Genomic DNA, 576,716 nt, shown 5'->3' with positions numbered 1-576,716 from the left:
CCTAGCCACTTTTCAGGCAGGTGTCCTTTGTCCTTGTTCCTGCCAGCACAAGACCCTCTGGGTTTTCTTCTGGAATAGACATTGCGTTCTACTCACCAGTGATCTAAACATCCTGGATGTACTAGGGTACCTGCAGCATGAGGAGTTCTCTGGGGACCTTGAGACCCTCTGCCGAGTTTGAGCCCAGGATGGCTGTAAAGATTATTAAAATGAATATATATCAGTGCCTTGCATATCATATTTTGTTATAGAAAATATTTCTCTCCAAGATTCTTTATCAGGTATTGTAGTTATTTTTTGGTTCCTTTAACTTATTATTTGCTATAGCGGATAATTTATACCCACTTCTCCTGGAAAGAAATTCTGCAATGTTTTAATAATATTTTATATAAACATAATAATCAACTAGTAATTTCATTTTGTCATGTCAACCATATCTAAAATCACCCAGAGAGTTTCAATAAAAATCACATCTTATAGAAGTCTCCTCAGCCTTTAATGGATTATTACTATGCTTTTTAGGTTTTTAACTCAGAATTAATTCATATCAAATTTCATGAACTTCACATTTACTTAAGTGTTTTATGTAGAGGACTTTTAATCTAACAACATGGTCACTCTGGCAAAGGATCATATCCAAAGCCCTAAATCTGTGTGATTTACCTGGATAGAACTTGATTAGGGAAGGGGAAAAGTATACTTCAGGTGACAATGTCAAATGGGTGGGCTTTCCTAAGTATGTCACTCAAAGAATACCACTTCTGACCATCTCTGTGTTAGCCTTCATACTTCCTACCAACATGCATGGATGTCTTACATTCAATTCAACCTGACTGCACTTGGCCTTTTCTCTTATTCATGACTGTCCAATCATGTTACAATCCAACATAATCCTGTAACTCTCACATTCTTTTTGCTCACAAAATTAGCAGCACATAATGGCCCAGGTTCTCATACTAGGTTGGGAAGTAACTAAGTATCAGGACACCGAGAACCAGAAAAGAAATTCCATGAGCAGCTATTTGAATAGGATAGCCATAGGAACTAGATTTACTACCAAAATGGGGAATCAAGATTGACTCAAGTATCTTTTTCTGCTATAGGGGAAAGTTTACAAAGATAGTCACACTGAATTTCTTTATTACTGTGAATATCTCAATTATTCTTATTACCAAATGGCATTTTTTGTACACTTTAGGTAAAATGTACACATTTTAATGAAACCTAAACACTTGTGTTTGTCCATGTATAGACTAGAATGTCAGGTCCAATGAAGATAATTATCTAGAACCAAACATTTTGGACTTGAAGCCAAACATGTTACCTGCTGGTAGAGTCATATAAAATGAGGCTTGAGAGGCAGTCCATGTAAACTTATATAGACAGATCAGTTAATGAGCCTGATTCTTCTCTAAAAAATTGAGTGAGTCACCATTGCAAGCTTTCAGCTAGCCCAGGAGAAAAAGTGATATGCATATTAATAGTGCTTTCTGTAGCTGCAGTATGTTAAGTGGATTGGAAGTGGATCACAGTAAATGATAGATAACAAAGCAGATTTTATAACAACCAAGATAGCTTGTACTAGTCTGGTGGCAAAGGATATTTAAGGACTTGATAAAATTAATAAATATGTAAAGGATAAGCTAACTGAACATAGAAATACATTGTGAGTAGTAGGTGACATATACAAGAAGGAAAAAATGATATTTTAAATTTTGACTTAAACATTTAGCTAAAACAGATTTACAGTAGTTACTTTAAATGTATCTAGTTTAATATGATATATTTGCAGACATTTAATATTTTGAATTCAGAAAATATACCAGTGCTGGAAAGTTTAAAAATTATTTGCATTTGAGTAATGATTGGACCTTTTGAAATTGGAACATCTGGCCAGATACTACTAAAGTGAGACAAAAGAAAATTAAGGAACTGGAGACAAATTCATATGAGGTGAAGATGCTTAGTGTTAGTTGAAATCCCCTAGATTAAGTTTAATTGGAACACACACATACACAAACAGAAACAGGAAGTTAAAGAGAAATCTCATCAAATCATCATGTATAGTGGTACTTAAGAGTAAATGTAATTGCTACCCTCTTCACACAGAGTTAGCTTCTTCACAATGACCAACCAGCTATGAAAAGCAGTAGATTTCAGTATGTTCATGCACCACTTATATCATGGTTGAATAAAGTACCTTCACTTTAAAATGTCTAAGAATTTGCAATTTGATTCTGCAAGTAACAGTTCTCCAAATTCCACGACTGGCTGTTAGTATAGAATACTTAGTGGCGTTTTCTATTATTTTTGTTTGTTTTTTATGTTTTATTATTTGTTTCATTGTTGATGTTTTGATTTGGTTTTGCTTGGATATTGTTTATTTAGTTAGTTGTATCTTGTACACAAGGTGGTTCTTTCTAATTGTATTCTATCAAAATATAAGTAATTAAGAAATGAATAGGATGACTCACTTAGGAATTGCTAAATGTATTCATGCATTATCTATTTCTATAACAAATTGCTTGAAATATGTATATGCAATGAAATGGTGTTTAAGGATCTGGAGAAGTAACTTAGTGATTAAAAACCATTAGCTGCTCGTAATGAGGTCCCAGCACCCAAATGGCAGTTCACAACCATCTGTAACTTCAGTTTTAAGAAATCTGGTGTCTTTTTCTGGCTATACACTAGGCAGACAAACAAACATGAAGCAAAGCCCTCACAAATAAATTGAAAAATATATAGCATTTTGAAAAGGAAACCTTATTCATTCATTTTACAGTTTTGTAAGTCAAATGTCTAAGATCAGTTGTCGTGTTTGTTCAGTGCATGGGAAGATGCCTAGGCTGTATCTCAAGAAGCACACAGACTCATCATGGGATTATCTGACATGGTGACACGAAGACAGAGAAGATATTTATTATTTTTATATTATTGGTATATTGCTTGCTCATATGTCTGTGCCCTAAGGGTATACAGTGCTCTTGGAGACCAGAAGAGGCTACTAGATCCTCTGATTCTGTAATTACAGATGGCTGTGAGCCACCATGTGTGAGTGGGAATTAAAACTGAGTTCTCTAGAAGAACAGCCAGTGATTTTTAACTACTTCCTAGCCTCTCTACCCACTATCAAGAGAAATATCTAGGACCCTGTAAGAATTGCATTAATTCCTTCCAAAAGCAGCACTTCCAATGACCTAATTAAAATTCACCTTTAGCATTATAAAGTTGCTGCAGTTTTTTCATCAGTTCATGGGCCTCCACTTCCTACACAGATACCTACAGTGGACAAGTCATATTCAAACTACAGAACCAAATTTTCATTTCATATACTTTAAAGGTCCCACACATATTAAAATATATTTTCAATTAAATATTTCCCACAGTTCTTTATCAGATAGAAAACATGAAATAATCTCTATTATATTGTTATAAAGGACAAGACCAAAAAAATGCTGTAAATGTTTTTTAGTTAGTGACTGCTCTTCTTTATTGTATTTATTCCCATGTCATAAGCGATTTAACTTAGGTTTCTGTGAGTACTAGACTCTATCACCAAGCCCTATGCCTACCCAATGTTTATTTGTATTGGATTCTCTAAGACCTATATTAACTATACTAATTTGAGACTAGAAGGAAGGAACACAGTACCCCCAATGTAGGAGCTATGCAAAGTACCCAAGGAGATGAAGGGGAACAACAATATGAACTAATCAGTACCCCCAGAGCTCGTGTCCCTAGCAGAAGATGGCCTAGTCAGTCATCATTAATAAGAGATGCCCTTTGGTCTTGCAAACTTTTTATGCCCCAGTACAGGGGACCACCAGGGCCAAGAAGTGGGAGTGGGTGGATAGGGGGAGGCTACAGAGAACTTTTGGGATAGCATTTGAAATGTAAATAAAGACAATATCTAATAATAATAAAAATAAGCCAAAAACAATAACAAACAAATGAACAAAAAAAAAAAGGAGAAATATTCTGAACTATGTTTTTCCTTTTAGAATTTTGTTTGTTTTCTTTTTCTAGCCTTCTTTCAAAGTATCAGATCTGTTTAAAATGCATTTGCTGACCCCATTTTGGCCACACTTATTTTTTAACCTGTCTTTTTATTTAATCTGACATTATTCATGGATCTGGTCAGGAGCAATACAATTGTGCATTTATTCATTTTACCTTCTGTGCCACTGGAGTAGGAAGAGGGAGATGTGACTAATAAGTCTACCTACATCTTTATTTATTCAATTATCTACTACATCTCTCTATAGGAGACTCCTCCAACTTTCTACAGGCCTTGTGGAATTCAGTTGGTATTTTGTTAGGATAATAAAAGTACTGACTTTTTTTTCTTTTTTTTTTTTCTTTTTTCTTATTTAGTAAATCCTAACACAATTGTTCTCAACCTTCCCAATGCTGCAAGAGTTCAATAATGTTCTTAGGGTTATCATGATGCCTCCAACCATTAAATTATTTTCTTGCTATTTCATAAATGTAAGTTTGACACTGTTAGGAATTGTAATGTAAATATCTGATATGTGGGAGGATATCTTGAACTACTGATCTAAAGATAACCTAAAGAGCAGGAGATTTTTATGGTGGACTTATTAGAAAATGCATCATGTTTTCCCCCTATTCCAACTCATTATTGTGTAAGCATCATACTTTTTGTAAAGTTAACTAACTAAAAGGTAGAAGTAAAATTTCAGCAGAAAAATACTCTTAAATTATTCTAGTGGAAGTAGAGGTAAATCAGTAAATCACTCAGACAAACACAGCACTTAAGTCTTAACACAATTTTCTAGAACATTGTATAAAATCTATGACTAATTAGTGGATTCTAGACCCACTGAAGTCACAAAAAAAAGAAGAAAAAAGGAAAAAAAAGAAAAGAAAGACAGAAAAAAAGATAATTCATCTACTCCACTATTTAAGCTCTAACCAGATTGGCAAATATGTTTACATTGGCAAAAGATCATGAAGTTCAAATACGAAATGCTACCTTTACAAATTTGACATATGTCTGCAGCATGAGCAACTTAACATGAAGCAATTAACCAGGTTTTATTTCTATTGTTTTTTATAATTGATATTTCTCACTTTCTTATAAAATGGAGAAGAAAGCATCATGTGTGAAGGTAACACACTAACAGCTCTCATAGTAATTGCCATGAACATGGTAGGTACTTATGTATTTATCAAGCCAGAATTCATCAGCACAAGATTTATCATTGAAGCAGAAGCAAAGAAACACATCAACAAAGCATGGTAGAATCAAATGTAAAAGCCAGAAACAAATGGTAAACTTTGAAAAGAAATTAGAATATCTAAAGCAAGATAGCAAAGTAATAAGTAATCAGAGATGTTAAGTAGAGAAACAACAGGGACATCTTTCCATAAGAAAGTGGTGAGACTTTGTTTAGCTCTGAGCCCCATTTTTTAATGGGGTTATTTGATTTTCTGGAGTCCACTTTCTCCCACAATACCTCTCCTGGGTATATATACAGAAGATGATTTTTATTAATATTTTTATTAGGTATTTTCCTCATTTACGTTTCCAATGCTATCCCAAAAGTCCCCCATACCCCCGCCACTCCCCTACCCACCCACTCCCATTTTTTGGCCCTGGCATTCCCCTGTACTGGGGCATATAAAGTTTGCAAGTCCAGTGGGCCTCTCTTTCCAGTGATGGCCGACTAGGCCATCTTTTGATACATATGCAGCTAGAGGCAAGAGCTCCGGGGTACTTGTTAGTTCATAATGTTGTTCCACCTATAGGGTTGCAGACCCCTTTAGTTCCTTGGGTACTTTCTCTAGCTCCTCCATTGGGGGCCCTGTGATCCATCCAATAGCTGACTGTGAGCATCCACTTCTGTGTTCGCTAGGTCCCAGCACAGTCTCACAAGATACAGCTATATCTGGGTACTTTCAGCAAAATCTTGCTAGTATATGCAATGGTGTCAGCGTTTGAAAGCTGATTATGGGATGGATCCCTGGATATGGCAATCACTAAATGGTCCATCCTTTCGTCACAGCTCCAAACTTTGTCTCTGTAACTCCTTCCATGAGTGTTTTGTTCCCAATTCTAAGAAGGGGCAAAGTGTCCACACTTTGGTCTTCATTCTTCTTGAGTTTCATGCTTTTAGCAAATTGTATCTTATATCTTGTGTATCCTAAGTTTCTGGGCTAATATCCATTTATCAGTGAGTACATATCGTGTGAGTTCCAGTAAGAAGGAAACATGCTCCACTATGTTCATAGCAGCCTTATTTATAATAGCCAGAAGCTGGAAAGAACCCAGATGCCCCTCAACAGAGGAATGGATACAAAAAATGTGGTACATTTACACAATGGAGTACTACTCAGCTATTAAAAAGAATGAATTTATGAAATTCCTAGGCAAATAGTTGGACCTGGAGGGCATCATCCTGAGTGAGGTAACCCAATCACAAAAGAACTCACACAATATGTACTCACTGATAAGTGGATATTAGTCCAGAAACTTAGAATACCCAAGATATAAGATACAATTTGTAAAACACAGGAAACTCAAGAAGAAAGAAGACCAAAGTGCGGACACTTTGCCCCTTCTTAGAATTGGGAACAAAACACCCATTGAAGGAGTTACAGAGACAAAGTTTGGAGCTGAGATGAAAGGATGGACCATCTAGAAACTAGGGATCCATCCCATAATCAGCTTCCAAACGCTGACACTATTGCATACACTAGCAAGATTTTGCTGAAAGGACCCAGACATAGCTGCCTCTTGTGAGACTATGCCAGGGCCTAGGGAACACAGAAGTGGATGCTCACAGTCAGCTACTGGAAGGATCAAAGGGCCCCCAATGGAGGAGCTAGAGAAAGTAACCAAGGAACTAAAGGGATCTGCAACCCTATAGGTGGAACAACAATATGAACTAACCAGTACCCCCAAGAGCTCGTGTCTCTAGCTGCATATGTATCAGAAGATGGCCTAGTCAGCCACCAGTGGAAAGAGAGGCCTATTGGTCGTGCAAACTTTATATGCCTCAGTACAGGGGAATGCCAGAGCCAAGAAGTGGGAGTGGGTAGGTGGAGGAGTGGGTGGGAGAGCGTGTGGGGGACTTTTGGGATAGCATTGGAAATGTAAATGAAATAAATACCTAATTAATAAAAATGTCTTGTAAAGCCACACCAAAGAAAGAAAGAAAGAAAGAAAGAAAGAAAGAAAGAAAGAAAGAAAGAAAGAAAGAAAGAAAGAAAGAAAGAAAGTGGTGAGACTTATTAGCCTTTCATACTGCTATAACTCAGAACTGGTGTAGTTAAGACTTTTGCAACCTTAATATGAATAAATTGCCTCAAAGAGTTCATTAGTTTCTGTCTTTCTTTATTTGTTTTTCTTTGTATTTGTTTGTTTGGTTGGTTGGTTGGTTTGGTATTTTTGGTTTTTTGTGACAGGGTTTCTCTGTATAGCTCTGGCTGTCCTGGAACTCACTCTGTAGACCAGGCTGGCCTCGAACTCAGAAATCTGCCTGTCTCTGCCTCCCAAGTGCTGGGATTAAAGGTGTGTGCCACCACTGCCTGGCTCCTGTCTTCCTTTTCATACAGATGTCTGTCTCTGTGTCTTTTGGTGTGTGTGTGTGTGTGTGTGTGTGTGTGTGTGTGTGTGTGTGTGTGTGTGTGTGTGTTTGTGTGTATGTGTGTGTGTGTCTGTTTGTGTGTATGTGTGTGTGTTTGTGTTGGTGGAGTCAATGGGTAGTACTGCTAAACATTTATCACTTTCTATATATCACCACTAGAAAAAATATATAAGCAGGAAATCTTTTTCTACCAATTTCACAGCACTGTCCCATAATCAACATCATAGGATTGCTACATTTAATTTATTTTATAATATATCCTTGGTGGCTGAAGTGATGCCGTTAATTTGGATCCTGTTCAAGCCTTAACATTATAAGTAACAGAGTCCAATATGTTTCATATAATTTCAATGTCTGTTTTCTTAGATATGAAAATTGAACATGTTTTCTATAGATTAACTCTTCTCAACAGCAACAGTATCAACTGCCAAGTATCCTTCCTCAATTGGAAATACATCCAAGATTCTAGGAGCTTATGAAGATTAAACATGACATATGGAAAGAGTGCACTGAAAACAAAAGTAGTGTCACCTCAGAAAAATCATATCTTTAAAAGAGGCCCCATAAAATCCAGAGACACATTTCTATCACAAACAACAACTTACACAATTAACAATATTTATTAGTAGTAATATGTTTTATAAAAGTTTTTTTCTATGAACATAGTGGAGCATGTGTCCTTATTACCAGTTGGAACATCTTCTGGATATATGCCCAGGAGAGGTATTGCTTGATCTTCCGGTACTACTATGTCCAAATACCTGAGGAACTGCCAGACAGACTTCCAGAGTGGTTGTATAACCTTGAAATCCCATCAGCAATGGAGGAGTGTTCCTCTTTCTCCACATCCTTGCCAGCATCTGCTGTCACCTGAATTTTTGATCTTAGCCATTCTGACTGGTGTGAGGTGGAATCTCAATATTGTTTTGATTTGCATTTCCCTGATGATTAAGGATGTTGAACAATTTTTAGGTGCTTCTTGGCCATTCAATATTTCTCAGAAGATATTCCAAATGGTAAAAAGGACACATGCTCCAATATGTTCATAGCAGCCTTATTTTTAATAGCCAGGAGCTGGAAAGAACCCAGATGCCCCTCAACAGAGGATTGGATAGAGAAAATGTGCTACATTTACACAATAGTTTACTACTCAGCTATTAAAAAGAATGAATTTATGAAATTCTTGGGCAAATGAATGTATCTGGTGGATATCATCCTTAGTGAGGTAACCCAATCACAAAGAAGTCACTTGATATGCACTCACTGATAAGTAGATATTAGCACAGAAACTTAGAATACCCAAGATACAGTTTGCAAATCACAAGAAAATCAAGAAGGAAGATCAACATATAGATACTTCATTCCTCCTTAGAATAGGGAACAAAATACCCATGGAAGGGGTTACGAAGACAAAGTTTGGAGCTAAGACGAAAGGATGGACCATCCAGAGACTACCCTACCCGGCAATCCACCTCATAAGCAGCCACTAAACCCAGACAATATTTCATATGCCAGTAAGATTTTGCTGAAAGGACCCTGATATAGCTGTCTCCTGTGAGGCTATACTTTCAGGATAGCATTTGAAATGTAAATAAAGAAAATATCTAATAAAAAATAAGTTATTTTTCCAAATTATTAACACCAGTTTTAACTTGGGTAAACAACAGTTTCTAGAATTAAATGTTTTGTCCCACCTTAGATACTAGAAGAAGACAATATGCATTTAAAATTTAATTTATTCTAATGTAAAGGGCTGTCTTTATAAGAATTTCATGAGAGTTGACCTCTTTGAACTATGGCCTGTGCTGAATCAGAATCCAAAACTAAGGAGTTAAAATCAAAACCAACCCAATCATATGTTGTCCAAGATTTAGACCTTGGGATATATAACAGGAAACCTGAGTGGGTCATTCACTCATTGACCATAGACAGTCCATACATCCTAATGACTGCTCCCAGAACAAATACAGAAATTCAACCATTCTTCATAAATAGCTTCGGTGATCATGTTTTTCTTAATAATGGTTTGGTTTGAGTAGGTTCCTCAAAGGTTTGCATGGGAAGAGCTTGTTCCTATATGTCATAATGTAAGAGATAGGTTCAATTCACGCATAGCAAGTAGTCACAACGGTGCCTTAACTAGGAATGAGTGTAGTTTTGTGGCACCTCGTTAATTATCAAGAAAGGGTTGCAATGGAAAAAACAAGACTGACTCTTCTCTACTCTCTGGCTTCCTCCCTCAACCATATGATACATTCTGTTTGGATCACCACCCCATCACTGAGATGCCATCTGTTACACTGTCACATAGCCAACAGGACTTCAGCATACAATGAACGAGTGATAAGAGTGTTTCATGGGATATTTACTTCCAAAAGCAAATTAAGGTAAACTTATATTAATAAATCATTTCATCATAAATAAGTGTTCCAAACCTAAGGATAAAAGGTATAGATGACAATGAAGATTTTCAACTTAAATGGCCAGTAAATATCTTCAACACAATTATAAAAGAAAATTCCCTAACCTAAAGAAAGAGATGACCATGAACATAGAAGAAGCCTATAGAACTCCAAATAGACTGGACCAGAAAAGAAATTCCTCCCAACACATAGTAATCAGAACAACAAATGCACTAAATAATGATAGAATATTAAAAGCAGTAATGGAAAAAGGTCAATTAACATATAAAGGCAGACCTATTAGAATTGCACCAGACTTCTCACCACCTCACGGTACCTTCTCCAAAACTGGCCATATAATTGGTCACGAAACAGGACTCAAAAGATACGAAAATATTGAAATTATCGCATGCATCCTATCAAATCACCACGGAATAAGGCTGATCTTCAATAACAACATAAATATTAGAAAGCCAAAGCTAACATTCACATGGAAGTTGAACACTCTACTCAATGATAACTTGACAAGGAAAAAATAGAGAAAGAAATGAAAGACTTTTTAGAATTTAATTAAACTGAAGCGACAAAATACCCAAACTTATGGGACACAATGAAAGCAGTCCTAGGAGGAAACCTCATAGCTCTAGGTGCTGCCCAAAAGAAACTAAAGAGAGCATACACAAGCAGCTTGACAGCACACAAAGGGAAGCAAATTCACTCTAGAAGAGTAGACAGCAGGAAATAATCAAACTCAGGGCTGATATCACCAAGTGTAAACAAAAAGAACTATTCAAAGAATCAACCAAACCAGAAGTTGGTTCTTTGAGAAAATCAACAAGATAGATAGACCCTTAGCCAGACTAATTAGAGGGCACAGGGAGAGTATCCTAATTAACAAAATCAGAAATGAAAAGGGAAAAATAACAACAGAACCTGAGGAAATCCAAAACATCATCAGATCCTACTACAAAAGGCTATACTCAACAAAACTGGAAAACCTGGATGAAATGGACAATTGTCTAGACAGATACCAGAAACCAAAGTTAAATCAGCACCAGATTAATCATCTAACCAGTCCCATATCCCTTAAAGTAATAGAAGCAGTCATTAATGGTCTCCAAAAAAAAAAAAAAAAAAAAAAAAAAAAAAAAAAAAAAAAAAAAAAGAAACGAGTACCAGATGGGTTCAGTGCAGAGTTCTATCAGACCTTCAAAGAAGACCTAATTCCAATTCTCCTCAAACTATTCCACAAAATAGAAACAGAAGGTACTCTACCCAATTGATTCTATGAAGTCACAATTACTCTGATACCTAAACCACATAAAGACCCAACAAAGAAAAAGAACTTCAGACCAATTTCCCTTATGACTATCGATGCAAAAATACTCAATAAAATTATCACAAACCGAATTGAAGAACACATTAAAATAATCATCCATCAGGATCAAGTAGGTTTTATCCCAGGGATGCAAGGATTGTTTAATATATGGAAATCCATAAATGTAATCCACTATATAAACAAACTCAAAGACAAAAACCACATGATCATCTTGTGAGTTTCTGAAAAAGCATTTGACAAAATTCAACACCCATTCATGATAAAAGATCAGGTATTCATGGCCCATACCTAAACATAATAAAAGCAATATATAGCACACCAGTAGCCAACATCAAACTAAACATAGAGAAACTTGAAGCAATCCCACTAAAATCAGGGACTAGACAAGGATGCCCACTTTCTCCCTACCTATTCAATATAGAACTATGCAACAGTATATTGAATTCAATGACCTTCTCTAGGCACAGTGAAGAGCTACGAATATAAGATCCAGTGGACAAAATACAAAAACAGTTTTCCTCTAAAGAGTTCAAGTGGGCCAGTATCTCACAGAATTCTTTCTTTCTGTTGTACTAAAGAGGCTTTGCTGGTAACTAGTACAAAGCCAATGTACTTGTTTCTAATGCCTAAGATTAATGCCTAAATTTTATGGTAGGTACTTTTTCTAGTTTTAAGATATTTTTACAAATTCTGTTTAGCTCAAGAATCTAAGATATATTTGTGTTAGAATATACAAATCAGTTGACTATTCCTTTGTATGGGCAAACAGTACAGCTATGTAGCATGTTTATAAACATGTGTGAAAGTTTAGATGTCAAATTTTAAAAGAAAGCATAGTAATAGATTAACTTTTCTTTTTTAGTGCTTATTGTATTTTGTTAAGAAAATTCCCACCTTCAGGTTTGCACCTGTGCCTGGAGCAGACCCCTTGGTTCTGGATCTCCACTCTTCCCACACCCAGAGGGAGCTTGACTCCCAGGAACTCTGGCATACCCATATCAAAGGATCACAGAATTACAGGATCACTGAGAAAGCTGGACTCTGAAGAGTTCTCACACACCCAGGAACACAGGAGGGACAGAGACAGCAAGGGCAGGTAGCACTAGAGGTAATCAGATAGACAGAGGCAAGCTCAAGAACATAAGCAACAAAAATCAATGCTATGTGGCAACATCAGAACCCATTTCTCCCACCACAGCAAGCCCTGGATAGACCAACTCAAAAGAAAAGCAAGATTGCGATTTAAATCCTATCTCATGAAGATAAAGAAATGGGAGGCTCCCAACACACATACATTGGAGGACTTCTGGCTCTGTGTTTATTCAGAGATAATAAACATTGCCCTCAAGAGACTAGAGGTCAGGTGGGGTAGGGGATGGGTATATCCAAGTGGAGACAGGAGGTGGGGAGGAGGTATGGAATGTGGAACAAATGGAGGGTAAATAGGAGAGGGATATAAAATATGGAGTGTAGAAAAAGTAAAAGAATTAAAAAAAGAAAAAAACAAAAGCAAAAAACCCAAAATACAAAAACAAACAAACAAAAAAGAAATACAGAAGAAAACATGAATCTAATGAAAAATTACTGGAAAATAAAACTAAATGAGGAAAGGAGTTGAACAAAACCATCCGTGAACTTAGCATGGATATATGAACATTAGAGAAATCACAAAGAGTATTTTGTTCCCTATTCTAAGGAGGAATGAAGTATCAACGCGTTGGTCTTCCTTCTTCTTGATTTTCTTGTGTTTTGCAAATTGTATCTTGGGTATCCTAAGTCTCTGTGCTAATATCCACTTATCAGTGAGTGCATATCAAGTGACTACTTTTGTGATTGGGTTACCTCACTCAGGATGATATCCTCCAGATACATCCATTTGCCCAAGAATTTTATAAATTTATTGTTTTTAATAGTTGTGTGGTACTCCACTGTGTAAATGTACCACATTTTCTGTATCCATTCTTCTGTTGAGGGACATCTGGGTTCTTTCCAGCCTCGGGCTATTATAAATAAGGCTGCTATGAACATAGTGGAGCATGTGTCCTTATTACCAGTTGGAACATCTTCTGGGTATATGCCCAGGAGAGGTATTGCTGGATCTTCTGGTAGTACTATGTCCAATTTTCTGAGGAACCTCCAGACTGAGTTGAGACGAAAGGATGGACCATCCAGAGACTGCCCCATCTGGTGATCCATCCCATAATCAGCCACCAAACGCAGACACTATGGCATATGCCAGCAAGAATTTGCTGAAAGGACCCTGATATAGTTGTCTCGTGTGAGGCTATGCCAGTGCCTGGAAAATACAGAAGTCGATGCTCACAGTCATCTATTGGATGGAACACAGGGCCCCCAATGGAGAAGCTAGAGAAAGTACCCAAGCAGCTAAAGGGGTCTGCAACCCTATAGGTGGAACAACAATATGAACTAACCAGTACCCCCAGAGCTCATGTCTCTAGCTTCATATGTAATAGAAGATGGCCTAGTTGGCTGTCATTGGGAAGAGAGGCCCCTTGGTCTTGCAAACTGTTTATGCCCCAGTACTGGGGAATGCCAGGGCCAAGAAGTAGGAGTGGGTGGGTAGGGGAGCAGGGTGGGGGAACGGTAAAGGGGACTTTGTGATAGCATTTGAAATGTAAATGAGGAAAATATCTAACAAAAAATTGAAAAAAAAAAGAAATCACAAAGAGACACAACCTTGGAGATTAAAAACCTAGGAAAGAGATTAGGAGCCACATATACAAGAATGACTAATAAAATACAAGAGATAGAAGAAAGAATCTCAAGCATAGAAGATACCATAGAAGACAATGACACAACAGTCAAAGAAAATACAAAAAGCAAAAATCTAATAACCCAAAATATTCAAGAAATCTAAGTTGAAAAGATCAAACCTAAGAATAATAGGTATAGAAAAGAGTGAAGATTCCAAACTCATAAGACCAGTAAACATCTTCAACAAAATTAAAGAAGAAAACTTCCCTAATCTCAAGAAAGAGATGCCCATATCATGCAAGAAGTCTACAGGACACCAAACAGATTGCACCAGAAAAGAAATTTCTCCTGTCACATAGTAATCAAAACACAAAATGCACAGAACAAACAAAGAATATTAAAAGTTGTAAAGAAAAAAGTCAAGTAATATATAAAGGCAGACCAACCAAATTACACAAGACTTACCAACAGATACTTAAAAAGCCAGAATATCTTGGGAAGATGTCATACAGATGCAAGTTTATGCTACTATAAATAGTAAAATTCTCAATTACCATGTATGGAGAAATTAAACATGAAAACATCCAAATTGAAATAATATCTTTCTACTAATCCAGCACTAAAAAGCATAATAAAAGGAAAACCCCAAAATAAGGAGGGAAACTACACACAAGAAAAAGCAAGAGGTTAATCTATTCACAACAGATCCAAAAGAAGAGAACCACACAAGCATAATTCCACCTCTAAAAATAAAAATAACAGGGAGCAACAATCATTGGTCCTTAATATCTCTCAACACCAATGGACTCAATTGCCCAATAAAAAGACACTGGCTAATAGACTGGATACATAAACATGAAAAATAAAACATTTTGCTGCATACAGGAAACATACCTCAGTGACAATGACAGGCAATATCTTAAAGTAAAAGTCTGCAAATTTTTTCCCAAGGAAATGGTCCAAAGAAAAAAGCAATAGCAATTCTAGTATCCAATAAAATAGACTTTCAACCAAAGTTATCAAAAAAGATGGGGAAGCCACTACATACTCATCAAAGGAAAAATCCACCAAGATAAATTCTCAACTGTGAATATCTATGCTCCAAATGAAAGGGTACCCACACTTGTAAAAGAAACTTTACTAAAGCTCAAAGCACACATGGAAACTCACACAATAATACTGGAAGACTTCAACACCCCACTTTCACTAATAAACAGGTCATGGAAACAGAAACTAAATAGAGACACAGGGAAACTAACAGAAGTTATAGACCAAATGGAATTAACTAATATCTCTAAAACATTTTATCCTATAACAAAACAATATACCTTTTTCTCAGCACCTCATAGTACCTTCTCCAAAACTGACCATGTATTCAGACACAAAGCAAACTTCAACCAATAAAAGAAGTCTGAAATAATCCCAGGGACTATCAAAACACCAAGGACTAAGCCTGGTCATTAACAACAACATAAACAACAGAAAACTCATATACAAATGGAAGCTGAACAGCTCTCAATGCAATGATAACTTGGTCAGAGAAGAAATAAAGAAAGAAATTAAAGACATTTTAAAATTTAATGAAAGTGAAGGCACAACATACCCATTTATGGGACACAATGAATGCAGTCTAAGAGGAAAACTCATAGCTCTGAATGCCTCCATTAAAAAAAAATGGAGAGAGCATCAGCAGCTTAACATCTCATCTTAAAGCCCTAGAACAAAAAGAAGCAAAAAGTAGAAAAGTAGAGAGCAGGAAATAATCAAACACAGGAATGAAATCAACCAGGTAGAATCAATGGGCACTATACAAAGAATCAAGAAAATGAGGAGCTGGTACTTTGAGAAAACCAACAAGATAGAAAAACCCTTAGCCAGACTAACCAGTAGGCACATAGACAGTTTCCAAATTAATAAAATCAAAAATGAAAAGAGAGACATAAAAACTAAAGAAATTCAAAAAAAATCATCAGATCCTACTACAAAAGGCTATACTCAACAAAACTGGAAAATCTACATGAAATAAATGATTTTCTAGACAGATACCAGGTACCAATGTTAAATGTGTAAACCATCTAAACATTTCCATAATCCCAAAAGAAATAGAAACAGTCATTAAAAGTCTTCTAACCAAAATCAGATTGCTTTACTGCAGAGCTTTATCAGACCTTTAAAGAAAACCTGATACCAATACATCTCAAACTATTTCACAAGATATTAACAGGAGGAAAGCTACCCAGTGGCTAAATCACTTAAAGAACCAACAAAAAAAGAGACCAACATATCAATTTCCCTAATTAATACTGATGCAAAAATAGTCAATAAAATTCTCCTAAACAGAATCCAAGAACACATCAAAATAGTCATTCACCATGATCAAATTGGCTTCATCTTAGGGATGCAGGTATGGTTCAATATACAAAAATCCATCAACCCAATCCACTATATAAACAAAGTCAAAGAAAAAAGTCACATGATCATCTCCCTAGATGCTGAAAAATCCTTTTTGACAATGTACAACAACCCATTCATTTTAAAAGTATTGGAGACATGTGGAATTCAAGGTCTGTACCTAAACATAATAAGAGCAATATATAGTAAACCAATAGCCAACATTAATTGAATTGGAGAGAAACTTGAAGTACTCCTATTAAAATCAGGACAAGACAAGGCTGCCCACTCTCACTCTATCTATTCCATATAGTACTTGAAGTTCTAGCAACAGCAATTAGACAACAAATAGAGATTAAAGGGATACAAATAGGACAGGAAAAAGTCAAGGGTATCACTATTTGGAAACATGTTAGTATACATAAGTGACACCAAAAATTCTACCCAATAACTCCTACAGCTCATAAACAACTTCAACAAAGTGGGTGGAGATAAAACTAACTCCCAGCATCATCTCTGATGGAAGTTCTCTACTGTATGTGTGTTGGGGGCCCCATGTCAGCTGGTGTAGCATCTTCAATAAATGGTGCTGGTCACACTGGCGGTCAGTATGTAGAAGAATGAAAATAAACCTATATTTCCCACCTTATACAAAGCTCAAGTCCAAGTGGATCAAGGACCTCAACATAAAACCAGATACACTGAATCCAATAGATGAGAAAGTGGGAAAGAGCCTTAAATTCACTGGCACAGGGGGAAATTTCCTAAAGAGAACTCCATTGGTTCATGCTCTAAGATCAAGAATTGATAAATGGGACCTCATGAAACCGGAAAGCTTCTGTAACGCAAAGGATATAGTTGATAAGACAAATTGGCAATCTACAGATTGTGAAAAAATTTTCATTAACCCCACATCCAATAGAGGGCTAATACCCAAAATATATAAAGAACACAAGAAGTTAATCACCAAAATAAAAACAAACAACCCAATCAAAAGATGGGGTATAGAGTTAAACAGAGAATTCACAACTGAGGAACCTCAAATGGCTGAGAAGCACCTAAAGAAATGTTCTAAGTCTTTAGCGATCAGAGAAATGCAAATCAAAACAACCCTGAGATTCTACCTTACACCAGTCAGAATGGTTAAGATCAAAACCTCAGGTACTACCACATATTGGAGAGGATGTGGAGAAAGAGGAAATCTCTTCCATGCTGGTGGGATTGCAAACTGGTACAACCACTCTGGAAATCAGTCTGGAATTTCCTCAGAAAATTGGAAATAGATCTACCCGAAGACCCAGCTATACCACTCTTGGGACTATACCCAAAAGATACCCCACCATGCCACAGGGGCACATGTTCCACTATGGTCATAGCAGCATTATTTGTGGTAGCCAGAAGCTGGAAACAATACAAATGATCCATCACAGAGGAATAGATACAAAAAAATGTTGTTCATTTACATAACACTACTCAGCTATTAAGAACGAGGACATCCTGAGATTTGCAAGCAAATATATGGAGCTGGAAAATATCTTTCCGAGTTATGTAGCTCAAACTCAAAAGGACATGCACAGTATGCACTCACTAACAAGTGGATATTAGCAACAACAACAACAACAAAATCCTGTACAGAATACTCAAGATACAATCCACAGAACTTAAAAATGTCACCAAGCTTAAGTGCCGAAGTGAGAATGCCTCAGTCCCACTTGGGAGAAAGAAGAAAGCAATCACAGGTGGGGAGGGAGGGAGAAAACTTAGAGGGAAAGTGGATAGGATGGAGGTGGGTGGGAGGGAGAGGGGAACCTGATCTGGTATTGGGTGAGGGGAAAAATACTGAAACCCTGAGGGCCAACAGAAAGAATGGAAAGAGGCAACCTCAGGAAATAGGAGTTTGGGGTACTGTTGTGTCCGGCCAGCAGACCACAACCTGGGTTCTAGACTGGAAAGGCATTTTGGAAACCTGGAAGAGAAGAAGGGCTAGGTGGCGAGAGAAAGAAATATAGCCAAGACAGTTATTCTGATCAAAGCTCAAATTTTACTGTTGTGACACTCAGTTATGAAGGAAGGGGGAGGGGACCCGATTCCTGCCGAATAATCTCTGGTCCAGTAGAAAGGTGCACGTGTGTGGCTCCGCAGGTTCCAGCAGTGGGCGTGGCAGAACGAATGAGCAGGAAGCTCCACCCCTGAGCAAGCAGGTTTCAGGCTGGGGGAGGGGAGACTACATTTCCTCCCTTTTATTAACAAAACTTAAAAAAAAGAAAAAGCTGGCCTGAGGGGGGGAAAATTATCTATGCTCAATAGTTCTGCCTGGAATCTAGGGCTAAAGAAAAAACTTGCTTTCATGGGATTCCTTAACTTTTCTTATGGTAAACTGTATAAGGCTAAGACTGTCCTTTCTTATCTTAGTAAACAACTAACTGAAAAGCCTGGAGCTGCAGGCTCTGACTGTATAATGCTAATTAGTACTGAGTAGGTAACTTTCTAGTGGAATTTTAAGTAGGGCGTTGGAACTCTGGCTAAGTTTGACTGAACAAATTTGAAATACACTATATTAAGGATAACACTAAGTTGATATTCCTCCGCATTTTGATGATAGGTGGGAAACAGGGAGAAGGGGTTCGACCAGCTCTGTAGTACAAGGCCAATTGGCTTTTTTATTTGGGTGGGAGGCGGTGAAGGGCTTGCCCTTTCAATAGTACGGTCTCCAATCTCTCTCCCCCCTATTAATTAAGTTAAATAAGGCAACGCTTAACTGAGGTGATCAAATGAGTTTTTCATCCGTAGATGAGTGGGCCTTTAACCTTGGCTTGGGTGGACATTGACCCGATTCTTCCCGTGGGTACTGTTAAGACCCACACCTGTGGATCTCGGTATCTTTTGGGGAGGGGAGGCAGAGCCGAAAAATATTTTTGGTTTTTAGCCAAAATTTGATACCAACCTCTTTCAAACCGGGTTTATCTCACAGGAAACTCAGAAATGGTCAAGCTGGACCTTCCCCTGCAGTAGCTCTCTGCACCAAGCGATACCCATACTGAATTTGTATGATCTCAAACCAGTATGCACAGTTCTGAGTGCTGTGCAGCTCCTAAAGGAGAATTTTCAACCTCAGATTTATCAAGACCTAGGCAAGAATTATGTCATTAGTAACACCACGACTTGTGGCTAAAATAGGAGCTGAAAGTCGTTCCTCCTCATCCCTGTTTTTTCCACAGCCTAAGGAGCTAAGGACACCTTGCAGTAATAGCAAGGGTGAAAAGCCAGAGGTCAGCTAAGGGACTAAGCCTGTCTATCAAAATAAAAACCAATCTTTATTAATATAGAAATATCTACTTTTCTAGCCCTCTAGGAAAACCTAAATTTTAAATCAGACTGAAGGCCACGTGCTGGAAATGTCCTTGGAATGGAGATAACAGCTGCCACCTGTGTGCTCTAGGGGGGGCAGGAATTCACATCCGCTGGTCCAGAGAATGTTGATTTACCTGCTTGAAAGACAAAATCTCAACAGTGAGAAAGTAGGAAAGCAGAACTTCTTTTGGGGAAGTCCAGGTACTTTATTCAAATGCAAATTGTAAAGCTGAGGCTAGTCTCCGGCCTCCGGGGCGCTGGCTCAGAGAGTAGCTTTTTCGGATCCTGAGTCCTCAAGCTGACTTTTAAGCAAAAGAGGAATTTTAGTCCTCAAGGTGATACTTTAGAAGATTTAGAATCTGTGTTCATCTGACGAATTAATTTATCTGGCAGCCACCTCGCTCTATCTTCATCTCGTGAAAAAACACAAACTGAGCCCCTACCCCAAATTAGAACTGGATCTGGACCCTTCCATTTGTTAGTCAGGGGATCCTTCTATTTTACCAATGCATTAAGTGACCAATTGCTCTTTAATAGCTTTTTCTACTAGCTGTAAGGCCAGCAATCCTTCTGAGGTTAGGGATCTAGGGGAAGTGGGGGATGTGCTCTGAATTAACTTTGCTAGGTAATTTAGAATATAGGAATCTCTAACACTGGACTGAATATTAGACCAGTCTAAGATTGAGTTAGAATGACTGGTCACACTGAAGAAAGGAGAAAAATCATTATGACTCTATTAAATGACTAATTTTACTAAGTCTGAATATACAGTCTCTGATGTACTATTGCCATAAAGTTAAAAGGCTAGAAGCTAGTCTAAACTGGAAAAATGACAAGTAAGGATGGATCTAAAACATGAATTTAATTTAGTTTTTTAGTCAATTCAAACAGGACATGAGTCAACTTACCTACCAGCTCGTCACACGAATTTACTAATATGCTTCTGCAGCGTTCTGTGGAGAAAACCTGTTTTTCCCTTTTCTAATAAGGTAGCTGTTTTAGGATCAATATATAAGCCAATAAGTAGATCCCTTTAAGATACTATAAAGCATTTATTAAACTCTTTGACATTAAAATATTAAATTTTGAAAATAAAGGTAAGACTTAAATAGTGTGCATGGGAATGCACTAAATAGTATGTACGGGGATACAATTTCTTTCTTTTTTGTCTTTTAAGAAGTTAAAGTTTTAAAACTTTACAATACCTAAACTTTTGAATTAATAACTAGTTGACAAAATATTTTAATTACTTGGCTGTAAAGGGGCAGTGACTAATTGCACTTTTAATCAATTTTCTTAGGGAGCGGTTGTAACTAGAAGGCTTGCAAAGTTATTAAGAGTCACATGTGAATAATTTATTTATTAACTAGAAATATGCATAAGCAATTGTAAATTTGAGAATTAATAGTATCTGAGGGATGAACAATTTAAGCAATTGCGAGCTCAGAGATATGGCATTGACTATTAATATACAAATTAAGGTTTGATTGTTCAGCATTTTAAAACACCATCTACAGCACACAACTAGATCATCTGTGCTGGAACAGGGGAAACTGTGTGTCTTAAGATTTTGCCCCACAGAAGCTAGTTGGGCCCACGTGGGCCAACGATCGGCTGGGAGGATGAGAAAAATGACTTTACAATAATGTATTCTTTTTGGCCAAAGAATTGTTTTGGGCACAACCAATTTTTAATTACCAATTAATAACAATTATAAAAGCTTTCTTTATTTTTTGTAGAAACTTTTGTAGTAAACTAAAACCCTAAGTAATAAAAGGATATTGCCTCTGAATCTTTTGGGTGAGAGCAAGGATTTAAGGTAAACTTTAAGAAGCATTAGTTAATAAAATACTTTTTACTTAGGAAACAATATACACTGAAAGATTAAAACACTTGGCTTCTTGTATAGAAGCAGAAACAATAAAAATTTTTCTTACATAATGTAAAGTTACATTAGCCATACCTAGAGGCAAAATTTTCTAGTGATTACAGTTCACTAGAAGCAAAACTCTTTGAATTTAAGCATTATTTTAAACATCTGAATAGATCTGCAACACTGTTAAAAAGAAATTCTCTTGAACACAGGGAAAAAACTTTCTCAGGCACTGTTTGCAAAACAAAAGAAAGGCCACAAGCCATGCTGGGGCTGCTCAGAGCCATGTATTGACTCAAACGTAAAATACTTTTTAAATTGAGCAGCTTGGCCCTCCTGTAATAAGGACCGATTCTAGAGAAACAATATAACTGTCTATGCCTCTAATTTTTGATACTCTTTCTTAAGATGACTTACAGTTAAAACGTTCTTCACAACTTTAGTGTTGTGAAAAAATTGCCCGTACTGCAGTTTCCTGCCAGGCAGCTACTATAACCAAACTGTTTGTCTAATCTCTTCACAAAGACAAACATAACTAGATAACTTTGTCACAGTTTGTATGAAGTGAGCTGTATGAGCGCTCTCATAAGATGATTACTCTTGTAATTATCTTAATTACAGTATACAGGTGAATTAAAGATCTTAAATTTGAAATCAAACTGCAAGCTGCAGTCAATGGAACAATGGCAGTTTTAACCATAATTTTTAAGTTTCTTGTGCAAGGTTAGGATAATACCTACAACCTTGGGAAAGCAAAACCCAAGTTTAAAACAATTTATTATCTTTAAAATCAATATTAGAAGCATTACTATCATATTACGAAGTTTGGATGTCAATTAATACCTATTAAAGCAAGCTTTAATGCTTTAATAAAAAGACATTGCTTTAAATCTTATCTTAAATTTTACTATTTAGGATACGAACCACATTAATTATTACCTAAACTAGAAATATCTTTAGAGACCCAGCCTCTTGGCCTGCTTTATGCCACGTGTCGGAAGGACTCTAAACTCGAGTTATCAAATTTAACACTAATCATCTGTAGCAATGTAACAATTATTAATCTTAACCAACAACTTATGAGCTGAATGTGAAGACATGCAGAGCACATTTTCAATAAAAAAGAACCAAATGAAGAAGTTACATTTAGACCAATCAGAGAATAATAATTTTTGTAGCTACAATCATAGAATAAAAACCACTTTACCATTGTCAAACACATTAATCATAAACCATTTATTAGCTTTTTTACTCCGAAACTTAGAGGCTGTGCACTTGCCCTTATTTCCTAAAACGAACACTTTTTCCAGCAGGGGCCCTCCCGCCATGTGTCTGATTCCTGGCTGAAACACGTGGCAGCTCTCGGCTTTGCAGATAAAGTTTTTTATACCATCTTTATTATCCAACACAAAACATAGAACATTCATTCATACAGACTGGACACGAACATACATGAATTGAACATGAGAACAGATTGGTGCACCGGACATTAGACAAGACACAAAAGGTAACAGAGTACTCCTGCTATAAGGCCCAGAGAGAAATTTCTCTCTGCTTTTTGGGACATTTTCCTCCCTTATGATGCATTTTTTATTAACTGGGGCAATCCGCCTGTTCCTTTTAATAAACCCTTTCTTTTCTCACACCTCATGTAGCTTCGGAGAGCTACAGCCTACCGCCTGTTACCCAGCTCCTCACTGCTGAACCTAAGTGAACCAGCACTCGGGTTTAACGCTGTCTCAGCTTAGCCCATACCTTCTCCGGTATGAATTTCCTTTATCCTTTATTTTATGGAGCTCCGAACCAGCAGCGTCTCTTCCAAAAATCCTTTGCCATTTCTCAGTCCCGAGTTGGTTCACCAAATGTTGTGTCCAGCCAGCAGATCACAACCTGGGTTCTAGACTGGAAAGGCATTTTGGAAACCTGGAAGAGAAGAAGGGCTAGGTGGTGAGAGAAAGAAATGTAGCCAAGACAGTTATTCTGATCAAAGCTCAAATTTTACTGTTGTGACACTCAGTTATGAAGGAAGGGGGAGGGGACCCGATTCCTGCCAAATAATCTCTGGTCCAGTAGAAAGGTGCACGTGTGTGGCTCCGCAGGTTCCAGCAGTGGGCATGGCAGAACGAATGAGCAGGAAGCTCCACCCCTGAGCAAGCAGGTTTCAGGCTGGGGGAGGGGAGACTACAGGGTACCATCCAGAATTAACAAGAGACCTGGGAGGTCAGAGATTCCAGGGACTCAAAGGAATGAACCTTAGATGAAATGCTCAACAGTAGGGAGAGGGAACTTATAGAGCCCACCTCCAGCAAGAAGATAGGACATGAAGTGAGGGATGGGTTTCCCATCCCATAGTCACATCTATGACCCATAATTGTTCTTGTCTGAAAGAATTACAGGGATGGAAATGGAGAGGAGCCTTAGGAAAAGAAGGTCCAGTGACAGGCCCAAAGGGGGATCCAGCTCAAAGGGAGGTCCCAAGGCCTAACACTATTACTGAGACTATAGGGCGCTCACAAAAAGGGATCTATCATGACTGTCCAGTGAAAGACCCAAAAAGCAGCTGAAAGAGTCAGATTCGGGTATTTGTACCCAACCAATGGACACAAGCAACTGACCCCTTTTGTTTAACTTGGGGAGGCTGAAAGAAGCTGAGAAGAAGGGCAACCCTGCAGGAGGACCAGCAGTCTCAATTAATCTGGACCCCCAGAATCTCTCAAATACTGGACCACCAAACAGACAGCATACACCAGTTGATAGCAGGCCCCCAGCATACATACAGTAGAGGACTTCCAGGTCTTTGTTCATCCAGAGATGATGCCCCTAATCTTCAGGAGATAGGAGGTCCCAGGGAGTTTAGCGGTCATGTGGGTTATGGGTAGGAGCATCCATGTGGAAATGTGGTGGAGTGCAGAGGAGGTGTGGGATGTGGAGCAGTCAGAGGGTAGATGGGGTGGCAGGGAATAGAATATTGAATGTAAAAATATAAATTAAAAATAAAATTTAAAAAGAAGAATAAGTATTTAAATTTCTAGAAAATCTCCTAATTTTCAGAGCTGTTATAAATATAAAGAATTATAGTATTATAGATATTGTTTTGTCCCAGTCAGGACTACTGAATCCAATGGAAGAATGCTCCCATTGAGCTATGCACAGTGGACAATGATTAAAAGCTCCATTTTCTTTGTTAAACACTTGTGATTCTATTTATTTAAAAAGGACAGCAGATGCTGGCAAAGATTTGGAGAAAGAAGAAGACTCCTGCATTGCTGGTGGGATTGCAAGCTTGTACAACTACTCTGGAAATCAGTCTGGTGGTTCCTCAGAAAACTGGACATAGTATTACAAGAAGATCCAGCAATACCTCTCCTGGGCATATACCCAGAAGGTGTTCCAACTGGTAATAAGGACACATGCTCCACTATGTTCATAGCAGCCTTATTTAAAATAGCCAGATATCCCTCAACAGAGGAATGGATACAGAAAATGTGGTACACTCAACTATTAAATGGAGTACCACTCAACTATTAAAAACAATGAATTCATGAATTCTTGGGCAAATGGATGTATCTAGAGGACATCATCCTTAGTGAGGTAAACCAATCACAAAAGAAGTCATTTGATATACACTCACTGATAAGTGGATATTAGCACAGAAACTTAGAATAGCCAAGATACAATTTGCAAAACACAAGAAAATCAAGAAGGAAGACTAGGGAACAAAATACCCATGGAATGAGTTACAAAGAAAATGTTTGGAGCTAAGAGGAAAGGGTGGACCATCCAGAGACTAACCCACTTGGGGATACATCCCATAATCAGCCACCAAACACAGGCACTATTGCACATGCCAGCAAGATTTTGCTGAAGGACCCTGATATAGCTATCTCTTGTGAGAGATATGCCAGTGTCTGGCAAATACAGAAGTGGATGCTTACAGTCATCTATTGGATGGAACACAGGACCCCCAATGGAGGAGGTAGAGAAAGTATCCAAGCAACTGAAGGAGTCTGCAACCCTATAGGTGGAACAACAATATAAACTAATCAGTACCCCCAGAGCTCGTGTCTCTAGCTGCATATGTAGCAGAAGATGGCCTAGTCAGCCATCATTGGGAAGAGAGGCCCTTTGGTCTTGCAAACTTTATATGCCCCAGTACCGTGGAATGCCAGGGCCACGAAGTGGGAGTGGGTAGGTAGGGGAGCAGAGTGGGGGAAGTGTATAGGGGACTTTAGGGATAGAATTTGAAATGTAAATGAAAAAAAATATCTAATAAAAAATTGGGGGAAAAAAGGATGACCTGAGTCTACTATACACACTTTACTATCTAGATACATAAATTTTCTGTGCCACACAGATGCTGTCTGTGGCTGTGAGATGTTTACCTTTGTGAACAGTTGGTCCTCTAACCATTGCTCTGTTCTCTCAGCAATCAGTTCCCTCAAAAATTTGCATTTTAAATCCAACAATTTTATTACTGTTCTTTAATTTAATTTTATTTGTAATTCATTTTTTACACTCCATATTCTATCCCCTGCCCCTCTCCTTCCACCATCATTTCTAAAAGATGTCACACTCTCATGTGTTTACACTGAATCTTTATAGAAGCATTGTTCCAGTCAGTAATTCCTACCAGCACATATGATAGATGTTTGTTTGGCAAGAGAGTAGAATATTGTCATAATTGGAACAGTCTCTTTGCTATGTGCATACCCTGCCTCCCTAGTATCTTTCAGCTTGGTGATATGAATACAGTAACATAAACTTTAGAACACCAATCAACAGAGAGGCTTCCTCCACCAAGAGATGGGAACAGATGCAGAGGACCACAGACAGACATGCAGAGAGAGTCTAATTTGGAGATCTCCATCAGGTTCTTCCTGTTGGAGCCTGGGGTACTCCATGGAAGACAGGGAGAAAAGACTATAGAAGTCAGAAGGGTTGAGGACACCAGGAGAACATGATCCATTTTGTCAACTAAGCAGGCCTCACATGGCTTCAGAGAGACTAACGTGTCAAATATAGGACCTGCATATGTTTGCAACAGGTCCTCTGCATAAATGTTATGGCTACCAGCTTGTTTTGCTGAGACTCCTAACTGCCTGCTGTTGAGACCCTTTTAATTGGTTGCCTTGTCTAGCCTTGGCATAAGAGTTTTCATCTTGTCTTATTGTACCTTGTTTTGCCCTATTTAGCTGTCATCTCTCTGGGCCTGTTCTTCTCTGAGCAGAAACCAAAGTGACAGTGGATCTGGGGAAGAGTAGGGTGAGAAAGGGGAGGTGGGAAGAGTGAAGGGAAAGGAAAGTGTGCTGGAGATATATTGTATTAAAGAAGACTCTATTTTCAATTAAATAAAAAATGTTATGCATTTCTTGAGTTAATATTTTAAGAGGATATTATGAATCTAAGAATAAAAAAATTCAAGAAGTTGATATTTTGACTTGTGTACAGCCACTTAAATGAAAACATAAGAAAAGACTTTATATAGAGTTAGGAATTTTGTATATATTATTTGTTAAGGTAAGTTATTACTGCAGTAGGCCAGGCTTCTAACAGTGAACTGATATATTTATAAAAATGAAGGAGGAGTTCTTGGAATACTGATTAACAAATTTGTCAGTCTTCATGATCTACTAAGTGTTTAGTCACAGTCTTAACTTGTGAAGGTCAAAATTTGCAGTGGCAAATTCATATTTTTGAATCCATAATTATGGTGGTTAGAATAGATATGGCCCTGTGTTCCTGATATTCATGTATTAGAATGCTTGGCTCATAGGGAGTGACACTATTAGGAGTTATGGCCTTGTTGTAGTAATTTTGGCCTTGTTGGCTTAAGTATGTCAATGTGGAGGTTGGCTTCGAGCTCTCATATATAAGCTCAGTATATACCCAGTGTGGAAGGCAGTCTCCTTCTGGCTGCCTTTGGATCAAGATGTAGAACTCCCAGCCCCTCCAGCTCCATGTCTATCTACACACTGCCATGCTTCCTGCCATGATGATTGTAGAATTTTTAAAGGCAGCCTGGTTTCTGGTTGAGCTAGGCTTAAAACCCTGTTGACCCTGCAAAAAATGGTAGGCATTTGCCGTGCTCCTAGACACCAGGTTCCTGACAAGAGGCCACAGCTCTCCACTTGATACTTTTGTGGCCATCACTCATATATGAGCAATGCCTTAAGCCACAGGTAGAAGATGTGACCACAGATCATGGCACATCAAGTCAGATATCCATTTTAATAAAGGCCCGAAGGGAAGGGTTTAGCTAATTAAGCTCTCCTCAGACACTACTCCCTGCAAAAGGTATTTAACCTCAGGCCTGCCCTTAGAAAGTGGGGTATTGTTTTACTCTTTACAACTTGCCACCATGACAATAAATGCTTTTAAACCATGAACTGCCTCTTCTCATCAGGATCCTCCATGGAGAACAATGGAGCAGGCCTTTGGCTAAAAAGCCAGCCACCTAGTCTCCCACAGAAAGCCTCTCAGCACTCCCAGCCACCATCTCTATCAACCCAAGTCACCCACCAGACAAGCTAAGGACACTCATTCCTGAGAGACCCAGCCTGAGCTCTCCTCCCCTATTTCCCTGGGGCAGGCCTCCCTCTGTCATGGACCAGGCTCAATTGGCTCCCCTCAATATGTGGGAATCAGAGTCTTAGACAGATGGGCATAGAGTCAGAGAGAATGGGGTGACAAACAGATGAGAGAGTGTGTTGGATCTGAATTTAATGTCACAAAATGAACACCAGATTTATATAATACAGAAAACAAAGGGGTAGGATGTCACAGCAGGCAATGTACATTGAAGTCATCTGACACAAAAAAAAAAAAAAAAAAAAAAAAAAAAAAGGAATGACTTCAAAGGACTTACAGGAACCAGGAAATATTTACAGTAAAGATAAAACAGCCCTGCCTAGAGTCAGCTAATGACAGGTAAGGATTTCACACCCTAGTCACAATTTATGCTACTCCTTTGAGCCTTGTGAAAACTAGCACCAGGTAGTTCTGCTCTAGCAGACCTTATCATGAATAATGCAATACTACAACCCCCTTATTTCCTAGGCCTTGGTAAATTCTGAATGTAACTTGGCTGTTCTTTTAAGTATCTGTAGGGAATCTCCATTTGTCAGAAGAATTCACCAACTTGCTTCTAATATGCAGTATCGTTTGCCATACCTGGCTGTAATGAAGATTCTAAGTATACTTTGCTAAGCTTGCCCTGAGATTTCTAACTCTTATCCAGTAAAATACTGTAAGAAAGCATGCAAGACCCTCCACAATATTGTAGGGACAAATCTGAAGCATTCTAGCTATGGGAATGGCAAGGTTCCAGGAGGCTAAGTTTCCTTGAAACTCTGCCTCAGGACTGCTTCCAGGATTCTAAACCTGTAATTCGAGTCACTACTGGAGTGGATGTAGCACCCCTCCATTCTCAGCTCTTCTGCAGAATGCAGCAGCATCTGTGGTGCCCAATAGTCTGAGAACCTGATGTTCCTAGCTTCTGTGCAGGTCTGGGAACCACTGATCCAACTCCAGCAGTCCCCCGGGTAACACAGACTGTGCTTTCTGACCCCTGGTATGGGGTCTGCATCTTCTAGGTGATAATAGACTAAACCTCTGAAACTGTAAACCAACCCCATTTAAATGTTTGCAGTGGGAACTAATGGGGATAGGAGAAGAAGGAGGAGTGAGGATAGCACACATTCGGCCAGAGTTCCTCCTATGCTCTGGGCAGGCAGATGCGGGAGGGCTACCAGATGCTTTCCACTCGGCCCCGGGTGGGCATCTAAACCACTTGACAGGGAGGTGGACAAGGGGCAGCCCCCAACCAAGAGACACCTGTAGCCCCAGGGTTGTGGGAGAGAGGGCTGAGGGAGAGACTTTCCCACACAGGTGAGAGTAAGCGAAGTGGACCTTGATCAACAGTCTATAGTTTTAGAGTTTTATTGTAGAAAGGAAAGGGGAAAGGAGAGAAGGTGGAGAGAGAGAGGGGGGGGGGAACAGAGAGGAGAGAGGAGATTAATGGGAGTAAGAGAAGTAAGAGAGCAAAGTGCTGCCAAGCAGCTCCTCTTATGGCCTTTACCGTTGCTAGGTAACTGGGGAGGAGTCTAGCCTGAAGGACAGAAGCTTGGGACCTTGTCTACATGACTAAGAGCCATTCTTCTCCTGTGGGGACTGTTGGGGTGGTAACTTTGACAGGGGCCAGAGTTCCAGAAGACATGAGAGAACTCCTTCCATCCTATGTAGGTGAATTATCACCACTAGATCCTGGGATTCAACATCTAGCCTCAACTGGAAACCAGGCTGTCTGTGCATAGCCCAATGCCCCACAGTTTGCCTTTAGAGAGGCCCATTGGACACGCAAACTGTATATGCGCCAGTACAGGGGAACGCCAGGGCCAAAAAAATGGGAATGGGTGGGTAGGGAAGTGGGGGGGGGGAGGGTATGGGGGACTTTTGGGATAGCATTGGAAATGTAATTGAGGAAAATATGTAATAAAAAATATTTTAAAAAGAAGAATTGCCTTGGTCATGGTATCTCTTCACAGCAATGGGAACCCTAACTAATGCAATAATTGATGTTATAATTATTTAAAATATGTCCCCAATGGAGCAGACTATGGAATAAACTGGTTTCAAATTAAAAAAAAAATCAGTGTGTCATTAATTGTAAAAATAGTTGAGCAAAAGATAATACAGCCTTCTGCTTTCCTAATAAAAACAATAGAAATACCTTAGCTGTGGTAACTAAACTTTGGCATTAGCTCTAATAGAATTTAAGAATTTATGAGTTATAGAAAATTATGTAAAGAATACAGTATTTTCATAAGCTGTACTTAAAACTTGTATTTCTTGAAATTGTGAAGCACTATGAGAAAGTGATAACTGTTATAAGAAAGAGTGAACATAAACATTTCAAATCAATAGCATGGCACAAACCATGGAAGACTTCCATGTAGCAATTTGTGAGAAGCATACAGCATACCTACTTTTTCAAGTTGTCCACACAGGTGCAGACTTGACATTGGGTCTGGAGATAGTCCTTTCAGATTCAAACATCAGAAATATTTTGGAGCTTATATTATGTACTTTATCTTCCCCAAACCCTGTATGGAAAGAAAAACTAGTAAAACAATAATACAAATTAAATCTTGTCTGAACCCTTAAAAGAGAATCTCACTATCTTTAACCTTCCATTTGTAAGATGATATGGTGTATTGTATTTGATTTGTTTAGTTGGGACACATAAAGACTTAGAGCTGACTGGCACTTTTCCTAATGCATAGCAGTGAAGAGTTAAACTCCTTCTTCTTTTCTGGAAGAGAATGCAGGTCAAGCATTACACACATGCCTGTAAGAGGTAAAAATTTTTCTAAGTTGGGTTATTTTGAGGCATGTCCTTTTCTAAGTAGGAATTTTTTCTTTATGATTTTTGAAATATATCTTTTGGGTGTTTGGAGCTGAGATTCTCCTCCTCCTTTTTCTGTAATATTATTCTTAGATTTGATCTATCATAGTGTCTCAGATTGCCTGGATGTATTGTTTTAGAAATTTTCAGGATGAGATGGTTTTAGTGTAGAATTCTATCACACCTTCAAAGAATACCTAATACCAATACTCTTCAAACTATTCCACAAAATAGAAACAGAAGGATTACGACCTATTTTGTTTGATGAAGCCACAGTGATCCTGATAACTAAACCACATAAAGACCCAACAAAGAAAGGGAACTTCAGATCAATTTCTCTTATGAATATTGATGAAAAATACTCAATAAATTCTTGTAACCTGAATCTAAGAACACATCAAAGTGATCATTCCCCATGATGAAGTAGGCTTCATCTCAAGGATCCAAGGATGGTTCAATATATGGAAATCCATCAACATAATCCACTATATAAGCACACTCAAAGAGGAAAAAAACAAACAAACAAACAAACCACATGATCTTCTCCTTAGATACTGAAAAGGCATTTGACAAAATTCAAAACCCCTTCATGTTAAAAGTCATGGAAAAATCAGAAATTCAAAACCCATACCTAAACGTAATAAAATCGATATACAGCAAACTAATAGTCAACACCAAACTAAATGGAGAGAAACTTGAAGCAATTCCACTAAAATTGGGGACTAGACAAGGCTGCCCACTTTCTCCCTACCTTTTTAATATAGTCATGTCCTAGCTGGAGCAACTAGACAACAAAAGGAGGACAAAGGGATACAAATTCGAAAGGAAGAACTCAAGATCTTACTTTTTTCAGATGATATGATAGTATACTCAAATAACCAAACATTCCACTAGAGAACTCCTACAGCTGAAAAACAAATTCAGCAAAGTGGCTAGATATAAAATTAACTCAATTAAATCAATAGCCTTCCTCTGCTCAAAGGATAAAAGACTTGAGAACAAATACCCTTCACAATAGTCACAAATAAAATAATATATCTTGGTGTGACTCTAACCAAACAAGTGAATAATCTGTATGTCAAGAAACTCAAGTCTCTGAAGAAAGAAATCGAAGAAAGTGGAAAGATCTCCCATGCTAGTTGATTGGCAAGACAAGTATAGTAAAAATAGCCATCTTACCAAAAGCAATCTACAATTTCAATGCAATCTCCATCAAAATTCCAACTCAATTCTTCATCGAGTTAGAAAGAGCAATTTGAAAATTCATCTGGAATAACAAAAAACCCAGGATATCGAAAACTATTCTCAACAATAAAAGAACCTCTGGGTGAATCACCATCCCTGATCGCAAGCAATACTGATAAAAACTACCCCGGAGCTCTTGACTCTAGCTGCATATGTATCAAAAGATGGCCTAGTCGGCCATCACTGGAAAGAGAGGCCCATTGGACACGCAAACTTTATATGCTCCAGTACAGGGGAACGCCAGGGCCAAAAAGGGGGAGTGGGTGGGTAGGGGAGTGGGGGTGGGTGGGTATGGGGGACTTTTGGTATAGCATTGGAAATGTAAATGAGCTAAATACCTAATAAAAATGGAAAAAAAAATAAAGTAAAAAAACTGCATGGAATTGGTACAGAGAGAGGCAGGTAGATCAATGGAACAGAATTGAAGACCCAGAAATGAACCCACACACATATGGTCACTTGATCTTTGACAAAGGAGCTAAAACCATCCAGTGGGAAAAAAGACCCCCTTTTCTACAAATGGTGGTAGTTCAACTGGAGGTAAGCATGTAGACGAATCCAAATTGATCCATTCATATGTCCTTTTACAAAGTTCAAGTGCCAGTGGATCAAGATCTTCATGTAAAACCAGATATACTGAATCTAATAGAATAGAAAGAGCTCAAACACATCTACACAGGGGGAATTGCAAGTTGATACAACCGCTCTGGAAATCAATATGGTGGCTCCTCAGAATACTAGACATAGTACTACATGAGAACCCAACTATACCATTCCTGGGCATACACCCAAAAGATGCTCCAACATATAACAAGGATACATGGTCTGTTATGTTTATAGCAGCCTTATTCATAATAGCCAGAAGCTGAAAACAACCCAGATGTCTCTCAACAGATAATGGATACAAAATAATGTGGTACATTTACAATGGATTACTACACAGCTATTAAAAACAGTGACTTTAGTAAATTCACAGGACTGAAGCATCCACATGGAAACACAAAAAGAACACACATTGTGTTTATTCACTGATAAGTGGATATTAGGAAAAAAGCTTGGAATACCCACAATACAACTCACAGACCATATGAATCTCAAGAAGTAGGAAGACTAAAGTATGGATGCTTCAGTCCTACTTAGAACAGGGAACAATATAATCTAGGAAGGTAGAGGGAGGGAGGGACCTGGGAGTGATAGAGATGGGGAGGGGAAAATGCAGATAGGATTAGGTTTGTGAAGAGAAGTGGGAGAAGTTGGGGTATGGGGAACTTGTGACAGCTTTAGAAAGTCTGAGATACCAGGAAAGAAAGAGACTCCCAGAACACAATGGGGATGACATTAGCTGAAACACCTAACAAAGGGAAGAGAGAACCTCTAGAGACCATGTCCAGATGATAGGCATGATCCTCATTGAGGGAAGGAGCCACCCACCTATCTCAAACATATTAACACAGAATTTTTCTTGTTGGAAAGAAGTGCAGGAACAAAGTGTGGAGTTGAGACTGAAGAATAGGCCATCCAGAGACTGCACCACCTAGAGATCCAGCCCATCTGCAAACATCAAACCCAGATACTGTTGCTTATAACAAGAAGCACTTGCTGACTGGAGCCTGGTATGGCTGTCTTCTGAGTGATTCTTCCAGAGCCTGACCAATATAGATGTGAATGCTCACAGACAACCATCAGACTGAGCCCAGGGAACCCGAAGAAGGAGTTGGGGGAAAAGACTGAAAAAGTTTCAGGGGTTTGCAACCCTGTAGGAAGAACAACAGTATCAACCAACCAGACCCCCAAAAGTTCCCAGGAACTAAACCACCATCCTTTTTCCTTTCTTGGCATTCTTTGAGGAATTTATTTATTTCCTTCATTTTTTTTTTGTTTGTCTTATTCTCAAATTCCTTAAGGGATTTTTAAATTTTCCTGTATAAAAACCCCGAGTCATCTTCATAATGTTGGTTTTCTTGTGCTTCAGCTGCATAGAAAAGTTAAGGTCTTGCTGTCTTATGGTAACTAAAATGGTGAGAAAATATATAAATTTTTAAAAATTACAACTTAAAAGAGTAACATAAAAACAGACACTCAAAAAAATTCAAAGAATTTGAAAAAGTCTGTATAACAGGAAATTAGAAAATCTAAAAGTAATGGACAAATTTCTTAATAGATATCACTTATCAATGTTAAATCAAGATAAGATAAACAATTTAAGTTGACCTAAAACACCTAAGGATATAGAAGCAGTAATTAAAAGTTTCCCAGCCAAAAAAGGTCCACCTGGCTTTCAAAAGAGAGCTAATATTAATATTCATTAAATTATTCTACAAAATATAAACAGGGGAACGTTGCTCTATTTATTTTATGAGGCCAGAGTCATCCTATTACCCAAACCATACAAAGACTCAAAAAAGAAAAAAAAAAGTGCAGATCAAATTCTGTCATGATTATTAATGGAAAAATACTCAACTAAATAGTCACAAACCAAATCCAAGGTCACAACGAAAAAAATCATCCATCATCATGCCAGAGATTCAGGGATGGTTTATCATATACAAATTTGTCAATGAAATTCACCATATTAACTTACTGATAGGGAAAATAAAAACATGATGTTCTCATCAGATGCTAAGAAATCTTTTGACAAAAAAGAAAAAAAGAAAAAAAAAAGTCTTTTCATGATAAAAGTCTTGGAGAGATCAGGTATACAGAGGGCATACCTAAACATAGTAAACATGATATGCAATACACAATACCCATGATCAAATTTAATGGAGAAACCTCAAAGCAATTCCAGTGATATCAGGAAAAAGACAAGGCTGACCACTCAATATCAATTCAGTATAGTTCTTCAAGTTTTACCTAGAGGAATAACAAAAAAAGGTCAAGCTGCTTTCTAGTGTGTACCTCGGTCAGGGCAGATCAAGAAGCCCAGCTGATGCAGGACACCTCCCTGCCTCATGAGGTATATCTCCTTTCTGGTCTGCTTCTTCATGGAGCAGATCATCTAGTCTGCCCATCTCATCACCCCATAGTCTGAACGTCTCCCAGGAGATCTGCTTCAACCAAGGACACAGGAGGCAGGCTCCAGACAGAGACACCCAGTCCAGTTAACACTGAAGATAACAAGAGGCAAGTACAAGTACATAAGCAACAGAAGCCAAGTATTCTGGCACCATCAAAACACATCTCTCTCTCCACAGCAAGCCCTGCATACCCCAAGACACCTGAAAGGTATGATGCAAACCTAATATTCTACCTCATGAAAATGAGAGACTTTTAAAGAGGATTAAAATAACACAGTTAACAAAATACGGGAAAACATAGGCAAACAGGTAGAAGCCTTTAAAGAGGAAACAAATGAAATACAGGAAAACACAATCTAACAGGTGAAGGAATTGAACAAAGCAGTCCAGACTTTTCAACAAAGGCTCTAAGAGCCAGCAGACCCTGGACAGATATCATGGAGACCTTAAGAGAACACAAATGCCAGCCCAGGCTACTGTATGCAGCAAAACTCTTAATCCCCATAGATGGAGACACGAAATATACCATGATCAAATCAAATTTGAAAAATATATATCTATGAATCCACTCCTACAGAGGATTCTGGAAGGCAAACTCCAACACAAGGAGGGTATCTATACCAAAAAAAACAAAAGAAGTTAATCACCTTACAACAAAACCGAAACAAGAGAATCACGCATGGGCACATGCACACACACACACACACACACACACACACACACTATCATATCCAAGAACAAAAATAACAGGAACTCACAATCATCTGTCTTTAATATCTCAACATCAAAGGACTCATTCCCCAATAAAAAGACAGGTTAACAGACTGTATATGTAAATAGGATCCAGCATTTTGCTGCATACAAGAAATGCACCTCAGTTACAGAGACAAACACTACCTGACAGTAAAAGAGCAGAAAACAGTTTTCCAAGCAAAAAAAGAAGCTGGAATAGCTATACGTATATCCAATAAAATAGACTTTCAACCAAAGTTAAAAAACAAAACAAAACAAAACAAAACAAAACAAAACAAAATAAAACAAGGAAGGATACTTCATACTCATCAATGGAAAATTCCACAATGATGAACTCTCAATTCTGAATATCCTTGCCCCAAATTAAAGGGCACTCACATTAATAAAAGAAACTTTACTAAAGCTCAAAATACATACTGAACCTCACACAATAATACTGGGAGTTTTCAACACCCAACTCTTACCAATGGACAAGTCACTGACACAGAAAATTGACAGAGACACAGTGAAACTAATAGAAGTTATGAAAAAATAAATGGACTTAATAGATAGCTACAGAACATTTCACCCTAAAACAAGAGAATAACCTTATTCTCAGAAACTCACTGGAAATTTTTCACAAATTTGGTCACAAGTCTCCACAGATATAAGAAGATTGAAGGTATTTCACACAACCCATCAGATAACCTCAGACTAAGACTAGACTTCAGTAGCAACAACAACAACAACAACAACAAAAACAACAAAAACCCACAAAAAGTCTACATACCCATGGAAACTCAGCAACTCTCTTCTCAATGACAACTCAGCCAGGGAAGAAATACAGAAATAAACTAAAGACTTTCTAGAATTCAATGAAAATGAAGATGAAATGAAATGAAATGAAATGAAATGAAATGAAATGAAATGAAATGAAAACAGCATACCCAATCTTATGGGACACAATGAAAGCCGTGGTAATAGGGAAAGTAATGACACTAAGTGCCCTCACAAAGAAATTGCAAAGATTATACACTAGCAACTTCAGACCACCTACAAGGTCTAGAAGGAAAGAACCAAACACACTCAAGAGGAGTAGACCACAGGACTTAGTCAAATTCAGGACTGAAATCAACCAATTAGAAGCAAATAGAATGATAAAAGGAATCAACAGAACAGAAAGGCTGATTCTTTGAGAAAATCAACAAGATAGAAAAACCCTTAGCCAAAATAACTCAAAGAAATACAGTGTCTAAATGAGCAAAATCATACATGAAAAGATATATATATATATAAAGAACTGAGGAAATGTTTTTAAAATCACCAGATTTTAACAAAATTGGAAAATTTAGATCAAATGGATGAGTTTGTAGACAGATACCATATACCAAAGTTAAGGCAAGAGCAGGTAAACTGTTTAAAATGTCCCATAAACCCTAAGGAAGTAGAAACAATCATAACTCCCCACCCCCCGTGGGGAAAAAAACAAAAACAAACAAACAAACAAACAAAAAAAAAACCACTAGGGTCAGATGGATTCAGAGCTTCTAAGGAGAGCTAATTCCAATACTTCTCAAACTACTCTATAACATAAGAACAAAAGGAATACTAACTCATTCTATGAAGCTACACTTACTCTGATACCTAAATTACACTGAGACCCAAGAAAGAAAGAGAACTAATTTCTCTTACGAATAACAATTCAAAAATAATATAATCCTCACAAACCAAATCCAAGAACACATCAAAAACATTATTTACTACAATTAAGTAGGCTTAATCCCAGGAATGCAGTGATGGTTCAATATAGGAAAATCCATCAAGACAATCCATTACATAAAGAAACTCAAAGATAAAAAATCACATTATCATCTCACTAGATACAGAAAATACCTTTGACAAAATACAACACCCCTCCATGATAAAAGACTTAGAGAGATCAGGAATTCAATGTCCCATACCTAAATATAACAAAAGCTATATACAGAAAGTCAATAGACAACATCAAGCTAAGTGCAAACTTTATGAATCCCACTAAAATCAGGGACAAGACAAGGCTGCCCATTCTCTCCCTATCTATTCAATACATTACTGGAAGTTCTAGTTAGAGCAATAAGACAACAAAAGAAAATCAAGGGAATACAAACTAGAAAGGAAGAAGTCAATGTATCACTATTTGTAGATTATATGATAGTATACAAAAGTGATCCCAAAAGTTCTACCGAGAGCTCCTACCACTGATAAACAACTTCAGCAAAGTGGCTGGATATGAAATTAACTATAACAAATCAGTAGCCTTCCTCTATTCAAAGGATAAGTGGGCTAGGAAAGAAAATAGGGAAACATCCCACTTCACCATAATCAAAAGCAATAGAAAATGTCATGTGAAACTCTCACCAAACAAGTGAAAGATCTGAAGAAAAAAATTGAAGAAGACATCAGAAGATGGAAAGATCTCTTATCCTCATGCTAGTATAAACATAGTAAAAACAGTCATCTTAGCAAAAGACATCTACAAATTTAATGCAATCCTCATCAAAATTCCAACTCAATTCAAAGAGATAGAAAGAGCAATTCTCAACTTCATATAGAATAACAAAAAAACTCAGGATAGCAAAAACGATCCCCATCAGCAAAGAATTTCTGTGGAAATTACCATCCCTGACCTCAAGCTGTACTACTGAGCAACAGAAAAAAAAAAAAGTGCAAGGTATTGGTGCAAAGAAAGAAAGGTCAATTGGTGGAATAGAATTGAAGACCCAGAAATAAACCCTCACATTTATGGACACTCTATCTTTGACAAACAAGCCAAAAAAAACAAAAAAACAAAAAAAAACATACAATGGAAAGAAGAACACATCTACAATAAATGGTGCTTGTAGAACTGGTGGTCTGTATGTAGAAAAATGAAAATTGATCTATATTTATTACCTTACACAAACTTCATGTCCAAGTTGGTCAAGGACCTCAACATAAAACTAGACACACTGAATCTACCAGATGAGAATATGGGGAAAAGCCTTGAGCTCATTTGCACAGGGGGAAATTTCCTTAACAGGACTCCAGTGGCTCAGGCTCTAAGATCAAGAGTTGGTAAATGGTACCTCATGAAACTGAAAAGCTTCTGTAAGGCAAAAGATAATATCAAATCAACACATTGACTTTCTATAAATTGGAAAAAAATTTCACTTACCCCACATCTGATTGAAGGTTATTATTATAAATATAGAAATAACTCAAGAAGTTAGCCTCCATAAAATCAAATAACCCAATTATATATGGGTGCAGAGCTAAAAAGAGAATTCACAACAGAAGAATATCAAACAATTGAGAAGCACTTAAAGAAACGTTTGAAGTATCGAGTCATCAAGGAAATACAAATCAAAATGACCCAGAGATTCCTGCTTACGCCAGTCAGAAGGTCTAAGATCAAAAACTTAAATGACAGTACATGCTGGTGAGGATCTGGAGAAAGAGGAACACTGCTCGATTGTTGGTGGGATTGCAAACTGGTATAACCTGTCTTGAAATGCAATCTGACTATTCCTCAAAAAATTGGAAATAGTTTTACTTGAAGACTCAACTATACCACTTTTGGGCATATACCCAAAAGATGGCTCACCATACCACAAGGACACCTACTCCACTATGTTCATAGCACTTATTTGTAGTAGACAGAAGCTAGAAACCACCCAGATTCACTTAACAAAAGAATGGGTACAGAAAAATGAGATTCATTTATACATTGAAACACTATTCAGCTATTAAGAATGAGGACATTATGAATTTTGTAGACAAATGGATGGGACATGAAAATATGTAGGTGAGCAAGTTAACCTAATACCAAAAGGACAGGCATGGGATGTACTCATGTATACATGGATATTAGCCAAAAACTACAAAATACCTAGAATACAACCCAGAGACACTCAGAAGTTTAAGAACCAGAAAGGCCCAAATGATGATACTTTAATCCCATTTAGAATGGGGAAGAAAATAAACAAGTAACAAAGAGGGAGAGACCTAGGTAGGAGAGAAGATGTGTGGGGGAAAAGAGGAACAGGATCATGTATGGGGGGACAGCAGAGTAGCCTATTGGGCCAGGAGAGTAAATAGAGAACACACTCTAGAAAGTACCAGAGACCAGGGAAGTGAGAGATTCTCAGATCCTAATGTGGTACTCATATTAAGCCACTTTGCTAAAGGTGTTTGTCAACTGTGGAAGTTTTGTGGTTTTGGTGTTGGTTTATATGCTATCATATCATCTGGAAATAACAATGTTTGCCTTCTTCCTTTCTGATTTGCATCTCTTTGATTTTTCTTGGCATTTATTATTATTATTATTAAAAACGGGGAGGGGGAACTCAATGTGTCCACCTCCAGTAGATGGACAGGGCCTCAAGTGAAGGGACTAGGTTACCAAACCATGGGGAAAATTTCTGACTCAGAATTTTTCCTGTCTAAAAATCTTCAGTAACAAAGATAGGAAAGAGACTGAAGGAAAGGCTGTCCAATGACTGGCCCAATTTGGGATCCATCTCATGCACCAAGGCTTGACACTATTACTGATGCTATGATCTGCTTACACATGGGAGCCTGGCATGGCTATCCTCTGAGTCCCTACAAGCAACTGGCTGTGACAGGTGCAGATACTTACAGGGAACTGTTGGATTGAACTGATGAGAGTCCAAACTTGTAAATCACATTGAAAATCAATATGGAGGTTTCTCAGAAAACTGGAAATAGATCTACATCAAGAGGCAGATATATTTGTTCTACCCCATACCAAAAGGATGCTCCATCATCCCAATTTACTCAAACTATGTTACAGGAGTTTTCTTCATAATACTCAGAAACTGGAAATGACCTAGATGTCCCTCAACTAGAGAATGGAAAAAAAAATGTGATGCATTTATACAATGGAGTATAACTCAGCTGTTAAATATAATGACATCATGAAATTTATAGGCAAATGGATGGAACTGGAAGACAATCATCCTGGTTGAGATAACCTAGACACATAATAAGTTTATAAGTAGATCTTAGGTGTAAAGTAAATCATTCTAAAATACAGATCCAAAGTATCTAAGTAACAAGGTTTCAAGGGACGGTATGAATCTCCCTGGTAAGGGAAAAGTAGAATAGATAGAAATAATAGGAAATAGAAAAAAATGGAACAAAGTGGAGGTGTGTTGGGGGACAGAAATTGGAGGTTGGTTGGAAGGTTGAAGGAAGGATAGAGGGAGAGAGTTCTTGGAGAGACACTTGGAATTAGGTGACATGTAGAGGATGAACTATAAGCTTACAGCAATAGAAAGTTCCAGAAACTTATGAGGGTGACTCTAACTAATACTTCTAACAAGTGGGGAAAAGGAGGCTGACATGGCCATTGCTTGGAACCATGAAAGACTTTAAGTGGAAGGACTGGGATACTAATCAAGCCATCTAACCTTTGACTTACAATTTGTCCTGTATACAAGATGTGCTGGAGTAAAGGTGGTGCAGAAATTGTGGGAGTGGACAACCAATAGCTGGTATAGCCTGAGACTCATGCCATGAGAAGTCCAGCTCTGACCCTGCCTTGAGGGCCATTGCCCAGGGAATGGATAGCCCAGAGACCTAGAATAGAACCAAACACATCTGGAAGTTGGAGGGGGAGTCAATAAAATGTTTCTTAATGATATTCTGCTGTTCTTGTAGATTGGTGTACAGGCCACCTGTCAGTGATTTCATCCGGCAACAAATAGAATCAGATATAGAGACGCATTACCCAAAACAATAGCCTGAGCTTGGAAATACTGAGGAAGAGGGAAGGAAAGGTTTTAGTATCCATAGAAGTCAAGGATACCACAATACCCACATAATTAACTAACCTGGGCTCATAGGGACTCACAGACTGAACTGACACCCAAGGAGCATAAAATGTACCTGGGCCTTCTACATATGTTCATGTAGTTTGGTGTTCTTGTAGAACTCTTTACAGTAGGAGCTGGGACTGTCTCTGTGTCTTTTGCTGGCTTTTCAGAACCCGTTGATCCTACTGGTTGCCTTGTCCAGACTCAATATAAAGGGGTGGGGGGGGGTCATGGCTAATCTTACTGTAACTTGATATGCCATGTTTGATTAGTACCTTTGGAAGGTCATTCCTTTCTTTAGATAAATGAGGATGAATGGGTGTCGGACATAGAAGAAGGGAGATATGGAAGAAGGACTGTGATAACAGAAGGAAGGGGTAACTCTGCTCAGGATATAAAAAATAAAATAATAATAAAATTTGTAAAGGAAAGAAGAAACGAGATTTGAAAAACATAACTGAAGAGCTTTTACCCTATATTTGTCTTAGACAAAAATCTAAGTATTGCCATTATTTAGAGAAAAAGAGAATTTCTACATAAGAAAGACTAGATAATGGAAAGACTTAGCATCAGCCAATACCCTCCACCCAAGGGAGAATCAATGGGAAGGAACTCAAGGGACAAACATAAACATTAATCAAATATGATTGCTTTTTTTCTTCAGGTGAATGATTTCCTTCTATAATACTATAGTGAGAACTGCCTGATTTAAAGCAGAATATTATGGAAGATTATAGTTTATAGCTTTTTAGTTTGTACAAATATATTTTATACTGTTTGGCTTCAATATGGGAAATGTTAAGTGTTTCTAACAGCGAGCACACAGCAGCTATTGCTCAGAATACAAGACCTTATAAGATTGGGCCCCTAAACAGTCCATCATGAATGGCATGAGGCCCAACCCTTCCTGACTAATGAAAAAATAATGGTTGCTGGGGGAAGGGGATAACACATTCTTCTGTGTTACAGCCACTGACAAATTGCTCTCTTTCCAGTAAGTACCCTCTACACTCACATTTGAGCAAGAAACTCTCAATTAAATTCAGTGAGCCACACCAAATTGATGACAAGAAAACAGGACAGGGAATTATTGGGAAGAAGGGTTTCAGCAAGAGAAGGAGTGGGATTAGGGGGTGAAATAGGAGGGTATTAAAGTGATATATATATATGTATATATATATATTATACAAATATATTACAATGACAAACAGAAGGTTGTGAATAAAATTTGCAGTTTTGAAAAACCTGTGTCCCAACCCCTGAAGTGATTTGTAACATAATTCTGTTCAATGGATTATGCTTAAGGTGCATTCTATTCCTGCTTAGCTACAATCTGAGCTATTCAGATAGAGTGAATGGTACTTATACCAAGATTAATGTCTGTTGGTTTTCTTAACATTTTATTCTAGGTTGATTTAGGATCATATTGCGTCCCGCTCGACCGGCAAGAAAGACGCAACAAACCAGAATCTTCCGCAGCAAGAGCTTTATTGCTTGCTTCTCAGGAAGACCCTGAACCGGGAAAATGGCGCTGCTTTTATAACCTGCAGCATGACGTTTCAGCACCTGATATGGCGTGACAGCTCCTGATTCGTTGCTTGCCCATCACCCCACTATTACACCCCGAGAATGGGAGTGACTAGGAGTGAATTCACTCTCGCACCTGCGTACAAGGCTTGTTTACTAGTTAGGCATAGCGGAGGCCCGCACCATCTTATAATGGCGATTGCTCGCGGCACACACAGCTCTCCTCAGAGATTACTGGCTGCACGCACGTGATTGCTCGCAGCACAAACCGGCTCTCCACAGGATCATTTACATCTAAGCTACCACTCTCTGCCTCTACTACCATGAGACTCCAAGAAAAAGCAGCTTTCATATCCAATCCTAAGTTTGGATACTTACAGTTTTGAAGTTTGTTTCTCCAGTAGTCAAGCCCACAACCACAAAAAAATTTCTAGTCATTTCACAGCAAACTTTAATAAATTGTATACCTAAAATGCTTCCTATATACTGGTGATGAGCATAGTTTCTTGCCATGACTTTTCCATGAGAATGGACTCCATCCTTTCAAAATAATGAAAAATAAATTCTTTTTTAGTTGTCTTTTGTCAAGAATTTGATTACAGCAGTGATAAAAGTAAGCCAAACTGTTTAGTTGCGGTTTATTTTTCTAATATTAAACATATATCATCGTGCTTTGAATTTTCTCTTTTTAAACATTTTACTTATTGTGTGTAAAAGAGACCAGAGTATGAGAGTAAAAAATATGTTTGTGTTTGGGTTGTGTGTGTGTGTGTGTGTGTGTGTGTGTGTGTGTGTATGTGAAAGAGAGAGAGAGGGAGAGAGAGAGAGAAAAGAGAGAGACAGAGAGATGCAGAGAGGGAGAGTGAGGGGGAGGTGAGGGGGGAAAAGGGGAGAGAGAGGGAGGGGTGAGGGGAGGGGGAGAGGGAGAGAGAGAGAGAGAGAGAGAGAGAGAGAGAGAATGCCATTGCTCACTTGTAGAAGTCAGAAGACAACGTGTGAGAATCAGCTCTTTTCTGGTATTGTGTAGGTTACATGAATTGAACTCAGGTCATCAGGTTTGGTAACACATTCCCATACATGATAAAACCTTAAATTGGTACTTTGTTTTGAAGTACCTTTTCAAGAATGGTTCCTGGCTTAACTGACAGAGGGTTAATATCCAAAATATATAAAGAACTCAAGACACCAAGAACACAAATAACTCACAAAACCTAAAATAACCTAAAAAAAAAACAGGGTATAGAGCTAAACAGAAAATTTACAACAGTGGAATATCTAATGACTGAGAAGCACTTAAATGTTCAAAGTTCTTAATCATTAGGGAAATACAAATCAAAATGACACTGAGATTCTGTCTTATACCCAGAAGAATGGCTAAAATAAAAAACTCAAGTGATAATGCATGCTGACAAGAATGCAGAACAGAGGAACACTCCTCCATTATTGATGGAAGTGCAAAGTTGCATAACCACTTTGGAGATCAATATTATGGTTTCTCGGAAAACTGGGAATAGTTCTACCTCAAGGTATATTTGGTATATGCCCAGCTATACTACTCCTGGGCATATACCAAGAGATGCCCCACTTTACTACAGAGACAATTGCTGAACTCTGTTCAGCGCTTTATTCACAGTAGATGGGTCTTTCTTTAAACAGTATCCTGAGGATAATGAGCCCTAACACAACAACTTCTTGTAACATTAAATTTAGACTAAGTGACAAATGAAAAAAATAAAAACAGTAAAAAATAAAAGTAACTTACAACATGGCTAACCTTTTCCACAAGAGAAGTGACATTTAGGCTTGTTTTGATCGAATAGTTTTACATTTTTCTAATACCAACACTGTGTTAAAGTGCATGCTGTGTTCTGTGACTAACCTTAGTTGACAGGTCTTTTTATTTCTTTATAAGTTACAATGATTTCTGGCTCTCATGGTGATTGATGAATGAAAGAGTTACAAACAGGAAAGATTAGTTAATTACTAATGCTCTAAATTGGACTTCATATTTGAATGGTGGTTCTATTTTTGCAGTGATTAAATGTGAAACATGCATTAACCTTATTCTTGAAACATTACAGAGATGCTACATTCTCTTTTGTAACCTTCCCCCCCCTCCTCCCTCCACTCCTCCCTCCCCCTCTCCCCCAGCCTGAAATCAGGCAGATCAGGCTTGACTGCTATCCCCAGGCGATCATCAGGGGTGGAGCCTGCCACGCTATCTTTCTGCCACTCCTACTGCTGCTCCTGCCGCCTGGCTATTCCAGAGTATTCAAGTGGTCAACTGCAGCTAGACTCCGAAGATGATTTGGCGGGAATGGGCCCCTCCCTCTTCTTTATAACCCTGTGTTCCGAATATTAAAATTGAGCTTTGATCAGGATCTTGTCTTAGCTCAATCTTTCTCGCACCACCTAGAGTCCCTCTTTTCTTCCAGATTCCAAGATGCCTCCTAGGCTCGAACCCGGACATGTGAGCCGCTGGCCGGTCTCAACAATATTTAATAAAACGTTATGAAAAGAATTTTGAATCAAGACTTATTGAACCAATTCAGAGAAGTAGCAACAGTAGTATAGAGAAACTTGTTCTGTACTGTCAATTACTTTGAAATAGGATCATCTGTTAGTTGCTTCAGAAAGGCAATTTATGAAACTGAAATATTAAAACTTCCCAATTTGAAGGTTTTGGCATGCTATTTGACAACAAGTTACACATAAATATAATATCTTATGGGCTTTTCAAAAAGGGTATGTGGTTGTTTGAAAGAAAAATATCACACATAGTCTCAGGAATTTGTATTCTTAGTCCCCAGTTGTTGGGACTGTTTCTGAGAGATAGGAGGTTTCTTCATTCTGCATGATATGACATTCTTGGCAGGATCTGAGAAGAAAAGCTTTGAGCCACTTCAACCTGTGCTCAATATAGGAGCACTCGTCTTCCTGTTTATACCTCTTGTCACCATGCCTCTGCTCTGCCATCATGGATTCTTCTGGAACCATAAGCCAAGATAGTTTTTCTCTTTCTGAATTTTCTCATGGTCATGATGTTTTATCACAATAAAAAAAATCAACTAATATACTGTACTACCCTTTATTCTGAGTAGAGACTGAAGGAAAGGCCATCCAGAGACTGCCCCAAATGGGGATCTATCCCATATACAGTCACCAAACCCAGACACTATTGTGGTTGCCAAGAAGTGCTTACTGACAGAAGCCTGATATAGTTGTCTCTTGAGAAGCTCTGTGAGAGCCTGACAAATACAAAGGTGGATGCTCAGAGCTAACCATTGGACTGAGCAATGGGGTCCCCAATGGAGGATTTAGAGAAAGAACCGAAGGAGCTGAAGGGGTTTGTAACACCATAGGAGGGATAACAATATCAACCAACAAGTCCCAAAGAACTCCTAGGGACTAAACCACCAACCAAAGAGTACACATGGAGGGACCCATGGCTCCAGCTGGATATGAAGCAGATGTTGGCCTTGATGACATCAGTGGGAGGAGAGGCCCTTTTCCTTGTGAAAGCTCAATACCCCAGTGTAGGGGAATGCCAGGACAGGGAAGGGGGATTGCGCAGGTGGGTGGAAGAACACCATCATAGAAGCAGGGGTAGGGGGGTGGGATAGGGGTTTCCAGGGGCAAATCTGGAAATGGGATGATATTTAAAATGTAAATGAAGAAAGTATCCATTCAAAAAAATTTTTTTAAATCTGAAAATATCTATAAGCAGCACTATAAGAGAATCTGTTTTCATAAGCAGATAAGATATGGCACACTTCACAAATATCATTTTAAAGAAATAATGCAATATAGGTAGAAAGGTAAATATAAAAACCTTTTAAATTTCTGCTTTCACCCTCTACTAGTAGTAGTTGTGGCTAATCTGAAATAGGTATTGTAACAAATTACATTTTCCCAAAGTGGTCCTGAAAATATCAGAGACTGTAAACACTTCTCAATTAGTCCTTCTAAAACCTACAAAGTTTGGTTTTTATTTCTGTTTCTGCTATCATTGGAGTAACTTGAAAACTGAATGAAGAATTGTCAGAATGATACTGTCTTACTTCTGGCTAAACCCATCAACAGTTTTGTAGTAACTGGTTTTGATTTCTAAGTGAGCTATTTTGTTCAAAGGTTAACGTCACAGAGATTACTGTTTCAGAAGCTACAGTCTCTTGTGATGGCCCTTAAACGTGGGTTGTGAAGAAAGAGTATGGAAAGCATGGAGGAAGAAAAGGAACTAGCCCACAGACCATAGACAACAGCAGCAAATTTAGGATAGTTGGATATACCACTGTATGTGAATAGAATGAGGCCTTTAAAATCTCTTATTTTACCTATGTTTCTGTGTACTTACAGCAAGAAAAGTTGTGGGCTATCTAATTTGTCATGTCTTGTGTGGTTATCATTTTTATTCTTGCCATTTGTAAAGTTGCATTTAAAAGACAAAGTGAGCAATCAAAGAGAGCACATATATGTACACTAGAATTTTAGTATAATTTTTTTTGCATCACACTTATTCTCACAAATTAGATAACTTTTTTATTAGATATATTCTTCATTTACATTTCAAATGCTATCCCCTTTCCTCTCCAAAAGTCCCCTATAACCTCTCTCTGCCCTGCTCCCCAACCCACCCACTCCCTCTTCCTGGCCCTGGTGTTCCCCTGTACTGGAACATATAAACTTCACAAAACCAAGGGACTCTCCTCCCATTGATGGCCTACTAGGTCATCCTCTGCTACATATGAAACTAGGACAAAAGCTCTGGGGGGGGGGGTAGTTCATATTGTATTACACAACTTATCATACTACCTTGTATATTTGGGAGCCAGCCATATTATCCTGTCTTCATTAGATAGGGTAGTTTGGGTAAATTCCTTGTTTAGATTCTCCTATCATCTTGTCTTCTACAGACTATGGATTAATTACACTTCAGCATTTGACTAGAGTTTAATAGCACACTGAAAGGGACAAATATTTAAACCTAAGTCAATTAATCTTTTTCTCACAATGAAACATCAAGTTTTTCAGAGTAGATTAGGTTTCTCTGGCTTAGTGCTCTTCAGATCGTACTTTGCAAAGCATACTACTGAGGGCTGTGTTTGGAGTAATATTATCTCTAGTCTTTCTTGAAACATCTATTTCACCACTTGCACTTCAATTGCAGGGCTAATTGAATTAGTATCCTATTGATTATTTTATAGAAATCAACTTCTTAACTTAATGTGTAGTGTGAACATCTTCCTTGTTTTTGATTCTTTTTTCATGTGTTTGTTAACAAATGGACATAAAGGAAGTCAGAGAAATCTTTGGACAGAATCTTAAATGATAATAACCATTAAAATTATTTATCAGACACACAAAACTGCAGTGTTTTTTTTTTAAATTGGATATTTTATTTATTTACAAGTCAAATGTTATCTCCTATCCTGGTTTCCCCTCTGCAAACCCCCTATCTCATCCCCCCATATGAGGGTGCTCTCTAACCCATCTACCCACTCCCGCCTCATCACCCTAGCATTCTGCTACACTGGGGCATCAAACCTTCAACAGGATCACTGATCTCTCCCTCAAATTAATGCCAGATAAGGCCCCTTCAGATCCCTGTGCTCAGTCCAATGGTTGGCTACAAGCATCCTCATCTGTATTGCTCAGGATCTGGGCAGAGCCTGTCAGGAGAGAGCTGTATCAGGCTCCTGTCAGCAAGCACTTCTTGGCATCATCAATAGTGTCTGGGTTTGCTGTCTGCATGTGGGATGGGTACCCAGATGGTGCAGTCTGTGGATGGCCTTTCCTTCAGTCTCTGGTACACTCATCGTCACTGTATTTCCTTGAGACAGGAACAATTCTGGGTTAAAATTTTGGAGATGGGTGGATTGCCCCATCCCTTAATGGGGGTGGGGTGGGGCATGCCTAATCTCTGGGTATGGTCTCAACAGGTTCTCTCTCCCCTTTGTGGGTTTCAGCTAATGTCATCACTGTGTAGTTCTTGGAGGCTCTTGTATTCCTGACGTCTGGGACTTTCTGGTTTCTATTCCCAGTTCCCCTTCCTCCATTGCTACACACCTCTGTTCAATTTCCTGGCCCTCTGTACATTTCCTTCATATCCTTCCATAACTGATTCTTCCCCACTTTTTCCCCTCCTCCTCTTCTCTTCCTCCAAAGTCCCTTTCACCCTCTACTTCCCTTGATTATTTTGTTCCCTCTTTTAAGTAGGACTGAAGCATCCACTCTTTGTTCTTCCTTCCTCTTGAGCTTCATGTGGTCTGTGAGTTGTAATGTGAATATTCCATCATCTTTGCTTAATATCCATTTATCAGTGAGTACATACAATGTGTGTTTTTGGTGACTGAGTGAGCTCATATTTTTGAGATCCATCCATTTGCCTGTGAATTTCATGAAGTTATTGTTTTTAATAGCTGAGTAGTATTCCATTGTATAAATGTAACACAATTTCTGCATCCAAAATTAGGGACATCTGGGTGTTTCCAGCTTCTGGTTACTATGAACATGGTGGAGAATGTGTCTTTAAAAGATATTTACCAATCCTATATCTTATACAAGGCTAATATCCAATATATACAAAGAACCAAAGAAATTAGACTCCAGAGAATCAAATAACCCTATTAAAACTGGGTAACAGAGCTCAAAGAATTCTCAACTGAGGAATGGTGAACAGCCTAGAAACACCTAAAGAAATGTTCAACATCCTTAGTCATCAAGGAAGTGCAAATCAAAAACCACCCTGGAGATTTCACCTCACACCAGTCAGAATGGCCAAGATCAAAAACTCAGGTGACAGCAGATGCTGAAGAGGTTGTGGAGAAAAAGGAACACTCCTCCATTGCTGGTGGGACTGCAAACTGGTACAACCACTCTGGAAATCAGTCAAGCAGTTCCTCAGAAAATTGGACATAGTACTACCTGAGGACCCAGCTATACTGCTACTGGGCATACACCCAGAAGATGATGCAATATGTAACAAGTACACATGCAGTAGGTTTTTAAAAGTAGGTTGTATGTGATTAAAATAATTTTTTTGAAATTCTCAAAGTAATATAAAACGAGAAAAAAGGTAACAAGTAACATAAAAATACAATATTTAAAGATTTTTAGATTTGACAGAAATGAAATTGATTCTGTAAAGTTAAATAATATATTCATATTTCTAATTTTGATATAAGATGTTTTGCCTATTAATGTCATATACTTTAAGATATATGAATAAATGAAAGAAAGCTTCAATTATATAATTTTAATGAAAAATATCTTGATAAATGGATGAATTCTTTAGTTGGATTATATAAAGTTAAGTGTTTGTGCAGACATCCTTCTGTTACTGGATTTTATTAATTCTAATGTTCTAACTGTTGTTCTACTCTAATGACTTCATGGAGCTTTATAGAAAGTCTTAAACTTTATTCAATATGCTATCATTTATATAAATCTTTCTCATTCTACTTAAATGTTTTCTTTGTATTTAAGTATGAAATGGGAATATAAACAGATTATTTCCTTTCTTCCATTTTCTTCTAAGAGGATAGCCTTGAACTCCGGAATTACCTGGCATTTCTGGTGTCAGGACTGGAGTTGTGTGTTACCACACTAGTCATGTTTTAAATTTTCTAATATGGTGCTTATAAATATTCATTAATTCATAGCTTCTTGTATTCTTTGGCTTAATACAGTATGGAAAGATTCAAATGATTGTATCTTAAAATATTACTTTAATTTCATGTGTGTTATCTTTTGTGTGAGACAGTTCTTAGGTTTACAATTTACTTTGTTCTCATTTATGATTTCAAGATTACCGTCATTTACTTATTTATGTGTTTTTTTATTGGGAGAGAAATCTGGACTTGCTCCTTCTGGAGTCCCAGTGTTTCTTTAATCCAAGACAATTTTTAAGATGAATTTCCTTATGTTGATAGGTTCTTTCTTCACAGCATATCATCTTTCATGTATTCATGGCTTATGTGACTTAATGTAATTTTACGTAGAAGATTGATATGTCATTCTAAAAAGATAAAAATTATTTTTTTACTCCCTTGGTCCTTCATGGATACAGAATCTTTGAGTCTCCAACTTAATAGAGGTGTGTTACATTCACACCTACATTTGATTAAAACTAATATTACACATATTTTGCTTGTATTATTATGCAAGAAACAAGATCTATGTCCTGTCTTCACGTCTCATGCTACCTTGACATCAGTCAGTTTACATGTACAGGATCTATGTCCTGTCTTCATGCCTCGTGTTACCTTGACATCAGTAGGTTTACATCTATAAACACTGTGGCATTATTCTGGTCTTTGAGATTGGTATTATTTTTTATCAGTAAAATCTGTACTGTTACTTCTTTTGTTTTTTTTTCTATTATTAATCATTCCATTTGTTTACATCTTAAATGATATCCCACTTCCCTGTTACCCCCTCCACCAATCCCCCATCCCACATCTGCCCACTCATTCACTTATTCCTGTATGAGAGTGCTCCCCCACCCTCTCACACTCTCCAGACCAACCTCTCTAACATACCCATACTCTGAGGCATTAAACCTCCCTGGGACCAAGGGCCTCCCTTAGGTCAAGGCCATCCTCTGCTACTTATGTATCTGGAGCTATAGATTCCTCTATGTACACTCCTCGGTTGGTGGCCTAGTCTCTGGGAGAACTAGGTGGTGAGGCCAGCCTATGTTCCAATGGGGTCGCAATACCTCTCCGCTCCTCCAGTCCTTCTGCCAGCTACCCCATGAGATTCCATGACTTTAGTCTGAAGGTTCACTCCAAGCATCCATATCTGAATTGGTCAGTTGCTGACCTGACTGCCCCAGGAAACGCCACACTTGGTTCCTGTCTGCAAGCACCTCGTGACCACAGCAACAGTGCTGGGTCTAGTGTCTGCAGACATGATGTATCCCCAGGTGGGGCTGTTCCCCAGGTGGCCCTTCCTTCAGTCTTTGTTCCATTTTTTTGTCTCTGTTCTTCCTTTGGACAGGAACATTTCTAGGTTTAAAAACTTTGAGATGGGTGGGTGGCCCCATCTCTTGACCGGGGGCTGTGCATATCTACTGGTGGTGGTCTCAACAGATTCTATCTCCCACTTCTCTGTGCATTACGACTAAAGACATCTCCATTGGGTCCTGAGACCCTCATGTTTCTCTGGTGTCTAGGATCCTGCAGTGGCTATACCTAGTTCTTCATCAACCCTGCTACCTATTTTCATTCTATTCCCTGATCCTCTGTACCTCTCTCAGGCTACTCCAGATTCTGGTATTGCCACCCTTATATCATCCTCCTCTTTTCTCCCTCCCTTGTAACTCTTTATTTCCATCTCCCACAATCACCTGATTCCCCTTCAGTGCAGGACTGAAGCATCCACCCCCTTGTCTTTCTTCCTTCTATGCTCCATATTATCTGTAGGTTGTACCATTTGCATTGTGAGCTTTTGGGTTAGTATCCACTTATCAGTGAGTACATACCATGTGTGTTCTTTTGTATCTGGGTTACCTCACTCAGAATGATATATTCTAGTTCCATCCATTTGCCTGTGAACTTCATGAAGTCATTGCTTTAGTCTCTGTGTAGTACTTATTGTGTATATGTACCACACTTTCTGTATGCATTCATCTGTTGAGGGACATCTGGGTTGTTTCCAGCTTCTGGCTATTATAAATAAGGCTGCTGTGAACGTAGTGGAGCATGTGTCCTTGTTTGTGATGGAGCATCTTTTGGGTATATACCCAGGAGAGGTATAACTGGATCTTCAGGTAGTACTATGTCCAGTTTTCTCAGGAACCACCAGACTGATTTTCAGAGTCGTTTTACTTACTTGCAGTCCCACCAGCAATGGAGGAGTAGTCCTCTTTCTCCACATCTTCAAATCTGCTGTCACTTGAGTTTTTTATTTTAGCCATTCTTACTGGTTTGAGGTGGAATCTCAGGGTAGTTTTGATTTGCATTTCCCTGATGACTAAGGATGTTGAACATTTCTTTAAGTGCTTCTCAGCCAATAGAGATTCCTCAGGTGAGAATTCTCATTTTAGCACTGTATTCCACTTTTATTCCCTTGGTTTTTTGAGACAGGGTTTCTCTGTGTATCCCTGGCTGTCCTGGAGCTCACTTTGTAAACCAGGCTAGCCTTGAACTCAGAAATCAGCCTGCCTCTGCCTCCCAAGTGCTAGAATTAAAGGCATGTGCCACCACTGCCTGGCTTGTATTCCACTTTTTAATCGAGTTATTTGGTTCTCTGGAGTCTGCCTTCTTGAGTTCTTTCTACATTTTGAATATTAGCCCTCCATCAAATGTATGGTTGGTAAATACCTTTTCCCAATATGTTGGTTGCAGTTTTGTCCTATTGATAGTGTCTCTTGCTTTACAGAAGCTTTTCATTTTATGAGGTTCCATTTGTTGATTGTTGCTCTTAAAGCATTCAAGAAGTTTTCCCCTGTACCCAAGTATTTGAGGCTTTTCCCCACTTTCTCATCTATTAGATTGATTAGATTAGATACATTGGTATCTGGTTTTATGTGCAGGTCCTTTATCCACTTGGACTTGAGCTTTGTGCAAGGAGATAAGAATGGACCAATTTGCATTCGTCTATAAGCAGAATGCCAGTTGAACCAGCACAATTTGTTGAAAATAGTGTCTTCTCTCCACTGAATAGTTTTAGCATCTTTGTCAAAGATCAAGTGACCATAGGTATGTAGGTATATTTCTGGGTCTTCAATTCTATTCCATTGATCTCCCTGCCTGTCTCTGTACCAACACCATATAGTTTTTTATCACTTTTCTCTGTAATACAATACAGAAGTCAGGGATGGTGATTCCCCTAGAAGTTCTTTTATTGTTGAGAGGAGTTTTTGCTATCCTGAGTTTTTGTTATTTCAGATGAATTTGCAAATTGTTCTTTCTAACTCTATGAAGAATACATTTTGAATTTTGATGGGGATTGCATCAAATCTGTAGGTTGCGCTTGGCAAAAAGGCTACTTTTACTATATTAATCCTGACAATCCATAATCATGGGATATCTTTCCATTTTCTGAGGTCTTCTTTGATGTCTTTGCTCAGAGACTTGAAGTTTTTGTAATACAGATTTTTTACTTGCTTGGTTAGAGTCATACCAATATATTTTATATTATTTGTGACTATTGTGACAGGTGTTATTTCCCTAATTTCTTTCTCATGCCTTTTATCCTTTGAATAGAGGAAGGCTATTGATTTATTTGAGTTAAGTTTACATCTAGTCACCTTGCTGAATTTATTACTTGTAGGAACTCTCTGGTAGAATTTTTGCCGTCACTTATGTATACTATCATAACATATGCAAATAGTGATAACTTGACTTCCTCTTTTGCAATTTGTATCCCTTTGATCTCTTTTTGTTATTTAATTGCTCTGGCTAGAACTTCAAGTAAAGTACTATATTGAATAGGTACAGAGAGTGGGCAGCCTTGTCTAGTCTCTGATTTTTTTTAAAATTTATTTTATTAGATATTTTCTTTATTTACATTTCAAATGCTATCACGAAAGTTCCCTATACCCTTCCCCCACCATGCTCCCCTACCCACCCACTCCTACTTCTTGGCCCTGGTATTCCCCTATACTGGGGCATATAAAGTTTGCAAAACCAAGGGGCCTTTCTTCCCAATGATGGCCGACTAGGCCATCTTCTTCTACATATGCAGCTAGAGACAAGAGCTCTGGGGGTACTGGTTAGTTCATATTGTTGTTCCACCTATAGGGTTGCAGACACCTTCAGCTCCTTGGGTACTTTCTCTAGCTCCTCCATTGGGGGCCCTGTGTTCCATCCAATAGATGACTGTGAGCATCCACTTCTGTATTTGTCAGTCACTGGCATAGCCTCCCAAGAGACAGCTATATAAGGGTCCCTAGTCTCTGTTTTAATGGTATTGCTTTGAGTTTCTCCCCATTTAGTATGATGTTGACTGTTGGTTTGCTGTATATTGCTTTTTTTCTATTTAGGTATTCACCTTGAATTCCTGATCTCTTCAAACTTTTAACATGAATGGTATTGCATTTTCTAAAAGGCATTTTCAACATCTAATGAGATATTGTGGTTTTTTTCTTTGTGTTTGTTTATATATTGGATTATATTGATGGATTTGTGTATATTGAACCATCTCAACACCCCTGAGATGAAGCACACTTGATCATGGTTGATGATTGTTTTGACGTGTTCTGGATTATGTTTGCAAGAATATTTTATTGAATATTTTTGATTTATATTCATAAGGGAAACTGGTCTGTAGTTCTATATCTTTGTGGGGTCTTTGTGTGGTTTAGGTATAAGTGTAATTATCACTTTGTAGAAAGAATTGGGTAGTGTTCCTTCTGTTTCTATTTTGTGGAATAGTTTGAAGAGTATTGGTATTAGATTTTTTTTTTTTTTTGAAGGTCTGACAGAATTCTGCACTACAACTACCTGGTCCTGGGCTTTTCTTAGTTGGGAGATTTTAATGACTGCATCTATTTCCTTAGTGGGTTATAGGGCTGTTTAGATGATTTCTCTGATTCTGATTTAACTTTGGTACCTGGCATCTGCTAGAAAATCATTGATTTCATCCAGGTTTTCTAGTTGTGTTGAGTATAGATTTTTGTAGTACTTTCTGATTATTATTATTATTTTAGTTTCCTCGTTTTCTGTTGCTATGTCTCCCTTTTCATTCCTGATTTTGTTAATTTGGGTACAGTCTCTATGCCTTCTAGTTAGTCTGGCTAAGGTTTTGTATATCATGTTGATTTTCTCAAAGAACCAAATCCTAGTTTTGTTGATTCTTTGAATAGTTCCTTTTATTTTCTACCTGGTTGATTTTTGCCCTGAGTTTGATTATTTCCTGGTGTCTACTTCTCTTAGCTGCATTTACTTCTTTTTGTTCTAGAGTTTTCAGGTGTGCTGCCAAGCTCCTAGTGTATGCTTTCTCCAGTTTCTCTTTGGAGGCACTCAAGGTATGAGTTTTCCTACTAGCACTGCTCTCATTTTGTGCCATAAGTTTGGGTATGTTGAGGTTTCATTTTCATTAAATCCTAAAAAGTCATTAATTTCTTTCTTTATTTCTTCCCTGGCCAATTTATCATTGTGTTGTTCATATTCCACGAGTATGTGGGCTTCCTGTTGTTTTTCATGCTTCTAGTCTGTGGTGGTCTGATAGAATACATGGGATTAATTCAATGTTCTTGTATCTGTTGAAGTTTATTTTGTGTCCAAGTACGTGGTCAGTTTTTGAGAAGGTACCATGAAGTACTGAGAAGAAGGTATATTCTTTTGTTTTAGGATGAAATAATCTGTAGATATTGGCTAAATCCATTTCATTCATAATATCATTTAGTTTCATTGTGTCTCTGTTTAATTTCTGTTTCTATGATCTGTCTATTGGTGAGAATAGGGTGCTGAAATCTCCTATTATTATTGTATGAGGTTCAATATTTGCTTTGAGCTTTAGTAGAGTTTTGTTTTGTTTTATTTTGTTTTTAAAATATGGGCACCCTTGCTTTTGGGGCATAGATATTCAGAATTGAGAGTTCATCCTGGTGAATTATTTCTTTGATAAATATGTACTAACTTTCCTCATCTTTTTGGATGACTTTTGGTTGAAAGTCTAATTGTGGGATATTAGTATAGCTACTCAAGCTTGTATCTTGGGACCAGTTGCTTGCAAAATTTTTGCCGTCCTTATAATTTGAGAGAATGTCTGTCTTTTGTGCTAAGGTTTGTTTCCTTTTTGCAGCAAAATACTGCATCCTGTTTACATATCTTGTTTTTTTATTGGGAAATTTTGTCCAGTAATGTTGAGAGATATTAGGGACCAATGATCATTGCTTCCTGTTATTTTTGGTGTGAGAGTTGGAATTATGTTTGTGTATTTCTCTTCTTTCTTTTTCTTTCTTTTTTTTTGGAAAAGATTAATTTCATGTTTTTCTCGAGTATAGTTTCCCTCCTTGTGTTGGACTTTTCCTTCTATTATCCTCTGTAGGGCTGGATTGGTAGAAAGATTTTGTTTAAATTTGGTTTCAGATCATAGTACAAAAGCTGGAAAATGTGGATGAAATGGACAATTTTCTAGACAAATTCCAGCTACCATAATTAAATCAGGATCAGATTAGTCATATAAGCAGTCCCATAACCCATAAAGAAATAGAAGCAGTCATTAAAAAATCTCTCAACCATTTAAACCCCAGGACCAGATGGGTTTAGTACAGAATTCTATCAGACCTTCAAAGAAGACCTAACACCAATACTCTTCAAAGTATTCCACAAAATAGAAACAGAAGAGTCACTACCGAATTCATTCTATGAAGCTACAGTCATGCTGCATATTCTCCCTTGGAGATGGAATGGTTTCTGCTCAATTTCCTTTCATAGAAGACTTCATAAGAGATGTTGTTTGGAACATTAAACAAAATAGGTTTAGTGCATATTACTTTTAGCTTCAGAAGACATCATGTATATTTAAGAGGCATTTAACTATCATAAATTATTTTGATGACTCCTGTACTCAGTGATAAGTGGATATTAGCCCAGAAACTTAGGATACCCAAGATATAAGATACAATTTGAGAAACACATGAAACTCAAGAAGAACAAAGACCAAAGTGTGGAAACTTTGCCCATTCTTAGAATTGGGAACAAAACACCCATGGAAGGAGTTACAGAGACAAAGTTTGAAGCTGAGATGAAAGGATGGACCATCTAGAAACTGCCATATCTAGGGATCCATCCCATAATCAGCTTCCAAACACTGACACCATTGCATACACTAGCAAGATTTCGCTGAAAGGACCCAGATAGAGCTGTCTCTTGTGAGACTATGCCGGGGCCTAGCAAACACAAGTGGATGCTCACAGTTAGCTATTGGATGGATCACAGGGCCCCCAATGGAGGAGCCAGAGAAAGTACCCAAGGAGCTGGGGGGATCTGCAACCCTATAGGTGGAACAACAATATGAACTAACCAGTATACCCCAGAGCTCGTGTCTCTACCTGCATATGTATCAGAAGATGGCCTAGTCAGCCATCAGTGGAATGAGAGGCCCATTGATCAGGCAAACATTATCTGCCTCAGTACAGGGGAATGCTAGGGCCAAGAAGTGGGAGTAGGTGGGTGGGGGAGTAGGTGAGGGAGCATGTGGGGGACTTTTGAGATAGCACTGGAAATGTAAATGAAATAAATACCTAATTAAAAATGTTAATACTGAGTTGTATATTTTAAAACAAATTTTATCAGTTTAATAAAAAAAAGGAAGGAAGGAAAGAAAGAAAGAAAGAAAGAAAGAAAGAAAGAAAGAAAGAAAGAAAGAAAGAGAGAAAGGGAGAGAGAAAGAAAGAAAAAGAGAGAGAGAGAGAGAGAGAGAGAGAGAGAGAGAGAGAGAGAGAGAGAGAGGAGAGGGAGGAAGGAAGGAAGGAAGGAAGGAAGGAAGGAAGGAAGGAAGGAGGACTGAGTGAAGGAAAGGAGGTAGGAAAAGAGGGAGAGAAGAGAGGAGGGAGGGAGTTGTTGAGATAATGAAGGACAGAAGGAAAGGGAGGGTCAAACGTCCTTCCTATTTTCTGAGTGATTCTCTGCATAAATTTCCTTTTCTCTGATACGTAAATTCATACAGAAAATTATGAATTCTATAGAAAATTAGGGATCACATCTGGCAAGCTATTTTTGATTTACTGAGCTAGAAATAGCTTTAAAAATCCTTGCATTTGCAGAGTTGCATAATCAATCATTTGTAACTTTCCTCTGCATATCAGCATCAGCTCCACATTACCAAGCTTTAACCCTCTCTCACTTCCCAGCTTTTATAGGGGTTACAATGCAATTCAATTCAATTCTGAATTCAGTAAGGATGACAGGATGTAGGGACTCTCAGAAATGTTTCTTTAGTTGCTACTATGGTTGTGTGAGCTTCCCAAAATATCAGTATAAAAATCTATATAGGGATGATTCTGTGTCCCAATCACTGAGATTACAAGATCCGACTCTGTATCCTGCCTGTGTGCCTTATCTACGTTTACTTTACAAACAGTGTTTATCCTTGACAACTGGACATCAAAAGGCTAAAAACTCTTGTTTAGGCAGGCTGGCCCAAACCAGTTGTATGTAAACTATATTCCGGAGTAAGAAGACAATCTCTTCATTACAGTCCTCACTATATGCTAGATAATAGTGCCAATGCAATAACAGTTAACAGTTGCTTTAAAATCACCAATAAGGATCATTAAAAGAATTTTCCAAGTACCTATTGTCAGAGAAGATTTCAATATCTCTTCCATTCTTCAGCTTGTTATCAACACTTCTTTTATATTTTATAAATTTAATTTAAATTGTTTTACTTATTCACTTTACACTACAGTAACTACCCTGATCTGTCACCTCCTCCCAGAATCTCCCCACCCCTCCCCTTCCCCTTTTTCTATGACCAGGTGGGTTCCAACCTGGCATTTTGAGTCTCTACAAGGGTGGGAGCTTCCTCTCTCACTGAGGCAAGAGAGGACAGCCTAGCTAGTAGAACATATCCCAGCTATAGGCAAAAGCTTTTGGGATAGCCTCTGCTCCACTTGTTCAAACCCGCATGAAGGCCAAGCTGCACATATGAGTTTGGAGGCCTAGATACAGCCTATGCATGTTCTTTGGTTGGTGGTTCAGATTCTGAAAGCCCCAAGGGTCCAGATTAGTTGACTCTGTTGGTGTTCCTGCGCTATTTCTATTCCCTACGGGGTCCACAATCCTTCCTCCTATTCTTCCTTAAGCACCATCCACTGTTTGGCTGTGGGTGTCAGCATCTGTCTGAGTCAGCTGCTGGATGGAGCCTCTCAGATAACAGCATGCTTCTGTCTGCAAGCATAACATAGGCTCATTAGTAGTGTTAGGAATTGGTGCTTGCCCATGGGATGGGACTCAATTTGGACTAGTTATTGGTTGGTCATTCTCTAAGTGTCTGCTCCATCACTCATACCTGTATTTCTTGTAGCCAAGATAAATTCTGGGTTGAAACATTTGTGGGTAGTTGATGTCTCTTCTGCTCCACTGGAGTTTCTGGCTAGCTATAGGAGGTGACCTCTTCAGATTCCATATGCCCAATGTTGTGAGTCATAGCTAATGTCACCCCCATTGTTTCCTGGGTACCTCCCTTATCCCATGTCTCTGTCTTGTCATGGAGATGTCCTCACCTCCCATCTGTTGCAAATTTCCATTCATTTTTACGGCCATCTAGCCATCTGTCTTGCTCTTACCCACACTTGATTATCTTGTATCTCTGACTTCCCCAATGGTTTGAGAAGCACGTTTGTGAACCTAGTCTTCCCATCATATCTAGATCTCTTTGTATCTGTCTGTGTATTTGTCCAGTGATATGAAAAAAATATATACCTAAACAACAACAACAATAACAACAACAAAACTTCTTTCAGTTAGAGAATAGAAAGGATTAACATCTGTTCCTTCTGTTGCCATGAATCACATACATGACCTGTACATTTCAGTCCCTTCAAAAGTCAACAATAGTTTTGTTTTTGAGAATGGTTCTCAGCTCCTGGGAAACATCTTGGGCACTCTGCATTTTTATTCTCTGTTATATTTGACCTTAATACCTTGGATTAATCGGTTCAGTATCAAAAACAACTTAGGCTTTTACCTCACTTAGGGATGAGCCAATACACATGCTCATTTTAGGTAGCTTTAGCTTCTACATTTCTTATGTTGCCATGGAGGCGACAGTAATGATGTGAGGTGGCAACTGGGTGAAACTTACAACAAAGTAGTTTAGAAACACAAACTCAGAATAGTTTAAGTCTGAGCATTAGGACAATGTCCACTAGAAATTAAAGAGTGCAAATTTTAAGGAGTCTAACCAACTTTGTGAGAAGTATGACTGCTACGTGTCATCAAGACAGAATAAATGATTTACTAGTCACCTTAATGTCCAACACACTGTGAAGGTGAATAGCATGAGTATGTCTCTGAGAGCTTGAAGTAAAACCACCACCATAACCATAATGTATATGTTTAAAAATAATTCATTCATCTTCCAAGAGGCATTTAAATCCATTGTAATACATATTTTCAGAGAAGAATTTTTAATGAATGTTAATTATTGATGCCATAATCCATGAAGAGAATACACTCTTGGATTGCTATAAATGAAGCCCATCCTAAAATAATAAACTTAAAATTTTATGAGATTATTTTGCAGTTGTACTCGTTACCCAATTGTGCCACTCATGTCTCATGTATGGGGATGAAAATGCCATTCCACCATGTCACAAGGTTTGGAAGTACTAAATTTAAAAATATGGGGTACTTTCTACTATATTAAGGTCTTATTTGGATCATTAAAGTAGGTCCAATTTATTGAGAACTTAACTATCTGACAGTCAGGATTGCCATACATACATTTATTTAAGATTGAAACAGCCCTTCAAGGTAGATAATATATTCCCAATTTACATGCATGATGGATAAAAAACCATGTCTAACATTGTATAACTTGCCATGAAATGTGTCTATAGTTTCTATCCATGTCTAGCCCAAAACTGACACACTTAACAAGGTTACTTTAAAGAAATAATTATTTTGAAAGCGTGATACATTTGCTTCCTTCAAATTCATGAATTATTTTTTCATTCAACCTGCATGTAAGTTATGTAATAAACTCCTAGGTATCTTACATTTACAAGAAATTAATATTAGAATACAATGCTGTGGTCAGGTTACTTTATAATAATCTTGACATTTAGGCAGCAGTTATAAGTGGAAGAATTCTGTACTCTGCATGCACATTTGTGGTGATGTCAAAGTCCTTCCAGCTGTTGGCACAGGCATTATTAAAATCTAGGAAAACAACTATTTTCAAGTGAACCTCTGTGTGATGTCAAAACAAAATATGTGAAGAAGTTTCTCCATTTGAATAAAAGTCAATGAATGGGAAAACAGTCTACAACAAAGAAAAATGGAATACTCCCTATTTTCTGTTAGCAAAATTGCTCATGAGATATTGTGGACAGCATATCATGAGAGGGATTTCCAGTAGCAGGCTGGGATGGAGACATCTCAGAAGCCCATGACAGCTTCTTGTAAAACAGGATAGTGTCCAGGAACCTGAGAAGAAGTAGACACATCCTGCCAGAAGACCCACCATCTGAAATAAAGGATTGTCTGAAGTAGGCCAGGATAGAGGCATTTCAGTAGCCCAATGGCAGTTCTTTGTTAAAAAAAAAACAGTTGTTACCATTTCTCCTAAACTTAGCCCTACACAACAGCTATATAGATTTCACGTGTGTATGGCTGCTTTTCAGTTGGCCTTGGTGTACATAACTATTCTATTATATTTGAGTTTACCATTTCCTTCTCCTTCTGCTCTGGGGAATTATGTGAAACTAGGAGTTTCTTGATATAATGATCCTTTTTTTAAAATTTTTTTTCTTTTTCCAATTTTTTATTAGGTATTTTCTTTATTTACATTCCAAATGCTATCCTGAAATTCCTCTATACCCTCCCCCTCCCATTTCCCTACCCACCCACTCCCACTTCTTGGCCCTGGTGTTCCCCTGTACTGAGGCATATAAAGTTTGCAAGACCAAGGGGCCTCTCTTCCCATTGGTGGCCAACTAGGCCATCTTCTGCAACATATGGAGCTAGAGACATGAGCTCTGGGGTTACTGGTCAGTTCATATTGTTCCACCTATAGGGTTGCAGACACCTTCAGTTCCTTGGGGGCTTTCTCTAGCTCCTCCACTGGGGGCCCTGTGTTCCATCTAATAGCTGAATGTGAGCATCCACTTCTGTGTTTGCCAGGAACTGGCATAGCTTCACAAGAGACAGCTATAGCAGGGTCATTTAAGCAAAATCTTGCTAACTTATACAATAGAGTCTGCATTTGGTGGCTGATTATGGGATGGATCCCCAGGTGGGGCAGTTCCTGGATGGTCCATCCTTTCATCTCAGCTCCAAACTTTGGCTCTGTAACTCCTTCCATGGGTATTTTGTTCCTAATTCTATTGAGGGGCAAAATGTCCACACTTTGGTCCTCATTCTTCTTGAGTTTCAAGTGTTTTTCAAATTGTATCTTGGGTATTCTAAGTTTCTGGGCTAATATTCACTTCTCAGTGAGTACATATCATGTGAGTTCTTTTGTGATTGGATTACCTCACTCAGGATGATACCCTCCAGATCCATTCATTTGCCTAGGAACTTCATAAGTTCATTGTTTTTAATAGATGAGTAGTAGTCCATTGTGTAAATGTACCACATTTTCTGTATCCATTCCTCTGTTAAGGGACATCTGGGTTCTTTCCAGCTTCTGGCTATTATTAAAAAGGCTTCTATGGAGGAACAAGTGTTCTTATTACCAGTTGCAACATCTTCTGGATATATGTCCAGAAGAGGTATTGCTAGATCCTCCGGTATTGCTATGTCAAATATTCTGAGGAACTGCCAGACAGATTGACAGAGTGGATGTACAAGTTAGCAATCCCACCAGCAATGGAGGAGTGTCCCTCTTTCTCCACATCCTCACCAGCATCTGCTGTCACCTCAATTTTTTATCTTATTCATTCTGAATGGTATGATGTGGAATCTCAGGGTTGTTTTGATTTGAATTTCCTGATGATTAAGGATGTTGAACAATTTTTCAGGTGATTTTTAGCCATTCAATATTCCTCAGTTGAGAATTCATTGTTTAGCTCTGTGCCTCATTTCTTAATGGGGTTATTTGATTTTTTAGAGTCTACTTTCTTGAGTTCTTTATGTATATTGGATATTATATAAAAGTGACCATAAAAATTCCAGCACAGAACTCCTAAACCTGATAAACAGCTTGAGTGAAGTAGCTGGATAGTATATTAACTCAAACAAATCAATGGCCTTTCTCTACACAAATGATAAACAGGCTGAGAAAGAAATTAGGGAAACAACACCCTTCACACTAGTCACAAATAATATAAAATACCTTGGTGTGACTCTCACTAAGGAAGTGAAAGATCTGTATTATAAGAACTTCAAGTCTCTGAAGAAAGAAATCAAAGAAGATCTCAGAAGATGGAAAGATCTCCCATACTCATAGATTGGCAGGATCAATACAGTAAAAATGGCTATCTTTACAAAAGCAATCTACAGATTCAATGCAATCCCCACCAAAATTCCAACTCAATTCTTCAACGAATTAGAAAGGGCATAAGACACTGTCAATAAGACAAAAAGGCCAGCAACAGATTGGGATAGGAACTTTACCAATCCTAAATCAGATGTAATAATTCTTAAACAATTAAAAATTGAGGCATGGGTGCACAACACAGCACAGCACAGCACAGTCTTAACGTCCCAGGTGCTTGCTGTGTGCTCTCATCTTAGAAACAATACAAAAACTGCACAATTGTAGTTCCAGATCAATGCTTAACTTGCAAAGAAAATTTGAAGAAATTATTAGAAAATGAAATAGAGCCAACATTTGGACCGCAAGAAAGGATCAAACTATTGAAGGTATGAGATAAGTTTAGCACAACTTTTAAGAGTGTTGCTGGACAATACCTCTCCTGGGCATATATCCAGAAGATGCCCCAACTGGTAAGAAGGACACATGCTCCACTATGTTCATAGCAGCCTTATTTATAATAGCCAGAAGCTGGAAAGAACCCAGATGCCCCTCAACAGAGGAATGGATACAGAAAATGTGGTACATCTACACAATGGAGTACTACTCAGCTATTAAAAAGAACGAATTTATGAAATTCCTAGGCAAATGGATGGACCTGGAGGGCATCATCCTGAGTGAGGTAACACATTCACAAAGGAACTCACACAATATGTACTCACTGATAAGTGGATATTAGCCCCAAACCTAGGATACCCAAGATATAAGATACAATTTGCTAAACACATGAAACTCAAGAAGAATGAAGACTGAAGTGTGGACATTATGCCCCTCCTTAGAATTGGGAACAAAACACCCATGGAAGGAGTTACAGAGACAAAGTTTGGAGCTGAGATGAAAGGATGGACCACGTAGAGACTGCCATATCCAGGGATCCACCCCATAATCAGCATCCAAACGCTGACACCATTGCATATACTAGCAAGATTTTATCGAAAGGACCCAGATATAGCTGTCTCTTGTGAGACTATGCCGGGGCCTAGCAAACACAGAAGTGGATTCTCACAGTCAGCTAATGGATGGATCACAGGGCTCCCAATGGAGGAGCTAGAGAAAGTACCCAAGGAGCTAAAGGGATCTGCAACCCTATAGGTGGAACAACATTATGAACTAACCAGCACCCCGGAGCTCTTGACTCTAGCTGCATATATATCAAAAGATGGCCTAGTCGGCCATCACTGGAAAGAGAGGCCCATTGGACACTCAAACTTTATATGCCCCAGTACAGGGGAACGCCAGGGCCAAATAGGGGGAGTGGGTGGGTACGGGAGTGGGGGTGGGTGGGTATGGGGGACTTTTGGTATAGCATTGGAAATGTAAATGAGCTAAATACCTAATAAAAATGGGGGAAAAAAGAGTGTTGCTGGATAAGCAAGTAGAGAATACATAAAATTATACTAGTAAAACTAAGTCAAAACATTGGAACTCTTAGGAGAGTCATTGTGTGCAATGTTTAGAAGAAGAATGCTAGTGGAACTACTGAGTTAGTGGTTAACTTGATTCTATCTGGCCACTACCTGGCATCTTTGCCCATGCCATTTATCATTCAACCTTCACAGCAAAATATAAGCAGATGACTTTGGAGCTCTGAGCTGTGAAGTATAATTAGTCAAAGTTAAAGTTTAAATAATAATAAGTTTGCAATTATTATTTTTGAACACAGACATAGGAAATTGTGAAGCTTGAAACTTTGGAGAACAATTGTAATACTTAATTCTTTGTGGGAGGTGATTATTCTTTTGAATTTGGTTTGGCAGTAATTATACATCTTTTTTCTACCTGATTTTGGAGTATCAATTAAAGTCTGGGACAAGTAAAGGCAAGAGAGCATGTGAAGAGCATGAGGAGGAGCAAAGGAGGAGCAAGTGGAAAGCAAGTATGATGAGAGTGAAGTGCACATGAGGTGTGCATGAGATGAGTATGGAGTGAGAAGAGAGAATGTGAAGAGTGAGTGAAGAGAATGTGTGATATATATGGAAAGTGTGTGTGAGTGAAAGAGGAATGCAGGAGTGGGGAAGTTAGAGAAAAGAAAAGTACACAGGAGAAAATCACAGTGCTCAGCCTCAATCTGCAATCAAGTAAGAGAGAAAGAGAGGAGAGGAGAGAAGAGGAGAGGAGAGGAGAGGAGAGGAGAGGAGAGGAGAGGAGAGGAGAGGAGAGGAGAGGAGAGGAGAGAAGAGGAGAGGAGAGGAGAGAGACAGATGAAACTATAAGCCTTGAAAAATTGCCTGTCAGTTTGTACTCAAAAAGTGTCAGTTTATTGTGTACCTTTCAGATATCCCTGCTTCCAGTTGAGAACTACGATCCTATGTCCAGGCTGGACCCTGGAAATGAGAAGCTAGATCTTAGAGATTTATCTTAAGAGTGGAATGGCCTTTCTGCTGGGAAGACTGCTAGCTTTTCTGCTCCCCTAAAGATACCATATCCTGAGCCATCCTATTGGATCTGCTGCACTCTGAGCAGTTGTTAAGAAGCTCCCTCCAAAATCCAAGAGCTTCCCCTGGGAGCCTTGTGGACTCTAGACCCATTATCACCCACCATGACATCTGCACACCCCAACTCCGAATACCACTCCCCTTCTGCCTAGTCCTTTCTGCTGGGACAGGCTGATAGCTTGTTTGCTCCTGGAGACACCATATCATGAGCTATGCCAGAGGATCCCCTGAACTCAAAGCAGCTCAGCAATTGACACTACCGCCTTAGGGATCCCAAAAGATCTGCTGCACCAAGTGCAACTAGCAACACATCTTGAAGTCATCCCAGGAGTTCCTCTGTACACAGGGCAACTGAGCAACAAACACCACAGTCTAAACCTTCCTGGAGATCTGTGGCATGCAGGGCAATTGACCCAAGAGATTGAAAGCCTCTCAGGAGTTGTGCTGCACACAGGGACACAGAAAACATTGTCTGTAGACCCCTAGAGATGGACAGCTCCTCTGAAGACCCAATAGTTTGAAGGCCTCCCAGGAGATCTAATGTAACCAGGGCAACAGATCAGCAGCTTCTCTGTCCCTCTGAAGAGCCCCCAGTTGGAAGACCCCACAGGTGGTCTGCTATGGTCAGGGCCACAGGCCTACCAGGAGACCTGAAACAACCCAAAGACAAAGGAGGAAGACTGCAGACAGAGTCACCCAGACCAGCAAACACCAGGGATAACCAGATGGTGAGAAGCAAGCCCAAGATTATAAGCAACTGAAGTCAATATATTTGAGCATCATCAGAACCCAGTTCTCCCACTATAGCAAGACCTGAATGCACCAACATACCTGAAAATCAGGAATCTGACCTAAAATCCTATCTCATGAAGATAATAGAGTCCTTTAAGGGGTATATAAATAACACACAGAAAGAAATACAGGAAAACACAGGTATACAGGTAGAAGCCCTTAAAGAGAAAACAAATAAACCCCTTAAATATAGGAAAACAATCAAACAAGTGGAGGAACTGAATACAAGACCTAAAAGTGAAAGTAGAAACAATAAAGAAAACACAGGAGGTAAACCTGGAAATGGAAAGCCCAGGAAAGAGGACAGGACTTACAGATGTAAATATCACCAACAGAGTACAAGAGAAGAAAGAATCTCAAGTGTAGAAGATGCCATAGAAGAGATTGACACAACTGTCAAAAAAATCAAAATGTAAAAAACACCTAACACAAATCATCCAGGATATTTGGGACACAATTAAAAGACCAAATCTAAAAATAATCAGAATAGAGGAGAACGAAGATTCCCCAGCTCAAAGGATCTGAAAATGTCTTCAACAAAATAATAGAAGAAAACTTCCCCAAAATAAAGAAAGGCCATAAAGGTACAAGAAGCCTATAGAATTCCAAATGAATGAGACCAGAAAAGAAAATCCTCTTGTCACATTGTGGGGAGCCGCCCTCACATTCGCCGTTGCAAGATGGCACTGACATCCTGTGTTCTAAGTGGTAAACAAATAATCTGCGCATGTGCCAAGGGTAGTTCTCCACCCCATGTGCTCTGCCTTCCCCGTGACGACAACTCGGCCGATGGGCTGCAGCCAATCAGGGAGTGACACGTCCTAGGCGGAGGATAATTCTCCTGAAAAAGGGACGGGGTTTCGCCATTCTCTCTCTTGCTCTCTTGCTCCTGAAGATGTAAGCAATAAAGCTCTTGCGCTCTTGCTTGCTTTCTTGCTCTCTGGCTCCTAAAGATGTAAGCAATAGAGCGCTTGCTCTCTTGCTCTCTTGCTCTTGCTCTCTGGCTCCTGAAGATGTAAGCAATAAAACTTTGCCGCAGAAGATTCCGGTTTGTTGCGTTCTTCCTGGCCGGTCGCGAGAACGCGTGTAAGATCACATAAAAATCAAAACACAAAATGCACAGAACAAAGAAAAAATATTAAGAGCTGCAAGGGAAAAGAGACAAGTAACATACCAAGGTAGACCTATCAAAATTACACCAGACTTCTAAACAGAGATGAAAGCCAGAAGAGCCTAATCAGATATCATGCAGACTTTAATAAAACACAAATGCCAGCTTAGCCTACTATACCCAGCAAAACTCTCAGTCAACATAGATGCAGAAACCAAAATATTCCAGGACAAAACTAAATTCAAACAATATCTATCTACAGAGGGGAAGGGGGGAGGGGGAAGGGGGAGGGGGAAGGGGGGAGGGGGAGGGGGAAGGGGGGAGGGGGAAGGGGGGAGAGGGAAGGGGAAGGGGGAAGGGAAGGGAAGGGAAGGGAAGGGAAGGGGAGGGGAGGGGAGGGGAGGGGAGGGGAGGGGAGGGGAGAGGAGAGGAGAGGAGAGGAGAGGAGAGGAGAGGAGAGGAGAGGAGAGGAGAGGAGAGGAGAGGAGAGGAGAGGAGAGGAGAGGAGAGGAGAGGAGAGGAGAAGAGAAGAGAAGAGGAGAGGAAGAGAAGAGAAGAGAAGAGAAGAGAAGAGAAGAGAAGAGAAGAGACTAAGCATCTTACAACAAAGTCAAAAGGAGAGAACCACAAGCACATAAAGCCACCTATAAAAACAAACATATCAGGAACCAACAGTCAGCTGTTTTTAATATCACTCAATATTAATGGACTCAATTCACCTATAAAAAGACAAAAGCTAATAGACCAGATATGTAAACAAGATCCAGAATTTTGCTGCATACAAGAAACACACCTCAAAAAAGCCTATAAGCAGTAAAACTGGAAAATCTAGATTAAATAAATTGTTTCCTAGACATAAACCACATATCAAAGTTAAATCAAGAATAGGTAAACTATCTAAACAGTCCCATATCACATAAGGAAATAAAAGAAGTCATTAAAACCCTCCCAACCAAAAAGAGATCATGGCCAGATAGATTTATTGCAGGCCTTCAAAGACCTGATACCAATATTCCTCAAACCTATTCCATAAAATAGAAACGGAAGGAACATTACCTAATTTATTTTATGAAGCCACAATTACTCTGATACCTAAACCACACAAGGACCCCCCCCAAAAAAAATTCAAACCAATCTCACTTATGAATATCGATGCAAAAATGCTTAATAAAATTCTTGCAAACTGAATCCAAGAACACATCAGAATCATCATTCACCAAGATCAAGTAGGATTCATTCCAGGGTTGCAAGATTGGATCAATATATGAAAATCCATTAATGTAATCCACTATATAAACAAATTCAAATTAAAAAATCACGTGATTATCTCCTTAGATACAAAAAAATCATTTGACAAAATACAGTACCTCTTCATGTTAAAAGTATTAGAGAGATCAGGAATTCAAAGCATATTCCTAAGCATAATAAAAGTAACTTCCATCAAACCAACAGCCAATATCAAATATAATGGAGACATACTTGAAGCAATCCCACTAAAATCAGGGACAAAACAAAGATGTCCATTCTCCCCATATCTATTCAGTATAGTACTGAAAGTGCTACTAGAATAGTAAGACAACAAAAAGAGATCAAAGGGATACAACTTGGCAAAGAAGAAATAAAAATAATATTATTTGCAAATGATATGCTACTATACATAAGTGAACCCTAAACTTCTACCAGAGAACATCTCCAGCTGATAACTTCAGCAAAGTGGCCTCATATAAAATTAACTCAAAAAATTCAGTAGCCTTCCTTTACACAAATGATAAACAGGCTGAAAAAAATTAGGGAAAAAACTCCCTTCAAAATATCCACAAATAATATAAAATATCTTGGGGGTAATTTTAAACAAACAGGTGAAAGATTTGTATGGCAATAACTTTAAGTCTCTCAGGAAAGAAATCAGAAGATCTCAGAAAATTGAGAGATCACCCATGCTCATGAACTGGCAGAATTAATATAGTAAAAATGGCCATCTTACCAAAGGCAATCTACAAATTCAGTGCAATCCCCATCAAAATCCCAACACAATTAGTCAAAGACATATGAAAAGGGCAATTCTCAAATTCATCCGGAAAGGTAAAAAACTAGAATAGTGAAAACAATTCTTAACAATAAAAGAACAGCTGGGGGAATCACCATCCCCTGTCCTCAAGCTTTACTACAGAACAATAGTGATAAAAACTGCATAATATTGGTACAGAGACAGATATGTTGATCAGTGGAATAGAACTAAGATCCAGAAATAAAGCCACACACTTATGCACACTTGATCTTTGACACCAAACATATACAATGTAAAAAGAAGAAGAAGAAGAAGAAGAAGAAGAAGAAGAAGAAGAAGAAGAAGAAGAAGAAGAGAAAGCATCTTCAATAATTGGTGCTGGTCTAACTGTCTGCTTATATGTAGGAAAATGAAAGTAAACCCATATTTGTCACCTTGCACAAAACTCAATTCCAAATGAATCAAGATCTCAACATAAAACCAAATACACTGAATCTAATAGAAGAGAAAGTGGGAAAGAGCCTTGAACTCATTGGCACAAGGGGAAATTTCCTAAACAGAACTCCAATGGCTCATGCTCTAAGATCAAGAATTGGTAAATGGGACCTCATGAAACTGAAAAGCTTCTGTAGGGCAAAGGATAAAGTCAATAAGACAAATCAGTGACCTACAGATTGGGGGAAAAAATCTTTACTAACCCCACTTCTGATAGAAGGCTAATATCCAAAATATATAAAAGAACTCAAGAACCTAACCAGCAAAAAAGCAAACAACCCAATCAAAACATGGGTTGTAGAAATAAACAGAGAATTCACAACAGAGGCATCTCAAATGGCTGAGAAGCACCTAAAGAAATGTTCAAAGTTCAAGTGAGGAAGGAGGTTGATATCCCACAGTTAAAACTTTGACCCATAATTGTTCCTGTCTGAAATAAGTGCAGGGATGGAAATGGGGAGGTGCCTGAGGAAAAGAAGGTCCGACAACAAGCCCAAAGTGGGATCCAGCTCAAGAGGAGGTCCCGGGGCCTGACATTAATAAGGCTATGGAGGACTCACAAAAAGGAACCTATCATTACTGCCCTCTGAAAGACCTAACAAGCAGTTGAAAAAGTCAGATGAAGATATTTGCATCCAATCAATGGGCAGAAGCTGTTGAACTCTGTGGTTGAATTAAGGAAAGGCTGGAAGAAGATGAGGAAGATGTTGACCATGTAGGAATGCCAGCAGTCTCAATTAACCTGGACCCCCAAGATCTCTCCAACACTGGACCACCAACCAGGCAGCGTACACCAGCTTATACAAGGCCCCCGACACATATACAGAAGGGGACTGCTTGGTCTGGGTTCAGCCAGAGAAGATGCACCTAATCCTCAAGGGACTGGAGGCCAGAGGGAGTTTAGAGGGTCTGGTTTCATGGGGGTTGGGGGTAGGCACATCCGTGTGGAGACAGGGGTGTGGGGAGGAGGTATGGGATGTGGAACAGTCAGAGGGTGGACAGAGGGGGTTCAGAATAAAATCTGGTGTGTAAATAAATAAAATATTTTTAAAAAGAAAAAAAAGAGAATGAAATGGACACTAGACATTGTATATTGGTTGATGAAAGTTACTAATATGAAACTTATCTTTTTCCCTAACTTTTTTATTTCAGAGTCACTTTTATACGTGAATGCATTGTTTGAAGATTTAGATGATAGAATTTTCTCTCATGGTTCATGGCTTTCACTGCTTTCAGACCATGTATCTCTTGTTTCTTCAACTTCTATTTTTTCTCAAAGCAAACCTAGCATTGCTTGCCCCTGTATGTCAAAATTATTTATTCTATAACCTGACTTGAAATAAAAAGAAAATTAATATAGAAAAATACTTTGAATATATTTTAAACTTAATTTTTAAAAAAAATTTTAAAATTAAGTACCAAATTTTCTCCATTTGTGTTTTTATTTTCCTCCCACACAAAAACTATGGAGGTAGTTTATGATAGCTGATAGACTTTGTACTTATAATTATTCTTTATGTTTTTAACATTTATTCATTAGCATTTATTAGAAGTTTACTAGTTGGTGATTAAGTTTATACTGATCATTTAATATTTTATCTATTATAGATTTTCTTCTTTCTACACCAATCCTTGCTTAGTCTAGACCTTATTGAGCAACACCTCCATTTCCTGCAGATTGTCTTCTCACTGTAGCACCAGCATCTCTTCTAATTAATGTTTTCTGCTTTCCATTCTCAGCCACATGTTGACCTGGGGGACTTTACTGTTTCCACTGGCTTATATCCTATCCAGTTTTCAGCTCCTGACATTTGATTTGTTCCCCCCTCTCTAAGCTATGGAAAGATTCACAAAGACCTTCATCCATGGAAAATTCTTCCATATTTATAACTTTAAATTTTCCTGGCACAAGACTTTCAGGAAAACAGTTTCTTTATCAATATTTTCCATGTACTTTCTTCCAAAATCTTTATGCTTAACTGTTTCTCTCTACTCATTACCTTATCATCTCTGTCTGGGTAAGATTTTGCTCTCCCTCCCACTCTTTAATTGTGCTTCCCACTGTGCCTCTAATTCATAAGTTTTTTTCATCACATTCCTCTTATACAATTTTATCTGTTCTTATGTTTTAGTTATCTAACATTCTTTTAAAAATCTAGTCCTAGTATCCACAAAACTTACAGGCCAGCAATCTTGTGGTACATAAATTGTAATCTGATACAAAAAATTTTATGTTTTGACTAATATTTGCTAGTTGTTAAATTATTGTAATCATTGTTAAATCATTAATTTATATTGCCCTATAAGGAAGTTTATCATTACTACTTTGTAAAGAGAGAAACTCAATATTAAAGAATATTGAGAAAAACTTCCAAATGCTAGTATTTGTGAATGTAAAGATAATATTGATGATTGAGTTTTTATGATTCTAATGTATACTCAGAAATCTTTCCTTAACAGTTTTACATCCTAATCCTTGTGGTTTCATTATTGATTTTCAATGGGAGCACAAAGAATTCTGGTTTTAAAAGGCATTTGAATATTGCCCACTTGTCACTGATCAAATAGTTCATTCAAATGTCCAAAGTCTGTGTTCCCTGAGAAATGGTAGTAAGCTACTCAGGGTTTACCAAATCCTGGGTCCTGTGATAATTTATGCCTCAAACCATTTTTCTGTGCTTGCTGCTAAAACTGAGCTTTCTTAACCACTGCTGAATTAAAAGAAATTCAATTCAGCTTAATTCTTGAGTGTCCTATTTTGGAAGTATTAAATTTTGAAAGCTGTAATACAGGGTATTGTGTTCATAATATTAGAATATTATTTCAATTCAAAATAGATTTTTGCAGACAATAGAAGAAAGTAGTAAAAATCTACTGGCTGATAATTTTGTCAATCTTATTCAATTTGTATGTAAAGAATCAATGCTGATAGTATCTATCAGTCAGGCATTTTATATTTAGAGTCTTCTAGGTCAGTGAATATTACACTATGTTGCAGCTGCCTATAGTATTTCCTCAGGAAAAATATTATGACCTAGAAAGTGGAAATATCTGTAAACTGACTTAATCACAATTGGCCTGATACATGATCATTCATATATGCAATGCAATTTACTAAACCAGACATACTCCATGGATTTCTGGACTGATGATTGTGCAAAAATGCTGGGAGGTTGGTGCACATGGAGGCCCTTTGATGCTCCACACCATTTCCAACACATATTTTCTTTTACTTCTCTTCCTGGCTGCTTTTGAGTTGCACCTGAAATCAGCTCCCCCCCCCCCCAACATTGGTCGTATATTTTTAGGACAACAAAACACATTTGCTTTACAAGAATTTCCTATATTATTTATTATTATCATTATTATTATTATTATTATTATTATTATTATTATTTAATCTTCCTTTATTGTACAGTGACTACCATATTCCCAGTCTGCCCGACCACTCCTCATCACATACCTCCTCCCTCCATCTCCAAGAGGTTATCACCACCCCACCAGACCTTCCCAGTCCGTGGGGCCTCAAGTCTTTCTAGAGTTAGGTGCATCTTCTGTCACTGAGGACAGACCAGGGAGTCCTCTGCTGTATATGTGTCAGGGGCCTCATATTAGCTGGTGCATATTACCTGGTTGGTGGCTTAGCGTCACAGAGATCTTGGTGAGTTGAGACTGCTGGTCTTCTTATAGGGGTGCCCTCCTCCTCAGCTTCTTCCAGCATTTCCCTAATTCAATTCTGTCTATTGGTTGGGTGTCTGAATTTACACCTGACTTTTTCAGCTGCTTATTGGGTCTCTTGGAGGGTAGCTATGCCAGTCTGTAAGCACACCATAGCATTTGGTAAAAGTGTCAGATCCTGGATCCTGAGCTAGATCCCAATCTGGGTCTGCCACTGGATCTCTTCTCAAGCTTTTTAAATTATTGTCCTTGCAATTCCCCTAGACAGGAACAATTCTGGGTCAAAGTTCCTGACACTGGGGGTGGCAACCCTATCTCTCCAATTGATGCCCTGTCTTTCCACTGGAGACAAACCCTTTTTCCTCTCCATGTACCCTCCCACACCCAGGCTCATCACTCTTCCTCCCTCTACTACTGGGATTGCTTTCTTATCCCTCACAAGGGGTCATTGAGGCATCCTCCCTTGGGCACTTTTTGGCTTGTTAACCTTCATGAGTTCTGTGGATAATACCCTGGGTATTCAATACTTTTTTGGTTAATATCCACTTAGTGAGTATATACTATGAATGTCTTTTTGGGCCTGAGTTACCTCACTCAGGGTGATATTTTCTAGTTCCATATATTTGCCTGCAAAACTCATGATGTCCTTGTTCTAAAACCAAACAAAGCAATTTTAAAAAAGAAAGAAGAAGAAACACTATCCAATTCATTCTATGAAGCCACAATTACACCTATACCTAAACAACACAAAGACCCAACAAAGTAAGAGAACATCAGGCCAATTTCCTTTATAAATATCAATGCAAAAATACTCAGTAAAATCTCCCAAACTGAATCCAAGAACACATCAAAATGAACATCCATCCTGATCAAGTAGGCTTCATTCCAGCGATGAAGAGATGGTTCAATATGTGGAAATCCATCTATGTAATTCACTATATAAACAAACTCAAAGGAAAAAAACAAAACCACATGATCATCTCACTTGGTGCTGAGAAAGCACTTGACAAAACTCAATACTCCTTCAAGGTAAAAGTCTTGAAATGATCAGGAATTCAAGGCCAATAGCTAAACATAGTAAAAGGAATAGAGAACAAACCAGTAGCCAACAGAAAACTAAATGGAGAAAAACTTAAAGCAATCCCACTAAAACCAGAGACTACACAAGGCTGCCCATTCTCTTTCTACCTATTCAATATAGTATTTTAAGTCCTAGTCAGAGCAATTAGACAACAAAAAGAGGTCAAAGGGATACAAATTTGAAAGGAAGAAGTTAAAATATCACTATTTGTAATGATATGATAGTATACTGATGCCAGTGAGAGCTTGCTGACAGGAGCCTGATATAGCTGTCTCCTGGGAGGCTCTGCCAGAGCGTGACAAGTACAGAGATGGATGTTCACAGCCAGCGATTGTACTGATCACTAGAACCAAAATGGAAGAGCTAAAGAAAGGAATGAATGAACTGAAGGGGTTTGCAACCCCATAGGAAGAACAACAATATCACCCAACCAGATCCCACTCCCAGAGCTCCCAGGGACTAAATCACCAGAACAGAGTACACATGGAGGGACCCATGGCTCCAGCTGCATATGTAGCAGAGGATGGCATTGTCTGCTATCAGTAGCAGGAGAGGCCTCTGATCCTGTGAAGGCTAGATCTCCCAGTGTAAGGGAATGCCAGGGTGGTAAGGTGGGAGTGAGTGGATGTGAGGAGAAGAACCCTCACTGAAGCAGGGAGAGGGAAAATGAGACAGGGAATTTCCAGAGGGGAAACTGGGAAAATGAATAACATTTGAAATGTAATTACATAATATATCAAATAAAAATAGAACCTTCACAGGACCAAGGGCCTCTCCTACCATTGATGACAAACTAGGCCCTCTTCTCCTACATATGCAGCTAGAGCCATGAGTCCCACCATGTGTATTCTTTGATTGGTGCTTTAGTTCCAGGGAGCTCTCAGGGTACATATTGTTGTTCTTCCTATGTACTCAGGGTACATATGTACTCAGGGTATATATTGTTGTTCTTACTATGGGGCTGCAAACTCCTTCAGCTCCTTGGATATTTTCTCTAGCTCCTTCATTGTGGACCATATGCTCTAGCCAATGGATGGCTGTGAGCATCCACTTCTGTATTTGCTAGGCACTGGCATAGCCTCACAAGAGACAGCTATATCAGGCTCCTGTCAGTAAGCTCTCATTGGCATCCACAATAATGTCTTGGTTTGGTGGTTGTTTATGGGATGGATCCTCTGGTGGGGCAGTCTCTGGATGGTCATTCCTTCAGTCTCTGCTCCAAACTTTGCCTCTGTAACTCCTTCCATGGGGATTTTGGTCCCCCTTCTAAGAAGGACTGAAGTATCCACACTTTGGTCTTCCTTCTTCTTGAGTTTCATGTGTTTTGCAAACTGTATCTTGGGTATTCTGAACTTCTGGACTAATATTTATGCGCCAGTATAGGGAAATGATGGGACCAGGAAGTGGATGTGGGTGGGTTGGGGAATGGGGGGAAGGGTATAGGGGATTTTCAGAGTAGAAACTAGAAAAGGGGATAACATTTGAAATGTAAATAAAGAAAATATCTAATACAAATATATTACAAAAATAAATAAATAAATAATAAAAACTTAAAAAGTGTGGTATAAAACTAAACAGAGTATTGACATCAGAGGAATATCAAATAGCTGAGAAGCACTTAAAGAAATATTCAAAGTCATTAGTGACCAGGAAAATACAAATCAAAACAACCCTGAAGTTCTACCTTACACCAATGAGAATGGTTAGAAATAAAATATCAGATGATAGCACATGTTGGAAAGGATGTGGACAAGGAGAAAAAGGAACACAACTCCATTGCTGATAGGATTGAAAAGTGTTACAACCACTCTGAAAATCAATCTGGAGTTTCCTTAGAAAATTGAAAATAAATCTACTTAAAGACCCAGCTATACCACTCTTGAAGATGTACCCAAAATATTCCCCACCAGGCCACAGAAGTTCAAGCTCCACTAAGTTCATAGCAGCCTTATATTTATTAGTGAGAAGCTGGAAACCACACAGATGTCTCACAACAGAATAATGGATACGGAAAAGGGGGTCCATTCACACAAAGTAATTTCTTAAAGATGGCAGGAAACCATCTATGTGCTTAACTTTGTGACCATATACACAGATGCAGAAACAGCCATTTTATTTGTACAACCATATTTAGACACTACAAATAAATCTCCTAAAACACTGTTCAGAGCATAACATCACTAGTGCAAAAGAAAACATAAAACTTGTGGACTTACATGGTGTTTGTTGTAAACAGCTTCTTCTCATCACTCACTCAAGAAACACTGCCTTACTCCCTCCTGTTATGAATTCTTCCATTCCAACCTATGATGCAGAAATGGTTACATTTTATCTTTTTTTTTCCTTGTAACTGGTACTCGACTTAAAACTTTGTTTTCTTTTTATAAAACTGAATGCCTGAGTCTGAGGACATGGTTCAGTGTGTCACATGCTTGTTGCTGAAGGGTGAAGACAAGAGTTTGGATCCAGTCTTCAATCCTAACTCTTTAAAAGCAGAAACAAGGGGTACCCAGAGCAAGATAGCTGATTAGACTATCCAAATAAGTAAGGTCAGGTTTCACTTTAGAGACACTGGCTCAATATATGAGTTAGAGAACAGCACAGTAAGATACTGAATATCAACTTTGTCTCCCATATGACAACTTGGAATTGTGATTGGTCTTTGGTGACAGGTGTCAAAACAACCACATTTTAGCAAAAAGTAGACAGAATTTTAAAGAATGGGAACTGTATCAACATACTGACAGAATCAAACTTGTTATAAGAAAATTTTAGTGTCTCATGGAAGAGAATTGACCTTCAAAACATTGGATCTTGGCATATTTTATCTCTAAATTTTCTCAGTAAGATAATGAATCCTTGGATTATTTAGTCAGTTTCTTTTGGCTTGAATCCTATTGTAGGACAATTACCTGCATTGCAAATTCAGAAGAAAGGATAGTTGAATAGCAAATGCCAAAAAGATTACAATTAGATTCACTGTAACAGAAACCAAATGGGAAGAAATGATAGAATCACATATCTATCCCCATATCAATATAGATATTTAAAACTGGAAATACATACTACACTCTCACTAGGGCTAGTATTTCTGTTTCTGTTACATTGGTTTCAAGTTAAAAGTTAAGAAGTTTGGATTCCCCAACCACCTCTTCTTCCGCTTTCATCAGACCTGCAGAGCCTGAACTATACAGGTAAACTTCCCTTCTCCTATCTTCCATGCTTATTCTTGAGTAAGCCAAACTGTCCTGAGCAGCCTGCTTTCCCAGGGGACCACCATTCTTACCCCACCTCTCCCCTCAACACCATCAGAACCACTGAGCCTGAACCATACAGTTAAGGTTCACTTCCCCCAACAATCTTCCCTGCTTCCTGAGTCCTGTGACCCTCCAAGCTGCCCTGGGCAGCCTTCTAGCCCAGGCAGACATTCATTCTCCCACCACCTCTCTGCCCATCTTCTTTGGATCTATTGCTCCTGAACCATATATACCTGCAAATCCTGAATCATAGAGACCTGCAGATCTGGGACTATGAAACCCAGGTATACCTATCAGGGATCAGCTACACATGGACCACTAAGATTAACCCCATCATAATTCTTAATACTATAGAAATATACAGGGACCAAAGCCATCCAGGTGGCTAAAGATCCTCAAAAAAAAAAAAAAAAAATTAACAAAAGCCAGGGTAATATGACACCTTCAGAGCACACAGGAAACTTCAGCATGCCACTCTCACCAACTGACAGGTCATTGAGACAAAAACTAGAGAAATAACTAGTCTAATATACATTATGAATCAAATGGCCCTAATAGGTATCTATAGAATATTTCCCACAAACACATAAGAATTTCCTTCTATTCAGCATCTCATAGATTCTTCTCCAAAACCGACCATAAATAGTTGGTCAAAAAGCAAGCCTAAATAGATACAAGAAAATTGAATGTCTGGTATGTTATCATACCACCATAGATTAAAGCTGGTATTCAGCAAAAGCAGAAACACCAGAAAGTATATACACTTATGGAAATTGAACAACTCTCTACTCAATGATCTCTGGGTCAGGGAAGGAATAAAGAAATTAAAGACTTTCTAGAATGAAAAGAGAATGAAGGCACAATGTATCCAAACTTATTTGGCACAGTGAAAGCTGTGGGAAGATGAAAGTTTATAGCCCTGAGTGCCTCCATCTGATTAGAAAGTTCTCATACCAGCAATTTAAAAGTACACCTGAAGGCCCTAGGAAAAAAATGGAAGCAAGTGCACCAAAGAGATTAGTGTGGGAAGCTATTCCGAACTCCCTGGCCAACCCGGACAGAAATCTGAGCCAGGCAGTAAACGAGCACATATTTGGTGGATGGCTTACCCTTAATCCCTGATTGGCTGAGCAAGCCTGCCTGGTGAGGTGATGTGACCTGTGGTGATTGGTTGAGGTGTGGTTGTGGCTTAAGTGCATAAAAACGCTTGTACCCGAGGCTCAGGGGATTTCAAGAGAGAAGCTGCCTGAGTAAACTGCTTTAAGAAGAACCTGTGGTTGCGTTTTTCCTTGCTGGTCGAGTTGGACACAACAAATGGTGCCGAAACCCGGGACCCAACTCTCCCACCAAAATGGTTCAGAACTTTCTGCAGTCAGGGTCTGTTGACAGGATGAGTACGGTAAGTAACTCACCATCCCGGGGTTGGGATTAGGCTCTCAATAAAGAGACAAGTAGGCTCTCAGTAAAGAGACAATAAGGTTCTCAGTAAAGAGACAATAAGCCTCTCAGTAAAGAGACAATAAGGCTCTCGGTAAAGAGACAATAAGGCTCTCGGTAAGAGAAAATAAGGCTCTCGGTAAGAGACAATAAGGCTCTCCGGCTCTGGAGACAAGAAAGTGAAAGTAAGAGGGTAGTGAAAGTAAGAGGGTAGTGAAAGTAAGAGGGTAGTGAAAGTAAGAGGGTAATAAGGACAGTCTATAGATTACTTTCTTTTTCTAGCCATTTGGGTAATTTTTCTTACTGTCTTTTGGTTTAAAAACTGGCCAAAAGGATGGCCGATTCAGGAGTCAGAACAAATATTACAAGGCCTGGGCTATGCAAGGAGCCCAGACATAAGTGCCAGAATGCTCCCTTGGAAAAATAAGGAAGGGCATGACGGGATGTTTCAACCATATGTGCTTGAGCTGCCTATTACGTTATGGGGTAGGGATTTGTTGAAGAATCTACAATTAACACTTACTAATGAGATCAGGGGCACAAGTCCCTTCCAGTCCACTCCAACACCGGGGTGCCTTGCCCGCTGTGTCTCTGGACACCCACAAGGACCCACACATGATCCCCCACAGGATCTTAAGACCTCTGGTGAGTGGAACACAGCATCTGCTCCAATCCAATCACGCGGGACCTGAGACTGCATTAACTAGGGAAGCAGATAACCCGGCCTGATCGGGGCACAAGTCCCTTCCAGTCCACTCCAGCACCAGGGTGCCTTGCCCGCGGAGTCTCCGGACGTCTGCAAGGACCCACACAGCATCCCCCATGGGATCTTAAGGCCTCCGGTGAGTGGAACACAGCGTCTGCTCCAATCCAATTGTGCGGGACCTGAGACTGCATTATCTAGGGAAGCAGATAACCAGGCCTGATCAGGGGCACAAGTCCCTTCTGGTCTACTCCAGCACCGGGGTTCCTTGCCTGTGGAGCCTCCGGACACCCGCAAGGACCCACACAGGATCCCCCACGGGATCCTAAGACCTATGGTGAGGGAATACAACTTCTGCCACGAAGCAGGTTCGAACACCAGATATCTGGGCACCTTCCCGGCAAGAGGAGAGCTTGCCTGCAAAGAGTACTCTGACCACTGAAACTAAAGAAAGAGCTAGTCTCCCAGGTCTGCTGATAGAGGCTAACATAATCACCTTAGGAACAAGCTCTAACCAGAGACAAATATAACAACTAGCTTCAGAGATTACCAGATGGCGAAAGGCAAAAGTAAGAATCTTACTAACAGAAATCAAGACCACTCACCATCATCAGAACGCAGCACTCCCACCCCACCTTGTGCTGGGCACCCCAACACACCCGAAAAGCTAGACCCGGATTTAAAAGCATATCTCATGATGATGGTAGAGGACATCAAGAAGGACTTTAAGAACTCACTTAAAAAAGTACAGGAGAACACAGCTAAACAGCTAGAAGACGTTAAAGAAGAAACACAAAAATTCCTTAAAGAATTGCAGGAAAACACGACCAAACAGGTGATGGAATTTAATAAAACCATCCAAGACATAAAAAGGGAAGTAGTCACAATAAAGAAAACCCAAAGTGAGGTAACGTGGAGATAGAAACCCTAGGAAAGAAATCTGGAACCATAGATGCTAGCATCAGAACCAGAATACAAGAGATGGAAGAGAGAATCTCAGGTGCAGAAGATTCTATAGAGAACATCGGCACAACAATCAAAGAAAATACAAATGCAAAAAGATCCTAACTCAAAGCATCCAGGAAATCCAGGACACAATGAGAAAACCAAACCTACAGATAATAGGAGTTGATGAGAATGAAGATTTTCAACTTAAAGGGCCAGCAAATATCTTCAACAAAATTATAGAAGAAAACTTGCCAAACCTAAAGAATGACATGCACATGAACATACAAGAAGCCTACAGAACTCCAAATAGACTGGACGAGAAAAAAAAAAGTCCTCCTGACACATAATAATCAGAACAACAAATGCACTAAATAAAGAGAGAATATTAAAAGCAGTAAGGGAGAAAGGTCAAGTAACATATAAAGGCAGGACTATCAGAATTACACCAGACTTTTCACCAGAGTCTATGAAAGCCAGAAGAGCCTGGACAGATGTTATACAGACACTAAGAGAACACAAATGCCAGCCCAGGCTACTATACCCGGCCAAACTCTCAATTACCATAGATGGAGAAATCAAAGTATTCCATGACAAAACCAAATTCACACATTATCTTTCCACGAATCCAGCCCTTCAAAAAATATTAACAGAAAAAAAACAATGCAAAGACGGAAACTACGCCCTAGAAAAGGCAAGAAAGTAATCCTTCAACAAACCTAAAAGAAGACAGCCACAAGAACAGAATGCCAACTCTAAAAACAATAATAATAGGAAGCAACAATTACTCTTCCTTAATATCTCTTAATATCAATGGACTCAATTCCCCAATAAAAAGACATAGACTAACAGACTGGCTACACAAACAGGACCCAACATTCTGCTGCTTACAGGAAACCCATCTCAGGGAAAAAGACAGACACTTCCTCAGAGTGAAAGGCTGGAAAACAGTTTTCCAAGCAAATGGTCTGAAGAAACAAGCTGAAGTAGCCATTCTTTTTATTTCTTTTTTTTTCCAATTTTTATTAGGTATTTAGCTCATTTACATTTCCAATGCTATACCAAAAGTCCCCCATTCCCACCACCCCCACTCCCCTACCCACCCACTTCCCCTTTTTGGCCCTGGCATTCCCCTGTACTGGGGCATATAAAGTTTGCTAGTCTAATGGGCCTCTCTTTGCAGTGATGGCCGACTAGGCCATCTTTTGATACATATGCAGCTAGAGACAAGAGCCCCGGGGTACTGTTTAGTTCATATTGTTGTTCCACCTATAGGGTTGTAGTTCCCTTTAGTTCCTTGGGTGCTTTCTCTAGTTCCTCCATTGGGGGCCCTGTGGTCCATTCAATAGCTGACTGTGAGAATCCACTTCTGTGATTGCTAGGCCCTGGCGTTGTAGAAGTAGCCATTCTAATATCGAATAAGTCGGCTTCCAACCCAAAGTTATCAAAAAAAGACAAGAAGGGACACTTCATACTCATCAAAGGTAAAATCCTCCAAGAGGAACTCTCAATTCTGAATAACTATGCTCCTAATGCAAGGGCAGCCACATTCATTAAAGACACTTTAGTAAAGCTCACAGCACACATTGCACCTCACACAATAATAGTGGGAGACTTCAACACACCACTTTCATCAATGGACAGATCGTGAAAACAGAAACTAAACAGGAACACAGTGAAACTAACAGAAGTTATGAAACAAATGGACTTAACAGATATCTACAGAACATTTTATCCTAAACAAAAGGATATACCTTCTTCTCAGCAACTCATGGTACCTTCTCCAAAATTGACCATCTAATTGGTCACAAAACAGGCCTCAACAGATACAAAAATATTGAAATTGTCCCATGCATCCTATAAAATCAGCATGGACTAAGGCTGATCTTCAATAACAAAATAAATAATAGAAAGTCAACATTCACGTGGAAACTGAACAACACTCTTCTCAATGATACCTTGGTCAAGGAAGGAATAAAGAAAGAAATTAAAGATTTTTTAGAGTTTAATTAAATGAAGCCACAACATACCCAAACTTAAGGGACACAATGAATTCAGTCCTAAGAATAAAACTCACAGCCCTGAGTGTCTCAAAATGAAACATGAGAGAGAATACACTAGCAGCCTAAAAGCACACGTAGAAGCTCTAGAACTAAAGGAAGCAAATTCAACCAAGAGAAGTAGACAGCAGGAAATAAAAAAAAAAAAAACCAAACTCATAAATGAAAAAGGAGACATAACAGAAACTGAGGAAATCCAAAACACCATCAAATCCTACTAAAAAGGCTATACTCAACAAAGCTGGAAAACCTGGATGAAATGGACAATTTCCTAGATGGATACTGAAGAATAAAATTTTTTACTGAACTCTTCTTCACCCCAGAACCTGACCCCTCCCATCTAGAGATTGTTCCCGGAACACTCCTGAACTCTTCACCCCAGAATGCATTCCTGAACTCCTCACCCTAGAGTTCGAACCCTCCCAACTAAAAACTGTTCCAAGAACATTTTTGAGATAAGGGCCTCCTGGAACAACCTCAAAATGAACCGGGTACATTGCCAAATGATAGGACATGACCCCTTAGTTACGTAGATTCCCTTGGCAGAACCCCTTGTCCCTTGGCAGAACCCCCTAGTGATGTAAACTTGTACTTTCCCTGCCCAGCTCTCCCCCCTTGAGTTTTACTATATAAGCTTGTGAAAAATTTGGCTGGTCGTCGAGTCTCCTCTACACCACTAGGTGCATGAGTTTCGACCCCAGAGCTCTGGTCTATGTTCCATGTGCTTTCTTGCTGTTGTTCTATTAAATCTTGCCTTCTACATTTTGAGTACGGTCTCAGTGTCTTCTTGGGTCCGCGGCTGTCCCGGGGCTTGAGTGCTTGAGTGAGGGTCTCCCTTCGGGGGTCTTTCATTTTGGTGCATTGGCTGGGAATCAGCGCGACCACCCAGAGGTCCTAGACCCACTTAGAGGTAAGATTCTTTGTTCTGTTTTGGTCTGATGTTTGTGTTCTGTTTCTAAGTTTGGTGCGATCGCAGTTTCGGTTTTTCGGACGCTCAGTGAGACCGCGCTCCGAGAGGGAACGCGGGGTGGATAAGGATAGACGTGTCCAGGTGTCCACCGTTCGTTCACCCTGGGAGACGTCCCAGGAGGAACAGGGGAGGACCAGGGACGCCTGGTGGACCCCTTTGAAGGCCAAGAGACCATTTGGGGTTGCGAGATCGTGGGTTTGAGTCCCACCTCGTGCCCAGTTGTGAGATCGTGGGTTCGAGTCCCACCTCGCATTTTGTTGCGAGATCGTGGTTTTGAGTCCCACCTCACGCCTTGTTGCGAGACCGTGGGTTCGAGTCCCACCTCGCGTTTGGTCACGGGATCGTGGGTTCGAGTCCCACCTCGTGCAGAGGGTCTCAATCGGCCGGCCTTAGAAAGGCCATCTGATTCTTTGAGTTGCTTGTGGTCGACGCAGAGTCGCCGCCGTTTCTGGTTTCTTTTTTGTCTTAGTCTCGTGTCCGCTCTTGTTGTGTCTACTGTTTTTCTAGAAATGGGACAATCTGTGTCCACTCCCCTTTCTCTGACTCTGGAGCATTGGAAGGAGGTGCGGGTCAGAGCCCACAACCAGTCGGTGGAGGTCAGAAAGGGTCCGTGGCAGACCTTTTGCGCCTCCGAGTGGCCAACGTTTGGAGTGGGCTGGCCACTGAGGGTGCTTTTGACTTGTCACTAATCGCCGCCATCAGGCGAATTGTTTTTCAGGAGGAAGGGGGTCACCCTGATCAGATCCCCTACATTGTGACCTGGCAGAATCTCGTCCAATTCCCACCTCCGTGGGTCAAGCCTTGGACCCCAAACTCTTCGAAACTGACAGTCGCGGTTGCCCAGTCTGATGCAGCCGGAAAGTCCGGCCCATCAGCACCCCCCAAGATCTATCCAGAGATTGACGACCTCCTCTGGATGGACTCCCAACCTCCCCCTTACCCCCTGCCCCAACAGCCACCTGCAGCTGCCCCACCACAGGGACCAATAGCGAGAGGGGCTCAGGGACCGGCGGGGGGGACTCGGAGTCGCCGAGGCCGAAGCCCCGGGGAGGAAGGGGGGCCAGACTCAACAGTTGCCTTGCCACTCAGAGCACATGTGGGAGGGCCAGCACCAGGACCTTATGATCTCATTCCTTTACAGTACTGGCCTTTTTCCTCTTCTGATTTATATAATTGGAAAATTAACCACCCTCCCTTCTCAGAGAACCCCTCTGGACTTACTGGGCTCCTTGAGTCACTTATGTTCTCCCATCAACCCACTTGGGATGATTGTCAGCAGCTTTTGCAGGTTCTTTTCACCACAGAAAAAAGAGAAAGAATCCTGATGGAGGCGAGAAAAAATGTTCTGGGAGAGGATGGCACACCCACTGCCCTCCCTAACCTCGTGGATGAAGCTTTCCCCTTGAACCGCCCCAACTGGGACTACAACACCGCGGAAGGTAGGGAACGCCTCCTTGTCTATCGCCGGACTCTAGTGGCAGGTCTCAGAGGAGCCGCTAGACGGCCCACCAATTTGGCTAAGGTAAGAGAGGTCTTGCAGGGGCAGACTGAACCACCCTCAGTCTTCCTTGAGCGTCTAATGGAGGCATATAGGAGATACACCCCTTTTGACCCCTTGTCAGAGGGGCAGAGAGCCGCTGTAGCCATGGCCTTCATTGGTCAGTCCGCTCCCGACATTAAGAAAAAGCTGCAAAGGCTGGAGGGGCTCCAAGATCATACGCTCCAAGATTTAGTAAAAGAAGCAGAGAAAGTCTATCATAAGAGGGAAACAGAAGAAGAGAGGCAGGAGAGAGAGAAGAAAGAAATGGAGGAGAGGGAAAATAGACGGGATCGCCGTCAGGAGAGAAATCTGAGTAAAATTTTGGCCGCAGTTGTGAATGATAGACAGTCAGGAAAAGGTAAAATAGGGCTCCTGGGCAACAGGGCAGTGAAACCGCCAGGTGGCAGAAAGATACCACTGGAAAAAGACCAATGCGCCTATTGCAAAGAGAAAGGACACTGGGCTAGAGATTGCCCTAAAAAACGGGAGCGATCCAAGGTCCTGACCCTAGAAGATGATTAGGGAAGTCGGGGCTCAGACCCCCTCCCTGAGCCTAGGGTAACTTTGTCTGTGGAGGGGACTCCCGTCAACTTCCTGATAGACACCGGAGCAGAGCATTCAGTACTCACTAACCCCCTAGGCAAGCTAGGCTCCAAAAAGACCATGGTAATTGGAGCCACTGGTAGTAAATTTTACCCCTGGACGACCAAACGAGCTCTTCAGATAGACAAGAATATAGTGACCCACTCCTTTCTGGTGATACCTGAGTGCCCTGCTCCCCTCTTGGGGCGCGATCTGCTAACCAAACTAAAGGCTCAAGTCCAATTTACTTCAGAAGGCCCACAAGTAAGCTGGGGAAAGGCCCCTGTTGCCTGCCTTGTCCTCAACACAGAGGAAGAGTACCGGTTGCATGAAGAACAACCCAAAAATGCAGTCTCTTCAGGTTGGCTAACTGCGTTCCCCAATGTCTGGGCAGAACAAGCAGGAATGGGGTTGGCTAAACAAGTGCCTCCGGTTGTGGTAGAACTTAAAGCTGATGCCACCCCCATTTCGGTAAAACAATACCCCATGAGCAAGGAAGCTAGAGAAGGCATCCGGCCTCATATCCAGAGGTTGCTAGGCCAAGGAGTTTTAGTGGCCTGTCAGTCCCCCTGGAATACACCACTTCTGCCGGTTCGAAAACCAGGGACCAATGACTATCGCCCGGTACAAGACCTCCGGGAGGTTAACAAAAGGGTCCTGGACATTCACCCCACAGTCCCAAACCCGTACAATTTATTAAGCTCTCTCCCACCTGAGAGAACATGGTATACAGTCCTGGACTTAAAAGATGCCTTCTTTTGCCTGTGTTTGCACCCTAAGAGTCAGCTCCTGCTTGCTTTTGAATGGAGGGATCCAGAGGGCGGACAGACTGGTCAACTAACTTGGACTAGACTACCACAGGGGTTCAAAAATTCCCCCACCCTGTTTGACGAGGCCCTCCATCGGGATCTCGCGCCTTTTCGCGCTCGAAACCCTCAGCTTACCCTACTACAGTATGTGGATGATCTCTTGGTCGCGGCGGCCTCGAAGGAGCTGTGTCACCAGGGAACTGAGAGGCTCCTCGCAGAACTGAGTGACTTGGGGTATCGAGTTTCGGCTAAAAAGGCACAAATCTGTCAAACTGAGGTAACCTACCTGGGGTATACCCTCCGAGGGGGCAAAAGATGGCTCACAGAGGCCCGGAAGAAGACTGTTATGATGATCCCATCGCCAACTACCCCACGGCAGGTACGTGAGTTTCTGGGGACTGCTGGCTTTTGTAGACTCTGGATTCCAGGCTTTGCAACCCTAGCAGCACCTCTATATCCTTTGACTAAGGAAGGGGTTCCTTTCGAGTGGAAAGAAGAACACCAAAGAGCTTTTGAGGCTATCAAGTCGTCTCTAATGACTGCCCCCGCACTAGCATTACCAGACTTGACTAAGCCTTTCGTCCTATATGTGGACGAGAGAGCGGGTGTAGCCAGGGGAGTGTTGACACAAGCACTGGGACCCTGGAAGAGACCTGTAGCCTATTTGTCAAAAAAATTAGATCCTGTTGCTAGTGGATGGCCCACATGTCTGAAAGCTATTGCAGCAGTGGCCCTGCTGATCAAAGATGCTGACAAATTGACAATGGGACAACAGGTGACTGTTGTGGCCCCTCATGCCTTAGAAAGTATCGTGCGGCAGCCACCTGACAGATGGATGACAAATGCCCGAATGACACACTATCAGAGCCTGCTGCTAAATGAGCGTGTAACCTTTGTGCCCCCTGCCATCCTCAACCCAGCTACCCTTCTCCCTCTAACAAATGATTCCATCCCAGTACATCAATGTATGGACATCCTCGCTGAAGAAACTGGGACCAGAAGTGACCTGACTGACCAACCCTGGCCTGGAGCTCCCTGTTGGTACACGGACGGCAGCAGTTTCCTGATAGAGGGGAAGCGAAAGGCTGGAGCTGCGGTGGTAGACGGGAAAAAGGTAATTTGGGCAAGCGCTTTGCCTGAAGGAACGTCGGCACAAAAGGCTGAACTTATAGCGCTTATACAAGCCCTCCGAGAGGCTAAAGGTAAGATCGTTAACATCTACACTGACAGCCGCTATGCTTTTGCTACCGCACACATCCATGGGGCCATCTACAGGCAGCGAGGGCTATTGACCTCGGCTGGTAAAGACATTAAAAACAAAAAAGAAATTCTGGCCCTGCTGGAAGCCATACATGCACCTAAGAAGGTAGCCATCATCCACTGCCCCGGCCACCAAAAAGGAGAAGACTTGGTGGCCAAGGGCAACCGAATGGCAGACTTAGTGGCAAAACAAGTTGCTCAAGGGGCCATGATCTTAACTGAAAAAGGTGATCCGCCCAAAAGCCCTGAGGATGGGAGGTATAACATAAAAGAGCTATGGTGGACCAGTGATCCCCTCCCATACTTTTTTGAAGGAAAAATAGAATTAACTCCCGAAGAAGGAATAAAATTTGTGAAAGGACTACACCAATTCACCCACCTGGGAGTTGAAAAAATGATGAGACTAATTAAAAATTCCCGATACCAAGTCCCCAACCTGAAGTCAGTGGCTCAAAAGATTATAGACTCCTGCAAACCATGTGCATTCACTAATGCAACTAAAGCCTACAGAGAACCTGGAAAGAGACAACGGGGAGACCATCCTGGAGTGTATTGGGAGGTAGACTTTACTGAAGTTAAACCTGGAATGTATGGTAACAAGTATCTGTTAGTATTTGTAGACACCTTTTCAGGATGGGTCGAGGCATTTCCCACTAAAACAGAGACTGCCCAGATTGTGGCCAAAAAGATCCTTGAAGAAATCCTGCCAAGATTTGGAATCCCTAAGGTAATCGGGTCCGACAATGGACCAGCCTTTGTTGCCCAGGTAAGTCAGGGCTTGGCCACTCAGTTGGGCATCGATTGGAAATTACACTGTGCTTACCGCCCTCAAAGCTCAGGACAGGTAGAGAGGATGAATAGGACCTTAAAAGAGACCTTGACTAAATTAGCCATTGAGACCGGCGGAAAAGACTGGGTGGCTCTCCTTCCTCTTGCGCTCTTCCGAGCCCGAAACACCCCTGGTCGTTTCGGGCTCACTCCTTTTGAAGTTCTGTATGGAGGACCTCCCCCCTTAATGGAAGCTGGTGGAACATTAGTTTCCGACTCTGACCCTGTCTTACCCTCCTCTTTGCTTATTCATTTAAAGGCCCTAGAAGTGATTAGGACCCAGATTTGGGACCAACTGAAAGCAGCCTATACCCCAGGGACCACCGCAGTACCCCACGGGTTCCGAGTTGGAGACAAAGTCTTGGTCAGACATCGAACCGGCAGCCTTGAGCCACGGTGGAAGGGACCCTATTTGGTGTTACTAACAACCCCTACTGCGGTAAAAGTTGACGGAATCGCCTCCTGGATCCACGCCTCCCACGTCAAGAGGGCCGCCAGTCAAGATGAAGAAAACCACGACGACAATTGGACAATGGCAGCCACTGACAATCCTCTTAAGCTTCGTCTGCGTGGCAGGTGCCACTCTAGACCTAGGGAACCTTAACCCTCATGCTCCAATTCAACAGTCCTGGGAGGTGCTTAATGAAAAGGGAAACATTGTATGGGCAACCACTGCAGTCCATCCCCTCTGGACTTGGTGGCCTGATCTCACGCCTGACATCTGTAAGTTAACGGCAGGATCCCCCAATTGGGACCTCTCAGATCATACTGATCTTAGCAACCCACCCCCTGAGGAGCGGTGTGTCCCAAATGGGATAGGGAGCACATATGGGTGTTCGGGGCAGTTCTATCGAGCTAATCTTAGAGCTGCACATTTTTATGTTTGCCCTGGTCAGGGTCAGAGCAAAAGGCTTCAACAAGAATGCGGGGGGGGCATCAGATTACTTTTGTGGTAAATGGACATGTGAAACGACAGGGGATGCTTACTGGAAGCCCTCCTCTAAATGGGACCTAATCACGGTAAAACGAGGTAGTGGCTATGATAAGTCAAACGAAGGAGAAAGAAACCCCTATAAATATCAAGAGAGTGGGTGCGCTTTTAAAAACAGAGCACCCTCAGGACCATGCAAAGATAAATACTGCAACCCACTACGTATAAGGTTCACCGAGAACGGAAAACAACACCGTCTAAGTTGGCTTAAAAGAAATAGGTGGGGTTGGCGAGTATACATTCCACTAAGAGATCCTGGGTTCATTTTCACGATCAGACTGACAGTGAGAGACCCGGCAGTGACACTCGTAGGGCCCAACAAGGTCCTTATAGAACAGGGCCCCCCAGTCGTACTGGCTCCCCCAAAGGTCCCGACTGTACCAGCTCCACCAACTCCACAGCCCAACACAGTGGTACCCTCCCTAGGAACTAATACTCTCCTCATAAAGCCTACCTTGGCTTCCCCACCGCCCCTAGGAACAGAGGACCGTCTGGTCAGTCTAGTCCAAGGAGCTTTTTTAGTTCTAAATAGAACTAACCCTAATATGACTCAATCATGCTGGTTATGCTATGCCTCTAGCCCCCCTTATTATGAAGGAATAGCTCAGATCAGGACTTATAATATCACTTCAGATCATTCTCAATGTCTTTGGGGAGAAAACAGAAAGTTGACTCTAGCAGCAGTTTCAGGAAGAGGGCTTTGCTTGGGCCAGGTACCTCAGGATAAAGGGCACCTCTGTAATCAGACCCAGAACATCCAGTCTAGCAAAAGTGGTCAGTATCTGGTGCCTCCCCTAGACACAGTGTGGGCTTGCAATACCGGTCTCACTCCTTGTGTGTCTATGTCTGTTTTTAATAGTTCCAAAGATTTCTGCATTTTGGTTCAGCTTATTCCCAGACTCTTGTATCATGATGATAGCTCTTTTTTAGATAAATTTGAACATCGGGTCCGCTGGAAAAGAGAACCCGTTACCTTAACTTTGGCAGTTCTATTAGGATTGGGAGTAGCAGCTGGAGTAGGTACAGGAACCGCTGCCTTAATTAAGACCCCCCAATACTATGAAGAACTACGTGCAGCCATGGATATTGATCTTAGAACTATAGAACAGTCTATAACCAAATTTGAAGAATCTTTAACTTCCCTGTCCGAAGTGGTGCTGCAAAATAGAAGGGGATTAGACTTATTATTCCTTAAAGAAGGAGGACTCTGTGCTGCCTTAAAAGAAGAATGTTGTTTTTATGTTGACCATTCAGGAGTAATCAAAGATTCTATGGCTAAACTTAGAGAACGCCTAGATATACGTAAAAGAGAAAGAGAAAGCCAACAAGGATGGTTTGAAAGCTGGTTTAATAAGTCCCCTTGGCTCACCACTCTCCTCTCCACTATAGCAGGACCTTTAATTACACTTATGCTTTTGCTTACTTTTGGCCCATGCATCCTTAATAAGTTAGTAGCTTTTATTAGAGAAAGGATAAACGCAGTCCAAGTTATGGTACTAAGGCAACAATATCGGGTCCTTCAGGAGGTTGAAAACTCGCTCTAAGATTATAGCTATCTCCTAAAAGAAGTGGGGAATGAAGAATAAAAATTTTTACTGAACTCTTCTTCACCCCAGAACCCAACCCCTCCCATCTAGAGATTGTTCCCGGAACACTCCTGAACTCTTCACCCCAGAATGCATTCCTGAACTCCTCACCCTAGAGTTCGAACCCTCCCAACTAAAAACTGTTCCAAGAACATTTTTGAGATAAGGGCCTCCTGGAACAACCTCAAAATGAACCGGGTACATTGCCAAATGATAGGACATGACCCCTTAGTTACGTAGATTCCCTTGGCAGAACCCCTTGTCCCTTGGCAGAACCCCCTAGTGATGTAAACTTGTACTTTCCCTGCCCAGCTCTCCCCCCTTGAGTTTTACTATATAAGCCTGTGAAAAATTTGGCTGGTCGTCGATTCTCCTCTACACCACTAGGTGCATGAGTTTTGACCCCAGAGCTCTGGTCTATGTTCCATGTGCTTTCTTGCTGTTGTTCTATTAAATCTTGCCTTCTACATTTTGAGTACGGTCTCAGTGTCTTCTTGGGTCCGCGGCTGTCCCGGGGCTTGAGTGCTTGAGTGAGGGTCTCCCTTCGGGGGTCTTTCAATACCAGGTACCAAAATTAACTCAGGATCTGATGATCTAAACAGTCTGATTTTCCCTAAAAATAAAAAAATAGAAGAAGTCATTAATAGTCTCCCAACACAAAAAGGGCCAGGACCAGCTGGGTTTTGTGCAGAGGTCTATCAGACCTTCAAAGAAGACTTAATCCAACTCTCCTCAAACTATTCCACAAAATAGAAACAGAAGGTACTCTACCCAATTAATTCTATGAAGTCACAATTTTCTGATACCTAAACAATACAAAGATCCAACAAAGAAAGAGAACTTCACACCAATCTTCCTTATGAATATCGATGCATAAATATTCAATAAAGTCCTCGCAAAACAAATCCAAAAATACATCAAAACTATCATCCATCATGTCCAACTAGGCTTCATCCCAGGGATGCAGTGATGGTTTAATATACTGAAATCCATCAACGTAATCCACTATATAAACAAACTCAAAGACATAAATAACATGATCCTCTCATTAGATGCTGAGAAAGTGTTTGACAAAATTCAACACCCATTCATGATAAAAGTCTTGGAAAGATCAGGAATTCAAGGCCCATACCTAAACATAATAAAAGCAATATATAGCAAACCAGTAGCCAAAATCCAACTAAATGAGAAGAAACATGAAGCAATCCGACTAAAATCAGGGCCTAGACAAGGCTGCTTACTTTCTTCCTACCTATTCAATATAGTAGTTGAAATCCTAGCCAGAAGAATTAGACAACAAAAGGAGATCGAGCAAAGGAAGAAGTAAAATTATCACTATTTTCAGATGATATGAGAGTATATATAAGCAATCCTAAAAATTTCACCAGAGAACTTCTAAACCTAATAAACATCTATGTGCAGTAGCTGGATATAAAATTAACTCAAACAAATCAGTGGCCTTTCTCTACACAAAGGATAAACAGGCTGAGAAAGAAATTAGGGAAACAACCACCTTCACATAGTCACAAATAATATAAAACACCTGGGTGTGACTCTAACTAAGGAAGTAAAAGATCTGTATAATAAGAACTTCAAGCCAGGTGGTGGTGGAGCACACCTTTAATCCCAGCACTTGAGAGGCAGGGGCAGGCAGATTTCTGAGTTAGAGGCCAGTCTGGTCTTCAAAGTGAGTTCCAGGACAGCCAGGGCTATACAGAGAAACCCCGTCTCGGGAAAAAAAAAAGAACTTCAAGTCTGAAGAAAGATATTGAAGATCTCAGAAGATGGAAAGGTCTCCCATGATTATGGATTGGCAGGATTAATATAGTAAAAATGGCCATCTTGCTGAAAGCAATATACAGATTCAATGCAATCCCCATCAAAATTCCAACTCGTTCCTTCACAGAGTTAAAAAGGGCAATTTGCAAATTCATCTGGAATAACAAAAAACGCTATAATAGCAAAAACTGTTCTCAAGGATAAAAGAACCTCTGGTAGAATCAACATGCCTGACCTCAAGCTGTACTACAGAGCAATTGTGATAAAAACTGCATGGTACTGGTACAGTGACAGACAAGTAGATCAATGAAATACAATTGAAGCCCCAGAAATGAACCCACACACCTATGGTCACTTGATCTTTGACAAGGGAGCTAAAACCATTCAGTGGAAAAAAGACAGCATTAGCAACAAATGGTGCTGGCACAACAGGTGGTTATCATGTAGAAGAATGCGAATTGATCCATTCTTATCTCCTTGTACAAAGCTCAAGTCTAAGTGGATCAAAGAATTGCACATAAAACCGGAGACAATGAAATTTATAGAGGAGAAAGTAGGGAAAAAAATCCTAAACAGAACAGAAATGGCTCGTGCTGTAAGATCCAGAATCAACAAATGGGACCTCATAAAACTGCAAAGCTTCTGTAAGGGAAAAGATACTGTCAATAAGACAAAAAGCCACCAACAAATTGGGAAAGGATTTTTACCAATCCTATATCTGATAAGGGACTAATATCCAATATACATACAAAGAGCACAAGAAGCTGGACTCCAGAAATTAAATAACCCCATTAAAAATGGGGTACAGAGCTAAACAAAGAATTTTCATCTGAGTAATACAGAAGGGATGAGAAGCACCTGAAAAAATGTTCAACCATCCTTACTCATCAGGGAAATGCAAATCAAAACAACCCTGAGATTCCACCTCACACCAGTCACAATGGCTAAGATCAAAAATTCAAGTGACAAAAGATGCTGGCAAAGATGTGGAGAAAGAATAACACTCCTCCATTGCTGGTGGGATTGCAAGCTGGTACAAACACTCTTGAACCAGTTTGGTGGTACCTCAGATAATTGGACATAGTACTACCAAAAGATCCAGAAATACCTCACCTGGGCATATACCCAGAAAATGTTCCAATTGGTAACAAGGACACATGCTCCACTATGTTCATAGCAGCCTTATTTATAATAGGAAGAACCTGGAAAGAACCCAGATGTCCCTCAACAGAGAAATGGATACAGAAAATGTGCTACATTTACACAATGGAGTACTACTCAGCTTTTAAAAACAATGAATTTATGAAATTCTTAGGCAAATGTATTTATCTGGAGGATATCATCCTGAGTGAAGTAACCCAATCACAAAATAACACATATGATATGCACTCACTGATAAGTGGATATTAGTCCAGAAATTTAGAATACCCAAGATACAATTTGCAAAACACATGAAACTCAAGAAGGAAGACCAAAGTTGCTACTTTGTTCCTTCTTAGAATGAGGAAGAAAATACCCATGGAGGGTGTTACAGACACAAAGTTTGGTGCTGAGAAAGAAGGAAGGACCATCCAGAGACTGTCCCACTTGGGGATCCATCACATAAATAGCCACCAAAACCAGATACTATTGCATATGCCAGCAAGATTTTGCTGACAGTACCTTGACATAGCTGTCTCTTGCGAGGCTATGTCAGTGCTTGGTAAATACAGAAGTCGATGCTCACAGTCATATATTGTGTGGAACATATACACCCCCCACCACCACAATGGTGGAGCTAGAGAAAGTACCCAAGGAGCTGAAGAGGTCTGCAACCCTATAGGAGGAACAACTATATGAAATAACCAGTATCCCCAGAGTTCATGTTGCTAGCTGCATATGTAGCAGAAGACGGCCTAGTTTGCCATCATTAGGAGGAGAGGCCCTTAATCCTGTGAAGATTATATGCCCTAGTACAGGGGAATGCCAGGGCCAGGAAGCGGGAGTGGGTGGGTCAGGAAGCAGGGTGGGGGGAGGGTATAGAAACTTTCAGGATAGCATTTGAAATGTAAATGAAGAAAATATCTATTTTTTTTTTTAAAAAAAGCTCCCTTATTGCAAGAGATTTTCAGTTGGAAATAACTTCTTGGTTAGGGAGCTCCTGTCAACTTCTCTTCTCAGTGCTGGGACCCTGTCTTACTTGAACCTGTACAGGCCCTCTGCGTGTTGCCAGTCTCTGTAAATTCGTGTGTGCCTCTGTATGCCTTTTTCTGGTTGTCAACTTGACTGTATCTGGAATTAACTACATTCCAGAGTTGGGAGGCACACTTAGGATCCAGATTTTGAAGCTGGAAAGCACAAGTTTTCAACCTGGATCTTGTCATGGATCCTTGACGCATAGTGTTTATTAAAATCCTATGCACAGGCAAAGTAGTACATCCGTTTAATCCCTGGAGACTGAGGCAAGGAGATCTCTGAGTTCATGGTCAGCTTGGGACAAAGCAAGTCCCAGAGCCTGGTGTGATAGTACACACCATTAGTCTGGGCCACACCTTTTGCTGGAGGCCTACATGAGGACATTGGAAGGAGGAAGATTCACTCTTCTTCTCCTGCTTGCCCTTACTTGCCAGCACATTTCTTAGAACCTACTTCTACAGAAAGTCAACTAAAACAACTACCCTCCTGGGATAGAGCAACTACTACATTCTGGAACTTCCTATCCACAGCTGCCCTTTGTTCGGTCAGTTTGACTAGAGATTTTAAGTCATCACAATAAATTCCCTCAATATAGAGAGACAGTCCATAACTTCTGTGACTCTAGAGAACCCTGATTAATATAGCATCATTCCCTCTGTAGTTTGAAGACACTGGTTTTGGGTGTTTGGTTTTGTTTTGTTTTGTTTTGTTTTGTTTTGTTTTGTTTTGTTTTGCTTTGCTTTGCTTTGCTTTGCTTTGCTTTGCTTTGCTTTGCTTTGTTTGGTTTTGTTTGGTTTTGTTTGGTTTTGCTTTGTTTGGTTGGCTTTGGTTTGTTTTGCTTTACCTTCTCTGGCTCTTAAAATCTTTCTACCTCCTCCTCCCTGAGCCCTGAGAGACAGGATTTGATGAGAAAAATCCCCACTTAGGATTGTGTGTTCCAAGCCTTTACACTCTACATTTTGTTCAGGTGTGGGTCCAGATGAGCCTGAGTTCCCAACTCCTGCAGGAAGACACTTCTCTGATAATGGCAGAGTGGGGCATAGATCTAAGAGAATGTCTATGGAAGCCAAATTATTATGGTTTTTATTTTCCTGTTTAATTGGATATTTTACTTAGCTACATTTCAAATGTTATCCCATTTCCCTGTTTTCCCTCTGCAAACCCAGTACCCCATTCTCCTTACCCTGCTTCTGTGAGGGTGATCTCCCACACACCTACTCACCGCCCTAGCGTTCCTCTACACTTGGGCATCAAACCTTCACAGGACCAAGGGTCTGCCCTCACATTGATGCCAGATAAGGCCCCATCAGCTCCTTCAGTCCTTCCCCTAACTCCTCTGTTGGGGTCTCTGTGCTCAGTCCATTGGTTGGTTTCGAGCATCCTCATCTGTATTGGTCAGGATCTAGCAAAGCCTCTCAAGAGACAGCTATCACAGGCTCCTGTCAGCAAGCACTTCTTGGCATTCACAATAGTGTCTGTGTTTGGTGTCTGCATGTGGGATAGATACCCAGGTTGGGCACTCTCTGGATGGCCTTTCCTTCATCTCTGCTACACTCTTTGTCCCTGTATTTTCTTTAGACAGGAGCAATACTAGGTTAAAATATTGGAGATGAGTGGATGGCCCCATCCTTCAACTGGGGAACCATGCCTAACTTCTGGATATGGTCTCAACAGGTTCTCCCTCTCCTTTGTGGGGGTATTTCAGCTAATATCATCCTGTTGGGTCCTCGGGGGCTCTTATTTTCCTGGCATCTGGGACTTCCTCTATCCCCAATTCCTTATACCCCATTATTACATAACTCAATTTCTTGACCCTCTGTACATCTCCTCCATCTCCTCCTTCACCTAATTCTACCGCTCTTACCCCCCATCTCTCTTTCTCCCAAGCCCCTCCCACACTCTAATGCCCTTGTTCCTTCTTCTGTAGGACTAAAGCATCTACTCTTTGGTCTTCCCTTCTTCTTGAGCTTCATGTGATTGTTGAGTTGTATCGTGGATATTCCATTCTCTTTGCCTAATATCCACTTACCAGTGAGTACATACCATGTGTGTTCTATTGTGTCTGAGTTACTTCACTAAGGGTAATTTTCTAGATTCATCCATTTGCGAATTTTATGAAGTCATTGGTTTTAATAGTTCCATTGTGTAAATGTACCATGTTTTCTGTATCCATTCCTCTGTTGAGGAACATTCTGTTTTTGTTTTTGTTTTTTTTCCCTGCTACTTACTATTAGAAATATGGCTGCTTTGAACATAGCAGGCCTTGTGCCTTTATTACATTTTGGAACATCTTCTGGGTATATACAGAGGAGTGTTGTAGCTGGGTCCTCAGATAGTACTATGTTCTATTTTCTGAGGAACTGCCAGACTGATTTCTAGAGTGGTTGTACCAGTTTGCAATCCCACCAACAATGGAGGAGTGTTCATCTTTCTCCAGCATCTGCTGTCAACTGAGTTTTTTCTCTTTTCCATTCTGAGTGGTATGAGGTGGAATCTCAGGGTCATTTTGGTTTGTATTTCCCTGAAGACTAAGGATGTTGAACATTTCTTTAGGTATTTTTTTGGCCATTTGAGTTTCCCCAGTTGAGAATTCTCTGTTTAGCTCTGTTCCCCAAATTTTGATAGGGTTACTTGATTCTTTGGTAGTTGATTTTCCCACCTAATAGAGTTTTGAGACTTAGAGGTGGAGAAATGGAACAATATTTACAAGCATTTGCCACTTTTACAAAACATCCAGATTGTGTTCCCAGAACTCATGACTAATGGTTCACAACTGCCAGTAAATCCAGTTCCATGGGAACTAGCATCATATTCTGAGATCTTCAGGCACTGAATGCAGGTTATGTATATAGAGACATGCAGACTCACACATGTATACATAAGTAAATAATTTTTAAAAAACAAAGAATCTGGATTCTTTTCAGGAGTCATTGACAATGAGATGGAGATTAGAGGCAGTTCAGACAAGATATTATCTACACATACATACATACACACACAAACATATATACATACACACATACACACACACACACACACACATATATATATGTATATATATATATATATATATAAAATGTATGCATGTTTGTATGTATATGTATGTATACATTCACATATGTCTACAGATATTTATACACATACATATATGTAGGTTATACACATATGTCTATATAGAGAAAGAGTATTAATTTCCATATTTATGTCAAAGAGGATCCATAAGTTTTACCAGCATGTAGTGTACAAACAATGCTCTGAATTTCAGTCATTGCATTATTTTGTGAATAGAATCCAGAATAATACAAAGGTATGTTTTAACCTTCTATCCACAAAGTGACTCGTTTTCTTGCATTAAGTAAAGTTTAATTGCACTTAGGATGAGTAGAGAACAGGCTTGCTGAGAAGAAGTGAACCAGCAAGAGGGAAAGTAGATGAGAAAGGGAAAAGCAAAGAATACAAAACATGTTGCATAGGTATACAAAGATATCATGATAAATCCATTGTCATATATAGATAATATACACTAATAAAATAAATCCTTGAAATCCTCTTTAGGGGACATTACTTAATAAAGAAATAATAGGAAGTTGCATTCCATTAAGGCATACTTCTTGGTGTTCAAATAAGAAGATGGAAACAATGCATTGAAAGATTGTAGTAGCAGCACAATACCTTTCTCTCTCACTCTTTAATTTTACAAATCCCAATAAACATTACTAAAACCATGGAAGAGCATGCATTGCTACATTTTTTCTTCAGTTGGATAAAAGTAGAGGTGCTTTTAATATCTCTACATTTGCAATATTTACCAGATTCTGACACAACAGTGGATAAGAATAAGAAAATGTCTGAATGTTTGTAAGCCTGCCAAGTTTATCTAGCTGAATGACATTCAGCAGGTGGCACAAACACCAATGTCAGATCAGTGTTTACTGGAAAAACCATGACAGCAGACAGGAGATAGGTGCAAATCTTCTGTTGTCCATTTGACTTTGTGATAATGAATTCCAATCTAGAAAAGCAGGTGTCAACTACTGAAAGATGATCATTTGTCTTTGAAAAATGTGAATTACAAATTTAATTTTTGGATGAAGCCCCAGCACCTCTTTGACAATAATTAGAGATGTTATTGTGGTGTTTTTATGAGGCAAAGTAACAAGAACATTGATGAGTGTTGCGGCCAGCCCGCAGCTCACAACAAATGGTTCAACTGAGATGGCAACGCGGGCTGAAAGAGAAGAACTAGACGGGCGGAAGAAAGAACGGAGCCAAGTCAAAAGTCACTCTGATCAAAGCTCAATTTTTACTGTTGCAACACTCAGTTATGAAGGAAGGGGGAGGGAACCCGATTTCCGCCAAATAATCTCGGATCCAGTAGCAGGGTGAGCACGTGATGGCTTCGGAACAGCATGGCGGCAGGTTCCAGCAGTGGGCGTGGCAGAACGAATGAGCAGGAAGCTCCATCCCAGAACAAGCAGGTTTTAGGCTGGGGGAGGAGAGACTACAGATGAGAGTGTTGAGTTGAGATTGAGAGTGTTTCACTCTCCTGATGGTATAGTTCAAATTTGGATTTTGAAGCCTATGAATGAATGAATGAATGAATGAATGTGTGTGTGTGTGTGTGTGTGTGTGTGTGTGTGTGTGTGTGTGTGTGTTGAACAGCAGCATCAAGTCCTGAACCTATCACTTCATCCTTCCATTAGGACTACTCCCTTAAGCACTAGTTACCTGGTTTTAGTAGGAGATTCCAGCCCAGTATAATCTTACTAAGGTAGAGACTGAATCAGACATGTTAATTTTGCCTATGAAAATCATAGAAGGAAAGTGATATAGAGTAAATATCTAATCAATAGTAAATTATAATTACTTCTTTAATTTACATTATTTTATTTTAATTTCCTCTATTATTGGACAAGCTCCTCTACCTGAAATTAGATGATTAGAAACCTTGTATTTGAATCCCTGTTTTTATTGCTTTAAAATTATCAATTCAGTTCTTGCACTATCTATAAAGTTACTTCAACTTTGATTTTAGTGTTTTTGACAGTATCTCCCTATGTACAACCCATTCAGGACACCTTGAACTCTATCTTATGCTTAAGGCTTCTAGTATTATAAATATGTACAAAGTTTTCCAATTGTTGGAAACTGGTTCTTAGTTGAAAGGTCTTGTGTTTTTTCTGTGACAAATGAGTACTAGTGGAGAGAATGGAAGATTTCGTACCAATACTGATATCTAATGTTACTAATTCCAACAAGTGAGAAGCTGAGATAAGGAAAATTTCTGAAATTCTCAAAGAAAACAAACAAAGGTTTCCAAAATTCCATTGCCAAAACTTGATTTGATAGATTCAAAATTTAAAGAATTTAAAGATTTATAAATATTACCTTAGAACAAGTCCTGAATCTAGTTTATCTGAATCTGTAACTTTATTTTCAATGAAATATTTAGAAAAATTTCTAATAAAATATACCTACTTACTTTTATTGCTGACAATCTATCATATTAAAATTCTCAAAGGTAAGATTTAGACAATCTTATAAAATTCTCTTAAATAAATAATGCAAGATAAAGCATATACCTGGGAATTGTCAAATTTTTAAAGAAAACATTCACAACACTAAATCAGTGATCATTTCATATATAGCATAAAAACTAAATCACCTCAGGCTAAAAAAACCTAGTTCAATTGTTTTATTAGATATTTTCTTTATTTACATTTTAAATGTTATCCCCTTTCCTAGTTTCCCCTCAGAAAAATCCCATATCCCAGCCCCCAGCCCCCTGCTCCCCAAAACTCCCACCCCCATTCCTGGTCTTAGCATTCCCCTATACTGGGGCATAGATCCTTCACAGGACCTAGGGCCTCTCTTCCCAGAGTATGGAGGCCAGAGCTTGGAACACTCTAGGCCATCCTCTCCTACATATACAGCTAGAGCCACAAGTTCCACCATGTGTTTTCTTTGATTGGTGGTTTAGTTCCAAGGAGCTCTGGGGGTAGTGGTTAGTTCATATTGATGTTCCTCCTTTTAGGCTTCAAACTACTTCAGATCCTTGGGTACTTTATCTCCTTCATTGGGGACCGTGTGCTACATCCAATGGATGATTGTGAGCATCCACTTCTGTATTTGCCAGGCACTGGGAGAGCATCCCAGGAGACAGCTATATGAGGCTGTCAGCAAGCTCTTGTTGGCATCTGCCATAGTATCTGAGTTTGGTGGTTGTTTATGGGATGGATTCCCCAAGTGGGGCAGTCTCTGGATGGTCGTTCCTTAAGTCTCTGCCTCAATCTTTGTCTCTGTAACTACTTACATGGGTATTTTGTTCCCCTTTCTAAGAAGGATTCTGAGCTTCTGGGCAAATATCCACTTATCAGTGAGTTCATATCATGTGTGTTCTTTTGTGATTGGGTTACCTCACTCAAGATGATAACTTCTACATCCATACATTTGTCTAAGAATTTCATAAATTCATTGTTTTTAACAGCTGAGCAGTACTTCATTGTGTAAATTACCACATTTTCTGTATCCATTCCTCTGTTGAGGAACATCTGGGTTCTTTTCAGCTTCTGGATATTATAAATAAGGCTGCTATGAACATAGTGGAGTATATGTCCATATTACATGTTGGTGCATCTTCTGGGTATATGCCCAGGAGTAGTATTGCTGGATCTTCCTGTAGAACTATGTCCAATTTTCTGAGGAGCCACCAAACTGATTTCCAGAGTGATTGAACCAGCTAGCAGTCCCACCAGTAATGGAGGAGTGTTCAAGAGTCTTTCCTTTTCTTGGATCCATCTTCCAGTAAAAGTAAAGCATTATTATAAGGGGGATGAAATAATTATAAATGATATGCTTAAAATTGCTATTCAGACTAAAAGATAATAGGAGAGGACAATTCAGTGTTAGAAACAAATTTGAGAACATATTTTACAATGGATATATACTCATGAGTCACTTATATGACTTGAAAAGATGGTTGACGTAACTAGTCATATAGGAACATTTATTAAAACAAGAGAAATCCTGATGTTTCTGATCACCAGCCTAGTTCTGAAAAAACAAGCTCCAGAGAGATCCAGTCTCAGAGAATTAGTATGGTCAAGAGCAAGACAGGATCCTTTATTCACATGGATAGCCACATATGTACACATACCAATATAAATTCACAAACAGAATAAAAATTAATTAATAACTTAGTTTTTACCAAAAAACCAGAAATGGCTAAAAGAAGAACTGGTAGTAAGAGAGTATACTGGCTGGTTTCATAACTTGACACAAGCTAGAGTCATTAGAGCGGAAGGAGCCTCCATTGAGAAATTGCTTCAATAAGATCCAGCTGTAAGGAATGTTCTTAATTAACGATCAGTAGAGGAGGACTCATCTATACTGGGTGGTTCCATTTCTGGACTGGTTTTCCTGGGTTCTATAAAAGAGGAGGTTTATAGCAAGCAATGGACAGCAAGCCAGTAAGCAGCACCCTCCATGGCCTCTGCATCAGCTTCTGTCTCAAGGCTCTTCCCTATTTGAGTTCCAGTCCTGATTTCCTTTGGTGATGAACATCAATGTGGAGTTTTAATCTGAATAAACCCTTTCCTCTCTTAGTTTTTGGTCGTAGTATTTCATTGCAGCAGTAAAAACCTTAACTAAGACAGAGGAATAGATAATTTGAAAATGAAATTTTGAAACACTTTGTCTTTTCATAGTTTGACTTTTCAGGAGTTTGTATCATCGCAAAGTAGATTAAATGTGAGTAAAATATGATAGAAGTTACTTTAGAAGATACACTTAAATGTTCTTCAACATTGATGATAATGACTAAAAGTCTAGATTATAAAAAATTATCAAAAATCAATTTAAGAATTATGTAAATTTCTGAATACTGCTAGAAGAACAAATATCTAGGCAAGTACATTGAGAGTATGGATATGAAGTGTTTTAATGTTCAGTTTATAGTGTCTTTTAAAATAGATAATATTTATAACAAAATGTCACTTCTAGCAGGCTTCTAGTGAAACATCTGGAATCATTGACACAAATATTAAAGATGAAATGTAGCAAATTATTTTAAATATTAATATACTACATCCTAGATACTATTATTATTTCCATGTGTGTGTATGTGTATGTGCTGTGTGTATCTGTTTGTATGTGTACATTTATAATACTATCCACAATCATGATAAGATAAATGTATACGTAGTTATTTTATAAAGAGACCCATCCTTATTTCATCACTATAACCTATAGATTATCATACAGTATCGTGAGCAATTAAACTGAATCAGATGCCCAACATTTATTATTTGCTAATTATTATAACTATTCTAATACAACTAAACATTTTCTCAAACATAAAAGTAGGACACATATACTGTTAATATCTTTGTTATGATTATGATTGGAGAAAAATTTGAATGTTTAAATACATGGTGAACTACCCATGTGCATAGTACATGTGCAGGCTGATGCAAGGATTTGCTCTCCAGAAAATAATAACTCCACAGTGAAGATGTAAAGCAAGGAGAAAAATAATTACAGCTTGAAAGGAAATCTCATATTTTTACATCTAATTTTGGCAGTAATGATGAGTAGGAGACAGACTTTCAGGACTGTGGTTGTTATTTTTTCCAGTCCATTGAAACACATGTTGGTTTTATACTTGATAAGAATTTTTGATATTGGTTCTTATTTGAATAAGCAAATTACAGAAAGCCTAAGAGTGGGATGGCAACAGCTAAAGAGATAAGCTACTTACTTAAGATTCCTGTCAGATTTCCTCTTTTTCTAATATATGAGCTTTATGTAGTAGGATTATAAAATCTTGTTAATTTGATTGTGTATAACCATAAATGAATATCATATTTAAGAGTGTAATCTTCTTTCTTCTAGGTCATATAAAACAGTGCATTTTAATGTGATATACAGCAAACATCATTTATATTTAAATCTAACATATGATATTCCAAGTAGCTATGAAATGTCAAATGTGTAACATATGTTTCTTTCCATTTATATGTATTAGTCTTTTTGAAATACAGTATATGTGTTTCTAACATGCTGCTCAGTAAATTTTTCAAATATTAAGTACAAATGAGAAAAATATATTGCTCTTTAAGTGTATTCTGCATACTATTAAGAACATTTTTTGGTATTTTATTTCTTTTTGAGAAATAAAAACAAGTCTACAAAAATATTTTGTAGTTGAAATTAAATTTTGTGCAATAGTTAGCATATATAATAAAATACATTTATTTGTTGATATAACATTTAAACATAAAAGTAATGTATTTGATTAACTAATTGAAAAACAAAAAAGAAGCAATTTTCTCAAGCAGAAGAGTTCTGAAAACTTGATATAGATAATCTGTTTACAAGAAGTCAGATTTTAGCTCCCTACTTCAGCAGTGAAGGCTGTACTCATAATTCCATTTTCAAAAGCTGCCGCTGGAAAAGCAGAGCTGGAGGGGAAGTAACTGTACAATGAAAAAGTTCAAAGAAAATACACCTGATGTTAAAGGTCTGATGTTAAAGGTCAGAAAGATAGCAAATATTCTTGTCTGTAGCATATATCCTAGCTTTTATGTGACCAAAATAATAATACTATCTTCATAGGGCATTCCTCTTTGAATGCATAGCATCTGCTTAACCATAAAGATTTTTGTAAAAATAAATTCAAATTTGAACATTTCTTTTAAAAGACCTGCCTTAAACTCCCAAGCATAGTCCATGTTATTAGAAAAAGGAAGAGTGGAGAAACTCATAGAAAATTGCAAGGACAGAGTTGTATAACTCAGTGTGGCACCTCACTTAGACTTAGACATAGAAGAAGAGTAGAGCTGAGAGTATCTGAATAAATTACTGACAAATTAAAAGTAAATTGGAAGTATTGGTTCATTAATCACAAGAAATGTACTGTAATACTTTAAAATATTAATAGCAGGAGAAATTGACTGTGGGATACAGTGGGAATCAATATTCTGTCATTGCAAATTTTCTGTGTTCTTAAACAGTGAAGGTTTATTGTTCTCTGGAGAATATAGTTAGAATTTTGATGGGATACTGAATATGTAGATTGTTTGTAGCAACATAACTATGAGGTATGTCTTTCTACTTTCTAATATCTTCGTTAACTTCTGTATACAGTGCTTCCGATTTTTATCCTAGAGATCTGTTATCTCTTGTGTCATTAATCTCTAGGTATTTTGTAAGATAAAATGAATGTGACTTGATTATTTCTTTCTGAACAACTTTATTGCTGCTGTATTGAAAGGGTGCTGATTTCTGTATTTTCTATGAACTAATTTCTTGGAAGCGCTTTGCAGGTCTAAGAAGTTTCTGGTAAAGTTTTGAGCTGTTTAACATCTAGAATTGTACCATCTACCAATAGGGAACTTGATTCTTACAACTAGGAAAAAACTCTTTAGCTTAATGTAGAAGCATAAATGCTTTGAAATCCAGAAGAGTCCTAAGTAGAAAGAGTAAGGTAATCACATTGTTTTCTGAAAATATACTCAGAGGCACAGTGGGTTCCATCACAGACATACCTTTGTACATAAATGAACCTCATCACCCAGAAATAATGCACAGCTACAGCCTTCTCAGTTTTAGCAAAGGTGCCAAAAAACATACACTGGGGGGAAAGTAGTCTTTTAAAAAAACAGTTCTGGGGAAACTGAATAATGCAGGCAGATGTATACAGAGAGAGAGAAGAGGGGGGGAATCAATTCAAACTGGATCAAACACATTAATGTAAAGCCCAAAACAGTAAAACAGCTAAAAGGAAATTTAGGGTAAATGCCTTTAAAGTAATTCTAAAATTTTTAAAACAATTACAGACTTATTGTAGAGGACTCTACTCCTGTTTAATAGTCACCAAAAGTCACAAACAGGATTCAGAAAATTACAAATCTTAGATATAACAAAGGGGGTCATGCACAGAGTAAAGAGGCATCTTAGGAAAAACCCATCGATTCCTATATATGAATCAGGAGATCTATACTACATAAAACACTAAAAAACTAAATGCCTTAAATACTAAATGGCATCCAATCAATAAATGAATTGTATAGACAATTATTAAAGCAAGAATTCAAATGGCCAACACATCTTTGTTGAAGTGTTCTAGATACTTACCAATCAGGGAAGAAATGAAAACTAAAATCAATTAGAGAGTCAATCTTGTCAAAGTTAAAATGATTATCATCAAGAAATCAATGAAAAACTATGATGGCTATAATATGAGGAAATGAAATCACATATTTACTGATGATGGGATTGTAAACTAATATAACTATTCTATATGAAAATTCCTTATAAAACTAAAAATCAGTCTTCAATACAGCTCACTATTGAATGTAATGGTGTATACTTGTAAAAATCAAATCCAACATACTACAGAAAGATCTGTACTATTCACCATAGCCAAAATTTACAACCAACTGGGCACCTCTCAACATACAACAGTGTGGCACATATTCACAACTAAGTTTCAATTATCTGTAAAGTAAAATGAAATGGTGGCATTTTTAGGAAAATCAGAGTATTCTAGATAATTTCGTTAAAGAGAGATTAAGGATGAAAATATGCTAATTATTAGGAAGGCTTTCACTAATATGTGATATGAAGATTTAAATTGTGTGAATTGTGGGGAGAAAGTTGAGTGTATATACATGTTCCATACACCAGCACACACAAACATGAATACACATTATGAAAGCGGTTCAAGAAAAGATTTTTAAAAAGTGGGTAGGTAAAACAGAGCCTAATGAAATAGCTGTGACTTGAAAGCAGAAGGAAGACTGTTGACAGAAACAAAAAGCATCAACCACCAAGATGTGTATTAGAATCATGGAAAAGTGACTTGTGAAGTGGAAGAAATAAGAGAAGAGTATACCAACACACTCAAACATAAGTATATATAAAATGCCAAAACAATATATATTATATTTACTGCTAACATAAAGAAATATTTGAAGAAAAATAAAGATTGATAAAATATGACCCCAAATTAACACACACACACACACACACACACACACACACACAAACCACATTGATCTTGGGCATGATCTCAGTGGAGGGTACCAAGGTTCCCAGAGGAATCTCCACACTGCAGGCACCCAAGCACACCCAGGATCTTGAGATAACTGGTGAATGGAATGCAACATCTGTTCCAAAAAACCCAGAGGATCTTGTGCTAGCAGCAACAGGGTTAAAGGACAAAGGCAGGCCCTAGCACACCCAGAATCTTGGGATAACTGACACCAGTCTATGCAGGAGACCACATGGGCAGTAGAAGCAACAGAGATTCTTGAACAGGGTTCCTTCAGGCCTTCATCCTCATTCAAGAGACAGAGGTGAGAACCAGACCACTGGACACCTTCCGTGCCAGAGGAAAGTCAGCCTCCAAGGAGGGCTCAGACCCCAGAAATCAGGAGGTGAACCTGAGCTCCAGACTTCTGTGTACCTTCCTTTCAAGAGGAGAGCTTGCCTACAGAGAGTGCTCTGACCAATGGGACTCAGGAAAGAGTTGGTCTCCCAAGAGTGCTGAAAGAGGCTAAAGAATTACAGAAGGAACAAGCTCTAGCCAGAAACAGCTATAACATCTAACACCAGAGATTACCACATGGTGAAAGGCAAATGAAAGAATCTTACTAACAGAAACCAAGACCACTCAGCATCATCAGAACCCAGTATGACACCACAGCAAGTCCTGGATACCCCAACACACCGGAAAAAGCAAGATTTGGATCTAAAATCATATCTCATGATGCTGGTAGAGGATTTTAGGAAGGGCATTAATAACTCACTTAAAGAAATACACTGCTAAACAGGTAGAAGACCTTAAAAAGGAAACAAAAATCCCTTATAGAAGCTGGGCGTGGTGACGCATGCCTTTAATCCCACCACTCAGGAGGCAGAGGCAGGCAGATTTCTGAGATCACGGCCAGCCTGGTCTACAAAGTGAGTTTCTGGACAGCCAGGGCTATAAAGAGAAACCCTGTCTCAAAAAAACAAAACAAAACAAAACAAAAAACAAACAAACAAAAAATTCCCTTATAGAATTACAGGAAAACACAACTAAACAGGTGATGAAATTGAACAAAGCCATCCAAGATCTAATAATGGAAGTAGAAACAATGAAGAAAATCAAAGGGAGACAACTGTGGAGATAGAAACCCTAAGAAAGAAATAAGGAACCATAAATGCAATCATCAGCAACAGAATACAAGAACTGGAAGTGAGAATCTCACGTGCAGAAGATTCCATACAGAACATCAACATAACAGTAAAAGAAAATGGAAATACAAAAAGATCCTAAACCAAAACATCCAGGTAATCCAGAATACAATGAGAAGAACAAACCTATGGATAATAGGTATAGATGAGAATGAAGATTTTCAACTTAAAGGGCCAGTAAATATCTTCAACAAAATTATAGAAGAAAATTTCCCATACCTAAAGAAAGAGATGCACATAAACATACAAGAAGCTTACATAACTTACATAACAATAGACTGGACCAGAAAAGAAATTCTTCCTGACACATAATAATCAGAACAATAAATGCACTACATAAAGATAGAATATTAAAAGCAATAAGGGGAAAACGTCAAGTAACACAGAAAGGCAGACCTATTAGAATTACACCAGACTTCTCACTAGAGGCTATGAAAGCAAGATCCTGGATAGATATTATACAGAACCTAAGAGAACACAAATGCCAGCCCAGGATACTATACTCAACAAAACTCTCAATTACCATAGATGCAGAAACCAAAGTTTTCTATGACAAAACAAAATTCACAAAATATCTTTCTACGAATCCAGCCCTTCAAAGGATAATAAAGGGAAAATGTTAACAAAAGGACAGAAATTATGCCCTAGAAAAAGCAAAAAGTAATCCTTCAACAAACTGGGGGTCCATCCCATAATCAGCCACCAAACATAGACACTATTGGATATGCCAGCAAGATTTTGCTAAAAGGACCCTGATATAGCTGTCTCCTGTGAGGCTTTGCCACTTCCTGGCAAATACAGAAGTGGATGCTCACAGTCATCAATAGTATGGAACACAGGACCCCCAATGGAGGAGCTAGAGAAAGTACCCAAGGAGCTGAAGGGGTCTGCAACCCTATAGGTGGAACAACAGTATAGACTAATCAGTACCCCCAGAGCTCGTGTCTCTAGCTGCATAAGTAGCAGAAGATGGCCTAGTCGGCCGTCATTGGGAAGAGAGGCCCCTTGGACTAGCAAACTTTATATGCTCCAGTAGAGGGGAACTTCAGGGCCAAGAAGTGGGAGTGAGCAGGTAGGGGAGCAGGGCGGGGGGAGGGTATATGGGACTTTTGGGATAGCATTTGAAATGTAAATGAAGAAAATACCTAATTAAAAAAAAACAGAATCCCAACTCTAATAAAAAATAACACAAAGCAACGATTACTTTTCCTTAATATCTCTTAACATCAATGGACTCAATTCCCAAATAAAACGACATAGACTAACAGAATGGCTACATAAACAGGACCCAACTCTTTGATGCTTATAGAAAACCCACCTCAGAGAAAAAGACAGACACTATCTCAGGGTAAAAGACTGGAAAACAATTTTCCAAGATAATGGTTCCAAGAAACAAGCTGGACTAGCCGTTCTAATATCGAATAAAATCAACTTCCAACCTAAACTTATCAAAAAAGAGAAGGAGGAACACTTTGTACTCATCAAAGGTAAAATCTTCTAAGATGAACTCTCAATTCTGAATATCTATGCTCCAAATACAAGGGCACCCACATTCATTAAAGAAACAATAGTAAATCTCAAAGCACACATTGCACCTCACACAATAGTAGTGGGATACTCCAACAACCCATTCTCCACAATGGACAGATCCTGGAAACAGAAACTAAACAGAGACACATTGAAACTAACAGAAGTTATTAAACAAATGGATTTAACAGATATCTACAGAACATTTTATCCTAAAACAAAATGATAAACCTTCTTCTCAGAACCACATGGCACCTTCTCCAAAATTGACCATATTTCTGGTCACAAAACAAGCTAAACAGATACAAAAATATTGAAATTATCCCATGCATCCTATCAGATCACCAGGGTCTAATGCTGATCTTCAATAACAACATAAATACTAGAAAGCCAACATTCACACTCTTTGTCAATGATACCTTAGTCAAGGAAAATAATGAAAGAAATTAAAGATTTTTAGACTTCAATGAAAATGAAGCGTAACACACCCAAACTTATGGGACACAATAAAAGCAGTCCTGAGAGGAAAACCCATAGCTCTGAGTTCCTCCAAAAAGAAACTAGAGAGAACATACACTAGCAGTCTGACAGCACACCTAAAAGCTCTAGAACAAAAGGAAGCAAATTCACCCAAGAGGAGCAAAAGACAGAAAATAATCAAACTCAGCTCTGAAATCAACCAAGTTTAAAAAAAAAAAAAAAAAAAAAAAAGAACTATACAAAGAACCAATCAACCAGGAGCTGGTTCTTTGAGAAAATCAACAAGATAGATAAATCATTAGCTAGACTCACTAGAGGGCAGTAGGGACAATATCTTAATTAACAAAATCAGAAATGAAAGGGAGACATAACAACAGAACCTGAGGAAATCCAAATCATCATCAGATCCTACTAGAAAATCTATACTCAACAAAACTTGAAAACCTGTATGAAATGGAGAAATTTCTAGACAGATATCAGGTACCAAAGTTAAATCAGTATCAGATTAATGACCAAATTAATCCCATATCCCCTAAAGAAATAGAAGCAGTCATTAATAGTCTTGCAACCAAAAAACAAACAAACAACAAAACAAAACAAAACAAAACAAAACAAAACAAAACAAAAAACAGGAGCAGATGGGTTTAGTTCTATCAGACCTTCAAAGAAGACCTAATTCCAATTCTCCTCAAACTATTCCACAAAACAGAAACAGAAGGTACTCTACCCAATTCATTCTATGAAGCCACAATTTCTCTGATACCTAAACCACATAATGACCCAACAAAGATAAAGAACTTCTGACCAATTTCCCTTATAAACGTTGATGCATATAAGCTCAATAAAATTCTCACTTACCGAATCCAAGAACACATCAAAACAGTCATCCATCATGATCAAGTAAGCTTCTTTCCATGGAAGCAGGTATGGTTTAATATAATATCTATTATATGCAAAGAGCTCAAGAAGCTGGACTCCAGAAATTCAAATAACTCCATTTAAAAAATGGGATTCAGAGCTAAACAAAGAACTCTCAACTGAGGAATACTGAATGGCTGAGAAGTACCTGAAAAAGTATTCAACCTCCTTAATCATCAGGGAAATGCAAATCAAAACAACCTTGAGATTCCACCTCACACCAGTCAGAATGGCTAAGATCAAAAATTCAGGTGATAGCAGATGCTGGCGATGATGTGGAGAAAGAGGAACACTCCTCCATTGCTGGTGGGATTGTAACCTTGTACAGCCACTCTGGAAGTCAGTCTGGTGGTTCCTCAGAAAATTGGTCATAGTACTACTGGACAATTCAACTCCTGGGACTATACCCAGAAGATGTTCCAACTGATAAAAATGAAGCATACTCCACTATGTTCATAGCAGCCTTATTTATGATAACAAGAAGTTGGAAAGAACCCAGATGTTCCTCAACAGAGGAATGAATACAGAAAATATGGTACATTTACACAATGGAGTACTACTCAATTATTAAAAACAATGAATTTATGAAATTCTTGGGCAAATGAATGTATCTGAAGGATATCATCCTTAGTGAGGTAACCTGATCACAAAAGAAGTCACTAGAAGAAGAAGAAAAACACAAGGCATAGACAACAGGAAATTTAAAAAAAAAAAAAAAAGCAAAAAACCTTGGTGCTGAAATCAATCAATTTGGGGGTGGGGGGGAAGAGAGAATAATACAATATCATTGAAACCAAGAGCTAGTTCTTTGAGAAACTCAACAAGATAGACAAATCCATAAGCCAAACTAACTAAATGGCAAAGAAACAACATCCAAAATTCAAAAATCTGAAATGAAAAGGGAAATATAACAAGGATCACTGAGGAAACTCAAAGAATCATTAGGTCTTACTTTAAAACCCTGTACTCCACAAATTTAGAAAATCTAAATGAAATGTATGATTTTTTTTAGGCAGATGCCAATTACCAAAGCCAAATCAAGATTAGGTAAACTATCTGAATAGTCCCATAAGCTCTAAGGAATTTGAAGCAGTCACCAAGAGACTTCCAACCAAAAAAGGCCCTAGGCCACATGGTTTTACTGCAGAATTCTACCAGACTTTCAAAGAAGAGCTAATGCCAATACTCCTAAAACTATTCCACAAAATAGAGCAATGCCAAACTCATTCTATGAGGCCAGAGTCACTCTAATGCTAGACCCAGCCAAGAAATTTCAGACTAATTTCTTTTATAAACATTGATGAAAAAATACTCAGTAAAATACAAACAGAATCCAAGTACATCATAGACATTATCCTTCCAGATCAAGTTAAGTAGGTTTCAACCCAAGAATGCAGGAGTGTTTCAGTATGTGAAAATCTATCAATGTAATCCTTCACATAAACAAACTGAAAAAAATAAAAACACATAATTTCACTAGATGTAATAAAAGCCTTTAACAAAATCCAATACCTCTTTATGATAAAAGTCACAGAGATATCAGGGATACAACTTACACACCTAAATACAATAAGGCAATGTGCAGCAAGCCAATAGCCAAAATTAAATTAAATGCAAATAATCTTACAGCATTTCCACTAAAACCAGGGAAAACACAAGGCTGTCCACTCTCCCTCCGTATCTTCAATATAGTATGTGAAGTTTGAGTTACAGCAAAAGACAACTAAAGGGGGTCAAGCTAACACATACCGGAAAGGAAGAAGTCAAAGTACTGCTATTCACAGATTATATGATAGTATTCATAAGTGACCCAAAAAATTCTACCAGAGAACTCTTATACCTCATAAATACCTGCAGCAAAGTGACTAGATACAAAATTACCAAAAAAAAAAAAAAAAAAAAAAAAAAAAATCAGCAGTGCACCTCTACACAAACAATAAACAGGTTGAGAGAGAAGAGAATACCCTTCATAATAGCCACAAATTATATAAAATACCTTGGTATAACGCCAACCAAACACATGAAAAACCTGTATGACAAGAACTTCAAACCTATGAAGAAAGAAATTGAGGAATACATCAGAATATTGAAAGATCTCCTTTGCTCACAGATCAGTAAAACTAACATAAAGAAAATGGCCATCTTACCAAAAGCAATCTACAGATTCAATGCATTTACCATCAAAATTCCAAAACAATTCTTCACAGATTTCCAAAGAACAACGCTCAACTTCATATAGAAAAACAAAACCCCAGGAAAGCTAAAACATGTCTGAAAAATAAAAGAACTTCTGCAGGTATTGAGATTCCTGACTTCAACCTGTATTACAGAGTAATACTAATAAAAACTTCATGGTCTTGGTATAGAAACAAATGGATGGATCAATGGAATCAAATAGAAGACCCTGAAATAGACCCACACACTTATATACACTTGATTTTTGACAAAGAATCCAAAACCATATAATGGAAAAAAGAAAGTTTCTTCAGCATATGATTCTAGTCTAACTGGATATCTGCATTTACAAGAATGAAAATAGATCATTAATTATCACCCTGCACAAAACTCAAGTTCAAATGGATCAAAGAGCCTAATGTAAAACAAGATACGCTAAATCTAATAAAACAGAAAGTAGAGAATAGCCTTGAAACTGTTGGTACAGGAGAAAACTTCCTGAACAGAACAACAATTGCTCAGGCACTAGGATCAAAATTTAATTAAGGGGACCTTGTGAAACTGAAATGCTTCTGTAAGTGAAAAGACACTGTCATTAGGACAAACAACTGACTATAGATTTTTTTTTAAAAAGAAATCTACATTTGACAGAGGGCTAATATGCAAAATATATAAAGAATTCAAGAAGTTATATACCAACAATCCAAATAATCCAATTAAAATGGGTACAGAGCTAACCAGAGAATTCTCAACAGAGGAATCAAGAATGGCCAAAAATTGCCTAAAGAAATGTCCAAAGTCCTTAGTTATGAGGGAAATGCAAATCAAAATGACTCTAATATTTCACCTTACACCCATCAGAATGGCTAATATCAAAAGCTCAAATGAACACAATGCTGGTGAGGTTGTAGAGCAAGTGGAATGGCTGATGGGAGTGCAAACTTGTATAACCACTCTAGAAATCAATTTGGTTGTTTCGTGGAAGATTAGTAATAGTTCTACCAAATGACCCAGCTATACTACTCCTGGTCATATACACCCAAATACGCCCATATCCCACAAGGACACTTGCTGTACAATATTTATAGTAGCTTTATTTGTAACAGACAAAAATTGGAAACAAATTATATGCCCGTCAACTGAAAAATGGATTTAAAAAAATGTGGTTCATTTACACAACGGGATACTACTCAGCCATTAAAAACAAGAAAATCATGAATTTCACAGGCAAATTAATGGAACTAGAAAATATCATTCTGAGTGAAGTAACCCAGACACAAAAGAGCATTGAATGTACTCACTTATGAATGGATGTTAACCATAAATTCAGGATAACCATGCTATAATCAACATACCCAAAGCAGCCAAAAACACATGGAGAGCTCAAGGGAGGATGGGAAGGGTAGTAAAGCTGGGGTGGGAGATCATATGTAGGAAGAACGGAGAACAGAAAATATAGATGATAGGCATTGGTGTGGGGACAATTTCTAGGATGTGCCAGAGATTTGGGACTGAGGGAGACCCCAGAGGATCTTTGGGGTGACTCTAAGACTCCTAGTAGTGGGGGATATGGATCCTGAAGTGTCTACTCTTTGTAGCCAGGAAGGACTCACAGTGGAAATATAAGGATGGCAACCCACCCACATAACCTTCAACCCAAAATGTGTTCTATCCACAAGATGTGCAAGGACAAAAGTAGAACAGAGGCTGAAGGAATGGCCAACCAATGACTGCCCCAAATTGAGACTCATCCCATAAGGAAGAACCAATCCCTGACACCAATAATAAATGTATGCCAGGTACTGTTATATTTGGTAGTGAAATCCACCAGCATCTGCCACCTAAATATTTCTAACATAGAATAGTAGATGAATTTAGGACAATAGATTTCGAACCCATTGATTGTGTTATCTGTTGATTCTAAACTAAGAATGTCTGGTATTTTCCATTTTGTGGTGACTCAACTGAGCTGCAGGGAATGTGATGACTTGGAAGAAAAGCAGCTCAAAACAAATGTTTTATTTTTTTCACTCATTTGCTCCTCATTCCTTCCACCACTGTGAAATTTCTTCAATATCTAAGAATAGACACTGAAACCATTTCTACAAGACAGATTCCTGCTATTCTCAATTTTGGACAGTGAAACTCATTAAGGAAGAGGACAGTAGTTCAAACAGAGACATTTTGATGGAAAGCTAAAATTAAGAAATGTTAAGTGCTCAACTATAGATGTGATTCTCTCTCTCTCTCTCTCTCTCTCTCTCTCTCTCTCTCTCAAAATTAGGGAACATACATGAAATGACATCAAAAGATATAGAAGAGTGCTGTTAAATACGCTCCTCTGGACATGATATGACTATTACATACATGAACTTATAGGAACTCTGTCTATACAAAGTCAATGAAAGAATAATCCAATTATAAATTTCAACATCAAGCCAAGCACTGGTGGTACACACCTTTAATCCCAGCACTTGGGAGGCAGAGGCAGATGGATTTCTGAGTTCAAGGCCAGCCTAGTCTACAGAGTGAGTTCCAGGACAGCCAGAGCTACACAGAGAAACACTGTCTCAAAAAAACAACAACCAAAAAAAAAAAAATCAACCAAAAACAAAACAAAAAATCCAACATCAACTGAAGATGTGATACTGAACTACCACAGAGAACTATATTCATTTGGGGCTGCTGGAAATAGAAAATCACTATTCTTTAAAAATCTGGTCACTAAGATTCTTTAGGCACTGGTGGACTTGGCCCCATGTCTTGGTCCCTAGGGGCTGCACTAATTAGACTCGATGGGTTAAAATAATAAATGAATGAATAAATGATAATAATATAATATCCTTATAAGAGAAAGTTAAATGTTCAAAGACATGATGCAAGTTCCTTGAGCTGAAAAGGAAGAGTGAGTAGCAGATATGATCAAGATACATTGGGTGAATATACCAAATTGTCAAAGAAGAAATTAAAAAATAAACACTTAAAATTATCAAGTAACAAAATATTTGAAAGACATCAAGTAAAAGTGAATATAGTTTTGACTGATAAGGAATTTTAAGATTGTACAAATATTTTCATTCTTAAAATTGCTAATTTACAAATTTTATTCTAAGTTCCAAGCAGATCTTAAATAGAACCACAGTGCAAGGAGCTACCAAAGTCAAGATATTTCTGAAATTACTACTTCAATGGAACTTACCATATGCATATTATGTACATCACCATTAATTATAAAATTAAGAATGACAACTTTAACCCAGCCCTCATGATTAATGATAAATTTAAAGAGTGAGCAAAGGAAAGATGCAGATCTTTTGAAAAATTGGTTTATGACAATGCTGCTGCTCTAACACTTGACTTGAGAATTATGAATGAATTAAAAAGTGATGCCTGTGTAATTCATTTTCCATTATGGAACAAAAAAGTATAGAGGATTCCAACTTCATACCAGACACATTAAGAATCAATACTAGGAAAAATAATTACTCAAATACAAAGTTAACATTTACATTTAGAAGTATAAGATAAAAATATTTGTGGAGAAGAAAAGTAACATTATACAGAAAGGACAAATAACTAGACTTTGTCAATACCAAGACATTATATATTCTTTAATAGAAGCTAAATAACACAGTGAAAAATAGATACTAATTGGTGTAATACTTTTAAAAATCCAGATTTGTATAAATAATTTAAACATTCTGAAAATAAAATTAGCATGTCAAAAATGTACAGAATACATGTGACATTCATAATAGCAGAACTATAAATGATAAAAATTTGTAAAAAAAAATGTCCTTTAGTTTTTCAGTGAGAAAAAAGTGAAAATACAACCATAAAACATGTCCCACAATTATATATTGACTAAAATGTCAGGAGTTGGATTGAGATATCCCACAGCTTTGATAAACTTCTCTGGTCATATTAGGCATTCTAATAAATGATGTATATTGGAAATTTTTCATGGTTCACATTTGGATTACTAATTGTGGATAGTTTTAAAGGGTCTTACACATGATCTAGTTTTAATATGCCCTGAATCAACAATCTCTATATGTTATTTAAAATACTGAAAGATCTTTTATAGTACCATCATAATATTTGATAAAATAGTAGCATCTACTTGAAAAATGTGAATAACACATCACAAAATTTCTGTTTCTCAATTCTCAACTGATATATTTTCTTTCACATTTACTTTTCCTTAATATCTCTTAATATCAATGGACTCAATTCCCCAATAAAAAGACATAGCTTAACAGAGTAGCTACATAAACAGAATATTTTCTCTTTTGCCTACCTACATTTGTCACAGTTGTAAGACTGTAGGCATCATAAGAAAAATACTAGCATGCCAAAGAAGTAATAAAATTCTGTTTCTATAAATGATAGATATTATCTGTTTAAAACTGATGGAAGCAGTTCTACCATGTTAAGGGTGCTTTTCCATGTATATTTTCACAATTTAATCCATTAATCTGTTATCTTCCATCCAGTCTTGACAAATAGTACAAAAAAGTGATGAAGTGATGAACTTACACAGAGTTCATAACAAAGCAATGCCCATTTGTCAAGAATATAGTAGATGAATTTGTGAAAAAATATGAAGTAATTAGAAATTAAATGGTATCTTATACCAAAACTACTACTACTACTACTACTAACAATAATAATAATAATAATAATAATAATAATAATCTGTTTTGCTGGCAGGAACCTAGCAAAACTGTCCTAACAGGTATAGATGAAAATGAAGATTTTTCAACTAAAAGGGCCAGTAAATATCTTCAACAAAAGTATAGAAGAAAACTTCCTAAACCTAAAGAAAGAGATGCCCATGAACATACAAGAAACCTACAGAACTCCAAATAGACTGGAACAGAAATGAAATCCCTCCCGACACAAAATAATCAGAACAACAAATGCACTAAATAAAGGTAGAATATTAAAAGCAATAAGGGAAAAAAATCAAGAAACATAGAAAGGCAGACCTATTAGAATTACACCAGACTTCTTACCAGAGGCTATGAAAGCCAGAAGATCCTGGATAGATGTTATACATACACTAAGAGAACACAAATGCCAGCCCAGGCTACTATACCCCACAAAAATATAAATTACCATACCTGGAGAAACCAAAATATTCCATGATAAAGCCAAATCCACAAATATCTTTCCACGATTTCGTACCTTCAGAAGATAATAATGAGAAAACACCAACACAAGAACTGAAACTACACCCTAGAAAAAGCAAGAAAGTAGTCCCTAAACAAACCAAAAAGAAGACAGCCACAAAAACAGAAAGCCAACTCTAAAAACAATAATAATAGGAAGCAACAATTACTTTTCCTTAATATCTCTTAATATCAATGGACTCAATTCCCAAATAAAAAGACATAAATTAAATGAATGACTACATAAACAGGACCCAACTTTTTGATGCTTACAGGAAACCCACCTCAGGGAAAAAGGCAGACACTACCTCAGAGTAAAAGGCTGGAAAACAATTTACCAAGCAAATGATCTGAGGAAACAAGCTTGAGTAGCCATTCTAATATCGAATGAAATCGACTTCCAACCCAAAGTTATCAAAAGAGACAAGGAAGGGCACTTCATACTCATCAAAGGTAAAATCTTCTAAGATGAACTCTTAATTCTGAATATCTATGCTCCAAATGCAAGGGCAGCCATATTCATTAAAGAAACTATAGTGAAACTCAAAGCACACACTGCATCTCACACAATAATAGTGGGAGACTTCAACACCCCACTCTCATCAATGGACAGATACTGGAAACAGAAACTAAACAGAGACACATTGAAACTAACAGAAGTTATTAAAGAAATGGATTTAACAGATATCTACAGAACATTTTATCCTAAAACAAAATGATATACCTTCTTCTCAGCACCTCATGGCATCTTCTCCAAAATTGACCATATAATTGGTCACAAAAAAGCCTTAACAGATACAAAGATGTTGAAATCATCCCATGCATCCTATCAGATCACCAGGGACTACGGTTGTTCTTCAATAACAACATAAATAACAGAAAGCCAACATTCACATGGAAGCTAAAGAACACTCTGCTCAATGATACCTTGGGCAAGGAAGAAATGAAGAAAGAAATTACAGACTTTTTAGAGTTTAATGAAAAGGAAGCCACAACATAAACACATTTATGGGAAACAATGACAGCATTCCTAAGAGGAAAACCCATAGCTCTGAGTTCCTCAAAAAAGAAACTAGAGAGAGCATACACTAGCAGCTTGACAGCACACATAAAAGCTCTCGAACAAATGGTAGCAAATTCACCCAAGAGGAGGTAGAAGGCAGGAAATAATCAAACTCAGGGCTGAAATAAACCAAGTGGAAACAAAATAACTATTCAAAGAATCAACCAAACCAGGAGCTGGTTCTTGAGAAAATCAACAAGATAGATAAACCCTTAGCCAGACTCACTACAGAGCACAGGGACAGTATCCTAATTAACAAAATCAGAAATGAAAAGGGAGACATAACAACAGAACCTGAGGAAATCCAAAACACCATCAGATCCTAATACAAAATGCTCAGGTGACAGCAGATGCTGGCAAGGATGTGGAGAAAGAGGAACACTCCTCCACTGTTGGTGGGATTGCATGCTTGTACAACCACTCAGGAAATTAGTCTGGCGGTTCCTCAGAAAATGGAACATAGTACTACTGGAGGATCCAGCAACACCTCTCCTGGGCATATATCCAGAAGATGTCCCAACCAGTAAGAAGGACACATGCTCCACTATGTTCCTGGCAGCCTTATTTATAATAGCCAGAAGCTGGAAAGAACCTAGATGCCCCTCAACAGAGGAATGGATACAGAAAATGTGATACATTTACACAATGGAGTACTACTCAGCTATTAAAAAGAATGAATTTATGAAATTCCTAGGCAAATGGATGGACCCAGAGGGCATCATCCTGAGTGAGGTAACCCAATCACAAAAGAACTCACACAATATGTACTCACTGATAAGTGGATATTAGCCCAGAAACTTAGGATACCCAGGATATAAGATACAATTTGCTAAACGCATGAAACTCAAGAAGAACAAAGACCAAAGTGTGGACACTTTGCCTCTTCTTAGAATTGAGAACAAAACACCCATGGAAAGAGTTACAGAGACAAAATTTGGAGCTGTGATGAAAGGATGGACCATCTAGTGATTGTCATATCCAGAGATCCATCCCATGATCAGCTTCCAAATGCTGACATCATTGCATACACTAGCAAGATTTTGCTGAAAGGACCCAGATATAGCTGTATCTTGTGAGACTATGCTGGGGCCTAGCAAACACAGACATGGATGCTCACAGTCAGCTATTGAATGGATCACAGGGGCCCCCAATGGAGGAGCTAGAGAAAGCACCCAAGGAACTAAAGGGAACTGCAACCCTATAGGTGGAACAACAATATGAACTAACCATTACTCCGGAACTCTTGTCTCTAACTGCATATGTATCAAAAGATGGCCTAGTCGGCCAGCACTGGAAAGATAGGCCCATTGGACTTGCAAATTTTATATGCCCCAGTACAGGGGAACGCCAGGGCCAAAAAGGGGAGTGTGTGGGTAGGGGAGTGGGGGGTTGGGTATGGGGGACTTTTGGGATAGCATTGGAAATGTAAATGAGGAAAATACCTAATTAAAAACAAAAAACAAAACTGGAAAACCTGTATGAAATGGAGAATTTTCTAGAGATATCAGGCACAAAAATTAAATCAGGATCAGATTAATGACTTAAACAGTCCCATATCCCCTAAAGAAATAGAAGCAGTCATTAATAGTCTCCCAACCAAAAAAACCCCGGACTAGATGGATTTAATGCTGAGTTCGATCACACCTTCAAAGAAGACCTAATTCCAACTCTCCTCAAACTATTCCACAAAATAGAAACAGAAGGTACTCTACCTAATTCATTCTATAAAGCCACAATTACTCTGATACCTAAACCACACAAAGTCCCAACAAAGAAAGTGAACCAATTTCCCTTGTGAATATCAATGCAAAAATAGTCAATAAAATTCTTGATACCCGAATCCAAGGACACATCAAAACAATCATCCATCATGATCAAGTAAGCTTCACCAGGGACACAGGGATCTTTAATATACAGAAATCCATCAGCGTAATCCACTATGTAAACAAACTCAGAGACAAAAACCACAAGATAATCTCATTAGATGCTGAGTCCTTGTACTAAACCACCAACCAAAGAAAACACATAATAGGAATCATGGCTCTAGCTGCATATCTAGCAGAAGATGGTCTAGTTGGTTATCAGTGGGAGGAGAAGCCCTTCATCTTGTGAATTATTATCTTTTATAAGACCCCTAAGGTGTATAGGTCCTCTTCAGGAGATATTCATTGCTCTGTCTTTGGTTGTCTAGAGAGAAAGAAGAGGTGCCAGCTGACTGAATGGCAACATAGAATATGAAACATTAATATTCTAATTATGCCTTTTCTTTGTACATATGAAAGAACAATGTTAATCTGCTTTTATGTATTATTTCTAGTCATTTTTTTTCTGTAAAAAAAATTGTGAATAGTAGTCAATTTTATTATATCACTTTCTTAATGTTTGATAAAATTAATTAATGCTTTCACCATCTTTTGACAAAAGCCAACATACATTCATGATAAAAGTCTTGGATAGATCAGGAATTCAAGGCCCATACCTAAACATAATAAAAGCAATATACAGCAAACCAGTAGCCAACATCAAACTAAAAGGAGAGAAACTTGAATCAATCCCACTAAAAGCAGGGAATAGACAAAGCTGCACACTTTCTCCCTACCTATTCAACATGGTATTTGTAGTCCTAGCCAGAGTGATTAGACAACAAAAGGAGATACAGGGGATACAAATTGGAAAGGAAGAAGTCAAAATATCACTATTTGCGGATGATATGATAGTATATATAAATGATCCTAAAAATTCCACCAGAGAACTCCTAAACCTAATAAACAGCTTTAGTGTAGTAACTAGATATAAAATTAACTCAAAAAAAATCAGTGGCCTTTCTCTACACAAGGATAAACAGGCTGAGAAAGAAATTAGGGAAACAACACCCTTCACAATAGTCACAAATAATATAAAATACATTGGTGTGACTCTAACTAAGGAAGTGAAAGATTTGTATGATTATAACTTCATGTCTCTGAAGAAAGAAATTAAAGAAAATCTCAGAAGACGGAAAGATCTCCCATGCTCATGGATTGTGGGATTATAGTAAAAATGGCTATGTTGCCGAAAGCAATCTACAAATTCAATGCAATCCCCATCAAAATTTCAACTCAATTCTTCACTGAGTTAGAAAGGACAATTTGCAAATTCATCTGTAATAACAGAAAACCTAGGATAGCAAAACCTATTCCCAACAATAAAAGAACCTCTGGTGCAATCACCATGCCTGACCTCCAGCTGTACTACAGAGCAACTGAGAGAAAAAACAAACAACAACAAAAAACAAAAACAAAAAAAACTGCATGGTACTGGTACAGCAACAGACAGGTAGATCAATGGAATAGAATTGAAAACCCAGTACCAAACCCACACACTTATGGTCACTTAATCTTTAGCAAGGGAACAAAAACCATCCAGTGGAAAAAAAGAGCATTTTCAACAAATGGTGCTGGCACAACTGGATCGTGTAGAAGAATGCGAATTGATCCATTCTTTTTTTTTTTTTTTTTTTAAGATTTATTTATTTATTATATGTAAGTACACTGTAGCTGTCTTCAGACACTCCAGAAGAGGGCAGATCTTGTTACAGATGGTTGTGAGCCACCATGTGGTTGCTGGGATTTGAACTCCGGACCTTCAGAAGAGCAGTCGGGTGCTCTTACCCACTGAGCCATCTCACCAGCCCCCGAATTGATCCATTCTTATCTCCTTGTGCAAAGCTCAAGTCTTAGTGGATCATAGAACTCCAAATAAATCCAGAGACTCTGAAATTTATAGAGGAGAAAGTGGGGAAAAGTTTCAAAGATATGGGCACAGGAGGAAAATTCCTGAAAAGAACAGCAATGGCTTGTGCTTTAAGATCAAGAATCAACAAATGGAACCTCATAAAATTGCATAGCCTCTGTAAGGCAAAAGACACTGTCAAGAAGACAAAAGTGCCACCAAAAGATTGGGAAAGGATCTTTATGAATCCTAAATCTGATAGGGGACAACTATCATATATGTGTGTGTGTGTGTGTGTGTGTGTGTGTAGACACACACACACACACACACACACATACATATATCAAGAAGATGGACTCCAGGAAATAAAATAGCCCTATTAAAAAATGGGATATAGAGCTAAACAAAGAATTCTCAACTGAGGAATACCGAATGATTGAGAAGCACCTGAAAAAATGTTCAACATCCTTAATCATGAGGGAAATGCAAATCAAAACAACCCTGAGATTCCACCCCACACCGGTCAGGATGGCTAAGATCAAAAATTCAGGTGACAGCAGATGGTGGCAAGGATGTGGATAAAGAGGGACATTCCTACATTGTTGGTGGGATTGCAAGCTGGCACAACCACTCTGAAAATCAGCCTGGTAGTTCCTTTGAACATAGTACTACAGGAAGATCCAGCAATTCCTCTCCTGGGCATATACCCAGAATATGTACCAACTTATAATGAGGACACATGCTCCTCTATGTTCATAGCAGCCTTATTTATAATATCAAGAAGCTGGAAAGAAACCATATATCCCTCAACATAAGAATGGATACAGAAAATGTGGTACATTTACACTATGGAGTATTCCTCAGTTATTAAAAACGATGAATTCATGAAATTCTTAGGCAAATGCATGGATCTGGAGGATATCATCCTGAGTAACCCAATCACAATAAAACACACATGATATGCACTCACTGATAAGAGGATATTAGCTCAGAAGCTTAGCATATCCAAGATAAATTTGCAAAACACATGAAACTCAAGAAGAAGGAAGATCAAAGTGTGGCTATTTCATTCCTCCTTAGAATGGGGAACAAAATACCCATGGAAGGAGTTTCAGAGACAAAGTTTGAAGCTGAGATAGAAGGAAAGAAGGAAAGATTATCCAGAGACTGTCCGACCTGGGGATCCATCCCATATACAACCACCAAACCCAGACTCTATTTCATATCCAGAAAGATTTAGTGACAGGACCCTGATATAGCTCTCTCTTGTGAGTCTATGCCAATGCCTGGGAAATATAGAAGTGGATGCTCATAGTCATCTATTGGATGGAACACAAGGCCCTTAGTTATAAAGAGCTAGAGAATGTACCCAAGAAGCTTAAGGGGTCTACAACCCTATTGGAGGAACAATGATATGAACTAAGCAGTACCCCTCAGACATATGTCTCTAGGTGAATATGTAGTAGAGGATGGCCTAGTAGGCCATCAATGAGAGGAGAGGCCCTTGGTATTGCCAAATTCATATGCCCCATTAGTGGGGAATGTCAGGCCAGGAAGCAGGAGTGGGTCGGTTGGGGAGGGGGGGTTAATAGAGACTTGGGGATAGCATTTGAAATGTAAATGAAGAAAATATTTAATTAAAAAAACAGAATATCAGAACAGGGCATCATATACCCTGTAATTAGACTTACAGGTAATTATTTATTACCAAGTTGGTATGAAACTAAACCCAGTCCCCACAAAATAAGTGGTCTCAACTGTAGAGTCATCTTTATAGCCCCTGAATTTTGATTTCTACTCCAAATTCTAAAAATAAAATTCATAAAATTCTCTCTCTCTCTCTCTCTCTCTATATATATATATATATATATATATATATATATATATATATATGCATTTTAATCACATATGCTACTTCATAAGAAAGCATAGTTCTCTATACTGCCTTATTAACCAGAAAGTTGCCAGATTTGCATAAATCAAGATATGCAACAATGCCCATTGGATCATGCACATGACCTTCACTCTACTGTCCTCCAATTCCAGTAACCCAGTCTTACCCCAGCTTTGTAGCAAGCCACTTGCTGCAGCCTACCTTTCCTCTGTGCTCCCATTTCCAGGGCACTGTGTAAACCCTCGAGCACTCTCAGCTTTCCTCCTTCCTGTGCACCCTCTCACCTCCAGCCTCAAATCTAGTCCATCTTTATTACTTAGTGTCAGCTCCCAATACCTAGAAACAAGCTCTCCTCTGGACTCTCTAGTGCTCATACATGGTAGCATCTGAGAATCATTATCTACCAGGAAATGCATTGCCTCAACATTCTCCTAAGAAAGAGAAAAGGCAACACAAACTAAAAAAATAGAACAGTCACCTAAAACACAGAAGACCAAATATCAGAACCTAGAATTATAATTTATTCAACTGCAGATGCCTCGTGTAGAACACACTAAATAACCACCAGGACAATATGTCTGCAGGAGTATCCAACAACCATACTACAGCTGCCCCTGAAGGCCTTGTTTTGTGCTTCAAGTATATTGCATTTTTCAGGAGCTGCTGAATAAATAAAGTAAAAACAACTAAGAGACAACATAAAATAAAATAAAATAAAATAAAATAAAATAAAATAAAATAAAATAAAATACGAAACTCAGGCAGGAATATCAAGAGCAAGCATCACCAATAAAATTCAAGAAACTGAAAAGAGAATCCCAAGAAGAAATGGGTATCTCAATTGCCACAATCACTCCAGTAGTGCCAGTGTGACAGGCCCAAAAGCTTGGATGCAGTCCTGAGGAGAAAAGTTCATGGAAACGTAATCTCCTAGAACTGAAAGAACCTAGTGGGGAAACCCCCACTCTTATCCCAAGTCGGCATGCACCCAAAGAATCACGAAAGACCGTCTTGATGCAAATACATGAGGTAGTTTAATGAAGGTGCTCCGGACCAACAAGTATCTCACAGAGGAGACAGCGGTTGTCGGCCACGTGGCTAGAAAGCTAGGGGTTTTTATAGAAAAGGGGCTGGGGCTGGGGGAGGAATTGGCGTGCTTTCACATGATTGGTTCATTTAAACATCAGCAGACTGTACGTGAAGATCAAGGTAACAGCAGAGCATCTGCTTAACATTTAACCTACATCAGAAGGGCGGGAGATAGGGAGGTGCTGGGCCAGTCCAGACATGTCCCTTTATCTTTATGGCCAAGCAGCCTCAGGAATGTCTTATCAGGCCTGCCCAGGCATGTCCTGGCTTGTTCTGCTATGTTCTCAGTCCCAGGCTTCAAAGCTCACAAACAACTCTTTGGGCTATTTGACATAAATTACATGAATCACAGGTCTCAAGTTTTATTTTCTTTCAGAACCATGGCATCCTGTAAAACGAACGCTCCATATCTGTCCTTGCTTTAGTCAGTGAATGGATCTGTGTGCTTTCCTTCAATATTGTTTTATTATAATTGCCTCTAAGGATTGATTTTCATATATAGCTAAATTAGATTAGCCTCTACCCGTGTTCTAATATCCTAGGTAATTGTTGAGCCAACCTTGGGCTTTAATCTTTGTAAGAATGTTACCCATTCAGATGAAAAGCCTCAAGTGTTGAGAGAGAGACAGTGAAAGAAAACAGGCATTACAATTTACTGGTATAGAGCTAGAAATCTCAGGGCTAGTCTACAAAGTATACTTAGAACAACAGCTGAGTCACTCCCATACACAGGAATTTACAATGGCCTAGGAAGAAGGAAAGTTGTGGTCTAAGAAGGAACTAGAGTAAATACTTAGAACAATAGCTGAGTCACTCCCATACACAGGAATTTACAATGGCCTAAGGGGGAGGTGGATTATACAATAGACTAGATTTGGAACTATGCCAAGGGCATGAAACCCTAGCCTGTAGCTTCTAAGTATAAACTGACCTTAGGTGGGGCTGCTTTTGATCCCAGTTGTTAACATTGGTTTTTATCCCAGTTGGTTCCTGTTAGCTTTTATGTATGCATTCCTTTGTTTTGTTGTAAAAATCATTTTGCATCGGTTAACTTCATTGTACCTTGGATGACCTTAACATAAGTCTGATGCTCGCTTTGAGAAATTACATTCAGAACAACACTCCTTTGTGTTCGTGTCTGTTTTTCACTTTTCGCTGACTCCCTGGCCACCTGTACCAGGACGCTGATTATCCTGAAGGTTAAGGAGCAGACTGAGGCCAGTCCACAGCAATCAATCACAAAAAAAGTTTTAATCTAAAAAATATTCAGGCATGAAACATCCAGGAAATCTGGGACATTGTGAAAAGAATAAAACTACAAGTAATAGGGATATAAGAAATGGAAGAAACCCAAGTTTAAAGGTACAGAGAATATTCTTAGCAAATATCATAAGATAATTTTTTCCTAACATACTGAAGGAGGTTGAAAAGGTATATAGAACACCAAACAGAAAAAACAGAAAAGAAATTCCCCATGCTACTTAATAATTAAAACACTAAATGTATAGAACAAAGAAAGAATATTAACAACAGGAAGGGAAAATAACCAAATAACACATAAAGACAGACCTAAGTAGAGTGACACCAGCCTTCTTAAAAGAGACTATGAAGAGCCTGTACAGATGTTCACAAAATCTAAGTGATCACAGATGTCAGTCCAGACTACTGTATCCAGCAAAACTTTCTATCACAATGTATGGAGAAAGACGTACATTCCAAGTGACCAAATTCGACCAATATTTATCTAAATCTAGCTCTATAAAAGGTAGTAGAAGTAAAACCTTACATAGAGAAGTTAATCATACCCAAAAAAACAAAAGGACTATATAATCTCAAACAAGCATATAACAAAGAGGTAAAAAACCCACATCACCACAACACAATGATGGGAATAAATATACATTGCTCATAGATAACACTTCATCTTAATGGTTTGAATTCCTGAACAAAACCACAGAACTAAGGGATTGTATTGAGAACAGAATCCAAGAAACACACATTACAATCAAGAATAGATATCACCTAATTATAAAAGGAAACAGAAATACATTCTAGAGAAATGGACCCAAGAAGCAAGCCAATACAGCCATTTTAGTATCTGACAAAATAGACTTTACCAAAAATTGTCAGAAGTGATAGGAAAGAACATTACATGTTCATCAAAAGAAAAATCCACCAAGAGGATCTTATAATTTTAAACATTTACAGACCAAACACCAGAGCACCCAAGTTTGTAAAAGAAACTCTACTAGATCTAAAATCAGACATTGACCCACACACAATGATGGTGGGTGACTTCAGTATCCCACTCTCACTAAAAATAGATCATCTAGTCAAAAACTAGTCAGAGAAATGCCAGAACTATATGACATCAAAAACCAAATGGAACTAACAATCATTTACAGAACATTTCACCCAAAGATATATATATATATATAAATTACTCTCAGAAGCACTTTTTTTTTCAAAATTGACCACATACTAGGAAACAAAACAACTAGTCACACATACAAAAATAGCACCCAGCATTCTACCTAACCACTGTGGGTTAAAGGTCAACAAGGGAAACAACAGAAAAATGCCAAATTCAAAAAATTGATCAACTCACTATTGAATAAAAATGTCAAGAAAGAAATTAAAATTTCTTAAGAATTAAGTGAAAATGAATACACAACATACCCAAAGATATGGGGCACAATGAACGTGGTTCATAGCTAGCAGGTAAGCAAAAAGCACTAAATACCTGTCTTAGTCAGGGTTTCTATTCCTGCACAAACATCATGACCAAGAATCAAGTTGGGGAGGAAAGGGTTTATTCGGCTTACACTTCCATACTGCTGTTCATCACCAAGGAAGTCAGGACTGGAACTCAAGCAGGTCAGGAAGCAGGAGCTGATGCAGTGGCCATGGAGGGATGTTCTTTACTAGCCTGCCTCTCCTGGCTTACTCAGCCTGCTCTCTTATAGAACCCAAGACTACCAGCCCAGAGATGGCACCACCCACAAGGGGCCTTTCCCCCTTGATCACTAATTAAGAAAATGCCTCACAGTTGGATCTCATGGAGGCATTTCCTCAACTGAAGCTCCTTTCTCTGTGATAACTACAGCTGTGTCAAGTTGACACAAAACTAGCCAGTACAGTACCACATCAAATATTGGAGAGATCCCATATTTGTAATGGCATACCTGAAAGTGCTAGAAGTAAGAAACTTCTTACTACCCAGAAGGAGTAATAAATAATAAAACTTGGGGTTAAAATCAACAATATTTGAAATAAACAAAATATATATACAAAGGAAACTATCATTCCACACAGGGCAGCAGCCTAACAAGTGGGAAAAGATTTTAAACAGTAGCCCACACTATAGAAGTGAATACCTAAAATACATAAGGAGCTCAAAAAAACTGGACACTGAGAAAACAAACAACTTACTTAAAAGTGGGGTAAATGTCTAAACAGTGAATTCTCAAAAGAAAAGCTCATGTAGGTGAGTTAAAAAACTTAAAGAAATGTTCAACATCCTTAACCACCTGGGAAATGCAAAGCACAAATGCTTTGAAACTTCTTACATGGATAGCCAAGATAAATAAAACCAATGCTATCCCATGCAGGTGTGGATGTAGAGTAAAGAAAATATTCATCCATGCCTGGTGGAGTACAACCTTGTACAGCCACTATGGAAATCAATGTGGTTGTTCCTTAGGAAGCAGGCAGGCAATAGTTCTACCCGCAAGATGAAGCTATACCACTCTTGGGCTTATACCCTAATAAAGCTTTGTCTTACTACAGATACACTTGTTCAATCATGTTCATTTCTCCTATATGAATATAATAGCCAGAAATTGTAAACATCCTAAATTCCATTAACAGAAGTATAAACAAAGAACATGTGGTAAATTTACCCAATGGAATATTAATAAGCAGTTAAAAAATTGAAATAATGAAAATCACACAGAAGTGTTGGAGATATCAAAATTTTTCTGCATGAGGTAATTCATAGTCAGAAAAATAAAGATTACAAACATCCACTCATATGAGGATGTAAGTGTTTGATTAGCAGGCTACAATCTATGTTGTGGGAAGCCACATATGCCATTACAAGGTGGCGCTGGCTACCGCTGGCCACCACACATAAGGTTGGGTAAACAACCAATGTGTACATATGCAGTAAAGTTTTTTGCCAAGTCACTGCCTGGCCTGGGCATGTTAATGAGGTTCTGTGAGGTATTGAGAGTATAACCAATCAGATGTGAGACATGTAAATGAGGTATGATAATGAGGTTCTGTGAGGTACTGAGAGTATAACCAATCAGATGTGAGACATGTAAATGAGGTATGATAATGAGGTTCTGTGAGGTACTGAGAGTACAACCAATCGGATGTGAGACATGCAAATGAGGTAGTAAATGCATCACCAATCCGGGTGTGAGACACGCCTCTCCTAGGCCTATATAAGCAGCACCAGTTCTGGGCTCAGGGTCTTTTCGCCTCTACAATCAAGCTCTCCCAATAAATGTGTTCAGAAGGATTCTGTTGTGGCGTCTGCTTTGCTGGCGAGTCGGGCGCTCACACTATGTAACCATAGAGGTTATATATACAATAAGGAAATAGGTGAGAGGGTTGAGCCACCTTAGGAAAGGGAAATAGAATGCATAGCTATAAACAGATGGAGGTGCAGGAATGTGAGAATCAAACAAGGAGGGGGGGGGAAGAAAGGATGAGAGTGGGAATACAGGTGGCACACATGTAAAATTAAGGGCCTTTGGTGAGTTTGTGTGTAAAACCAATAAAGTAGAGGCTTCCAAAAATATATGTGTGTATAGGGCTGATCTGAATGAAATTCCCAAATGACAGGGAGTAAAGAGTCACAACTAGACATTTCCTGTCACAAAATGAAGTTTCTAGTACTGGGATTGGGGTTTTTGGTCAAAGAATCCCATGGAAACCCTCAACCAACCCAGGCTGTTTTCAAGACTATAGGTTGCTGTTTACAAGTAGATAGTAAGGAACTATAGCAGAAGGTGAAACCTACAGAGCAAATTGAACATGAAGAAGTTTAGTTGGTTCCTACCTTGAGCCTTCCCTCCTACTATCTAGTGTTTGTGGTGCTGGAAGTTACTCTGTATGCTACCACAGGAAAAAGATAAACACCAACCCAGCTACAAAGCTTTTGTTCTCCAATGATGACTTACTTGCCTGCAAGATATGCTGGTGAAAAGGTGTCACAAAACTTTGGGAATAACCAATGAATATTTTTTGACTTAATGCCCTCTGTACTAGGTGGAAAAACATTAACCAATAATCAACCCTGCCTGTATGGCTAAGAACTGGAGACAGATAAGACAGGTATCCAAGTGAAAAGCAAACACTACTGTACTGATAAAGAAGTGTCACAATAAATCCCAGCCCCTGGCTATCTCATCTTTGGTAGTTGAGTTCCTGGATGAAATACATGCCCAGCCTTTATATTTTTAATAAGCCTTAAACATAACAATAGCTAAGCAGGTTCCTACCCTTTGTGGTGTTAGAATCTATTTTCCTATTGATAACCCCGAGTTATTACGAAGTATTTACTATGCTCCATATGCCCTGTTCTTGGTTCCAATTGGGCAGTTCTCAGAGCCCCTCCCTTGACTCTTAACTCATCACTGTTTCTCCATTCTCCTTTCTTATCCATTTTTCCTTTATCCCATGGTGGCTGCATCCTCCTCTTTCCCTTCTAATCCTCTCTGACCCAGGCCTCCAAAACCTCAACCTATCTATGCCTCTTCTTCCCAGATATTTGCTGTTGGGCATCTTTATTTACCAATCACAATTGACTGGAGGCAGGGTTATTTAGCTAGCTTCTATGTGCAAATTCTCTCATCTCTGGGGCAACCAGTTTCAGGGGCCTAAATTAGCATTAGAATATAAGCAGCCTCAGGCCAACCCACTACAGAAATAGTGTCACAAACCTTTGAGAATATCCAATGATTAACTTTTGGATTTAAGGCCCTTTGCACTAGGTGAAACCCATAACTAACTCTGCTTGAGTGGCCAAGAACTGGTGACCAGATAAGACAGAGACCTAAGGGAAAAGCAAATACTACTGTTTTCAAAAAGAATGTCACAACATACACTACTAATGACATTCTGGTATATTTATAGATCAGTACCTTCCTTGGATATCATCAGATAATCTTCCTCTCACAGGAAATGAGAACAAGTACAACTAATCACAGATTGACAATATGCAGAGAGTAAGAGACCTTGGAATACTCAGCCTTAAATGAGATGTCTCCCTCATATCCCTCCCCTCAGGGTCCAGGGAACTCTGCAGAAGAGGAGGCAAAAAGATTGAAAGAGCCAGCAGGGATGAGAACACCAAGGAAACAGGGTTTTCCGTACACAAGAAGACATAGGCACATATGGATTCTCAAAGACTGTGCCAGATAGGGTCCCAGCACTTAGAGAAGTAAAAATGTTCACTAACCCAGAAACTGCTTCCAACTAATAGCCACTTGCAAATGGAAATCAGCTCTCTTCAATGAAGACTTGCAGCAGTTACAAAGTACTCTTAAGGGTAGGCCTTGTGCCTAGCTGTAAATGGGTCCTCTGTGTATATATTATGGCTTCCAGCTTTGTCTTTTGTGGAATCCTGTGTGTATGAACATGTGTGTCTCTGCATCTACATATATATCTTGTGCTTTCTCTTTGGCTCATTCTTTTTCTGGGTTTGTTTGTTCTTGTTTTGTCTTTTTTTTTTTTATTTTATAACAATAAAATTCTTCTGATGCCTCTTTGTTTTCCAATGAGAGACAGAAAGAACATGAAATCCAATGGGAGGAAAGATGGGAGTAATCTCAGAAGAGTTGGGGAAGACAAACCATGATCAGAATATATTTGACAAAAACTATCTATTTTTCATAAAATAAAGAAAAAACATGGAACACATTCTAGAGCTCTAAAAATGCAGCTGAATAAAGAGCACGGGACATGTGTGCAGGCCAGATTCTCTGAGTGAGCTCTAGATGCTCTCCAATCCCTAGGTCCCTTTCTATAGGATTCCTCTCATGCTCACAGAGGGAAGCAATGAAAACACAAAGGAAAAAACTATAAAATTCAAAATACTGACCTCAAATTATTTTAACCTTAGTGCTCTCAATAATTGTAAACAAGCAAATAATTATATTTTCATCGAAAAATCATATATAAAAGTGAGATACACAACTTCATGAAAAATTGTATGGTGTGGGCAAATCCTTTTCATTTCATTGAAATGTCAGTGAATCACCATTCCAGGCTGCTAAACTGTGTTGCCATGTGAGTCCATCTTGTTTGGGTATTGATCAAGTTTTATCTGTTTTAGAGAATTTAGCATAAATATCTACATTAGATATTTATAGTGTGTGTGTGTGTGTGTGTGTGTGTGAGAGAGAGAGAGAGAGAGAGAATCAGTAGAGTAGTGAAGATTTAGTTAGCAATAGTAGCTGCTAACTTCAAATTGCCATAGAAGAAATTAACAGATATCACTTCAAGAAATTAGATCTTTAGGCTGGGATAAAACAAGGAGGATTTGAATGAGAAGCCTTACTGACAACTGTCATTTTCTTCACTGATGCCCAAATTTCTACATTCTGTGGTTTAGATTTGACTATTTCCTAATTATTCTCTGCTTTGTGGGGGTCTCCAGAGAATTCTTGAATAATTAAAAAGCATTTATCTCCTCAGTGGCTGAGTTCTGGTCTCTGTGGGACTGTAACAGCTTAATGAATAGATCATCGTGTTCATGTAAAGGTGTCAGATTTTAAGATGGAATGGCATACATTGACACCATGGATACTGTCATTTGGTAAATTACTTTAAATCATTTTATATTGCAGTGGTTTTAGCCTAGTGTCACTTGTGATAGCAGGGGCACAAATCTAACACAGAACTGAACTGGTGTCATGCTAATAAATCCTCCCTGGTATGCACATAAACTATCAGTTAACTCTTTTAAACTACATAATAAAAACAGAGTATTTAAGGAGGGTATATTGCTCATAGGATTATCATTTGATCTGTTATTTACTTATGTATGAATATTCACAAAAATAATTTTTGTACTTCCATTATGTTTCTTATTTTTTTTTCTGTATTTTTGTTTGAAGTATGTCAGTGTTTGTGTATTTTTTGCCTATAATTGTTATTTCCTTTACCTTAAGGTCTTAAAAATAATATCAGTATTTTTTAATCCTATTCATAAAATACTGACCTCTGTCCTTGTGAGGACAGGTGGGAAACGGAGCTCCTGGACTCTTTATCCAATCCTCGGTGGGATCCACTAGATTGGCCTCTAGCTTTTGTCATGAAGATGTGAGGGAGCTATAGTATTTTTCTGCTCTGTGAATACAATGAATAAAATATTCATTGCTTTGCATGGTACTAAAGAGAACAGCAAAAATGCCCCGGTGTGTGGCTGCCTGCTTTTGTAACCAACTGCACCATATACATTGCACGGTGGATCAGGGGGCTGTGGGATTTGATGCCCCATAAGTCTTGACATTCAGCCCAACTTACTGAATACAGAGAACCAGAGACCTGAATGTCCAGCTGGGCTTCTTCATAAGACCTAATCAGATAGGCATCGTTAGGTTTTAGTTTGCAATATGCAGACCACATTGTTCATTTCCAGCTGACAGCCTTCACGCCAGCTTCACAGGCTGTGAATGACCCCCCTAGAATGTGTGTGACGCTTGTAAATCAAGGATCATCTTATGTTTATGCATAATACAACAGACTTTGCTTGTGGCTTAGTAGTTAAAATGATTCCCGTTTTTCCAGAAAACATGAAGTGAGTTTCCAGAATACACATTAACAGCTCATGGGCTACCATAGCTCAGAATCCAGGAGATATGTCAACCTCTTGTGACCTATTCCAACACCTGAACATGTGTAAAATATACTCACGTGCATATATATGAATATATCTTTAAGAAAACAGAGAAAAACGATTAAATCCAAACTGCATGTCTACTGCTATGACATTTTAAAGATGTCAGCAAAGGAAGATGAATTATTTAATAACTCTGGAAATATGTGAATGATTATCAGATAAATGAGTGACACTTTTATTACCAATGTCTATGAACAAAGTTTTTCATTAAAGAGAATCAACTGTGTGCTATATATATATTATAGAAATTAAGTAAATTTTACAAACAGGACTTTAATTCTAGACTGATCCAAATGCATTGAATAGAAAGAAGGCTATGAAAACTTTATACCTACGGCAAGGTACTTAAAACAGTAGGCAAGCTTTTGTAAGTACAGTATTCTAAATATGCTAATATGTCATTAAAATATAAAGTGATATGCAAAATAATTTTATTTTATATGCATTCAGTAGTAGGCACATAGATGCAATTGTTTCATTATTTTAAATTGTATAAGACAATTTAAAAAGATGTGTTTTTATTTCTGTATATATGTGTATCTCTGAGAGAAGTCAGTGAACATGATTACAGTACTCATGGAAGCCAGAAGCCATATTCTCCTGGAGTGGAAGTTACATGACATTTTGAGTCAACTGACTTGGATGCTAAAAACTAAACTTTTTTACTGAGAAGAATACCTTCTTTAAATTGCTACCACATCTTTCCAGCTCCCTGTAGGTGGCATGTTATCCTTAGACACATTTTGGAAAACACAACTCTTGTTACAGAAAGGAAAAAAAAAATCATTCTGAAAATTAGTTCTTGTCACTTGTCCATCGTTATATGGCCTTGACACTGAAAAACACATGTCTCATACGAAGCAGAGCCACACACTTCAGAAATGAAAGCAAATAATATTCAAAAGATCATATTTTCTTCTAGAATTGAGACAAGGAATACTTATGTCAATGTAAGAATAACTGAATAGCAATTTTAACATATAAACATTGGATAAATGATCAAGGTTATTGGATAAACACAATACCGAAAACTTTTGTTGAGTGCTTTGGCTTTAATGGGCATTAAAACCAACACTGAAGCAAATTAAAATTATTATATATATTTATATATGTTATTGGGCTATATTAGTAAAGTAGCACAGTTCTCTGTCTTATGTCGCATGTCAAATTATGTTGTAATTTTTAAATCATGTTTTTAATTTTTATAATTCCATCATTTCACCATTACCTTTCTTCCCTCTAAGTTCATCCATAACCCTTCTTTCCTTTTTTAAACTTTGTTTTATTGAATACCATGATTCCAACTATTATTGCCAATTTACTTTCTTCCTTATAAGTTGGCCTCTATTCTTTAACCAATGAAAATCCTGCAGGCTTTTAAAATCAAGTTCAAATTTTAACTTGGCCATTCCTATCCTATTCTGCACTAGACATTAGGATGAGACACTGTTATTGAGGTAGGAGTAGACTCATGGTAAATATCCCAAACTCCCTGCATTGAAAGATATAGAATTGAGCTTTTGCCATTAATTTTTGTGCTTAGCTACATTAATTCACACACACACATTTGCAATTCTTTTAGTATTAGAAGATAATTCCCTAGTAAAACTTTTTATTTCCTCATAATGTGATGATTCAGAGAAAATAATCTAAAATGCATAGTGAATGAATAAGCCAGTAAGAGAAAGATTGCTAGCTTCTCTTCCATGACTTCCTTCACTTACAATGGCTCTGGAGAGTAATGAGAACAGTGAAACCAGAGAAATAATCTTTTTCGGAGTAATGAAGATTCTGTGTTCCAGGAAAGTGGATAATTTATCCACATTAAAGTGACACATGATGTCAATTGGTTTCACAAAAAGACCATGTAAGGTAGACAGGTGTCAAAATATTAGTCAAGTAACTGCTAAAGTCCAAGATCAGTGTACTGACTTCAAGCAAGATTGGCTTCCAAATACAAAGGTGTAACTCTGCCCTCTGTGAGGTGGTAAGGTATAGTTCTTATTGCTTGAGAGTACTTCCAGAAAAAATGATGAAAATCGAGAAGTATTAGCTCAGTAGGAGGAAACATATTTAAACATATGAAAACAACACTCCTGACAAGAAAAGGCTTTGCTAACAAATGCACAAATAATTTATTAAATTACTGATATTCATCTCGAAATGCAATCCCCACTTTCAGAGTTAAATACAATAATATCATACATTTACAGAGCTCTGAAAGTCAATGTTTTCCTAGAAGACAGATAAGTAACCATAATAGATCAGAAGTTGGAAAAAATTGCCTACTAATTTTCTTCCTTGGAAAACCTTAAATTTGTTTAATATCATGAGTAAATACATTTTGATAAATTATCTGAATGATGGAGAGTAAATGAGTGATATTGAGTATTGAAATACTGGAGTTCACTTGGAGATGCAAGTAAGAAATCACTTTCAGCACTTTTAGCTTAAACCACATGCATGTAATAAAGAATTATAAGCATATTATATTCATATGATGTAATAGATATATAGATGCAATAGATATATAGATCATTTGCCACATACATAAACAAATACTGTGAGCAAATCAATGACAGCATGTGAGTGTGTGTTTGTATATGTATGTGTGTATATATGTATACATAATATAATTTTCTAATAAGATTAAACAGGATTTCTAGGAAAACAAATAAATAATTATATTACCAGGGCAGATAACATATATGATAACCCTCTGGTATCTTGTAGTGACATTAATATGATTGTTTTTATTTTTAACTTATAAAATGAAATAGAGACATAACATCAATTCCTAGTGTCTAAAACTAGTGATCATTCCATTGTATATAGAGACACTTTTCTATCTTTGGATATTTGTGTGGGTATACCACTATACTGATAGATGTACCATATCATAATATAATATTTTCTTATTTTATATTCTTGTTTCTATGACAAAAGATTCAACAAAAACAATTTAAGGGAGAAATGATTTATTTGAATTACAGTTCAAGGTACAGTCATTGGGCATACAAGTCAAAGCAACAGATTCTTGAAGCATCTGGTCACGGTGCATCTACAAATCCAGAAACAGAGGGAGATAAAGGCTTACATGTTGCTGCTCACTCTCATTTCTCCATTTGTACATCTAACATCTTGCCCAAGGAAGAGTCCTGCCAAGAATTAAGATGCGTTGTTCCACATCGATTAATATAACCAAGATAAATTCCCACAAGCATACCCAATCTCCCAGGTGACTAGATCTTGTCAAACTAACAATTAACACTGACTGTCACCAATACTCTCAACAATCAATGGGCTTATAGATTGTTCTGTGTTTTGTTGAGACCAAAAGTGCCTCAGATATTTCTAATTTGTGTAGTATATCTTTAGATATAAAAGCTTTAAAGGCAGTGTTTAGGGTTAAAGAGTTATGTTTTACTCAAACACTAGATTCTCACCTAGAGTATCAAAATTTCTAATTTATTTTCTATGCCCCCAGCCTCATTATGTAACTTTACCACATGTACATAAAGTTTTTTAGTCTAAAGAAAAAGTATCGTCTTTATTAGCTCGTTTGTGCCTTCTCCATACATCCCCATCTAGTAGATGCAGACAAAAGGGCTGAGAAAGTTTACATCCACTTGGTTTGTTGCTTTCTGGCTTCACTTTCAGCACTTCTCATTAAGTAAGTTGAATTTTCAGTGTTCAAAAAGGCTTATGTTCATTCATGTTCAACATGTGACTAATCCCTACTTGACTGTCTTTGCAAATCAATAGAAAACCAAATTCTCTTGCTCTGTGAAGTCTAAACCATCTTCAAGTCTTAAATTGCTCACTTTTCACTTTGGGGCTCTCTCAAAGCCTTGGCCACATTTTTTTCAGGCATACTTTAATGACAACCATTGCCTACTTTATGTCAAAACTGTAGGGAAAATTTAAAGATATTGTTAGAACAAAAAATCCAGTAACAAAACAATGCTAAAATTGTCAGGAACCTGGAAGTCTCATATCTGAAGTCCAGCAAGTATTACTACTGCACAACCCTGAAGCCCTTGTGGCAGGCCACACTACTTTTTCTAAATAACATGGATTCTTCATTTATTTTCAACTTCCAGATACCTTGTTGTATCATAAACTTATTGGTCCCATAGGTTTTAACAAAGACATTACAGTTTCTTACAGCAAACACCTGATAATCAATATAATTCCTAGAAAGGACTCATAACCATTGCAGGTCCTCTAATAACAGTGGAGAAGGTGTTGGTGCTGTTCCCCATTGTGCCACAATACTCAGATGCCCTAGTTAAAACTAGTATGTATGTATATGTATATGTATGTGCATGTGTATGTGTATATGTATATACACATATACACACACACATATATATATATATTTATATATGTACATCATATGTATATATACATATGATATACTTATATAAGAAGAAGAGTTTAGAGTAGTCAAATAAAGTGGGTGGGCTAATTAGTTAGAAAATGAAAATAAAAAGCATTATTATGTGTGAAGAATGCAGATACAGTCTACATTCTTACCATTCTATGTAACAGCTCTATAAGACAAATAACGCAAGCCTGTCCTACATCCACTCGGTGGATACATAATTCGGTGCTGCTGCTAGAACTCGTGAAAAGTGGATAATCACCTTTGCCCATCAGCAAGGATCAAAACTTACTCAAGTAGAAGTTAAACTGTTTAGTATGTTTGAAATTTTAATTTAATTTAAATGCAATATAAATTTTGTGTAGCTTATTTTATTATCTTTTATAACAGAAGCGCAATGCTATTATTTGCAGCCTTAGTTTTCACAAAACAGAAAAGATAAAAAAGAAAACATTTCAAATCCCTGTTTTTGTGCAAAAGTAATGCCTCATAAACCAAAATGACAATGCATGATTTGTGTAATCCAATTACTTAGAATTTGTACAATAACAATCTGTGCTGAGATGTAACAGGGATGTTGATGTAACATTCTTTGAAGAGATGGGATTTTAAAAGCAAACTAAGGATTGAGGAAGCAGAAGAACATTCTGGATTTTTAGCGAAGGGTTTAAAATACATTCTCCAAACTACAAAATAGGTCACTCGTCACATGTAATAAAAAGACATGAATGATATTTCTAGTTGCTTGAGGAATCTCCACTGTGTTTACTGCAATGATCACACTGGATCTTATCCCACCAACAAGCTTTCTTTTTTGATTACATGCATGTGAATTCAAAATCATCAAAGCAAATTTAAAATGTTTTCAAAACAAAACAAAAATGAGAAATACTGATGTGATGAATATATAAATTAGTTATTTGGTACCCCAGCTAATATTAATAAATCATAATATCACTAGGAACCCAACAAATATATATGCCTGGATATAATCCATTTTTTTTTTTTATTAAATGAAACAAGAAGGGGGAAGGCAACCTGAAGAGATAAAGGTAACACGTATTTCAAGAAGGATTTTACCAGGTAAATTCTTGCTGCAATTTGATATACGTCATCAGCTTCCCCTTTACACATTTTATCAGACACACTCAGGCACTTGCTTTATTCTTTTAAAAATGTGATAAGAGGTGCTATTCCATTTTCACTAACTTCTTTTTGTTTGTTTATGAGAGTGTAATTGAATTACTACAATTCTCCCTTTCATTGCCTCCCTCCAAATCCTCCCATACTCTAAACCCCTCCCTACTCATCTTAAAATCTATGGCCTCTTTTTCAATTGTTCATGTGATAATATATATCACATGAATATATATATATATATTCATATATATATATATTCATTCTAAATATAAACTTGCTAAGTCCATGAAATATTACTTGTATGTGAGTGAACTGTTTGCCCAAGGACTACCAATTGGTTTGTTATTCTGTGGAAGACAATCTCCCCCACTCCCAGTTCTCCTCAGTTGTCTATAGTTTTTGAGTAGGGTTGAGTTCTCCTAGGCTTCCCTCCTGGACTTTAAACTATATCATTGAAGACCTAGGTTACTGTCATTTCTCCTTAGGACATATTATTTTGTATTGGGATATTAGAAAGCTATCTTCCATATTGTCTACAGGTACTGCAATCACCTCCTTTGGAGGTGTCCCAGCCTCTTCCCATAAAACGACAGCGAGTGAAATGACAGCTTTAAAGGTGACTCTGTGAACAAAGTGACAATATTCCTAAAATCCTAGCTTAATTCCTTTCTACTTTCTTATACAAACTCAAACTAACTTGCTGACTTCATCTGCAAAAGCCATGCCTTCTTGGAGGTGACTGTAAGTAGAATGAGTTTTCCAAACCCCAAGCAAAGGAGATGTGTATGGAGAACACATACACAACAACACACACAATACACTCACCACGACACACACACACACACACACACACACACACACACACAAAATGCAGGAAAGCATCCTTTTGGGTAAATCACTGAATAGAAATGAACTGCAGCCTTTAAGTAGTTTTCTTAATTTATACTTCTCAATGTTAATTCCTAATTCTGCCTAGTGCCCTTTAAAGAACATACTAGAGGTCTCTGAGTGTGTCTTGCTAACCACCACCACCCCTCTGGTCTCCTCTTCCTCCCTTGCCCACCCCCTCACACACACCTCCCTTTTCTATCCTGTAAACTTCTCTGACTTTCACTACCCTTACCTCCTACCTCCTCCAATTCTTCCCTTCTAGACCCCAGCCTCATCACCTCGGGGCTGCCTTGTCCCCCTCCTCGCTCCTCTCCTTCTCTGAGTACCTTTACCGCATCCATCCGCATCAAGGGCTTTGCAGATTCCCCTGGTTGTTTGCTGGTGAGAAATCTTTGCTGCAGTTGCAGCAAGGAAGTCTCCCCTCGCGTGCGCGCGCTCGCTCGCTCGCGCGGGCGCGCAACCCAATAGCAGAAGCGGACTAGGCTGGGCAAGGCTGAGAGGAAAGGGCTGGGAGCCGGGAGGCAGCTTGTCCTCCCGCGAGCCTGCAAGGATGCTGCAGGGGACTGAGACCATGGGGAGGTGCTAACTTCCTCTCCAACCCCCCAGCCCGGGATCCGGGCTGGCATACCCGGCCCCCCGGGGTAGTTTCCTGCCAAGCTCAACCAAGAATCCAAAGGCGACTTGGAGGGCATAAAAAGAAAAACACTGGTTCTGAAGAGGGGCCCCCACCTCCAGAGCCGGTTCCTCGGCAAACGCGCGGAAGGTAGGAGGAAGGGGATCAGATACTGGAGACTGTACGCCAAAACCCCAGCCTGAAGACTCGCTCCAGAGCCTCCCTGAAGACCTGGGCGATCTGGTGAGTACAGGCTGGGGGAAAGGGAATGGGAGGCGAGGAGCAAGGGGCAAGGGGTGAGGGGCCGTGGTGGGAGTGCGCGCTCCGGTACCGAGGCACTGGAGGCGCTCAGGGATGCTGTAGCCCGGGCGGGGGTCGGCTGTGAGCTGCAGAGCGCGTGTGGCGCCCGCAACCGTGTGGATGTGAGCAAGGGAGCGCAAGGGAGCCACAGACAGAGCGCATGTCTCATCTCTGTGAGCAGAGCAGCAGCTAGACTGGCCACCACCATCTTCTGCATGAACATTATCAGCAGGACAGAAAACCTCCCCCAGGGCTATGGAGACTGCGGGAAACATCTGGCAGCTGGGGATGGATTGTTGAGGGAAAGCTGTCATAACCTAAAAGCACCCAAACCTTTTCTTCTCTCTCTCTCTCTCTCTCTCTCTCTCTCTCTCTCTCTCTCTCTCTCTCTCTCTCTCTCTCTCTCTCTCTCTTTGAATTTTAGCGCCATCATCTTCAATGCCTCTCTGAAAATCATTTAGCAAGAGTGAGAGAAAGAGAGGAGAGCGCGCACCAGGGAGAGGAGCAAAGAAGATGAGGATTATTTGCAGGCAGATTGTCTTGTTGTTTTCTGGATTTTGGGGACTCGCCATGGGAGCCTTTCCGAGCAGCGTTCAAATAGGTAAGAAGAACTGGGGAAGAGGTGCATGTAGCTGATGTGAGGTAAATGAGTTGCAGATAAGGAATTCTATGGAGGAGCTTTCCCTTTTCAAACAGACCTTCTGGGTGCAAGTTCAGGCTAGCACACCCAACCCTGATTCAAGTTCCTTCTTGCTCTACAGTAGGTTAAAGTAGGAATGAAAGAAGTTGAGGAAGGAGAAAACAATAAACAAACAAACAATCAAACCTTCATGGACTTTGATTGCATTTTATACTCGTTTTCTTTTAATCTCGTTTTCGTAGAACAAGAGGAAATGCCGAGTTTTATTTTGTGTTCGTTTTTGTTTGTTTGTTTGTTTTTTTTAACCCACTTTTTGCTATTCTGCAAGCTGCAGCATTCTCGCTGTTACAGAAGGAGATGGGGGGAAAGGCATTTTTTGCCCTCACTTCTTTCCTTGTTGCCTTGCCAGTTGGCAGATTCAAATGTTAGACCCTTTTCGAGGAACCTTCGTTGGTTTTATTTTGCTTTTGACTTAAGCTTCTGTTCTGTATCTCCCCACCCTCGTTTCTCGCGACCCTCCCTTCCTCCACCATGATTGCCATTCTCCTCTCCTGTCTGTTGATGGGACTCGGCTATTGAATTTCTTCCAGCCCAGCCCAGCCCAACCTCAAACACTGCATCATTTGTGTGTGTGTGTGTGTGTGTGTGTGTGTGTGTGTGTGTGTGTGTGTGTGTGTGTGTACTGTGCACAAAACCGAACTAATTGGACCGGGTACACAAAATCGGGGGCCAAGCTAAGTTCTCTTCCCTTCTAAACCTTCTAAACCTGCTCTCGTGTGCGCCTTCATGTACCTTCGTTCAGGTCCTGTATTGTAATGGAAATCTCTTCTCTATCCATCTGCATATTCCCTGCTAGAGAAAGATGTCCTGAACTGGACTGGCTGATACAATGATGTGATGGGAGAATCCTAAAGAGGGCAAGGGAAAGAAAGCAAGATACACAAAATTGTCTCAGAGGTCATTGTGATCACGACAGATTGAAGCAAGAAAAAGCTGAAATGCCTTAAAGACTAAAACATTAAGCATGCATTGCAGGGACAAAAGGCAGCCCCTATGATATGGCAAAGAGCTCCTTAATTGTGTGTGCTTGCGGTTGGAGATATGTTTGACAGTCATGGAACTAGGTGTAACATTTAAAACAGGAATCATTGAGTGAGTATTTCCTGCTGTCTTTCATAGGTGGTCTCTTTATCCGAAACACAGACCAGGAATACACTGCTTTTCGGCTAGCTATCTTTCTTCATAACACCAGCCCCAATGCATCTGAAGCCCCTTTCAATTTGGTACCTCATGTGGACAACATTGAGACTGCCAACAGTTTTGCTGTGACAAATGCATGTAAGTATAATATAAGTTGCGGCTAAATTAGAACTAAAATGAGCTAGTGGGATTTCTTTGTTAAGAATTTTCTGGAAAAAATCCAGATTCTAACAGTGATGTTAGAATAAAAAAATCATAGTTTAAAAGGTTTAGTCTCCTTCCTTTCTTTGCTTCCTTCCACCCTTCCTTGCCTCCTCCCTTTCTCCTGTATCCTTTTTTCCCTTTCTGCCTTTTAATTTTCCTGCATGGATCACATAAACTGAATTCTCTTGTAATGTTTAGTATTGTTCCTGTCTTCCGAATACTAGTGAAAACTGTACTCAGTTTAGTGTTTTATTTCATCCTTTTGGGTTCTTCTTGATTTTTACTGAAGTAAGTGCCTGCCTTCCTTTTAAAGAAGACACATGCTCTTCCCAGTAGTAAAAGCCATGAGAGGATGCAAGAGAACAAGTGATGTGGAAAATGCATTTAAGTCAGTCAGTAGATACTACATAAGATCCAGTGATGTCATTGGAGGCTGCTCTGCCCTTATGTTGGAGGTTGTAAATGTCTCTTGCTGTTTTAATGGATATCTTTTCATGGAACTCCATGAATCCCTACCCTATTGCCCATCATTTTAGTCTCTGATCTACTTGGATTCTAAAACCAATCCAGCTGAATCTCCCACATAATGAAACTAAATGGGTGACCCCATAGAATGCCACCTGGAATATGTACCCTGTCAAGATGCTATGGAACTTGATGTGGCTAAAAAAGCTAACTAATCGCATTAATATAAACCACTAAGATGTAAGCCATCACTGACTCTGCTCTGCTTTGGGTTCTTGAAGTGGGGGATGTTTCAGATGCTTCCTCACTTTGCTGTGCATATCTACTTGGTTTAAACATGTCTCTGGATTGTCTAAAAACATATAGAAGTGGTTCTACATAAAATAGTATGTGCTTTGTTTCTCTTGCACCAAGTTTGAAAATCTTTTAATTAAAAATTGTCAGGTCAAAAAAATAAACTGAAAAAAGAAAGAAGTACAACAGAAAATAGATTTAAGTGAAAAAAGTTATCTATTTTATGAACTGCAGTGTTTGTGCACATATTTACTTGACATTAGATCATTTACTGGATAAGAGAATGAGTCTTTATTTGGCAGCTCTGTTTAATACTACATTTTAGAACTCAATTTTCTGAAGCTGTGGAAGCTTTGGACAATTTTGTAAAATGTTCTAGCTTTGTTTTGTTTTGTTTTGTTTTGTTTTATTGTTAAAACTCTTATACTTACTATAAGTTCCACTTGGTAATTACTGCCTGTTTGTTTTACTTGGTGATAAAACTAATATTAAAGAAAAGGGGAGGTTATTTTAAATAAAAACGCGTGCAAATTATAGCTAGGTTTGTGGATAGTTATCTATAAATTTTATGAGTTACTTTCAGCATATGCTAAGTACTAAATGAGATATCAACATTTCACACAATTCTACTTGAAGAATTCTCTTTAAGGGGTGTTATTTATTTATTTATTTATTCATTTATTCAATGTATTCTTATTTTATATTTACCTCATGACTCTCCTAAGATTTTCTCAAAACCTTACCAGCTTGGAAACTAATTTATTGTCCAGATATATTTGGGATAGATTGTCCGCCATTAATTACATTTGCATAGTATCATTTAATTTTGAATGAGTTTCCAAAATGCTGTAGTACACTGTGATTTGTTTTCACAAATTAATATCTCACGAGCCAGAATGGCTGCATAATGACATTCAGCTTTGAAAACTCTAAAGTGCTAACTCTCTCCAGACTGTCAGTTATCCTCACAGCATTATTTTAACTAGAAGTATTTTAGTTATGTAACAAAATATGCATGAATGAAATGATAGTGCCAAAGCAATGGTAAACTGAGAATGTGGCAGCTGGCTACATGATAATAAAACTTTAAAAGTATAAGCTATAGAGGATGTTGCTCCCACAAGTAAAGACTGAGGGGACTAAAACAAGTAACTTTAAATATATCCAAGTTTCACACAGTGTTGGCAATTTAATGTTTTTCACATTCATATACAATTGATTCTCTGTAGATGTTTAAAAGCAAATAGTAAATAAGCAAAAATGATTTCTAGTGAAAAAAAGAATATTTTTTTCTTGATAAATGACTATAGCAAATGCCCTTTAGATAAATCCTAACTGCATTTGGTTGCAGGCAGTAGAGAATGTGAATCAGGTGGTTGGTGTTTATTGAATAGAGTGTTCCAAAGCACATACACATATGATTCCATAGTAATTAAGGTAAACCCTAAGCTGCAACTATATATCAACCTAATCTGTCAAATTTTGCCTTTTATTACCAAATGGTAAAAATAGACCTTGAAGTTTAGTAATTTAGAAAATTAACATGAGTTGTGTTTTTTTTTTTTCCTTTGTAATGGCAGAGACTGATTTTTAAACTTGTTATTTGGAATGAATACAAATAATATTTCTTACACTCTATTATTTTAATTGTGATATACTGATACTGAATCTTTATCAGCTTGGGTTTCTTCTTTGTATGACTAAGGAACATTAGTCAGGGTACATTTAATTTCTTTTATGGTAACTATTCTCACACAAAAACAGACTTAAGAATAAAATGCATTGGTTGCATGTTAAAAAGATATAATCTAATGCTGGTTATCAGGACCAAAATTAAGTTTGTCTTTTAAAAAGGCTGTTTAGCTCTCAACTACTAAATGTATAGAGTACACCAGCTTGTAAAACTGGACATGATTAACTCAAATGGAGTAATTTGGTGGGTATAAGTATCATATTGCTGGAGGAAGCAGTAATTTTATTGTTAGCCATAATTTATCTTCAGCAGTATTTAAATTAAATTTTTGCTTTCCATTCTTAAGTATTTATATTGATAGAGAGTAAAAGTATTTATATTGATAGATAGTCAAATTCCACTGAATATTATAAAGGAAATTAGATTTACAGATAATAAAATTATAACCAATTTCAATAACAGAAGTGTAATAAGTAGCACTTTGACTCAAACATTTAGTGTCATTGGATATGTACACTATTCCACTATTGTGATCCATAAGAGCATGCAAGATGATGAAAGCAGATATTCCAGACTTATGCAATCAATATTCTCTGTGTTTCTTAATTACAATCTTTTAATAAATGTATTTTGTATAAGTATCAATATAGCTCTATCTGTAAAAAAATTGATAATGTTGATAATGTTCTTACAAAACATTTGATACAACTCACAACAGCCTAACTTTGCAGATATATTTTCACTACTTAAAAAATATTAGTTTGGAGAATAGATTTGTTAAATTTTACCAAAACTAGTAAACAAACTACTAAACTTTGTCTATCACCAAGATTTTTAAAATACAGAAATATTTGAGACGTTGTATTATGAATTTAAATTATCTATAGAAACAACATCCCGTGATCAATCAGCCTCGGTGGCATTATCTACCTACATTCTGTGCGTGGACTGATGCTTTAAGTTAAGAATAGACATTGGGAATCATATGATAAACCTGATACATAGCCAAGACACCAAAGAAAGTTAAAGAGTTCTAGACTGATTCTATCTTTGACAGTCTGTGGAGAGGACTACCTGATTGTTGGTACTTTTGTTTACCTAGTTTCTAATGGTGTCTTATTTTTTCCTATTTCTCTGCCTAGACAGTCTGCTCAATTGTTTACCAGATGCTGATAGAGAAGTTACAAACATTGAATAACTGTATATTACACTATAATAACTATGAAGAAAATAGTTTGGTTTTGAAATAGGATAACACTCTTGTAGCACATATTAACCTATAATTCATGATCCTACTGTCTCAGCCCTCCTAAGTGCTGACATTAGAAGTGTATGCCACCATGCCTGATACCATTCATATCTTTTTTCCTTTTTCTTTCATTTTCTCTCCTTTTTTTTTTTTTTTTTTTTTTTGGCAGGGTTTCTCTGTGTGGTCCTGCCTGTCCTGCAACTCGTTCTGTTGATCAGGCTGGCCTCGAACTCACAGAAACCAATCTGCTTATGTCTATTCTTTTATCAAAGGTAAATCAAACTTTTTTGTTGGACAATTTACTTGCAAAATTGAAATATTCAAGGGCAATAGTAGACATAACAGGCTACATAAAATATAGTTTATTTAAATTTACAGAGAATATGAAATTACATATAACATGCTTCATATAAGTTCCCTCTTGTACATTAGAAAAAACACATTGAGGTTAAGGGTACCCTCCTATCAAATCTGCAGTCAGATTCAACAATGCTTAAATATTGTTGCATGTTCTTCACTTTTGGAATATCAGGTCTTATAAAAGATAAGAGACTGCGTTAGGCTGCAAATATAATCCTAAGCAGGCTGTAGATAATTTTTTATCCTTCAAAAGAAAGATATAAAATATACAATATAATTAAGTGTGTTTGTATTTGGTTTTAGAAAAATTAGTTACCAAGCTGTGATTTGTTAGGCTGTTATGGTTTGAATTGACAAAAACAGCCTACATTGACTAGAAGTAATTTTTTTCTTGTGATTTTCTATATCCCCTATCTTCCATTCTAAGACTAATGACAGAATTATGAGTCTCATGGCTTTAGTTCTCTGCTTTGCAAATGAAATGACATTTTATAATTTATAAAAGTTATAATTAATGTGTTTCAGGGTGGTTACATGAATATTTGTGAAACTTTCACAAACTGTAGAAAATTCTTTACTTATCCCCAAATTGGTTTTTTCTCAAGGTCTGTTTATTTGGGGAAGATGAAAAGAATGTTCACTTCCTTCCAATGAGAAATAATTTGTCCATCAACCATCTATCATTTGCCTATCTATCAATAAGTCATTTCTCGATATGTTATATACAGAGGAATTCCACTATCTTTCTGGATTTTAAAGGCAGATTCTAAATGAAGTGCTGTTGCTTTATGTTCTGAGATCATGCTCTAGCTTTGGACTGCTTTCACGTAGCATGATTTAATTTGCCCCAAATCAGTGCTACATTAAGCAGTCGGAGGAACCAGACCTTACTTACACTTTAGCTTTATGTCTTCTGGCTCAAAGTAGCTTCTTTGCTTGTCAGAGACTTTGTAGGTGTTTTTACCATGTCTTCTATGTATCACTCCAAAAATTTGCCACGTTATGACAAATAAAACGTCTGGATTGAGATTGCTCAAATTGGACAGAAGAAAAAATTTCCATTCATCCTTTCCCTAATTGTAATATTTTGAAGAAAATAGAGCAAGGCAGTTCTGGGCAATTTGTTCATTAATCAAATGGCAGTGAATGCTGAAGTAAAGGATAAAATCATATTAGATTAAAAAAATCCATCTATTCATTTATGAGATTAAATAATGGATACGTTCTTTTATTTATTAAACATATTCAGGAAGAGAAATTCTACCTAAGGTACTCTACAGGAAACTCAGAATACAAAACATTTTAATAGTAGCTGCTATCTTTCATGAGCTCATACTGTAGGTGAAAGAGACAGATCAGGTTTAGTATAAATTATGACAAAGCAAGATAAAGTGCTATAAAAGAAAAGCTTCTTCCTACAACACAAAAAAAACACAGGAATTTACCATTCCTGTGCAATAAATTTAGCACCTTTAGTGATATTGTCTAATTAGGGTTTCATTTCAGCCTCTTGCTGAGTCATCTGGAAAAAAAAGGAATAAGGCTATGAGTAGATAAAGAGAGTATATGAGAAGAGAACAGGTACAGGAAGCCAGGTCTTTCAGAGCTAGTTTGGACTAGGAGTCAGAAAAGCATAAGAGCAGATAGAACAAAGCTTTTTGGAGGTGTAGAAAATCTATACCTGTTGCAAGGAGACCCCATGGAAAGGAAAGAGAACTCATAAATTGTTTGACCTGCATGAGGACATGATCGGATTTGCATTTACAAGAGCAATAGGGTGGCAGAAGAACATTTTGGAAGGGTAAGTAATGGAACACAGAAGTCCCATTAGTTAAATGTCAGAGTAATGCAATTTAAAGTGATGGATGCTTAGGTTAAAGTAGAAGATGCTCAGGAGAGAAAAAAACTCACATGTCCCCAAATACAGAATGTTTGTCAGGACTTACTGATTGTCTAGGTCTGCGTGGGAGGGTGGCAGAAAAGTGTGGCGAGAGTAAAGATTGTTAGCTCACATCTATGTCCTTAGGAAAAATGTTTTTACTAATGATACTGACTAATGAAGAGAATAGGTACATGGGCAGGGTTTTGGGTGAAGAAGGTAAGCTTCATGTATACTGATTGATTTGAAAGAATCTGCACAGTAGAACATTAAACACAAATGGAGGTCTTTGTCTCAGTTCCAGTGGAGAGCAGATCCAGTGTAGGCTAGAGCCATGAAGGGAACACAGCAGGAAAGAACTGTGGAGCTTCAACCCCCAAATGATTCAATACTGACACAGGGAGGAGAGAAAAATGTCCAAGTAAAGGAGGCTGAAGGAAAGTGGGTTACAGAGTTTGGAAGAAAAAATGTGGGAAAACTTCAAGTAAGGAGGACTAGCTCTGTCAAAAGCTGTAGAATCTTGAACTATAAAGCAATTGTAATGCTACTAGTAGTTTGTTTAATCTATTCTCTTTAGTGTGTCTGTTTGTACTTTGGAACAAGAAAAAATTTATAAAGGTTTCCTTTAATAAGCACACAAATGTTCCACTAATATATAATTTCCTGGGTCTGTTGGTCAAGACCATTCTTATCTTTTAATTAGAGGTAGGAAGGGGGAATTATCAGGCTTTTGAAGAAGAGAATTTGAATTTGCAAGATAAGAAAGGGTGAGTGACTTAACACTCAGCTCCGTCATCTACACACAGGAGAGGCAGAGCTGCTGAGTAGGAATGTCTATTAACAGCAGTAATGAGTGGAAGAAAAATTCACTTGCCTTTCAAATTCAATTAAATTTTCACCTATAATGAACATTTTTCAGAGTCATTCTTAATATGTCAATGTACTTGTATTTTCTCTTTAGGCTTTAGAAAGGTTATATACGTTTTATGTATTTTTGATACTTCATAGAGATGCTTTTTGATCTCACAGACAGCAGTTTAATTTGCATACACAAATCTCAGGTTCTACTTATCACCCTTACAATGTCCTAAGAGAGGAAACTTCCTTTCTTTTTTTTTTTTAATTAGATATTTACTTTATTTACATTTCAAATGTTGTCCCCTTTCCTGGTTTCCCCTTTGAAAGCTTCCTATTTCCTCCCCCCTCCCCCTGCTCACCAACCCACCCACACCTGCTTCCTGGCCCTGGCATTCCCCTACACTGGGGTGTAGAGACTTCACAGGACCAAGGGCCTCTCCTCCCATTGATGACCGAGTAGGTTATCCTCTGTTACATACACACAAATGTTCCACTAATATGAGTCCTACCATGTGTAGTCTTTGGTTGGCAATTTAGTCCCTGGGAGCTCTGGGAGTACTGGTTCGTTCATATTGTTATTCCTCCTATAGGACTGCTAACCCTTCAGCTAAGAGGAAACTTTCTATGAATGATTTTACATTGTTTTGAAGGAGGGAAAAGAGTTTGCCTACTTTATAAAATTGTGTGGTTAGTGCATCATGCACACATTTGCAAAGAGATAGTCTTCAATGTTTGAGCATCTTCTCTTAATGAAGCCAACCTGCAATCTTTCTTACAAACTGTCTCTGTTTTTACCTAACAGGAAGCATAGACTGTTTTTCCTCAAAGGGGATGCCTTTGGTCTTACTATCTGACTCTCCTACTGTAGTCTTAAGGACTTTAAGTGCTTTCCTTAGGATAAAGCACTGCATAGTTTGTATCTGCTCCTTCCTTATTTTTTTTTTAACAGGAGCTATCTTTTTCTTTGTAATCACCACTTCTGGAACACTGTGTTTTTGAAAGTCATTACTGACTTACAGAGGATTAAATCTAATTGTCTCTTGGTCTTTAGTGTCTCTGAATAATTTACAGGAGTCAATGCTGAGGACTCCCTGTTCTCTCAAACTTATTTGGCCCCTGATGGTAATAATCATGATATTAAAGAGTTATTACTGGAGGCTTCAGCTTTGTGTTACGATCATTTTTATACAACTATAAAAGGTAAACATAGCTTTTCATTATTTTATAGCAAAAGAACATTTAAAAACTTAAGAAAATTTGCCCAAGGCCATGAAGCATCATTGCTAGATCTTTAGGTCACTTTTCTAAACCACTGTACTATCTATCTGACAGCCATTCTTGCTACAGTACCTTTCTCAATCCCAAACCAAGAAGGTGACCTTCATCTTATATGACTGCAAATTTTTTAGACCTTAATGTAAATATTAAGAATTTATTTTTAATGATTTTCTGTTGTGTCAGCAAGAATACCCAGCATTTCACTTCACACACTGATTCTTCCGTGAGACTTGAAATACAATGTGAAGACTTTAGAAGTCTGACTGTTGACAACTGAAACTCCTATTACTTCATATTCACAATTTCATGTCACAAATGCCACTATGTATAAAACATAACCAAATGACTCAGCTGTTTGGCACTTCAGGACAAATGTTCTTTAATTGATGTCTACTAGTTCTATAAGTGAATTATTTCATTTAAGAATATGAAGAGCCATGATAAATTTCTCTAGTAAATTACTTAAAATTGTTCTTATCTGTCAGGAAAGTTCTCTATGGTTGACATGTTTTCTAATTCTAAATAAACAAGGAGTGATAGATAGTTAAGGAATGTTGACCTAAGTGTAAAGTAGTGAGTTTTTCAAGTGCCGTCACATAATCTCACTGGAGTAAACTACTGTACCCTCAGCAACACACTCAACGATATATTAGAAATTATTTAGAAAGAGAATTTGAGATGTTTACATCCTTTGGATAATATATCCTATTTTTCAAATGTAGAAAATGTGTACCCTAAGCTAATCAGTGTGACTCACTCTTATTATGCAGGTGCTTGTTCCAAAATGGAGCTTTGTCATCAGTAACTTTAAATATATCATGCTCTGCATTGTATTCATTTTACATATTTTTATTTAAAGCTAACACATGTTTATGAATTTTCAAATGTTTCCATTTCCACATTTTAATATCCCCACCAGTCACCATTTACTGTTATGACTGTGACCCATGGTGAATATTGCTATAGCATAGCAGCAACTCCTAGTGGTGAAATCACTATGTGAAGTACATGGATTTGCACTTTTAATTGATATGGTCAGATTTTCTCCTTTAACAAATGCTGTATAAATTTAGAACCTCCAGTATGTGAGAAGAGTTGTTTTCTCTGACTCGCTAACACTGGCCATTATTAGTCTCTTGAATGTTCACTCATCTTGAGAGGTGAAAATGACATCCAATTGCTACTTTAATTTGCATATTTTTTAATAGTGAGAAGGAAAATTGCCTATGCTTAAAAGCTTTGTTTACCTCTTTTTTTTTTTTTTGTGAACTGTCTGGTCTTTTCCTTTGACAGTCCATGACTTTTTTCTTTAGAAAAATGCTTTTACATTCTAGTAATTAGGAGCAGTTAAGTTACATATCAGGCATTTCGATTTCATTCAGCCTTAGTCTCCTGACAAAGGTCTTTCTTTGAAAGTTTGTATTTCTCAAATATATGAGTCATTTGCTTCTTGACTTCTGGACTTTGTGTTATGAGTCTAAGAAGCAATCCTATTCTTAAAACCTCAAAATGTATTCGCTGATTTCTAGGATATTCCTGCTTTTAAACTTTATATTTCTAAGAGATCTATTTGACCTGAGATCTATTTCCTGTAAAAGTGAAAAATCACTCTATTCCTGCTTTGTTATTTGGATAAGCTATTTTCTAGGTTAAAAGTTTTAAAGTGACGCATCGGTGTAGAATGCGTTTCATTTCTTAAGCAAGGAGAAGCTGGGTTCACAGTCTATGATTTATCTCTTGTGAAAATCCTCTATGTGTTCTTGTCACTAGTTTTTCCTTTTCCAACAGGTGTGAGTGGTAGTACAACTGCATCGGACATGTTTATCATGTAGTGAATATAATATCTCCCTTGATTTCATCTTCTCTTTATGACTCTCAATTGCCATCTGACCAAATCCTCTTGCTTCTACACTCAAAATATATCACAAATATTTCCACTTTCTTCATGCCACCAACCATGTCGAATTCAGTGATGTTCCATTTCAAATTTCATCATTACGCACCTGTTTGTGCACTGTTCCCTTCATCTACAATATTCAGGTGTCTGTGTGTGGATGTGTCTGTTTATGTATCTATGTGAACTAATAAGTTTATGGTCTGTATGTTGTATCTTCCAAGCATGTTTGTAGAAGTCAAACCTTAGGTATGACTAATTACCTTAGGTATGGGTCTTTACATTGGCAAGATCTTTGCTGTTCACAGCAATGCCTCCCAGGCTAGTTGAATTGCCAATTTCTGGGGACTCTCCTACATCTTCTTCCATCTCCACATGTACACACTTAGATAACAGACATGTGCCACTACCTCAGTGTGATTCAAATTCAGGTCCTCATGCTTTACCCATGGAACTATCTCCCCATCCCTCTCCATCTACTTTATAGGCCAGAATCAAGAGTGTCCACCTGAATTTACAATTCAAAGACCACCTGTAGCTTTTCCTTGTCTTTTTGTTTTCTTCAGCTCACTGACCTACTCTCCTCTTCAGTTTTCTGTGGCCTTTGTACTTTAAGCTCCCTGTCTAGAACCCCCTTATCCAGTTGTTTGCTTAAAGAGCTTTTTATAAACCTTCAAGATTCAGAGTAAGTGTGACTACTTCAGAAATACCACCTAGCATCTGCCCTAAAACACAATTCTACTTACTCTCTACCAGAACATCAACCTAATAACTAATGAACTTGTCACAATCTTTAAGTATTCTTTTAAAAATTTTTACATTTTCCAATCTGTGTTTCCCAGATTAAAAATAAACCAGACTAAAAACTTCCAAAGCAAAGGGTTTTGTTAACGAATACAAACACACCTCATATAGTTCCTGGCTTAGTGGGGGATCAACAAGAATCTGCTGCAAGGATGGGAGATCTCTTCACTAATCTTGGGGAAACACTGAAGCTCGCCAAGAATTTTCATTTGTCATTTTGGAGAAGTCAAGGAAAAGGTATTAAACAACCAAGAAGCTAATACAAAATAGTAATCTTGTTTTCTCCTTTTTACATGCTCATTTCTCAATGTTTCTACTCAACTTTTAAAGTGAGATGAGGAAAGGAGTGTGTAGAGAGAGGAAGACATTGAGGCTTTAATGCATATTGATATGCAAAGTCTAGGTCAGATAAACCTTTTACAAATTTAAATCTGATAGACCTGAATTTCAAATGTATTTATGACATTTGGTCTCTGCTAACAGAAGAAGTTGAAATGATGATTCAAACCACTTTGAAAGCAGAGCCCACTGGAAAGTTCTGGTGAACTAGTGAGCACACTCTGAGGGACGCCATTTGTAGAGAAACTGCCTGCTTCCTCAGCGCATCTGAAAGCTCACGGAACTGGAGGACTTCTGAGATAAGGGCATGATCTTAAAATGTACAATGCTGCTCATGAAAGATCTTCCCACCTCCACGGCAACTTCTGACATAAACTTCCTGTCAGTTTACTCATTTTATAGTATTTTATTCCTCTCTTGTTTGAAATGAGCTTATGCTTGTTTAAGAACTTATTATATCTATGTAGACATCCATTATACCTAGCCATATTTAGAAGGCATTCCATCTCTTCTTCCCTCTAAAGATTTAGAAGCAAGAAAATGCATTACTTTTCCCTTGGAAATTTTGCATGTTTCATTCCTAATGGGAAACTTTCAAGACAAAATATTTCTTTTGTTGCTGTGACAGCCAATAATCTAGTTGGATATTTGCTGTTCCATGGCATTATTAGCCACTAAAAATTTTCTTTGTTTTCCTACCCTTAATCTGAGAAGATAAAAACTACATGTTCTCTCTAGGATGTAGATCCTAACTTTCATTTTCTGTACATATGCAGTTGTGATGGTGTAAACAGCTATGAAATTATAAATGGCCATAAGAAGAGAATAAGAGGTATTGGAAAAGTGAATGCGGAAGGCAAAATGTCATGTGCTCCATGGAAGGAAAGGAGGTTGTCTGGGATGAGATAAGATGATTAGTAGGAGGCAAAAGCATCTCAATATATCTGGTTTGAAAATTCCATAATGAGACTAAACTCTTTGTCTTCCTTAAAGGACAGAGGAATGATGGGCCATTAGATAATAAATGCATAGAGATGGCATTATGGACAGATGTTAGGGAAATACATGACAGGCAGAAACATAAACACATAGATGATTGGTCGGCTATATAGTAAGAATAATACATACCAGATAGATAACTGATATATAGATGATAGATACATAGATAATAGATGATTAATGTATTTTAATCAATATGAATATAGCTTATTGGCAGATAATGTATTAATATATATGATACATATGTGTATATATATATTAAACAATCCAGTTTGTATAAAATCGATACATTTTTGAAAATCAACTTATCACAATTGATCTAAAATTTTAGACATGAAAGCTTTACTTGGCAATACTTATTTAAAGAATGAGTTATCAGATTAGTTAAGACCCAAACTGACTGTTGAAGAAAGACTGCTTTATGTGAACTCTATCTGATTGTGACAACAGTTCTGACTAAAAGAATTTTCTTTCTATGCATAGATTCTTTTTCTTTATGTTTTTCTTTAATAGAATATCTTTTCTTTCTGTGTTTAACACTAAAAGGCTAGTGTCACAGTCAAGAAAGAATGAAGTATTTTCGACAGATGCACAGAGGTTGTTGTAGTAGTCAGGGTTCTCTAGAGTCACAGAACTTATGGGTAGTCTCTATATAGTAAATTAATTTCTTGATGAGTTACAGTCTGTAATCCAACTTCCAACAATGGTCAGCAGCAGCTGTGAATGGAAGTCCAAGGATCTGTCAGTTGCTCAGTCCCAAACGGCAAGCAGGTGAAAGAGCGTCGTCCTTCTTCCAATGTCCTTATGTAGTCTCCAGCAGAAAGTGTAGCCCAGATTAAAGATGTGTGCCACCACACCTTTAATTTCAGATGACCTTGAACTCAGAGATCTCCCTGTCTTAATCTTTTGGAGTTCATAGCCACTATGCCTCAAGATCTCCATACCAAGATCCAGGTCAGAAACTTCTATCTCCCAGCCTCCAAATTAAGACCACTAGTGAGCCTTCCAATACTGGATTGTAGTTCATTCCAGATTATAGTCAAGCTGACAACCAGGAATAGTTACTATAGCTGTCATCAAAGTTTTCTAATGATATATCAGTTGACAGATGTGTTAGATGTCTTTTAAAGCTTCAGTTATTTCGGGGAATATAGATCTCCCATTCTCATCCTGGCTGACATTCAGTTAAAAACAGGTCCCTTGGATTATCCTGGAGGTACAGTATTCCAGGCTCTGTGAAGATAGTTTGCAGTGCTTGTTTACAAATGACATTTAAAAATATGTAGTTGGTTTCATCCAAATCTGTTCTCTAATCCCTTCTCTTCTTTCTCTTTCAAGGACATACGTTTTGGGGAAGAAAATTTAGAAATAATGTTGCAATACATTTGAGCCTTGAAAATATATGATAGTCATATGATGGGAGACAAAAACATGTATTCAAGGCAAACAACACAATGGTAAAACATAAAGTGTAGAAGTATTTGGGTGACTCTAAGGAACAGGAGCTTGCATGGAAAATAAGGAGGTGGAGTGAGACCAGCAGATTGAATGGACAGGAGAGAAGGATAGTGAGGATAATGCTGCAGAGGTGAGATGTAGTCGGTGGAGGTCTGTAGGCTGACCTGCAGGCTGGAATAGGCTGTGATTCTTTATCCTGGAACAGGAAACAAGAGTCATTTTAAGCAGTTTATAACATAATTACATATGTGTTTTAGAAGGAGTCCCCAAAGTACTGCTCATCATTCATGTATATAGCAAGGTCTGCTCTGTTCTCATACAGAGTACTGTGCTCAGCAGCAGCTTCATAGACAAGAAATGTAATTTTGCTACTTGCCTGATTCTGGGAAGCCGTCACTATATGTATTACACTCACAAGTTTTCAGTAAGAGCTTTAACACCCAGCAACCAACTCAAGCCTTGCATCTTCGCAACTAGCAACTACAAGCCTGGTCTCTTTAGACCACACAGACTGAAAGAGATTTGGCTATGTTGAGAAGAAAGAAAATCAAAGCCAAGAAAAGTGTTCAGATAACCAAATCTTCTCACATATTATTACAGATGCTGCATGACGCAGCAAATTCTACAAGTACTCAAATTTCATATGATCACCTCTTTTGAATTTTTTGATGGAAATCAAATCATTACCTCAGCTGGTACAAAAAAATGTATGGTACAATTTTGACTTAGTATACAATCATATATTACAGTGAAATAAGAACAGGTTTCTAAAGAAATGAATTAAATAATAATAATAAAATGTATTATTTTTTTAATGTGTATGTGCAATACCACACGCATATAGGTATACAGCTCACCAAAGAGTACAATTATTTCAATTACATGGGAATAGTCATGCACATAATCTGTAAGGTGAAGGTAATAAGTTAGCAGAGTAGAGTGATGTACTGCTTTTAAGCTTAGAACTCAGGAGGCAAAGGCAGGTGGATCTCTGTGAGTTCAAGGCCAATCTGGTCTATGTAATCAGTTTCAGAATATCCAGCGCTATGTAGAAAAACTCTCTTTGGAAAAAAAAACCAAATGAATAAACAAATAACGTTCATGTATGTATTTTTTAATCAAAATATTTTTCTTTTCTTTTACAATTTTTATGTCCCAATTTCCTCTCTTGGCTCCCTCCCAAATATAACTCTTTCTATTTTTATATCTTCCATTTTGTTTGTCAATGGCCTAATAGTTACTTATAGAAACATGGGTAACTTTCCCATGATTATTACTGCTGAAGAAAATGTCCCTCTAACCCAGTAATCATCATGTCTACAAGTCCTTAGCGACAAACACGACGAACATAATATCAATATATTTTTTTACAAAATGGAAAAATATGTATGTAGATCTATATGAGTGGATATATACAATTGAAAATTACATTTAGATTATAGATCTATATATTATATGCATATATTATATACATATATAATATGAACATATATACATAGACACACACATATATATGCATGCTATATCAGAACATTATATACAGTACTTGTATTATATACAAAACCTGGGAGAATTGATTCTTCTTGCTTTTCTGAACTTGGTAATACTCATATGCTACAAAAACACAGTGACTATGAACAAACACATCAATTTACAGAAGTGTTAAACTCACAGGCAAGAGAACAGGTGTGAAAATATTCATCAATGGAGAACTTTATCTAAATTGCATTTTATTTCCTAAGTAGTAATTTAGTAACTTTTGCTATTTTGTCTTTTATTTCAGGTGTCATTTTCTCCTTTGTGTAGGGATATTTGGTGCTCTCATTTTGATACATTAGTATTTTGTCTATTGGTTTAGTTTTAATTTTTGTTATTTTGTATGAATGTGTGTGTGTGTTTGGTGTATGACTCTATGCATGTATGTTTGTGCTGTGTATGTGTGTGTGTACTTAAGCACAATCAGAAGACAGCTTGCAGAAATTGGGTCTCTCCTTTTGCCATGTAGGATCTGAGGCTTTCAGTCCTGGCAGCCAGTGTCCTTATCCGCTGAGTCATCTCATAAGCCCCACAAGCAAAGTTTTAAAAGGTCAAATGAAGTGGATGCTCACAGTCAGCTATTGGATGGACCACAGGGCCCCCAATGGAGGAGCTAGAGAAAGTACCCAAGGAGCTAAAGGGATCTGCAATCCTATAGGTGGAACAACAATATGAACTAACCAGTACCCCCCAGAGCTCCTGTCTCTAGCTGCATAAGAATCAGAAAATGGCCTGGTTGGCCACCAATGGAAAGAGAGGCCCATTAGTCGTGCAAACTTTATATGCCTCAGTACAGGGGGACGACAGGGCCAAGAAGTGGGAGTGGGTGGGTGGGGGACTGGGTGGGGGAGCGTGTGGGGGACTTTTGGGATAGCTTTGGAAATGTAAATGAAATAAATACCCAATTAAAAAAAAAAAAGATCAAATGATATTTCCTATCAGGATGGGCTAGCCTCCAGAGAGCTTCATTTATTGACCCATGAAGACAAATGTGTACCTTCATTGTTTTGTTTTGTTTTGCTATTTTTTACAGAAAAATTCCTGAGATTGATTGATTGATTGATTGATTGATTTTTGAGATTTGGACCAGGATGCACATTAACCAGTGCTTTCTAAAATACCAACATTGCAAATGTACCAAGTGAGATGTTTTTTGAGTCTCTACTGGTGGTGGTGGTGGTGGAATTCATCACCCTTAAGCATACTTTTGCTTTTTTCATGGTTTAAACTTATGTTTGTGCTTTACTTTGATAAGTATTGCTTATAAATGTTTCAGTTTCTTAAATATCTAGCATATGTTGGTGAGTGGAAAAGTAGGCTGTTTTGGGTTGCAATTTTATTAGAACCATGATATATACAAAAGATGGAAAAATCTAAAATGCTATAAGAATTCTGTTTTTTAACAATATTTTATATTTTATTTCATACATTTCTGAATCTGTCACTTGTTTAGAAAGAGTGTTTGCACTTGATTTAGTTGATAATATCTAAATAAAAGAAAGTATTTTTTTTAACATTCACACTAAATATTGAGTTCATCTTTTTGTACCCACAAGGGAAAAGATACATTAGACTCTAATTCATCTAATTATTAGAGATATTTCAAGATATGTTTGCCAGTATCAGACTGTAGTGAAAGAATGCCTCGCTCACTTAGCAGTTACCATAGGAATGTTTTTGCTTAGACACATCATCCATTTCAAAATGTGAATAGCAGGATTTGTGTGTGGTATTGTGGACCTTGAAGATGCTTGGTAAGTTCTACACCCCAGCCAAAACCCTCATTAATGAAATGAAGTTATTGTTGTTGATATTTGCTGACTTTAGTTCTTGTTGTTAAAATGTCATTGATTATACTATTTTCTTTGCCTATTGAGTATTGTAACTTTCTAACGATCCAAGATAGACTGATATATTGTTTGCACGTTTTAGTACAGCCATTGAAAGAGATGATACGGTATGGACACCTAGTTGCTTATGATAGGGAGTTGTTTGTGACTACCCAGCTAGTTGTCCCTCCACTGTGCTCTGGCCCCATGCTACTTTGAGATTATATTTTTGTAAAATGTTTCCATTGGGTTTTCTAACCCTTTTGGAATAAGGGCTCCCTGATGAAAGGATAATATGGAATGGAGATTGAATTCCTCATGGTTGAAAAATAGTACTACATTAGTTAATACATAGTTGATAAGTAAAACAAAATTAGTATTTTGTCAGATGCTGTGACCATTGTAGCTGAGGTCATCACAGGATGTGAAAAGCAAGGGTATGATAGATAGAGACACAGAATCTGAATTCACTTCGAGAATGAACAATTTTTATTTTTCTACTTGCTGTTTATATATTGCTTGGCTAGCTACTAGAGGTAGCATTGTAGGCAGAGCTTTGTCAAAGAGTATCATTGACCCCTTAACTGAGTTCTTCCTTCAGTCTATTCCTATCCTTGTAGCTGTGTTTGGGCCCAGAGGACATCTCTCCTAGGTTCTGTATCATGCCTGCAGTTTTCCTCTGTCAGAACCACATCTGAATCAGAGTTTGTGCTTGAGAAAGCAACTAGTGAGCTCTAGAGCTCAACCCTTAGCTATTAGTGTTCTGACTCAAGGTTAGCTGTCCTTTTAAGGTATTAGTCATGACAGATTATCTGTTAGTACTGTTCTATTAAAAAGTAAAAAATCAAACCTTCGTGAATTGCTACATCTGACTAGTGGAATAATGAAGGATACTAAGGAGCAAGAACCAAAAAAACCTACAATGAAAGTTTCTGAGTTAGAAAGGTCAGTCATTCAGGTTGTCATCTAAACTTGGTTTGGATTTTCATGTCTCATGATGGTTATTTGACCTAAGTACTGACATGGACAAGATTCCCGGAAATGGAGAAGATATTGCAGGTCTCCCTTTAAAATTATGGTCCAAGCTTATGAAAACCTTATTCTTTCTCTCTGTGTCTACCATAACAATCACTAATATTTCTTTTTTATTGAATATTTTCTTTATTTAGATTTCAAATGCTATCCCGAAAGTCCCCTATACCCTCCCCACTTCCTACTCCCCAGCCCACCCACTCCTTCTTCCTGGCCCTCCCATTCCCCTGTACTGGGGCATATAATCTTCTAAAGGCCAAGGGCCTCCCTTCCCATTGATGGCTGACTAGGCCATCTTCTGCTACATATGCAACTAGAGACACAAGCTCTGTGTGTGTGTGTGGGGGGGAGGGTAACAAGTTAGTTCATATTGTTGTCCCTCCTATAGAGGTGCAGACCCCTTCAGCTCCTTGGGGACTTTCTCTGCCTCCTTCATTGGTGGCCTTCCAATAGATGACTGTGAGCATCTGGTTCTGTATTTGCTGGGCACTGGCATAGCATCATAAGAGTCAGCTATATCAGGGCCCTGTCAGCAAAATCTTACTGGCATATACAATACTGTCTGGGTTTGGTGGTTGTTTTGGGGATGGATCCCCAGGCAGGGCAGTCTCTGGATGGTCTTCCATCAGGCTCTGCTCCAAACTTTGTCTCTGAAGCTCCCTCCATGGGTATTTTGTTCCTCATTTCAAGAAGGAACGCAGTATCCACACTTTGGTCTTCCTTCCTCTTGAATTTCATGTGTTTTGCAAATTGTATCTTGGATATTCTAAGCTTCTGGGCTAATATCCACTTATCATCAGTGTTCTTTTGTGATTGGGTTACCTCACTCAGGATGGTATCCTCCAGATACATCTATTTGCCTAAGAATTTCATAAATTCATTGTTTTTAATAGCTGAGTGGTACTCCATTGTGTAAATGTACCACATTTTCTGTATCCATTCGTCTGTTGAGGGACATCTGGCTTCTTTCCAGCTTCTGGCTATTATAAATAAGGCTGCTATGAACATAGTGGAGCATGTGTCCTTAAAACAAGTTGGAAGATCTTCTGGGTATATGCCCAGGATTGGTATTGCTGGATCTTCCTGTATTACTATGTCCAATTTTCTGAGGAAACACCAGACTGATTTCCAGAGTGGTTTTACCAGCTTATCATCCCACCTACTTTCATTTTAGATCTTAGATGATTTTGCTCAAATCCATCACCTGTTAGTTGTGTTTTCCTCTAATTCTATAAGGGATTTTTGTGTTTCCTCTTTAAGGACTTCTATCTGTTTAACAGTGTTTTCCTGTATTTCTTTGAGTGATTTTTGTGCTTCCTCTTTAAGGAATTCTTCCTGTTTATCAGTGTTCTCCTGTATTTCTTTAAGTGAGTTATTAATGCCCTTCTTAAAATCATCTACCACCACCGTGAGATATGATTTTAAATCCAAATCTTGCTTTTCGGGTGTGTTGGGGTATCCAACACTTTCTTTGGTGGTAGTACCGGCTTCTGATGATGCCGAGCGGTCTTGGTCCATGTTAGTAAGACTTTTATGTTTTCCTATCATCATCTGGTTATCTCTGGTTTAGATGTTCTAGCTGTCTCTGGCTGGAGCTTGTTCCTCCTGTGATTCTGTTAGCCTCTGTCAGCACTCCTGGGAGTCCAACTCTCACCTGAGTCCTGGGGTCAGAGCCCTCTCTGGAGCTGACTCTCCACTGGCAGGGCAGGTGCCCTGAGGTCTGGGTCTCAGCTCTGTCTCCTGGCTGAGGATGAAGGCCTGAAGGAACTCTGTCCAAGAAACTCTGTTGCTTCTTTGGCCCACCTGCTCTCACCTGAGTCCCGAGGTCAGAGCCCTCTCTGGAGGCTGACTCTCCTCAGTGATCCTAAGATCCTGGGGGTTCTAGGGTGTCTGTGCTGTGTAGAGTCCTCTGGGGATGGGGGGAACCATCCTCTGAGATCGTGCCCAAGGATGCCTGGGGCTGGTGCTGACCGGAATGAACCCCTCACTAAGACTTTCTAAAATCCCCTTACTTCTGTGTTTTCTTGTGACGATTTCACCATGTATAGACTATTAATTAATCCACTGCAGGCTTTTTGCTCCTGAGTGGTATATAACCCAGTGAAGACCATCAGCAAGATCACTTGAATGCAACAAACACTGGGACTGCATTGAGAAGAAACAACTTGCTCCTTGAAGTTAGCTACACACATGTACACAATGCGCGCGCGCGCAGACACACACACACACACACACACACACACACACACACACACACACTGAACATACACATCATCTCATAAAATAATTTTTGTATAAGTCATACAAACAGTATAACTACCTCTGAGAAAGCAAACATAATAGACTTTAAAAGAACTTAGCATCCATAAACATATGGTTAATGAAGTCACCGATTTATTTAGGTGTTAGAATTTTCACAGAGAGTAATGCAACTCCTGATTGGACTCGACTCCTGTGAGTTTTAAACCCATAGTTTTTTTATACTGCATGTAGCATGGAATCCTCCCCCAGGAAATGGTCCCACCCACAGTTAAAATGATTTTCCCTACAGAAACACAGAAAAAAGACAATCTTTTTTGCTGTTGTTTATTTTTGATATTGTATTTTATTAACATTTCTCCCTTTCCTTTTCTCCCACCAAACTCTCCCATATACCCTTCTCTGCTTTTCGTCAATTCATGGCTTTTTCCCCATCAACTATTATTACATTAATATGTTTATTTTGATACTCATAAATATTAACAATTACAATCTGTTGAGCATGTACAAAGAATGTAGCATCAGCAAAAGGAATGGCTGTGGTGAGATAAACTCACTAGGAAAATACCAAGGCAAATAAGTGAAAAATAAAGACTTCTCCCTAGACCTTCTTTTCATCTTTGCTGGCATAGAATTTGCCACATTAATCTAATCAAGAAATTCCCTCACTGATATTCCTAGAACCTTGTGTAACAGCTGATTCTCGTTCAAGTTAGGTAGACACCCAAGATTAACCATCACATTCTGTGTGTAGAATGTAGACACACAGAATTCCTTACCCAGCTAGCAGATTTGAACACAAACATCCTGACTCCAAATTCTGTCTTAAGCTACTCCTCATCTGAAGGAATGCCAGTTTGTACATCTGAGATTCTGACAGTCTGTAGATACGTTATTTATCTTGATATATGTTGTAACATGTGAGAAATTAACTTCTAGAGTCACTGAATGAATTTTGAGCACAGAGCTCTCTAAGATCTTTGCTATGCTTAGGTACCTTGTGGGAAAGTCTCAGCAGTGTTGATCAGAAAACTAAAAGTAGCTGTACACATGTATATTGGCTCAGTATTATAAACTAAGGAGTCAAGAACTTAGATAACATGGAAGGTTTTTATTAAGTATAGTGACTTAAAATTATAATCTTTTTATGTTTATCATTTTAAAATATTTGCAGTAATGTACATATTTAATCAAATATTGTAGCATCCTCTTTGAAACATTCTGAAATAATGTTACTACAGATTTGAAATTATCCTTAGTTTCTTTTTTTGGAACAGAAAGTAAAACAAGGAAGTTAAAATCATTTCTGTGGAATATTGACTATTTCTAAGGAAAGTAAAACACCAGTTTTTGAATTGCAAGAATGCTCAGGTGCCCGCCCGGCTGGGGAGGCGGCCTAAGCCACAGCAGCAGTGGTCGCCATCTTGGTCCGGGACCCGCCGAACTTAGGAAATTAGTCTGAACAGGTGAGAGGGTGCGCCAGAGAACCTGACAGCCTCTGGAACAGGCAGAAGCACAGAGGGGCTGAGGCAGCACCCTGTGTGGGCCGGGGACAGCCGGCCACCTTCCGGACCAGAGGACAGGTGCCCACCCGGCTGGGGAGGCGGCCTAAGCCACAGCAGCAGCGGTCGCCATCTTGGTCCGGGACCCGCCGAACTTAGGGAATTAGTCTGAACAGGTGAGAGGGTGCGCCAGAGAACCTGACAGCTTCTGGAACAGGCGGAAGCACAGAGGCGCTGAGGCAGCACCCTGTGTGGGCCGGGGACAGCCAGCCACCGTCCGGACCGGAGGACAGGTGCCCGTCCGGCTGGGGAGGCGGCCTAAGCCACAGCAGCAGCGGTCGCCATCTTGGTCCGAGACCCGCCGAACTTAGGGAATTAGTCTGAACAGGTGAGAGGGTGCGCCAGAGAACCTGACAGCTTCTGGAACAGGCAGAAGCACAGAGGCGCTGAGGCAGCACCCTGTGTGGGCCGGGGACAGCCGACCACCTTCCAGACCGGAGGACAGGTGCCCGCCCGGCAGGGGAGGCGGCCTAAGCCACAGCAGCAGCGGTCGCCATCTTGGTCCGGGACTCCAAGGAACTTAGGAAATTAGTCTGCTTAGGTGAGAGTCTGTACCACCTGGGAACTGCCAAAGCAACACAGTGTCTGAGAAAGGTCCTGTTTTGGGCCTTCTTCTTCGGCCAGGAGGAGGTCCAAATACAAGATATCTGCGCACCTTCCCTGTAAGAGAGCTTGCCAGCAGAGAGTGCTCTGAGCACTGAAACTCAGAGGAGAGAATCTGTCTCCCAGGTCTGCTGATAGACGGTAACAGAATCACCAGAAGAACAATCTCTAAACAGAGTCAACTATAACTACTAACTCCAGAGATTACCAGATGGCGAAAGGTAAACGGAGGAATCTTACTAACAGGAACCAAGACCACTCACCATCACCAGAACCCAGCACACCCACTTCGCCCAGTCCAGGGAACCCCAACACACCTGAGAACCTAGACCTAGATTTAAAAGCATATCTCATGATGATGGTAGAGGACATCAAGAAGGACTTTAATAAATCACTTAAAGAAATACAGGAGAACACTGCTAAAGAGTTACAAGTCCTTAAAGAAAAACAGGAAAACACAATCAAACAGGTAGAAGTCCTTACAGAAAAAGAGGAAAAAACATACAAACAGGTGATGGAAATGAACAAAACCATACTAGACCTAAAAAGGGAAGTAGACACAATAAAGAAAACTCAAAGCGAGGCAACACTAGAGATAGAAACCCTAGGAAAGAAATCTGGAACCATAGATTTGAGCATCAGCAACAGAATACAAGAGATGGAAGAGAGAATCTCAGGTGCAGAAGATTCCATAGAGAACATCGGCACAACAATCAAAGAAAATGGAAAATGCAAAAAGATCCTAACTCAAAATATCCAGGAAATCCAGGACACAATAAGAAGACCAAACGTACGGATAATAGGAGTGGATGAGAATGAAGATTTTCAACTCAAAGGTCCAGCAAACATCTTCAACAAAATTATTGAAGAAAACTTCCCAAATCTAAAGAATGAGATGCATATGAACATACAAGAAGCCTACAGAACTCCAAATAGACTGGACCAGAAAAGAAATTCCTCCCGACACATAATAATCAGAACATCAAATGCACTAAATAAAGATAGAATACTAAAAGCAGTAAGGGAAAAAGGTCAAGTAACATATAAAGGCAAGCCTATCAGAATTACACCAGATTTTTCACCAGAGACTATGAAAGCCAGAAGAGCCTGGACAGATGTTATACAGACACTAAGAGAACACAAACTGCAGCCCAGGCTACTATACCCAGCCAAACTCTCAATTATCATAGAGGGAGAAACCAAAGTATTCCACGACAAAACCAAATTCACGCATTATCTCTCCACGAATCCAGCCCTTCAAAGGATAATAACAGAAAAAAACCAATACAAGAACGGGAACAACGCCCTAGAAAAAACAAGAAGGTAATCCCTCAACAAACCTAAAAGAAGACAGCCACAAGAACAGAATGCCACCTTTAACAACTAAAATAACAGGAAGCAACAATTACTTTTCCTTAATATCTCTTAACATCAATGGTCTCAACTCGCCAATAAAAAGACATAGACTAACAAACTGGCTACACAAACAAGACCCAACATTTTGCTGCTTACAGGAAACTCATCTCAGAGAAAAAGATAGACACTACCTCAGAATGAAAGGCTGGAAAACAATTTTCCAAGCAAATGGTATGAAGAAACAAGCAGGAGTAGCCATCCTAATATCTGATAAGATTGACTTCCAACCCAAAGTCATCAAAAAAGACAAGGAGGGACACTTCATTCTCATCAAAGGTAAAATCCTCCAAGAGGAACTCTCAATTCTGAATATCTATGCTCCAAATACAAGAGCAGCCACATTCACTAAAGAAACTTTAGTAAAGCTCAAAGCACACATTGCGCCTCACACAATAATAGTGGGAGACTTCAACACACCACTTTCACCAATGGACAGATCATGGAAACAGAAACTAAACAGGGACACACTGAAACTAACAGAAGTGATGAAACAAATGGATCTGACAGATATCTACAGAACATTTTACCCTAAAACAAAAGGATATACCTTCTTCTCAGCACCTCATGGTACCTTCTCCAAAATTGACCACATAATAGGTCACAAATCAGGCCTCAACAGATTCAAAAATATTGAAATTGTCCCATGTATCCTATCAGATCACCATGCACTAAGGCTGATCTTCAATAACAAAATAAATAACAGAAAGCCAACATTCACATGGAAACTGAACAACACTCTTCTCAATGATACCTTGGTCAAGGAAGGAATAAAGAAAGAAATTAAAGACTTTTTAGAGTTTAATGAAAATGAAGCCACAACGTACCCAAACCTTTGGGACACAATGAAAGCATTTCTAAGAGGGAAACTCATAGCTATGAGTGCCTTCAAGAAAAAACGGGAGAGAGCACATACTAGCAGCTTGACAACACATCTAAAAGCTCTAGAAAAAAAGGAAGCAAATTCACCCAAGAGGAGTAGACGGCAGGAAATAATCAAACTCAGGGGTGAAATCAACCAAGTGGAAACAAGAAGAACTATTCAAAGAATTAACCAAACGAGGAGTTGGTTCTTTGAGAAAATCAACAAGATAGATAAACCCTTAGCTAGACTCACTAAAGGGCACAGGGACAAAATCCTAATTAACAAAATCAGAAATGAAAAGGGAGACATAACAACAGATCCTGAAGAAATCCAAAACACCATCAGATCCTTCTACAAAAGGCTATACTCAACAAAACTGGAAAACCTGGACGAAATGGACAAATTTCTGGACAGATACCAGGTACCAAAGTTGAATCAGGATCAAGTTGACCTTCTAAACAGTCCCATATCCCCTAAAGAAATAGAAGCAGTTATTAATAGTCTCCCAGCCAAAAAAAGCCCAGGACCAGACGGGTTTAGTGCAGAGTTCTATCAGACCTTCAAAGAAGATCTAACTCCAGTTCTGCACAAACTTTTTCACAAGATAGAAGTAGAAGGTATTCTACCCAACTCATTTTATGAAGCCACTATTACTCTGATACCTAAACCACAGAAAGATCCAACAAAGATAGAGAACTTCAGACCAATTTCTCTTATGAACATCGATGCAAAAATCCTTAATAAAATTCTCGCTAACCGAATCCAAGAACACATTAAAGCAATCATCCATCCTGACCAAGTAGGTTTTATTCCAGGGATGCAGGGATGGTTTAATATACGAAAATCCATCAATGTAATCCATTATATAAACAAACTCAAAGACAAAAACCACATGATCATCTCGTTAGATGCAGAAAAAGCATTTGACAAGATCCAACACCCATTCATGATAAAAGTTCTGGAAAGATCAGGAATTCAAGGCCAATACCTAAACATGATAAAAGCAATCTACAGCAAACCAGTAGCCAACATCAAAGTAAATGGAGAGAAGCTGGAAGCAATCCCACTAAAATCAGGGACTAGACAAGGCTGCCCACTTTCTCCCTACCTTTTCAACATAGTACTTGAAGTATTAGCCAGAGCAATTCGACAACAAAAGGAGATCAAGGGGATACAAATTGGAAAAGAGGAAGTCAAAATATCACTTTTTGCAGATGATATGATAGTATATATAAGTGACCCTAAAAATTCTACCAGAGAACTCCTAAACCTGATAAACAGCTTCGGTGAAGTAGCTGGATATAAAATTAACTCAAACAAGTCAATGGCCTTTCTCTACACAAAGAATAAACAGGCTGAGAAAGAAATTAGGGAAACAACACCCTTCTCAATAGCCACAAATAATATAAAATATCTCGGCGTGACTCTAACGAAGGAAGTGAAAGATCTGTATGATAAAAACTTCAAGTCCCTGAAGAAAGAAATTAAAGAAGATCTCAGAAGATGGAAAGATCTCCCATGCTCATGGATTGGCAGGACCAACATTGTAAAAATGGCTATCTTGCCAAAAGCAATCTACAGATTCAATGCAATCCCCATTAAAATTCCAACTCAATTCTTCAACGAATTAGAAGGAGCAATTTGCAAATTCATCTGGAATAACAAAAAACCGAGGATAGCAAAAACTCTTCTCAAGGATAAAAGAACCTCTGGTGGAATCACCATGCCTGACCTAAAGCTTTACTACAGAGCAATTGTGATAAAAACTGCATGGTACTGGTATAGAGACAGACAAGTGGACCAATGGAATAGAATTGAAGACCCAGAAATGAACCCACACACCTATGGTCACTTGATCTTCGACAAGGGAGCCAAAACCATCCAGTGGAAGAAAGACAGCATTTTCAACAATTGGTGCTGGCACAACTGGTTGTTATCATGTAGAAGAATGCGAATCGATCCATACTTATCTCCTTGTACTAAGGTCAAATCTAAGTGGATCAAGGAACTTCACATAAAACCAGAGACACTGAAACTTATAGAGGAGAAAGTGGGGAAAAGCCTTGAAGATATGGGCACAGGGGAAAAATTCCTGAACAGAACAGCAATGGCTTGTGCTGTAAGATCGAGAATTGACAAATGGGACCTAATGAAACTCCAAAGTTTCTGCAAGGCAAAAGACACTGTCTATAAGACAAAAAGACCACCAACAGACTGGGAAAGGATCTTTACCTATCCTAAATCAGATAGGGGACTAATATCCAACATATATAAAGAACTCAAGAAGGTGGACCTCAGAAAATCAAATAACCCCCTTAAAAAATGGGGCTCAGAACTGAACAAAGAATTCTCACCTGAGGAATACCGAATGGCAGAGAAGCACCTGAAAAAATGTTCAACATCCTTAATCATCAGGGAAATGCAAATCAAAACAACCCTGAGATTCCACCTCACACCAGTCAGAATGGCTAAGATCAAAAATTCAGGTGACAGCAGATGCTGGCGAGGATGTGGAGAAAGAGGAACACTCCTCCATTGTTGGTGGGATTGCAGGCTTGTACAACCACTCTGGAAATCAGTCTGGCGGTTCCTCAGAAAATTGGACATAGTACTACCGGAGGATCCAGCAATACCTCTCCTGGGCATATATCCAGAAGAAGCCCCAACTGGTAAGAAGGACACATGCTCCACTATGTTCATAGCAGCCTTATTTATAATAGCCAGAAACTGGAAAGAACCCAGATGCCCCTCAACAGAGGAATGGATACAGAAAATGTGGTACATCTACACAATGGAGTACTACTCAGCTATTAAAAAGAATGAATTTATGAAATTCCTAGCCAAATGGATGGACCTGGAGAGCATCATCCTGAGTGAGGTAACACAATCACAAAGGAACTCACACAATATGTACTCACTGATAAGTGGATACTAGCCCAAAACCTAGGATACCCACGATATAAGATACAATTTCCTAAACACATGAAACTCAAGAAAAATGAAGACTGAAGTGTGGACACTATGCCCCTCCTTAGAAGTGGGAACAAAACACCCATGGAAGGAGTTACAGAAACAAAGTTTGGAGCTGAGATGAAAGGATGGACCATGTAGAGACTGCCATATCCAGGGATCCACCCCATAATCAGCATCCAAACGCTGACACCATTGCATATACTAGCAAGATTTTATCGAAAGGACCCAGATGTAGCTGTCTCTTGTGAGACTATGCCGGGGCCTAGCAAACACAGAAGTGGATGCTCAAGGTCAGCTAATAGATGGATCACAGGGCTCCCAATGGAGGAGCTAGAGAAAGTACCCAAGGAGCTAAAGGGATCTTCAACCCTATAGGTGGAACAACATTATGAACTAACCAGTACCCCTGAGCTCTTGACTCTAGCTGCATATGTATCAAAAGATGGCCTAGTCGGCCATCACTGGAAAGAGAGGCCCATTGGACACGCAGACTTTGTGTGCCCTGGTACAGGGGAACGCCAGGGCCAAAGGGGGGGAGTGGGTGGGTAGGGGAGTGGGGGTGGGTGGGTAAGGGGGACTTTTGGTATAGCATTGGAAATGTAAATGAGCTAAATACCTAATAAAAAATGGAAAAAAAAAAAAAAAGAAACCATCTCCTGTGTCGTGTGCCTTTATGTCTTTGTATTAAATTTGCACTGTAATTACATCCATACTGTTAAATGTATTGACAATAAAAATATAAAAATTCATTATTAAAAAAAAAAAAAAAAAGAATGCTAAAAATTGTTTAAATGTGCAATCTGTGATTGAAGGGAAAAAAACTAGCTTTTTTTTTTTTTTTTTTTTTTTTTTTTTAAGACGGAAGATAACACAGTAAAGTTCTTGGAACAGAAAAATGGCATCTTGCCATGAGTCTGAGGTACAAGAATTTGCATTATATATTTCATTGGTTTTACTTGAGGAAAATGGGTATAATAAAATCGAATTAAGAATTAAGGAAATTCCTCTTTTTGATAAGAGAAATACTGCATGAATGGAAGATCTGTGGGATTCACTAGAGTGAGTCTAGATTTGGATTCTTGCTATTTCACATTAGAGTCCTGAGCAGTGACTGATCTTTTCCAACTGCAGAGCCCTGGAACAGGTTTAGATAGATCCTACAACCCCAAGCATCACAGACAAATTGTCCCCTCCAGAAACCCTCATCATCACTTACCTGGGAATTTAGTACTGAATTGCAGACATTAGCCTTATGAGATAAACAACAAAAGCTATGCTTTAATACTTTTTCTTAATGTTCAAATATGAAAGTAAATCCTGAACTTATTCATTTCAATCATTTTTGATAAACTCAAAGTCTGACAAAATAATATAGAGTATTCCTAATATAGAATAAAAACAACATCATAAATACAGTATTTTTTTTTTTTGTCATGTAGAATGCTGCCTGAATTTCCAGAGATTTGAAATTCTTTCTGAGCACAGAGGACCTTAGACCCACATGTTTGCTAGCAAGCACATGTAGCAAGAATTCTGATATATGCGGTTAGCTGTCAGGTACATTTACTGTCATGGATGTACAAGAGAGTTTTGCAAAAGAAAGTGAGATACTTCTAATGACAACTTAATAAAAGATAAAATTTTATATGTTTCTTAAGTGTGGTTTGACTGATTAGGCCCTCAAATGGAAGATCTAATAGTGTAAATCTTTCATTTAATTAAAGGCAGATATTTCTCATAATATGTGTACTACAAGACAATGTTAAGGAGATCTACAAATCTGGGTATAGTATATCTTTTTATAACCTCTGAGTCCTTTCTAAATTATTCATTAAGGACAACTTTTTATTTTACATTACATATGACTTTTAAAGGTCAATAATATTTTATTTTCCATGTCATTTACTTTCCTTAGCCCACTGGTAAACATACCAAGAGAAACTATCCTATGTTGTCAATACTTGTCTATCCCCATAAATAGAATTACATGATATACATGAGCTGTAGCATGATTTGAACAGTCATTTTTTTTCCTAGTCTCCAGGCTTCCTATGTCCACCTTCTGAAGCTTAGCTTCAGTTTCATTTAGTGCAGCCGTATGGAGACACTTCCTCTGGGTTTGACAAGGTCATTGTACACATATGTTTCAGAAAGCGTGTGTTTAGTTAATCCTTGAGCTGTTTGTAAGGAACACCCTGAGACTGGAGACATGGAAAGCAGGATTCCTTACTATAAATGTCCAGTTTATTATTATTATTATTATCATTATTATTATTATTATTATTATTATTGTGATGATGATGATATTTTATTTATTTGTATTTCCCAGTTTTCCCTCTGCAAATCCCTTTTTCCATCCCCCCTCCTCCTGCTTTTATGAGGATTCTCCCCACCCACTCACTCTCACCTTCCCACTCCCACATCCCCACTCTGGCATTTCTCTACACTGGGGCATCCAGCCTTCTCAGGACCAAGGGCCTATCCACCTATTGATGCCAGATAAGGCCATACTCTGCTACATATGTAGCTGGAACCATGGGTCCCTCCATGTGTACTCTTTGGTTGGTAGTTTAGTTCCTGGGAGCTTTGGCAGGGCGTGGGAGGTCTGGTTAATTGATATTGTTCTTTCTATTGGGTTGCAAACCCCTTCAGTTCCTTCAGTCCTTTCCCTAACTCCTCTCTTGGGGTCCCCATGCACAGACCAATGGTTGGCTGCAAGCATCCACATCTGTATTTGTCATGTTCTGGCAAAGCCTCTTAGAATACAGCAGGCTCCTGTCAGCAAGTGCTTCTTGGCATTAACAATAGTGTCTGGGTTTGGTGTCTGTATATGGGATGGATCCCCAGGTAGGGCAGTCTCTGGATGGCCTTTCCTTCAGTCTCTGTTCCACACTTTGTCCCCATATTTGCCTTAGACAGGGGCAATTCTGGGTTAAAAATTTGGAGATAAGTAGGTGGCCCCTTTAACTGCATTTGACTACAATGGAATTAACCATATCTGTTGTGACCATTCTGCCTTCCAAATTTCCTTCAGTGAACTATGTTTTAATAGTGTCCCATAGTTATCAGTTTCTTGACATTCTAGTTATTTTAACAGAAAAAAAATCACCAATATATGAATTCAAACTGATGTTAATTTTTAAAATCTTAATCTTAACTGCAGATAATAAAGAATTTAGATCATTTAAGAAGAAATCTACAAAAGTGATGCTTGGCTCAGATTTCTTATGTTCCTTGTTGTTCTGAGTAAAATCAAACATTTGAAAATATGTTCTGTAAATCTAAATAACTTTTAATAGAGTCAGATACAAATGTAGGCTTTGCTGCTCTGAAAGGTATAGATGTGAATGCATAATTAGTTGTGATGTATTTCATTTTATTAACAAAGGCACCCCACTAAACCTATCACCTGTAAAGAATCATTTTCTTCATAGAAGCTTTATTAAATGTAATATTGTACTTATGCTAAAAGGAATGTTTTTTTAGTTGTACTGATTTTTCTCTAAGAAATATGTCTATAATGTATCATGAATCATATCAAGACATCTACATTCCTCAGTACAATTTTTTATACTACTTACCAGCTGAGTTGACTGTGTATCATAACATTAGCTAACATGAAAAAAAAAACTCACATAAGTGCTGTGCTGTTTTGATATTTGAAGTCTAGTAAGAGACATAAGTAAAGAGAAAACAAGTACATGCACACTAGAGTATGGAAAATGCCATAGTGCGCTTTGCAGTTCTATATCTTCCAAGAACAGAGAAGTCTCAAAGTGAGGTGAACACAGCACTCAGAATAATCAACACTGAGGTTTAGTAACTCATGATTTAAGAACACTATGGCACGTGGACATATTTTTTTATGGCAAAAGAAAACACTACTTTATCATGAAGTGTCATAAAGAGCAATTTAACTATGATTGGCTGTAAAAGAATCTTGAATGCCCAGGAAGCCCTAATTATATGGCAACACTGGAGAGTCTAAATTCTGTTGGGAAAAATCAACTACATATTTTATATTTTAAAAATATTATGAATCCAGGAACAGACAGGTGGGGATGAGAAAATGTTGATAGGAGTGGAAAGAAACAAAAGAAGATAGAGGAAATGATAATCAGAATGCATTATATGCACGTATGATATTGATAAAGAGCAAAATCATTCAAGCAAAAAAGAATAAACATTAAAAGTAATAGAGAAAAGAAAAATGACAATATATTTTTATGGTGAACAATGTCTTCTAAAGATATGTACCTATAGATAGATAGAGAGAGAGAGAGAGAGAGAGAGAGAGAGAGAGAGAGAGAGAGAGAGAATTTGGGGGTATATTCATTATATATGGTAATGTTTTATGAATGGACATTTTCACACAAGTATGTTGTACATTTAGCACACTCTCTTACTCTTCTTATACTTTCTGCAATGGCTAGTATTATTATGTCAAATTGATCTAGGATTGCCTGGGAGATGGAGCTGTCAGAGAAAATGTAAGAGAACTCATATCATGTGTAGGTGGGTCTATTCCGTGGCAACAGATTCTGGGTTGTGTAAGATGGAGTACATAATCTAAGTAGCAGCATGTGTTCAGTGCTCTGTTTGCTAATATGGATGCACTGTGATCAGCTGCACCAAACTCCTGCTGCCTCAGTTCTCCTGTGTTGTGGACCATGCCTTGAACAATAAATACCCAAATTAACTTTTCTTTTTTAAGTTATTTCATCAGATCAACACCAAAATAAATTAACAGCACTATCCCTCCTTTACTCACCCCACAACTAGTCTCCTAAACAGCTTGGCTTCTACTTTTTACACACACACAGACACAGACACACACAATTTTATGAACACAAAATAGGTGATCCAGAATTGAGAGGAAACGTTGTATTAGTAAGGGTCTCTAGAGTCACAGAATTTATGAATAAAGGAATTTATTGATGACTTACAGTCTGCAGCCCAATTCCCAACAATGGTTCAGTCATAGCTGTGAACGGAAGTCCAAGTATCTAGCAGTTACTCAATCTCACACAGCAAGCAGGCGAAGGAGCAAGAGCAAGACTCCCTTTTTCCAATGTCCTTATATCGTCTCCAGCAGAAGGTGTAGCCCAGATTAAAGGTGTGTTCCACCACACCTTTAATCCCAGATGACCTTGAACTCTGAGATTTAATCTTCTGGAATCCATAGCCACTATGCCTCAAGATCTCCATACCAAGATCCAGATCAGAAACTTCTATCTCCAGGCCTCCAGATAAGGGCTACTGGTGGGCCTTCCAATTCTAGATTGTAGTTCCTTCCCAATGTCGTCAAGTTGACACCAGGAATAGCCACTGCAAACGTATTGCTTTTTCTGAGACTGGTTTTTCTCCAAATACATCCATGTGCCTATGAAAGACATGGCTTCCTTCAGTCTTATGGCTTATATTCTGTTGTATTTCCGTTATTCATCCTCTATTGAGAGACATAATAGCTAGTTCTATAAATTAGTTATGGAAACTAACAATTCAAATATCTTTATGATATGCCAACTTAGGTTCATTTGGGTAAAAACCCAGGAATGCCGTAGCTGAGTCACATGGTAGATCTCTTTGTAGTATATTTGAGGAACTTCCATTTTTATTTCCATGGTGGCTGGGCTAATTTACATTTCCACGAACAGTAGATAAAAGTTCACATTTGTTCACCTGGACACCATGTGTTTCTTGTATAATTAATGACTACCATTCTGACCAGGATGAGATAGATCCACAATGTAATTTTAATCTACATTTAATGATAACTAGTAAGGTTGAAGATTTTTTTTCTCAAAACTTATCGACCACTTGAAGTTCAGTTTTCAACAATATTGGTTTATGTAGTTAGCCCATTTATTGATAGAGTAGCATGATTTAGTGATAATTTGGATTTTTTTAAAGACTTTGTATGTTTTAAGTATTGATGCAGTATAGTTGAAAAGTGCCTGTCTCCTGCTATCTTCTGCCATCTAAGCAGTCTCCCCACTTGATCATTTCCTCTCCTCTCCAGAAACTTCTGAACATGAGAAAACCACTTTGTTTGTTGTTGGAGTTATTTATTAAGTAACTAATGTCTTATTTAGCACATCCTTGCCTCTGCTTATATCTGGAAATGTTTTATCTACTTTATCCTAAACTGTTTTCAGGATTTCAGGACTTACAGTGATGTTTACAATGCATTTGGAGTTGATTTTTGTGTAGGATGCTAGAGAGAACAATCAAGTGACACTCATATAGATACAGATAACTAGTTTTTCTAACATTATTTGTTGAAGATGTTATCTTTTCTACAATATATAGTTTTAGTATCTTTATAAAAATTTAGCTGTCTTTGTTATATGCACACAGGCTAGTGTCATTGTGTCACCTGGTAGACAATATTGGTTACCTCTACTTCTTATCCCAACTAAAGTAAACATCCTGAGAAGTGAATGACTAGGTTTGTTTGTATGAAAGAAAGCTTTATCAAAGAACAATGGAAACATTATAATGGAACAGTAAAGGAGACCAAGAAAATTGACTAATGGGCAGTTGGGAAAACAGATAAATCATACTGTTATTAATGGTGAGAGGCAGAATAGAAGCTTGGGAATCATGTGTTACAATAGAGGCTTCCAGACTTGGGACATTTACTAAAGAAACAGTGCACACTACCCTGAATCCAATAAAGAAATGTTGCTCTCAATAATAATAATAAAAATTTCCTGAAGTAGAACATATTATTCACTTTTGAACAAACATGATGATCAGCATAAAATAGTAATGCTTCAAATACAAACTTTGCCATTGAGTTTCTACTCGAATGTGTCTTGTACATCATTCTGCTTATTATTTTCTCCTGCTTTATAATAATATCTTTGGAATTCAACCTGTATTTTTATTAAAGATCAGCTTTTGTTAAATTGTCTTTTTCACAGATTCTTTGAAGATCTGTTTTGGTTTTTTTGTTTGTTTGTTTTTCCATATACTTCCTGTGCCTCTCTAGTCATCACAGTTGTTCATTTTACTGTGCATTGGAGGACTTGATCTCTTTATACATCTACTTTTTATATGCACAAAAATTTATGTCTAGCTTTTACTCATGTGTGTGCATGAGAGTCTCTGTGTGTATTAATACATGCCTAGGGGCATCTCTAGAGGCCACAGAGGAATACAATCCACAAATCTAGAGTTATTGTCCTTTGTAAGATGTCTAATGTCAGTACTGAGAACAGAACTTAGTCTTCTGGCACAGCAACCAGCAAGCATAGCCACGGTGCCATCTCTTCAACTTGTCTATTCTTGAGTTGTCAGAGCTCATTGTCTCTTCATCTTGCTTTTTCCAAATATGATTTGATTTGCCAAGTCTCACGCAAGTCATTTTTACAATTTTTAGCTTTGAAATCCATGCATTCATATAGTAGAAACACAATAAACATTTAGTTTGATGCCAATGTTTCAGTAGAACCTCTTCATTTTATCTTTAAAATAAGAAATAACCAAGGATATGAAATAAAGACACAGAAAATGCATCTTATCCTCTTCTAAGTTTCAAGAATATTTATTTAATAGGAATAGTTTATTTAACTAATGACTCTTAGTTAAATAATGACTCTTAGTTTAACTCTTTGCAACTCTGGGTGAACATTGTAGGACTCATTGTACCTACTGGTTTCAATTTAGGAAAATGCAAACAAACAGAGTTTTCGCAAAATGACAGTGCTCAATAAATGCAAATGTATTGAAAGTATACTAAACTAGTTGGAATTAGTTAAATGAATAAATTGTATTTATATTGTTATTTGAATAAAATATTAGGGACAATGAGTTTACTAATAATAAACATCTCAGTGTCAAAATTCAGGTTTCATCAGATTTAAAAACCAATCATTGTTTGTGCTTTGTAATTTTTGAAAATAAAGAAAATAATATTGAAAATAAAGTCTAAAAGAATTTCATCATAGAAAATTTAGATTCATTTTAAACAATTCAATGAAACAATCTACCCGTTTATGTTGAAGTATAGTTCACATGATGCCTTCTGATGATATTTGTACTTTCAGTTGATATTATTCATATTTTAGATACAACTGTGATCATATTAGAGAGTTAAATTGAGCATAACTTTAGATTAGGGGTTTTATGGAACTCCTGACCATGAGAACCAGTGGGTCTCTGATTGTTGTGCCTGTTCTTAGTACTCTTTTCCTTGGGTTGATGTGACCAACAGTGATATGTTAGTTTTTGCTTCATCTTTTTATATTTTATTTTTCATATTTGGTTTTATTTCTTAGAAGCCTGTTCTTTTCTAACGAAAGACAGAAAGGGAGTGAATCTGAATGGAAAAAAAGATAGAAAGAACCTGAAGAAATAGAGAGAAGAGAAGTATAATCAATATGTATTATATAATAAAAGAATATATTTTCAATAAAAGAAAAAAGTTATAAACAGCTTAATAAATTTCTCTTGAGCATGAGTGACAGTCATGTGCCAAGGCAGGACTTCAAGCTCAGTCTAAGATATGGAGGAATTTCTTGTCTCTAAAGACCCACAGGATAGTTGGTTTTGCACAGTGTTAGGGCCATGCCTTGTCCACACAGAGTCCTATATTCTATTTCCAACATATTAAGATAAATATAAAAGCGAATAAATATATAAGGCTCACATAGACATAGCTATGGGGATGTACAGCCTTCCAATGTCTCCATAGTAAGCTCTCTAAGGACACAGCAGAGTCCTAGCGTTCACAGTCAGTGTGCTCTTTTCACTGTAATATGGACTTATTCTGATTGAGAGACTACTATAAATTTTCCTTTAACACATTTTTTTTAAAAAGTTAAGAGATGAACACTATTCTTATTTATAAAACTGGGTAAGTGCCTTTTTAAGATCCCAGACACATTTAAAAGCAAAAAGAACAACAAAAACATCACTGTTAACTTTCCTTATGTTGTCTAGATTTCTTTGAAACATTTCTATCTGCTGTTTTATCAGTTTAATTATAATAATAAAATTATTTTAATAATAGCAGACACCTGAAAATAGTTGTGAAAATATTAATAAAATAATATTATTTGATAAGAGGGGTGTAGCTAAATATAAATGATTATTCAACATATGTGAAATCTTAACTTCAACTCAAGACAGCTGCACCACCATGTGTAAAAGCTGTGAAAAATGAAGTACACTGCATAGCCTGGACACACCTTGGAAAGATTATGGGTGTCTTTTCTAGGTGACTCTGGTCTAAACCTGTTTCTGACAGCTTAGCTGGTAACTCCTCTTGTCTTAGAATCTTCTTTCACACTAATCTTAGTTGAGATACATCTTCACAATTCAGCTTTCCTTCATATGAGTAGGACTCTCAGGTTTTAATTGCTTACTCTAGCCAGAAATGTCCTTGTTGAACAAGGAAGAGGTCCTAGGTTCTGTCGCCTGAGACCATTTGCAAAATTTTAATGTAGTGGGTACTTGTAATCTCAGTGCACAGGAGTAGAGACAATCAAATCCCTGGTCCTTATTGACCAACCAATCCAACCAAACTGACCAGCTATGCTCGAGAATTTCTGTCTAAAACAAATTTTAAAGATGGACAATATGAACCAGAGAAATGACAACTATGCTTATTTCTTATATCCACCCATATATGCATGTGCACACATGTATAACCTCAATTAGAAAGTTTTTAATTTTTATACTTCAGTTATATTCTGTGGTCAATAATTATGTTTACTCTCACGGGCCATTGCTTTGCAGCTTTCAGTGAGTAAATATAATGTTTGTGATTCTTTTTACTTATCCACTATCTGCCCTAATTACAGCAGAGAGAGTAAAAATGAAGTATTTTATTTATCCACTAAATCTAAAACTTTATTAGCATCTAATGAGAAACTAAATAAAATAATACTACCCTTCTTTGCATAATAAAATTCAGAAATTAGATGCTATATTAACTTTTAATTTGAGAAACTAACCCTCCCAACAGTATAGCTTAAAGCACTGAACTGTACCACTTTTTTCTCCTAGCTATCATGGTCTTTTATATTAGTCATTTTTCTTGCTATGATCAACACATGACAAAAAAAAAAAAAACTTAAAGAGGAAAGGGTTCATTTGCTATCCCAGTTTGGGAAGTCTGTTCACCACGCTAACAATGTTGAGCGGCTGGTGCTTGAGGCATGTGGTCATGTAATACTGTGTAGTCAGAACAAAAAACGCAGTTTATCATTCAATCCTACTCACTTACATTTAGTTTGGATACCAGTACATGAGATGGTCCTGATAGACACTCAGAAGTCTATCTCCAAGGTAATTGTAAAGTCTATTAGCTTGGCACTAAAGTTTATTGTTTCCACCATTGGTGTCTCTTTTTGCTGTTGCTTCACAGCTCTTTCTGTAGAGCACTAACTAGAAGACATTGTTAAATTTTCTGTTTACTAGACTTCTTAAGCTAAACAGAGACCAGAATAGACAAAATAGATTGTTGTTTTGTATTTGGTTGGTTGGTTGGTTTTACTTTGTGCTTTTGTCTGGGAATTTAACCTAGGACTTCATGCATCTCAGGCAAAATACTCTGCCACGGATCTAAACACCATCTAAACACCATTTATAGTAAATAAATCCAAACAGAGCTGGCAAGTAAGGCATTCATAATTTGGGGCAGAGTTAAGTCTTCAAAGAATTGTGTGATGTAACACAAGCCATACACACTTATGGGAAATGTGATATCATTTTATGTTCTACCATCTGGACACACAAATTCAGGGTCTGATGGTAAATTTTAAGTTCCTACCTATATCAAATCTAGTACCTCCTCATTCTCCACTCTTCCATAGGCAAGAGAATATTTGGGCCACAAAATAACACCAGGCTAGAAAGAAGTGTTTTTTCTGATCTGTTTCTTACAGTGTTCAAGTCAAACCAGCATCCTTCACTAAGAATTCCATCACATAGTACCACTGATTTATTTAGTGTCTTCAATAAAAGATTCTTTCTACAATTCCATAAGCTAAAATTCAGCTCAATTTTCTACAGTTACTTATAATGAACCTCTGTCATTTATATATAAATGACATGCATATCTACTGGGTTATCTGTATCTTGATCTTTTTTATAGGGACACTTGTCTTGTTACATTGTGCCTGCATTTAATGACCTAATTTTAAATTAATCACCTCACCACTATTCAAACTATGTTCTGACTACAGAATAATTTGAGGTAACTTTGTCCTCCACATTGTATGTACAGGCATATGTATAAGCAAAAATACATATACACATAAATTAATAAAATAGTGTTTTAACAATTAAAAGATAAAGGATATTTTCTCTGATTAAAATACAATTGGTCATATTCCCTCCGGAAAGTACAGTGGTTCTCAATCTTCCTAAAACTGAGGCTCTTTAATACAGTTCCTTATGTTGTGGTATTCTCATCACCTATATTTTTTTTTCATTGCTACTTCATAACTGTAATTTTGTTAGTGTTATGTATGAATCATAATGTAAACATCTGACATGCTACTTGTCTGTTAGGGCTTTACTTCTGTGAACAGACACCATGACCAAGGCAACACTTATAAGGAAAACATTTAACTGGGGATTGCTTATAGGCTTAGAAGTTCAGTCCATTATCACCAAGGAAGGGTTATGGCAACATTCAGGCAAGCATTGTGTAGGAGGAGCTGAAAGTTCTATATCTTCATCTGAAGGCCACTAGGAGAAGGCTGGCTTCCAGGCACCTAGGACTATGGTCTTAAAGCCCACTCCCACAATGACACACTTCTACTCCAACAAGGCCATACCTCCTAATAGTGCCACTCCCTGGGCCAAGCATATTCAAACCACTCCAGCCTCTGTGAAGGATTGTTTGGTCCACAAAGTGGTTACAGTTAAGAAGGTAAAGAGTGATTGCTTTCATCCTCTAAATTTTCATAAGTTCCTAAGTAGCATATATCTATACACACAAATATATACATGCAACCTACTAAGTTGTGTGTGTGTGTGTGTGTGTGTGTGTGTGTGTGTGTGCGTGTGTATCTGAAGCATACAAAATAGGAGGTGTGAATATGGCTTTGCCAACATTGTTAGTGTTTGCTATTCCACTGACACTCCCTCTTCTGTCTCACCCTCTATAATTTATATTTTGATGCTTGACATTCTCAATGGTGTGGAATAGAATCACAACATAGTTTTAATTTCTATTTCTTTGATAAATACAAGTATTGAACTATGTTTGAACTACTAATTAGCCATATGTATTTCTTCTTTCAAAATGTATCTTAAGAAATATTCTGTATCCATTTTTGTTGGATCTATGCAGGATATTTGCAATCACATCCATTTGTGGATAGGCTCTTATTAAAGCAGCAACAGCCTCAGTAACATCAGTGAACCCAGGCACACATCCTGGAGCAATATCTCACTGCAGCTACAAAAACTCTATGCCATTTAAGACAACTTCCAAACACAGAAGTCAAGGGGAATTTCTAAAAAACAAACTTCTAGAAAGGGTGAGAGAAAGTAACTTTAGGAGTCTTGATACATTTCTAAGCAAATGAAAAAAAGAAACAAATGAGAAAATTAATTTGAAGAACAATCACATGCAGATAGTCTTGGAATCTCAGGGATATAAGTTTTCAAATTGAACAGCTATTGGGTCCAGTATCAGGAGAAAGGTTAGAAAACACGTAGCACTAAAGGGTAAAGACCAGTTGCTAAAAGCTCAAGAAGGGAATAGAGGTTATGTACAAAGAATAAGATTCAAAATGGCACCAGATTGCTTATCAGTTGTAAATGCCAGATAGCAGACTAATAAACGTTTTATGAACATGAAGAATCATCTTTTCCTAGACATCTATGTGCCTAATATATTACAATCAGAAAAACCATCCATCTGTGAAGTATAAAAATGAAACAAGGGTAATATCAGACACAAGTCATAGAAAAAGTGTGCTACAATTATGCTTCTTAGAAAAGTGACTGGTTAAAAAGGAACATATGAAAAAGTATTGAGGTCTGGAAGGAGAGAGAGCATGGAGTTCTTAGGATAATGTCTGCTCAGAAGATCAAGATTCAGATACTTGATTGAACCTGATGATCATTGGGAAAGACAACTATAGACTTCAGGAGAAACAGGACTTGACAAACCACTTCAGGTTTATCTCACAGGATGGAATGGGGGCAGGCTATCAGGAAAGAATGTAAGTGAACAATAAAACAAAACATTGGAAACTGTAGGGTTTTAAAGGGGAGTTTTCATTCATTGCAACCTTAGAGAAAAGAGTCACATCATAATAATACAAAACATTGGTTTATTATCAAAGTCAAACATCAAACTGAGTGTTTGTCAGAGTTACAATGACTGTACATAATGTGTTTCCATAGGTAATGTGTGAGTAAAAATTCAGCAGTTAATACTGCCCTTCCAGAGGATCCAAGTTTCATTCCGGAACTCACCTTTCCTCTGCCTATAAGTTAAAGAGCCTGTAAATCTGGCTCCAGGAATACGATATCTTCTCTCTTCTCTAAGAAAGCATATGTTTATGTGCACCTATTTATACAAACACACTGTCTCACACACAATGAAAAATAAAATAAAATAAATCTTTTTGTAAAAGAAGTTTGTATATTAAAGCAAGATAGACAGAATAAGAAACACCATAAGTTTGAAAAGTTCATGTTAGTTTTAAAATGGAATGAAAAAAAATTTAGAGTAATAAAATAAAACAAGAATATTATTAAATACCTTGCCAATACTCATCTTTAAAATAAAACATGCTGCTGCCAGATTTGGAGAGGTATGTGAGAAGAAAAACACTGAGTTGTACTTATCCCTATACTAGGAGAAACTACCTCTTTGCAGTGAAATAAAATCATATTATATGGAGTTGCTAAACTAGCTAAATTTAGTGTAAAACACATCGGAGTTTAAGTTGTTGCCCTCTGTAGATTGCTCTTTATTGAGACCTAACTAAAGTTAGTTATGATTAAGATAGTACAAAGGGAAAACTAATTACTTTTAAGTTCATGCAAAACTATGAACACTGATGAGTATTAGATGAAATCATTTAATTTTAGATATAAAAGTACTATGAAGCATAAGAAATTGTCCTTATATTGTGAAGTTTCTGCTTAATTTTCATGTAAATTACTGTGTAACCTGAAGAAATAATATATATCTGGATAATCTGGATACTGCTTTTAAATACTCCAGATGATACAAAAAGGGAAAGTAAAAACCACTGTGTAAAAAGAAAAACAAAAAACAAACAACAACAACAACAACAACAAAACACGGCCGATTCTTAATATCTATCAAATTTGAGTACTGGAATATTGGCCTTTCAATTTCTATATTTTTATTTTCAAGTGAGGAATGGGGCAGAAGTAAAAAATAAATGAAATAACAGACTGATTGTAATTAGAAGATTTTTTTTTCCAAAAATTAACTAAATTAGAGGACAGGTTTTAATAAAACCTAATGTATTTTAAATTTAAAAATTACATTTATTGCATATGTATGTGTATGGTATATACTTGTTAGGATGGGTGTTTTCATCTATACATATCCATTCGTAGATATCTGTGGATGTGAGCGCGGGTGCTTGCAAAGCCATAAAATTGCCATTGGATGTTTTCCTCCATCACTTTAAAAGTTGCATACTGATGCCAAACTTTACAAGAAACCTAGAGCTCACCAGTTTTAGTTGGTGTAGCCAGGATCCCGGAATCCTCTTTATCTCTCTCCCCAGTGCTGTGATTACTTTCAACAGCCAAGCCTGCCAAGCATTTATGTACATGGGGATTACACTAGTTGTTGGGGCCGGGTTCGAGTCTGGGAGGCATCTTGGAGCTGAAAGAAAAGAGGGAATCTAGGCGGGTAGAGAGAGAGATGGAACCAAGACAGTATGACAGGCCTTCCACGTAGGCCAACGGTCAGCCAGGAGGTGAAGAAAGATGACTTTGCAATAATGTTTTCTCTTGCCAAAGAATTGCTGTGGGCACATTTAATAACCCTAACTAAAATAAGCAGCTAACATTTGATTACCATTAATCATAATAGATAACAATTGATCACAGAATTTTTTTCTACCTTCTGTAAAGCCTTTTGTTTCTCACCAGTTAATTTGAATCTCACTTAATAGCACCTAACAAAGGCTTAAGTTCCTCTGTTGTGAGTTTAAAGTGAGGTCTTAGCCAATTAACATCTCCTGGAAGCTTTTGAAAATAAAATTTTGAAGCAAATCAATTTTTCATTCTTAGATTTTCTGTACCACAATTTTCTAGTATAACTAAACCCCTAAATATTATAAAGATATTGCCTCTGAATATTTTCTGGAGCAACAGCTACTCCCCACAAGTTAAAGCTCATTGTGTGAGAGTAAAGATTTGAAGTAAAATTCCCTTGAGAGGCATTAGCTAATAAAATACTTTCAACTTAGGAAACAATGTACACTGAAAGATTCAAAATCTTAGCTTCTTGTATAGAAGCAGAGACAATAAAAATTTTTCTTACATAATGTAAAGTTGTATTAGCCATACCTAGAGGCAAAATTTTCCAGTGATTACCAGTTCATTAGAAGCAAAACTCGTTACAATGATCAGAATTCAAAGGAAAAAAACAAACTTTTAAACCTAATAAAAATAATAAATCTATAAAAATAATAACTTTACATGAAGTAGGCAAGCCAGAATGTAATGCCTTTGTAAGTTCTACAGTCTGATTGACCCTTTATAAACTATGAATTTGAACTTTATTTAGAACAACCTTTGGATAGATCTGCAACAGTGTTCTTTCAGCTAAAAGAAAAGTCCCCTGGAGGCAGGAGAGGCAAGTTTCAAGAACTTCCTTAGGCACCGTTTGCAAAACAAAAGAAAGTCACACAAGCCTGAGGCTGCTCTGAGCTTTGTTAGGTGGTATGGCCACAGAGAGCCGTATTAGTGCTCTCATAAGATGATTGCTCTTGTAATAATCTTAATTAACAATATATGGGTGAGTAGAAAATCTTAAATTTGTGATCAAACTGCAAGCTGCAGTCAATGGAACACTGGCAGTTTTAACCATAATTTTCAAGTTTCTTTTGCAATGTTAGGATAATATCCACAACCTTGGGAAAGCAAAACCCCCTTTCAAAACAATTTATCATCTTTAAAATCAATATTTGAAGTATTACTATTATGTTACGAAGTTTGGCTGCCAATTTATACCTAGGAATGCATGACAGTGCAAATTTTAATGCTTCATTAAAGAAACATCGTTTTAAATCTTATCTTCAAGTCTACCTTTTAGGATAAGAATCACATTAAATATTATCTCAACTAGAAGTATCTTTAGAGGCCTAGCTTTTTGGCCTGCTTTATGCTATGTGTTGGAAAGACTCCAAACCTAAGCCACCAATTTAAAGCTGTCTTGCTACTAATGTTACACTTTGGTGCCTGTAGCCATTCTGTCCCCAGGCTGGCTGCTTATTCAGGAATCTCTCAGGAAGACAGGTTCAGCCTCTCAGCAGGTAGCAGAAGAGCAGGGCAGTTGTCATCTCAAAAAGGAGCCAGCCAAGTCAGAAAGCTGCACCACAGGTGGCCCCACCTCAGTGGCTACAAGGTTTGTACCAGCCTGCTTCAGGCTGGTGGAGGTTACATTACACACCCCTTAAATATGTCTTACATATAAGAAAACTAAGGAAGACCAAATAAAATCTCCAGATACATTCATTTCTAAGAAGCAGACCTGGAAATCAGAACTAGGTCTGCTTCCCTTTAAAATGGATGTTTTTCCATGTCTATAACTAGCCTTTATGAGAAATAAATGGAAAAAAAAGTGTTTTCTAGAAGACACAAAGTCGCAGATGTTAACACAGTTAGACATGCAGTCATCATTTGGAGATGTGAAACATTAGGAAGTTAGCAAGGTAACAGATAAGAATGAAGAGGTCTAGGGTGACTCAGTAATAGTGCTTGCCTTGGATTTGATGACATAAGTTTGATTCCCCAAGAAGAGGAAAGACTTCTGAAAATTTTCTCCTGACATCCATAGGGATCTGTGGGACAGGCAGGAGCACACACACCACACACACACACACAAGTTTAACTTTTAAAAAAAAGAGTTATATGTTCTTGTCTAGGTAACTGCAGACCAGGTTAGCCAAATCATATTAAACAAATTAAAACATCTTAATGAATAAAAATATCTTAAATTATAAATAAATAATCAAGAGCAAATAAAGGAGTTTTAATTTTTCAACTCATTCTGAAGTAGAACTTTGAAATGAAAGATATGATATAACAAATCTAATATAAGGTTTAAAGAATAAGAATGTCCTTCGGTTACAGAAAGATGCACTGATACAGAAAGAGTTGCAGCAATGGGCTAAGCATTCTTAGAAAAGATAGTGATAAATCAGAGCATAAGAATTCCCAAGCTGAGACTATTTTGCTCACAGAAAATGGCAGAAGGGGCTCCTCTGTTTTGATATCAGCATTAGTGCAACAGCACTTGCTCATAATCTCTCATGGTAAATTGCCTCCTTGATTAGAGCCACAGGGCATAATGGGGAAGTGTATAAGATAACAATGTTAGTAAGTGGTGTATGCAAACACTTTACTAAAGATATTCACACTGTGGATAAAACCAAATATCTCTCCTTTACAAGGAAAATTTACCATTGGATTTTATGCTGAACTCCCACTCCTGCAGATGTCAGATGAACAGAGTAACTAATAAAAAATATCACATCAATTCTTTATGTAAAGTTCATCTATTTTGCTCAAGTGTTTTTGTCTGTTTGATTTCGGTTTGTGATTCAATCTCATATAGCCCAGAGTACCTTTGGATTCTTTATGTAGCTGAGTATGGTCTTGAAGTCTTGACCATTCTCCCTTATCCTCCAAATGCTAGTATTTATATGTATGAGTTACCAAACCTACATTAAAGTTGTGAGTGCATGTGTGAGCAGGTGAGCATAAAAATCTATGTATGTGCATATATTTGTACCCACCTTTGTTCTGTGGATGGAAAACACCAGACAGTTATAACACTTTAAACCCAGCCAGATAACACAACTGCTATGTGCAGAATCTATTGCCCTAAACTCATCAGCTATCTTATATCAGAATACTGCCATTGACAGAAGCTGCCCCCAATTCTAGTAGCCCCCAGACATTACATGGTGTTCATCCTCCTCTCTCCAAAGCCTGGCCAAAAAGACATCTCTCTATCTGGTCCCCTGCTCTTCCTTCTGGGACCTAGAAATCCCACTTTTTCCCCTTCGCCCAACAATTAGCTCACACCGTCTTTATTGACACAATCAAGAACCAAGTAGGGAAATAATACTTCAACATACATGGTTCTAATATTTGTGAGGATCTGACTTTTTTTCTATCATGTGCAACCTCTAAACATTCAATTGAATAATATTCATTTTGTTTAATGATACCCCAAGGATCAAAACATTTGATTGTGGTGAAAAATGGATATTTATAAAAGCATTTTTAATTAATTTATTCACATCCAAATAGGCATTATTTGAAATATAATTTGCCAATATTGGGGATATAATTCCAAAAGAATCTTGCTAATTACAAACTACTTGTCTGAAATTTGATTTTAACTTTTGCACTTATCAAAAAAGGGGGGGGGTATATTCATACTCTTATGAGTGAAAGTTTTGGGAATATTTTATATCATCTATTTTTTTAGGTTAGTATTCAGATAGAGGCTTGATTTAATAAATGCAAAATTATACATTGTCACTGTCTTCAAACACAGCAGAAGAAGGCATCAGATCACAGTACAGATGGTTGTGAGCCACCATGTGGTTGAAGGGAATTGAACTCAGGACCTCTGGAAGAGCAATCAGGGCTCTTAACCTCTTGTCACAACAGGCCTCAACAGATACAAGAAGATTGAAATAATCCCATTCATCCAATCAGATCACCACAGACAAAGGCTTGTCTTCTATAACAACAAAAACAATAGAAAGCCCACATACACATGGAAGCTGAACAGCACTCTACTCAAAGATAACTTGGTCAAGGAACAAAAAAGGAGAGGAATTGGAGACTCTTTAGAATTCAATGAAAATGAAGGCAGAATATAACCAAACTTATGGGACACAATGAAAGCAATGATAAAGGAAAACTCATAGCTCTGAGTGCCTTCAAGAAGGAACTGAGAGAGCATACACCAGCAGCTTGACAACACATCTGAAAGCTCTAGAACAAAAAGAAGCAAATACACCCAAGAGGAGTAGACAGCAGAAAAAAATCAAATGCACGACTGAAATCAACCAAGTAAAACCAAAACGAACTATAAAAAGAATCAACAAAAGCAGGAACTGATTCTTTGAGAAAATCAACAACATAGATAAACTTGTAGCCAGACTAACGAAAAGGCACAGAGACAGTATCCAAATTAACAAAATCAGAAATGAAAAGGGAGACAACAGAAAATGAGGAATTTCAAAAAATCATTAGATCTGATTACAAATGCATATACTCAAAAAAAAAAAAAAAACTTTGAAAAATCCGGATGAAATGAGCAATTTTGTAGTCAGATACCAACTACCAAAGGTAAATTATGGTCAGATAAACCATTTAAACAATCCTATAACCCCTAAAGAAATAAAAGCAAGCATTAAAATTCTCCAAACCAAAAAAAGCTTAGGTCCAGATGGGTTTAGTGCAGAATTCTATCAGACTTTCAAAGAAGCCCTAATACCAATACTCTTGAAACTACTCCAAAAAGTAGAAACAGAAGGAAGACTACCCAATTCTTTCTAGAAAGTCACAATTATGCTTATACCTAAACCATACAAAGACCTACAAAAAAGAGAACTTCAGACCAATTTCCCTTATGAATATCAAAGCAAAATTACTGAATAAAATTCTCACAAACCACATCCGAGAATACATCAAAATAATCATCCATCATGATTAAGTAGGCTTCATTTCAGGGATGCAGGGACAGTTCAATACACATAAATCCACCAATATAATCCACTACATAAACAAATTCAAAGGGAAAAACAAACAAACAAACAAACAAAACCCACAGGACTATCTCATTAGATGCTGAGAAAGCATTAGATAAAATGCAATACCCTTCATGGTAAAAGTCTTGGAAAGGTCAGGAATTCAAGGCCCATATCTAAACATAGTAAAAGCAATATACAGCAAACCAGGAGTCAGCATAAAACTAAATGGAGAGAAACTTAAAGCAATCCCACTAAAATTAGGGAGTAGACAAGGCCCACTCTCTCCCTACCTCCTCAATATAGTACTCAAAACCTAGCCAGAGCAATTAGACAGCAAAAGGAGGTCAAACGGATACACACTGAAATGAAAGAAGTCAAAATATCACTATTTGGAGGTGATATGACAGTATACTTAAGTGATCCCAAAAATTCCACCAGAGAACTCCTACACCTGATGAACAACATCAGCAAAATGGCTGGATATAAAGTTAACTCAAAGAAATCACTAGCCTTCCTCTATCAAAGGAGAAAGAGGCCGAGAAAGAAATTAAGAAAATGACACTCAGGACAATAGTCACAAATATTATAAAATATCTTGGTGTGACTATAACTAAGCAAGTGAAATACCTGTATGACAAGAACCTCAAGTTTCTGAAGAAAGAAATTGAAGAAGATCTCAGAAGATGGAAAGATCTCCCATGCTCAATGATTGGCAGCATTAATATAGTAAAAATGTCCTACTTGCCAAAAGCAATCTACAGATTCAATGCAATCTCCATTAAAATTCCAACACAATTCTTCACAGAGTTAAAAAGAACAATTTGCAAATTCATTTTGAAAAACAAAATAATCAGGATAGTGAAAACTATGCTTAATAATGAAAGGACTTCTGGTGGAGTCATCATCTCTGACCTCAAGCTATAATACCAAGCAATCACGATAAAAACCTGCACGGTATTGGCACAGAGACAGGCAGGAAGATCGATGTAATAGAACTGAAGACCCAGAAATGAACCCACACACATATGGTCACTAGATCTTTGACAAAGGAACTAAAACCATCCAGTAGAAAAGAGACAGCACTTTCAATAAATGGTACTGGTTCAATTGGCAGTCAGCTTGTAGAAGAATACAAATCAATCCACTCATAACTCCTTGTACAAAGCTCAAGTCCAAGTGGATCAAGGGCCTACACATAAAACCAGACACAGTGAAATGAATAGAGGAGAAAGTGGGGAAGAGCCTTGAACAAATGTGCACAGGGGAAAATATCCTGAACAGAAAACCAATGGCTTGTGCTCCAAGATCAACATCAATAAGTGGGACCTCATAGAATTGCAAAGGTTCTGTAAAGCAAAGGACATGGAACCAACAACAAGTTCTTGCTGACAGGAGCCTGATATAACTGTCTCCTGTGAGGCTCTGCCAGTGCCTGACAAATACAAAAGTGGATGCTGACAGCCATCCACTGGATGGAGCACAGGGTCCCCAATGTAGGAGCTAGAGAAAGTACCCAAGGAGCTGAAGGGGTTTGCAACCCCATAGGAGGAACAACAATATGAACTATCCAGTACCCCCAGAGCTCCCTGGGACTAGACCACCAACCAAAGAAAGCACATGATGTGACTCATGGCTCTAGTTGTTGGAGATATGTAGCAGAGGATGACCTAGTGCGTCATCAATGGTAGGAGAGGCCCTTGGTCCTGTGAATGTTCTATGCTCAGGTGTAGGGGACTGCTAGGGCCAGGAAGCAGGAGTGTGTTGGTTGTTGAGCAGGAAGAAGGGGGAGGGGATAGGGGTTTTCAGAGGGAAAACTAGGAAAGTGGATAACATTTGAAATGTAAATAAATATCAAAAAAAACCCAAACAAACAAACAAACAAAAAAACAAAAACAAAAACCCAAAACAATGAAAGTCTTAGGCAAATGGATAGAACTAGAAAATATCATCCTGAATGAGGTAACTCAATCACAAAAGAACACACTCACTCATAAATGGATATTAGCCCAAATGCTCTGAATACCCAAGATACAATTCACAGACCACATGATGCTCAAGAAGAAGAAAAACCAAAATTTGGATGCTTAGGTCCTTCTTATATGGAAGAACAAAATACTCACAGGAGGGAATACAAAGATGAAGAGTAGAGCAGAGACTGAAGTAAAGGCCATCCAGTGGCTGTCTCACCTGGGGATCCATCCTATATACAGTCACCAAACCCAGACACTTCTGTGGATACAAAGAAGTGCTTGCTGAAAGGAGCCTGATATAGCTGTTTCCTGAGAGGCTCTGTCAGTACCTGACAAATACAGAGGTAGATGCTTGTAGTCAACCATTGTATTGAGCATGGTGTACCCAGTTGAGGAGTTAGAGAAAGGAATGAAGGAGCTGAAGGGGTTTGCAACCCCATAGGAAAAACAGCAGTATCAACCAACCATACCCCCCAGATCTCCTAGGGGCTAAACCACCAACCAGAGAGTATACACGGGATGACCCATGTAGCAGAGTATGGCCTTGTTGGCATTTATGAGAGGAGAGGCCCTTGATCCTATGAAGGCTTGATGCTCCAGTGTAGGGGAATGCCAGAGCGGGTAGTTGGGAGTGGGTGGGTGGGTGGGGAAACACCCTAATAGAAGCAGGGGTAGGGGGGTTGGATAGGGGGTTTCCGGAGCGGGGAATAGGAAAGTGGATAACATTTGAAATGTAAATGGAGAAAATAAAATATTCAATAAAATAATAAATAAAATGCGAACCCCTCAAAAACTGTATCATCAACTATAGTATTTCCTGGTAGTTATGCTAATTAAAAAACCAATTACTTCAGTATTATGACAGAATTACAACATTGTTGAGCTACTTCTGTATTTTCTCCAATCCTTCTGAAGCATGGGTATTATGATAGGCCATCCATTATAGTAAATCTTGAGCATTAAATGTATGCTCAATCCAATAGGCCAAGTTTCCAGGATTAGGCAATAACCTTTGTTATCTCATTTGAAAGTATTTAAAAGGAATGCCTCTAGCCTCACCTGACTCCTGAACTTCTACAAGAAATATGTTTCGTCACTTGAAAAAACACCATCTGAATGTGTAAACTATCTTAGTGTATGTAAACATCAGGGTATTTGGCTAATAATCGTGAAAAGACATGAAAAGGAATAAAAGATCGATGCTAATGAGACCATAGTATGAGGCCCATAGTCTTTAACTAACATGGCTGTAATTGTTTACCTACTAGCATTAGACTAAGCCTGCTTAAGCTGGGTGATTCTATTTTCATGTCATGTAAAGAATCCGAGCCTTTAATTATGCATAGCAAGTAAAGAACTAAATGGTGCCCAATCCGCCTCGCTCTGATTCTAGACATTTAAGACATTTAAGATTTTAAGGTTATATTGACCATAGAGAGTGGGGCTTGCTCCAAGTTAGGGACAGGATTTCAAACAGAAAGAGATAGAAACCAAAATTCCAGGAGCTGGAAGAAGACTACTGGAAGTAGAAACCTTACTACACTTAAAAAAATTGGCACATAATAATACACACACAATAATTATAATTTTACTTTTAACAGAGAAAAAATGAAATCTATTAAGATTATCACTGCAATTGAAAAACTCTTTTTATTGTGTCATTTGTGTCAAATAATCCCACTCTGCATTAACATAACATTGAGAGATATAGCATCTGATTTTGGAATGCTTCCTTTAATAAATTTCATGTGGATAAAACATTTTAATGGAGATAAATAACAAGATTTATCTCTATCTATCAGGAAGCAGTTCTGCTTACTTGCATGGGTAAATATGTTGTACTTGAAGTTCTACTCTGTCTTCAGATGGACAGAAAATAGGTGTTCAGTCTAGTGAATTTCAATAATTTATCAAAATCAAGTGCCTTTCCATCATCTGAATTTATATCATTGTAATGATTTTCTATATGGATAGAAAGTGACAGCTATTCATAAATCAGACTGAGTATGTTGAGATAACTTTGGACACAAGCTTAGTTGTTTTTAAATGCATTAATGACAATATATTCATGACCAAAATTTTTTATCTTAGAAAAAGGAAACCTTTTAATTTAATATAAAAACAGTTTATTAATTTATATGGATACTGACTATTGCTCTAAACTACATGTTTGTCACTCTAAACTATATGTCTGTATTGGTAGGTTCTGTCTTCATCTTAAACTATACTTCCACAAGATTTGTTTCCTGTAATAACTAGAAAACATAAAAAACTATATTTTGCAACATCCATAACTATCTGAAAATTGCGCACTAGAAGTATTTAATATTTTTTATCGTACCCAAACATAATGGGTAAGATCAAACCAACAAGTGACCAATGCTGGCATGAATGTGGATGTGGAAGAAGGGACCAGTTATTCACTTCTCTGAGGAGTGAAAATTGGTACAGCCACTATGGCTGACAGTGTGGGGGTTCCTCACAAAGCTGGGCATAGATCTACAATATGACAAATTCCAAAAGGACTCCATATCCTTCTCTAGAGGTATCTGTTCAATCTTACTCACTGATCCAGATGTTCAACAACTGAGGAATGAATAATAACAATATGCCTTATTAGGACAATGGAAATTTAGCCTATTGTTAAAAAAATGAAATAATAAAATTCAGTGGTAAACTTCACAGGAAACAATCATTTTGAATGAGGTATGACTCAACTCCCAAAAGACAAAAGCTGAAGGTTTATTCTCCATTGTGGAGTATAGCATTGACCCTTAAGGTGTGTGTGTGTGTGTGTGTGTGTGTGTGTGTGTGTGTGTGTGTGTGTGTGTGTGCGTGCGGGCGTGTTTCAGTTGCAAAACCCATAGAAGTCAGAAAATTATGAAAAAACAATGGGGAGAGGCTGTGGGCAGAGAAGAGTTAGAAATCACTGGTATAAAGAAAGCAATGGAATAGGAAGTCTCAAATGATAGGGGAAGAGAGGGAGAGGAAGAGGAGGAAATATGGCAATAACACTCAATTCTTAAAGTATTAAAATGGTTTGATTGCATCAAGATATCTTTTCTAATTTCTTAAAATGGCATTTACTTATTATGTGTGTGACATAGCACTCATGTAGAGGTCAGAGGACGACATGTGGAAATTCTCCCATAATGTGGATCCAAGCGATGAAACTCTGGTCTTCAGGCTCGGTGTCAAGAACTTGGACTCACTGAACAACCTCAAGGCCCAAATTCGTGATTTTGGGAATAGTCCAATATTCTAGAATACAAGATATTCTGGAAGATTTAATCGCTTTTCATTAACACATACAAAAATAAGTTAATTGAATAAGATAATATGAGGTAAAGTGTTTATCCACCTGAATTGCAGTGTTTGTCACAAAGCAGTAGTCACAAAATAGTTAATGTTTATTTTGTTGGTATTATTGAATCTGTGAAATTTGCATTACTAAATAGAATTTACTAATATCTGATGCTAATGCTGGTTTATTTTGCTTTCAATTAGTTACTTATAAAAAAGGATATCTATATAAATATTGTATTTACCTGAATTATTCTGGCTATCTTTCTGTTTTTAACTGTTTTATCTAGTCATCTTTGTGCCTCATCCAAAAATTAATTTAATTCCTTTCTTTGTTTTCTTCTTTGTGAATGTCTTATTTCACTCTCTCTTTAAAATCAGGATTGATTAAGTCATGTTTTAAGTTTCTCCCTGAGTTAATTAAAGGCTACCTGCTGAGTATTAGAGTCTGGGTATGTTCATATTCTTTATTTATCTTCATTTATTAATTATTTGTATATAAACAAAATGCCTGCAATAATATCTACAACAATGTTTTTCTAATTATACTGTCAAATCCTTTGGGCAGTTTAAAATATAGTCACATGTATTCAGAACTGCTCAAGACACACATACCACATAAAGATGACCCAATTTATACAAGAAATCATATTAAGAAAATCACAAACAGCCCTCTACTTATGCTGTAGTTTGCACTAAACAGTGAAGTGAATTTCATATCAAACAACTGTATGTAAAGAAATAGCTATCTATAGACAAATGATAGATCAATAGATAGATTGATAGTGATAGAAATACATCAACAGCCCTCTACTTATGCTGTAGTTTGCACTAAACAGTGAAGTGAATTTCATATCAAACAACTGTATGTAAAGAAATAGCTATCTATAGACAAATGATAGATCAATAGATAGATTGATAGTGATAGAAATACATCGATATACATAGATGATAGACAAATGATAGATATACATACATACATGACAGATAGATGATAGAAATACAGATACATTCATACAGATGTATATACATAGATATACATTGATAATAGAGAAACAACATATATATGTACATGCTAGATTATGTAGAGATAAAGAAAGATATAGACAGAAATAGACACAGACATATAGATATGCTCCTTTGGTTTTAATGGTTATATTAAAGGGTATGATATAAATTACTAGGATGAGAAAAACAGAGTAGAGTGATAATTTTAAATGGCTTTGGATACTTAGAAATCAAATTGATATTAAATGGATATGAAGAGTAATGTGTTTGGTATCAAAACACTGAGCCATCTCACCAACTGTTTTAATCAGATATATGTATGGTTTGAATACTTTTCCTCTTATTCTGTACATTCAATTTGTTCCTTTAACAAGGAGAAACTCCTTTTCATATGTTACAATGCCATTATTCATTCTTTTTTTGTTGTTTTTTTAGTCAGCCAATACAGTTAAATAGATGCTTAAAATATAACTTCTAAATTGACAGCAGTAGTATTGATACCTTTCCTGGGTTACATGCATCTGAATCCTGCCGTGAGGTTGTCATGACCACAGACACTACATATTCAGGAAATCATTATGCTTGACTACAAATCCAGGAAATCATTATGGTATTATATTTTTATTATTATTCTGCATTAGAGGGCCATTTTACATTCACGAGAGAAAATAATATACTTTGAGCTTATTTATCCCCAACACTCTCCTACTTTCCTGTATTGTCAATTTCATAGTGGCTATCACAGGAACACATTAAAGTAGTCACTAAAATACCCAGGTTGTTCTTGTCATTATAGCCTCACATTGTCTCTTTCTTGTCTTTTTATTTCACAGCTCCGGTTCTACTTTACAACACTCTCTTTTCCCTGGACAAGCATAACTTTTCTCATGTAGTGATCTCACGTTTTCTCTCTGGACATCTACCTGCCCATTATACAGTTAAATTAGTTTATAAGTTATATGTGTAAATACATACACAGATAAGTGCAGATATGGAATCATGATCATATGACATATTTATACTTAAATTTTAAGATTAAAACTTTTCCGTAGCCTTTAAAAAATTAAATATTTTCCATGATAGTTTCCAGAATCCTTTTTTCACCACCACTGAGGACATAGTCAGAGCACTGTGCCTTCACGGGTGTGGTTGGTTTTTCCTCACTAGGTGTCCTTTAAACAATAGGTTTAAGATATGCTTTATTACACAACTCAGTTTTCAGTGTTTTACAAGTGTTGTATGATGTTATAATTTATATTTTCACCCATGTTTTGTTTTTCCATCACAGAAAGTAATCTCAGCATGTCAGGATTTGTGCTTATATGTTCTACTTCCAATTTTATTATACTGATCCCAGGAAACCTGAATTGATTTTCAGTATCTCACACACTGTCTATCTCTCTATGAAACAGCATAGCTCAGCAACATACAGACACTGAGATCACATATTGATGCACATATTCTCCTTCATATTCTGATAACACAGCTGACAGCCTGCTTAGACTGAGAAAATCCTAACTTCATCTGTTTATAAGCACTGTAGGCAAAAGTGTTTCCTACCACATGGTTCTTTGTAGCTACCAATTGTCATTTTTTCAGGAATTACATGAGAAGATAATGAAATTTTGCAAAGTAATTTCTTCAGGCTGCTTATTTTAAAAATGAGTAAAGCAGACAGCTACTATAAGTTGACATCTGTGCAGCTGTATTGCATGAGAATAATGTTCAGCAATGCCATGTAAACTCAGAACACAGGATTATATGTGTAAACTGTAGACTCTTAAACTTCTTGTCTGCTCTTCTCTCTGCCCTGAGTAAGACTAGTAAATGCAAGATCTAATAAAAAAATAGTACACCTCTGGAATAAATAGATAATTTAAATTATTTTTACTGAATAATGTTGCTTATTTATTTATTTTTGAAAGTTTTATATACACACACAGAGAGATACAGTGTACTCTGTTACTCTCAGTATTACACTCCTATAGCCAATTCCACCCTCCTGTGTACCTTAATTAACACCACCTTACTTTGATGTCTTTTATTTTCTTCCTGACTCACTGATGTTCAGTACTCTTGCTTGTATGATTATGAGCAGTGGGCTTACTTGCACACTCTTAATAGATTAAGTGCCTCTGTATCCAGTAGAGCATGTTCACAAAATCCTTTTGTTTTCTTTTAAAGTTGAATGAGCTAATGCTAATTCTTGAGAATAATGTATTATAGCTCCTGAGGTGGAGAGTGATAGAGGAAGGTCCATAGTGTTGTTCTCTCACCTCCACATGTACATGTACAGGATGACGTACTCATACTTACATGTGAACCTACACATACTACTCAAAAATGTATAAAGAGAAAGAAAGGCTATTCCCACCCTTAAGCCATATGCTCATTCCAGTGTCTTTAAATGGTGCATATTGTGTTTGGGAAGCATGTCAGGTAATCCTGGTGACTGAGTCTGTTTGCTTCTATGCTTGAAGAAATGATGCTGCGCCAACTATACAGTTATCACTAACACTAAAACATCTTTATCATGCATCCTCGTGTCTGAACCCCCGAGTCTTGACACTGTTTTTATCCAACATTAACATTTAGTGTGAGGCAGTACAAAACAAAGTTTAACAGAAGGCAAACAATGTGATTGTGGATAATGAAAATGCATTTTTAAAATTAATTACTACAATTTATTTGTCATTTCACAAATGGATATAGTTTAAATGAATTGAATATTTGTTATTTTTATTCAAAAGAGTCATTGAACCGTGCATGGTAGCACTTGTTAGGCAGAGGCAGACAGTTCTTGGTTATTTCGAGGCCAGACTGGTGTATAAAATGAGAAGAGCTTCTCATTTCTATTACACAGAGGCTTTTTCAAAAAGTGGAAAGAAAATGTCATGGATTAACACTGTACACATAAAACTGGGCTGGGAGCTGCAAGAAGTTCAAAGAACATCTTTAACTCTTAGAAGACACACTTAGACATTGCCTTTATGCTTCAAGTTAGGAATAAAACAATTTCTGTGAATTAATGAGAAAATGGGGTTAACAGTGTAGATAACTTACAAAGAAAAGTGTCACCTTGAGACTACCATATTTCATTTACTTACTATGACTATGATTCTAGCTGAAGATGGTCTCCAACATTTTTTATGTGTGATGATGAAGCTTGTTCATTCAGACAACTCTGGCAATTCTGTCATAAATACATCCACTTCTAACATGAATTGAAAACATTTTGCACAAACAACGATTAGCTCATCATAAGTCTGTATTGCCAATAATAATATCATGCTTAAAACTAAATTACTTATGATTTTGTTGCATATATATATATATATATATGTATATATATATATATATATATATCTGTCATCTAGCCCCAAGCTTATTGTCATTTCCACAATCCAACTTCTCCTGGGATTGCTATAAATGACTAATAAATTCATCTAAATGTGACTATAATTGGAAATTAAATCATTTCCAATGCTTATTTCTTATGCTGATATAAAACTACAAATATCTTATTTAGTCTATAGCAACATCCATTTAATAGTTTAATTTTAGTATGTTCACATGCACTATTATAACCAAATTGAATTGTCTTATGTGACATCAGATTGGATAGCTAATTTCTCTAATTCAACAATTTAATTTACTTTAATGTTGTTATAACCATCTCTATGATCTTTTTTTTAAAAAAAGCGCATTATATTTAATGAAATGAGGATCTGTGCTCTTTAATGTTGTTGCAACAGAAAATGCTACCTAAATCATCCTTACATCTTTAATCTTAATGTACTAGACACACATCAACCACCCGTGTTCTGGAGAATGTTATCCACTTTCTGTGAGCCGTTCACTGCCTCTTCTCTGCATCTATAGCCGTGCTTTTTTATGTCAAGAGTTCTATGTCAAGTGTTTCAGGAAGAGAGACATTAAGAAATGTCTGTTCCCACCTGGGGGTCCATCCCACATGCAGGAACCCAACCCAGACACTATTGCTGATGCCAAGAAGTACTTGCTGACAGGAGCCTGATACAGCTGTCTCCTGAGAGGCTCTGCCAGATCCTGACAAATACAGATGCAGATGATCCCAGCCAACCATAGAACTGAAGACAAGGACCCCAATGGAGGAGTTAGGGGAAGCACTGAAGGAGCTGAAAGGACCTTATCTGGCATCACTGGGAGGGGAAGCCCTTGGTCCTGTGAAGGCTTGATGCCCCAGTGTAGAGGAGGAATGGTAGGGCAGTGAGGCAGGTAGGGGGAGCACACTTATAGAAGCAGGGTAATGGAGGGATGGGATAGGAGGTTTGTAGAGGGAAAACCAGGAAAGGAATTAACATTGGAAATGTAAATATAAAAAATCCAATTAAAAAAAAAGTCTGTCCACTTTGTCTGAGGCACTGATGACAAACCAAAGAAAGAATTCCACCCAGATCTTCCTTTGTAAAGCAGGGAGTTTGCTGGGTTTCCTTACAGAAGCATAGGTAATGGAATATGTCCTACACTACTGTAAAATTTACCCAATATAGGTGACAACACAAGAAAGCTACAGAATTCAATGCTCCTATATAACCTTCAGACAGTTTAGCAGCTTCTGCTCTACCCAACAACTGTTATGGTTTTTATGATCTTGTTGAGGGTGTTATCACTTTTTATAACATTCAGTATCTTTGTTAATTTTCCAAGTCTTCTGAGCCCCATCTTTCCTCTAGAAAGACAGATCTCAATATGGAGGAAACAACTATATAACAGCCAGACACTCTTTTTTTTTCCATATCATGTATGGATGCTTCTACATAAATGCCCCACCTTATAACTTTTTATGAAGTCAATATACCTTACCTATCTCACTGTATAGTATGACCTACTCTGCCATTGTGCTAGTTTGAAAGTACAATACAAAGGATTAAATGAAAGAATAGCATTGAGACCCTTGGGCAAAACAATGAAAAAGTAAATATGGTTACCTAAATGAGATCTGAACAATAACACTAGTAGAAATTCTTGCACAAAAAGGGAAAATTTCACCCACAGGCAAAGAACTACAGGCAACTAATAACTACTGAGAGAGTGAAAGAGAGACCTGTCTCTCCAAGGTCTGAGACTCCTAAGTTATTATCCAAAACAAAGTTGTCAGTCATGAAATCATACATACAGACAACACTAAATGAATTCAGGAGGTTGAATTTGTATATGAATTATTAGGTATATGTAATAACAACAATGGTGATGATAGTGATGATAATGGTGATGATAATGATAAATGAAACCACCAATTTGATGAGTGGGGAAAGCATAGGACAGGTTAGGAAAAGGGAAGGACTAGGCTTCTCAGTCCAGGAAAACAAGGAGAGGAATGATGTAAATATAGTTTATTGAAAATAATAATCATAAGCCTAATGATACTGAAACAAAGTGTCTATACTATGCTATACTCTGAAGTAACGGCATGTGTGAATATGTAAAGGAGAATATTCCATTCTGGCTGGTTCTGTGGCTTACTCACTGTAGTTAGCAATGTGTAAGGCCAAACTGAACAACTATTTAAGTTCATGTCATGAAGAAAAACTCTTCCTTCTTTTACAAAAGAGACTAGTATTCTTTATTCTTCGTTTCTAGAGGACTCCTGGTAGGTTTATATCCACTCACTAGGAATCATATCAATTAGAACAAGGTGATGTTTTATAAATTACCACATTCTCATATTCATCTTGCAAAAAAACTCTACTATGATTATTTCAAGTTTATATTCTTCTTTTTTTTTGTTTTTGTTTCTGTTTGTTTGTTTTTGTTTTTTTGTTTTTTTTGAGACAGGGTTTCTCTGTGTAGCCCTGGCTGCCCTGGAACTCACTTTGTAGCCCAGGCTGGTCTCGAACTCAGAAATCCATCTGCCTCTGCCTCCCAAGTGCTGGGATTAAAGGCGTGTTCTTAAAATTATTAAAAATTTTAACATTTAAATAAAAGGAAACTACGTAAAACATCACAATGTAATTGAAATACTTGTCATAATTTATAATTTTAATACAAATATATCCTATAAAATATGTTTAACATAACTTTGTAATATCAAATTTTAACTTGGAGATTTATGTATAGAATTATTTAGCTTTTAATATGCTTTCAGGCCCTTTTAATGTACTGAGAACCTTTGTAAATATAACAAATTTGAAGTTGTGTTTTATATTTGAAGTGTATTTTTCAATTCCCTGCAAGGTTTACAAAGCTTAGAGTGACAATATATGTGGAATTAAATAGTTAATACTGCAGATGTTATTTTTCTACCAAGTAGTTAGATATTTTGAAATTATTTAAATTATGATTTAAAAATACATGCATATATAGATATAGATATATAATATTTGATTCTTTTCATACCCAATGGATGACTGTTTCAAGAGAGTTTTAAATCAATCGTGTATTTTGCAAAAATGGATGGTATGTGTATGAATAATTCTGGTGTAAAAGAGATAGAGAGATTAATTTTTAAATTTAATTTAGTTAGTCTCATTTATTTTCTCATAAAAAGAAAAACAAAAAACAAAAACAAAACGGCGATTAGAAGATATATAATCCCATCTGCCTAGGATGCCTTCCATGGCCTAGTTGGCCATCACTGGGAAGAGAGGTCCCTCGTCTTGCAAACTTTATATGCCCCAGTACAGGGGAACGCCAGGACCAGGAAGCAGGAGTGGGTGGGTAGGGGAGCAGGGCGGGGGGAGGGTATAGGGGACTTTTGGGATAGAATTTGAAATGTAAATGAAGAAAATACCTAATTAAAAAATTGTTAAGAAAAAAAAGTGTGATTCTTTTGTTGGATTTTGTTATTTTCTGAGACAAAATCTTTAACAACCTAGTCTGGCTTCCAGTTTCCTGAGTAGCTGAGAATGACTTTGAATTTTTTTTTTAATGAGAATTTTTTTAAAATCTAAAAAAAAAAAAAAAAATAGTGAAAGGGTGCAAGGAGCTGGAGAGGTTTGCAGCCCCATAGGAGGAACAACAATATGAACTAACCAATATCCCCAGAGCTCCCTGGGACTAAACCATCAACCAAAGAAAAGCCAAGGTGGGACTCATGGCTCTAGCTGCATATGTAGCAGAGGATGGCCTAGTTTGTCATCAATGGGAGGAGAGACCCTTGGTCCTGTGAAGATTCTATGCCATAGTATAGGGGAATGCCAGGGCCATGAAGCAGGAGTGTGTGGGTTGGTGAGGGGTATGGGGTAGGGGGTCTTCAGAGGGGAAACCAGAAAAGGGAATAACATTTGAAATATAAATAAGGAAAATATCTAGTTAAAAAAAAAGTCAAAGGGTGCACTTAAGGAGACCACAGTAGCTCTGTGAAGAAATGCTGGGTGTATCAAAATTCAGTCACTGAGTAAAACCATGGGACTTCTCTTTTCCAAGAAATTAGAAAATATATATAGATTAAAAATAATTATTACTTATTTTCAGTTAAGATATATGTATTGCTGCCATGCCTATATGACTCTCAAAACAATTTACTACTTGAAATTGAAGCTTCAAAGAAAACCTACCTCTCAGGTTAACAAGAAAATGAAGGCCTCTTCAAGTATCATCATGTGACAATCTCAAGCAAATTTGCATTCCTCTAAAAATGAACCCAATGCTGATTAAAGGAAGAAGCTGTGCCATAATAATGAAGACCACAGAAGCACTAGGCTTAGAGATGGCTCACTTACACATGGAAGCCAACTGTGTCATCTCAGTCCTCAGCGATCTGTAGGATTGAAAGTGCACTGCCTGTGCAAAAAAGGGAATTTCTGCATGAAGAACATTTATAAAGCACTACAAAGGACCTTTAGTGTATATACTTTTAAAGTAGCTGAAAGGCATAGAATTCACATTCATAAAATTTCCACCGTATCTGAAGCTCAGGAACTCAATTAATGGCACATGGTTTGGATAGTATTCTACTTTCAAGCAATTAGTTTTGAATTAATGGGAACTTGTAGTAAATTCCTGGGGAAAAAAGTTGCTTCCCCTATTAACATTTATTTATATGGGAAAAAAACCCAACTTCTATATGATTTTTGTGACACCTTTAAGTCCTTCACTAAAATCTTCTACACATTTTGAATTCCATAAAATTTTAATTACTTAAATCATCTGCTTATTGACAAAGCAAAGGAACATATCTAGGAATCAAAGGACAATTTACTGTGTTGCTTGGCACTTAAAGACCTCCCCCTTTAGTTGATTTTTTAATAGAAAACTCAGAAGCAGCTATCATGACTGACTTAAAAATTTTCCCTCAGTTGGCATACCTCTCCCCAACTGGAACTTACTTTAATATATTTAACACCTTAAGGGTAAGGTCTGCAGTGTTCATCAAACATAAGTCTTTATCCAGTAAGTTTATTAGTAAATAAAATAGAGATTGTTCTTTTTGTAATATAATATGTAACAAGGAAATTATATGCTAGAAGCATTAAAGAGGAATGGATACATGCCTACATATAGCTATAATCACTTCATATGCAAATTTGATGGGACCAGAGAGATTGGTTCACTGTTAAGACTACTTGCTGCCCTTTCAAAAGTTAGGATTCCACGTGGAAGTTCACAAGCACTGAGAACTCTAGTTACAAGGATACCCTGCCCTTTCCTGGCCTGCTCAGGTACTGCCTAACATGGTGCATATGCACACAGGTGCACACAGGTGCACATGCACACAGGTGCACACAGGTGCACATGCACACAGGTGCACACAGGTGCACATGCACACAGGTGCACACAGGAAAATACTCATTCTCATAAAATAAAAATAAGCAACATTTTTTAATTTTTCCAGCATTAGGACTTCAAAGGTGCTCTAGAAAAAAAATTCCTACAGAAGTACTGTTTGTACTAAAGAGAAGAGATTTACCAAATGCCTTTCCATCATTAATGACTAAATGAATATCTATATATAAGTTGTAGGAAAAAAGAAATCAGAGTAACTAAAAGTATGTGTTGGTGGTAGAATGTGAATGTGTTTGTATGTATACAAATACATTTGAAGATATTAGGCAGTGTATATATAACAGTAATTGGGGCAGAGTGAGCTCATGATAGTGTAATATTTCAATTACAATGTGGTAGCAAAAGTAAAACTTAAGTTTCACTTATATAGGAGGAACATCGGGTGATTAACTTTTGATACCACTGCAAAGTGAATAGTTCAGATCATCAAATTCAATATATAAAAATATGTATTTATATAAAGGCCTGTGTGTGTAATATTTAGCAATATGTTACTAAGTTATACTTTAATGCAAATTCCATTGCAATCCATAACCAAGATTTTGCTTCAATGCTTTTGACTCAGAGGCCAACAACATTTCCATCGAAAGAGAAAATTTTATCAGACTGAGATGTAGATGGAGAGGAATTTGCCATGCAAACATTGCTAAGAAGTTAGGTCTAATTCAGGAAGGAGAGCAGCTGCTAAGTCTACTCTCATTCTCAAAGGATATCTCTTCAGTGCAAACTGTTGCTTACTTTTTGAGATCCACAATCCTGTTCCTTTTAATTTGCTAAATAGTACTATCAAAAAATTCAGTTATCACATGTAACCTTCAAAATAGTCTTAATTTGAAATTAACACATCCTATCTAATGATGTGTCTCTCATGAAGAAAAACCCTTGTAGATTCCTGACCATAAAAGACATGGACAAGAGGTATACTAATATGGCATGAATGTAGAAATAGAGCAATCTAGGAGAGTCTCTAGCACAAAATCAAGGTACATTAGAAAGACAGAAATACTCAAAAGCTTGAGTATTTGCAAGAGGATGTGGATCAGCATGAACTTAAATGAAGAGATCAACTTTTGCTTTGCAGATTAACCATATTTGCTTGATATTAACAGATTTACATATATTAATAGATCATACATTCCATGTATTTTAATTTTATGTTATATTTAATATTGTTAAAATAAATTTGATACGATTTCCTCTCTTCCAATTTGTCCTCATCCCCCAACTCTTTCCTCTCAATTTCATAGTCTCTCTCTATTTCTCTCTCTTTAAGGTCTGTTTTATTAAGGAGAACATATTATTTTTATTTTTCCTTTTTTAAAATTAGATATGTTCTTCATTTACATTTCAAATCCTATCCCCAAAACCCCCTATACACTCCCCCCGCCCTGTTCTCCAACCCACCCACTCATGCTTCCTGGCCTTGGCATTCCCCTGTACTGGGCATATGATCTTCGCAATACCAAGAGCCTCTCCTCTCATTGATGGCCGACTAGGTCATCCTCTTCTACATATGCAACTAGAGACACAGCTATGAGTGATACTGGCTACTTCATATTGTTGATCCTCCTATAGGGTTACAGACCCCTTTAACTCCTTGGGCACATTCATAGCTCCTTCATTAGGGGCCCTGTGTTCCTTCCAATAGATGGCTTTGAGCATCCACTTCTGTATTTGCCAGGCATTGGCAAAGACTCACAAGAGAGACCTATGTCAGGGTCCTATCAGCAAAATTTTTCAGGCATATGCAATAGAGTCTGGGTTTGGTGGTTGTGGGATGGATCCCCGGGTGGGGCAGTCTCTGGATGGTCTTTCCTTCTGTCTCAGCTCTAAATTTGTCTCTGTATCTCCTTCTATAGGTATTTTGTTTCCCATTCTAAGAAGGAGTGAAGTATACACACTTTGGTCTTCATTCTTCTTGAGTTCATGCGTTTTGCAAATTGTATCTTGGATATTCTAAGTCTCTGGGCTAATATCTGCTTATCAGTGAGTGCATATCATGTGTGTTCTTTTGTGATTGGGTTACCACACTCAGGATGATATCCTCCAGATGTATCCGTTTGCCTAAGAATTTCATGAATTCATAGTTTTTAATTGCTGAGTAGTACTCCCTTGTGTAAATATATCACATTTTCTGTACCTATTCCTCTGTTGAGGGACACCTGGGTTCTTTCTCGCTATTTATAGTAGCTTCTGGCTATTATAAATAAGACTGCTATTAACATAGTGAAGCATGTGTCCTTATTACAAGTTGGAACATCTTCTGGGTATATGCCCAGGAGAAATATTGCTGGATCTTCTGTTAATGCTACGTCTAATTTTCTGAGGAACCGACAGACTGATTTCGAGAGTGGTTGTACCAGCTTGCAATCCCACCAACAAAGGAGGAGTGTCCCTCTTTACCCACATCCTCACCAGCATCTGCTGTCACCTGAATTTTTGAACTTAGCCATTCTGATTGGTTTGAGGTGAAATTTCAGGGTTGTTTTGATTTGCATTACTCTAATGATTAAGGATATTGAACATTTTTTTAAAGGTGCTTCTTAGCCATTCAGTATTCCTCAGTTGAAAATTCTTTGTTTATCTGTGCACCACATTTTTTAATAGGGTTACTTAGTTTTCTGGAGTCCAACTTCTAGAGTTCTTTATATATATTGGATATTAGCCCCCTATCAGATTTAGGATTGATAAAGAGATCTTTTCCCAATCTGTTGGTTGCCTTTTAGTCTTGTTGACAGTGTCCTTTTCCTTACAGAAGCTTTGCAATTTTATGAGGTCACATTTATTGATTCTTGATCTTACAGGACAAGCCATTGGTATTAAGGAATCTTTCCACTGAGCCCATATCTTCGAGGCTTTTCCCTACTTTCTCCTCTATAAGTTTCAGTGTCTCTACTTTTATGTGGAGGTCTTTGATCCACTTACACTTGAGCTTTGTACAAGGAGATAAGAAAGGATCAATTTGCATTCTTCTACATGATAACAGCCAGTTGAGCCAGCACCATTTGTTGAAGATGCTGTCTTCTTTCCACTGGATTGTTTTAGCACCTTTGTCAAAGATCAAGTGACCATCAGTAGATGGGTTCATTTCTGGAAATTCAATTCTGTTCCATGGATCTACCTGTCTGTCATTGTACCAGTACCATGCAGTTTTGTTGTTGTTGTTGTTGTTGTTTTGTTTTGTTTTGTTTTCACAGTTGCTCTGTAGTACTGCTTTAGGTTAGGGATTGTGATTCCACCAGAGGTTCTTTTATTGTTGGGAAGAGTTTTTGCTATCCTAAGATTTTTGTTATTCCAGTTGAATTTGCAAATTGCCCCTTCTAACTCTGTGAAGGTATGAGTTGAAATTTTCATGGGGATTGCATTGAATTTGTATATTGCTTTCAGCAAGATAACCATTTTGACTATATTAATTCTGCCAATCCATGAGCATAGGAGATTCTTAGATTTATTTCTTCACATACTTGAAGTTTTTATCATACAGATCTTTCACTTCCTTAGTTAGAGTCACACCAAGGTATTTTATATTATTTGTGACTATTGTGAAGGGTGTTGCTTCCCTAATTTCTTTCTCAGCCTGTTTATTGTTTGTGTAGAGAAAGGCCATTGACTTGTTTAATTTTATATCCTGCTACTGCACTGAAATTGTTTATCAGGTTTAGGAGTTCTCTGGTGGAATTTTTAGGGACACTTATATATACAATCATATCATCTGCAAATAGTGATATTTTGACTTTTTTCCAATTTGTATCCCTTTGCTCTCCTTTTGTCATCTAATTTCTCTGGCTAGATCTTCAGGTACTATATTGAGTAGGTAGGGAGAGAGTAGGCAGGCTTGTTTAGTACCTGGTTTTAGTGGGATTTCTTCAAGTTTCTCACCATTTAGTTTGGTGTTGGCTACTGGTATGCTATATATTGCTTTTATTATGTATTAGGTATGGGCTTTGAATTCCTGATCTTTCCAAGACTTTTACCATGAAGGGGTGTTGGACTTTGTCGAATGCTTTCTCAGCATCTAATGAGATGATTATGTGGTTTTTGTCTTTGAGTTTTCTTATATAGTGGATTATGTTAGTGGATTTCTGTACACTGAACCATCCTTGCATCCCTAGAATGAAGCATACTTGATCATGATGGATTATCATTTTGATGTGTTCTTGGATTCAGTTTGCAAGAATTTTACTGAGTATTTTTGCATCGATATTCATAATGAAAGTTGGTCTGAAGTTCTCTTTTTTGGTTGGGTCTTTGTGTAGTTTAGCTATCAGGGTAATTGTGGCATTACAGAATGAATTGGGTAGAGTACCTTCTGTTTTTATTTTGTGAAGTAGTTTGAGGAGAATTAGAATTAGGTCTTCTTTGAAGATCTGATAGAACTCTGCACTAAACCCATCTGGTCCTGGGCTTTTTTTTTTTTTTTTTTTTTTTTTTTTATTGTGGGAGATTATTAATGACTGCTTTTATTTCTTTAGAGCATAAGGGACTGTTTAGATAATTAATCTGATCCTGATTTAACTTTGGTACCTGGTATCTGTCTAGAAAATTGTCCATTTCATCCAGGTTTTCCAGTTTTGTTGAGTATAGACTTTTGTAGTAAGATCTGATGATGTCTTGAATTTCCTCAAGTTCTGTTGGGATGTCTCCCTTTTCATTTCTGATTTTGTTAATTAAGATACTGTCCCTGTGCCCTCTAGTTAGTCTGGCTAAGGGTTTATCTAGCTTGTTGATTTTTTTCAAAAAATCAGCTCCTGGTTTTGTTGGTTCTTTGTATAATTCTTTTTACTTCCACTTGATTGATTTCAGCCCTGAGTTTGATTATTTCCTGCCATGTACTCTGCTTGGATGAATTTGCTTCCTTTTGTTTCTTTTGCTTTTAGGTGCGCTGTCAAGCTGCTACCGTATGCCTCTCTAGTCTTTTGTTTGTTTGTGTTTTGTTTTTGTTTTGGTTTGGTTTTTGTTTGTTTGTTTGTTTGTTTTTGGTAGCACTCAGTGCTATGAGTTTCCCTCTTATGACTGCCTTCATTGTGTCCTATAAGTTTGGGTATGTTATGTGGCATCATTATCATTAAACTGTAAAAAGTATTTAATTTCTTTCTTTATTTCTTCCTTAACCAAGTTATCATTGAGTAGACTGTTGTTCAGCTTCCACGTGTATTTGGGTTTTCTATTATTTATGTTGGTATTGAAGATCAGCTTTAGTCCATGGTGATCTGACAGGGTGCATGGGATTATTTTAATATTTTTCTATCTGCTGAGGCCTGTTTGGTGCCCGATTATATGGCCAATATTGGAGACTGCACTATGACATGCTAAGAAGAAGGTACAGTCTTTTGTTTTAGGATAAATTTTCTATAGATATCTGTTACATCCATTTATTTCATAACTTCTGTTAGTTTCAATGGGTTTCCATTTAATTTCTGTTTCCAGGATCTGTCCATTAATGAGAGTGGGGTGTTGAAGTCTCCCACTATTATTGTGTGAAGTGTAATGTGTGCTTTGAGTTTCAGCAACATTTCTTTAATAAATGTGGATTCCCTTGCATTTGAAGCATAGATGTTCAGAATCAAGAGTCATCTTGGTAAATTTTACCTTTGATGAGTAAGAAGTGTCCCTCCTTATCTTTTTTGATACTTTAGTTTGAAAGTCAATTTTATTTGATATTAGAATGATTACTCTAGCTTGTTTCTTGGGACCATTTGCTTGGAAAATTGTTTTCCAGCCTTTTATTCTAAGGTTGTGTCTGCCTTTGTCCCTGAGGTTGGTTTCCTGTAAGCAGCAAAAATTTGGGTCCTGTTTGTGTAGCCAGTTTGTTAGTCTATGTCTTTTTATTGGGGAATTGAGTCCATTGATATTAAGAGACATTAAGGAAAAGTCATTGTTGCTTCCTGTTATTTTTGTTGTTAGAGTTGAGATTCTGTTCATGTGGCTATCTTCTTTAGATTTGTAGAAAGATTAATTTCTTGCTCCCCCTCCCCCCATTGTGTTGAAGTTTTCCCTTAATTTTCCTCTGAAGGGCTGGATTTGTGGAAAGATATTGTGTAAATTTGGTTGTGTCATGGAAACATCCATTCTCCATCTATAGTAAATCAGAGTTTTGCTGGTTATATTAGCCTTTACTGGTACTTGTATACTTGTAGGGTCTGTATGACACCTTCCCAGGATCTTCTGGCTTTCATAGTCTCTGGTGAGAAGTCAGTTGTAATTCTGATAGGTCTGCCTTTATATTTTACTTGACATTTTTCCCTTACTGCTTTTAATATTCTTTCTTTGTTTTGCGCATTGGGTGTTTTGATTATTATGTGATGCGAGGAATTTCTTTTCTGGTCCAAACTATTTGGAGTTCTGTAGACTTCCTGTATGTTAATGGGCATTTCTTTCTTTAGGTTGGGGAAGTTTTTTCTATAATTTTTTTGAAGATTGGCCCTTTAAGTTGGAAATTTTCCTTCTTGTCTATGCCTATTATCCTTATGTCTGGTCTTCTCATTAGGTCATGGATTTCTGAATGTTTTAAGTTAGGATGTTTTTGCATTTTTCATCTTCTTTGACAGTTGTGTCCATGTTTTCTATGGTATCTTCTGCACCTGTCATTCTCTCTTCTATCTCTTGTATTCTTTTAGTTATGCTTGCATCCTTGGCACCTGACTTCTTTTTTTGGTTTCCTGTTTTCAGAATGGTCTCCCTTTATGCTTTCTTTACTGTTTCTGCTTCCTTTTTCAGATTCTGGATGGTTTTGTTCAATTCTTTCACCTGATTGGATGTTTTCTCCTGTATTTCTTTAAGGGAGTTATTTATTTTCTTCTTAAAATCCTCCATCATCATCATAAGAAGTGACTTTATATCCATATCTTGCTTTTCTGGTGTGATGGTGTATGCAGGACTTGCTAAGATGGGAGAGTTTAGTTCTGATGATGCCAAGTAACCTTGGTTTCTGTTGATTCTGTTCTTATGCTTGCCTCCTGCCATCTAATTATCTCAAGTACTTGCTGCCCTCAATACATCTGGTTGAAGCCTGTCCTTCCTGTAATTCTGGTTGACTCAGCACTCTTCAGAGTCCAGCTTTCTTTGTGATCCTGTGATTTTGGGATCCTATGAACCTGAGATTCTGGGTGTGTCAGAGTCCTTGGCAGTCAAGCCTCTGAGACCCTCAGATCCTTATGTGACCAAGTTCCTGGTATCCTGGAATCCTAAGATCCTGGAAGTGGTGTCTCCTCTGGGGACCATTGCGCTGTCTGCTGTGTTTGATAACAAGGTATACCAGCACAGACCAGAAGGGAACCCGAGCTGCTGGTCAGGCAGCGCTTCTGCGTCCCTGCCCAACACGATTGTTTTGGTTTTGGTTTTGGTTTTGGTTTTGGTTTTGGTTTTGGTTTTGGTTTTGGTGTTTTTTCAAGACAGGGTTTCTCTGTGTAGCCCTGGCTGTCCTGGAACTCACTTTGTATACCAGGCTGGCCTCGAACTCAGAAATCCGCCTGCCTCTACCTCCCGACTGTTGGAATTAAAGGTGTGGGCTACCACACTTAGCTTCTTTTTTTGTTTGTTTTCACGATTGTTTTGGAACAGATGTTGCATTCCACTCACCAATGATCCTAAGATCCTAAGTGTGCTAGAGTGCCTGCAGTGTGGAGAGTCCTCTGGGAACCATGGGACCGTCTACAGACTTCGAGTCCAAAGTGGCTCAGAGTTGGCACCAACTGGAAGGGACCCAAGCCCCTGGTCCACAGGAATCTTTCCTAAAATGAGTCACTCATAGCCTTGCTTAATGAGGGTTTACCTGTGAACCTGTGTCACAGATTATATAATAATCCGAAGCAGGCCACCTCAGTTTTATAGTTATTAGCTTGTCCCATTATGGCTCATGACATTTGTAGATGTTTTCTGGCCCTTAGAACTGGGAATCTTCCCCCTCTTCTTAGTTTTGATCTTTTCATTGTATATGGAATTTCCTGGATATTTTGGGTTAGGAGCTTGATACACTTTTTATTTTCTTTGACCAATGTGTCAATTTTTTTCTATGGTATCTTCTGTGCCTGAGATTCTCTCTTCTGTCTCTTATATTCTGTTGGTGATGCTTGTATCTGTAATTCCTGTTCTCTTTCTGAGGTTTTCATCTTCAGGCTTACCTCCATTTGTGATTTCTCCTTCTCCTTCTCCTTCTCCTTCTCCTTCTCCTTCTCCTTCTCCTTCTCCTTCTCCTTCTCCTTCTCCTCCTCCTCCTCCTCCTCCTCCTCCTCCTCCTCCTCCTCCTTCTTCTTCTTCTTCTTCTTTTTCTTTCTGATTATAGGTCTTAGACCATTATTTTTTAGTTCCTTCACCTGTTTGACTCTATTTACCTGCTTTGTTTTGTTTTGTTTTTAAGGGATTTAATTGTTTTCCCCTTTAAGGTCTTCTACCTCTTTTTCTGTATTTTCCTGTATTTCTTTAAGGGAATTATTTATATTCCCCTTAAAGGCCTCTATCATCTTCATGAGATGGGGTTTTGAGTCAGAATCTTGTGTGCTAATGCTTAGGAGAAGCCAGTTCTGATGGTCCCCAATTACATTGGCTTCTGTTGCTTATGTTCTTGTGCTTGCCTTTCACCTTCTGGTTATCACTGGTGTTAACTGGCCTGGGTGTCTCAGATTTGAGCAGGCCTCCTCAGAGCCTTGGTAGAGTTTTATGAGCGTGTTAGAGATGAGGCCTCCCGGAGTCAGGCAGGGCTGTCTCTGTTTAGAGTAGGCCTTCTGTGTCCCTGGTTAAAGCAGTCTTTCTGGGAAGCAAGCAGAGGTATGTAGTTGGGGAGCAGGCACATGCATCTGCCATGGGTGCAGGTAGAGTTGCACAGTAGAAGAACTATAAGGCCCTCGCAGGGCAGGGCAGATCCTATGTCAATTGGGCTCTGTGGGTGGTCCCAGGTGTTGTGAGTATTGGGGCAGAGATCTCACCTGTGCCCCTGGTTAGGGCAGACCTCCTGGGAGACAGGCATGGCTGTAGGTTTGGGAGCAGGCAAGCAGATCTGCCATAGGTGCAGGTAGAGGGGCAAACCAAAAGGGACCCTGCCCATTTACGTGCTTTTGAACAGTATTTTGACTCCAAACTTGGACTCTCGTTTTCATTATAAAAGCTCATGATTGTAAATCCACGTGAATCTTGGACATATTAAATCTGGAGTGTCTTTCTTTATCTTGCTCCATCATTCTTCTAAAATTTTAGCCGTCATGATTCCATTCTGAAGCAGAATACCAACAGAATTGGATAGATATTGCTGTCAATTTCAGGAGTGAATCTCATGCAAAATCATATCCGTCCCTTCTAGGAGCAAAGTTTTCCAAAAACTGCACATTTAAGTTACTATTTTGTTTTTCAGTTTTCTGAGACAGGGTCTCAAGTATACTAGGTTAACTTTGAACTGATTATGTAGTGAGGGCTAAGTTTGAAATGGTGATCTTCAGTTCCCTACTGCTGGGATGATAAGCATTCACCACCCAACTAACACCAATGGCTGTTACAGTTCTGACTTTACTGTTTTCCATAGGGCCAGTATGCCTCATGATCAAGTCCTTTAATTCAGTCAACCTAGGACTTTGTTATTCCAAATCTAGTTTCCTTTGCAAACTGTTTTTGTGTTTTTATTTTATTTATTTTTTATTGGTTGATTGGTTTTGTTTGTTTGATTTTTCAGACTAATCTATAGTATGACCTGTAGATACCAGGACACAAGACTTTTCTTGTTCAAAGACTTAGTCTATCTATACTGAAAAGCCATCAAGTCATCATTTTTCAATAATTGTGCCATCAGTTTTCAATTAGTGAATATCCTTTTGCAGCTTTCCATATTTAGAATATTCTTCTCCTGGTCCTTGCAGTACACAAAAATTGTTATACTGCATTTTTCCATAGTGACTATACCGTTAACTCTCTTTAATGTTAAGGTGACAGGGAAATGCAATATTTCCACACATCTTGGATCCATACCATTTCTGTACAACTGAAAAAGCCGACATCCTCAGATTCCATGATGGCCTCAGTCTTCCTGCCTTTAGCAAGCTCAAACTTGAATTCCCCTTTTTGTTATTTCTCTTACTCAGTTATCTAGGTCATATTCTCTGGTTTAAAAAGTTACTTATTTTTGTTATTTATTTTAAGAAGCTAATTGCATTTGGTCAAACTTAATATCCATAGGATCTGAGTTTTTTGTATGAGAATATTTGTGATGTAGGACTTAATGTTTTTTCACTTATTTCTCTTATTTTGAGACTATAATGACACATCATTTCACCCTATGCTTTTCTCTCTCCTAATCTTCCAAAATGCCTCTTCTTACACTTTTTCAAATTCATGACCTCATTTTTACATTAATTTCTATTGCATGAATACCCCTAAATATAACCTACTTGGTTTTAGATAACCAATTTGTATGCTCTTCCCTAAGGAAGAATATTTCTCCAACTCTTAGCATTCTTTAGTTGATGGTAGTTTTTGTTTTTTGTTTTTTTTGTTGTTGTTGTTTTGATTTGCTTTGTTGTGTATGTGTAGGTTTGAGTCCTCTGGGCTTGTCTACTTTAGCATGTCTACTGTTGCTCTTGTTCAGCTCATGTTTGGTGTTGCTAGTGAGACTCTTTGAGGGTATCTTCTAATATTACTAGATTACTTACTGTTTTAAGTGGCAACCATTCATGTCCCAAAATAAAATAACTGAGTCTGATGGAGAATTTCTGGGAAGCTAGCATGTGAGCAAAAGGGAATAACCGGGACTGACTGCATAGAAGCCACAGTTCTGAGTTATGTATTTGAATCAATTGAGATAGGAAGATAAAGCTTAATTCACAAACTTTCTAAGGTTTATTTGATTAAAATATTCAAAAATGCAAAGTATACAAAATAAATAAGACTTTTTTTCAGAACCTTCGTTATAGTCGCACATTGGTAAATTGGAATTTATTTCCCTGTCAAGGCTAGATGGAGACTAATCTTTATGACCTTTTCAAGATATTAAAAGAAAATCATATATTGGGTAACGTTCAGTTCTAATAATGGCACAGTTATTAAAGAACCACAATCCATTCAAGAATAAATATTTAAATTACACGAGTTAACTTACAAATCAGTTTTATCAGTTCTTTTGCTATGTGAATGTGTACTTTTTTTTTTGTCTTTGGTGTTCATTACTTCCTCTTTAAATGAGAAGGTTGGCTTGTCTCTTTTCTCCTTTAGAGATTGTAGACACTGGCATTTTATGACAATGTGTATGGGGAGGACACTTAGCATTTCTTCCTAGAAAAATTATGTATTGTCTTAATTTTCTTCAATATCAAAAACTTTTCAGAAGAAGGCTTGACGTAAAAATAGTTGGCTATGTGTCCTGTATGAGAAAAGATTTCCAGTGTGGGCATCTATTTTGTCTATATAAAAAAGAAAAGACATATTATTAATTTTTAAGTAAACACAGAAAAGAAAACAAAACTGGAGCCTGGAGAAATGACTCAGCAGGTAAGAGTAATGGCCTTACAATCATGAGTCCCTGAGTGCCAAACCCTAACACCTACATAAAAAGCCAGGTGTGATCACAGGCCTCTAACTTAAATGCTGTAGAAGACAATAACAGGAGGGGACAATGACAGGAGCCTTGCTGGGCTTGCTAGCTGCTATCTAGCTCAATGTTTAGTAAGAGAACTTGTTCAAAAGAATTAGGTAGATAATGACAGAGCAGACTAGACTATATCTTTCTGTTTTGAATGCACATTAGTGGAAGGAAGTGCCTATGCATCATGCACACACACACACACACACACACACACACACACACTGAGAGAGAGAGAATGTATAAAATTATAATAATTATCTGCTCACATGATAAGAAAACATGGTAATATTTAGTATTTATGCTTAATACATAACATTAGCAGTATTAATTTAAGATTTTAAATTCTTTTTATTTTAAATATTTTTAAATGATGTGCATTTATTTACTACAGCATGTATAAATTGAATTACTTTTAAAAGTTAGAATTGAAGATTACAGATTTATTAAAATTATACTTGAAAAGGCATATTCAGGTACTTAAACTGTTCCAGACACAAGATTGTTGTCCAGTGTATTTCTAATATGTTTCCTAACACATTTCATAAAGACTTCTGTGGTCTACACTGAGTATCAAGTTTTCTAATTTAATTAAAATGAAATAATATTTATATATTCCAATTTTTCAGCACACAAGCCCCATTTCAAGACTTAAAAGTCAGATGCAGTGAGTGGCTATCATGTTATATGAAATTTTTGATGATATTGCACCTCTGTTTCTATTAACAATAGTAAGAAGTATTATCCCTGGACTGTTCTGTCACAGAATATAAATAAATGTGGCATCTGGAGACTAAGGTCGACAAAGAAACTTGTCTTACCTTAGCTAGTTAAACAGACCTGAAACAGATCTTACCTTAATTTGCAGTTCTTCTTCGACTACCATAAATATATAGTATCTATGCACAGTAGACTTGCATGCATAAAACTCTGCTTCTCAGGCATTTGAGTATTTCGCTTACTATATTACTTTTACGGGTCCAATTAAAGAGTTTTATTTCTACCAAATTTCTAACCTATTTGCAACCAGTTCTCTTATGTGTTGCAGTAGTCTACAGATACTGTCACAAAGCCAAGCTTGACTCTGGTCATCTTGACTGAATCTGCTCTCTTCTGCCAAACTTGGATCGAAGGATATTTGAGGCTGAAGTAGGGGTAGTGGCATCTTCTTGCTACTTACAGTATATATCATTTGAAAAAAAAAAGTGTTGCTGTTTTTGTTTTTGTTTTGTTTTTGTCTGAACAGTATACTCAACTGTTTCTTTTGTAACTTGTAAGGAACAGATACTACTGCTTAGAGGATACTATTGCTGTCATGATGCCTTTAATCTTCATAACCATGGGAATTTTGTTCTTTTGTTTCTCTTGCTTTTCTGCTCTACTGACTTCTTGGCTGGATGACATTCTTTAAAGTCCTGAAGCTAAATTCCACAGACTTCAGTAGTCAAACTTATTTCATTCTCGTAGTAATAACTGAACTCTTAAATATCACATAAATATAAAAATTAATATTAAAATATTAAATATCAACCTTGCATCCAATTTGTATCCCTTGTTTGAAAGCCCCTGATAAATCCAAGTGGTATTTTGCTTAGGGACGTGATGATATCCTGCCATGTCCTAGAAGAAATATTCTGGCATTTTACCTAACCTGAAGAATTCTTTTTTCCTCAAGGACTCAAATTGCCTGCCATGCCTGAAGTTTTAAGTTGCTCCTCAATCCTCGTTGATTAGCCATTTTCTATCCACTTTCCCCATCTCCAAACAGTTTATATTTCTCATACTTGGAGTTTAGAACTAACTCCTCTCTGAATCCTCTCCTAACCTTCAGGACACTTTGATCACATGTCCTTAGCTTGCGGTTTGCTGTCAGAATAAGTCTTCTCATCTAGTTCGGTCTTGCTTTTATCTACCACTGCACTTTCACCTTGAAGGCAAGGTAGGATTTTCTTGTATAGCATGTCTGACATTCACAAGGAATCTGTGTGCATCAATGTAAAACATGTCTCTTTAGGACACTTAATGTTTAATAATTGTAAGCATGTGTACAATGTGAGCACACATAAATTATTAATGTCATACAGTTTGCTACATATAATTTCTTACCAAAATTTAGTTGACCAAAACATTTGCACGCAAAACCAGATTTTCAAAGTTTATTATATTAAAATGTACATATCAAAGAAATTTAAAAATAGAATATTTGTACTAACATTTTATATTCTGAAATAGTCATTCTTCATATTTAATAGCATTCTAGATACTTTATTAATTTGTAGGGGGGGGGAGAAGAATCCTTAAAGCCCTGTGAAGATGATAGGGAGATGATGTGAAGATAGACTTAAGTATAGTTTTTTTACTCTGTGTTCGGATGCAGTATACATTTTTTTAAGTTGCCATGTATACCTATAAAGGTGTAGATATTAACTCTTTGTCTTCATAAAAATATTTATACACATATAGGTTCACCACTATTACCTACAGATTTCAGACTTTGAAATACAAGGAAAAGTACAAGGGTAATCAGTGAAGAAATTCTACAGGTAAACTAGTCTAGAAAGACCATTGTCTGGATTAGAGGTGGGAGAGAAGCTCAAGGACAAGGCTGTGAAATATGTCTTAGAAGTGCATATGTCAGAAGGGAGTTTGCCCAAAGATGCAAACATTGTCTGCAACAAAGACTTCTGCCACAAGATGACTTGAAACACCTCGCCTTGCTTGTTCATTCATCTGTACAGCAATTAATACAGGCTTCTTTGATTTTCCCCTGTGGCAAGAACAGGAATAGAGATGGAAGGAATAGGGAAAGATTTGGTGCAGTCAGGGAAAGAGCAAATGTTATTTTAAACTGAGAACTTTCTCTTCTTCTCACACATCCAACATGTTGTTTTGAAAATAAGAAAAATGATTCATTTGTGTAAAGTCTCTGCTTACTATGCCACTGATTTTACACCTAACACCTATTTTTCATTTGTCATTAGTATTGATATTGTGAGCAAACAAATGAAGTTCTTAATGACATCTAGAGGCATAAAATATAATTTAATTATGTTAATGTTAAATGACTAATGACAAAGTATTAATGTGGCATATAATTACTGCAGTAAGTCTGAAAATTTGTAGTTTCAGCATCACAAGAGTTGTCAAAGAAAGGGAATATTTCTGCAACAAATTAATGAGAGACTGCGATATATCTTGATTCCTTTGAGGCTATTTGTATGCGTAAAGAACTCTCAGCTTAAGAGAGTAGTTGTGTGGCTACGACTAAACCAAGGTGAAGTTAGAGTTCATTTTTAATTTTCTCACCTATTCAATGACATCCACATTTCGAACTGTTTCCTTAATAACATGGGCCTGACTCACAATAAGACAGAAGGGGAAACGTCGATTGAATTAACCTGGAAGTAACTGTGTGGCCTCAAGTATACTGCAACAGAACCAAGAAAAACTTCCTCTGTGTGATCTATCAGAAAAGCAAAGACGACAGAAGTATCATATTTGCCTTGAAAATGAGGACAGCACTATGCACACAGTATATTGTTGCCTCATATTTGATGATGATGGTAGACACTAATTATGGTCCATGTGCAGGTGCCAGTGAAAACCCTATTTTTTAACAAAGCTTCCTTGCCACACATTCTATAAGGATTCTTTAGTTTGCAGCTGCTATTGCTATACATAGACAAACTGATGTTTGGGAGACAGGCACTTAGCTGTGAAATCAGCTGCAAATCTTTGCACAAAAGAACTACTAATTTTCTGAACTGGCTGTCATTCTGGTCACCTGAGCTCTTACCCTCAACTTTCAAATATATCATGCGATTTAGGAGTACAACTAGGTGTTTTTCAGTTCTTAGCTCCATGGTACTATTTATTACTGCTGCAACAACAATGTTTTGTTTTCTTTCGTGTATACCATTTGTATGCTGAGCACTTTTATTATCTTCTCAGTAATACATAGGGGAAGTACTTGTTGGAGGGTTACATTAGCCACACAGGAAATAAAGTGCAGGAAAAAAAAAGAAAGAAAGAAAGAAAGAAAAGAAGAAAACAGATGCTTTCCCTAGACTGTTTTTGTCTACACCAAAGCTCTTTGATTTCAAAGACAGCTATTTGGATTATGCAGGAAACCAGCTGTGCTCTCAAGGGCACATTTTTCGCATGTGGTCTTAACTAAAACTAAGCGTATGCACAAAAAGTAGATGACTGTCCATTTGCTGTGTCCTTGGAAATGGATGACATGTGGGTGACAATTTTTGCTTCTGTTCTTAATTCTTAGATATTTTGTTCCTCCTTTTTTCCCACAATCACTTATGTGAGAGGAAATATTGTAACTTTTTCTTCATATAGATGCCTTCTTTTAATCTTACTTACTTTCCTACTAAGGTGCAAGTTGTTTAATGGCAATTTTTCTTTTATCTGTTTACCTTGTTATCCCTTGCTGAGGAGCTAACAAGGCCCTGTACTTGTAGGTAACCGCCTGAAGTGATTTCATGGCGCACACATGGCCCTCTCCATCAGTCTTTACTTGGATCAAACGTCTCTTTATCAAAGAGGCTTTCCTGAATGACTACACTTACAGACTGCACTCTCTATCTTACCTCACATATCCCCGTTTTTACTTGCTGGAATCCTCTTCATTTTCTAATTGCTAATACTGCATTGGATAGTGACAATATTTATCACTAGCTTCCATATTTGCTGATCATCTGTCTTCAGGATGTTAGGAATGTTATCTATTTCATTCATTCACTATGCTATTTCCAGTGCCTAGAACATTGCAGAGAAACTAGCAAGATATGCAATAAATATTCATAAAATATATTATGAAAAAATATAGGATCATATTCTTTCTAACAATACACAGAGATGTGATCTTCCATTGCATGCTATTGCCAAATCATGGCAAGTCTGTCTCTTACCAGGAGATGTTGCCATCACTGGGCCTGTGTCAAAGCTCAAGCAACAGAGACATTTTTGGTAAGTGTTTACTTTATATAATGCATTTGTTCCGTAATTGCAGGAAGAGGACAATAGGTCAGCTATTTTCTGGTATGACAGTTGAATCCAAGAGAAGTGAACATCTTCACTAAGTCTAGCATATCGTCTTCTTTTACTTCAATTGCTTTGGCAATTGAAAGCTGATGCCAGGCACATCTTGGTAACCCAGTGTAGTTCATTCCTATTACTGTTTACAGTCCCATGTGGTCCAATTACTTTCCTCCATATTAAAGCCTCACTGCCAACAGAAGTACTCAAATCTCTTGTGACTATTCGTTGGACAGATGCTGGCAAAATTTCAATGAATCTGTCTAGTCCTGAATAGAATCTCTTGTCTTATTTTTCCTTTATTTGTCTGCACTTGTCTGTATATTAGTAATGGCTGACATTTACCCAAATGTTCAAGCCAGAAGCTGGGCTATTGCCCTGAATGTTTCTCTTGTCTCCAGTTTTAAAATAATAAGTCTTCATCATGCAAAGGCAACTTTTCTTTTCCACCCCACCAAAACAATCTTACTCTGAGAACCGTCAACTTCTGTGAAAACTAATATGCTTACTCTTCACTGCTTTTCCTGCCTCACGCTTTGTTCTTTCCAAAATGATTTACTTCCAATCTCATAAAGACCTACACATATATTTGTGTACTATTTAATTTTGGATTGAAGCCAAATTTGTCTGAGGTATACATAAAGGCTGATTTCTTATCTTTTATCCATTTGAATCCTGAGTTACCTGGAACGTTATGCTATTCTTGGCTCTAAACATAGTTTCTGTTTTTCCCAGGATTCAGTAAAATTTGTCTCCCAGTTTGGTATAGCTTTGATTTATTCTGTTCATATCCAGTGTTTTACTTATCCCATGGGACTGCATTACATACCATTTATCTCTTCTGTTAATCATACTATGATTACTATGATCACAAGGTTTATCAAATAAACTACAGTGGTTTATTTAACTTGCCGTATACCTACAGTCTATCTTCTGTTCTTATCAATGGGCTTAGCACTGTAATGTTCAAATTTCTTTGTTGACTAAGTCTTTGACTACAATTTTAAATGCATTTACATGTTGGGGGTTGGTTCGTGATATGTTGTTCACCATAATGAGTCTCTGTAGATCATATGAGATCAACATATGCTCAAAATGATCACAGAGTTTTATAATATGTAACTAAATGGCTTCAAAGTGTTTCACTACTTCATATCAGGGCAATATACATCACACATTGGTCAGGAATTCAGTTCTTTTATAGAATACTGTTGTACAGGTGTTTGCATGCATTTGTGTTCATGCATGTTCACATGAATGTTAAAGCTTTATTTCAGGTATTTGTTGTTAGTTTCAGTGTAAAGCAACCATAATTTTAACCTTCTCAAATAGACTTAAATGATGTAAGGAAATCAGCAATGAAGGCTGCACCTTTACTTAGCCTGTTCCACCTGAAAAGTAATGCTTTTGTAACACATGACTGACGCACAAAATGAGATTCTTAAGAATAATACATATTTTGTCAGGCATGATGGTGCAAGCCTTTAATCCCAACACTTATGAGGCAGAGGTAGGTGGATTTCTCTGGGTTCGAGGCCAGCCTGGTCTTCATAGTAAGTTCCAGAATAGTCAGGACTACATTGAAAAACCCTGTCTCAAAAAATTAAATAACAGTAATGACAATGACTACAATGATGATAATGATAATGATACACATTTAGAACTTATAGTACAATATTTAATATCTTTCACTTACATAGTGTTCAAGTTTAATTTCTGTTTCTGTCATGAAACACCTTGACAGGAAGCAACTTTAAGGGAGGAAGGATTGATTTGGCTGCATTTCCAACTAGCAGCTAATTATTGTGCTGAAATCAAAGCAGGAACTTAAGCAGCAAATTACAACCACAGTCAAAAGCAGAGAGTAATGAATGCACATCAGCTGACTATGCCTCACCCCCTTTCTACACAATAAAGGATACAATATAAAACCCAGTTTGTGAAATGATGCCAACACATTTGATTGGGTCTTCCCACCTCTATTAACTGAACTAAGAAAATTCCTTACTGGCATGCCAACAGCAGGCTAATCCAATGCAAATAATTCCTCACTGAGACTCTCTTCCAAGGTAAGGCCAAACTGATAATTAAACATAACTATCACAGGTAGGTTGGATTAACATTTTCCATAAGTGTTAAATATTTTAACACAAAACAAATATATTTATGTAGTCCCCTGCATAATTGTATTAATATTTTGTCTAATTTATCATACATCTTCAATGAAAAGTTGTATTCAGGTGTAATTAATTGAATGTAAAATAAAACAAATGAAAATAGATAAAGGTCAGAGGGTCCCAAGGTCCCCAGAGGACTATCCACACCACAGGCTGCATACCACACACAGGACCTTGGGATAACCTGTGAGTGGAACACAACATCAGTTCCAAAGAATCCCTGAGGGTCTTGTGCCAGCAGGAACAGGGACAAATGAACCCCACCCGACCAGAGGCTGGGAATCTTTCAGTTCAGGACCAACCGCACATCATCTTCAGCACAAACTCAGCAGAGGGTCCCAAGGTCCCCAAAGGGCTCTCCACTCAACAGGCCCACTAGCACATCCAGGACCTTGGGATCACTGGAGAGCATGTGGGTGGCAGAAGCAACAGAGCTTCTTGGATAGGGTCCCTTCTGGCCTTCATCCTCATCCAGAAGACAGAGCTAAGACACAGATGCCTGGGCACCTTCCTTGCCAGAGGAGAGTCAGCCTCCAGGGAGGAGTCTGACCCCAGGACTCAGGATGTGGATCGGAGCTCCAGACTTCTGGACACCTTCCCTGCAAGAGAAGAGCTTGCCTGCAAAGAGAGCTCTGACACTGGGACTCAGGTGAGAGTTAGACTCCCAGGAGTGCTGACAGAGGCTAACAGAATCACAGAAGGAACAAGCTCCAGCCAGAGACAGCTAGAACATCACACCAGAGATTACCAGATGGTGAAAGGCAAACAAAAGAATCATATTAACAGAAACCAAAACCACTGGGCAACACAAGAACACAGTACGCCCACCACAGCACATCCTGGATACCCCAACACACCCGAAAAGCAAGACTCAGTTTTAAAATCATATCTCATAATGGTGTCAGAGAATTTTGAAGTAAATTCAAAACATCCAGGAAATCCAGGACACAAGGAGAAGACCAAAAATACAGATAATAGGAATAGATGAGAATGAAGATTTTCAACTTAAAGGACCAGTAAATATCTTCAACAAAATTATAGAAGAAACTTCCCTAACCTACAGAAAGAGATGCCCATGAACATACAAGAAGCCTGTAGGACTCGAAATAGATGGACCAGAAAAGAAATTCCTCCCAACACATAATAATCAGAACAACAAATGCACTAAATAAAGACAGAATATTAAAAGCAGTAAGGGAAAAAGGTCAAGTAACATGTAAAGGCAGGCCTATCAGAATTACACCAGACTTCACACCAGAGATTATGAAAGCCAGAAGCTCCTAGACAAATGTTATACTGACCCTAAGAGAAAACAAATGCCAGCCTAGGCTACTATACCCAGAAAAACTCTCAATTACCATAGATGGAGAAACCAAGGTATTCTATGAGAAAACCAAATTCACACAGTATCATTCAACGAATTCAGCCCTTCAAATGATAATAAAGGGAAAAGTCCAAAACAAGGACAGAAATTATGCCCTAGAAAAAGCAAGAAAGTAATCCTTCAACAAACCTAAAAGAAGTCAGCTGCAAGAACAAAACCCCACCTCCAACAACAAAACTAACAGGAAACAATCATTACTTTTTCTTAATATCTCTTAATATCAATGAACTCAATTCACCAATAAAAAGACATAGACAAACAGACTGGCTACATAAACAGGACCCAACTTCTTGATGCTTACAGAAAACCCTACTCAGGGATAAAGACATATACTACCTCAGTTTAAAAGGCTGGAAACAATTTTCCAATCAAATGGTCTGAGGAAACAAACTGGATTAACCATTTTAATATGGAATGAAATCAAATTCACCCCAAAGTTATCAAAAAAGACAAGGAGAGGCACTTCATACTTATCAAAGATAAAATCCTCCAAGATGAACTCTCAATTCTGAATATCTATGCTCCAAATGTAAGGGCAGCCATATTCATCATTACACTTTAGTAAAGCTCAAAGCACACATTGCACCTCACACAATAATAGTGGAAGACTTCAAGACCAGACTCTCATCATTGGACAGTTCCTGGAAACAGAAACTAAAAAGAGACACATTAAAACTAACAGAAGTTATTAAAGAAATGGATTTAACAGATATGTACAGAACATTTTATCCTAACACAAAAAGGATATACATTTTTCTCAGCACCTCGTGGTACCTTCTCCAAAATTGACCATATAATTGGTCACAAAACAGGCCTCAATAAATACAAAAATATTGAAATTGTCCCATGAATCTATCAGATCATCATGGACTAAGGCTGATCTTCAGTAACAACATAAATAATAGAAAGCCAAAATTCACATGGAAGCTGAAGAACACTCTACTCAATGATACCTTGGGCAAGGAAGAAATAAAGAAAGAAATTAAAGACTTTTTAGAGTTTAATGAAAATGAAGCCACAACACACCCAATCTTATGGAACACAATGAAGGCAGACCTAAAAGGAAAACTCATAGCTATGAGTGCTTCCAAAAAGAAACTAGACAAAGCATACACTAGATGCTTGACAGCACACCTAAAAGCTCTAGAACAAAAAGAGGAGTAGAAGGCAGGAAATAAACTCAGGGCTGAAATCAATCAAGTGGAAACAAACAAACAAACAAAAATATTCAAAGAAATAACCAAACCAGGAGCTGGTTCTTTGAGAAAATCAACAAGATAGATAAACCCTTGGTTGGACTACCTAGAGGGCACAGGGCCAGTATTCTAATTAAAAAATCAGAAATGGAAAGGAGACATAACAAGAGAACCTCAGTAAATTCAAAACATCATCAGATCCTACTACAAAAGGCTATACTCAACAAAACTGGAAAACCTGGATGAAATGGACAATTTTCTAGACAGATACAGGAACAAAGTTAAATCAGGATCAGATTAATGACCTAAACAGTCCTATATCCCCTAATGAAATAGAAGCAGTCATTGATAGTCTCCCAAACAAAACAAAACAAAACAAAACAACAACAAAACAAACAAACAAACAAACAAACAAACAAAAAACAGAACCAGATAGATTTAGTGCAGAGTTCTCTCAGACCTTCAAAGAAGACCTAATTCCCATTCTCCTCAAACAATTCCACAAAATAGAAACAGAAAGTACTCTACCCAATTTATTCTATAAAGATACAAATACAATAACACCTAAACCACATAAAAACCAAACAAAAAATGAGAACTGCAGACCAATTTCCCTTATGAACATCAATGCAATAATACTCAATAGAATCTTCGCAAACTGAATCCAAAAACACATCAAAACAATCATCCATCATGATCAAGTAGGCTTCATTCCAGGGATGCAGGGATGGTTCAATATAGAGAAATTCATCAACATAATCTACTATATAAACAAACTCAAAGACAAAAACCACATGATCATCTCATTAGATACTGAGAAAGCATTTGACAAAATCCAACACCCATTCATGATAAAAGTCTTGGAAAGATCAGGAATTTAAGGCTCATACCTAAACATAATAAAAGCAATCTACAGCAAACAAGTAGCCAACATCAAAGTAAATGGAGAGAAGCTGGAAGCAATCCCACTAAAACCAGGGACTAGATAAGGCTGCCCACCTTTCCCCTACCTATTCAATACAGTACTTGAAGTGCTAACCAGAGAAATTAGACAACAAAGGAGGTCAAAGGGATATGAATTGGAAAGGAAGAAGTCAAAAATCACTATTTGCTGATGATAGGATCGTATATATAAGTGACCCTAAAAATTCCACCAGAGAACTCCTAAATCTGATAAACAGCTTCAGTGCAGTAGCTGGATATAAAATTAACTCAAAAAAAAAATCAAAGGCCTTTCTCTACATAAAGGATAAACAGGCTGAGAAAGAAATTAGGGAAACGCCAGGTGGTGGTGGTGCACACCTTTAATTCTAGCACTTGGGTGGCAGAAGCAAGTGGATTTCTGAGTTTGAGGCCAGCCTGGTCTACAATGTGAGTTCCAGGACAGCCTGGGCTATTCAGAGAAACCCTGTCTCATAAAAAAAAAAGAAAAAAGAAAAAAAAGAAAAGAAAAAGAAAGAATGAAATTAGGGAAACAACACCCTTCACAACAGTCACAAATAATATAAAATACCTTGGTATGACTCTAAGGAATTGAAAGACCGGTATGATAAGAACTTCAAGTCCCTGAAGAAAGAAATCAAAGAAGATAGTAAAAATGGCCTTCTTACTGAAAGCAATGTACAGATTCAATGCAATCCCCATCAAAATTCCAACTCAATTCTTCACAGAGTTAGAAACCTAAGATAGCAAAAAATATTCTCAATAATAAATCACCATGCCTGACCTTAAGCTGTACTACAGAGCAATTGTGGTAAAAACTGCATGGTCCTGGTATAGCACCAGACAGGTATATCAATGGAATAGAATTGAAGACCCAGAAATGAACCCACACAACTATGGACACTTGATCTTTGACGAAGGAGCTAAAACCATTCAGTAGAAAAAAGACAACATTTTCAACAAATGGTCCTGGTTTAACTGGCAGTTATCATGTAGAAGAATGTGAATTTTTCCTTTCTTATCTCCTTGTACTAAGCTCAAATCTAAGTGGATCAAGGAACTCCACATAAAACCACAGACACTGAAACTTATAGGGGAGAAAGTAGGGAAAAGTCTCAAAGATATGGGCACAGGGAAAATATTCCTGAATAGAACAGCAATGGCTTGTGTTGTAAGATTGAGAATTGACAAATGGGACCTCATAAAACCGCAAAGCTTCTATAAGGCAAAAGACACTGTCAATAAGACAAAACACCCATGGAAGGAGTTACAGAGACAAAATTTGGAGCTGTGACAAAAGGATGGAGCATCTAATGATTGCAGTATCTAGGGATCCATTCCATAATCAGCTTCCAAACACTGACACCATTGCATACACTAGCAAGATTTTGCTGAAAGGACCCAAATATAGCTGTCTCTTGTGAGACTATGCCCGGGGCCTAGCAAACACAGAAGTGGATGCCCACAGTCAGCTATTGGATGGATCACAGGGCCCCCAATGGAGGAGCTAGAGAACATACCCAAGGAGCTAAAGGGAACTGCAACCCTATAGGTGGAACAACAATATGAACTAACCAGTACCCCAGAGCTCTTGTCTCTAGCTGCATATGTATCAAAAGATGACCTAGTCGGCCATCACTGGAAAGAGAGGCCCATTGGACTTGCAAGCTTTATATGCCCCAGTACAGGGGAAAGCCAGAGCCAAAAAAGGGGAGTGGGTGGGGAGGGGAGTGGGGGTGGGTGGGTGTGGGGGACTTTTGGGATAGCATTGGAAATGTAAATGAGGAAGATACCTAATAAAAATTTAAAAAAAAAAAAGGCCACCAACAGATTGGGAATGGATTTTTACCAATCCTAAATTTGATAGGAGACTAATATCCAATATGTACAAAGAACTCAAGAAGCTGAACTCCAGAAAATCAAATAATTCCATTAAAAAATGGGGCACAGTGTTAAAAAAAGAATTCTCAACTGAGGAATACCAAATGGCTGAGAAGCACCTGAAAAAATGTTCAACATCCTTAATCATCAGGGAAATACAAATCAAAACAACCCTGAGATTTTTACCTAACACCAGTCAGAATGGCTAAGATCAAAAATTCAGGTGACAGCAGATGCTGGTGAGGATGTGGAGAAAGAGGAACACACCTACATTGCTGGTTGTATTGCAACCTTCTACAACCAATCCAGAAATCAGTCTGGCAGTATCTCAGAAAATTGTTCACAGAATTACAGGAGGATCCAGCAATACCACTCTTGGGCATATATCCAGAAGATATTCTACCTGTCAATAAGAACACATGATCCACTATGTTCATAGCAGCCTTATTTATAATAGCCAGAAGCTGGAAAGAACCCAGATGTCCCTCAACAGAGGAATGGATACAGAAAATGTGATACATTTACACAATGTAGTACTACTCAGCTATTAAAAACAATGAATTTATGAAATTCTTAGGTAAATGGATGGATCTGGAGGATATCATCCTGAGTGAGGTAACCCAATCTCAAAAGAACTCACATGATATGCGCGCACTGATAAGTGGACATTAGCCCAGAAACTTAGACTACCCGAGATACAATTTGCAAAATTCATGAAACTCAGGAAGAAGGAAGACTAAAGTGTGGATACTTTGTCCCTCCTTAAAAAGGGGAACAAAATACCCATGTAAGGAGTTACAGAGTCAAAGTTTGGAGCTGAGACGGAAGGATGGACCATTCAGAGACTGCCCCATTCAGGGATCCATACCATAATCAACCACCAAACGCAAACACTATTGCACATGCCAGCAAGATTTTGCTGACATGACCCTTATATAACTGTCACTTGTGAGGCTATGCCAGTGCCTGGCAAATACAGAAGTGGATGCTCACAGTCATCTATTGGATGTAGCACAGGGCCCCCAATGGAAGAGCTAGAGAAAGTATCCAAGGAGCTGAAGGTGTCTGTAACTGTATAGGAGTAACAATAATATGAACTAACCAGTACCCCCTGAGCTTGTGTCTCTAGCTGCATATGTAGCAGAAGATGGCCTATTAGGTCATCAATGGGAGGAGAAGCCCTTGGTCCTGGGAAGATTATGTGCCCCAATACAGTGGAATACCAGGACCAGGAAGTGGGAGTGGGTGGGTTGGAGAGCAGGGCGGGGGGGGGGTTATATAAGGGACTTTCCGGATAGCAGTTGAATTGTAAATGAAGAAAATATCTAATAAAAAAAAAACTTGTTTAAATAAAAATAAAAAAAAAAGAAAGAAAATAGTGGATGCTCACAGTCACCTATAGAATGGAACACAGTGCCCCCAATGGAGGCACTAAAGAAATTACCCAAGGAGCTGCAACCCTGTAGGTGGAACAACAAAATGAACTAACCAGTACCACCAGAGCTCGTGTCTCTAGCTGAATATGTAGCAAAAGATGTCCTAGTTGGCCATCATTGGGAAAAGAGGCCCCTAGGTCTTGTAAACTTTATATGCCCCAGTACAGGGGAACGCCAGGGCCAAGAAGTGGGAATGAGTGGGTAGGGGAACAGGGTGGGGGGAGGGTATATGGGACTTTTGAGATAGCATTTGAAAAGTAAATGACGAAAATATCTAATAAAAAAATTATATATGTATATATATATGTATGTATATATATATATGACAGGAGTAATTCAGGAAAAAACAAGTATAAACATAAGTATAACTGACTAAATATTAAACATAGATAAATTGGAATACTAAATAAATATTTTAGAAATAATCAACTCAATAGGAAAATCAAGCAACAAGTACATATAATAATTGAAATTAACTTGGAAATTAATAGAAGATATTCCTATAATAATAATGTAAATTCTGTACAAATATTCATAAAATTTATAATTTTTATTTACTTTATTTATATAGTCATAAATATGTTTGTTTATATATTTAAAATGTCATGGTATTAGCACTAATAGCATGTGATACTCATATAGCATTCTTGGTGATGACCATTTTTCTACGTTTGTTTCTATTGTATTTGTTATGTTATTGTCATTATTAATGATACGGAAGAAAGTAGAGAGATTCTTTTCCCAACATCATCCAGCTGAAACCATAACAGGGTCTAAGGTAAACCTCCAGGGGACTTTTTTATATACCTAGTCATAGTAAAAATAGGAAAGTAAGGACAGTCAAACGATTGATGTTAACTTATAATGTCAAACAGAAATGTAAGTAAATGTCTGTCTGAATATTGACTGTTTCCATTGTTTTGAAAAATAGTAGGTTGAGTTAAAAAATAACACACCCTCTAATCAATAAAACAATTCATTTTGACCTACTGTGGAAAGTGAATTCACAAACTTACAAATATATTTTTAGTCCGTCATAATGTGTATGGACTAGAAGCTTAGTACAAATAGGTAAAATTGGAAATTAAGTTGAGAATTGTGCACAAAATGGAAATTGTCAATTTAATGGCCTGCACACTGCTGTAAAAATTATGGGTTTTAAAGTATAAACCAACTCCTAAGGTTGTGTACTGATTTCAAGAAGGACATATTACTGATTTCAAATAAACCCTTATTAAAGTTATTTTAAAAACCCAGAAACCAATAAATAAGTAGTCCAAGGAAATTAGAAGTGAACAACCATTTCATAATAGAATTGAAAATATGCATAATTTCAGTTTCCTTTAAAGAGGTTTTTAATTGTTTTAAAAACAGGTTAGCTTTTGAAATACATTTAGTAGAAAGTTAAGAGTGGGTTTATGGCTAAAGAGACGAATCAGTGGATCAAGGTTCTTGCTGCCCATCCCAAAGATCTGAGATTGATGCCAGGCTCCGTTCAGTGGAAGTAGAGAAGCAATTTTAGCAAATTTTCTACAGTAGCATAGTCACATGTGCATCCACAGGCACTCAGACACAGATAAACAGACATAAACATAAACACACAGATGCACACACACACATGCACACTTATACACAGATACACATATGAAGGGAAAGAGAGAGCCAATCAATCAATGCAGTTCTATAAAAATGTTCTATGATTGATTTTCCATAAGAAATGTATTATTAAGCCTGTCACTGCACTAAATGATAACATTTAGCAGGTCAAATGAAAATCAGGCTAATTCGTGAAGATTTTTTTCTTTTTGAGGATTAAGCTAGTTTGCCTAACATTTGGCTATGATATGTTCAAAGGGAATTTGCTGTATTTTTTTTTAAATGAAATATATACCGGTTTATAATCAATTCTGAAAATGTATACCTAAACATCAACAGATCTTTCAGATACAATGATTGGTTTATTGTTACTCAAATCTGCTTTGCATCAAATTCATTATTACCCTAGCAGTAGCTATTATAAATCTTAATCCAGAACAAAGATTGTCATATACTTCTAATGACAATGGAATCTTACCAAGCCTTATACAGATAATTACCTAATACATCCTACATACTTACATGATTACCTGGAAATGCCTTCTCTTGGAATTTATTCTAAGATTTTCTTCAACATTTCCTACACATAACATCATTCATTGGAACATTATATCCAAGTAGCAAGTAAAAAATGCTATGTGTGTTCTGGGCACTCTTTCTTTATTGCAGAAATGTTTTAATCACTCACTATGGCTTTCCCCATGACGATCCACATCTCACTCTGGCTTATGGTGATTTGGTATCTGGGAAGATAATCAAGTCTATAAAGACTTTGTTGTACGAGTGTGTGAATCAGTATCTAGCCCCCAGCACTCAATAAAAGGCAGGTGCATGTTACAATCACTATAATCCTAGCCCTGAGGAAGTGGACACAGGGAATGCCTGCCTAGCTAGGGTTGCTGAAATGGTGAGCTCTCAGCTAAACAAATCACTGCCTCAATAAATAGAGAGCAATTAAAGACACTCAACATCAGCCTAGAACCTACACACATGCTTTCATACATGTGAACTTGCACACATGTTCAAATTGCTTCACATCAGCAAAAATATATGTAAGATAGAATGAAATGTATTGTACCTGTAGTGCAGTATCAAGAGAGTATAACGAAAAATGTAAAGACAACTATTAATGTTCACGCTGTGCATTTTTACTTTACTGTGCATCAGTTACTAACAGTTGATATTTTAGCTTGTTTTAAATAGAAAGTCACTGAGTAAATTAATTGTAAATAAATCATTATATATCAGATTTTAAAACTATATTTAGCCTCAGGTTATTCCTCATTATAAATATTTTTTTAATTCATAGTTGTTTATATGTATTTTTTCCTTTTCCTTCTGAGAAACAAGAACCCTGAGATCATTTTTTGCTCTCTTCAGTAGTCATCTACCTTATATTATAAGTCAGATCAGAAAGTTATCATTTCAAAGGGTCATCCTTAAACACACACACACACAATGTGTGTGTTTTTATTACAATTATATATAAATAAATAAGAAAGTCATGATTTGAACAAGAGTGAGGAGAGCAGGGGAGGAGATAGAGGGGTAAAGGGAGATTTGAGAATGTTGTACATACAGGATTCAGGTTTGAAATTGTCAAAATTTTTAATTAAAAAGAGGGAAAATTATCAAGAACAACCCTATACAGAAGCTACTTAGTTGGAGTAGGTTGTAGAGTTCAATGTCTATGCTGGTGCTCTTGGGCTTTTTTTTTTTTTTTTTTTTTTTTTTTTTTTTTTAATGGTTTTGGAGCTTTATTGTAGAAAGACATGGGAAAAGAGAGAAGGTAGAGAGAGGGAGAGAGGCCGGCCATGGACACGTGGTGGGGGGAAGGAGAGAGAGAAGGAGGACTAGAGAGGAGAGTAAGAAATGGTGAGAGCTTAAAGAGAGCCTCTTGGGTTTTAAGAATATATTACACTGTCTAGGAGATATCAGAAGCCCTGCATTGTACCAAATTTTGTGATGGATGCTGTGTTTTTCCTACATAGTAAATTTAATTTATAATTTAGTCACAAATGAGAAATTAATAATAATATATAATATCAAATCTAGCTTTTGGGATAATATAAAAACATGGTAAGTAAAACATGTCTGGCCTGAGACCTCTCATTACTTCAACTCGGTTCCGACTTGGAAAGACTTGATCACCAATCTGCAAATGAGGTCCACACTGTCATAAACAGTAAAGTAAAAGTTCACATTTGAAATCTAATTATTTGAGTAGAGTAAAGGCCATGATTTTATAATACTATGAGACTATCTATAAAATTTCTCATATGTTACAGTGTCTTTCTTCACATAGGCAAGAACTCTAGTTGTGCATGAAAATGTTTCTGAATTTTTTTTGAAGAACCCCCAGTCTGAAAGGACAAAGTTCTGTTGTATGGAATACACAGATTAAATACAAATTTTGAGACAGCTAAAGAAAAGAAAAACACAATGAAAAAAATTCCTATACATGTGGGTAAAGACAATTTATTTATAGTCTTTTAATACTGTGAATACTTCAAATAACAACCAGATTTTCAACTTCTTCGATTTTAGTGATTCAAAGTATAACCTATCAATTAAAACAAAATAGAACATTTAGCTTCTTAAATTGAAATTTATCACAGACTCCCAAAGCCTGAAATACTCATATTCTTCCAACATGTAATACCCTATGTCTAATGTGAAGGTCAATTTCTAAGGGCCTGGAAAAGTACATCATGGCTGCAAAATCCCTGTGCAATGCTGACTGCACATGAGCACACTCCAGGGAGATCCCGGGGAGGGCTGCTTTATGATTGTCATCACGACTATTTTCTCCAACAATCCTGTAAATTTGTGGAGCTATCTGTATGTATCAGAGTCTAAAGGTTGCACTAGAAACTTTACACGAAGGTGTGTTGTAAGCCATTCTTAGAGACAATATTACCTTTTAGTGTCTTGATGCCTTACTTTGAGAGGAGAAAAATTAGACTTCCTCACTGTTAATGACTCAGTAGCACATGCTCTTATCTATAAGGAAACTTTGCCTTCCTCTTCTCTCTTCAACCTTTATTGATGGATATAAAAAAAATTTTTTTTCAGAAAAATGTCTCTGCCACTGATAATTTATTCACTAGTTTGAGGAATAATCACATAAGTGTTTTTCTTATTGTCTTAAAAGTTAACTTAGCATAAACTTTGGCCTTCAATCTAATAAATGAGCTTCTATAGACTTGGGGGTCTATAAGAGTTTCTGTAGCACATTTGGTTCTCTTGGAGTAAGTGATTATTGTACAGTAAAAACTAAACCAACTCATGTGCAATGCATTACTTCAAACATAAGCCTGGTATCAATATAACAAATGTGCCTTTTACAGTATGCTAAGTCTCAAATAACTTTGAAAAGAGTGTAGTGAGAATTTGGGTTTCTTTTCAAAAGATAGAAATGTTATAGGAATATCTTTTTTGTTCTAGTCCCAGGTATGGGAAATGGGGCTGCTTCAGATTGTCCACAGAGAGAGAATTGTGGTTTACTTCATGCTGTGACGGGGCCCTGATTTTGCCAACTGATGACAGGTTTTGCAAGTGTCTAGAATTCTGGGCACTCCCTTTTCTTTTTTAAATTCTAAAGAGTTTGTTTGTTTGTCTGTTTGTTTATACTTATTCACTTTACATCCTGCTCACTGCCCCCCTCCCATACTTCTCCATGCCCCTTCCCTTTCTCCTCTGAGCAGATGGACAGGTATCTCTCCACCCTGGCACTTCAATTTTCTGCAAGGCTAGGCACTTCCTCTCCCATTGACGTCATACAGTGCAAGCCAGCTAGAAGAAAATATCCTACATACAGACAACAACTTTTCGGATAGCTCCCACATTTGTTGGCTACTCACATGAAGGTCAAGCTGTACATCTGCCACATATGAGCAGAGAAGCCTAGGTTCAGCCCATATATGTTCTTTGGTTAGTAGGTCAGTCTCTGTCAGCCCCAAGAGTCCTAGTTTTTTGATTCTGTTGATCTTCCTGTGGAGTTCCTATCCCCTTTGGGGTCCACAATCCTCACCCCTATTCTTTCATAAGAGTCCCCAAGCTCTAGCCACTGTTTGGCTGAGGATGTCTGCACCTGTATGAGTCAGCTGATGAGCCCTCTCAGAGGACAGCCATGCTGGACTCTTGTCTACAAGCATAACAGAATATCAGTAATAGTGTCAGGGATTGGTGTTTCTCCATGGTAGCCTGTTATTGGTTTGCTGTTCCTTCAGTCTTTGTTTGATTTCCAACCCCCGAATTTCTTGTAAATTTTGGATCAAAAGTTTGCTGAGTGGGTTGGTGTCCTTATTGCTTCACTGACATGCCTGCCTGGCCACAAGTGACAATCTCACCAGGCTCCGTAAGAATGTTGTGGACTTTTAATGGTGGTATATAAATGCCAGAGCCCTAAGAGGGTTGTACATCTGCCCCACCCCCAACCACACCCATCACTGCCACTGCTACCACAACTGCTGCCCCAGCTGTTCCTGCTGTTCCTGCTGTTCCTGCTGTTGCTGGTTAGAGATATGCTGAAGACGATCAGTATTGCCCCAAGGAACTCAAAGTCCCTAATTATCAAGAAGTAGTCTAAGGAGATCAATACCCCCTTTCCCCTCTACACTTCTTTCTCTCCTACCCACTGTTGGGGGTGAGGGTGGAAGGAATACGGAGAAAGTGATAGGAAAAGGAACTCATAAAGTAGCCAAAAGTCTGGTAATAAAAGGACATAATGTTCTGTGTCACAACAAAAATATATAAAATATGTGTCATAGTATCTGAAAGAAAATGAAGTGAACATTGCTAAGTGCTCAACAGTGTAGCCCTGTTCAAGGACATCACAGATGATTGATACCTGATTGATGTGTGCAAACAGCACCACAATGTTCTTTCTCTTCCATGTCAATGGTGATGTTTTCATAAAGCACATGTCACCCAATGTGTCAGTCAGAGGAATAAGTGGCAGATGGGTGTTTCAGAGAGATGGGGATGATTTCAAACATCTGACCAACAACAAAATCATTTCTGTCCATGACAACAATACAGAACAGAGTGTGGAAACTCCCACAAACCCACTGTAGGTGAAGTCCAACAAGTACTTGATGTGCTTGGATTCATAGATTTGCCTGTAAATGTGATAGATTTTATTTTGACTTAGTCAATGTTATTAGAAGTATCTGTCCAGAGGCATGGGCTGACTGTTTTCATGGTGCAGATGGAAGAAGAAACACATGCACATGTGCCCTTCCATTCTCTTACTCATTTGGCAGCTCACTTTGAGTAACTGAAATATATGAGAAGCATGCCTGCTGGAGCACCTCAAACAGAATTCCCATCAATTTCAATCAGCTGCCAACTTAGAAGTTTGGAACCATTCATGGAATATAAGTAAGGCATGAATGAGCTTTGAAAATCCATCCATGGCTGTCTGAAAGACATGTTAACATTGTCACAGACCTTCTTCCTTAAAAACTCCCACTTCTTTGCTAAACATGAGAGGAATCTGAGTAACTATAGCTTGACTGTGTGGTGTTGATTTCTAGAATAGACACAATGAGCTTCTTTATGCACTGATACTGTTAATGTACTCAATATTTCAGCAAGTGCTACAAATTTCTAGATATCCCCCAAGTACATAAGCATGACTGAATGATTGTCCTTATATTTCCTATCACTAAGTATGTCTGTTGGAGAGAACCCTGACAGAAATTATGTATACTTAGAGGAACTACACAGGTACAATACCTTTCACAAGCCACTGTGCCTTGTTATTCAGACTCCTGGAGTTTGGGAAATATGACTTTCAAACTAGAAATCCTTTAAAAATGATTTGATTTATTTTTAATTATGTGTATTGAGGGGGGGTCTATGTTTACATGTGCATAAGTGGCCATAAAAATAGACATCAGGTCTTGTAGAACTAGACTAACAGGGTGTGGTGAGCCACTAAACATAGCTGTTGGAAAGTAAATTCCATTCCTCTTAGAGAAAAGGACTCTTCTGCTCATCCATTTCCCTTCCCTCTTCCAGTAGTTCTTCTTTACATGTGTTTGCTTTTAAATACGGTGAATGTTGGAAGGAGATCATAGGGGGAAAGAGAGGTGACAAAGTGTGTGTAGAGAATAGTGAATTACATACCTCAAAACATGTCATAGGAAGCTGGAAATAATACCAGATTTTATTTTTGCATAAGCGTGCATACTTGGTGTGTTTTGCACACTAGTGATATCTTCTTCAGCAATAGACCTTTTCTTTTTGAAGTTTCTGAATAATGAGACATAGTTTCAAGACACACAGGCAATGTTCAGTCTGTACTTCACAAGCATCTAAGATGAGCTTTTAGTACTTTGTGACATCCAAGGTCACTTAGATAAAGAGCTCTATATGCCTGGATAATTTTCCAAACAATTCCTACTAAAATTACAATGTGGACAATTTCATCTTCTATATTGTGCTTTTCTCAACAACTAACATCCTTCAAAATTGACTTTGCTCATATTGATGTAAAAACCTGCCAATTAGTCTTTCACTCAAGCCCTTTCATCTAAGATTTCTTTAAAAATAAGACACTATACTTAAATTTTAGTGTATTGCAAGGTCCATTCCTTTACCTGCCACATCAGTTTAAAAAAAAATGTGGTCTGTAAAATGCATGGTAAAATGACATCAAATCTAAACTTCAAACTAGTACATTTTATAGCCAAGAGTATATGGAGGAATAACATTTTTAAATCGTGAGGATGTTCTTAACAGTGCAATATTCTCTCTTTCCCCCAAACACTTTAGATGCAATGAGGCTGAATCATGTGTCTACCAGATCACTGGATCTTAGAAACAAATGGATGTAAGGAGTCAAACGCTGCTTTTTTGTTTCTTTGTTTCATTGGTTGGTTGGTTTGGTTTGGTTTGGTTTGGTTGCTTGTTTTGTTTCTGTTTTTATTGCCTAGATTTTTTAAAAATGTATTTTCAGTTAAAACACAGTACATCACTTACCACCTTCCCTTTCTTCCTTTCAAGCCTTCCCATAACCCTCATTTCTCTATCTCAAATTGATGGCTTCTTTTTATTTGGTTATTTTTGTATACAAATAAATATAAATACAGCCAAGAACTTCTTAGTTTTTCAAACCAAGTGTTTCTCCTCATTTCAAGAGCAGTGTTTTCTATACCATTAAGGACCAAGCAGAACATGAAGTGGGATAACCCTTGGTTGTTCTACCTACCCACTCATTTTTCATGTGTTTCTTCTTGGACACTTACTTCTCATATTTTTCTCTCATTGCCAGGCATCTTCCATGTTTACAAGTATGGGGATGGTTGTGTAGATAGTCTTCAACTTCTCATATGATAGAGGAACTTCAGGACTGTACAACAGTCACAGTTTCAGGATGTAGAGTAGTTCACTCTTCCCACAGGTGGTGAGAAGAGTCTCCCAATCCATGTAGAACTGTCCAGGATAAATTACCTGTAAGTATCACCCCAATTTGTGCTTCTCCAATGGTTATAGCCCATGCTTTCTTTCAATATTTTTAACAGAAGTATATGTTGATTTATAGAAGTCAAAGCTTGAGTTGGGGCAGCTTCTTTCAAAGAACACATTTTCAAGAAATTCTCGAAGGGAATAAAGCTTGTTTCTGGAATTGAGACCTGTACTGATCTATCTTATACTGAGACCTGGGACTTTATTTTTAGAAACCTTTTGCATCTGGGTAGTCTTATTAAGCTACTAAATGCAAAAAAAATATTTGAAAGAAGACAAATTCAGATTTTTCTAGTTTTTTAATATATTCTGTTTTACAACTTTATTTATTAATTATATATACAGTGTTCTCCTTGGATGGCCAGAAAAGGGCACGAGTTCACATTTGTTTATGGTTATGAGTCACCATTCAGTCGCTGGGAATTGAACACAGGGCCTCTGGAAAAGCAGCTGGTACTCTTAATCTCTGATCCACCTCTCCTGGGATGGTTAATGTTTATTGTCAACTGAATAGGATGTAGTATTACCTTGGAGATAAATCTTTGGTCATATCAATAGAGTTTCTAATTAGGTTAATTGAAATGGGAAGACCCATGCTAATTATGCAAAGGACATGGGCTTGTTTCCTAGACTGAATAAAAAGAGAAAAATGAGCACCAATATTTTTATGTTTCTGTTTTCTGATATCAGAAGCTATGTGACCAAATCCCTTGAGCTCCTGTCACCATTTCTACCATATTACTATGATGGATTGTTATATCAAACTATGAGCCTGAGTAAAATTTTCCTTTCTTCTTTAAGTTGCTCTTGTTGGGTAGTTTCTCACATCAACAGAACAAGTAACTATTTTAACTTTAAGTATAAACTTATAAGAAATACATGAGAACAAAGAATGCTTCTCTATCACTAGTATCCCCCTGCCAGATATCTCACGTGACTTTTATGCTTTGTTTTCCCTCACCCTCTAATTGGGAAATTAACCAGATTCACAGACCCTGCTGTTTAGTTTCAATTTGGGGAATAACATCTGGGCATATATGTTTCTTTATTTATAAAAATAATTTATATATGATACTCAAATAGATACTTAGTATCTATTGTTTCATTGATTTTTATTAATACTTATTCATTGCAAAGTGCTATAGAAGACCCCAAAAACGAATTAATCTACAGTGCCCTGTCATAGTGGAATTACTACTAAAGAGAAGAGGACATACTAATTGAACAAAAATTTGTACAAATTACTCATTGACCTTGAGTAACTTTTTTTTTTTCTGCCTGGAATAACCCCTTGACTGTTCCTATGGAGGAATATGTCTCAAGTTCCTGTCATCAATGGTGGACATGAAAACTTATGTAGCACTGTGGTACACTACAGCAGAGATGCTGGAAAAGCTCTGGTCTTTTTTTTTTTTTTCCTATACATCACAATCATTGCCCACCCTCTCAGTCCCCTCCCTCACAGTTCCTTATGCCATTCCTCTCCCATTCCCTCCAACAGGGTACTCCTCGACCCACAAGGCATCCCCCTTCCCTGGGGCCTCAAATCTTTCAAGGATTAAGAACAATTTCTCCCACTATGGCCTGACCAACAGACCTCTGCTCTATTTGTGCCAGGGGCCTCAGGCTGGCCTGTGTATGCTCCTGGTTGGCTCTGTCTGTAGGACCTCCCAGGGATCCAGGTTAGTTGAGACTGCTTGTCTTCCTATGGAGTCGGCCTCCCCTTCAGTTTCTTCAATCCTTACTATAATTCAACCAGAGGAGTCCCTGACTTCAGTTCAGTGGTTGAGTGTAATTATCTGCTTCTGTCTCAGCGAGCTACTGGTAGACCTTCGAAGAAGACAGCAATGCCTGTCTGTAAGCACCTCATAGTATCAGTGATACTGTCAGCCCTTGATGCCCTCCCATGAGATAGATTCCTATTTGGGCCAGTTATTGGACCACCTTTCCTCCAGTCTCTTCTCCATTTTTGTTCCGCCAGTTGTTTTAGACAGGAACAGTTCTGTGTCAGAAATTTTGACTGTGGGTTAGTAACCCTATCCCTCTGCCTAAGACCCTGTATATCTACTGGAGGTGGACTCTTCCAGTTTTCTCTTGCCAATGTTGGGCTTTTTTGGCTAAGATTACCCCCATTGAGTCCTTAGAGTCTCTCACCTCCTGAACCTCTGTTACTCTCTAGAGGGTCCCCTCACATCTCACACCCCAGAGGTTGCTTATTCCCACTCAATCTCCTGGCCCTCTGAGCTTCACTCCAGTGCCCCCATACCCGGTCCTGTCCCCCTTTTCCTCCTCTTCCCTCTTTCCTCTCCCATCCAGATCCCTTTCTCCTTCTGCATCCTGTGATTATTTCCTTCACCCTTCAAAGTGGAAAACATCCTTACGTGGGCCTTTCTACTTGTTATACTGAATCTGTGGGTTGTATCCTAGGTATTCTGTACATTCGGGCTAATATCCACTAATCAGTAGTGCATACCATGTATATATTTTTGGGTCTGACTTACCTTACTCAGAAGGATGTTTTCAAGTTTCATCCATTTGCCTGAAAAATCCATGATGTTCTCATTTTTAATAGCTGAATAGTATTCCAGTGTATTAGTGAACCACATTTTCTGTATCCTTTCATTGGCTGAGGGACATCTGGGTTGTTTTCAGCTTCTGTCTATGAATATGTCTGCTATGAACATAATGGAGCATGGATCTCTGTGGTATGTTGCGGTATCTTTTTGGTGTATGCCCAAGAGTGCTATATATGAATCTTCAGTAGAACTATTTTGAATTTTATGAGGAACCAACAAATTGATTTCCAGAGTGGTTGTACCAGCTTGCAATCCTACCAGTAAGACAGGAGTGTTTCTCTTTATCCACATCCTCGACAGCATGTACTGTCACTTGAATTTTTGACCTTAGCCACTCTGATTGTTATGAGGTATAATCTCATGGTTGCTTTGATTTGCATTTCTCTGATGACTAAGTGCTTTGAAAATTTCCTTAAGTGTTTCTTGACCAATAAAAATTCCTCTGTTGTGAATTCTCTGGCTGTATAGTCCATTTTTTAATCAGATTTTGGGTTTTTTTGAAAGCTGGCTTCTTTAGTTCTTATATACTTTGATTTTCTTGGTAAGATCTGATTGAATTTCCTCAGTTTCTGTTATGATGTGAAAGAAAGGGGAGCCTTTCTTTCCGGATTTTGTTAATCTATATCCTTTCTCTGTGCCTTTTAGTTCTTTGGGCTAAGTACAGGTTATTAATTTTCTCCCAGATCCAGCTCTTGGTTTTGTTGTTTCTTTGTATTGTTCTCTTTGTTTTTAACTGGTTGATTTCAGCCTGAGTTTGGCTATTTTTTTCCATCTATTCCTCTTTAGTGTGTTTGCTTCTTTTGTTCTATAGCTTTCAGGTGTGCTGTTAATTTGCTAGTATAGGATCTCTCCAACTTCTTTGTGAAGGCACTTAGTGCTATGAATTTTCCTCTTAGCACTACCTTCATTGTCTTTAATAAGTTTGGCTATGTTATGCCTTCGTCTAATTCTAGAAAGTCTTTAATTTCTTCCCTGACAAAGTTACCATCCAGTAAAGAGTTGTTCAGTTTCCATGAGTTTGTGAGCATTTTATTGTTTTGTTTGTTATTGAATTTCAGCCTTAGTCTCCTTAGTCCATGGTGATCTGATAAAATTCATAGGTTTATTTCAATCTTCTTATATCTGTTGAGGGTGTTTGTTTGTTTTTCTGTATGGACAATTTTACAGAAGGTTCTATGAGGTGCTGAGAAGTTATATTCTCTTGCTTTGGGGTGAAATATTCTAGAGGTGTCCCTTAGATCCATTTGGTTCATAACTTCTGTTAATTTCCCTGTGTCTCTGTTTAGTTTCTGTTTCAATGACTTGTCCATTGGTGAGAATGAAGTGCTGAAGTATCCTACTATTACTGTGTGAAGTTCAAAGTCTGTTTTGAGTAAAGTTACCTTGTGTGTGCCATGGCTTTGGTGAATAGATGGTCAGAATTGAGACTTCAACCTCCTGGATTTTCCATTGATATGTATGGAAACACATCTTTTTTATTATTACTTTGGTTGAAAGTCTATTTTATTGGATGTTAGAATGGCTACTACTCTAGCTTGTTTCTTAGGTCCATTTGCTTGGAAGCAGTGAGATAGAGTCTGTCTTTGTTCCTGAGCTGTGTTTTCTGTATTCAGCAGAATGATGAATTCTCTTTATATATCCAGTCTTTTAGCCTGTGTCTTTTTTATTGGGAAATTGAGTCCATTAACATTGAGAAATATTAATGGCCAATGACTGTCAGTTCCTGTTATTTTGTTGTTCGAGGTGGGATCATTGTGTGTCATTCTCTTCTTTTGGGTTTGTTCTGAGATGATGAATTTCCTGCATTTTCTCAGGTGTAGTTACCTTACTTGTATAGGAGTTTTCGCTCTAGTATCCTCTGTAGGGCTAGATGGGTAGAAAGAGATTGTTTACATTTAGTTTTGTCATGAAATTCCTTGGTTTTTCCATCTATAGTGATTGAGGGTTTTACTTGGTATAGAAGTCTGGGCTGGCATCTGTGGTTTCTTAGGAGCTGCATGACATCTGTCCAGAATATTCTGGTTTTGAAATTCTCTGTTGAAAAATCAGGTATAATTCTAAAAGGCCTGCCTCTATATTTTAATATTCTTTCTCCATTCTGTACATTTAGTGCTTTGATTATTATGTGATGGGATGATTTACTCTTCTGCTCCAATCTATTTGGTGTTCTGTAGGTTTCTTTTGCATTTATAACCATATCTTTCTTTAGGGTAGCTTTATTCAATGATTTTCTTTTAAATATTTTCTGAAACATTGAACTGGTGTACTGGCTAGTTTTGTATCAGCTTGGCACAAGCTGGAGTTATTACAGAATAAGGAACTTCAGTTGGGGAAATGCCTCCATGAGATCCAACTGTGGGGCATTTTCTCAATTAGTGATCAAGGGGGAGAGGCCCCTTGTGGATGGGACCATCTCTGGATGGTAGTCTTGGGTCCTATACAAGAGCAGTCTGAGCAAGCCAGGGTAAGCAAGCCAGTAAAGAACATCCCTCTATGGCCTCTGCATCGGCTCCTGCTTTCTGACCTGCTTGAGTTCCAGTCCTGACTTCCTTGGTGGTGAACAGCAGTATGGAAGTGTAAGCTGAATAAACCCTTTCCTCCTCAACTTGCTTCTTGGTCATGATGTTTGTGCAGGAATAGAAACTCTGTCTAAGACAAATTGTTACCAGAAGTGGGGTATTCCGGTGATAACCTGACCATGTTTTGGGGAGGACTGTGGAAGGACTTTGGATCTTTTGGCTAGAAGAGCCATTCTGTGTTAAGAGTTCTGTGGAATGTTGTATAGGAGCTTGGAAGATAATGTTGAGAACAATGCAGAAGATGGAGGCCTGGCTTGTGAAATTTCAGAGGGAAGATTAAAGACTCTTATCAAGGCCATTGCTATTTTGGATTGTTAAGATTCTGTGGTTCTGGTTTGCTGGGGCTGAAGAATCAGCTGTGAATAACAAGATACCAGAACTACTAACGTGAAAACTTTGCATTACTGGGACTTTGATGCTGGTTAGCTGGAGCTCAGAAATTAGCTGTGATTAAGAAAAGACCAGCATCATTGAGATGACATCTTCTGGGAAGTGTTTTCTGAAAGCACAAAGAGGCTGTGTTCCAGAGACAGCCAAAGTTGTATCTCGTGCTGCAACAGGACTTGGTAATGTAAGAGTCACCCAGGTGGTACTGGTTTAGAAGGCATGAAGGGGTCATGCAGAACAGCTGAGGTTCGGCCCTGTGAGAGGCCATGGAAGTCCATTGGTGAAGGTGCAGCCTCAGTTGCAATTGATGACCCAGGACTGAAGGGGTCATGCAGTATTTAGGAGATGCCAGTAAAATGAGCTGACCACCAAGAACAGCAGCAAAGGTGGAGAACAGGAACCTAGAGGAGGAGGTGTGCACTACAAAGGGCAGAGCCGGGGAAGTGACCCAAGCCCTTGGCGGAATACAGACGATTGTGAGTAGATCCCAGACATTGGACAGTTGGAGTTTGATTTCGCTTTTTATTGTGACTGTACCCTGTTTTTCCCTCTCGAAGGAAGTATTTTAGTGGATCCCACAGTTAAGAGACTTTTAATTGTAAAGAGACTTTGAATTTTCAAAGATATTGGATATTTTATAGAGATTGAAATTTTAAGAATTTGCAAAGACTGTGATACTTTTAAAGTTATTTAGATCTTGGGGATGAATAAAAAAATAAGGGTTGAGGCTTACTAGTGATGTGTTTGTGTGTCAAGTTGACAAGGGGTCAATTGTTCTGGCTAGTTTTGTGTCAACTTGGCACAAGCTGGAGTTATCACAGAGAAAGGAGCTTCAGTTGGGGAAATGCCTCCATGAGATTCAGCTGTGGGGCATTGTCTCAATTAGTGATCAAGGGGGAAAGGCCCCTTGTGGGTGGTGCCATCTCTGGGCTGGTAGTCTTGGGTCCTATCAGAGAGCAGGCTGAGCAAGCCAATAAAGAACATCTCTCCATGGCTTCTGCATCAGCTCCTGCTTTCTGGCCTGCTTGAGTTCCAGTTCTGCATCCTTTGGTGATCAACAGCAATGTGAAAAGTCTAAGCTGAATAAACCCTTTCCTCCCCAACTTGCTTCTTGGTCATGATGTTTGTGCAGGAATAGAAACCCTGTATAAGACAACTGGGAATCTTCACCCTTTTCTATTCCTATTATTCTTAGGTTTGATCTTTTCATTGTGTATGGAAGTTCCTAAATATTTTGAGTTAGGAGATTTTTATACATTGTCATTTTTTTGACTGATGTGTCAATATTTTTTTATGGTACCTTCTGTGCCTGAGATTCTCTCTTTGATCTCTTGTATTCTGTTGGTGATGCTTGTATCTGTAGCTACTGATCTCTTTTCTATGTTGTCCATCTCCAGGATTTGCCTTCCTTTGTGTTTTCTTTATTGTTTTCATTTCCATTTTTAGGTCTTGGACTGTTTAGTTCAATGTCTTCACCTGATTTGTTATGTTTTCCTGTATTTTGTTAAGGAGGGATTCCACCTGTTTAACTGTGTTTTTCTGTATTTCTTTAAGTTAGTTCTTTATGTCCTTCTTTAAGGCATCTATCATCTTCATGAGATGAGATTTTATGTAATTATCTTGCTTTTCAGTCATGTTAGGGTATCCAGGACTTGCTGTGGTGGGAAAACTGGGATCTGGTGGTGCTGGACTTCATTGGGTTCTGTGGCTTATGATCATGTGCTTGCCTTTGGCCACCAGGTTTTCTCTGGTATTAACTGACCTAGATATCTCTTTCTAGAGTTGGCCTATTTAGAGGCAAGGAGTGCTGTCTCTGATTAGGTTGGGCCTCTTTTGATTCTTTGTTAGAGCATACCTTCTTGGTAGCAAACAAGCTATAATAGGTGTGGGTAGGTATCCAGCCACTGATCTGGCTCAGGCAAGAAGCAGTCTGGAAGAAAGATGCAGCTTGTTGGTGGGAGTGGAGGTGGGGATAGTATTTCCTGCTTCAACTGTGCCAAGTGGTTGTCCTTGCTGGAATGTGTATTTGGGCAAGATTCTCACTGTGTCTTTGATTACTGTAGACCTCCTGGGAGGCACACAAGCTCTAGGAGTGGTCTAGTATTGGGCACTGATCTCAAAACTCTGTTCTTAAGCTCAAAGATTGTTTACTATTTCTGGAAGCATTCATCTTTCACTTATTATAATTAGTGCCTATTATAGTAAATTTTGCTGAGAGGTGAATATATATATATATATATATCCCTCAGACAACCTTCCCTGAGATCATTACATTTTTTCTCTACTCTTTCTTAATTTAAATTTATACTGTAAATATAACTATGAAACCATTGTGAAGCAATTTAGTTTGAAAATTAGATTATTTCCAGTTTCCAGTGACTGCTAAAATATTGAGATGAGAATATCTTTTTGTTCATCTTTGAGAAACTTTTCCTAGAGGGATTTAGCATCAATAGTCATAAATTATATTCCTTCTAGAATGTCAATCAGTAAGCTTGAAATACTAGATATTTTTTGTTTGTATGACTGAATAACTGATAATTAACTTAATAAAAGAAGGGTTTGTTCTGGCCTACAGTTTAGTAGGTTCTGCCCATCATGGAGACTCACAGTAATGAAAGCATCTTGCTGTAGTAGGAGTGCAAAGTAGCTGATTTCCCTGAGTTTTCAGGCAAGGAGCAAAGACAAATGAGTGCTGATGTCCATGCTTTCTCTTCTTGTCCTTTTGAAGAAGTCTTGACATTCTACTTATAGCATGGTACACTCACGTTCAAGATGAATTTTCCTTCCTTTGTAATCCTCTCTGCAAACACCCTCACAGACACTCATAGGGTTGTTTCTTCAAGGAACCAATTGCCAATTTTACCAAAGTAGTTAATTCATACTTCTATCAGGGGTCAGAAAAAGCACCTATCACAACGTTACCAATGCTGACTGTAAGTTCATTGAAGTGCTTTATAGTCTAAATGTGAAAATGTTATATTTAATTTGCATTTCTATATTATTCTATTTCAGGTCATCTATATATGTGGAGAGGTAGATGTGTATGTATCTGTGTGTGTGTGTGTGTGTGTGTGTGTGTGTGTGTGTGTGTGTGTGCATGTAAGGTATCTTTACAATATTCCATAAAAGAAAGGATAAACATTTGAAATGTAAATTCAATTTTCCATGATCATAGTATTTCTAAGAATTCATATCACAGCAGCAGTCCCCATACTTAGAATCTGTCAGCTCTACAAATCAGCTGCTTAAATGAAACTTTATTTCTCTTTATTTATATACTTAAATACTAACATATCTAGTGATATAACCATTCAACCATTGGTACCCTTCAATCTATTGGATGGAAACCTAGCTTTGGAACTTATCAATATATAAGTTTAGCGAGAACAATTTATAAAAGAAGGGAGAGAAAGCCTTTATAATTGCATATAGTGTCTCAGCAGTGAGCAATTATGACAGAGGAAATGCTGGAGAAGTACTTGACATTTAAATGTCAATTTAATCAAATTATGCAATCTTTAAAATGTAACTTAGCATAATGGGTTCCCTAAATGGTTTAAAGCATATTTCCTTCTAAAATGATCCAAAAATTGAGCATTTTGATGCTGTAAGTTAGTGCTTTCCAGGCAAGTAGTAAGTCTGTCATCTGAGCCAGTATCTTTAAAGGACTTGCAGGGCTCAATAATTACATTTGTAAAATAAAAACATACATTTTACATTTTGTCCAGAAAAACAAAACAAAGAAACTTCTATAATAATAAGAGAGTGATTAAGCCAGTAGCCATTGACATTAATAAGATAATGTTCCAAAGGGCAAGTAGAGAAATAGGGTGCCAAAGTTTTAGTTAGTAACCTCCAGATGATGAGCAAGAATTCAAATTATTGCTTCCTCACCAGTGAGTTCCTCTTAATTTTAGCAGATATTAGCTTTTGCCTAAGCTCAGACTCTTCTCAGCTCTTTCCACCAGTTGACAAAGGAAAATGTTCATAGCACCCAGCACTAAGATCCCCAAAACAGGTAGATTTGCAGCTGAATAAAAAGAAGTGGGTAGCTGATACATCTATCTGCAGCTTAGATGTGTTCTAGGCTTGAAAAATTAAACAGTACCAGATTATAACTGTCCGCAAAGGAGAGAACATATGCTAAGATATCTTATAAGATAAGATGTCTTATCTATGTCTTCCCCTTTTGTTATTAGAAATTTAACAATGGATCCCAAAGAAACTGAGTTTTCCATCAGGAATCTCATGCACAGTGGAGGGAAGAGATAGAACACTAACCAACCACGGCACAGAACTGCTCTCCAAGAAAAAGAATAACAACCAGAACTGAGCTTGTAGAGACTGGAGTCTAGTGGTGATGGGTAGGACCACACCATGTCAAAGGTTGCTTACCTATACATAGATATTGTCCACAAGGCTTCAAGGTAACACCACAAAGATGACTGTGACCTGTTAATAGATTTCTTTGCTTTCTTCTCCAAGGTAGCCACATTGTATAAATAATTTTCAGTCTTTCATTTTTATTTGTTTAGTTGAGTTATTGGAGAATGGGCAGCCAAACTTGACTTATTAGGACTGTCAGAGTTCAGATTCTGACCCTAATTTCAGCAACCAAACCTCAGAATGCATAAGGTAAGAGCTTCAGACACCAGGCAGCACCTACTACAGTCAACATCACAATGCTAAGCACTGTATCTATTTCTTTTGCATTCACTGCCTTCTTTGGTGTATTTAAATGTCTAGAATGTTTATCTCATACTTAAAGCCTGATTTCCGTATCATTTTTCATATTAATCTCTGTCCGGTGCTGCAGTCAATGTCTAGGAGTAAATTGAGATCTTTTAGTTTACAGTGTGTGATAACAAGCAGAAATTTCTACCTTACTATTACAAAATGATCAAGTCAAAGAATGATATTTTCCTGTAAAATTAATATATAAAAGAAGGCACTTATATGATCAGTGCCCATATATCTATATAGTTTGAACATAGTGAGCAGGAAATAAATGTGATTCATATGCCAAGCTGGTGCTTTTTTGCAAGAAAATAAGTAATAACTTATTTCCTCATAAGTTATATGGGCATTATAGAGTATAGAAATTATATTATACATAAAACTCTTGTAGGGTAGAATTGGCACGTTTTCTATGTCCTTAAGAGCCTGTTCTCATTCTTTGTTTTCTATGAACTCCTCTGGTTTTCTTCCTTGATAAACTTTCCCAACAGCATACAAAGACACTTTTAACATTGAATTCTATGTTGTCACCCTGTGCTAAACAATCTTTTTCTTATGACTGAACTCTACATTTGTTCTCAGTGTAAATTTCTACTCCCATGAATCCAGTGGTCTCTTAAAAATATACCAAAAAACAAAACAAAACAAAAACAAAAACAAAACAACAAAACAACACCAAACAAAGAAAGAAACAAAACCCATCTCCAGCTTCAGATACGTGCACATAATTTCGTTGTCCTTTTTCATTTATGTTGCTGTGATAAATATACCTTAACAAAATGTAACTCAGGGGAGAGAGAGAGTTTCTTTTAGCTCACAATTCCAGGATATAGTCATTTTATTATGGAGGGATCAAAGTTACAAAACTGGCATAGTTGATCATTACAACTTCACAACCAAAAGCAGAGAAAACTAGATGTTTACATACTTAGAACTAAGTATTCTTTCTCTACTCTTATGCAGCCCAAGAACCCAAAGTCAAGAAATGTTGCCACCCACAATGAGGCTGTGTCACTCCACATCAGATAATAATCATGACTGTCTCTCAGAAATATACCCAAAGCACATCCATGTCCTACAACCTCTGTTTGTGCCTCTCTTTCTAGGTGATTCCAGATTTTGTCAAATTGAAAATTGTGCCTAACCATCACATGCCAAGTGGACATACCTTCTTGAATTTTCCTACAAAATTGCAAATACTTCCACAAAATTGGCCATAGTCAACCATCTACAGTTTATTCCATTTTAGTGAACTGCAAATACATGAATATTCAGCACTTGCTTTAGCCCAAATTTTTAGGCAAAAAATTTCCACACAGCTTATTTATCATTAAACACCCAAACTTCTTTCTTCTGCTTTCACAGGATTCCTTGAGTCTCCATGTTTCTCTCTATCCTTGAAGTGATGTAATAGTGAACTTATTAACTATTCACATGCTTTGGACTAGTGCAATACTTCAAAATGCCCTGAAATCTAACAAGAATCTTGTTCAGCTTCCCATATAATAACTGGAATTCTAACACAAAGTTGCTCTTGTGAATCATAATAGGCAAGAGTGGGTTCTCTTGTCCTTACAATGAAGTTTCAGATATGTCTTATACCTTCTTCCAAGACTTGGCTTGGTTCTTTCTTACACTTATATTGCTCCTGTTTATCTACTTTCATGGGTGGGCGCACTTCAAAATTATTAGGCTTCTTTATAGCTCTTCACAATTTTTATTTATTATCTATAAAAATAATTTTTCTGATCTAGTATCCATCATATTCCTAGTTAAAACCCAGGCAACAGTCTAGGGGTACCTCAAAGGGTATAAAGATTTGCTGTGAATACATCAGGACCCGTGTTTAGATCTTGAGCACCCATTAGAATCTGGGAAATACAAGTGTGCCTATAACCCAGCACAAACTGCTAGTATGAAAATAGAAATAAGATATACCATGGCTTTCTGGAGGACAGCCTAGCCAAAGAATGGCTAGATCCAGGATATATGTGAGAACAATGTCAAGGAAATGAGGCAGAGAGCAAAACAGGAGTATATCTGGTGTCCTCCTTTGTCCTTTGCATGTAAACATGCATAGACCACACACAAATAAATAGATGATAAATTACTAGATAGATAGATAGATAGACAGACAGACAGACAGATGCATAGATAATAAATACATATATAGATAATAGACAGCTCACTTAAGTTTGCACCTTATTGCCCACTCTCCTTTTTTATCAATATTAATTTCAAGAAAAAAATGTTTGTTCTGTGGAGATGATACAATCTATTCCCTCATGGGTGTGCCTGAAAGTATCTATTACAGTAGCTAACTCAAAAGAGATTCTCAATTTTGCTGGATGATTAATTATGCCTTCCTAATGAAATTAGGCATTATCCCACACAGTCTTCATTTTGTATTTTCTCAAATTTACATATACATTTTACTTATTTTTATGTTCTCAGAATCCCATTTTACCTGAAATAAATTTTGCAAATTAATATTTGATGAATTAATGTCAAGCTACCTTAAACACAACACATTATTCAAAATAATTATTTTAAAAATAATACTGAAACCTGAATGATGCCTGTGCATATTACATTAGAGGAAAAAGTCAATTTACAAAACCAAAATTCTGCCTAAAGACTCAATATTAACCACAGCCTAATCAGAGAAGTGAGGAGGCTGATTTGCCTTAATCAGTGGTAGAAAAATAAAAAAACAAATATAACATATAAAGACTCATGGCTAAGGATTTGAGTAATTAAAATATCATAACCAAGACAATTTTACAAAATACAACTTATAGCAGGGCAGAGGACAGTACACATAACATATGTACTGTAAAATAAGAGTGCTTCTAATACACTTTGTCCTACCCAGCCTATCTGTAAGAAATATACTGTATGTATTTAAAACTTGATTTATAAGCAGAATTTCACTGTTAAGTTGCTGCTCCCCTTAGAGAACATGTTTTTACTCCAAGGTAAGGATGTCCTCATTTACTCACCATGTATAAAGACCATCATCCTACTTTATTTCATTGAGACCCAGTTTTTGTACGAGAAAATACTCAACATAGATATTCTGTAAAGTGTCTTTAATGAAATAATCCCATGGCCCAGAAGTAAGGTTTTCTCTTTGTAAGACAATGGTCTTACAAGCCTCTATATTTATACATGTATGAAACACTGAACGACAGCAGGTATCTCAAAAAGTGCTAAGAGCAGTGATATAAAAGTACCATTTAGACATTATGACTATAGTTGGCAATTTATCATCAAACCTAAATGAAAGACTAACAATAGAGCCAGATAGTCAATTCTAAAAATATACTGCCTACAAATAAAATTTGATCTTGATTTACTCTAAAGTGGACATATGTTTTCATTGGTGGCCAACATTTGCAAGTTAGACATGCAGAATCTCCAGGCTCTTTGGCATTTAATCCCATTTGGTAATAGACAATATCAGGCAAATTTTCTTAGGTTTGTTACTAACCTTAAACATCTATTTCTTGACTTGCTTTGTCCACCAACATTACACGCAGAGCCTGTGGCTGCTGAATTGCTTTAGCTTCATTTAGAGGCAGTTAATAGTCAGTAGATTTTTTATGGATAGTGAGAAAAGTGGTTAAACAGAAATATATAATTACTAATTCTATATGCTCATAAGGAAATAGGTGAATATGTAAGTTGTATTTGAAATATCCATTTGTTCAGAAAACTGTGCATGATAATTCTATTGAATAAATTCTGGAAGATATTGCTGTGGTGGCACACACCTTTAATCCCAGCACTCGGGAGGCAGAGGCAGGCAGATTTCTGAGTTCAAGGCCAGCCTGGTCTACAAAGTGAGTTCCAGGACAACCAGGGCTATACAAAAAATAACAATTAAATTCTTTAAAAAACAGGTAAAATATTCTTTTATGGTGTTGTTTACGAAATACATGTCTGTTGGTCTTTTTAACATCTCACATGTTTTCTCTATATAATCAAACAATGCATAATGAATTTTATTTTAGAAAGAATGTTTAAAATTCTCATATTATTTGCTAAGAAATATATCCAAAGGTATTTTATTTTTTAAATTCTATATTCTAAGACTTGATTTATTTGGTTCCATAAAATCATGACTATTGTAAGAAATATAAAAGTTGTTAGAAAATTTTCAATTTTAGCAGAAAAGTGAACAGTGTGTATTTTAAGTTTTAATGCTTATTATTATGGTGATTACACAAAGTCATATCCAGTCATAACTTCTAAAGCCCAATGATATTTCCATTTTCATCACAAACACACATAGGCACAGTCATAAAAACTTATTAAAAATAGTATGTGAAAAATAATTTAGGTCTTGGCACTATAGAGAATAAAAATGCAATGTATTTTGCCATCATTCAAATCTATAAAATTCTGGTATTTAGAGAGAAGTATAACTTTATAAATTGGAATCTATTTTCACCATTAAAATTGTGGAAATGTTTCCTGAGAAACTTAAATATAGGCTTACAAACACAACCAATAGAAGAATATGATCAGAGTGGTTCATTAGTCTAGTTTTGTATTTTCCATCTTATTGTGCAGCTCAAATGTTTGAAAATTGTTTTTGGAACTTGAAAATGGGCGAAACAATACATTCCAGAATCCAGTTAATTCAGCCGTCTGATGATCCTTTCCATTATCTGCTTCTGGTTCTAAATTATATTGTAGAAAGAAAAAGAAACGCTTTAACACTTGTTTTTAATCCATGAAGTGATTAAGATAGGTGCCTTTTTCAAACCCTGCCTAGTCACAGCGAGCAAGAAATTCTCTTCTAGAACTTTATGCAGGATGATTTACCAAGGCACAGTTACAAATGAGAAGTCTTGAGACACTGTGTGCAGAATCCCATTTGCCTCGGGTGAGTAAGTTCGTGCTTTTAAATTGTCAGCTGAAAGTCAGTTTACTTTGAGATGTGGCTTCTTAACAGGAAGCTACTTTTCCATAATCCCTTAAGATTCACTGCTGTCTCTTTGCAGTTTAAGTATTCTTAGAGCATCTCTTCCACTTCAAAAAAAGTATAAGCATGGAAATCCCCTTTGCAGGCCAGCAAGAAGGAAGCCCTTAGACTCTGATTTTCTTTTTAACTGATGGAAAGGAATGAGCATAACTTGACTTTAAATTCAGTTTAATTATCTATATATAAAAGATTAAGTGAGTTGTATCATTTTACCAAGTATTATCTTTTGAAAATAAATGCAAGTAACCTATAATTAAGTGAATGAATGAAAAATGACTATTTCAAAACTTAGTACGTAGTATGAGTGCAATAATCATTATTTTTCCACTTCCCAAGCTAACTATTCTCTCACAGTCATGACACTAAAGATTTGGGATTAAAATAATGGAGAAAGTGATCCCATTGAGAGTATGTAAACTCTGAATTCCAGTTATGTTGCCTAGAAATCCTAACTTAAAACATCGTATTCATTCAGTGCATTAATTAAGTATAATCTTTATAAATGTCAGATGCTTTTCACACAAAGACCTCCTTGTGCCACTGTTTCAGTTACAAATGTTACATTTATAGATCATCAACTTTGGGTCTGATCTTATATAGGACACTGAAGAAGAGAACAATAATGACTGCAGGCATAGTTCCATCTAGTGCTGCACACAGACATTGGACAACAGCCAAGCAATGCTGCATCCAAAACAAGCGATGACAGGTTCCCAGATTTGTCGCATTCATTGGAAAAGAGTTTCTACAACACACTCAAATATCTGTCCAAATATTACTCTACTCCATTTTTAATTGAAGGCTTCTACCTCTAAAATGTATCTTAGTGTCTTATCTGATGAAGAAGAGCTTTCACATATTATTTATACTTTCTAAAATGTCTTTTGCTAGGAAAAAAAATCTTGCTGTAATTATGGAATTGATTCACACAGTATAAAATATATTGATAATTAAACGCTTCCATGAAGAAGTCACTAGAAGGTAAAAACACATTCTAAAAACTTGAGTAGGAGCTGAAGGGGTCTGCAAACCTATAGATGGAACAACAATATGAACTAATCAGTACACCCAGAGCTCGTGTCTCTAGCTGCATATATAGCAGAAGATGGCCTAGTCGGCCATCATTGGGAAGAGAGGCCCCTTGGTCTTGCAAACTTTATATGCCCCAGTACAGGGGAGCACCAGGTCCAAGAATTGGGAGAGAGTGGGTAGGGGAGCAGGGCGTGGGGAGGGTATAGAGAACTTTTGGGATAGCATTTGAAATGTAAATGAAGAAAATATCTAATAAAAAATTTAAAAAAAAGAGTGATGATTAACAAATCACTGAGTACCTTAGTTTCCTATATGATTCTTTATTTAGCTGTGACTAGAAACTGACATGAAGCAAGCACAGCTGTTTCATTTAGATATATGTTAGAACCAGGTTCGTTCATCTCCTCTAATATTCTTTAATGAAGGCCTCCTGGTGGGAATCTATATATTATTAGGATAAAAGAATTATAGAATCTTTATGGGTTCCAAATTACTGCCAAGAATGCCATCTTTACCCTGCATCTTTATTTCTGTTCATCCTGCTTGCCACAAAGAACCTTCTGCTCTTTCCTTTAAGGGCCTTAGAAGCATAATGTCTCCATTATAATGGTCTGACTCTGGAAAGAAATGTTCAACCAAGCCTGCACATTTTTACTGAGCTCTCAATTAGTTTAATTTAGAAGTAAAATGTGCTTTCTGGCTGAGGTTTCATAAAACTGGAAGAGAAACATAAGCAAGGTCATTCCAGTGGAGGCTCATGATTGCATTGCTGCTCTAATGGCACTGTCCAGAGCAGCTTCCGGGAAGACATCTGAGAGACTGAGAGTCTATAATTGTGATATAATTAAAGTGAAATATTTTTGTGCAATTTGCATTTCAGATTGCTGTTGTGATGATTAACTCAGTAACTTTCTGTACTGTAACAAACTCACCACTTAGAATCTTAAAAAATAGCACTCACATATTAATAACCCATGACAATGTCTTAAGGGCATAAATTAATGAATTTTGGCCCAGCATGCTTTCCTATCATCTGATTGAGCCTTTTTCAAATATGAACATGAAGAACTTGCATTTGAACATCAAAAAAAAAAAAAAGGGGGGGGGATCAGAGGAAGATTGCCAAATTGGTTTAGTTTGATTTTGTAAAGCTCTAAAATATGCTGTTAGCATTTTAATATAATTTAGTTTTATCCACACTGTTAAAAAAAAGAAATATGAAAAGAAAGATATGTAACAAGATTTTTAAGGTTAACTGGTATTACTAGGTAAATACAGAGTGAACAGAAATAACCAGAGCCATCCAGGAGCAGGAGATTACAAAAAGAGTTAGGAGGGAACTTCAGTTCCTAGCTAGGATTCCGCAGCATACCAGTCAATATACTGAAAACATCATCAAAACCCAACTAATGAAAGAATGAATATGAAAGTGACAGTATAAAGTTTCCCTGCTTAAATGTATAAATACACATAAATGATATCATATATATGTATATGTATATGTATATGTATATGTATATATATATATGTATATATATATATATATATATATATATGTATATATAAAATAAGATGCAACCTGTTTCTGTCTTTTGTCTCATTACTTGCATTTCAATTGTTAACAAATCTATGCACAGTTATGATTACAAATGATTTTGATCAGAAGTGTTTATTAGATTTTATGCCATAATAGCTAGCAATTTTCAGAAACTGAGGTTTAATTACATCCTAGTGATGAGTTGATGCACAGTCAAAGGGGGCTCAGAATACACATAGGTGTCTAGAGACTATCAGAGAGTCTATAGAAATGTAAATCAGTAGAGAGAACCAACTCATAAGACAAAGGAAGTGCTTTTGTTGCTCTGTGCCAGTCAACCCACATTGTCCTACTCATCTTCTTCTAGATTTACATCACCAGAAATGTTTATTTTAATCATCCAACAACTAGTGAGTGTTTGGAATGCCAAGCTTAGACATGGGTACAAAACAGAGAACAAAGCAGTCAAGTTACCTCTTCTTGGGAAATATGTATTATCCTGGAGATGACTTTTAAAACAAGCAAATAGGTAATTTGAAAGTATAGGGAGGATTACAAAGACAATAGAAACAATTTTGTGTGGTTGGATAGAACTGTAGACATCTATGAAAGATATATATATATATATATATATATATATATATATATATATATATATATATCTTGTTAGTTGTATAATTATACAGTTATATACTTAGTTATATAATTATACAGTTATATTGTTATATATTTGCATAGTTATATAGCTTGATATAGTTAGATAGTTAACAATATATACTGTTATTGCAATATGCATACAATACAATTGTAAAAAAGAGAGGTCATGAATTTGAAAGAATGTGGATGGGGGTATATGGGATGGTTTGGAGGAAGTGAAAGCATAAATGTCAAAATTAAATCATAATGCCATAAAGGGAAAACAAATGAAAATTGAATATAAATCAGATGAAAAATAAAAATAATAGAGAATAGTTTTGCCTTGAGAAATAAAGGGCACTACAATTGAGATGAGAAACAGTAAATTACAGAAAGAGCAGACTATATCCCCCATGTCTTACCAATACTACTGCAAATTCAGGGGAAAGTATAAGCACTTTAAGTAGGCATGAAATGCAATCTTACTTATACTCTTTGTTCTAAAGACAGTAACTGAGGAGGAAGAATAGGAAGCTTGCTCTAGGAGAGTCTCATATTCAATTGGACTAGAAGATGGCAACATTTTTATAGAGGAGAGAATGGGAAAAGATATATTTTATAGATTTGAATGCAATCCTGAGAAGGTTGGCACATGATCTTCACAATGAAAGAGAAAACAAATCTAAGAACTGAGAATGTTTTGGCAGCTATTTCTTCTTTTTATTGGAATGGAGTAAAGGAGAGAATTGGCCTAGGAGGTGAATAATCTATGTGCCCACCCACCGACCTGGGGATTTGGTCCCATACAGATAACCAAAAAGTAAACTACTGATATTTAAATGTGACTTTCAGAGGGAAGAAAAGAACAAATTGTTGTTTATTAACTTTCAAAACCTTGAGTTGGTATAGGTGGAACAACATTATGAACTAACCAGTACCCCGGAGCTCTTGACTCTAGCTGCATATGTATCAAAAGATGGCCTAGTTGGCCATCACTGGAAAGAGAGGCCCATTGGACTTGCAAACTTTATATGCCCCAGTACAGGGGAATGCCAGGGCCAAAAAGTGGGAGTGGGTGGGTAGGGGAGTGGGGGGGGGGTATGGGGGACTTTTGGGATAGCATTGGAAATGTAAATGAGGAAAATACCTAATTTTAAAAAAAAAGATACATGGCCCCGTCTTGGGATCTCAACAATGAGTTCATTTGAACATGTGCATAACTAAACAACTATGAGTCAAAACAAATCTGCTCTTAATATAAGTTAATTATCACAGCTATTTTGTGAGAGTGACAGAGAGCAGAGTATTACATGGTTCAATTACACAGCAAGGTAACTCTGTAAGAGACTCTAGGCAGGGTTCTTGGCAGTGGCAGGAAGAAGGACCCTTGAGCTCCTCCTTTTACTCTGACAGTCTTCCTATTCAGTTCCAAACCTTGAGTTGGGTTAAAAGAAAAAAATGAAGTTATTTAAAGAATAAGAGTATATGATGGCATGCTGTTTTTGTGTTAAAAACTGAATAGATAAGTGTGGGAAGCTGTTGCAGAGTGGCAGTTGCAGAGTGGCAGTTGGCTACTGCTGGCCACCACACATACATAGGCAGTGAAGGTTCTTTTGCCAAGATGAGAGACAAGTTAACCAATCAGATGTGAGACACGCCTCTCCTAGGCCTATATAAGCAGCACCAGTTCTGGGCTCGGGGTCTTTTCGCCTCTACAATCAAGCTCTCCCTATAAACTATAAACGTGTGCAGAAGGATCTTGTTGCAGCGTCGTTCTTCCTGGCCAGTCCAGCGCGCGCAAGAGATAAGGACATGAAAGCAATGAAAACTGAAGGCCAGTGCTGTGAAATTAGAAGGAACCCAGAACAGTGTATGGGGGATCCAAAGGAAGAGAGTAATATTGAACTCAGGTATACCAACCTCTCACATGTATTCCCTTTGCTCAAGTTCCTAATGCTGTATCTTGCAGAAAGTCTTAGTTTCCACATGACTGCTGTGTCCTGCTTTCAAAGCTTATTACCTCTCCATGTTCATTTATGATTCTTTCTTTCATTTCATTGTTGTTTTTTTTTTTATTCTGTACATGAAAGGTTTACATAAGGCTTCATACTTGCAAACTGAATAGATGCTTTTGTTAGGAAACATTTTCTTCAGGAGTTTATTTCATTAATTCTTTAATAGTTTCATACATGTATATTAGTGGTCTGGGTTATGTTTTTTCCCCATTGCCTACTCTTATTTATTTTCTTCACATGCTAGAAATTTTCTTCCTAATGTCTCTTTTTAATGAGAAAAGGGTGTCTTACTTTGTAATTCAGGCTAGTCTCAAATTTGTAATGTTCCTGCCTCAGCTTCACTATTGCTAGAATTTCAGTTTTGTGTTTTTATGTGTATGTGTGTGGATATATGTGATATGGGTGTGTGCATGTATGTGTTTGTATACCAGATGACCATACCATATCTCCATTTTTTAAACCAAGATGTAATTTGTCCTTTCATGGGCAAGTGTTTGAGTAATACTTCTAGACTCCATAGAACAGTTTTAAATGTGATGTCAGTGGAAATGGAATATAGGCACTGATCTCCTGCATAGTATCACTATTTCAAGCCAGTCACCTGGATTATCCAGCATATGCTTGTGGTCTTTTAAAAAATGTAGACAGGTTAGTGGTTGCTTTAGGCTACAAGCAAGGGCTTGGGGGAGGGTGACTGACTAATTATCCTTTTATGGTGATGAATAAGAGAATAAAATTCAAGGAATGGAATCAGTAAAAACACAAAAAACAAAAATGTAACAGCAACAATAACTTTATAAAGCTGCTAAAACAATTCATGGACCTCTAAAGGGAAACCCTCAGATGTGGCTCTGCAGAAAGTTTATTTATAGCATTTAAACTGATGACCTTTCACACTCTGAAATTCCCTCCTTTCATTTCTTCCAAGTTTCATGTTTTGCTTTCATTTTTAAATGATTTCTTCCCGCAATCCTAGTGTTAATAATGAATATCTTTGCACATTCTTTGTGAATCTCATACTATCCTTCATAATCACTTCCGCCCAACACTGAACATTAAATCTGCTTTTTCTCATTTGTTACTCTTCCTTGCTTCACATTCTTATGTGCAGTCACCTGCTTGACACTTGACACTTTAATATCCACATGTCCACAAAAGAACCCATGGTTTTCTTTATAAAACTATACTTCTCCTATAATGTTAAAAAAAAAAAAAGCTATCTATCAAGGTCATGTAACTGCTGTCCATTCATTCACTCACAATAATCATGGTGTGACCATTCCTCTTGTTGTCCACCTTACTCATTCACCCTACCGATAATCCACTGAATTCTATCTAACTCCCAGAAACACAATATCTACACTCTGTGCCAATTACATTTTCTCCAGATTACCATTGTATTAATTTTCTTTGTCTGATATACTAGCCCACTTGTTGGGGTCTCTGTCTTTAGACATATCAAGCCCATCCTGTGGCTAACACTTCCCTTCTATGTTTCATTATTATTATTATTATTATTATTATTATTATTATTATTATTGTCTATTTCTGTAGTTATCTTCATGTCTTAGGGCATGACATCACATATCTGTCTCGTTCTCTAGTCTGTGATTCACTTCTTAGTGTAAATACTATACTGACTGAATTTTATTAAAAAATGTCACAGTGATGGAAATAATCCATGTAGTAAATAAGCATTTGATCTATTTGAAAAATGTGTCTGGAGCCAAAGCCACTTACAATATGTTCAATACAATTCATTCTCTGGCAATGCATTCATTCCACCACAGGAAGAAAACCTGATAGATATTCTTCTCACTACTTTATGAATGTTTTCTACAACTAAGTTATCATCTCTATGTTGAGAAATGAAAACATTGGTTATTCACATTCAAAGACTCCCACAAGCTTTGTCTTCTAAACCTCCCTCTCTTATGGTTGCTCAGATCCTAGGAGAGACACGCCATGTGCTGCACTGTTAATTCTGAATCAGCTTGACAGGAGTTCCTCAAGATTTTAGTCATTCCTTCATTTTGCCATACTTTCTAGCTATAGGCTCCAATCACGCTTATGTTGCTATAGATACAGAATTTTTTAAAAGAATAAGTAATTAAGCCTTTTAGTGGTAGAAAACAGTTTTTTAATATTTTTGGTACAAGGACATTTATGAACTAGATAGGAAGAAGGGAAAATATAATTTAAAATGCTAGCTATTTTTTATAAACCAACTCCTTTTTTTAAAAAGTAGTAACTAAAGCTTTTTTCCTACAATTTGTTAATACAAATAGCATTAATAGTGAAAATAATAATTATCAATGTAGAAATATACACAGTGGCCCTTGGTAACATATAAATATCTTTATAATAGAAATTATAAATTTATCCTCTAGCTTTAAATTTATGTTAAAATTTGAATCTATTCTTATTAGCACACAGAATTATTGATGTTCTTGTGCAATTTTATATACATGTATATTATTATACTTGGCCATATCCCCCTCCTTCTATACATATTTTTCTCTCTTCTATACATATTTAAAATTAGATTCTAAACATTGGTAATTTTTAGCTTTTTCCTACTTATCCCAAATCATTCTGGTGACAATAAGAGCTACAAAAATTATTCATTGCATCAGAATTTCAAAGGTGATAACAAATAGTAAGTTCACAAAACCATCAAAGTGAAAGAGTACATTCAGCTTTTGGATTTCTATCCACATTGTTATGGCCACCAATTTAAAGGGTAAATTTTTAAAAAAATGAGCATAAGGCATCTACTGTGTTGCCAGCAAGGGACAGGACATTTACAGCACCCGGTAATGCTATAATTTTTTTCTTTTTTAAATTATTTTTCTTTTTTAAAATTTATTAATGCATTCTTTTACATCTCAAATGATATCCCTCTTCCAGGTTACCCCTCCACAAAACCTCCATCCCACATCTGCCTTTTCCCCCTCACTTTTGCCTCTATGAGGGTGCTCCCCCAACTACCACCCACTCCCACCCCACCTCTCCAACATGCCCTACACTGACTGGGTCCTCAAACCTCCACAGAACAAAAGGCCTCCCCTCCCATTGATGTTAGACAAGGCCTTCCTCTGCTACTGCTGTCTAGAGCCATGGATCCCTTCCTCTACACTCCTTGGTTGGTGGACGTCCCCAGGAACACTGGGTGGACTTTTCTTCTTATGGGGTTGCTGCTCCAGCTCTTCAACCAGATTCCCTGCTGGCGTCCCTGAGCTCAGTCTGATGGTTGGCTCTAAGCATCCACATCTGAGTTGGTCAAATACTGGCAGAACCTTCCAAGAACATCTATACCAGGTTCCTGTCAGCAAGTGTCTCTTAGCAACAGCAACAGTGTCGGGGTGGGGGGTGGGGGGTGGGGGGTGGTGTCTGCAGACAGGATGGATCCCCAGGTGGGCAGTCCCCGGATGGTTCAGTTTCTGCTCCAATTTTTGTTCCTGTCTTAACTTTGTGATAGGACTTTAGCCAAAATGTGCAGGAAGGGGTGATAGAACCTATAGAGACCACCTCCAGTAGACAGGCATGGCCCCCAGTCAAGAGATGGGGCCACCCACCCATCTCAAAGTATTTTATTTATTTACATTTCAAATGTTATTCCCCTTTCCAGTTTCCCCTCCACAAACTCCTATTCCATTCCCCCTCCCGCCTGCTTCTATAATGATGCTCCCTCACGCACCCACTCTTAACCTCACTGGCCGAGCATTCTCCCACATTGGGGCATTGAACCTCCACAGGACCAAGGGCCTCCCTTCCCATTGATGCCATATAAGGCAATTCTCTGCTATTGATGCTGCTGAAGCCATGAGTCCCTTCATGTGTACTCTTTGGTTGGTGGTTTAGTCCCTGGGAGCTCTGGGGGAGGTGTGGTCTGTTTGGTAAATATTGTTATTCTTTCTATGGTGTTGCACATCCCTTCAGCTCCTTCAGTCCTTCCCCTAACTCCTCCATTGGGGGTCCCAATGCTCAGTCAATATGCATCAGTATTGGTCAGCAGAGCCTAACCGATGCGATCAATTTTAAGTCTTTGTAAGAACTGTTCTTTTTTGACATAGAGACATTTAGTATAGGTAAATGACATTAATATGAGGTGATCTGTCATAACAATAGCATTGAAGATGATGTCAGGGGTTCATCCTATACAAAGGCCTAGATTCTAGTCTAGAATCAGCTAGACAGGACCAAATCTAGCTCATGTGCAGATTCCCTCACTCTCATAGTCTTAGGATTATAAACGTACTCTAGTCTCTGTTATTAGCTTACTTGCCTCTCTTTAGGCGGGTTACTAGTCTCTTTTCCATAAATGATTTATTTAACACATTCTATTTCTTGTGGGATAAATATAACCCTTTATAAATACATGTAGGGTATTATAATACCACATCTTTGATATTAATGTGCAGTACTTTTTCCTTGATTGTACATCACTGTTGAAGAGAAACTTAACTGTTTCTAAATATTTATGAGATATGTTTGGCACATGTAACATCTAATCATAATAGTATTAAAAAAGTCAGAAAGTACTAAAGTTACCTTGATTTAAATATAACACCGATGAAATAATAAACTGTCTAGGAGAATGCTGAAGTGTGACATATAAAATTATATTCTTTTTGATAATATAGTGGTTTATTCATTCACTTCCTGTTTCAGAAAATGCATTCCTCAGAATGCAAAATCAGGCAAGAAACACATAACTGTGAAATACCTATACATAGAAAATAAAATAAATCTATTTTTTAATTAGAGAAATATTTTGATAGCATGGTAACTTACCCTTAAAATTAACTTATCCTAGGAACAGAGAACAAAATAAAGAAGAAAGAGAAACAGGTATTGCAGCTCCATAGAGGAGGCTTAATGAATACATACATGATACACTGGACAAGGGGCTGACATGAACATAAAAATAAAAAAGGATTTCTAAAGGTTGTGTTGCCAATGACAAGAGGATGCAGAGCAAAAAAGCCTTTATTATTGGCTTCTTAACAGCTTAAAAACTTAACAGCTTTTTGCTTGTTTGGAGGTCTACATGGGAAAGACAAGAAATAGTTTGCACTGAAAATTTTAGTATATTATTCCACTTTTGTATGAGTTTTCTGTTAAATTTACATCCTGTTTATTTTTCTAAAAGTCCCTGAGCAAAGATTCATAAACCCACCACATATATACCTCACAAAGCACAAAAAAAAGCAATTGAAAGAAACCAAAAATTTACTACAGGGCATTATTTTATTCTGCCTGGGGGGGCTTCTATTAAATTATCACAGCTAGAGATCTACTAAAATTGAAGCAAAGACTTAAACTACATATAAGGTAGTCTCAAATTGCCAAGGACTCCCATTGATAGAAATGTGTGAAATAGGCTACAAAGAATTTAAATTAACTAAACACATGTATAAGTGTTACACTGGAAAGGGAGAGCATCAATTACTAGTGCTGCATGCCTTAGTTCAAACACTTGACACATTCAGACCCACAGATCATCAGCAGGGAAAAACCTTGCAGTTTACCCCCAGCTTCATTTTTCCATGTTCTACAACTAGTACATGTAGGGTATTTGACAAGAGGGTCTTACCGTTTATTTCTACTGGGAGCCAATAGTAGCTGTGACATCCTATTAAATTCAAGACTTCTGAGGTCTCTTTAGATAATAATACATATATACATAGACTTTTCTTCTCACTTGTTATTATACAGTGATCCCAATCTTAATGAATTATAACAGTTTCAATGATTTTCTTTACTTATATTTGTATACTTCATGGAAGATATAATCTCTGTATTATAGATAATTGGGTAGTGAGTTAAATAATAGTTCTTAATAACTGATAACTATTGCTTAATAATTTGTAACATTATTTATCCTGGCGTAGGATTTGAAACTTAGCTATGGCTGAGGGAGGGAGTTTGGTTCTTTTCTCCGCAGATTTTTCATATAACCCAGGATTTCAGGTTGATCAGAAGAAAGACTACAGTTCTAAATGTTCAGGTGGTAAGGTATTGTAAAAGGAATTGGTGTGACAAACAATCTGAGGTACTTCACTGTGTCAAGGAAACTGTGAAAGCAAAAGACACATAGATCTCCAGACAATGTGATGGATTTGAAGTAGATGGTACAGTTTTCAGGCGGGGCATAGGCATGTGCACATAGAATATTGCTTTAGTAAGTGTCAGGTCCAAAAGAAACTTCATTTCCACAAATTCTGATGTTTAGACAAAAGCCAGCATTATGTCATTATTTGTGACGCTGCCCCCCTGCCGACCCTCCCCCCCCCCCCCACCAACTAAAACAAAGCATTTCCCTTATCAGTGGTAAAAGGGACAAATGGATTCCTGCTGTGCATATTGGTATAACTAAAAGCAAGCTGACCATCAAGCTTCTTCAGGATCACAAGTACTTAGAAGACTTACACATTCCAAAGTCCTGGCTAGCTCTTCTCCACTCTTCCCACCTCCTGCTATGCTAAACTTCCCTAGCTCACAGGCTACTCATTTTTTTCTTATAACCCCATTGCTTTTGCTCTGTTCTTTCTTGATCCTCTGTTATGCCCTGTCTTTTGTCCACACTCTCTTTGTTTCTTGCTCTCTGCTGACTTCTCTCTATATCTCCATTCTGCTCTTTCTTTTCCCAAGGCCAAGTCTAGTAGCTGGCATGTTCAGTCTACTACTTTCTCTCTTGCTGCTCTGGACTCTTCCAGATGCATCTGGCTGTTCTTTCCTTCAAATATACATTAAAAATCTTTTTAAAAATACCATCAGCTCTAAAGGGAATGGATGGGTTATCACCATGTGTTTATAGTATTAGCTAATTTACATATACATGTTATCTCATTAGTGAAGCAAAATATAGAATATGTACTGAAACTTATGATTGCATTATTTACTTCAAAACCTCATTTTAATTAGTGTTTGCATCTCAAAGTATCTGTCATCATGATACCACCACCTCTACTCACTGACTACACATTATTCATTGCTTGTTATTTTATATAAAAACTAAATTCTGTTTTCTTTTTTATATTGAGAACATATTTTTATTAAGCTTAGTTTACTCTATTAAATTATGCTGCACTTATATGCTCTTATATGTACTCTTTGGATAGTTATTTGGATTCTAAGCAACAAGTAAATGCGTATGGGAGATAACCAAGAAAATTGTGATTTAGTGTTTCAGTAATGAAATTTATAATGAATATGGAAATGACTAGGCTATTAAATTTGAATCTATTGGACCAAACATTGTATTGTTCAGGGTTTCACCTGAGGGTAATAACACTGAACAGCCAATTGTTACATATTGAAGACACAATGACTTTTACCTGCCAAGCCAGGGCTGTAGAATAAAACATGGGGATAATTTTCAAAACACTAACACTATAAACAGAAATTTGCAAATGTATGCTGATACATATCCAGAAGCACTGTTAATTGGTGTGTATTTAGAATGCTTTGAAAGTAAGAGTAATAGAAGCAGAATGGCAGTTAGCTATGAAAAAAATCAGATTATCATAATGCAAATGAATGCACATGTTATGATTAGCATGAAGAAATTATTAAATTTATTGAGGCCTACTAAAATAAACTGAAATACGGTAAATGATATGATGAGTGCCAGAGCACTGGGAAGTCAAAAGGTTTACATTGAAAATATGTGGAAGGAATTAGCAGTTGAGGGGGTTTGCGCATAATACTTAACCTTTTGTTTACTGCCTAACACTTTTTACAAAGAGTGTTGATATTTTGGATGGATGAAGGCAGGAGTGCTCCTTAATGTGTGTGTGTGTGTGTGTGTGTGTGTGTGTGTGTGTGTGAGCGCCAGAGAGAGGGGGGGGGGGGAGGGAGGCAGTGGAAGAAGGGCTCTAGCATTGTATACCCATGATAGCTCATCAATTGTTTTGATGCAGCAAGGGTCCCTCTTGAGAACTCTTGGATTGCCTCAAGAAATACTGTGGGAAAAATACTGTTCCTATTTTTTCCTGAATAATTTCTAAAGCCTGAATGTAGGTTTAGTAGCAAAATGGAAGCTGAAGCTGAAGCCTTGAATTCTAAACCTAATCACTAACAAGATAACTTGTATCATAAATTATGTAAATTAGGACATAATATAAACATTATTTTCACTGGAGGAAAATGTAAGTTATTTGAACCATGGGCTGGGAGTGAAGTTCAGCGGTAGAGTAAATGCTTAACCTGGGTTAAAATCTGGCCAAAACACAAGAGCGAATTAAACCAACGAAAAACGTGAATTGAGTTACTCCTTTAATTAAGGAAAGGCTGAAAGTCAGCCTCAAATCGGTATAAAAACCAGAACACATTTGGAAATGAAATATGCCCTGACTGAACCATTCGCATAAATTAAGCCAAAGTGTTGGAGGAATATCTATGAAGTTAACACATGATCTATAACATGCGTTACTAGATCACTGAAGTTATAGAAATTGAACTGCAAGGAAATTCAAAATGTCAGTGCTTTCATTCTGACAGCTATATAAGTTGGAAGAGAATTACAACTAGTCACTCTGTCAGCGGATGCCTTTGAGAACTGCCAGTGTGTTCCAGGAATTCACTGTAGTTCCTGACAGAGTACAGAGTTAGAGATACATGATATTCCTTACTAGATTTCTTTACAAACTGCTATAGTAGCTATGAAAATGCTATCTACTGTATAACATCTGAACATGGTGTGTATTGGCTTAAGAAAAACTGATGTATTTTATTTTCTAGAACTCTTATTTTGTAATATAATATAAAATTTTTAAACTATAGTCATGCATAGAACCTGATGTCTTAAAATATGTTGGGTTTTGTTTCGTGTATCCTTATAGAATAGTAGGTTTATATACTTTGTTGAATTTTTGCATTTTAGATTTTATTCTTTATACCAATGAGACAAAATAATATGTCCAAAATAGTCAGGTTAAGCAGTGGCAATGTTAGGATTTGAGCTTACTTACAAGGTCTTGAATTTTCCCCTTATATCTCCATGTCAATTATATCTTGTACTTTTCAACTAAATATAGTCTTTGGTACTATATTAAGCCTATTGTTTTAAAAAATATATCGCATTGTGCTATGTAAAGTTTACCAACATCACCACCTATTTTCTGCTAATTTTACACTCCATTTATACTTGATTTCCAATTTTAGGAGCTAAAGCAGAAATAAAAGAAACATTTCTACATCTTAGTTAGGTTTACTTAATTATACTACATGTTCTGAAATCTCAAAAATTGTACAATACAAATTTGTTAGTGGAGCTGGAGAGATGGCTTAGTGATTAAGAGCACCGTCTGCTCTTCCAGAGGTCCTGAGTTCAATTCCCAGCAACCACAGGGTGACTCACAACCATCTGTAATGAGATCTGATGCCCTTTTCTGGTGTGTCTAAAGACAGGTACAGTGTACTCACATACATAAAATAAATAAATCTTACAAAATTGTTGAAAACCCTTTCCAGAAATGTTAACATTTTAATAAAAATGTCTTTACTTCCAGAGGCTAGAATGGTAACTCAGTTCAGAGTATCTGCTGCTCTTGCAGAGGATCAAGTTCAGCTCACAGCAGCCACATAGCATCAAAAGATGTAGTTAGGGGATCTGAATACCTCTTCTGGCCCTAGTGAGAACCAGGCACACACATAGTACATGCATAAATGCAGGAAAATACTCATATACACAAGATGAACATAAATATTTCTAATTCTTCATTTCTTAGTGAACTAAAAGTGTATGGGTATCTGTAGGTTATCCGTTATTCTTGAATTTCTTAATGAATTTAGCAATTAAAAATATTGACTAAAAACCCCAAAATGAAAATATATTCTAGTGGTAAAAACTACTCTGCCTTGCTATGATATATAAACCAAGTAAAAGAAAGACTATTAGAAATATAAGAATTTACAATGCAGTGTTGCTTTACTGTCTAAAGATAGAAACAGAGAGCAGCTGCCAATAGGCAAACACACACATACACACACACACACACACACACACACACACACACACACACCGAGGAGCAGGCTTATGTCATCCACTGACTGTAGTTCTGTGTCTTTTAAAGTGTAGATGCTAAACAGTCACCTAAATATGTTCCATAAGCTAGCCATGCTGTAGTAAGCAAAAACACCTTTTAAGAGAATATAGTCTCTCACACTCGATGGCAGTGCCTTCTTATCCTTGAAGAACTGTGATGGTGACAAGGATGTCCTCTTTCTCCGGTCAGGCCTTTTCAGGGGTTGGGGCAATCGTTTTAGGTTCATCGTTACACCGTTACTCCTGGTTCACTCAGGTATGCCCTAAAACTTTTTTTTTTTCTCAAACCCAAATTCTATCTTCAAATATGATTCAAGCAGACTTCAAGGTTGTGATAAAACATGAAATTCCTACAGAGCAAAGTTGGAAAGAAAAAGTTAGCAGTTTGTTTATCAAATGTAGTCCAAAATTAGATGAGGCAAACAAATAGCACAGGAAGCAGGCAACTGTCTTGGATTCCTACTAAAAATGTCAAAGTATATTATTACTGTTTTCAGGCAAGAACAAATACAGAGAAAAAAATATATCTGTCATTCTTAAAAGCCTGTAGTATTGGATTTGAGATGTTTTAGAGGGCTGTATATTACTTTCTTTAGTCAATTTTCTCTTTAACTGGAATTGGCTTCTTAATGCAGGGCTTTAATTGAAGCTTGGCTGTCAGCACAAACTCAAGAACTTAGATCTTACTGTTCAATAAATGCACACATTTTCTATGTTTTTTTATTACATATTACTAACATTTAATCTTTTTTTTTTAACTTTCATAGACTGTAGACTAGTGTGCAGTTTCACAATGGGGTAAGAGTTGGTGATTGGCTTCTCTGTCTCTTTTTCCTGCAGTCTGTTCCCAGTATTCTAGAGGGGTGTTTGCCATTTTTGGACTCTATGACAAGAGGTCAGTGCATACCTTGACCTCCTTCTGCAGTGCTCTGCACATCTCTCTCATCACACCAAGCTTCCCCACTGAAGGAGAGAGCCAGTTCGTGCTTCAGCTAAGACCTTCATTGAGAGGTGCACTCCTGAGCCTCCTGGATCACTATGAATGGAATTGTTTTGTCTTCCTGTATGATACAGACAGGGGTAAGTCTTAATTTTCTACTTTAGGAGATTTCTAACTTTCAGTCTGCCATGCCTTTGTATCATTCATGTGACTTTGCACAAACATTTTGATCCTTAATGCTGCTTAAACCAGAGAATAGTTTGGGCACATTATCAATGTTTTCATTTCAATTCCCAGAAGTAATTTCTAAATCAAAATGCTTCTAGCCTGGCATGGTGACTTTCTCCTTTGATCCCAGCATTTTTAAGGGAAAGGTGGAGGCAGACAGATCTCCATGAGCTCTATGCTAGTCTGGTCTAAGTAACAAGTACAGGCTAGCCAGAGATATACAGTGAGTCCCAGCATCAAAACAAAGCAACACAAAATCAAACCAGTAGCTTCTTATTCTAAGCAAATTGGCCCTGCAAGTTTGTTAAAATTGGAGCATTGAGAACAACAAGCACTAAGTCCTTTTTTCTCTACCAGTGGCAACTACCCAAGATCACTCTTTGATTTCTGGTCTATCAAATTAAGTGCAAATATATCAAGTAAATGACTCTATCATTAACTCTCCAGCAGATATCAGTGGGGTGTTGACTATATCTGTGTATCTAAAGGATGTTTAAGATTTCAAAGTTGAAGGTTCAATAACTGTGAGATAGCAGCCTGCCTCAGATAGCACCCACAAGCTCTAAGTTATCTCTCGGTGCCTCTGACCAACCATCTTTGAATGCATATGTGTCATGCTGAACATCATGTGTCATGCTGAGGGTTCTGGTGCCTGCCTCACTCTGCTTGATTAATTAGCAAGACCAAATCATAGAATTTAAGGGCACTTTATGTCTTACATATTATAACACTATAATTGTTCCAGGGAGAGAGATGTTTGGCAAAGCAGAAAAGGGAAAATTTTTGAGTTGTTTTGGCATGCCTTCATTGCTCTTTTATATTTCTGTTTAGTATATTTGCAGAAAGGTTTTCTGCTCACCACATAACATATTTTCAGAAATCTAGCAAATGCTTGTGGATCGTATTTTATATATGTGTGCTGTCTCAAAAAAAAAAGTCTATGCAAGAGGTGCTCATGAGATGGACAGAAGCATTTTTGTAGGTAATGGTTGTATCTCTGTCTACTTTAGGGACTTTTACTGCATATATGTTTTGACTTTTAAAATGCATAAAAACATTAGATGCCAATTTAAAAATAATATAAAAGGATGACATAGCAATTAACATTAAGGAAATCAATGTACTAGTATCAACACATATCAAAGTGGAAGAATTGATAGCAGTATCTTTAAAACTTCTTCCAGAGAGACTTGAAAGGGTATAGGAAAGTGTTCTGAAAGATAAAATTTTTAGAATGTACACTATGTATCATAGGTGCCATCCTATTCTTAATCTTCTTAACCTTTAGTCACTAATTGTTACATTTAGTAACACTCTGATATCAGATGATTCTTTACAACCCCATTTCAGATAGGACTAGATAGTCAAAGTTAGTCATTCCCTGTGAGGCAACCCTGGTCCAATCCAGCGAGGATTGTTAATGTCTGTAATACATAAAGGTACCATTCTCTTCTTTGTCTTCTTCATATCTAGTTTGTAATTACTATACTTGTTAACATTTTGATGTCTTTCATGACTGTGCTGCTTGACTCCTGAACACTATTTTATAGATAAAATTAGGGATGATGATAAAACTAAGATAACTGATAAGTAAAGTCAAATGTTAAGAATCTTTTAGAGTCTATTCAAGTGTGATATAAGTAAGGATGGATAATGAATCTTAATGCTTCATTGAAGGATGTCCAAATCAGGAAAAGAAAACTTTTCTCCAAACACATAAACCAAACTCAAAAATTTCTTGGTAGGCTTTTGTTTTGGTGAATCTCCCATGAAAACACTCAAGTAATTATCTGTATTATATTGAACTTGTTGGGGTTTCAAATGTATTTTTATAAGTAATCCAAACACATTTATTTATAAACATTAACTACATCTATGGCTCGATTGAATCATTAAACAGGAACCTTCTTCCAGTTGCCAAAACTGAGGATAAACCATTCCAATGGGAGGAAGCTAACCTTAAGTATAACTTTACCTTCCTGATTGAACAAAGACAGTGAAGCAGCCAAGGAAGATGGGAGTATATGAGCAGTGACAAAGAGTCTTATAACTGAGCTAGGAACAGCAGGCAGAAATGGGCAAAATGCCTTGTTCTTTCCATAGCAGAATTTCTTCTTGTCCTTCTTAACTCACAGGTTAATAATCATCTTGGATTAAGAAAAGGGAACAGTGAGTTGAGAATAAATAGGCTGAAGCCACATCAGTGAGCTTCCCTATTATGGAGAAACACTCTACTGTTTCAGATTAAGACTGAGGTATTAGCCAGACAGTGGTGGCTCACACCTTTAATCCCAGCACTTGGGAGGCAGAGGCAGGCAGATTTCTGAGTTTGAGGCCAGCCTGATCTACAGGACAGAGAAATCCTGTCTCGAAAAAGCAAAAAAAAAAAAAAAAAAAAAAAGACTGAGGTATTGCATCAAAAAGGAGGTAAAGAAAGAATGTAAGAACTGGTAGGACCATGAAATGTCATCTTCTGGGCAAGATATACTTTTACAATCTTAAAATCATCTCATCTATGGATGCCTGCTGCTCTGTATCTGCCAAGAATGGGTACATCAAGAGTCAGACATAGAGGGTAGAGAGAGCCCGACTCCCACTGAAAAACTGTTAACTCCTGATGGATTCAGGAAGTGACAAAATCATTGCCTTGAGTTCTGTAGCTACTGATAACCCCACCAGATTCTAATGGATGCTTCCAAATACATAATCACAAAGGTACCCCTGCATCAACCAAGCATGTCAGAAAGCAAACTCAAAGTCCTGCACTTTGAAAAGGGATGGGAGCAGGTAAGAAATGTTAACAGATATAAAAGGCAATAAAGAAGAATTTGAGCAGGGAATACTCAGAACACACTGTATTCTTGTATTTAATTATCAAACAATAAAATTAGTAAAATAGTGCAGCTTTAAAAAATTGAGGTAGGCTGGGCATGGTGGCACATGCCTTTAATCCAGCACTTGGGAGGCAGAGGCAGGCGGATCTCTGAGTTCGAGGCCAGCCTGGTCTACAAAAGTGAGTTCCAGGACAGCCAAGGCTACACAGAGAAACCCTGTCTTGAAAAACCAAAAAAAAAAAAAAAAAAAAAAATTGAGGTGATTTGACGGTAGATCCCGAATAAGTGACATATCCGGAATAAGTGACATAATCTAGCAAGTTCTATCAAAGAAGATTATTGAGCAAAGACTAAACTACAGCAAGGGTGGAGACAGAAAGAGGAAAGCACAATAGTAAAATAAACTGTCAGTGTACAGAAAGTCCTGATGAATAGGTGCCTTTAGTTAATTTTTGGTTCAGACATTTGTTGGCTTAGTATAGCCTAAATGGAGAAACAAGAACAGTTACATACAATCTCTACGAATGGCTCTGCTGTCAGTGTAGTTGGCATGTTTCTTAGTTACTCTCCCATTGCTGTGAAAAGGCATCATGGTTACGGCAACTCTCATAAAAGAGTGTATTTAATCAGAGGCGTGCTTATACTTTCAGTACCTCAGTCTATTACCATCATGTCTGGGAAGATGGTGGTATATATGACACTGAAGAAGTAGCTGACATTTACATAGTGATTCACAGGCAGCCAAAGGGAGAGAGAAATAGTGGTCTGGCGTGTACTTCTGAAACCTCAAAGCCCACCTATGTCAGATGTAAAGTTTTATTTAGCAATGTGCCTTAGGCATTATTCACCATGATACAACAGAACTAAAGAAAACAAAATCTTATTATGCAATAAAAAATAGTTCCTAGATTTGAAATAAAAATTCTTTTTTAAAATATTTTTTAATTAAGTATTTTCCTCAATTACATGTCCAATGCTATCCCAAAAGTCCCCCATACCCTCCTCCCCACTCCCCTACCCACCCATTCCCACTTTTTGGCCCTGGCATTCCCCTGTACTGGGGCATATAAAGTTTGCCTGTCCAGTGGGCCTCTCTTTCCAGTGATGGCCTACTAGGCCATCTTTTGATACATATGCAGCTAGAGTCAAGAGCTCCAGGGTACTGGTTAGTTTAGTGAGGGGCAATGGGCTATTCACAAACAGGCTGGTCTCCAGTCGAGTTGAGGTGTGGAACTCCGGGACCCAGTGGTGATAATTCACCTACATGGGACAGTAGGCCTTCCTTCATGTCTCCTGGACTCAAGGCTACTGTCAAATTTACCACCTCCACAGCCCCCACAAGAGAAGTGTGTGGCTAGTAGTCAAGTAGACAATGTCCCAAGCTTCTGGCCTTTAGGCTACACTCCTCCCCAGTAGCAACAGTAAGATGACAGCCCACCATAAGAGGGGCTGCTTGGCCCCACCTCACTCTCTCCCCTCGTTCACTCCTCTTACCCTCTCTCCTTGTTCTCTCTTACTCTCTACTCATCCTCTCCTCATGCTCTCCTCTCATTCTCTTATTCTCCTCTCACTCTCTTACTCTCTCTCCCTCTTACTCTAGCCTTTCTTTTCTCTCTCTCTCTCTCTCTCTCTCTCTCTCTCTCTCTCTCTCTCTCTCTCTCTCTCTCTCTCTCTCTCTCTCTCTCTCTCCTACCTTTCTCCCTGCCTTTCTACAATAAAGCTCTAAAACCATAGACTCTCTCTGTTCATCAAGGCCCGCTGCACTTGGGTGATGGGATAGGCTTTCCTCTAATGAGCCGTTTCTAATCTCCCTTTTGAAGGCCATCCTGTGCTCCAGTCAAGGCCCAGAGTAATGACTCTCGCCTGTGTGGGAACCTCTTTCCCTCTGCCCACTCTCCCATAACTCCAGTGCTGAGATGTTGCCCCAGGGCTCCTGGTATCAGGAGCTGCCCCTTGTCCATCCCCAGTCAAGTGGGGTCACTGGCTTAGATGCCCACCCGGCCGAGTGGAAAGCATCTGGCAGCCCTCACGCGTCTGCCTGCCCAGAGCACAGGAGGAACTCTGGTCGAACGTGGGCTATCCTCACTCCTTCCCCTACTTCCCTTCAGGCCCATACTTTAGATGAAGCCTTAAAACACCTGACAGTTTTTTGCATACCCAAGTAAAAATCCTGTAGCCAAGATATTGCCAGTAAAATGTGATCTAAGGCCACAATGTTAAGTACCTGATTTGAAATTCAAGCTTTACAAGTTACTACAATTGACCCTGAATATGTGCTCAAATATCACTAGTTTTGAGTTAGTTTTCTGTACTGATGAAAAAAAAAAGGAATAAATAAACCTACCTACTGTGTCATTAAGTATGAATTATACACAAAATGCTTGTAAAGGAAATACTATTACTAGAGATATAATTCCTTTATTGTTATTACCATTATTAGCAGCACAGTGATCCTATCATATTTTGAGTTAAATCCCCAATTAATTTTTTAGTATTCTTATTCATGAATGAAAGTGAAGAGGTCACCTCAGGACCTTTGGAAAATTCCAGCAGGCCCCTGCACTCCTGGAAGAGAAAGGTCATGGAACACTTAGGCACCCCTCCCCTCCAGAAGGAAGAGAGACCAATTACATTCCTCAGACCACAGTGGGTAAGGGGAACCAACCATCTGCCACCTGCATGTGTGTGAGGCCAAGAGCACCACATAGACACATGGCACAGAGTGGACTGACTGTTGGCCACCTACAGACAAGGGAAGTCCTTGCCACCTCATTCCCTAAAGTCCTATCAGTTTAAAAGTCACACTGTGACTTTTCAATCTGCCAGTCACATTGTGCCTAATGGTTGCTGCTCTTAAAACTGTATAAAAACTTACCAAACAGGCTGTGTGTGGTCGTTCTCTCTCTCCTTTGTGTGTAGGGCGACCCCAGAATGCTGGAACAATAAAATTCCTCTTGCTTTTGCATCAGTTCCTGACTACTTGTTGTTCACTCGGGTCTCCGATAAATTGAGACTTGTCAAAGTCTTAAAAAACGGTGTTCAGTATGAAAAACAGCTCTGGCTATTAAATACTATATCACTTAATAAAAGTAACCTGTAATGAATTGAAAATTCCCTAATTGTAAGAGTAAATGGTATGTTATTCATGTGCAAACATACACACACCTTATTTATTTTCATTTAAGAAGTCTTAATATTTAAGCCCAAAATTGATAGATTCTTGTTTACAGCCACAGAAAAACTCTTATTTGGGGGGTAATTTGTCTCTAACTGTTAGGTGACTCTAGAATTCTTCTGGTTCATCACCTTAGCAACATCTCTATCAGACATAGTACTAATTTCTTTTACAGCTCCTGCCACAAATGTTTTTATTAATGATCAAACATGGCTCAACTGCATACTGTGTCCTAGCATTCATTCTACAGAATGGCAAACAAGATGCTCAAGGAATATCCGAGGAGCAATACCAAATCTTTTGTAGCCGCCATGTCTCACTAATGTCAGATGTTAGTCAGTGCATGGATCACTCACTAATCATTAGTGTAAGGTCAGCGGAAGATACCAAGGCAGCATGTATTAAAAGGCATGAACAAAATCATATTCAAGACTCTAATCCTCTTTGTGAGAGACACAAAAGGAGCAGAAATAATCAAAATTTTTATAAACATGTGAGTGAACAGAGAGGGCATTCCAGGTGACACAGACCCAAGCATGAAGACAAAGTACTTCATAGAGTTTTATGGATGGGGAGCCTTGACTAGAATCTGTGAAGCATGGATTTTGTGGGAAATGGAAGCAAAGACTGCCATCCTAGTTATGGTATAAGATCTTCACTGAGTTCTTCTTAGGGCTGCAGAGTATTTTGTGTCACTGAGGTCTTATTTGAGCACCTCTCGATATGTCCTAGATGTCTATAATGAGAAAAAAGTCTTTATTTCATAGTAGAATTAAAGACAAATCTATTGAACCCATGGCAATCATCCAGAATTTTTTTTTAACATTTTGTCTTCTCTTTGGCGTGATAACAAATTAGATTTTAGTATTTAAAGAAAGCAATCATTATCTCATTAAAAACTGTGCTCTCACTATTTTTCAAAGTTCTAGAATTTTTTTTCTGTTTTAATGGGATCCGATTAAGAACATAACAATAATCCTACACTGTAGCATGAACTTGAAAACACATTTTTACTGTTGTCAAACCAGAGCTTTTAATTTGAAAGGTAAATGAAAGAATTTTATGATGTGTATTTCACTCAGATTATTTGGTATATTTCCCAAGTGATATAGCCACACATCACCAAAATCAATGCCAAAGCAATGCATGGAGTACTCACTGTGAAATCTTATTGTACTCTTCTTCACCCTGAAAGGGATCGCTTAGCCATTTACTAAAGTTATGGTGCTATAGGAAGGGGTGTTCTCTGTGAATGTCCAGTGTGGCTCCTTCACTCCATTAGTGCCCAACCAGAATATTTCTGTCAATTTTTATTTAGGGAATATTTGAATTATGACTCACTTAGGAAAAAAAAACCTGTTCTCTTTGTCTCTTAAAATACCTTAAACAATTTTGAAAGGCCACTTTAGAAATAGAAAGTAAACACAATCTAAAATTAACATGAGTATTTGTCACTAATGCATTCTAATGCTGTTCCTTTTACATACATCATAGTGAATTGTCTAAACATCTATTTAGATTTTTTTCATGAAATATATTTTGTTTGAACCGTTTCACTTACTCCATATTTTGAATTTTAAATTATTTTCACTATATTAACCATTATCTATTCAATTACATAGAAAATTTTGGTAATAAAATATACAGCTTCCAAGAATTGTACTGAATACTGTAATCCTCTATTCAGAAGCCTGAGGCAGGAGAAATGTGAGCTAGAGGCCATTCTTGCCTACATAGTAAATTCAAGGTCAATTTCAGGTACAAAGAAAGACGCTGTTTAAAATAAGTAGAAAAACAAAAAATAACCAAATAAAAATCCACCTGACTTTTAAGTCTAACACTCTTTGTAAAATGAATTCATATTACAAATCCTCCCAACCCTCAAAAAAATGCATTAATTTGTACAAAAACCAAACATGGTCCATAAAGAAACTTTTACATGGCTGAAATGGTTATTGAGTGAGGAAGAGAAATTGAGGGTAAGCTGTGCCCTACTGTGGTAAGTACATGTTCCTTTCATATTACTGTAGATCCGAAAAGGTAGGCACTGCTTGAAGGTGGAAACAGCAAAGGACAAAACTAAATAACTTAAATTTTTATTTCAATCTTAACAGTTCTCTTAATAATTTTAGACTGAAAACTATGTTTTATGTCTAAAAGCAAGGAAAGAAGGTAGGTTTAGCCTTCCTGTTCTTCAAGAGAGCATAGCTATACAGTAATCAGGATGAAGTCATTGGGTTATACATTGCAGTAGCCAAAGCATTCATCAAACTCAAAAGCACATGACCAGTGGTGCTACATAACTGTACAGATCCTAGATATTCTCAGAAGAAGACAATTATAGCAACACAAACTTTAGAAGTAGGCACCAAGAACATCGCATGTTAACAAGAGCCACTTTATCCACCTGTACTTAGTACAAGTTGACAGTCTGCAAAGTAGAATAAATATAATTAAGGTTTTTTTTTTCTAATTTGACATAGCGTAAGATGCCCCAAATATTACCTCTTTAATATTCGGTACAAATCTGTTTAAGTTGAAGTTGCTGAGTTAGTCAAGAATAACAACAGTCAGCATATATCAGCCATGATGGCATGTGTTAAAACATGGAACTCACATATATGAGTTAGATCAGTGAGGTTCTGAAAATGCCATGGAACCTAAATATTGCTAACATTATTCTTCTCGTGAAAAAGAACAGCTGCGTGAAATCCCTGTGGAAGGGAAAGATCACCATACAGAAGCACGGCTAAGACTCCACATTCGAGTTTTCAGAATCAGAATTTGCCAGTTCTCATGAATTTTTAAGTAAACCTAGTAAACATCTAAGCTAGAGTCACATAACTACAACTAGGAGACCAGATTTGATAAGCACCTATGTCTTGTAAAAATCATATTAAAACAGAGTTCACCCAACTTTCAGATGTTGTCTGTGGCTACATTTCTGGTAGTATACTAGAACTGATTTCTCCATTGTAACGGAGGCTATGTAGCCCACAAAAAGTCTAAAATATTTGCATCTGGAAATACAATAAATATATTGCTTTGTCTGTAGAACCAAACATTGTCCAGCCCACATCAGAGAAGCTTTTCCAGGCAGTAAGCAAGAACTACAGAGGATTCAGGGCTAGGCAGTGTGCAGAGTGAGGGATACAGAGCACTCAGCCCTAAATGGGTTATCTTTATCAAATTGCTCTCTTCAAGGTTTAGAGATTTCTATGGAAAAGGAGGGGCAAATATTGTAAGATTCAGAGGGCATAGATGACTTAGGGCACAGTATCTTCCAGAAACAGGACACATAGCAACCCACAGAGACTGTCACAGCATGCCCAAATCCTGCACAGGTTCAAACCAAACAACATCCTAGTACCGAGAAAGGAAAACTGACACAAAGTTGCACCCCTCACCAAGAAGCAACTGACCTACTGAGAAAGTAAAAAAAAAAATCATTTGTTTTCCAATAGAGTAGCACTGGGTGTGTCAATCACATGCCAGAAGTGGTCAGATATAGTAAGCCAATACAAAATGGACTCCATGCTTTCTTATGTACATTCTGTTTTTCTACTTTGTTTCCCCTTAATTTTTTTGTCTACTTTGATTTTCATTTTTTGTTTTATTTATGACATTGGATCATTGGGAGATGGGGAGGATCTAAAAGGAGTTTGGGGAGGAAAATATGATTAAAATATATTTTATGAAAAATAATAATAAAAAACTTTACAATAATTACTAGCTGGCCCTTTAAAAGACTGAAAATTCTTCACTTAAACTCTTCATAAAAAATCCCCTCTATACGGCATATTTATTGTAGCCTCCTAAATCATTTTTCATATTTTGCCCTTAACCCAAACTGAATTTTCCATCACTGGTCTTACCTCAAACTTCAACAGCCACAGTGAATCTCCTCACCGATACAGATCATATGACACCTTTACCCACAGCTGCCCAAGGTTTATTTTGCACTAAATACTAAGTTTTTGTTATAGCATGCCAGGCTCACCCATCCACAGAGCCTTGACATACCATCATTGCTCTGCCTACAATGCTCATACAGATGGAAGACAAAGCTCTCTCTTTTTGCTTCTCCAAATCTTTGCTCAAAGCTGTCTTCTCACAGCAGGGGCTTGATGACTACTTCCACCCATCAAGTCCTTCCTAATTTCTTACCTTTGTTCTGTGTGTAACCCATGGACTTTAATTTAGATCCACTTAAATAAGATCAAGTGGAGATTATCTCCTGAAGCCTGGACAGCGTACTTGTGTCTACTCCACAGAATCACATCACTTTCCCCTGGAGACTATTAACTGCTTGTAGCTTGTCAGAAAAGTGTGAGGTCTCATGTGCCTATTCATTGTAGAACATTGACAGATCCCATCCTTAATATAGGTCATATTCAGGAAATTACTGCTGCTGTGAGTGCATGGGTGCTGCAATGAAGACAGCATTCCAGAACCACTCTTATATTCTGTCCTCTCCACTTCCAGAATAGTTCAATTGCCTATCATGGCATTGCCCGTTTTCCTTCCCTATACCACACAGTTCACATCTTTACTCTCTCTGCACTTATTTAAAACAGGCTGTACTACAGAAAGGCATTGGGTTGAGTTAGTCACTGGCCTATTCTCAAGCTCTAGAATTATACCTTGGACATTGTAAGTCCTTCAGATATACATTTGTTTAAAGTGAGTGAAAATAATTGACAGGAATAATGAAGGACTGAACATACATGTTTACTCAATAATTACTATGGGAGTGGTGATTAGTCAATTCAGAAACCCAAGAATAAATTACCCTTGTTTGGTTTTTAGAACATGTATGAAACCCACAGCTTTCTGTTGTCCCTCACACTTTACTAAATTGTCTTTAATTGAACCAGCAAATTGATGTCTGTGTTAGATTATACTTTACAGTTGGTAACTTTATGTTACCACTTAGAAAGATATAGAAGAGAAACTCTAAAATCTTGCTCTAAGCTTGGAGAATTTATATGATAATAGGAAGTGCTTTTACAGCCTCACCATGCAAAGCCTGAGGCAGAAAGTGTTATGCATGTGAACCCAGCCATTTGCAATTCATTAGGTAATAGTGTTTTCATATTTCAGAAGAGAAAACTCTCAGGCCTATCATGGCCATAAACTGCTCAAAATCACACAGAGACTTAGTAGCCAATTAAAGTTTCTCTTGAAGGAAGTTGGACTTCTGAATCTGTGCTATTAACAACTCTGCTCTGCCATGAAAACCTCCACCTTTACTTTGAAAGAGGAACGGTCAAAGAGCATAGTAGGGAATGTAGGCTTTGGACACTCCACATCCTGGCCAAGCCAAACAGTTCCTGAAAGGCTCAAAAAATAGAGGCAGTCACACATCCAAAAATTTCTGCCTTAGAATTTATTTCAGCATTGGCATCTGAGTCCTGCAGCTCTTATGACACTCTCTTGTGTGGCCACAGGTGTTGGCTCTATGAAGAGAGCACACAACAGCAGTGACAAGGCAAGCGCCGTGGGGGCTGCCAGCACAGGAGGTGATGCGAAGCTTAGTACTGAGAGTCAAACATATACATGTGCCACTTCTCTTCCAAATGCTTTTTTATTGAAGAAAAACAAACTCGTCTTCAATGAGAATGTTCACTTGAAGTAAACAGCCATTGGAATCTAATAATGAATTTTAGGATATTTAAGCATCACTTTGGTGTTCATTAAAAAACAAATTTTCATGTAAGAGAAAAAAATGAAGCATCCTCCTTAACTAAAATGAAAAATAAAATAAAATAATGTGCAGAATCTTAAGTGAAAGAGACTTCAGTTCCTAATAAATTGTCATTCCCTATAATTACATTAATACCTGCCAGTGATCTGCAATGTGTTCTATGCTTGGTAAATCTTCATATAAAATGTAGATATGCATAGCAAAGAGAAAACAGAAGACAATGTTCCAATTTAAAAATAGTGTCACACTAAGACTAAAACTAAGACCCTTTTTAAGTAGAAGATAAAATTCCAATTAATAATCTAAGATGTTAATGGAGGTTTTAGGTAAAGGAAAAAGAAAGCATCCCAGGGAGAGGAATTGAAACAATAGGAAGCAGCAAGGCCTTGTGGTCAGCAGGAATGGTGAGCAGTTCACATTACTATGAGACAGGGCTGAGGAAGTGAATCGTGAACCATTAAGGAATGCTATGTCCTCTGATGTCCCACCTCTAAGTCAGAGATAGGACATATAATCAGCAATCAGTTAATGATGAGTGACTAACAGCCTCCTGTGAAGCAAACCATGTTCTAATTGAGGCACTGCAAAGCTGCAAAACTGTAAAGAGGAAAACTGTAAAGTTTTGCTCAGTGGAAACTTTAGAAATGACACCATTTTAGTTGAACCAAGCATACAGACTGGTAGAGTCCACATAATATAGGAGTCTTTTAGAAAAAAAACCATTATGGTGTCTCGTGAATAGGAAATAACTTAGTTATTACTTGGATGGGAAAGAGGATGTTGGATGAGCGCTTCTGGCAGGAAGAATGAGCAGGATCGGGTTGTTTGGATCATGCTTGATTATGCAAGCCTTCCCTAAGAGTCGAGAAACTGCCCTAGGTGAAGTGATACCAGTGGTCATTTTACAATACATTGATAAATGATTAAAGTTCATACTTTAGACACTGAACCATCATGAAATATTCTGTGACAAGAAAACTATCTGTGATGGGTAAACAAGTAAAAATGACCATCATGCAATAATACATGTATAAGCATCAAGGTGAAATGAAAATATGTGTAGAACAAAAAAATGCTAATGCACTCTAGTTTGCTAAGAGTTTATGGTGTGCCTACCATGCTAAAACAAAAAGAGTTAAGTTATGGTGATGTTTGGTTGAGTACTGATGCCCCTTATTTAAAGACAAGTGTTAGTTGTGGGTGGATATTCATGATGTAGTTGCTTTGCTCTATTTCAAGTTTCCAACGAAAAGTATTTTTCATAAATATTTGCTTAAAAATAAAATGTATTGATTGGTATCTTTATTTATTAATCAGTATACATTTGTCAAAATACATTTAAATGGATTTTAAAAGCTTTGAGTACTTTATCAAATTTTTCAGCATCTCTTGTATTCATCCAAAATATTTCAAAAAATTATTTTAATGTTTTCTATGGTTTTGATCTGGATAGCTCTCTCAAAGTCCTCTTATGCTAGAGGCTTCTTCCCGAGCTCTACTAGGGGCTCATCGATACTTGAAGAGGTGAACCCTGGTGGATCACTTAGGTCATTTAAAATTATTCTCAAGAGATGATGGGAACTTGGATGCGTCTTGCCTCTTATCCACTTCCTGGCCATGCAACCAGTATTTCTGCTATTCTAAGTCTCTCTAACAGCATATGCTGCCACAGACCCAAAGCATCAGACTAGTCATGGACTAACAAACACCTCTACAACTGTGAGCTAAAATAAACCTTCCCTCTTTGCAAATTAATTAATCACAACTTTTGTCATAATGACAAAAGGCTGACTAATACTTCATTTCAATCCATACTTCTCCAAACTTAATGTTAGTTTTTAGATAAACTTAATCACTCAATTTCTTCTGAGTCTAGAATGTCATCAATTAATAAGAGAAAGGCATAATTTAACATTTGTGGATTGTTTTGTTTTGTTTTGTTTTTATTAGATATTTTCTTTATTTACATTTCAAATGCTATCCTGAAAGTTCCCTATACCCTCCCCCTGCCCTGCTCCCATACCCACTCACTCCCACTTCTAGGCCCTGGCGTTCCCCGGTACTGGGGCTTTCATACAAACTGAGATTTGTCTGCTTACCAGAGGGATTTACTCACAACTCTGCTAAACACGTTTCCTAATTTTCACAGGTACCAAAGGGAATTGTATTCCTACTCACCTCTCTTCAGATCACCTTAAATTAAATCAGAACTTTCAACCTGAGAGCCTCTACATTCTATCAACAGAAACATGCTCTGAATTTGCATGGATCCCTTCCTAGTCCCTCCTGACATCAGGAGATAATCCTTTCCCTCCAAAGCTAAGCCTCCAAATGAGCCCATGACTTTCTTCATCCTCAATGCTGTTTCTTTTAAATTAGAAATTCATGATCTTGTCTCTGTCTCTCCCCACCCTGTGATACATTCAAGCTCCATGTTCTATTGTACACAGAAGACCAAAGTTTCCCAAACCAAATATTTTTGGTTTAAGACTGTAGTCTGGTATATTTTCTGATTACCAGAGGACAGAAAGGCATTTGGACAGATCATCCAACAAATTTGGAAGTGAAACAGTGAGAAAATGGCCAAAGAATGCAATGGTGTCACTGACCTTCTTCTTCCATCTTTAAAGTCATGTACTTTACATACCTAAATTTCTCTTTCTATATCACATAGCTTTCACCAATGTTTACAACATTTTCTTGTTTACAACATTTTCTTGTTTACAACAAGAAAAAAACAGATATTTCAGGAAAATCTCTAAATCTTTATATCCTTAATTTAATATGATCAAATGAGGAAAAGAAAAGGTGTTTTTCCGTAAGTCTTGAGTTCCCATGAGTTAAGATCTATGCATTTTAGGAGTGCCAACATGTTGGAGATTGAACCCAAAGACTCACTCCCATTGGATTAAACTATTATAAAACACAGTGATTGTTTAGGTATAAAATTCTGAATGCCTGATAAAATTTCCCTCCCTGAAGTAGAAATAGGTATAAAAACACTGGAAGAATTCTGAGTAAGAAAGCAGATGTGAGAGTCGGGCAGTGGTGGCACATGCCTTTAATCCCAGCACTCAGGAGGCAGAGGCTGGCGGATTTCTGAGTTCGAGGCTAGTGTGGTCTACAGAGTGTATTCCAGCACAGTCAGGGCTATACAGAGAAACTTTGTCTCGAAAAACCAAAAAAAAGGAGATGTGAGCGAATGAGAAATAGTTCATTGGGGCTTGTGTACAAGGCCATGAGTTCAAAAGACAGAGCTAAAAGTAATAATTACAGATAGGACAATTATATTTATATTTTAATATTTTCTATTCAAAAGCAAAATTGACTGACCAACAATGATGCAATAAAACCATGTTATCACATGAGTGGGAATTAATGGAAGCTAGGTTACTGTGTAGGAATTTCTGAGAATGAGTGTGTGTGTGTGTGCATACGTCTGTGTGTGTGTCTGTGTGTCTGTGTGTGTGTAGTTTAATTCGGGCAGAACAATGAGTCCACTTTTTGAAGGGACAAGTTAACACCTAGTATGTAAACATATGAGCACACAGAAAATATACATCATGATCTCATTTCTGTAATGAAAAATATAGTTTATTTTTTTCTTTATTCATGTAATTTTCTTTAAATATTAGTTTTAAAACCTAATATTTTAAAAGAAGCAAGGTTGTTTATAATAAATATCAGATTGTAATTCTTCCAAACACCTAATATTTTGACCTTTTGTTATGTTTCAATAAGCCATAAATTTTTATTTAAATAGGTTAATTTATAAAGTTACACCGGTGGTACATCAATGATATTTGAGTGCATCACTCCCCAAAAGGCATCAAGCCATTCTTTTCTATTTATTATCTGTGCCTCTTCTTTCACATTGCCGTATTTCATTTAAATAAAAAGAATCACTGGATAAAAATTACCTCCCATATTAGTATGTAACTATTCCATCTGAATTCACTTTCATTGATCTACTAACCATTTATCTCCATCACTCTGTCTACTTATTTTGTTTTACTATTATTGTGATGGGGGCTGAGCCTGTCAGTGTCCTGGCACAGATGGAGAGATCTGAGGACAATTTTGTGAAGTCAGTTCTTTCTACCTTTAAGTGGGTTTAACCGATTGAACCTAGGTCGTCATTTATACAGCAAGCTCCCCCGACTATCTCAGCAGTCTTGCGCCAGCCTTTTCAACTATTTTCCTAAGAGAAAAATGTGTGTAGAATAACAGCTACATAAATGTTATTCTTGCCAGGCATGGTGGCACACGCCTTTATTCACAGCACTTGGGAGGCAGAGGCAGGCGGATTTCTGAGTTCGAGGCCAGCCTGGTCTACAGAGCGAGTTCTAGGACAGCCAGGGCTACACAGAGAAACCCTGTCTTAAAAAAAAAAAAAAAGAGTTATTCTTTAGGACATTTAGATGAAATAATAGAGTGCTGCAGACACTCTGGGTCCCTTTGTCTGCGTGGAACGGGTCTCTGGTCACAAGTGGGCAAGGAATTGGCAGGAATTGAATGACAGACAGATGCACACAGGAGAGGTTGTGTAGAATCTTAATGTAATTTGTCAAATTGAGCATCAAACTTTTTAATCTCATAAGCTAGTGCATTTTTAATGGATACACCTAGATTAATAAGTGGCTTAGTCATCTCCTTTATCTCTAAAATATGTATTTGATATTAAAAGTTACATAGGAGCAGTATTCTAATATCCCAATTTTAACCAAATATTTTCAGTTTTTAAGTGTATGCTTTTGTCACAATCATAATAAAAAATTAGAAAAAAACTTATAAAACATTCATGCCAAATACATTGCATGTGATTTCAGTGTTCCTGTGATGTGGGAAGTAATCCCAGGCTCCTGGAAGCCAGAAGGTAGATGTTGTCCTTCTTGAACTCTCCGCTCCTTTTCCAGTGAAGCATAACATAACACAACTGATCATGAATGGGAAGGGTAATATCAAACTCTTACGAAAATGTTGCACACAGATAGATCTCCCTCCATTCATTTGGATAATTCTGAATTCCTTTCAGAACCATATAAAGCCAGTGAAGAAGTATAAAGACTCAATAAAGGTCATTGTAAGGGAAGATTCCACCAGCCAGAGCAGCTGCTCATCAGCAATGTTCAGTGCTGCCTTTGCCATACATGTGGTTCTTCCTAACATCATTGAAATGCAAATTGGACTAAAGTTACTTTAGCCATACTATTGAAAAGGTTTATGAAGTGTGCTGTTGAAACACAAGAGACCTTAAGTGAAAGATAAAAGAACTTCTGGAGGGCTGTATATGTGTACACTTGCTCACACGTGCGCATGCCTGCGTGTGTGTGTGTGTGTGTGTGTGTGTGTGTGTGTGTGTGTGTGTGTAAAATCATGATCTTCACTCTCTGTTTCATATTGGAAGTATAAGGTCAGCAGAAATAAAACACATTGTGTTTAGCTTCAAATTTCTGCATTCTATGAAGCTTCATTGGAAGAATGAAATAATTCTATTAGTAGAACTCAGTGGCCTTGAGTCTGCCCCACTTTCCCTTCTGAGTGGGTTCCAATGTCTACATAGCCATTCAGTGCTTCATCATTCAGTCTTGATTCTTCTTCCTCACCCTGGCATTTAATATAGTGCCAAGTCTTTGAAGGAGTATCAGTATGTGCTTAATGAATATTATTTCATAATTACTACATTTTAAGTATTCACTTTATTATTCTTTTAATTTTTTGTTCTTTTATCATAACTAACAAAAGGTTTTTTGGTGAAGTTTTAAAGTATTTCATACTTAAACACTGTATTTATTTCTATCATTCCTACCCTTGTTATACCCATCCTCACAAATCCATGGTCTCTTCTTTAATTATTGTTGTTATATGTATATGTGTGCATGTGTTCATTTAGCATTTATGTTATATACTAATGTCCAGTATGTTCCATTTGGAGTTGAACAACTTATGCTCATTCCTAGAAATATCTAATTTTTCATTTCTCAGTGCCATTAACGACCTTTAGTTCTTGATCTACAGATAAGATCATGGGAAGTTTCCTTATTCATGTTGCTGGGTCAGTTGGCATTGTAATTATGCTATAATTCTGGCCACTATGGTATTATTTCATAGGTACATTTTCCCTACCGTGCCTAGTGGACATTATCTTACTATAGGTGCTCTGATGAAATGGCTTTTACAATCATTTCACTATTTTATGATTTTCTCTGAGCTTGAGGTGTACAAGTTCTTTTGTGGATGTATTAGCTGGAGTTGACAATCCCTTGCTCCAATTGTTTATTCTTGAAAGTTTTCTGAGGACAGTTTTCTTAGATAAAAAATATCATTTAAACTAAAATTGGGACAAGCATATAGTCAATCATCTATCCTACACAAAAATTATCATTGATGTGTTTATAAAAGATAAAGGGGGGGATGTTCTATGGAGATCTGGGGAGGTGTGGGGGAAGACCCATGCTGAGGCATTCCTTCCGCCTGAGGGACAAGCGACAGGATGATACAGTGTAGAACAGAGTTTATTCAGGGCATGGGGAAGGGAGTTAAGAGGGTAATGGAGGTAAAGAAAGGCAGAGAGAGAGAGAGAGAGAGAGAGAGAGAGAGAGAGAGAGAGAGAGAGAGAGAGAGAGAGCCATGAGCATGTGGAGAAAGAGGGGGAAGGGATTGGGGAGAGAGTAGGAACAAGAGCAAGAGCAACAGAGCAAGAGAGGAGAGGACAAGCAGCACCTTCTATACTAAGTCTGGCCTGCCTGCCTGTTACCAGGTAACTGTGGGGCGGAGCTTAGGCAGAATGCTAACAATTATAATTGTGGATTTGGCATTTTTTCTGTATTAGGTGTCAGGTTCTGAGACTGACATATATGCTGTAGTCTCCCTCTGACTGTAGGGAGAAAGTTTTGCTACCAGGCAAAGCTTTTCATTGGAGTGGAGTTTTTATTTGTTCAGTTTTATTTCTGTAAGGGAAGCTGAAAAGTAATGTTGCTATCATTCTACAGAAAAGCTGTTAGAATCTTTGATCTACAAAAACAGCAGTTTTAATTAAACCACTAGCAGGTCCACTGTAAATTAGACTGTAAACACACTGTGATGGCGCATCTTAGACTTTCAGTAAAGAGAAATGGGCTCCTACAACCAAAGGAGAACTGTTCCTCAACAAAAAGGTAAATAGACAATTTTCAGAGCCCTACTCACCTGCATAGAGACAACAGCACTGTTCTGTGAGGACACAGCTTCACCTCAGAACACAAAACTGGAAAGCACAGTATTCCTGGGTGGGTATTTCCACTTTTCTGCTTATTTTTATGTTTCCTTTCTAGTGAAAGGACGTGGCAGAGTCCACTTAGCCCAACTGTGTTAGCTGCTTTTGATGTCATAACAAAACATCTGACACAAGTAGCTTGAGGGAAGATTTGTTTGTTTACATTTTTAGGCAGTTAAGCCCAGGGGTGCTTAGCATCAGGGGCTAGGGCTGAACTTAATTAACATGAAGGAAGCTGCTGGTATCACAGCTGTCAGAAAGCAGAGAGAGAAAGAGAGAGCGAGAGACCAGGTATTGACCTTGATAGCACCTCCCACTACACTCCATTTTATAGACTTCAGAACCTCTAAAGCTAATGCCACCATCTGGGGAACAAGAGTTCAACTTATGTGCTTTTTGAGTACAATTCCAATTTAAGCATTTAAGTATGTTAGAAAGAGCATATATATATTTATATGTTTAGGATACTGATTAATCAGTGGGATCCTTCTAATAAGCCAACATAGCTTCATTCAAAGGAAGACTATTTCTTAGTTGAGGAGAAAATTATTCCTGGAGATTCCTAGGAGCCTTTCATTTTCAACTGTTTTCCAGACAACTATTTCATTTGGAAGTCTGCTCCATGACTCAGGATAACCATTCCTGTCCCTACTGATATGGGGATGAACCATGCTAGGCCTGCTTTGTGCAGTCTTGTGCCTTCCTCTGGATCAAGCTCAGATAATTCTTGGTCTAAAGATTTAGATCTTATTTGTGGAATAGGGAGAATAAATGTGCCCTGGATGAAGTGTAAACATTCTCTCCAAACGAAAGATAATTGAACATTGATCTCTCAGTTCACTTCCAAAACTGTTGAAAATCTATTTTGTTATATATGAAGGAATTTAAATATATTTGTCTCTATGATGAATACATACCCCAAAATAATAAACAAATTATTATATGTAACTATATAATACAATATGAAGAGGCACTGAAAGTGAAAATAGCAATTTTATTTTCTCCAATCAATTAACAATTCATGAAGCAGATTAGTTAGGCAAGGCTGTAGTACACAATAAAGCATACAGAAAACACAAGATAATTTTTCTACAGATAGTTTACAGAAGCCTAGTACAAGGGAGAAATTCAGAAAAAGAGTGCAGAACCGTCTGGAGAGGGTAGACAATTTTGTATAATTCTATCTGTGAGATAAAACCAGGAAGCTTATTTATACCAGAAGAACCATATAAGATCATCATCAGAATCACATATTTAATAGCTTAAAACATTTGTCAATGAACTTCATTCCCAGAATCAAATACTGAACCATACCATTGTCTCTCTTTTTTTTTAGTCTTAATTCTTTTTTTATTAATATTAGCATTACCAATATGGCCTTCCATGTAATCTGCCTATATTTAATGAGTAATAGATAGCTCAGTCATTATATACATGACCATTTGTATCACATTAAAAAGAAAAAGCAAAGAAAAGAAGATGGAATTTGCCATATTTAATTCATAAAACTAATATAAATTTACAATAAAATAATACTCAATAAAAGATTTTTAGGATATTCGATTATTACCATGTAATTTTAAACTCTTTTTTTTATTTTGTTTTTTTTTATTAGGTATTTATTTCATTTACATTTCCAATGCTATCCCAAAAGTCCCCCACCCAGTCCCCCACCCACCCACTCCCACTTCTTGGCCCTGGTGTTCCCCTGTACGGAGGCAGATAAAGTTTGCACAACCGTTGGGCCTCTCTTTTCATTGATGGCCGGCTAGTCCATCTTCTGATAAACATGCAGCTAGAGACACGAGCTCTGGGGAGTACTGGGTAGTTCATATTGTTGTTCCACCTATACGGTTGCAGATCCCTTTAGCTCCTTGATTACTTCCTCTAGATCCTCCATTGGGGGCCCTGTGATCCATCCAATAGCTGACTGTGAGCATCCACTTCTGTGTTTCCTAGGCCCCGGCATAGTCTCACAAGAGACAGCTATATCTGGGTCCTTTCAGCAAAATCTTGCTAGTGTGTGCAATGGTGTCAGCGTTTGAAGGCTGATTATGGGATGGATCCCAGGATATGGCAGTCTCTAGATGGTCCATCCTTTGTCTCAGATCCAAACTGTGTCTCTGTAACTCCTTCCATGGGTGTTTTGTTCCAAATTTTAAGAAGGGGCAATGTGTTCACACTTTGGTCTTCGTTCTTCTTGAGTTTCATGTGTTTTGCAAATTGTATATCTTGGGTATTCTAAGTTTCTGGGCTAATAGCCACTTACCAGTGAGCACATATTGTGTGAGTTCTTTTGTAATTGGGTTACCTCATTCAGGATGATGCCCTCCAGGTCCATCCATTTGCTTAGGAATTTCATAAAATCATTGTTTTTAATAGCTAAGTAGTCCTCCATTGTGTAAATGTACCACATTTTCTGTATCCATTCTTCTGTTGAGGGGCATCTGGGTTCTTTCCAGCTTCTGGCTATTATAAATAAGGCTGTTATGAACATAGTGGAGCATGTGTCCTTCTTACCGGTTGGAACATCTTCTGGATATATGCCCAGGAGAGGTATTGCGGGATCCTTCAGTAGTACTATGGCCAATTTTATGAGGAACTGCCAGACTGATTTCCACAGTGGTTGTACAAGCTTGCAATCCCACCAACAATGGAGGAGTGTACCTCTTGCTCCACATCCTCGCCAGCATCTGCTGTCACCTGAATTTTTCATCTTAGCCATTCTGACTGGTGTGAGGTGAAATCTTAGGATTTTTTTCATTTGCATTTTCCGATGTTTAAGGATGTAGAACATTTTTTTCAGGTGCTTCTCAGCCATTCAGTATTCCTCAGGTGAGAATTCTTTGTTTAGCTCTGAGCCCCATTTTTAATGGGGTTATTTGATTTTCTGGAGTCCACCTTCTTGAGTTCTTTATAAATATTGGATATTAGTCTCTTATCTGATTTAGGATAGGTCAAGATCCTTTCCCAATCTGTTGGTAGCCATTTTGTCTTATTGACGGTGTCTTTTGCCTTGCAGACGCTTTGCAATTTTATGAGGTCCCATTTGTCCATTCTCGATCTTACAGCACAAGCCATTGCTGTTCTATTCAGGAATTTTTCCCCTGTACCCATATCTTCGAGGGTTTTCCCTACTTTCTCCTCTATAAGTTTCAGTGTCTCTGGTTTTATGTAGAGTTCCTTGATCCACTTGGATTTGACCTCAGTACAAGGAAATAGCAATCAATTTGCATTCTTCTACATGATAAATGCCAGTTGTGCCAGCACCATTTGTTGAAAATACTGTCTTTTTTCCACTGGATGGCTTTGGCTCCCTTGTCGAAGATCAAGTGACCACAGGTGTGTGGGTTCATTTCTGGGTCTTCAATTCTATTCCATTGGTCTACTTGTCTGTCGCTATACCAGTACCATGCAGCTTTTATCACAATTGCTCTGTAGTACACCTTTAGGTCAGGTATCGTGATTCTACCAGAGGTTCTTTTATCCTTGAGAAGAGTTTTTGCTATCCTAGGTTTTTTGTTATTCCAGAGGAATTTGCAGATTGCTCTTTCTAATTCGTTGAAGAGTTGAGTTGGAATTTTGATGGGGATTGCATTGAATCTGTAGATTGCTTTTGGCAAGATAGCCATTTTTACTATATTGATCCTGCCAATCCATGAGCATGGGAGATCTTTCTATCTTCTGAGATCTTCTTTAATTTCTTTCTTCAGAGACTTGAAGTTCTTCTCATACAGATCTTTCACTTCCTTAGTTAGAGTCAAGCCAAGGTATTTTATATTATTTGTGACTATTGAGAACGGTGTTGTTTCCCTAATTTCTTTCTCAGCCTGTTTATTCTTTGTGTAGAGAAAGGCCATTGACTTGTTTGAGTTAATTTTATATCCAGCTACTTCATTGAAGCTGTTTGTAACTTTAAAATCTTATGACTCAATCAACAATCTGTTAAAGTTAAGAGAATTAAGACATTTCACTATAGTCTCATTGTTACCTTCAATGAACAGTTGTAAGCATCATCAAATAAATAGTGTTCAAAAAGACTTGTCTGATTGTCGATGAGGAAATGAATAAAGAACCAGAAAATGGTAGGGTTTTATAGAAAAATATTAAAGTTCAGATAAATATGATCATATAAAATTATTTAACATAGTGACATGAGGCATATTTTGAAAGAACTAATGTATGAATTCTCCAACAAATGTAAATTAGTGTTCAGAGCAAAAATGTCTATAACCAAATGTGAAAATTGGGCAATCTTAGTGAAATATGATTTCCTACTTAGTGTTAACTCTCAGATATACAGCCCAGAGAATGAAACCAACTGAAACATTACCCAGATAAGATTGGCCCATGAATATGACTGAAGATTGTTTTGATAATAGGTTGATGCCTGGCAAATATATAAGTGGATGCTCACAGTCATTTATAGGATGGAACATAGGGCCCCCAATGGAGGAGCTAGAGAAAGTACCCAAGGAGTTGAAGGCGTCTGCAACCCTATAGGTGGAACAACAATATGAACTAACCAGTACCCCCAGAGCTCATGTCTCTAGCTGCATATGTATCAGAAGATGGCTTAGTCAGCCATCACTGGGAGGAGAGGCCCCTAGGTCTTGCAAGCTTTATATGCCCCAGTACAGGGGAACTCCAGGGACAAGAAGTGAGAGTGGGTGGGTAGGGGAGCAGGGCAGGAAAAGGGTATAGGGAACTTTCGGGATAACATTTGAAATGTAAATAAAGAAAATATCTAATTAAAAAAAAAGAAAGAGAGAGAGAGGTTTCAGCCTACTGTGGATGACACTAATCTCTAAGCTGACCTAAGCATGAGGCTGTAAGGGAGCCACAAGCAGCATTTCTCCATGATGTCTGTTTCATGTTCTTGCTCAAGTTCCTGTGCTGGTGTCCTTTAATCATGGTCTGTGAACTGGGAGCATAAATCAAAGAAAGCCTTCCTTCTGTAACTTGCTTTTTGTCTGAATGTTTCATTATAGCAACAGAATATGTGCGTAGATGAAAGTACTTACTCAGCACATACATAATTCTGAAATGAACGTATAATCAAAAACTACCATTCTAAACCTTGTACCATTATGCATAAAACTAACAATTACCAAAAAATTCTAGCACATGCTAGACAAATTATGATAGGAATCACTTGATATTAAAAGTATAGTATGATAATAATGAAGGTACATAATTTTAATCCTAGTTTTACTTGCCTAAAGACAGAGTATCATAAATTCAATATTAATGTGGGCTACAAAGAGAATTCCAGTCCAAAAATAAATAAAAAGCTTAGTGGTTATCACGTATTAGGAACTCATACATGAAAGTCTACTCTTACCTATTCTCCCATGGTGTGTGTTAAACTTTAGAATGATTAAAAAAGTTTCCATATGTCTCAGACTCCCATTTTTATCTTCTGTAGATCTATAGAGAACTTGGTGAATTTAGTGTCAGTTGCCACCCTTACCTCTGCCCACCAAAAACACATCTTTAAGAAATACTCCCAGTGTACACAGGAAGGGTATATGTACCACTGTTTTCTCTTCAAACACAGTCTGCTTATCAGTACTAGACCTGAAGTGCCCTTAATTAATTTGTGCTATAACATAAATAATTCTATTTCTTTGGGCATCCTATTTATTTTAATTAAAAAAAAATATTAGAGTCTTATTTTCATTGACATCTCTTAAAAGAAAAATACCAAAGATACTATTTTGACCCACTAAAGAGAAATTAAAGCTTGCATAAGAAGATTCCCTAAAGGAATGCCTTTAATTTCATTATTGCTCAGGGTGACTTTACTAATCCAAAGAATCAGAACACACACACACACACACACACACACACACACACACACACACACCTAAGTAAAACCATTGTGGTATTCTTAACAGTCTTAAATGTCAATTTGAGGAAGAAGCTGTTCCTTCTGAAGCACTGTTATTTAAAATGGAGTGGACAGAAACATTGATGGATGATAAAGGCAGTGTGAGTCACACAAGGGACTTTATGCCTCTGCAAGTGAAGAAGGAAATGCAGAACTTTCCCTTGTCATTCTCACACAGCTATGAAACGCTGTCAGCTATTCAAAATGCAAAACTGTCTCCTAACATCTGAGAAAAGAGAACTCATTTTCTCCTTCCACCTGCATTGGTGAAAACTGCAGACCTTGTAGAAAAGTCTCCAAATTTCTTTATTGCATCCTACAGTCTCTTGCATCCTTTTACTATGCAAACTCTTTTCCACCAACTAACCTGTCAGAGAGACATCTGCTCCTATTACAGACGCCAACACATATGGGTGTATGTCACACTGTGGTGACTCAGTGCCAGCACTGGGGGACAATCTCCCTTTAACTCTGTCAATCACTGAATATGTGTTGTTCATCCACCTCTAAACTTCCAAAAACAGTATCAGGTGATATATGAGCTTCAGAGGCATCTACAGTGCTGCTAATGTGACATGATTTGTGGTTGCCTTGCCAGCTTTTAACTACCCACCAAGCTCCAAGAAAGGAAAATCAAATTCAAAGCATTCGTAACAAAAACTCAATGCGCCGGAGCACCATTCCTTCTCTAGTTTTTAACCCTTCTGCCCCAAGCCTAAAAGGGTTAAATATAGTGCCATAAATTGAAAAGTAAGACAGTCAATGGAAGTCTTACTATAGGTTTGCGAGATATGCATTTATCATATTACTACTGGCATTTAATTTTTTGTGTGTTTTCATGTACCCAAAACAAAAATGTCCTTTGTGAGGTCAGATGAAGCTCATGAGACAAAAATCTGTCTTAGAAACACAAGTAAAAGTAAGATTACTACACCTGGAAAGTGTGTACCTCTATTTGCTTTTTATTCTGCCTAGATGGTTCATATGCTCTTCTTCCCTGAAGCACATTGGCTGTCTATTGCAATATTCTTTTGCTATTGGCAGCATCCAGCTATATTTATCATTGTAAGTCTCTGTCAATAGATCCAATGGCTTTTCTGAGTGTTGCTCTCCCACTGAGCTAGTGATGAGCTGGATTGATCCATGTCTGAAATTGCTGAGGGAGCTTCAGCCCAGATGGCTTTCTGGCTGATCATGTCTCAGGATATTTTATTTTGTTTTATTCCTGCCTATGTTGTTCATTTAATACAAAATGCAACAGAAAAAAAATTATTCTGAGTGTAAGCTAATAAAAAGTACTCAATTACAAATGATATAAGTACCTTTAAAAAGAAATGAAACATTGAAGAATGTATTTTCTTCAGGGGCAAATGGCAACAAAATTAGATGTACTTAAGTATATCCTACAACTAATATGGACCAATGTAATTTGCTTTGTAGGTTTGTTTTTAAAAAAATAAAGATTAGGCATTTAATACATATGCATTAAATTCTTTTACAGGGGTCATTGAATATACAAATTTTTAATCCAGGCTTAACATTAGAAGTACATAGACACAATATCCATTTGTGTGATCTATCTTCCTCACCATCAAGTAGATTTGCCTCATTTTAGTACTGAAATCTCAGTTGTTCCTTTTCTTAAACAACTGACATGCCAAAAAAGACCAACTTATGGTCCTGTTCTAACTACTCTACTGTACACATATACATGTATGTACAACTATACATCTGCATTAAAAACTTGTTCCTAGTAACATGTGCTCCTCTGAGATGGTTCAGCAATCCATCAGAGACTGCAAGTCTATGGGTGTAGTGACTTCTGTCTTCCTAGGCATCACTACAAAATACTACTGAGCTAGAGAAAAGATTCAGTGATTAGGAGCTATAGGGGCACTTGTAGAGGAGCCAAGTTTGGCTCCCAGTACCCATATCATGAAGTCCACAATCTCATAACTGGAGTTCCACAGAAAACAATGCACTCTTCTATACTGTGGTAGAAACTGTAGGTGTGTGCAAACATATCCACAGAGGAACACATATATACTTGCATAAAAATTTAGTAAATATTTCATTATTTTTTAAGGATTGTAACATAACTACATCATTTTTACCATTTCCTTTTAACCTCCAAATTCTCCCATGTGCCATCCCTCCTTCCCATGCTGTCTTTCAAATCATAGTCTCTTTTTTTTTTTTTAAATTGGTAGTAGTGCTGATGATGGTTTGATATATGTTTGAGCATATGTGTTCATGGATTGTGTGTGTATGGTATATATATCTTGTACATGTATATTGTGTGTGGCATTTGTATGTACATGTGTTATTTATATGTATGTGTGTTTGTCTCTGTGTATATGTAGTGTGTGTGTTTTGTATCTGAGTCTGCATAGGTCTTAATGGTAGCCTGCTATGCACAAGAACCTGGGTTCAACCTCTACTACAGACTGAACATATAAATAAGTAAAACAAACTGAGTAAATAAGTATATGCAAACTATGTGTATATATAGTGTTTGTGTGTGTTGTATGTATATATGTTGTATAGGTAGGTATATTGTGTGTATTACATGTGTTGTGTTTGTTTGTATATGAATATGTATTGTATCTATGTATGTGTGTCTGTGTAAATGTGATGTTTGTGTGTGTGCACATATGGGTCTGTGTGCATGTGTGTGTGTGTGTGTACTTGTGATATAAAGAGAAAAACCCTTCATGACAAGAAAGTTTAACATTAGAAATTAAGGCCAAAGTGACTTACATTTGGGCAATGTCAACAGTATTCCAAAGCACTAAATCATAAAAGCATACATCCCAGAATAACCAATGAGGGCTATACAAGACTTTACAGATTCTCAAACCCTCATCATAAGGCATAACCTAATATAAAGTGAAATAAAATGCAGTATCTCTTCCCTCTTGAGAACAGCATTATTTAAAATATTGTCCATAAGTAATATAAATTTGTTATATTTGAAAAACATTTTGGGAATGTCAAAGTATAAAATTAAACTTGATTCTTTTCATTAAAAAAAGCAGAAATAATTCTGAATGTCATATGACCATTAAGTTTTTAGGCAGCAAATATCAGGATACAAACTACAATGGATCAGACATAAAAGCAACAACAACAACCCAAGAATATAAAAATCTATAGCTTATGTTATAAAGTTTTAAGTATGCCCAAATGTAAAGAACAATTTGTGGGGGAAGTGGCTATATGGATAATAGGAAGTTATTTTGAGTAAGTTTATATGATTGAGTTCCTATGAGTCAACAAATTTTAAAATGTACAGTAAAACAAGGAACAAAATCTAACCTAGTAATTTCAGATTTGTGGTGTTGTGTCATGAGAAGTGTCAATTTGACTATAGACTTCTTGTCAGTCAAGAATTAGATCTTTTTCACATGAAAAACTCTTAACTATATGTTTAGAACTTGTTCAATTCGCTCTAACAAGTTCTTAAATATATTATTTTCATGTTGATTATATGTATTTTAAAGTAGAAATATGCATTTAGAACATATATGAAAATATTTACATGTTTTACACTAATAATTAGAAACAGGAAAAATATTTAGTAAGCATATTTATCATTATTCTCTATGCCCTCAGCTTGTTTTACTTGTTTATATGTTCAGTCTGTAGTAGAGGTCGAACCCAGATTCTTGTGCATAGCAGGCTACCACTAAGACCTATGCAGACTCAGTTTTTGTTTTTAATTTTATACTGTTGTGATCAAGAAATATGGTTTAATGTATCTCTCTTCAGTGGGTCTATAGTCCACAGTGGGAGACACACACTAGGTGAGTAGTTCATAGTGAACCTAGATATTTGCTCTGGTCTGCACCAGTTCACAAAGCAGACTTTGTTCAACAATCATTGATGGACTAAGTATTTGAGTAATTCAAAGTTTAAGAAGCATTCAAGGACATACCAGATTTGCAAAGTTTCCCTTTCAAATTATAAAAAGACAGATACATTCTTAAGTCAGTAGACTGGTGTGTTTTAGCTTTTTAAAAACCACATTGATTCCTAGAGAATGACACTCGGGATGGTGCACTTCACAGGAGATGTAAGAACACTATGCATGATTTCTAGGGTCCTTTGCTGGACAAAAGAACACAAAACAGCTTGACTGAGACCTAAGCATTCCAGGCACCTACCAAAATTTGTGGTACTTACCTTACCTTTGAAGATACGGACAACAGCAAGGAGACCAAAGAGCTCCAATCCTACCTCTACTTAACCCGCACATGTCAGAGGGAACGGTGAAGAGTAAGGGTTGTCACCCCTAGACCTGGACTATTTTTAGTCTCTTCACACCAGTAGAACCTCCTGGTAGGGAGCTCAAAAATATGCATATATTGTGTATTTGTCTCTAAACTATGCTTCTAGTAAGTCAAGCTGTGGGATTTAAATACTTCCTGTGAGGTTCTCCATTCCAGAAAAATTTAGAAATAATGTAGAAATGCCTTTGCTTTTCACTAGGCCCTAAATTTTGGCAGTCACAGAATCAGGGAGTTTTTTTTTTTTTTTTTTTTTAGAAAGAAATGAGGTATAAATACAGAAGCAGATCCTGATTGTCAGCTTTTCAAAAGTAGATATGCTCGTTGTATAAACATAACATGAAAGACAGACTTTACAAGAGGATGAGGCAGTGTGAGAGAACACAGTAGTCACTTCCAGACCAAGCAGTATATAAAACTTACAAAACTGGCACAGGCACAGAAATACATATCCTCAGAAAACAGAAACCTCATGAGTCTATGGACAAGGATGGGAGAATTTCAGTTCCACATTATTTTCTTAATACATTTACTTTTAATGCCATATATATGGCATACACACACACACACACACACACGAGTATGTATGTGTGTGTGTGTGTGTGTGTGTGTGTGTGTATGATGTGTCGTTATATTCACTCCTCTTTTTACCCTCTGCCTTCTGCCTCCATGATTCCTTTGTTCTTCAGATCTAGTCTCTTAGTGTTTACAAAACTAGTGACAAATAACACCCCTTTTCTAGAAACCATTGATAGACAATAGTTCTTCAGGGCAGAATTACAGCCTCATGGACAGATACTCTATCCTTAATAGACAGATAAAGAGTCTAATCTTGTGCAGAAATCCACAGTTTCTGAGTACTTGTGGTTGCAATGCAATATCATGTCATGATGGCAGTGTTTTGTGATATTCTCCATCTTCCAGATGAATATTCTCTACCTATCTTAAATTCATTCTATTCTCTCTCTCTCTCTCTTTTTTTTTTTAGTGTGTGAGTGTGTGTGTGTGTGTGTGTGTGTGTGTGTGTGTGTGTAGTTCCCTGGACCATAAAGGTAGAGTGGGGAAATAAGAAAAATATGACTTTATATATAGGACCTCTAAATATAGTCAGTAATAAGAAAAATGTTTATTATAAAGAATAATTATAATCACACTCAAGCTTTAAAAATACCTCTTGGCAGCCAACTATCTTATAATATCACTCTTAATTCAATGAAAATATGCAATATTTGTCAGTGGTTAGTGATTTTAGAAGCAAAAGAATGTTCAAGTCCAAACAAATGCACAAGTATTTACAGCAGAAGAAGGCCAAGTTTATTTCATAACTTGAAAATATAAATCCTATGTCATATGAGTTTTGTCTTGTTCACAGCCTTATCTCCAAATCAGTTAGAAACTGATCTAGACATGTAGACATATACATGCTTTGCTTATAAATGGGTAGCTTTCAGGGATATATGCTATAAAGTATGTGTGTCTGTGTAACACAGAAAATGAATTGATATTTACATATATGTATTATGCATAAATAGTGAGGTTTGGGAATCTACACTATATATGTGTGTGTATTACTTAGGAAATGGTGAGATTTGATGTTCTTTATTGTTAAGTGTCTTTTACCATATGGCCATATACACATATACTCCTCCATCTCTGTATAGCCCCCTTACACATACACACACACACACACACCACACACACACACATTTTTCATCTATAATAAAGCGGGTGGTATGGGTAACATAGTACAAAGATTTTTCTCTAGGGCAGGGAAAAGAAAGATATAAACATTCATAGGAAAACAAATGCACTGTACTTAACATGTTTAATCTTTAATTGATACTTGGCCTTAAACTAAATTATGAATAAAGACAATAAAGCACAGATGAAGGAGGAGCACCCATGACACAGTGTCTCACGCTGTAGATACCTGAAAGCAAAGCTCTAAAGCTCTTGTTGGTAGGTTTTATTTGATGCATTAACAAAAAACAAATAGCTCATGATGTAATGAATGCTTTTCCTCATGCTCTGAAATGTAATTTGCATATAGCTGATTTCTTTGTAATCCTAAGTAGTTTGTTTCTACTTTTAAAACTATTTTTCTGAGAAAGGAACAACAGATATTACTATAATGTTAAAGAGGTTCATGATATCAAGAATTATTAAGAACCACAGTCTAGAGGGAGAAAAGAAGTGAATTACATAAGTGATTCTTTCCCAATGACTTGACAGGTATGTGATAAGGAAAGGAGAAATGGCTGGACTTACACCTAGGCTAACCCAGGGTAGTCTTGTGAAAACTCTTGAAGAAGTCTATGTCTTCCTGAAGAATGTGGACATTCAAAACCAGACACACTTGTGGTGTGGGGGTACTAAGCCTTTGAAAGTTTCATCTGTTCTTGTTTTCTGTTTGTTATCCTGTAAACAGCGAAGCCCCAGGTCCTGGGCCTTCCTTGCCATTGAGGAACTGCAATCAGTCCAAAGCCAGGAGCCATTGGCCATTTCTGTAACAGTGAAAAGAACAGTAATTAAGATAGCAATAGAATCCAAGCAATAAGATTCTCACTAATTCTGAAAAGCCAGTTCAGAAAAGAACTCGAGTGTGAGTAGAGGAGGCATGTGTATAGAAGTAATAGATGAAACAACATCTGAAAGATATAATTAAATAAAGGGGTACTAAGTTAGATAAAATGGTAGACATTTCTTTAGTCATTTGGGAAAATTGAGATGAATGTCATCTTTACTAAAAGAGTCAAAATCCACAATGTATTTGAAACCATAGCTGAAAGGTTTAGATTCATTTGCTGCCATGTACCAGATTTAATATTTCTTTAAGTGACTTAAAGTTCAAACTAAGTCAGAGGAGGTAAAGTAGAAGATTCAGCAAATGGCATATTGCTTTGTAGTTGAGAACTCATGCAAGGAAGACTGCCTGGAACACAATGCCTTTGGAAAAGCCTGTTTCTAATCAGCATGCTAGCTTCCAGTTTGAATGTAGTGACTTCTTGATATCCTATATCATTTTAATGGATTTGTTAAGCAGTTTCTTCCATTTAAATTTTATTGTCAGCCAAATCTTCCTTTTTCTATAATATTTGTGTTCTGGGATACAATGTAATAAATAGCTTTTTCAGTTCATCCAACTTACCCATTATCCCAAAATCATTTGCAAAGGTTGGCTTCCTTGTTCTTCTTCTAGTGTGAATTTACTGATGTGGGTTCTTGAATAGATCATAGATCTTAAATTTACAAAGATCTTCCTCCAAAATCCACTCAAGTGTGAGAAAGCTGTGGTGCTTCTTATGTGTGTTGGCAGCAATGATTAAGATTTGGAAATTGTACTCGAATCTATTTTCCATGGTAAACAGCTCATGGATCTCAATGCTCATTTTAGTCAGGCATTTCGAAGACTGGAAAGCTATCAAGTTGTCTCTCCAGCTCCCTTGAAAGAATTTCGAATGTGGGATGTGAATGCCATCAGTGTTCTCATTCTTCCACTGTGATTTGAAATTCAAGAGATGTATAAGGAACAGTAAATACTTAACTATAAATACATGTTAAAAAGAAAAGTCCATCAAAATAAGTCTTGTTTCTTTTTCTATAGTTTATGTGCATCGTGGAACATGATGTTGTTGTTTGTGTGCATCAGGTAACATGACTTTCATTTCAGCATTTTACAAAGATTTGGGTTGAAATAATGCTCAGTGGTCAAAGAATATGTTTGGAGCCTTAAAAACTTTGTCTTATAAAAAAATCATATTTTTGCATTCACAAATATACTTTTATTTCTTATAATATAAATGATCATGTTTAGTTTTAATATGAGAAGCAAGAATCCCAAAATATACCCAATAGTCTTTACAGAAAGTATATATTAGAACTTCAGATATTGAAAAAACCAAATGTCTATATGCAAGACGCTGAATATACTAAGCCCATTATGTATTCAAAGTTATGCAAAAAGTTCAAATTTAGAAAAGTGTAGTAAATGTATGTTTTACAAATATAAGAATGCTTTACCTAAGACACTTATACCTCTTTACATTAAAATTTCTTAGTTTTAAAATGAATTTGAAAATGTATGGGATAATGAACCACCCAATGCAGACACTATTGCATATGCCAGCAAGATTTTGCTGACATGACCCTGATATAGATGTCACTTGTGAGGCTATGCCAGTGCCTTGTGAATACAGAAGAGGATGATAACAGTCATCTATTGGATAAAACACAGGGCCCCCAATGGAGGAGCTAGAGAAAGTACCCAAGGAGCTGAAGGGGTCTGTAACCCTATAGGAGGAACAGAAATATGAACTAACCAGTACCCCCTGAGCTCATGTCTCTAGCTGCATATGTAGCAGAAGATGGACTAATCAGCCATCATTGGGAGGAGAGGCCCTTGGTCTTGCAAAGGTTATATGCCCCAATACAGGAAATGCCAGGGCCAGGAAGCAGGAGTGGGTGGGTTGGAGAGCAGGGTGGGGGGAGGGTATAAAGGACTTTCAGGATAGCATTTGAAATGTAAATAAAGAAACTATCTAATAAAAAAAAAACTTTGGTCATGATGAAATTAGCTATTTAGTAAATAAAATTCAAAGAATAAAAATGTCAGAGGATTAAATTACAAATAAAATAAGGATTGGAAAGAGCAAACTTTTGTTTCTCAAAACTGAAAGGAGGAAAGAGCAAGAGATTAGTAAATGTCCAAACATTTTGATGTTTATTTATTTAAAATGAATAGAATTTAGTGTTGTTAAAGTAAACAAATTAGAGTCTTAATCCTAAATCACACTAAAGACAACAGATGCCAAAATAAACTTGCTTGAAAATTGAGTCCCAGGTACTTAGCTTTTTTAAGAATACAGATAAGCATCATATTTTTTTATTATTAGGTATTTCCTTCATTTACATTTCCAGTGCTATCCCATAAGTCCCCCATGCCCTACCCCCACCCCTCGCCTACCCACCTACTCCCACTTCTTGGCCCTGGCATTCTCCTGTACAGAGGCATGTAAAGTTTGCATGACCAATGGGCCTCTCTTTCCACTGATAGCCAACTAGACCATCTTCTCATACATATGCAGCTAGAGAGAAAAGCTCCGGGGGGTACTGGTTTGTTCATATTGTTGTACCACCTATAGGGTTGCAGATCCCTTTAGCTCCTTGGTAACTTTCTCTAGCTCCTCCATTGGGGGTCTTGTAATCCATCCAATAATAGCTGACTGTGAGCATCCACTTCTGTGTTTCCTAGGCCCCAGCATAGTCTCACAAGAGACAGCTATATCAGGGTCCTTTTAGCAAAATCTTGCTAGTGTATGCAATGGTGTCAGCGTTTGGAGGCTGATTATGGAATGGATCCTGAGATATGGCAGTCTCTAGATGGTCCATCCTTCATCACAGCTCCAAACTTTGTCTCTGTAACTCCTTCCATGGGTGTTTTGTTCCCAATTCTAAGAACGGGCAAAGTGTCCACACCTTGGTCTTCGTTCTTGAGTTTCATGTGTTTTGCAAATTGTATCTTATATCTTGGCTATTCTAAGTTTCTGGGCTAATATCCACTTATCACTGAGTACATATCATGTGAGTTCTTTTGTGATTGGGTTACCTCACTCAGGATGATGCCCTTCAGGTCCATCCATTTGCCTAGGAATTTCATAAATTCATTGTTTTTAATAGCTGAGTAGTACTCTATTGTGTAAATGTACCACATTTTCTGTATCCATTCCTCTGTTGAGGGGCATCTGGCTTTCTTCCAGCTTCTGGCTATTATGAATAAGGCTGCTATGAACATAGTGGAGCATATGTCCTTCTTACCGGTTGGAACATCTTCTGGATATATGCCCAGGAGAGGTATTGCTGGATCCTCCGGTAGTACTATGTCCAATTTTCTGAGGAACCGCCAGACTGACTTCCAGAGTGGTTGTACAAGCCTGCAATCCCACCAACAATGGAGGAGTGTTCCTCTTTCTCCACATCCTCGCCAGCATCTGCTGTCACCTGAATTTTTGATCTTAGACATTCTGACTGGTGTGAGGTAGAATCTCAGGGTTGTTTTGATTTGCATTTCCCTGATGATTAAGGATGTTGAACATTTTTTCAGGTGCTTCTCAGCTATTCGGGATTCCTCAGGTGAGAATTCTTTGTTTAGTTCTGAGCCCCATTTTTAATGGGGTTATTTGATTTTCTGGAGTCCACCTTTTTGAGTTCTTTATATATATATATATTGGATATTAGTCCTCTATCTGGTTTTGGATAGGTAAAGATACTTTCCCAATCTGTTGGTGGCCTTTTTGTCTTATTGATGGTATCTTTTGCCTTACAGTAGCTTTGGAATTTTATGAGGTCCCATTTGTCAATTCTTGATCTCACAGCACAAGCCATTATTTTTCTATTCAGGAATTTATCCCCTGTGCCCAATCTTCGAGGCTTTTCCCCACATTCTCCTCTATAAGTTTCACTGCCTCTGGTTTTATATGGAGTTCCTTGATTTACTTAGATTTGACCTTAGTACTAGGAGATAAAAATAGATCAATTCACATTCTTCTACATTTTAACCTCCAGTTGTGGCAGTGCCATTTGTTGAAAATGCTGTCTTTTTTCCACTGGATGGTTTTAGCTGCCTTGTCAAAGATCAAGTGACCATAGGTGTGTGGGTTCATTTCTGGGTCTTCAATTCTGTTCCATTGGTCTACTTGTCTGTCTCTATACCAGTACCATGCAGTTTTTATTACAATTGCTCTGTAGTACAGCTTTAGGTCAGGCATGGTGATTCCAACAGAGGATCTTTTATCCTTGAGAAGAGTTTTTGCTATCCTAGTTTTTTTTGTTATTCCAGAGGAATTTGTAAATTACCCTTTCTAATTGAGAAAGAAAATTGAGTTGAAGAATTGAGTTGGAATTTTGATAGGGATTGCATTGAATCTATAGATTGCTTTTGGCAAGAAAGCCATTTTTACTATATTGATCCTGCCAACCCATGAGCATGGGAGATCTTTCCATCTTCTGAGATCTTCTTTAATTTCTTTCTTCAGAGACTTGAAGTTCTTCTCATACAGATCTTTCACTTCCTTAATTAGAGTCAAGCCAAGGTATTTTATATTATTTGTGACTATTGAGAACGTTGTTGTTTCCTTAATTTCTTTCTCAGTCTGTTTATCCTTTGTGTAGAGAAAGGCCATTGACTTGTTTGAGTTAATTTTATATCCAGGAACTTCACTGAAGCTGTTTATCAGGTTTAGGAGTTCTCTGGTGAAATTTTTAGTGTCACTTATATATACTATCATATCATCAGCAAAAAGTGATATTTTGACTTCTTCCTTTCCAATTTGTATCTCTTTGATCTCCTTTTGTTGTCGAATTGCTCTGGCTATGACTTCAAGTACAATGTTGAGTAGGTAGGGAGAAAGTGGGCAGCCTTGTGTAGTCCTTGATTTTAGTGGGATTGCTTCCAGCTTCTCACCATTTACTTTGATGTTGGCTGCTGGTTTTCTCTAGATTGCTTTTATCATGTTTAGGTATGGGCCTTGAATTCCTGATCATTCCAAGACTTTTATCATGAATGGATGTTGAGTTTTGTCAAATGCTTCCTCAGCATGTAACGAGATGATCATGTGGTTTTTGTCTTTGAGTTTATTTATATAGTGGATAATGTTGTTGGATTTCCCTATATTAAACCATCCCTGCATCCCTGGAATGAAACCTTCTTGGTCAGGATGGATGATTGTTTTGATGTGTTCTTGGATTCGGTTAGCGAGAACTTTATTGAGGATTTTTGCATCGATATTCATAAGGGAAATTGGTCTGAAGTTCTCTTTGTTGGGTCTTTCTGTGGTTTAGGTATCAGAGTAATTGTGGCTTCATAGAATGAATTGGGTAGAGTACTTTCTGCTTCTATTTTGTGGAATAGTTTGTGCAGAACTAGAATTAGATCTTCTTTGAAGGTCTGGTAGAACTCTGCATTAAACACATCTGGTCCTGGGCTATTTTTGGTTGGGAGACTATTAATGACTGCTTCTATTTCTTTAGGGGATATAGGACTGCTTAGATCATTAATCTGATCCTGGTTTAACTTTGGTACCTGGTATCTGTCTAGAAATTAGTTCATTTCATCCAGGTTTTCCAGTTTTGTTGAGTATAGCCTTTTGTAGAAGGATCTAATGGTGTTTTGGATTTCTTCAGGATTTGTTGTTATGTCTCCCTTTTCATTTCTGATTTTGTTAATTAGGATGCTGTCCATGTGCCCTCCAGTTAAGTCTAGCTAAGGGTTTATCTATCTTGTTGATTTTCTCAAAGAACCAGCTCCTTGTTTGGTTGATTCTTTGAATAGTTCTTCTTGTTTCCACTTGGTTGATATTGCCCCTGAGTTTGACTATTTCCTGCCCTCTACTCTTCTTGGGTGAATTTGCTTCCTTTTGTTCTATAGCTTTTAGGTGTGTGTCAAGCTCCTCATGTGTTCTCTCTCTAGTTTCTTTTTGGAGGCTCTCAGAGCTATGAGATTTCCTCTTAGAAATGCTTTCATTGTGTCCCATAAGTTTGGATATGTTGTGGCTTCATTTTCATTAAACTCTAAAAAGTCTTTAATTTCTTTCTTTTTTCCTTCCTTGACCAAGGTATCATTGAGAAGAGTAATGTTCAGTTTCCATGTGAATGCTGGCTTTCTATTATTTATATCATTATTGAAGATCAGCCTTAGTGGTGATCTGATAGGATGCATGGGACAATTTCAATATTTTTGTATATGTTGAGGCCTGTTTTGTGACCAATTATATGGTCAATTTTGGAGAAGGTACCTTGAGGTGCTGAGAAGAAGGTATATCCTTTTGTTTTAGGATAAAATGTTCTGTAGATATCTGTTAAATCCATTTGTTTCATAACTTCTGTTAGTTCCACTGTGTCCCTGTTTAGATTCTGTTTCCATGATCTGTCCACTGATGAAAGTGGTGTGTAGAAGTCTCACACTATTATTGTGTGAGGTGCAGTGTGTGCTTTGAGCTTTATTAAAGTTTCTTTAATGAATATGGCTGTCCTTGCATTTGGAGCATAGATATTCAGAATTGAGAATTCCTCTTGGAGGATTTTACCTTGATGAGTATGAAGTGTCCCTCCTTGTCTTTTTTGATAACTTTGGGTTGGAAGTGGATTTTATTCCATATTAGAATGGCTACTCCAGCTTGTTTCTTCAGACTATTTGCTTGGAAAATTGTTTTCCAGCCTTTCACTCTGAGGTAGTGTCTGTCTTTTTCCATGAGATGGGTTTCCCGTAAGCAGCAAAATGTTGGGTCCTGTTTGTATAGCCAGTCTGTTAGTCTATTTTTTTTTTAATTGGGGAATTGAGTCCATTGATATTAAGAGATATTAAGGAAAAGTAATTATTGTTTCCTATTATTTTTGTTGTTAGAGTTGGCATTCTGTTCTTGTGGCTGTCTTCTTTTAGGTTTGTTGAAGGATTACTTTCTTGCTTTTTCTAGGGCGTGGTTTCTGTCCTTGTATTGGTTTTTTTTTTCTGTTATTATCCTTTGAAGGGCTGGAATCATGGAAAGATAATGTGTGAATTTGGTTTTGTCATGGAATACTTTTGTTTCTCCATCTATTGTAATTGAAAGTGGCTGGATATAGTAGCCTGGGCTGGCATTTTTGTTCTCTTAGTGTCTTTATTACATCTGTTCAGGATCTTCTGGCTTTCATCGTCTCTGGTAAAAAATCTGGTGTAATTCTTATAGGCCTGCCTTTATATGTTACTTGACATTTTTCCCTTACTGCTTTTAATATTCTATCTTTATTTAGTGTATTTGTTGTTTTGATTATTATGTGTCAGGAGGAATTTCTTTTCTGGTCCAGTCTGTTTGGAGTTCTGTAGGCTTCTTGTATGTTCATGGACATCTCTTTCTTTAGGTTTGGGAAGTTTTCTTTTATAATTTTGTTGAAGATATTTTCTGTCCCTTTAAGTTGAAAATCTTCATTCTCATCTACTCCTATTATCTGTAGGTTTGGTCTTCTCCTTGTGTTCTGGATTTCCTGGATGTTTTGGGTTAGGATATTTTTGCATTTTTCATTTTCTTTGATTGTTGTGCTGATGTTCTCTATGGAATCTTCTGCACCTGAGATTCTCTCTTCCAGATTTCTTTCCTAGGGTTTCAATCTCCAGCGTTGCCTCACTTTGTGTTTTCTTTATTGTGTCTACTTCCCTTTTTAGGTCTAATATGGTTTTGTTCATTTCCATCACCTGTTTGGTTATGTTTTCCTGTTTTTCTTTAAGGACATCTACCTGTTTGGTTGTGTTTTCCTGTTTATCTTTAAAGACTTGTAACTCTTTAGCAGTATTCTGTATTTCTTTAAGTTAGTTATTAAATTCCTTCTTGACGTCCTCTACCATCATCATGAGATATGTTTTTAAATCTTGGTCTAGGATTTCTGGTGTGTTGGGGTGCCTAGGACTGGTTGAGGTGGGAGTGCTGCATTCTGATGATGTTGAGTGGTCTTGGTTTCTGTTAGTAAGATTCTTATGTTTGCATTTCGCCATCTGGTAATCTCTGGAGTTAGTGGTTATATTTGTCTCTGGTTAGAGCTTGTTCCTCTCTTGATTCTGTTATTCTCTACCAGCAGACCTGGGAGACTAGCTTTCTCCTGAGTTTCAGTGGTCAGAGCACTCTCTGCAGGCAAGCTCTCCTCTTGCAGGGAAGGTGCACCAATATCTGACTTCAGACCTGCCTCCAGGCAGAAGATGAAGGCCTGTCCCAGAAGCAGTTAGCTTCTATAGTCCACACTCTCACCTGTACAGACTAATCTCAGAGGGATCCCGGAACCAAGATGGCTTCCCCAGGTGCTCAGGCAAAGCCCTCCTGGGTGGGGATGACACCTGTTCTCTGGCAGGGAAGGTACCCGGATGTCTGGAGCCCAAAACAGGGTCTGCCTCAGAATCTGTCCTCTAGGTACCTTGGGGGTGTCCTCTGACTCCTCACCCAGGTGACCTGGTGCTGGCACCGACTGGAAGGGACTTGTGACCCTGGTCAGGCCGGGTTTTCTGCTTCCCTAATGCTGTCTCAGGTCCTGCACGATTGGAATAGAACAGAAGTTGTGTTCCACTCACCAGTGTTCCTAAGATCAAGTGGAGAGTCCTCTCGGGACCTTGGGGGGTGTCCGCTGACTCCGTGCCCAAGGTGACCCTGATAGGCATCATAATAAAGGTCTTTAGAAGACAATATGCTTACCTGTAAGCATGAACTTCTAGTACGAGAACACAAGTGTGATCAAAATTGGAGAAATTTTACCATGTTATATCGAAAGTAGAAAATGGTACCTGGGATCCACACAAAGGCCTTCACTTTGGTGTTCATCCATAGTAACAGAAGACAAAGTAGAAAAATTTTCCATTGAAAACTGAGTTGTCACCAGTAAAACATCCATATGAGAGAGCATCATCAGTTGAGACAATGCCTTCAAACAATCTTATATCCCAAAGCTCCCAAAACTGTCTTTTAGGAGAATGATACCCAGAAATAACAAAAGAACCAAAGGGTAATGAAGGATCGAGAGCAAGAACCTACTTTCTAATAGACTACCAAAACCAATAGTGACAGAACCAGACAAGGAAGTACTGAGGGACAGCATCTCTTACCCTGTCCTGTCTAGGAAGGGCAGTACTTTCTCTTAGGTTTGGAAGACTCTCCAATAATGAAATGTTTACCAAAATGAAGATCTGTAAGCATACAATAATAACTAATGAAGTACAACCACAAAGGTTTAGGGAATTTCTCAAGTAGCTCAGCTATACATTGGTTTAGAAAAAAAGTATGTGGACTTTCTGTTGATTTTGCTGTTATTGAAGACCAGCCTTAGGCCATGGTAATCTGATTTGATGCATGGGATTATTTCAATCTTCTTGTGTTGATTGAGGGTTGTTTTATGACCAGTTATATGGCCAATTTTGGAAAAGGTACCATGAGGTACTGAGAAGAAGATATATTCTTTTTGTTTTAGGGTGAAATGTTCTATAGATATCTGTTAAATCCATTTGGTTAATAACCTCTATTAGTTTCACTGTGTCTCAGTTTAGTTTCTGTTTTATAGACCTATCCATTGGTGAAAGTGGGGTGTTGAAGCCTCCCACTATTATTGTGTGAGGTTCAATGTGTGTTTTGATCTGTAGTAAACTTTCTTTTATGAATATAGGTGCCCTTGCATTTGGGACATAAATGTTCAGTATTGAGACTTTCTCTTGGTAGAGTTTCCCTTTGATAAAGATGTTGTATCCTTCCACATTACACTAAATAATTTTTGAGTGAAAGTCTATTTTATTGGATATAAGGATGACAACTCCAGCTTGATTCCTGGGACCATTTGCTTGGAAGACCTTTTCCCATATTTTTGCTCTGAGATAGTGTCTGTCTTTGTTATTGAAGTGTGTTCTTGTATGCAGCAAAATGCTGATCTTGTTTGTGTATCCAGTCTGTTAGCTTATGTCTTTTTATAGGTGAGTTGAGTCCATTAATATTGAGAAATATTAAAGACAGATGACTGTTGGTTGCTGATATGTGGTTTTTTTGTTTTGTTTTTGTAGGTGGCTTTATATGCTTGTGGTTCTCTCCTTTAGGCTTTGTTGTGAGATGCTTAATTTCTTGTCTTTTCTTTGGTATAAGTATCCTCCTTTTCTTGAGAGTTTTACTTCTAAGATCCTCTGTAGGGGTGGATTGGTAGGTAGATACTGTTTGAATTTGTTTTGTTTTGTTTTTCTTGGAAATTTTTGCTTTTTTCCTTTTGTTTTGATTGAAAGTTTTGCTGGATATAGTAGCCTTGGCTGCCATTTGTGGTCTATTAGAGTGTGCATGACCTCTGACCAAGCTCTTCTGGCTTTCATAAGCTCTGTTGAGAAGACTGGTATAATTCTGATAGGTCTACCTTTGTATGTTACTTGGAACTTTCCCTTGTGGCTTTTAATATTCTTTCTTTGTTTTGTATGTTTAATGTTTTGATTATTATGTGATAAGAGGATTTTCTCTTCTGGTCCCATTTATTTGGTGTTCTATAGGCTTCTTGTACTTTTACAGCCATCTCTGTCTTTGGGTTGGGAAAGTTTTCTTCAGTGATTTTTTTGAAGACATTTTAAGGTCATTTGAGCTGGGAATCTTCACTCTCCTCTATTCGGATTATTCTTAAACTTGGTCTTTTAATTGTGTCCTGAATTTCCTGGATACTTTGGATTAGGAGATTTTTATGTTTTGAATTTTCATTGACAGTTGTGTCAATCTCTTCTATGTTATCTTCTACACCAGAGATTCTCTCTTCTAAATCTTTTATTCTGTTGGTGATACTGAACAACTCTCTACTCAATGATAACTTGTTCAGGGAAGAAATAAAGAAATAAATTAAAGACTTCCTGGAATTTAATGAAAGTGTTGACATACTATACCCAAATATATGGGACAGAAGGAAAGCAGTGTTAGGAGGAAAATTCACTGAGTGCCCTGGTAAAGAAATTAGACAGATCTTACACTAGCAACTTAATAGCATACCTAAGAGCTCTAGAACAAAAAGGAGCAAACACACACAAAAGGAATAGAAGGCAGTAAATAGTCAAACTCAGGGAGGAAATCAACCAAATAGAAACAAAGAGAACAGTACAAAGAATCAATAAAACAAAAAGCTGGTTGTTTGATAGAAAGAAAGTAGATAAACCCCTTGCCAAACTAACTAAAGAGCCCAGAGACAGTATCCAAATTAACAAAATCAGAAATGAAAAGGAAGACAAAACAACAGGAACTGAGGAAATTTTTAAAATCCTACCTCAAAAGCCTCTACTCAACAAAACTGGAAAATCTAGATGAAATGAATGGTTTTCTAGAGATATACCATATACCAAAGTTAAATCAAGGGCAGGTAAACTATCTAAAACAGTTCTATATTCCATAAGGAAATAGAAGACATCATTAAAAGCCTCTCAACCAAAAAATGCCCAGGGCTAGATGGCTTTAGTGCAGAATTCTACCAGACTTTCAAAGAAGACCTGATACCAATATTTCTAAAACTATTTCATAAAACAGAAGCAGAAAGTACACTACCTAATTTATTTGATGAAACCACAATTACTCTGATACCAACACCACACAAGAACCCAACCAAAAAAGAGAGCTAAAGACTAACCTCACTTATGAATATCAATGCAAAAAATACTCCATAAAATTCTTGCAAACTGAATCCAAGAGCTCATCAAAACCATCATTCACCATGATCAAGTAAGCTTCATACCAGGGATGCAAGGTTGGTTTAATATATGAAAATCCATTAATGTAATCCACTATGTAAACAAACTCAAAGAAACTATCACATGATCAGTTCCTTGGATGCAGAAAAAGCATTTAACAAAATACAACATCCATTTATTCTAAAAGTATTAGAGATCAGGAATTCAAGGCCCATACCAAAACATAATAAAAGCAATTTATGGCAAAACAAAAGCCAATATCAAATTAAATGGAGATATACTTGAGGAAATCCCACTAAAATTAGGGACAAGACAAGGATGTCCACACTCCTCATATCTATTAAATATAATACTCAAACTGCTACCTAGAACAATAAGAAAACAAAAAGAGATCAAGGGGATACAAATTGGCAAAGGAGAAATAAAGGGATCACTATTTGCAGATAATGATAGTATACATAAGTGACCCCAGAAATTCTACCAGAGAACTTCTACAGCTAATTATCAACTTCAGCAAAGTGTCCAAATATAAAATTAACTCAAATCTGTAGCTTTCTTCTATACAAATGATAAACAGTCTGAGAAAGAAAATACGGAAACAACTCTCTTCACAGTAGCCAAAAATAATATAAAATATCTTATATCTAACCAAACAAATGAAAGACCTGTTTGACAATAGCTTCAAGTCTCTCAAGAAAGAAATCAAATAAGATCTCAGAAAATGGAGAAATTTCCCATGGAATGGAATAGAATTGAAGACCCAGAAATAAAACCACATACTTACACACACTTAATCTTTGACAAAAAAAGCCAAAAATATACGATGGAATTAAGAAAGCATCTTCAATAAATAGTGCTGTTCTAACTGCTTGTCTGTATGTAGAAAAATGAAAATAGACCCATATTTGTCACTTTGTACAAAGCTCAAGTTCAAGTGGATCAAGGACCTCAACATAAAACCAGATACACTCAGTCTAATAGAAATGAGAATGAGAAAAAGACATGAATTCATTGGCAAAGGGGGAAAGTTTTCTAAGTAGAACTCCAGTGGCTCACACTTTAGATCAAGAATTGATAAATGGGACCTCATGAAACTGGAATGCTCCTGTAAGGCAAAGTACATAGTCAATAAGACAAACCGGCATCCTACAGATTAGGAAAAATCTTCACTAACCCCACATCTGATAGAGAGCTAATATCCAAGATATATAAAGAACTGAATAAGCTAATAACATACAAACCAAACAACCCAATCAAAAACAAATGAGGTATAGAACTAAACAGAGATTTCACAACTGAGGAATATCTAATGGTTGAGACGCACCTTAAGAAATGTTCAAAGTCCTTAGTGATGAGAGAAATGAAAATCAAACCAACCCTGAGATTTCACCTTACACCAATCAGAATGGCTAAGATCAAAATCTCATGTGACAACACATGTTGGCAAGGATGTGGAGAAAGAGGAATGCTCTCCATTGTTGGTGCCCTGACACTATTACTGAGGCTATGGAATGCTCATAAAAAGGGACCTTTGATGACTGCCTTCTGAAAGACCCAACAAGCAGCTGAAAGAATCAGATGCATACATTTGCACCCAACCAATGGACAGAAGCTGTTGACCCCTTTGTGATTGAATTAGAGAAGGCTGAAGAAGCTGAGTAGAAGGGCGACCCTGTAGGAGAAATAGCCATCTCTATTAACCTGGACCCCTGAGATCTCTCAAACACTGGACGACCAATCAGGCAGCATACAGTAGCTGATATGAGGACCCCAACACACATACAGTAGAGTACTGCCAGGTCTGGGTTCAGTCAGAGAAGATGCACCTAACCCTCAAGAGACTGGAGACCAAAGGGAGTTTAGAGGTCTGATTAGGTGGGTGCTGGGTGGTAGGGACATCCTCATGGAGACAAGACCATGGGGAGGAGTTATAGGATGTGGAACACTCAGAGGGTGGACTGGGGGAGGGATAAAATGTGGAGTGTAAATAAATAAATAGTAAAAAAAAAAACAAAAAAGAAAAGGAAAAAAGAGAAAAAAGTAGTTAATTCAACTATAGGAGCAAGATAAGAAAAACAACTTGACATGCAACCAAGTATCAAAAACATGACTTCTGTGGTTCAAAGGGAGCTCACATGTTAAAGTGCTTGCCTATTATGCACAACGTTCTAGGTTACAGATCCAGGTCCACAGAAAGCAGGAGAGATGGTGCAAGCCTGCAGTTACAAAACTTAGGACAGGAGGCAAAAAGATCAGATATTAAGGTTATCCTTGGCTACATGATGACTTTAAGGCCAGCTTGGGATACATGGTATCGTGTCTCAAAATATTATCAAAACTCTTCTTTAAAACATTACTTCTATTAGTATTCATCAACTAATTTTTATTGAAAAGATATTTTGTTTTCTACTGGATGTATGGTTGTTGCTTGTTAATTCAATGAGAAACATATGCTTAAAATGCTAATTTATAATTAATTGTTTGTAGGTTGTTTTTCTTTTAAATGATACAGAATATTTTCCTTAGCAAAATCCCACAAGTTGATTTATTGTCAAGTATACATTATTGAAATATCTGCTTCTACTTTATTAGCTTTTTTCAAAATAGATTATTAACTGATAACTCTACTTTGATAATTTAGAATAGGCTTATTAAATGTGTTAAAAATACAAACTTAGATGTTACGTGATGCTACACATATCTCATGAATACACAGACACACCTGCATCTTATAATGTCAGTGATCACCATAGAATTTAATAGGAATATTTTAAACTTACCTGTGACCTTATGTTACAGTGACATAGACCTGAGATATGTAGGCTAATTTTTCCAGTGAAAAAGAAAACCCATCTACCAGGTCACACAGATAGTTATTTCTACATATATTTTATGTTTATTGTATATGATGTCTAGTTATATCTTGTATGAGAATAGACTTTATTATATATTTAAGAAAACCTGCATACCAATGTCCTCGTTTTCCATCTCCAGGTAGTACATATGTTCAGCATCTATGTGGAAGGTTAACAAACTTTAGAAGAAGTGAAGGAGATGTTACCCGTGCCATATTGCAAAGAGGACTAAGGCACTTAGACTTTAGGTTAATTACCTCTGTGAAGTCTAAATATTCCTTTAGCTAAGCATTTTATGCCTACCTACATAAATTAATATATCTTTATTATACATGTAATCAGATATAATCATACAATATTTGATATTTGGATAATGTTCATAATGTATAGCAAAATCCATTTATTATACTAATAATGTGAAAATTAAACCACAGTAAAAAGTTAATTATTTTTTAACTACACTGTGGCATAATTGAATTAATTAAATCAATAGGCTCTTATAAGTAATGTTTTAGAGCGATGTCCACGAACAGCTAAATAAATTGAATTGCTGTTCCATCATAATGTCACTTTAAATTAGTTAAGCAACACACATTGTGTATTTTCCAGATAAGGAAATTCTTGAGTTCCTAATGAGCTTTGCTGAAAAATGTGTCAAAGGAAGCTTAGAGCTGACAAGTTGGACAAATAGGTAATTCTAATTGAAGCCATACCAAAAGAAATAAAGCACAATGGCTTTTATTATCTTAAAGATTGCAGTTGAGACTATCTTTCTTGTATTTTTGACCTTTTCTAGATCTGAAAAAGCCAAGGGGTAAATTTGAGGCTAAAAATGGACATTAACTGTCTGTTCATTTGCTACATTTGGTTGAACATATTGTAATAGGCATTGTTGACTGTCTATGCCTGTTGTGTTTATTTAAGGTTTACATCAATAACATGTTCCACATATACAATTATTTAAATCATAGTTAAGAGGTCCACAAGATATAATCTCTCATAATAATGTCAGTTTGAAGAATATCAAACTGATGGTTAGGGGGCATATTATGATTTAAAGATGTCTTTTTTCATAAACACCATAACATTATGAATATCAAATGCCTCATTGCTATGAAATTAAAACAACACATACTTATACTCATAGCCATCTCAGAAAATGGCAGGTTTTCATTTAAAGAATAGAAAGCAGAATTCTTTTCTCTTCTAGTTTCATTTCTGTTGCTGTGACAAATACCCAGACACCCTCCCTAAAAAATGTCCTAGGGAACTGGGAACTAAAGAGTTTATTTGGCTCATTTCCAAGCTATTGTCCAATATAGAAAAAGGTTAAGGCAGGAACTCAAGCAGCTAGTCATATCGCATCTGCTGTCAAGAGCTAAGGAGAATAAGGACACATTTTGATCTCAGATACCTTTCTCCTTTTATATTATCTAGGACCACACCCCCTTCCACTCCACCCACACCCATCCATGTCTAGGGGATAGCAACACCCACAATGGACTAGATCTTCCTACATCAATTAACAAGACAATAGCTCTTATATATGCCCACAGGTCAAACTAGTCTAGATGATTCCTCATTAAGGCTCTCTTCCTAGGTAAATCTAGGTTGTGTCAAGTTGACCTTTAAAATCTAACCAGCACACTTTGTCAACCACTTTGCTAAAATAGCATCCCTCTAATTAAAAAGAGACAAATGTTGTCTAGTTAAGTTGAGCACTACTGCACAGAGAAGTGACTGTACAGTTGACATAAAAAAGCATTGATAAGAATTGTTAACTGCTCTTGGGGGTAAGTTGTAACTAACAATCACCAAAGTGAAGCAGGATATTATAAAAATAAAGAAATTTCTTACGAACGATTGTCCAATTTTAGAATTCTGAGAGCATGGTGGGTGCTGGTTGTAAACTAATGGCCTCCATTTTCTTAACTGTTCTTTTTTTGTGTGAATGATTGGCAAGTGTGCTTTACTTGAACACATGAAAGGTGTCTGGGGGATATAGCAGAGAACATCCCTGCAAAGGGCCCTTCAAGGAAATGAGCAGAACACAGATATTTTCCATTTTCCAAAGAAGACATAAAAATGATTATGTCACAAAAAATGTCTTTTGGTTAACTGTGACTATAGGATAGAAAAGCATACTGGCATTTTGCTTCCTTGTGACAAAAGCAATTGCCCTTAAAGACATATATATATATATATATATATATATATATATATATATATATATATCTTCAGACCAAAATTTTACAATTTGAAACACTTATTTATTATTTATTTTATTTATTATTTATTTGCTAATAATATTTTGTTATTTTTAAAGAGTTACTTATTTTATGTATATAAATATTTGCTTAAAGTATGTATGTATACTATGTGCATGCCTGGTGCCAAACTTAACCAGAAAAGACTGCTAGATCCCCTGAAACTAAAATTACAAATGGTTCTGAACTACCGTGTGTGTACGAGGAAACAATCCTGGATCCTCTGCAAGAGAACCAGATACTCTGGACTAAAGAGTCATCTTCAACTCCATTTATATTATTTTTATTTATCATGTGTATGTTTGTGTGTGAGTGCAGACATGTGCATGCAGCAGTTTGTATAGGGAAGTCAGAAGGCAATCTCAGGAGCCAGTCCTCCCCTCTGCTTTCTCTGCAATAGGCTCTCTTATTTTACACTGTACATGACAAGCTGGCTGTGAGATTCTCTGGTCTCTGTCACCAATGTTTGTTGATTCATTGGGATTGCAACTTCATTTTACCTTATTTAGCTTTACATGAGCCTTGGGCATTCAAACTCAGGTTCTCTTGCATAGCAAGTAATTTATTCACTGAGCCATCTACCCAGCTCTCTGGTAACATGTCATGTTAATCCTTTGTTACACTGCTTACTCTAAACTGGCCTTTCCAAATGCCATTTCTTTAATAGTGACCTTGTGATGTGGTTATCTTTAGAAAAAAGCACCCTAGCCCAGAATCAAAGGAATGTACCATCTGTGTTTACTAATTAATGAATGAATGTGACTCATCTGTGAAAATAGTGATCTGAGAAGTGAAAATAGAAGCTGTAGGAAGCTCAGCTGTAATCTGTAGAATAGCTCACTGGCCAGTCACTGTTGGCTGAGGGAAAAGGACAAAAACTCTGAATCAAAAACTACATCCATGGAGTCTCAGTAGCATGGCAGCCTATGCATGACCTGCATAAGGATTATACCAAACCCCGTGCTAACATAGAAAGGGAGGAAGTTCATGGGGTCTAAACCCAGACAAAGTACTATGAGAAACTAAAGAACACTGAGGGAAGAAGAAATAGTCCTCTCCAAAGAAAAGTACACCAATTGGTAATGTAGTTTAACAATCAGCCCTGAAATATACACATAGCAGTAACATTATAAGCAAAGTAGGCTATATTTATGTATTTAGGGACACACAACAACAACAACACTTAAAAAGAGGTCATTTAAGGGCTGGAGAGATGGCTCAGTGGTTAAGAGCACTGACTGCTCTTCCAAAGGTCCTGAGTTCAAATCCCAGCAGCCACATGGTGGCACACAACCATCCATAACAAAATCTGATGCCCTCTCCTGGTGTGTCTGAAGACAGCTACAGTGTACTTACATAAAATAAATAAATAAATCTTTAAGAAAAAAAAAAAAAGAGGTCATTTAAAATAGCAGTATTGGAGAGGGGGTGGTACTAGAAAGGAGTTGGAGCAAAGAAAGGAAAGGGAGAAACTGTCTAATTATGTTATAATCCCAAACGTTCAAAGCATATTTACAACATTTAAAATTATAAGCAAAACAACCTTGGAATCATCTAAATACCCAAAACACCTAAGTACTATGCAGCTCAATCAGAGAAAGAAGCTACTGGAAAGAAAAATGGCCACAGAAACCAAATTTGGAGACATTGAAGCACAAAAGCAAAGTCAAAGGATGGCCATAAAATAAATGACTAAATTAGTGTACTACAACATAGAGTCCCCACTGTAGCTCTCTGAGGTGCTAAAGGTCATTTTCCCAGATCAGCTGCACTTCCTTCTGCCTCGGGACTTTCTTGACCAGACTAATTGCTAATAACTTACAGAGTGATCCCATCCTCAGACATTTACATTTTAATGAGGATTTGTGAAACTTTAAAAGCTTTCTATACACAAAGTGTACATCCCATTATCAAATGGCAGAATGTCAAGCTCTGCTAAGGTTATTCGGTGGCACAGCATTTTCCTTAGAAACTTGTAAATGTGACTTAACTGGAAACAAAGGGCTTGAGACAATCATTCCATTTAATCAAGAAATTTAGAGGGAAACTGACATTATCTAAGATGCAAAGGTGAGATGAGAAGTCTTAAGGCTTCTCTCATCAAAATCAAAGCAATTACTAAGAGAAATGCAAAGGTTGTCTGATTTTTATATTTATCTTTTAAACGAATCATATATCACTTCCCCTTTTCTTCCCTGAAACTCCACCCATGCCCCCACTCCCTTTCAAGCTAATACCCTTATTATAATTATTTATTATTATTATTATTATTTATATATATATACATATATATATATAAATACAACCTCCTGCGTCCTTTACGTGCAGCTAGTGTATATGTGATTTCATAGCTGGCAGTGGTGAATTGAATAACCAGTTAGGGGCTCATCCATGGGAAAGGCTAATTCTCCCTCTCCTAGCTGACTAAGTTGACTGTACTTATTTTTCTAGGTGTGAGACACAGTGAGATTTTTCTCTTTTAGTTAGCATGATCATTGATAATTATCACTGTTCAGGTCTTGTATAGGGAGCCATATTGTAAGCAGCGTGGATGTAGCTTCCATGTCATTTTCCAGAAATAAAGTGTTACAGCAGGAGTCCCGGTCCCCTGACCACTAGATCTACAATGTTCTCTGAATCCCAGGTTCAGGAGATGTATTGTAGATACATCCTTTTGCGCTGTGCCCAATACTATGTTGATCTCTATAGTGTGACCTATTGTGGTTTTCTGTAACAATCTCAATTTTCTGCAAAAAGAAGTTTCTTTAATGAAGGTTGAGAGCTACAACTATCTGTGGATATAGGATAGGTTTTGGACTTAAGTTAGGAATTATGATAGTTGGTATAGTAAGCTTTTGTCTATTAGTAGGTTCTCTAAGATCCATGACCTTACCGGTTCCAAGAAATTGGCTAGGTTTCTAGTATCGTGATTGATTTCCCTCATATTGAATAGGCCTCAAATCCAGTTAGACATCTGTTAGCAGCCACCAGATACAAGTGTCACTATTGTATCTTTGGGGAATCATATTATTTTATATTTACTTAAATGTACACATCATATATACTTAAATAAAGTTATGCCACTTAAGCAGACAATGCTCTTCACGTGTGTCTGCATTTGGTGGTTGATTATGGTATGGATTTCTGGATGGGGCAGTCTCTGCATGGTCCTTCCTTCCATCTCATCTCCAAACTTTTTCTCTGTAACTCCTTCCATGGGTATTTTGTTCCCCATTCTAAGGAGGGACGAAGTATCCACACTTGGGTCTTCCTTCTTCTTGGGTTTCATGTGTTTTGCAAATTGTATCTTGGGTATTCTAAGTTTCTGGGCTAATATCCACTTATCAGTACGTGCATATCATGTGAGTTCTTTTGTGATTGGGTTACCTCACTCAGAATGATACCCTCCAGATCCATCCATTTGCCTAAGAATTTCATAAATTCATTGTTTTTAATAGCTGAGGAGTACTCCATTGTGTAAATGTACCATATTTTCTGTATCCATTCCTCTGTTGAGGGGCATCTGGGTTCTTTCCAGCTTCTGGCTATTATATATAAGGCTGCTATGAACATAGTGGAGCATGTGTTCTTATTACAAGTTGGAACATCTTCTGGATATATGCCCAGGAGAGGTATTGCAGGATCCTCTGGTAGTACTATACTCTATGCCACAGGACCCCTAGCACACCCAGGACCTCGGGATTATGGGTGGGTGGAAAGCAACATCAGCTCCAAAGAATCCTGGAGGGTCTTGTGCCAGCAGGAATAGTACTAATTCTATTTCTTACTATTCAAAGACTCTTTATACAAAAGGTAGGATTCTACAATGTATATTTCATTTAAATCATTTAAGTCTTCTTTTCATCTTTAATCTTTCCTCATAGTCCAGGTGCTATCCCTTCCTGTTACACCCTCCAACAGTTCACCATCCCATTACTCCTCCCCAGATTCCAAGATGTCCCCACACTCCCACACCCACCTTGGCTCACAATTTTTTCTGAATTTTACAGTTTTTTTTTTCATTCAGTCAGTTTCTTCTATTAATCTCTCCTACTTATCTTAGAATATTTTCTAGTAATTGTTGTCTGCTACTGTTTATAATAAAGGATAACATCTGTAGAGTACATCATTAGACAATTCAAAATGGCATGGTTTACACAAAGGTGTAACAAAGGTAGGTCTAGTATCACCCACTGTATTCACAATATGTATATGATGCCTCTGGGCTTCAAACAAGGAGAACAAAATAATACATTAAATATTTCATCATGCATTACAATAGTAAAGATTTGTGTATCTATAGTTAACTATGTGCTGTGTTAATATTTGATAGCAAGGAAAAATGGGATGAGAGGCGAGGACATGGGACGGTAGTTCTAAACTGTTAAAGTTTAGGCTTCTGAGTTCAAACTCTAAGTACCCAGGGATAAGGGAAAGAGACAACCCATTCAGGGAACTCTCTGGACAGTCACTTTAGATGAACACAGCAAATGCAGGTTCAGAAAGAGAGGCTATATCAAAAATAAACTAAAGATCAAGAGGGGAAAATGTTTCCTATTCTCTGCCCACTACATTGACTACACATACTCACATGCACACATATACACGTAAACATGGTATGGCATGTTTTCTTCATCAATAAATTAACCTTGTCTTTCTGTAATTGTTATACTATAATCAATTATAATTTTATTTTGTTTTATTAACCTGCTGTACTTTATTAACCAATTATATTCTATTAGCCTTCAATAATTTGAAATAACAGGCTTACAAACACACAGTGCATGGCACTGTGGTTATGGTTTCTCTTTGTATAATTATTCTACATGCTTTCCCTATTTTTCAAATATGACACAACCAGAATCATAGAATTCATCATAGAATTCTAAATGGCCAGAATCATGTCTATCATTGTCTCCTACCTCACACAGAGTCTAGGTAAGTCACCACCCATGTTTAAACTCTCCTCTGATAACAATGCCTCTTTCTGGAATATTTGGAATACCTGTTTAAGCTGGTTTCAAGTTAGCTTTGATTTTCTTTTCATAAGAAGAAATAGTATCCTCTAAAATATGGAATTAAAAGTTGAGCAGATGAACACAATCGTAACATGGATTTTTTTTATTGTTGTTTTTGTTGTTTCTCTGATTGTTTTCATTGTCACACATTTTGTAAATACAACCTGCTGAGTCAATTCAGTGTTTCTCTTATGTATGTGTTTAGGGCTGTGAACACTTGGGATTGGACAATACATCAAGGGACTCAGCCCTAGAGAAGGTTGATTCTCATTGTTCTCAGTAGATATTGATTGATCAGCTGTAGCCCTTCAACTAGCGATAAAACATCATGAGACTACTCCTTTCCACATTTTCATGTCAACTGATACTGCCATTGCTTAAGTCTTTTTTAGGTGGCTGTGCTGTTGAGATTTCATGTGTATAGCTTTCCTATAATGTCTAGAATACACTATCTTCACGGCAGACCTGATTATCTGGTTCTTATAATCTTTCTCTCCCCTTTTTCCTTGTATTCCCTGGTTGAGCCTTAGATGTAGGGGTTTTGTTACACATGTATTAATTAGAGCTTGGTAGCCCACAATCAGTTATTATCTGCATTTTTAACAGTTATGGCTTGCTATAAAGTCTCCATCTGTTACAAAACAAGAATTTGTGAGAAAGGTAAAGGTCACACTTATTTTTAGGTTTAAGTATTAAGTATATAATTACATAGTATACTGCTTTCTGAAACTTATAGTAATAGGTTCTTCTCTAAGATCCATGACTTCAGTATCCAAATGTAGTGGGCTAGGTTTACAGTCCCAGACAGAATTCTCTTCTAATGAACTATTGATGAATTAAGTCCAATTAGATAGATGTTAGTTACTGTGCAGGCACCACTATTGTACCTTTACATATATCTTGTCATGCTACTCCTTGTCATGTTTCATAGGTTGCAAAGGTAAAAGGGTTGTTAATTGTATATAAGTATTACATATTATAGCATTTTGTACAAAGTGTATTTTAATAGATTCTCTGGCCCCATCATCTTCCCAACACCTTGATATTCTTTTTGCAAGCTACCCCTAGTCTATTTCCCTCTTTCAATTCTCATGTGTCGTTTGCCCACCCTGTTCTTCCTTATCACTTATTTTTACTCTTTCCTAGTCTCATTTCTCATAAGACCACCATAATGTATAATACTGTCCTTTCCCAATAATGATGGTTTACAAGTTTTGATTAATAACAGTCTCACATTGTACTCTTCTCAATGGATCCTGTCTTGTTCTATTTAATAGGAGAAAAATCTACTTTTTTCCTTCTCCTCCTCCTCCTCCTCCTCCTCCTCCTCCTCCTCCTCCTCCTCCTCCATCACCACCACCAGCAGCACCACCTCATCCTCCTCCTTTCTAACTCTTTGACAGCTTCCAGCATGTTTAACAAATTTTAATATTCTCCACCTCCTCTTACCCTCTTTCATTCCCTATCTTTCACTGAAACCCTTCTTCCTAACAATTCTCTGTACTACCTCCATGTCTTCCTTGTGTGTGGTCCATTGAGTTTAATTAGAGTTGCTAGTCCATATATGAGTGGGAGGTTATTTATTAGAGCAGTTACAACTTAAAACTGTCTGTACTCCTGAAGAAAATCAGAAACTTTAACCCAGTAAATATTAATTTCCAGTAGCCTTTCAGGAAGGAGCAGAATTTCCCTGCAGCTCATGATAAAACGGTGACCACCCCAATCTTATGCAAGTTTTTTCCAAGTAACCAAAACTACAGTGAGTTTTTGGTTGCCATGTTGTGTTCAGAAGATAACTTTGTGCTCCACATCTCGCCATCCTTTGACTCTTACATTCTTTCCTCCCCATCGTCTACTGGGTTCCTTATTTCATGCTTTCTTAGAATCAAGCACTCCATCTTTGCTTATTCTATGGTCACTTTGGCTAGTGTGGCATTTCTGTATTAAATAAACCCTCTGCAGCAGCAAACTTCTCTGATTTCAGCTGAAAACTAATCTATGAACATAAGCATGAGTATTTGCAAGTCAGATGAACAATATGACCATTTAGGAAAACAATAATAGTAGCATCCCCTCTAAACCCTATGACCTTCTGGGCATGGACAGTAGACCAGATTTACCTAAACATTCTTAGTTCTCTTCCACAAACCAGGCCCCAAATCTAAGAAAGTAGTTGTTTACCCCCGTAGTATCTTTCTATACAATATACTAAATTTAATTAAGATCCAAGATTCTCATCTACATTTAATAGTATTGTCCATCTCTTATGCATGTACTAAGACATCATCTTCACAGCAATGGCTTGTGCTGTAAGATCGAGAATTGACAAACGGGACCTAATGAAACTCCAAAGTTTCTGCAAGGCAAAAGACACCGTCAATAAGACAAAAAGACCATCAACAGATTGGGAAAGGATCTTTACCTATCCTAAATCAGATAGGGGACTAATATCCAACATATATAAAGAACTCAAGAAGGTGGAGTTCAGAAAATCAAATAACCCCATTAAAAAATGGGGCTCAGAACTGAACAAAGAATTCTCACCTGAGGAATACCGAATGGCAGAGAAGCACCTGAAAAAATGTTCAACATCCTTAATCACCAGGGAAATGCAAATCAAAACAACCCTGAGATTCCACCTCACACCAGTCAGAATGGCTAAGATCAAAAATTCAGGTGACAGCAGATGCTGGCGTGGATGTGGAGAAAGAGGAACACTCCTCCATTGTTGGTGGGATTGCAGGCTTGTACAACCACTCTGGAAGTCAGTCTGGCGGTTCCTCAGAAAATTGGACATAGTACTACCAGAGGATCCAGCAATACCTCTCCTGGGCATATATCCAGAAGATGCTCCAACTGGTAAGAAGGACACATGCTCCACTATGTTCATAGCAGCCTTATTTATAATAGCCAGAAGCTGGAAAGAACCCAGATGCCCCTCAACAGAGGAATGGATACAGAAAATGTGGTACATCTACACAATGGAGTACTACTCAGCTATTAAAAACAATGAATTTATGAAATTCCTAGGCAAATGGATGGACCTGGAGGGCATCATCCTGAGTGAGGTAACACATTCACAAAGGAACTCACTCACACAATATGTACTCACTGATAAGTGAATATTAGCCCCAAACCTAGGATACCCAAGATATAAGATACAATTTGCTAAACACATGAAACTCAAGAAGAATGAAGACTGAAGTGTGGACACTATGCCCCTCCTTAGAATTGGGAACAAAACACCCATGGAAGGAGTTACAGAGACAAAGTTTGGAGCTGAGATGAAAGGATGGACCATGTAGAGACTGCCATATCCAGGGATCCACCCCATAATCAGCATCCAAACGCTGACACCATTGCATACACTAGCAAGGTTTTGTTGAAAGGACCCAGATGTAGCTGTCTCTTGTGAGACTATGCCGGGGCCTAGCAAACACAGAGGTGGATGCTCACAGTCAGCTATTGGATGGATCACAGGGCTCCCAATGGAGGAGCTAGAGAAAGTACCCAAGGAGCTAAAGGGATCTGCAACCCTATAGGTGGAACAACATTATGAACTAACCAGTACCCTGGAGCTCTTGACTCTAGCTGCATATGTATCAAAAGATGGCCTAGTCGGCCATCACTGGAAAGAGAGGCCCATTGGACACGCAAACTTTATATGCCCCAGTACAGGGGAACGCCAGGGCCAAAAAGGGGGAGTGGGTGGGTAGGGGAGTGGGGGTGGGTGGGTATGCGGGACTTTTGGTTTAGCATTGGAAATGTAAATGAGCTAAATACCTAATAAAAAATGGAAAAAAAAAAAAAAAACGGAGGAAGGGGAGGAAGAAAAAAAAAGAAAAAAAAAAGACATCATCTTCATGGACTCTATTCCTTCATAAGATTGTTTTGCTATTTTTTGTTTGTTTTGGCTTTCAATAGATGTAATTTGGAAGTAAAACTGAAAATCAACCCCAGTGTCAAAGACAAAAATCACAAACCCTACTCATGTCTAAATCAGTATGAGCCAAAGAGTTGATAAAGTATGAAGAGTGGACACATTTTAATTCTTTTCTTTTTTTTCCTTACTCTCTAGCCTCTTAGGTATGCTTCTAAAGTCCAAGATTGGAAGGCAAACTTGGGAATAATACAAATACGATATTTATTTCCCCTCTTAAAACCCATTTTAGGATTTATAACTCTTCTTAGCATCTCTGATCATTATTGTTTGATAAAAATAGTTTAACAATGGCAGAATTGAGAGGGACTATCAAGACCACTTAGGGGGCACCTGTCACCACTGACAATAATCTGAGTTTGATACCTGTGATCCACATAATAGAAAAAAATAATCAAACCCTGAAAGTTGTCTTCTGGCCATACACCTGTTATAGCATATGTGTGATAAAAATCAATCGAGAAACAGCAAGATGGTTGAGCATAATTTTAATCTACTTATTTGTTTGAGACATTATAAGTGCATGATAATTGACAATTTTAAACAAAGTAGACAGGAATCTTTGAAAATATGCCTAGTTCCACCTTCTCTCAAAATATAAATAAATTCATATATTTTGCATCACAAGTAAGAAGATGTAAGCTCAATCTATAAATCCCTTGAAAATTCTAATAGTTTATTTAAACTATTTTTATTAATAATGATATTAGTTAATAACATGGGAAACAAAAATCTTTTTCTAATTTTAGACATATTAACAATTAGAGAATTTAATAAAATCTAGAGAAAAGTAAATAACTTCATCAATTTACAGAACACTGGGGTAAAGAGCTGGCCCAGCTCTCAAGAATAAATACCTACAACTCTTGCAGAACACTAGAGTTCAGTTGCCAGCATCCATGTCAGGTACCTCACAACCTCTTGTATCTCAAACTTCAAGGGATCCAGTGTCCCTCAAATATACCCCCCCCACACACACATACTATGGCATTTATATGTACATATACACATAAATAAAAATAATAGAAATAACTTTTCAAATTATGGAATACATGGTCATATTTAAAATTTGTATCCATGTGGTCAAATGAATGCAACCACCGATTTTAAAATTAAGTTAGAAATGTGAGTTTTTTTCTGTAGTTTTGACTTCATTTTTTTAAGCATAATTCCTTCAGTTCTGTATCTCCTGTCTGAGTTACTGATCTATTCCATTGTTCAGTGAGTAGATGGTTTTTGCTATTCTTTGTCACACAGCTTTAATCTATATAGTATGAAGTTCAACTTGAGGCTTCTTATGAGAAGATCCTGTGTCCTGTGAATCTGAACAAATAGTATGCATATGCTTTTATATGCAATAGTGTCAAGGATAAGAACCATGGCTGTTATAGAATAAGGAGAGGTTGCTAGACAAAAATAACTACATAGAAACTAAAAGTCATGAAACTTCAAGAAATTTTTGACAAATGATTGTATTCTGTAAGAAACAGCAATGTATATTTTTGACAACATGACTGGCTGCTGAATCCATTTCATAACAGCGTGGCTCTGGGTAGCAGTTCCAGCAATTTCACTTAATTATGTATTGGAAGACAGCTTGCCAATTGCTATTCACTTCATTTCCTCCCAGAGGAAGAGGAAGAGTGAGAAAAATATATCTCTGCCTGTGCAAGTGCAACATCAGCACTGCCTTCCCAGCCATCTGTCCACTCATCCAGGCGTACTGGAAGTCTCCGAGCAATGGGACCTGCTGGGGGAGTCAATTGAAGGAACATGCTCTTAAAAGTCCACTCTATGCCATTTTGTGGCCTGGATCCCTTAATTAGGGTGAGAAGAAACAACAGCCTTTCAATGCCACAGAAATAAAAGTGCTCCCTAGTGATGAGTAGCCATTGATGGGTGGAGATATATATGGCAGGAGATTTTCTGAAGCATCTTTGGCTTTTTCTGCATGAGTACAAGTGGGAACTCTAAAGAAGAGATTAGGTATAAATTTTTAAAGCTTTCTTCCCTATATCAAATGATATCTCCCTTCCTAAAACCTTCCAGAATTTCACTCAATGCCTAAAGATGGAAGGAAGTATCTTCATAAATCTTAACAATGTTTAAACTGTTTATAAGATTCTCTTTTCAGAACATTTTACACAACAGTCTTATACTATACTCAAAGATGTTTTTGAACATGTGACACTCCTCCTCTTTCAGCCACTAGATTACAGGATTGTAAGCATATCTTCAAAAAATTGTTTTCATTTAAAAAATGTAATGCCTGATACTGATTGTGCATATTTAAATTGTTAAATTAGTGTTTGATTTCTTTTATATAGACTGTTTCTGAAGTTCATTGCTATGTTCTGCAACACCAATTTTAGTGATATAATTTTTAGCAAGTGATACACGAAACACAATGAAGCTAGGAGAAATTGTGGAGAAGGGGTGAGATTTCTGGATGTGCTAGCTACATTTTACCAGCAGAGATTCCTCCATATCCTCAAACATAAAATTAAGTAGTATCTGAAGTTCTTCAGGTACTGAGTGGACAGAGAGAGAGAGGGTGGGGGAGAGAGATGACTACAGTGGAACTGGGGAATTTCGGAGGTGAGGCACAGCATATCATTCAGGTTTTCTTTAATAATCTATGGCTATGAATCTAGAAAGCTATGAAAACTCCTACTACAATCTGTGTACAAGGCAGAAGCAAGGGGAAATTTGAGCCACCTTGACAGTATCTTTTTTTTTTCTTTCCTTTTTTTTTTTTTTTTTTACCCAACTCCTTTGCTCTTTTGGTTGCCAAGTCCCAAATGTCATGTCCCTGTAGGCAGCTTCTGGTGGCAACAGTTCCAAAAACTGGTCTGATAATGAACAAAAGGGTCAGTGAAAATGTACATTTAAAGAGGGTATTCTTTTTAAATTTATTTTCTTGTTACTTATTCACTTAAAATCTCTCTCACTTCTCCCCAAATCACCCCTTTACACAATACTTTTCCCATCCCCCCTCTACTTTTCCTCTGAGCAGTTGGGCACCCCTTGTGTATCTTCCAAACCTGGCACTTCAAATCTCTGTGAGACTAGGCACTTCCTCTCCCACTGAGGCCAAACAAGGCAGCCCAGCTAAAAAGAATGTATCCCACATACAGGCAACAGCTTTTGGGATAGACCCTGCTCTAATTGTTAAGGACCCACATGGAGGTTAAGCTGCATATCTGCTACATATGTGTGGGGAGGCCTAGGTCTAGATCATTTATGTTCTTTGGTGGTGGCTCAGTCTCTGAGAGCCCCAAGGGTCCAGGTTAGTTGATTCTGTTGGTCTTCTTGTAGAGTTCCTATCTCTTAGGGGCCACAATCCTTCCTCCTATTCTTCCCAAAGAATAAAGGTTCCCAAGCTCCATCCACTGTTCGGCTGTGCATGTTAGCCTCTGTCTGAGTCAGTTGGTGAGTAGGGCCTTAGAGAAGTTATTCTCAACAGCCAGAGAATATTCTTAACTTTGAGAGTATGACTTTTACTCTGTCCTTTCTTATTCTTAAAAAAAGATGAAATAATAATAAATAAAAACAAGCAACCTGAAAATAATGCAAGAGAGCTGGTTAAATTTTAATTAACAAGGAACAAGTTTTAAATATGTACTGCAAATGCGAAATAGAGCATATTAGTAAATATTTGGTGTTTGTATGTTATTCAAGCTTAACTGAAAACCTTCATTTTTACTCTATGTTTCAAGTAATTTTTGACACACACCACATGACAAAGATAATTCCTGACAAAGCATACAAATGACTTTCCAATTTGTCTTCACTTTCTCCAGTAAGTCCTTTTTTTTGGATGATATTGCACTGAGGCCATCATCTATAGTTGCTTTAGTGGCATTGCTGTCTCCTTAACCACCCCTTTCCCTCTCCTCCTTTTACTTTTCTGCAAGGGAGCTTGTGTATAAATGTTAGAGCACAATGTTCCCTTAGTGCCCTTGTGAACACCTGACAGGCTGATGAGCAGAAAAAAGAGCAGCCAAAGAAAGCCTCCAGCCTCTCACTACTTTGCTGAGGACAGGTCTGTTCAGCTAGAATATATTCATTTATTCACAAACACTTTTCACTTCCCACAAGCAATCAGCATGGGTTCTTTCTCTGCTGCATTGCTCCCTGCTGGTGAAATCCCCTCTCAGCATCAGCTGGTTTCTGTGCCCTTTCCTAGGTCACATATATGATATCTTTTATTTTACCTGATAAGCATTGATATATAAACTTGGCTTTGTCAATGCATGATTGGAAATGAAAATTTTATGTAAGTTGTCTTGAGACACTGTTTTCTGAGCCACCTTTCTCCACATTGATACACTGAGGCCTAGACACATTATTGTTATTGTTCCTCTTCGCTTATGATACCTACTATCTTCTGTTCTGCTTGGAACTCATATGTTTTCCTTCTAAAAGATTTATAAAATCTTAACAAACTTATTTTCTCTTCTTTAAAATATAGATAAGGTTGACCTTAGTTGGACTTTGAGAAAAGAGAACATTGTTCTAGTACTTTCTCTGTTGCTGTGATAAAACACTGATCAAAATATGCTTGGAGAGAAATGAGATTATTTTAACATACAAGTTATTATCCATCAATTAGGGAAGTCAAGGTCGGAACTCAAAGAAAAAACAAACAAACAAACAAATCCTGGAGACAGGAGTAGGAGTGATGACCATAGAAGAATGCTGTTTACTGGCTTGCTTCTCATGGCTTTTCAAGATGCCTTTCATAGTAATACAAGATCACCTGTCTACAGATTGCATTTCCCTCTCTGGGCCCTTCTGCACCAACTGAAACTGGTCCTGCCCACCAACAAATCTAATAGAGACTATTCCTCAATTGTGTTCCTTCTACCCATGGAAGTCTGGTTTGTATCAAATGTAAGCGACCCAAAATCAAAACTAGATATTTATAACCTCAAATAAAATACTGGAATGTTGATTTATTCTGTTCCAAATTATCTTACTCAAAGGAATAATATTTTATATGTTCCTGGAATGGGAGACAGGGTATCACAAATCAATTGTAAGTGGGTAGCATCCAGAATAAATACTAGAATTAATATGAAGAGTGAAATGTCTCATTTTTTATAGGAATAAAGGAAAAGGAAAGGAGGAGGGCTAATAAAATCACATCTGGCCTATTCATATTTACATAATAGATTAATTGCAGATCTTCAATAGAGAAGATTGCATCCACAATGTAGTTTGTTTCATATTTGGCACTGCTATAGAGATCTTTAAATATTTTCAGAAATTAAACAGCTGTAGTAAAATCCATGCTGTTGATACTGAGTCATTAAAGTGTCAAGAATAGTTCTGCAAAGTGAAGAAAATTTCTAGAAGACGATAAAGGCAAGCACATCCCCGTTTATAGTTAATACATTTTTTCCTGGGGAAAAAGACCTTGGTGTTTCAAAATAAGGCAGAAGAAAAGGTCTGTGGGAGAAAATTGGTAAGAGAAAATGAGCCTTCCAGCCCATGATACAATGTTTCAGGTTTAATTTAAGTGAAAATGGAAGAGTCTGTGAAGACTTCTTTAACTAGAGAATGACCTAGTTTGATTTATAACCTTGAAAGATGTTGGCTGCTGTAGAGAATGTAGACATATGTAGTATGTTACACTCATGGTCAAATGATAGTCATTAGTATGCTCTTATCCCATGCGTGATCATGCCCACATTGCTCATATTTCCATTACTGTACATCCAGAATGTTAATAACAGAGTCATATGCACAAAGATTGTTTAAAGAAATTAAAATGGCATGGTAACTAATACTAATAGTCAAGGTTGGTTTTTATGTAGCCTTGAGCAGCTTAAACTCTCTGAACTTGATCTCTTGATTTTTAAAGTGCTCATAGTGATAAGGTTGCTATAGGGTTTAAATGAGGAAACATATATTAAATGCCTAGCAAATTGGCAGGTAGTAGCTAAATGACAAATATGGCTAATTATTTCTATCTCCAAAGTGTATAAAACCAAACCAAACAAAACAAAAAGTTTAGATAAATTTTTCAGATGAGGACTCTTAGGAGGATGTAGTAGACATAGAAATAAATGCATAACAGCAACAGTGCACATATATTATCGTATATATTGTATTCCCAAATAGCCCTAACACTTTCTCCTCTAATAGACCAGTGCATCCAAGGTCACATAAAGATATTTCAAGGTATCTAAGCATTGGTGCACAAATGCACTATTTGCCAAAACTAGTCCTTTACAGGTTTCTCCAAAGGAAAATCTTGGGATGATACCAATTTCCACAAAACAACATTGGTCTTGAGCCTTTCACATTACATAAAGTTAAGTGAGAGAGTATTTCCTACTCCAGAGCACTATTTTCTATTCTGTATCTATCTTCTAACCTGACTCCTCACCTCCCTCATGTAAGGCCACATTATTCCAAGAGCTCTGTCTTTCTCTCCTCCTGCCTTAGTCATCAGTCGATGCTTCTCCAGGTGTTACTACTGAAATCTCAACACAAACTCTTATATATTTATTATCATGTGTTTTTGGAGGGTTTCTATGAATGAGAAATGACTAAACAAAGGCCAGTGGGGATAAATCTTATAAGCACTATAGTTATATTTCTTAGTCCCTTTTAAAGTATTGATGGAATCTAGAAATATTTTCTGCTTATCTAAATATTCAGTAAATGTTTAAAGTCCTATGGCTTCAAAGAGTACAATTTTAAGACGTTTACTTCTTGAGAAATCCTTCAGTACCTTTAAAGTAGGATTAATTTAATAGCAAGCCAAGGTATTTATACACTCATCCAGGCGATAAGGCTGCAGCCTTCTTAGATTGGATTGATTGAAGCATAATGCAGCCTTACCATCCAGTGTATCCTACCCTACCCTTATATCATGGACATCATTCTTTTTTAACTTCAGTTCACACTCTGCCTGTGTAAGAGACTACATGACATAAGAAGAATCCTTGAACAATAGAGAAAATATGGTTCAGGAATTTCCAGTACTCAGGCTCCCTGCTCACACATCCTAGGCCTCTGACATTGTAACAAGCACTTTTCTCCCTTTAATACTGTTTTTGTTTTGTTTTGTTTTGTTTTGTTTTGTTTTGTCTTGTCTTGCTTTTGTTTGTTATCAGGGAAAAATAAGAAAAGTTCTCCTAAGGTTATTAAATTTTTTAAATTATATAAGTATCTTATAGAACAATGTATGATTGAAAAGTTCAGGCTCTGATTCAACATCTGAATTCTGGCTTCTCCGTCTGCTGGTTTTGTTGTATTTGAAAAGCTATGTGTCATCTAAATAACACAGTATCATCAGCTGTAACAGGAATATGTTAATTATATCAGCAGTTTTCCTTGGAGATTAAGTGAAATGCAGATGTCTCACAATTTTCCTCCAACTTGCACAATGAAATAATAGTAAATTGTCAAAATAGCACTTCCATTAAAAGATAAGATGATGGGAAACTTAAGAGTTTTGTTGAGCATCCCTTGTTTCCAAGAGTTGCTCTAGATGTCAGATGGACAAAACTTTGATTCTCACAGTATTTACATATGTTTAATTACATATAACTAATCAAAGCTTTCTGTAGTTTGAACATTAATCCACTCTTGTTTCTAGAGTAAACAAAGTAATATTTTAAAAACATATTTGGTGTTTAGACCTATTCAGCATTTTACAACTAAAATCAAGTAGTATTATATTTAGCATAACAGAAACCATGGAGCTGGGGAGAACTAGTATCTTAACAAAGTCTGGTTTTCCACTAAACCACATAGGGCTTAGGACTAGGACAAAAATATATGTTACTTTGGTATACATGACTCTGGAGTTCATAGCATAAGTTAAGACATGGCTGTGCCTCCCCAAACCAAATCAAACAACACCCTAAACAGCAGGCTTGAAATCTAGCCTGGGATCTTCCAAAATGCTGCTCTACAAAGTCTTATTTTTTTAATTGGATATTTTCTTTATTTATATTTGAAATGATATCTCCTTTCCTAGTTGCCCCCTACCCCAGAAACCCTCTATAAAATCTCCCCCTACCCTGCTTCTATGAGGGTATTACCCAACACACACACTCCCACATCGTGGCCCTCACATTCCCCTACACTGTGGCATCTAGCCTTCACAGGACCAAGGGCCTCTTCTCCCATTGATGCCTGACAAGGCTATTCTCTGCTACATATTTGTCTAGACCCATGGGTTCCTCCATGGTTGGTGGTTTAGTCTCTTAGAGCAATGGGGGGTGGAGGGAGGAGTCTGGTTGGCTGATATTGTTGATCTTCCTATGGGGTGGTAAACCCCTTCAGCTCCTTTGGTGCTTTCACTAACTCCACCATTGGGAACTCTGTGCTCAATCTAATGGATGTCTGAGAGCATCCACCCTGTATTTGTCAAGCTCTGGTAGAGCCTCTCAGGAGACAGCTATATCAGGCTCCTGTTAGCATGCACTTCTTAGCATCTACAATAGTGTCTAGAATTGGTGACTGTATACGGGATGTCTACATGGCCTTTCCTTCAGTCTCTGCTCCACATTTTGTCTCCATATTTACTCCCATATTTTGTTCCACCTTCTAGGAAGGACTGAAGCACCCACACTATGGTCTTCCTTATTTCTATGCTTCATGTTGTCTGTGAAATATATCTTGGGTATTTCAAACTTCTGGGCTAATATCCACTTATCAGTGAATACATAACATGTTTGTTATTTTGTGATTGGGTTATCTCACTCAGGATGATATTTTCTAGTTCCATCCACTGGCCTAAATAGTAAAAGCAGTATACAGCAAACCAGTAGCCAATATCAAACTAAATGGAGACAAACTTGAAGCAATCCCACTAAAATCAGGAAGTAGACAAGGCTGTACACTCTCTGCCTATCTATTCATTATAGTACTTGAAGTTCTAGCTACATCAATTAGAAAACAAAAGGAGGTCAAAGGGATACAAATTGGAAAGGAAGAAGTTAAAATATCACTATTTCCACATGATATGATAGTATACTTGTGTGGCTCCCAAAATTCCACCAGAGAACTCTTAAACCTGATAAACAACTTCAGCAAAGTGGCTGGTTATAAAATTAACTCAAATCTCTAGCCTTCATCAACTCAAAGAATAAACAGGCTGAGGAAGAAATTAGGGAAATAGTCACAAACAATATAAAGTACCTTGATATATCTCTAACCAAGCAAGTGAAAGATCTGTATGACAAGAACTTCAAGTCTCTGAAGAGAGAAAATAAAGAAGATCTCAAAAGATATTAAGATCTCCCATGCTCATGGATTGGCAGGATCAATATAGTAAAAATGGCAATCTTGCCAAAAGCAATCTACATATTCAATGCAATCCCCATCAAAATACCACCTCAATTCTTCATAGAGTTAGAAAAAGCAAATTACAGATTCATTTGGAATAACAAAAAGTCCAGGATAGCGAAAACTATTTTCAACAGTAAACAAACTTCTGTGGGAATCATCATCCCTGATCTCAAGCTGTATCACAAAGCAATAGTGATAAAAACTATATAGTACTGGTACAGAGACAAGCAGGTAGATCAATGGAATAAAATTGAAGATGCAGTCACTTGATCTTTGACAAAGAATCTAAAAACATCCAGTGTAAAAAAAGACAGCATTTTCAACAAATGATGGTGGTTCAATTGGTGGTCAACATGTAGGAGAATGCAAATTGATCCATTCTTATCTCCCTTTACAAAGCTCAAATACAAGTGGATTAAGTACCTCCACATAAAACCAGATACACTGAATGTAATAGAAGAGAAAGTGGGGAAGAGCCTTGAGCACATGGACACAGGGGAAAATCACCTGAACAGAAAACAAATGACTTATGCTCTAAGATCAAGAATAGACAAATGGGACCTCATAAAATTGCAGAGCTTCTGTAAGGCAAAGGACACTGTCAATAAGACAATATGGCAACCAACAGATTTGGAAAAGATCGTTACGAAGTCTACATCCAGTAGAGGGTTAATATCCAATACATAAAAAGAACTCAAGAAGTTAGACTCCAGAGAATCAAATAACCCTATTTAAAAATGGAGAACAGAGCTAAACAGAGAATTCTCAACTGATAAAACTTGAATTGCTCAGAAACACCTAAATAAATGTTCAACATACTTATTCATCAGAGAAATACAAATCAAAATGACCCTGAGATTCCAACTCACACAAATCAGAATGGCTAAGATCAAAAATTCAGCTTACAGCAGATGCTGGTGAGAATGTGGAGAAAGAGGAACACTCCTCCATTGCTGGTGGGATTGCAAACTGGTATAACCACTCTGGAAATCAGTCTGGTGGTTCCTCAGAAAATTGGATATAGTATCACCTGAGGACCCCGCTATACCATTCCTGGGAGTATATGCAGAAGATGCTCCAATATTTAATAAGGACACATGCTCCACTATGTTCATAAAAGCCATATTTATAATAGCCAGAAGCTGAAAAGAACTCAGATATCTCTCAACAGAGGAATGGATACAGAAAATGTGGTACATTTACACAATGGAGTACTACTAAGCCATTAAAAGCAATGAATATATGAAATTCACAAGCAAAAGAATGGAATTTGAGAATATCATCCTGAGTGAGATTATTCAGTCACAAAGGAACAAACATGATATGTACTCACTGATAAGTGGATGTTAGCCCAAAAGTTTGGAATACCCAAGTTTCAATTTATAGAGCATATGAAACCTAAGAAGAAGCAAGACCAAAATGTGGATGCTTCAGTGTTTTTTAGAAGGGTGAACAAAATACTCACAGGAGGAAATATGGAGACAAAGTATGAAGCAGAGCCTGAAAAAATGGTCATCCAGAGACTGCCCCACCTGGAGGTCCATCCCATATACAGCCACCAAACCCAGACGATATTGTGGATGCTAGGAAGTGCTTGCTGATAGAAGCCTGATATGGCTGTCTCCTGAGAGGCTCTGCCACAATTTGACAAATACAGAGGAGGAGCTCGCAGCCAACCATTAGACGAGGATGTCTATGATGGAAGAGTTGCAGAAGGGAGTGAAGGAGTTGAGGGGGTTTGCAGCCTCATGGAGGGAGCAACAGTGTCAACAGGTAAGACTGCCCCCCCACCCCTCCCTCCCCCCCCCCAGCTCCCGGCAGACTGGACAACCAACCATAGAATACACATGGAGTGACTCATGGCACTGGCCACATATGTGGCAGGGGACGGACTTGTTGTACATCCGTGGGAGAAGGGTTCCTTGGTCCTGAGGGTGTTTGATGCCCCAGTGTAGGGGAATGCCTAGGTTGGAGAATGGGAGTAGCTGTGTGTGGGAACACCCTCATACAGACAGGGGGAGAGAGGATAGGATAGGGAGTTTCCCAAGGGGAGACCTGGAAAGGGGAAAACATTTGAAATGTAAATTTAAAAAAAAATCCAAGAAAAAAAAATCATTTCATTATTAAAAGACCTTGTGACAACAAGTTAGATTTTCTCCTGACAGTACCCCCATTCCACTTCAAAGACAATGATGACCATTAGCAGCCTACATATGAAGTTTCTTCAATTGTGGCAACCTAGCCACTGGTCATAAAGAAAAAAAAAAAAAAAAAAAAAAAAAAAAAGCCCTTACTTTATCTGCAGGCAAAATTCCATCCAAAAGGACACAAGGTAGTTGATTGCTAAGCTCTGCCATGACAGCATATGCTAGCCCTTCATGATTCCTGCTTCACTTAAAGTTTGTCAGATATTCTGAGCCCAAAGGCTGAAGATAGATGCTCCAACATTATAAAGAATATTGGGGGCTTTCCAGGCAGTCAGCTGTCTCTGTCATTTCCTTAATTTTTGGAAACTGCATTCTTGTGCTTCCTGCATACTCTAATAATATGTGTACTTTTTTGGGTCGCTGAAGGGCTTAATACTAGATAGTTATAGTTTCACAATCAAACTTTAGTTGTTTTGTATTTAAGATGTTCTGGGTCTAAAAAGATGTTTTATTATGGTAATACAGGTTAAAATTATACATGATTTAAATAACAAAACTCTAAACACATTAAGATAGAATACATGGCAAAATACCTTACCCAAGTTGCCAAAAACAAACAAACTGAAGTTTTTAAGTGTATCCCATACCTAATAACTTCCATGATGGTTTCATAATTGTTTGTACTATATGTTGTTTGCTATTATAAGAGAAAGAAAGAGCCTTTTTAATTAAACAAAAAAGGGAAATTGTTGAGGTTTGGTCTTTTGCTATGCAAAAAACTGGTTGCTCCCAGAAACTGCATGTAGACACAGGTGATGCTCCTCAAGTTATCCCTGATTGGTGAATAAAGATGCTGACAGCCAATACCTGGGCAGAAGAGGCATAGGTGTAGTTTAGGGTTCCTGGACTTGGAGTTGGAGGAGAACCATGAGGTGGTAGGGGCAGGGTGGGGGAGAATATGGAGAATAGAGGAGAAGACAACATGGGGTAAAAAATCTTAAAATAATGGCTTTGTGGGTTGGCTAATTGGACTTAAGATCAGCCCAGATTAAACAGCAAATTATATAATGGTGTTTTGCCTGGGAAATAGACATAAAAGCATAGAGGATAGATATCTGCTCAGATCTTATACTGACTAAAACTAATTATAAATTTAAAGGTTGTATGTGTCTTTTATCTGGGAACTAAATGTTCAATGGCAGGGTAGAAACCTGGATTGAAATTAAATAATTTGCTAAACAATATTAGATACAATTGGTATTGATATAGCAACTATTTTCATGCATTAATATATAAAGATGACACCTCAGTCATATCTAAACCTTCACAATAGTGTTTATAAATAATAGAATGAATTACATTTAACAATATTTGTATTATTGTACTTAAAGCTAATTCTTAGAAACTGTATTTGGAATATATTTCCAAAATATCAATAGTAAGTTATAAATATAGTACATTTAAATTTTGTGGATCCTAACTAACCTTACAGAATAACCAAAAAAGAAAAAAAAACACACATTATTTCTTATAAGTCCAATGTATCTAAGAACATATTAACAGAGAAATCTATAAGCACAAACTAAGCACTTACTCAATATATACATATTTCAAAGCATGGTAAATTCATATAACAGACATATCACAAAGTGCCATATTTATTTTACAAAAAGCATTTTGTTTGTTAGTTTTATTTTAAATATAAATTATAATAGATTAACAATATAGAAACCAAGTCAAGCTCACCGGAAAAGCTTCAGCTCCTAAAAAGAGAGAATAAAAAAAATCTGTTTCTCTAAAAAACAGATATTTAGAGAAACATGTTTCTCTAAAAAACATTAATACTTTAAAATCATTAATATTTATGATATTTATTATTTACTATTTAATATTATCCAAATATTCAATTAGTATTTATCCCACACTGGATCAGTGACAGAGAGAGTTTACCTGTTTCTTAGCTTTCCTGACCTAAAACTTTCAGTCTCAGGACATAAAGTGCAAGCCTCAAGCAGTTAGTTCACAAACACCTAACACACACTTTCATATGCTTTACAGAGAACCAAGTAGCTACTGAATGACCAAAGACTAAGCAGCAAGACACTGAAGGTGGGCATAGAAGTCTCTTGTTAATAACCAGGCACAAGTAACCTTCAACTCATGATGACAACCTGCATTTCACATAGCCTATGAAAATTACTACCAGCATGATATAAGATTTTGGATGTCTTATGTTTTCAATTTAAATTCTTTAGGTTAAAGAAAAGTTAAAAGATAAAAACTTGGAATTTTTATCTTATTTATTTTATGATTGTATAATAATAAACTATGTGAATTAGGTTAACTTTCATGACACGAATTTTTTTAAGATTTAATTTTATTTAGTTTATCTTTGTGAGTACACAGTTGCTCTCTTCAAACACACCAGAAGAGGGCATCAGATACCATTACAGATGGTTGTGAGTCACTGTGTGGTTGCTGGTATTTGAACTTATGACCTCTGGAAGAGCAGTCAGTGCTCTTAACTGCTGAGCCATCTCTTCAGCCCTGACATGAATTTTCGATAAGTGGACATGCTAGAAGAATTTGTTCCCCTCATCTTTCCAAAATACATGGATTATAGATGTAAAAATTAGCTATCTACTGTGAGTTTATTTAAGCATGTAATTTGTCCCTTGAGGTATGGTGAAATTTTTTATAATTTCAGGAAGAATTCAGGCAACTAATAGTAAAAAGTGGAAACATCTCTGTACATATTAGTCTCCTTGATGCCTATGAAAAATAAGGAAGCATATGACAGCGTAGTCTGACACTACTCTAAATCTGCCTGGAATCATGCTCGGCCTCTTTCTTCTCATCTGTCACTGAATAGGGCAATTGGTATCTCTGCATGTCACCTTTCTCATCTGTAAAAACTAGCAAGGTCACATGGATGTTTGACAGTTAATTTTCAAATACTTCATAGCCATGCTCAATGCATAGCATGCATCCAATCAACATTTATTCTCATTAATTGCATCCTTATAAGCAAGCAGGAAACCACAATTCATTACTGGAATTCATTTACTATCACCAATAGTCTCTCATACATCTTGCTGGAAAGTAATATTTCATATTTGTGCTTTAAATGTAACATTTGTGGGAAGCTTTTCATCTGAGGAAAGTATATAGATGAAACCCTCTAGAGTAAAATTGAAGGGAGACAAATTTTCATGTTGTCTATACTGTATAGTACACATAGATCATCAGGCATGGTCTTAAACATTAACAACATAATAAAATTAGTAGAAAGTACTATTTCTGCAACAGGCCAAATATCAAAAGAGATAAGGCCATTATCTCTTTGACAATTTATAAGGTCACTGCAGATATAAATAATTATATCTGCTATGCTGGTATAGAGTAGATCCTTATCCAATATGACTGATGCCTCTGGCAGTGTAAAGACTTACATTTAGACACATTGTAGTGGAAGCAAAAAGAGAGAAACTGTACAACTCCTATCCATGGAAAACCAGAGATGGCCAGTCAACACCAGAAGCTCTGAAAGAAGCAAACAGAATCCTCCTACAACTTTCAGAAGAGCCCTCCCTACATATTGCTTTTCTATCTGCAGAACTGTCATGCAATTTGTTTTTTACTTTGAAGTAATTTGCTACCATAGTTCCAAGAAACTAAAATAATCTGTATTTTACAAATAGGAAATTTAGGGCCATAAAGTGAGAAGTGTATCTAATGACTTTGAAGTAATTTGCTACCATAGTTCCAAGAAACTAAAATAATCTGTATTTTACAAATAGGAAATTTAGGGCCAGAAAGTGAGACGTGTATATCTAATGACCCACAACTAGAAGTTAAAGAAACCATTTCTCAATTTAAAATTCCATTGTGACATTTTCTTACTCTCAGCCATTCACGTATCATCCAATCTCTTTATGACCTTCACCCTCCCTGTCCTCATTCATGCACATGCGTGTTTTGCCCATAGAATGAAAAATAAATATATGAACTGAACTCATTCTTCAGTGTCAAACATCACATAAAAAATTCCCATATGCTGTCTGACTTAAGGTTTCTATTGCTATAAAGAGATACTATGGAAGAAGACATTTAATTGAGCTGGCTTATAGTTTCAGAGGCTTTTTGTTTTTGTTTTTTGTTTTTCCATTATCATCAAGGTAGAAAGCATGACAGAAAGCAGACAAGCATGTTGCTAGAGAAGGACCTGAAAGTTTTATATCTTAGTCAAAGGCAGCACAAGTGAATGCCACACTATGCCTAACTTGAGCATCTGAGACCTCAAAGCCCACCCCAAGTGACAACTTTCTCCACCAAGGCCACACATATTCCGACAAGAAAATGTATTCTAATAATGCCACCCCAGTGTCTTAGGCATGCAAACACATGAGTCTATGGGAGCTATTCTTACTCCAACCACACACTGTCTCCACCCAAAATGAGTCCTGTCTCTCTCTCTCATGAAAATTGTCTTTGTATTTCTTTTCCAAATATTTCAGTCTCACAGAGAGTTTTGCTCCTTGGCATTATGAAAACTTTTCTGTAGCTTTATTTCATATCTGTTTTTGTTCTGTGTCTTGAATAATTAAAGATAGTCTACAGTATTCTTTGAACCTCACAAAATTTTGAGTTTTCTAGAAAATGAAGATCACAGTTGCTCTTTTAGGAATAATAGAACCTGAATATTTGTAGTACCAATAATTGCAAACTGTAGTTTTGCTGATTATATATTCAATATGTGTACCATTCACAGACCCAGAAGTAACAAGCTAACTGTTAGATGAGGGATGAGGGATGAGGTTTCCAACAGTCCATCATGCCTTGTCTGTGTTCTGTTAAGCTTGCTGCCCTTTCTGTTATTTAACAGCTTGACCTTCTTTCTTCTATCCCATAGCTTTTGCCAAGTTTATCATTAGTCTGAATATTTATCTGAGAATATTTATCTCAATTCCCAATAAAATAAAATGAAAATTTAGACTCAAAAGATACACATTAGATTTCAGTAAAGTATGAAAAAAACAAAGCAAGAACTTCTAAATAAATTTATCAAAAGTATATAGAAGCAAATCAATCTTTTGTAGTGTTTCCCTTTCTGAAGAAATGATAAGTAAACTTGATTTCAGATTTGTAAATTTTCACATGCATGTCTTCATAAGTTTTGTGCTGAAAAGAAACTAAACATAAATGCTATGCAGCTAGAAAAAAAGAAAAGAAGAGATAAATAGAGAGACAAGCAAGGTCAACATGCACTGTTTTAGGCCACTAGTTGATTGGCTGATGCAAAGCATGACTTAAATACTTGGCAGAGACATGCTGATTTCACTAGTAGGTATCGAGATAATGTGCAGAACCATTCGAGATGACTGCACATGAGTTGTATAAACTTCCTTCACCATGAAAGTTCCCAGAACCAGAAAAACCTTCTTCAGAAGAAAAATTTGCATTACAAAGACACAGTAATACCAGAAGCTTAAGTGGAACTGAAAAGCTTAGCTCTAAGCCAGGCCATCCCTTTGTGGACAGAACTTTATTTTAACTCCTAGAGCATCTTTCTTTATTCAAAAGTAATAAGGTCTGACGAATAATATAAACATACCTTCATGACTAGGATGCAATAATAGCCAAGATAAAGTTTAATTAACAGAAGGCACTGCCAGGAGTGTTGCCTGAGGTGCATTCTGAAGGACAGCAGCCTAAAGGTATTTGGAATTCACTGGCATTTTTCTTTCCCTTTGTTGAACTTTATAGAATTAATTGTATGTGAAAATTAAATAGTTAGCACAGTGTTTGTTTCTACCAGGTGATATGTCTGAAGAGAAAACATTTCAACATTTTTGTCTCTATAACACTTAGCAACGTGGCAGTCAAGTACTGCTTGTGGAATGGATTGATTTTTTTTTTTTCTGACTGAACTTTTTCTTTTGACAAATTTGCTCCTATGCTGCCTCCTCCTCATCCTCCTCCTCCTCCTTCTACTCCTCCTCCTCCTGCTCCTACTTCTCTTCTTGGCTTTTATTTTTACATTTTAAACTTTTTATTGACAGTTTACAAATTTCATATCATGCACCCCAATCCCACACATTTCCATGTCCTTCTATATCATCCTCTGCCTTTGCAACCTCCCCTCTAACAAATAAATGAAAATGAAACAACGAAAAGGAAAAAAAAAAAAAAACATTTAAAAATAAAACGATAATCTCACCGTGAAATCTACAATGTGTCATGGTGTGTAACACAGTATACCCTTTTGGCCACACATAGATTTACTAGCAAATATTCATTGGAATGTGCCCTTGGTGGGCTTCTGCTACACTATCAGTATTGGATCCCGATAGGAGTTCCTCTCAGATATCCTGTTGTTGCCCTGGAAATCCTGCAGCTTAGGTTCTGCAGGATGGGCTCCTTCATGCATTCTAGCAGTTCATAGATAAAGAATGTAGATGTTGAGGTTGGCCAACTCAAGACCCTAGATCTGAGCCTGAGTGATGTCTGTGTGATTCAGCCAGGTCTCTTACACCCCATGCCATCAGGGGTAGTTTTTCCATTTTGCACAGAGAAGGAGCAAAATGCTTGTGGCAGGAGCAGGCTTCTTCTGACAGCCTGTAGGAGGTAGGAATGACGGTCACCATGCTCAAGCCACCAAGCACTGCTGGGGTGGGGTGAGGAATCACTCTGACATATATCCCACTGCACCTGCTCTACTGTGATGCCGAGGTGAGGTCATATGATTCTTCTAAGTTGTAAGTTTTCAGACATTTGATTGGATTTTAATAATTAAAATAAAGTATGGACCTGGGGGAGCCATCTTGGTTCCCAGATACCTCTGAGACTAGTCTGCTTGGGTGCGAGTGTGGACAGGCAGAAGCAACACAGCATCTGAAGAAGCACTGGCTCAGGTTCCAGAGGAGGTGTCCATCCTACCGGGGAGGGCTTTGCCAGAGCACCTGGGGAAGCCATCCTGGTTCCTGGATTCCTCCTCGTCTAGTCTACTCAGGTGAGAGTGTGGACTACAGAAGCTGACAGTTTCTGGGACAGGCCCTGTTTCAGGCCTTCATCTTCTGCCAGGAGGCAGTTCTGAACACCAGATATCTATGCACCTTCCTTGCAAGAGGAGAGCTTGCCTAAAGTGAGTGTTCTGACCACTGAAACTCAGAGAAGAGAGCTAGTCTCCCAGGTCTGCTGATAGAGGCTAACAGAATCACAAGAGGAAAAAGCTCTAACCAGAGACAACTATAGCAACTAACTCCAGAGATTACCAGATGGCAAAAGGCAAATGTAAGAATCTTACTAACAGAAACCAAGACCACTCACCATCATCAGAACCCAGCACCCCCAACTCAGCCAGTCCTGGGCACCCCAACACACCTGAAAAGCTAGACCAAGATTTAAAAGCATATCTCATGATGATGGTAGAGGACATCAGGAAGGACTTTAATAACTCACTTAAAAAATACAGGAGAACACTGCTAAAGAGTTACAAGTCCTTAAAGAAAAACAGGAAAACACAAACAAACAGGTGATGGAAATGAACAAAATCATACCAGACCTAAAAAGGGTAGTAGACAAAATAAAGAAAACACAAAGTGAGGCAATGCTGGAGATTGAAACCTTAGGAAAGAAATCTGGAGCCATCAGCAACAGAATAAAAGGGATGGAGAGAGAATCTCAGGTGCAGAAGATTCCATAGAGAACATTAGCACAACAGTCAAAGAAAATGCATAATGCAAAACGATCCTAACTCAAAACATCCAGGAAATGCAGGACACAATGAGAAGACCAAACCTACCAATAATAGGAGTAGATGAGAATGAAGATTTTCAACTTAAAAGGCCAGCAAATATCTTCAAGAAAATTATAGAAGAAAACTTCCCAAACCTAAAGAAAGAGATGCCCATGAACATACAAGAAGCCTACAGAACTCCAAATAGACTGGACCAGAAAAGAAATCCCCCCCCCCCCACACACACACGATAATCAGAACAACAAATGCACTAAATAAAGATAGAATATTAAAAGCAGTAAGGGAAAAAGCTCAAGTAACATATAAAGGCAGGCCTAACAGAATTACACCAGAATTTTTACCAGAGACTATGAAAGCCAAAAGATCTTGGACAGATGGTATACAGACTCTATGAGAGCACAAATGCCAGCCCAGGCTACTACACCCAGCCAAACTTTCAATTACCATAGATGGAGAAACCAAAGTATTCCGCAACAAAACCAAATTCACACATTATCTTTCTACGAATCCAGCCCTTCAAAGGATATTAACAGAAAAAAACCAATATAAAGACGGAAACTATGCCCTAGAAAAGGCAAGAAAGTAATCCTTCAACAAACCTAAAAGAAGACAGCCACAAGAACAGAATGCCAACTCTAACAACAAAAATAATAGGAAGCAACAATTACTTTTCCTTAATATCTCTTAATATCAATGGACTCAATTCCCCAATAAAAAGACATAGACTAACAGACTGGCTACACAAACAGGACCCAACATTTTGCTGCTTACAGGAAACCCATTTCAGGGAAAAAGACAGACACTACCTCAAAATGAAAGGCTGGAAAACAATTTTCCAAGCACATGGTCTGAAGAAACAAGCTGGAGTAGCGATTCTAATATCTAATAAAATTGACTTCCAACCCAAAGTCATCAAAAAAGACAAGAAGGGGCACTCATACTCATCAAAGGTAAAACCTTCCAAGAGGAACTCTCAAATCTGAATATCTATGCTCCAAATTCAAGGGCAGCCACATTCATTAAAGAAACTTTAGTAAAGCTCAAAGCACACATTGCACCTCACACAATAATAGCGGGAGACTTCAACACATCACTTTCATCAATGGACAGTTCCTGGAAACAAACTAAACAGGGACACAGTGAAACTAAGAGAAGTTATGAAACAAATGGATTTAACAGATATTTACAGGACATTTTATCCTAAAACAACAGGATATACCTTCTTCTCAGTACTTCATGGTACCTTCTCCAAAACTGACCATATAATTGGTCACAAAACAAGCCTCAACAGATACAAAAATATTGAAATTTTCCCAGGGATACTCTCAGATCACCATGGATTAAGGCTGTTCTTCAATGACAACATAAATTATAGAAAGCCAACATTCACATGGAAACTGAACAACACTCTACTCAATGATACCTTGGTCAAGGAAGGAATAAAGAAAGAAATTAAAGACTTTTTAGAGTTTAATGAAAATGAAGCTACAACATACCCAAACTTATGGGACACAATGAAAGCATTTATAAGAGGAAAACTAGCTGCTCTGAGTGCCTCCAAAAAGAAACTAGAGAGAGCACAAACTAGCAGCTTGACAACACACCTAAAAGCTCTAGAACAATAGGAAGCAAATTCATCCAAGAGGAGTAGACAGCAAGAAATAATCAAACTCGGGCAAAATCAACCAAGTGGAAACAAGAAGAAATATTCAAAGAATCAACCCAAAAAGGAGCTGGTTCTTTGAGAAAATCAACAAGAGAGATAAGCCTATGGCCAGACTCACTAGAGGGAACAGGGACAGCATCCTAATTAACAAAATCAGAAATGAAAAGGGAGACATAACAACAGATCCTGAAAAACTCCAAAACACCATCAGATCCTTCTACAAAAGGCTATACTCAACAAAACTGGAGAACCTGGATGAAATGGACAAATTTCTAGACAGATACCAAATACCAAAGTTAAATCAGGATCAGATTAATGATCTAAGCAGTCCTATATCCCCTAAAGAAATAGAAGCAGTCATTAATAGTCTCCCAACCAAAAAAAAAAAAAAAAAAAGAAGCCAAGGACCTGATGGGTTTAGTACAGAGATCTATCAGACCTTCAAAGAAGATCAAATTCCAGTTCTGTACAATCTATTCCACAAAATAGACGCAGCAGTTGCTCTGCCCAATTCATTCTATGAAGCCACAATTACTCTGATACCTAAAGCACAGAAAGTCCCAACAAAGATAGAGAACATCAGACCAATTTCCCTTATGAATATCGATGCAAAAATACTCAATAAAATTCTCCCTAACAGAATCCAAGAACACACCAAAACAATCATCCATCCTGACCAAGCAGATTTCATTCCAGGGATGCAGGGATAGTTTAATATATGGAAATCCATCAACATAATCCACTATATAAACAAACTCAAGGACAAAAACCTCATGATCTTCTTGTTAGATGCTGAGAAAGCATTTGACAAAATCCAATACCCATTCATGATAAAAGTCTTGGAAAGATCAGGAATTCGAGGCCCATAACTAAACATGATAAAAGCAATCTAGAGCAAACCAGTTGCCAACATCAAAGTAAATGGTGAGAAGCTGGAAGCAATCCCACTAAAATCAGGGACTAGAAAATGCTGCTCACTTTCTCCCTACCTATTCAACATAGTACTTGAAGTCCTAGCCAGAGCAATTTGACAACAAAAGGAGATAAAGGGGATACAGATTAGAAAGGAAGAAGTCAAAATATAACTTTTTGCAGATGACATGATAGTATATATAAGTGACCCTACAAATTCTACCAGAGAACTGCTTAACCTGATAAACAGCTTCAGTGAATTACCGGGATATAAAATTAACTCAAACAAGTCAATGGCCTTTCTCTACACAAAGGATAAACAGGCTGAGAAAGAAATTAGGGAAACGACACTCTTAACAATAGTCACAAATAATATAAAATGCCTTGGCATGATTCTACCTGAGGAAGTGAAAGATCTATATGAGAAGAACTTCAAGTCTCTGAAGAAAGAAATTAAAGATCTCAGAAAATGGAAAGATCTCCCATGCTCATGGATTGGCAGGATCAATATAGTAAAAATGGCTATCTTGCCAAAAGCAATCTACAGATTCAATGCAATCCCCATCAAAATTCCAACTCAATTCTTCAATGAATTAGAAAGGGCAATTTGCAAATTCACCTGGAATAACAAAAAACCTAGGATAATAAAACTCTTCTCAAGGATAAAAGAACCTCTGGTGGAATCACCATGCCTGACCTAAAGCTGTACTACCGAGCAATTGTAATAAAAACTGCATGGTACTAGTATAGCGACAGACAAGTAGACCAATGGAATAGAACTGAAGACCCAGAAATGAATCCACACACCTATGGTCACTTGAACTTTGACAAGGGAGCTAAAACCATCCAGTGGAAATAAGCATTTTCAACACATGGTGCTGGCACAACTGGTGATTATCTTATAAAGGAATGCAAACTGATCCATTCCTATCTCCTTTGTACTAAGGTCAAATCTAAGTGGATCAAGGAACTCCACATAAAACCACAGATAATGAAACTTATAGAGGAGAAAGTGGGGAAAAGCTTCCATGATATGGGCACAGGGGAAAAATTCCTGAATAGAACAGCAATGGCTTGTGCTATAAGATCAAGAATCGACAAATGAGATGTCATAAAATTGCAAAGCTTCTGTAAGGAAAAAGACGCTGTCAATAAGACATAAAGGCCACCAACAGATTGGGAAAGGATCTTTACCTATCCTAAATCAGATAGGGGACTAATATCCAATATATATATAAAGAACTCAAGAAGGTGGACTCCAAAATATCAAATAACCCCATTAAAAAATGGGGCTCAGAGCTAAACAAAGAATTCTCACCTGAGGAATACCGAATGGCTGAGAAACACCTGAAGAAATGTTCAGCATCCTTAATCATCAGGGAAATGCAAATCAAAACAACCCTGAGATTCCACCTCACACCAGTCAGAATGGCTAAGATCAAAAATTCAGGTGACAGCAGATGCAGCAAGATGTAGAGAAAGAAGAACACTCCTCCTTTGTGTGTGGGATTACAAGCTGGTACAACCACTTTGGAAATCAGTCTGGCGATTCCTCAGAAAATTCAACATAATACTACAAGAGAATCCCACAATATCTCTCCTTGGCATATATCCAGAAAATCTTCCAACTGGTAAGAAGGACACATGCTCAACTAATATCATAGCATCCTTATTTATAATAGCCAGAACTTGGAAAGAACGCAGATGTCCCTCAACAGTGAAATGGATACAGAAAATGTGGTACATTTACACAATGGAGTACTACTCAGCTATTAAAAAGAATGAATTTAGGAAATTCCTAAGCAAATGGATGAACCTGGAGGGCATCATCCTGAGTGAGGTAACCCAATCGCAAAAGAACTCACATGACATGTACTCACTGATTAGTGGATATTAGCCCAGAAACTTAGAATACCCAAGATACAAGACACAATTTGCAAAACACATGAAACTCAAGAAGAAAGAAGACCAATGTGTGGACACTTTACCACTTCTTAGATTTGGGAACAAAACACCCATAGGAGTTATAGGGACAAAGTTTGGAGCTGTGATGAAAGCATAAATCATCTAGAGACTGCCATACCTGGGGATCCATCCCATAATCAGCTTCCAAACACTGACACCATTGCATACACTAGCAAGATTTTGTTGAAAGGACCCTGATAGAGCTGTCTCTTGTGAGTCTATGCCGGGGCCTAGCAAATACAGAAGTGGATGCTCACAGTCAGCTATTGGATGGATCACAGGACCCCCAATGGATGAGCTTGAGAAAATACCCAAGGAGCTAAAGGGGTCTGCAACCCTATAGGTGGATCAACAATATGAACTAACCAATACCCCCCGGAGCTCATGTGTCTAGCTGCATATGAATCAGAAAATGGCCTAGTCGGCCATCAGTGAAAAGAGAGGCCCATTGGTCATGCAAACTTTATCTGCCTCAGTACAGGGGAACGCCAGGGCCAAGAAGTGGTAGTGGGGGGGGGGGTAGGGGAGTGTGGATGGGAGGGTATGGGGGACTTTTGGGATAGCATTGGAAATGTAAATGAAGAAAATCCCTAATTAAAAAAAATAAAGTATGATGAACTTGGATTTATTTAGCTATGAAATGTGTTTTAATTAAATACCTTCCAGCATATTAATGTTATAAATCAAAGTAAAATAATGTGGAAAATAAGACATTGCTGGGACCAGTGTGATGGTACATGGCTATCAGTCCAATTAAGAATGCTAAGACTGGAGGATTTTGTGTTTAATGTCATCCAAGACTAAATTTACTATGCTATAAAATCTGTACTCCATCTCAGGACAATTTAGGGCTTATTTACAAGATTAAAATGCAATGTATATTAAAAAATTGTACACAGAGGCAGGGATGTAGCAGTTGGTCAAGTGGCTGACTAGCATACATAAGATTATGGATCTCCAATACTGCAACAACAAAAATAAAGAACAGAACATGATGATGTAAGTTTGAGTGTTGTCACCCTAACACTCAAAAGGTAGGCAGGAGAGGCAAAATTCAAAATTAGATACAAAGAAAATTCTAGAGCAGCCTGAAACACATGAGACTCTTCGAAAAGATTGATGATTGATAGACAGATAGACAGACAGACAGACAGATTATAGGTAGATAGATAGATAGATAGATAGATAGATAGATAGATAGATAGATAGATAGATGATCAATACATATAGTTACTAGGTCGATGGTAGATATTTGTTGGTGGTTATTCATGTTCTGCTACTCCCCTGTGTTCTAAGCACCATGTTCTTTTTAGTGTTTATCAGAACTTTCCCCATGTTTTCTGTTATTTTAGAGTGATGAAGGTGCCAGGCAATATATTAATTCTCTCCTGATCCAATCCTATTTTATATTTCTTATGAATCTTCTTCAGAGTTCCCGTCAGAATCTTCTCATTTGCACTGTGATAAAGCAGAATTTTTACCATTGCTTTCAGAAATTCATTATGACTTGCAATGTTTGTTGGCAGGTTCATGTATGCCTCCCAAAGGATTTAAGCAGGGCTAGTTTTGACTTATAGAACACAGTCTGAATAAGAGGAATAACTAGTTACAGACCACGGATGTGAGTTTCTTTATTATTCATTATGTTATAAACATCGAAATCCTTTATAGGAATATGCAAAACTTTGAGGTTTGATTCTTGTGGGGGGAAAAGTTAAGTCTGAGAGAATGCCTAAGAAGAGGAACAAAAATGTGTGAGAGAATAAATAGACAAGAAGATTGAGAATTGATAAGATAGCTTATCTGATGATGGTGATTGTTATCAAACATTGATAGCCAGGGTTCAATCATCAGGATTTCCATGGAAGGAGAAGCAAGCATCCTCCTGCAAGGTTTCCACTAACTACCTCTCAGGAGACATATCACACACACACACACACATACACACACACACACACACACACACACACACACACACACATACACACACACACACACACACTAAGCAAATGTAATTTTAAAATAAAGAAAGAGATTTCTAAAGAAGTATTTCCATAAAAGCAAGTGGTACAGAATACTGGATAGAACTGAGGGGATGTAGGACATGAAAACAGTGGCTCTCTTTTTGCACAGATATCATATTTACTGTTATTTTTCCCTGAACCATAGACACCTGTGGGGGAGGGGGAGTTACTGTGATGTCTAATTGTCTACTTGATGGAATCTGAAATTACCTGGAAAAGAGACTCTGACTGTCCTTGATGTTTCTAATTAAAGAGTAAAGACTCCCACTCTGGGTAGCTTTACTGCCTGGCTGGAATCCTAGCAACAAATATCCATCTCTCTCTGCTTCCTGATTATGGACACAAGTTGACAATTGATTCAGACCCTGCTCCTTTAACTTCTCTGTCATTCTTGACTACACTATTGAACCTTGTCTCCCTTAAGTTACTGTTGTCTCAGTATTTTATCACAGCAAAAGGCAAATTAAATTAATTTTCATGTATTCATACATTTTTCAACGCATAATATTAACTAGAGTTAGTGAAGAAAATATGAGGAAGAAAATATCAAAGAAGGAAGAGTCTTAAATTTTCATTGATGCATGTTTTGAAATAACGTAATTAATGCATGTGTTTTAAACTGAGGACAGGTCAAATTTTTATGTCTTTAACTTTAACCTCCACTGTCTTAGAACGTAACTGTAATGATAAGCTTTATCAACTGGACACAATCTGAAATCACCTGAGAGAAGATCCTCTAGAGAATATCCATGAGAGTTTGACTTAATTACATTAATTAATGTGAGAAAACCTGTCTGTCAGCTGTGGCAGCACCATTACCTAGGTCTGGGGTCTTAGACTAGATAAAAAGTGGATATGGGAATTAATTCTAGTACACATGCAGTCATCACTCTCTTCTTCTTCTTCTCCTTCTCCTCCTCCTCCTCCTCCTCCTCCTCCTCCTCCTCCTCCTCCTCCTCCTCCTCCTCCTCCTCCTCCTTCTGCTGCTGCTGCTGCTGCTGCTGCTGCTGCTGCTGCTGCTTCTTCTTCTTCTTCTTCTTCTTCTTCTTCTTCTTCTTCTTCTTCTTCTTCTTCTTCTTCTTCTTCTTCTCCTTCTAAAACAATTCTTTACTAGATATTTTCTTCACTTACATTTCAAATGCTATCCAGCAAGTCCCTTGTACCCTCCGCTTGCCCTCATCTTCTGACTAGATGCAAGGGGACTCAGCTTCTTCAAATTCCTGCTGCTGTGACTACCCCACTATAATGAATTGCAATGTAGAACTGTAAGCCAGAGTAAGCCTTTTTCTCTTGAATTGGTATTATCATATTTGTTGATAAACCTTTAAAGAAAGAATTAAACTCTGAAAAACTTTACGGCAGACTCTAATCCATTCTAATTGGTATCCTTGTAAAAGGAAACTTGGTCACACAAAAAGACACCAATGACACCTAAACACAGACAGCATGTGACATAAAGAAAAAGGGATCAACTGACAGCCAAGAAGAAAGCACTCATAAGAGATTAAATTTTCCAGCACCCTGGTTTAGAACCCAGATCTTCATGGTAACAAGAAGTGAGTCAGTTGTAGCAGCTTGTTGTGTTGCGCCATTTGTGGCATGTTGTTGTGGCAGCTGAAATACACTAATACAGCAAGAATATGGGATTTAAGGTCACATAGGCATAGATATATCTGACAATTATTTGTTCTATCCCTCCTATTCCAATTCTCATCCTCCAAAGGGAATTTCTATTAGCTTCTTTGGTTATTTCTTTACAGTATATATGTCTTATTTTTTAACAAAAATTAGCATTTTATATAACTCTTAAAGTTCATATTATACATCTAATGGCTTTCAACTTTGAAAGATGGATAGGCAGCCTTTTACCATCTAACATCTAAATCACAAAGCACAGCTACATCTACATTTCAGCTCCCTAGTCTTCCTTGTATATTGCCATCACAATATTGATGTTCATTTCTGTGCTTGCTTAAATATTATGATCAAACCACATGAAATACCTAGATTATATTTGCACAGTGTTTTATCTCCCTGTAGTTAATAATTGTCTTTCAAGTATGGACAAATAATAATTTAGGTACCCTCAGGAGACATCAGCTAATAAAACAAAGGTAGTTTCATTGTCAAGATATCTCTGATCTGATCTAAAGGTTAGATAGCATATAAATAGAGACTTATGTAACAAGTAAGGCTCTTTATGGTGTGCCTTGTTGATTGTGGAGGATGTGTAGCATTTGCCCACAAGATTATATGTTCAGAGAGAGTAGTGGCAACCTAGATAACACAGATGCCTCAGTCTTGCTTTTAATCTGTCTTCTCAAAGAATGGTTATTTCTGAATTAATACACACTGATGCAAGGGAACACTTCAGAGATTATAATGAGTGATTACAATTTGATTAAAAAATCTCAGTCTCATAAGGAAGTTTCAGCCATGTTCAGGTAGCACACCTGTAATCCCAGTATACACAAGGCTGAGTCAGGAGTGTGATCACAAATTTGAGGCTAGACTGGGATGAAACAATGACTACCAGACCAAGTTGAGCTATAGTGTGAGATCTTGCACTAGAAAAAAAAACAAAATATTTGAGTCATAATTCTGCTAATCTATAACTTTTCAAGTGTCATGTAAAAGTGTAGATCATTGTAAGTATGCTGGAGTCAATAATCATAACAAGTAGCAATAAAAGGAATACTGACAGAGCTATGAGACCAGTGTTGAGCTCTTCCCACTGAGAAGTGACTATGTCCTTTTCAGTTCAGTAAACTGGCAGAATGTGTATAGCTGCAGCACTTGGGACAATATCTCTGGCTTTTTTAAAATATTTTTTATTACATATTTTCCTCAATTACATTCCCAATGCTATCCCAAAAGTCCCCCATATCCTCCCCCCCACTTCCCTACCCACCCATTCCCATTTTTTTGGCCCTGGCGTTCCCCTGTACTGGGGCATATAAAGTTTGCAAGTCCAATGGGCCTCTCTTTCCAGTGATGGCCGACTAGGCCATCTTTTGATACATATGCAGCTAGAGTCAAGAGCTCCAGGGTACTGGTTAGTTCATAATGTTGTTCCACCTATAGGGTTGCAGATCCCTTTAGCTCCTTGGGTACTTTCTCTAGCTCCTCCATTGGGAGCCCTGTGATCCATCCAATAGCTGACTGTGAGCATCCACCTCTGTGTTTGCTAGGCCCCGGCATAGTCTCACAAGAGACAGCTACATCTGGGTCCTTTCAACAAAACCTTGCTAGTGTATGCAATGGTGTCAGCGTTTGGAAGCTGGGAATCTCTGGCTTTTAACTTAGCTGAGTCATCATGTGAAGAGCCCAGCCTTTTTGAAGAGTACAAGTGAGAGTGTTACCACTGACTTAGAATTCAGTTCATTCAATAGAGTACCATATTTTCACCTGAAGCTGAAATGTTGCCATTTCTAAGCCAGAAATGTCCTGTAATATATAGTTTCAAACATGTAAGGCCTGCTAATTCTGCACAGCTTCTTAGGCATCAAGTAGACACTGAGTACAATAGAAATGGCAAGCCAAATACTCAGAAATCTTCTAACCATCACTCATACAACATAAACAGGAATCAATGACAAACTAAGAGCCACTTTTCAAAAACATGCACCTGATAGCTATGCCAAAGCGAATTAGAGGTTAATCACCATGGAGTATCCCAAGACTCTAGTGGGCAAAATCACCAGTCACAGAAACCTTTACTTGAAGGGTCATTATAATTGTGATGATACAGTACTGACAGAATTTCTCTATTTCTGGCTCTTCTCAGCTAGAAAAATCCTTTCAGGCATCTACCAACATTTATAATTATATAATTACACACACACACATATATGCACACACACACATATATACACACACACACATATTTATATATATATATATATATGATAACAATTATACATGTTAAGATGGAAGCCAGAAAACACAGTAGTTTGTAAACTCTCAAAGGGGCTCGCTCACAAGGTCATGTCAGCTTTCTTTCTTAAAGTTAACTTCATTAAAATACTATTGGTTGATTTTGGGTAGACACTAATGGCAGGTAGAACAGTGTGTCTACCCAAAATGGAGCCCTACAGGTTCTAGTTCCTTCATTTCTGAGATTCTCAGACATGTAGACACAGCCTTTAGCTCTCTTGAGACAGAAAGCCCATAGTATTTCTAGAAAACCTTTCTCTACATGGCAGCTGTGTTTAGGTGGATTTGCACTGGAAAATATGTGGACTGAGAAAAGGATGCTTGAAGATAGAAAGTCTCTGAGCTACATGGCTCATGCAAGACATTTAGGCTCAGTATATAAAACACTGAGGTCTTCTGTTGTCTTCTCTGAATGTGTAAGACCTTAGTTTCCCATGGTAGACTTGTGCTGTAGGAGTTTCTCAGTGTTAAAATGGCTTTGATATTTATAGTCTTAACAAGGAGTGTCTTCTATGCTCATCTTACAGCAAATTAAAGTTCCAATCTTACTTTGCCTGGCCATACTTTCCACTTTTTTGTCCATAAGGATAACCAATTCAGCAACTGTTATCTGATACATAATAACACAGAGTAAGTATTATTAATGCTAGAATTTGGCAAAGTCAAGACTAAAGTGTATTGCTAAGGGAATCTATTGTCCAGAGTAGAGCTAGTAACAACTCGAGGTCTTGGGGAAAAGTTGTCTTTGGTTATGTTGTTATTCATTTATTGCTGTTGTTGTTTGAGACAGGGTCTCAGTGTATAGCTTGGTCATTCTAACATTCACTATATAGACCAGTCTGGCCTTGAGCTAACAGCCTTTCTCTACCTTCTCTGTAATCCACCATGCCTAGATGAACATTATTTTTTATTTTATTTCTTCTACTTGATCAGCAACCATCACACATATTCTTCTGATTTCTTTCTCATTTTCTTCTCATTGGTAGGCAACAAAGTAGAAGACTATTAGAGAGAGAGAGAGAGAGAGAGAGAGAGAGAGAGAGAGAGAGAGCGAGCTTGGTTAACTCAATGAAATGAATATCTTCAGTATTGATTTTTACAAATATTTTTCAAATCTTGTTGATAAATCTGAAACTCACATATAAGAATTTCAAAGTCATTGCCAAAATTCCAAACTTGTCAAGTGTTTCTGAGACTTCACATATAAAAATTATCCTGCCATAGCCCCATAGATTCAGACAGATAGCAGGAGACTTCTGTGTCAGTGATGAAGGGCAACTTAGTATCCATAGCAATGTGCCTAGTAATGATCTCCAAACTACAGTTTTAGAGTAAAGTCAGATAACAGGTTTGTAGAGATTGATCACATCAAAACAGAGTGTGCCTGAGCATAGAGTTCCTGTGTCTTTTATCATGAGCAGTTTGCATGCTAACCTTATATTCCAGTTGAGACCCTCTAACTTTCAAAACCATTGAAAAAAGTTCACCCTTTGCTCCAGGGAATAATAAAGGCTGACTCCAAGCCCTGTAGAAATCAATGAGGGTTGGCAAGAGATTGGCTGGAGAAGGATAGAACTCTTTCTTCTTCCTATATCTGTTCTTCTTGGGTTAGAAAATATCTCCAGAGATGAATCTACAGAGTTTGCTTATTGTATGTACCTTTGGCTGCTAGAATTCTTGGTGGGATCCTAGGGAAAGAACTGGGTTTCTTACTTCTGTGGTATTTCACATTGTCCCTGTTATTGACTACAGTATCTGGAACTTCAGCTGGGATCATCATTTTCCAGTTGGGCAACCTCATATCTCATGCCCAAACTCAAGATACAGCTAAGTGCTTAAACTAATTTCTCCAATATAAAATCTGATGCATCCAGTTAAACCACTTTTATATTTTATAAGTATCTGTCTTGATTCTAGCTTCTCCAGTGGTCAATACATAGCTTTCAGCTATTTCTGCTTGTCTCCATACGTCCTTACTTTTCCATCTACTTTCTGGCTTCCAATATTTTGTTCACATCTCTAATTTGTTCTTATAAATCCTCTAATTTTCTGTGATTTTATGATCATTATCTCTCTGCAATATTATTTCAGTTGGATTTCTGGAGGAAGTAAACATGAATCCTGTCTGTTGTGTGTAATCAGAAAAATAAATCCTTTTTATGAAAGGGGAGCATTATGAACTATGAAGAAACAACATAGGGATAGACTACAAGTTCTTATAGGTAAAATGGGACATGTTTGGTAATTTGACTATGGCTTTTTAAGTCCCAGAGAGGCCAAAATGAAGGTTTTACATAGTTATTATTCCATAATGACCTGAAAAAAAGTCTGTATTTTGCTTTGAAATAAATTTTTAAAAGTTAACATGATTAACAAAATTAACTCCCCACAATGTTAATAGTTTAATAAAATAAATCCATCATGAATTTAGGAAATATAGGTATATAAAAAATAATATTTGTTATATGTGACAAGACTATGACATTTATTTATTAGTGATTACTTAATTATATTATCAATGAATCTGTTAAGCAGAATAAATAATGTTGAAACAAATATATATGTTTATTAAGTTGTATAGACTGTGGACCTGGTTTATTTTGATATATAATGTTTTTATTTACTTTCAAGTTTTTTATAATAAAGCTTATTTTATTTTTAATTTTAAAAAGTAAAGAAAAACTGGGTAACCAGATATGAAATTTTAATATCAGAAACTTTTCTTGTGTTGAACTTCTTAATCTTAAATAACTCTTGTTCATTTTAGAGATTTACTAAGATATCTCCCCTAATTTCATTTAGGAAAGAGGAGAGAATGCTTTGACTATTCTGGTACTGGTGCCTTCCATAAAAAGGAAAGTCAATGAGAGCAATAAAATTGTTGAACTTTTCCGGCATTCTGCTGAGCTGCTGAGCCAGAGGAGGAATCCAATTGTGAACTATTACTGTTGGTTCCTCAGGACTTGAGTCATTGTAAGAACCAAATAGAAGTTAGTGGAATAACTAAAATAAAATAACACTTGTTAAATTATTTCACAGTTTATTAAGTCTTGCAATTATGTTAAAAAATCAACAGATTTTAAGTTAAACCAAAAGAATCACAAATTTTTCTTTATCTGGCCAGGGATTAAATAATGACTGTAGTTTGATGAGTATCAAGCTTTAACAAACAATATGGTTCATTTATAGTATAAAACAATTTTATTCTCTAATATTAAAAGACCAAGGGACAATTGTGTTTTATGGGTTATACTTTGTTTAGATTATATCCTTGAAACTGGATAATGTTTTTCAATATAATTTTATAACCTCTACTTGTACATATTAATGACAGCTCCACAAGCTTGTGTGCTGCCCATGACAAGTGACATTTTATATTTGAATTTAATCGGTTTAACCATTTTTAAATACAAGTAAAGAGGGAAAACCTTTGATATTTCAAATATGTAACTTTTTGTTTCTCCTCCACATAATTTAATTTGGTTCTCAGCAGTTTAATTTGAACTAGCGCCTGTGGACTTCTGTAAAAAGAAAGCATGATCTCTCAAGCTGTTTTGCTCCATACATATGGGCCACTGCATTCACACTACGTTTAAAGAGGCTTTTAATAATGGACAAATAACATAGTCAAGGAGGCATTACTTATGCATGAGAAACTGGAGTCTACACTGAGGTCACCACTGAGCCCATATGTGGCATATATACCAGGGCGTTCCATATGCTAGAAGTGCTATCCACACACTGTTGACAGTTCCAACCTGGAAGTGTGAATGCAGGACATTACTCAGTCTACCAAAAGGAATTTAAGTCATATTTAAGAAATTTTCACTTCTCAGTCAAAATGCAAAATGAGGATAAATTTAAACATGACATTTTGCCAGTCGGCAGACCGTCCAAAGGCTGAAAGATGGTTAAGCAAACGCCTGAGCTCTCATAAAAAAGAATATTAGACTTTCAGAGCCTCTACTTTTGTGTACCCATTGTCTGAGACTTCCTGTATGAAACAACACTGTCAAATGCTAATACAGAAGTTATGGAGAATAGAGTCCCTGAAATCATCAGAGTTTCATATGTTTTAGAATAACTCTTATAGCAGATATTCCAAGGTGCATTTTTTTGACACAAGATACCCTGATATTCACCTACTAAAAACAATGTTAATTTTCGGAGACAATGTTGACACCGAAGCATCGGGTCCCTGATGAGCTAATGCCTCAACTTCTGGCAGGAGTTATTCAGAAGTACTAAGAGAAGATCTGCCACCTAACGTTGAATTTCCTTACTCAGCCACTTTGCCACAAATGGAACAGCCATCAACTAATAACTAAGAAATGATTTTAATTGTCAGCTGTGTCTACCAGTGACAAAGCTACAAAGACTGCTAGTTTCCAGGAGCAGAACCTACAATTGTGTTTGTGGTCAGTAAAGGAACTTATGGTCACTTATCCAGAGATGTTTAATCCCAGTTCCACAGGGACCAGTTGAAGCCGTACAGCTTTGTAATAAGATATCATCTTCACAATATGTTGACTATGTGAACAAACATGCTGATTATTGCCTGGGAAATGTTTGTAGGAGAGATGTGAGTGACTCACAGGGACTGGTCAACTTTCTGTTGATGATAGAAATTAAACAGAGAAAAACAGAAAGCTACTTTCTCTATGTATAAACACAAACTTAAAGCTACAGACATCAGGCAGGATTGCTGAGCATGGAGAGAGCAAAGCAAGGAAAACACATGAATATGAGTATGAACTGCAAGAGAAAATGTACAGATAGCAGTTAGGAAAGAAATGGAAGCTTGAAGACAAGTATTTTTTTGCTATTAATGAAAGATAACTGAGAGCCAGTCCAAGTTAAAGGTAACAGCAGTTAAAGAATTTGATACTGTCTTCTGAGAGAGACGCAGATACTTACCACACCCAACCAATAGACTGAAGTAGAGGACCCCTCTGGTTGAATTAGGGAAAGGCTGGGAGAATCTGAAGAGGAGGACAATCCCATGGGAAAACCAGCAGTCCTGAAATCTCTCAGACACTGAGCCACCAACCAGGCAGCATACACTAGCTAGTCTGAGCCCTACCCCTTCCCTGACAGCCAGGGACTGCCTGGCCTGGCCTCCCTGAAAGAATATGTGCATAACCCTCTAGAGACTTGAGGCTCCTCTCCTCTCCTCTCCTCTCCTCTCCTCTCCTCTCCTCTCCTCTCCTCTCCTCTCCTCTCCTCTCCTCTCCCCTCCCCTCCCCTCCCCTCCCCTCCCCTCCCCTCTCTCTCTCTCTCTCTCTCTCTCTCTCTCTCTCTCTCTCTCTCCTAGAAAAGAGTTTATTTGGGGACATGGAAAGGGGGAAGAGAGGAGACAGAGAGAAAAAGAAAGAGAAGGGAAGAGGCTGGCCTCAAACATGTGGAGAGGGGGAAGGGGAGGGGTGGAAAGAGAGGAAGAAAGGGGTCAGAGGGGGAGAAGAGGGAGCCCTTGCTCTCTACTCAAAGCCAATACTTACACAACCACTGGGCCATCTTCTCTTCTCTTCTCTTATCCTACTCTCTTTGACTGAATGTTGTAAATATTTAGGATTTTAAAAATGATTTAAGGGGTTAGAGAGATGACTCAGTGGTTAAGAGCACTGACTGCACTTCCAGAGGTCATGGATTCAATTCCTAGCAACTACAAGGTGGCTCACAACCATCTATAATAGGATTGGATGCCCTCTTCTGGTGTGTCTGAAGACAGCTACAATGTGCTCATATAAATACAATAAGGAAATTTTTAAAAAAGGAAATAAAAATGATTTAAACCAAACCTTGTTTCAGACAAGGCATGAGCATCTTCGTTTTACAGATAAGAACATAGAATCTCAGGAATGTTACTATTCCAAAGTGGAGCTGCCCTCTGATTCCCAGCTCAGTGCTGTTTCTCCTGAGCTTCTTTCCATTTAGCCAAATACCTGTGTTATTTAAATTGGGAGTTTTCTTTCTTTCAGTTATCAGTCTTTACTAAGACTTAAAGCTAGAGCTAGGACCCAGAATAGACTAACATTTGTCTGATGTTTTCTGGAACTGTGGATTTAGCCCCAAGTCTGAAAAAAAAAAAAAAAAAAAAGAGTTACTTGGGTATCTTTGTGGTTTGTGTTGTAATTGAACAAGACTCACAAGAAGGAAATACAGTATTCTGGTATACATCTCTCACTGTCTTCACAGCCCCAAATTCATGTGATAATTCCATCAGTTGCTCCAGGGTTTACACTACATCACCCTAGGTGTTCCAGCATTTCCCCTGGTGTCACTAGTGAGGCATTTGCTGGATATTTGTCAGATTTTATTCTTTTTTTGCCAGACTCAGCTTACAATGAGAAATCATGCAAAACTAACAATAATATTTAGTAACTTTTTTTCAATCTTCTTTCTCAGACATACATTTATATGCACATGTGTACAACTACCCCTATTCTATATTTCAACATATCTATATCTTTGTAACATAAATTTTCTAAATAATTATTAATCTGTTTAATTCATCTGTGCAACTATAAAAAAAACTATTTCTGTCTGGATAAACATTCAGTACACTAAGATCAACAGTGGTTTTTTTTTTTACATAATATTTTTTTCTGGAATTCATGAAAAATGAACATGGGAAATTTGAAGCAATTGATGAACATCAAATAAATGTTGACAAAAGAGACACTTCTCAAAAGATTTTTTTATTTTTAATTGTGTCTCTGTGTGTTTCTGTATAGGCCTCAAGTTGTAAGTGAAGCCCCTCATACAGAACAGAAGAGGGGAGTGGATCCCCTGGAAATAGAATAACAGGCAGATGTGAGCTGCTTGATATAGATACTGGAAATCAAATACATGTCAGGTCTTCCAAAAGAGCAGCCTGCATTTTCTCCTAAAGCCATCTCTTTAGCACCATATTCTGTTAAAATTGAGAAAAGATGGTGTGTAATCCTAGGAGGCTATAGTAAATGTAGGTCTGTTTTGTTTTGTTTTGTTTTGTTTTGTTTTGTTTTGTTTTGTTTTTTCTTAGTTGCACATTTCTGATTTTTCAGAAATCTATAATGGTCCTATGCTGTCAGAAGTGTGGATTACAATACCATGGGATTTTTGTTCCCATACCCATATATCTTCCAATTTCATTACACTTCTGATTTTACATGGTTAATATTGAGTTTCAGATATCACTTTTTACAGCAATCATTCTTGGCTATTCCTTTGCTTTTTGAGGAGAATCAGTTCACATCAGTCATCATTTTGCTGTTTACTTCTATTTAAAATTCTTATATTGATTATTTGGATTTGTGTCATGGAAGCTTATGTAAAGAACTGCTTGTAAATTGCATTAACCACCTCCATAGCTTTGAAAGTACACACTACAATGATATTTTAGTGGAAGCATCTAAGAAGAAGGTGTGTATGAAGGGAGAGAAATAACAAAGGGGCTCTGATTCATAAAAACTGTTCTAAAAGCTGTTGCCTTTAATACCCAGCACTAAAAATTTAAAATATAAGCAACTATAAACACACATACCTACTCCACATCTTGGGCCCTTGACCTTTGCTTGGCCTACAATAGTAAAGATAATGATTACTAATGTGGAAATGTAATCCTTGCAAATAGAACAAAGCATAAGTAGGGAAGTATTCAAGGTAAAAAGGGAAAACATTGCTATATTCCCCGTGTTACACATACTGAATCCTAGAAGATGCATTTTTTTTCAGTGTGCAGTGGGAAACAAAGAGTTATTTAAAGTACCTGTCAGATGAAAGTATTACTGGCCCTCTGAAGGATCCATAGATGCCCCAGTATAGGGGAATGAAGGGAGGGGAGGGAGGAGTCAGTGGGTCAGTAGAGGAACACCCTCATAGAAGCAGGGGGAGGGAGGATGTGATAGGGTGTTTCTGGGAGGGAGGGAAACTGGGAAAGGGGATAACGTTTAAAAAGTAAATAAAGAAGATATCCAATTAAAAAAAAGAAAGAAAAAAGAACAGAAAAATACTTAAGAGAAGTTCACAGTATAGATCCTAGTCTTGTAAAGGTTTAAAGCTAACAGAGGTAAGTCTTTCTGGTGTCCTTCATTTATCAGTGTGGCAAGTTAGCAAGGCCAAACAGGTACAATTAGAAAGGCAAGTAGAGAAGGGACTTGGGAATCAATGGAAACAGAAAGGGTGCAGTGAAGAAATCTGTTTTCAATGAAGTATGTTCCCCTTGAGTTTTGCCTGATTACTTACATGCTAATATAATATTTATTCTTATTATCTATTAAATGAAATAATTTTATTGTGACTTTCAGTTGTAGGTAAAAAAAGTGAAACAGGGTAATTAAATCTCTTTCTAATATAATCACCTATCTTTCCAGTACAGTCAAGGTAGGATGGGATAAAGAAAACCTTTTAATCTGAAGACATTTTATTTAGATTGCCTCAAAATTATTGAAATGTTTCAAGCAATTTTAAAATATGTGCTAAGGTTTTCATCAGTAAAATAAATTAAGCTTTGATCCAAAGCTGATTACCGTGCTCAATAATAGAAGAAAAGGGTTAAATTATATTTTAATTAGTATTATTTTCTAATAAAGATACAATAATCCAATCAAATAATTATAGTCTGTGAATTAAATTGCTTTCCGCTTTAAACTAAAACCAGAAGTTACATTCCTACAAATTAAGCAGTAACATTATTCTCTTGTTACATGGGAATTGTACATGTGCCTTCATAGAAACCTAAACCCACTCCATCCTGGAAATACAGAATTTCTCCTGCTGTTGGAGGTGCATACATCACCTCATTTTCATTTTCAAGCCTCCTGGTAATTGCTTTAATGTAGATTCAGGTCTTGATAATTCACTATAATCTGAAGAAATTGTATGTTTAAAAATAATCCACAAATTATTACAGACAATATGATTATACTTTAAGTAATTTTAGTTAAATTTACTAAATTTAGATTTAGCTTTAAATCTACTAATTTAGATTTAGCTTTAAATCTTTGAGTTTATGTACTCAAATTTTGTGATTATTTTTCTTTTCATAATTATTAAAATTTTCTCCCATTTCTAATGCTTGAGCACATGCCTTTCTTTACCAATGCTACTTAGATCATTCAATAATTTACCACTCACAACAAAATGAAAATATTGTTTCCTACAATATATTTATATTGGATGAACCACTAATAAACTCTCTCTGAGCAAGTTATTGTGTTTAGAATTCCAATATTGTTTCTCAATTTCATCAGCAAAACTCATGGAATTTACTAAATACTAAATAGAGGTACAAATAATTTCTTTTGGCCCAAAGGCTCATTGTACCTGGTGATCCAAGGGCCACATCACTGTGCTCTGTTGTTATCCATGCTAGAACACAATGATCACAACAGCCTAAGGGGTCTGAACAATAGCTTCTCCCTACTATATTATAAAATTCATTAAAATTGCTTTAAGAAGTCATCGAATGCTTTTGGAATTTCTGAAATTATTTTCTAAAATAGTACATGTATCTCTTGAACTCAAGCTAAGGGGAAAATGTGCCTTCATATGATGTTACCATCTCATAAAGAAGCAGGGCTCTTAGCCAACCATTCATTCTGCCATCTCTGTGGCTTTATAAATTGTCCCTTTTCATGTATTATACCATGTGATTCTGACCTTTCCTTATTTTTGTAGACCTTTTTGTAATCAACCATCCTAAAACCTCAGAAAATATTATCTTTCTCTTCATTACTTATAGAATTCCTCAAGTCTAGCACACAAGTCAGGCAGCTCAAAAGAGCCCTGGAGTGTGAATTCCAACCCAGGTGTCTTTGGGAATTAGTTCCCTCCATGGCACAGATCAATTTGCTTATCTCTCCTCTGTGACTTGATATGATGTCTTTTTAGTCCTCACTTTTCAATAAGATTCAGACACCTCACTAAAAAAAGTGGGGAGTTGGTTGGAATCTTTTATATCTCTTATCTTAACACTGGTACCACTTCATAGAGCCTTGTGTTTCACTCTTGATGGAAAAACCAACATGCTAACTCTCTTCTATCTGCTGCTTGTGAGCAAAAGAGGGTAAGCCAGCTTGTGGATGCTTAACACTGAGTTTCAGCAGCTTTGGGCTGTGATTCCATCTTCAAGTTCCTTGAAGCCAGCTTTCCAGAGTTAGTCAAAAAGGAGGAAGGGGCATAGCATACGTATGAAATTAAGGGTTTTTTTTTTTCAACTTGAAGAAAATGTTCTTTATTTTAAAGGTGTATCACTCTTACTCCTTCAAAAATTAAAATGTATTCCTTAGTAAATTATATATGTTAATTGTATTAATGTATAATGTTAACTCAAAGATTTTGCTTATTTTTTCATCATCATGACTTTTGCTGTTGCTTTTCTTCCAAGTAGTTTAGCAAAACTGAGCAAAAATTCAAAGGGATAACTTTTCTATATTACTAGGTTTGTGACCCTCATATCTAAGCCAGTCTTAGAGCTAGAGATAATGATAACTGTGAATTTCTCAAGTAATAGAAGCAAAATATTTTTTCTTTTATTTAGTTAATATTTAACAAATTTGATTATTTTCTACATACTGGGGATTAGATTTTGTTTTGTTTACTTTATGTCATTCTAAAATGACATTCTCAGAGACAATCTCATTGAGAAGGTGCAGTTGGAGTGAAACTTCAGAGACGATAGGGTCTGATGGCTTTCTGGAGAAAGGCATTCAAAGAAGAGGCAACAACATCTTAAATGTCCTGATAAACCTGTGTATGTTCATAAGTCTATGCATGTGTGTGTGTGTGTGTGTGTGTGTCTGTGTGTGTGTGTGTCTGTGTGTCTGTGTGTGTCTGTGTGTGTCTGTGTTTATATGTGTGTGACTGTGTGTCTATGTGCTCTGTGTCTGAAAATAGCAACAAAAATAATTTGGCTAGGACAGAGTGAGCAAGCAGCCAAGGAGAAAAGAAAATGTCTGGGAAATAAATAAGCAGAATGAAATAGACATCATAAAGACCTTTGCTTTTCTTGAGTATTGAAGGCAGCTGTTGGAAGATTTCAAGACAGGATAAGCATAATGTGACTTTTGGCTTAAAGATGTGTCTTGTCAAATGAGGACAAACTAAGGGGGTCCATTGTCAAAGAAGAAAAGCTTTTCCAAGGATTTACAACAGTCAAATCAAGAAGGGAAGAACAATGAAGGTATTAAGAAATTTAAAAAGAAGATTGATGGTTGATAGAACCAAAGGAATTACTGACAAGCTCAGGTAATGTTTTCCTGGCGATAGAGAACAATGTTTGAAGTTGAAGCGCGAGGGTCAGGGAGGGAGCTGTGTAGACATGTTATGGTTATTTTGTACCTGGGTGCACTTGCTTATATGTATGTGGGGTGGGCTTCCAGACCTCTAGCTGGAGGGTACATGTTCATATGTCATTCTACATGCAGATTATACACACTTAATTGCCAGTGTGCTTGAGAGGAGCAGAAGAAAAACATATAATAATTTTCTTCCAACATTCTTTATCACTTCCAACTATGTGGCAGGTACTGATTTTGAGCAAGGAATAAGAGAATTGTGGAAATAAAATATGGCAATGCTGGCTCCAAAAAACACACAGAAAAACTAAGTTTCTGGTCTTGTGGGACTAGACACAACTAGTCACTAAATGATTGAAGACTACTATTTCTTCTTCTTCTTCTTCTTCTTCTTCTTCTTCTTCTTCTTCTTCTTCTTCTTCTTCTTCTTCTTCTTCTTCTCCTTCTTCTTCTTCTTCTTCTCCTTCTTCTTTCTTCTTCTCCTCCTCCTCCTCCTCCTCCACCACCTCCTCCTCCTCCTCCTCCTCCTCCTCCTCCTCCTCCTCCTCCTCTTCTTCTTCTTCTTCTTCTTCTTCTTCTTCTTCTTCTTCTTCTTCTTCTTCTTCTTCTTCTACTCTTCTTCTTCTTCTTCTTCTTCTTCTTCTTCTTCTTCTTCTTCTTCTTCTTCTTCTTCTTCTTCTCCTTCTCCTTCTCCTTCTTCCTTTTCTTCTCACTCCTCCTCCATCTCCTCCTCCTCCTCTTCCTTCTTCTTCTTCTCTATCTCTCTCTTTCTCCCTCCCTATCTCCCTCTTTCTCCCCTCCCCTCCCTACCTGTCTCTTTCAGTCTCCATCTCTCTGTTTCTGTCTCTGTCTCTGTCTGCCTCTCTGTCTCTCTCTCTGTCTGCCTCTCTCTCTCTCTTGTGTATGTGTGAAGTTATGATGCTAAGAGAATAAAGAATAAACTTTGTAAGTCAACTTTAAGTGCTTTGAAATGGGACTAATTTTAAAGAGAACTCAGTAGATACTTTCTTGTTCTCCATTTCTTTCCTTTTTCATTTCTTTTCTTTTTTAATACTACTTACAGCTAATACAAGTTGGCAGCAGCAAAGAACCAAAATTCTTGAAGATTGCCATTTCCTCTCAATTTTTTTCCTGTTCACTTTTCCCCAAAGACAGAGATGTTATCCTCAGAATAATGAGAATGTGTTTATTTGCCACCAACTAGCTTTTCTCATCACAAACTCTCTGCCTTGAAGAAGTCATGTCTCCATCCTGGAGCATCCTTTGTGTCCACATCAGGAGCTTGATTACACTGTCACTATGATTCCTCCGATATGGAGCACATTCTGATATCTCTTATATTTTTGTTTGTGACCCTAGCCTTTAATGGCTGAGCCATCTCCCCAGACCACATTCCATGTGTGAGAACTGGAAGCAGAATTTGCGTGTGTAATGGGGATCATTCAGTCATCAAATCTACTAGTATATTTTGTCCTGCAAATATACAGAACAATATGTTTGGTTTTTAACAGCATTAAATTAATTTGTAAGTGAAGTACAGTGTGCAGTAAACAGCAAAGTTCAATGCCTCAATTATTAGAGCATATTCTTCTATATTTAAAACCTAAGCAGCTTCTCAATAATGAGATCCAGTTGAACTCTGGCAACCAAATGCATAAACCTTTTCATTTCTTAAATAAAATAAAATAAAATAAAATAAAATAAAATAGTGTGTTGCCATTATATTTGAATGGAGTTTAATCTTCAACATTTCATTTGGAAGATCGTAGAAACATAGAATTCTCTGATCCCAAAGACTAGTTACTGTTTGCTGACCCTTAGCTCTAAGAACATTTTTAGTTGTGTTTTAACTTTCTGAGTCACAAATAAATGTACCAATAGAATCACCCATGTCTCAACTGAGGCATAGTTATGGACATCTAGACAGGGAAGACTGAAAAAACATAAGAGAAATTCATGGATAATAGCTCTGCCCTCTTTCATTAGTCATATCTTTCTGATGAATTTTTTTTTTACTTTTTTTTATTACAACCAAGTAGGAATTTGAAGTTTATAAACTGCTTTAACACAGTGTTTATCCTTTCTTCTTCCTTGCTCTTATGTCCACTTTGCCTACAGTGCCTATGTTTATGCCTGATCTGCTGGCTTAATCAACAGTGCACTTTTACCCTCTAAACGTCTCTCTATAATAAACTGCACAATAACCTCATTCAAATAAAAACATTAGATATCCAAAAAAAAATTAGATATCACTGCACTAAACATTTAATTAAAGATATAAAGCATCCTTTTCAGATTCCTATCCAGAACAAATGAATTTGAGAAACACATCATCTGCAGTCATGCTTGTAAAGATTATATATAGATTATTCTGTGGACAATTGTCTACTATTAAACATACCAAATGGTTGGCTTTTCTATTATTCCCTGAACTCATTATGTTCTGAGAACCTCTTCAAATGGAGTATTTAGGACTAGTAAATTATGATTGTTAATGAAAGGTGCATTTTACAAATATATGATTCAAATTCTAAATGCCCCTGCAAGGAATAAAGAAAACTGTAAATTGAAGAACAGTTGTGAAACCAGAGCTTCTGCATTAGGAGCAAGCTATCCAGTAGCAGCTTTTAACATAACTTAACATTCCAAGTAAACTGTGGGTCTTTGTCTCCTCTCTAGAGGTGGAGGGATGTGGGATAAAAGAGACAATCTGTAAGTCAGACTAAAGTCTCATGCAATAGCCAACTTTATTCACAGCCTCAGACAATTTACACTCTTGTTTTCTTGGAATATTCTCAGAAGCACTCAGAATTCTATTCATACAACTCTATAGGTAGACGGTATTCCAGCAGGTCTCTGGACACGTCTAAGATTTATCCTTAAGAAAATATATGAAGATAATAGGCATCTACAAAGTTCCTAAATGCAAAATATTTCTATGAAATTATTTTCTTCATCTACCACTTAAAAAGAGAAATGGTGACTAGGCTCACTAAACAAGGTGATTTTTTTTTACACTTATACATATTTGTATTAGATATTTTCATTATTTACATTTCAAATGTTATCCCTTTCCCAAGTCTCCCCTCCAAAATCCCACTATCCTCTCCCTACTCCCCCACTCACCAACCCACCCACTCCCATTTCCTGGCCCTGGCATTCTCTCCTATATTGAGTCATAGAGCCTTCACAGGACCAAGGGCCTCTCCTCCCTCTGATGACCTAAAAGGCTATCTTCTACTACATATGCAGCTGGATCCATGGGTCCCTCCCTGTGTACCCTTTGGTTGGTGATTTAGTGCCTGTGAGCTCTGGAAGTACTCATTGGATCATATTGTTGTTCCTTCTATGGGGCTACACACCTCTTCAGCTCCTTGGATCCTTTCTCAAGCTCCTCCATTGAGGACCCTTTGCTCAGTCCAAAGTTTGTCTGAGAGCATCCACCTTTGTATTTTTTAGACAATGGTAAAGCCTCTGAAGAGAAAGCTATATCAGCAACTGTCTGCAAACACTTGTTGGCATCCATAGTAGTGTCTGGGTTTAGTGACAGTATCTGGGATAGATCCCCAGGTGGGGAAGTCTCTGGATGGCGTTTCCTTACGTTTCTGCACCACAGTTTGTCTCTGTATCTCCCCCACAAAGGGTGTTTTGTTTCCCCTTCTAAGAAGGACTGAAGTATCCACACTTTGTTCGTCCTTTTTCTTGAGCTTCATGTGGTCTATGAATTGTATTTTGGGTATTCTGAGCTTCTGGACTAATATCAACTTATCAGTGAGTGCATACCATGTGTGTTCTTTTGTGATTGGGATACGTCACTCAGGGTTACCTCACTAGTTCCATCCATTTGCCTAAGAATTTCACAAATTCATTGCTTTTAATAGCTGAGTAGTACTCCATTGTGTAAATGTACCAAATTTTCTGTATCCATTACTCTGTTGAGGGACATCTGGGTTCTTCTCAGCTTCTGGCTATTATGAATAAGGCTGCTATGAACATATTGGAGCATGTGTCCTTATGACATGTTGGAGTATCTTCTGGGTATATGCCCTGGAATAGTATTGCTGGGTTCTTAGTACTGTGTCCAAATTTCTGTGACTGTCTCACTCATTCATCTGGAAACAGAGTGTGACTGTGAACCAAAACTTCATCTTGGGTGGCCAGTGCTTAATTCCTGCACTATCATTTGCTTTGGCTGACTGTGATTTTTCCACACAGCATGATACAAAATTAATCGAACCACCAGGAACAAAATACCTTTGCCATCATGACTGAACCTGGGAAATCATTTATCATTACTGTCTGAGTGGTTATTACACCCTTAGATATGAAGAGAGATTCATGTAGATAAGCATACTTTTGTCATGGAGTCATTTCAAGCAAAGAAAAAAACCCATAGAAAATCCTTAGCTCAGTCTTCATTAACATTTTAGTAAATACCACAAATTTCTTATATATTTGCTTTTGGGAAAAGTACAATGTCAAACAAATGTTATTTTTCAAAGCATAAATTCTCCATCTTTTTACCTATAAAATCAATAGGACTTAGACTTGCAGAAAAATCCATACATATTAATTTTTGAATACTATTTTTGTTAGTAATTTTAACCTTTTAAAACAGAAAAATGAGTTTGTTTTGGAAGACAAACTCAATTTTCAAGTTATTTAGATGTCTAATTTCTACTGCAAATTATTGTGATAATTATAGTAGCTGATATGAAAAACAAAAGAAATATGCATTCACTAAAAATGTTAGAAAGAATTTAAATATATATTCATGTCTGAATTCTCCCAATAGGTCAGGGATGACATTAAAATGCAATAACTGAAAATATATTGTATGTTGCATAATACATATGTATAGGTTACATGTACATAGCAAACGTGTGCATTTACTGTAGACATATTACTATCACACATGCACATATAAATATATATAAATATATATATACATATATATATATAATTTTAAAAGAAATAACAGCCAATTTTAGGGAAAGTATGAAAAACTAACTTTCAAATGAAAAGGCTAAGACGACTATTATTATGAACGTTGATATATACTCTGACTAACTGGTAATCATTAAGTGGTAGAAATTGAAAAATATTGATTGTGTCACTCTTGTCATTACAAATGTCAATTGCCCCAGTTCTCTGAGAAAGATCAGCCTAATGGTGCCCTCCTAAGGATAGTTAAATGTGAGACCTTATTTAAAGTAAGAAAATTCCCCTTAAGGAAGTTTAGAGCAAACAGAGATTCTGCCTAATCGATGTTACTTGATACTAAGATCTTGAATTAAAGTCAGAGGTAACACATTACATCTTACCTCAGTTTGGCAGGTGAAGCATGGCTGGTGCCATCCAAGAAACCATCTGCGTATAGGCTTTACTGTAAAAACAAGCAAACAACTCAAAGGGACACATTTCTGTAGCAGCAATTGATGCAGCTTGTAGGTAGTTCTAGAGCATACTGAACAAAATTCTAGAGCAATGATATTTTATCATAAATTCTCATCTATATATTTTTAAGAACTAGATGATGAGCTGACAAGGTAGAAAAATTTTATCAAATGTTGCAAGGAAGGCAACTGTTATTGCCTTGTTATCTGTAAGCAAAATGAGAATTTTTACCATTTAATCAATCCAAACATTCATATTTATTATTGTTTGATTATAACTCTAAACCTTCAAATAACAATGGTGAAATATTTAGATTTGAAAAACACTAAGAAATGGGCATTACAGCTGAGCCTATGAACTATTGGGGGGAAAAATCCCCTGTAGATGCTGCAGTAGAGTATCTGAAGAGAGGTTTTGTATCTACCTAATGTACCAATCTCATAAACCCAATGACAAGGGTTAGAAAAAAATCTAGCCTTTTAAGATCACCATTTGATCAAATCTAATGATCATAGAAACAATAACAACAGCAATTGTATCTTCTAAATATTTTCAATGACCTGCTTAGTCTAAATCAAAATTTACATTGTGGGCATAGTGTGAGCTTTATTAACTTGATTCTATATAACATATACTAACAACAGAGAAGTTAAGTTCTTGTCCAAGACTATTTCACTCTTGGTAGAGATTCATTCTGTCTCACTCTAGAACCTGCCCTTTTATATTCCTTTGTGATATAAATTATAAGACAATGAAAACATGATTCTATTCTGTTTGGGTTAATTTTATTCCCTCTATTAAAGATACCACAAAGAACTCCTAGGTACTGTAGCTATTTCTAAAAGATGCTGTGGATTCTCCTCTTCCCACTGGAAAGATGCCCACTGCTCTCATTTCAAGTGTGCAGAGAAGTTTTGTCTTTAACCTTGAACTTCTCTCACACAGCCTCATGCAGATGTGGTCCCAGTGTTACAACACTGCAAAGATTACAGTAAGGAAGAAGTTCATAATTTAGAATATCCCTCAGATACTGCACTCTGATACAGTTTGGTTAACAATTCACTCTGAAACTACTAAAGGTCTTCTTTCTGCAAGGCATAAAACATTAAATCTAGAATTAGGTCAAGGTTAGTCAAAAGCATTTGATTTAGTGCTTAGATCTATCTATATTCTTGCCCAAATTCTTCCTTTATAGAAAGAGATAGGAAACCTCACAGTTATTTTAAACCTCATAGGGCATAGACTAACCTTTAATCACAGCAAGGAAGGACTTGCTCAAGCAGGTTAGTGTATTACATATTCTTTTACTTAAAAAAAATATATGCATATACTATATTCTAGTTATGATTTCTCCTTCTTCTCTTTCCAGTTTCTCTTATTTCCCTTCTCATCTGGATAAACCCCATTTTTGTTTCTCACTAGGAACACAAACAGGCTTCTAAGAAATAGTAGTAAATGTTGAGGGACCCAGATGTCCCTCAACAGAGGACTGAATAGAGAAAATATGGTACATTTACACAATGGAGTACTGCTCAGCTATTAAAAACAATGAATTCATGAAATTCTTAGGCAAATGGATGGAACTAGAAAATATCATCCTGAGTGAGGTAACCCAATTACAAAAGAACATACATAGTATGTACTCACTGATAAGCGGATATTAGCCCAGAAGCTTGAAATAGCCAATATACAACTCACAGAACACATGAAGCTCAAGAAGAAAGAAGAACAAAGTGTGGATACTTCAGTCCTTCTTAGAAGGGGGAACAAACACCCATTGGAGGAGATTCAGAGACAAACTGTGGTGCAGAAACTGAAGGAAAGGCCATCCAGACACTGCCCCAACTGGGGATCCCTCCCATTTACAGTTAACGTATCCAGACACTATTGAAGATGCCAACAAGTGCTTGCTGTTAGTAGCCTGATACAGCTGTCTCCTGAGAGGCTTTGCCAGTGCCTGACAAATACAGAGGTGAATGCTCTCAGCCAACCATTGTCTGAGCACAGGGTCCCCAGTGGAGGAGCTAGAGAAAAGACCCAGGGAGCTGAAGGGGTTTACAGCCCCATATAGGAGGAACAACAATATGATCCAACCAGCACTCCTAGAGCTCCCAAGGACTAAATCACCAACCAAAGAGTACACATGGAGGGACCCAGGGCTTCGGCAGCATATGTAACAGAGGATGGCTTTATTGGACATCAATGAGAGAAAAGACCCTTGGTTCTGTGAAGGCTCAATGCCCTACGGTATAGGAATGTCAGGACAGGGAAGCGAGAGTAGGTGGGTTGGTGAGCAGAGGGAGGAGAATGGGAGAAAATAACTAATAGAATTTTTAAAAGGAGAGATAATCTTTAAATAAAAAAATAACATAAAATAAAATGTATATATGTAAAGACTTATAGGATACACACACACACACACACACACACACACACACACACGTTAAAATTAAGAAAAAAAATCCCTGATATAATCTTATGAGAAAAGGAACCTTTATGGGTGTTATTGCGTTCCTTTTCTGTTGACTGTCTACTGCTAGGTATGCACTTAACCAACCCTTAAGAGCTGTTTGCTTCTCCAGATTGTTGAATACTTCCTTAAGTGTTTCTTAGCCATATGGGTTTTCTTTATTAAGAATGTTCTGTTTCTTTATGTACCCCATTTTAAATTTGGTTTGTCTGTTTTCTTGATATCTAGTCTTTTTAGTTCTTTACATGTTTTGGATCTTAGCTGTCTATCATATGTGAAGTTAGTAAATATTTTTTCCCATTCTGTAGACTACCAATTTATCAGAATAATGGCATATTTTATATTTTCACAAGCCAAATCTCCTCAGTTTCATAGGCTTCCATTTATTAATTGTTGATCTTGATGCCTGTACTAATGGTGCTCTGTTCAAAAAGTCTTGTGAGTTCAAGGCTAGTCCCTACTTTGTAGGGCTATTTACTACATTCTTTTCTGTCAGGTTCTATGAATCTGGTTTATGTTGAGATACTCAATGCAAGATTTGTGCAAGTGATAAGTATGGATCTATTTTCATCGTGCTAGAAACAGGTATCCAATTTGACCAACACCATGTGTTGAAGATGTTTTCTTTTTTGCAATGTATATTTCTGGCTTCATCAAAAATAAGATGGCTGTAAGTCTATAGATTTCTGTATGAATCTTCAATTAGATTCTGCTGGTCAATATGTCTGTTTTTGTACCAATACCATGATGCTTTTGTTACTCTGTAATTGAAATCAGGGATTGTGACATATCCCACAGGATTGTTTTAGCTCTTCTATGCTTTTTTGTTTATGCTTGTTTGTTCTGATTTTGTTTTTGCTTTGTTTTGGGGAGAGGCGTTTGTTTTTGTTTTTCGTTTTTTTGTGCTTCCATGTGAAGCTGAAATTTTTCTGTTCAAGATCTGTGAAGAATTATATTGGAGTTTTGATGAGGATTCCATTAAATCTCTAAATTGCTTTAGCTAGAATGATTATTTTTACTATAGTAATCCTACCACAATCCGTGAACATAGGAGATCTTTCCATCTTCTGATATTTTATTCAATTTATTTTTTCAGTGTCTCAGTGTTTTTATTATTAAGTTCACTTATTTGTATAGAATTACTCCCAAGATATTGTAAATTTTAAGGCTATTGTAAAAGATGCTGTTTCTCTGATTTCTTTATCATTTCATTGTCAATTTTATATAGAAAGGCTACTTATATTTCAAAGTTCATTTTGTATCTTACTATGTTGCTGGAAGTATTAATCAGATATAAAAGCTACCTGATGGAATTTTTAGGGTAACTTATGTATACTATTGTATTGTCTGAAAATAAAGATACTTTGACTTCTTCTATTCCAATTTATATCCTCTTGATCTCCTTTCATTGTCTTATCACTTACGCTGAGCAGTTCTCAACATATGGGTCACAAATCCTTTGGCAGACCTCTATCTCCAGAAGTATTTACACTATAATTTATAACAGTAGCAAAGTTGCAGTTATGAAGTAGTAACAATAATTATTTTATAGTTGAGGGGTCACCACAGCATAAAGAATTGTATTAAATTGTTGCAGCATTAGTCAAGTTGAAAACCACCACTTTACTTAAGACTTCAAGTACTATATTGAAGAGGGATGGAGAAAGCGAACAACCTTTTCTTACTCTTGATTTTAGTGCAATTATTTTGAGTTTCTTTCCATTTAAGTTGTTCTTGGTTAAGGGCTTGTTATTAACTGCCTTTGTAATGTTGGATATGACCTTGGTGTCTATAATATCTATTTTATTATTAAGGAGTGCTAGATTTTTGTCCAAGACCTTTTCTGCATTTAATAAGATAATCCTGTGAGTTTTCTCTTTCAGTTTGTGTACATGGTGAATTACATTTATTATTTTTCATATGTTTATCCATCCCTGCACCTCTGCAATGAAGCCTACTTGATCATGGTATATCATGTTTCTGGTGTTTTCTTTGATTCAGTTTGCAAGTATGCTACTAAGGATTCTTGCATCTATGTTCATAAGAAAAATTATTCTGTAGTTCTCTTTCTTTTTGGGTCCTCATGTTGTTTAGGTGTGAAGTTAACTATGGCATTGTAAAAAGAATTGGGCAATTATCCTCCTTTTTCTATATTGTGAGGTAATGAAGAATGTTGTTATTAACTCTGAGAAGTTTGAGCAGAATTGGTATTAACAACTTCTTTCTTCTTCTTGCGCGCATGCGCACACACACACACACACACACACAAACACACACACATACACACTCATAGACGAATCATATATATCCTTCCAAACCTCTCATGGTGGATTCCCTCTTCTGATTATAAACACATAAATTACTTCTTTTAGACAGACCAAATATTTCAAGTTCATGCTCTCATAAGGAAGGAAGTCAAAATTTATTAACATTCTTACAAAAACAAAAGTGATATTACTTTTAAAATCCTGATTTGATCATGTTCATTACATAAAAAGTCAAAAGTGGACTGTTAAAGATTTCAAATAACTAGTGTGAGAACTATGGATTTGAAACCGAAAGTACAGCTTTCATGACGGAAAGTACCTGGGCTAATTAGGGAGCCCATCATTCACCACTGCCCTGCTGGTCCGAAAACCATGCTGCATTTACGTGATCAGTTTTGCACCACCAGGAAAAATGTTAGTGGCTAGTCATCAAAAACATTCTCCTTCAATCCCTGACATGTGTTTATGCTGACTTCTTGGGAGAAAGTGAGTGTCAGTGGGATGCAAAAGCCAAGCTAATTATACAGTGAATGCTTACCTCAGCCTGTGTTTGTCTCAGCTAGGAACAGAAATTGTCCCTGTAATTGTATGCAAATCCTTTTGCCAGAATCACCACAAGAAAATTAAGCACTGCTAAGCCTGCTTCACAGAGGAGACAAAGTAACATAGTAAAACATCACTTTCAAATCAAGCCAAATGAATGGTTTAGTCTTTATGTGTAAAAGCCAAGTACAAATTAATATTATTTATAGTACACAGTTTGACATGTGCACACAACATCGGATACTTAACATGTTACATAACACATCTGTTTTTTGTTGCCTGTAATTGCTTTTATGATTAATTAATGAGATCTGTTGAACTCATATTTCAACAAAGGAGAAAATAAAATAATTGCTCCTTGAAGAATAAGAAGTCTATGTGAATCCTTGCTTAGCCTACTCTACTAATAATCAAGCTTTTCAGAGAGTCAACTCATTTCAACTCAATGTTTGTTTTTGTGAAAAGTATTTGTTTTTAATTATGTAAAACCAGGATCCTTTCAAAAAACTGCAGTTGCTTTAACTCTTTGGCAGGTTTTTTTGGCTTTTATTAATGACACAATGTGATTGCTGTAAATATTGATGATGGAAACTGAAGGGCATGCAAGAATAACTTAAGACCTAGAAATGCAGAGTGGGACTCCTACAGTTCATGATCTCTTTCTGACTATCTTGGGGCATTTTTCCACTTGCTCTTGACATTCTTTTTTTTTTTTTTCACTCTTTTTTTATTAGATATTTTCTTCATTTACATTTCAAATGCTATACCCCAAGCCCCCTATAACCTCCCCCGACCTGCTCCCCAGCCCACCCACTCCTGCTTCCTGGCCCTAGCATTCCCCTGTACTGGGGCATATGACCTTCACAATACCAAGGGCCTCTCCTCCCATTGATGGCCAACTAGGATATCCTCTGCTACATATGCAACTAGAGACACAGCTCTGAAGGATAATGGTTAGTTCGTATCTATGTTCCTCCTATAGGGTTGCAGACCCCTTTAGCTCTTGGGTATTTTCTCTACCTCCTTCATTAAAGGCCCTGTGTTCCATCCAATAGATGACTGGGACTATCCACTTCTGTATTTGCTAGGCATTGGCATAGCCTCATAAGAAAGAGCTATGTCACAGTCTTGTCAGCAAAATCTTTCTGGCATATGCAATAGTGTCTGGGTTTGGTGGTTGTATATGGGATGGATCCCCGGGTGAGGCAGTCTCTGGATGGTCCTACCATCTTAGCTCCAAACTTTGTCTCTGTAACTCCTTCAATGGGTATTTTGTTCCCCATTCTAAGAAGGAGAGAAGTATCTACATTTTGGTCTTCCTTCTTCTTGAGTTTGATGTGTTTTAGAAATTGTATCTTGGATATTCTAAGTTTCTGGGCTAATATCCACTTATCAGTGAGTGCATATCATATGTGTTCTTTTCTGATTGGGTTACCTCACTCAGGATGATATCCTCCAGATGCATCCATTTGCCTAAGAATTTCATGAATACACTGTTTTTAATTGCTGAGTAGTACTCCATTGTATAAATGTACCACATTTTCTGTATCCATTCCTCTGTTGAGGGACATCTGGGTTCTTTCCAGCTTCTGGCTATAATAAATAAGGCGGCTATGAACATAGTTGAGCATGAATCCTTATTAAAAGTTGCAATATCTTCTGGGTATATGCCCAGGAGAGGAATTGCTGGATCCTCCAGTAGTACTATGTCCAATTTTCTGAGGAACTGCCAGACTGATTTCCAGAGTGGTAGTAAAAGCTTGCAATTCCACCAGCAATAGAGTAGTATCCCTCTTTCTCCATATCATCACCAGCATTTGCTGTCACCTGAATTTTTGATCTTAGCCATTCTGACTTGTGTGAGGTGGAATCTTAGGGTTGTTTTGATTTGCATTTCCCTGATGATAAAGGATGCTAAATATTTTTTTAAGGTGCTTCTGGGCCATTCGGTATTCCTCAGGTGATAATTCTTTGTTTAGCACTGTACCCCATTTTAAATGGGGTTATTTGATTTTCTGGAGTCCCCCTCCTTGAATTGTTTATGTATATATATATATATATTGGATACTAGTCCTCTATCTGATTTAGGATTGGTAAAGATCCTTTCCCAATCTGTTGCTGGCTCTTTTGTCTTATTGACAGTGTCTTTTGCCTTAAAGAAGCTTTGCAATTTTATGAGGTTCCATTTGTCGAATCTTGATCTTACAGCACAAGCCATTGCTGTTCTATTCAAATATTTTTGGCCTGTGCCCATACCTTCAAGGCTTTTCCCCACTTTCTCCTCTATAAGTTTCAGTGTCTCTGGTTTTATGTGGAGTTCCTTGATCCACGTAGACTTGACCTTAGTACAAGGAGATAGGAATGGATCAACTTGCATTCTTCTACATGATAACTGTCAGTTGTGGCAGCACCATTTATTGAAAATGCTGTCTTTTTTCTACTAGATGGTTTTAACTCCCTTGTCAATGATCAAGTAACCATAGGTGTGTGGTTTCATTTATGGGTCTTCAATTCTAATCCATTGATCTACCTGTCTGTTGCTGTACCAGTACCATGCAGTTTTTATGACAATTGCTCTGCAGTACAGCTTGAGGTCGGACATGGTGATTCCACCAGAGGTTCTTCTATCATTGTGAAGAGTTTTTGCTATCCTAGGTTTTTTGTTATTCCAGATGAATTTCCAAATTGCCCTTTCTAATTCTTTGAAGAATTGAGATCGAATTTTGATGTGGATTGCATTGAATCTGTAGGTTGCTTTTAGCAAAATAGTCATTTTTACTATATTGATACTGCCAATCCATGAGCATGGGAGATGTTTCCATTGTCTGAGATCTTCTTTGATTTCTTTCTTCAGAGACTTGAAGTTTTTGTCATACAGAACTTTCACTTTTTTAGAGTCAAACCAAGGTTTTTTATATTATTTATGACTATTGTGAAGGGTGTTGTATCCCTAATTTCTTTCTCAGCCTGTTTATCCTTTGTGTAGAGAAAGGCCATTAGTTTGTTTGAGTTAAATTTATGTCTAGCTACTTCACTGGATATCAGGTTTAGGAGTTCTGTGGAGGAATTTTTAGGGTCACTTATATATACTATCATATCATTTGCAATTAGTGATATTTTGACTTCTTCCTTTCCAATATGTATCCCTTTGACCTCATTTGGTGTCTAATTGCTCTGGCTAAGACTTCATGTACTATATTGAATAGGTAGGGAGAAAGTTGGCAGCCTTGTCTAGTCCCTGATTTTAGTGGGATTGCTTCAAGTTTCTCACCATTTACTTTCATGTTGGCTACTGGTTTACTGTAAATTGCTTTTATTTTGTTTAGGTATGAGCCTTGAATTTCTGATCTTTCAAGATTTTTACAATTAATGGATGTTGGGTTTTGTCAAATGCTTTCTCAGCATCTAACAAGATGATCATGTGTTTTTAGTCTGTGAGTTTGTTTATATAGTGGATTACATTGATGGATTTCCATATATTAAACCATCTCATGCATTCCTGGAATGAAGCCTACTTGATCATAAGGGATGATTATTTTGACGTGTTCTTGGATTCGATTAGCGAGAATTTTATTGAGTATTTTTGCATCGATATTCATAAGGGAAATTGGTCTGAAGTTCTCTATCTTTGTTGGGTCTTTATGTGGTTTAGATATCAGAGTAATTGTTGCTTCATAGAATGAATTGGGTAGAATACCTTCTGTTTCTATTTTTGTGGAATAGTTTGAAGAAAAGTGGAATTAGATGCTCTTTGAAGGTCTGATAGAATTCTGCACTAAACCCATCTGGTCCTGGGCTTTTTTGGTTGGGACTATTAATGACTACTTCTATTTCTTTCGGGGATATGAGACTGTTTAGGTCATTAATCTGATTCTGGTTTAACTTTGGTACCTGATATCTCTCTAGAAATTTGTCCATTTCATTGAGGTTTCCCAGTTTTATTGAGAATAGCCTTTTTTTTAGTAGGATCTGATGGTGTTTTGGATTTCTTCAGGATCTGTTGTTATGTCTCCCTTTTCATTTCTGATTTTGCTAATTAAGATACTGTCCCTGTGCCCTCTGTGAGTCTGGCTAAAGTCAATCTATCTTGTTGGTTTTCTTGAAGAACCAGCTCCTGGTTTGGTTGATACTTTGAATAGTTTGTTTTGTTTCCACTTGGCTAATTTCAACCCCGAGATTGATTATTTCCTGCCCTTTACTCCTCTTGGGTGAATTTGCTTCCTATTGTTCTATAGCTTTTAGGTGTATTGTTAATCTGCTAGTGTACGCTATCTCTAGTTTCCTTTTGAAGGCACTCAGAGCTATGAGTTTTTCTCTTAGGAATGCTTTCATAGTGTCCCATAATTTTGGGTAATTTCTGGCTTCATTTTCATTAAATTCTAAAAAGTCTTTAATTTCTTTCTTTATTTCTTCCTTGATGAAGTTATCATAGAGTAGAGTGTTCTTCAGCTTCCTAGTGAGTGTTGGCTTTCTATTATTTATGTTGTTATTGAAGATCAGCCTTATCTGTGGTGATCTGATAGGATGCATGGGATAATTTCAATATTTTTGTATCTGTTAAGTCCTGTTTTGTGACCAATTATATGGTTGATTTTGGAGAAGGTGCCTTGAGGTTCAGAGAAGAAAGTATATCTTTTTGTTTTAGGATAAAATTTTCTGTAGATATCTGTTAAATCCATTTCTTTCATAACTTCTGTTAGTTTCAATGTGTCTCTGTTTAGTTTCTGTTTCCAGGATCTGTCCATTGATGAGAGTGGGGTGTTAAATTCTCCCACTATTATTATGTGAGGTACACTGTGTGCTTCCAGGTTTACTATAGTTTCTTTGATAAATGTGGATGCCCTTGCATTTGGAACAAAGATATTCAGAATTGAGAGTTCTTTTTGGAAGGTTTTATCTTTTATGAGTATGAAGTGCCTCTCCTTGTCTTTTTTGATAACTTTGGGCTGGTGGTTGATTTTGCTTGATACAAGAATGGCTACTCCAGCCTGTTTCTTCGGAACATTTGCTTGGAAAATTGTTTTCCAGCCTTTTACCCTGAGGTAATATCTGTCTTTTTCCCTGCGGTGGGTTTCCTGTAAGGACCAAAAAGTTGGCTCTTGTTCATGTAGCCAGTCTGTTAGTCTATGTGTTTTTATTTGGGAATTGAATCCATTGATATTAAGAGATATTAAGGAAAAGTAATTATTGCTTCTTGTTATTTTTGTTGTTAGAGTTGAGATTCTGTTCTTGTGGCTATCTTCTTTTAGGTTTGTTGAAGGATTACTTTCTTGCTTTTTCCCTCTTTTTGTTGGAGTTTTCCCTTTATTATCCTTTGAAGGGCTGGATTCATGGAAAGATATTTTGTGAATTTGGTTTTGTCATGGACTACCTTGGTTTCCCCATCTATGGTAATTAAGAGTTTTGCTGGGTATAGTAGTTTGGGCTGACATTTGTGTTCTCTTAAGGTGTGTATAACATCTGTCCAGGATCTTCTGGCTTTCATGGTCTCTGGTGAGAAGTCTGGTGTAATTATAATAGGTCTGCCTTTATATGTTACTTGAACTTTTTCCCTTACTGCTTTTAAGATTCTCTTTATTTAATGCATTTGTTGTTCTGATTATTATGTGTCAGGAGGAATTTCTTTTCTGGTCCAGTCTATTTGGAGTTCTGTAGGCTTCTTGTATGCTCTTGGACATCTCTTTCTTTAGGTTAGGGAAGTTTTCTTCTATAATTTTGTTGAAGATATTTACTAGCCCTTTAAGTTGAAAATCGTCATTCTCATCTATACCTATTATCCGTAAGTTTGATCTTCTCATTGTGTCCTGGATTTCCTGGATGTTTTGGGTTAGGATCTTTTTGCATTTTGTACTTTCTTTGATTGTTGTGTCCATGTTTTCTATGGAATCTTCTGCATCTGAGATTATCTCTTCCATCTCTTGTATTCTGTGGCTGATGTTCGTATCTATGGTTCCTGATTTCTTTCCTAGGGTTTCTATCTCCAGAGTTGTCTCCCTTTGGTTTTCTTCATTGTTTTATACTTCCATTTTTAGATCTTGAATGGTTTTGTTCAATTTCATCACCTGTTTGGTTGTGTTTTTCTGTAATTCTTTAAGGAATTTTTGTGTTTCCTCTTTAAGGTCTGTTTAGCAGTTTTCCTGTATTTCTTTACATGAGTTATTAATGCCCTTCTTAAAATCCTCTACCAGCATCATGAGATATGATTTTAGATCCGAATCTTGCTTTTCTGGTGTGTTGGTGTATCCAGGACTCAATATGGTGGGCGTACTGGGTTCTGATGATGCTGTGTGGTCTTGGTTTCTGTTAGTAAGATTCTTTTGTTTGCCTCTCACCATCTGGTAATCTCTGGTGTTAGATGTACTAGCTGTCTCTAGCTGGAGCTTGTTCCTCCTGTGATTCTTTAGCCTCTGTCAGCACTACTGGGAGAGCAACTCTCTCCTGAGTCCCAGTGGTCAGAACAGTCTGTGCAGGCAAGATCTTGCAGGGAAGGTCCAGAGAAGTCTGGAGCTCAGATCCACCTCCTGATTCCTGGGGGTCAGAGCCCTCCCTGGAGACTGACTCTCCTCTGGCAGGGAAGGTGTCCAGGGTTCTGGGTCTCAGCTCTGTCTCTGGCTGCGGATGGAGGCCCGAAGGAACCCTGTCCAAGAAGCTCTGTTACTTCTGCAGCCCACATGCTCTCCTGAGTAGACTCAGTGATCCCAAGATTCTGGGTGTGCTAGAGCCTGCTTTTGTCTTTTGACCCTGTTGCTGCTAGCACAATACCCTCTGGGTTTTTTGGAACTGATGTTGCATTTCACTCGCCAGTGATCTCAAGATCCCTAGTGTGCTAGGTGCCTGCAGTGTTTAGAGTCCTCTGGGGACCTTGGGACCCTCCACTGAGATCATGGGGAAGATGGTGCAGGGGTGGTGCTGACCAGAATGAACCCTGGCCAGACTGAACTGAACCTGCCCGACCAGAACTTGTTGGGCAGGTGTGCTTTGTCCCTGTTCCTGCTAGCACAAGACCCTCTGGGGTTTTTGGAACTGATGTTGTGTTCCACTCACCAGTGATCTCAAGGTCCCAAGTGTGCTAGGGTTCCTGCAGCGTGGAGAGTCCTCTGCTCTTGACATTCTTTTAGGATGTCAAGATATGCAAAATTACAAGTAATCAGGAGGTGGATCTGATAAAATAAAGTTATGTTACTTTGATGACATTCAATACTTAATTGAATTCAAAAGATTCTCTGGGTTGAAATGTAAGGTATTTTTATTGGGATATTCTTTACCAACAGAAATTGAAAATTCAAATATATGTAAAAAACCTCCTGGGTAGATAGATATACACAATGTGCAGGTTACAGAAACTGAATCAACTAAAACAAATCTGTTATCTTCACTTTTCTCAAAATTAGTCTAGATGAAACTAGTATTGCTACACATGTTTTAACTTTTGTCATCCCTTTAGATTGCCTCCTTCCTTCTCTTCCTACAAGCTCCTTGGTTCCACTTACATCTAGCTAGCGTTATGCAACCACATTTATAAATTCATTTCTCTCTTGGTTCTCATCTTTGGAGTTTTCACTGTTACTAATAGATTACTACCTATATCTTCAGTATTTATTTATTTTAAAGTGTTTATTGAGTGTCTTATAGATGTCAGGTACTCTTCTAGGCAGTGAGCAAAGGTTCTGATTTCACAAACTTACATGTTGTAGAAGAAATAGACAATAAGCGAGTAAGAGAGTCAGATACAGAGTAGGTTCAATGGTGGTAAATGTTATAGAGAAAGATAAGCAGAGAAGTAAATATGGACAATCTCAGAGAAAGAAAGAGGAAAGTTCAAATGTCTTAACCTGAGACACTGGCTGCTGCTCTGCTAGTTAGTGCTGTAAAGGAAAAACCAGACTTACATGGCTGTCGTGAGTTCTAGTTATTTGAGGCATGCTACTGAATCATTGCATACACAAGTTCCCCTGCAAACTTGTCTATCACTTGCCCACTCTGAATGACCTTTTGTGGCCTCCTTACATTCCCCTCTAAAACATAAGGTCTATATTATAGTGCAGGACATGTTCCCTGTTATTAAGCTCCACCTGAACATATACATACTTCAAAGGTATAATACTTCAAAGTTTTGCCATCTTGAATAGGATTAACATCCAAATGTATGCTATAAGTGGTTTCATGGATCATTATGCATAAACAGGTTTCAAGCACGCATTTTATTTCCTTTACTAGCTATATTTTATGTAGATTAGATTTGCTGGTTAAGATGGTATGCTGTAAAAATAGAAAGAATAGAATAAGAATCGGGAATTTTATATAGTGTGATACAAAATAGACAAAAATCTTAATTTATGATCAAAATAATTATCATAGACACATACATATGCATATGTATAAAAACATTGGGCAGTCATTATTATTAAGACAGTTGTCTTTCAAGAATGCCTCACTTAATAAAAAGAGATAACTTTAGTTTGTAAAACAATGTTGACTAAAGTACCATAATGCCAGATTAAAAAACTCAGAGACAAAATTGAAAAGAGAACCAGTATGCTAATAGAAAATATTCAAAATATACACAGATTGTCTCTAGGATAGCAAATATATCTAACAAGAAAGAAAAATGTATTTCTCTAATCCATATATGATTTCATTATATGCAAGGATTAATTTTCACATAAGTCAATGAAAACCTGTAGTGCAAACAAAATAAGTAGAGTAGCCACAACAGACCATGTTCATGAGCAAAGCCTCTTTGTATTATTTAATATACCATTGACTCCAGGTGATTTATCCTATCCTTAAAATAATATATATCTATTCTCCTTCCTCTGCATGACTCCAAATCTGGATTCCACAGCCTGTTATCTGTTGTACTAAGGCAAGATGTCTGAAGTAGCTTTCTGTTTCTGTCTCACTGACAGACATCATATTTCCAAACTTGAAATATAATATTCCTAGTATATCCTTAAGGAGAAAAGACCAAATCCTCTAAAACAATAATATTATTCTTTAAATTTGACACTTACAATTTATTTCCCTGACTTAAAAGCTCATATCCATAGGCCACATAATATTCGCTCTTTCTCTCTCCATATATCTACATCTATATCTACATCTATGTCTAATCTATATAAACATAATCTTTTCCAGCAATACAAGACACATTGGAAGCTACTGGGAGTGGTCTGGTATGCCTCATTTTATTTCTGAGCTTCTTGTCAATGTCATCCCTCTCCATGAACTGCCCACTAATTTATTCATGCATTCCATCACTATGATCTACTTGGTTAAATTCTGCGCACAAGAATAGCTCCAAGCTTCATCAACCTACAGTTTGATGGAGTAGGAAAATTTTCATCTGATCATCATTCAAATATATAATTAGAAACAGTGATTGAAAAACTTCTTTGCAAGACATGTGTCATATACAGAGGCTGTGAGAGCCTGTTTCTGCAGGGTGTGGAATGGGTTAGATGAGTCTGGTTTTTTGTTTGTTTATTTTTTGTTGTTGTGTGCTTGTTTGTTTTTATTATCTTATATATATACATGACCAATTACTAAAAGAGCCAATTTTATTTCATTGTTTTTGCAAGGCATCTAAAATGGTCTCTTTCTCTTTTTTCTTTTTTTTTAACTAAAATTTGATTTTTTTTTTCATACAATACATCTCCTCTCAGATCCTCTCCACCTCCTCATCCATCTAGCTTTTTTGTCTTTCTCTCTCTCTCTAGAAAGAAACTAGGACAAAGAAGGGAGGAAACAGTCAAAAGGATTAGTGCTAGTCTGTGTTGGCATTTATGTTGGCATTGGTAATTTCTAATACATCTTTGAAGGACATTTCCTTCTGCTGAAGAGGGAACAACATCAAAATAGTGACTAAAAAGAGTTTGAGACAGCTAAGGGACAATTATGATCATTTATTTGCATTTGTTGTAAAATAATAGTAGAATAGTGAAGAACTTATGCAGAGAACTGCTGAAGAATTTCATTTATAGGTCTTATATAAAGTAGGAGTGTTTGGGGTTGGTTGTTTGTTTGTTTGCTTGCTTGCTTGTTTTTGAGACCAAAAACTTCCCCAACATTACGTAAGAGCTTATTTGGTATTTCTGTGTAAGTAATCTAGTCTATGGAGGGGAAAGCATGCTGGAAGATGTCAGATGCAAGTAACTGGTCTCCTGTATCCACAGTCGGTAAGTTGAAAGCTGGATTTCAGTTACCTTCTCTTTACTCAACCTGGGACTTTTACCCATAGAAAAGCACCACACACCGAAAGGTGGATCTTCCCCTTTCAACTAACCTAATATAAGACTTTACTCACTGACATGCCCAGGGGCTCATGTGTCCATAGTGATTTCAAATTCTGTCAAGTTGACCATCAATAATGACAATTAAATACCCTATCAGTAATGTATATATAAATTAATAGACTAAACAATTCAAGTGCAGAAATAAAATTCTTCCTGTAGCCAGTTTCAGAGACTCCATAGAGGAAGACGAAAAATGTAGTCAAACTCTTTGTAGGAGTTTTTGGTTTTCTAAATTCGTTTGAAAACTTTTGAGAATACTTGAATGCATGATAGTATACATGAACAGCAGACTCAGTTGCAACAAACAGAAGTCTCTACTTCTGTCACATTAATAACTAAAGCAAGACAATAAGTTTATTCTTCTCATAGAAAAGTCTATGATAGATGTTCACTGAGTATAGTCCACATCACTAAGTCAATGAGCTTAGTTCTCTATAAAATGTAATTCTGGGAAGGAGAAAAGAAAGTAATCTAGTAATAATTTAATTAAAATCCATAAAAATTTAAAAACAGAGTAAGAATGGCATATCATAAGAATGGCATAGTATAAGAACCTTTATACTATATAAAATATAAATGAGAATTTAGTTGATAAATGAGAGATTTGTGCTTTTTAATGAATGTAACAACAATCAGTGTAAAAATGAGGCCATGAATTTGAAAGAAAAAAATGAGAGTTTTATAGGAGGTTTTGGAAGGAGATATTAGAGGTTATATTATGTAATTGTATTATAATCTCAAAAGCAAAACAATAATAATTTTAAAGGATTACAAGAGACAGATTACAAAAGCCAAACTTTTATTAAATGGTCAATGAAATAACAAAACCATACAGACAGAATATTCTCATCTCATCACTTAAGCTGGAACCTTGTGGCCAGGGGTGGGATCCACACTCAGTTCCAAGATGACAGGACAAAAAAAGCAGGAACACATTACAAAGCTTACCTAAATTCTATTAGCTGAGACTTAGTCATAGTCATATCTCTAAATGAATGACATGGAATAAAAAAAAATACTTATTCTGACTGCCTTTATCCTAGGTTCGAATGCCACTGTTTGAATAAAGGAGAAATTGCTACCAGAAAACAACTTATAATCCTTGTTACAGTGCTTTACTGATCTAATGTCTCAAGTTCCTTTGTCAGTTGTCATGTGAACTGAGAATGAACACTGCAATGTAAGGAAGATGAAAAAATATTAGTGTCAGAAAACTCAAGATATTTGGGAGGCCTCAAGCCAGATGTAAAAGTATTATTTTGTTTACCTTACAAAGTAGATTTGGCAGTTGTCCTCTAAGAAAAGATACTCCTTTTCTCTTATTTGAGATGTACACGTGACCCTTCAACCTACATAGGAAATGAAACCATCCTTTATTTCACTATGTGCTTCTTAAACTGTAGAACAAATGAGCACTGCAGTAATGGCTATCAGAAAGTTTACCCAGGCTGTCTTCTTTGGTTTCTCTTCTATGTGCTGAGATCTTCAAGTCAGGATCCTGACCTTGAAATATGTTATTTCAGCGCTGAGGTACCTTAACAAGAGTCCAAACAAAATGGTTGCTAAATACACATTGTATTTCCAGCATGGTTATATTAAATGTGGCAAGTGTTTCAGAATCATCCTCATGTCTTTGACTCAACTCAATCTGCACCAAGAATCCGACTTTTAACTCACATACAATTTTCTTAAAACCCACTACTTAGTTCCAGACCACAGTAACAGATTTCTGCACAACAGCTTGTAAAACAATGAAGATGGCTTTATGTAGGGACAGGTAGCTTTATTTAGAGTCAGTTCACTTCATCACTTCCATCCAGGCTCAACAACACCTTATTGGAATCAAATGTCTTGTCTATCTTCCTCTATGCCTTTGTCTCTGTCTTCTACCATCTCTGTGACTTTCTGTCTCTGTTCTCTTGGTTTCTAGTCCCTCTGTCTCTGTTTCTCTGTGAGTATCTCTGTTTCTGTCTCTCTCCATATCTGTCTCTGTCTCTGTCTCTGTCTCTGTCTCTGTCTCTCTCTCTCTCTCTCTCTCTCTCTCTCTCTCTTTCTCACACACACACACCAGTTTCTTTTTTTAAATATTTTTATTACGTATTTTCCTCATTTACATTTCCAATGCTATCCCAAAAGTCCCCCATACCCTCTCCACCACTCCCTTACCCACCCACTCCACTTTCTAGAACCTAGACATTTCTCTATCCCACATCCAACATGAGTCATTTGTTACTTTTTTTTTACATTTGTGACTTTGTTACTCTGATCACCTTCCTTGATAAATTCTGTATTCTCACCCCTTCCCCTTGTCTTCTTAATGTCCTGATCCTTTGAAACATGATTTGTAGATGAAGCATTGTGGCATCTGATCATAACTATGCCACTGAAAACACAGTATGAACTTACTGGTCTTCATGCAAATGAAACAGTGCACAGTATCCTGGTAGCTCCTATCTTTTTGAAGTGATCTTCTCCTACGCATAAATTTCTCCTGTTTAACCTCCTGATGCTTTGTGTATTGACAAATATACTGAGTAAATCTTACACAACAAATGTCAAATAAGACAAATTTTCAGTAAAGAAGAAATACCACTGAGGTGCTACTCATCACCAAATAGGTCACTTTTTTTTTTTATGATATAGGAGGTTTTGCTGTGAAGTGTTACAGTAGTGTTAACCTGGCTGCCATTTTATTTAACATAATCCTTGTACAATAAGATAACATGATGTAGATACTTGATGTTGCTTGACAGTATTTTTAAATAACTATGGAAAGTTATTTACTGTGATCAAATAATACAAATGTACCTGAATGTACTCTACTGCAATTGCAGAATATTTTATTTCTTTGCATTTATTTATAAAATGCTATATTTTGACACATAGGTCACTTACCTAATGGTAAGTTTTACAAATACCACACTGATTGTAAAAAGACCGTTTGTGCTTTTGCTGATCTTGATGCACTTTATAAGATCTTAAACATAGAAAATTTTCAACAAAGGATATGAAATTAAAATATTAGACAGCTTTTCAAGATGGCATGCAAAATATTATTTATAGAAGTGAATTATTGCTATCTATGTGACATTCATCCAAAAAAGTAGCATTCACTTTTGGATAACAATATTAAATTGCATATTTTTAAGAAAGTGGCGATATAACTCACAATCACATGTAGAAACTGTATAGCTTGACTTATGCTTTCAAATTTATATAGCAAGTAAGTTATTCCAAAGTCTCAAAGGCAGCATTTTCTCTTTGTGCAAATACATTCTCACACCTATTTTGGCAAATAAAAAATGCACATGTACCGAAGGGAACGTAAATAATGAGCGTATTAAAGTGAAACAGAATAATAAAGACTTAAAGCTTGAGCGAGGTTCTGAGACCGCAAGTATGTGTCCTTCCTGCTGCTTAAAAAGATGGCATTGATTTCTAGGATTAATGGGTCTTTTCAATGGATAGCATGTCTTGACATTTAACCAGAATGTTCTTCTAGGTTTTTTGTCTTATTTCACTAGCAGCATAATTTATAAATATGAACAATCTGACAGTGAAATGCTGCCTTTGAAGTTCAATTTTTTGGTTAGTGTGAACCTTGCAGCATAATCTAAATGGATAAATATATAAATTTTATCAAAATATATGTTTCTCTATGTCTTATAAAAGCCATGTCATCCAGAAAATAGTAACATTGACACTTTGTCTTGTCATGAGACCTGACAGCCACATAGTGCTTCAACAAATAAGGCAGCAACATGAAAAGAGTTTAGTCAAGCTGCAGGTCGATGTGAGGGAGCAGGGAGATGAGCCAATGTGTGCTCCATGTTTATAATTTTGCAACATTCAGTTAATCAAAGAAGAGTTTTGGAATTACCTTTATATTGTCACAAATAAAAAGAGAAAAATAGATGGCAACTGCCATTCCTTGAAGCCTTCATAGTCAAATAATAGATTTGTAGATATCAATAAATAAATAAAAGGAATCTTGCTTCAGTTACCAACAGAACACAAGTCCAGGGATAGAAGAAGTTAAATATGAATTCTTACAGAATGATAGCTCACAAGAATTAGAGAGATAGCTCAGTGGATAAAGTGTTTGAGAACATGAAATCCTGAGTTTAAATCCTTGGCACCACATAAAAGCCAGGCATCGCAACTCTGTGACATGGCACCTGTGACCCAAGTGCCTAGAGTGATGGATCCACCCACAGAGGTCTAGACCCAGCCAGTCTAGAAGAAATGGCAAACTGCAGATTCAATGAGATATCTTGGCTCAAACCTTAGATTAAGGGTGATTTTTAAAGATATTTAATAACCTCTGGCCTCAACAGTCTCATGCAAAGTGAAAAATGAGTGTACACACACACACAGAGAAAGAAGAAGGAAAGGAAAAAGAAAGAAGGAAGAAGGGAGGGAGGGAAGGAGGTAGAAGACTGAGGGGCTAGGAGCACTTGGTGTTATTGAGCGTTTTATTACCACCACCCACTTCTGGCTACTAAGAATTAAGTGACAAAGCAGAAATCTGATGTTGTCTTTTAGCCTTTGGGGCCTACCACATGCATATATGCACATACATCACCCAAACAGACACATAATCACAAAAGTAGAAGACGAAATGAAACGAAAGAGCTTCTACATTCATTCAACAGGAAATAAGAAAGCCCTAGGTTGATATCATCCTGAGTGAGGTAACCCAATCCCAAAAGAACACACATGAAATGCACTCACTGATAAGTGGATATTAGCCCAGAAGTTCAGAATACCCAAGATACAATTCACTGACCACATGAAGCTCAAGGAGAAGGAAGATCACAGTGTGGATACGTCAGTCCTTCTTAGAAGGGGAAACAAAATACCCATTGGAGGAAATGCAGAGATAAAGTTTGGGGCAAAAACTGAAGGAAAGGCCATCCAGTGACTGTCCCACCTGGGGATCCATCCCATATACAGTTACCAAACCCAGACACTATTGTGGATGCCAACAAATGCTTACTGACAGGAGTCTGATATAGCTGTCTCCTGAGAGGCTCTGCCAGTGCCTGACAAATACAGAAGTTGATGCTCATAGCCATCCATTGGACTGAACACAGGGTCCCCAATTGAGGAGCTAGAGAAAGTACTCAAGGAGCTGAAGGGGTTTGCAGCCCCATAGAGGAACAACAATATGAACCAACCAGTACCCCCAGGGCTCCCAGGGACTAAACCAACAACCAATTGGTACACATGAAGGGACCTATGTCTCTAGCCACATATGTAGCAGAGGTTGGCTGTGGGACATCAATGAGAGAAGAGGCCCTTGGTCTTGTGAAGTCTCTATGCCCCAGTGTAGGGGAATTCCAGAATAGGGAAGCAGGAGTGGGTGGGTTAGTGGTTAAGGGGAGGGGAATATGTTTTTGGAGGGAAAATGATGAAATAGGATAAAATTTGCCATGTAAATAAAGAAAACATCTATGAGAGAGAGAGAGAGAGAGAGAGAGAAAGAGAGGGAGAGAGAGAGAAAGAAAGAGAGAGAAAGAGAAAGAAAGAAAGAAAGAAAGAAAGAAAGAAAGAAAGAAAGAAAGAAAGAAAGAAAGAAAGAAAAGAAAAGAAAGCCCTAGGTTCCAGGTTGGTGGGAAAACGGCAATGTCAGATGAGATATGAAAAGGTAATAACAGGTATGAACTACAAAGAAAAGACTGGATATGTATGGAGCAACACATATCCAGAATAAGCATAATGTAATTAGCATGCCCTCTTTCTTCTTTGGGAATTTTTTTATTTAAATAAAAATGAAGTCTGACTGCCATGGTATGCATTTGGCAGGAAATCAGGCAGTTTATATTTTAGATATGAGCTCATCATCGGGTCCATCTGTTGACATTGTCTGTACATCATAATGTTTGGAGCTCTGAGACACAGAAAATATAACCTCAAAATGAAACTCCCTAAATCTGAAACTCCAAATAATTGCTCTCTTATCTTATAAGCCTGGTGTGTTCACTTTCAAATTTCCCTTTGAATCCTGCCAGCTAGCCTAACTGCAATACCTATTGAGGGAGAAACCAGAGACAGCAACTACAGAATAAGATTACACTGCTGTTAAACTCTTCAGGAGGCTATTTTGTTTATGCCAAGCTAGAAAGTTAAAAAAAAAAAAAAATGAGTGGCTCTGGTCCTAACCAATTTTTATCTAAGGGATGTTTTTTATACATTCAGAGAATCTTTTCCTCCTAATCTTTCAAGCTATAACTAAAAATTGAGGTCTCAGGAAGCAGGCATGAAAATAATATGAAGCTGAAATCTCCTTCCACTTGTGGAGAGATTTGGCAAACAACAGGCAGAGACCACAGCCTTTTCCCCCAAGAAGTTCTGTCTTCACCTAACCAGCACTTAGTCTGCCAAAATTTTATGATTTTTCAAGGATACTGTAGTTGCACTCTCACATTGAATTATTTTCTTGTTTACTTGCTTCATGTGTATAAATGTCCTAGCATGCCTATGGATGTCACAGGACAATTTGGAGTACTCCATTCTATTCTTCCACCATGTAAACTGGGAACTGAACTCCGTACACCCAGCTTTGGTGGCAACTGCCTTTTCTTGTTGAGTCACTTCATCAGCCTGCCCAGAAATCATTTTGTTTTGTTTATGTAGAGTTTTTGTGACAAGATCTTGTGTAGGTCAGACTGGCCATAAACTCCTTCCTTATGCAGCTGAAGCTGACCTTGAGCTCCTATGTCTGCCTCTCAACTGGTACAAATACAAGCATGTGGCACGTGCATTTCCTATTGTTCTTTGAAAAGTTTGGTCACATGTATTTGAATGTCTATCTCCTCTAAGAGTTGATAATTTACCTCATATCAAGCCTACACACTTCATCTGCCAGAACAATTGGAACATAATAAATAATGTTATCACTGTATACATCTGCCTATATCATCAAATGGAGCTCTGACAATAATACATCCTCAATAATACCATAGTACGGGTGTTTTGTTTTGCTTTGATTTGTTGGGATTTTTTGTGCATCTTTTCTCTATAGTCAAACCAATAACGCTGTTCGTACCCTGTTCAAAACAAACTCTTTCTAGAGTGTAAAATAACAAAAGGGGTCATGAAATTGATATTGACCACAGGTAGTGATGCAGTGGAGTTTTGTTAATCTCATCAAGAGTATATCTAGACCAAAGGAATATTCTCCAGTAGAGGGAGTTTTGAGATTTTAAAGAAGATATACTGTGACAGCTTCATCCAATAAGTAGCTTAAAAGAATCTGTTGCCTGAATAAAGAAAAAAAGGGGAGGGGGAAGGGTTTCACAAAAAAATGACTCACATTTTCAAGATTCAAAATGATCTGTGTTTTAAATATGAAAAATATTGATATGGATCCAGTCTATAACAAAAGTCCAAAGGAATATCTTTACATATGTTGAAAGAGTATTTTTATTAACTTTTTTTTCTCTCTAATAGGGTATTCAATACTTCAAGCTATAATGGAAAAAGCAGGACAGAATGGATGGCATGTCAGTGCGATATGTGTGGAAAATTTTAACGATGTCAGCTACAGGCAACTACTAGAAGAGCTTGACAGAAGACAAGAGAAGAAATTTGTAATAGATTGTGAGATAGAAAGGCTTCAAAACATATTAGAACAAGTAAGTTCTGGGCTTCATCTTATTACTAAGGTGTGCGTTAGATAAAAATGTTGACATATTCCAGTTCTGTCTCCATACTGTCTTCCAGTTCAGAATATGAGAATTAGGAATTTTCCATGATTTATCTCCAGAAAAAAAAAATGACAGTTCTTTACTGTAAAAAGTGTCCTTTAGTCCTTAGGTACAGTTGAAGATAGGAATACAACTTTTCCATCCTGTAAAGATATAAGCAGTAGAAGAGCATTTGCTTAGTCACCAGGAATTCTGAGCCTTTATTAATATGAATCTTGAAGATTACTGCTATGAAACTATTAAAGCATTTGAAAGGTCCTTTTTATATTCTAAACAACTAGTTGCATGAAAATTATCAACATAAACTAGCAAAGCAATGAAATAAATGATGATTGGCTAGAACATTCTGTAATGTGCTGTTTCTACCAGATGTTTTAAGTAAATACTACTTGTTACCCATAAAGATGATTTTTCAACTTCCTTTTAGAAGGGGACTCTTTGAATAAAGATTTCAATAAATAACTGTTGATGAGCTTTGAAGAGGGTAGGAAAAGATAAAACTGAGCTTTTCCATTGTATTAAGTGGTAGGAAAACATTATGTAGTTATAAATTGCATTTGCTCCTCTGCCTTGAACACAATGATAAAGGCTTCCACCAAAATTAGAGTGCCTGGGTGCCATCTAGTGGTTCTTAGGAAGTTTGTTCATACTTACCCACAATAATTCAGAGTTAATCAGTTAGGTATAGTTTAACTGCAGAATTACACAATTGGATTTGGAATAGAAAACCTATCAGTTTGGAGTTCATTTACAATACTCATCTTTTTTTTTGTTTTTGTTTTTTTGTTTTTCGAGACAGGGTTTATCTGTGTAGCCCTGGCTGTCCTGGAACTCACTCTGTAGACCAGGCTAGCCTTGAGCTCAGAAATCTGCCTGCCTCTGCCTCCCAAGTGCCGGAATTAAAGGCGTGTGTCACCACCGCCCGGCTATAATACTCATCTTAATATCCAAAATATATCTGAGATTCTACCATAACTCCTACAAGCTCTGGATTGCGTATCACTGTATATATTAGAATTTTAAAAATTTTATCATAAAATTAATTTTGCATTTTTAAGATATGAAATAGCATTGCACTATAAGAGCAATTAGTAAAGTATCTATCCCTTATTATCCTGTTATAAAAGAAATTAATAATACTTCACTAAAAACAGAATCTCTGCTACTTTGGTAAACTATGAATACTAAGTGTACACAGATCAGGTAAATCAGCCTTGATGTCAGGTAAGGAGCCTTGATGGAATTCCAAGGAAACCTCTCCTTTAATATGCAGAGCAGTGACTCCAAATCCAATTTTACTCTCTCCCTTCCATGCTTGCTGCCCCAGTAGTGAGACTTTGCAGTTGTTTAACCTGAATAATTTTTGCAAATCACTGAGGATGAGTCCCCTGCAGAGCAGCCAAACATCTGCCAAGATTGCCAAATTCCTGTCAGAGGCTGGATGTCATCTGTGATGACATTCACTTAGCTCCTGTGCTCTAAAGACCCAGACTTTCGAGAGAAGTTGGTCCTCAAAGCACACTTTCCGAGGCTTACCTGGTTTCTGAGGAGGAACTTGGTATACCTGGGTGCTGAGGGTAAACGCTAAGCCTTAAATGACTGTGAAGGGTTGGTCTTTCCTGCTCCTCTCCGCCATTTTCTCCTTCTCCTCTTCCTCCTCTTCCTTCACCTTCTCCTTTTTCTTTTTCTCCTCCTCATTCTACCCTGTTTTTCTGTTAACACTTTAAAGAAGTTAAAATTTTGAGTGTCTACGATACCTATTCCTTTTTGGTAAACTCTACCTAATTTCATTACTATTAGGGCTACCTACATAGGATTGTAAAGAGCAATCCTTTAATTCAAGAAGACATTTCATAAAGTATAATAAACCCCACTGTGCTGTAAGGAGATAATGACTTCTTGGTTATATAATCATGGTTCCTTCCTCCTACAAGCTGTGTCTGATTAGAAACATGATTATTTCTTATCTTTATTCCATAGCTCCAAAGAAAGTCGCGTGTAACATTTGTTGGTTTGATTCTGTGTTTTATGGTGCTGCAGGTTGAACCCAGAACCTCCATGGATGTGTTTTGCAGGCTCTCTGTCAATGAGCTACATCTTCAGCTCTGGATTTCATTCTTGATTCTATTCTATCAGAGGAACTAATCCAAATGATTCTGAGAGTGTATGCAATGGCTCACCTTTCAACAAAAATCCATATTCATTAATTAAACAAAGAATAGAAAACATTTCATAGACTAAACTAAAGCATTATTTAAAGAATAGTCACCAGAGATTGAATAGATCTTTGTAAGTAAAAGGAAGAGATTAGGGCAGATTTGATAAGGGGTACAAAAAATCACTCCCAACCAGAGGAATAACGGCTAGATTTCCATCACACAGAAAGGTGACTAGAGTTGATTGTATTGTATTGTATTGTATTGTATTGTATGTTTTGAAATAGCTAGGAGATTACAATAGTCTATATTGTTTGGGAGTCTCTTGAACTCATGGCTGCTACTAGGGTTTCAATTAGATGATCTATGGTTCATGAGGAAAATATTTTTTTTCCCAAATGGTATAGCCTCATAAAGATATATATATATGATAGATAGATAGATAACAGATATGTGTGCATTTGCATGTTTGTGTGTTTATGTATGTGTTTACATATACATATATAAACAAAGAACAAGATAAATATGAAATAATTCCTTAAGACTTTTTCAAATCTTAGTATATTTTGTCCTTCTTTCCTTCCTCCTCTTCTTGGCTGACTTCCATCCCTCCATCTGTCCTCATTTTCCCCATTTTTTATCATTTCTCTCTTTATATCACTTGAATTCTTCTATTCTCTCTCATCCCTCATGCCCCACTCCAAGGAGAAGATTTTGAGTGTCCTCTTCACAAACAAATAATCCTGAGCTAATCAGCACACCATGTAAATGTGTCTGAATACCATTATGTAACACTGAATATATCAATTATGTTTGCTTAAGAAATCAATAAAGGTTGTTTGGATAAAAAATTTAAAGTAGAAAAAGGTAGCCCTCTCTTAGGAGATTCACATAATGAAAATTCAAAGCAGGTTCTGAAATTTCTAGAAGAACCAGCACACCTTGCTTGCTGTCTATAATTGCTTCTTTGACATTTTAATTTATATCAGATCACAAAAGCCTAATATAAATAGGTCATACATTGTCATTTCAAAATATATTGATGGGTGATGGTGGTACATGGAGCATTTTCTCTTTTGTACTTGTTTCCCAAATTATTTTATGCCATGAGCTGGTTCATTCTTATATATGTATTTGCTATTTAAAACAGCAGTTAGCTATTGACTCCTTGAGACATTTCAAAACATAAGGAGGAAAACGGTAAAGAAAGCCTCAGCTTGATGATGCCTCTGTGCTTGAGTCCTTGTAATCTAGTTTGACATACATCTCTGAGATAGTCTACCCAGCAGCCAAGCTTAGCCAGCCATAGCTCCTTCCACTGGAGTAAAGCCCGAACTGTGCTCAGGTAAACTGCTTTGTCTGTCACTGTTGTCTGACCATGTCACTGTTGTCTGAACTTGCAGAACCCTTTGAATCTATTCTACTTCTCCATAGTGACCTCATTCTAGAATTTTAAGTGGAAGTCAACAAGTTTTAAGTTTGCTCAAGTTTTGATTTGTAGACGAAACCAAATATGAGAAAAAATAGTTTTAATCTATCATCAATTCTCATTCTAACTGAAACAACAGAAAAGTGATGTGTTTATGTAACACGGACTATGCTATTCGTGGCACTAGGAATGTAACAAACACTAAATTGAGTTTATTCCCACTTGCTCAAGCCAGCTCCAATCAAATAAAAGGCTGTATCTAAATTTAAAGAACAATTTGATCCACACCTAAAACAAAACAAAAACAAAAAAACTAGAAAAACATAAACAAATCAAACAAACAAAACCTTGAAATTACAGGAGCCTGGACAGATGCTCAGAGTTAAGAACACAAACTGTTCTTGCACAAGATATAAAGTTAGAACTGACAAATTGTTTTCATGTCAAATTAGATACCAAGAGCCTTTCATGTTACTTTCTTTTTTTTTTTATTATTTTTTTAATTAGGTATTTTCCTCATTTACATGTTACTTTCATATGCTTGTTATTTTAAAACCCTGCACACAATACTTACATCAGTGTGTATCACAATACTTACTTACAAAACAAGTAAACAAAAACCATGAAATTTGATCTCAGCTAAAATTTAAACAATAAAAACTGGCTCAACTGGGACTAGGAAGACAGCTCAGCTGTTATGAGTATTGACTATTCTTGCAGAGAACCAGAGTTCAGTTCCCAGACCCACATAGTGTCTCTCAACTCTCCAGTCCATGTCCAGGGATCTGACAGCTCTTCTGGCCTCAGTAGGGAGCCAGGCACAGCCCATATGTTTTGTGTGTGTGTGTGTGTGTGTGTGTGTGTGTGTGTGTGTGTGTGTGTGTGTGTGTGTGTGCAAAAAAAGAAAACCTCATGAATAAAACTTTAAATTTGTTTAAAATTTTTACAAATAAGTCTCAAAAATAGTCCTAAGATGTCAACTCTTCCCCATCAAACATCTCTCACCAATATGGAAAACCCAGAGGCCTTGCAGTCAGAAGTTTGCATTCCTACAGCTCATGAAACCCTTTGATCAGGACATCCATCTCTGACACTTGGGATCAGACAGACAAGATTGTAAAATTTTAAAGCACAGATGTGTTTTTACTCTCTTAGAAATAGTTAACAAATGTCCAATGGCTATTTTTTGTTATTGTGTGTGTGGTTTTGTTTTGTTAATACGTAGCTTAATTATCTCCTTAAGGCTTGGGTTTTTCTTCCTCCTCCTCTTCCTCCTCCTCCTCACTTTACATACAGTAAGCTGAACTGAGATGATTTTTTTAAAAAAACCTGCTTTCTCTAAATAAAATTTAATAAGAAGTATTTCAGCTCATGTGTTGGGTGGTGAAGTACTATATAAATTTACACATAGAGTATAACTTCAAACAAAGCACACAATAAAACCTCAGGCAGATAGCCATTCCTGGGTACTTATTAATTCTTCAAATACTTATTGAATGATTGCTCTCTCTCTCTCTCTCTCTCTCTCTCCTTTTTCCTCTCTCTCCCCATCCACCCATTTCCCGGTCTCTTTCTCTCGTGTGTGTGTGTGTGTGTGTGTGTGTGTGTGTGTGTGTGTGTGTGACTGTCTGTCTGTCTGCCTGCCTGTGTGTCTGTGTACTGGGCCTGAAGTGCCTAATAGTACAGATACATTTTATATTCTGCTTGGTTACTTTTATATACTTAAAGATTTTGTAGAAACATGATTATAAAGGGATTAACAAATATACACCCTAGATTTCACTATAAATATCAGTTCTTATGAATTGGAAATGATAGCAAAGGTATCAAAGAATTGAAACTATACTAACTCTTCTTCATTTCATAAAATGTATGCCTTTAAGAATCTAAGTATTTATCCAAAGACTATAAATACTGACCATAGACTGTGAAATACAAATGCATACCTAACAAAAGAATAAAGAAAAATGACTCAACAGCTGGTCCACAGACATCTCAGACACCCTCTTAGTCACATCCCACTTTTGTAATTAGCTCCTTCTTCTACAGTGTTACTGGTTTCACAAAATAAGACAAAAAAAGAGTGTCCTACTAAAAGCATGTGGATCTGGGAAGCTATACATGGATGACCTTCCTATTCTGTTTGCCACCTAATTTGGAAAAGAAAAAAAAAAAGAATCTATTATTGATGTCCTAAAAAGTTACTATGTTACCAAAGGACAATCATCCTACCCTGAGGCAAGATCAACCAGACAGAGGAAAGTACCCTCAACATAAAGTAGACGTTTGTACAGAGGAGAAGAAATATGACATTGGACCAATTAATTTATTTTAATCACCATATTGCAAATCATACCTAGCACCACCCAGGTATGATTCAACTCCTAGGAAGAATCATAGACAAAAAGTCAAATTTATAGCATCATTAGTTAAAGTATAAACGCTGAATATCTAGAGGGTATATATACAAATTTGTACAAATTTTAAATATTAGAAATTATACTATATAAAACTCTACCTTTTCCACCTCATCTCCCCCTTGAATCATTACCATTTAATAAAGGATTAAAGAAGAAATCCAATATTGGAGAGCCTGACATTGTGTTTCATATTGGATCATTTCAGTAACTAGCTAGAGATCATTTTTTCACACCAAAGCAAAAAACGAGAAAGAAAAAAATGAGAAAAGACTAAAAAGAAGCACAATAGAAAAAGGAAAGCAAGCCACACCTGTGAGGAAAGACATGTCTCTGTGGCAGATGTTTGATAGACATGTAGACTTTGGATGTGAGTCATCTGATTCAGTAGATAGGACATCTATGCAGTCAGCATCTCTTGTACTTATTTAAATTCTATATACTAGAAAAATGAAAACAAATGTTATCTATTCCTAGCTTACACTCAGGCCAGGCTCCCAAAAGTGTAAAAATAATTATTGGGACATTTAATAGCTATAGAAAAGAAATATGAAATAGAGCCAGAACTCAGAAGACAAGATGACTAAGTATGCTACAAGTCAGGAATGCTTTACAGAAGAAAAATAAAAATTTTCTACGTTGTAAAACATATTAAGATTTTCCTATGCATGGGAAACAAAAGGAAAGGAATTGAATTTTTCATAGTCAAGGAAAAGAAAAGATAGTCCAAGACAGATGAAAGACTGCAAACAAACAAACAAACAAACAAACAAACAAAACGTTAGCTAGGAAATCCTATCACCAATTTCCCATACTGAAGAACTAACAGAACCAGGTGCAGGTGCATTTCAGGGAGAGCTCAGGAAATGGAGATGAATTCTACAGGACACAATAAGATAGTGAAATAGACCATTGGCCAAGGAGGAAGCTGTGAATACTGGCAAACAGAAAAGCAGAATTCTAATGGTATCACTTGAGTGTTTGCCTGTTAAAATTCTATCCATCAAAGTAGAACACATCACTAACCAGTACATCCCCAGGCACTAGCTAGGACAACAAAAATAACTGTTCAAAGGAAATCTGAATGGGCTTCACTTGAAGACTGGAAAAGAGACATCTTCAATATGTGTTTAAGATAGCAGCACTCAGTCATACTTGAGGCCTTAGTAGCAAGCTTGCAATTACCTCAAAGGTTTTCTTGTCCAGAAATGTCACCTAGCAAACTGCTTTGAAACCTCTAGATTTTAGTTTGTTGTTCTGGTTGAAAAGTAGAAACAATTTGTTTCCCACATACTGAACTAACAAGTGATACACAAGAATGATCAAGTTTCTAAAGAAAAGAGCACCTCTAGGCAATCCTATCAGCAATGTCCTGCACTGCACATGCAGAGCAAGATGCTTTTGCTTTCTGGTAGAGCACCTTTGCCTATCAGGGTATGATCACTTAGAACATACACAAGGTAAGAAGAATTCAAAGGATATGAAGCTATGCTAAGAAGGGTAATTTTTCTTCATTAAGCTTACTTTTTGGATGAATCAACTTGAATGTTAAGGCACTATTATACTGCAATAAGTTTACTGGTTTTATAGAAAATAAATAAGTCGGGCAGTGGTGGCGCATGCCTTTAATCCCAGCACTTGGGAGGCAGAGGCAGGCAGATTTCTGAGTTTGAGGCCATCCTGATCTACAGAGTGAGTTCCAGGACAGCCAGGGCTACACAGAGAAACCCTGTCTCGAAAAACAACAACAACAACAACAACAAAAAACAAAACCAAAAAACAAGCAATAAATAAATAAATAAATAAAACAAAATCAAACCTTTAACATATCAGTCAGATTAGTGCTAACCGGTGTTAATTGATGAGGGTAGAAAAAAAGTAATTGTCTAGTAATAGCTGCAGCCATAGCTCTTGATAGCAAGAGTCTAGGAAGAAGATGAGTGTATTTTCCAGAATGCACTCATTTTGTCTCAAAAACAATGTTGAATCCAAGATAAGGTTAGGCTCAAATAATGTTGCTTTGCTTGTAGAGCAGTTATTAGAATCCAAAAAACAATTCTTTTAAAATAATAAAGTAAAACCTGCTTGATAATTTACATGAATAAATTATTTTTGATTCTTAGTTTTAAATCAGAAGCAGCTTCCCCAGAATATTCACTATAGGTTAAAGAATGATTTAAAGTATCAATTATTAAATAGGAAATAGGAAAATTGCTCATCAAATGTTGAAAACACAAGCTAACAAAAAGCAAATTACATCAACTGCTTTTTCCTATTGTCATGAGAACATGCCTGGCAAAAGCAGCTAAAGGAAGGGGTTGCTTCGGTTTATAGCATGAAGAGAAACAGTTCATCATGTACGATAGAAACATGTGCAGGAGCATGAGTCAGGTGGTCATAATGTGTCCACAGTCAGGAAGCCGAAACCGGTGAATACTGTTGCTTAACTGACCTCAACATTTTTCCTTTCTATTTGAGCTAGGACTCGCCAAGGATTAACCAATAACAAAATTTATAGTTTATTTATTGTTTAATCTTTTCTCAGACAAGGATCCCACCTATATCTAAATTATATCTTAAATACATCTGTACTTGCTCAATAGCCTTCCTTTTAAAAGAAAAACTCAGACTAAAAAGTATATTCATTTTGTTTTGGGGTTTTTTTTGTTTGTTTGTTTTGGGTTTTTTTGTTGTTTTGTTTTTTGAAACAGGGTTTCTCTGTATAGCCCTGGCTGTCCTGGAACTCACTTCGTAGACCAGGCTGGCCTCGAACTCAGAAATCCGCCTGCCTCTGCCTCCCAAGTGCTGGGATTAAAGGCGTGCGCCACCACCCCCAGCAGTATATTCATTTTATTATGTGCTTATGATATTCAACTGTACACTAATATATAATATGCTAATATATTGCAAATAAAGCAAAAAATGGTTTCTTGTCTCTATTCTACAAGCTTCTTATTTTCCACTTATACTTGTAAGCATCACTCTTCCATCTGTTAACCTGTGTGACACATACTTATCATATAGCTACGAGTTTCTATGCCTTGTCTCTGAGTTAAATCAATATCAATCTGATCTATACAGGTACTTAAAGGAAAAACAGAGAAGCACAAATAATCTGTCCAACAAGCAAAATTGTTTAAAGGATGAAATCAAACTGTCATGTAATAAAAGCTCCCCGGTTAAAAAAAAAATCTGGACAAAGGGCATTCAAGATTGAATATAAGTGTGGGAATGCGACAGCAGGGCATACCTCCACATCAGTGGCAAAAACATGTGGCAGGACATCAAAGCAAGAGGCTTGAGGAAAGGACCAAGGAGAAATAAGGACAAATTGTAATAAACAGACAAGTAACTTTAATACTTCTACTAAGTATTCCTTTGCCAAAGATCATGCTATTTGACTAATTTGGGGATTCATATCTTCCATTCTTTTTGTTAAGAATTTGAGAAATATAATTGATCTAGCTAGGCTTTTTCCCCCTTTTATAAGTGTGTGTGTGTGTGTGTGTGTGTGTGTGTGTGTGTGTGTGCGTGTGTGTGTGTGTGTGCAAAATCCAGAGGTCCTAGATCCCTCAGATATGAAGGTATAGACCAGTTGTAAGCCAATTGATGTGGGTGCTAGAACCTATACTTGGATCTGCTTTAAGAGCAATACATATTCTTCACCAATGAGCTATATGTCTAGCTAACTATGCTTTGGTTAAAAGAAAATTCCTCTCTCTCCTCTTTCTCCTCTCTCTCTCTCTCTCTCTCTCTCTCTCTCTCTCTCTCTCTCTCTCTTCCTTCCCTCCCTTCCTCCTTCCCTCCATCCCTCCCTCTCTATCCTCTCTCTCCCTCTTCACCTCCCTCTGTGTGCATGACTGCATGAGTGTATGTGTGTGAAGTGTGTACCTTTTTCTCTCTCATATGTGTTATATTTGTATATTTGTATATATTTCAGATATAGCCTGTTGAGTTCACATAATGTACATATATTTTAAGGGCTTACTGCTTGACACTGAACATGCAGATAGTGTGCTCTTCCCTAAGGAAGGCCATTCCTCCTACTCCCAGTTTTCCTCATTTGCCTGTAGATTTTGTGTAAGATTGAGGCCTCATGGGCATTTCCCCATGCACTTAGGCATGTTCATTGCTTTCCTCCTGGTTCATCTCATGTCTGAGTAGTAGTCATCTTAGTGAGACTTTACTGATGTCACTTTTTGTGTTACTAGGAGATACAATCTCACAACAAACTCCCTGATCCTCTAATTCTTATTATCTTTCCACCTCCTCTTACATAATGTTCCATGAGCCTTTGGTTGTAAGTGTTTTGGAGATGTGTTCATGGAGAATAGGTTACATGTCTCTGCCTCTTAATTAACTGTGGTTTTCTGTAGCAGTCTCTGTTGCAAAGAGAAGTTTTCTTAGTGAGACTACACTTATCTGTGGTTAAAAGAACAAATGTTTATAGGTTCTTATTAGATATTATGCTGGTTTAGTAAATTAGTGGTTCTAGGTTCTCCTCCAATAACCATGATTTCATTACTACTGGTTATTTAACTGGTCTCTACTTGCAGGCATGGTACCCATCAGGCTGTGAATGTCTTAAATCCAATTAGAGAGCTGTTGTTGCCTCCTAGGTATGTGTGCCACTACTATATCCATAGAGCTATCTTACCATGCTGGCCCTTAATGTGTTTCATAAGCATAAAAGCTAGGTACAACTGTTGATAGCATTTCTCCTTTAAAATCTTACATGGAACCTTCTCATACCAGGAGACCCAGTCCTAAGCGAGAAGGCACTCAGTTCAGTTCTCAATTGCTGTTACTATATGTCTGCTTACATGTTTCATTCTCTTTTACGTAATTACCTGACATACTAATAATAAAAGGCCCCAATGTGCTCAAATGCAAAAATATCCCACTGAAATAAAAACAAAGAGGATGACTCTGAGGCCATATGCGTTACATAGTTAATTTACTCCACTTCCATCTATTGAAGATGATTATGCACATGTAAATTAGAAAATGCTTGCTTAAAATGTTATTTCATAAGTTACTAGTGAGGAAAGTTCTACTCACCAAACAATAAGTTATTTCATATAAACTTCAAAAGATTTAAAAGATTATTGTTGAAATTGTAATGGTCTCTGAAGAGAAATGAGAAAACGTGGCCACATTGCTAAAATGGCATAGAATCTGGAATGATTGTGTAAGCTGAGGGGAGAAGTGAGTGAACAGTGAGGCTATAGGAAGACAGGCTTCAGCTAATGCTTACCAGATATAAAAAGTTTAACAAGTGTGTGTGTTCTGGTTTTGAGACTTAAAATGTACAGTTCATTATCATATTTAAAAATGTAAAAACTGCTATAGCACACACACAAAAAAATAAAATCTCTTAAACCTTATCTAGCCTGGTGTTCCATTCAAACCTGGCACCTTTTCTGGATTCTCTCTGCATTTTACTTGTCTGCTGTTCATCCAAGAAAGTATGAAAGAAATCCATAATTTGAAAAGAAAGAGAGTATAGAATGTTGAGGTGATTGGTTCAAATGCAATAAAAAAAAATGAAAGAAAAGAAAAGAAAGAAAAAGAAATATAGCCAGACGGTGGTGGCACATGCCTTTAATCCCAGCACTTGGGAGGCAGAGGCAGGGGGATTTCTGAGTTCGAGGCCAGCCTGGTCTAAAAAGTGAGTTCCAGGACAGCCAGGGCTATACAAAGAAACTCTGTCTCGAAAAACCAAAAAGAAAAAGAAAAAAGAAAAAAGAAAGAAATATAAATGTATCAGGATTGATGTGGATGCCTAACAGATTTAAGTATTTAAACAGTCAGGTCCAGGCTGCTGTTGCTATTTTGCAAGGTTATTGACTGAGCTAGAGGAAGTGGATATCTAAGTGTAGAGTCTTGAAAAATGTATACAAAGGACAGAAAACCCCAGATAGATGAGTTTTGGCCAACGAGACAGTATGCACTGAACTGGCAAAGGTCTGAACTGAAAGTGCACACCAGTGCAATTGACAGAAACTAGACTAGACTCAAGTTTGAGCAAAATGATAACCCTAGAGACAGACTCTATATTTCCTTCCTGGAAGTCAGTTTGATTTTGTGAAAAACTTCCTGTGATAGAAAATTCACTTATACACAACTTTACCCTTCCTTTCCTTCATGGGAAAAAAAAAAAAAAAAACAAACTATTCCCAGTTAGAAATTTTTATAATCTTGATATCACCTCCAAGTACAGAAGAAAATTCAAACATACACAACACAGAGACATACATTTTCTTTTAAAAGAGCTATCCTGGATTCCTATTTCCCATTCTCTACTAACTTCTTCTCACACTGCTCAGACTCATTTTTATTCTTTGGGAACTTTATTCTCCTCTCATTTGTATATTTCGGGCCTTGACTTAAAATTTTGATATTCCCTAAAATACTTATAATTTCAGTCAGTAGCTTGTTTGTGAAAGCTGCTTATCTTATATTTGTGTGTTGATGAAGATGAAGTAAATTAAAGGTTTTGTTTTTTTAAGTAAAATGCTTTGAAGCATCTTGAGAGTGAAAATCCAAAGATATTTATGGAAAATATTGTTCTTGAAGTATTTCCCAGCATGCAGTAGCATAGTCTCAGCACCCGGGCCACACAGGCATTTACCATCTCTGTGTCGCTGCATTCTCTGGAAGAGAATGACATCTGAAGGAGAACTTCCTACCTAATTTATAAGATCACAATAAAAGATAAACCAAAGCCCTTCATACTTAAGTCTGCTCTTGTGTGCCTTTAGCGGGAGATATTGCCTAGCACAGCATTCAGAACATTATAGTGATAGTTTGAGGTAATGTACTTTCATGAAGTTCTTCATGGAAGAACTTCAGAGTGCTTTATTAATAATTGATACATAAAAGCTTTGCATAAAGTCTAACTAAGAATTGAAGGCCAAAACTTAGTCACTTTATGTATCAAAATGAAATTATATGGTAATCCTTTAGAAAATTATATTAACTTTTACTGCCATTTTTCTTTTTTAATATTTTTTTTTAGTCTTTGAGTACTTCAGTCATGTATACAATGGATTTTTACAATATTCTCCCACTCTTCTTCCCCTAGCACCTCTTGAATCCATCTTCCTTCCCTAACACCCTAGCTTCTTGTTCTTTTTTTTTTTTTCTCACTAAGTCCAGTGTGTGCTGACTCATGGGTATAGAGCCCTGGAGAGGAGAATCATCTACCTATCAAAGATTATATATCCTTAGAGAAAATTGACTTTCCCAGAAGCTATCAACTGAACTGAGGGTTTGTGAACTCCTACCCTCTCCATTCTAGAAAGTCAACTGACTTGATCCTATCCAGGTCTTAAGCAAGAAACCACAGGTGTTATGAATTCATGAGTAAAGTGGTCCTATCAAACCCACAAAACACTGTTTCCATCTGCCCCTCCCTAAATTCTGGCTCTTATAATCTTGCCCCCTCTTTTTGAATAGTCCCTGGGGAAAAAGTTGTGATATAGATGTCCCATTTACAGTTGCACACCACAGATATTTATTCTCTTTACTTTGACCAGTTCTGAGTTTCTGTATTAACTCATGACAACTTGTTCAACTTTTCTCCTCTGATGAGATCTGAGAGTAGCATGAATCTGAAGGCTCAAAGGTAGAAATTTCCATGCCATTAAAAAATGAATTGGGAGTTATATTAATGACAATTTACCACATCAATACCAGATATGAACTCATGATACTTACTTGTTCTTATGCATACACCTGGTTTTACAACTGAATCATTGGACCAGCATCATAGATACTTCTAAAGTAGTATTTGTTTCCTAAAAAGAAGCAAGAAAAAGCAATTGAATGCTTCAGATTTGTTGTATCTCTTAAGCATGTATTATTGAAAAGACAGATCCCTTTGACAGAGACAATCAGCATAGCTGGTGCATCCTTCCTGACCTGTTTTTCAGAACTTTAAGCAGACACTTGATAATTATTATTAATCTAGTTGCGTGGCCTGTTTCATTCCATGTGGATTAGCTTTTTTACTCTATCTCTTTGTCAGAATGAAAGCTGATAATTATATTTCACAGCCAAGTCCCTGCCTTAATGTCATTTTCCTATGACAACATGACCAACCACCCTTGAAGAAGGCAAAAACATTTTAGATTCCATCTCTAACTGTTACTCTACTTAAACAACAATGTTAAGCACACAGAGGTACTGATCTAAACTCAAAGTGAAATCATTCAGACTTATTTATAAACATAAACTATTTTCCACTTGGTAAAACCCTAATTCTGATATTGCACACTTGAAACAACCCTTAAATGTTTTTAAGTAAGGAAGTTATAAAGATCCTTTACATAGAGCACTATCCACTGTTATTTGGAATATGTACTGTACATTTTTCAAAAAGAAATTTCTGTCTTGGGTACATTCTTGGTGATGAACCAAATCTGACCTAAAATCATGGTCACCTTGAGTAGGGAGGGGATAAAGAGTCCTCTGTGCAATATGTGTGGTGTGACTGTTTTGTCATAGTAAAGAAGTTGGCTCAGCAAAAGCTCTTGTCTCTCTAGCATCTTTCAGCAAGTCTCTTCAGATATATGCTTTCTAAAGTCTCCAGATGCCAATGCTCATTACACTCTTCAGGATCTTTCTTCCTATGGGGAATTGGAGGCTGGTCTCCAGTTGAGCTGAGGTCTGAACTCTGATAGTGATAATTCACCTTCATGACACAGTAGGCATTCCCTTATGCTCCTGGAACTCTGGCTCCTACCTAAGTTACCACCACCACCCCCACACCGCCCCCACAAGAGAAGCATGGTCAATGGCCCAAGCTTCTGACCTTCAGGCTAAACTCCTCCCCAGTTACCTAGCAATAGTAAAGACCGTAAAAAGGGCTGTTCAGCCTCACCTCGCTCTCTTACTGCTTACTCTCTTACTTGTCTCCTTCTTACCCCTCACTCTCATCCTCTCTCCCCTCTCTTTGTCTTCTCTCCTCTCTCTTTTTCTCTCCTCTCCTCTCCCCTCTCTTACTCTCTTTCTCTCTAGCCTTCTCTCTCTCTCTCTCTCTCTCTCTCTCTCTCTCTCTCTCTCTGCATTTCTATAATAAAGCTCTTAAACCATAGAGAGTCTCTGCTCATCAAGGCTGTGCACACTCTGGTAAGTGTTGGGAACCTCTTCCCTTATCCCTCTCTCCCATAACCCCGATGGCTTTAGCAAGGTATCTCCGGGGATCTCCAGGTAGGGTTGCCCCTTGGCCACCCCCTGAAGAGTAGGATAGAGGAATGCCCACCCAGGGATGAGTGGAAAGGGTATGTAGCAACCCTCCCATGCCTGAAAGACCAGAGAATAAGTGAAACTCTGGTGGAGTGAGGGACTTTCCCTTCCCCCTCTTTCCTTGAACCCCCTTTTTTAGTTCCCACATCTTCCAGTACTTTGTCCTCTTGTTTCCTGTGATTTGATGAATCTTAAATATTTAAAAAGACATAGACAAGCTTCAGCTCATTTTAGTGCTGTACTAATAATCTAAAATTAACTGATTTGCTATGAGCGACCAGGATCAAGTTTCTAGATATTTCATGTGTTGTAACACTAGAGTTTATACTTTAAATAGGTATTTTTTAATTGGCAAATAGTCTGACTGCAATAATGTGTAAATCACAAGCTGAATATATAAGAATGGAAAAACATGGTAGGCCTGGGGCTTAAAGATAGTTCAACGAGGTTTTCATAACCACAGAAGAGGAAGATATAATAAGCAGAAAGAAATACAGAATTGGTTGCCGACTGGCCAAATGAACAGAAATCTGTTCAAACTCAGTTTACATTTCCTCATGTAAGTGCCTGTTACTAAGTATTCCCTATTGATGCCTATAGCATTGTATCTTCCTGAAATTTCCAGAATATTAAATGATCTTGCCTTGCTCAGTCCATGTTCAGTCACTCAATCACACCCAATATAACAACTCAGTAAATGTATCCTGTGCTGGTTAGATATAGTCATCTGGGAAGAGGGAACCTGAACTAGAAAATGACTCATTAAATTTACCCGTGGACAAATTTGTAGAGCATTTTCTTGACTAGTGGGGAGTATTCAGGCCACTGGGGATGGTGCAAACCCTGAGCAGATGACCCAGAGAAAAAAGCAGACTGAGCAAGCCATGGAAAGCATACCTGTAATCAACACCCTTCGTCTGCTTCAATTCCTTTCTCAAGGCTTCTACCTTTGTCCTGTCTTGGCTTCCCTGATGACTCCCTGTAACCTCTAAACCAAATAAACCTTTTCTCCCAAAACTTACTTTGATTATGTTCTTTATTGCAGAAATAGAAAGCAAACTGGGACATCTATTTATTGATTTTTTTTTCTTTATAGTTCTGACAGTTTATCACTTTTCTTCTCCTTTGTGACAAGATTCTCAAAGAATGTTGATTTGATGGGTGATAAGCTAGGTATGCTGAACAGACTTTAAAGTGTACAAATTATATGGAAAACATCATAAATCTATACCTAAACATAAAGAGCCTAAACATAAAGAGCATAAATCTTCTATGGGTAAGAATGAAAGGTGACTACATAGGTAATAGATGGGATGAGCTTATATGGAACTCAGTGCTCACCCAGAAAGAGGAACTTTATGATCAGACTAAATAACAGGTCAGACTCAGATCCCATGTAAAACCAGAATATTGTCAAGAACACAAAATGGAATAGAAAAATATGTGCAAACTTCTCAGGGCATTCATTGAGTGTGCTTTGTTTTGGTCTGGGTTTCGTATGTTAATGGAGTCATCTTTCCTAGGAGTTATCATAGCCTTCTTCAAGTAGATTAAATATTGAGCTTGTACCATACACAGTGATTTGAAATCTAGAGTCTGAGAAATAATTATAAAAATGGATGCATACAAATGCACAGTATCTTTAGGCTAGACATTTTAAGGGATATCACCTGATTTTTTTTTTTTTCAAAATTGAAAGTCAGTGCTCAAAGTCAGAAAGTTTTAACCATGCTACCAGTGTCTGGTGTTAGTTTATTAACAGCAAACATACTTCCATATGAAAGGGACATATGAAAATACTTCAAGTGGAAAGTGTCCAAGCAAAAAATGTTGAAGCTCTCATATAAAGTATTTGAGGATGCTGCTGACGTGTTCATCACATCTTAGGAGGTCCAGAGTCACAAGACCCTGGAATCCATGCCTTTCTACCAATTATCTTCATTTCATCTTCCACCTAATTTCCACTGTGCTTATTTTAACTTGTTTGTGTCCACCTGATGAGGAGACCTCGCAGCACCCTCTGCATTTCAGTCCATATATAATCAACAAATTACATTCATTGACAATCTTTTGTTTTATTTCATCTATCTGATATTTATGTTTACTGAAAAGTAAATTCTTTGAACCAAAATTATTTTATTTCTGTGCTACTGTACTCTCTTGAGAAATATATATATGAACAGTTAGTTCATGTCACTATTGATCTCTCTGAAGAAATTATAATATTCTGTTTTTTCCAAAGGGCTAGCAAGACCCATTTGTAATTAAGAAAGTAAGAATGCTGCAATATAAATGTTTTATTTTAACCCTGTTTTTTGATGTGGTTTATGAGTTCTCATTATAATGTTCCACTTGTATAAGTCAAATGATGATGTTTTCCCATCATACTTCTATAGGAATTTATTCTGCAGTTGTTAATTAATTTGAATTTATTTTGTGTACGCATGGTATATATGTGGAGTTCATAAGACAACTTTTTGTGCTGTTTTATTCCTTCCACAATGTATGTTCTTGGGATCAAACTCAGGTCACCAGGCTTGGCAGCAAGTGCCTTTAACCAGTGCTCCACCTCACTAGCCTTAGTTAATATTTTTCATTTATTAAGAATTTCATGAATAAACATTCATGAAGAATATGTTTTGATCAAATTCATCCTCCCACTCCCTCCTCTCTGACTCCTCTTATACTGTGACTATCTCTTTCCCCTCTAAGTTCATGTAATGTTTCAGTAAAGTTAAATTGATTTTCTCTCGTTCCTTGTATTCATAGATTGTGAGTGTTGGGAAGCACGTCAAAGGCTACCATTATATCATCGCAAATTTGGTAAGAAACTTGTTTTTCTATTTTTACTAAGAATTAATGAAGTATCCAGGATTGTGTCTTAATATAATGCTCTAATGAATGGTCAAACTGCTTTATTTTGTACATTATTGCATTGAAGTACATTATTGTACTTCAGGTTATGCTATTAAAATAACTGGTATATTTTGAAACTTAGATTGGATTTGCCAGAGAGAAATTTAATAATAATTATAATATTTTCCTTACCATTACATCACCTGTCAAACTAAATACTGGCTTTTTGTCTGTCTAAATAATAAATGCTAGTCTATAAATAAATATATTTTTCAGTTGTAACAAAACAAGATATAATGACTAATTACACAAATAATTCTAATGGGATTATTAACTTTTAAACTGTATCAGCCTTTAAACTCATGTAAAGATGGATAATAAACAGTGTGGAATATATTGCTCGAAAGATGCAGACAAGTCTTTGTAGAGTATCTAACAAGGTTTATTGAGTGCTTCTTGTTCACCCACCAGCTTGAGGAAACAGACTGTTTTTTATTATATTTTATTATAGAAAAGTTTCATCTTAGACCTGGAACCCCAGTGTGACTTATCCTAGGGAAGACAGTGATACTTCAATGGTTTTTCTACTATTTCCCATCACATATTTCATTGATGAGAATCTTATTCTTGAAGCAGGAAAGCAGGTAAAGGTTAGAGAAGAACCTCAGTCCTGTAACATTTCTGATGTTGAGTTTGCCATTTCATGTTTAGAAGGTCCATCTGCATGTTAAGTGTGTCATCACATGTCCGTTGAGAGAGGTTCAATCTGATGAACTAGATTGCAGCATGGACAATATAACAATAGATTATAAAATTTATCACACTGTGTTTCTTGAATAAAGTAAAATGTTGCAACACAATAGATTATTATAGAAATATCAGCAAATTCAGCTCATCTTTTTTATTTCTTCTAGTAGCTCCCCAGTTTAATGTGCCATCTACTTGTAAAAATATAAATATTAAAGCAAGTACATTTTGTTTTTTCTAAATATCTCATAAATGGCTATTATCAGGAGGGGTATCTCAATTCTTGTTGGAATTAAATGATAGGTTTCTAATCAATTATTATAGATGGCAGTTCTTACAGCTTTTCTTTCTAAACAATATAATCAGCGAAAAAAATCAATGTGTTATAAACTATCATAAAATTAGTGGCTTACATTGGAAGCTAGAATAAATAAGACAAAGCACAGTAGAAAGAAATGGTATTTGTGACCCACTAATGGATCTCAGAGCCATCCTTCAACAGCCTGAGTGGGTGGCAGCATATTTACACTAAAGTATCAACATATGAAATGGAAAACCATTTGTTTCCTAGAAGCAAAAGCACTCACTAGAAATATCAAGCTTTTATCATGTAAAGATCAGTGACATGTACCCAGATGTGTTATAATATACAATATTAATATGGATTTTCTTGGCATTCATTCACGTATATAGATAACTAGTCTCCGTTCTTTTAGCCAGTTCAAAACCATTTTATAAGAACTATAGAGAGAGGATTCCCAAATGTACAATTTGGTCAGAATCCAAATAAACATTTTTATTAATATTACAACTTATTGTTAAAGACTGATTTCACTGAAATTAAAGGTGAGATAGGGAACTGGAGATGTAGCTCAGTTAGGAGACAACTTGCCCAACTTGCACAGAGTCCTGACTTCTGACAACAGTACCACCTACACTCAAGGTGTTCAGGCCTATAATTCTAGAACTCAGAGACATAATAAAAAAAAGATGAAAATTTCAAATTCATCCTGGGCTACACAACAAGGTCAAGATCAGCCTAAGCTAAAAAGAGACCGTGTCTAAAAAAAAAAGAATAGAAATCTTATCAGACTACTTTTACTGAACATTTTAACATAGGTCTTAGCAAAAGGAGTAAGGAAAAAAGGAAATAAAAGTTACCCAGATTGAGAAAGGAGGTTAGGAATAACATAAAGAATTTTTTAAAATAATTAGTGGGCCAATAGATGAATTGAGCAGTTATATAGGCCTCAAAGTCAATAAACAAACATCTATTGCATTTAGAATATGATACCACACTTTCTGAAATAACTTAAAAATTATAATTATTGAATTATGGTTGACAATTAACAAGAAACTATTACTTCACCTGTCATTAAAGCTGGCAACATATATTACCAGCTTGCTACATATATTCCAGATTTATTTTAGCCAAAGGACAGAGTCACCATTTGAAAATCAAAACACTAGATATAATGTAAAATCTATATTTACCAAAAGGAAAATAAAGCTAAATAAACATCGATATGTGGGAAATCATACTATGAATTCATAAATGTGGGGGTTTTGTCAAAATCTAGGATACCATTCATTTAAATAAGGTTAACAACCTGGAGATCATGAGTTTAAATATGGTACTTTAAAATGATTAATTCTCTGACTAGATTTGGTGGTTCATGTCTATAATCCTAAAACTTGGAATGTTGATGCAGGAGAGTAGCAATTTCTAGGCCACCCTGGGCTATGAAGTTCAAGGTGAGCTTGGACAAATTAGTAAAATACTCATTTCAAAAAATGAAGGGGGAGAGAGGGATGACACCTGTAATCCCAGCATTCATTCAATAGGCTGACACAGCAGTGTTGCCATGAATTTGGGACCTGTAAATTCATAATAAGTTCTGGGCCAGCCTAAGTTGCAAAGTGAGACCCTTTCTAGGCCAGCCTAGATTGCAAAGTGAGACCCTGTCTCCAAAAGTTAAAATATGCAAGTATGCAAACATAAAATACCTATATTAAGCAAGAAACAAAGTAGAAACTCTCACAGAAATCTTGCCTTCTTTTTTTACTAATCATTTTATTCATTTACATTTCAAATGATATTCACCTTGCCAGTTATCCCTCCACAAACCCCTCATCCTAGCCCCCCTACTTCCCTCCCCTTTGCCTCTCTGAGGGTGTTCCTCCAGAATGAGATTAGCACTGTTCTACATTCATTCTTTTATCTCAACTTCTTATCATTTAACTTACTGAAAGCAGCTCTGTGAAGATTTTACCCCTCTAAGCCCTAAGATCTCCTTCCTAATGTATCAAGTGTTTTAATGTCCAAAGCAAACAACCAACGTGATATACCTACTGCTGCTTTCCCTTTCTAGCTCTCTTAGCTGTTACCTCCAGTCAAGGCACCTGTCCCAGCAGATTTTAGTGAGGATTTAGCCACCTCTTTTAGGGAGTTGTCTTTAAGAACTTGGATTATCTTCTGGTTCCTTCCAGCTTCAGAAATGACACCATGTCCTAATAGTATAATTTTTTCATTCCTCAAATTGTTCTTTTAAACCTACTGTATTCGAAGAAGTTTCCAATCCCTTTAGCCCAGTTATAACTAAGGAATTGGTTCACAGCAATCTTGTTCTGAGCAGGATAATTCCCCCTTCTTACTGGATGAAATGACTCTTCACCCTTACTCTGTCTCCACTGCATTTCTACTCTTCTTGTCCCCCTCAGCTTTGATTATTGTGCTTAGATTTTTTTTTTAAACTTTAATTGGGTTTTTATTTTTGGACCTTTTAATAGATGTATTTATTTTATAGACTGTAAAATAAAGTCTGGTATAATTTATTGAAGATCATACAGATCATTAAGTATCAGAAACAAGGCTAAATCTCTGATCTGTCTGATTGAAGAAATAAATAAGTTTTTAAATTAATAGCATATGCAGGGAATCCAGACACACAGTGAATGCTCATTTGAACATACCTACAGGCATCAGGGCCACTTGACCTTTTACACATTACTTTGTTTGTATACTGACTCGTCCTTCAGCCATTGAACAATTTAAGTACAACTGCCAATAGCAATGTAAGACCCTTGACACAAAGTCAGAATCATGTTCTTCTTTATATTTTAATATCTAAAATAAATTAAGTTATTTATAAGAAACCACAAATATCTATCATAAAGAAGGATAAAACTATAACATATTCAATATGTATAACTAAAGATTAATTGGATCCATTCCTCACACATACACACATATACATACATATACACATACACACAAATACACATATACATATAGACACCATTTATACCTCAATCAAAAGTAGAGAAATGATATATAGAGTGTGTTCATCCATGTTCCGTATTTAGCTTCAATGTGGGAACCAGATACAATTCATCAAACATCCAGTCTAGAAGTTTTGTACAATTGCACTGAACCAGTTAAAAGGCCACAAACTTGCCAACACTGTCATAATGAGCCTCGTTTTGAGCTTCCTGTGTGTTTCAATTTTTCTGCCCTAATCTACATATGCATCAAAAGCATCTACCTAAACCTCAACTCCTCACAGTAAGTTTTAAAAGATGATAAGGGAGAATCTTCCTCATTCTTCTTGGTCTTCTGGTAACTGCACCAGAGCAGCCTTAACACGACTTTGTGTAAAACACAGCAGTAATGCTGATATGAATCAGATAAAACATAAAAAATAGACATTTATTTACATTGATGATATAATGAGCTTATTGATTGGCAAACATCATCATTGAACTATCAGACACCTGTAATTCTGAATATTACTCCAGCAGAGGATATGAAAAAGAAAGTCAAGATGGGAGGGAACCTATAGAGTTCACTACTTACTGTAAAGCGCAGTCAATTTAGGAGGCCATTTTCACAAGAGGGGGGGGCTCTTCCTGAGCTCAGGATCATTGTTTTGATAGTTAGCCACTGGCTTCCCAGTAACTGGAGAGTATCTGACTTCATTATAGTGTGGCCATATATCTCCTTCATTTCCATGATTTTCTGTAGATTCCAACAAAAGCTAAGTGGTCACCAAAGTAACTGTTGCCAAGGAAACTGGCTCACAGTCTAGATCCTATCAATTTTCTGCATAAAATTATGAGAACATAAATGAAAGGGAAATGCTGCCTATACTCAAACAAATATAGCCAAAATTAACCAAGCCACCCACCAAGCTACTATAACTGAGAGGCTCTTGTTATAATCAGACAAAATAATTGTTATTCCTTTACCTTCCATATGCTGTTTGACAGACTTTGTATCTAACAGTGTCCCTGCAGGTGACAATTTGCTTGTGTCTTGCAGCTGTGGCTAAAGCTCCACAGAAGGCTTAGCAGAACTTCTATTTCAGCTAAGACTGAAAGAAAATAATAATCTCAACAATTAGTAGCTAATGCAAGAGCTGAATTACTGTGGCTTTTAGAAAACAGTAAAATGATTTGTCTGCCTCTGGGTCTGCCCTGTATGCTGTTAAAAGCAAGCAAATGTTCCACACTGACAGTTAGTAGCTAGAGATTGATGGGCATTGTGCTTCCCAGATCTAAAACTTCAATTTGCTTTGTGATGTCTGGCTTATTTCTCAATGAAATGAGAATGTTACTGATGAGCTGTCAAAAATGCCTGACACATAATAGGCCCAAAATAAATACCAGTTAGGTGAACTAATTAATAATCAGTTACAATTACTGAACATATACCCAAAGTGTTAGATACTACACTAACTATCTAACACATATTGTTCTTTTGTTTGGTGTGGAGGTAATCTAAGGCTAAAAGCAACAGAGGTGAGAATCAAAGCCTGGGTTTCTTTTCTGCCTTTTCTCTACTGGTAATATTGTAAGAATTAATAACATTAAAAGCATATATTTCATAACCATATGAAGGAATACAAAGTACAAAGGCTGATCCATCTGATCAAACCTTGGCCTTATTGTACATTCATAGGTGACCTTGAAAAGACTTTTGCCTTAAAAACTGATTAATTTTAAGGTAAAAAATGTTTACCTTAAAATTAATTAGGTCTCCCCAGTATCCAAGGGATGATTGAGCTGAATAGATAAACTGTGATATAATTAGAACAGAACATGATTTATAGCAAATCCTGATGTAATATAAACCCTATTAATTCACATACACTGACTTCTCAGTAACAATTTGCCTAGTCATCAGTGGAATAATATGTTTCTTCTTAGATCAACAGGCATGGAATTATACAAACTCAAAATGGAATTTGCGTTAACCTATACACTGTTGAAGAAGAGGAATTTTTAAAGAACTAAGTTTAATGAGCTTTCTTACTATTTTACAGGGTTTCAAAGATATTTCTCTTGAGAGATTTATACATGGAGGAGCAAATGTCACTGGATTCCAGTTAGTAGATTTTAATACGCCCATGGTGACGAAACTAATGGATCGCTGGAAGAAACTAGATCAACGAGAATATCCAGGATCTGAAACACCTCCAAAGGTTTTGTATATTTTTGTATATTGTGTACTATTATCTTTCTAAATGTTTTAAGTTACTTTATTTTATGTGTATATGTTTTTTGGGGGGCGTTGGGGTTTTTTTTGTTTTGTTTTGTTTTGTTTTTTTGCTTTCAAGTGTGCCATGGGTATGCATTGTGCTCTCAAAAGACAGAAGAGGGAGTCAAATTTGCTAGAACTGGTAGCTTATAAGCTACCGCATGGCACTAGGAACATAACCTGATCCCAGGCAAAAACAATAAGTTTTCTTTTTTTTTTTTTTTTTAGATTTATTTATTTATTATATGTAAGTACACTGTAGCTGTCTTCAGACACTCCAGAAAAGGGAGTCAGATCTCGTTACGGATGGTTGTGAGCCACCATGTGGTTGCTGGGATTTGAACTCTGGACCTTTGGAAGAGCAGTCGGGTGCTCTTACCCACTGAGCCACCTCGCCAGCCCAACAATAAGTTTTCTTAACTGCCAAGCCAAATCTCCAAACCATGTTAATATGTTTTATTTTATGATTTGTTTTTTTATGCTTTCAGACTCTTTGTGACATCTTCTCACAATCCTTGCACTAAAAACGAACTGAATACATTAAAATGTTTGTGTATCTGGTACAGTGAATAAAGTGCTTGCTATGAAGCATGGGAACTTGAGTTCAGATCCCCACCACCCACTTACAAATAACTAGTGCAGAGATGTACTCCAGTAACCCCAAGTCTGGAAAGATGAGGCCAGAGGCTCGCTGTTCAGTCAATATAGCCAATCCAGAAGAACTGGCATTCAGTAAAAGACCTTGTTCAGAACAACAAGGTGGAGAGCAGGAGAGACAGTCACCTGAATTTATTTCTAGCCTCCAGATGTCCACGAACAGGTGTTGTCTCAATAGTTCAAGTTTACCAATGAAGATGATAGCATGAAAGCCTGCTAGCTCAGAGAGGCAGAAAAAACACCCAGCTGACCTTCCTCCACAGTTGATATAGCTAATGGAAAAACTCCTTGTGCACACTGTCTCTATAACCCCTGAAACTGGATGTCTCTCCTTTTTACTTCCTGTGTATCTCTCTATCCATCTTTCTGGCTTCCTCTTCCACTGTATAGTTTTGTATACTCCCTCCTGGTCAACTGCTTGCTTGTTCTTTATTTAGTCCTTTTTTATTTACTTTATTTATCTATTTTCTTTCTTTATTACTTTATTTAGTTAATTAGTTTATTTAGTCCTATTTAGCAGAATGCTCTTGAATGTGTGTTAGAACTGAGTCATGTCACAACTAGAAACAGATTTTTCCTATAAATAAGGCAGACTCAGAGTTCACAGTGTGATCAAATATCCTACAACTCACAGGTGAGCTTAACTACAGATGTAAAGGACCATATACATTCAAACATATGCCATACATACACACAGACATTCAGACACCATTTGGTATTCCTCAGTTGAGAATGCTTGATTAGCTCTGTACCCCATTTTTAATAGGGTTATTTGGTTCTCTGGAGCCTAACTTCTTGAGTACCTTGTATATATTCTATATTAGCCCTCTATCAAATATAGGATTGGTGAAAATCTATTCCCAATCTTTTGGTTGTCATTTTGTCCTATTAACAGTGTCCTTTGCCTTACCAAAGCTTTGCAATTTTTTGAGGTCCCATTTGTCAATTCTTGATCTTAGAGCATAAGCTATTGGTATTCTGTTCAGGAAATTTTCCCCTGTGCCCATGTCCCTGAGGCTCTTCCCCACTTTCTTTTCTGTTAGTTTCAGTGTATCTGGTTTTATGTGGAGGTCCTTGATCCACTTGGACTTGAGCTTTGTAAAAGGAGATAAGAAGGGATCAATTTGCATTCTTCTACATGCCAACCACCAGTTGGAGCAGAACCGTTTGGTGATTATGATGTCTTTCTTCCACTGGATGATTTTAGATCCTTTGCCAAAGATCAAGTGACCATAGGTGTGTGGGTTCATTTCTGGGTCTTCAATTCTATTCCATTGATCTACCTTCCTGTCACTGTACCAATACCATGCAGTTTTTTTTCTTTTTTTTTATTAGATATTTTCTTCATTTATATTTCAAATGCTATCCCCAAAGCCCCCTATACCCTCCCCCTGCCCTGCTCCCCAACATACCCACTCCTGCTTCCTGGCCCTGGCATTCTCCTGAACTGGGGCATATGATCTTCGCAATACCATGGACCTCTCCTCCCATTGATAGCCAGTTTTTATCATAATTGCTCTGTAGTACAGCTTGAGGTCAGGGATAGTGATTCCCCTAGAAGTCCTTTTATTGTTGAGAATAGTTTTCGCTATCCTAGGTTTTTTGTTATTCCAGATGAATTTGGAAATTGCTCTTTCTAACTCTATGAAGAATTGATTTTGGAATTTTGATGGAGATTGAACTAAATCTGTAGATTGCTTTAGGCAAGATGGCCATTTTTACTATATTAATTTTGTCAATCCATGAGCGTGGGAGATCTTTCCATTTTCTGAGGTCTTCTTCGATTTCTTTCTTCAGGGACTTTAAGTTCTTGTTATACAGATCTTTCACTTGATTGGTTAGAGTCACACCAAGATATTTTATAATATTTGAGACTATTGTTAAGGGTGTCATTTTCCTAATTTCTTTCTCAGCCTGTTTATCCTTTGAGTACAGGAAGGTTACCGATTTGAATTAATTTTATATCCAGCCACTTTGCTGGAGTTGTTTATTGTGTTTAGGAGTTCTCTGGTGGAATTTTTGGGGTCACTTAAGTATATATCTTCTCATGTGCAAATAGTGATATTTTGACTTCTTCCTTTCCAATTTGTATCCCTTTGACTTCCTTTTGTTGTCTAATTGTTCTGGCTAGAGCTTCATATACTATATTGAATAGACAGGGAAAGAGTGCACAGCCTTGTCTAGTCCCTGATTTTAGTGGGATTGCTTCAACTTATTCTCCATTTAGTTTGATGTTGGCTACAGGTTTGCCGTATATTGCTTTTACTATGTTTAGGTATGGGCCTTCAGTTCTTGATCTTTCCATGAATTTTACCATGAAACTATGTGTTGAACTATGTCAAAAGCTTTTTCCGCATCTAATGAGATGATCATGTGGGATTTTACTTTGAGTTTGTTTATATTGTGGATTTTGTTGATGGATTTCCATATATTGAACGATCCCTTTATCTTGGTGAATGATCACTTTGATGTATTCTTGGATTTGGTTTGTGAGAATTTTACTGAGTGTTTTTGCCTTCACATGGGAAATTGGGCTGAAGTTCTCTTTTTTTTTTAATTACGTATTTTCCTCAATTACATTTCCAATGCTATCCCAAAAGTCCCCCACACCCCCCCCCCACTCCCCTACCTAACCATTCCCATTTTTTGGCCCTGGCGTTCCCCTGTACTGGGGCATATAAAGTTTGCCTGACCAATGGGCCTCTCTTTCCATTGATGGCCGACTAGGCCATCTTTTGATACATATGCAGCTAGAGTCAAGAGTTCTGGGGTACTGGTTAGTTCATAATGTTGTTCCACCGATAGGGTTGCAGATCTCTTTAGCTCCTTGGATACTTTCTCTAGCTCCTCCATTGGGGGCCCTGTGATCCATCCAATAGTTGACTGTGAGCATCCACTTCTGTGTTTGCTAGGCCCTGGCCTAGTCTCACAAGGGACAGCTATATCATGGTCCTTGCAACAAAGGCTTGCTAGTGTATGCCATGGTGTCATCATTTGGAGGCTAATTATGGGATGGATCCCTGGATATGGCAGTCTCTAGATGGTCCATCCTTTTGTCTCAACTCCAAACTTTGTCTCTGTAACTCCTTCCATGGGTGATTGTTTCCAATTCTAAGAAGGAGCAAACTGTCCACACTTTGGTCTTCGTTCTTCTTCAGTTTCATGTGTTTTGCATCTCGTACCTTATATCTCGCTATACTAAGTTTCTGGGCTAATATCCACTTATCAGTGAGTACATTTCATTTGAGTTCTTTTGTGATTGGGTTACCTCACTCAGGAGGATGCCCTCCAGGTCCATCCATTTGCCTAGGAATTTCGTAAATTCATTCTTTTTAATAGCTGAGTAGTACTCCATTGTGTAAATATACCACATTTTCTGTATCCATGCCTCTGTTGAGGGACATCTGGGTTCTTTCCAGCTTCTGGCTATTATAAATAAGGCTGCTATGAACATAGTGGAGCATGTATCCTTCTTACCGGTTGGGACATCTTCTGGATATATGCCCAGGAGAGGTATTGCGGGATCCTTATCAGACCACCATGGCCTAAGGCTGATCTTCAATAACAACATAAATAATGGAAAGCCAACATTCACGTGGAAACTGAACAACACTCTTCTCAATGATACCTTGGTCAAGGAAGGAATAAAGAAAGAAATTAAAGACTTTTTAGAGTTTAATGAAAATGAAGCCACAACATACCCAAACCTATGGGACACAATGAAAGCATTTCTAAGAGGGAAACTCATAGCTCTGAGTGCCTCCAAGAAAAAACGGAAGAGAGCACATACTAGCAGCTTGACAACACATCTAAAAGCTCTAGAAAAAAAGAAGCAAATTCACCCAAGAGGAGTAGACGACAGGAAATAATCAAACACAGGGGTGAAATCAACCAAGTGGAAACAAGAAGAACTATTCAAAGAATTAACCAAACGAGGAGTTGGTTCTTTGAGAAAATCAACAAGATAGATAAACCCTTAGCTAGACTCACTAGAGGGCACAGGGACAACATCCTAATTAACAAAATCAGAAATGAAAAGGGAGACATAACAACAGATCCTGAAGAAATCCAAAACACCATCAGATCCTTCTACAAAAGGCTATACTCAACAAAACTGGAAAACCTGGACAAAATGGACAAATTTCTAGACAGATACCAGGTACCAAAGTTAAATCAGGATCAAGTTAATGATCTAAACAGTTCCATATCCCCTAAAGAAATAGAAGCAGTCATTAATAGTCTCCCAGCCAAAAAAAGCCCAGGACCAGATGGGTTTAGTGCAGAGTTCTACCAGACCTTCAAAGAAGATCTAATCCCAGTTCTGCACAAACTATTCCACAAAATTGAAGTTCTCTTTCTTTGTTGGGTCTTTGTGTGGTTTAGGTATCAGCATAACTGGCTTCACAGAACAAATTTGGTAATGTTCCTTCCTTTTCTATTTTGTGGAATATTTTGGAGAGAATGAATATTAGGTCTTTGAAGATCTGATAGAATCCTGGTCTACCAAAACCCATCTGGTCCTGGGCTTTTTTTTTTTTTTTTTTTGGTTGGGAGACTTTTGATGATTACATGTATTTTATTAGGGGTTTAGGGACAGTTTAGATGGTTTGTCTGATCCTGATTTAACTTGGTATCTGGTATCTATTTAGAAAAATATCCATGTCATACAGATTTTCAAGTTTTGTTAAGTATAGGTTTCTGTAATAGGATCAGATAACTTTTTGAATTTCCTCAGTTTCTATTGTTACGTTATGATATTGTTTAAATTTGGTTTTGTCGTGGAATATCTTGGTTTCTCCATTTATGGTAATTGAGAGTTTTGTTGGGTATAGTAGCCTGGGCTGGCATTTGTGTTCTCTTAGGGTCTATATGACATCTGCCCAGGATCTTCTGGCTTTTAGAATCTCTGTTGAGAAGTCTGGTGTAATTCTGGTAGGTCTGCCTTTATATGTTCCTTGACCATTTTCCCTTACTGCTTTTAATATTCTTTCTTTGTTTTGTACATTTGCTTTTTTGATTATTACATGATGAGAGGGTTTTCTTTTTCTGGTCCAATCTATTTGGAGTTCTGTAGGCTATATATTTATGGCACCTATTTCTTTAGGTTAGGAATGTTTTCTTCTATAATTTTGTTTAAGATATTTACTGGCCCTTTGAGTCTTGTATTTTAGTTGTGTTGGGGTATCCAGGGCTTTCTGTGGTGGAAGAACTGGGTTCTGATGATGCCAAGTAACCTTGATTTCTGTTGTTCATGTTCTTGAGCTTGCTTTTCTCCATCTGATTATCTTTGCTGTTGGCTGGTCTTGTCCCTCCTGTGAGCCTATGATCTTACTGTTAGCACTACTGGGATACCAGCTTTCTCTGGGTGGGATTAGGGTGTGGAGAGCTGTGGCACATGGTCAGCTCCAGGCACAGATGGAAACTGGATGTATTTATTCCCTGGCTGCTCCTGGGTTCCTATGTCCTGTGGGCTCTGGACGAGTCCCACTTGGGCCAAGTATTGGAGAAGAAGTGGTAGTTTCACCTATGATCTTAGGTGTGTCAGTACTCCTGGGAGACCCGCTGTCTCTGTGTGGGATTAGTGTGTGGAGTGCTATGGCACAGGTTCAGTTTCAGGTTACTGATAAAAATCTGAAGGCTCGTGTCCTGTCTGCTCAGCACTTCCTATCACATATTACTATTTAATACACATTTTTTTACCCTGTGTGATTATGATCTGAAAAGTTTACTCAAGTAAGCCATTGTTCTTAAAAAGAATGTAAGATTTCTTTCTGAGAGCTTCTTGTTGTGACCTTCTGTCAATTAATCAATACATTCTTTTATTTATTTTAGTTAACTTCTTTTTCTTCCTTAGCATTGACCTATAGCCACTTCTCAAAGGGAATTTACTTAATACATATATTTTTCAGAAGCACCAGAGTCTTCTTACATTATGACCATTAGGCAGCAATGGGTGCTGTTTCAGACCATTTTAAGCTGTCAAATAACCTGTAAAAAAAAAAAAAAAAAAAGCACAAATTTGGGTAAAACAGCACCTACTGATCACAAAAAGTTTATTTGTTTACATCATGAGAACAGAAAAAAAATGTAGTGTTTATTTAAATAGAACTGGAATTTTGCGTATTTGCTGAATTGAGTGTTCCACTTCTCTGAATATGCCTACGTGTGCCGGCAAAAGTATTAATTATTGACTTGGAGATTGCAAATAAATGTTAATGTGTAGAGAAATTCAAAACCAGAGTCCATAAATGGTGAGGGTTGGGTATAATTAACTGAATTTTATTTCAGTTGGTTAATGCTTACCCCAAGAATCAGCACAGGATCTCTGATCTTGTCACTTTCTTTCAGTAAAAGGAATACTAATTACTAATAATACTGAAATATGGGAACAAAGGTCCTTTTGATTTCATGATTCTTTGCTATGTTTCTGATGCCCCAGCTAAACAGAACTGTTCTCTTTAGTCAGTGTCCCCAAGTATAGATGTTAGTCACCATGTGTAGATGTCACCTCCATGGTCCTTCACTGTTACCTGCACTATCCATGTATTCCAACATTCTTTCAACGTTCAAGTTCCTCTTTCCCCATGATCTTCCTTTATGCTCTCCATGATTGTGCTATTCTCAACCAGGACTTATCATACTTCGTATTTGGCTCCTGAAAACTCCTGTAGGCACCACACACTACCAATCTTCACATTCTCACATTTCCTAGCCAGTGGGTTCAGCAGTCAGCTTGTCAGGTCATAATAAATATTCAACCTCACAACAGATGCAGTAAACAATTACTGTTTTATTTTTCTGCCTTGTGCTCCGTAACATATATTTTATATTCTACAAACCTAGGAGTCACAGAACTTGAATTTATTTTAGTTCTTTCTTTTCAAAGTCCAATTTCCTCCACTGCATACTGATTCTGCCTCTGTTTTTCTTCTATTCCGACAAATGTTAAGAGGCAGGAGTCACCTCTTCATTCTGATTGATGGGTAGGACAGAAAATAACTCCTAGCTAAGAGGTAGTTTTAAAGGTTCTCACAAATGAAATGTTTATTATATATTTTTTTCTACATGTCATCTGAACTCTGGATGTCCATAAATACACTTTCCTACACGTACTATATAATAAGGAACATGAGAAAGAATTGGAGCTTTTGAATGTAAAGCCAGTTTAAAAGCCAAGCTTCTGTCAGCTCTTCCACCCTATTAAATTCCAGGCCTTTGTTTCTCCAGCTGGTTTTGTTTGCTTTGCACTGCACCCCACTGTGCAACACCACTTCCTTTTTCTACAGGAAAGTAAATTTGTTTGCTTTTTTACCATCTCCCCTCAGCTTCATTCTCCATGCTTGGAAGAGAAAAAGGCCAATATTTTTTTTCTTTTTTTATCTCTTGATCCTGGCACACCAGTAGTATATTTTATCATTTGTCCTTTAGGTCTTTGGGAAAATGTCTTTATTTCTCCTTTTTATTGACTTGCCTTGGAAAAAGATGACTTTGGAGTTTTTTTCTACTCAGAGGCATTGTATGCCAAGCAAGAGAGAATGTTTAGTGTAGCACTTTGCTTCTTTTCCTTCAGTTAGTTACTCCATCCTAAGAGGGCACAGGCCTTTGCTTATGTCTGTGATATTGTATCCTAGATGCTCTTACTTTACATGGTCCTTATACATCCTTTTGATACAAAATTCATGTTCAGTTTCTCTACTACTTAACAGTGCTTTCTTGGAAATCATGTAATTTTAGTTTTTCTCTTCCTTGAAACGATAGCTTTTCAGTGTAGTAATCATATTGTCTCTGTTTAGTTTCTACATTCACAATTCCAAGTGGATTTTCTTCACTTGCAGGCAAAAAACCAAGAAGTTTCTCCCCTGATTCACATGGTACAAAGATGCACCTGATGCAGATGTAGAAAGTGTTAATTATATAGAATTCCTGAAGCAGATAATGCAGTTATTGTTATGACTAGTAGCTGATGAATACTATGTCCTATCACCCATGTGTTTAGTAAGTCTCTAATCAAACATCACCAAAATTTACCCCAAGTCACATTTTTCTATTCGTCTTCCCTTACATCCTGCTCCTGCTTTCCACTAATAATCTTGCCCAGGTGGCTCACTATTTTCTCAAAATGATACATGGATGGTCATCAAAACACAGATGGTATAAACTTTGTATCTACATTGATACTGGGATGGAAAGTTAAAGCAATGATTAGTCCATCAAATTGAGCACTCTCATTGGATGATAGGTGTAAACCCTGTTGAAGTTGAGTAAAATAGTTGTTATCCCTATCATTGCATTTCTCAATAACAACACACAGTTTCTATTGGAGGATAAACAGAGATATTTCAAGTCAATGAATGCAAAGCAAATCTCTGAGAACACTGCTAGGCATTTGGAGAGTGGGAACAAAAGGCCCTCCTGGAGCTAAGCCACTGCAATGCAGGATGTAGCAGCACAGACTGTAGTATCCATCCTCTACCGGTTTATACTGAAATATAACATAAAGTCCCAACCTGAGGCCTCTCTTCTAGATGATGGAAAATTGTGCTTTAGGGTCTCTATTTTCAGGGTGGGTTTTCTCCTTTAAAATTAGATCAATATGATGTAGCATACAGTATTTGTATTAAAGCAAAACAAGACACTTCCAAAGCCATCATCAATTATCCATGGTACCATGGTAGCTCTTGAGAAAGATGGAGTTTTTGTCATAAGCCCACAGAGCTCCAAGATTTCTCTTTGTGATAGATTTTAACATTTGTCTTTGTACATGCTTTAACTTTGCTCAGTACACTTCTGCTCTCACTTACGATGGTGTCTTGGTAATGGCTGAAACTTTCCGAAGTCTCAGAAGACAGAAAATTGATATTTCAAGGAGAGGAAATGCCGGGGATTGTCTGGCAAACCCTGCTGCTCCCTGGGGCCAGGGAATTGACATGGAGAGAACACTGAAGCAGGTAACTCATAATTTTGTTTTTTCTCATGATCTTTTGTAAGAATGGTATGTTAAAAACAGACTAATTTATCTGAATATTAAATGTCTATAATAATTTCCATGCTAATATATCAAGTATTTAACAGTGTCGAAACATTTTAGTTAGAATTGCAGTGGTTATTCTGTATATGCATGTGTAGTCAAAATAACACAATAAATCTGTAAAAGTCTAAAGAAATAAAGTTGTTCAGTGTAGACACACTTGGTTATCAAGAGTCCAGTATTCCATAAAACCACTCAAGGACTCAGCCAGGCAGAAATCTGCCATTTTGAATGAACATGTTGTGGGAAAGTTTTGGAACAACAACTGAATGATTCAACAATGGTTCTACTATCTGCTTATAACTTACCTCAGAAAGGGTCATTACCCTCATTATCCATAAGGAGTACAGGAAATATAAACCTAATTTATCAAAGAAGGAGAAATGTTTAATGCATCTTTAACTTTGGGTTAAATGATCAATTTTATTCTTTTATACTCATTCAAACAATATATTTTACGTAATTGATGTTGCAAAAATTATTAATTTCTCTAAAATGTGATGAATTCAAACTGTTAAGTAAAATGAATAAGATTCAAAAGGTAATTTGGAATCCAATGTGCTTGGATATTTTAGATGATATATTTTTAGGTTTTCATATGTTAGTTCAATGTCAGTGAGAAGAATATGATCTGTCATAGAAACCCTACATACATAATCTGATGTAAGAAGATATTACGAAAAAAACTAAAGATTGACCCTAAGCAAATAAAATTTTTATTCTATAAAGGATATTTTAATATTGGGAAAAAATTATGTTAGTTAAAATGAAACTTTGTAATACCAAAACAATCATCTTCTAGGTATAGAGCAAAAGTAACTCTTAATGTCCTTTCATATCCTTTCTCAAGGCTCCATCTCAGTAACTCAAGCATCCAATGACATTCCAGAGAGCTGAGTGTAACTTTTAATTGCACAGCCTTTTATGGTCCTCAGACTAGTAGAGAAAGATTCCCTTAAGTGAAGCTCTTAATGAGTATATATGTTTTCTTTTTCCTTCACAGGTTCGAATTCAAGGACTGACTGGGAATGTTCAATTTGACCACTATGGACGTAGAGTTAATTACACAATGGATGTGTTTGAATTAAAAAGCACAGGACCTCGAAAGGTGAGGTGAAACTGAATTGAAAAATAAAAATTATTTTCTTATTTTCATGTGACACTCTTAAAGGCTTATAGGAGAAAAAAAGCATGATCCTCTAAATTCTATTTTTAAGTGACACTCACACCTAGTATTTTCTTGATAGTCTATGGTTGTATCATATGTTTAATGCTTAAATGATGTGACAAAAATGAAATAATTAATTTGTCATTTTACCCTATAATTCACAGTGGGAGTAATGTGGCAAGGGGAGCTTGGCAAACAAATTTTGGAATCAAAATGCATTCCACAGAAAAGAACACAATGCAGTATGTCCATGTAGGATCTGTGAATCATTAGAGAGAGTACAAAGAGACCCTGCTAAAGAATGGATGTACTTTAAACAGATTATTGGTTTCCAACTAATCAGGCAAATTAAATTGAGCAAAGTAAAGCAAATGGAAGATAAAATGAAGACACTAATTACTGGGCTGAGAAGAAGAGCAACACCTGAGTTTAGGATTCTATATTTAAGAAATATCTTACCATTGTTTCTGTTACTATGACCAAACACCCTGACAAAAAGACACTTAAAGGAAAATGGATTTGCTTCTTCTTAGTATTACAGGGTATAGTTTATCACTGACCACAAGTACAGGCATGAACTCGAAGCAGGTCTCATGATAACCACAATCAAAAAAGACAAATATATGGATGTTGTTTGCTTGCATATGTACTCAGCTCAACTGCCCCACACTTATATAGTTCAGAGGCTCTCACTATGAAATAGAGCCACCTGCAAAGAACTGGTTCTTTTCATGTCAATTAAGACGATCCTGATCTAGATAATCCCTCACTGAGAATCTCTTCCCCAGTGATTCTATTTGTAGCAGGTTGACAATTAAAGCTAACCATCACAGAAAAGAAGCTCTAGAGATATCAGATGTGAGGATTCTTATATGCCTTTCTAGCATTCCCAATGTAGTCTACCAGAACTGCCTAAACTTTTCCTCTTTTATTACATATTTTCCTCAATTACATTTCCAATGCTATCCCAAAAATCCCCATACCCTCCCCCCCCACTCCCCTACCCACCCATTCCCACTTTTTGGCCCTGGCGTTCCCCTGTACTGGGGCATATAAAGTTTGCATGTCCAATGGGCCTCTCTTTCCAGTGATGGCCGACTAGGCCATCTTTTGATACATATGCAGCTAGAGTCAAGAGCTCCGGGGTACTGGTTAGTTCATAATGTTGTTCCACCTATAGGGTTGCAGATCCCTTTAGCTCCTTGGGTACTTTATTTATGTGTGAATCCAGGTATATAAAGTAGACAAACAAATTAGACATTTACGGATTATATCTCACAAAGAACTTGGAATAATTTTAGTATAGCTATAATTTCATCATTTATCTATACTAATGAAATGGAAGTGCTGGACTATTTTTATGTGAAAAAAATAGATCTAGTCTGAAAGTGATAACACCTTTTTTCTTACATTGGCTAATGTTTTTGATTTTTGTATATGTGAATGCTAAGAACACTGGATCACATAACTAACCCATAAAAAATGGCAGAAGTGTATTTCAAGGATAGGATGTATATGTTTTAAAACATTACAGAAATTGTTAGAAATCTTATCCTAATCATGGGTTAAGATCCATTCAACAATTTTTGTGAAAATCAATGAGACTATTAATCTAAAACCTTGAAAATCAAGCCATGCATCATCTAGGAATGGTAGATCATGCCTGTAACTCTAGCACTTGGGAAGCAACATCATCAGGATTAGAGAGCATCCTAAATGATGCAACAAGTTAGAAGTCACTCTAAGGACATGCAACTATAAATTCTATCTATCTATCTATCTATCTATCTATCTATCTATCTATCTATCTAAATAAATAAATAAATTAATAAATCATTCTAACACAATAGAAAGATATTCAAAATTGATGTCTACAAGCTGTGGAATGATGGTAGAAAAATATTTGCTATCCATGATTAAACCACTATATTTTCATAAGATAAAAAAACCTTTGTATGTATAAGAAGAGTACTTCAATGAGTAGCATACAGTATTCTTAAATTTGAGCCAAAGTTTTTCAGGGAGCATGCATAACAGCTTGCAGTACACGTATTCCTATTATGCATTTCAAAATCAAGACTTCGGTGAAGTCACGTGATGCAATATAAACAGATGATTCCGGCAAAATCTCAATTCACTATACATTTTACCGTTGAAGAATCAGAAGCTACCTGTTTTTTTTAACCCCTGTGTTCCCTTACACTAGTAAGCCACTGCTTAAGAAGGTAAGTTAAGCAAGGCATGATGCACAAATTTGATCCCAGCATTTGAAGCAGACACGTAGATCTCTATGAGAATCTATGTCAAAGAGAGAGACAGAGACAGAGAAATAAGTATTTTATAGTAAATGATGCCTAGGATTCTTTTTCTTTTTCATTTATTGGATTTTTTAATTTACATTTCAAATGTTCTACCCTTTCTCAATTTCCCCACCAGATTTCCCCTTTATCTCATGCCCTGTCCCCATGCTTCTATCAAAGTCTTCCCCGACCCACTCACCCACTACTGCCTCCCTGCCCTGGCATTCCCCTATACTGAGGCATCAAGCCTTCAAAGGACCAAAGGCCTCTCCTCCCAGTGATGCCCTACAAGACCATACTCAGCTACATATGCTGCAGGAGACATAAGTCCCTCCAAGTGTACTCTTTGGTTGGAGATTTAGTCCCTGGGAGCTCTGGGGGGCCTGATTGGTTGATGTTGTTGTTCTTCCTAAGGGGTTGCAAACTGCTCCTTCAGTCCTTTCTCTAACTCCTGAATTGGGGAACTTGTGCTCAGTCCAATGGTTGGCTGTGAGCATCTCCCTCTGTATTTGTCAGACTCTGGCAGAGGCTCTCAGGAGACAGTTATATCAGGCTTCTGTCAGCAAGCACTTCTTCATGAAGAATCCATGATAGTGTCTGGGTTTGGTGATTGTATATGGGATGGATACCCAGGTGGGGCAGTGTCCGGATGACCTTTCCTTCAGTATCCACTTCTCACTTTGTCTCCATGTTTCCTCCTGTATTTTGTTCCCCCTTCTAAGAAGGACCAAAGCATCCACACTTTGGTCTTCCTTCTTCTTGAGGTTCATGTGGTCTGTTAATTGTATCTTGGGTATTCTGAGCTTTTGGGCTAATATCCTCTCATCGGTGAGTGTGTGTTTTTTGTGATTGGGCTACCTCACTTAGAATGATATTTTCTAGTCCCACCCATTTGCCTACAAACTTCATAAAGTCATTGTTTTTAGTAGGTGAGAAGTATGCCATTATGTACCACATTTTCTGTATCCATTCCTCTGTTGAAGGACATCTGAGTTCTTTCCAGCATCTGGTTATTATAAATAAGGCTGCTATAAACAAACTGGAGCATGTGTCCTTGTTATATCTTGGAGGATTTTTTTCGGTGTATGTCCAGGAGTGGTATAGTTGGTCCTCAGGTAGTACTATGTCCAGTTTTCTGAGGAACCATCAGACTGATTCCACAGTGATTGTACGAGCTTGCAATCCCTCCAACAATGGAGGAGTGTTCCTCTTTCTCCACATCCTCACAAGCATCTGCTGTCACCTGATTTTTTTTTTATCTTAGCCATTCTGACTGGTTTGAGGTAGAAGCTCAGAGTTGTTTTGATTTGCATTTCCCTGATGACTAAGCATGTTAAACATTTCTTTAGGTTCTTCTCTGCCATCTCATATTACTCAGTTGAGAACTCTTTGCATAGTTCTGTACCACATTTTTAATACGGATATTTGATTCTCTGGAGTCTATCTTCTTGAATTCTGCGTATATATTGAATATTAGCCCTCTATTGGCTGTAGGATTGGGAAGGATCTTTTCCCAATTTGTTGGTTGCCGTTTTGTCTTATTCACAGTGTCCCTTGCTCTTACACGCGTTCTCACGACCGGCCAGGAAAGACACAACAAACCAGAATCTTCTGTGGCAAAACTTTATTGCTTACATCTTCAGGAGCAAGAGTGCAAAACTCAAACCCAAAAACGAAAGCGAAACCCCGTCCCTATTTAGGAGAGTTATCCTTCGCCTAGGACGTATCACTCCCTGATTGGCTGCAGCCCATGGCCGAGTTGTGGTCACGGGGAAGGCAGAGTACATGGGGTGGAGAAATACCCTTGGCACATGCGCAGATTATTTGTTTACCACTTAGAACACAGCTGTCAGCGCCATCTTGTGACGGCGAATGTGGGGGCGGCTTCCCACAGTTCCCCCTTATCTATTAATAAGAGCAATAGGCCACCCATATTAATGAGAGTGGAGATAGAGGTCAAATCCCCAGTGTGCAGGTAAAGGAGCCATGTACAGGATTAGCTCTTAGGCTCACAGGCTTTTACCCAGAGCAACCCTGACCTGCTCCCGTGTCGTTTTACCTGGAGAGAAGGACACTTGGACACTCAACCTTCTTGAAAGATGACATGTCTCCCTAGAATAGGCTCATATATGCCGCAGAGCCCTTCTACTGCAGTGCTTAGCCGTGCAACTCTCTCGGGCTGCTGAAGCACACTCACTCTATCCCGTGCAATGAGACTAGCCTCGTGGTGTGCAAGAGCTGAGTGGCCAGCGACCTATTACTTAAGCATAGATAACCATAAATCAGGGGAAACACCATGTTCTAGAGCTGCAAGCGCCTGGGCAATAACCACCTTGTCTCTCCTAGTTTGGGCCTTAAGCTTACAGACCAACCAGAGAAGCAACACTAATCCACAGCAAAGTGTATCTCCAAATAATATCAATCCCACCCATTCTTTAAAGAAGGAAAATGCTGAGGAGATCCAATTGGGTAATCCTTTGGTCAGGGACAGGTCCAAGCGCGTGGAGTTGACCTGAAGTCTCAATTCCCGAAGGATCTGTTCAAATTCAGCCGTCCAATTCTGTAACATATACTGAGAAAGACTTTTTGACAAATTAGCTGCCCTAGTAAATTTCTCATACTGAATGGAAGTAACACACAATCCCGGAAACTTTTGTTCACATCCCAGCTGAGCTATTTGCCATAATACATCTAGTTGTTTCTGGACAAGATCTATGAGTTGATTAACCAGCATGAGACCACCCTGTATCTTGACATTAGCTGAGGCCTGTTTATCTATGACTGTAGTCACTGAGGCTGACAAAGTGTTAATGGTGTCAGTCGTCTGGACCTGTCCAGACAGAGCCAAGGCTGTCTGAATCAAGGCCAAACCCAGTTCCTAGTTAGTGGTAAAAAGGCAGGGGAATACTTGAGCATTATACATCACCGGCATTGGGAGTGGAAATGTCGACATTATCCCCCAACGCTGCTCTCTCTTTATTATTGACGCCCTGGACATCACCAAGACGAGGGACATCAGTATTCCCTTGGTCAGTCTGGATTTTTCGGGTGAGTCTTTCTGGTATCCAAAATGGGTTGTCTTCATTCTGTGGGAAAACACAAATAGCTCCCCTGGGTCTTATCAAAATAGGATCCGGGCCATACCATTTATTATCAAGGACATTTTTCCATTTAACCATCTCATTGGGCCTATCTGGCTCTGAACAATGACGTTCAGCCGCAGTATGGCCATGAGCATCAATATTTAAAAAATTGAGTGTAAAGAGTGCCATAGACACAGACACTCTTGGTACTCGGGGTAAAGCCTCCTCGATTCCCCTCTTCTGTTTTAATAGATAGGATTTGAGGGTGCGATGCGCACGCTCAACAATACCCTGTCCTTGAGGGTTGTATGGAAGTCCAGTCAGATGGGTCACGTCCATCTGACGGCAGAACTGCTGGAATTTTTGAGATGTATAAGCTGGTCCATTATCAGTCTTAAGGAGTTTGGGTTTCCCCCAAGCACTCCATGCCTCAAGGCAATGTTGAATCACGTGTGAGGCTTTTTCTCCGGTTAACGGAGAAGCAAACATGATGCCAGAACATGTGTCAATGGACACATGGAGATATTGAAGTTTTCCAAAGGAAGAAACATGTGTAACATCCATTTGCCAGACCTGTAGAGGTCGAATACCGCGTGGGTTAATTCCCACATGAGGAACTGGCAAGAACTCACAGCAGCTTTGACATTGAGTAACAATGTCACGGGCTTCTTTTCTTGTCAAGGAGAAACGACTGTGTAATGTTTCAGCCGTCACATGAAAATTGTTATGAAAATTTCTTGCAGCCTCTACCGGGGATGATAGGGCAGCAGCCACCACTTTAGTGGCCTTATCTGCCAAATCATTTCCCAGAGCCATGGGGCCAGGTAGGCCTGAATGGGCTCTAACATGAGTAATATAAACAGGAAATCTTCTAGATAACAAAACTAATTGTATCTGCTGAAAAATATTGGCAACTCTACTGGAAGGCTTAATCACTCCAGCCACTTCTAAAAGATTTACTGCATTAACCACATAACAGGAATCTGACACAATATTAAGGGGTTCTAAAAAGGTTTTTAAAACTTCTAAAACCACTAAACATTCTACCACTTGAGGTGAATTTTCATTATATTGTTTGGATACCACTTTACCATTAGCCACATAGGCACCTATGCCAGTTTTTGATCCATCAGTATATACCACAATCCCATTTTTAAGTGGGTTTCTTACTGTTATTTGTGGAAACACAACAGATTGATTTTGGGCAAACTGTAAAATTGGATGTTTTGGATAATGGTTATCTATTTGTCCTGAAAAGGAGGTAACTAAAACTGCCCAATCATTAGATGTGGCTGCCAAGGTTTGAACCTGTGCAGTGGTATAAGGTACAATTAAAAGATATGGACTTCGCCCAAAGTGGGTGATTGCTGCTTTTAGGCCTTTAAGGGCAAGCTGTGCAATTGCATCAGGATACCAATCTATTATTTTAGCTGGGGATACGTTTGGATGGATCCACAACAATGGCCCATTCTGCCACAAAACTGCGGTTGGCAATTGTGCTGTCTTAAAGACACACAAACTGAAAGGCTGCGAATCCTCAATACGTTGTAATTGTGCATTCTGTAAGGCATTCTCCACCTTTTGTAAGGCCTGGTTAGCAGCTAGAGTAAGAGCCCTAGGGGAGGAGATATGAGGATCTCCTTCTAAAATACCAAACAAAGGCCTTAACTCAGCGGAAGGAATCTTTAAAAAAGGTCTGAGCCAATTAATATCTCCCAACAGCTTTTGAAAATCATTTAAGGTATGGAGGTGATCTCTTCTTATCTCTACCTTTTGGGGCACAATCTTATCTGGGAACACCACAGAGCCCAAGAATTGTCCTGTATCAGAAATTTGGACCTTTTCTGTGGCTATCTGTAAACCCCACTGACTTAAAGTTTTAAGTAGAAAAGGATATGCCTTTTGTAGCATGGTAAGGTTTTTATGGCACAGGAGGATGTCATCCATGTAAAGGAGCAAAATTAAAGAGGGGAATTGTTCCCTCACTGGCAAAAGAGCTTCTTGCACATAAAGTTGGCACATTGTAGGACTATTGGGCATTCCCTGTGGTAAGACCTTCCATTGATACCTCTTATCAGGTTCCATGTGATTAATAGAGGGGATGGTGAAGGCAAATCTGGGCCTATCCCTTGGACACAAAGGTATAGAAAAGAAACAATCTTTAATATCTATAATAATTAAATTCCAGCCACGTGGTAAGGCGGAAAGTACAGGGAGACCCCTCTGTACCGGGCCAAATAAGTTCATTTGCTCATTAATGGCTCTGAGGTCATGGAGCAGTCTCCACTTTCCTGACTTTTTCTTAATTACAAAAATTGGAGTATTCCAAGGTGAGGTAGATGGTTCAATATGGCCTAGTTTTAATTGTTCCTCTACCAGTTGAATCACAGCTTCCAGTTTTTCAGAGGATAGGGGCCATTGAGGAACCCACACTGGATCCCCTGTTTTCCATGGTATGGGTCGTGCTGCCCCAATGGCCTCTAGGGAAAACCCAGACCCTGTCTGTCTTGGTTTCCATTAGGTGAGATGGGCTCTATCCTTCCCTGTTCTTGATGTCCTAACCCTTTTCCTTCTTTATAACCCATCTTTGCCATGATATTTTTTGCTTTAGCTGAATACCCTCTCGATGGGGCGTTTTCATTGGACAAAATAAGGCCCAAATGCTGCATAATATCCCTTCCCCAGAGGTTAACCGGGAGTGGGAGCACATAAGGTATGAATTTCCCTTGCTGCCCTTCAGAGGATTCCCACGTCAAGGCAATGGAGCTTATAGTGGGACATGATTGATAACCTAGGCCCTGTAATGAATGAGATGACTCTGTGGTGGGCCATGCTTTGGGCCACCAATGTGTAGAAATTATACTTTTATCTGCTCCGGTATCAAGGATGCCTTCAAACTCTTTTCTGTTGATCTTAAGGCGGAGCTTAGGTCTATCATTCAAAGATACAACCAAATAGGCAGAATCATTTCCTGAGGAGCCCATTTTCTTTCTCTCAGGTCCTGCAAATTTCTCCCTGGTATTATCAGGGAGGAGCAGCAGCTGAGCTATCCTATCTCCTTTACTAATAGAAAAAACGCCCTTAGGGCTTGAGCACAGGACCTGTATTTCAGGGGAATGTTGACAATCCATAACTCCAGGGTGGACTACTAAGCCCTGCAAGGTGAGTGAACCCCGGCCGAGAATAAGGCCCATGGTTCCCAGGGGCAAGGATGGTATAGGCTCCACTGGCACCGGCTGAATACTCATTTGAGGCATTAATAGGAAGTCGGAGGCGGCACGCAGGTCCACCCTTGTGGGTCTTCCTGGGTCGCCTCTCTGACTGCTTCCTGGGTCCTGACAAACCGGTTCCCATATATTTGAGGGCCCTGGGACCGAGGGCCCGATGACCCGTTTTTTGGCACATCAGCTGATTGACTATCAGGCGGGGGAAGGAGTCTGCCATTTATATCCCTCACAGAGCGACACTGGTTGGCTCTATGATAACCCTTGCCACACTTAGAGCAAAGAGTGAGAGTCCCCCCCTGTTTATCTGGAGCTCTGCAATCTTTCTTAAGATGCCCAGGCTTTCCGCAGTTAAAACATGTCCTCTGATCATTTCTGCCCATGGAGCGGTTTTGGGATTGAAGGATGGCAGCCGCTAAACCTGCATTGGTGAGAGGTCCCCCAAGCTCTCGACAAACCCTGAGCCAGTCTTGTAAGCCTTTGTTCTTTCTTGGGGCTATGGCCGCTCGGCACTCCTTTGTGGCTTGCTCATAAATGAGCTGTTCTACCAGAGGTGCGGCTTGCTCTGAATCTTCAAAAATACGCTCTGCTGCCTCTGTCATTCTGGCCACAAAATCTGAGAATGACTCCTGAGGTCCCTGGACGATCTTTGTTAGTTGTCCAGTGGCTTCACCTGCTCGGGAGAGCGCCTTCCAGGCCCTAATAGCCGTGGAGGAAATTTGGGCATAAGCTCCCCAATGGTAGTTTGTCTGATCAGCAGAATAAGCTCCCTGACCCGTTAACAAGTCAAAAGTCCAATCTCTCTGCTCTGGAGTCAAAGCAGCTGCGTTTGCTCGGGCCTGCGCTTGTGCAGCCTCATGCCAAAGAGCTCTCCATTCCATATATTTGCCCATACTAGGGAGAGCGGCTTTTACAATCGTTTGCCAGTCGGCAGGAGTTAGTGCCATGCCGGCAAGCCTGTCTAACTGCACCAAGGTAAAATTAGCATTGGTTCCATATTTACGGACCGACTCGGCAAGCTCTTTAATCTGCACATATTCTACCGGAGCGTGGACACGCCCACCCTCGGCTCCTTCAAAGACCGGAAATGCCTGTTGTATTTTCCTTTGTTCCTCTCTGGGAATGAATGAGTCTGCGCATTGCCTCTCTGCGCATTGTCTCTCTGCGCAGGGCTGACGCACTACGCAGGGCGGGGGCTCCGCATAGGGCGGAAGTGCACCTTGAAGCCGACTGCCCGGAGGCCAAGCAGTAAACTGGCCTTCGCCAGCTGCTTTTGGCTTTTTTCTTGACCAATTAGCTCGCATTTTATCTGGCTGGCACTTTTCTCTCTCATAACGAGCTGCTTCTTCCTCCCAGTCTGTTTCTTCAGAGGAGAATTCGTCATCTGATTCAGAGCTACTAAGAGCTGGCTTCTCTAATTGATCTTTTTTCTTTTCTTTTTTCTTTTCCTTCCTTCTAATCTCTCCCCAGGTATTCTTACCTGACCTTAACTTTTCCTCGGGTTCAAGACCCGTGGAAAGGCCTGTATACTTATTCTGTGTACCATATTTCCTCTTTGCTCCTACTCTCTCTCCCCGCTTTACTTCTGATAGATTGCCCTGAATTTCATCCAGAATTTTCAGCCCTGCCTTAACCACTTGATAACATGTGAAAAGGAACAAAAGGGCTCCTAACACTAGAAAAAGTTCAAGGTCAAACATACCTTGTAAAGCTATTTCCCACTTTACTTCTGATAGACTGTCTTGAATTTCGTTAGAAAGTTCAAGGCCAGGCGTACCTTGTAAAGCTATTCCCCACTTTACTTCTGATAGACTGTCTTGAATTTCGTTAGAAAGTTCAAGACCAGACTTACCTTGTAAAGCTATACTTACGGGTACCCTGTTCCCCAGCTGAAGAGTTCTGAATTCACGCAGTTGAATCCTTCTCAACAGGCTGTTTTGTGGGAACACTTCATGACCGTGACCCGCAGTTCTGGTTCTGGAATGAGGGATCTTCCTTGCGCCGGTGATGGTTAACTCCCGTCCCGAGTTTTCTTGTCCCGGGTTTTTTCTTCCCGGATTTTCTCGTCCCGGATTTCGGCACCAACTCTTACACGCGTTCTCACGACCGGCCAGGAAAGACACAACAAACCAGAATCTTCTGCGGCAAAACTTTATTGCTTACATCTTCAGGAGCAAGAGTGCAAAACTCAAACCCAAAAACGAAAGCGAAACCCCGTCCCTATTTAGGAGAGCTATCCTTCGCCTAGGACGTATCACTCCCTGATTGGCTGCAGCCCATGGCCGAGTTGTGGTCACGGGGAAGGCAGAGTACATGGGGTGGAGAAATACCCTTGGCACATGCGCAGATTATTTGTTTACCACTTAGAACACAGCTGTCAGCGCCATCTTGTGACGGCGAATGTGGGGGCGGCTTCCCACACCTTGCCTTACAGAAATGTTGCAATTTTATGAGGTACCATTTGTCAATCTTGAAGCATAAGCTGTTGGTGTTCTGTTCAGGAAATTTTCTCCTGTGCCCATGTGCTCAAGGCTCTTCCTCACTTGCTCTTCTATTAGATTTAGTATATCTGGTTTTATGTGAAGGTTCTTGATCTACTTGGACTTGAGCTTTGTAAAATGAGATAAGAATGGATCGATTTGCATTCTTCTATGTGCTGACCAAAAGTTGAACCAACAGGATTTGTTGAAAATGCTGCCTTCTTTCCACTGGATTGTTTCAGCTTCTTTGTTAAAGATTCAGTTACCATAGGTGTGTGAATTCATCTATATGCCTGTATCTGTACCAATACCATTCAGTTCTTTTATTGAGAATAGTTTTTGCTATTCTGACTTTTTTTTTGTTATTCCAAATGAATTTGCAAGTTGCTCTTTCTAATTCTATGAAGAATTGATTTGGAATTTTTCTAGGGATTGCATTGAATCTGTAGATTGCTTTCAGTAAGATGGCCATTTTTACTATATTAATCCTGCCAATCCATGAGCAAGGGAGACCTTTCCATGTTCTGAGATCTTCTTCAATTTCTGCCTTCAGAGACTTGAAGTTCTTGTTACACAGATCTTTCACTTGTTTGGGTAGAGTAATGCCAAATTGTTTTATATTATATATGACTATTGTTAAGGGTGTCGTCCATAATTTCTTTCTCAGACTATTTATCCTTTGAGTAGAGGAGAGCTACTGATTTGATTGAGTTAATTTTACATCCAGCCACTTTGCTGAAGTTGTTATCAGGTTTAGGAGTTCTAAGGTGGAATTTTTGGGGTCACTTAAGCATACTATCATATCATCTGCAAATGATGATATTTTGACTTCTCCCTTTCCAATTTGTATCCCTTTGACCTCCTTTAGTTGCTCGGGCTAGGACTTCAAATATTTTATTAAGTAGGGAGAGAGTGTCAGACTTGTCCAGTCCCTGAAATCGTTTCAAGTCTCTCTCCATTTAGTTTGATGATGGCTACAGGTTTGCTCTATATTGCTTTTTTTACATTTAGGTGTAGCTCTTGGTTTCCTCATCTTTCCAAGATTTTACTATGAAGGGGTGTTGGAATTTGTCAAATGCTTTCTCAGCATCTCATGAGATGATGTGCTTTTTTTTTCCTTTGTATTTATTTATATAGAGGATTACATTGATGAATTTCAATATATTGAACCATCCCTGCATCCCTGGGATGAAACTTACTTGAACATGATGAATGGTTGTTTTGATGTGTTCTTGGATTCGGTTTGCAAGAATTTTATTGAGTATTTTTGCATTGATACTCACAAGTGAAACTGGTTTCAATTGTTCTTTCTTTATTTGATCTTTGTGTGGTTTGGTTTAGGTATAAGTATAATTGTAGCTTCATAGAATGAATTGGGTAGTGTTTCTTCTGTTTCTGTTTTGTGGAATAGTTTGAAGACTATTGGTATTAGGTCTCTGAAGGTCTGATAGAATTCTGCACAAAACCCATCTGGTCCTGGGCTTTTTTTTTTGGGGGGGGGGACTTTTGATGACTGCTTCTATTTCTTTAGGGGTTATTGGACTGTTTAGATGGTTTATCTGATCATGATTTAACTTTGGTACCTGGTAACTGTCTAGAAAATTGTCCATTTCATCTAGATTTTCCAGTTTTGTTGAATGTAGGTTTTTGTAGCAGGATCTGATGATTTTTTTTAATTTCTGAGCATCTGTTTTTATGTCTCCCCTTTCATTTCTGAATTTGTTAATTTGAATACTGTCTCTGTGTCCTCTGGTTAGTCTGGCTAAGGGTTTATCTATCATATTGATTTTCTCAAAGAACCAGCTCCTGGTTTTGTTGATTCTTTTCATAGTTCTTTCTGTTTCTCCTTGGCTGATTTCAGCCCTGAGATTGATTATTTCTTGACATCTACTCCTCTTGGGTGTATTATCTATAGCTCTCAGGTGTGCTGTCAAGCTGCCAGTATATGTTCTCTCCAATTTCTTTTTGGAGACACTCAGGCACTCAAAGCTATGAGTTTTCCTCTTAGCACTGCTTTCTTTGTGTCCCATAAGTGTGGGTACGTTGTGCCTTCATTTTCATTAAACTTTAAAAAGTCTTTAATCTCTTTATTCCTTTCTTGACCAAGTAGGACATTGTTCACCTTCCATGTGAATGTGGGCTTTCTGTCTTTGTAGTTATTGAAAACCAGCCTTAGTTTGTGGTGATTTGCTTGGATGCATAGGATTATTTCAAACTTCTTGTCTCTGTTGAGGCCTGTTTTATGACCAATTATATGGTCAATTTGGGAGAAGGTATCATGAGGTTCTAAGAAGAAGGTATATTCTTTTGTCTTAGGATAAAATGTTCAACAGATACCTGTTAAATCCATTTGGTTCATAACTTCTGTTAGTTTCAATGTGTCTCAGTTTAGATTCTGTTTTCATGATCTGTCCATTGATGAGAGTGGGATGTTGAAGTTTCCCACTATTATTGTGTAAGGTTCAATGTGTTTTTGAGCTTTCATAAAGTTTCTTTTATGAATGTGGGTGCCCTTGCATTTGGAGCATAGATGTTCAGAATTGAGGGTTCATCTTGGTAATTTTTTTCCTTTTAAAAGTAAGAAGTGTCTTTCCTTGTCTTTTTTGATAATTTGGTTGAAAATTTATTTTATAAGATATTAGTGGGCTACTCCAGCTTTTTTCTTGGGATCATTTGCTTGGAAAAAAAAATCCAGCCTTTTACTCTGAGGTAGTGTCTATCTTTATCACTGAGGTGTGTTTCCTATACACTGCAAAATCCTGGGTCCTGTTTACCTATCCAGTCAGTTAGTCTGTGTCTTTTTATAGGGGAATTGAGTCCATTGATATTATGAGATATTAAGGAAAAGTGATTGTGGATTCCTGTTATTTTTGTTGTTAGTGGTTGAATTATGTTTGTGTGGCTGTCTTCTTTTGGGTTTATTGAAAGAAGATTCCTTTCTTGCTTTTTCTAGGGTGTAGTTTCCCTCCTTGTGTTGGAGTTTTCCATATACTATCCATTGTAGGGGTAAATTTGTAGAAAGACATTGTGTAAATTTGGTTTTGTCATGGACTATCATGGTTTAACCATTTTTGGTAATTGACAGTTTTGCTTTGTATAGTAGCCTGGGCTGGCATTTGTGTTCTCTTAGGGTCTGTATGATCTGCCCAGGATCTTTTGGCCATTAGAGTCTCTGTTGAGAAGTCTGGTATAATTCTGATAGGATTACTGCTTTTAATATTCTTTCTTTGATTTGTGCATTTTGTGTTTTGACTATTATGTGATAGGAAGAATTTCTTTTCTGGTCCAATCTATTTGGAGTTCTGTAGGCTTCTTGTATATTTATGGGCATCTCTTTCTTAAGATTAGGTACGTTTTCTTCTAATATTTTGTTGAAGATATTTACTGTCCCTTTAAGTTGGGAATCTTCACTCTCTTCTGTACCTATTATCCTTATGTTTTGTCTTCTTATTGTGTCCTGGATTTCATGGATGCTTTGGGCTAAGAACTTTTGGCATTTTGCATTTTCTTTGATGGTTATGTTTTCTATGCTATCTTCTGCATCTGAGATTCTGTCTTCTATCTCTTGTATTCTGTTGGTGATGCTTACATCTATGACTCCTGATCCCTTTTCTAGGTTTTCTATTTCCAGGGTTGTCTCCCTTTGTAATTTTTTATTGTTTCTATTTCCATTTTTAGATCCTAAATGGTTTTGTTCAATTCTTTTACCTGTTTGATTGTGTTTTGCTATAATTCTTTCAGGGATTTTTGTGTTTCCTCTTTAAGGGCTTCTACCTTTTTACCTGTGCTCTCCTATATTTCCTTAAATGAGTTATGTCCTTCTTAAAGTCCATCATCATCATGATATGCAATTTTAAATCAGAATCTTGCTTTTGAGTATATTGGGGAATCCAGGGTTTGCTGTGGTAGGAGAACTAGGTTCTTATGATGCCAAGTAGCCTTGGTTTCTGATGCTTATGTTCTAGAGCTTGCCTCTCACCATCTTGTTATATCTAGTACTATATGCCTTTGTTGTCTCTGAAACCTGTCCCTCTTGTGGTCCTGGTTGTGTCAGAACTTCTTCGAGTTCAGCTGTCTCAGTGATCCTCTGATTCTGGGATCCTCTGATCCCGAGATCTGCATATATCAGCGCTCCCGTGTGTCAAGCTGCCTCTGGGATGTTGAAATCCTACTGTGACCAAACTCCTGAGATTCTGTTGTGTCAGAGCTCCTGGAAGTCAAGCTTTCTCTAGGTTTTTCTGGGGTGGATGGGGAGCCAGAGCTCTGGGTTTGCTCTGGGCATAGGTGCAAATTGGAAGGAACCCATGTTTCTGGCTGGGCAGGTGTTTGTATTTTCCTGGTTCCTGTGAGGGTCCCAGTTGTGCTGCGTATTGGGAAGAATGTTGTGGCCTCAACTGTGATCATGAGTGTGTCAGAATGCCAGTGTTCCTGGGTTGTCCGATCTCCTGGAAGTTGAGCTTTCTCCATGATCCTGTGATCCTGTGATCCTGGGCATTTCAGTGCACCTGGGAGTTTGGCTCCCTCTGTGTGATGTAGGAGTGGGTGCAGAGCCAGCACTCCAGGTCTCCAGGTCTGCTCTGGGTGTAGGTTCAAACTGGAAAGAGCCCATACCACTGGCCAGGTGGTGGTTCCTGTGTCCCTGGATCCTGTGGGTCCCAGTTATCTCGTTGTTGGGGCAGATGTTGTGCCCTCCTCCTCACCTGTGATCCTGGGCATGTTAGAGTACCTGGAAGTTGAGATTCCTCTAGGTGTTGTAGTACTAGGTACAGAGCTAGTGCCCAAGTCTGCTCAGGGCCAATGCCTAGGATTCTTCACTTTATCTTTTCTATAGGATTGTCTAGAATGTCAAGAAAAGAGTTGTTAAAGTTAGCTTCTAAGACCTATTTTTTTTTTAACATTTGGGTGTTTGGGTTTTTTGTTTGTTTGTTTTTGGTTTGGTTTTTTGAGGGTTTTTCGAGACAGGGTTTCTCTGTTCAGCACTGGCTATCCCAGAACTCACTTTGTAGACCAGGCTGGCCTCAAACTCAGAAATCCACCTGTCTCTGCCTCCCGAGTGCCAGAATTAAAGGCATGTGCCACCACGCTCAGCTCTAACATTTGGCTGTTTTTGAAATATTTTAATTAATATTATTGCTAAAATTTGGGGGACTCTACTGTGCTCCAAGCATCAGACATTGTGCTTTATATGGTACAATCTTCATAGCCAGAAAATAACTTCAATTTTACTATGTATATTGAAATGTGTCTAACTCTAGAACCTCCAATACCATGCTCTGCCTGAACAGACCCTGATTGAAGAATTTTGTTTTAGGAAGGCTAGGATATGCAGTCTACTTGAATCTTAAAGAAAAGGCATGTGACATTATAAAAAGGAAAAAAAAAAACATTCACAGATGGGGGAAAATATCGCCAAAGCAGGCTGTAGGGAGGAGAGGATGTGAGATTTAAGATTAGCCATAGAGTTAGAGATTAGATAGGTAGAGAAAGCAGAGGCAGCAATGTTGGGAAAATCTTGGCAGCAGGACAGTCAGGGCATATTTGGAAGTAGCAATGGCTTTCCCAATGTTTTGCTCTCATATATCACATAAGTGTACATCTGAATTTGTGTGTGTGTGTGTGTGTGTGAGAGAGAGAGAGAGAGAGAGAGAGAGAGAGAGAGAGAGAGAGAGAGAGAAAGAGAGACAGAGAGACAGAGAGACAGAGACAGAGAGATGTAGTGCTGCTGCACAACACAGCTCTCAGTTGCTGGGCTCAAGGAAGCATGTCTTTGCCTGCAGTCTTGCAGCTGAAACATAGGACATTTTGGGTCAACCAATTCAAGTCAGGGAGTGAGGGAACTGGGTGACAATTCATGAGCCAAATTCGCAGGCTTATTGACTAAAGGAAGGAGACACAATTCCCAAGAAGAAGTACCCGGGCTCTACTCTCCTAGAAAATTGCCAGCCTGATTATGGAGCTGACAGAGTACTTCATAGGCCACTAAAACTGTTGACTTCTGGGTAGGAAGAGGGAGGAGAGGCAAACTTCCTTTCTTGCAACAAACTGGCTGACCATGCAGAGCTGGTCAACTAAGCAGAAACATTTTTAAATGCAAAAGGTGATCTTCTATCTTACAAAACAATGACTATGGCTAAACAAATAAATGGCTCATAATAAAACTGAAAAGAACAGGAAGAGGAAACAGGTGGGGTATTTATACTACTGAATCTTTCTATGACCTGTTCAACCACAATGGTATCAAGAACTATGGACTCTCAAAGAGAAAGAAGAAAATAAATTAGAAGAATGATGCAAAAACATCGTCACATGCAGCTAACATCCATCCAAGATCTTAAAAGAGAAATGAAGTGTGAAATGATGCAGGCTCATCTGTCTTTGTTTTCACAGTAGCATTCATCAGCTAGGCATTGTGTCAGGAATATTAAATTTAAAAATGAATAGCTAGCGTGAGAAACACTGGGCTGGTGAGACTAGGCAGTGTGTCTGAAAAATGAGCAATCATTCTTGTAAACTGAATTCTTGTCAGTAAGGGAGTATGCTCTGAGCGTATGTCAGAGAGGCAACCAATCACTTGTCTGACTTCCATAGCCAGAACCCTGATTCAACATCTCATTACATCAAAGTCTGATATTTTCTGAACCAGACCCACCCTAGGTAATTAGAATCTTCTTATCATGGCAGTAGCACCCCAGGCTCCAGAGGTTGTGCTCCAGAGCTACAATTGCATGAGTTCATGAAATTATAATGCTAAAAATTTATTTATTGCGATTAGATTATATGCTGAGTACTATCATGGAGAACTATATTTGTTCCCACATTTAATTCTCATGACATATTCTCTAGAAATGAATGTACATGGACAATTGAAAGTATCTAGAATTAAAATTATTGCTTTACCTATTCTTTTTGAGTTATGGGTGTACCTACCACTTGAGAATAATTACTTCTCTTCGACAATATGAATTATTTGGTTGAATATGTTCTTAAACACTAATATGGGAGGTAAGACACTTGACAGAGCAAGAAATCCCTGTAGGCCACTGTAGATCAAACACTGAATACAGATACATGAACAAGTACACAGATTTTCACTGAGAATCTAAGCTTTATGAACATTATGAATAAATCCTAGCAAACATAAAATGAGCACTCACTTTTGGAAGCCTTTCAACATATAAGCAAAAAATGTAAGGAATTACTTTGCTACTGTGGCTGATCTGCCTTCTGTGTTCTCCTGAGGCCAGAAAACTTCAGTCTCTGCAATTTAGCACCTCATCCTAAAACAGCAAGGGATTAAGTAACATAGCCTTTGTTCTACCTCTGCAGGAGCTGCAGGGTTCTAACTCAGCATGCTAGTCAGAAGTCACAGGAAGAAAAAGCAGCACTTTGAAAAGTGATTATAGTGTTTATTAAAAAGTTTCCTATAAAAAGATCCTAATTGGGGCAAGAAAAAAATTTGTCTCTTATTTCTTTGTCTTTAGTACTTATACATCTTTCAGAATACAGGATCACATGTTACAAAGCGCATCATAGGATCACACATAAAATCAAATCATAAATTGAAACAGAAGTTTACAACAGAGAATGTTTACATGCATATCCATTAGGAGTAATTGTCTGGCTAAACACTCATCACCTGTCAGAGTTCCACAGGTTCACTGAAATTTAAAATCCATAACTAAGAGGTTACTGAAGTTTTGTGTAGATAAACACAGTCAATATTTTATCTTCTCTCCTAGAACCTTTAATAAATTGTTATTTCTTTTTTTTATGACCTTTGATTAATTGTGGGGGGAGGGAGTTGTTTGTGTTTTGTTTTGTTTTGTTTTGTTTTGTTTTGTATTGTTTTGTTGGAATGTACTCTGAGTAGTAGAAAGCCTAGTTATTATTTAAGAGGCAATTAAATGTGACACATGGAAGACTGACAGAGTTATTATTGCAGTTTTGATTACCAGAAAAGGACCTAATAGCAGTCCCACTATAACAGAGCTTAGCAATCACTGATATAAGTTTAGGGATTCTTACAGGATCATCACTAAGAATTAAGAAGTCTCTAGCTCCTCCATTGGGGGCCCTGTGATTCATCCAATAGCTGACTGTGAGCATCCACTTCTGTGTTTGCTAGGCCCTGGCAAAGCTTCACAAGAGACAACTATATCAGGGTCCTTTCAGCAAAATCTTGCAAGTGTATGCAATGGTGTCAGCGTTTGGAGGCTGATTATGGGATGGATCCCTGGGTATGGCAGTCTCTAGATGGTCCATCCTTTTGTCTCAGCTCCAAACTTTATCTCGGTGTAACTCCTTCCATGGGTGTTTTGTTCCCAATTCTAAGAAGGGGAAAAGTGTTCACACTTTGGTCTTCGTTCTTCTTGAGTTTCATGTGTTTTGCAAATTGTATCTTATATCTTGGGTATTCTAAGTTTGGGGGCTAATATCCACTTATCAGTGAGTACATATCATGTGAGTTCTTTTGTGATTGGGTTACCTCACTCAGGATGATGCCCTCCAGGTCCATCCATTTGCCTAGGAATTTCGTAAATTCATTCTTTTTAATAGCTGAGTAGTACTCCATTGTGTAAATGTACCACATTTTCTGTATCCATTCCTCTGTTGAGGGGCATCTGGGTTCTTTCCAGCTTCTGGCTATTATAAATAAGGGGTCTGCAACTCTATAGGTGGAACAACAATATGAGCTAACCAGTATCCCCCGAAGCTCGTGTCTCTAACTGCATATGTATGAGAAGATGGCCTAGTTGGCCATCATTGGGAAGAGAGGTCCCTTGGTCTTGCAAACTTTATATGCCTCAGTATAGGGGAACACCAGGGCCAAGAAGTGGGAGTAGGTGGGTAGAGGAGGTGTGGGAGGGCATGGGGGACTTTTGGGATAGCATTGGAAATGTAAATGAAGAAAATACCTAATAAATAAAAAAAAGAATTAAGAAATCATTTATTTGTCTATATAGCATCACTATAAGACAGTAGTACATCTTCATAGAGCTGCAGAGATATTCTCAAAATGTGTGGGTGAATACCTAGTGACTGTTATATATGCTTAATAGTGACAGGAATAGCATATTAATAGCAGGAATCTTTCCTAAATGATTTATTCCTGGGCCTTGCCTATCAGAGCTTTGTCGTAGATATAATCTAAAGCAAAATCATTTCTGGATAATCACCTGCTAGTTAGTTACCTGTCCTATGATAGCTCCTGACACTTCAGTTCTAAGTTCTCACCCTACTAGATGGCAATCTTGAGCAATTTGTTTCATTTCTACAAAGGATCTTCTTATCAAAAACATGTACAGTAACAGCAATAATCTCCATAGCACTTCACTGTGCATACAAACTTTAGCAGACATAGAATAACACAGCTCAGAGAAATGTGCTCAGGAGCAGCATTGTGTGCATAGTAGCCATCATTATCCTCCAATAATAGAATCCAATTGGTAAATCCTCGATCTCCAGTAATATTCCATTGTCATAGTATTTTGTAAGGTACTCAGTTCTTGATTCATTCTATGTAGAAGTATTTGATTTACAAATGAGAAAATATTATGAACTGTTAGGGTGTGAATGGCTATGATATAAGCACACTAACGTGTACAGGTAACAAAGACCTTGGGTGTTCTGTCACTCCCCACTCATTCCCTTTGGACAAGTCTTCCTTAAAACCTGGAGCTAAATCAATAACTAATATGCCCCAGAAATCCTCCTGTCTCACTTCTCCCACACAGTAGGGTTATGGTCACATACACAGCCATGCAATGTCTTTTATATGGGTGCTAGTAATCTGAATTTAGGTCTTCACACTTGCTTGCCCACAGGGCCATTTCTGTAGCCTCAAATAATATAACATTTAAAATTAAAGAACACATTAAAATGTAAGCTTTGAAAATAAAAACATTGCACATTAATATCTATCTGTGACGCAGTTCGTATTTCAGAAATTGAATTGTCATGTGGAGGTTACATAATATCAATCCAAAAACATATTTAAAGAGTACTGTTTGCAAATATAAAATTTTTTACTTGCAATATGGGTGCTAACTTTAGTGTGTGCTCTGTGATTTTCTTGATCAAATTGCATAAATAAATTGTAGGCAGTGCTAGCCTGTGTCTGTAGATGAGAAGACCAACATTCCTGAGGTTCCACCTATGCCTCATTCAGATCACTGCTTGCCTTGAGTCTCATGATGGGAATTTGGTAACGTATAATAAGGCAGTATCTTTAAAAGCAAGGAAACTAGCTCAACATCACGTCCGTTTTCATTTAAACTTCTATGGTGCAACCATTACTCCTAAGCCTCTGGGGTATCAGAAAGAGGGAACAGAAAAATTTTAAGTGTCAGAGGATGAGGATACCTGCTGTGAGATTATGTCTTTCACATTTAACAGGAAAGCTATCCCCATAGACTATCAGCATTAGGGTTGCCTGAATAAAACCAGCATAATGATAGCACTAGTTGTCATGCCAACATGGGCAGAAGAAGTGCCACTTAGCCCACCCTTAGATGAAGAGATACAGGTGTCAATACTTGCTGAGAGAAGAATCCGTTTCCTCCAAGGATGAGTTCCAATACAGGTTGTCCAGTTCCAAGTTGTTAGCCTTGTACTATGTACATATGAGCAAAACTAAAAAGATTCAGTAGGTTGTCTATATGTGTGTGCCAGAATAATAATTAAGGAAGAGATCATGAGTTTTGGAGAACCCTGAAGGAGTCTGTATAGAGAAGGAATGTCAGGGGTAATGTACATATAGTGTTCCCATATTAAATTCTCAAAAAACATATAAAGTTATGAATGTTTAAAAGACAGTTTTTAATGTGTCTATGATTAAGTTTGTTTTCAATACTCTGCTACTTGTAGCAGTCACTATTGCAAGGAGGACTGCAGTGAGAACTTCTAAGGTGTGTTTAAATTAGCTTCTCTGTCTGGCAGGTTGGCTATTGGAACGATATGGATAAATTAGTCTTGATTCAAGATGCGCCTACTCTTGGCAATGACACAGCAGCTATCGAGAACAGAACAGTGGTTGTAACCACAATTATGGTGAGTTTTGGTGTATGCTTTATAGTGTTCCATCTTGTCCACAGGCAAATTTAACTCTGTCTGTGGTGAACATAGAGGGTACAGGCTGAATCTTAGTTATGACCTGCTAAGGCTTTGGATAGATCTGTCCCAAGATTGGACATACTCTGCTTTTTCATTGCCCTTATTTGCATTACTTTTTGTTGCAATGCATTTGTTGGGGAAAGAAATTGACTCAGACATTAAAAATTGAGACTGTGAATCTGAAGTCGGAAATCTTTGAAATTTTAAGACCCCAACACTGAACAAGCAATGTGAGGAAGCCAATCACCAATCAAATCCTAAAACCATCAGGTGGACATGCCATGTTCTCAGTGTTTTCAAAAGCATCAATTAAATAATCATTAATGGTGTTTAAATGTTTTTTTCAGGTTATCATGGGAGGTTATCTGTTTTGTCTGTTTCTAATCACAAGAATGTGAATGTGGAGATTTTAATGAGTAATTTTTTAATAACTGAACCCCTGATAAATTGATTCTGTTTGATATTTTTTAATGTAAAAAAATCCACCCACCGATTATTTTTCTCATAACCAATAGGAAATATATACATAATTTAACGAAATTCTAAGAATCAAGAAAATGTGATTTTTTTTCGTTTGACCATGCCATAAAATTTAAAATGCTCTAAATTGTAAGGCTCCTGTGTCAAGGAGGTTTTCATAGAATTGGTTTTCAATAACAGAAAATTATATGTATGTATGTATGTATATGCATATATATATTCTTTTAAAGACAAGCATGCTCTTTACAGTTGGTGGTACTCAAAGGAGATCAACAATCGGTGACCTTTATATCTCATTTAAGATCATAAAGTTTCAGCTAACTCTTTGTGTAGGCAAAATATATTAACAATTATTCATAGAAACTCTTATTATAAGTAAAGTGGGAGACTTTGTGTAAATTAACTTTTATCTTACATAATTTTTATTCCTGGTTTTGGGGTTTTAGTAATGTCAAGATATTTTTAAAACTGACCCTGAAATCAAAGTATAAAAATACCAAAGCGAAACATTTGTCTATTGCAATCAGTTATGTCTCTGTCAGATGACCAGCTGGCAATTTAATGTAATTTAACCAGCCCTGATTTGGAGTTGATTATTTTAGAATGCAAATGCACCAAGAGCAGTGTTTGTGTAAACTTTCTAACTTAATTGTATATTTGCATGGGATTTGAAAGGCAGGATATATATCGAGAAATTCAGAAAAACATATGTATTTCTTTTCCTTAAAAAACAAACCACAGTAATGGCAATTCATACTTCAGTACAGTCCTCCTCTTTTCAGCCTCTGATGAAGAATCCTATTTTAAGAAATTGAGCAAGAAAGACAAGAGTTCTGCGCTGTTCGACCATTCCTAACTAAGTCTCGAGTCTTGTTCTCCTGAGTATTAAATTTAAGCTTGTTTTTCATATGGGATTCTTCTTGGATAACCAAATCTGGACTACTAGAAAACATGGTTTTAAAATATATATTTACGTGTGACTTTTGTGAGATATTAGAACAAAATAAAAATTAATCTTCAGTCCTTATCTTTCTCAAGAAACTGGATGTTGAAAAGGAATAATCTAGTTATTCTGATATGCCTGTTCATGTGTCACAAACTTAAGATATTATGTATGATTGGCTCGCTAAGAAGAAATTTCTGCCAAGAAAAACTGAATTCTGTGCTTGTTTTCTAAATATACATACAATTGTTTGCTTAGAATCTTTTAAAATGTTGACCATTTTGTGAAACAAATGTATGATGTATTTCAAGGGTATAATGTAGAATCTTCTTCTCTTAGCCTGTTATGAAAGTTGAGATATATAATTCTTAATGTCTGATTAAAAAATTGATTTTCCAAGCATGGCTACTCTTCAAGAAGCATGATATCAAAAAAATAAGTAAAAAGGTGACTGAAAAGAAGTTGTTTCATATATATATATATATATATATATATATATATATATATATATATATATATATATACATATGTCTGTGTGTATGTGTGTGTCTATGTGTATATATATATATGAATATAGATGTAAAATTCTGTTTGCTTGACAGTGATGAGATTAATATTTTTGTTATCGAATAGTATCTGTCTGTCCTATAACTATCATCTTCATTTAAATCATTCGTTTGATATTTTTCACTACATACCTGTTCCATAATTCTAAAACAAAACAAAAAGTACTAGAGCCCCTTCCCTTAAAGTGTTCATTGAACTTGATTCTGTTGAAAACCTTAGGTTAGAATCTAGGACAATCCCTTCACCTCCATTACTTTGAAAGAAGTATGATTACCTTTAGCTGATAAGATACAATAACTGCATGTAATATTCAATTCAAAAACAATTCAATACAGATGGAGTTGGCTAGATGTTGCAATGAGTCTGATACAGAGCTCTAGATACTGAGCAAGCTAAGAATGAGCACTGGAGATCACGGACTTCTCATCTAAATGGGTATAGTGTCGCTGACTTTACTTTGTCTTCCCTTTGTATGCTGTGATAATTTATGCTGATATACTGTTGTGATATATGTTCTTGTTAAATAAAATTGTTTGAGAAATTCAGTTATTCTTCCATAAATATTTACTGAGCGTCTGTTATGTGCCAGGCACCGGCATAGACCCTGAACTGTGACATAGATGACTCCTGCACTCTTGGGAGGTTATATCATAGAAAAACAAACGAGGAACATATTTCATGATTACAATAGCTCTCAATCTAAAATAAAGCATGGTCAATTATTATTTTGTATGCTGTTGAAATTTATTTTTCCTTGCAAGTGTTGTATATGTACACTGCATCTTCATCTTCAAGATCAATTTACTGTACTTGAACACAACTCTACCAAATATACTGACTATGGCAGAGCTAATCTAAATAGGAGACAATTGGCATTACACGGACTTTTATCTTTAATGTTCACTAACTAGAAATTAAGTAAAATCCATAATATTTGTGAGACGGTGAACACAGAGACTCCATTTTCTGCACACAGATTAACAATTGCAAGCCACTTCATAAAGCCAAATCTATTAGGCCAAATAAATAAGAAAAGTACAGCTGTTGTGGTAAAGATAGCTCACTGCAGATTCAAGAAGAGATATATAGTGCTTCCCCTATAATCTTAGTATGTTCTTTGGCTATCGAACTCTACAGAAAGTGAAGCCATTCTAGGGAGAATGTGCTTTACAATTCAGTGCCCTGTTCTACAACTTAGTAACACCTATTGTATATTACTTAACTAATGTGGTATTTTATATCATTTTAAGTATATATATAATTCTTTAGGAAATATTTATATAAAGCCAAGTTTATTCACTGCAGCATCAGAATTGTGTTTCAAACATGAATTAATTTTATATAATCACTCTGTCATTCCTTAGTTTATTGTATTACAACTTTAACATGTATTTTAATTGTTGTAGTTATCTAAACACTTTAGATATACTATATACATGCACATGGATAAGAAGCATCCATTCAGCCTGGCGGTGGTGGCACACGCCTTTAGTCCCAGCACTTAGGAGTCAGAGGCAGGTGGATTTCTGAGACTAGCCTGGTCTACAAAGTGAGTTCCAGGACAGCCAGGGCTACACAGAGAAACCCTGTCTCGAAAACAAACAAACAAACAAACAAAAAAAAACAAAAAGAAGCATCCATAATACATGTGTTTGTAGATATAAAATGCACATGAAAAATAGAAATGAACTCATTTTCTTTGCCATAACAAATATTAATCCTTCTCTCCTTTAAAAGGCTTGTAGCAACAAAGTTTGTTTAAAAAACAACAAAAATGTTTTAGTTTGGAACTGTGACCCTTAAATTCTTTTTATTTCTTCCTTTTCTTTCTTTCTTTCTTTCTTTTGTGGTGTGTGTGTGTGTGTGTGTGTGTGTGTGTGTGTGTGTGTGTGTGTGTGTGTGTGTGTTTGGCACTTGTTTCTTCAAGGTAGGGTTTTTCGAGACAGGGTTTCTCTTTGTAGCCCTAGCTGTCCTGAAATTCAATCTGTAGACCAGGCTAGTCTTAAACTCACAGAGACCTAACAGCCTCTGCTTGCCTCCTGGGTGCCGAGATTAGAGGCATGTGCCACCAAAGTCCAACTAATTCATTTATTCCTAAATTGAATAATAAAATGTTGATTTCCACTTTCTGTAAGTATTCTCACAGGACTATGTTATCAAGCTCCATTAAAATTTTTGGAAAGAAGCAAGTATCCACACAGGAAACATGGGAAATATTCCAATTTTACTATTTTTTTTCCATTTTCAATCTTATTTATAATGGTTATAATGATGATATTTACAAACTGGCAGTTTTTGTGCTTAATACATTGTTCCAACAGTTTTGACTTTGCTGAATTCAAATGATACAAAAACAACCCTTCAGTGGGAAAAATGTATCCTATTGATTATGTTAGGTTCAATTTAATTTAAGATTCAAAATCATTTTAATTCATTTATGGCAACATTTTTATGAGCAGGGCTACAACTTCAGACTGTGATTTTTTTCCTGAAGTAACCCAGAAGGTTCAGAACAGCATCCATCACAGGAATTATCTTAGTAAACTCATTGCTGCTAAGAAGTAATGCAAGCAATATCACTTCCTTGTCCTTACCATCCTGCAGAGTACAGTAGTTAATGATAAATAAGTAAGGAGTTATATCTTTCTCCTCTGATGTCCCCATTGTTAATCACAGGTCAGCACGGAGGATTCTACATAGCTACTTTCCAAAAACAGTTCACAAATTCCTCCACCACAATAACGCCATCTATTTTTTTATTGCATCAAGGGGATTTGGTATTTTATTCACTCATAGTAACCCTAAAACTTGGTATTAAAAACTCCACAGTGTACAAAGTTTTAAGAGCTACCTGCTGATAATTTGTTAGATGGGAGATGAGGCAAAAGAGGCTGAGAACTAATGGTTTGTGACTCTCATGGACTTGACATGAACGAAAAGCAAAGGAAACACTCAATAATCTGCTAGAGGGTTAAAAAGAAGAAAAAGAAATTCCCCAGCCCTCCTCTGCCTCTGCTCTCCCGGCCCCTTTGCTCTTCTTTTGCGATTAGCTGAGTCTGAAGGGCATCGGAGTAATTGTTGAACACAATCTTCAATAAGGTGAACATTTTCCTACCATTAGTTGGCATGTTTCGCAGGAAAACCAAAACTTGAGGGGACCATCTGACCAGAAGAAAAACGAGGAAAAAAATGAAAGAGGATGCTATATAAATATTTCACTCTCACATAACTATGCCTGCTTCAGACAGCTAACCTGATTCCTAGAGGTCATTTTGAAGATCTGAATTATATTCTAACATTACTATTTAATGGTAATGGTCCTAGTCAGATAGTGCTGATCAGGATATCATTGTAGTCACTGTGAGTCTACTGTGTGTCAGACACCATGGATAGAAGGGAAAATTTTGTATCTATCCTTTTAACTTAAAATCTTGTAAAAGTTTCATTGGCTGGTGGTCAGATATAAATCTTTTATTTTGCTCCTTTGCTTGTGAAATTATATGAAATCCCAGTTAGTTTCAAGACGCTTAATGGATGTAACAACTATAAGAGTTTTGACGTTTCAAAAATAAAAGCCCAACTTCCTCCTCTGTCATTTGTTAACAAAGTGACACTGACCAATTCAGTTAACCTACAGGATTCTCAGCTTTCTTGTCTATAATATGACACATGCTTACTTCAAGATGCAATAAAAAATGTAAATGAAATTATACAACTAAAGAAGTCATTATATTGCACCTGGCATAAAGGAAGCACAAAGCTGGGAAGAGAAATTACTTTTTATAATAAATATGGTGTTGTTGGTCCCACTAGTATTCCTTTACAAGGAGACAACTGACAAATTTTGTTTCTTTTTTATGCCTATCTTCAAGTAAATTTCCTGACACAAAGCAGGTACTTTGTAAATGCTTTGTAAATGCTTGATCAAATAATGAACTTACAGCTTTTCATTAAGCAAATGATTCCCAAATTAGAAGAACTGAGTAGATTATGGGCAAGCCAAAGAAAGTCACACAAAATTAATGCAGTAATGTGCAAAATTGTGGGGTAAAATTCCTGAATTTAAATACTCAAGACACTTTAAACTTAACCCTCAACCTTGGTACCAAATGAGAGTACTAACCTAGGTTATTGTACTTGAATACTCTAACTGTACAGGTATATCAATGAAAATATTTTACACTCTGCTTTGCAACTGTGACTTTTGCTGTTTTCTGTAATTTAATTAGGCCACTCTAAAAAGATGAAAAAGTGTTCTTACTGGCTTCTAGTATTTTATGGTTTAGAAAGTCATCCCTTTGCAGCTCATGAAGCTATATGATCACACTCATAGTTTGAAAACCATGTTAAACTTTCATACAGAACTCTTTCTGAAGGATAATAGATAATTTTCATAAAAGAAGAGACAGTTATCTTGATTCTATATGTGGCAAAATTTATTTCTTAAGTCATTCTAGTGTTCAGTAGGTTTCCACTGCCAAAAAGTGATCTGGGTCACTTGGCTATGACAATCAAAGGTAGAATAAAAAAAAAAAATAGTATACTGACCCATCTTGATTTGTCTTCTACTGTAAAATCATTTGAAGCACCTCCATGAGAAAACATAATCTGAAGCAATTTACACATTTCTTAAGCTTTTAAAATGATTTCTATGTTTACAAAATTATTAGAATAAAGTCAAAGTTATCGTGGGCCCATTGTGCACCCTGAGGATCAATCTGTCTTCTACTATGGAGCTCCAAACACAAGTTTAAATTCTTTAACTGTTATTTTTTTCTTGAAAAAATATCTTAGGACAATCCTAAATTAAGATTAGAGTATAATTTACATAAGATATGAGTACATTAGATCAACCATGTTGTGGCCAGTATGGTTTTTTCTGAAGATTAAACATTGTAGTGTGGCCAGAAGTGCCCTCTATATTGAGAACTACAAACCTATCAAACTTGTCTTACTGCTTACAAGTAGGTGCTAATAGATCAATCATTGTGGGGCTAACTAAATCGCTGCTTAAGTTAAAGCCTTAAAATACTATTATCTAAGTGTGTATGAGAGAGTGTGTATGTGTTTCTACGTGTGTGTGTGGGTGTGTGTGGGTGTGTGGGTGGGTGTGGGTGTGGGTGGCTGTGTGTGTTCAACAAAAAATGTTTAGCAGTCATTCAACACCAGGAAGCTATTTTATATATATATAATAAGAATCCTTTCAATACTCTGTCTCCTAATCTATGATTCATTTTTTTTAGAAAACTAAACAAATACCAAAGTGGATGTTTCTTACATGTAGAGGAAAATAGCTTTCACTGGAGACCTATCTCATAATAAATGTACAATTCATGGGGCATGTTTTATTTAAAGCCAAAATATGAGACAGCAGAAGCAAAATGATTTTAACACAAGTAATTAATGATTTGTGTCTTCAAGCTATTATTTTTTTCTTTAAAGAACTGTGAAGCAAATGCCTTCTCTGAGTAAAGCACCTTACTTAACACACTTGAAAATGAAAAGAAAAAAAAAGTATAAAATCATATGACTGTGAATAAGTTTTTAATACACTATGGTAGCCACTAAATTTTTAATTTCATTAAAATTTTGGAAATTAATTTTGAAATGTCAGTTTCAAGGCTAAATATGATTGAATATTCTCTAGAAAATTACTGATAGATTTTTTGTTTCAAAATCACAGTTCTAGGTATATAATAATAACTCAAATTTTAAAATTTTACTTTTATTATCTAATGTAAACCAGTTTGATCCAATCTCATTAATAATTTCTAGCCACACAAAGTCATATGCATAACAGGAATAAATACCATCTTTTGCCAAAACTTCTAAAGCTATAACATTACAGAAAGATTTTCCGAATATTTGGTAATTTCTCCTTTACAGTTTTGCTTCTCTCATTGTAGGAATCCCCCTACGTTATGTACAAGAAAAATCATGAAATGTTTGAAGGAAATGACAAGTATGAAGGCTACTGTGTAGACTTGGCATCTGAAATTGCGAAACATATCGGTATCAAATATAAAATTGCCATTGTCCCTGATGGAAAATATGGAGCAAGGGATGCGGACACCAAAATTTGGAATGGGATGGTAGGAGAGCTTGTGTATGGGGTAAGCAAGCTGATTTATGAGATTTATTTGTATAAGCATGAAGCTTCTTTTCCCTTGGGCATGAGTGTTCTTTTCTAGTTTATAACAATGTTTCAAAAATATATCCATGATATTTGAACACTTCCTTATTTCATTAGAAAAGTAAATTCCAAATAACAGAACTGGATTCTGGAGACCTAGAATGATTTTTTAGAAAAAAAAAAAAAAGATAAAATTTAGAATACAGTGTCTTATTCATAGCAAAGAGCCATGAATGAAAAGGAATCAACATTGACTATGAATGTCTTTAGAAAGTTTCGTTACTATGAATGTGTTTAGAATGTTTCTTTACTCTGACTTAAACCTGACAGACCACAGATGCTGCAAAGATCCTCAAGCAGCTGTTACTGGCCAGATTTTCTCCAACAGCATAAAGTTAGTCACTGCTTTAATTAATTGTGTCCATCCTTGTCATCAAACTTTCTCATAAATGTCTTTTAACTATTTCTGATTAACATAGTCTCCCAAGGTATGAAATATTCTTCAGTATTGTTTTTCTTAGATTTTTAAAGCCACAATAAATGTACACTTTAGATCTCTCTCTCTCTCTCTCTCTCTCTCTCTCTCTCTCTCTCTCTCTCTCTCTCTCCTCCCTTCCTCCCTCCATCCCTCCCTCCCTCCTTCTTTAACATATATAACAAAATACAAAAGCTAGACTGTTTTCCAAAGTCGGCCTCTCAGCCGGGCGGTGGTGGCGCACGCCTTTAATCCCAGCCCTTGGGAGGCAGAGGCAGGCGGATTTCTGAGTTAGAGGCCAGCCTAATTCTACAGAGTGAGTTCCAGGACAGCCAGGGCTACACAGAGAAACCCTGTCTCGAAAACAAAACAAAAACATAAATAAAAACAAAGTCGGCCTCTCACACAGCATGCTCTACCCTTCCCCTGAGCAAACACACTGGCTATGGAATGCACACACTGATAGCCAAGGGCAAACCAACATAACACAGCATGGAAGTTCTGCCTGAATGAATATGATCAAGGTCACTCTCTTTTTGGCAGACACTCTTGTGTCAAAAACTGCAAGTTATCAAACCCTGACATGTTCAGAGTTCAGAGTCCAAACTTGGAATGCACAATAAGATTAGTTCATTCAGGAACAATCAAAAGCAGTGAGTGCCTAAACTGTATTAATGAAGTTTTCTAAAAGCTAATTTGTAGTTCACAGAGTTCACTTTCAAAGCTCACTCTTTCTAATTAATCCTCCATAAACCCCTTTGAAATACAGAATTACACAGAGATACATCGTTCTCCAGGAAAAAAGTTGAGAGATTCAAGATACAGGCAAAGTCCACAGAACAAATCACATTCCTGACTAGAATTTCAATGGAATAGTTTCCAAATTCTGCATCTTGTTTTTTTTCTTTCTTTTTTAATTATTTCTTATTACTTAAACAATTTTCAAATTTAAATGTATTTTCATCACAGTCTTCCCTTCATCACCTACCCAACTTTGAGTTCTTTCTCAAAAAATGAACAAAAATCCAATACAACAAACTCTTCAAAACAAAGAAAACAAAATAAAATGCCCCCCAAAACAAAACAAAACAAAAAACATCCCAAACTGAACCTAAATAACATTGAACCCATGACAAACACACACACAGAGAGAGAGAGAGAGAGAGAGAGAGAGAGAGAGAGAGAGAGAGAGAGAGAGAACAAGAGCAACAACAAACAAGACCGGTGGTCAACTACTCTTTAACATAAGGCCTGTTCTCCAGTGGTTGATATACTCAGTGTCACTCTATTGAAGAAAACGGATTCCCCCTCTCCCAGCATGCATAAATGAAAGTTGTTCATCTTTACCCTGATGGTAGGGTTTCATTTATTTCTTTCTTCACTTATTTTTTAAAACATGACAAAATAAAATATGTTTTAAAAAATTATAGCATTAAGATTGTATAAGAAAAAGCAACAGAAAGGAAAGATTCCATGAGAGGACACAAAGAGTTGAGGGGCCCAGTATTTCTCACACTCAGGAGTCGCATAAAAATACTAAGCTATAAGTTATAATCTATAAGCTATAATATATACACAGAGGGCCTGGTAAAAAGTCTTGGAGGCCCTGTGTTGGCTGCCTTGATCTCTGAGTTCATAGAAGCTTTGTTCAGATGATTAAGAGGGCCTTATTCTTCTGGTGTCTTCCATGCCCTCTGACTGGCTCGTACACTCTTTTGATCTTTTCCACCACAGGGTTTCCTGAGCTCTGAGGGAAGAGATTTGACTACATCTAAATTTTTAAACTATAACAGAAGAAACATTTTCCAGAGTACAGTACAGTTGCTAAAACTTCAGCAGACACATGAAAATGATTCACAATGTAAAGCAACCAGTTTAATAACCATGGGACGAAACACCCACTGAGTGATTCAATGACTAGATGAAGGGAAAACAAAGAATAAAAAAATTAATTAGTTTTAAATTAAAAAAATAAACAAAAAATATTTAACAAGGGGTTCATTGACAATGTTGTAACGGAGTTTAAGTTCTGAAGAAAAAAGTGTGAGTAACACTCTGTTCTTAATTTCTACTACCATAAGTGTATTTCAAAAAAGGCCATGACCCAAATTGTTAGAAATACAAGCTGAATTCCTTTACCCAAAATATATGAGCTTAGAAGGCTTAAACTTTCATTTTTGGAGCAGTTCAGATTCTAAGTGCATCATTACTTAGCTATAAATGGTTGGACCTTCTGTCTAGAGTCTCACTGCTGTGAAAAAACACCATGACCAAGGCAACTCTTATAAGGTAAACACTTAATTGAGGCTGGCTTACAGGTTCAGAGGTTCAGTCTACTATCATGAAGGAGGAGCATCACAGCACCCAGGCAGGCACAAACAGGAGAAGACTGGCTTCCAGACAGCTATGACAAGGATCTTAAGCCCACACTCACAGTGACACACCTACTCCAACAAGCCCACATCTCCAAATAGTGTCACTCCATGAGCCAAATATATTCAAGCCACCACATTCCAGTCCTTGGCCCCCATAGGCTTTTTCAAACATATAAGTCAATGGGGGCCACAGGTAAACATAACATAATGCAAATTACAAGTAGTCTAATTTCAGAAGTCCCCATAGTCTATAGCAGTCTCAACAATATTAAAAGTTCCAAAGTTCAAAGTCTCTTCTGAGATGTATTCAATCACTTAACTGTAATCCTCAAAGAAAGACAGAAAACCAGCTGTGCAAACTCCAATCTCTGCATTTCCATGTCTGATGTCAAAGTGATCTTCAGATCTCTGAGAACTTTGTCATCTTTGCTGACTGAAACAAACTTCTTTTTCCTGGGCTGGTTCCACACTTTATTAGTAGCTCTCCTAGGCAGGTATCCCACAGCTCTTGCATCTTTAACATACGGGTCTCCAAGTCAACTTCAACTTTATTTCAATGTCTGGGATCTATACAAGATCTTCTGGACTTCTCCAAAGGGCTTGCATCACTTCTGGCCTCTATAGAACTCTAGGATCTGTTTAACTCTGCTCTACTGCTGCTGCTGTTCTTTGTGGGCATCCCATGGTACTGACATTTCCAATATGATGGGGTCTTCTTCTGCAACTAGGCTTCACCAATAGCCTCTCATTTGCTCTCTTCGTGATGCAAAACCTCAGCATTTTTGATGGCCCCTCCAGTCCTGAGCCATCAACTGCAACTGAAGCTGCACCTTCACCAATGGGCTTTCCTAGCCTTTCACAGTGCTAAGCCTCAGCTGTTCTTCATGACCCCTTCATACATTCAAAAGCAGTACAACCTAGGAGATTCTTACATATTACCAAGTACCAAGGTGACCTTGGCTATCTCTGAAACACAGCCTCTTTGTGATATCACCTCAGTCATGCTGGCCTCTTCTTAAATAACACTAATTTCTAAACTCCAGTTAACCAGCATCAATTGTCCCAGTAATTTCTTATATTCTTGACTCTAAAGCCAGTGCCACATGGCCAAAGCTGCCAAGTTCTACTGCTTGCTTGGGCTAGAACATGGCTCCACTTATTCTATTACCAGCTTTTTGTTTTCCAACTCTGTCACTGCCTAAGATTTGCTGTCCTGGAATTTGGTCTGTAGATTGACCTTGAACTCAGAGATCTTCGTGGTTTGTCTCCTAAATTCTGGGATTAAATGTGTCTACCACCACTCCTGTACTCGAGGTTTTCTTCACTGAGATCTTGCTCTGTCCCTGGATGTCCTTGAACTCAGGGCTTTTATTAGCATTATTACCTTGGATTAAAGTTGTGTACCACCACACCAGGGCCTAAGCTTTGCTGGGTGGGATCTTGCCCCAAGGTCACCACTCCCTTAATTTCATTTAATATCCCTGAACATGGGTTTCAACTCCATTTCACTTCCCGGTGCCCCTTTACTACTTGAACCATATTTTATATTTTTCCTTTCTAAGCTTGCTCATTTTTATTAAAACACTCTTCATAAGAGTGAACTTTAGTAAACACACAACACAATTTTTACCAAGCTTTTTTGAGACTTCCTTTCTCACAGCAGTTAATCTAAATCTCCTCACCTTGGCCTCAGACAGACTCTTCAGACAATGGCAAAAAGCAGCCACATCCTTCACCAAAATTTGTCATAAAACAGTCTCTACACCATATACTGAAATTTTCCTCCACTGAAAGCTCTTGGGCCAGGTCTGCACAGCTCAGATCACCCTCAGCAACAAAGTCTTTCATATCCCTACTAGAATGGCCCATTAAGCCTCACTTAAAGCATTTCACTGCATTCCAAATCCAAAGTCCCAAAATTCACCTCCTTCCAAACAAAAGCATGGTCAGGCCGATTACAACAATATCCAACTACTGGTACCAACTTCTGTCTTAGAGTCTCACTGCTGTGAACAGACACCATGACCAAGGCAACTTTTATAAGGTCAGTAATTATTTTGAGCTGGCTTACAGACTCAGAGTTTCAGTTCATTATCACCAAGGCAGAAGCAACACAGAATCAAGGCAGTCATGGCACAGGAGGAGCTAAGAGTTTAACATCTTGTTCAGAAGGCAAACAGGAGAAGACTGGCTTCCAGACAGTTTAGATGAGGGTCTTAAAGCCCACACCCACAGTGACACACCTCCAAATAGTGCCACTCCCTGGGCTAAACATATCCAAACCAGCATACTACCTGTGAATGTTCTGGACTATCTCTCACGTATCTCTCCTTTAGAGCTCTTATTGTTTCTATATCATTCCTGCACAAGTGTTGTGACCATATTTTATTTGGTAGAAATTGTTTAATTTTCAAAAAATTATGTGAGAGATCATAACACACACACACACATACACACCACTACCATATATATATATATATGAGTTTAAGAAAGATTATATATATAATCTTTATATATATAAATATATATATATATAAATATATATATATATATATATATATATATAAAGAGAGAGAGAGATCAGCAAAACACATCAGAGTAACAGAAAGTTCTGAAGCTATGCTCAGAGAGCAAGGAGGTGCCACAGAGGTCCTTAGTAACAACACACTTTTTTTTTTTCAGCCGATCTGCAAGTATTTGAAGACACCAATCTCTGTCAGTTAATTTGTGCACCTTGTCCTCACATTAACTGTCTTCATGTCTCTTAGATGGCTACCTTTTACTGTAGATTGTACAAAGTCCGCACTTGATTCTCGAGCATAGACTTTTCTCTTTCTTATTCTTAACACATAAACAAATGCCCAGTCTTCAGGGTTTGAAGCAAAACAGGGTCATTTTCTTATCGACAAAATCTGTTCAACAGCAAAAAGACAAGCAATGGGCTCATTATCTTTTGTTTGCTCTTTGCAAATGTTTACTGTAATTGTTAAGCATTGATCATCTTGCTTCACTTACATAAAGACCTTATATACACACCGGGACCTGCTTTATACTCTTAAGGTACTGCCTTCAATCCTTTTTTCTCTCTTCTTTGTATCTCTCTGTGAGTTTGTGTGTGTATCTGTATTTGTTTGATCAAAAGGAGTGAAGGGCACTTTATGGCTCACTGAACACCAGAATTGCCTGTGATGAAGTGAAGAAGTATTTTCTTACTGTCACTCAAATGATGTTTAAGAATAAAAATCTTATACAGCTTCCAAAATAAGCTTCTCACACACTCTAGTCTATGTATCAATGGATGGTAATGAGACGAAGCACACACAACCTTCTAAGCATTAGAACACAAGGTCCACACAAATCTTTACTCTTTATATTGAGCTGGCATCCTTATACCCAACCAGGAGCCTGAAGCTATGTATCAGTGAGTTTAAGAAAGATTGTCTATAGATAAAACTAAAAAATAAAAGTAAGAAGTGTCAGTACTTAAGGGCACTTGATGCTTTTGCAAAAGTGAAACGCCAGAGGTGAGTTCCCAGCACCACTTTTCAGGCTCTGGAACTCCAAACCAACAGCCACCCAGGTCTCTGTGGGAACTGGTCCCTGTGTGCACATGCACATACATCAGAATAAACAAATCATTTAAAAGTGATAGCCTCTCAGGAAAATTATGTGTGTTTAAATCACAATGTGCTTGATTCTATTTTGATGAGAACTATTTTCCTTTTAAATTCAACAAAACTCTATTATAATTTGTCATTCAAAACATGGATTAGTCTTTATGGAACAGTTTATATAATTCTGTTGTAGATTTTTCCAGACTTGTGTCTATGAGTTACTACAGTGTCAAAAACTCACTATGTCTCAGTTCTCTCAAGACAGAGAGCAGGAAATTGGCCATTTAAAATATTTGATCATCAGATAAAGAGTCTGTTAGCACATGCTTATCAAAGACCTGTTAAGGATTTAGTATATAATTTTAGTCACACATTAAAGTAAATAGACAAAAACAGCCCTATTTTAGAGCTGCAGAAAAATAAAATAAAAACACTCAGGGTCACCAAACTCTAAAAAGGGTGACTTGTGATCTTTATATCTAAGAATTAATTAAAGCTTCTGAATTCTAAAATCTTATTTTAAAAGAATATTGGAAAAAGAAAATAAATATGTGTATATCATATGAACCAAATGCCAATTTTCAGATTTATGTGTGTGAACTTAGTTGCAATACGTTGTCCACAGAACAAGGGTTATTTGATCAGGTAAACACTGATAACCAGGCAGTATCTGTAAACTTGGAAAAGATGAAGATCATGAGTCTAATACCAGCCTAAACTACAGAGGAATTCTGTCTGTCTCCAAGAAATGAAACAAAATAACAACAATAATAACAAAACAAAACAACAAAACTAAACCAACCAACCAAAAAACAAAACAAAACAAAAAACCTTGACAATTAAAATAGTTCTATGCAATTTAAGTAATATCTCATGAGACAAAACCACTACATGTTTTATTAGTTTGTAATTGGAATTAATCACTGTTGGCACTCCCAGTGATTAAAAAAATTACATGACTGATACTTTGCTGACCACTCTACTACTAACTGCATCATGAAATCCACTAACTTGTGTATTCCCACGTGTCTTTTCTCTTGTAGAAAGCAGAGATTGCCATTGCACCTCTGACAATCACGTTGGTGCGAGAGGAGGTCATCGACTTTTCTAAGCCTTTTATGAGTTTAGGCATCTCTATCATGATCAAAAAACCTCAGAAATCTAAACCAGGAGTGTTTTCCTTCTTGGACCCTCTGGCCTATGAGATCTGGATGTGCATAGTGTTTGCATACATTGGTGTCAGCGTGGTCTTGTTCCTAGTCAGTAGGTTTAGCCCATATGAGTGGCACACAGAAGAGCCTGAGGATGGAAAAGAAGGACCCAGTGACCAACCTCCCAATGAGTTTGGCATCTTTAACAGCCTCTGGTTTTCCCTGGGTGCCTTTATGCAACAAGGATGTGACATTTCACCCAGGTTAGTATCAAAACTTCACTAGGTCTCAGAAATTCTGATTTTTCTCCACAATCTCTTTCTGTATCTTCCTTTCCTGGAGTCAAAACATTTTCTAAAATGCAGGAAAATTTTCAATTCTCAGATCATCCTAAGTAATATATCACTATTTTTTTCTAAGCTACCACAAAAGATGGATGCATCACAGAAAGTAACTTCCTCAACAAAAAAGTCATTATGCAATCCACTGCCACTCCCCAGAATTATTTTGTAGTATGATTTCATCCAATGACTTGACAAGTGTTAACAAAACTATAGAATAACACCCACTTTCATGGTATCTCCTCTCCAAAAATTGTTGCTTTGTCTGTTACTATGATCTGTCATCAAAATTTGTGTTGAATTTAACACAAGAAACTTGAGGCAAATCTTTGCTGTGGGGATTCTAAAACCACGAATCTGTATGGTTCTTAATAGATGTGTATGGTTTTTCACAAAGAGATGTACAGAAACTGAGCATAAGAGAAAGATCTGACCATGTAAACTCCGTGCTAATTTAATAGCTCTGTTTCTACAAGAGGAGTTGTGATTGTGATTTCCTTTGGTGCCACTCAGTTATTGCATCACCAAAACTCTAGATCATTACATGAAACATGCTTCATTTCGCCCTTGGAGCAACTAAATGTATACAATGCAAAATATTGGATGTTATATATATTTGAACATATATATGTTTAGGGGTGTGTGTGTGTGTGTGTGTGTGTGTGTGTGTGTGTGAACATATCTGTTCCCAAAAGAAGGCCTTTTGGACCCAATGCATTAGAAATTCAGACAACTCAGAAAATGGCAAAAATCTGCTTAAAATTTCAATAACAAGCCGGGCGGTGGTGGCGCACGCCTTTAATCCCAGCACTTGGGAGGCAGAGGCAGGTGGACTTCTGAGTTCGAGGCCAGCCTGGTCTACAAAGTGAGTTCCAGGACAGCCAGGGCTACACAGAGAAACCCTGTCTCGAAAAACAAAAAAAAAAAAAAAAAAAAAAAAAAAAAAAAAAAAAAATTTCAATAACATAGCACTCAGAGACAAGTAGGAAGAATCAGGGCAGACCAAGTTTTTTGAAAAGAAGATTAAGTCAATATTAAGTTAAAATGTAGCAGATGCCAAACTTCAAATTGCAAACTATCTGATTTAAATTAGCAAAGAAGTTTGGGGCATAGAAAATTCTAAGTGACTCTTTACACAAAACAAAACGTGTTTAGGACTACGGAGATTTCTCAGAGGGTAAAGGTGCTTACCACCAAACCCAAGGATCTGAGTTCAATAGCTGGAAATCACCCAGTAGATGAAGATAAATAACTCCCTCAAGTTTCCTCTGGCCTCTTATGTATAGCATAGTGTAGATGAGCACATGACAATACATAAAGAAAACAATGCAATTTCAAAATTTAAAACTATTTGGCATGAATAGTGATTTGCCTACCAATAGTACCAGCACTTAGGAGGCTGAGGTATGAAAACTGACCAAGTATAAGAAAACGTTGCTATATAGATTCAGGCTAGCCTGGACTACATAGTAAGAGAGCTCATGCCTTGCTGGTAAGAATGTGTAAAATTCGGTATGAGCATTCTTTCCTGCATTTTTAAAATTTATATCACTTTAACTTTCCTTCTGTGAGTTATAACTCATGTGCACATTCTTAGTAGACATTGTTATTTCAACATAAAAAGTACCTTTAGGACATCTGCTCAGCTCAAAGGTAGGTCACTTGAGACTCAATCTGACCTACATGGCATCCAGGAGCACTCAGATGGGCTCAGTCTCTGGGCACTAAGGACTACATTCCCTTTGATATCTGCCAGACAGGAAAGTTTCACATTTCTGCCAATAAAAATAATAAATTCAATTTGTCATGTCTTCAGTGACACTTGCATTTTAGTTATAATGTAAAGGACATCATTATTAAATAGACTAACAGAAAATAGCACAATATTTGGGTTTGAAAGGGGAAAACTGTGTGATTTTCTCCATACTTAGATCCCTGTCCGGTCGGATTGTTGGAGGCGTATGGTGGTTCTTCACTCTCATCATTATCTCATCCTACACTGCTAATCTGGCTGCATTCCTGACAGTGGAGAGAATGGTCTCCCCCATAGAAAGTGCAGAAGACCTGGCCAAACAAACAGAAATTGCCTATGGAACACTTGATTCGGGATCAACAAAAGAATTCTTCAGAGTAAGTCACAGGAAAAATAAAAGCAACTTCATAATTATGAATTCTGGACAACGTTTGTGACAGTAATATTATGACCTAAACTAGGTTAAAAGATGCATTGGCAACAGCTGAGTTTACTACTTAGTATGTCCTCTCAGGTTTTTATAATCATAATTTTAACTTGCCAACACTGTTTCACAACAAGAGGAACCCTTTCTAAAAAATAACAGTAAAAAGGAAACTAAGGTAATGTTATATAAAACATGATTTACCAACACTCCTGTGTTACTCATTCTCTGATGGTTTTACTTTAGGCAAGCTCAGTATTTTGAGGCCAACAATATAAAAAAGGAAGGAAACATTTCTGTTAAAGACTACATTTAACTTGCTGAATTCGACCCCAAAAACCTCAGTGGCAGACTATGCTGTTTTCTGAACTGAATTAGTCTGTATGTTTTCTTTCTTACAAAATCCTATGGACAAGCAAAGGACCTCCTTAACAGTTGTTTGGGAAACTCTGCAATGATGACTCTGGGGACCTTGTTAGGTTGTATGGGATTTATATTTGGTGACTTTTGTTTCGCACTAAAATGTTTCAAAGTGACACTACTGTGTCACACATGCGGATGAGGTTCCTTCTGCTCTCTATCACTGAAACACTGGTTTTGTTTGTCTGTCCGTTGGGTTTTACTTTTTCAGGTGTTCCATTTGGGAGTTAAATTGTTTTTAACCTTTTTGAGATTGGGTTTTATTTTTGTTTGTTTAAGTTTAAAATGTAACTGGTTTGGCTGTGGGATATTTTCGTTCATATGAGTTATTATACTTTGTCTTTATCCATCCATCCATCTCCTTCCCCTACTGTCCTCCCCATATCTCTCCACATCCCCTTCCTATTTGTCTTCTCCTACCTCAAATACTCCCTTCTTTCCTGTGAATCCCCTGCTAGTTTGTTTCTTCTTCGGTCTACAATAATTACTTAGCAATTAGTACACACAGGTATTGCAAGATCATTTTTCTAATTAGGGACAAAATATTAAAGGGTAGCTAAAATGACATTTTCATAGATATCAAAGTAGTAGAAATGAATATATTTTGTATTTAATATTAAGTGTTGAGACAGCAGGTGGTAAATTATTTGGAATGTGAGAGATGTTCCACTATTTTCTAAGCTTTTTATTTGAGAACAATAATAACTTTCATATTTTTAAACAGTATCTGAGAGAATTAAATATGTAATTTTCTCACTAGCTTGAAAATAAACAAACCAAATGTGTGCCAACTTTAAATTTACCCAGATTGACTGATGTGCCTTTTAAGAAAAGCATTTTTATTTTCATTTTGGTTACATATTACAGATATTTACATAAATTTGAAAGAACAAATCACTCAAAGCTTAAAACAAAGAAAACAATGAGCATTGTGCTTATTGTTGATCATTACCCACAGTATTACTTAAAACTTCAAATGTTCCAAAAATATTTGTAATTTTTTCTGAATTGCTAAGTATTTTCCTGACAGAAGACTTTATTAACAATATCATACAGATAAAGTTATTCAGCCAAGCATTCTCTTAACTTACTGAAGAGGCAAGCTTCCTGATTTTTGCCTGGAAACTAATCTGCATCACAATAGAATGCTGTCACTCACCTTTCACTGAGAAGTGATGGATCATGCCCATTCAATGACAATATGTGAAGGTTCATCATCCAACATTGGGTAAAGACATATCCTGTTGATACCTTTCAAAAATCAAACAATCAATAACTCACCATAAAGCTCTTTAGCAGCCCACACAATGCACAGATTGAGTGGCTAACATTTACAAAGCTTTGTTTGTCCTATTCAAATCTGAAAACCAGTGAAGTAGATAAGAGGGAACATAGCAAGCTGCTTCCATAGTGTTCCTGTACAAGCCCCATCAGGCTTCTCTTTTTTTCTCTCTTCCTCATTTTCAATTTTACAATAGATTTTCATAAGTATGGGTATTTCTTCTTGTAGAAAACTCCAAAAGCTAATAGGACAACAGAGTAATTTTCCTAGCAGAACACTTTCAGGAATTTCAGGAATGTGTACATTTGGGTTTTCTCATTTTAAAACAAACAAAAAACATACAAACCACTCATTTCCTACTCTGTTTGGCTCCCTCCATACCCATTCATGGTGACCTGGTTTTTGCTCATTTGCCTAATGAGCAAAAAATAGGATGTGAAGGGCATTTTTGTACTTTTCAGAAATGCTTTCTTAAAGGTACACAGTAATGGCTCATCTGTCATCTCCACTTAGCCACCTCAGGCAGTGAGTGACCCACACGCAGCACTCCACAAGAAAGAGCTGCTATTACCAGCTGCAAAAACAATATAGGCCATGTATGGGAGAAATTTGATATGTATTTGCCTTTGCTTCACTCCATTATGAAACTTGCTACACTTGGGGTCCTGCACACATGTGAAGCACAGCCATGATGCTGTTTCTAAAGCATTCTACATGTCACTCGTGAAGCCGTGCTGTTCAAACACTTTTACATTGCACATCTTACCAGACACACTGATTTCACTTCAACACAAATTGAATCATCTGCCTACTTCAGCCATCAGCACGATGGAAAAATAAGTGAAGTAGAAGACCAGCTCAGGGCTTAAGATTTTATCAAACAAGAAAACAGATGAGATCTCCCCATATCATGAGCCCTACTGCCCACATCACACAAGCAACAAAGCATCCATTAAAATGCATGATATACATTTTCTATTAAGGGCAAATATATGAAATACTTCATATGTGAGGAAGGAGAATAGTATCATTAAAATGACAAGAATTGTTTGAACTGAGACACTGATGCTCTAAATCAGATAGATGCTCAGGCATTGTTACACAATGACAATGAAACAAGCAGATCTGATGTGTCTAATTTGAAAAATGACTTTTATGTGATCTTTACTTATTGCATTGGGCATATCTATTTCCCATGCCTGATAGACTCTGTAGACTCAGTCAACTGTAGACTCTACAGTTGAAAGATTTGGGGACTTAGAATGTCCATGACTGTTGTATTTATTAGCTTGCTGGGGTTGACGAATGTCCCTCATTTCAGCCCATCTCATCAAATTTATAAATATTTGCTTGCCCTCATACATGAGCAAATATGCAGTACCCCAGAAAACTATGGGCATGGATGTTGTTTCTAGCTCTCTGCCTTTCTCACCCCTTATGCTTTTTCAATGTGTATGATCTTGCCAAGTCAGTACCCTTTCAATCACAGTCAACATTTCTAAACTTCGCCACAGTGGCAAGACAGATCCAGCATTTGCCCATGAATGTGTTTTCATCTGACCTCTGACCTCTTCCCATTGAGGGAAGCTCTGCCCTTCAGAGCCCTGCTTATGAGTCCCTAGAGTCATCATAATCTAACATCATAAATCCAACACTGTATGGATTCATCTTTTTTTTCCCAGAATTTTAAGGAAAATCAGAAGTGGATTTTCAGAGCTAGATGAGTCATTAGGACTTAGATTTCCAGAACCGTTCCAACCTGAAACCTCAGCTTTTCCAGAAGGGAGAGAGAGACAGGAGATTCCCCAGAGAAAATTGGCTAGCAAGACTCTGGTTTGGATTGAGATGCCTTGGCTCAATGAATAAAGTGAAAAAGCAATCATGAATGATTTCCAATATTCATCTCAGGCTGCCACATGCATGTACACACAAATGCACATAGAGTTCCACTTACACATGTTTCCCCACAGATAATATCATGTGTATACATACATACATAATAAACACATATATAAAATAAAAAGGTGAACATTCAAAAAATATTGGTGGCCTAAAAACTTTTAATCCTAATTTTTTCCTATTCTACTATTTGTGCTTGCTCTCTTATTCTTTAGATGTCGTGTTCAGCTGTAACTGCAAAACTGCCTAGTGATTATCACTTGTATTTTTAATTTTTTTTAAAAGGAGACAATTCAGTTGGTAAAATGCAAGTAATGCAAGTTGAGCATTGTGTTGTAGACTTGTAATCTCAGCACTGGAAAGGCAGGACAAGCAGGTCCTTAGGGCATACTGGCCAGCCAAATTAGCCTGCCAGATTCTGAGAGGGTCTGCCAGTACATGACTAATACAGATACAGCCAACCATCAGAATGAGCCCTGGGAACCCTATGGAAGAGTAAAGGGAAGGAACTGAAGGGGATTTCAACACTGTAGGAAGAACAATAGCAACTAACTGGACCCCACAGAGTTCCCAGGAACTAAAACACCAACCAAAGAGGCATGGCTCCAGCTACATATGTAGCAGAAGATTACCCTATCTGGCATCAATGGGAGGGGAGGCCCTTGGTTCTGTGGAAGCTTGATGCCCCAATACAGGGGGATGCTAGGGCAGTGAGGTGGAAGTGAGTGTGTGGGTGGGGAAGCACCCTCATAAAAGCAGGGGGAGGGGATATAGGATAAGAGGTTTGTGGAGAGGAAACCAGAAAAAGGGACAACAATTGAACTGTAAATAAATAAAATAACTAATAAAAAAAAAATAACCTGAGTCCAAGAACAGGGTGGATAGGACCTGAGCAACGACACCCAAAGTTGACATCGGACGTCACACATGTTCATGCATGTACAACCATATGCACATGTCTAGGTACACTCACACACAATAATAGTAACTACCTAAAATTTAACTTAAAATCCAAAACAATTTAAGTAAATTAACTAATAAGTGTAATAAAGTTAGAGAGAAGTAACTTACAAAAATAAATAAGCTTCTTGGCTAGAGTCATGGGTTAGAATGAGTGAAGCCAAAAGGAAGTGTGAAAACAAAAACCACTTGTCTTTGAAGCCCTGTGTGGTATTCTACTTGTTGGTTTTGTCAGATTCACTCTCAAGCTGTAGGAGTCATCTGGAACTTGAATATTCTTCAGAGGGTACTCAGTTTGTAAAGTGCAGTGCTTCTCTTCTCTCCCTTGAATGTTTAAGGATTGACAATATAAACTGACCTTTATATGTATATATATCATATATTTGAGTTGTAATAGAGTTGTTACATATAACTTTATATATATGATATATAATGTTTTCTATATTATATAAAATAATATATATATAACTATTATGTATAACAACTCTATTGTAACTCAAATGTATATTATATATATAATATACATAACACACACATGCATGCACATATACATACACACACATATATATGTATATACACACAGACACACAAACACTCACACACACACACAGAGTAACTCTATTACAACTCAAATGTGGAGCTTAGAAGAGTTTTACAGAAGCAAAAATGAGGTCTGACCTGGTCCTTTTCATCTTCCTCGTGAATGTGATAGAACATTCATGTGATAGAAATTTCAATGCTTTTCAGGACCTTTTACCTTCAATACATCAAAACAATATTGAGTAAAATGGTAGAGTATAATAATCATCATGGCAAGTGGTACATGCCTTTTAACTCATCACTATAAATGTCTGGCACTTGGTTTATTTCTAAAAAGAATTTTAAAAGTTTAGTTTTCCAATTTCTAAAGAGTTAGGTTTCTGCCATGCAAACTGAATAACTGATAACAGAATGGCCTAAAAGACTTACCGTAACCTCACTTCTGTCTATATTAACATGCTGTTCCCTTCTTTCATGTATTTAATTTTATTTGCATTTCCTCTAGAGATCAAAAATAGCAGTATATGAAAAGATGTGGACCTACATGCGATCGGCAGAGCCATCTGTGTTCACTAGAACTACAGCTGAGGGCGTGGCCCGTGTCCGCAAGTCCAAGGGCAAATTTGCCTTCCTCCTGGAGTCCACGATGAATGAATACATTGAGCAGCGAAAGCCCTGTGACACGATGAAAGTGGGAGGAAACCTGGATTCCAAAGGCTATGGTGTAGCGACGCCCAAGGGTTCCTCATTAAGGTGGGTGGAATAGTATAACAATAGATCATGCATTGTTATAGTATTCCACCTTCCCTGATGTCCCTGAAAGAATATTTTACTTTCTGTGTAAACATAGTATGTTTGTTGGTTTATTTTCTTTTTCTTCATCTCATACTTTTGATCAACAATCAGGTAAAAGCAATGTTTTATTTTCATTCTAAAATGATCATACTTGACATTAACCTTTGAAGGCCATATAAAAACCAAAGTGGTTGAACACTAGCTCCCTGCAGTGGGCCTAAATCATGGGTATTATAATTTTTTCTAGATCTCATCAACTGTTTTCTGTTGCTTTGCCCACAAAGATTGATGCTGCCTGCTGCCATTATATCAGTAGTGATTCTGCATTTTATCATTGTGTTGCCAGACTCTGAGTAAGAAGGAACCCACTTCTTCCCAACAGAGAGATTGTCTGTTTCCATTTCAGTGTTTCATTTAGTACTGCATCATTCTCTTCCAGTGTTTGTTGAGGTTGCATTGGTACTGTTCAAATCACATCCACATATAAAACCAACCAGACCTAGATAAAAGGGTAGGCTCTGACTTTATGGTGCTTACTCAGGTCACATTCCCAGCTATTTTAAAGGGAGTATGGTGTGAGTAAGACCTGTAAAGTTAGATCAAATATGCCCAAAAAAGATGTAGATAGACTCTGCCAAGTGGCTCACAAGAAAAGCATTACCTGTATGGGTTAAAGAGGAGACTTTCACTCTTACAGAAATACTGGTCAAATCTACCCTTTGCATCCTTTTGGCTCTTGACATCGAAAATTCATGTTTACACTCAGGAGGCAGAATTCTCTATTTTCCTTAAGTAATAAAGGCTACTTTGAACCTACTGCGGCTAGAGCAAATGATAACTGACAAATCACTCTGGTCTCAGTGCTGCTTAGGAGAGAAGCACAAACCACAGATTCAAGAGGAAATCACAGTCCTTGCTAAAGGGCTTAACTAAGAACCTGGTCTTGAGAAGTGATGTTTCTGGTAAGCCATTGAAAACTGAAGGTAATTAGAATTGTACTATTGCCTGGTCACAATGAAAGCAACATCAGTGTTCTGTAGTTGTTTTAATTGTCTTCAGAAAGGGAACTGCAATGTACTTGGGTTGAGTTGGGCAAGGGGTGAGACATCTGTTTGAGAAACAAGTATGAGTATGGCGGAAGGGTTTTGTGTGGGGGAGGGTATTCTGTGAACAAGAAACTTTAAAGGAAACAGTTATTTTAAAAAAAAAGCAGTCAGTAAAGGCAAATTTCAATATGGATTCTAGCACCTCTGCTTTCTGGTTTATTTGATCAAACAATCGGTAAAAACCTAGAGAAATAATCAGGGAACCTTCAAACTAGTAAATTACCCATGAGAGGTCTAACTAAAACAATTTCATCCATTTAGAAACTTAAACTGCCACCAGGATGTTTCAACTTTGTTGACACATCTTGTATGAGATATTTTTAAAAGTATACAATTTACATTCAGTCAGATATCAGATACCCTTCTGTGGAGGTAGATGTACAAGAACATCATAGTGTAAGGAACATACAAGAAAGAGGAAGGTGAAAGCCACTGTGTTAGGTATATACATATCCATAGTCAAGCTATTGATTACATTCACTGGCTGTCTCTCTTAATCTATTTTGTGTCTTCTGATAAAGTCAAGCTTCTGGAACTGAATTTGGCCCTAAGCTTCTGCCTCCCATTGATGGCAAGAGAGTTTCCTCTTAAATGTGCCACTTTGTCAAATCAACACTACAGGCATTGTCTGGGGCAATGCTGAAGGGCTTCATCTGTCTAGAACTGTGTAATAATGAGTGATTGGCTTCCCCCTCTTTTCCTGCCCTTGCCTAGATTTTGTTAATGAGGCATTTGTTAAACTCAGCTTCATTGATGGGGAGTTTGTTTACACATTTTTTATACCACATTTTCCTGAGCAAGCTAGCCACTGCATGCCAAAGCCACAGCCATTCTGTCCCTGTCTTCAAAAGCACTGGAAGGATACTGAATGCTAAAAGCATTCACCTTTCCCCTAACTCAGCTCCTCCATCCCCAGCCCTGTAAGCAGGAGGGGCCTAGTAAATTAAACTTCTCATTCTTCTTCCCCTAGGAGACTTCTCTTTCAGGAAAGGCAAACCAATACAGAGTTGAACGAATAATCATCTTTTGCATACATTATTTAGTTTGTAGAAATAAGTTCACAATAATTGTGTTCATGAAAGCAAGGTCCAGAAGGCACACTGTCACCAGGTGTCCATGAAACCTATCTTACTCAGCAGAAACTTGTCTATTTTTTTAAAATATATAGTCTTTGTATTAATTTTTCTGCTTATGGTAAGACATATGTATTTCATTTTAATTAACTGTGGATTCCTCATAAACTCTGTTCTGATTTGCAAAGCAATGTGAAGCTTTAGAAAAGATAAAACAGTAGTAATTCCTTCTGTGTAAGCATAACCAGATAAGGCTGATAAATAGCTGGCCTTGTTTCTTTCATCTGTAGTTTTAAGCTTCCATACCTTACTATTTATTCAAAATTCAACAGAATAAATGTAACAGAAAAGAGAAATAGGGGACATACAATCAGAATAGACAGTCATGACTTCTTTCCTGAGAGCTTTAAAACAAATACAGGCAAAATCATTGCAGAGAATGTATCTGTGACTAGTCTAGAAAATGTCACTGTAGGGGCTGGTGTATTGCTCAGCAGTACATATTTTGAAGAGCAAACAACAGGCCCTATGTACAAACACAGATAATAAAAATTTACCAGGTGACCTGGTATAAGTGGAAAACAATGATAAACAGACCCTTTTACTGTTCATATAGATTTCATTTCAGAGTGTTATTCACTAGAGATACATGCAAATCTTAAAAACATTAAGCTTTCAGTTATAGACAGCTCTGAAACTATTACTGCATTTTAACATAGATTCTCCAATTCTTACATGGCACAACTTTTTATTTCTTCTGAATCTCTTTCATATATGCACATTACTGTGTAAGGTTCTCTGCAATACATGGCACCTTCCACATCTATTCTCTACTCTGACTACTGAAAATTACTCTGATAGCTATTTTCTAATTGACAAATTCTTAAGGGTTATTTTGAAATATATATTTCAGGAGGCATTATAATGAAATACAATGAATATAAAGTTTTGGTGAGAGATGTTTATTTTAACTTAATGTCAATACCATCAGCATTATCACCTTTACATTCAAACTTACCATTGTTCAGATTCTTTTTACATAAACTGGCCATAATCATTTATATCAGTAGGTGAATTCTGAAAAAAAAAATACTACTTGGACCAGGCCTATCATGGTTCTTATACAGTAGGCACTCACAAGCTCCTAGCAGCAACATAATGATGGAGGTCTAGGGGGATGTAGGGTGATAGCATACTAAGAATGGGAAATAGAAAGCTACATCTTTTATTAGACTTTTTCTTTCTATGTGTAGCAGAGCCAGTGGTCTTATGGGCTATTTGGACCATATTACCTCTCTTTCACATTCTCCCCAGGGTAGAAACATGAAATAATATTATAGTTTGTGTGTGAAAGATGTATTATACTATAGAACCATTTTACAATGTAAAATTTGTAAAGCATACTTTATCACAAGTTCAATTGCACCTAAAACCCTAGAGAGATAGACTTTAAAGCACAGTGGGTGAGAATCAAAATTGTGTTTTTGTCAGAAATAAATAAACTTTTAGTATTTAATATAAATATAGAAAACCTTATAAGTACAGAAATGTGAAGGTAGATATTAATATTACTGAGTTTCAGTTGGCCATAAATTAATAAACATTCATTTATGTCTTCTGAAAATGATATATTATGGATTTCTAAATAATAATATAATTTTAATGTAATATTTCCTTAATTTTTTTCAGAATTTCATGTATGTATACAATATATTTTGATCAGATCCACTTTGCATGCACCACGAATTCTTCCTGGAGCCTCCAACATGACTCCTTTACAATTTCATATTCTCTTTTACTCCTCTGAGTCCTGATAATGCTGATCCTGGCCTTGTGAGCATTGGTGTGTAGGCATCTACTGAAGTAGTGGCCAAAACTCCAAAGAAATCTATTCTCCCTCCTCCAGCAACTGTCAACTGCCAATATAGCTCCTTAGCTCAGGGTGGGGCCTTCAAGAGAAACTTTCTCATGTTGGAATTTTAATTTGCTTGATCTTTAAGCATAAAATTTTTATATTAATTATTATGGTAAAAAAAAAAAACGCTTGTGAAGATCCTCTATATTTCTGTTGAAATTTGAACAGATGCTCCAGCAAAGTAGGCTGTTGTGATCCCATTACATTTTGAATACTGTGGTGAGTTGCACAGGTTTGACAACCTCCTCCCCATAGATTCATGTGTTTGTATGCTTGGCCCATAGGAATGTCACTATTAGGAGGTATGGCCCTTTGGAGGAAGTACATCACTGTAGGGGTGGGCTTTGAGGTTTCTTATGTTCAGGCTCCACCCAGTGCTGAGGAGACCCTCCTCCGGGATCTCTAAGGAAGACAGTCTCCTTCTGGCAGCCTTCAATGAAGATGTAGAACTCTTAGCTCTACCAAGTCAGTCTGCATACTGCCATGCTTCCCATCACTATGACAATAAATGGAACCTCTGAAACCATGAGCTAGCCCCAGTTAAATGATTTCCTTTCTAAAAGTTGCCTTCATCATGCTATCCCTTCTCAGCAATGGAAACTCTATGACTGAGTTGGTACCAGGGACTGGGGTACGGCTGTGATAGGCATGACCATGATTTTGTTGGGAAGAATGTGGATTTGGGGACTTTGGAAAGCTGTGCAATGCTTTAAGTGGGGCTTAATGGGCCATTCGAGTAGAAGGAGGAAGACAGTAATGCTGGGGATGATTTGAACTGTAAGGGTTTGGCTCAAGAGTTTTCAGAGGAGAAGAATTTTAGTACGTTCCTTACAGACTGTTTGTGTGATATTTTGCTCATGTGTTTTGCCCTAATCCAAAGAGTTAGCCTGAGGCTAAAGTGAAGAGATTCAAATTAATTGCATTGAAAAAGGAAGTCTCAAGAAAAGCCTAGTATAGAGTCTGCCCTGTGGTTCACTCTTATGAAGAGTGTTTTGATCAAGCATAGCCAAACTAAGAAAGAAAAAATGCAAAATAAAGTTTAAAGAAGCACCAGGAAGTGGAATGGAGCTAAATTCTGTGTTCAAGGATGTTAAATGTATTAAGGGAATGGTGACCTCAGGCCAAAATCCCATCTTGCAGTTAGACAAGAGGTAGTTATATCATGTTAGAAGTTATTATGACCAGGTTATTGTTTTCATTAAAACATAAGAAGATATGATTATGTGTTAGATTGACACGGGATGGATTATGATGGCTATTCTCCATTGTCAACTTGACTATATCTAGAATGAACTACAATCCAGGCCTTATAAAGATTGTGTGAAAAGGCAAAGAAAAGCTTAGGTCCAGACATGGTGGTACACACTTCTAATCCCAGCATTCAGGAGGCAAAGGCATGCAGATCTCTGAGTTTAAGGTCAGTTTACAGAGCAAGTTCAGGGACAAGCTTATGTGATAAAGGAAATCACTGAAAACAGAAACTGGTGGAAATATAATAGAACAGGGTGCCATGTTACAGCCCCAGCATGCAGCAGAATTTAGCGTCTTAGGCCATGTGGCTCTGCCTTTAGAGTCAAGAATAGAAGAGTTTACAGAGACAGTTGAGGGCTTTTGAAGTTGGGCTAAATACATTTTGCATTATGATATGGCTACAAGCCTAGGAGGCCAGGGAGTGAAATCTGCTAGTTTGAATAGGTTTGACCTCCATTTACAAATGTATTTGAATGCTTGCCCCATAGGGAGTGATACTCTTAGGAGGTATGGCCTTGTTGGAGGAAGTGCATCATTGTGGAGTGTTAGTGGGCTTTGAGGTTTCCTATGTGCAAGGTCCTCCTAATGCAGAGGAGAGTATCCTCCTAGCTGATTTTTGATCAAGATGTAGAATTCTCAGCACCAAGTCTGCCTGCACCATGCCATGTTTCCTACCATGATAATAGACTGAACCTCTGAAACTATAAGCCAGCCGTAATTAAATGTTTTCGTTTATACGAGTTGCCTTGGTTATGGAGTCTATGATCATAACAATGGAAACCCTAACTAAGATAAATATAGTCTATCTGGCTAAGGATTAAATGAACAGAATAAAAATTGTTTGCACCTTTTATCATTCACAGACACACAGAAGCATGCAAATCCCCCTGGTGATGTACTTAAATGTTTCCCACTTCTCTATAGTAATACTGGTGTTTACTGTAAGTACCAATTATTTTATATTCCAAAATTAGCATGACATGTGGTAAACACATTGATGTGTCCTGGGGAAAATGATGGCATACTAGGACTCATATATCCATCCTTCATCTACCAGATGTTTGAGCTCTGTAGAAAAAGATGGAAGTTTCTACAACTATCCGAAATTTGAAGTTTTTAATTTAGCCTTTCTATAATTAAAAAAAAATGGCTAAAATAATATTTCCTTAAAGAGGAAACATTCTTCTCCTACATTCCTGGATGGTATACTATGCATGACACATTTTGACTTTTCTTTCCATTTCATCCAAATCCTCAGATATATAATTCTATAGATGGTTTCTGGGTTCCAACTGAGATTTTTTTCCAGCTGATTTGCACCTTTTTACACTAGAGACACATTGCAGACACCTGAGCACTTAGTAGAAAGCTAAAAAAAAAAATACTAAATATAGTGTTTATTTCTTTTCTCATTTTTATCTTTATACCTATAAGTTATATTTTAGTGACTTTTCTAGGCTGGAATAGAGATCTTTATGGTTATTTTAGAAAGATATATTTAACAAAATGAAATGCCTACAGTAAAAATTGTAGAGTCAAACCTTTTGTAGCTTTTAATAAGAAAACCACAACTAGGCACCATCTCTAATATTCAAGGAAATTTCAAACTACTGGGCCTTTCATGCACTTGTCTCATAGATAATAATATCAACCCTGGTAATGTGTAACTGTGATCTCAGAACCTGGAAAATGGCAACAGGAAGACTAAGAGTTCAAAGTCATTCTCAGACAAAAGGGAGTATGAGGCTAGCCTGAGATACATGAGACCCTATCTCGTAAACAAGTCAATGATAATAAATAAACATTAATTTTTTAAGCATGCAGAATATCAAAGCAAATGTGTATTGTCATTTGAATCACCTCTTTCTCTCATGGTGGACAAACACCAGCTATGAGTTCCTTCTTACAAGTCTTCACAATGGGACTGGAGGGAAGCATTCCCTCAGTGGGTTCTGGAAAGCTTAAAACTAGAAAGAAAAACAATGTAGGTACTCAAATAAGAAAGTACCAAACAGCTAGGTGAAGTGAAGCATAGGAAAAGACCTCCTAACAGAAAAGTAGGTGAAGAAATACATGAAGCCAATATCTTAAAAGGTAGGCATATCAACAGCACATACCACTGGGCCTGAACCTGTTATTTCTGCTTTCTGGTCAAACTGGATTTGTTAATCTGGGCAGAATATATAGACAAGTTGCTGTTATTTAAGTCTTATCTACAGGACAAACACTATGCAACAGAGAAACCTCAGGCTTTCAACGTCCTCAAGTGTACCTGGCCAGAGTGAGTCAGAGTGTACGGCATAAAGTGACAGGGCTTCCAGCACAGGAAGGGCAAATGTGGCATCATCATGAAGAGGTATAAATATCAGAAACAAAAATTTCTGTGTGCATGGAATTAGTGTGTGAGAATATTATATTCTTGCATATTAAAATGCACAAAATAGAGTTGAGTGAAACACAGCCCTGTTTTCATTTGTCCTTTAATGTTGAATTTATCTGTACATTCATAGTCAACTTCTCCAAATTTTAAATTTTTCAATGTAAATTTTTTTCTTATTCTCTATAGCATAAATTTTCACAGTGACTACAAAGTAGTTATTAAAGCCTTTTTTAAAAAAAAATAATTCTTCAATGAAGACCACGTGACAGAAAAGTCTCTTGCACATAGGATCTCAGTGCATAGGACTATGACTTCTATAGATTACAAACCTACTTGGAATTTATAATAAAAAATAGCATTTCTGTTTAATGTTGAAAACTGTATTATGAGTAGCTCTCTGTGCATCCTCAGAGCACCAACACAGGTCAAACAGTAACTTTTGTGGCACTGTTGGCAGATAAATTCTTCAGACATCTCCCTAAATGAAAACATGCAGGGTAGGGCAGCCTAGGGTGCTTCAGCTCAAGCTGCTCAGGGTCTCAGTTCTTGAGTAGCTCTTAAAAAACCTGGAGATGGAAAAAGAAACCTTCTAGCCATAGTACAATAGATTCCTGCCCCTTATGGTTCCAGAACACTCTTACCTGAGAGAAGAGAGACGGATTGGGGAGAAGGTGAAAAGGACAAGATAGAATACAGCTCTTAATACATGCAATAATTAGGAAGATAAAGAATGTGCTGCCCATGTACCATGTACCAGTTAAAGCTTTAGAGGAATGCCTAGTAAAGGTAACATTACCACGAGAAGATGCCTTAAAGCAACGGTTCTCAACTAAGGCTGTGATCCTTTAATTATAGTTCCTCATGTTGTGGTGACCCCCCAACAGTAAAATTATTTTTGTTTCCACTTCATAAGGTAACTTTGCTACTGTTATGAATCACAATGAAAATATCTATGTTTCCTAATGGTCTTAGGTGACCCATGGAAAAGGGTCATTTGATCCCCAAAAGGCATGACACCCACAAGTTGAGAACTGCTGCCTTAGAGTTTATATTATAAAAATGTAATCTACTCTTCAGTGTAAAATTTTCCACCAAAATGCTTTAATGTAATTGTATGCTGATGGTAACTTAGAAAATCAGAGGAAAATAGTGTTTTTCTCCAAACACGAGAATCTACTTCACCATCTACTTCAGGAGAGTATGTGAGAAAGTACCCACAAGATAGTATCAGCCAGTGTGAAATTGGTTTTATGCTTTTGTGTTTAACAAAGGAGAAATAAAATGGTTTGGATGTTACAGAACAGTATAGAAAATAGTAATTATTCTGACTTAGAATAATATTATGCTTTAATATAGAGGTTTTAAAACTGCAGTTCATTCACTTTAAAGGTTTCTCTTGGAGGTCCAAGACAGACATCTGGGTGTTGGTTTCAGAATGAACTACTGAACATGTGAGGTGACTTTCTTATAGACACTCAGTATCACATATTCTTATAGACACTCAGTATCACATATTCTTATAGACACTCAGTATCACATATTCTTATAGATACTCAGTATCACATATTCTTATAGATACTCAGTATCACATATTCTTATAGATACTCAGTATCACATATTCTTATAGATACTCAGTATCACATATTCTTATAGATACTCAGTATCACATATTCTTATAGACACTCAGTATCACATATTCTTATAGATACTCAGTATCACATATTCTTATAGACACTCAGTATCACATATTCTTATAGACACTCAGTATCACATATTCTTATAGATACTCAGTATCACATATTCTTATAGACACTCAGTATCACATATTCTTATAGACACTCAGTATCACATATTCTTATAGACACTCAGTATCACATATTCTTATAGACACTCAGTATCACATATTCTTATAGATACTCAGTATCACATATTCTTATAGACACTCAGTATCACATATTCTTATAGACACTCAGTATCACATATTCTTATAGACACTCAGTATCACATATTCTTATAGACACTCAGTATCACATATTCTTATAGACACTCAGTATCACATATTCTTATAGATACTCAGTATCACATATTCTTATAGACACTCAGTATCACATATTCTTATAGACACTCAGTATCACATATTCTTATAGACACTCAGTATCACATATTCTTATAGACACTCAGTATCACATATTCTTATAGATACTCAGTATCACATATTCTTATAGATACTCAGTATCACATATTCTTATAGATACTCAGTATCACATATTCTTATAGATACTCAGTATCACATATTCTTATAGACACTCAGTATCACATATTCTTATAGATACTCAGTATCACATATTCTTATAGACACTCAGTATCACATATTCTTATAGATACTCAGTATCACATATTCTTATAGATACTCAGTATCACATATTCTTATAGATACTCAGTATCACATATTCTTATAGATACTCAGTATCACATATTCTTATAGACACTCAGTATCACATATTCTTATAGATACTCAGTATCACATATTCTTATAGACACTCAGTATCACATATTCTTATAGACACTCAGTATCACATATTCTTATAGATACTCAGTATCACATATTCTTATAGATACTCAGTATCCCATATTCTTATAGACACTCAGTATCACATATTCTTATAGACACTCAGTATCACATATTCTTATAGACACTCAGTATCACATATTCTTATAGACACTCAGTATCACATATTCTTATAGATACTCAGTATCACATATTCTTATAGATACTCAGTATCACATATTCTTATAGATACTCAGTATCACATATTCTTATAGACACTCAGTATCACATATTCTTATAGACACTCAGTATCACATATTCTTATAGATACTCAGTATCACATATTCTTATAGATACTCAGTATCACATATTCTTATAGACACTCAGTATCACATATTCTTATAGATACTCAGTATCACATATTCTTATAGACACTCAGTATCACATATTCTTATAGATACTCAGTATCACATATTCTTATAGACACTCAGTATCACATACATAGGAACAAGCAAATAGAAAGCCATCTTTCACATTTCCAGATGCCTGAGTGTTTGAAAAGCAAGCAATCTACTGATTAAATGATTTTTATAAGAGATGAGTAGGTGAGCAAATTATTGAAATGCTGTGTGTGGTCATTGTTTATTCTTTTCCATAATTGAACATCATTCTTTTACATACAGAGATTCTCACAATTTCTGAGAATCAAAAATCTAAGAAGATATGTACCAAGAATGAAATTCACTTCTAAAAACCTTACAGTACCATTTCAACATAAACTTTCACAGCACAAAATTCAACAATACAGGAAAATTGAAAGCATGAATCAATCCTTTCCATTTCAATCTTGTCTTTCAAAGTCTACAATACTAAGGTGTTAAAAAAAGAGAGAGACTTGGTTTGAAAATCTCACTGACCACATAAAGCCATACGTCATATAGCTATCATACTGAAATAAGCCAGATTTCATTTAGGCTACTTTTTTTTATTCTGGATTACTCAAAGAAGAAATTGAGTACAGATAAGTTTTTAAAGAAAATATTAAAGTGGGATGTTTTCTTGAGTACTTTTTAGCAGCTAACAGGAATAAGAGTAAATTGAAGTTTCAATCAAATAAACGAGATACTAATAGCTGCACACTTTCAGAGTACATGAAAGCATGCATGGGTTCCTCTTCCATGTTTCTTCACTGCACAGAAACAGATAAAATCCCGCCAAGAATTACTTCCTTCTGGGTCTTTCTCTGATGCACCAAGAGGCCATAATCTGACTGGAGCTAAACAGACATGTATTCAGATATTTACAACGAGCACCTTCAAGTAATTTAGAAAAATGTTGTCACCAATCCCACTTTTTTATTGCTAGAATTTTAAACATAAAAGCAAAATTTTGTAGTAAAAAGCCATAAGGGAACTTAATGTGGGTGCCCAAAGAACTAAGACAGTACCTGTTTTACCTTTGAAGGTAGTCAGGAAAACACAAAATGCAAAAGGAACTGGCCTTACACTGTCTCCCACAGAAATTAGCTACTTTCTATTAAATAATATGATAATGACAATATTACACTGGACAAAAAAATCTGTTCATCTAATACTAAATTTTCTGTTTAATTTGCTCACTTTAAAATGGTGTTTAAATTTGGCCCATATAAAACACTAAAAATCATTGGCTAGTAGTATCTTTCTAAAGTGAGATGCTCAGAGTAACAGCATAATATTACTCTTTTCAAACGTATATACTTCTAATTCTCTTTTGTGGGGATGACGCTGCGAATAAGGGTTAAGTGACTTGCCCAGAGTTTCCCAGCTTAGGTTACAACTGATGTCTTCTGACTCCTTTCTCCAGTGCTCTTATGGGAAAAGACCTTTTTTTAATTGTATTTTTAAGTAAGAATATAGTTTACTCTGAGAAATAACAGTAGATTTTTAAAAGTCTTTCTTTGCCTCAGTTTGCCAATACTGATAAAGCTAAAGTATATTAAAAATATCCACATAGGACTCAAGTTTGCACCTACATTTAAGTTTTTGTGAAAAATAGGATAAATTCTGATTTAGGTGAGGAAAGTACACAGATGTAGATAATAAATCCACCAAAGGAAGTCTTTGCCATGGTTGAAGTTGGTTCTCAAAAAGATATAAAAAAAAAAAAAAAAACTAATAATCTCCAGTATCTAACTTGTTCAATCAAAACAAAACAAAACAAACAAACAAAAAAAACCAGAAAGACAAAAAACAAAAAAACAGCCTCTTAGAGAATTCCAAGTAATGGGAACCAGTTGCCTCCTGCTTGTAAATACTTGAAGCATGCTCTGCCTATATATTTCAGTCTCAGAACTCTCTGGAGTTGTAAGTGAGGGGAAAAGTCAGTTCCAGGTAACAGAAACAGAGATGATGGTTTGGAAATTAGACAAACCACTTCTTTTGCTGTGGTCTGTCATATTGTGAAACAGAAAAGTATTTTTAAAGGTGTTTCTCAGATAGAGATGCCAGTCTTATACACATACATGAATAGAGATTGAAAGGAAATGGTCGCTCCACTCTTTATTATGTGCAGTGTTCTGCCTGCTTGTACACCCACAGGCCACACGAGGGCACCAGATCTTATTATAGATGGCTATGAGCCACCATGTGGTTGCTGGTTATTTAACTCAAGACCTCTGAAAGAGCTGCCAGTGCTCTTTACCACTGAGCCATCCCTCCAGCCTCCTGGCTTCACACTTTAGATAAGGCACATATGTGAGAAAATCCACTGAGATTCATAAAAAGTATAAATAATGTGAAAGTACAGGCAGGATTTAGTTGAATATTATTGAGAACAAATTGTATGTTGTCATATGCAGATATGACAAAAATAATTTCCTCCATATAATGTGAACTTTCGTCGAGAGGATGATTTTTAAGGACAACACAGTAACCTCAGCAATGTCAACATCACAGTAACCTTAGCAATGCCAACATATTAATTTCTCTTTTATTTTCCTCTTTATCTCGAGTAGCCACCACTTAGCTCTGAAATGTAGATGCTACATGGCCAGTCTAATATTACCCAGACCAGGAAATATATCTACACTTAGTTTCTTTGATTGATTTCTGTATAATTTCCAAACACAAAAAGTTTGCTTCTAAAATCTAACAACTACAGACAAAATAGGTGTTTTATAAGATAAAATATACTTTTTTTTTTCATTTTAAGAATGGTTTACAATCTTTGGCTGTATTTGTTTCAGAAAAATAGTATGATGATTTTATAGTGTTTAGAGGGTAAAGTATTAATTGTCAAGATAGCCACTTTCAGAATATTCACCACTGACAAAGAAAAAAATTATATTGCAACTGAAAAACTTTTATTATATCAAGTTTATGCCATACAACTTCAAGGTCACTAAAGTTCATAGGGTGACTCCAATGAAAACCAGATGGAGTGACTGAGCAAGACAAGACTTGCTGATGTAGCACATAGTTTCCTATAACGTTTTCTCCTTCTGCACAGTTTCATAATGACCATTAGGGTACTACAAACAATGCCCCTCATTTTGCTGTCTCTGTAACACACTGGGACGAACTGAGTTTCCAGCATGCATCCATTTGCTCACCTGATGTCATTTTACTTGATGAAGTTTTTTAATAAGTTACCCAAAGTTAAATAACAATAGCACATGATCTTGTATGGGTTCAGGCTCATTCTTGGTCTCTACTCTCCTTCATGTCTCACGGAATTCAATCAATTGTCTGGTATTGATTTTGTATGGGAGTCAATCAGCCACCCTCTCTGAAATTATGCCAAAGGGTAGCTATAAACTGACTTTACAATCAGTTAACTAGACAATATCCTAAACAGAAATAATTCAAGTAAGAAAAAATGTCAGAGACTATGAAATGTGAAGTAAGTAAAGATTTAATAATAGCTGTCATATACAAAGCCCATGTAAATGAATACATTCTCATACTTTATCCCAACAACCAGTTGGAGTTGATGCTATGTCTATCCAGACACATGACTCTATGGACACACATGTCATCTAGCTGATGGGTGACAGTGGTGCTATTATGGCCATTGCTATTGAATACTGGAACTTAGTCTTCTTTCCATCTTATCTTTCCAAAGACACCAGAAGCCCTATTCAATCACAGATACTTTAAGAAAGAAAACTCCATTTGACAATGTCTATAGTGCCCTGAACTTGCATGAACTGAAACCTAAGTCTTGATGGTTGATGAAAGAAAAAGTTTAAAAAAAAATTAAATGTCACCTGAGATTTCTCGTTTCAGGTGAGACCTTTTCCTAATTTTCCCATAACATGTTATTTTCAATTTTTATAAAAATTATTACAATTGATCACATTAAGTACAGCTCCCGATATGTTTTTGTCATATCATTATAATTTTATTCCTAAAGACAAGAGGAATGTCAGGACAGCTACATGGGAAGAGTTCTCCATGGGAACTCTTGATGTGCCTTACCTTATTGCTTCTGCTGATCAATTGCCTAAATAGTGCTATCCCATGAATTTTCCTGCTTTAAGAAAGCCTGAAATTAATTAGGAGTCTCTGGCAAGATAGACTAGTTCAGCAGGAGACACCATATTTTACATCTTACACAGTTATTGTCCATTCCCTTTGGCTTAATACTTAAAATGAGTTTCGATTCGATTCTGTGAAAGCCCCATCATATCAGACAGTTGGTAGTATCATGTGAGACTTAAGGAAAGGATTGGCCAGAACTGAACTTGACTTTAATACAAGATCATGTTCTATTATTGTTTAACTTTGGGTATTTCTCCCCTAGGAGGAGGACAGAGGAGAACTAACCAGCTCCAGGATTAAGGTAAGAGGGGAGTTTTCTTTCAAAAGAATGGCTTCCATCCATTTGAAGGAAACCCCTCCCCCACATATTTTTTAATCCCTTTTTCTTTATACATTTATATTTTTTTAACCCACCAGCATCAGGAAGCCAGCTTGCTACCTATGCATAGTAGTGATTTCAACATCCATTTACAAATTTTATAGCAGAAAAAAGAAAAGCGTTCACACAAGTCATAACAGCTGTATGCTACTGCATTCATTTTCCATTCTCATTAAAGACCAGTCTTCCATTGAGATTTAAATTCTTTAGCTGTTCATTTCTCTGTATATAGACTATTCATAGTTATTGTCAATCAAACCATACTGGTTAAGAAAATACAAAAATATTAAACTAAACTTCAAAATATTTCTCATAAAATACATTGTTATCAAGAAAAAGTCTATTAAAAGATGGTGTTGTTATAATTTTAATGATGTCTAATTATGAAATAAAATCAGACTAAACTTTCAAGCTGAGGTAAGATAAACAGTGTGATATTTTTAAATACACTATTTAGGAATTATAGCAAGAAAAATGATAGGAAAGGGACATATTTTTTTAACACAATTTCTGGATACTGATTCACCCTCTCCTGCAGGCCTCTTGATGTTTACTTTAATTATTTCTATGGTAAGCTCACATTCCTAATTATTGTTTTTGAAGTCATCAAATATTCCCTACCTTTGGTGTCTTCTTCACATGGTTTTCTCCATTCAAGAGTTCCCAAGGGAAGATACAAAGTTGTTTTCTGACCTTCGCATGCATGCTATGGCAGACATGCCTTACTCCCTAACATCATGCACTCACAATTAAATAAATAAGAATGGAATTTCACTTTTGTCATTTAAATTGAATTAACAATAATTAATGGGTACACATTTATACTGTAAATGCTGTGGCCTCAAAGATAAGCAGGTAATGCACAAGAGAGACAATGATTCCTTTTATAAACATTTGTCACAAAGCCCTGATGAGCAGAATTTAGGATCTCAGAACCCATAGAAAGAGCTAAACGCATAATCCCAGCTCTCCTTTAGAGAAATGAGAGGCTGAGGCAGGAAAGCCTCCAGAAGTTTAAGGACCAACTAGCTTTGCTTACACAGCTGTGAGCAGAAGACCCTGTTTCAAGTACAGTGAAAGAGGAGGCTCACCACACAAGTTTGCCCTCTAACCTCCACACACTGCACCACTACACACCTTTATTCATATGTATGAATATATACACAAACATTGCTCAGGGACAAAAGACATTTTTAAAATAAAAAAGGTAAGATAAGCAGATTATTATCTTTATGTAGAATGGTGTAAACTCTATCTCTAAGAACTATGGAATAGAGTTAGGATTCTTTGACCAGTATCTCCTATATTCTTCCTTTTCTGACCTTAAAGACTGTGGGAAATTCAGATATGGTCTTTCTTTAGTACTCTTAATGCTCAAGTTTCTTTTCTATTTTTACTATTCTCCCAACCTAATCAAAAGACAATAAGAAAATAAGACAAAATCTATTAACACAAATATTACTTTGTATGAATAAGCTCCAAATACTTGTCTACAGGTAAGGAACCTACGATCTTAAACCAGAGAGAAAAGTTGAAACACTTATTACCCAAAAAAATTTATGGAAATTCTAAATACTTGCAAATGAATCTGAGCTAGACATATTTAGTGACTTAAATATATGTATGCAATATGTAATGAAGTAAATTTTAGTGAAATCAAATGAAATGTGCAGCTGCCATTTAGTCTCTATTGATAGTTATGACATTTAATTTCTCAGATTAACTGTATTAACTATTCAAAATAGTAAATTAGTTACAAAAGTCTTATCTAAAGGTGTTTTACAGGCTAACTGTAGCCAGATTGAAAGTGATTTGCAAAAGCACCTTTCAGTTTTTTGAGTTTAAATGATAATATTATATTGTCCTTGATATTAAAACATCAGTTGTATATGATTTTATCAGTGTTCTTTCCTACTGGAGATACAAAGTACACAAAAGAGCCTTTTAGCTAGAATCCCTATGAAACACCTTAGATTATTTTGCTGATAAATTATTTCACATTATTGTTATAGTGTTAATATTTCAGTGTCTGTCTTGAGTAATTCCATGTGATACCAGTTGTTGAGAGTCACATGTATGTCATGTTCCACATTTAATATATAGCTGCAGATCTCTGAGCAAATGAAACTTAAGCATATACTATGTTGCACACAAACCTAAGATGGAGCCATTGTCTGTCCCACATAGAGAGAAACCTTATAAACAGGGCCCAGACAGAGAAGCAGTGAATATTGATTGAATGATTAAGAAGTGATTATGAGCAAACATAAGAAATAGAAAATATGAGAGGAAGGGGCAAAAAATTATTGTTGAATTTCAGTAAATTCTAAACAAAATACCTTTGGAGCTATGAGGAAACTACCATGGCTAGAGTCAGAGAGAATGTGCACATAGGGTTACTATGTTGAGTAGATTAGACTTCAACATTGATTAGGTATTGCCAGTGAGTAGCCATAAGATTATTAAACATTATACTTTAAAAACACACATAGACCTTGAATTTCAGAAGAGTTACAATAAAATCTTAAGGTGAGTACAAATCCTGAAGGTGTTTGTTGGTATGCTATTTTGCTGCAGAGAACAGTTTATTGTGGCTTTGGGTACTGAGGGAGCGAGACAGTCAAGAGACCTGTAGCTCAGTGAGAAAGGCCAGTACTGCAGAAATGAAATTAAATTCAGGGACACTTTTCAGAATAACAGGTCTTAAAGATGGTTGACTAAGGAAATGAAAGGCAATGAAAATTCAAATATTACATTGGGTTTTTGTAGACACATCTTCCTGTTTTATTATAGGTTTTATCTCCAGTTATTTCTTCTGAGTAAATTTTCTGATCTAGTATAAAAGATCTAGACCTGTTTAATACCTGTTATTCTGAGAAGTGCCCTTGAATTTGTATTTCATTTCTGAAGTACTGGCCTTTGTCACTCTCCCTCAGTTAAATCACCACCATAAAGCTTACTGACATCATTTCTTAGGTTACTTACGCATTCTGTCCATAGTTCTGAAGTAGATGTTGAATTGACAAAACCACCCACCTTTCGGGTTTTATGTGATCATGAGTATAATAGTCAGCAATGTCAGATATACCAACTCAGTCATGCAGTGTGGCTAGAAGTGAATCAGGAAAAATCCCTACCAAACCTGGAAAACGTCTCAGGACATGGACAAGTTCCTGAAAGAGACATAGCAGAATGGAAAAATCATTAACACCCAGGGAAGGGTTTAGACAAGGAGCAGAAAGTCAAAGCACTTGGAGAAGAGCACTGGACTAGAAGGCAGATGACTCCTGTCCAGCTGGGCTTTGCTGCACAAGTCACCTAACTGTCATTAGGCCACAATGAAATCTGTGAAGTGAAAAAAGAAAAGATAACCTCTAGCCCACGTATTGACTCAAAAAAGTTCTCAAGATTCTAAGTCCTCATAGCAATCCTTGAATGTTTTTAGGAAACAGACAAGAATGGAAAATAAAATATGATCTGTAGTTCATGGGCTGAATCAGAATTCTAGAATCATACTAGGAAGAATAAGGAGCAGAGTCTAGAAGGCAGAAGAATGCAAAGTCTAGAACAGAACGGGGCCAGCACAGCTCATTCTCACTCAGCAAGACTTAGGCATGCATGGCACCATGTTGCAGAAGATCACACATGGAGTGACTGAGAGCAACCAGATTGTAGTTCTCTGAACTTTACTTTAGACTAATAATGACCTAAGCTTGAAAATTAAATTCCATTTCTAGAGAACACAAAGTGCTTCACAAAACATCTTATAATGCATCTGGTTGTGGCTTCATATGACACTCCTTTTTGTAGCACTTGTAAACAGCAGAAACAATGGGCTAGAGAGGATGGACACTGTAGACCTTAAGGCCTCAAAGGGACCCACTAATAAAATGAAATTAACAGTATTTAATTGAGATGGCTTCTTGATATTTTCTTAATTAAGTGCATCTGAAAGTATTTTTCAACATTTTTATTTTCCCCATGCAGCTATTTCAACTTATCATGTAGCTATTTTTAAAATCTTTTAGGATATGTTTACTTAATGATCACAAATTAATGTAAACCCTTGGAAAGCACATCCAGACACATAACAAACTCAAAACTTCTCTATTGAAATTGTGCAGTCAGCATGGTGTCAATTTGTTTTTATATTTCCTTCTGAGAGGCATGCATAAGAGAAGTTGCAAATTAATGTCAAAACAGGTGTTTCTAGAGTTTAGTTCAGATATTTGAGTCTTTCCAAAGTACCACCACCAGTAATCATGGACCAGTTAATGTGTACAATTTCTTGTATTTTTATTAAATAAAACATCCAGCTTTCATCAGAGAACCATGACTAAATGTAAATTACAAATTATAATCTATGATCTAAAATTAACAATATGTTACTAAACTCAATGAAATATTGGTGAAGTTTAACCTTGAAATATTCAGCATTAACATAATTAAGGGCATAAAGTCATGTTTGAATAGATAAGAGTGTTTGCTCAAGCACAAGGACCTGAAATCAAATATATATATATTGGGCATGGTCACCTCTCACCTCAACACTGTTGAGGGCAAGGGACAGGAGGATCACTAGTGCTCACTGGAGCCAGCCTAGATCCAGGATAATAAGTAACCCTGTCTCAAGGAATAAGGGAGACGGTGATAGAAGGAAACATCCTATGTTCTCCTCAATACTTTGTAAGCACACACACACACACACACACACACACATCGGACACATGCAAACACACACACTGTAAATAAAAATTTCGAGTCACTGTGTGTGTGTGTGTGTATGTGTGTGTGTGTGTGTGTGTGTAACCAAATGCCTTGCATACAGCCTCTGTAATCACAATAACCCTTGAAGAATAACCTTTTCTAGACATGCTTCTCAAATAAAATAGAAATAGGCATGCAAATACCAAAGAGCAAACAAAAACTTTATAAAAGCTTTCATTTGTTCATTTCATTTGTTCAGCTCTCTGGGACTTACTTGAAGCATAAAATAGGAAGGTCTCCCCAAGAACTTAATTACTCTTAATTTCCTGTATACCACTTAAACCAAGTAGCTTCCAGCCCCTGACTCAAGAAACAAAACCAAGCATACCAAAGTCAATGGCAAACTAAAGGCCAACCAAAATTTTCCTGAGCTCCTTGACAATACCACTGAGATTCTGCTTCTTCTTTAGATCAGAGTTGATACAAAGTAGTTAGAATGTTTGGCTTGAATGCAACAGTTCCATGTGTCCTAATTTAATTTTGTTTGCTGTGATACAATACTCTTAACAAAAAGCAGCTTCTGGGAGAAAAGGTTTTTTTCAGTTCACAGTGCCAGGTAGCACAACATAGTAGGTAGGTCAAGCAGGCAATGACATGAGTGAATGGAACTCAAATGAGCTAGTAGCACCACACCTCTAGACAAGGGCAGAGAGAAAGGAGCATATGCATGTTCTTTATTCTTGTACAGTGCCGTGCCCGATCCCAAGAATGGTGCCACCCATTTTTAGTCTATGTTCTGGCACAACAATCAAGGCTTGTCCAAAGCCAACCAGATTGAGTCAATCCCTATTGAGATTCATTTCCTGGGTGATCCTAAATTGAATCCAGATGACAATTTAAACCATCACTGAGTCATATAAAATACTTGAGAGGATTTTGTGGAGATTTTTTATCTTTTATTTTCTGGTTTTGGTTTTTTGGGGGGAAAGGGTGGGTTTTACTGAGTCACATTGCAGAGAATTTTGAGTGAGCAGTTAGTGTCGTCCGTGCCTTCCACACTGTATTACATCCACAAGAAAAGGAAAGTAGATACACGATGATATTAAGCAGACCTTCCCAAGGACCACAGGCTTCTGCAAGAGAAGTATGTGGGTTAATTGTGAACTGGGCAATTGTTTAACTATTGTTCAAGTGTTTATATCTTATCAAGCAAACATAGATGGATATTTATATGTATGAATAGCAGTGTGAAACTAAATTGTTTTTACATGGCCTATTTGATGGTATTAGAAAGATATTATCTAAGAATAATTTTTGCAGAGAGCTGGATTCCAAACAATCTTCTCAACATACAGATTTATTTTTCTTATTCATTCCTTTATTTTGCTTTTATGTTTGTTTCTTTATTTTCTATTGTGCTGTGAAACTGTATTTGGGTATTTCTAATAACCCTGTTAAATAACCCTCTCATGAAATAGTTTTAATTTTAATCAAAAGAATGTATGAAACAATATATGAAATAATTGGGATACTATTGCATTTTTAAAACCTCAAACTAATATGAATGTTCAAAGATTAAAGCATATAGTAAGTATTTCTCAATAGAAGATTAATAGTTTTAATTCACTAAAGTCAAATTTGCCTGTTTCGATATGGTATTGTTTTGTGGACCAAATCAAATTTGAGTGACGTTTTTCTTCAAAGTAGATTTCTTTTTTAATTAGACATTCCTTATCTTTATGAAATACATACATGCATTTTAATTTGGTCCCATTTGTGATAAACTTGACTACAGAATATTGTTCAATTTAGGAATTATGTTAATAATTTTACTCCACCTATGTAGTGCTCCTTTCTGAATGTATGAACAGCTAATAATATAATTAGCATATAGGAAGTGGTAGTCTGACTTTTTAACACAAATGTAGTTACCTCAGAGAAAGTATATACTTTCCAAATGGTTCACCCTACCCAGAAGTAGAAAAACAGATCATTCACCTGGATACCAGGAATAAACACATGAACAGCAGTTTAGTTTCGAATAGCCAAAACCTGTTGATAGACAGCTAAATGACATTTTACTGGTAAATCATGCTAACAATGTACATGTTTGTTTTGTTTCACTGGTAATTCATTTGGCTTGAAGAAATTATCAAACTCAGTGCTTCGCAAACAGTACAGACAGAACATTTATGCCCACATATTCACAGTATCTTATCCTAGGACTTAATGAAATTCTCATTAAATGCAAGAAAGTCGTCTTCAAAGAGTTCATGGGCCATTTCCAAATTTGACTGTGAAAAGAGGAGAGATCAAATACATGGAAGGCAAAAACATGCAACTCTTTTAAAGGCACTTGGAGAATTATTAGAACACAGTACACTATTGATATTCCTCCACAGAGAAACTAAAAGCAGAGAAAATCTTATCTTAAATGGTTTTGACAAAGATTCAACATGATGTTCTGGAGTTTAATAGCTCAACTTAGACAGTCAAAATGGACTTGTGATTCTAATTTCTAAATTACATCTAGTGACTAAGAAAAAAAAGAAGGTGATACAAAAACATCCCTAAAAGCCATTAGTATTTCCTCTCTAGTCTCATCAAAGCCAAAGAGCCCGGAAATATGCAGTTTTGAAAGAATTCAAAGCACTGAATCAATCGCCCCACAAATAGTAGAGAAAAGGAATAACAATCGAGCCATACTCTTTGTGATCAAGAATTGAGAATCTGGATTATTAGCTGGGTGTTGTTGTTGTTGTTGTTTTGTTGATGGTGAGGTTTTATGCTAATGACAGTTTGTTTTCCTTTAAGGATTGAATTTTTATTTCAGTCTCTTTTGGGTCATTGACATTCTTAGAAGCAAAGGAATTCAAAATGTAATTATTTTACTATTGCTAAAAAAAAAAAAAAAAAATGCAAGCTTACTACAGTTTTCCAAAAATAAAAACTCAATGTAATCAATTATCATCCACTAAGCCAACTGAGTAAATATCTAGCAGCATTCACTGCAGCTTGAGTCCATTTGAAGGAGTTGCAGTTGCCATTCATTTGGACTGCTGTGTAAGGAGCTGCTAGATAGCAAAATGAGAGGTTTATTTAGCGTCTGTGGGAAGCTTACAGAAAAAGCTAAGTCCTTCTAACATTTTAACAGCTCTACAGTTTCTTACAAAATATGTTTTATCGTTTCAAGAAATGCTGTTAACCTCGCAGTTTTAAAACTGAATGAACAAGGCCTCTTGGACAAATTGAAAAACAAATGGTGGTACGACAAAGGAGAATGTGGCAGCGGGGGAGGTGACTCCAAGGTTAGCCTCAATGTCACCAAGAGCGGGTAAACAATATGTTAAGTAATAGGTGCATCTGCTGGGAGACTTATGATAAACTTCCCCATAGATGGATTATCAGTCAAACTGCTTTACAAACTCAAGTATGCAATTACTGTCAAAGCAAAAATATTTGCAACTCTTACTAGTTTGGTGACATGCTCACAAGTTCAATGGCAACAAATGTGGGAAGCTCTGGCTTTACAGCAGTGGGACCTGTGAAGATAGTTTTGGAAAAAAGAGAGTCTCTGAGAAAGTAAAGACAGGAGAAAGGGGTGAAGTTAACTTGTTTTCTGCATTAATGATTGGCCAGACTTCTGTCAAATATTTCCAATTAACAGACATAACATGATTCCACCTTGATTTGTCTAGAGTTCCAACCAGAAACCTTTTGCAGACGAAGAATTACAGTGCAACAATGCAAAGATAGTTACATGGTTTATGGAATGCTTTTCATTAATGGATGAATCAGAAAATAATAAGACTGCAAAGCAATCCTAACACATCTTTGTCCTCACCTCACACATGCCATACATAATTCCTGCTTCATCATTTTTTTTCTAACTTCTAAGTTCTTCAAAGAAATAAGATGTATAATTAAGAGATATTCTAACTTGTGACCTCAAAGAACATCTCCCCTACCTCTCTCTCAATTCTTTCTATCTCTACCTCTACCTCTCTCTATTTATAGCAATATCATCTATATCTGTACCTGTGTTTACAGATTAAAAAAAATAGAAAAATTCTGACTGAGAAAATACCTTCAACTCATTAAAAAACTTAATCAAAAATTTAGATTATACCTTTAAAATCATATGGCTGGGCTATAAATTTTCTCACTAGACCATCTAAACTTCAGTTGGATTTGTATCTTCAAGGAGTAGCTGTTAAGCTATCTATAGCTCCCCCGACCCTGATCTCAGTCTTTAAAAAAAACCTCCCAAACTGAGTTTATTAATATTTTCCCATAATAACCAGCCCTATTCCAGAAGGGAAAGAGTAAATCATTCCATGCTCTATCTCTCTTAATCCTCTTTTCGTTCTCTGATCCTAAATAATTGATAAAGAAAGCACAAAGTCCAAGCAGCAGCATACAGGAGGACTCTGAACACTTCATAACAACAGAAGGCATTTATATAGCAGAGAAGGAAAACAGAGTAGGAGATGGAGGAGGTGAGAACCAAATCATGGAGATCAGATTATGAGGAAAGAAGAGAACAGTAAAAGTCATGTTTGCTTTCTTTCCAACAGCCTGCTCTTGGAAGAAACAATCGAATCCCTCAAAACTTAATCTAGTCTCCAGAAAGCTAACATAGTCTCTCAACAACTCAGATCACTTACAACTACATGGACCTCTTAAAGGACCCTCCATTTCAGTGCAGTCACATTGAGGTGTTAAGCCTCAAATGAGTTTGGGGGAGCAAACCATATTTATATTATAGGATTAGCTTTAAATGTAATAAATAAATTAATTTTATAGTTTGAACTCAAACTTCCCTAGAATTTTCTAATCGTTTCCATAAAAATATACATATATTTAGATATGGGGAAAAAGTATTTCTATGTGAAAATTAGAAATGTCAGAAAATTTGCTACACTAGCACCAGAAAACTTGAAATGTATATGTTGGAGCTGGAGAAATGGGTTAGTGGTTAAGAGCACTAGCTGCTCTTCCAGAGGACCAGGGTTCAGTTCCCAGCACCCACATGGCAGCTCACAAGTGTCTTTAACTCCAGTTCCAGAGGATTTGGCAGGCAAAACATAGGTGCACATAAACATACATAAATAAATATTTTTAAAAATATATGTTATATAGTCAGAAAATTACTGTTTGAATATTTTATAATCACAAGCCTTCAGACAGTGTAGAGGTGCTTTATGGGTTCATTTTTCTACAAATATAATTATCAATCCTATTTTAGGATAATAAAGATTGTCTAGAGAAGAACAAGCAAAACAGAAATATGTGTATGTTAGGAAAAACTACACAACAGAAATCATTCCCACTTTATTAAACGAGGGGTTTAACAACTGGGTCAGTAAGTTCAAGAGACTATATGGTGTATCACAGACCTGAGGAAGCTGTGTGGTCTGATAATAAACATCTGTCTAACTTTATAAGCCCTTTTATTCCCTTGTTGTATATTATCACAGTTTTCATAAAGATGAACTAGAAAATTATGTTCTAAACCACTATTTTAGGTATTGCCAGAGAACTTTCCAAAGTGTTGTAAAATTTAACATAAAATACTCACTTAAAGTGAAATTATAGTATGTTCTATTTTCCTAAGGGAGTTTAGTTTCCATATCTATGCAAGGTTTATCACCAAAAGAGTAAGGATGTTGCAATTTAAATGTTAATAATACCCTACTATAAATTCATGAGAATAGGTAATATTTAAACAACCTGACCTAATTTAGGTCAAAGTAAATTACCAGGGAGTGCTTATGAATTTAAAATTTATTCTGTATCTTCTTCAAGTAACTACTGTTCTTTTGAAACTTACCTCTTCTGTACCATTTTACTTGATCTTCAAAAGAGATAAAATAAGGAGTAAAAGTGCTAAACGGAAGAAAACAGCAACCTCCAAAATATCAAAGTATAGGATAAGGGTATAAACTGAATATATAAGAGAGATTGATAGATGATAGATAGATAGATAGATAGATAGATAGATAGATAGATAGATAGATAGATAGATAGATAGATAGATAGATCAAATTCACAAAGGTCCCCACAGAAACCACCCATAATTTGAATGATTTCGTTCTGAGATATGAGTCTTAATACATGACTTGGTTTGTCATCTGGAAGACACCAAAGCCTGTGTCACACATGGGAAGGTTCCTATAAGGAACAATTGATCCAATTTGCTTTTGCAGGATTATAACTGGATAACATTGATAATTGAAATCCCCAGCTTCTGATCAGCTGGAAACATTAGAATTCTGGTTTAATTGAACAGTGTGGCAGCACCTTTCACTCAAGGAACTTACACTTTAATAAAATCAACAACAGAACTACTGAGAACCCCTGGGGAAGCTTGGCTGTCATAGACTATAGCTACACAGAAATCAGTGCCTGACACCCATTCCCAACACTGAAGTTCTGACTCTAGTAACCTTCAGCCATAAAAAATTAACAAGAATTATAAGAGGAAGAATTTTTATTTTGAGAAAACAGCCAATGAGAAATCATATACAAACAAAATCTTGCTTAAAAATCCTTTGCTTGCACTAATATTATTGAAAAGCTATTTTTAATCATTATGAAAATTTATACCCATCTTTATGAGTGAGTGAAATAACAAATGCATGTATGGACAATGAAACAATAAAAGTGTGGGTTACAGTGTGTAAAACTTTGTACAAGCCAATATCTGTATGAGATTTTAAATCTTGACTTTAAGATTTTTGGCAATGCATCATTATATTACTAATAACAGCTAACTAATAGAATCTTTTCTAAATTTTTTTGTGCCTTGGTATCCTACATAGAGATATACATATACACATAAATGTGAATGTTCATAAAAAGCATTTAGTGGATATAATCCTTAAATTACAGATTCTTGGGAATTATATTCTAGCACATAATTCCTTGGTTTTGATTTGGAATTTGGTTGAAAGTAGTTGATGCCTGAATTTAATAAATTTTGTATTTACAAGACACTTATTCTTTGATGCTAAAAAAGTAGAAATGAATGCAAGACTAAGAGACTGCTATAGAAAAAAAGTTATTCACAAGCAGAGAAGCTGTGATAGAGAAACCACTTAGTCCCCCATCTCTTGGGAAGGGTTCTCCTAGGATGTATCACACTCCTTCCTTCATGTGTACACGTCCTCTGGTTGAATATTACTTATAGTTAGTAATAAATATCTGATATCTGGATTGCCAGTGTAAGCTCACCCTCTAAAACCAAGATACTTGAGTGAAAAGCAGAAGAGACAAAGCAGCAGGGGAAAGAGGAAGGGGATAGAGGGAGAGCTTACACAGAGAAGGGCACAGAAAAGTGACAACAGTCCTCATCTAACTCACAAATGCTGTCATTAACTCTCTCTTCTAGAAGGAAGTTAAAAGAGATGACTTTCATATCACACATCTTTTTTTCATATCTAAACCCTCCTTTTCTCAGTCCAACCTATTTAAAAATGCATTGTACTGTAATATAATTTTGTCTATCATGTGCTGGGTATTTTTTAGGCTTTGGAGCATTAACCTGAGGACCTAAACATTTTTTAATATTAGCTATGGTAGCACTGAGGCAGTAGAGTAACCACACATTAAAGACTCTCCCAGGAACTATAAATCTCAACACACACAAATTCTATATAGTGTCAATTTCAAGAAGAAAACCTGATCTTCTATATAATTCCCTAATTAATTTGATTGTGAGTCAGTTATTATTCTGGTGAGTACTGTTTTAGGAAGAGAATGAATTGTAGGCCCTTATTATCACGGAGTTCAGAGGACTGAGCTGAGCTGAGCTATGGGGAGCCTAAGTAGACTGGTATAAAACAATGAGGCCTAAATCAACTGAATTCATTTCAGTACTGCTAGTAAGCCAATTATAAAGTACAACTTTTAATAGAGGTTTAAATTATTGCATATTTTTAACCACTAAACAGCTAAAACTTCAGGATCATGACAAATACTGATTATTTCTTAAATGGAATAATAAACATACATCACAGTAAAATTTTATGACACTGATTCAAAAGCATGTTTTTTTTTATCATATTTTTATCCCACATGAACAAAATGAACTAATATTAGAGGGAACTGATTTTATTATAAATCCATACGAGCAATTTTAAACAAAATTTTTGAATTTTTGGTGTATTTTTATGTACAAAAGTTAGGAAGCCAGACTATCACAGTCCCAGGTTTGGATAATGCCCAGCTGTTTAACTGTTGAGTTAAGCCATCTTTATCTTGGAATCTTTATTTATTATCATTAATTATTTGTAATAATTTAAAATTTTAGGCAGATGATTGCTTATGTTGATGTCATTTAGACACAGAAAGAAAATACAAGCATAAGCTTATACTTTAAAATAGCAAGTTGCGTATTTATCTTGTACAAACCTTTACTACCTAACCTGGCCCTTGGTCAGCAATACTGGAGGTACCCTTCTCCTTATATGAAACTTACTATGGAGTCAATTCATTGATCGTTACCATCCACATATTCATAGGAAGTAAGTAAATGCTCACTAGCTAAGTCATAGTGTATGGGGCGTAGCTTAATATAATCTCTATTCTTTTGAAGAAGAAAAGTAAGCCATTCCTGATTCTGATTGCTTGCCACATGTATTTGGGGGGAAATTATAACTGTTCATGCAATCCAACTGGGCCAATAGTTTTGGATTCACAGTAATTGCATACATTTTTATTTAAAAATCCTCCCTAGCAGTATGTGCCTGTTACATAAAGCGATGGAGCAAGCCCCAGTTTTATGTCTGATTCTAAACCTGAGCCTACAGTTCAAGACATAGAGCCTACTGTGGCCTTTGCTCCGTCACTTTGCCATGCGATTCTAATGTAGTTTTACTTGAATAACATAAAATAACATATATAATGTTATTTATGTTATTTTCCACGTGAAGAACTCCTGTAAACCTTGCCGTTTTGAAACTCAGTGAGGCAGGCGTCTTAGACAAGCTGAAAAACAAATGGTGGTACGATAAAGGTGAATGTGGACCCAAGGACTCGGGAAGCAAGGTCAGTCGGTGCAGTTCGGGGCTCTTCTTGTATGTAAAACAAACGTAACGGGAGCAATTATCCAAAGTTTACGAAACTTTTAAACACTGAACTTTTCTGTCTACCTAGCCATTACCTAACTTAGAACATAATGCCATAAATTTCAACCACAGAGCCTATCCATAGGCAATAAAACTCTTTCCCAGCAATAAAGATTTAAAATAAACTAAAATTAATTTCAAATAGATATAAAAATAATAGCACTATCTATATTGGTTTCAAACTTATTTATCGCTAATCTTTGTCAGGTTTGTTTTGGATAAAGAGACCATAAAATATGTATTTTAAAAGTTGGTTCTCAAAACAGGAAATGGAAAATTGATCAACAGTTAGGGGGGAGGTCAATATATTAAATGACACTCAAGGTCGTCTTACTACACTATCAAGCATTCTGCTTTACTTCAAATTTCTGTTTTGACAGATGGACTTCCAGATCTATTCTCTCAGTATAAATCATTTAAAAAATCAGTGCTAACAGTGCATTTCCACAAGTTCTAAGATCCTTTGTCCATGAGTTTATCTTAGAGACTTGCTTATTTTTATTTTGTATGCATGTTTATGTGTGTGGATGTATGTTTCTGCATTCGCAGTTGCCAGAAGCAGGTGCTGGATGCCCTGGAACTGGATTTACAGACAGTTGTTAACTGTATTTGTATGCTGGAAATCCAATCCAGGTCCTCTGGAAAATGCTCCTAACCATTGACCATCTCCACAGTTCCTGATTGTGAATTCTTTACAGAGCAAGGCAGAAACACATAGGCTGAGTCTGCGAAGTAAAGTTACATGTTTATTATCATTGGAAAAAATGTTATCAATGGTTCATCATACATATAGAATGTATTTAAGAGAGGCCAGATGATACACACATTTAATTCCAACATTCAGGAAGCTCCTACGCCATAAATAAAGATTTTTTTTTTTTTTACTTTTTTGGAAGTTTTTGGATATCACATTCTATAAAGGAATCAAATTGGTAGTTATTCTGAGACATTGAAATATGTGACTGACTAAAATTTGGAAAGTTTCTATTAATTCTAAGGAACAAAGTCAGATTAAAATGCCATTTTTCAGAACTTACACATGTTTAGTCATTACAGTCTGCCTTTGAACAAGAGTGCAATATGACAAGCTTGGCCATGTAATAAACTGTCACCTTGTGTCCTGTTGTAAAGTAAGGAAAATTCACATAATTAAAACCAAGTTACCTTAAAATAATATGGCCAAGCAGACAAATGAATATATAAAGAAAGGTATATGCATCACTTGAATTGAATAATTTCCTAATATAAATACTGAAGAACTTGAACTAGATTTTTGCATAGAAGGTATTCCAGGATCTATGACGGCCACACAACACTCTTTAGGATCAGGATCTATGATGACCACAGAACACTTTTTAGGTCATCCTAAGTTTTTGTTTTTGTTTTTTGCAATAATGTTTTATTTATATATATACAATAAACACATTAATAGTTTGTGTTTATTCTTTTTAGTTATTGTCATAATTTAATATCTTCTAATCATCTGCTTGTCTATTTCTACATCTAAAAATAAGGGAATACTATAGTGAGGACCTGAACTATAATATACCAAAATATTAACTTTTAGGCCTTTAAAGTGGCAATGGAATTTTTAATCCATAAAATCAAGTATAAATCTGACCATACATAAATAATTAGTATCTAAAGTTGGATATATTTCATTAAAATTTATTTTTAAAAAGGTGGAAGTGGTGACATATGTCTGTAATGCTAGAACTTGAGAGGTCGAGGCTTGAAGATCAGGAGTCAAAGCTCGCTTCAGCTGCAGAGTGTACCAACCTAGACACATGTTACCCTGTCTCAAAAAACATTAAAATTTTAATGGACTATAATACTTCCTGTATATTATGTTGCATATTATTGGTTTTTGTATATTCAGTAATATATTACATATACTATTGCTAAGTAGTATATAAAATTCAAAAATAATATTGTTTAGTGTGTTTATGGATATACTGAAAGAATAAATAATGCATGTTTGATAAGTTAGTGATGAATAGTGCAACTGATAATTCAAAGACCCTAGTTCTATAAAGCTAGATAATGTGGAATGATAACTATTAAAAGGAAATATTAAACACTAAGATGATCTTGAAAAGTGTGTAAAGCCCAAAGATTCTCTTTTTCATATTCTGAACATGACATTTTCAAAGTCTAAAGTCAGTCTTCTTATGACTCCCTATGTAAATATATGAATGCCTACATGTGGTTAAGTATAGGGCTTTTCATTGCATATTTAGTAATGATAAAATGTTTGGGTTTTATTGAATGTAGTTATATGTAATCTATTGGTAATTATAATTTTCTTCCCCCATGAGCAATAAGCTTTATATTTACATCTATAAACCTGCATCAGCGACTTATACCTGTAAATAATTCTCAACTAAATTAAGGATATTTGGCTTAATTTAATTGGCTATTTGGATATTATGCATCCCTTTCCGTTTTGGGTGTGACATTCCCATAGTTAACTGCTGTGTCTTTATCCTTTCTAGGACAAGACGAGTGCCTTGAGCCTGAGCAACGTAGCAGGCGTCTTCTACATTCTGGTTGGCGGCTTGGGCTTGGCAATGCTGGTGGCTTTGATAGAGTTCTGTTACAAGTCCAGGGCAGAGGCGAAGAGAATGAAGGTGGCAAAGAGTGCACAGACTTTTAACCCAACTTCCTCGCAGAATACCCACAATTTAGCAACCTATAGAGAAGGTTACAACGTATATGGAACCGAAAGTATTAAAATTTAGGGGTAGGATTTAGGGCCTATGCCAGTGAGCGGGGGATGCATCCTGTGAACACGGTGTTGTGACCTGTCTGTCCTGTGGTGGTATTGCTTGCTTCTGATTAGAGCTTCCTATTTTTGACATTTTCAGTGCACAGCGGTTCTGTTTTTTGTTGGCTGCAGATGTTCTGTTTGAAACTTTATGTTGCCAATAGATATCTGCATTGCAGTGGTCAGAAACATGAAAACATATTAGAATTGCTCCCTGAAATGATGTAAACAGTATGATTTCCCTAAAATTGAGAGAATTTGAAATTAGATCTAAGCTTTCCTAAACATAGAGAGGGTAACTTGTTATGACAACTCATAAATGCTAAGAATATAAGAGCAAAACCTATTTTAAATGATCAAAAATATAGAGACCTTCCCATTTTTGATAAAGTAGCAATGTCTTTTAAAGAAATAATGGGTATAAAGAATCCAACCCATAATAAGGACTGCATATATTTTAGCTCTCATTTCACCTGTATTTCATTCACCATTCATCTTTCTGTATCTGTTGCTTTTTCATCTAACAGTAATCCTGCCAGACCAGTAGACAGACATTACTGCCAGAATTTTGGCCGTGATGCACATTTATTATATGAAATTTAACTTATAAAAAGTCTCTCTCACACACATATTCATATATATATATGAAGGATGTAAACAAAAATGAAAGTTTGCAGTGAGGTACTATACATTTTTTTCCATTTTGTCCCCCTTTTACATAAACCATGTCACCCACACTTATACCCTCTGCTCATGTCACAGTAAAAAGGGTATGCATTCAGAAGAATACAGAAGGAACTTTCCGGTTTCAGAATCTAAGCATCTACATCTTTCCTCTAATGATCAAACGTGGTGTTAAAATAAAACCTTAATGGATTTAGTTTTGGTATCGCTCTTCAAAAAGCGGAACTCAAACAAAACCATTTTTTATTTGTTCTGATTACAGAATAAATTAATCTTCAAACCTGAGAGTGAGTACCTGAGACAGATAAAAATCAAGACAAAAAATATTATTTAATAATATGTACATCTGAGGTTGTATGAGAAAAATGTAGTTGATTTGATATTTATTGACATAGAGACTTCTGAACACGTGTTACAGTCTGAGAGGAAATAATGAAACCATTCCTGATAATCTAGCCTTAACTGCTTCCCTCTACCTTCTAGAAAGCTATGGATGAACACGTTTACACAAAGAACTACAATGTGTTTTTTCTCATATTTGTGAAAAATATAATAACTAAGCCCTCAGTTCACTCACATGAGAGCACAGTAAGCACGTCTCCTGATAAGGTCAGGAGTTTTGAGAGAAAACATGTGAAAGTTCATGGAAATAGTCAAACTGATTTTGTTTAACAGTTTTTGGCCATTAAGAAAATGCCTTTATCTTAATTTTGCTGGGTTGAAGAGAGATTTTCAAAATGTAGGGAAAATATCTGACCTGTGTCATTTGGAATGAATTCTGCCATAAATTTTATATTATATCTTATTTTTGTGACAATAAAACTGAATGTCTTATTCCAATCATTGCATCAATCCAAGATGGAGAAGCAGTATTTGAAATCTTACAAAGAAATACTAGTGAATGCCAATTATTATAAATTGTTTAAGATAAAATAAAAATTTCCAGGTTAGGTACACAGAACTTTTGCATCATGAAGTTTTTTGAGTTGAAGTCGGACTTTGAAGTTCATCAAGTTTATCACCTTTAAGGCTAAATTTGACCTTTTAAAAGTTACATTTTAAATATAGACAAAGCATTCACGATCATCCAATTTTTATTTTGAAGTCAGTGGCATTCAGAGTTAATAAAAACAATTTGTACCTACAGAAAAATCTTGAGAGAAAACACCTTATATTTTACTATCAAACTGATATTTATTTCCCCTTTTAAAAAGTTTATAAAGTTTTTGGGATAACATTTGAAATGTAAATGAAGAAAATAGCTAATAAAAGATTTTTAAAAAGTTTATAAAGACTGACATCCCATTTATGGCTAGAATTCTACCAGTTGGAAAGGCTGCAATAAGAGGATTGCAGCAAATTTTTGGCTTGCCTGCACTTTATGGTAAGCTCTAGGCTAACCTCGACTATTGACAGAGATTTTCTTTAAAGAAAGAAGAAAAGAAAGAAAAGAAGAAGCTATATTAACTATAACTAACTGTTGTCAGTTTACATAGTCTCTAAATCAACAAAATCTGCAAAATCAAAACTGGATTCTTTACTACATAGAAGATCTACTTGGAAGTGTGGCTAGGGACCAGAGGAGTAAGAGCGTAGATCAAATGCCTCATAGACATTTGTGGACACACGAGAGGGGGTAGGGGCAAGGGAGGGAGAGAGGGACAGGGACAGGGACAGGAAGACAGACACACACAGAGAGACAGATATACACACACTCACAGATACACAAAGAGATACACACACAACTAGTAGTAAATCAAGGTAACTTTTAAAAATCAGATTTTGATTTCAAGGGACTAATGAAAGCTAGTCAAGTAAGACTACCATTTCTCCCTAAAGTTCCCATTATATGCCAAATGATTTAAACATAAAAGTGATCGATGTTTCTATAAAGTCCTATCCTAATTCTTCATTATGAAAACAGGTATTCATCTTTCCTACAGTCATTTGGACTACTGTTAGATGTTCCTTTTAATTACACTTAATAACTACATACAATTTGAGTTGAGCTTTTGTTGTTGTCAGGGTGAATGACTTTAAACACTTTTATCCCACAGCTTTTAATACAATAACGAATTTTATTAACATGCAACCACACTAACATTTAATTTCTAGAGAATATAAAACACTGGAATAGAATTTCCTAAAGAATTAGATAAAATTTAGTCCACAATAAACAAATATATTATAAGCAAGGAAGTAGCGATCCTAGTCTCTATACAGCTTAGGGCACATCTCCTTTATCTTATTTTCCTCTTCTTAATACTGGGGTTTATTTGCTAGGAAGGATTTGGAGGCAGTAAATGCACATTAGTCAGATATATATGATCACAGGGTCTTTCTCTTCTACATAGTGTTACCTTCTCCTACCTGAGAAGTTAGGAAATAAAGATTTAGTGAGTGTTCATAGGCCAGCTACCATTCCTTCAGCATAAGACTCCCTGTGGCCATTCCATCCCATGCATTGTCAAATATGCCTACCTATGATGCACCTTCTTGAAGCATAAATCTTAAATGTGAGCCTTGATTCCTAACAGGCATATAGTGAACTATATGTCACTAACTATGCTGTTCTGAGTCATGTCTATAATTCATGTGAATGAATGAAAGTGTGTGAATAGGTCTATGTGAGGAAAACAGGAAGTATATACATACAAACACACACACACACACACACACACACACACACATATATGGTTTAACAATTTGTCATGATTTAAGAAACCATTCTTTGCATCATAAAGAAAACATCTAACAAGAAAATACTATGATTTATAGACTGCCCATCAAACACAAGAAAAGTTTAAAGGTTCTTTGAAAGTATTAGGGTGTAGAGTTCAGCAAGTGAAAAGAATCTTCCTATCCAGATTTGCCCAACAAAACAAAACAAAACCAAAAATTAATTTTTATGTTCTTTTTAATTTTCAATATTTATTTCAAAAGATATTTTTCAAATATCTTTTAAATATGTAAGACCTAAAACTTTAGGCTAATTAATTCTTCTCCAGCAGTATCCGAGCTTTTCTTTCCCTCATAAGCAATCTACCTATGACCGAAAAACACGGGGAAAATGCAGATGTCTAATTATCGATACTTTGGTGTTTGGTGTGCCACGTTTTGTTGTAGCAACAGAAATATCATAACACCTGGCATCCTCTCTGTTTCCTTTTCATGCAACCCAGCTGACTTTTTCCGAAGCCATAAGAAACAAAGCCAGGTTATCCATCACTGGGAGTGTGGGAGAAAACGGCCGTGTGCTGACCCCCGACTGCCCCAAGGCCGTACACACAGGAACTGCGATTAGACAGAGCTCGGGATTGGCTGTCATTGCATCGGACCTACCATAAAAACCAAAAAATTAATTGAGTGCCTTAATCAAACTGTGTTGGTGACTGATGGAAACGCAGCCCCGAGGGACAGGCCAAGCGTGGGTCTTGGCTAAACCCATCCTTTGACTGAGCAGGAAGGACATCCTGAGTGCCGGACAGAACCAGTGCATGAGTTCCGCACGGAAATGCAGACTCGGATTTTTTTATCAGGAAATCTCACAGTTTAGTTTTTTGGGGGGAGTGGGTGGGGTACCTTAGGTGTATTAACAGCAACAGATCTCACTTGAGCGCACTTAAAACTAATCAGACTGGCCAGTTAGCGCATTAAACTGTGAAGTTCTTTCTCAGAAAGGTCGTGGTCACCACAGCCAGGGATCAACAGTTAATAGAGGTCAAAGAACCTGCTACCTGTGTCTCCAGAACACCCATATAGTCCATGGAATAATCTTCCGCTGAGACAAGCCGTCACTAACATGTGATAGGAAAATAATAAATAGATAAAGCCTGTGAACAAACAATGAGATTTAAAGAAAGTATTTACAGTTACTTTGGAAATAAAACAATACTGAAACATGCTTGCTTTTTAACTGAAGTTAATCCAGTAGAGGACAACGCAATTGTTTTTTCTAACCATCTTAGGGAACAATACATTGCAATAATTGATAATAGTGCCATCACTGTAATAAACTTTAGAGACTTTTTTTAATGTAAAAGTTGTTGGTCACCTTGTTTCCTGTAACCTTCACTCTGTCACACAAGTTGGCTCATAGGTTGTGTTTGTCTATCAGAAATAAGAAAAACACAAGTGAAGAAAATGTTGGCATGAAGTCATCCATCTGCAATGAAAAACCTAAAAGACTACGGGTCACTCATGTTATCAATATAATTTATAATCCTGTTCAGTGTACAAAATTGTGGGTTTTGTACTCACCCAAAAGACTAAAACACCAGTTTTTCTTACAGTATCTATCTACAGAGCTTATTCTCCCCTATTATTTGGGAAACTCTGAGACTCCATATTGCAGAAGTCAAGGAATAGGCCATATAAGAAAATGTAGCTTGTTTTTATTATTTCTGCATATTTATTTCTAGATCTTGGGCTCATTTGTTAACAGAATAAGTTGTCAAAGGTAAAGTCCTTGAGTCTGGGAATGAGCCATCGTTCCAAAACCAACACACCCTGTGTGGAAATTTTACTTGACTCTGTTTTGCTGCATAGAATTCAGTGTCTCTTGGCCATTCCCCCTCATTCCTATACTAAATTCTTTGAAGACACTGGTAACAGTTTGTGGTAGACTACAGTTGAAAAAACTCAATCCTTATTTCTACCAAGTAATTGTGAGTAAAATTATACCATGATCATTTTTAAGAAAAGAAAACCCTTATGGTTCAAAAGGTCTGGTTCATTTGAAATGATGAATGAGTTCAATGATACAGTTTTTAAAAAACCAAAACAAACAAACAAACAAAAACAAATCACAGATTGAGGGATCTTTGCAGAAAGCACAAATTAGGATGATGCCCAAAGTGTGGCCTTGAAGAATGAGTTGAGTTTTCACAGGAGAAGGTGCTGGTAAGATCCTAGGCGTGAGCAGCACACATAGCTGCTTCTTTTATCAGTGTTTCATGTACAAGGCTTGTGCAACCAGGTGGCCTGGTGAGGGCACAGGGTGTGACACCATGGAAGCTCTGTCAGAAATATGGAGAATTGGTTTCCTTCCCTCAATACTTACAATCCCATTCAATAACTGTGTGTCACTACAATGTAATCCTTATAATACATGTATGCACTGTCCTTTGGGAAAGGTTACTTCTCTGTTGTTGAGCAATGATTCATTTCACAACCTAGGCCACTCCCTGGTATCTTCCTCTTCCTCTCTCACTCCTACCCAAGCTCTCAGCCAGCAAATGGACCTCCACAGCACACGGAACACGGCATCTACTGTGTCTTTGATCTGTAGATCTTTTTTGTCTTTACCTGACTGTCACACATCCTTCAGCCCTGAAATTGAATTTTATGTGTACTGAGAAGATTTCCATGATTACCCACCACCCTGCCCATGACACTGAGTTACCTGCCATTCTTAATGTTTCTTACCCATCATGGCACTCATCGTACTGCATTGTAATTGCCTGTGTACTTGTCTATAAACTACTAGACTGTCAGCTCCTTGAGGGCAGGGACTGTGTCTATTTTGTTCACAGTTGTATCCCCAGCACCCAGCACAGTGCCTGGCATATTGTAGGTGCTTAATAAATATTTGTTGAATGAAAGAATGAATTGAGTCAATTTAATTAAGTTGAGGCAAAAAAAAAACCAAAAAAACAAAAAACAAAAAACAAAAAAAAAAACCACATTTTCTGCTTAACAGTCCTGGGTTGTAAGTTAGGTATAGAGTGGTTTAAAATAAAGCTGTTAAGAGGTTTTTGTTTTGTTTTGTTTTGTTTTTTTGTTTTTTTTTTTTTTTTCAGCACCAAAGTAATTTTGGAAAAAAGAAAAGAATAATTTCACACCCCTGTGGAATCTTACCAAAAGAATTGTTATTAAAGTCAGAAGTGTGATTTTATTTTAAAGATTGTATTTATTTATTTTATATATGTGATGAGTATACTGTAGCTGTCTTCAGATAGACCAGAAAAGCATCCCATTACAGATGGTTGTGAGCCATCATGTGGTTGCTGAGAATTGAACTCAGGACCTCTGGAAGAGCAGTCAGTGCTCTTAACCACTGAGCCATCTCTCCAGCCCAGATGTATGATTTTTAAACATGTGAAAATGAAAGTTGGTGAGATGGCTCAGTGGGCATGCATACTTGCCATGCAAGCCTGGGTACAACCTGTGTAAAGCTGGAAGGAGAACTGACTACACACTATGCACTGTTACACACACCCATCATATACACACAATAATACTACATTAAAAAATAAATAAGTTTAGGGCTAGAGAGATGACTCTTTAGTTAAGAGAACAGGATGCTCTTACAGAGGTCCTGAGTTTAATTCCCAGCAACCACATGGTGGCTTACAACCATCTATAATGGGATCTAATGTACTCTTCTGGAACAGGTGTACATGCAAATGTAGCACTCATATACATCAAATAAATCTTTAAAAAAATTAAGTTTAAAACATTTGATTACACAAAGTGAAAGAACCTAGGTACTAAACAAGAAAGATCATTATGTAGTAAAACTAAATATATCATGCAAAAATATCTTAGAAACTCCACAATCAATAGACAGTAACTACCATGGGGAGATCTAAAGAAACCCACCTTGTAACACTCAGCCCTATAACTCATTTAAAATGCCACTGTCAAAAGTTCTCCACTAATTTCAGGTTGCTTCATGCATTATATGCGTGACACTTCGCTTCCCCACCTGTATAACTATTATTTAATTTGTTTCCTAAGGCACAGTAGGTGTTCAATATTTATTTGCCAGTGCTTAAGCACACCTTATATATTAAGTCACAATTAACAAAAAGGGTCAAGACTATTTTCTCAGAAAGCAGAACACTTTAACTTATATTGCCAAGATAGCAGGAGGAGGAATAAAACCTAAACTAAAAGTGACAATCTGAGAGATGCTGTGGATTGATCTCCTTAGTGTTTTGTTTTGTTTTGTTTTGTTTTTAGTAATACAACTCCAAAGTGCATGCTTTCATTCATTACCTCAACAGAGTTTTGTTTTCAGTCATGAAAATTACAGTCTTGTTATTTGTAAAATCAAAGGAAAATGGAAAACATGATTTACTTACATATTGCCTCAGCAAATGAGGCTTTTTTCAAGGGAGCTCCTTTATGTAACGGTTATGATATCATAAAAAGATCGGAGACAGATATGCTATCTCAAATAAAAAGAAAACAAAATTGCTTTCTGTGAAAGAAGAAACCCCTGTTTACTCCTTTGTTTTGCTGTGGCTTTATTTGCTTAGAAAGTGAAAGAGAATTTTAAAACTAACAAAAAATGAGATAAAGGAACACTAAAATGAAGGGGGTGGGGTAAAAGGAAAATCTTTCCCCAGGTGGATAGGTTCATTTTTTTTCCTTAAAGATTTTATTTCTATATTTAACACATGGGGGGGGGGGTGAGGGGGCATAAGTGCTGCACCCAAGTAGTCCAGAAGAGGGCATCACAGATCCCCTACACTTAGCATCGCAAGTGTTGAGATCTGAATTCCAGTCCTCTGGAAGAGCAGGAAGTGCAGCGCCTTCTCTCTAGCACCAAACAAAAGAGTTGTTTGCTTGCTTGTTTGTTAAGAGAGAAGGGGTACTGAACTCCCAGTTCTTCCACTGTTGGGTGTGTAATATAAACACTGTTAGTGTTTCCCTCATTGACAGTGGGCATATCACCTTTAAATCTCCGACAGGACACAAACCGGCATTGTGCTTGCCTTGGAGGAAGGAAACAAGTAGAATATTCCCAGTCATATATTTGAAATGATGCTAAAAATCATTTATCACTGCCTATATAGAAATAACTGTCATTTCTTTGATGCTAGTTTTCCATTAATGTGAAAGCTTTAGACACTTTTTTAACAAACAGAATTTAAAACAACTTACTTTGTACTTGACTCCATTTAGAAATTATTTTTATCTTTATACACATTGGACTTGTGTTTTTTCAAACTTCTAAATCATGAGATCTATCATTCTGGCCTACCACAGAGATGTCCTTCTCACCCACTCTCTCCACTACATGTACATGGCTTTACGAATATTGAAACAGGGCTGTCACCTGAGGCTCAGCCTCATCAATCTAAATCCATATCATGTGTGAAATCTTACACAAAATCATCACATTCTCCTACACTTCTCCATCTTCATATTGCTTTTCACATTGTTAACCTCCACTAACTCTTGCCACCATTTTCATCTTCAGTACAAAAAGAAACTCTTGACATTCTCAAACACTGCTTATCACTCCATGTTCCACCCAAACATAGAAGTTAAAGGAATGACAACCCTTTAAATTATGATGACACACACACACATCTTTATGAGCTAGAGATGCAGCTCGGTAGGTAAGAGCACATACTGCTTTTGCAGAAGACCTGAGCTTGGCTCTCAATACCTGTATTAGGTGGCTAGCAAGCACCTCTAACTCAAGCACTAGTGTGTTTTAACACTTCTGACTCCTACACACACATATACATAAATGCACACAAACATACACACACATAATTGAAAATTTTTTTAAAAAAATTGTAAGTTATTTCTCTTTGTAGAAGTATGTGCTAACAGACCAGTGATGTAGTTGGCAGACAAAGGTGTTTGCTGAGCAAGTCTGAAAATCCAAGTTTAATCCCTGGAACTCAGAGAGAAAAAGAGTTATCTTCTAAAAGCTGTCCTCTGAATTCCACAAGTAATTGGCAGCATGCAAACCCACATGCAGAAAGAGACATCATATATACATGCATATGCAAATTAAACTAATCTAAATATGTCATCAACAGAATGGTAGCTCACACCTGGAATCTCAATACTGTGGCTAAAGGACTGTGAGTGTGTAAGGCCAGCATGGGCAACCTAGCAAGTAGCAGGCCAGCCTATTCTATTTAGCAAGATCTTGTCTCAAATAAGAAAATAAAAAGTACAACAATAACAAAAATGAAAGATGACATCTATCCATCTAACTACTCTATTAAAATGAACTAATGAACTGCTTGCTTGTCCACATTAGTTACTCACTTCTACACAAATGCTACATAGTCACTAAGGACATTGGAGTTTGACATATCTATGTAGTACACCCCAAGGTCAATTGTTAATTCTGAGTTATGTTAGTATAGAGATGTCAGTTAGCCCCAACCCACTTCTTGAATCCCAATGATTGCTGACTCTATGCACTTTAAGTCACTCATGACAAAAGGCATACAGCAGACAGTTCCCCCACCTCCTCATCTGATTTGAATAATGCCCAACTTCTCACCTTGCCTTCCTTCTCTTAAGCTAGTTGATAAAAGAAGTAACTTTGAGTCTGATATTTAACACCTCTAATTTACTCTTTCACTTCATCAAAACATTCTTGCCAAGGTCACTACTTTATTCAACTAGCACAGTGCAGACAAATTGAATAAAGAAATTATACACAGAATTAAGCCAGTTGAGCTCTTACACATTTGCATAAATGATAATGCCCCATCCCCTTCTTTTGAGCACTTCATGATAATAATGTAAATCTCTGAAACTATATGACTGTCCCAATTAAGTAAGAGTTCTCATGGTCTTGGTGTCTCTTCACAGCAATAAAACCCTAATTAAGAAACAGGGATTCACCTGGCTGCCATTTCTGTAAAGGAACATTGGAACTACAGGTATATATTACCACACCTAGTTGTGCATGGTTCTGAGGATTCTCAGGACCTCATACTTGCTTTACCCACTGAGCCATTGGTCCAGACCTCAGATGTATCATCTTTCCAAATAGCCCTCTATGACCTTCCCCAATTTTATAAGTAGGATGGATAGATACTGCCAATACTACTTTGGTATTTTCACTAACGTTGATACTACATTTTGATTCATGTCAAACTCTTGTAGAAAAGTTAGTGAGGGATCATTTTTTCTTTGTTACATATTGTGGTAAGAAATTTAAAATTACTGATTAATAAATTTGTCCATAAAAAGCATTTTCTAAGCACTTTATTAAGTAACAAATTTGTTTTAGTAATGACAACATTTCTTAAAATTACTGCCTCCTAGTTTCATAGTAAAACATTAGAGTGCATACAAAGCAAGCATGAATAAAAATTTTGGACTCTTCCTGTTTATAGATATATTGATAGAGGTATAAAGATAAAGATAGGGATAGGAATAGAAATAGGGATATAATGTTCATGTGGATATGTGTGTGCATGCATGTAAAGTCTAAATGTCAACACTTGAAGTGTTTCCGCTCTATCTTCATAGAAGAAGATCTTTCTCCTCAGTCTCCTGGAAGATATAATTTGCATCGTAAAATATTCTGATTTTGTTCTGTGAAGGAAGAAACTAACAGGGGTAGAAACTGGGATGAATGATACAGATTTGCTAGGCCTTTTACCTGGAGAAGGCTAGATATGAGGAAGCACAAGAAGAACTATGTCATCACACATGTAAAATGAAGTCAAAGGCTTCAAAGATAATTTACACATTGAGAAAAAAAAAGGAAAAGGAAAAGAAACACCACAAACAGACCACTACAATGGATAAAGATTACGTGAAAGAAGAGATTTATTATAGAAGAGGTTTTTTTGGATTTATGGTTCCAGCAGTTAAGAGTCCATGATGGCAGAGTGAAGACAGCAGGTGGCAGGTCTGGTGGCTGGAACAGGAAGCTATGAAACAACAATCTGGGAATGGCTCACGAATCTTTAAACCACAAAGCCTGTCCCCTTACCCCAGCAATGCCACATCTTCTAAACCTCCCTGAAAGAATGTCACCAAATGAAGACCAATTTAGATGCCTGAAAATATGAGAGGCATTTCATTCAAACCACCAGAGAAGAAAACAGTCAAGTATACAGGATGAGATAATTATAACAATTGGAATAAAAGTTTACAGTTCATGTCAAAGGAGGGATTCTGAGAAGTGAAGTCCAAAGAATTAACATTATTCCATTTTAAAGTAACTTAATTATGTCACATCAGAAATAAATGGTAAATAATAACAGTTCTTGTTATGAATTACTTAAATATTGTTAATGTCTCAAAATAGTTCAAAATTCAAAATTTACTTTGTAGCAGATGCTACTCTTAGTTTGAACAGTGGAGTCTCAGCATTTCTATCTATAATTATCAACTAAAAGTTCAAAATTAATTTTGTAGTTCACGCTATTCTTAATTTGAACAGCAGTTTCAGCACTTCTATCTTCAGTAGTCAACTAATCTGAGATTTATGCAACTAGTACAGCTAATTTTTTGTTCTTTAGATAACATCCACTTACACAACGGCTAACTCCATTTTCATTAGTGACAAATATTATCAATCTGAAAGGGTCTAGAATTACCCAAGGTGTCCTAGGGTAGGGCTGTGAGAGGTTTTTTTGGTTTTGTTTTTTTTGTTGTTTTTTTGTTTGTTTGTTTTTAAAAGAATAAGTTAATTGAAGTAGGAGAAGAGATAAAGAAGGATACTACATACTTATTAAAGGAAAATTCCCACCAGGGGAATATTGTAATTCTTAACATCTGAGCACTAAACAGAATGGCACCTAACTATATTAATGGATTCTAAGAGTTCACAAATGTCAGCCCAGATTACTATACCCAGCAAAACTTTCAGATATAATAGATGAGAAAATAATACATTTCATGATGAAACCAAATGTAAACAATATCTATCTACAACCCAATCCTAGAAGCAAACCACCAATACTATTACAGCTTGTATGACATATTGACCCTCTCACACTGGTAGTTGGGGACTTCAATACCCAATGCTAGCCAATGGACAGGCCATCCAGATATCAACTAGACAGAAATGTCAGAGCTAACTGAACTTATAAGCCAAATAAGTCTAATAAATATTTATAGATAATTTCATGTAAAACACAAAGAATATAACTAGTTCTCAACACCTAATGGAACTTTCTCAAAATATCTCCCCATACATGGACAAAAAGCAAGTCTCAACAACTACAAAACAAAACAAAACAAAACAAAACAAAACAAAACAAAAACAAAAATTGAAAAAAAACTGCATCCTATTTAACTACCATGGATTAAAGTTGGCTATCAACAACAACAGAAGCAACAGAAATTTTACAAACTCATGAGAACTAAACAACACTTCACTGAATGAAAAATAGATCAAGACAAAAATTAAGAAGAAAGTCGAAGACTTGCTAAAATTGAATATGAGACCCAAATTTATAGGAAAAATTAGGCAAGGTAATAGTACTAAGTGCCTACATAAAAATTCTTGTGAGATCTCATACTAATAACTTTACAGAACACCTGAAAGCTCAATAACAAAGAGAAGTAAGCATACCCAAAAAAAGTAGATAGCAAAAACCACTCAAACTCAGGGCTGAAATCAACAAAACTAGGAACAAACAAGTAAACAATACAAATAACCAAAGAAACACAAAGTTGGTTCTTTGAGAAAATGAGTAAGTATTGACAAATACTTACTCAAATTAACTACAAGCAGAGAAAGACTATTCAAATTTATAGTAAAAATTTATAATCCTAATCATTCCATACAAAAGACACACAATCCAGGTGATTTTATTTACAAGTCATATGCCTAGACTGAGCATAATCTAGGTCAAAACTAACTTATTCCCCAGCTATAAAGCCCCTGTTACTTGTTTCCCCTGGATACATGATTCTGGTCTATGGTGACTTTCTCCTCTCTCCTCCTCCTCCTCCTTCTCTTCCTCTTCCTCTCTCTCTCTCTCTCTCTCTCTCTCTCTCTCTCTCTCTCACTCTCTCTCTCTCTCTCCCCTCTCTCTCCCTCTCCCTCTCCCCCCCTCTCTCTCCTCCCAACCCTAGTATCACACTCTCTCTCAAACTTCTAGTCCCACCTTTCTTCTTCCACTGCCCATTCACAGGCTCTAACCTTTTACTGACCAATTAAATTGGCAAGGTGGTTGACATGGTATTGCTTGAGTACATGAGTGCTCATTGGGGCAACCATTTCTTGAGGATCCAGTATTTAGCATCACAATATAAGCAGCATCAGATGAACATACTACACAGATGAATAAATTCTGAAATGAGAAGGGAGACATAACAACAGATACTGAGCAAATCCAGAAAATCATAAGGACATACTTGCAGTCTACCAAATTAGAAAATCTATAAGAAATGTATAATACAGTCATTAAAATTCTCCCAATTAAAAAAGACCAGAGTCAGATGGTTTTGCTTTAACACAAATTTCTAACAGACTCTCAAAGAAGAGTTTATATTAATCCTCTCATATTATTCTATAAAATAAAATAAAAAAGGAACTTTGCCCAATTCATTTTACATGACCATTATTACCCTGATAACCAAACCATTAAAAAAACAACAAAGAAAGAAAATTATAGACCAATATCCCTTATGAACAAAGATGTAAAAATATCCAGTAAAGTACTTGCAAACCAAATTCAAGGAGACATCAAAAAAGATCATCTTCTATGATCAGTAGGCTTCACCCAAGAGATACAGGGATGATTCAACATATGTAAATCTATAAATATAATCCACCTTATAAATAAATTGAAAAAAATAATACACATGACTATCTAATTAGTGAAGACATGGCTTTGACAAAATTCTACAGCCCTTCATTAATAAAGTGCTAGAGAGATTAGGGATACAAGAAACATACCTCAACATAACAAAGGCAATATTTCGGAAGCATATAGCCAACATTAATTAAGTGAAGAGAAACTCAAAACAATTTCACAAAAGTTAGAAACAAAATAAGGTTGTACATTATCTCCAGACCTATTCAATAAACTACTATAATTCTTAGCTAGAGAAATAAGACAACTGAAGGAGATGAAGGGAATACAAATTGGAAAAGAAAACCCAAAGTATCATTATTTGACGATTATATGATAGCATACTTAATTGAACAACAAAACAACAACAACAAAACAGTAAATTACTATACCTGATAATCACCTTCAGCAAAGTATCTGGATACAAAATTAACTCACAAATATTAGTAGCCCTAGAACTCAGTCCAGGGCAGAGCTGGTATGCCAGAGCCTCTCACATACTCAGAGACGGTTTGACTTCCAGAAGCTCCATCACAGCTATGCTCACAGGAAAGACACTCCCAACCACTCAAATGCCTGGCCTAACTAGGAATTCAAGTCATATACCTGAATATAACAAAAGCAATATTCAGTAAACCAACAGAAAACATCAAATTAAATGAAGAGAAACTGGAAGTAATCCCACTAAAACCAGGAACAAAAAAAGGCTGTCTACTCTCTTCCTATTTAATTCAATATAGTACTTGAAGTTCTAGCTAGAGAAATTAGTCCAAAAAAAAAAAAAAAGGATATAAATCAGAAAGGAAGAAGTCAAGGTATGACTATTTGAGATGATATGATAGTATATATAAGCAACACCAAAATTCTATCAGAGAACTCCTACACCTGATAAACAACTTTAGTAAAGTTGCAGAATATAAAATTAACTCAAACAAATCAGTAGTCTTCCTCTATACAAAGGATAAATGGGATGAGAAAGAAAATAGGGAAACAACACCCTTCACAATAGTCTCAAATATAAAGTATCTTGGCATAACTTTAACTATCAACTTCAAGTCTTTGAAGAAAGAAATGGAAGAAGGACTCAGACAATGGAAAGATATCCCATACTCATGGATTGGTAGAATTAACATAACAAATACATCCATCTTTCCAAAAGCAATATACAAATTCAATGTAATCCCCATCAAAATTCCAACCCAATTCTTCACAGAGATAGAAAGAGCAAGTCTCAACTTCATCAGGAATGACAACTATCCAAAATAGCAAAAAGAGTTCTCAACAATAAAAGGACTATTGCAGGAATCACCATCCCTGACCTCAAGATGTACTACAGAACAATAGTGATAAAAACCAATAAAAGGACTACTGCAGGAATCACCATCCCTGACCTCAAGATGTACTACAGAACAATAGTGATAAAAACCAATAAAAGGACTACTGCAGGAATCACCATCCCTGACCTCAAGATGTACTACGGAACAATAGTGATAAAAACCACATGGTATTGGCACAGAGACAGACATATCGGTCAATGGAATAGAATTGAAGACCCAGAATTAAACCCACATACCTATGGACACTTGATATTTGGGGGAAAAAAAGGCCAAGAAAATATTGTGAAAGACAGCATTTTCAACAAATGGTTCTGGTCTAACTGGACGTATACATCTAGAAGAATGCAAATTTATCCTTGTACAAAGTTCAAGTCCAAGTCGATCAATGACCTCCACATAACACCAGATATACTGAATTTAATAGAAGAGAAAGTGGGAAAGAGCCTGGAATACATTGGCACAGGAGAAATTTTCCTGAAAAGAACACCAATGGCTCAGGCTCTAAGAACAACAATTGTCAGATGGAACTTTATGAAACTAAGAACCTTCTGTAAGGCAAAAGACACTGTCAATAGGACAAAATGTCAACCTACAAATTGGGAAAGTTTTTACTATTCCTAAATCTGATAGAGGTCTAATATGCAATATACAAAGAACATAAGAAGTTAGACTCCAGACAACCAAATAACACAATTAAAAATGAGGTACAGAGCTAAACAAAGAATTCGCAACTGAGGAATATCGAACGGCCAAGAAGCACCTAAAGAAATATTCAACTTCCTTAGTCATCAAAGAAATGCAAATCAAAATGACCCTGAGATTTCACCTTACACCAATCAGAATAGCTAGGGTCAAAGCTCAAGCAACACATACTGGTAAAGATATGGAGAAAGAGAAACACTCTTCCATTGCTTGCTGGATTGCAAGCTGGTACAACCCCTGTGGAAATTGATCTGGAGGTTCCTCAGAAATTTTTAAATGATTCTACCTGAAGACCCACCTGGGCATATTCTTCAAAGACCCTCCAGCATATAACAAGGATCTTGCGCGCGCTCGACTGGCCAGGAAGAATGACGCTGCAACAGGATCCTTCTGCACACGTTTATTGGGAGAGCTTGATTGTAGAGGCGAAAAGACCCTGAGCCCAGAACTGGTGCTGCTTACATAGGCCTAGGAGAGGCGTGTCTCACATCTGATTGGTTAACTTGTCTTGGCAAAAGAACCTTCACTGCCTATGTATGTGTGGTGGCCAGCAGTAGCCAACTGCCACTCTGCAACTGCCACTCTGCAACGGCTTCCCACACAAGGACACTTGCTCCACTATGTGCATAACAGCCTTATTTATAATACCCAGAAGCTGGAAACAACTCAGATGTTCCTCAATGGAAAAATGGATACAGAAAATGTGGAACATTTATACAATGGACTACTATTCAACTGTTAGAAATGACAACTTCATAAGCTTTGTAGGCAAATGATGGAACTAGAAAATATCATCCTAAGTGAGGTAACCCAGACCCAAAAGGGCATTCATAGCATGTACTTACTGATAATAGCCCAAAAGCTCAGAATACTCATAATACAACTCACAGACCATATGAAGCTTAACAAGAAGGAAGGCCAAAGTGTGGGTCCTTTTTTTTTTATTATTGCGTATTTTCTTCAATTACATTTCCAATGCTATCCCAAAAGTCCCCCCCCCCCACTCCCCTACCCACCCATTCCCATTTTTTGGCCCTGGCATTCCCCTGTACTGGGGCATATAACGTTTGCCTGACCAATGGGCCTCTCTTTCCAGTGATGGCCAACTAGGTCATCTTTTGATACATATGCAGCTAGAGTCAAGAGCTCTGGGGTACTGGTTAGTTCATAATGTTGTTCCTCCAATAGGGTGGCAGATCTCTTTAGCTCCTTGGATACTTTCTCTAGTTCCTCCATTGGGGGACCTGTGATCCATCCAATAGTTGACTGTGAGCATCCACTTCTGTGTTTGCTAGGCCCCAGCCTAGTCTCACAAGGGACAGCTATATCACCGTCCTTGCAACAAAGGCTTGCTAGTGTATGCAATGGTGTCATTGCTTGGAGGCTAATTATGGGATGGATCCCTGGATATGGCAGTCTCTAGATGGTCCATCCTTTTGTCTCAACTCCGAACTTTGTCTCTGTAACTCCTTCCATGGGTGATTGTTTCCAATTCTAAGAATGAGCAAAGTGTCCACACTTTAGTCTTCGTTCTTCTTCAGTTTCATATGTTTTACATATTGTACCTTATATCTCGCTTTACTAAGTTTCTGGGTTAACATCCACTTATCGGTGAGTGCATTTCATTTGAGCTCTTTTGTGATTGGGTTACCTCACTCAGGATGATGCCCTCCAGGTCCAACCATTTGCCTAGGAATTTCGTGAATTCATTCTTTTTAATAGCTGAGTAGTACTCCATTGTGTAAATGTACCATATTTTTTGTATCCATTCCTCTGTTGAGGGACATCTGGGTTCTTTCCAGCTTCTGGCTATTATAAATAAGGCGACTATGAACATAGTGGAGCATGTGTCCTTCTTACCGGTTGGGACATCTTCTGGATATATGCCCAGGAGAGGTATTGCTGGATCCTCCGGTAGTACTATGTCCAATTTTCGGAGGAACCGCCAGACTGATTTCCAGAGTGGTTGTACAAGCTTGCAATCCCACCAACAATGGAGGAGTGTTCCTCTTTCTCCACATCCTCGCCAGCATCTGCTGTCACCTGAATTTTTGATCTTAGCCATAATGACTGGTGTGAGATGGAATCTCAGGGTTGTTTTGATTTGCATTTCTCTGATGATTAAGGATGTTGAACATTTTTTCAGGTGTTTCTCAGCCTTTCAGTATTCCTCGGGTGAGAATTCTTTGTTCACCTCTGAGCCCCATCTTTTAAGGGGGCTATTTGATTTTCTGGAGTCCACCCTCTTGAGTTCTTTATATATATTGGATACTAGTCCCCTATCTGATTTAAGATAGGTAAAGATCCTTTCCCAACCTGTTGGTGGTCATTTTGTCTTATTGATGGTGTCTTTTGCCTTGCAGAAGCTTTGCAGTTTCATGAGGTCCCATTTGTCAATCCTCGATCTTAAAGCACAAGCCATTGCTGTTCTATTCAGGAATTTTTTCCCTGTGCCCATATCTTCGAGACTTTTCCCCACTTTCTCCTCTATAAGTTTCAGTGTCTCTGGTTTTATGTGGAGTTCCTTGATCCACTTAGATTTGACCTTAGTACAAGGAGAGAGGAATGGGTCGATTCGCACTCTTCTACATGATAACAACCAGTTGTGCCAGCATCATTTGTTGAAAATGCTGTCTTTTTTCCACCGGATGGTTTTAGCTCCCTTGTCGAAGATCAAGTGACCATAGGTGTGTGGGTTCATTTCTGGGTCTACAATTCTATTCCATTGGTCTACTTGTCTGTCACTATACCAGTACCATGCAGTTTTTATCACAATTGCTCTGTAATACAGTTTTAGGTCCGGCATGGTGATTCCACCAGAGGTACTTTTATCCTTGAGAAGAACTTTTGCTATCCTAGGTTTTTTGTTATTCCAGATGAATTTGCAGATTGCTCTTTCTAATTCGTTGAAGAATTGAGTTGGAATTTTGATGGGGATTGCATTGAATCTGTAGATTGCTTTTGGCAAGATAGCCATTTTTACAATGTTGATCCTGCCAATCCATGAGCATGGGAGAACTTTCCATCTTCTGAGATCTTCTTTAATTTCTTTCTTCAGGGACTTGAAGTTTTTATCATACAGATCTTTCACTTCCTTAGTTAGAGTCATGCCCAGATATTTTATATTATTTGAGACTATTGTGAAGGGTGTTGTTTCCCTAATTTCTTTCTCAGCCTGTTTATTCTTTGTGTAGAGAAAGGCCATTGACTTGTTTGAGTTTATTTTATATCCAGCTACTTCACCGAAGCTGTTTATCAGGTTTAGGAGTTCTCTCGAATTTTTAGGGTCACTTATATATACTATCATATCATCTGCAAAAAGTGATATTTTGACTTCATCTTTTCCAATTTGTATCCCCTTGATCTCCTTTTGTTGTCGAATTGCTCTGGTTATGACTTCAAGTACTATGTTGAAGAGGTAGGGAGAAAGTGGGCAGCCTTGTCTAGTCCCTGATTTTAGTGGGATTGCTTCCAGCTTCTCACCATTTACTTTGATGTTGGCTACTGGTTTGCTGTAGATTGCTTTTATCATGTTTAGGTATGGGCCTTGAATTCCTGATCTTTCCAAGACTTTTATCATGAATGGGTGTTGGATCTTGTCAAATGCTTTTTCCGCATCTAACGAGATGATCATGTGGTTTTTTTGTCTTTGAGTTTGTTTATATAACGGATTATATTGATGGATTTTCGTATATTAAACCATCCCTGCATCCCTGGAATAAAACCTACTTGGTCAGGATGGATGATTGCTTTAATGTGTTCTTGGATTCGGTTAGCAAGAATTTTATTGAGGATTTTTGCATCGATATTCATAAGGGAAATTGATCTGAAGTTCTGTATCTTTGTTGGATCTTTCTGTAGTTTAGGTATCAGAGTAATTGTGGCTTCATAGAATGAGTTGGGTAGAGTTCCCTCTACTTCTATTTTGTGGAATAGTTTGTGCAGAACTGGGATTAGATCTTCTTTGAAGGTCTGGTAGAACTCTGCACTAAACCCATCTGGTCCTGGACTTTTTTTGGTTGGGAGACTATTAATGACTGCTTCTATTTCCTTAGGTGATATGGGACTGTTTAGATCGTTAACTTGATCCTGATTCAACTTTGGTACCTCGTATCTGTCTAGAAATGTGTCCATTTCATCCAGGTTTTCCAGTTTTGTTGAGTATAGCCTTTTGTAGAAGGATCTGATGGTGTTTTGGATTTCTTCAGGATCTGTTGTTATGTCTCCCTTTTCATTTCTGATTTTGTTAATTGGGATGTTGTCCCTGTGCCCTCTAGTGAGTCTAGCTAAGGGTTTATCTATCTTGTTGATTTTCTCAAAGAACCAACTCGTTTGGTTAATTCTTTGAATAGTTCTTCTTGTTTCCACTTGGTTGATTTCACCCCTGAGTTTGATTATTTCCTGCCATCTACTCCTCTTGGGTAAATTTGCCTCCTTTTTTTCTAGAGCTTTTAGATGTGTTGTCAAGCTGCTAGTATGTGCTCTCTCCCGTTTCTTCTGGGAGGCACTCAGAGCTATGAGTTTCCCTCTTAGAAATGCTTTCATTGTGTCCCATAGGTTTGGGTATGTTGTGGTTTCATTTTTATTAAACTCTAAAAAGTCTTTAATTTCTTTCTTTATTCCTTGATCAAGGTATCAATGACAAGAGTGTTGTTCAGTTTCCACGTGAATGTTGGCTTTCCATTATTTATATTGTTATTGAAGATTAGCCTTAGTCCATGGTGGTCTGATAGGATACATGGGACAATTTCAATATTTTTGTATCTGTTGAGGCCTGTTTTGTGGCCAATTATATGGTCAACTTTGGAGAAGGTCCAGTGAGATGCTGAGAAGAAGGTATATCCTTTTGTTTTAGGATAAAATGTTCTGTAGATATCTGTCAGATCCATTTGTTTCATAACGTCTGTTAGTTTCACTCTGTCCCTGTTTAGTTTCTGTTTCCACGATCTGTCCATTGATGAAAGTGGTGTGTTGAAGTTTCCCACTATTATTGTGTGAGGTGCAATGTGTGCTTTGAGCTTTACTAAAGTGTCTTTAATGAATGTGGCTGCCCTTGCATTTGGAGCTTAGATATTCAGAATTGTGAGTTCCTCTTGGAGGATTTTACCTTTGATGAGTATGAAATGTCCCTCCTTGTCTTTTTTGATAACTTTGGGTTGGAAGTCGATTTTATTCGATATTAGAATGGCTACTCCAGTTTGTTTCTTCATACCATTTGCTTGGAAAATTGTTTTCCAGCCTTTCACTCTGAGGTAGTGTCTGTCTTTTTCCCTGAGATGTGTTTCCTGTAAGCAGCAGAATGTTGGGTCCTGTTTGTGTAGCCAGTCTGTTAGTCTATGTCTTTTTATTGGGGAATTGAGTCCATTGATATTAAGAGATATTAAGGAAAAGTAATTGTTGCTTCCTTTTATTTTTGTTGTTAAAGTTGACATTCTGTTCTAGTGGCTGTCTTCTTTTTGGTTTGTTGAGGGATTACTTTCTTGCTTGTTCTAGGGCGTGATTTCCGTCCTTGTATTGCTTCTTTTCTGTTATTATTCTTTGAAGGGCTGGATTCGTGGAAAGATGATTTGTGTGAATTTGGTTTTGTTGTGGAATACTTTGGTTTCTCCATCTATGGTAATTGAGGGTTTGGCCAGGTATAGTAGCCTGGGCTGGCATTTGTGTTCTCTTAGTGTCTGTATAACATCTGTCCAGGCTCTTCTGGCTTTCATAGTCTCTGGTGAAAAGTCTGGTGTAATTCTGATAGGTCTGCCTTTATATGTTACTTGACCTTTCTCCCTTACTGCTTTTAATATTCTATCTTTATTTAGTGCATTTGTTGTTCTGATTATTATGTGTCGGGAGGAATTTTTTTTCTGGTCCAGTCTATTTGGAGTTCTGTAGGCTTCTTGTATGTTCATGGGCATGTCATTCTTTAGGTTTGGGAAGTTTTCTTCTATAATTTTGTTGAATATATTTGCTGGCCCTTTAAGTTGAAAATCTTCATTCTCATCAACTCCTATTATCAGTAGGTTTGGTCTTCTCATTGTGTCCTGGATTTCCTGGATGTTTTGAGTTAGCATCTTTTTGTGTTTTGTATTATCTTTGATTGTTGTGCCGATGTTCTCTATGGAATCTTCTGCACCTGAGATTCTCTCTTCCATCTCTTGTATCCTGTTGCTGATGCTCGTGTCTATGGTTCCAGATTTCTTTCCTAGGGTTTTTTATCTCCAGCGTTGCTTCACTTTGGGTTTTCTTTATTGTGTCTACTTCCCTTTTTAGGTCTAGTATGGTTTTGTTCATTTCCATCACCTGTTTGGATGTGTTTTCCTGTTTTTCTATAAGGACTTCTACCTGTTTGGTTGTGTTTTCCTGCTTTTCTTTAAGGACTTGTAACTCTTTAGCAGTGTTCTCCTGTATTTCTTTAAGTGAGTTATTAAAGTTCTTCTTGATGTCCTCTACCATCATCATGAGATATGCTTTTAAATCCGGGTCTACCTTTTCGGTTGTGTTGGGGTGCCCAGGACTAGGTGGCGTGGGAGTGCTGCGTTCTGATGATGGTGAGTGGTCTTGATTTCTGTTAGTAGGATTCTTACGTTTGCCTTTCGCCATCTGGTATTCTCTGGAGCTGTGCAGGGTACACTTGGTGGGGTCCTGGAACCAAGATGTCTGTGAAGGGTACACTCGGCAAGGTCCCAGAACTAAGATGTCTGCTGCCAATGCTCAGGCAAAGCGCTCCTGCGCCAGGCAAATCCCAATCCTCAGAATTCTTATGATCGTGTGGCTGGTGTTGTGGGTATCTGGCGGTAGTCAGCCGACTGTGCACCCTAGCTACCCCGGTGCTGTTCGTACTTAAAGGGGCTTGTGCCCCTACTCAGACCAGGTTTTTGCTCCCTGACTAATGCAGTCTCAAGTCCCGCAGGATTGGATTGGAGAAGATGCTGTGTTCCACTCACTAGAAGTCTTAAGATCGCTTGGCGGGTGTTGTGGGCAGGTGGAGGTAGTCAGACGACTGTGCGCCCTAGCTACCCGGTGCTGCTTGGACCCCAAAGTGTGGATCCTTTAAACCCACTTAGAAAGGGGAACAAAATAATCATGGGAGGCAGAGGGAGGGAGATATCTGGGTAGGAGAGGGTAGGTGGGAGGAAAAAATGGGATGGCAGGACCAAGAATGAAAATAGACAGTAGAGAAGTCCAGAGGACCAGGAGAACAAATAGAAATAAGTAGCAGTGAGGATGGAGAACTTGGGAACCACTAGAAAGTCCCAGATGCCAGAGATATGACAGGCTCCCAGGACTCAATGGGGATGGCATTAGCTGAAAAACCCAACAGCAGGGGAATAGAATTCAAAAAGAGCATCTCCAGTACATAAACATGGCCCCCCAATTGTGGGATGGGGCCACCCACCCATCTAAAAAATTTAACCCAGAATTGCCCTTGTCTAAAGGAAATGTAGGGATAAAAAAGAGCAGAGACTGGCCATAAATGTACAAGAAGCCTATAGAACACCAAATAAATGGGACCAGAAAAGAAAATCCTCTCATCACATAATAATCAAAACACTAAACACACATAACAAAGAAAGAATATTAAAAGCTGCAAGGGAAAAGGGCCAAGTGACATACAAAAGTAGATCTTTAAGAATTACACCAGTCTTCTCAACAGAAACTATGAAAGCCAGAAGAGCCTGGTCAGAGGTCATGCAGACTCTAAAAGAACACAAATGCCAGGCTACCATATCTAGCAAAACTCTCAACCAACATAGATGGAGAAACCAAAATATTCCAGATAAAAACCAAATTCAAACAGTATCTATCTACCAATCTAGACCTACAGAAGATCCTAGAAGGAAAACTCCAACACAAGGAGGGTACCTACATCAAAGAAAAGACAAAATATTAAGCATTTTACAAAGTCAAAAGTAAAGAACCACATGCACATAAAGCCACTTACAAAAACAAACATAACAGGAACTAATAGACATCTGTCTTTAATACCTCTCAATATTAATGGACTCAACTCACCTATGAAAAGACATAAGCTAACAGACTGGATACACAAAAAGGATCCAGAATTTTGCTGCACATATGAAACACATCTCATTAACAAAGACAGACACTATCACAGAGTAAGAGGCTGGAAAAGGTCTTCCAAGCAAATGGTCCCATAAACAAGATAGAGTTTCTATCCTAATATCCAATAAAATAGACTTTCAACTAAAATTATCAAGAGTGATAAAGAAGAACACTTCATGTTCATCAAAGAGAAAATCTACCATGAGAACGTCTCAATTCTGAACTTCTATGCCTCAAATGCAAGGGCTCCCACATTCATTAAAAAAACAAAAACCAAAAAAACAAAAACAAAAAAACAAAACTTTACTAAAGTTCAAAAAATATTGATCCCCACACAAAAATAGTGTGTGGAGACTTCAACACCCCACTATCACTAATGGACGTGTCTTTGAGACAGAAACTCAAAAGACACAATAGAGATTATGACCAAATGGATTTAACAGATATCTACAGAACATTTCACCTTAAAATAAAAGAATACACCTTCTTCTCAATACCTCATGGTACCTTCTCCAAAATCTACCATATAATTGGTCACAAAACAACCCTCAACTGGTACGAGAAGATTGAAATAATCCCATGCATCCTATCAGATCATCACGGTAAAAGGCTGTTCTTCAATAACAGCAGTAATAACAGAAAGCCCACATATACGTGGAAAATGCACAGCTCTCTATCAATGATAAATCAGTCAAGGAAGAAATAAAGAAAGAAGTTAAAGACTTTCTGGAATTATTGAAAATGTTGACACATCATACCCAAATTTATGCAACACAATAAAAGCAGTGTGAAGAGGAAAATTCACAGCACTAAGTGCCCTGGTAAAGAAATTAGAGAGATCTTATCCTAGCAACTTAACAGTACACCTGAGAGCTCTAGATCAAAAAGAAGCAAACACACCCAAGAAGAGTAGAAGGCAGGAAATAGTCAAACTCAGGGCAGAAATCAACCAAATAGAAACAAAGAGAACAATACAAAGCATCAACAAAACCAAAGCTGGTTCTTTGTGAGAATCAACAAGACAGAGAAGCCAAACTAACAAAAGGGCCCAGAGACAGTATCCAAATTAACAAAATCAGAAAAGAAAAGGGAGATACAACAACAGAAACAAAGGAAATTCAAAATATCATCAGATCCTACTATAAAAGCCTATACTCAATTTCCCCCAAAACAACCAAACAAACAAAAAACAGAAAATCTAGATGAAATGTATGGTTTTCTAGACAGATATCACATACCAAAGTTAAATCCAGAGCAGGTAAATTATCTAAACAAGCCCATATCCCATAAGGAAATAGAGGAAGTCATTTAAAACTTCTCAAAAAGCAAAAGGGCCAGATGGGTTTAGTGCAGAATCCAAACAGACCTTCAAAGGAGACCTAATACCAATATTCCTCAAAGTATTTTATAAACTAGAAACTGAAAGAACACTACCTAATTTATTCTATGAAGCAACAATTACTCTGATAACTAAACCACACAAGGACTTCAGACCAATCTTGCTTATGAATATTGATGCAAATATACTCAATAAAATTCTTGCAAACTGAATCACATCAAAACCATTTACCACAATTCTTCAAAGATGTGGAAAGAACAGTTCTCAATTTCATATGGAAAAACTAAAATACCCAGGAGAGCAAAACAATTCTTAACAAAAGAAATGGTGGGGGAATCACCATCCCTGACTTCAAGCTATACAGAGCAATAGTGATAAAAGCTGTATGGTATTGATACATAGACAGGTTGATCAATGGAATAGAATTGAAGACCCAGAAATACAATCACATGCTTACATACACTTGATCTTTGACAAATACGCCAAAAATGGAAAACAGAAAGCATCTTCAATAAATGGTGCTGGTCTAATTGACTCTCTGTATGTAGAAAGTGAAAATAGATCCATATTTGTCACCTTGCACAAAGCTCAAGTCCAAGTGGACCAAAGACCTCAAAATAAAACCAGATACACTGAATCTAATAGAAGAGAGAATGGGAAAGAGCCTTAAACTCATTGGCACAGGGGGAAATTTTCCTAAATAAAACTCCAATGGCTCATGCTCTAAGATCAAGAATTGATAAATAGGACCTCATTAAACTGAAAACCTTGTGTAAGGCAAAGGACATAGACAATAAGACAAATTGGCAACCTACTCATTGGGAAAAAATCTTCACTAACCCCACATCCAGTAGAGGGCTAATATCTAAAATATATAAAGAACTCAAGATGAACCATCAAAAAAACCCAAACAACCCAATCAAAAAATGGGATATAGAACTAAACAAAGAATTCACAACAGAGGAGTCTTGAATGGCTGAGAAGCACCTAAAGAAATGTTCAAAGTCCTTAGTGATCAGAGAAATGCAAATCAAAATGACCCTGAGTTCCACTTTACAGAATGGCTAAGATTAAAATGTCAGGTAACAGCACATGTTGGAGAGGATGTGGAGAAGGAGAAAGAAGAATACTCCTCCATTGCAGGTGGGATTACAAACTCGTACAACCACTCTGAAAATCAATCTGGAGGTTGCTCAGAAAATTGGAAATATTGAAGACCCATCAATACCACTCTTGGGAATATGCCCAAAAGATGCCTCAGGAGGCCATAGGGGTACATGTCCCACTATGTTCATAGCAGCCTTGTGTATGATAGCCAGAAGCTGAAAACAACCCAGATGTCCCACAACAGAAGAATGGATACAGAAATTGTGGTTCATTTACACAATGGAATACTACTCAGCTATTACGAACGAGGACATTCTGAGTTTTGCAGGCAAATGGATGGAACTAGAAAATATCATCCTGAGTGAGATAACTCAGACCCAAAAGACATGCATGGTATGTACTCACTAATAAGTGGATATTAGCAAATAAATAAATAAATGAATGAATAAATAAATAAATAAATAAATAAATAATACAGAATAACCAATATAGAATCCACAGATCTCAAAAAGTTCTACAAGTTGAACAGTCCAAGTGAGGCTGCCTCAATTCCACTTGGCAGGGAGAAGAAAGCAATCATAAGGGTGGATGGAAGGAGGGATTTGGTGGGAAAGGGGATGGGGGTTGGGGGAAGAGGGGAATATGATTTGATATTGGGTGAGGGAAATGGACTAAAGCCCTGAGGGTCAGCAGAAAGAATGGAAACAGGCAACCTCAGAAAGCTGGAGGTGGGGGGACCCTCCAGAATGAACCAGAGACCTGGGAGGTGAGAGACTCTCAGGGGAGGAACCTTAGAAGAAATGTCCTACAGTGGGGAGAGGGTGCCTGTAGAGTCCACATCCAGAAGAAAGAAAGGGCATCAAGTGGGGGGGTGGAGTTGTCATCCTGCAGTCAAAACTCTGACTCATAATTGTTCCTGTCTGAAAAAAACTGCAGGGATGGAAATGGAGAGGAACCTGAGAAGAAGAAGGTCCAACAACAGGCTTAAAGTGGGATCCAGCTCAAGGGGAGGTCTCAAAGCCTGACACTATTACTGAGGCTATAGAGTGCTCAATAAAATGGACCTATCATGGCTGCCCTGTGAAAGACCCAACAAGCAGGTGAAAGAGTCAGATGTAGATATTTGCATCCAAGCAATGGACAGAAGCAGCTGACCACTGTGGTTGAATTAGGGAAGAGCAGGAAGAAGCTGAGGAGGGTGACCCTATAGGGAGGCCAGCAGTCTCAAGTAACCTGAACCCCTGAGATCTCTCAAACATTGGACCACCAACCAGGCAGCATACATCAGCTGATACGAGGCCCCCAACACATATACAACAGAAGGCCACCAGGCCTGGGTTCAGAGAAGATGACCCTAAGCCTCAAGCGACTCAAGGCCCAAGGAATTTGTAGTCTGGTAGGATAGGGGTTGGGGTGGAGAAATGGGGACATCGTCATGGAGGCAGGGCGGTGGGGAGGAGGTATGGGATGTGAACAGTAGGAGGGTGGACCAGGAGGGGAATAAAATCTGGAGTATAAAAAAAATCAAATAAAATTAAAAAAAAACACCAAACCTCAAGTCATTGAAGAAAGAAACTGAAGAAGATATCACAAGATAAAAAGATCTCCCATGTTCATGGATTAGTAGTATTAATGCAGTAAAATGACCATTATACCAAAAATAACCTAGAGATTCAATTCAATTCCTATTAAAATTCTTCAATTGTTTAGAATTGTTCAATTGTTTAGTCCTTGGAAGAACAACACTCAACCTCATATGGAAGACAAAAACTCATGAGAGCTAAAAACATTCCTGAATGATAAAAGAATTGCTGGAGATATGACCGTACTGGATTTTAAGTTGTTCTATAAAGCTATAGTAATATAAAACAGCATGTCATTTGCACAAAAGCAGACATACTGATCAATGGAATCAAATTGAAGATTCAGACAAATACACACACCTATGAAAAGCTTATTTTTAAGAACAAAGCAAGAAACATAAACTGGAAAAAAGACAGCATCTTCAACAAGTAACGCTATTTAAATGGGATGTCTGCATGTAGAAGAATCCAAATAGATCCATACATATTACCCTACACAAAACTCAACTTCAAATGGATCAAAACTGAACCTGATAGAGGAGAAAGTAAAAAAAAAAAGCCTTTAACTCGTTGGCACAGAAAAAGACTTTCTGAACAGGCCATAGTCAACACAGGCACTAAGATCAACAATTAATAAGTGGGACCTTGTAATACTGAGAAGTTTTTGCATGGCAAGGGACACCATCATTTAAAAGATGCAGTATCTTCCCCAATCCACATCTAGTAAAAGGCTAAAACTGAGATATACAGAAAAGAAATTGCCCAATGGGGTACATACCGTAAACAGAATTTTCAATACAGGAAATGCAAATGGTTGAGAAACAAGTAATGTTCAACATCCTTAGCCATCAGAGGAATGGAAATCAAAACTACTGTCAGATTTCATCTTACACCTGTGTCAGGATGACTTTAAAAAAAGGGGGGGGGGGAGGGAAAGTTCATGTTGGCAAGGAACAAGCTCATAGCCACCATGGAAATCATTATGGCAATTCCTCGGGAAGATAGGAAATGATCTTTGCCAAGATCCAACTATACCACCACTCTTAAGAATATACTCAAAAGATACTTGACCCTACCTCAGAGACACCATATTCATTACTACTATATTCATAATAATCAGAAATTGGAAACAGCCTATGTTATTAACAGGTAAATTGATAATAAAACTGTGGTTCAATAGCCCAACGTAACATTATTACTCAGCTGTCAGAAGGTGAAATCATGAAAGTCACAGGTCAAAGGATGTAAACAAAAATAAAAAAAACATCCTGAGTGAACTAATCCAGACCCCCAAAGGCAAATATAATTATGTATTTGCTAATATTTGGAAGCTAGCTTTTAAGCTTTCTATAGGCATGTCATGATCTGTATATCTATAGAGGTTAGTTATAGAATAAGGGACTGGGGGGGGAGGATTTCCTGAGGAAGTGGATAGAATATACAATTATGGAGAGATGGGAGAGAGTTGATGAGAATGGGAGGATTAAAAGAAGAGTGAGAGGGAAAAGAAAGGTTAGAGAAAGAAGACAGGAGGGACAGCTAACACTAAGGACAGCGTGAAGGGTCACACAGATACCTATTATAGTTTCTTAAATATATATATATATATATATATATATATACATATACATATACATATACATATATATATATATATATATAATCTATAAAAGGAATTAAAATGGAATCACCAAGTAGTAGGTAAACAAAGCCCCAAGTCCACTGAGTTAAAAACTCTAGTGCCAGGTATCAGGTACAGATAATTGAGTTGTTGACCAAAGGGGCCTCATGGGAATTCCTAAACAATTCAGACTATTGCCAAGGTTACCAAAAGCTCTCAAGGCCCTATTGCTGATGACACCTACAACATATCTCTTTGAACACTGAGATAATAGAGCTGGTGTCTCACTAGAGCTGTCACCTCTACTGATTAGTGTTCACCAAACTGGAATGTACTCTGCACACTACCAGGGGAGAAAGTTAACCATCAATCCAGCTCCAAACAGTGTGATCTACAATGGTGACCTGTCTGCATGATATTCCATGTACAATAGTGGCACATGCAAGCAACCCCTATCTGATTGGGTTATAGGCCTAACCCATGATACCAGGGGTATGTACATACACCTGACACCATTCAAGTAGCCAAGGTCCTGAGTCTAAGCAGGCCATGAACCTAAGGGAAACCCAGATACTACTGTTCTTTGAAAGCAGTGATTCTCAACCTGTAGGTCATGACTCCATTGACAAACCTCTATCCCTAAATACATTTACAATTCCTAACAGTAACAAAAATAATTTTATGGTTGGGGGTTGCTAAAACATAAGGAACTGTATTAAAGGGTCACAATATTAGGGTGGTTGTAAACCACTGTGCTGAAGGAATGTAGCAATAAAATGACTCCTAATGACATTCTGCTGTCCTTAGAGATCAGTGCCTTACTCAACCATCATCAGAGATGCTTTCCCAGGGAACAATTGGGAACAAATACAGGGACCCAAAAAGGACAATGTGCAGAGCCTGAGAAACTTTGAAAAACTCTGTTGTAAATGGGATGTGACCATCAAATCCCTTTCTACATATGAACTCATTTGGCAGCAGGCTGACTATGCATTCTTCACAGATCCAAACCAAGTGGGGCTCCAGTGCTGAGAGCGGACAGAGACACATCCCTAAGAAGCTATCACTAATTAATAACTGCTAGCAAAGAAAGAATTGGTCTTCTACAAGGGATTAGCAATGGGTATACTAACCACACTTAAGGGTAGGGCCCATGTCCAGCAGTGGATGGCCTACACCAAACAATGATATAGTTGGATATGTTTTTATCTCATAGTGCTATATTTGTATTTTTTCCTTATTTTTTATTATGGTTTCCACTTTTGTTTTTAAGGATTCTGTATATGTGCATGTATGTGTACCTCTACATGTGTGTGTTTCTGGTACACTTTCTTTTTCTTCTGTTTGTCTGCTTTTTCAAAATCTGGTTTGTCTTCTTATTGGCCTGCTCATTTTCCAGGGAGAAAAACAAATTGGATTGGTGGGGAGGTGAGGAGTATCAAGAGAGAGGGGAGGGGATCTTCGGCTCCAGACAACCGGCCACCTTCCTGGCAACCGGCCACCTTCCTGGTGAGAGCACAGGGGTCCGCCAGCCCGAGAGGTTTGTGCCTCAGGCCCCGGCGGGAGCCTTGGCTCTGGGACTCTGCGGAGGGCAGGCTGCACGGGTGACAGTGTGGAATACAGAGGCCAGCCGTTTCTGGGACAGGCGAGAGCCATAGAGCTTCTGAGGCGGCGCCATCTTCGGCTCCGGACAACCGGCCACCTTCCTGGCCAAAGCAACACAGCTTCTGGGAAAGATCCTGTTTTGGGCCTTCATCTTCAGCCAGGAGGAGGTCCAAACACCAGATAACTGTGCACCTTCCCTGAAAGAGGAGAGCTTGCCTGCAGAGACTACTCTGACCACTGAAACTCAGAAGAGAGCGCTAGTCTCCCACGTCTGCTGATAGAGGGTAACAAAATCAACAGAGGAACAATCTCTAAACAAAGACAACTATAACAACTAACTCCAGAGATTGCCAGATGGTGAAAGGTAAACGTAAGAATCCTACTAACAGGAACCAAGACCACTCACCATCATCAGAACCCAGCACTCCCACTTCGCCCAGTCCAGGGCATCCTAACACACCTGAAAAGGTAGACCTGGATTTAAAAGCATTTCTCATGATGATGGTAGAGGGCATAAAGAAGGAATTTAATAACTCACTTAAAGAAATACAGGAGAACACTGCTAAAGAGTTACAAGTCCTTAAAGAAAAACAGGAAAACACAACCAAACAGGTAGAAATCCTTATAGAAAAACAGGAAAACACATCCAAACAGGTGATAGAAATGAACAAAACCATACTAGACCTAAAAAGGGAAGTAGACACAATAAAGAAAACCCAAAGTGAGGCAACGCTGGAGATAAAAAACCCTAGGAAAGAAATCTGGAACCATAGACACGAGCATCAGCAACAGAATACAAGAGATGGAAGAGAGAATCTGAGGTGCAGAAGATTCCATAGAGAACATCGGCACAACAATCAAAGATAATACAAAACGCAAAAAGATCCTAACTCAAAACATCCAGGAAATCCAGGACACAATGAGAAGCCAAACCTACGGATAATAGGAGTGGATGAGAATGAAGATTTTCAACTCAAAGGACCAGCAAACATCTTCAACAAAATTATTGAAGAAAACTTCCCAAATCTAAAGAAAGAGATGCCCATGAACATACAAGAAGCCTACAGAACTCCAAATAAACTGGACCAGAAAAGAAATTCCTCCCGACACATAATAATCAGAACATCAAATGCACTAAATAAAGATAGAATACTAAAAGCAGTAAGGGAGAAAGGTCAAGTAACATATAAAGGCAAGCCTATCAGAATTACACCAGATTTTTCACCAGAGACTATGAAAGCCAGAAGAGCCTGGACAGATGTTATACAGACACTAAAAGAACACAAATTCCAGCCCAGGCTACTATACCCAGCCAAACTCTCAATTACCATAGATGGAGAAACCAAAGTATTCCACGACAAAACTAAATTCACCCATTATCTCTCCACGAATGCAGCCCTTCAAAGGATAATAACAGAAAAAAACCAATACAAGGACGGGAACCACGCCCTAGAAAAAACAAGAAGATAATCCCTCAACAAAACTAAAAGAAGACAGCCACAAGAACAGAATGCCAACATTAACAACAAAAATAACAGGAAGCAGCAATTACTTTTCCTTAATATCTCTTAATATCAATGGTCTCAACTCCCCAATAAAAAGACATAGACTAACAGACTGGCTACAAAAACAGGACCCAACATTCTGCTGCTTACAGGAAAACCATCTCAGGGAAAAAGACAGACACTACCTCAGAGTGAAAGGCTGGAAAACAATTTTCCAAGCAAATGGTCTGAAGAAACAAACTGGAGTAGCCATTCTAATATCGGATAAAATCGACTTCCAACCCAAAGTTATCAAAAAAGACAAGGAGGGACACTTCATACTCATCAAAGGTAAAATCCTCCAAGAGGAACTCACAATTCTGAATATCTACGCTCCAAATGCAAGGGCAGCCACATCCATTAAAGACACTTTAGTAAAGCTCAAAGCACACGTTGCACCTCACACAATAATAGTGGGAAACTTCAACACACCACTTTCATCAATGGACAGATCGTGGAAACAGAAACTAAACAGGGACAGAGTGAAACTAACAGAAGTTATGAAACAAATGGACCTGACAGATATCTACAGAACATTTTATCCTAAAACAAAAGGATATACCTTCTTCTCAGCACCTCACGGGACCTTCTCCAAAATTGACCATATAATTGGTCACAAAACAGGCCTCAACAGATACAAAAATATTGAAATTGTCCCATGTATCCTATCAGACCACCATGGCCTAAGACTGATCTTCAATAACAACATAAATAATGGAAAGCCAGCATTCACGTGGAAACTGAACAACACTCTTCTCAATAATACCTTGGTCAAGGAAGGAATAAAGAAAGAAATTAAAGACTTTTTAGAATTTAATGAAAATGAAGCCACAACATACCCAAACCTATGGGACACAATGAAAGCATTTCTAAGAGGGAAACTCATAGCTCTGAGTGCCTCCCAGAAGAAACGGGAGAGAGCACATACTAGCAGCTTGACAACACATCTAAAAGCTCTAGAAAAAAAGGAAGCAAATTCACCCAAGAGGAGTAGATGGCAGGAAATAATCAAACTCAGGGGTGAAATCAACCAAGTGGAAACAAGAAGAACTATTCAAAGAATTAACCAAACGAGGAGTTGGTTCTTTGAGAAAATCAACAAGATAGATAAACCCTTAGCTAGACTCACTAGAGGGCACAGGGACAACATCCCAATTAACAAAATCAGAAATGAAAAGGGAGACATAACAACAGATCCTGAAGAAATCCAAAACACCATCAGATCCTTCTACAAAAGGCTATACTCAACAAAACTGGAAAACCTGGACGAAATGGACAAATTTCTGGACAGATATCAGGTACCAAAGTTGAATCAGGATCAAGTTGACCATCTAAACAGTCCCATATCACCTAAAGAAATAGAAGCAGTTATTAATAGTCTCCCAGCCAAAAAAAGCCCAGGACCAGACGGGTTTAGTGCAGAGTTCTATCAGACCTTCAAAGAAGATCTAATTCCAGTTCTGCACAAACTATTTCACAAAATAGAAGTAGAAGGTACTCTACCCAACTCATTTTATGAAGCCACAATTACTCTGATACCTAAACTACAGAAAGACCCAACAAAGATATAGGACTTCAGACCAATTTCTCTTATGAATATCGATGCAAAAATCCTCAATAAAATTCTCGCTAACCGAATCCAAGAACACATTAAAGCAATCATCCATCCTGACCAAGTAGGTTTTATTCCAGGGATGCAGGGATGGTTTAATATACGAAAATCCATCAATGTAATCCATTATATAAACAAACTCAAAGACAAAAACCACATGATCATCTCGTTAGATGCGGAAAAAGCATTTGACAAAATCCAACACCCATTCATGATAAAAGTCTTGGAAAGATCAGGAATTCAAGGCCCATACCTAAACATGATAAAAGCAATCTACAGCAAACCAGTAGCCAACATCAAAGTAAATGGTGAGAAGCTGGAAGCAATCCCACTAAAATCAGGGACTAGACAAGGCTGCCCACTTTCTCCCTACCTCTTCAACATTGTACTTGAAGTCCCAGCCAGAGCAATTCGACAACAAAAGGAGATCAAGGGGATACAAATTGGAAAAGATGAAGTCAAAATATCACTTTTTGCAGATGATATGATAGTATATATAAGTGACCCTAAAAATTCCACGAGAGAACTCCTAAACCTGATAAACAGCTTCGGTGAAGTAGCTGGATATAAAATAAACTCAAACAAGTCAATGGCCTTTCTCTACACAAAGAATAAACAGGCTGAGAAAGAAATTAGGGAAACAACACCCTTCTCAATAGTCTCAAATAATATAAAATATCTTGGCGTGACTCTAACTAAGGAAGTGAAAGATCTGTATGATAAAAACTTCAAATCTCTGAAGAAAGAAATTAAAGAAGATCTCAGAAGATGGAAAGATCTCCCATGCTCATGGATTGGCAGGATTAACATTGTAAAAATGGCTATCTTGCCAAAAGCAATCTACAGATTCAATGCAATCCCCATCAAAATTCCAACTCAATTCTTCAACGAATTAGAAGGAGCAATCTGCAAATTCATCTGGAATAACAAAAAACCTAGGATAGCAAAAACTCTTCTCAAGGATAAAAGAACCTCTGGTGGAATCACCATGCCTGACCTAAAGCTTTACTACAGAGCAATTGTGATAAAAACTGCATGGTACTGGTATAGAGACAGACAAGTAGACCAATGGAATAGAATTGAAGACCCAGAAATGAACCCACACACCTATGGTCACTTGATCTTCGACAAGGGAGCTAAAACCATCCAGTGAAAGAAAGACAGCATTTTCAACAATTGGTGCTGGCACAACTGGTTGTTATTGTGTAGAAGAATGCGAATCGATCCATACTTATCTCCTTGTACTAAGGTCAAATCTAAGTGGATCAAGGAACTTCACATAAAACCAGAGACACTGAAACTTATAGAGGAGAAAATGGGGAAAGCCTTGAAGATATGGGCACAGGGGAAAAATTCCTGGACAGAACAGCAATGGCTTGTACTGTAAGATCGAGAATTGACAAATGGGACCTAATCAAACTCCAAAGCTTCTGCAAGGCAAAAGACACTGTCAATAGGACAAAAAGACCACCAACAGATTGGGAAAGGATCTTTACCTATCCTAAATCAGATAGGGGACTAATATCCAATATATATAAAGAACTCAAGAAGGTGGACTTCAGAAAATCAAATAACCCCATTAAAAAATGGGGCTCAGAACTGAACAAAAAATTCTCACCTGAGGAATACCGAATGGCAATCACATCATCCTGAGTGAGGTAACACATTCACAAAGGAACTCACACAATATGTACTCACTGATAAGTGGATATTAGCCCCAAACCTAGGATACCCAAGATATAAGATACAATTTGCTAAACACATGAAACTCAAGAGGAATGAAGACTGAAATGTGGACACTATGCCCCTCCTTAGAATTGGGAAAAAAACACCCATGGAAGGAGTTACAGAGACAAAGTTTGGAGCTGAGATGAAAGGATGGACCATGTAGAGACTGCCATATCCAGGGATCCACCCCATAATCAGCATCCAAATGCTGACACCATTGCATACACTAGCAAGGTTTTATTGAAAGGACCCAGATGTAGCTGTCTCTTGTGAGACTATGCCGGGGCCTAGCAAACACAGAAGTGGATGCTCACAGTCAGCTAATGGATGGATCACAGGGCTCCCAATGGAGGAGCTAGAGAAAGTATCCAAGGAGCTAAAGGGATCTGCAACCCTATGGGTGGAACAACATTATGAACTAACCAGTACCCCGGAGCTCTTGACTCTAGCTGCATATGTATCAAAAGATGGCTTAGTAGGCCATCACTAGAAAGAGAGGCCCATTGGACACGCAAACTTTATATGCCCCAGTACAGGGGAACGCCAGGGCCAAAAAGGGGGAGTGGGTGGGTAGGAGAGTGGGGGTGGGTGGGTATGGGGGACTTTTGGTATAGCACTGGAAATGTAAATGAGCTAAATACCTAATAAAAAATGGGAAAAAAAAAGAGAGAGGGAAGGGGAAGCTGTGATCAAAATATACTGAATGAAAAAAATTTCAATTTAAAAGGGGATGGAGTAGATATAAATTGTATGTCTAGTGTGTAGTTCAAAATTTAGCACATAGGTTTCCTAACCCACTTCTAGTATTGTTTTCTCTCATGCTAAATAACATATAACTCTGAATGATAAACTTTCAGACAGGAAAATTTATTTCTAAGGTAGAAGTATTTAATAGAATTATAAAAAAATAACACTATGTCAAAATCAGAGTAAGTAATCATGTGTATAATTTCCCTTTGCATACCTATATTCAATCATGGTTTCTAGCCATTCTTAAATTAACAAAGAATACAGAATCAAGATAGTGTGTCAACAGAAGTGTTGTATTAAAGCTATCAGCCCCAGAAAACAGAAAACACAAAGTGAATTCGTGCAACCACTTGCAACTTTGTTGTGCATGAGAAAGTACACTACTGAAATAAACCACAATCAGGACACTGTGGGCAAATCAGCAGGCGAAGTCTGCCCTTTGCATTTAGAATTCCCAGGTTTAGCCATCCTGAAGGGGTAAAGATAAAAACACAATGCTATATAAAGTATCAGCCGTTTACTTTCTGCAGGATTTCTCTGAATTTCAGATTCTGGAGTCAGAAGGTACCTTTTCACAGACTCCTGTAGATTTTAAGTTAAGCAAGATCTTCCCTAACAATAACACAGTTACTACTATCATTTCAACACCACTGTCACTGATGCAGAGGATATTTCCCCCATCTCTCAGTCTCAAATGACTATTCTTCACTTAGAAATCAATCGACAATTCATTGGGTTCCACATCATGGATTTCTGTTACCTTTTTGGCACTGGTACCATTTTTACTAGCTTCTATCATTCTCTTACATAACATTTCAGTACATGACTGAAATGGTTAGTTCTGTATAAAAACTATGACAACAGCTTCAAAGAAGGGAGAACTAAAGCTTTCCAGTCATGTGTTGATTCTTGAAGGCAACTGCCTTTCAAAATGACACATTTTAAACAATCTCAGATGCTCCCAGGTTTCTAAGTCTCAGTCTATTGATAGAAAATACCATTTGAATAACGGACCTACAATCTCCACCACTCCCTATATTCAACATACTACATAGTAATGTCTCACAGTTAAAATGGTTTTGGCCGTTTAAGTATCTAACCACATAAATATCTAAAGTTTTAATATTCTAAAACTATAGAACATAGCTATAAAGATGCACAGTTAGGCCAAGTGTACAGTTTTTCAAACTTGGCACTAATGACATCTTGGACTGGGTAATTCTTTCTTGTGAAGACAACTATGCTAAACATGGTGAAGCCTCTCCTGAGGCTGGTAGCATCCTACACCCATTTACTTTGACCACCAAATAACATCCCATAGTCCCAAATGTCTTCTGGGAGCCCAAACTCCACTGGAGAATCACTGGATAGAAACTTTACTACAGACATCATTGTAAACTTGGGGTGCACAAATAAGACAGGGCTCTATGCAGTATTACTAATGTGGAAGTGCCTATCAGATCCTCTGCTATTCTGTTTGTGTTGGGCAGAGCATTTATATAGTACACTACTGCAGCACACAGCTACCAATGTATTCCTATCTTTTTCCTACTAAAAACACTGACATTAAACAGGGGTGGTGATGGGGTAGCTAATCCAGGACCACCTTTGCATGAACTGAGGGGGAAAGCTACAATTCCTCATTGTTTGCTAAGCCCAGGAACAAGAACAGTCAAGGCAAATGCCCTTCTTTCTGAATCCGCAGTCTCTCCTTCTCCACCTGCAAGCGCTCCTTTTCTATCTGCAGCTTCTCTGATTCAAACTTCAAAAATTGCAGCCGATCTTTTTCCAGCTGTAGACGTTCGCGCTCAAGTTTCAGCTTCTCTGCTTCGATGTCCTGTGGCTGCAGCATGGACTTCTCGCCCTGGCCCAGCTCGTTCTCTAGAGCCGGTTTCTCGGTGCTGACCAGCTGCAGCCTCCACTTTTCTCTCTCGATCTGCAGCCTCTCCTTCTCCAGCTGTAAGCGCTCGTGCTCCAGGTCCAGGTGGCGCAGGCGCTCTTTCTCTATCTGCAGCCGCTCCTTTTCCACCTGCAGCCTTTCCGCCTCAATATCAAGTCGGCGTTTTTCCAGCTCCAGCTTCTGTTTCTCTATGTTCATGAGCAGATGGGGCTCATCATAGGTGGGTCTGGATGGTGTGGAATTGAGGGTGAAAAACTCATCAATGTGAGGGAAGTCAGGGAGCTCGTTTTCCCTCCTGGAATCTGGTATGACAGATGACAGCATCTCTTCCTCCTCCTCAATCTCAAACTGACAGAAAAGAAAAAAAACGCGAATTTAGTATTTGCTTTCGTCATTATCAGTTTGCTCCATTACTGGTCTTTTAATTACTATTATTTCATTTCTTGCTTATTTGTGTACATGTATATGTAAGTGCAGGAGAATGTGGGCCATTGCGCAAAGTAGGGTTTTTCTTGTTTCCCATGAGGCAAGCTTGAAGCTAGCAGACTGGAGGCTTCAGGGCTATTCTCCTAGGTCTGTCATAGCAGTGTTGCTGTTACAGATGCATGCCACAGCAGTCAGCTTTGAAGGGAAGTTGCAGAAATGTCAGGTTTGTGCCATTTACACACTGAACCTTCTCCCCAGACCTGTCTCAAGATTGTTTGATGGCCTTTCTAGGCTGTTTGAGCACAAAAAAGTTCTTAATCTCAACTATTAAAATGATTTAAAGTACCCAATGTCACTACCTTGTATCACTGAGGTAATTGATTACATTTAGCTGAGAGAACAGACATTAAATAAGGTCACCAGGAGAAAACAAAAGGATTGTTATCTATTGTCTGTGGTCTTCCTCAGCATGTCTGGATCACTGATAAAGAAAGCATGGGTCACAGGGTGATACTTACTTCTGGGCTCTGAGGATCCCTTTCTTCCTCTTCCACTTTGACCTCTGTTAAGGATCCACCTGCATCCCGGAAATCTGCCACATTCTGCCACTCAAAATTTGCATCATTTCGGAAGGCAATTTTTTCATCTATGTCTTCAGTGAGAGAGTCATCTAGATCAGACGTGGGCAGAGGAAACCCAGAACCAACGAGCTTCATGTTGGCCTTCATCCTCTTCCTTTTCATGAGTGCGCGCCAGTCCAGGTAACGTCTCTTAACCTCTGTGCCTGTCCTCTGCTCTCCTTCTCCGACAGCATTCACACACTGTGCGATCTCCTCCCAGGCCATTCGCTTCATCACGTTTATTGTTGTGTTGAGCTGCTTGGAAAAAATGACTTCCTTCCTCTTGGTAATTTCTTTTAAAAGGGTCTGAGTCTCCTGAACACTAAAATTGCTTTTCCTTTTTCTTTTCAATTGCTTCATTTTTAAAAATCCAGTGCAGATTTTAACAGCAAAAAGAGCTGTGCAAAGAATGTGAAGAGTGTGCCACAAACCCAAGGCTTTGTTGGCTCTTAGTTCAAATCACTGAGGTTTCCAATCACCTGGTCCTGGAAGCTGGCTAGATACCTAAAGGAGAAAAGTATAAAACAAAATCAATCAGCCTATAACTCACAAAACATACTCCAACCAGTAACCTGTATTACTAAACAACAACAACAATAACAACAACAGCACCTGTCTAAACACAGCTTAAAATCACTGGCTAACCACCATAGCTCAAATAACTTGTAAAATTTGATTCTCCTTCAGTTTATCTGAACACAGTTCACAATTTGGGCTCATTTATGCTAACATATTTTAGCATCAATTCACAACACAAAGGATATACCCCTTTCTGAAGCAAAAATAAAACAAATGTATAGGGCTAAATTAAATCAGGAAATATGAAAGTCTACCACTGTTTGAGCCCAATCTTCTAGTGTTACAAGTAAATGCTAATTCCTCATTTTTAAAATTTAACAACAAAGCATTTTTTACGCATTTTCCTCAATTACATTTCCAATGCTAGCACAAAAGTTCCCCATGCCCTCCCCCCCACTCCCCTACCCATCCATTCCCACTTTTTGGCCCTGGCATTCCCCTGTACTGGGGCATATAAAGTTTGCGTGTCCAATGGGCCTCTCTTTCCAGTGATGGCCGACTAGGCCATCTCAACAAAGCATTTTGTTACTATTTATAACCTTTGTTCAGCATTTTTTTCTAGCTCCCAAGGATCTCTAATCTACTGTGCATATTTAATAACATCACCAAAAATATGTCCATCATATATTTTAGTTTCTGCCAATCTTTGAGGAACAACATCCTCCAAAGAGCCACTTTCTGAAGAAACAAAGTCCAGAGAGAACTGAATGTTCTGAAATGCAAAAATTAACTTGCAAAAATCCCTGTCAGTTTCAAAAATACACAAAAAAAGAACCAAGTCTGCAAAACCAAGAGGACTGCAAGCAAGGTATCTGTAAAACACACAACATTTCTAGAGATATCTAACTAGAAATAACTAAAGTCCAGTGAATCAGAATGTACACTCAATGCCAGCATGTCCATAGTACCTTTACGATCAGAAACAAGCCTTTTATGAGTAAAATTTAAGAAAAACTATTTCTAAATTAGAACACTGTTGAAAGACAATATGTGCTATTGTTAGGTGCAAATTCTGGAGTCAGACCCTCTGGGACAGAACACTAGCCTTGGGGCATGAATGTAAGTGCGGAGACTGAACTCAGACGCAGAGGTAGGCAGGAAGAGTCCAAATTTCAGGCCTGGATAAAAAATAGGCCTTCTTCACAAAATAAACTGCAGTTCACTGGCAGAGCCAGCCAGTGCCCTAGCATGTGCAAGGTCAGAGGCCCTGGGTTCTACCTTCAGTACTGGGGTGGTGTGGAGGTGGGGGTGTGGAGAAAGGGGAGATTAAAAACACAAGGAGAGAGGGAATGAAAATGACTCCTAGATCAGTCTGCCTAACTGTGGCTTAAATCTCTTAACCTCCCATGTATGATTTCACTTATAAAGTGGTATGTTGCTTAACAGAGATACAGCAAAGAATATACAATTTAGAATATACAGAAGACAGGCCTGCCCACAATGAACACTGTGAGTACTCATGTAATCCAGCTGGCCTTGAACTAGCTATATAGCTGAGGATGATTTTGACCTTTGGCTCCTCCTCTTCACTTCTGAGACTTTGGGATTACCAGCATGTTTTATGCAGTGTGTGAAGTCCAACCCAGGGCCTCATATACTGTTACTGAGTCTTAACAAGTGAACTAAATTCCCAGTCATGGGCACTCAACTGCTATGTAAAATACTGAAACAAGTTGATTTATATATCATTAAACTGAACTCACTATTCTACTACTTAGTATGCTTGACTGTAGAATTCTTGAAGGAATGAAGTGATCAGCTTTTACTGTTTCTTCTGCTGCCACTTGTCCCACCACTGAGGAAGTAGAAGAGAGCTCTTCTGCTTCAAAGACAGTGTCTCAATATATGGTATTGTGTCTAACAAATATGAGGTTTTTAAAAAACTGTATAAAATTAAATGTTATCAGTAGACCTGAAAGCGGAAAAGAAAAAATAATTCAAGGAAAAAGGACAATGAAGACTCTGGGCACATAAAGTTCTTATCTATAAGAACAAGATGACTGAAGACAAAATAGTCACAAAGTGGCTTATGGCTAAATGAAGACCATGCCACATAATACAACACTTAAGCAGTCTGTCAAAATTCTGCGGTGAAAAATGGCTCTTCAGCAAACAGGCTCTACTACCCCACAGGCAGATTCTACTAACAGCTAAGTAAGTTAACAGAGACAGTTTAAAAAGCTAGAACCAGATCAGACAGCCTTAATAAACAAATGAGAACGGAAATGACATTAAACATGTACAGTGCTAGAACAGTGATTGTTCCTACAACACTTAGCAGCACTGGGGGGGGGGCAGGGGCAACATTTAAAATAAACACTTTTTTTTAAGGGAAAAGAAGGATCTGAAACACAAATATTCATTAACAGGGAACACCAAGCCACATGCAATATTTGATATATTTGTATGTCTATATTTCTTAGAATACTATGAAATTAATGTAAATGCAGAGGAACAAAACTACAAAGGGGTGGGCCAGCAAGATGAACCAGTGGGTAAAATCACTTGCTGTGCAATATGACTTAAGTCTGATCTCTAAAACCCACATAAAGGTAGAGAGAGCTGACTCGAACAACTTATCTTCTAACCCATGTGCAACATGTCCTGCACTCTCACACACACTAATAAATAAAAGTTTAAAAATAGAGTAGAAGAGGAAATGGATGTGTCCGTGCATGCACATTCCAAGGCTCAATTGTGAGCATGTGTCAACACAAAATGTGCTACTTTCTCCAAACTCAGCAGTTCTTCTCAGCTCCATTGTTAGCGCTAAGGCTGATATAGATAAAGCATTTCTACTTCAGCCACAAAAATGTTCTGAAGTCCCCAGCACCATTTATTTCACTTATAGGAGATTAAAATGGCGTCAGAAATCGAGTTATGAATAAAAACTCATTCCCCAAACATGAACTGCTTAAACCCCTGCCAGAGGAGGGCTACTACAGCACGACAGAGGTAAGTTAACCCTCACCCACTCTTCCTTTCTTCCTGTTAAAGAGCCTTGTCTGCACATCATTATTTTCTGCTTACCCCTCCCAGCAAACATGAGAGCACATATGTACACAAGTATAGCACCATTCACTGTGAGACTGCTCTAAATCCTACAACATAGTTTTATGTTTAGTTTTAAACTTCCTGACAGCCGTATCAGAAAACAAGTACAAATAAATTATAGTTTGAGTATACTCAAGAGTTTCAATATAAAACTCATTTAAGCTATTGAGGAATATTGCACTTTTTATATAAATAAATTATCTTAAACCATTACTATGTAAACCCAGTGCTGACTGAATGTAGACTCCCTCATGTGTGAAAGCCAAATTCTCTACCATGGAGTTATATCTCTACTCTAAACCCAGAATATATTTTACATTTTTGACTCCACTTGGACTAATCAGTTTTATGCTCAGTAGTAACCTGTTACTATATGCTACTATACTGAACTGCACAGCTCCTGTAATCCCGGTTGCTGTCTTAGCACTATTACCATATTCCTCTGGTGTATCTTCCCAACACCCATTGTGTCTGCCCTTCTGTCTTAACAATCAAATATATCCTTAGAAAGCCTTCACAGCAAAGTCCGCTGAATGTGAGTGTGATTGTGTGTGTGCACAGGCATGCACATATTCATGCATGGGTCTTTGAATGTTGAGTCCTTCCTCCATCACTCTCTACCTTACTTTCTGGGACAGGTGGGTCCCATAAACAGAATTTAGGTCCTCATGCTTCTGCAGCGGGCACTTCATTGAATGAGCCAAGTCTCTAGGCCCTGGTGTCCTGGATATGCTCTTTACACTAAATATCTGTATTATAATCAATTATTTTGTTAGAAACATGAAAAATAAACATGAATATATTATTCCTTCTATCAAGTGGCTTATAACTAGTCAACCAGAGGCATAAAAAAATACACAGAAGAATCAGAATAGAGTCTAGAAGCTGAAAGCTGTGAACAGTTTTTACTATGCAGGCTTGTGTGCCAGTTCTGTCACTTAAAGTCCCTTTGGTCTCAAGCAGGTGAGCTTCACATACATGTCTACTAGCTGATGATAAATGAGACCACGATACCAGTTATGGCATTAAGGATTAAAAGTGATAATCCAATGAACCTATGATGACTAAGATACAATAAGCTCACAAGCATCAGCTACCATTGTATGTCTTAGTATAGACCTGCACATAACTATTTCTTTACTGGATGATTAACCCTAATACATGAAGATTATTAGAATAGAAACAAACTATATTGTGTTTCCAGACTCAGAAATCTTTAATAGCATCCAAAAAGATTTTGAGAAGGAAATAACAATTTGGATCATACACAATAGACTGATGAGGGACAGAAATAAAAGATAAACATGCCAGGAATTAAAGTAAGAAAACTGGATTAAGGCCTAATACCAGCCACTCTTTAATGCTGGATTAGTAAAACCCAATAGTTTACTGAAAAATTGTACCGAAAGAGAAAATTATAACAGTAAGAGATCATTTGTTTTTTCAAGTCAAGGAACTTTCCTCCTACATGGAGAAATATATTACTGAAATATATAAGGATAAAAGTCTTCAATAAAATAATGACTGCTGTTAACAATAGAATCTTGTACAGCATACACCATCAGATTTTGCTGCTCTCAAAATTCAAGATCAGTTAACTCACTGGACTGGTCTAACAGCACCACTATATGGCAAAAAATAGGAGGTGTTTTAACCAACCAGGATCTTTGTGTCTTTAACTCCTCAGTAGTTCTTACCAACTGCATAGCCTTCCCTGCCCATCCCCACAGTTCTTTTGTCTATACTTGGAGTTTACAAAGTGGCATCCCTTTGTCTTCAACTGAACTATGCTGAACTAATGAACTATCATTTATAAAATACACTTCACTGCATTTTTAACCTCAATGGACTTGATATTAGAACCCTATGATGATGGCTATCCTTGTTTGTCAACTTGGAATTACACAAAAAATGGAGGGTTCATCTCTGAGTGATTTTTGCTTAATTTCATGTAGGAAAATCTATTTCTAATCCAGATCTTTAAGGTAGAAAGATACACCTTTGATCCAGGTCATTTGAGCTGGAAAAATCCACCTCTAACCTGGGCCGCATCTTCTGGTGAACCCCATGTAGAGACACAGAAGAAGGACACTTATGCTCTTGGCCTGCTTGTTCTCACCTCACTAGTCCATTCCTTCATTATCATTAGAGCCTAATTCTCTGGGATTCCAGATTATGCTAATGACCAGCTGAGACATCCAGCCTCATAAATTGAACTAGACTCTTGGACTCTCCATTTATAGCCAGCCACTGTTGGATTAGCAGCCACTGTTGGATTAGACTGCAGCTGGTAAGTCATTCATATATATGTATGTATATATATATACATATATATACATACACACATACATACATACTTTCTAAAAGTTCTGTTACTCTAGAGGACCCTTATTCTGGTCAGTCTTCACTTAATCCAGAGAAAGACTTTACCTGAAGCCTTGACAGTATTGAGTTAAAGAACATTTGAGCATCAGTGCAGTCAGAGATAAAATCTGTTAGCTGCGTTTACAAAAGCAAAAACTAGCAGATTATGAATATGTCTGTCTTTTTGTACCATTCCTAGTACCTTGATGCTGTGTATGAGAGGTTTGGATTTTCTCTAACAGACTCCCAAATAAGTTCATCAAAGGTATTTACTCAGCTCCTACATTTGGGGCACCATTCCTGGTGCTAGGGATAGAACCGGTCATAAAATGTACAATTACACTATTTTTGATGCCCAACACGTCCCCCTCTTTATTGTTTTCATCCTGTTCTTACAGTAAGGAACTTGACAGTCAGTCACTAAATCTCAGGTCCCAGTGTTCGAACCACAGACAGCAGCTGTTTTCCTGAACTTCCTGACCATTGGGAAAGGAAGAATAAATAACCCTCCAACTTGTGGAGGGCTTCCACAATTATTCTTTACTGTTCAGAAACAGAAATGTTGTGCAGTGCACTCACATAACTACCAATGATGTACTGTAAGATAAAACTAGGTATTTCCTCTGTAACGACTGAATGGACTTTCTAGGTTTTTGTCTAACATAGAACTAAAAGATCTGGAAAAAAAAAACTGGCAATAACATCTAAATTAAAGAAAGAAAGAAAGAAAGAAAGAAAGAAAGAAAGAAAGAAAGAGAGAGAGAGAGAAAGAAAGAAAGGAAAAAAGAAAGGAAGGAAGGAAGGAAGAAAGAAGGGAGGGAAAGAGGGTAGGTTTGGGGGGGGGCGGGGGAGAGAGGGAGTCACTAAGTAGTTAAGAAGAAAAGCATTCCAAATCTACAAACTTCCCTCCACCCCTGTCTCACTCCAATCTTATTTCAAGAGTGACTTCCCTTTCCTCAATATTATTACAGGGTAATTATTTTCCTTCCTTTAAAACTTGAGGTGATAAACACAACTGAAGTTTGCTTAAGGGTCTCCCGCTACGAAGTAACGTTGGGAAGGTGCAGTTGAGGCCTCTGGGACGATGGATCCCACAGCCTGGAGTTTTCGGTGGGGGAGGGGTCAAGGTGGTGCAGCGCCCAACTAGAGTCCAGGCAACTTGGAGGGTTATTATTGCTTTCCGAATGGTCAGCAATAGCCCTACCTAGGTTTCCCTCACTTCTGCAGAGGCCCAGAGCTTCTCCCGAGTCAGGTGACAATTATGAGTGGGACTTTACTCCACAGCCTCGGGATCCTGCGCTCTTCAATGTCAAAACCAAAGCTCACCGAGGCGACACCCCACAGAGACCCACCCTGCCAAGTCTCCTCTGCTCCCTCGAGCTCCCCAGTCCCCGTTGCTCCGCTGCAACCCAACACTCACCTGCGACCCCGGGGCACCTCTGTCGGATCGCCCCTGAGGGTGCTGGAAAAGAGATGCTTCATGGAGTCCCCGCCCACCAACTTCTGCCTGCTCCGATTGGCTGAGATGGCTGTTGCTCATGGGTTGCAGCTAATCCATTTGTCCAGGGGGAATTGCCACTCTGCCTTAGAGCCCGCCTCAGGCCAGGCCTCACAATGGGAATCGAGTCCCAAACCGGTTCCGGGTTAGTGCCCTGGACAACGCCCCGAAGTGATTCGCCTCCCGTTCAGCGCTCACTTTTTGCCACGTGACCCTGTCAATCAAGCGTCCTCTAGCAAAGGATTGGTCCCTAGAGACAGTCTTGCCTCGCTGCTCCGCCCGATGGAGACTGGCCTTTCAATCTCCAAACTCCGCTCCTGTCCTTGATCTTCGATAAGGCCAAGGAAAAATGGAAACCCTTGGGTCCTCCTCTCCTATTCACCTAGCTGCGGTCTCCGTGGACCTCAACCTCTGACGTTGCCTTTGCAGTTTTCAAATCAAAGACTCGTTTTGTACTCTTAACCTAAAATGGAACATTTGGCTTGTGGACGGTTTCTCCAGTGTTCTCCATCTCCTCCCTCTGATCCTTCAGAGCCCTACGGGCTGATGTCTCCTTTGGCATTGTCAGTGAACCTGGTTTCCCACTTCCTCCGTTTCAGGAATGTCCAGTTCTCCCTGAAAATTACTAATACCCATCCTCTCACAGCCCACTCTTCAAATTAGAGTCAAATTGAGACGCCTACAGTTTCTCGGGGGAAATTATTCCTAATATGCAAATTAGGAAATTCTCTTTAGGCTTTTAAAATCCTAATCCTGCTTTTCTCTCAGGCTTTTTTTAACATGGTCTCCCTTTTTGCTTCCCCCAGCTCTCCACTGTTCTTTTGAACTCTTTAGTGTCTTAGGGACTGCCTTTGCCTTGCTGTGTTTCCACCCTGTAAGGCTTTCCCAGGATCAGAATTCATTTTGGAAATTCTTTTTTCTTTTCTTTTCTCTCTTCTCTCTTCTCTTCTCTCTTTCTTTCTTGTTTGTTTGGTTTTTGTTTTTTGTTGTTGTTGTTGTTGTTTTTGTCTTTTTGTTTTGTTTTGTTTTGTTTTTTTGAGACAGGTAGCTCCGGCTGTCCTGGAACTCGCTCTGCAGACCAGGCTGGCCTCGAACTCAGAAATCTGCCTGCCTCTGCTTCCCAAGTGCTGGGATTAAAGGCGTGTGCCACCACTGCCCGAGAAATTATTTTCTAAAGTAACCTTTCCTATGCAGTTACTTCGCAGCTACTTCAATTTATCTCTCCAATATAAGTTTGCCAGATGGGAAGGATGGCAAGCTAAATTTGAATAACAATTTCAGGGTGACATTCCACATTTTTTATTTGTTGACTCTGACAATCATGCTCAAGTGAGATCAACCACAACCTATATTTTCCCCATTATAGCTCTTTTTTTTTTTTTTTTTTTTTGCGTAGCAAAGCTTCTAGCATGTAATAGACATTTTATAAAAAGATGTAAAAGCATGACAAAATGTTGTGTGTATATAACAAGTCTTTATTTTTTCATATAATAGTCTTTTTTAAAATTAGGTATCTTCTTTATTTGAATTTCAAATGTTATCCCCTTTCCTGGTTTCCCCTCTGAAAACTTCCTATCCCTTCCCCCCTGCCCCTGCTCACCAACCCACCCACTCCTACTTCCTGGCTCTGGCATTCCTCTACACTGAGGCATAGAACCTTCACAGGGCCAAGGGCCTCTCCTCCCACTGATGACCAACTAGGCCATCCTCTGCTACATATGCAGCTTGAGTCATGGGTTCCTCCATGTGTACTCTTTCGGTGACGTCCCTGGGAGCTCTGGGGGTACTGGTTGTAACAAATCTTTAATGTTTATTTCTAGAAAAATAATTGCACAAACTATGAAGTATTTATGAACTATGATCTTTGAAGATCAATGAACAGTTTTAAGATTTTTATTATAATTTTGCCTAAAGAGAAAAAAAATGATTTTTGCCATTTTGTAAGAGATACAGACACTTTGGTTTTTGGAATATTTGAAGCAAAATCCCCTTTATGTAGAGCAAGCTATCCAGGAACTTTACAATCCTCCTATTTCAGTAGCACTATAATCACTAGAAACTTCTATTCTGTAGAGCAGGAATAAAAGTCCCAACCCCCAAATTCACTGCAGTGAGTGAATGTTTAGCAGGTTAGCAAATTCTGGATTATCTTTGACATTCATTGCCTTTACTACAGTTCTTTACCAATTTCTATGCAAGTCTTAGCAATTCTATATCTGTAAGTTAAGTTACTTATTTGTACTTTACCCTAGTTCTTTGTTTTTAAGAAGTAAAAGAGACTGTGATCAGCACACAAAATACAGATATTAGCAAGGTCTCACGGTTACCTAGGAAGCTCACCTTTGTCAACTTAACTGTTAACACTTCTTGAGGGAAAGAGACATGATTGATCACATGGTTCTTTGATTTCTCAACCATAGAACTAAATGCTGAATTTTCCCCCTCTAAAAAGACAACACAGAGACACAAAAGTCGGGGAGAAAAGCACTGTGTGTTTTGATCTATCTCCTCAAAGACCTGAACATGTCTTTCTCCTGCTTGGCATATTACCTTGTTTGTTGTAGACCATTTGGCCCCTTCCATATTTATACTGTGAAATCTTAATCCTAGGTGTTTGGAAATGAGGCCTTTGGAGATAAAATTCTGTCCTGAGAGTGAAATCTTCTTAAGTGGGGTTAGGGCTCCTATAAAAGAGGATATAATGTTTTCCTTTTCCCTTTCTACCATATAGGGACCTAGCTAGAAGACAACCATCTACACAATTCCTAAGGCATAGTATCTGCCAGCAGGCTGACCTTGGACTTTCTAGCCTCTGTCATTTTGTTAAATGGATATTGACTGATGAAGCCACCTAGTCTCTGGGAGTGTGTGTTTGTGTGTGTGTAATAGCAAGTTGAATGGAATAAACTACTGTTTATACATACAAGTTCAAGTTACTAAAATCTGAAATTTAAATACAGCTAACAAAATTCAAATTGGGAAATTCTGTAATTAGTTGGTCTTGATAGAATTCTAAGTTTATAAAAAGATAAACTAGAAGAGTATTTTATTATCATACTTTTACATATAGTCTTTTAATTCCTGTTCTCATGGTGTTATCATTAATGACGACTTTCACCCTGTCTATTAGTGATCAACCTGTGATTCCAAGTCTCCAGCTGCACACAGTTGTCTCCCCTGCACTCTGCTCTCTTCTGAAAGACAAGTTCTATCACTTCCAGTAGTGTGCTCTTTTATATTGAACCACTTGATTGATCTAAACTTTTCAAAAGACAAAAAGCATACAGTAAAAGACTCTTTTCATTTTCTTAATTTTTCTCATTCCCAATAATCTGCACCTTGGAAATTCATCACTAGCCTTTTTTCTTTAATGTCTGTATTTTTGCATGTTATTTCATTCTTTTGTTTGTTGTTTTGTTTTTTGTTTTTTTGTTTTTTGTTTTTCGAGACAGGGTTTCTCTGTGTAGCCCTGGCTGTCCTGGAACTCACTTTGTAGACCAGGCTGGCCTCAAACTCAGAAATCTGCCTGCTTCTGCCTCACGAGTTCTGGGATAAAAGGCCGGCGCCACCACCACCCGGCTTATATTTCATTCTTACTGCCTCTCCCACACTTTACATTTTAATTTTTCCTAGTTATTAGAATGTGTATATTATTAGAACATGTATAATATACACATGTAGATGATAATTTACTAGATAGAGAAAATATTCTGGTTCTCAATCATGAGTTCAAAAGCAGATAAGTAAGTCATACAGTATCTTTTTAAATTCAAAAGGTCCCTAAAAACCCTCAAGTAATTTTATTTTTATTTTTTTACTAATTTTTGTGGCTCTGCTTTTCCCATATTTTTTCCTGGAACAAAACCAAAACAATTTTTCTATTGTTTATACATTAGTAGTGAATGTTCAATTTTAATTATTTTAAATTTATAACTTAAACATATTTCAAATTTATTTAAAGGGAAAGCTAATTTTAGATAGTAAAAATATTTACACTACCTTGTGAGTTTAAAAAAATCTGTTTAAGCATATTTTTCCAGCTTGATTAAAGTATAGTAAAATATATGTCATATTCTATATTTTTCTGATAAACAGCACTCCACTATACCATGTACTTTGATAACCCCAGCTCTTCATTCTTCTTAGGGAATGAGGAGGGTTTTATTTTAATAGAATTTGGAATGGTGTCAGAATCCAAGGCTTCATTACTATAGCAACAGAGAACAATGGAAACACCAAATGTCAAATACAATCAATGTTACCTTAGCAACAGTCAGGTGCTTTAACCAAACATTTACTTTTCTGGTCAGTCTCTTTAGTGCTCTCATTTATATGAATACTCAAAAGTGGAGAAAAGTTCAAAATTATTTTTAAAAGAAAAGCTCTTCAAGAGAAGAAAGCAATTAGTTTCACTCTCTATTATGCCAAGAAAGAAAGAAAGAAAGAAAGAAAGAAAGAAAGAAAGAAAGAAAGAGAGAAAGAAAGAAAGAACCAAAACACTCACATGATTCACAAAGAAAACTTTTTAGAGGAAATAGAAAGTCTCAGTTTAGTCTCACTTGGATTTTTTGGTTGTTTTGTTTTGTTTTGTTGTTTTTTCCATTATTCCATTTTTCTTATTTACAGTCAAGCAGATTGAAGCACATCTTTTAAAGCATGTTTGCACTGCTGTTGCCTGAAATTTCAAACCACTTTCCTTGAGCCTCTGAATAGAGGTAATTCTGCCATATGAAAAGAGGAGACACTATCTGTTCCCCTAGACCCAGTCCCTCAGACTTCTCCCTAGAACTGCAAGGGAACACCAGCTACAGCCCTCCCACCTGGCCCCCAACCTCCTACCTCCCACCTCCCCACCTCCTACTAGCACGGACCCTCCACCCTCTGCCCATGCTTTCACTGTATCTCACAGCCCATCTTTTCTGCCCTTTCCTTTCCCACTGGTTGCTATAGCCCAACCACTAACTCAGGTAGACACCCCCTCCCTGTTCAACCACAGGCCACTCAACAGAAAAGAGGGTGGGCTGCCTGTGGAGATTCTTCATTCTCTCTGCTCCCCCCAATATTTCAGGCTCCTCCCTGGCTCTGCAAATGAATGCCAACTGCAACTTCCATTCTACCCAGACCACTTCTCCTGTGGACCTAAGGAACCATCCTTTCCTGACCTCCTGTTTTTGTGTGTCAACTTGACACAAGCTGGAGTTATGACAGGGAAAGGAGCTTCAGTTGAGAAAATGCCTCCATGAGATCCAGCTGTAAGGCATTTTCTCAATTAGTGATCAAGTGGGGAGGGCCCCTTGTAGGTGGTACCATCTCTGGGCTGGTAGTCTTGGGTTCTATAAGAAAGCAAGCTGAGCAAGCCAGGGGAAGCAAGCCAGTAAGAAACATCCCTCCATGGCCTTGGCATCAGCCCCTGCTTCCTGACCTGCTTGAGTTCTAGTCCTGACTTCCTTGGTGATGAATAGCAATGTGGAAGTGTAAGCTGAATAAGCCCTTTCCTCCCCAACTTGCTTCTTGGTCATGATGTTTTGTCCCAGGAATAGAAACCCTGACTAAGACACCTCCCTACCTCAACTCATTGCTTTATCCCAGCTTCCAACAAGAGCAGGCATTCAGTGTGAAGCCAACAGCAGATCAGGCAACTAATACTGGAAACGTACAACCATCACACTTTCTGAAAATCCAGAGGAAATTGAAGTCAAGGAACAAAACATCCCCCAACAAAGAACACTCTATTTTACCACAAAGCACTTACTCAGCCATGTCAAGTGCAGCTCTATTCATAATCTCCAGAAACTGAAAACAACCTAGAATAAATAAAATGGAGCATTACTCAGCTGTTACAAAAACAAAAACAAACCATGAAATTTGCAGGGAAATGGCTGGAACTAGAAAAAAATCATCCTGAGTGAGTGAACCCATACCCAGAATGACAAATATGCTATATATTCATTTATTAGCTCATATTAACAGTTACTAAATGATCACCAAGCTACAATCCATAGACCCATCAAGGTTAAGTAAAGAGGAGGAATCTAAGAGGGGAGGTAGATACATGGATTTCCTTAGGAAAGGGAAGCTGAATAGATTTTGCAGTTGGACTGCACGCAGGTAGAGACTGAAGAGTGAGAGGTCAGGTAGTAGAGAAAATGGGACAGGAGGAGAGAAGGCTGAAGATATTGGACATTTGGAATCCTACTGCACTGAGATTGTTCTGGAATCTATGAGGGTGATCCAAGTGAGGGCTCCTTGGTATGGGGATACAGATTCTCAATTGACCATCTCTTATAGCCAGGCAAGCCTTCCAATGGTGGAACTGGTCTTTTAAAAGAAAGAAAAGAAAACCAAAACAAAACAAAACAAAAAAATGTTTTCTCATGATTTCTGTTATACTTGTGGATTGGTGCCGTGTCCAGTCCTTATCAAAAAGTCTTCTGGCAGCAGATGGGAGCTGACGAAGAGACCCACAGCCAGACATTATGTGAAGAGAGAGTCTAAATCCATGGGAGAGGGGTGCAGAAGGATTGTAGGAATCAGAGCTGAAGGAAGACACCAGAAGAGCATGGCCTACTGAATCAATGAAGCATAGTGCTCATGGGCTCATAGCAACTGAAGAGGTAAGCACAGGGTCTGCATCAAGTCCTCTGTTTATATGTTGTGGCCAATAATGATCATTCTGACAACAAGAACTATTCCTAGGTACCCTTGGGCTTTCTATACTTTATTCTCTGTATTTTATTGTAATAGTAGCAAGTACACGATATCTTTATTAGAATTATAGATCAGTCCATTGTTTACCAGTTGTGACTGCCAGATTTGTTCATTCAACAAAAATTTGTTGAGGTCTGCTACATGATCAAGTAAAAATTTCTACCCTTGTGGACCTGTGTGATTGAGCAATGCATAAATCCTGTTTATTTTGAGATATTTAATTCTGCTTTGAGTCAGGTTGCTGGAAGCTTTATACGCCCTATATGCCTCTGCTTTTCTACATGATTTTTTCCTCTGCTACATCCTGAAAGCATCTTTAAGCATCTTATAGTGGACAAAGTGGAAAAGCCATGATCATTTAAAACTAAACATATTTAAAAGGAGATATATCGTGCAGGTTTTATGCCTGTCATTTAATAAAAAATTGTTCACAACTTTCCTTCCTTAGTAGAAACCATAAAAGAACATCAGCAAGACACTGGAATTAGAAAAAAAATGAGACAATAACAACAACTAAACTAAAAAAAAAAATTCCAATCCCTTTAATCATGAGAAAAAGGACACAGCATTAGGCAGAAATGTAGAAAAGAAACATTTCTCTGTTATTAATTACACACTACTGAAACATGTACTAAGAAATACATTACTTGATTTTTTTTTCTGCTGGCCATTTTATTACACTTGTTTGCATTCATGGCTCTGGACTTTGGACATTAATTTAAATTATACCATGAAGAAAGGTGTGTGACTTCCTTGTTTTATGTAGAAAACTAATTAATTTTTTGCATCATTGTCTGGAGTCACTTACTTCAAGCCACTTTTGAAACTCCCTGGGCTCTGCTTTTCCTGGTGGACAAGAATAACTATCATCACATTATCATTTTATTTCTCTCTCATTCCCAAATAGTATTTTAAAATAACGGAATTATCCAACTTCCTTGACAATCTTAACCTACAAGAATATGTGCTCTCCCAGATGACCCACTGCTCCAATAAGTCATATTTGATTCAACCAAGACCTCAGTTTGCTTTCTACTTCTGTGGGGTGTTGGGCTATGCACAGATAGCCTGATCTCCAGTGGAGCTGAGATGCTGAACCCCAGGACCCAGTGGTGCTAATTTACTTACATGGGACAGACGGAATTCTCTCATGTCTCCTGGAACTCTGGCTCCTGTCTAAGTTACTGCCGCCCGCCACCCCCCTCCCCCAGGCCTTTTCCCCTTGATCACTAATTGAGAAAAATGCCTTTACAGCTGGATCTCTCCTCCTCCTCTCTCCCCTCTCTCCTCTCCTCTCTTTGTTCTCTCTTCCTCTCTCTCCCTCTTCCTCTCTCTCCCTCTTCCTCTCTCACCTTTCTTCTCTCTCTCCTTTTCCCCTGTGTCTCCTCTTGGCCATGGCCAGTCTCTCTCTCTCTCTCTCTCTCTCTCTCTCTCTCTCTCTCTCTCTCTCTCTCTCTCTTTCTACCTTCTGTCTTTCCCCCTGCACTTCTACAATAAAGCTCTAAAACCATAGACTGTCTCTGTTCACCTGCGCAGACTCTTGCCTGTGTGGGAACCTCTCTTCCGTCAGCCCTCTCTCCCATAATCCCGGGCTACAGGGTGTAACCCCAGGGCCACTTTTGGTTTCCAGGGCTGCCCCTTGTCCACCCCCACCCCCCATCGAGTGGGTCAGAGGCTTGGATGCCCACCTGCAGCTGAGTGGAAAACGTCTGGCAGCCCTCCCACATCCACCTATCCAGAGCATAGGTGGGCTATCCTCCCTCCCTCCTCTTCCCACTAGGCCCCTTTTCAGTTCCCACACACTTCCCCGACTTCTGTAGCCTTCTGTGCTTTTCTCATTCTTTTTTTATTTATTAAACTAATAAAATTTATTTTAAAATATACAACTCAGTATTGACATTTTTTAAGTCATCAAAATGATTTATAATAGTTAAATGGCTCTTAAATATACATGATATCTTCTTAAGCTAAAAGTAATATTCACTCAACCAGTTAAAATCTATTTGTAACATTAAACATGATAGAAGTAGAAAAAAAAATCTCTTATGAAGTCTTCTATGAAAGGATATTGTAACAAGTTCCTGATTAGACAGAAACCATTCCATCTATCTCTTAGTGGGGGGTTCTATTCCTGCACAAACATCATGATGAAGAAGCAGTTGGGGAGGAAAGGGTTTACATTTCCACACTGCTGTTCATCTCTGAAAGAAGTCAGGACTGGAACTAAGCAGGTCAGGAAGCAGGAGCTGATGCAGAGGTCATGGAGAGATGTTCTTTACTGGCTTGCTTCCCCTGGCTTGCTCAGCCTGCTCTCTTATAGAACCCAAGACTACCAGCCCAGAGATGGTCCCACCACAAGAGGCCTTTTCCCCTTAATCACTAATTGAGAAAATGCCTTACAGCTGGATCTCATGGAGGCATCTCCCCAACTGAAGCTCCTTTCTCTGTGACAACCAGCCTGTGTCAAGTTGACACCCAAAACCAGCCAGTACAATCTCCAAGGGAGAATATGCAGCATAACTGTGGCTTCATAGAATGAATTGTGTAGTGTTCCTTCTGCTTCTATTTTGTGAACTAATTTGAAAAGTATTGGTATTAGGTCTTCTTTGTAGGTCTGATAGTATTCTGCACTAAACCCATCTGGTCCTGGGCTTTTTTTGGTTGTGAGACTTTTAATGACTGCTTCTATTTCTTTAGGGGTTATGGAAATGTTTAGATCATTTATCTGCTCCTGATTTAACTTTCGTATTTGGTATCTGTCTAGAAAATTGTTCCCTTCATCCAGATTTTCCAGTTTTGTAGAATATAGGCTTTTGTAGTAGGATCTGATGATTTTTTGAATTTCCTCAGTTTCTGTTGTTATATCTCCCTTTTCACTTCTGATTTTGTTAATTTGGATACTGTCTCTATGTCCTCTGGTTAGTTTGGCTAAGGGTTTATCTATCTTGTTGATTTTCTCAAAGACCCAGCTCCTGGTATGGTTGATTCTTTGTATAGTTCTATTTTGTTTCTACTTGGTTGATTTTAGCCCTCAGTTTGATTATTTCCTGTTTTCTACTCCTCTTGGGTGTATTTGCTTCTTTTGTTCTAGAGCTTTCAGGTGTGCTGTTAAGCTGCTAGTGTATGCTCTCTCCAGTTTCTTTTTGGTGGCACTCAGAGCTATGAGTTTTCCTTTTTGCACTGCTTTCATTGCATCCCATAAGTTTGGGTATGTTGTGCCTTGATTTTCATTAAATTCTAAAGTTTTTAATTTCTTTTTTCATTTCTTCCTTGACCATGTTATCATTGAGTAGAGTGTTGTTCAGCTTCCATGTGTATGTAGGCTTTCTGTTGTTTTTGGATGCTATTGAAAACCATTCTTAGTCCATTGTGTCTGATAGGATGCAAGGGATTATTCTAATCTTGTATCTGCTTAGGCCTGTTTTATGACCAATTGTGTGGTCAGTTTTGAAGAACGAACGTACCACAAAATGCTGAGAATAATCTTTTGTTTTAGGATGAAATGTTCTATAGATACCTGTTAAATCTGTAGCCTCCCCCAGCCTGAAGTGGGCTGGTGCAGACCTTGTCACCACTGAGGTGGGGCCACCTGTGGTGCAGCTTTCCAACTTGGCTGGCTTCTTTTGATATGTCAACTGCCCTGCTCTTCTCTGAGATCCTGCTGCCTGCTGAGACACCTTTGAGTCAATTCAAGTTGAGTGGTGTCTTCGGGCTTCGGGCTGGTGACAGGCGCCAAGGATGAACTGGGGGGGGGGGGGATGGGGATGGGCCATCCCCCTTTATAAGCACAGTCTCTTAGTAAACTCGAGGGCCTTGATCAGAGAAAATTTGTCTTGGCTTCATTCTTTTCTCGACGTCTAGTCTCTCTTTCAGCCCCAGCCTGCCTTCCAGGAATACCCGGTTCATGTAGGCCATGGGTGGCTTACAACTACAAAATTCTTTTTTTTTTCATAACTTCCTTGAATTTCACTGTGTCTCTGTTTAGTTTGTGTTTCCATGATCTGTCCATTGATCAGAATTGGGTGTTGAAATCTCCCACTATTATTGTGTGAGGGGCAATGTGTGCTTTGAGCTTTTGTAAAGTTTCTTTTATGAATGTGGGTGCCCTTGCATTTGGAGCACAGATATTTAAAATTGAGAGTTTTTCTTGGTAGATTTTTCTTTTGATGAGTATGAAGTATCCTTCCTTATCTTTTTTGATAACTTTTGGTTGTAAGCCGATTTTATTTTATTAGAATGGCTACTCCAGCTTGTGTCTTGTGTCCATCTGCTTGGAAAATAGTTTTCCAGTCCTTTGATATGAGGTAGTGTTTGTCTTTGATACTGAAGTGTTTCCTGTATGCAGCAAAATGCCAGACCTTGGTTTAAGTATCCAGGCTGTTATTCTATGTCTTTTTGCTGGGGAATTGAGTCCATTGATGTTAAGAGATATTAAGGAAAAGTGATTGTTGCTTCCTGTTATTTTTGTTGTTAGAGGTGGAATTATGTTTGTGTGGCTATCTTCTTTTGGTTTTGTTGAAAGAAGTTTACTTTCTTGCTTTTTCTAGAGTATAATTTCCCTCCTTGTGTTGGAGTTTTCCATCTATTATCCTTGTAGGGCTGGGTTTGTGGAAAGAGATTGTGTAAATTTGGTTTTGTCATGGAATATTTTTGTTTCTCCATCTATGTTAATTGAGAGTTTTCCTGGGGTATAGTAGCCTGGGTGGGCATTTGTGTTCTCTTAAGGCCTGTATGACGTCTGTCTAGGATCGTCTTGCTTTTATAGTCTCTGTTGAGAAGTCTGGTGTAATTCTGATACCTTTATATGTTACTTGACCTTTTTCCTTTGCTGCTTTTAATATTCTTTATTTTGTGTGTGTGTGTGTGTGCATTTGGTGTTTTGACTATTATGTGATGGGAGGAATTTCTTTTCTGGTCCAATCTATTTGGAGTTTAATAGGCTTCTTGATTGTTTATGGACATCTCTTTCTTTAGGTTAGGGAGGTTTTCTTCTATAATTTTGGTGAAGATATTTACTGGCCCTTTAAGGTGTGAATCTTCACTCTCTTTTATATCTATTATTCTTAGGTTTTGTCTTTTCATTGTGTCTTAAATTTCCTGGATATTTTGAGTTAGGATATTTTTGCATTTTGCATTTTCTTTGACTGTTGTGTCATTGTTTTCTGTGGTATATTATACCCCTGAGATTCTCTCTTCTATCTCTCGTATTCTGTTGGTGATGCTGGAATCTGTGACTCCTAATCTCTTTCCTGTGGAGAGCCGTGAGCAATTGCCATCATGAGCCTCCGCTGTGCCTAACTGGTAAACAAGTAATGTGCGCAGGTGCAAGAGTAAATTCGTGCCAAGTCACTGCCCATCCCAGGGCGTGGTGATGAGGCTCTGGGAGAGCACCCAATCAGGTGTGGACATGCCACACTAAGGTGTATATAAGCAGCGCCTTTTTGGTGCTTGGGGTCTTCCTCTTCATGTTGAAACTGGTGTAATAAAGTTGCTGCAGAAGGATCCGGTTCCTCATGCGTGTGTTTTTGCTGGCGAGACAATAGCGTGTGTGAGACTTTCCTAGGTTTTCTATCCCCAGGGTTGTTTCCCTTTGTGATTTCTTTGTTTGTATTTCCACTTTTAGATCCTGGATGGTTTTGTTCAGTGTACTCCCGTAACTGTTTAAGGGACTTTTTATTTCCTCTTTTAAAGCTTCTACCTATTTACCTGTGTTCTCCTATATTTCTCTAAGGGAGTTATGTATGTCCATCTGGTTATCTCTGGTGTTATCTGGTCTTGCTTTCTCTGACTGTGGCTTATCCCTCCTGCAAGCCTGTGTGTCAATTTTCCTGAGAGACCAGTTCTCCCTGGAGAGAATTTGGGTATGGAGAGCTGTGGCACAGGGTCAGCTCCGGGATGCAGAAGGAAATGGGAAGGATCCTGTCCCTGGCTGTTCTTTGGTTCCTTTGTCCTGATGGTTCTAAGCAGGTCTCCCTTGGGCCAGGAATTTGAGCAGAAGTGGTGGTCTTACCTGTGCTCACAGGTGTGTGGGCACTCCTGGGAGATCAGCTCTCTCTTGCTTGTATTAGGCTATAGATTGCTGTGGCACAAGATCAGGTCCC

The 576,716-nt window shown here is 37.4% G+C and overlaps 2 protein-coding genes and 2 long non-coding RNA genes across 18 annotated transcripts; 1 reads left to right on the top strand and 3 right to left on the bottom strand.

The window, feature by feature from the left end:
• Window positions 1-140,295: 140,295 nt before the first annotated feature.
• On the bottom strand, window positions 140,296-144,149 carry Gm46100 (predicted gene, 46100). The gene is made up of 2 exons (NR_165471.1): window positions 144,079-144,149; window positions 140,296-140,492 (listed from the first exon to the last, which is right to left on the bottom strand). It is a non-coding gene; the product is annotated as a predicted gene, 46100 (long non-coding RNA).
• Window positions 144,150-144,218: 69 nt separating this feature from the next.
• Gria4 (glutamate receptor, ionotropic, AMPA4 (alpha 4)) lies at window positions 144,219-522,560 on the top strand. Of its 15 annotated transcripts, XR_001778799.2 has the most exons (19): window positions 144,310-144,608; window positions 145,090-145,266; window positions 146,485-146,643; window positions 275,446-275,685; window positions 402,634-402,818; window positions 420,914-420,967; window positions 427,072-427,230; window positions 436,724-436,891; window positions 437,975-438,079; window positions 460,165-460,275; window positions 468,235-468,441; window positions 475,969-476,339; window positions 478,349-478,547; window positions 484,201-484,448; window positions 490,699-490,776; window positions 499,549-499,587; window positions 513,309-513,423; window positions 515,999-516,133; window positions 520,137-522,560. XR_001778799.2 is itself a non-coding variant. In NM_019691.5 (17 exons), exons 2-17 carry the CDS (start codon window positions 145,179-145,181, stop codon window positions 520,299-520,301), a joined length of 2,709 nt encoding a protein of 902 aa, NP_062665.4. In that variant the 5' UTR covers window positions 144,219-144,608; window positions 145,090-145,178; the 3' UTR covers window positions 520,302-522,557. The 15 variants fall into 15 exon arrangements, 9 of the variants coding, with proteins under 9 accessions (NP_062665.4, NP_001106651.2, NP_001106652.1 ...); XR_001778798.2 differs by lacking the exons at window positions 490,699-490,776; window positions 499,549-499,587 and adding an exon at window positions 507,566-507,680; XR_001778797.2 differs by lacking the exons at window positions 490,699-490,776; window positions 499,549-499,587 and adding an exon at window positions 507,566-507,680 and having other exon boundaries at window positions 515,999-516,246.
• On the bottom strand, window positions 407,526-425,806 carry Gm46101. The gene is made up of 2 exons (XR_001779090.2): window positions 425,604-425,806; window positions 407,526-416,694 (listed from the first exon to the last, which is right to left on the bottom strand). It is a non-coding gene; the product is annotated as a predicted gene, 46101 (long non-coding RNA).
• A 31,002-nt stretch (window positions 522,561-553,562) lies between the features above and the next one.
• On the bottom strand, window positions 553,563-563,901 carry Msantd4 (Myb/SANT-like DNA-binding domain containing 4 with coiled-coils). The gene is made up of 3 exons (NM_145609.2): window positions 563,830-563,901; window positions 556,311-556,916; window positions 553,563-555,714 (listed from the first exon to the last, which is right to left on the bottom strand). The coding sequence occupies exons 2-3, from the start codon at window positions 556,770-556,772 to the stop codon at window positions 555,139-555,141; spliced, it is 1,038 nt and encodes a 345-aa protein (NP_663584.1). The 5' UTR covers window positions 556,773-556,916; window positions 563,830-563,901; the 3' UTR covers window positions 553,563-555,138.
• Window positions 563,902-576,716: the final 12,815 nt, after the last annotated feature.

Source organism: Mus musculus, chromosome 9 (genome assembly GCF_000001635.26).
Source record: "Mus musculus strain C57BL/6J chromosome 9, GRCm38.p6 C57BL/6J".
In the NCBI taxonomy this organism is placed as follows: Eukaryota; Metazoa; Chordata; class Mammalia; order Rodentia; family Muridae; genus Mus; species Mus musculus.
This window is presented reverse-complemented; position numbering and strand designations above follow the sequence as displayed.

Bases quoted from the DNA above. Each gene is read 5' to 3' on its own strand.
- Gria4 (XM_006509841.3), top strand. From the start codon at position 145,179: ATGAGGATTATTTGCAGGCAGATTGTCTTGTTGTTTTCTGGATTTTGG. The intron at 476,340-478,348 runs GTTAGTATCAAA...CTCCATACTTAG, and splicing joins GGATGTGACATTTCACCCAG to ATCCCTGTCCGGTCGGATTG. The intron at 484,449-513,308 runs GTGGGTGGAATA...TTCCACGTGAAG, and splicing joins CCCAAGGGTTCCTCATTAAG to AACTCCTGTAAACCTTGCCG.
- Msantd4 (NM_145609.2), bottom strand. From the start codon at position 556,772: ATGAAGCAATTGAAAAGAAAAAGGAAAAGCAATTTTAGTGTTCAGGAG. The intron at 555,715-556,310 runs GTAAGTATCACC...CTTTTCTGTCAG, and splicing joins GGGATCCTCAGAGCCCAGAA to TTTGAGATTGAGGAGGAGGA.